This window comes from Mugil cephalus, chromosome 21 (genome assembly GCF_022458985.1).
Source record: "Mugil cephalus isolate CIBA_MC_2020 chromosome 21, CIBA_Mcephalus_1.1, whole genome shotgun sequence".
Taxonomy (NCBI): domain Eukaryota; kingdom Metazoa; phylum Chordata; class Actinopteri; order Mugiliformes; family Mugilidae; genus Mugil; species Mugil cephalus.
Window position 1 is genome coordinate 11,297,185 of NC_061790.1, and position 576,716 is coordinate 11,873,900.

General features: G+C 43.2%; 19 protein-coding genes across 42 annotated transcripts in view; 10 read left to right on the forward strand and 9 right to left on the reverse strand.

The window, feature by feature from the left end:
• Positions 1–754: 754 nt before the first annotated feature.
• ppp1r14c (protein phosphatase 1, regulatory (inhibitor) subunit 14C) lies at positions 755–23,745 on the reverse strand. Its single transcript, XM_047573962.1, has 4 exons — positions 23,398–23,745; positions 7,488–7,571; positions 5,987–6,019; positions 755–3,292 (listed from the first exon to the last, which is right to left on the reverse strand). The coding sequence occupies exons 1-4, from the start codon at positions 23,629–23,631 to the stop codon at positions 3,218–3,220; spliced, it is 426 nt and encodes a 141-aa protein (XP_047429918.1). The 5' UTR covers positions 23,632–23,745; the 3' UTR covers positions 755–3,217.
• Positions 23,746–24,742: 997 nt separating this feature from the next.
• Positions 24,743–27,167, forward strand: iyd (iodotyrosine deiodinase). Its single transcript, XM_047573910.1, has 5 exons — positions 24,743–25,168; positions 25,934–26,134; positions 26,241–26,400; positions 26,518–26,674; positions 26,837–27,167. Exons 1-5 carry the CDS (start codon positions 24,976–24,978, stop codon positions 27,017–27,019), a joined length of 894 nt encoding a protein of 297 aa, XP_047429866.1. The 5' UTR covers positions 24,743–24,975; the 3' UTR covers positions 27,020–27,167.
• Positions 27,168–28,935: 1,768 nt separating this feature from the next.
• sec63 (SEC63 homolog, protein translocation regulator) lies at positions 28,936–42,093 on the forward strand. Of its 2 annotated transcripts, XM_047574033.1 has the most exons (20): positions 28,936–29,348; positions 30,160–30,259; positions 31,567–31,681; positions 31,873–31,985; positions 32,077–32,138; positions 32,517–32,575; positions 32,712–32,762; positions 32,853–32,961; positions 33,098–33,192; positions 33,800–33,932; positions 34,467–34,562; positions 34,696–34,841; positions 34,916–35,063; positions 35,253–35,335; positions 35,490–35,558; positions 35,717–35,872; positions 35,977–36,159; positions 36,235–36,435; positions 37,391–37,495; positions 39,803–42,093. In XM_047574033.1, the coding sequence occupies exons 1-20, from the start codon at positions 29,225–29,227 to the stop codon at positions 39,938–39,940; spliced, it is 2,286 nt and encodes a 761-aa protein (XP_047429989.1). In that variant the 5' UTR covers positions 28,936–29,224; the 3' UTR covers positions 39,941–42,093. The 2 variants fall into 2 exon arrangements, with proteins under 2 accessions (XP_047429989.1, XP_047429990.1); XM_047574034.1 differs by lacking the exon at positions 31,567–31,681 and having other exon boundaries at positions 29,333–29,348.
• Positions 42,094–49,400: 7,307 nt separating this feature from the next.
• On the forward strand, positions 49,401–57,805 carry LOC124998618 (sex comb on midleg-like protein 4). Of its 3 annotated transcripts, none has more exons than XM_047573035.1 (6): positions 49,401–49,626; positions 50,455–50,654; positions 52,353–52,482; positions 54,916–55,128; positions 55,876–56,021; positions 56,108–57,805. In XM_047573035.1, the coding sequence occupies exons 2-6, from the start codon at positions 50,460–50,462 to the stop codon at positions 56,231–56,233; spliced, it is 810 nt and encodes a 269-aa protein (XP_047428991.1). In that variant the 5' UTR covers positions 49,401–49,626; positions 50,455–50,459; the 3' UTR covers positions 56,234–57,805. The 3 variants fall into 3 exon arrangements, with proteins under 3 accessions (XP_047428991.1, XP_047428990.1, XP_047428989.1); XM_047573034.1 differs by lacking the exon at positions 49,401–49,626 and adding an exon at positions 49,658–49,904 and having other exon boundaries at positions 54,919–55,128; XM_047573033.1 differs by lacking the exon at positions 49,401–49,626 and adding an exon at positions 49,660–49,904.
• Positions 57,806–150,545: 92,740 nt separating this feature from the next.
• On the forward strand, positions 150,546–152,849 carry lratd1 (LRAT domain containing 1). The gene is made up of 2 exons (XM_047573780.1): positions 150,546–150,707; positions 151,155–152,849. The coding sequence occupies exon 2, from the start codon at positions 151,192–151,194 to the stop codon at positions 151,978–151,980; it is 789 nt and encodes a 262-aa protein (XP_047429736.1). The 5' UTR covers positions 150,546–150,707; positions 151,155–151,191; the 3' UTR covers positions 151,981–152,849.
• Positions 152,850–194,208: 41,359 nt separating this feature from the next.
• Positions 194,209–363,267, reverse strand: nbas (NBAS subunit of NRZ tethering complex). The gene is made up of 53 exons (XM_047573656.1): positions 363,165–363,267; positions 362,652–362,703; positions 361,127–361,163; positions 359,585–359,662; positions 358,968–359,015; positions 358,047–358,090; positions 352,768–352,901; positions 350,625–350,758; positions 348,124–348,222; positions 346,507–346,645; positions 346,357–346,422; positions 346,140–346,268; positions 345,645–345,708; positions 344,571–344,764; positions 342,948–343,223; positions 337,177–337,302; positions 336,720–336,871; positions 336,476–336,613; positions 331,625–331,703; positions 329,588–329,692; positions 329,238–329,374; positions 324,533–324,619; positions 323,303–323,456; positions 317,471–317,656; positions 314,544–314,717; positions 314,063–314,196; positions 311,219–311,281; positions 309,609–309,731; positions 309,416–309,518; positions 309,144–309,221; positions 308,876–309,030; positions 303,366–303,478; positions 297,713–297,826; positions 294,264–294,377; positions 292,034–292,191; positions 289,958–290,041; positions 288,646–288,822; positions 287,174–287,287; positions 286,009–286,132; positions 278,738–278,814; positions 277,916–278,053; positions 263,491–263,714; positions 263,146–263,256; positions 254,879–255,129; positions 248,858–249,198; positions 246,960–247,184; positions 243,454–243,656; positions 239,218–239,307; positions 238,194–238,377; positions 215,626–215,765; positions 208,743–208,890; positions 207,544–207,678; positions 194,209–195,042 (listed from the first exon to the last, which is right to left on the reverse strand). Exons 1-53 carry the CDS (start codon positions 363,255–363,257, stop codon positions 194,767–194,769), a joined length of 7,122 nt encoding a protein of 2,373 aa, XP_047429612.1. The 5' UTR covers positions 363,258–363,267; the 3' UTR covers positions 194,209–194,766.
• A 252-nt stretch (positions 363,268–363,519) lies between these two features.
• Positions 363,520–369,330, forward strand: ddx1 (DEAD (Asp-Glu-Ala-Asp) box helicase 1). The gene is made up of 26 exons (XM_047574372.1): positions 363,520–363,621; positions 363,720–363,771; positions 363,900–363,963; positions 364,050–364,079; positions 364,199–364,295; positions 364,404–364,451; positions 364,599–364,682; positions 364,786–364,869; positions 364,965–365,041; positions 365,126–365,198; positions 365,291–365,367; positions 365,463–365,577; positions 365,677–365,815; positions 366,040–366,100; positions 366,199–366,297; positions 366,385–366,474; positions 366,904–367,092; positions 367,184–367,235; positions 367,341–367,487; positions 367,580–367,671; positions 367,755–367,827; positions 367,924–367,996; positions 368,083–368,125; positions 368,223–368,318; positions 368,630–368,750; positions 368,854–369,330. The coding sequence occupies exons 1-26, from the start codon at positions 363,606–363,608 to the stop codon at positions 368,982–368,984; spliced, it is 2,223 nt and encodes a 740-aa protein (XP_047430328.1). The 5' UTR covers positions 363,520–363,605; the 3' UTR covers positions 368,985–369,330.
• A 3,395-nt stretch (positions 369,331–372,725) lies between these two features.
• Positions 372,726–408,097, forward strand: itsn2a (intersectin 2a). 6 transcript variants are annotated; one of them, XM_047573856.1, is made up of 40 exons: positions 372,726–372,827; positions 379,443–379,515; positions 384,566–384,658; positions 384,757–384,820; positions 385,188–385,363; positions 386,796–387,017; positions 388,484–388,577; positions 390,545–390,687; positions 390,996–391,059; positions 391,858–391,995; positions 392,086–392,192; positions 392,279–392,541; positions 392,618–392,767; positions 392,854–392,994; positions 393,083–393,170; positions 393,253–393,392; positions 394,978–395,058; positions 395,617–395,756; positions 395,860–396,265; positions 397,461–397,630; positions 397,814–397,874; positions 398,793–399,025; positions 399,126–399,166; positions 399,292–399,458; positions 399,676–399,709; positions 399,832–399,953; positions 400,757–400,853; positions 401,487–401,678; positions 401,863–401,901; positions 404,038–404,159; positions 404,250–404,356; positions 404,576–404,759; positions 404,853–404,951; positions 405,032–405,199; positions 405,337–405,549; positions 405,847–405,968; positions 406,064–406,146; positions 406,660–406,743; positions 406,845–407,018; positions 407,493–408,097. In XM_047573856.1, the coding sequence occupies exons 2-40, from the start codon at positions 379,509–379,511 to the stop codon at positions 407,642–407,644; spliced, it is 5,181 nt and encodes a 1,726-aa protein (XP_047429812.1). In that variant the 5' UTR covers positions 372,726–372,827; positions 379,443–379,508; the 3' UTR covers positions 407,645–408,097. The 6 variants fall into 6 exon arrangements, with proteins under 6 accessions (XP_047429812.1, XP_047429811.1, XP_047429813.1 ...); XM_047573855.1 differs by having other exon boundaries at positions 372,754–372,948; XM_047573857.1 differs by lacking the exon at positions 401,863–401,901 and having other exon boundaries at positions 372,754–372,948.
• A 120-nt stretch (positions 408,098–408,217) lies between these two features.
• Positions 408,218–411,211, reverse strand: fam228a (family with sequence similarity 228 member A). Of its 5 annotated transcripts, none has more exons than XM_047573865.1 (8): positions 410,840–411,211; positions 409,690–409,866; positions 409,539–409,616; positions 409,259–409,429; positions 409,037–409,117; positions 408,833–408,914; positions 408,468–408,636; positions 408,218–408,368 (listed from the first exon to the last, which is right to left on the reverse strand). In XM_047573865.1, exons 2-8 carry the CDS (start codon positions 409,858–409,860, stop codon positions 408,227–408,229), a joined length of 894 nt encoding a protein of 297 aa, XP_047429821.1. In that variant the 5' UTR covers positions 409,861–409,866; positions 410,840–411,211; the 3' UTR covers positions 408,218–408,226. The 5 variants fall into 5 exon arrangements, with proteins under 5 accessions (XP_047429821.1, XP_047429820.1, XP_047429819.1 ...); XM_047573864.1 differs by having other exon boundaries at positions 409,259–409,450; XM_047573863.1 differs by having other exon boundaries at positions 409,259–409,453; positions 410,967–411,209.
• A 2,123-nt stretch (positions 411,212–413,334) lies between these two features.
• On the reverse strand, positions 413,335–421,821 carry gnpat2 (glyceronephosphate O-acyltransferase 2). Of its 3 annotated transcripts, none has more exons than XM_047574453.1 (16): positions 421,678–421,821; positions 420,812–421,012; positions 420,563–420,739; positions 419,729–419,858; positions 419,477–419,604; positions 419,290–419,365; positions 418,343–418,494; positions 418,079–418,209; positions 417,576–417,817; positions 416,394–416,651; positions 416,219–416,298; positions 415,917–416,057; positions 414,559–414,658; positions 414,355–414,448; positions 414,187–414,248; positions 413,335–414,039 (listed from the first exon to the last, which is right to left on the reverse strand). In XM_047574453.1, exons 1-16 carry the CDS (start codon positions 421,687–421,689, stop codon positions 413,987–413,989), a joined length of 2,037 nt encoding a protein of 678 aa, XP_047430409.1. In that variant the 5' UTR covers positions 421,690–421,821; the 3' UTR covers positions 413,335–413,986. The 3 variants fall into 3 exon arrangements, with proteins under 3 accessions (XP_047430409.1, XP_047430410.1, XP_047430408.1); XM_047574454.1 differs by having other exon boundaries at positions 420,812–421,065; positions 421,678–421,797; XM_047574452.1 differs by lacking the exon at positions 421,678–421,821 and adding an exon at positions 421,107–421,610.
• Positions 421,822–423,328: 1,507 nt separating this feature from the next.
• On the reverse strand, positions 423,329–439,129 carry lpin1b (lipin 1b). Of its 2 annotated transcripts, XM_047574080.1 has the most exons (21): positions 438,909–439,129; positions 433,311–433,514; positions 433,118–433,213; positions 431,523–431,809; positions 430,266–430,346; positions 430,077–430,184; positions 429,862–429,979; positions 429,381–429,711; positions 428,652–428,745; positions 428,356–428,543; positions 428,181–428,274; positions 427,947–428,016; positions 427,289–427,381; positions 427,129–427,190; positions 426,912–427,050; positions 426,362–426,510; positions 425,707–425,793; positions 425,464–425,616; positions 425,061–425,175; positions 424,796–424,899; positions 423,329–424,717 (listed from the first exon to the last, which is right to left on the reverse strand). In XM_047574080.1, exons 1-21 carry the CDS (start codon positions 438,981–438,983, stop codon positions 424,510–424,512), a joined length of 2,856 nt encoding a protein of 951 aa, XP_047430036.1. In that variant the 5' UTR covers positions 438,984–439,129; the 3' UTR covers positions 423,329–424,509. The 2 variants fall into 2 exon arrangements, with proteins under 2 accessions (XP_047430036.1, XP_047430037.1); XM_047574081.1 differs by lacking the exon at positions 430,266–430,346.
• An 839-nt stretch (positions 439,130–439,968) lies between these two features.
• On the forward strand, positions 439,969–449,057 carry gpatch2 (G patch domain containing 2). 2 transcript variants are annotated; one of them, XM_047573405.1, is made up of 10 exons: positions 439,969–440,151; positions 441,108–441,351; positions 442,244–442,791; positions 443,029–443,093; positions 443,284–443,481; positions 444,276–444,396; positions 444,878–444,917; positions 445,082–445,146; positions 445,237–445,325; positions 447,399–449,057. In XM_047573405.1, exons 1-10 carry the CDS (start codon positions 440,102–440,104, stop codon positions 447,566–447,568), a joined length of 1,590 nt encoding a protein of 529 aa, XP_047429361.1. In that variant the 5' UTR covers positions 439,969–440,101; the 3' UTR covers positions 447,569–449,057. The 2 variants fall into 2 exon arrangements, with proteins under 2 accessions (XP_047429361.1, XP_047429362.1); XM_047573406.1 differs by having other exon boundaries at positions 439,970–440,151; positions 442,244–442,788.
• A 1,610-nt stretch (positions 449,058–450,667) lies between these two features.
• On the forward strand, positions 450,668–481,545 carry LOC124998830 (estrogen-related receptor gamma-like). Of its 2 annotated transcripts, none has more exons than XM_047573408.1 (8): positions 450,668–450,811; positions 463,900–464,151; positions 464,277–464,434; positions 465,584–465,700; positions 471,514–471,624; positions 472,727–472,909; positions 479,422–479,691; positions 479,798–481,545. In XM_047573408.1, the coding sequence occupies exons 2-8, from the start codon at positions 463,913–463,915 to the stop codon at positions 480,040–480,042; spliced, it is 1,323 nt and encodes a 440-aa protein (XP_047429364.1). In that variant the 5' UTR covers positions 450,668–450,811; positions 463,900–463,912; the 3' UTR covers positions 480,043–481,545. The 2 variants fall into 2 exon arrangements, with proteins under 2 accessions (XP_047429364.1, XP_047429363.1); XM_047573407.1 differs by lacking the exon at positions 450,668–450,811 and adding an exon at positions 459,299–459,695.
• Positions 481,546–486,604: 5,059 nt separating this feature from the next.
• Positions 486,605–488,494, forward strand: si:ch211-57i17.5 (usherin). The gene is made up of 3 exons (XM_047574189.1): positions 486,605–486,766; positions 486,859–487,032; positions 487,225–488,494. The coding sequence occupies exons 1-3, from the start codon at positions 486,755–486,757 to the stop codon at positions 487,312–487,314; spliced, it is 276 nt and encodes a 91-aa protein (XP_047430145.1). The 5' UTR covers positions 486,605–486,754; the 3' UTR covers positions 487,315–488,494.
• Positions 488,495–489,108: 614 nt separating this feature from the next.
• fez2b (fasciculation and elongation protein zeta 2b) lies at positions 489,109–502,038 on the reverse strand. Of its 6 annotated transcripts, XM_047573708.1 has the most exons (11): positions 501,640–502,038; positions 498,480–498,588; positions 498,150–498,272; positions 496,818–496,959; positions 496,046–496,173; positions 495,046–495,195; positions 494,709–494,789; positions 494,158–494,233; positions 493,271–493,336; positions 492,993–493,020; positions 489,109–492,576 (listed from the first exon to the last, which is right to left on the reverse strand). In XM_047573708.1, exons 1-10 carry the CDS (start codon positions 501,942–501,944, stop codon positions 493,010–493,012), a joined length of 1,191 nt encoding a protein of 396 aa, XP_047429664.1. In that variant the 5' UTR covers positions 501,945–502,038; the 3' UTR covers positions 489,109–492,576; positions 492,993–493,009. The 6 variants fall into 6 exon arrangements, with proteins under 6 accessions (XP_047429664.1, XP_047429662.1, XP_047429667.1 ...); XM_047573706.1 differs by lacking the exon at positions 492,993–493,020 and having other exon boundaries at positions 501,640–502,037; XM_047573711.1 differs by lacking the exon at positions 494,709–494,789 and having other exon boundaries at positions 501,640–502,035.
• Positions 502,039–505,576: 3,538 nt separating this feature from the next.
• Positions 505,577–518,993, reverse strand: wdr26b (WD repeat domain 26b). The gene is made up of 14 exons (XM_047573648.1): positions 518,275–518,993; positions 516,096–516,195; positions 515,152–515,208; positions 513,526–513,662; positions 512,538–512,635; positions 512,253–512,409; positions 511,929–512,067; positions 511,341–511,481; positions 510,865–510,984; positions 510,306–510,451; positions 509,966–510,044; positions 509,731–509,860; positions 509,296–509,490; positions 505,577–509,150 (listed from the first exon to the last, which is right to left on the reverse strand). Exons 1-14 carry the CDS (start codon positions 518,571–518,573, stop codon positions 509,125–509,127), a joined length of 1,824 nt encoding a protein of 607 aa, XP_047429604.1. The 5' UTR covers positions 518,574–518,993; the 3' UTR covers positions 505,577–509,124.
• Positions 518,994–519,972: 979 nt separating this feature from the next.
• Positions 519,973–533,913, reverse strand: LOC124999397 (adenylate cyclase type 3-like). Its single transcript, XM_047574287.1, has 21 exons — positions 533,861–533,913; positions 529,772–532,812; positions 528,427–528,576; positions 527,563–527,702; positions 527,355–527,466; positions 527,080–527,207; positions 526,705–526,863; positions 526,463–526,622; positions 526,233–526,340; positions 526,024–526,097; positions 524,541–524,702; positions 524,279–524,366; positions 523,657–523,773; positions 522,754–523,025; positions 522,594–522,675; positions 522,295–522,453; positions 521,676–521,822; positions 521,429–521,545; positions 521,215–521,341; positions 521,007–521,131; positions 519,973–520,908 (listed from the first exon to the last, which is right to left on the reverse strand). The coding sequence occupies exons 2-21, from the start codon at positions 530,444–530,446 to the stop codon at positions 520,726–520,728; spliced, it is 3,285 nt and encodes a 1,094-aa protein (XP_047430243.1). The 5' UTR covers positions 530,447–532,812; positions 533,861–533,913; the 3' UTR covers positions 519,973–520,725.
• A 936-nt stretch (positions 533,914–534,849) lies between these two features.
• Positions 534,850–539,763, forward strand: naga (N-acetylgalactosaminidase, alpha). The gene is made up of 9 exons (XM_047574527.1): positions 534,850–535,028; positions 535,509–535,665; positions 535,759–535,899; positions 536,787–536,998; positions 537,099–537,193; positions 537,304–537,465; positions 537,721–537,918; positions 538,048–538,188; positions 538,964–539,763. Exons 2-9 carry the CDS (start codon positions 535,511–535,513, stop codon positions 539,165–539,167), a joined length of 1,308 nt encoding a protein of 435 aa, XP_047430483.1. The 5' UTR covers positions 534,850–535,028; positions 535,509–535,510; the 3' UTR covers positions 539,168–539,763.
• A 27,362-nt stretch (positions 539,764–567,125) lies between these two features.
• vegfab (vascular endothelial growth factor Ab) overlaps positions 567,126–576,716 on the reverse strand; it is a 15,429-nt gene continuing 5,838 nt past the window's right edge. Inside the window, exons 5-8 of one of the 2 annotated variants that reach the window (XM_047573385.1) lie at positions 575,921–575,953; positions 572,213–572,287; positions 570,420–570,563; positions 567,126–569,041 (exon numbers count right to left, since the gene is read on the reverse strand). In XM_047573385.1, coding sequence (XP_047429341.1) covers positions 569,020–569,041; positions 570,420–570,563; positions 572,213–572,287; positions 575,921–575,953 — 274 coding nt within the window. In that variant the 3' untranslated portion in view covers positions 567,126–569,019. The remainder of the gene's footprint in view (positions 569,042–570,419; positions 570,564–572,212; positions 572,288–575,920; positions 575,954–576,716) is intronic. The other variant, XM_047573386.1, reaches the window with a different exon arrangement.

Here is a 576,716-nt window from a genome sequence, read left to right on the forward strand (position 1 = left end):
AGTTTGGGAAGCTAATGAGCAGGTAATGTAATGTAAACAATGCAAATATCTAATGAACAGATGGGGATGTCAACAGTTTCCCGAGACAAATTAAGGCTTCAAGCTATCAGTTAACTATTTGCTGGTCTAGGGTCTGTCTGTGAACGTTTGGGGCCAAGGTTCCTAGCCTCCCAGCTAATACTAGCTCATCTGCTTTACCATTGCAAATAATGACTGCAGACTATTGCCACCTGCTGGTATGAAGAATTAATCCCTTTCACACTTGCGTAAATCATAGTTTTAGCTGGCTTTTGGCTTAAGCCTATGTGATGTGTTCAAGTGCAACTCTTTGGTTTTGTAGTTCCTTGATGTTGGTTTGGTGTTCATTATGCATGCATTAAGTACAGACAAAAATTATATCATTACATTACAATACATTAATTCTGTCATGCACTGAAAAATGCTCTACACCATTTCTGAAGACATCAACAAACATGTTACAATTTGTGAACGTTTAGCTTTTATGGGGTTTGAATTTGAACCCTTTTGAAGGCACCCTTAGGCAATATGGTGCCTACTTGATAAAAAGCTATTTTCCAGACAGAAGAGTTGTTTGAGCCAAAAAGCATTCTCATTTGCCAAATCCTGTATGTCTTTAAATAAAACACACTTTCACATGTTTCCCGTCTTAAGCCAAGCTATGATAATGATTTGGTCTCATCTCAAAACACAACACAATAAAGCATAAAAAAGGATAAATGATGCAAACGGCACATCTCTTTAAACAGTACAGAGTCATTCTGCATTTTTATTATCGGCAAAAACAAACCACACACCACATTACATTTTAAAAACAAGAACGCTTATTGTGGATGTACAGATAAAGAAAACTGCAGCTGAAAAAACGAATATTTTAGTCTTAATAATAATAATAATAATAATAATAAAGGTATAAAAAAGGAAAGTGTCTCATTTAGTGAAATAATAATCTTTAGGCCAAGAAAAATGTTCCCCTCAACATGCTACTTTTAAAAATACATGCAAACGTAAAGCTTTCTAGTATGGATACTTTCAAAATACTCTCCACACGGAATTCCCTAAATTATAAAATATCAGCCTCTTGCCCCTGAACTGTTTCTTAAGAGAAAATCCTATAGAGTACCTGAACGCATCCCAGTCGTCCACAATGGCTTCCTCTTCTTCAATTTCAAATTCACAGGGCCAGAAAACACGTTTCATGTTTTCTTTTTTTCTTCTTTTTTTTTTTTAAAAAAAAGGGCGGCACCATTTAGAGCGTGGTGACACCCGTCTGGCCCAGTTCAGAATTACAAAGAGGATGCCACTCTAGACTATATAGTCTCCATCAATAAAGACAAACACCTTTCCTTCAGACACATTTCTCTGGCATCGATCCACAGTGAAAACGCCTTTTGTATGACCAAATTCTGGGAAGAACATCAAAAACAGCACCATTTTTAAAATTTTCCTGGATTCTCTCCAACGTGACACCCACGTTGTCTCAAAACACAAAGTTCTACAAAGTCATAATGGTAGCTAAGTCAAAAAAGTGTTTGTTTTTTTTCGTTTTTTTGCTTGATTATAAGTTTATAATATATTCTCTATCAATGTTTCGTCTCCGTTGTTAGCATGCAAGGTGGGTGCTTCGCGAGTGTCGTGTTGAAATCAAACATCGCCCTGCTTTTTGTCTTTGGCAGCGGAGGGTTTATGTCACACTGCAGGTACGGGCCTGCGCTATTCTAGTCGGTTCACGATTGACTGCTCAGAAATGAAACTGGGCCCAACCCCAGTCGTGATTGTATCAGAGCTTACAGGTTTTGTCAGTGCACCGGTGCACAAGAACAACAATAAATAACTTAATCCAACTCTAAAACCTGGTATTATTATCTCATATGTTCTGCAACCTTTTTTAAGTTTTAACATTTAAAAAAAAATAAAAATAAATTCTGTGCCAGATCCAAGATGTTTCACGAACTTAACCAATTAATCTGCGGTAATGCTGCGTCACATTAAAGCCTCCATGACATATGACAGGATGTAATACTCCCAGTTTTGGCACACCCTCCCTTACAGGACTTGACAGGTCGAAGTGTCAAACATTTCAAGTTGTATTCAGGTTCTGATGTATTTCAGGTTGTCAGTCATCCAGTGGTTCAGTGCTGAGTAAAAAGTGAACTGATCCTGAATTTCCTTAAAGGCAACATCAACCCCTATTTAAAGAGACGAGTTTAGCAGAGTTAAGTGAACCAGGTGAGACACAACTGCAATGTTCGGGCTTTGTGCTTAAACCTAAATGACCAACTGATATGTATTCTGATGGTGGGGGGAGAGCATGAGCGACACCATGTAACATGATAAGCGAAAAGCCATCATTCAGGTTTTTGTAGTCCTGCTACAGAGGACTGCAACACCCATCATGCCTTGCTGTGGTGAAACGTTTACTGGAGCGGCAGGTAGTGAAGTCCCGCCGTTTCCAGATTTTACACATCACGAAAGGACGGAACTGATGCGTTACCCGCTCTGCACTTTTAAATGGGCTCGAAACAGAAACCGCAGAGCTTCCTCACATTCGCGAGCACTGATGGAGTAAGGATAAGAAGGTCGACCAGAACAGAAAAAACGTCGAAGACTACATTTCAACCACGTGAACAATAAATGGCGACATACATTTTTTTTTTGTTTCTTTCTTTTGTTTTTTTTTAAGACGTAACAGCAAAACACCTCAGTAAAAAAATGACAAAAAACAAATCATAAAGCACTGCATTTACATAGTGCTACAGCTATTTCCACACCTACTGCAACATTTTTACCACCTCCCCTTTATCTGTGTTTTTTAGTCTGTATGGCTGTTTGGCGTGTGTGATTGGTTTGAGGATGTAGCTATGAGACGTGGTGTTAGGTGGTGTTCATGTTAAAGCACGGGTGCAGTTCTGGCACATTCTAGGGCTTGACATTTTACTGTGGCTATTTAAACTCTGTTTTTCTCATGTACCTTTCAACAGTCTAATATTATTATTATACACCTTGTTACTCTACGTGATCGTGGGATGGATGGCTAGCGCTGGATGGACTCTATGGCGCGCGTTTTGCAGGTTGCAGAATTATTCACTGATGTTTTCGATAAATTATTCTCTGTGATGACAGTCCATGTTGAGTGGGTTAAGTAGGCGGAGCTGAGATGATGTAGTTTATGGTTGGTTAATGGCTGACGGTGGAGCCATTATAGGCCCTTCTTGGTGGGAGCACTGAGTTTTCTCATTCCCCTTATCCTGCCCAGCAACTCCCGGACAAAATCCTGCAGGGAGAAGAGAGGGAAGGAAAGAAAGAGTCACACAGACGCTCATGTACACACACACACACACACACTTGCAAGCAAATCGAGTTCAAGCTAGTCATCACACCAGACTGTTAAATGATTCATTTAAAAAGGGAAAAACTCTAAATCTCCAACCAGTTTCTGTCTCATTTGGAATATTTGTAATAGTCATTGTTTATCTGATGGTTTGATTGGTCAGAGGACAGCTGCTGAGTTACTGTGGAGAACAAACTATAAGTAACTGGTAAAACAAAATTTTGAAAAGAATGCTCTCACATATATACACGATCAGCCACAACTTTATGACCACCTTCCTAATATCGTGTCGGCCTCTCTCTAGTGCCTCCAAACCATTAATCATTGAATGGACATTGAGTGAATCTGGATGCCAGATCAACACCTTGTCATGTTTTTTTTCAAAAAAACAACAAAAAAAAAAAAAACGTTTTTTGTGTGTGTCTGTGTCAGGCTGCATCCTGCTGGGGATGGGGATGGCTGCTGTCATCAAGGAGTGTCGTTACTATGGGGTGGGGGGGGTGGCTGGTCTGGTCTAGGTGGGTGGTATAAATCAAACACACAAACACACGAATGCCAGGTTCAAAAATTTCCCAGCAGAACATTGTATTGTCACAAGATGGCCGACGGTATTCACTTCTCCTGTCAGTGGTTTTAATGTTGCCGGTGATTGGTTTATATTTATTAGCTTTCTAAATGAGGAGATCAATGCTGCTTTTCTGTCTGTGCACCAAACATGAAGCTATAATGACAGAAGAGCCATTTAACTTCGATCAGCATAATGACCGGAGAACAAGTGTGTCTCTTTCCAAGTGCAGCAGAAGCTACTCTTAAGCCATACACTTAGTTGATGAGAAGAATTTGCATACTATGCACAACATATATATTATGCGTACTACGGTTCCACGTAGTCTCCTGTAAATAAACAGTATAATCTATCTTTTTAGATGCACGCAACTTCCCCTAGAGACTCATTGCCAGTGCTAAACTTGTACCAACGGTAACCGTCTACCCTTTTCTCTGTTGTTTTGCATTGTGGGCCATTTATACCACGTGGTGTCCTCTGCTTGCATTATAAAATATCACCCTTCATATGCAGTTGCTTTCATACCGACGTCGCTGTGGGATTTTGTTACCTCCAAGCAGAGCGCCGTTTCCTCTCGCTTCCAGTTTTTATGCTATGCTAAGCTAAGCTAGGTTTACACATATTTGAATTTCGTCAGCCATTTTGTCTAATTCCCTAAACAACGAAAATGTCAAAATATTCCTTTAAAGGGAGAAACGAAAAAACAGACTCTGTTTGCACGAACTGTTTTCAGTTTTTTTTTTTATCAGTCCCACCTGATTTAATTAAAAGGTTTAAGGTTGTTCATAATTTAGTGCATGGCTGCTCAGAGTGGCACGTGGGTGTCCCCATAGATCTTTTGCCAGCTACGTTGACATTTTAGGAAAGAGGTTTATTGCTTTATACTTTACACTTAATATTCACTTCCACCTCAGTATTATGACATCTGAATACCACTGCATGCCATGGACAGCTGTATGAGCAGAGGGCAGAGATCTCTAGACTCACCCATAAAGAATGATGATGATATAGTCAGCATAAGGGATGAGAAAATGTCTAAGTCAACAAGCTCCTCTCTGTGGCTATGGCCATTTTAAAATGCAAGAAGGAAATGCTGGATCATGAGACTCAGTAAGGAAGGAAGAAAAGGAGATTTCTCCTCTTTAGTGCAAGCCAGGTGTTATATACAGTAAAGGTCCAGAGCAGTGTGACTGGGGTGGAGACTATAAACCCCCTCATTATACCAGGGGTGACACTGCTCATGACCTAATTACAGATGCCTCCCCTCCCTCTTCTCTCTCCCTTTGTTCCTCCCCGCCTCCTCTCTCTACCACACTCATATCTGTCTTCATCCCTCCAGCTGTCTTTTCGCATATCCCCCTACATCCCTCTCTTCCCATCTCCCTGTAATACCTTTCCCTTCCGTTCGTCTTTTCACTTCATCTCCTGTTATAATCCGAGGGTAACTTTGACTAACAGTGCTCTCGTTCTTTCCTCCATTCCTCCCTCATCCCTCCCTCCTTTGTCAGCTTCACCTTCTCACTTCATTCCCTCTGTCTTTCGCCGTCTCTCTCCCCGGCCGATGACGTCTTTGCGGGACTGCGCTCAAAATGGCATCCGCGCTTGTTCCATAAGGGATTGCAATCTGCCTGTGAGGTGTGACACATGCTAGGGGACGTCAACCTGGCTGGACTCTGCCTTGACTACCAGTGACCTTGTAGTTCCTGACCTAATGACTAATGACACACATCCACACACACAGAGAGAGATGGGGGAGTCCCTGCTGGGTGAGATCGCTGTATGTGGAGGTAATGCGATTGGCTGGTAACACCTTTAGTCACCAAGATAGCTTAACGCCACTCACACGCTCATGAACAACCATAACAAATCAAAGTTACATTGCTATTTCGCTGCCAGCATTGTCTGTGCGTGCATTGTGTGCAGCTTGTTGTCCTTTTAACCCTCGCGCTATTCAGGTCAGGTTGACGGAAGAATCAGAAAATGACTCCTGTGTGACTCCTGTGACACGCAGGTTGCTGGGTCATTCATGCTGAGCATTTGATTGTACTGCATGCGCAGGTGAATAAACTCACCTCTGTTGGTTTGTAGCAGTCTATTAAGGATTCCTGCGTGATGAGCACAGAGGGGAAAAGAAAGACAGAGCATTAGACAAATAAATTTTTTGGTCTATTTTGTTGGTGGCTGGTGTGAAGCTTTACTGTACGTGGACAGATACAGTAGAATTAATGTCTTTAAATACAGGCAGGTTTTTGAAATGCACATGTAAAACATTCTATCCTGATTTCAGAAACATCTACAAACCCTTATTTATCTATAGGAAACTTGATTAAACTCAGTTTCTTACTGCTACTTCCATCCAAGTGACATGACCGAGTTTTATCTCTTTGATGAAAACGTTAAATATAAGGCATCCGCGTGTAAATGCTGATCTATTCTGGTTAGATGCCAGATTCCTAACATGTGCAGGAGAGCAAGACAGGCCAGGGTGGAAAAGATGCTTGGTCACTCCAGAGGACGGTGGTGTTCTTGTGCAAAGGACGCTGAACGTCCCCGGTATCGAACATCAAATCCGGGTAAGTTGCTTTGCTAATGTTGACACATACACAGCAATATTCTCAGTATGTTTCGTTTATCCTTTGCCAGTTTGTGTTGTAAATATCTCACGCGTCTGTGGAAACAACACAGTAACTATGATTATCATGTACACAGGGAGATGACTGCATCTCCTTGTGCTCCACTTATTTCCAAAATGTGATAAAAACCAGGATAAGCCTCATAACAGGACACTGATGATGTGCATGTAAACACATCGCTGAAGGCTGAATCCACCATCCAAAAGAACAGGCAGAAAGCCCGGTGTACTTAGGAAACCACCATGCAAAGCAGTCACATGTTAAATTTGACTACGATGTGAAATTGTTGTCCCACCTAGAAAACGTGCCATCTAGCTCTTAATGAGCCTGAACAGAAAGCTAAAAGATCAATAGATCAGGCTTGAGATCAATCTGAGGTTGAGCTGTCACACAAACATGCTAACGCAACTATTCCATCTGTACACAGCTGTTTAGGGCAAGAACAGAAAGAGACATCGGGTTCGACCAAATGGAAGATATGATGGAGCACAAACTCTGGGCTGGTAGCGGAAGATTAGAACTACACCAGTCAGGCATAACATTATGACCACCTGTCTAATATTGTGTAGGCCTCCCTTGTGCCTCCTAATCAGCTGGACATGGGTCTTCTGAAGGTGTCCTGTAGTGTCTGGCAACAGAACATGGGGGAAGTGGGGGCCTATGGGTTGAGGGGAGGGGCCTCTGTGGTTCATCAAACAGATGCTTGATCAGTTTGGGATCTAGTCAACTTGGAGGCCAGGTGGTGTAACATCCAGGTCCAAAAGTTTCCCAACGGAACATTGCATTGTCACAAGATGGTCAATGTTATTCACTTCTCCAGTCAGCGGTTTTAATGTTCTGGCAGACTGTTGTGTAAGCTGCCTCACCTCACCTGCAACAATCCTCCATATGTTGAGATCACTAAAGACTTGTACGCACAAATGCCGTCACAAGGACGTACCTGCAGTTTGCTGGCTCGCTCGTCGTCGCTGGTGACCTCCAGCAGGTCATCGATGTCTATCTCTACCTCTGGCATCTCCTCCTCCTGTAACACAAAGACACTCATGGTTAGTGAGAAGCAAACAAGCACCAATAAGACAGGGAAATAACAGGGACACAGATTTCAGTTTCGGTGTTCGTTCACTGTTTGGTGCTATTATTATCGCCCTTTGGTCCACTTGCTTATTCTATTTTGTCTGTTGCCAAATCTGTATTCAAAACACGGTGTCTGTGCCCCAGCTCTCCAAGCTCCAAACAAGCTTAACATACAGTGCATTTGCCTATTAGGAGCAGGAATCATATGGAAATGTCATTGTGTCTGGGCCGGGCCGTTTAGTGGCTGCGTGGTTGGAGGCTGCATTCAGCTCGACGCCACTTCAAAGGTCCTGTGTTCCATTAGTTCATTTTATTTCACCACAGGGGTTGTGCAGATGAAACACGCAGGGGGACCGAGCTTCTCCCTCCCAGCTACCACATGATGCATCTTCCAAAATCCCCCCTCTGGGAATTAAAGACATGGTAACCGTGCAAAAGTGCAGCTGTTTTACTCAAGTGGTGGAAATTCTGCCAACAGCCAAACGAAGCCACCGCTGCCGTCCCACCCTGATACAGTATATCCGCCCTGGACTATTTACTGTAATTTAAGTCCAGTGGAAACATTCAGCTCCGATGATGAAGCTGGCATCCTGTACAGTGTTCAGCGAGGTAGAGAGGAAGGGAGTGTGCACACTAAGCATGTAGTGTAACAGGTTTTCCCTTTTATTGACTGGAACCTTTATCACCTGTCATTCACTGACATTAACACAACACTTGATACTGAATGTACTTTGCAGATTTGTAGAATCATCAAAAACAGGTGACGGGATCAAGCATCTCCATCTAATAATCCCCGGCAAAACATTGGCAAAATAACTTCTTCTGTCATCGGCCAAATGTGGAATCAAGTTTTAATAGTCACCGTTCGGTTAAGCAAACTCACTGTCATTGTTAAAGTCAGACAGAACAAACAATAGTTCAGCTCTTACAGCTTTCACTTGCTTTTTGCTAATTGTTCTGGTCACATCGACATGGGGTTTTGTCAGCCCTTCCTCAACTATTAAGCAATATATATGTATATTTTTGTATACTGGCCAAAATGGCAAAGAACCAATGCAAACAACTTGATGTTTAGTCTTGGTTATGGTCCGGTGAACTTGTGTGAGAAAGCACTGCGAGGTTTTGCAGTGTTGTGTCTGAAAGGCTAACCTTGAATTGTTAGTTTTAATTTGGCTACAGTGAGAAGAATGGAAGAAGTGATTAAAAAAAAAAGTATATTGTACATTCTTACACACAACATCCTTTGCTTCTGGCAAGGTCTTTGTTTCCTCTCACGCTGGAAGGCTGTGACGCTCAAGAGCAGCCTCCACTGTTTAGCTCAGCTCCCAGCCCCAGGCCCTGCTATCAGACCGGCGATAAGCCGTGAATGTGACTCGCGGCCATAACACCTTCTCACCTGATGCAGTCTCACTAACATTCCTCATCATTAACAACTACGTTAAATAACCATTAAACTGAAGGATGATCTCTAGCGATGCCCAAGAAGCTAATGTAACAAATTCTCGGTTGTGCGTGTGCGCGCGCGTTTTTAAGCCTCTCAGAGGACTTGTGGGGGATTTAGCTCGGAGCGTTCACTGGTATTCAGACACATGAACGGGGAGGATGGATGATTTGATTTTCACTTTCAGCATTAAAGCTCAGACGCTGCGTTTCAGCTTTTTGCGTGGGTGGGTTGATGTGCACAGAATGGAATTAGCTCCCAATTATACCTTTGAAATTACAATACCAAATGTTACACATTCCAGGAGGCAGTAGTGGTGCATTATGAGCTTTATGTTTGACAGCATGGATACAGATGGATTACCAGCACAACTGACATGTCTCATACAATGGTGAATTCAAAACTACAGGCATGTACATGTTTTAGTTAAGCAACCTAAAACAATCCAGCGACTGTCATGCAGGCTCGCGCATATCATATCCACCTTTACTCACACACTTTGCTCACACACCCCACCTTCATCTTTATTCCTGAGCCGTTAAGAGGCGTTTACACAACCTGCATTTTAAGCACCTCGCGCTTATCACAGAGGAGCGTCCCCTTCTGCCTCTTTCTCCGAAATCTCTGCGAGCCTCAGCGAGAGGGTCTCGCTCTGAAAGCTCCCCTCGTTAAGGAAGCCGAACAGAAAGGCAGCGAAAATGAGGGAACGCGGCAGAACACACGAAAGCCCGACATCTATTAGCGGGAGTGTGCGTGTTTGCGGCGGGAACCGCAGAAACCGAGGTTACATGCGAGTGCAGAAAACATCAGAGAGGAGACGGGCTGTCTCAAACTGAGGCGAGGTGAAAAGGGTAGAGTTGTGTTAAAGGGAAGGGATCGAATGATGAACATGCTGACATTGTGGTACATGGAGTCAAAGTCAAGGACAGCAAACGCTGATTGGTCAAAACTGAATCAAGATCAGAATTTGTATTGTCACGTTGGAATTATGCATCTTTTTTCGATAAATAACTTGATGTGGGAGTATCTTCGTATCTGTTTGTTATACCACAGGAATATGAAGGCAGCTAAATGTAATAATTATGGAGAAAAAAAAGGAAACTATCCTATCCTAGCATGCTAAGATGTCAACTCAAAGGCTAAAATGCATGTTGCATGTGTCATGCTTCTTTTTGTTTGCATAAATTACAGCTGAGAGTCTTTAAAACAGGTAACATCAATGTTCACTGACTCACTGTTGAAAAGCTGTTGTTAACTCTTTTTCTGATTTCTCTTTGACTCTTGTTGGTAATGGATATTATTTCAAGTTCTTCACATGTGTTTCTGATCCATACAACCTTCTGGTGTACATTTTAACCTCGTGGTACGGGGAAGCCAAACGGGCGTTGAAGAACTGCCGGCAATGAAGGCCAACTATGACTCACATATTTAAGTGCAAACAGTAGCACTTGAACTCACCGCAAAGATTGGAGCCAAAGGCCAGTTGGCACACATGTTCTTTATGAAAGGAAATAACTCCACTGGGAAAACCGAGCCTTTAGAGTTTTGCAGCTGACGCAATTGTGATATGTATTTGCTTAAGGGAAAAAAAAAAAAAACACATTGAAAGACAGAAAGAGACTGAGAATGCCTATAAATAAGACACTACCACATATACTGTTCATTATAACCATGACCAGAAAACACTCCAAATGTTCAAAAGGCTATATTCCCAATGTAGGTCACGCACGATGTTCTGCCAGTTTCATGCCCTCGTGACAGATGAAACCCGTTAGAGATCCAAACCGGAATTTCAAGTGCAATCATCGTTAGACGCGACTGCTGCTCCCTGAAAGGTCAAATTGTTTACACCTGACAGCAGCTACCTGCAACAAATTCTGAAATGTGAGCAGAGCGCGGAGATCATGGCCTTGGTCAAAAAAGCCAAAAAAGAGGATGATGTGGGGGAGTATGAGGTTTCCTCTTTGTGCACGGTTTACACTAATAATAGAAATAAATTAAAACGAGCAACGGCGTGGAAGTAGCAGCCTGTCAGGAGAGTAAAAATGAACACAATGACCTCCTTCTTAAGGGATTCTATCTATCTATCTATCTATCTATCTATCTATCTATCTATCTGTTTGTCCATCACTGACTTATCCACTTGTCAGCAGACAGTCCATCACCCTCTGTCACAGTAATTGGCGATGACTACCACCGTGACCCACGCGTGAGGCATGACTGCAGGCAATCGGCAACGACGTGCAAATCCTCACACACATGCACACACCACCTTTTTCCACCATCAATCTTCTGCAGGGTAAAAAAAAAAAAAAACGCTGGGCCTGTGTGTCTAAGAAGCTGTTAAGTAGACTGCATGCAATGACAAGCACGGAAAGCCACACACGTACGTGGTTTATCAGGCAGATAAAGCCCGAGGATGCTGCTGTCCTGCTCATGATCGGGAGCCTTAAAATAGTTGAGGTCACGCCCACTACTCCCGGGAAAATAATTTTCCATCTCAACGGCGGCGGTGGAGGGTGACACGATGACAGGCCACGGTAAAAATAAAGAGTGACAGGCAGCCACGCACCAAAAAAAAAAAAAATAAAAAAATGCATTTGTAGCAGATGAGCTCATTTCTGCGTTCGCATATGCAAAAGAGACATGGAATGATTAAGAGAGGGAAAAGGGAGCCAGTGTGCGTCTTATGTGAAGAGGATAGTGTGCGCAAAAGAGATAACAAGGAGCAAAGTGTTTGTTGCAGTGAAGGCAACTCTGTGAAAACGGAGTGCGAGAGCCAGCAGGCCAAAGACGGAAACAGAGAGCGAAACTGTGTCTGTGCAGAGATGGTGTTGTGTGCATGTTTGTCAGACTTGTATTCATCGACGGCTAAGCAGCCGGCAGCGCTTTCAGTCTGGTTCATCTGCAGCGAGGTGAATCAAGGCTAATGTTAGCGGCCCGACCCTGTGACTCAGCAAAAACACTGTTCAGGCTCTATTCAAACACTCTTCCCCAAACAAAGAGTCAAACTTCTTGTGACATGGACCTACCTCACTCGGCCAAGTGATTCATGGCTGTTCTTAGGCTATTTATATGAACTAGAACTACCAGTTGTGTTGAGCAGTGGCCAAAACTCCCAGAGAGATAGTTACAGGATGGCTTTTACCAAGCGTAAACATGATTATCTTGAAAGTATACCTCAATCACATGTTGTTTCACTTAAGAAAAAAAGTGTTTTTGAAGAAGAGACACGTGGTGGATTATTACAATGAGCATGCTACGCTCATTCGCAAACATTTTCTCTGTTACAATCCTATCATCATGGAAAGTTTCCCCATATTATTTTACCAACCGTGTTCATACTATGGAGTGGTGTCCCATAATGAGACAAGAAACAGCTCGATGCTCCTGTACTACAAATGCAGTTCAACTGTTAGACAAGTGTGAGCTGCAAGCGTTGTATTAATTAGCTCAGCTGGCAGTAAACATGCTTACGGATGAGCTTGGCAGTGGTAGGGCGAGATCAGCAGGGCCTGAACTTGTCGCTCAGTTGTATCTGACTACTTGAGCTATTTTTAAAGCGAGAACTTTGAAGACTTTTGAAACTGAATTATTTGAGCTCAGTGTCGGCACCACAACTTGGCTCACAAAAGCTGCGGAGTGAGTTTTGCCGCGTCGGCTTAGGTTAGCAATTAGTTGACGTCACTGGGTATCGGTTGTCTACGTACATTTTCAGTGTGCCTGTGTTATTTATTTTGGACATGGAGATTAGCAGCATTAGTTTGAATCGCAGACTTTAATAGTGTCCAACTGTAAAATTCATTTAAAAAATGGGGAAGAGCTGTTGTGCGATTGATTGTGCCAACAGATTTGAGGCACTTAACCTCAGGTAATATTAATTTATACTGTATTTTTTGATGAAGTCATACCTTGAATTACTTCTTAAGTTACGTCATGGAGGGCTGTCAGATAAGTTTGTGGATGTTGTTGCTTTGGCGTAGTTACGGCCGACAGTAACAATTCCAACAATAAATAACAAAACAATAAACAGAATATTAGCAATCACTCCTCACCATCTCAGCACCTTTTAACGTCCGGTACAGTATTGTATGGCTAACATTACTTCTCAATAAAGCTCTTAGCATTAGCATCTTTTATTTAGCTACAATTATCATAACTGAACTGACCTAAAACTATCTGAAACTGAGGCTAATCCACTACACACAAAATGTGTCTTAACCCCCACGTAACTTAGATCATTTTGAGCATGTACACATAGTCTGGTTTGGTTTCAAAGAGAACTTATCCGGTAAATAAGATAATAACGCCCACTCTTCCTTAATCACAGCTCGGTATGAAAATGACAGTAAGTAGGCAAGAAAGAAAAAAAGAGAAACAGGGATGGGTAATATATAGAGGGAGAATTTCAGAAGACACTCAAATGTGATGGCATTGTAAATAAGGGAATGATATTGAAGAGTAGAGCATAACGGAGAAAAATGAGGAAGGTTCAATTAATTAAAACTACCTTCAAAAAATGGAAATAAAGAGGGATGTAGCTGCAGGCTATGTCAGATTGGTATCATGGAAATTAAGAATGCAGGAGGCAAGCGAAAATAAATGAAGAGAGGTCTGGATGAGAGCAGTAATTAGAATACATAAGAGGAGAAAATAAGATTCAGGGAGACGGGGAGCGCGTAGATAAGTGGGTCACTGTGATGATGATGCAGAAGGGAAGGAAGAGGAGGATTGTGCAACACTGTAAAGCCTCACAGCTCAGCTTTCTCCCTCTCTCCACGCTGCCACGCTGTGTCACATCAAGGGCCCAAGGTGGGATGAAATCATCTTCTGAGACGAAGTGAGGCGAGGGCAGGGGAAGTGAAAAAATACAGAGGAGATGGGACAGCAAAAAGGAGCTGGGAGGATCGAGGCGAAAAGACTGAAAGAAGATGTCTTTATGGGTAAAACCAAAAAATACTTGGAACTGTGACGAGCCCATCCATCCATCCATGCCGTACTTTTTCACCCCAACCATCCTCCTCCCTGTTGCCCTCCGGCAGTGCAGTGTGCTGAAACCACGCAGCACTGAGGATGTGACTTCCCTGGGTAAAGTTAGCTGCTGCAGCAAAATCTCTTTCCCACGCTGATTCAGCTGTACTCCAGAGGACACCGTATATCAGAGAAGCAGTAGAGAAAAAGAGGCTTGGAGGCAGGAATTAATCCTCAGGGTAAATGCTCGGTTAAAAATAACAATGATTATGCAGACTGAATGTTTTACACCCATTGTGATGTAAATGTCTTGATCATTCAACCCCTCACTGTGGCGCTTGCTTGTCCACAACTGTTCTGTAGTTGTTGAGGTCTCTTCCAATATTTTATCTAATGGGACCATGGGAATTGTTGTCTTCACCAGTATTGGCAGTGGCACCTGCCACTTGCCTACAGACAAGTTGATGTATTATTGACGTTTGTTTTAGTCACGCAAGTCGGGTGATCTTATTCAAGTGAAACAGCTACAGGTAACATTAGCTTACATCATTTTAATTGCCAGCTTATCCTTAAATGAGTCACCTTAATTAGCGCTGGCTTTGAGCCTCAGATAAACAGATACATTGAAAGTGGACAGATTACATCGGAATTAAATAAATAGGGAAATAATACAAAGGTAAATAAATACTTGAGAGAAATATCAATTTATGTCATGTATCTTGCTATCCCCATGGACCCCCTAGCGGTCCAGGACCCCCTGTTGAAGACCTACGTTCCTCTAGGTATTTCCTTGTTCTCATGCTGTTCACATGCCATTGAGCAGAAAAACAACAGCTCCAGAATATTATACCCATTATATTTAAAACACAACATCATCTGCAAACAGCAGAGAAATTCCCCACTGAAAACTCCCCCAGACCTAAAATATAGTTTGACCAACACTGCAAATCTACTGGCAACATACAGACAAGGGTCTTGGGTGGTGCTACCTTGAACAATCCCTTCTTAGAGGTTACATCGGCTGCCACAACAGCAGCTGCTCACACGCTTTGTTAAACTTTTACTGTACAAAACCGAAACACTTCAAATGCTAAAATAACCTTATCCGCCCTTTCATTAAAATCCTTATTAGTGCCAATCATGAAAATGTCAGCTTTTCTTTCCTGATGTTATTCTGCAGTTTTGTGATTCGGGGGCACATGATTTATTTTACAGTATTTGCCAGGCAGACAGTTACTCCCTGAGGCTCATGTATTGACAGCAGAGGCCCATTTGGACCTTTGCCCTCTGTGCAGAGGAGCGCTTCCAGCCAAACTGGACTTAAAACATCAATAGCACGGAGCTTCAGAAGCAGTCGGCCAATCAGCAAGTATAATACCAGGAGATGTTAATGGATTTATGTAAATCAAGAGGCAACTAGAAAAGCTTTGCTCAAGGAGACAAACATTATAATCTGTGATGTAGCAGTGTGATTGCTGTGAGTGATTGCATCCATTGCTTTCAAATGTGCAGTCACACCCCTCATGTAAAGGTGGAAATGTAAGTAGACAACACACCAAACAATAGTCTTCCTTCTCTGGTGTTTCCCTCATCTCCTTCCCTCTCAGTCTTCCTCTCTGAGACGTGCGAGTGGTGGCAGCGTTTTGTGAAGCCTTCTTGCAGGCAGCTCCAACCACAGAGAGTGAGTCAGAGTTTGTCCACAGCCAGTTTATAAATTGTTTCGGCCCAGCTGACAATGAAACCAGTGATTAACTGGATCATCTTGGGATGGGAGGAGATGTCATAGGAAGACAAGAAAGTCAGTGTGTGAGTGGGAAGAGTCAACATCTCTTCCTTTCACCCCCTCAGAGGCTTCGGGGATGCCACTCGCAGCTGCTTCTCTGCTTTTTCCATCAACCTTTAATCAATTTCCAGCCGACGCTCCACATAAAACAAATTTTGTCTGGGTTAGAATAAAAAAAACTAAATTATTAAAATGGAAAGCATGTCACTACTAGACTACGAGTGCCAGTCATGCTTGTCATTTTAATTCTGTTTTTGGACCGCTATGTTTTGGGACTCAAGGTCTATATCAATAAAACCTATTATTCAGCTTTAATAACCAGCCGCATTTTGTTCTTTCTGGATCTTTTTATTTTTTACCTTCTCCATTTTTATTCCCTCTTCTAGGCAGCAGGCAAGACATGACATGATAGGTTTAGTTTTGCCATCTAAAACTATATTATAGACAATAAACACAACACGTGTCCAATAGAGAAGGACACCGCAAACGAAAGAGAGGCCAGAGAACAGAACAGTGACGTATGTGATCCTGTAAAATTACAAACACACATGTTGCGTATTAAAGCAACCCATTTTAAGCATTTGCAAGTGTTATTTTTATGGTATTAAATGGCACATGGCTAGAGATGGCTAGAGCTAAGGCTGGGGGTAGGAGATTGAGACAAGATGTATGCAGATAGTACATTATTTGCTGTGTTACAGACTGATTGATTGGCCTTGGATGCATTTTGGGGGATAATGAAACATTTCAGCTGTGCTTGGCGGGACAATGCATCATTCTTGGCGAGGTTATCACATTAACAGTGGAGTTTTTAGTTTATCTCAGTACAGTACTGACGTCAGAACCGAGATTCTCGTCATACCCGAGTTGAGCGCATTACGGTAAAAAAACAAACATAATGGCCACCACCAGGGAAGCCTTTGTTTTGTTTTCTTCTTCTTAACACACTGGGGTTTGTTCACTCATTTCCATCAACAGATGAGAACAATACATTTTGCTGTATTTTGCATATAAAAAAACACCATAGCAGCATGTCCACAGATGAAGGTTGGACAGTGGTGTGTGTTCAAACAGAAACAACCTTCACTGCCGTTGATGGAAGCTGCCATCTTGGATTTTAAGATTGGGATTGGTGAGGCACCCTACTCCACGAAGGTTTCCGACTGGGAACTAGTTCAAATGGAATCCACCACTAAAACGCCTAATCTTCAGGATAAATCCAGGAGGGACAATCACAGTGGAGAGGAGACGTGGAGGAAGATGAAAAGCAGGTGGGCAGCTGTCCCAGTGAGTCAGAAATTGACAAGAGAGAGGAGGATAAGTGTAGAGAATGACAGCAGGATGAAAAATGTTAAGAGAGAAGAAGGACAGTAAACACACACGCAACCTTTGTCCTCGCTTTTGAAATAGACATTGGACACCTTTCTGGTACCACTGCGTTTCCAACTGTTTCATCAGCTGGTGGATATCTGTTTGCTAAGAGGTCTTGTTGTCAACACCTCTCATTTGTTTAGCAGCACATGCATATGTTTACAGGCGCTACGCGAAATGTGTCAACGCGTGCTCGGACACCGGAGAGGACCTATTTTTGTCCGTGCGATTTAAACGGCAGATGAATAAATGTCTGCGCCCTCCCATGCGCTGATAACAGACACATCTATGACCTTCCCCGCCAGATCCATAAACACATCAGGGTCACTCATTAAAGCAAACATCCCAACTGACTGGCTAAATCTCCCAGTGGCTGCATCTGTCAGTCTGGCTGTAATAATTGAATTAATGGAGGCTGTCCGTGTTTGTAAAGCGATGAAAGAGCCAACCTTTTCAAAAATAATGAGGTGATCAAGCTTCCTGTCATCCGTCAGAGTGAGATGCGTTCAATTGATCCGTGAGGTGAAGCGCATCTATCAGCTGTCATGGTGCGTCCCCATTTAAGAGAGACATTAAAAGGGAAAATATAGATCCACAGATTCATTCTGACTTTAATCTCCAGTCTGCTTGGAGTTATATTTACATGCAGTGTATCCAGTTTACCTTTAATGGTAACCTAATGCTTCTGCCTTCGCGTGTCAATATTGGTGTTTACCCCTGGTGTGCTATCCCTAAACCTATTGAACGTTTACCTAATGACTTGGCTTGAATTGCATTCCTTACTCCTCCTCAGCTACCGTATGAGGCTCAAATGATATGTGGTTGTCTCTTGCTTCTGCGCAAGAAAAAATAAGAAAGGCAACCAAGGGGGAATGTTATTGACGAGGTCACATGAGAAGCAGGGGGGAGGATGGGGATGATGATACAGACAGATAGAGATAAAGATGCTGATTTCCACCTATGACACTACATTGGCTACGTCTGCACGGACCCATCTCCTACAGATTTGTACCCAAGTGTTTACACGAATGCTAGGTGAAATGATCCAGTGATGATCTGATGCATTTAGACGTCCAAAAACATCAATCAGGATATAGTGTTCTTGATCTGTGCAAAGCCTGTTGACTCCACTGGAATCAGAGTTAATTGTATTTCCCCAACTTCATTGGCAACATTGAATCTATTCAATAGAAGCAAATGATCAAGACATTTTTAAAACCATTGCCCTGTTCAATACCGACTTTGTTCACTTGATTAAACAACTTGCAACTTGCTTCCTACCGCCGTGTTTCTCTCTATCCTGGAAAATCCACAGATTCATCACATGCGGTCCAAACACGGGCAATCGGATCTAATGCTAGCATGGAGTTTTAGGTGCTAATTTTTCCCCATTTGCGCTATTATTCTGATACTAGAGTCCATTTAAACATAGACAGGGTTTTATGCTATGGGGACAGAATACCGCCTCAAGACCCTCCTACATAAAATAGCGGAAAGTGGAAACTAACCAGACTCCCACATTGCAGTGATGATGACCCGGAGAGAAAGGGAGCAGCAGACAGGAGGGATAACATTACACACAAGAAGATGCTTCATCTCCAAGCTCCCTTTGCTCCATTTGGTTCAAGCGTGCACGCTGACCTGCGAGTGCGCGCGCCGCAATTCAACGGAGACCCCCTGTCCACCAAAGAGTGGCGGGATATCATCAAACGAAAAAAAAAAAAAAAGCCTTTCAGCCTCAAATACGCTCGTGGACACAGACACACAACACAATACGCGCAAAGAGCCTGAGGGTAGAGCGCTGTACTCCACAACAGTGTCTGTGCTTGTGCACACGAATAAGCTCCACTGAGTGGGGCTCTGTTTGAGCACAACCACAAAAAATGTAGGGCGCTATGGCGTCTCTCTCCCCTTGTTCTGCAGCATGCCCACCCCCTCCACCCCCAACGACTCATGAAAGTGTGCAAGCCTACCGTACAAACAGATTTACCTCTCTATCAGTCTTATTCCCTCATCAAGTAAAGGCCTCAACAGCCTCCATTGATTTCCTTCAGGTGCTTTCAGACAGAGACTCGCCGCCACGCTTGCCACATTCTGCCTTTTAATCACCTACACTTGACCTCCGCATTAATCTGCAGTCCAATGCAGTCCACCCCAGCCTCTAACCGTGTGCTAGCGGGTTTTCATTTACAGAAGTGGTGAGAAATATGCCGCAGCAGTGCGAACCATCCTGCACGTCGGCATTCTCATTAAGACTCTGACAGGCAAAATGTTGCTCCTTATCACTTTCAACTGTCGCATCTAAAAATATCAGGTCAAGTAAGGAGCGTAAAAACCTGCAGCAGCTTCTGTGCCGGACAAAGACATGGCAAAAAAATCAGCAAGGGCAGAATAATACACTGTAGTCAAGGCCTCCACTCTATTAAGAGCCGTAGTGGGAGCACTTAGCTTTCCTCTCTCTCTCTTTCTCGCTTTAAGTCACCCCTCCCGCTGTTTTCCCTGCGTTTTCTCCTCTCTTCTCTGTCCTTTGAACAGCAAAAATGAACGGAGGCAACATCATGTCCCAGGAGAGCAGAGGGGGAATCCATCTCTGACAAAGCTCACCTTCTGTTATCCTATCGCCCAGAAGGAGAAAGAGAGATAGATGGAGACGCAGGCTGGAGTCAAGAAAAGATCAAGCAAAAGAGGGAAATAATACCCTAATAAAATGGGTGATTTGTTCAGGGCTAGTCCGTAATTTAATACATCACTGGTTTCATCCCTGTGTCAGGATCAACTGGACACCGTCCTCATACAGTATCCGTCCCATAAATACGAAGTCAAAGCCAGTCGCTGGTTTTGCATAAAGTCTGGAAACAAGAGGAAACAGCTAATTTGCCTTCTACTAACCCTTAATCCATTAAAACATTGCTAATGTATATTTCTTCTGTATCAAACCAACGCTTTACCATCATTACGGCAGGGAATTTTCCATAAGTGGTTAGAGAAGCAGGCTTTGATCCATGTGGGTCCTGGATTTGAATCCCTGAACTGCTGGACTTCTTGAGCGTGCCCACTACCCTTTTTGATTCCACATTTATGAGTGAAATCCAGAGAACAAATTTGCCTAATGTGGGATCAATAAATAATCTCAACAATCTCTAATTTTCATAGATTTGACTAATATTCATATTAGATTTAGTTACCTTTGGTCAAAGCCAGACTATCTTTTTCCATGTTATGCTAAGCTAAGCTAACCAGCTAGCCATCTCACCTGCACATTTATTTTATTTTTTTGTAAATTCTGTTTCAGTTCCGTAACGATTTTCACTCGCACGGTGCCGACTTTCACCGTGTGACTCGAGCAGTTGAGTTTGAATCACGTTGCCTCCTCTGGACTCGTTCAGATTGTTGTGTCCAATTTTCCTTCCTGGTGACAAATTGTGCACTAAAGTAAGTAACTGAGCGTTAACTCTTTGCCCTCTCCGTTGCTTCACAGCATCAGCGCACGACCGCCCCAACACAAACGCTCACTCAGACTCCCTACCCTGGTGTCAGGTTGTCTTATGAAACTGATACGGAGGCTGACCTTTAAGCTAGAACAGCAAGATGGTCGAACCGGTGGCCTGTCAGCCCGTCTATCACACGCATGCGAACAGCGCACACCTCTGTCTAAATTAGGTTGCAGCGTGGAGGCATTAATGGACACAAAGGCAACGTGTGACTTCCTGTTCGCAGCTATGTGGGCAAACAGCATCAGTAAAGCAATAAGATCCGCCTGCTCAAACACTGCCACCTCGCATCTATTCATGGATGAACGGGCAGATGCACAGTTGAAAGGCGCTTCAACAATGCACCACAGCGACCATGTGTCAAAATAATGATACAGTGGTTTCGAATCAATGACGCCGCGCTCACTCCAGCATCCAGTGTGATATCAGTCTCACCGAGGGGATTGTCATGTGATATTATCCCATTTGCTGTGCGAAAGACAGAAATATAAGGAGTTGTCATGCTGCTGGGAGCACCACACAAACGTCTCGAAGGATACCCCGTCATTAAACTGAAGTCTCCGCGCATGAATGTTTTATTCAGCAGCAAGTGCTTCAGTGTGACTGACAAATCTCGGAGTGTTTGCATCTTGTGATGCGTGGCACGTGTTCCTCCATTCATGTCAACGGCCATTTGCATTAAGCAAATCACAGGTGGATATCCAAAACCTCACGGGGCAACCTCCACTGGAAGGGAAATGTTGTACAAACTGTCAGAGACGAACTCCGGGCAGGTGCACTCCTGCCCTCCTCGGAATATCAGACATTTCTGTCTGTCTGTGTGTGTGAGGAAGGGGGGAAACCGTCATATGGCTCATAGATCAAGCACACCTGCTGATGACAGACTGACACGTAGCCAAGAGCTCAGTCGGCTTTGAAATGTAAACTAGTCCACTCTCAGATAGGCTGCAGATCTTTTCAACACGGCTATTAAAAAAAATGAGGATAGAGGTTGCAAACAGGTTGACAGCCGTGAATAACACCATTGTTTCTGTTGATTGAAGGCAGCAAGGAGATTCGCTTTTGGTGCAGTTGGAAGCAGTTTGGAGCTGCAAGACGTCATAATGGCCCTGCACACATGCAGGTAGCGTACAGTATTTGCCTTCAGCGTGGGGAAAGAAATATTTGCATTTCAGCGCTCTGTCAGCAGAAAGACAAACCACTGTGAGGGGCAGCGATGCTTTCATGTTGACATACGGCGTCCTGCAGTGATTTGTGCAGGTGTTTCCCTTCCCGCACATGCGCACACGATACGCACGCTAATAGCCAGAGATGAGTTCATAAATGAATAACCACATTGCGGAACCGCACACAAACGCGCACCCTCAGTGTTTTCTGGTTCAAGCGTGCAGGCAGGTGTGGACGCAGCACCTGCTGCAGCTCTTATTTGCTGAGTCTGAGGTGACAGAAACAGGCTCACTGCATGGCCGCGGTGCCATGCGTGCGCATGCATGTGCAGTCACTCCGCTGGAAGGAAGGGGGTCAGAGTCGGAGGAGGTGATTGGCTGATGAGGAGAGTCACAGCATCAGCACATCCTTAACCCACTGCCCTTCTTTCTTCTTCTCCAGCTCCCTCCCCCTACTTGGCTCTGCGTGACAGCATACTGTATGTGGCAGAGGGGCACACACACACGCGCGCGCACAATTCATTCCAAATTACCTAGAAAATTGCTTTCTGCACCTCTCCGTGCACACAACCCCGTGGCGCCCCCTTCCCTCCGCAAATGTTAAAGAATGCGACTTGTGGACGTGAGGGCGCAAAATAATTCGGTTGTCAATATCGTCTGGCGACTGATCCTCCCTCAAAAGGTGAAAGGGGTTTAAAAGGTCATAAATTTGACACGGAAACGCCGCTGGAATCAATTTCGGCTCATGATGTGTCCCTGCACTGAGCTACAGAGAAAAACTGGCACAAGATCTCGAGCAGGTTTTGCTCTCGAGGTCCGTGGGGGTATATACCCGATTTGGTGATGAATGTCAGTTATAACCGCATTTCAAAATGCAGCTTCAGTATATAAGAAATCAGACAACGGGCGCCCCAGTCGTCGCTGGCTCTGTGAAACGCCAAAGCGACTGGTGCGTAAAAGGCGCAACCGTGCGGTTTCTCTCGCACTCCCCCCATCTCTCTCTCGGCCTCGTGGATCCGCACAGCCAGACCTCTTCCCCTCATTTAACAGAGGTACATAAATAGGAGATAACAGATCGCGCCAAAGTCAGAGTATCCAGCAGTTCAGCAAAAAGCCCCATCATTAACCCTCACCGTTTAGTGTCCCTTCTCTCCCCGGCTATTCACGGTGTCGGCGTTGTGGAGGACAAAGAGACATCAATAAACATACAGGAGAGAAACAAGCTCCTTAGAGTGGGGTGTCAGGGTCCACTGGATGTATGGGTGCATTTTAATTTGATGCTATTTCGAAAGGCAGCGTCTGATTATGACAGAACAGCAGCTCTGCCGGGTCCAGTAAATTAAGGCGCATGCAATACAAGACAGAAGAGGAATCACACACAACATCCACAAAGTCTAAACGCGATGCGGTTGTATGTATGTATGTCAGAAAAAAAAAGCAGGCCAGGTTTTCTATGAGCGGTGTCTGCTTGTCCGTCTGTCTCCACATGGGTTCGAAGGTACCGGTGCGCACCGACTGACCGTGTGTGACTTTGGAGTTTGGCTTTGACTCACCTCGCAGTCATACAACTCGCTGAGCTGCTCAATGATCCACTCCTCCAGGACGAGTCTTTTTCGCAGCTCTTTCCTGTCGTACTTGACCGTCACTTTGCCCTGCTTCTTCTGGACCGGGTCGTCCCCGGTGATGGGGCCGGACCCCACGCAGCCCACTCCGGACGCGGCTTGGAAGAAGACGCGGCTGCCGGCGGTGGGCAGAGGGGCACTGGTCTCGGTGCTTGCGGCCGACATTGCGGGAGATGAAGGTTTATTGAAAGAGGCTTGTTAAATAAACGTGTGAATGAGGTGGGGGGGAGCTGCGTGGTGAGTGGTACTGCGCGGCGCACAGCAGACAGGCGAATGCTTGGGAGCTTTTAAACAGCTGCTATTTAAAGCGCAGCGCCGGAGACAGCTGAGTGGGTGGAGCCAACGCTGCAAGAAGAGGAGGGCATCAGAGGCGCTCGTCTTGTGTTAAAATTTAAAGGAACCCGTTTTTTTCTTTTAAAGAAAAGGAAAAATCTATGAAGTGTCAAGAAATCACTGGTTCCAGCTGTAGTGTATTCGGAAATTCTGTGAAAGGTTAAAATCAGCCACTCAAAATGGTAAAATGAAACGTGCCAGCGGCATCTAAAGCTCATGTCTGATTTTATATTTTGATGAAGTTCACTTTTTGCAGTGCGTCAACCAAATTCCCTCAATGGTGCTGATGTGTGCGCCAATAAAGGGCATCAGATACTAGTGTGATTCAGCCGAGGGACTTCCCCGATCCCTGACTCCTTGTGCTATTATTCCAAAGAAATACATCTATTGTGTTTGGGCGTTTATGTTTTTGCGTCAGGCACCTTTACACGACACCTCAAATTATGCCAGTTCAAATCTAAACCTGGCACGAGAAGAGCCTTTTGCGCCACCTGTTGGCCTTGATATAATAATATAATGCGCTCAATTAAACAGCCTAATGCATATTATAATAGGCTCCCTTGCCAGTTCATTAGGCACACTAGTCTTGCACTAAATCTTAGCTTCATGAAATTTTGTTGTTGTTTAAAGTACCTGAAGGAGCTGTTGGTTCAAGTGTGTTTTCATTTCGGAGGCTGGGATTTGGGACAAGTGTTTCTATTATTTTGGTAAATCTATACTAGACTAGATTAGGGCTGGGCTGAATAACAGAAACATTGTTTTTTCAGGTCAGACGATAAACCTTTGACTTTACTGTGTGTCTGAGACCGTGTCTGAGAGCAGAACACTGGAAGTTTAACATTAACTTGACAGAAGGACTTTGTAGCAAGACCTCTTTTACATCGGTGAACGTCCTGGTGGATTTTATTTTGACCAGGCCGGTGTTTTAAAGCATCCAGTGACGTGAGATCAGACCTGGATCTAAAATATCAAATTTTAAATGAGCCGGTCCGTTCGCAGTAGGTTGCGCCTGAACAGCGCTGAAAGCTGATGGGCTGTTTCAAAGAAAGAAGCTCTGACTCAGCACAAAGGCCCACCCCAGATAATGGTACAAGTGTTTCATAACATCAGCTCTGTACTTAGCTGAGGTTCACAGACCCACAAGTACCGTGCCCTCTTCTCTTAGCTCTTGCAGTCATGGCACTCCTCTCCGTCCTCACTCCTTTCCTGGCAGTTATTCTGTGTCTGGTGGTTGGCTTCATGCTGCTGAAGTCACGGGAGACCACCTCAACACCCCCGGACAAAAGTAAAGGGGCACCAAAAGGGGACTCCAGACCGTGGGTGGACCAGGACTTACAGGATGATACAGAGAACACAGCAAGAGAAGGCGGTGAGTGCCGAGCACAGCGTTTCAACACGACTTGTTGCTGCTGTGTTTGTTTTTCTAACAGCTTTTCCGCCAGGACTTCTACCGTATCAGTGCTTTTATTGCAGTGAAGTTCAAAGTTGTGTGTAGGCAGCGCGTTACTGTTCAAACTTCTGCTTGTGGAGCCACTTTTGAACCTCCTTAAATAGGCTACTAGCAACAGTTTTATGTATGCAGAAAAATCTGAAGGATCATAAGACGATCAGTGGGGAAAAGATGAGTAGTTTGGGGGGAAAAGTCTCCATTTCATGGAGCTGAGCGAACTTATAGACCTCTAACTCTTATGCAATGAGTGTTGAAAGACACCACAAGACAAAGCAAGGTGGTTTACAGTTGTGTAAAGTCTAGAAGTGATCAAAACTATGAGATTAATGTTGTGTAGTAGAAGTAAAAAGCAGCATGAAGAACCCACAAACTGTTCTTAGGTTCAATACTCAGATGAATGAACTTATTAGGTTTTCACCATTTACAATATATACATGTCTAAATTACATCCACATGAATGCCAGGTCCAAAAGTTTCCCAGCAAAACTTTGAATTGTTACAAGTGCCTTAATATTATTTACTTCATCTGTCAGTGGTTTTAATGATGTGGTGGATTGGTGTATATTCATGGGGGGAGTTCAGTGTCCATGTCTCCTGCCATACTCTTAAAAACTGTTTTTGAATCACTAACTCACTAACTGACAGTTTTGAATGTCAGAAACCTCTCACTGCTTTTTGTTTCAGATGATGACGAGTGGGTGGACGGCAACGATGAGGAGGAGAGCCTCGCACATGTTCCCTACTCGCCACCGCGTTACCCCGAGGACAAAATGCTGGAGAGATCCAAGGATTTTTACACTGTGATGAACCAGCGGAGGTCTGTGCGGTTCATCAGCTCGGAGCCGGTCCCACGAGAAGTCCTTGACAATGTCATCCGCACCGCAGGCATGAAACATTCTCTTAGTCGTTCTAATGCATGTACCATGCAGCCCCTGAGCAAAGGGTGTGATCTGACTTTTGTGATCCCTTTTCTCGCTCTTCTTCCGGCCAGGCACAGCGCCGAGTGGAGCACACACAGAGCCCTGGACCTTTGTCGTGGTCTCAGATCCGGAGACGAAGCACCAAATCAGACTGATAGTGGAGGAAGAAGAGGAGATGAATTACCGCCAGAGGATGGGGGATAAGTGGGTCCATGACTTGGCCAAGTTGAGGTGATTGTACACTAGACTTTGGATGTGGATGTTTCTCAACCCACTGTAGTTTTTATGTACAAAGAGAACTCATATCCAGAATTGATCCTCCATCTCACGTCTTCAATTATTTTGCAGGACAAACTGGGTTAAGGAGTACTTAGATGTTGCTCCATATCTGATACTTATCTTTAAGCAGACCTATGGGATTCTACCAAATGGCAAGAAAAGGACACACTACTACAATGAAATCAGTGTCTCCATATCCTGTGGCCTCCTGCTGGCTGCATTACAGGTAAGGAGTAACCTGACGCCTTGAAATACTGGCGACTGACCTTTCCAACCTCTTAGATGCACGAGACCAGTGATAAACTAGGTAGCATTACATTTGTCTTGTAAACTGCAGGAATGTGTTTGATAAAGCAGCCTAACTTCAGTGTTTTCATTCATTTATCAGAACGTGGGTCTTGTCACCGTCACATCGACGCCCCTCAACTGCGGCCCGCAGCTCAGGCTCCTCCTTAAGCGGCCGGCCAATGAGAAGCTGCTGATGCTGCTTCCTGTAGGTTACCCTGCCTCGGATGCCACCGTGCCGGACTTGAAGCGCAAACATCTGGATGATATTATGGTGCACATATGAGAGCCAACGAGTTTGCCAAGAACATAATAATTTCAACAGTCTTTGCCTGCGGCTGAAAACACCAGCATGCTTTTATTGTACATGCACTGTATGAAATAAAGAGGCTAAAGCTGTTGTTATCCAATAAAGCATATTTTGAAGGAAAATAGTTGAGTTTTGTTAAAGTGTGTAACTAAATAAGAAAGACAAAGGTGAGTGATCCATTCATAGCCTTCAAAATACTGACAAATACTCAAGTTTATATGCCCTCTACTTTTCTTTTGATGGTTAATAATCAATAAAAAAGTATGTGCAAGTGCACAGTTTAAAGATGGGGAAAATATGCATGCATTAAAATGTCAATTTTACATTTATTATCTTCCCTAACAAGAAGAAGGTTACATGTATTGCATGTGCCACCACACGAGCAGCATAGCATCTGCAAAAGTGATTATCCGTGGAACGTTTAATGAATTGAGTTTTTTTTTCTTTCATTAGCATCTATTCATCACACAAAAAATATAATGGATTTCTTTTTTCTTTCTTTTCTTTTTTTTCTGCTTTCTTCCTCATGCTGGTATTTTTTGTGGGGCCTCTCAGCTACAAAAGGCATCACCTTACCAGAGGTATATATTTTTTTTATCATTCCAGAAAAAAAGCCGAAATACAATATCGAGAAAAGAAATAAAAATATGATGTCGAGAAAAAGTCGAACTTTTGAGACTATAACAAGCAGCCCATGTGACAGATTCTACAAAATGCCGTGCAGGCAGTTACTGTAGATTAAGTGGTGAAACTATAAACTAAATAAATAAATAGCGGTGGCCCTAATACTCGTAAATAATATCTGTGTGAGTGTCATCCTCGCTCAGCGAGACTGTCCTGTTTCCATTTCCACCGCTGGGGGTCAGAAGCAGCCCTGAAAAAAAGGTAAAACCTAGATCCTCCCAGTGGCATTGACACCCTGTGACTCCTGGATACGACGCACACTGGCGCCCACTGACACCCTGTGACTTCCGGATGCGACGCACACTGGCGCCCACTGACACCCTGTGACTTCCGGATGTGATGCACACTGGCACCCACTGACAACCTGTGACTCCCTGTCACAAATTGTCTCAATTATAGCACATCGTTACGCGTCCGTGGTACTGGGAGCCTATCCCATTGCATAAATATGAAAAAAGGAATACATTAATAGTGGATCATAATTGTCCAGTATCCATGAGGTGTTTTTTGTTTGTTTTTTGAGCAAACAAAACAGAATGGAGGCAATGTGTGCAACCTGAGTGCCAAGGAGGCGTAACGATGCGCTATATTTGTTCGCATACAAATACATCTATATAAGAATAAATCAATATAAGCTTGAAATGCGAAGAGACTGACAGTCTGTTAACAGAGTGGCTCAGGCTCATAAGCAGTCATATTGCCACGAATATGTAAATAGGAATCTGATTATTATTTATTATTTAGGATTTTGTTAATGAAACAGGAGTTGATTGTCATTACTGCTAATCATGACTATAATAATAAAAATAATTAAATATAACTGGTGCAGAATACAGTTTGTTATGACAAAAATAATAAATAAATACAGCGTGTTCATCGTTACGCAGTATTGAATATAAACTTGCAAACAAAACGGAGCGAGGTCCTTCCCTTCCGGGTTGCTTTTTAATTTAATTAAATGTAATTTAAATCCAACACAATGAATAAAAATGCACTTGATAAATTCCGTCGAGAGCGTCGGCATCTCTCAAAAGAGTGGCAGTCATTGCCAGTAAAGCACGGGCGTCGGTGTCCGTGTCATGATTTAACCTAGTGGTCGCGAGGCAGTGACACTGGAAAGATCCTGACAGGTAGTCACAGAGTGTCAGTGGTTGCCAGTGTGCGTCAGGGAGGTCTAAGTGTGCGTCACATCCAGGAGTCCCAGGATGACAGTGGGTGCTAGTGAACGTCAGGGAGGTGTCAGTGTGCGTCCTCTCCAGGAGTCACAGGGTGTCAGTACCACTGGAAGGATCCAGGTCTCTCAACGTGAGCACAGAAGAAGAAGAAGAAGAAGCACGACTACATTGCGCACGCGTACACCACGTACACCAATGCATAGATCGTTTCTGGCTGGATGCTAGCTGGCTAGCTAACAGTCTGTCAGGTCTCACACATTGGGTTAGTAGAAGGGGCAAGCGCAGCGGTGGAGAAGAAGGGTGACCCAAGCGCCGCTACGAAATGGCCGGGCAACAGTTCCAGTACGACGACAGCGGCAATACGTTCTTCTATTTCCTAACGTCCTTCGTCGGACTCATTGTGATCCCAGCCACATATTACCTCTGGCCCCGGGATCAGAATGCTGGTAAGGCCCGATGCCTGGGCTCAGTGCTAACTTAGCGAAGTAACAGTGTTAGCTTGTGTAACACTGTTAGGGCACTGTTTTGCGTAAATGCTCTCCACTCGGCATTTCCTACTTTGCGTCTGGGCCCGGGTGCACACTCGTAAACGTGAACGTGAAACTTGGACATGTAAGCTAGCGACCGTTACAGAGGTGATGCCCACGTCTGTATCACTGTTTGTAGCTTCGCACAGGTCTGCCCGTGTTAGCTGTGTCTCTCGCTTTATTAATTGACAGCCTGTTGGTTTTCCGCCTCTCCAAACTTGACATATTTATCCCCTACCTGTCCCTTACACGTTGCCCCAAGTCTGCGGGTTAAACGTGCAGCTAAGAGCTCCAGCACCAAAAGCCATAGTCATTCTCACAAGTTCTCACGCATACCTTTGTGCCTTTATTGACCGTATCCTGATACGTCCTTATCTCCGTGCAGCTATCTGTTTGTCAACATACGGAGCAGACACTTATGTAACTTATCCTAGCAAACTTTACTTACCTGGTTTACTGGGAGTACCTGGATAACAGCTCACCATAGGCTGGTGGTCTAATTGAGCCAAGTCTACTCTTGTCAAGGCTGCATTATGAACACACAAGTTTATAAACTCACATCAGGCGCAAGATAAGAATATTTGTAATATTTCCCCTTAATCTAATTTTTTTTTAATTAGTCACCGCCAGCCCTTTGCCAGATGATGGTTGCAGCATCAGTTTTGTAATTATAAATCGTCCGGTAGTGCTGATGTGTCAGTGACCTCTCCCCTGTTCATCCTCCCACCAGAGCAACTTCGTCTCAAGAGCCTGCGGAGGGTGCACGGCAGGTGCCTCTGGTATCGGCTCCGGCTGATGAAGTCACAGCAGAGCATCGTCCCAACGCTGAAGTGAGTCTTTTACTTTTATTTATGTATTTTTTTGTTTGAGGGGGTGAAGAAGAACGGTGAATGCTTTGTGTTGACTCATGGCTGTCGGACGACTCTCCAAGAAATTACTCCAGAGCGTCTGATTACGTCTCTGAAAATTCACGCACACACACACACACACAACATAAGCTGATTAGACTGCTGCATTGTGCATTATTTTTGGTGTGCCTTCCAATCCAAGTGCAGGTTCAGATGGATTATTTCATAAACTATCCTGACCGCCGACTTTCCTCGGCATCATAATGACAAGCTTGTTTCAGTGCCGGTGTGCTTCTTTCTCCTCTTTTCACGTCAGTTTTGTGTGTGTGTGTGTGTGTGTGTGTGTGTGTGCCTTTCTTGAGCTGTGAGAAAGCTCAGTCATCCTCCCATCAGTGAAGCTGTTAAGGGTTCACTCGGTGTGTGTGTGTGTGTGTGCGTTTCCAGCTGGACAGAGATGTTGTCACTCTTGCGTGAAGATGAGGCAGTGTGTAGGCAGACTCAAGCTCGCGTGTTTTCTGACGAAGGAAGCTCTCCGGTCCGGCTCACGTTGTTTTTTATGTGTAAACCTCTCAGTGATGCTGTAAACATTTAGCTTCTCTTGACATCACCCCGTTTTCCCATCGCTGTTTATCCACCCCGTGTGGCTCATCAGCGTCTCTGCTGTTTGACTCCGTACTCCCACGTCAGCAGACGCGCATCCTGTGTTTACCCTCGGACGTTAACAACCATCATTTATAAATTCTCCACTAACATGGCTGCGTTCGTCACCGACGCTGCTGGGAGCGCACAGCGTTGCGCGCGGGGAGTGATTGAATCAAAAATGATCGCCCCGGCCGTCCTCTCGCGATCCCGGCGTCGCTTAACTCCTCGCGACTGCATCATAGCGAAGGTGTTTATTGCAGGAATCCATCATGTGTGTTCTTTTTCTGGTCGAGCTACTCGATACAACTCGGGCTAGTTAGCTGTCGTCATGGCAACAGATGCTGCGGAGCCTGCCACGGGCTTTTGCCATTGTCATGGAAACAAGTTCAGCCACCATGCAGAAAATGCCAAACAACAACAGTGTCGGAACCGGACTTGCCCCTTCTGCTCGTCTGAAGTGGATTAAGATGAGCCTCCTTTAGTCTTTTACAAATGCTTATGGCTGGTCTAAATCGCACGATTGACTTTTCTGAATGGTGTGAGAACAAGACATGCTCGACGTTGTCTTCACAACGCAGACATTTATGTGTGACGTTTGTTTATTTATTTATTTTTTTCTCCCTCTCTTTGTGCGTTAACATTTTCAGGAAGGCAGCCTTGTTGTTTGGATGGGCTGTGTTCCTGCTGCTAGCGTACAAGGTGTCCAAGCTGGACAGAGAGTACCAGGAGTATAATCCATATGAAGTCCTCGGCTTGGACCCGGTAAACGCACACAAAATAAATAGTTTGCGCCTTATACTGAGCTACTGAAGTGCTAAATATTTTTAGGTATTATTAAACATGTTTATTGTTTAACTTCTGTTACTCCATCAGTTAAGCTCAACCTGATTGTATCAGTTGCTCGACAGCTGTGATAAAGAAAGATAAGTGTGTAACTATACTTCTGTCCCCAGAGTGCGTCGGTAGCAGAAATCAAGAAGCAGTACCGCGTGCTGTCGCTCAAGTTCCACCCTGACAAAGGTGGAGACGAGACAACGTTCATGAGAATTGCCAAAGCTTACGCTGCGTGAGTTTCACTCTGGTTTTGACTTCGATGCGGCCAAATCGATTAACAGATGGATGGATTTACCTTTTTTTGTTGTTGTCTTTTCCCGCAGTCTGACCAATGAAGTGTCACGACAGAACTGGCAAACGTACGGCAACCCGGATGGACCGGTAGGTAAGTAAAGCTCCTGCAGTTTTGCATTTCTACCCCGTGACACTCCCTCTGTGGTGATGCCTGTGACTCAGCCTCTTTCAGCAGCTGATGCGTGAAACAAAACAAGATTAAATGGAAAAAAAAGTCCATCTTTGCTTTGACGCAGACTTTCGTTCTGGGTCTTCGTAGCGCGGCTTTACAAGGTGTCAAAATTACCTAGATTTTGATTGCTTTTTAAGATAATACATTTAAAACTGGGACAGTTGAAACAGTCCTGCATGAATCCGATTAGAAAGAAATTTTCCCCGTGGTGTTAAGCGGTGAGCTTCCATATGGTCCACAACTTTTGCATGAAATCTAGTCGCTCTTAACCAATGCCTCCTTTGTCTCTCTTCTTAGCAACCAGCTTTGGCATCGCGCTGCCTGCGTGGATTGTCGACCAGAAGAACTCTATGCTGGTATGTTCATCTATAAGCTTCATTTGCTTGGTGTGGTTTTTGAGTTTAAAAAAAAGCAGAAACCCAACATTATTAATATTGAACCATACTTGGTAAGTTGAATATCAATATATTGATGTATTTGTTTCTCTTCCAGGTGCTGCTGGTGTACGGTCTAGCCTTCATGGTCATCCTTCCTGTTGTGGTGGTAAGTTTTTCCTCGATTTCAAACCGGGTTCCGTAAAACCTCTGAGGCTGTCTCCTTTTAGACGACGCTCTTCTCCCATGTGTGCTTCAGGGCACGTGGTGGTACCGCTCGATCCGATACAGCGGAGACCAGATCCTCATCAACACCACGCAGCTCTTCATGCACTTCATGTACAAGACTCCCAACATGAACATGAAGCGTGAGTTTCTTCCTCCCCAGCTGCAGCAAAGTGCACATGTTTTTGCTTTAATATTGACATTCCTGTTGCATGTGTAAATGATTTGGTGGAAAGTTTTAGAAAGATTTAGCCTGACTCATTCTGATCTCCCCTGCAGGGTTAGGCATGGTGTTGACGGCAGCGTTTGAGTTCGACCCGCGCAGCAATAAAGAAGCCACCATAAGACCCACAGACAACATAGAGGTTCCACAGGTAAAAAAACGACAGCGCTGAAACATGTGTGGAGAGATTAGATTAACCTCACGTCTCTCCCTTTTCCAGCATCTGTTTCTTAGAACGACATTTCACTGTGGATTTGAAAACTTTTAACTTTGATCCTGTTTGCTGAAGAAACCATTAATCCACAGGATAGAGATAAGTTACCGATAAAGACCGCTCTTCTCCTCCTCCTTGGCTGCAGATCATATTATTATCTTATAGTTGAGGTAGTAGCCCTTTCAGGTTTACTGCAGTAGGTATAAGAATAGGATTTCATGTTTCTAGGTCAGAGAACGTGAAGCTGTAGCGCAGCAACAAGACTGACGCAAACAAAGTGAAGCGGAGAAGTTTTAGAGATGTTCTAATAAGGGCTTCTTTAGGTGAGCTCTTCAAAATGGCCGTTTTGGCACATTCGTGGACCATCTGTGTGCTCAGCTGCCCCCAGTACGGGGGCGCTGGGGTCAGCAAACATCACGGGTACAAACAACTCGTAAATCGGCCCCCGTCTGCGGAAGAATGTGTTCGACTGCTACGTCTCCACCCGGAAACTGAACCTAACGCGGTGAGCGCGCGTTAATTAACAACCGTGTCTTTCTCGCAGTTGATCCGTGAATTGGGGAATATTAATGTGAAGAAGAAGGAGCCTCCGTTCTGCTACCCCTACAGTTTGAAGGCCAGGGTCTTGGTGCTCTCTCACCTGGCCCGCATGGACGTGTCGGAGGAGCTGGAGGAAGGTAGGACACAGAAAAAGGAACAAAGTGTCAGTTGTAAAAAGATGAAAAGGGGTAAAGGTGTCGGGTATCTTATATTAAGTAGAGGATAATAAAATGATGGTTTAGTCTAGTCATTATCTGCTTCCCCCAGTTTAGTGTATTTGTTAGCATGAACTCAAAGTATCAAAAGAGTACAAGAAGTGGTTATTTAGTTCCAAATATGGGGAGAAAAGCATATGCACAAGTTGTTTGGATATGAGTTGATTATGAATACACGCAGCCTGACCCTGCTACACTCATGTGCAGGAGTGTTCTGACTCTGCTAACCCAAGCTTTTGGAAGTCGTTTCTCTGTGTAAGGGTCAAGTAAATAATGACTAAGCTCTAACTGGCATTTGAATCAGCCCCATCAGGACGTTGTGGCTCTGTATACACTCTGGAGTTCAGTAATCAAAGAGGATCTCTGTAACGGTGCTTTGAAGGGATTTAAAATGGGAATAATCCTCTTAAGACACACGATCCAGGTCATCATTGCTTTGTATTTTTTCTCTTCCAGATCAGAGGTTTGTGGTGAGGAAGTGTCCAGCTCTCCTCCAGGAGATGATCAACGTGGGCTGTCAGCTCAACATGATGGCCAACAGCAGAGGAGGAGGTGTGTGCACTCGTACATGTTGTTTCTTTCAACCGCAACGAAAAGAGTAATGCGGTAGCTGATTTGTGCAATATTAGCCACGTTCACAGTGTCATCAGCGGGATGCGTTTGTACGGTTTTATATTCTGCGCAGGTTTCCACGCTCCTCGGCTGGTAACCATAGAGAACTGCATGAAGCTGACCCAGATGATAGTGCAGGGCCTGCAGGAGTCCAAGTCGCCGCTGCTGCAGCTGCCTTACTTTGAGGAGGAGCATCTCCGCTACTGCATCTCTAAGAAGGTACCTGTGCGCACTCTCGCAGTACGCTGTTAAAGAAAGACGTGAGCTCTCACCTTCTCTTCTCTTTACTTCAGTATAAGGTCCGAAGCCTCCAGGACCTGGTGAGCCTTAAGGACTCGGACAGACGTAGCATGCTGCGTTTCCTGGGGGAGGAGAAGTATGATGAGGTCATGGGTGTGCTGGGCAGCTTCCCTCACATCACCATGGATACCAAACTGCAGGGTCAGTCCTAAAAGACACACAGTTTGCTCAACAACCAGCTCAGTATATACTTTTATATGCTTTTTTTTATGGTCAGATATACTGATCAACAAACTGAAGGTTGCTTTTACTGGATCTGGATCATCTATTTTTCTCTGTGTCCAACATTTTAGGCAGTAAAAGCTTATCTGTCCCTCTGTATCTTCACAGTCCTCGATGATGAAGACAGCAATAACATCACAGCGGGCTCCATTGTCACTGTAACTGTCACCTTAACGAGAAAACGCATGGCGGTAAGAAAGAGTTGCATTTTTGGCAGATTTTGTTTATTAGTTTTATTATAGGGGTGCTGCTTTGTACATGCACTTCTATGGATGACCACTAGAGTGCACTGTTAACTGCATGTCTGGTTGGAGATGATCAATTAGCTTCATGTTGTGTCTTTAGGATGTGTTTGAAAAGGAGCAGGAGACAACGCCATGTCTAGGAGAGGAGGCAGCTCCTACAGAGGAAGCAGTAAGGACACAGCACGCAGACAGAGCATGTCCACACACATCTGTCCAAAAACTGAACTCTCTGAGTCAGATTTTGCCAAGTTAAATGCTTTAGAGAATCTTGAGTTACCTAGTAACTAGTAACAGTTACCTAACCTCTTTTTCTTATGTGGTCTAAAGCAAGGAGACACAAGTAAAGCCAAAACCAAAGTATGGCAGAACAAGAGCAAAGGGGCGAAGAAGACAGCTAAGTCCAAGAAGAAAAAATTAACCAAGAAGAAGGCCACGCCCGCTCCTGTCAAAACCAAGCAGGCCAACGGCAACGTGGCGGGAAATGTGAGCGTCCACACCCCACTCGACTTTTTTTTCCCCTTCATATTTGGTTGCAGTAATTCTCAGATCACTTCAAAAGTCCTAAATGTTTAACGTCTGTGTGGCAGGACGTGGCGTTGGCATCAACAGCTGCCGCAGTGGCGGCGAAGGAAGAAGAGGACGAGGTCTCGGACAAAGGCAGCGAGTCGGACGAGGGCGACGCCAACAAGGACTCTCCCAGCGAGAGGGACGACGACAGCGACAAGCAGAGCGACACAGAAGTCGACGAGATGGCGGGCGACGACGAGGAGGTCGGTGAACTCACGGTGGAGTCGTCACTCACTCGTAAAAGGAAACACTGAACTGATATTGCTCTGTCCACGCAGGAGTGGGAGGTGTTGCAGCAAAGCATCCAGCGGCGGAAGCGGGCGCTGCTGGAAACCAAGTCGAAGGTGACGCACCCCGTCTTCAGCCTCTACTTCCCCGAAGAGAAGCAGGAGTGGTGGTGGCTCTACATCGCTGATCGCCGAGATCAGACCCTCGTCTCCATGCCTTACCTCGTGTGCACACTAAAGGACACAGAAGAGGTGAGCTTGTTCTTTCTGTCAACGTATCCGTTGATATAAAAGACATACATTTGACAGAAATCTCCTTTAACCCAAGTTTTTATCTTCAGACGCCTTGTTTTGTCCAACCAACAGCCCCGAATGGTGTACTTTCAGTCTTCAAAGATATGTTAATGAATATTTTTTGTCATGTACCACATAATACAGTTTGGAGGCCATATTATGGATCATACCATAACCCACAGAGGGCGTAGAAAGGTCCAAGTTGGTGTCTGCTCACGTTTCCGTAGCACCTTCCCACATCCTGTTGCTAGGCAACCCGTCGAACTCGTGTCATTATTTGTTCAGATGAGCGCGTGTATGTGTTTGTTTTGCACAATTTGCACCTCTGATCTCGGCGTTCGCCGGCGACGGCACGGACGGAGGACAGCGGAGGTAGAAGCTCATAACGAGGCCCGTGTCGGTCCGCACGAAGGAATGCGACGGCGAGAGGCGACCCCCCCCCGCTCGTGAAGGGTCGTCGACGAGCCTGTCGCTTCCTCCGCTGTTTGCGTCCGCGTCACTGCTCGCAGCTGCACGCGTGGCAGATGTGCTTTGAGCGAGGGCAGGATCCGACAACAGGCCGGGCCAGTGAATTGCAGCTACGTTCACAGCTTATTCTCCGCTCACACGCTGAATGATAATTAGTCTCATTGTGCCCGTAATTAGATGTTTGCCATATGTAATTGCACAACATAGTAATCACAGCCCGAGGTGATGTCGGCCTAATATTTACAGTCGGATCCCATCATTATGCGGTGGTTCGTTGTGTGATTATCCACCACACTGTGACAGCAGATTGTGGAAGTTTGTGCTGATCTTGATCTCGTTTCTTTATACTGCTCCAATTGATATTTCATATAAACATGCTTCTGTGATTAGAATTTAACTAAATTAACTGGCGTGTGTGTGTGTGTGTGTTTGTGGCATTTCCCAGGTGGAGCTGAAGTTCCCAGCCCCCTCCAAAACAGGAAACTACCAATATTCTGTCATCCTCCGCTCTGATTCCTACATGGGACTGGACCAGATCAAACCACTCAAGGTAACAGCAAAGCTGTGTGTGTGTGTGCGGGATTTCACAGGGAATTCTTTCCGGTAGCTGGAGTATTTTACGGAGCCGTTCCCGCAGCCAAATCGGCCTAAACTGGTTCTTGTCCTGCCAAAGTGGTGTGGAGAATAGCCCCTCCGTGCTACGGCCAGAATGCAGCAGACGCCTGCTGAACAATGCGGGTTATTGGTGCCAAGGTGTTTGGAATAATGGGATCTGTTGCAGGCCAAATAGAACATCCTTTGTGTTGTGTTTCTTTTAATCTCTAGCACCTGACACACACACTGGAGTGCACTTAAGGCCTGGTGCTGTTGTGATTAATTAAGAATTGAACTGTTCATAACTCATTAAATATTTTAATGCTAGTATTCAACTAAGGTTTGGACCAAGTCTGGAAAGTCTTAAATTATAAAGCTGGATACACTGAGATCTTCATTTAGTTTTTACATGGACACTAGATAATGGATCCGTGAATTTAATGCCACAAAACTTTAAAATAGGAAAAAAAAAATAGTTAATTCCACTCAGTCGGATCAAGCTTTTACTCACTTAGGCACAAATGTTTTCCTACTGAATGGATTATTCTAAGGTCAACTCTAACCCCGCGCTACACAGTAGCTAGTTTCACTCTGTTCCTCTGATATGAGAATAATAGCCCAGTTATGCCTCCTGTAGCAACTTCAGATCAGAAGGAATGTTCATGTGGATTGAGGAGGGTGGCGTAGGTGAGTTTCTAGGAGGGACACGGATGGGGAGGTAGCAAAATTTATGAGTTGTTCAAATGAATATTTAAAAAAAATTATGCAGTCTGAATTAATCTCGTCGATGTTGAAAATGTGGCTCGTCTTGCTCTTGTTTTTCTGTTGAATGGATTCAGTTTTGTCTATTAACCAGGGGAAAATCTTCTTATGCCTCCAGCGATATGATACATCAGCTCCACAGTGGGTAAAACCACTTAGTGCGTGTCAAGAAAAGGTCCATTATGTCATATGTTTTGGGACATGTAAACACAGACGCCTTCTCTCGTCAAGTTGGAGAAGTTGAACAAAAGTACAAATTTCAAGCTGGCTTTCATCAGGTTTAAAAATGAAGATTTCAAAATAAGGCATTGTAAGAGGTCATTTATCACTTCCTGTCCACTGTGGGTACAGAACAATTTATTCTTCTTATCATACTACACACATGGAGCGAGGCTGACATTGCTCCAATGTCAAGTTACTTCAAGGATTGTTAAGACGAGCGTCCTTGACTGTTGCCATGTCTTGATAAATCGCTTCAGTGTAACGTAGTATGTGGGTCAATGCCTCCAAAGGTAGTATTCATCAAACCTTCTTATACCCGCCTTCTACTGACTATCAAACATTTCCTTAGACATTTAATCACCTTAGACAGATTTATAAATCTCTAGTATTGACCCATTCTGATTGGCCTACGGACCAGAAACCACAGGGCTCCTAGCGTTTTTCAAATCCCATCTTCCTGTGTTACCGTTACCATTCATTAGAATAATAATCTATTCTAGTCTTGAAGGCGATGCGGATAACGTGTTGGCAGACATTAGAAAAATTTTCACCAAGGATGTAACGACTCAACACTCAACTTACGATTCGATACAATTTTCGATACTAGATTAACAATACGATACGATATTGTGCAATATGCGATATTTTTTTTAACTATTTTTTTTACAGAATGAGCTCGGCGACAGATTATGACCTAAAAGACTCCTTTAATTATTTCTTAGAAAAAAGCACATTTCTAAGCAAGGATGTAACTTCAAGACACATAGATATACAGTATAAAAACTACAATTTACATTTTCTCAAATTAAAGAGAATAATTTTTATTTCTCTCAGATAGTGTAAACTGTGTAATATAACACATATCAAAATAACTAAATGAACAATTAAATTAACAGAATCCCTTCAAATAAGGCTTGCCCGTTACTAGTTTGAAATTTACATCACCATAACTCCTCCTGTCTGAATACCAGACAGTCACGTACGACATCGATCAGTGAACTCAAAACTAGCTTACGCCCTCTGGTGTTTAAAAAGGGCATCGTGATTCATTTTTCGTCTCAGCTGATTTGCATCTTCTTACAATGCATCATTACATCCCTACTTATCACCAGTTCTCCACTACACCCGCACTTATAAACTCTATCTAACCTAACAACAGTAACCTAGGAGGTCAGAAGGCCAACTAAGGGTCAGTTATAGTTGGTTTAACGTTGTAACACTAGAGAAATTCAAAAACACGTCCCTGCACTAAAACACGCGCACCTTCGTGTTTCCCCAGCTGGAAGTCCACGAGGCCAAGGCCATGCTGGACAACCACCCGCAGTGGGACATCCCCGACACGGAGGAGGAGGACGAGGAGCAGGAGGACAGCGACGGCATCGAGGAGAGCGAAGAGGACGACGAGGACAACGACTGAAGGCGCGCGGACTGCGCGCTCAGCCACCCATCCACTCCCCCGACCCCACAACAGCACTCGAGAGCCGCCAACGAGGAGCAGCGAAGCCGCCGCCCGCCCGCCCGCCGCAAGCTACACACAGCGTCAGCGGGGACAGTTTATACACACAGAGCCCTTCTCCATTTTACCTTTACAATGTCATGGACTGTGACCCTAACCCTCCTCACCTTCCCCTCCTCCTCCTCCTCCTCCTCCTCCTCCTCCTCTTTCTCTTTTCTACAGAGACTTGCTCACTTTCCGTCGCAGGCGGAGGAGAATTCTGTGAATACTAACAGGCCCGTGTGTGTGCGCGTGCGTGCGAGCGTGTGAGTGTGTAACCTTGTATGTCTTTGTACAGGTGTGAAAGATGGACACACTGTGGACTGGAGGACCTATTATTACATGGGCTCTTTTCTTCTTTTTCTCGAGGGGGGAGAGGGGATGTGTAACAGCTGATTTCATTTGCAAAGTTAACAAAAACACACAACAATCGTTTTTCCCAAGTCACTCGGCACCGACGTTTTCCTCACCAATGATTCTTTCTATTGTACACTTAAACTACAGAAGTGTGAGCTTTAGCCTTCTCCGTGGAGGATCGCAACCATCGAGGCATTTACTTCTTTCAGCACATGGGGGCACATTTAGTCTTGTCTTTTGTTTTTGTTTTTTTGTTTTTTCCTCTTCCGTCGCTATCCCACCAGCTGTTCACTCGTACCTATGTACTTGTACTCGGTGTATGTGGAAGGAGATAGAAACCCAGTCAGTTCTGTTAGTGACGCCTGTTCTGCCCCCCGTGGTCAACATGTATTCTCCTGAAAGAGACGGCTGTTTGTTTAGAGCAGGTGGATCCGGAACGACGAAAAAAAACTTGCAGTGTTAAGATTTGTTTGATCGCAGGTATGAGTTCTGCTGCATTTTTAAGGGGCTATAAAATACTGGTATATATAGATAGACATACTTGTGGCTTTATCTTCATCCTTTTTTTTTTTTTGTTTGTGTTGTTTTACAACTGTAGCACATTCCAGTGTATACTCGATGTCCGAAAAAGGCCTTATGAATACAACTGAAGCACCGCGACATAAAACTCAATGGGTGCTATGCACCAGTGGTTCCTGGGAGAGCTGTTTCTTTTTTCTTTTCCATAAAAAAATCTACCATTTTTTTTTTTCATCTGTTTGTTTTGTTCGGTTTAGTCTCTTCACAGTAACATATATCCTGTCAGTCTCTTGGTACATATCACCGACCTTGCCATCACAAAGCCTAACTAGTTATACAGAAGTTATATGTGAGACGTACATACTTTAAACGAAACACTTTTAAGACTGCGCGTATTCTGTCCAGCACCTTTTTCTCTTTAGCCGGTTAAGAGGAGCAGGTTTACTTTTGTGATTACTGCAGTTTCAGATGGAAAGTCGTGTTAGTGTTTTTTTTCTTTTATTTTTCTCTCCTCCAAAGATTTTCCACCATAATCTCCTGGAAGATTTTACTCTGAGTAATTTAGTCCTGGCTAATCAGAAGGACCTTCATCTCATTTAAAGTTCTCTCTCTTTTTTTTTTTTGTTGCATTCTAACCACGATTTTTACACGTGTTAGATTGTGGAGAAAATAAAACGGGAGTTTCCTCGTGACGCTCTCTGCGGGCTCTCACTGTATGATGCCGGTTTCGGTTTTAAAATGAATGAATATCCATACTACAGCTATTTTCTTTGGCTTTTACAGCTTATATTAGAGTGTTGTGTTGGTATGAGAGAGAGAAAAGTTTGAAATATCCGTGGGCATCCTGACTCCGCATACACACGTGCAAACTATACACCGCTCCCTCCATTATTGTGTTCAAAGCAGGCGTATGCTAACAGGTAATATTGTATTCTGAGTATTTATCGCTCTGCAATAGAATGTAGCATCAGTGATTTAATGCAGGGTGGAAGAAAATAAAATAAATAAATAAATAAACTGCAGTGAGGTTAAATACGACACCATCTCTCCCCCGACAGACCTGAACCAGGCTCCGTTAGGACAACTGACTACCCAACGACTATCTGTCTGCCACTTTTGTTTACAAAGGAACTGTCATTGTAAATGGAAAAATATATTATTTGTATTTAAAATCATTTCAAATAAAAACTTTTAAATGAGCTGCCTCGCGGTATCTCCTTCCCGCTGTGCTGTTGAGGTGTGATTATCCCTTTAATACTGCACCAAATGTAACAACAAAAAAAAAGAATAGGGTACGCCATGTGAGACCCAGCAAAGGAGAGGTGTCATCGTGTTTTCTTGACATCGTGTTTAGACAATCGTTGATCAAACGGGCCACAGTGGAAGGAATGTAACACGGATCCAAGTATCTTCTAAGAGACTGTGGGTGTGGGTGGTGCCATACGTGAAAACTTGCATGACTGTAGCGTCCGTTGACAGCCTGATACTCACCTGCAATTGGAAGGATTTAAGAGTTAACTTGGTGGCGTCCTCTTCCATTTCACAGTTACTAGTTCTCCAAGGAATGGCTAGTAAACTTTTTGAAAGGAGGTACTAAGTGTGTTGATCTATGGTTGCAGTCCATCTAAACCTGAAGGCCAACAGACGTTCTTTGGAGGACAACGACGTCCACGTCTTAGTCAAAGAAGACAAATAGTTTGAAAGGGGATTTAAGAAGTGAAGTGGTTATATGAAACTAGAAAGCCAAGTGACCTCTTGCAAGGAGATTATTAATGCAACCCCCTTCATTGGTTTCCATTGTTGCGCCTGGTCGTTGTATATGTAGGATGGCAAACGGGGTCTCTGCATCAACGGCCGACCACTTGTTTCCTCCTCGCATGAGCAGGTGTGGGAATTCCCTGTCAGTGCGTTTTGCAAATGCGACGCCGGGTTTTCCTCCGTAATCAGCAATCCTCAGATAATGCTTTCGGGTATTATCTGAGCAAGTAATCAACACGCAGTCAAGTCTAAAGACAGTTACAATGGAAGTAAAATAGATTTAATGAGGTCCACAGCAAGATGCAGTGCACCCCTTCTTTGAGGTGAGCTCAACTTTCACACAGATCCTGATTATTAATGCATGCTTTTTGGGGGTATGAAAGGAGGACGAACCTCTTCAGTTTGAGTGCTCCTGTTTCATTTATCGTGCCATCTCTGCCTCTGCACCGGTGGAAGTACCCTGAACGAGGCGCAGCTTTAAAAGCAGATAGGGAAATTATCCACCTAAAGAGCCCCCACCCCCACCCCCCTGTTAACGGCTCGCCGTCACTCTTTTAAATTTTCTCAACTTGAGGACGATTAACTAACTTAACTGTGAAACGCTCCGGATAGTGTGTTTGTGTGTGTCTATCTTTTTTTTTTTTTTTTTTTGGGAAGACTCGTCCTGCAGACTGTGGACCAGCCCGCGGTGCTCGCTCCCCTCTCCGCCGCATATGCAGACGTGGAACCCGGACTCGTGCGGTCCGAAGGTCCCCCGGCGTTTCGGCTGGTTTTTTCCTCCTCCGTTCACCGGGCTGTCCGCGCTCAGCCAGCCCGCCGTGGAGACATGGATTCCCGCCGATGAATCATGCGCATGGAGACAGGTAAATACTCCACCTTTTTTTTTTTTTTTTTTTTTTTTGAGGCTCCACCGCAAAAAACAAGAAAGAAAAAAAAAGGAACTTACTAGATTGATCCTTCGTCCTAACATTACTGCACATGGAGCATGAAAGTAAATTAGCTAATTGTGGTGTTCTATCCCACAAGGTCAACAGATTATGTAGTTAGCATTGTGCTCCCTGTTAATGACACTTGTGTGCTTCTGTTCACCAGACTGTTAAATATAATTAAACATTAAACTATCTTTGAATTCATGAAAGTTCATATATCTACAACTTTATTTTTAATTTTTATTTACTATTAGTGAATATTACTATTAGTAAATATATATATATATTATATAGAGCCAAAAAGCTATATATACACACACACACACACACACACACACATATATATAATGTATGTAATATATGGGCTTCTATGGGCCTAGCCTCACGTGGTGGATTTGAATAAGCTATCCTGACTGTTAACTGTTGGCCCTCCAACAAACCCAGGGAAATATTTGCATGAGATGTCCACGTGTCGGTGTGTGAATGTGTAGTGCATAATATGATGTGATGGCATGCTGACTGCCAAGCTTTTACATCAGCTCAGTGTATCTGTCTTAGTCAAGTCGGCAGGTTTAAAAACTATATATACTAAGTGAAAATAAAATGCAAAACTCCCATGATCAACAATATCTTCACTTAAGAAAGAGTAAAGACTGTTACCTTTTATAAACACGTGAACCTGAACCTGAACCTGGGATAAAACAAAATAAATAAATTAAAAAAAAAATAGATAGCAGTGGAGACACCAGACCTTAAACCAAGGCCAGAGATATTTGTTAATATCAGTGAAAGCGTAATTAAAGGTATTATAGCAGCAATAATACACTGTCGGAATCAATTAAATTTAATGACTTAATTATCTGTTTTTATTGCATAATTATGCTTTTTTTTTGTTTGAGAGAGACAATACCTAAAGAAGCCACAAATTAATGGTAAGACAGTTTTTGAGAAAGTTGAGAAAGAAGGCCATCACGAGATGATTAGTGGATGGATCATTATAGATTCTTCCGTTAAATAATACTAAGACAAAGCAGTGCTCCTAAAAATCCTTTTCTTCCATTCACTGGCCATGCTCTCCAAGTTGTGTTCAAAGGCTCTGCCGCAGACAGGAAGTTCAAGTTCAAGTTGATCAGGAGCTAAAATCACTAGCTAGTTCTCATACACGTTGTACGTGGATTATTATTCTTATTCTTATTATTTTTTAGTAACAAAAATAACCCAAAACAAAAGAAGAAAAAGGGTAAGGGATGTCACAAAAGTATTTCATTAAATTAATTTAACTGTGATCAGCCGACTCCTCAGGAATCATGGAAATATCAGCGGCAGAACACATACACATGTGGAAATGATCAGAATGTGAGTGACCTAGAATACAAGGACATTAAAACCAGATTAAACTGATCAAAATCTATGTTTTTCTCTTCATGTCCCCCCTCCCCAGGGTTCCATATTTTTATTAACCAAAACTGCTGCTGACATGGTACATGACAATAAAATAATAACGGACTGCATGCATAGATCCATTTATATTGTGTTCATACCAGCAAACTCTTTGAAAGTGTGTCCATGGATACACACACACACACACACACATATATATACACTGTATTGAGGTTAATGGTTAAGGCTGTGGGTGTGATATTAACGCCTTAATACAATAACTAACCACATTTTTTTTAATGTTCCTATTTATCTAGTATATTAAGATTGGGATCGTATGTATTGCTAACTGCTTTGGGCTCTGAACTTTAACCTAAACGAACAGCGACGGTGGTGAACATGTGAAGAATGTACAAGATGTACAAAATGTGGTTTGTTTGGGTCATCTCAGCAAAGTGGGGAAAATACTGCTGCGAAGCTGCCCTGCCACAAGTGTTTTGTTCGAGCAGCGAGGTAAAGCCGTGTTCTCCTCTCATGGGACGCGGCGTCTTTCGACAGAAAGTGTTGTGTGTGAGTGTGTATCCGCTGTGTTGTATCGCCGAATCAAACTTTCGTGTGTACTTTTGTGCGTGTGTCCCGCCCGGATGACTGTTTGATGCTCCTGACGTTGAGTGCAGCGTTTTATCTGCTTTTTCCTTATTTTTTCCCACTGCGTTTTTTGCCTTTGATGTTTTATTCATTTATACTTTTTGCAAACAATGTTTTTTGTTAGTTTTTTTTGTTTGTGTCTCTCTTTAAAGCTTGCTCCTTAAATATTCACATCTATATAATTAAAGTTTTTTTTCCTCCACATAGAATGAGCTTATTTTGTAATGTTGCTCTCCTCTCCTCTCACCGTTTTCCTGCTCATTTCTTAAAACCTTAAATCTGTCTCTTCTATTTTTATTTGATCTCATTTCCACTATTTTTATATCTCAAGGACAAGCGCGGAAAGTGAAGTCTCCTTCTGCCTCCATGCGCCATCCACTCAGACGTCTGTTTTCTCATTTATTTGTGTGCCTGGTATCTTTTCTGTCATCTCTGCTGGTGGAAATCTAAAACCTTGCGTTATTAGCCTTAAGCCTGAAGGTGAGTGAATACAGCCGAGCCCTTTGTAAACTGTAAATGCTAATTAACGGCCGTCGAAGGGAAAATAAGATCTGCTCGGGGTGACGCGGTGATAGCGTGAACATTTTCATAACAAGTTTTCCCGGCTTCCCTCTTTCTCCTCTCTCAATTGTTCCGTTCGGTGCAGAGCAGCCCAAAGCCTGGTTGAGGTTAATCAGTAAATCCAGCACCCTGGAGGCCTTATTGCATTCATTTTACGGCACAAAAGACACATTGTCCCCAATACTTTTATCATTAGCAAAGCCATATTCTCCCATTAGCCTCTAGTTTATGTCTTTGACCTCTGAACACACTTTGGTATAATTGCTCCACCGCCTTCTCCAGTTTATTTTTGTCTCCTTCTTCTTCCTCTTTCCCTGACTGTTTCCCTCTGACTCCATCTGTCTTTCAGCCGGCCCGCTTTGAAATGTCTGGAAATTAATTTGTAGACTTGATTACTGCTGAGAAATGGAATAATGCGGAATTTAATCAGTGATGTCTGAGAGCATGCGACAATTCGTTTCAAGGCAAGATAAATGACTTATGTGATTGTCTCTTGAGCGTTTCTCCTTTCTGTCCCCCTCAGTGGGAAGTGTCCCGTGCCACCCTGGTGGGCTGTGAGGGAATGAGGCCGCGGGGAGGACGGGATTCCAGCCCCGATGCCAACCTGGATCTAGCGCACCCCCTCCCTCCTTCTCCGCCTCCCGTCACCTGGCTGCCCGGCGTCCTCGGCGAGGGCGTTCGGCTGCGCCTGCGCCTGCACCGGCGGGACGACGGGGGCCGCGGGTGCTGGCGGCTGGTTGACCTGGAGGCAGGGTCGGAGCCGGGGGGGCCGGGGATCGGGAGCCGGGACCCCGGAGCACAAAGTACGAGTCGGTTTCTGAGAGTAGATGATGAAGCAAAGAGTGGAGCATTTGTCATTTTTAGAGTGTGTTGGTGAACTGTGTCTGCACAATTGTTCAACTGTTCCTGGATGTGATTTGTCAAATTTTCCCAATATTTTACCTCTAACCCATAGCTGGTAGAAAAAAAAAGAAAGAAAAGAAAAAGAGAGCAACACTCCACTTTTCCCTCCTTCCTCCTGAAGTGTGTGTATTCTGGGGCTCAGTGGAGATTAGGAGTTGCGGCGTGTGTGTGTGTGTGCCTGTGTGTGTCTGTGTGTGCGCGAGACTATTTAACACACACATTGTTGTTTATGTGTTTATTTATTCGCACCTCGTCACGTGACTCTGGCGCAGGATCCAATTTCACCGTCTGTTACCATGGCGACGCCCTTCCTGTGCTGTAAATAAATTCAGGGGGGGTTGTTACATTGTTACATTGATTAGAGAGCACACACGCACACACGCACAGACACACTAATCTATTCTACAGCCAAGCCAGTGTATATCATCTCTTAGCTCAATGCATTATTACATGCATGTATTTGTGTGTGTGTCTGTGTGTGTGGGAGTGATTAGGTTGTTTGTTTTATGTATGTGTGTAGGTGTGCAGTTTGGTGGGGCATTAGCATAACTCACTTCACTGCAGTCCCCCCCCCCCCCCCCCCCTCTCTGCATAAGTGAAAACAGATACAAATCTCCATCCCCTGAAGCTGGTGATTAAGTTATGCTAATCGCTGCTGATCATTGCTGCGCTGCTCCGGCTGCAGCTCTGACAGCTTTCCCCCTAACATCCGGCTCACCGAACGCGTGGCAAACCAAACATTTAGGCGCGGGGCTTTCGCCGATCTCTTAATTGCTTAATTAGCCATAAACAAATTAGGCCGCCGTCCCAAAGGTATCGTGTCACCACGTGCAAATCCGTCCCCCTCGCCTTCGAAAACGCCGGCGTTGCCCCGTATCGTCGGTCGGTGATAATGGGCTTCCCCTCCTCCTAATATCCAATTCTTTTTTAAGTAAAAGATGATTATCTGTTCCCTCTCAGTGTGTCTCTGGCTGCGATGTGATGCGCCGTAATGGGACGGGAACTGATTGAGGAGGGACATCAGGATTAATCTTAGTGTGTAATTACTTTTATGATTTATGGGTCCCTTTCTTCGCACACACACACACACACACACACACACACAGGCCTCTTCATCCCGGTCGGAGCAGATTAAGTGTGTGAACGTGTGCCAGCGCTCTGTATTACAGCCTTATTGTCCCGACCTTGCTGTTTATTGTCACTTTTTTTTTTCCTCCTTCTTCCCCACCCTCTTCACATCTAGGCTTCTAGTAGTGAAGCGCCGCAATCCGTCTGACCTGTCACGTTCGGGCGTTAAAACAGCTTGTGAGCGACCGCTTTACAGCCGCCTCCTGACAAATCTCTTTACACGCTGGCAGGGGCTGCGGGTGTGAGCGAGGGCACGCGCCAGCGTTTGATCCTGCCTTTGAAAGGTTAACCCGGTTTTTGATTGAGCGTTGAAACCAACGAATTCAGCTCCGAACGTCGATCGTCACAGGAAACCTGAGCGTCGCTAATCAATATTTTGTGAGCTGGGGGGGGAGGAAGCTCGAGTTTTGCACTCTGCATTTGTAACCTGCGCGAGCAAATAAGCACTCCCCAGTCTGTTTTATCCCCCCCCTCTCCTTTTAATATAAAGTACCTGCACCTCTGTGTGGTGGGGATTGGGTAAACCCACACTCCATCTTGCCTTTGGCTCGTCTTTTTTTTCTTTCCATGTGTGTGTTGTTTTTTCTTTTTTTTCTTTTTTCATTATAGATAAAACAAAAGCCGCATACATTAGCTGACACATAGGCACAAGCAGTCTATAAATAAAAGGATGAGAGCGAGCCCTGACAGCAACGTGATCCTCCATCACAAACAAAAACCGGCAGATATAATCCTGAAGGGCTTCTGCTCTAACCTTTTGATGTTTACAGCAAAATTGATCCCTCACACCTGAAAGCAAGTCTGGAAAAAAAAAAGAAAAAGAGAGAGAGAAAAAAAAAAGCATTTTATTTTTTCTAAGAGTGATTGAAGGGTCTCAGATTCCTCGTGTGTGGAAATTTCTTCAAAACCCAGCACAGATTACGCTTTGCAGCCCAAACACTGCACAGCTTGAATCCCTTGTCGCCCTCTTAAAGACAGGCAAAGGAAAAAACCCTGAGCTGCACCAACTGTAATTACATTACAGCCACACACACACACACACACACTCGCGCGCAGACATCGCTTTGAGCTCAGCACGGCTGCCGGCTGCCGCGGGATGTTAGAGGCGTGTTGCTATGGCGACTGAAAGGGGACACACAGGAAGGGAGGGGGGTTAGGGTAGGAGAGAGGGGGGGGGGAGTGGGGGGGGTTGAGCCGAAGGAAGGTGGTCGTATATTGAGGAAGAGAGAGAAAGAGAAAGAGAGAGGCATGCAGAGGAGTTGCCGGTGCCTTGACAGTGTGAAGCAGCAGCGGCAGCAGCATAGAAACACCAGTGGCAGACAGACTGGTGGAGCGGGCACTGCCTATCTGGGGGGAATAACCGGAGACCTGCTGCTGGAGTGAAGCGTCACGCGAGGCGGCAATTAGCAGACAGCTGTGTGCATGGTAGGCAACGCTGGCGACGGCGCACGTTCGTTTTGATGGCTTTTTGTTGTTGTTGTTGTGGTTGTTCTGCACGCCTGGGTCTGTGTGTGGAGGGGGGAGTCAGGGGTTCATGCCTATTCGCGTGGCCTGTTTGTTCCTGTTTTTCCTCCACCTGAAGAGGCCGTGTCAGTGAGTTATTCAGCTGTGCAGAAATGAAGGGATGATATTCATATGACAGTCCGGTCACTGGTAGAGAGCGCAGTTCATGAGCAGCACTTCCTATTTAAAGGCCGTGTCAGGTAAGTGACGGCACTGGATTAAATTATTCTGATATCTATTTACATATATGTGAGAGAGGTGCGTTATGAATGTGTTGTGAAAGTCACAGACGTGCGCATGAATGGTGCAGATGCACTTGAAACTAGTGTTGTGTGCGTGTGTGTAACAGACAGACAATTCATTGATTGTTTGATTGTGTGGGTGTTGTGGGTATGTGTGCTTTGCTTTCATTTCCTCTGTTTGTGTGAATGTGAGTGTGTGTGAATTAGTGTGTGTGTGGTAGTGGGGGGAGTGTGTGTGGGGGGGGGCTTTGTCTCTTGCTCTCTCTCCGTGCAGTAATGATATTTATTGCAATCTTTGCAGCTGGAGAGGGGGGAGGGGTGTGGTGGAGTACAAAGCTTTTTGTGGCTTTGTTTTTTACTATTTCCTATTATTTCTGTGTGTGTGTGTGTGTGTGTGTGTGTCTGTGTTTCCTGTGCAATTCTGTTGCGTGCATCTTTGTTTCTTTCTTTCTTTTTTAAAGCAAGCCTCTTCCTACTTTCAGTTTAACAATCTCTCGCTGTCTCCCAGATCTGATGAGTGCACTGCCCGCCAGCTCGGAGATGCAGACTTCCACTCTCCCCCAGTTCATCGCGGGGCCCCAGGGTAAGGTGCCCGGGCGGAAGAGAGGGCGGCCTCCTATACGTAAGCTGGAGTTCCAGAGTCACTACGCCGAGCCTCTGTCACCTCTCAAGGTGCCGAAGAAGAGAGGCAGGAAACCAGGCTTTAAGGTCAGCAATTGATGTGTTTTTGTTGGAATCGTTCAAACGATGGGTTTGACATGAGACTAGACGTTGACTTCATAGCCTGCGAGGCGTAAGAATAACGGTTACTCTTGAAGTCAAAGACTTCATCTGAAATCATTGACTGACGAGCAAATTGCAAAATGTGTTTCCTTGCTGCATCAACATGTTCAAATGTGTCACATGTGTTCCTTGTGAAACCAATGCATGAATATGTTAAAACAAGGATGTGGAGAGGGGGACATCCCACCACATCGCGTGGACAACGTGGGACCACACAAAGATCAGATCTTTGTCAGTTTGTTGTGAAAGTGCAGAATTACTCAATTACTACAGCTTCACACTCAAATCGTGGAGGTTAAATCAACTTTCTGTTTCCACTGGTTGCCCAGATCAACATTCAAAGTGTCAGCGTGTTCGTTACTTCCTGTGGAAAAAACACTATAACTATAACAACTATAACTTCTTGCTGTCAATTTAAGCTATTTATTCAAATATATTTTGGAATATGGAAATTCACACGCATGGACTTTATCTGTTCAGTTAACCTTGGCCAATGTCACAGAAAGGGATGATTTTCAGTAGTTTTACACCATTATAACAGTTTCAACAAAATTAATATGACTGGTTGGCTACTGGTGTGGAGGAGTCGTGGTTTAGACTTAACTCTCCCATTGTTGGTGGACGGGTCGGTCCTCTTTGGTCACTTAGGTCCTCCAATCATTTCAGGTTATGTTAATGGCGGCCATGTTGGTGTTGGTAATTTATAATTGCGCAAGACGAGAATGTACTTCATTTATGTAGTTCTCGACGGCCAACTGTGATTTTGTTGAATGATCTTTTTGTTTGGCCACTCATTGGACCCATTCTGTCAACCATAAGAAGCGGGACTTCATATCTCTCCATTTTTTTTGCTGGTTTCTTACTAGGTGTGATTGCTCACTACCGCCATCACCTGGTTATCAGTGTCTATCTTTAACAGTTGGCATTGTTAATGGTCATATTTTTAGATCATTTGTTGGACGTTTGACTTTATAGGACAACCATAGACTGTATAAATATGGACAGCATGTCACCACTGATGCTAGTTTTTTGATGACACTTCCACCAGACTCATTCGCGTTACGTTTAATTAACACTGCTCTCTGCTCTACCTCCACCAGTCACATGGAAATGTCGGATTGTACACTTATACGTACTTATTTTTAAAATTTGTTTTTACAACTCTTACGGTCCCATGGGGCACTTTACAGAGTGGTTGGCATGGCAACTGGTAGTCACCATTATGTCACATCCTGTTTCTATAGCATCAAATATCTAACTAAAATGAAACGTATCCATAAAAAAAATTATACTTGAACATCTATCAAAATCATATTAACTACCTAAAATGACGGAAACCATCCTTGAAAAAAAATTTTTTTGATTTTAGTGTTTAATTTGGCCCAAGACCCATCCACTAACCTGGTGGGGGTGGAGCTTATGACCTATACTGCAGCCAGTCACCAGGGGGAGCTCTACCTGCTTTGGCTTCACTTTCACATTCCATCTTTTTATATATGTCTATGGGTATGACTTGGTAATTATTAAAAAAAAAAGATCAATTTAAGAATTTCCATCTATCCATTGTGTTGCTTTCCAATGTATAATACAGTATTGTGAAAATGTGTGTGTTTTCTCATGTAGTTGAAGCCTAGGATGGTGATGTCCCCACTAGCCAACTCTCCTCCTGGCAGCACACCAGAACCTGAGATGAGCTCGATCCCACAGGATGCTGCTATCGTCCCCCACTCTGCCACACCACAGGTCCTCACAGGTAACATGACACACACATCTTAACCTTTAGACTCCTTTCTACCCAATAACATGCTCATTAACGGTGACAATAGTTAGCATTTAATTCAAGGTATACTCTAAAATATATCTCATGGCCCGGTGTTTTTACTCTTATTAAACGCTTGAGGGACTGGTGAGATTTTGGGGCGTGAATTGGGCACTTCTTTCTCTCTTTTGTTTTTGTAGTTGTTATTATTGTTAGGATATTGCCTATCCTGCTCTGGCTGTCAATTCAGGACTGAAAGTCACGCTTCTTGTCTTCACGTGTCGGCGTGACATCTTTCTTCTTTGTTTTTGTAATGCACAGATGACTGGTTGTCTGCTTTTAGATGTAAAACAACAACGCGCATGTTGAATCGCGCTTGTTGGTGGTGTCAGTGGGTTTTGCCGTGCATGTTTACATGCTTTTAAGTTAAGAATACACATGTTCAAAAATAACCCAATCATATTTTCTGGTTCCTTTCCTGGTGTGTGCTCTGGAGAAAATCGGATTTTTCTTATTCTTTCACCAAAGAAAATTGATTTCACACAGCCACCGTTTCTTTCAGTCCCACCCCCACGGTTAGCTCTGCTCCGAACAAGCAAATATTTAAAGATTGCCTTCAGTGTATTTGGAGTTTGAGGGCGAATCTCGGGTGTCAAGGGCCGGGGGTTTGCTCTTTGTTCTTGCAAATCACGAAATGTGTTTGATGCCAGACTGTAGACATACAGAGGGAAAAGAGCACATGTGCAAATGCAGACGCTCAAAATCCAACGAGTTTCCCCATGGAGCTGCCACCCAGACAGATATGTAAATCATTTCCCTTTCAAAATAGTCCCCTTGATTTTGGCAATATATATTTTGGGACGCAATCAAAGCAGTGTGCATTCCCTTTCAAAAACACTGGCTTTAATCATTACTTTTTTTTATCATTTATTTTTCAAATATTGATGTAAATATGTAAGAAATATGCTGGTGACAAACAGGAATTCAGATCAGTATAGTGTTTATAACTGCAACAAAACTGTGTTTCTGTAAGACAGGACATTTAGGATATATTCTGTTTGGGGGCGACTGCGCCTCCAAATTCACACGCGCTGTTTTTATCACATAACTGATTTTTCAGAATACAATAAAATACATTTGACCTTTGTCTGAGCACGTCTCGCAGGTAATTCTGAATCATCTCAGTGGAGAATTTCCATCTTATAAATCTGTCATCAGCTAAAATCCGGAGCTGCCTAGCTCTGGCGTTACTAGCAGGCGTCTACATTATTGACAAGCTGACAAATAGTTGCCACAAAGGGAGCAGATTCGGAGGAATTACCGACTGCCTTTCATCCATTTCCCATCCACACAGTTGCAGCCTGAGGGGGCTTTAACACAGCTTACCTAAAGATTAGCTCTGCATTTATTATGCTCGCTGTTTCAAGGACCTGAAAACCTTAACTGCTGTCTAGGATAGTATATAAGCATGCAAGTGTTGTAATAATAGAAAAATATTCATATTTCAAGAGATATCTGAGCAGTTTACAATCGCCATCCATTGTATAAATGTATGTATGTAATCCCCTCCTTTAAATAAAAAAAAAAAAAAAAAAAAAAAAAAAAAAAAAAAAAGCCCTCTCTTGTGCTTGATCTCCATTGTTGAGTTTGTGGCCATTTTTGCAGCTCTACTTTGGCATAGTGGTGCATTGAGGCAAGGGCTAACATGTTCAATAGAACAATCCCAACTGTGGTTTTAGTCTTGTTTAGTGTGCCAACACCTGTCATGAGGATGGAGGTGCCTCTACATTTGGCATTTAAACCAAAGTATTAGATAAACTGAAATGTTGACATGGTGATGATGAATGAAAGAAGAGGTTATTACCATTGATGATACAGTTAATCTTCAGGGCTGAATAAGAAGAGTTGTTGACAGCATCCAGTAGTTTCTGAACACATTTCTGAGTACATTCTCGGAGGGGTACAGAATATACAGAATGTCAGTCTGTCTAATAGATGGTGAAATCTTGCTAGATAAGTAAAGGCTGAAGACATATTAATCCATATGTTATCTATAACTGCTACTCCTGTAGTGGCTTGAAGGGGGCTGGAGCATATTGAGCAACCCTAACCCTAACCCTAACCCTAGATGTGGGATACACCTCTTGCAGAATGCCAACTAAATTACTGTCACACTGACGTGCACACCTACAGCCGGTTTAGAAACACTAATTAACCCAACATGCATGTCTTTGGAATGTGGGAAGAAGAAAACCTGCAGGCACAAGGAAAACACACTCTACACAGAAAGACCCTCCGCAAATTAAAACCCTGGAAGAATCTTCCCTCCATGATGCGTGGACCACCATACCATCTTACTGTCATGCTGGAAACATTTTCCAGACAACCTCTGGTTTAATTTGCTACTTCCCGTCCTTCCACCTCCAGCAGATACTCCAATGCCTGACGATTTCTTATGTGACCCTCCGGTGGACTCCAAGCGTTACGCCGTGGATCCCAGTGACTCCGCTTTCAACGTCATGACGTCACAGTACCAAACTAAGCACTCCTACGGTTACCGTGGCAGCAGCTGCTCTACTCCAGTCGGTGTGTGCAGACAAGCATCGAGCCCAGGAAGTTTCCAGGAGGGGAATAGAAATGGTGCGGCCTTGTGTTTAACGTTTATAAACCAATTATTGTGTAAAGCAACACATACACTTGATCTATTATTTACACGTCTTACAAGGTTACATTTGTTTACACTAAAGCAGGGCTTTCGCATTCATGGCATGAAATTACTCATCCTGTTTAAATGTCCTTGGTAGACAGGCTGCAGTGTGCTTGACTGATATCTGCCTTTATCTCTTGTTGTATTAGTTCATAAAGGATTACATCCTTGTATCAGATAATGTGAGATTGGGTAATTTGGGTAATTTCCATCATGGAGCGGTCTAATTTCAGTTCCAGTGAGGTGTGCTGAGTCTTAAATCTGGGAAATCCTTAAAAATCAGCTCACTCGTTCTGATTTCCTCAGACCTTAAATATAATTTAAAGGGCCACTGTGTTGTATATTTAGTGCCATCTAATGGTGAGAACTTGAAGTACAGTACTACATCACTTCAATGTAGAAATACAGTGTGTGATTGGAGAGTAATCTAAGTTTAGCAATAAATATTCAGGAAATGACTGCACCCAGGCAAAATGTAATCCAAGACGTGTTTGAGATGCTAGTAGGTAGTACATTTTGTGACTTTCAGAGAGTCAGGTGAGCTGTTTAAGTCTGAAATGTTATGCTATTTTTTTTACTGTAGAACTAAATACTTATCTGGTGACATCATAATATTGTCATTCTGTTTATTAGCTCTTTAAGCATAAAATATTTGCTCTTCCTGTCTTTCTGCTCGCTAGGCTACAGCCCAATGCCAGACGCTGGAGAATGCAAGCGTCCTGCTGGTAAGGACCCGTCCAGCTGGGGTGTAGAGGACGTGGTTTGGTTCATCAAAGACGCCGACCCCCAAGCTCTGGGACCCCACATTGATGCATTCAGGAAGCATGTGAGCTTAAAATATTTTATGTTATGTAAGAAAACGGATTAATCTTTATTTCACGTCTATAAACTTTGTATCTCTCTATTTTTCAGGAAATAGACGGCGACGCCCTGCTGCTGCTGAAAAGCGAGATGATGATGAAGTATCTGGGACTGAAGCTGGGACCCGCGCTCAAACTCTGTTACCACATCGACAGGCTCAGACAGAATCGTTTGTAATCTGCTGCAAAGGAGCCAAAGCCTTTGGACGGAAATGAACCAGTGCTGATATTCTCGTGCTTCTGAAACCATCAGCAATACATCGTGAACATCTTTTGATCCAGAGTGCTTATGTGGTGGCTTTCACTCCATCCGCACCACGTGTTTTTTGACAAACTGGACATTTTGACCCAACATATTTCATTTTTGTCTTTGTTCACTGGACACCTGAATGGCTTTACATTGTAAATAGTTTGGCTCCACACAGATGGCAGCTACTGTATATTGACTTGTTATAACTGTGTGTGACTGTCAGCATTATTTTGTGCAAATCCTAATAATGGACTTTATCCACACCTCTGGAGCCCTACAGACAAGGATATTAACAAACTTGTATGGTGCTTTACCTCAGTCTCAAGTTTAAGTTTAAAATGTCTGCACTTTTAAGATCATAGCATTTGTTGTAAACTGCCATGTTTATCCAGGGTTTACTTGGTGACACAAGCTGTAACTAATAACCAAACTCTCAAGCTCTTGATTTTGAATTCTGTGACCAGCATTCTTGGTGTGACTTTCACAAGATTTCACTTTTTTTTTTTTTTTTTTTTTTTTTTTTTTTAAATACAAGAGCGTAAAAGAAAAGGAAAAGCACACCAACAATGTGCCATTGTTATCTGGTCCTTCTATTAAAAAAAAAAAAGAAAAAGAAAAATGCATGCATAATCTTTTTACGTAATACTGAAACTCACAGTCATTTAATTTTTTTTTTAAAACCACAACTCGATAGTGAAGCAATAAGATGTTTCACCAGTCTGAGGTGCTGCTCGTAATGACAGGAAGGAAAGGAGTCACTTTGCAAAACTGTCTGCTTCCCTTGAGGTTGCAAAATGGTGCAAGAAATAACAAAATCTGTCAAGCTCATACAACTTGGTGCTCACTGAAACAGTCTCACACCACATTACGAGCACGACAATACACAACAGTGGAATCACTGTGCTCATACACTTCATGTTTGTCTCTTCCTACAGTTTACTTACTCCACATACATTACCTCTCGTTGTTTTCATCATAAAGCAGTATTTCATCTCCAAGTTGTAAGAAGTGAAAAACTGTTTTAACTAACGCATTTCTTGAGCATTAATAATTAATTATGGCATTGCAGTGGCCTCTTTCAGAATCAGGGCAATGCAGCTGCCAAATACAGTTTTGTCACATAATGGACAAACAACTTGTGAACAGTCACATGCAGTATGTGAATATGTTGTGGTTAAATGAAATGTTTTTTTTTTCCCTCTATTGTTGTACATTACTTGCTTCTCACGTTTGTGTTCTATGATTTTTGCTTAAATTTGTGCCTAAACCAGATTTATGTGAAGTACAGCATGTATGTATCTGCATTTCATTAGTGTCCTCAGTCTGAGTGAGTTTTGCTTTTCCAGTCCAACAGCTTGATTGGAAAAATTTCCAAGACTGAGACACGACACGACACGAGCTGGTTTAACGAATTAGTACATTTCCAGGTGTTATTGCATTTTCCAATTGGTGGCATACATTAAACCCATTTTGACTAAAATAAAGTTTTTTTTAAAATTACTTTAACTATAATGTCATTTTTACAGTGTATTCATTCGTTCATTCTCATTCATACTCGTAGTTGTTATAAGAAGTCCTAATGCTGTCAGTGGTCTTTACTGGTGATGTGCGGAAACATCGATACTTCAGACAGGTCTTTATGTTCAGAATTTGATTCTCAAATCAAAATATCATACTTTTGATACTTCAGTCATTCGAAGTAATTTAGTAACAGTGGAAAGTAACAAAACCATTGAGTTGTGGCGACACAACAAACCTGGTGAAACACCTCAGGTTAATCCACTATGTGGTATTTGAGATGAAGTGGACAGAAGGGGAGAACACAGTGTCAGAATTGAGATGAAAGTTTTAATTTTATAGTAGTTCTTTATACTTAAACAATAATTTATTTCAATGGTCTTATTATTTTACTTATTTATTTTTAAGAGTTTGAAACAGCATTTTCACATATTTTGTATGATACTTTCTTCTGTTTGTTTTTTTTCTTTTGTTGTATTAGCTGGGCTAAAGTAAATGCCATATAGTAAACCTCAATATACTTATAAAAATAAATAAATGAAAGATTTTTTTTTCTTTACCAGATACATTACGGCATTTTTACCCAACGTATCGGTATCGGCCTTAAATTTACTCAGCGTCGGATCGGAAATGTGGTCGGTGGTATCGAACATCACTCGTCCTCACCTTATTTTGAAAACCGCGAGATTATGTCATAATATCGCGAGACTACGCGGTACATTCACTTCCTGTATGAGCTTACCGAAGAGCTTCGTGCTGCGTACACAAATGTGAGCATCTGTCCGACAGTCAGAGGTGAACATGGCAGACGTCTCGGAGAGGACACTGCAAGTCGCCGTCGCGGTTTCCTTCGCCTTCGGCTTCGTGGCCGGGTGGCAGGCCAACAGAATGAGGAGGAGGTTTCTGGACTGGAGGAAGAAACGGCTCCAAGATAAGCTGACAGAGACACAGAAGAAGCTGGACTTGTCTTGAATGGTAAAGTCACATGTGTCTGGGCACTTGGGGAAAATGAGTGTGGCACAGGCCTGTGTGCTGTAGCTGAATAAGTTGGTGTTATTTTCTGGAACATATCAGTTTGCGCGAGACAGATTCACTTGTATTAATAATTTATTAAATTCCTGTCTAATAACTGTGTCGTTTAGGTTTTGGGGGCTGCCTGTTTTGTAAAACTGCTGGATCCTGGATGTTGACTTTCACTTTGGGGAAAGAAAGTTGGAGCTGAAGCTATCTACCACCACACCCTGCGACCCAGTCAAGCCTGAACTACACGTTTACCGAGCCACATGTAAACACACCAAGGCCCAGCAGCTCGTTTTCTGCCCACAGACACTAACATGGAAGACTGTTTTCTGCCCTTGTCTTCGTCCTATGTGGTCAAATAAATGTTTCTTTTTCTATCTGTGAATGCCATTATTACACATGGGTGGTGTTGCCTCCCAGTGCTGAATATTTCTCTTAATTGTGCATTAAGGGAAATAGTTGTCACTTTTCAGTTTTGCACATGTCAGTATTAGGATAAAAAAAAAAAAAAAGATGCACTCATGCATCAAGATCAGAAGGACCTGATCGTGATGGCACAATGGTGGTGCTTTTTTATTTATTTTATTTTATTTCGAATTTACGGGAAATTGGTGAAACTCCCAAGGCGCAGATTTTGGAAAATTGGGTTTTTTGTTTGTGTCAAGGAGTAAAACTGATTCACAACAAACCTTATCATCTTTAAGTAGTTTTCAGTTTTTAAAATTTAAACATTAAATATCCGTAGTATCAAATATCAACAAATATCTGAGTTGTTGAGTATGTTGTTACGATTTGCACAAATGAACTCTGTCACATGCGGTGAAATAAATCGTGTTTTTGCACATTTATTTTCCCACACTTACTAGCAAAAGTTCCACGTTCAAAAAGTTCTATCGTTTGTTGCCTCTCGGCCTCATGATGTTGCACTCATGCAAGCTGCTGCAACACTATTACAAATTTAATGTGATCCAGCCAAAGGGGTTCATGAAAGCGTCAGAGGAAGTTCTGGCTCCTTGTCTTTTTGTTTACTGTAATGAAAGAGGGACCGTGAGGAGGGGATGGAGAATTGGGACAAACAGGGTTTGACATACCTTCATAGGCAGGTAGGCGAATGGCTTCATTATGAGCTTCACGGGTTTTGTTTTGAACAATTTCGCCATCTGCTGGATGAAATGGGAAATCACAAGTCATACACAAACTGACTATAGAAAAATGTCATTGAGGTATTGACCTTTCACACTCGCCAAAAGGCAAACGCTACATTTTTAAGCTGTGTTTAAAGTACATCGAAGTTCTTCTTCACACAGTGAAGAACAGCAGCAGCATACTGCCAACAACCGAGCAGAGTGAGTTCCTGAATCATCATTAATCAAAGCACTGCAATCAGACTTCAAAACTTCAGCAATCATTTGCAGTAATTATAATAAGTCCTAATCTATGGAATAATTTGCCATTTCTACAATTATGAAGGTGGCTCATTATGCACGAGTGGTTGGATTTATACCAATCCCCCGCAACGCGCAACCTGGAGCGTCTGAGTGTAAACCAGCAAAGTAACCCAGGTGAACACAGTGCATCACAACCTGAAAAACTAAACGTTACATATTTTTATGTGTGTTTTACGTAGTGTACTGTACGTCTGCAGTTTCACATTAACTTAACTGACCTGAAGTTGTACACATCCACAGCTTGTCCGTAGGTGGTGCTGGCGCTCTTTAATTTTTTTATTTATTTTTTTTCTTTGCCCACAGTGTTCTTGTCACTGGCTTTGAAATGAGATGTTGTAAGCAGATCTCTGTCTGCCATCATCGTCACTCCAGCTGCCTATTACTATGTCTCAACAAGCTTTTTACAAGACCTATTGCGCTCCATTCCGTGGCCTTGATGAGGAAGAAGATGGAGTGGGCCCTGAAGAGATTAAAAGAGGTTTTATATATATACATATATATATATATATATATATATATATATATATATACATATATCTAATAAACATTTAAGCCGTATTGAACAAATAGTGTTTTTAACCCCACCTTAAAAGAGGTCTATAATCTATAATCTATAATATATATATATATCGTGGATTATTCAGAGAGTTTCTGTTGTCCTATATCTACACCCAGAGCTGACTGGAGACGTGTCAAACATGTGGGTTACCTTTTCAGAAAACATTCAGGCCTTTCAGGCTTCCTTTAACTGTACTTGGATTGCACAGCCTAGTTTTTTTAGGGGAGCAAAGACTTATAACGGCTTAGCAGGAATTAAAAAGTGTGGAAGGCGGGGGGGGTGTGGAAGAGAAAATGAGTGTCACGCGGCAGAAGCGTGTAGCGTGTTTGCGCCCCGGCTGGCATTGTGGAGACGGTGATGTTTTTCCTCAGAGTCTAATGCTGTGGCTAAATTGTGATGAATAGCTCCAAGTGCGTGCGTGCAGACCGCGATTGTCCTTGTTCCTTGTTTATTTTGGAGTGAGCCGTGTGGGATTGTGTTCAGCAGCAGCAGCAGCAGCACAAATGTGTGTAGCCAAGAAGCATTTTCAAAGGGGACAAAAGCATCTAGTGCCTGAAGGAGATGATGTGCAAGAGGGCCAAAAAGCCAGAGGAAGGAAAGAGTTCACATTGACTGCTTTGATTGATCTGATTTCTCTAAGTGGCACGTAGACCTCAGAGCCTATGTCCTTTGTCGATATTGAGTGTGCTCAGTGAGTGTCATGTTTAATAAGCTACCTGATTGGCTTTCTGCTTGTGTGATTGTGCCCTCTGGCTACTGGGTGACTGCAAAATGGAGAGAGGAGAGGAGAGGACTAGATTTATGGAGTCAAGGGGAAGCAAAGAAATAAAAGACCTCTAGCCATCCTTGTGACTTTGCACAGCTGTACTTAGTATAGGTCACCTTTGTGTCACAAGGGAAGAAAGATTATAGACCTCTTTTAAGGTGGGGTTAAAAACACTATTTGTTCAATACAGCTTAAATGTTTATTAGGTGTTGGCATTTAAGTAAATTCAACAGCAGATGTTGACTAATCTTTTCTTCTGATGTGTTAATACTTGTGCTAATGCTAATGTCATCATACCACAATTTTCAAAGTGCTTATACACCGATCAGGCATAACATTATGGACTTATGAAGCCTCCGTGGATTATCTCACAGATATTTGTTGATCAGTTTGGGATCTAGTGAATTTGGAGGCCAGGTCAACACCTTGTGCTGTTTTTTCATGTATTTAGGGGCTGCTGCCATCCAGGAGTGTCGTTGCTGTGGGGTGGGGCTCTCTGGTCGGGTACAGGTGGGCGGTACATGTCTATGTAACATCCACACAAATATCCAAAAGTTTCCCAGCACAGAACACTGAACTGTCACAAGATGATCAACTCTGTTTACTTAACCTGTCAGTGGTTGTAATGTTATCCCCGTCAGCGTACTTTGGCATTTGTAACCAGAGGTGCTGTTTCTCAACGGGCAATGGCCCCTGAGCCACTAGGGGGCCCCCAAAGGTTGACAAACTTTAAACTCCAGCGTTGGCAATGTTTCTAATGATGGTGGGAGACCTCCCTGAGGGAACTCATCTGTGCACACTCAGTCCTGTTACATGTCACCTGCATGACTCTTTAAAATTGACAACAGCATAATGGTATTTATTATTATTATTATTATTAATAATAATAATAATGATAATAATAAAACTGAATGCTGCAAGCCTAGCTCTAACTATGAGGGAGAAACATCTGAATGAAATAACCTCCACTAGCATCCTATTATCTAGGTTGATGGTGGGTATTAGTTCAGCTAGCAGGGCAGTGATTCCAGCTCTGTTGTCCGTGACCAAGCCCAGTATGGAAATGTTTGCCTAAGGCCCCAGCGACTCCAGTGTTGCCTCCGCTTGTGACATAGTCATTGCCTAAAGCATGCTTTATACTAACATTTGCTAATTAGCACTAGACACAAACTCCATCTAAGGCTTAATTTAATAAAAGTAATTGCAAGCAATACATTTTTTTTGTTTGTTGTTTTTTTTTGTTTTGTTTTGTTTTTTACCCCTTAAAACAATCTGCCTATAAATACTGACACGGCTCAGGAATTATGAAAGTGGTTACAATTTGGGGATGAAACTTGTTGCGGTTCAGCTTGTTGGGGTCTAAAATACAAATAAATACATGAATAAAAATCAGTATAATCCAAGTGGGATACTTAATTTCAATCTGGACCGAGGACTGACACACCTGTATTGTCATCCCTCCACTAGCGCGAGCGTGACTTTTGTGAACACGAACACAGTGTGTGTCGCAAATGAGACCACGCAGTTTACAAAAGTTATATGCTGTTGGGAAAAAAAAGAAAAAAAAAGCATTTCTGACGTGTCACATGTCAGAAATGATACGTTTTCCACATAATAAAACATTCAGCTGAGGATCGGATCGTTGTCCTGGACAAACACCTTTCGATACCTGCACAAGAAAGAGCTGTGTGTGCATGTATGTGTAATGGCCAGAAAAACTTACGTCTGTGTAATCCATTTGAGATACGCATATCCATTTATCCAGTTACACACACATAAATGTTGCATGAGGACACGAGGACAAACACCACTCCCAGGCTTTACCATAGCTCAGTCCAATACACCCCACATACCAGTCAGCGTTTGCATGTTTATGGATGACTACGGCCGCGTGTCAGATAAACACCCCGCGCCGGGGATTGCTGTAATGCTGCTGCAAAGATTTCCATTTAAATTGTGACGTGATTATGTCTCACTTTATTCAATCAAGGCTTATTTTGTAACAGGCTTTCATGTAAAAAGAGGGGGAGAGAGAGAGAGCAGCAACGCCTCCATCCTGTTTGACACAAGAGAAATGGCTGTTTTTCTGACCGGGGGATTTCATTAACAACACATCTCACACATAACCTACAGTACAGAGAAGGACTTTAGCCACAAAAGTGAATCACAGGAGTTTTTTGTCTCTTGTTTACGAATTTGCTTACAAGTTTTTCAGCGCCGCTTTCAAATGATCCATTATTTATGGAAGCTTTGTAACTAATGTCTGAGAAAGGCTCCATTTATAAATAATTTAGAGGAATTAGCTGTCTCTACGCTTTATAGATTAGTGATACAGTGCTGTACAATTCAGTAATTATTAAAGAAGTTCATTAATTAAGTCATTCAAAAATGTTTTGGTTGCAATAAAAGCATTAGTTACACAACCTCCTGCTTCAGGTTCTGATTTTAAGGTGCATTTCGAGAGTAAAGGAATCAAATATTTGCAGGCCGCATTCACATTTCACTTATTTGACTATGAACTGCACCAACTGCATACACCAATCAGGCATAACAATATGACCACCTTCCTAATATTGTGTAGGTCTCCCTTGTGTCTCTGAAACAGTTGGGACTCATCAGAGAATGGACATGGGTCTTCTGAGGGTGTCCTGTGGTGTCTGTTAACAGGATGGTTAGTACTTTGGGTCCTGTGGGTTGAGGGGAGGGGCCTCTGTGGATTATTCCACAGATCTAAACCATTTTTGTGTGTGTGTCAGACTGCGTCCTGCTGGGGATGGCTAGTACATATCTAAATAACATCCGCACAAATGCCAGGTCCAGTTTCCCAGCAGAAAACTGAATTCTCACAAGATGGTCAATGCTACTTACTTCTGCTTTACTTCTACTGACAGTGGTTTTAATATTGTGGCTGATCAGTGTGGACATCAACTGTAAACCTAGCTGTGTGTCTTAAGTAGCTTAAGCAGCGTGTCTATAGTGACACAAGGAAAGACAGAAGTAATGCAGAGTCACAATTCTGGACACTTTCTTTGAAGCTCTGTTTTGGTTTCTACCAGCCTGTGTAGCTAACAAGTAGCTAACAAATAGATAAACACGCAATCAGGTTAATCAGAGCTTTTAATCTGAAAACATATTTCCCTCCAATTGCTGGAAATAAACCTGGTAAGAGCCAGGCGCATGAAAGAAAGAAACAAGTGAAGCTGTGAAACGTAAACCCAAAACAATGAGCTGAGAGACGCTAAAAAGCAAGGGGGTGAGGCGCTGAACGTTGCGTAAAAGTTTTAGCGCTGCGATCGACGAATGACTGAGTCCAGCTGGTTTCCCGCTCACAGCACGATCCCCGCCACCTTTCGCTTCCCTGCCCACGTGCCAATTTTAGAGCACGTTCAAGGGTGTGATGGAAAGAGCCCGGTGGTTAGACCGGCCTTTCCCACTAGGCGAACCCAAATGGGTGCACTCAAGATGTTCCGGATAAAAGCCTCAAATGAATGGCAGATGTGCCATAAAGCTATATACAATATTGGCACAGGCTGTCCGCCGCTCTCACGATCCTCTCATCCCTCTGTTTTTAGTTCTGAGTACACTTGAACAATCTGGACGCTCTCAGGGGACTGTTTGTTGTTTATGCTCTCTGGTTATAAGGTAGAAACACTTTGAGAGCCGCATGCTTTTAGTGTTCTTTGAAGACTTTCAAGCACGGACCACCTGAAAACTACTGTATTCTACACAGTGTTCATTAAAGGCAGGGTATCTATTTATTTAGTTTTTTGATTTAACTTGGTCCAAATTCAATAAAGCCTGTCAGCGTATTGTAATTGAAGTGTTATGAGAGAGCATTTGACTGCTGTGCCTCCTCTTGGCTGTGTTTAAAGGTTTTATAAAAATCATTCTGTGGTGGAAGTTTTCTACCAATCGAAAGCCATTTTACAGAGTGTCCCTATTAGTTACTCTACATAAGTTGTGCACGTTCACGTCCCATCGCTAGCCAGTAACTACGCTGAAGTAACGTGTGTTCGTTCATAAATTCAATCTAGTGCTTTACCTGTGACGCGGCCGTAGCGTTTAACTGAAAAGTTGCTCCACCGACGTGTGCGTTCACGGGGAGGAGGAGGGAGTGAAACTGCGGCGCATAAACAAGAATTTTGCATTTGCACCCTGCCTTTAAGGTACAAACCACAGATAATTTCATATGTTGCGACTTTGATGAAAAAGCTCTAAACGACGCATACATTTTGCCGTCTCATCAATGAACTGAAGTCACCAAGTGATGGAAAAGAGTTCCATCCTCAGGCCAGTTTGTTGAATTTCAATATGAACTCGATGTGTTTTTCCTGCCTAATTGCGGCGGACCTGGGCCACCTTTCCCCCTGAGCGCCGAGCATGTTCGTCTAAAGCCATTAAGCGCTCTTAAAACGCAGACCTGAGAAAGCCGACTTGCAAGTCAACATCAATCATTTCACTAAATACAAGAGAAAATCAAGGACACAACATTTTGTGGCTCACTTCAGAAACACGACGCGGAAAGTCTACGAGCTGACAACCAGATTCTTTTTTTTTTCTTTTCTTTTGCAGACTACAAAAGAAAACAAAAAATCAGGACACATTAAGTGAGGTGCTCGTGTATTGGTCATATTTAAGGTTAAACAAAACTTAAAGGATAATGGTTCAATGTGTAAACAGTTTTTTTAGGACGATGAAGCACATTTTTGTAGATGGGGTGACTGGTGATTCTTTCAAATAACCTTGAGACAGTCATTCCGCAATCATCGCGATGTGTTGTGCTATGATGTGCACATACACCGATCACCCTCATCCCATAGCAATGACAATCCTTGATGACAGAAGACATCCCCAGCAGGATGCAGCCTGACACAGGGAGACCTACGCAATATTAAACAGGTGGTCATAATGTTATGCCTGATTAGTGTATTTCTGCACATATTCAAATGGTGCAGAAGCACAGAAAGGAAGTTTATTTATAAAACTGGTAACTAATAACTGATGTCAGTGTATGACTGTAAAACTGGTCCCGTATTGACGCTCTGGGACCCAAACTGTGCTGTTGTTTCTTAAACTGACACAGCACAGAAATCATCCAACATCAAACCTGCATCATGATCTGCAGGATAAGCTACAAACCCTATTCTATGCACGCTGCTCCACAAACGTTGCTTGCCAGAAGCTTCAGATATTGTTGCATTTGCTGTTTCATTCATTATTACCTGGCATTCAGCTCCGTTGACAGTATGTTAGAAATGCAGACTGCACAAAAGCAAACCCTCCGGGGAGAACTCCTTCTTCTTCCTCTCCTGCCGGCCTGAGTACAGGCTCAGTGTGCTCCACTGACCCATTGTCACATCCTGCTGTGGTACAAAGTGGCGTTACCACTGAAACGGCACTGTGCTCGCTGGTTAGCATGCTAACTTCAGTGGATCTTGGGCACAGTATTGCAGCAATTCATTTTTTGGCATTCTGTTTCATTTTTGTATCTTTAAACGATTTCAAACTAAAGTCAAATTGAGTTTGGGAAATCTGACCTTTTTAGAATTAGACGGGCAATTTAAAATCTGTTCTTTCATCCCAAAGCTAATAATGTCGCACTAAGCTAGTTAGCTTAGTTTTACATGCAGACTGCAAATAGGGCAACAGCTAACTTGGATCTGTCAAAAGGTTTTAGAATATCTGAGCCTAAACCTCTGTGTTTGCAAGACCATGAACTAAATGAACTAAATAATCCGCCTAATCATGGTTGTGATAATGTGACAAGTACCTGAATCATCACTTATGTTCTAGTGCTCGAAATACATGTTTACATTTGTTTACTGCTTAAGCGCACAGAACCATATATGGTAAATTCATTCATCTTCATTGTCTTCATAATTTTTTATTTTTTTTTAATTTCACAAAAGTAACAAAGTCATCTCTCATTTACAATAACACCCTCGGGTTGAACATTTAGAATTTCCAAGTATTTCAGTGAGTGCCCTACAAAAGGTTCAAGTACCTGTGTTGAGTTCAGGGTCTCGGTTTGGGCGCCGACACTGACCCGATATTAGGTTGACATCAACAGGTAGCCTCATTATGTACAGTAAATACAGCGTAGTGTGTCCATCTATAGTTTCATACAAATGATGACTTAAACTCACAATCACTCCCAGAGGAGAATACATCGTGTTACTTTTTTCTTTTTTTTTTTGCACATTCGGCAATTAGTCCTTGCTGAGAGACATGCATGTTGACAGAGGCTGCAACCTTGGCATAATTACTGCAGGCCTGAAAAATTAACCTTTTAATGTGAGAAAGTGAACAGCCAAGTGTGAAAGCTTAGTGTGTTGCCACAAATGCAAGTTTTCACAAAACACGCGCGCACACACGCTTTCAACAAGGGTAATATAGTCAGCTCATCGGTGGAAACTGCTTATTCCACATGATGGAGTGTATAATTCCAACACTGGAATAATAATGATGGCATTGTAATTCAGATGGATGGAAGAGAAATTAGATTCCGGGGGCTTTTTGCATATTGTCATTATTGAGTTCTGCATCATTCTCTTCGTGGAAGTGAAATGAATTGAGAGATGAGATGGGTTCACATGTCTAACCTGCTGAAGCGACCCGCAAGTCTCACCTAGCAGCAATTTATGTGCCTAAAATGAATCTAAGTGCATCTTAATTGTGCTCTAAAATGAAACAGCAATGCTTTATACAATTTATGTACACCCGCGCACGCACGCACACACACAAACATATATATAGTTACACACACACACAGTCACACTGTTGGTATGCATCCTGAAAGTAAATGGCTGCAATCATATTAAACAACCCAGCAATTATACTGAAACAAACAGCATTTCTATGCAGCATTGCTCATATTGCCACTTCACAGTGTTCCTTAATTGCGCTCCGTTTTCACCAGAAAATAGTCTATATCACATTCACAAACAGCTAATTAAAAACACACATTTTCCTGTTCCTCAAGCACTCAGAAGTGTCAAGCCTCTCGGAAGGAGGACTTAGAGGTAAAATGAATTATTCTCCTTTACTCTTTTGCTTTCTTTCCCTCAAGGCTGTGGCTTCGCCTGGGGCGAGGGGTTAGCTAAAGGAAAACATCCTAAGTATGGATCAATCGAGTGTTTTGTCATGACAATGTTACTCAAGGACATTAACCTTTTTTTTGTTTTCTTTCAAATATGTTTATATTATGGAAGAGGGAAAGGGACCTAAATGAAAATGTTCCTGTCAGTATGTGATCTCAGCCTGTGTGGAGTTTTTACCCAGACTCCTCGTAACCTGTGCACATACCTGACACCGGTTGCGCCATTTGCACTCATCAGTCTGGCACCCATGCACTACTTGGCGTGGTGTCTTTTTTGACATTTAATTTTCTTCTCTTTCCACTTCCTGCTTCACGTTCAACAAGGGCGACTGAAACTTCTACCGAAAACGAGTCATGCAAATGTTTGTATGTCCGAACCTCCGAGGTTAAGCCTTCCTCAATGTGTTCCATCTTTATTGACCCAAAACATGCGATTTCAAAACTGTGGAGATAGCGAAGCAGACGAAAAACAAAACTGTTGTGGTCGTCGTTGACACAAGGTGTAGTTACATTTCTGGGAAGGTGCATGGCAGGCTCTGTAGGATCTGTGTACGGTCTGAGCTGTCACTGTAGCTGATGCCAGAGCCTTAACCAAAGATAATTTGTGTGATTTAAGTATTTATAAACCACAACATCAATGGGATACAAAGCTAATTTGGGTGTCTTTGGGGTGACGCTCCCAAATTTGGGTAGACTGGTTGTCCACGAACCAGATGGTTAGTGGTTCAATCCCTGTGTATGGCACCAGTGCTTTGAGTACCAGTAGGTAGAAAGGTGCTATATAAAAATAAGACCATTTACTATTTACTCAAAAGTAACCATTTCTTTACGTGTGTCACAATTTTCACTATTTGCTTGATAAGACATATTAGTGTATAGTACTACTACAGTCCTAAATGAATACACTTTGGTTTCATGGTCTTCTTTTTTGTGACCATCCTACCGTCGTAATGTCAAAAAGTGTATGTACTCTTTCTCATTGGATCCATTATTATAAGCCTTCTGTTTTCTCGAGATCACTTAAAAATTAACCCAGGAGAAAACAAGATAATGATTCTTGTTACGTGCCTCGTGAAAACAAAATCATGTTTGTTTTCTCTATACGCAGGGATAATAATGGGAAACTCGAAGATGAGTGCCTCGTTCATTTGATTACGCCTCATTTCAGCCCTCCAGATTGCTGTCATGACTTTTGGGGAGGATGCAAAAGTGAACGGTTGAAATCTTGAGGTGCAAAATAATGAGCGCCGGTCTTGTTGCCTTCCAGGCTTTCTGGCAGAATGACTTACCGGCTTTGTAACACATGGTTAACTTTGTGAATGGCTTTATTCTAACGAAGAAAAAAAAAACATATTTTCTTGAACTTAACCAAGAAACCAAACCAAACTGCAACTGAAAAATACAAACTAAATCATCTGTGGTTTCATGGAGGACACAGTGCTCAGTCTCCAGGCTAACCCATTCAACCACTATGACAACCATCCGTTCTGCACTCTTTATACTGCCTCTTTCATACTGACTCAGGAAACAACCTTTTGTTTTCATGAGATAGCAAAATCATTAACTTAACATCATGAATGGTTGTTTTCTTGAGATACAGAAATAATTAACTCATTATCTTGAGATAATGGTATCAAATTTGCAAGTCTGGCTTTCATACTGTCTTATATCACTATTACGAGATCACTCCTTTGTGATAAAAAAATAAATGAAAGCATTAAAACAGAAATTACAAGACAGGCCTTTTTGGTTCCTGAGAAAACACATTGTTTTAATATGTATGAAGGCATCATTAAACAGTAACAAATATTTTGGACCAGTAGGCTGTCTCCTTGCTAACCTCGCTAACGCCTCATTATTCAAGCTCACATGTTCAGTTAAGCTCCTCCCACATATAAAGCAATTTGCTTCATAGCTGACGTTGCACTCACTGTTGCTGTTACTTTACAGGTGACAGTTTGTCCTAGTGGACGTGCCAGGCTGTTGTTGCCTAGGTAGCCCTCTTGTGTATTTCCCACTGCAATTATTTCAGAGTGAAAGAAGCAGAGCTTATATATATATTTGTAGTGGATGCACAGAGCTAGCTCTTCTTGTCGTCCACGATTTCTATTTGAAAAGGAAGAAGAAAAGACAAGAAAATGTATTGAAACAACCAATTCAACTGCTGTAATGCATCACTTTCTGCTTTAACGTGGTAATGTAAGGCATTACAAAAAAATTTTAAAAATTATATATTTTACTTGGTAGTGCTAGAGAACAGCTGAGATGATGGGGAGATGATGACTGTAGCAGCAGAGTGGACATATGCTCATTATTTTCAGTTCGTCAGAGCAAAGGATACAAACATCATTATAGTTAAGTGCACTATGTGCGCGAAACCAAAAGATCTATCTCGTGAAATAGTAGCTAGTAACCAAAAGAAAGCAAACCAAGGGTGAGAGCGGAGAATAAAAAAAGCAACAAAAACTGCAAAATCTCATCATGTCTTTCAGTGTTAGGTCACAATATACAGTAGTAGCCTCTAGCAATACTGATTTCAATATGAATACACCTAAAGTTACAGTATCTCTATCACAACAGCGCCATGAGCTAACAGCGGCCATTATATTTTACTGTTGTTAGCCTTAAGCCTAGTTCAGTCATTCCACGTCACCTTGTACTGGATGTGGAAATGAGCTACACTGAATGCAATAAAATCTATTGAGAATGCAAAATCCACATTTTTAGTTATTTTGGTGAAAGTAATTTAAATCTAATGCCTTACAACTGAAAGACAGTATTATGTTTTTGAAATAGCTTGCCCAACAGGTTAATCGAAATTCAACTTCCTCACTACAGTCCTTGTCCCAGTTTACATGCAGCGGAGAGAATCGAATAAGTGACGGGACCATGTCCTCCTTCACACTAGGTGGCGATATGTGTCTTTTCAGTTGGTTAATACCATGTTAATAAGGCCCCCTTTCCAGTTGACCTGTAACCTCATATAATGTATATATGTATATATATATGTATATATGTACTATATATATTACATATATATATATATATTATATATATATATAATATACATAAATGTATATATATGAATTATATTTTATATATATATATTATATATATATACATTATAATATATAGTATATATATATATATCACAAAAAAAATAATATATAAATAATAATAATAACAAGAGTCATTCATGCTGCAGACCAGCATTTCAAACAACCAGATGGATAATAGTACGGCTTTTTTTTATCTTGTATGTAATGTGTGCACTACTTCTGGTGCAGATAAGATGCACGCTATCCCTCAGATGGTTCTTCTACTGGCTGTGTTTACCTTCTTCTTCTTCTACGACCGGCTTTCTTGGACATTTTTGTTCCGGGGTCACATGCCAGCACGGCAGTTGCGGAGCATGTGCAGACGCGTTAACCTGTTGTAGTCTGATTAAGCGTATACATGCCAGTGAAAACCAAATTCCAATAGCATTATCTGAGTGCCTTAACCAGATAAGGAGAAGTCAGATTTTACACGTCCCATTAAGGCAATAATTAGTTTTTTTCATGTGCATGTTAACGCACCGACTGTTGTGTAGAGTCAAAAAGGTGAGAAGGAGGAGGGGTTGTGCAATAGATGGCCAGCGGACAAAGTGACAGTGAATGTAGAACTAGGGGTTGATTGACTAGAAAATAGCAGTAAACAGTTACAGAAAATGGAAGAGATAAGGAAATAGAGCAACAGCCCACGTTTACCAGAGTGGAACAGATAAAATTTTTTGACTGAACCTTTGCCCTAGCTTCATTTAAATTCCATGTTCTCTTGTTGCCACATCGCTGCTGGTCTCTTCCTGTGTGGATGCCCCTAAACTAACCTTTTGGAGTTTTTAAATGGCGCTTCACTCTCTGAAGAAAAAAACCCTGAAAGCTTGGATTACCGAGCTGCACATGTTATATGTTACTTGCAGCACAGCTAAAGTCCACTATTGTGACGGTCCTTCTGGAAATGAGATCCATCAGATTATACATCAGCCTTTGTCAGACCGGGGCAGATTTTTGTGAACACTGATGTCTTCCTCACTGTTATAGTGCAGGCCAGAGATTGAAGCCCATACAAACAGAAGCCTCCAGTGTTTAGATAAGTTGTTTTTTAGCCACAGACAGGACAATGCTCAAAGCAAGCTCCATCACGGCTGTTAGAAGGTGCTATTCTCTGTGATCCTCGCACAGAAAAGGCTGGTCCCACTTTTTCTGCGGTTTATTTTTCCAGTCTATTTGCGATGTAGCCGAAGAATTCCCACAAGAACATTAGCTGCTGCACTTCCGAAACGTTGTAGCGAATAAATCTCTCAAGTGTTAATTTAACTTTGTTCAGCTCACAGTGAATGCATTCGTGAAACTTGGAAACGGCTGTAAAGCGCTCTAATTAACGTGCGCCGCGTCTGCTCGATCACTCGGTGATCGCGTGATGATCGCGGGATGCACGACGTTACCTCAAGCTGTCTGCTCTTTAAATTCAGAACCCGCCGCCCTGTTTTGTCTTGCCACTTGTTTTAGTCACTGTTTAGCTGGATCAGTGGCGCATATAGAAGGAGAAAATAGAATTAATGAGCCTCTGGGTAAATAAATGGATTCTGGAATTCACCTCGCTCTATTTCTTGCTCTCTGTTTCTCCGCAGTCCCGACAGTTTAATCAGTTCTTCGTTTAATGATTTAATCAGCCTTTAAGAAGTTTTTTTTTTCTTCTTCTTCTCTTCTCAAACCACTTCACCCGGTGAGCTTGCTGATGGTCCTGATTGTAATAAAATGAAGGACTTTGGGCTTAAAATGACTTTGAGCAAGGATACGTTTGAGAGAGTGACGAAGAACGCCCATCTAATGGAATTCTTACAAAAAAAGAAAACATTTTGCATCCCCACTGTGTTGTTGTCTGGCCCAGCATTCAGACATTCGCAGAGGGAACACCTCTGGAGCGCTCCTTCCGCAGTCACGCAATTTCTAAAGCTACGACTTGGACCTCGAGGGTAAAGCATTTTAAAGAGGTACGAGGTTGATCAGAATCAGCCCCACGCATTTATCCTCAAATTTGACAGCGCTCCTGTCTAATCGGATGAGTAATCACGCTCAGACATTATCGTGTTTGCCAGGGGTATGAACACACTTTGCACCCACTCCGGCTTTTCAAACTGACGCGCAACCGTTAATGGTGTTTTCAGAATGATAGCTGCCTTCACACCCTCGCAGCCTGATGAGGGACACTGAAGCAGAAAGTTGATAATGCTTCCTCGCGAATCAATGCCGAAGCCCACTCATTTCGACTGCAGCCAGCCCTGTCGGCCTCTTTCATCTCCCGTCCCTCTTTGCTTTACCTTTGATCTCGCATTTCTGACTTCTCGATCTTGTTCCGCCGCGGCACTTACACCTGTAGACAAAGAAAGTGGACGGAAAGTGTCGGGCTTTTAGTAAAAAAAAAATATCATGGACGCACGCGCGAAGATGAGTGCTGCACACGCACATGCACATGCACACGCACACGCACACGCACACACACACACACACACACACAGAGCGGAGCCCTATCATCTGCGGAACATCTGCTCGCCATCAAATGTGCCATCAAAGGCTGCTTGTTACTTAGATTGCATTAGCCGCCCGATGTTTCAGCTTTGATACGGCGCGGTATTATTTCGGCAAACAACGCGTCCCCCCTGCCCGAAAGTCCGCCTTCGTGTCCCAACAATGCGAGACTCTTTCTGGCTGTCTGGATAATCAAATGAAGACGGATGACGTGCCACGACGCCCGCGAACGCCGCCTCTGACACAACTCCCTGCAGTTAATGCCGTCTCACCGTGCCTTAATATCGCCGGCTATTAGAGTAAGTCCTGATTTTGGTGAGCAAGTAGGTGGGCTCAGGCGTGTTTGTCAATACAGTCACTTAAGCAACAGACCCCACGTTTAAGAGGCTTAAAGGTGCTAGCGTGAGATAAGCGGAGCGTGACTTTTTGTTTTTCCTCAGGGGAACGTAGTATCTTTATTTCTTCAGCACATCTGTTACTCCTAGAGTCATTTGTTGATTCTATAGTTTATGTGAAATTAGCAACTTCTGGCACTTTCCGTATTTTAAATGGCAGCTTTTCACAATTTATGTACGCGTGTACGGTGTGCTCTGGCAATTCATAGAAAGTGTACTGTAAGTCTGCAAATATGAGCATAATCAGCTGGGCTGAATCAGTTTAAATGCATGCTTAAGTTGACTATTTTATATTTCATATTTTCACCATTCAGATCTGTTTTAATGCCCTTTACTTAATTTTGCTAATTGTGCATTAACTTTAATGGGGCAAACTTGAGAGGCTTTAATTCACACTCAAGCACTTTAATTTATGCGACGCAATCAATATAAAAGCCAGCTGACTGACTCTTGAGTTTTAAGGGCTTCCATAAATGTATTTATTTTTTATTGAAAATGCAAGATAGTGCGTCAAAGCTACGAACGCCTTAGCCGCGACGTTGAGCTTTTATAGCTTGGGCGCTTGCGGAGAGATATCAGGCGACATCAGGTTTTAGAGCAACTATCCAATTAAGGTAAAAGTTCATCATCATGCTCGTTATCTGCCATGCCGACAGCTCGATGGGGAAAATCGATACCGTTCTCAAATCTGTTCAGAAAATAAATGGATAGCTTAGCTTAGCATCAAAGCCTGAAACGGGGAGAATCGGCACGTCTGGCTGTGTTCAGGGGAAGCGCAGGCCTCCTTTTGAAGGTGTTCGTGTGCCATTATTATTTGCTGAGAGTCAACTTCTCCAGCTATGTTCTCAATCGCTCTCCTGTTTTTGTCTTCTTTTTCTGGAAGAGCAGAGACACGACACGCTGACGTTTCCCAGCAGAACGTCGAATGGTTACAAGATGGTTAATGTTATTCACTTTTCCTGTCAGTGGTTTTAATGTTATGGCTGATCGGTGCATAAAAATAAAAATAATAATAATGACAACACAAAGTCATTTTTATGTTCAGATTTGGGATCAGATGGGAGGAACGGTTAAATTTGTTTCCAAAGACAGTGTGTTCCTCATTTCATTAACCTCACTTTTTCTCAGCCGTCTGTGATTTATCACTTGTGTTGTTTGTGTGTTTTTTCATTTTTTTTTTTTTTTTTTTTCCCAGTTTAATCCATTTAATTCACGACAGATTAATTTTTCGTCTTTTCTCTCTGGGCTTGTTTTTAGTAATTTGTGCTCTGAGGTGGTGGGTGACTCACGGAGAAAGGCTAATCACAAATAGCGCAATTCACTGAGCAGGTATGAAGAGGAGGTGTCATATTATTCATATCAGACACACACACACACACGCAGAGCTGATATGTGAGCACATCAAATACCGGTGCCCGCCGGGATTTCATGTGGAGTTCTGCATGGTAATTACACGGCTCAGTATGTCTTCTATCATATGCTCATTTTTACATTTCTATTTCAATATTGACATGAGTGTATAGGCTGCCCCTGCTGGAGCCAGATTGGTTTGCTTTGAAGCTGCCAAACCTGGATTACCAGCATGTCTTCACTCTAATGTGAACCTTCTATTAGCTGTCACATTCGGGCTGTTTGCTCTGTCACGCCACTGGCATCTGCGCGCGACCTTTGTGTGCGCGTGCGTTTGGAGGGAAAAGCGCGCGCGGTGATGATGTGTGATACGGACAAATGAGTTTTTCCTGCAGATTGCTTCGTACCTGCGAGATTGAAAAGTTTATTGCGAGGTTATGCGAGTCTAATAAACTTTACCTCAAGTTTCAAATATGTATGTACTGGACGAGAGTACCCAGTAGTGTATGACGCAATTTAGAAGACAATGCGTAAGCATCCATCTGTGGTGCTGAAGTGGTAACAACAACTTGAATGCGCTTTCACACGTACCACACACAGTCATATATGAGACCTCCTGTGCACCGAGGTAATGCTTTGTTGTTTGTATATACATTGCTTGTTCTGTATGTTTTGTAGACTTACAGATTGCTCCCCATCCTGTGTTGCATGTATCATCACGCAGCCGAGAAATTTGTTTTTCAGCCTCATGCACTCGGGGTAAGGTGTCTTGCTTAATGGCATTTCGGTCATGGTTGCAGGAGGATTTCAAACAAAGGCCCTGTGGTCAGACGTCCACTTCTCTAATAACGACCTCCTCCATATCTATGTGCATGTTCTGAAAAAAAAGAAAAAAAAACATGAAATATATGCAAAAGTGATATTCATTTATCATTCATTCATTTTCTGCGATCGCTCGTCCTCTGGAGGGTCTGGAGCTGGAGCCTGTTCCAGGTCTCCAGTCTACCGTGCACGCTCACACCTACGGCCAATTTAGAATCACCAGTGAACCTAACGAGCATGTCTTTAGACGGAGGAAGCCGGAGTACCCGGAGAGAACACCACGCAGACGCAGGGAGAACATGCAAACTCCACACGGAGAGGCCAAGCAACCTCGTTCATTAATTTTCTGTTACTGGAGCCTGTTCCAGCTGTCACTGGGCGAGAGGTGGGGTACGCCCTGGACAGGTCGCCTGTCCATTGGAGGGCTAATGATCTTCATGTGAATGGAAAAATAAAGACTTTGCCTGTTGAAGAGGTGGTGGACAAGAAGAGAGCTTTTTTGCAAAGATGGTTGAAGGTATTTTTTTTCTCAGCATATATAAATGTATGTTCATGCTTTGTCTGACCACTGTCAATGTCTCTTTCAAGCACATGTACAAATGACAGTGATTGGTTTAGATTTTGCATTAATCCATAGGTCTTCAACACGGGGGTCCGCGACCTCTAGGGGGTCTGTGGAGGTACTGCAGGGGGAGTCGCAAAATCTTTAGTTGATTAGACATTTTTTTTATACATTTTTAAAATTTTCCCCCACAATGTCGCACATGTTTAAAATAAAAACATGAATATTTGGACTTGTCTATTATTTGAATATCTTAACATTGAATGCAAAATGATAATATTAATGTATATTTATGAATGGCACTAGGCAGAGTTTAATATAGTAAACTCATATAGTCGGTGGAGGTGGGGTCCCTATTTAATCTCATCACTTTGCAGGTCCTTGGCCTGAAGAACGTTGAAGACCCCTGCACTAATCTACGCATTAAGTCATGCTGCACTGATTGTTAAGCAGGCATTTGCCCAGCAGCTAGAAATTCACACACACATAAAAAAAATAAAAAAATAGCAGCTTCCTTTATTGTTAAGACAGAGGATTAAACGTTTGTTCCGACGGTTAATTTTCAAAGCTGGATAATCCAGTCTTGCTGTATTTTAAAACTGCGGTGTCATGTTTTGAAATCAGATAAACTCAAAAGCTTAGTCAATACTTTTCTGTCCGATCAGCTGTAGTCATACAACAGCGTGACGTGCCAGTGGCAGCGGGATACATACGTAGGTAACGAGAATGGCAGAAGGAAGGAAAGTGCAGCAAAGTCTGACAAAGCGACCCTGAACATTTATTTAGCTAAACCAATGACAGCATGAAGCACCACTCAATAATTGAGGAGAGTGGAAACAGATGGAGGTTAACACTCAATCAACAAAGAGAGGCAAAACACTGATAATATAAACCACCCAACCTCTACAATTTGTTTCTTCACAGTTTCAAGCGAGTTTCAGACGTCACTGCAAACAAAAGTTGTTTTAAGTGATGAAAACTTAAAGCTTCCCCAGCTCCAATCAACAGCTGGTTATTTGTGAGTATTTTAATCAAATATTTTAAACAAATATCTAATATTTCAACTGGCACTTTTTCAGCTTTCCGCAAACAAATTACACTGATGAGGCAGAACAAAATATTCGCCGTCACACAGCAGACTATTCTTCTCCCTGGAGGCGGAGGTGACTGCTGCAACATCAAGCACCGGAGCAGCACCCACTCCCCCACCCCACCACCCCCCCACCCCTCACCCCAAAAAAAAAAAGAGAGAACGAGACACACAGACAAAAGCAAAAATGATGAATGCACCACAGAAATCGAGGTCTAATTTTCTCCCAGCATGCACTTTGTTTGCCTAATTAATTTGCCATGGTTCAGGCACTTTGCCCGAATGCAGTTAGATAGACAGTAAACAGAGAGAGACAGCGACAGGGGAGGCAGGTTACTGCACTGGCTTACTGTGTTTGAGCATGTCTGAGCATGTGTGTCTCTGTGTGAGTGTATTTGTACTCCGGCCACCTCACAGGGTTTTTCTTTCCGATCCAGTAAGTACACGGATTCGTCGATGACACGTTTGCTTTAATTGGGTCTGCCCCAGTAGATGAATGTACGCTGCTAGATTCATGGACCTTATGACTGTCTCGGTTTGATTGAAATTGATTCGCATCCAGTGTCTTTTAATCTTCTAAGTCAAAATGAAGAAGGAAGGCCAAATATATGCGGTTATGCATATACACGGCTATACGTGCATAGCTGTCTTCCCCTGATGAAGATTGTTTCGTTTTTTTTTTCATTGTAATTGTTTGGCAGTCGTTCAAACATTTTGGCCCATTTGGACAAAAACGTGTGTTGAATGTTATACAAAACCAAAGTTAATGTTGTCATGGAGGAGCCAAGAAGACTTACAAATTTGGGATTATTTTGTACACAAAGAATCATTTTTAAATTCATAACTGCATTTCCACTCCGCATTTTATTCTAAATCCACCAGGCATAACATTATGACCACCTTCCTAATATAGTGACTCACCAAAGAATGGACGTGGGTCTTCTGAGGGTGTCCTGTGGGGTCTGGTAACAGGATGTTAGTGAGGGTCTTTGGGTCCTATGAGTTGAGGGGAGGGGCCTCTGTGGATCATCCCACAGACACTTGATCAGTTTCAGGATGTAGTGAATTTGGAGGCCAGGTCAACACCTTGCGCTGTTTTTCATGTTTTTTGAGTTGTTCCTAAATCGTTTTTATTTGTGTTCCTGTGTCAGGCTGCGCAGGGAAGCTGGGGATGGCTGCTGCCATCAAGGAGTGTCATTGCTATGGGGTGGAGGTGCCTGGTGTGGTCTAGGTGGGTGGTACATGTAAAGGTGACATCCACACAAATCCCAGGTCCAAAAATTCCCCAGAAGAACATTGCATTGTCACCACCTGGTCAATGTTATTTACGTCTCCTGTCAGTGGTTATAATGTTGTGGCTGACTGGTGTATATGCTACAGTTCACATCAGAAATGATCAGGAACGTATTAAAACTGTGCAAGAACATTTCACTTTTATGAAATGCTCTTGCCAGCCAGTCATGGCAGGCTGATTACCTCCACGCTTTCATTACAGGAAGTGAATGTACCAGTTTACAGCAGCCATATAAATCATTTAACAGCATCACTAACGCCAAATTGGCAGACTTTAAATCCACGCAGAGCGTTATCGCTACAATACACCTGAGCGGATGAATCCTGTTTTTAATGGAAGTGAAATTCCTCTCAATTAACATTCTTACAAGCAGAATTGCCATCATCCATATTCTGTAATGGATGATTCTGTAATGGACGGTCTATTAGGCAGTAACGCAGTGAAGCCGTCTGACAGATCGGGGTGTGTGTGGTTAGGGGGTGCGGTGTCACATATCTGATTGTTAATTAGCCGCTGATACAACACACCTGTGCAGGAGACAGCGGCCTCCTCCTGTTACATCTTCGCTTAAACAAACCCTGTCAAATAGCGGGGAAGACGTCTGAGTCAAGCCAGCATCGGTTATCAAAACACTACGATTTATTCATTCATTAAACCATGGTGATAACATCCCATGATGCTCTTAAGTGGCTATGATCAGTATTTATTCTAAGCAAAATAGCATGACATGTTTAAATGTGTTCCTTTTATTTGGAAGCGGTTTAATTCACCATGTTCATACATTCGCTGCAAAAACAGTGAAACAAATGGAAAGGAATTCTCTCATCAGCCTTAAAGCAGACTTTACAAAAAACACAGGTGCTGGCTTTAAAAGTGGTCCTGTTCAACTTTGGTCATGAGAACGATCCATGTGAACGGCCTGTGGTATTCACAACTTTAAAGGGGACATTTCTTTGAGTGGTCCAAGGTCGTGACCATAGATTATATGGATTATATCTCGGCACTTCCTTGCATTGGCCAAACTGACCCTATTTTCCCGGGGAGATGGGCAGCGCCATCTTGTGAGCCAGAGTCTGATCAGTATGGTCTGAGGGTGGAGCCACGTTATCAGTGACTCGACCACACTTCCACCAGACTCACTCATGTTTTCATACTACACTCTGCTCTACCTCCACCAGTTACAAGAAAATGTTGGATAATACACTGTGCTCATGGCCAAAAATAACATACAGTAGCATTTTTAGCTACTTTTAGCTAGGCTTTTCGGCCTTCTTATTTTTGCAGGCACTGATCGATTATAAGTATAATTCAAAGTCTGTGTAAATCACTAATAAAAAAAAAAATTAAAAAAAAAATGCAGTCAAATAAACTGCTACCGGAAAAGAAACACAGTAGCAACAATGGTTATTTCCGGTGTCTCACGGGAAGTTGCATCCATAATAAAAGGAATAAAAGAGTAACAACTAAATAACTGAGTAAAATGAAAATTATCCCAAAAAAAAATTGACACTTCCCATCTACTAGCATGGATGAGGTGCAGCTTATGACCTATACTGCAGCCAGTCACCAGGGGGAGCTCTACTTGCTTTGGCTTCACTTTTGAGGAGCATTTATACCGTCCAGCTTCATATACAGTCTATGGTTGTGACGTTTCCAGAGGTGGTTGTTAAGTTAATATATTGTATACTGTAATTCAAACATATAGAGTTTCCTTCTTACTTGTTTACAGCCCCTTTTCATTATGCCTTGCCACATTCACATTAGCAGCAAGAGAGCAACAAGCTACACTTGCAGAAGTAGCCAGTGTCATGTAGCAACAAGTTGATGTCCACATAACATTTCTTCAACTTTAATTGTTTTGCTGCACCAATGTAGTGACAGACCCACCAATCATATGTTCTTGACTTAAATACAGTCAGTCCTGCCAATGATGTCACCAAGAGCTTGAGTGGCACACTAATGGCAAATACAATCATTTCACTGGCAGCTCTGACGGAGTTGTAGTTTTTGTCACTTGTAGAATAGTGAACGCACCATTAGCGTAAATTGAAACTTTCATCGAGGTTCACAAGTTGTGACATGTTTGCAGATATTTCCAGAAGTGGTGGAGGTGGATGTTAATATATTGTAATCAGTCATATAGAGTTTTCATTGTAATTGTATTTTATAGTTTAGGGAAATGTAGATATTCCACACATCATCTTCGTCTTGTCATTATTCTATTGCATTTTCCAGACTGTCACCTATGGGGCTTCCAGACACTGCCTTCAAACGTGTTCATGAGAGGTGTCCACAAGCTCATATTACACCCTTCAAACACATTTATTACCCAGCTATTTGTAGCAGTTTCATTTAAATTTGTTGTGTAATTAACCATGGCTTCTTTCCATTCCAGTATCCCAGAACACCATGATTATGAAACAATGAGCCAGCATCAGAAACAATGAGACAGGAGCAGCTGAATAATCAATAATTTGATCGTTTTACACGTGTTTTTCCAACTCTCAAAACGTCTTTTGTCCATCTTAATGTACTATGTGCATACATCACTGCAGACCCAGTATCAAGAGCACAAAAAAGCAACTCTAAATGTGTGAGGTTTTAACACAGCTTTTTACTCACTGACAAGGAACAGTTTTTGGAACAGTTTCTGTTTGCATCTGCATTAGTCAATAATAATGATAAATCTGAACAGCTTTCCCCGCGAAGCGATGTTTGTACTGTATTAACAAGAAGATGCAAACAAACAGCTGCCTGGAATTGCACAAGTCAAAGTAACGTTTTTGGAAAAAATGTCTGGAGTAATAAACTGAATTTCTAACAGCCAGCGTGCTTTAACAACACCTTGTGATAAATCCTTTTTATCCACCTCTCCTCTCTTTGCCTTCTTCTCTCCCACCTGCCCCTTCTCAGTGAATTGCGCCGGCTATTGATTCTCCCGCAGGGGATGATTAGCCCTAACCTGTGTCAGAGCGCCAAGTCAGGGCAGTGATAATGCCTTCACTCAATGCACAATAACAACTCAGGTGCCCCAGGAGCAAGTGCTAGCTGCTCGGCACACGCTAGCATGCTAATTTGCGCGGGCTTGTGATAAATGCGTCCTGTCATTCCCCCTGAACGAAGTCGGCCTCTCAGCACCGCTGCAGTAACTGCGATACGATAGGCTACATCAAACAAATAGGAGGGAATGGGCTTGTTTACGCAGCGCTTATGTGTACACACTCATATCTATCCCCCAGCTGCAAACACAACACGAACATTACATCCCTGTATAAGCAATCCAAAACAGGTCGGGTCGCTGCCATCATACATCTTCGAATTTCTAAACACATGAGAGTCTCACTCGGGTCCGGAGTTTCCCCTCGCGACCAACCTTCCCCAATTTGAGTGTGTCTGAACTCAAGCGAGGCTAAATCTGAACCAGAAATCAATGATTTTAGTGGCAACCCCGTCTATATTTCCATTTTTCCTCTTCTTTCCCTCCCTCTTTCCTAACCTTATTATCTTATCATGTTTGGGGTCAGCATATCTTTATTTAGTGACTTTTCCTAATTTGATAGGGACACTGTCATGGACACTGGTCCCAAAGTAATATATTATCATTCTTGATAATAGTGATAATAGTTTTTCAAACCAAATGTTAAAGATAACAAGAATATGTACTTAGAAATTATGAAAAGCTACTTAAACATATCTCTTTCTAGTTCAATCAGTGACATTTTATGGTGACCTCCATATGATCACCATAAACCATACATTTTTTTTTTTAACTGTGATCATTTTTTGGAGCATGTCTCTGAAGGTCCTCTAAACGCCTTTTGGACATTTTTTGGAGCCTTACCCAGTTGTTAGAAAAATTGAAGGTAATAGGAGCGTTAACCTTGCAGTGCAGAGAGTCACAGTGAAGAAATGCATTCTTAGTAAGAGTGCAATAAAGGCTATCAGCTTCTCCATCATAATGGCGGCTCTAAGTGAAACTAGTAAATACAGACACAGTGGATGACGTAGCTCCCACAAGGTATTAGCCGGACATCATTTATACAGGCAAACGCTGAACAAGTGACATGTATTTTGTGCACGTCAAGTCAACACTAAACATTTCCCGTAGAGCTTGACGACCAAATACCCGTTGCAACTACAGCTAATTTCATCAGTTTTCGTAATGAAAAGGATACAGGACTGTGCAAAGGAGACGTTCAGGCATTCATGTTTGGTCAGAAAAAGATATGCCACCGTCCTTGATCTCTGTCGGTTGCTTTGGTCAAGACTTTTTTCAAGGCAGTTCGTCATCATCTGTTTTTTTTTTTTCTTCATGTGCCTATAGATGTCTCTAAATATACTGCTGCCTCACTGCCACGGAACATGTTCTTTCCACTGCAGGAACTTCCCTTGGGACCAGGAACCTTTGGAGGTACGCCAAGACCTGGGTCTAATTTGAGTTCTGCTGACATTATTTTAAACCACCACGTACTACACCAAGGCTCTGCTTTGGGTAGTGATTTGCAAAAGTTTTTGTGTTGAGGCATCGCATGCTCAACATTTCTGAATGCTCAAGAACTTGTGGTATTAAATCTCATGGCTAAACTTATAAACGCTTATGTTACTTCTATCCTTTCTGCTTCACTTCGACTACTTTTTCTCTCCCAGTGTTGTATGACTCCCTTCATCAAAGCAGTAAATCAAGATCTACATCGGCATGGCTTTAATCTCCTCTGTGATTTCTGTTTTTGCAGCGCCTGTCCATTGCTTTACATGCCGCTGTTAGCATTGTACGGTTTTGTGCATCTCCAGAATCTGAAGAGGAGCACTTTGTTTCACAGTCATGCACAATGACATTTAAAAACATCTGTCGCTGCGTAACTTACCAAGCCCAGGCTAATTTCTCTTTAGACTGTGCTGGAAACACAATGAACCCAAGCAATAGAACCCAAAATACCTGTGACTCAAGGTTCCTGCTACTTTTGGCGGAAATGCAGCTATAAACTCCTTGTGAAACAACCTGCCCACAGGCTGACAAAGTAAAAGAATAAATGCATACAGATGCTTCTCGACCTGCCACAAGGGGTCACTGAGTGGTTAGATAAGCATGAAAATGATTTAAATAACAGGTTCTGGCCTTTGCAGAAGCAAGATCAACCGACCAGAACTATAAGCGATTCGAAACCAATTTGATTTCAGAAGAGAGCTGCTGATCTAGCGCAAAGCTGTTCTTCCTGCGTGTGGTGACCTTATGTAGACTAAGCTGTCGAAATGACTCTCGGCCTCTCCTGTAATCACAAGGTGAAAGCCGCAAGCAGCGGCAACACGCAGGGTTGCCTTGTTTACAGAATTTGGACAAAAGTGTTACATCTTGTGCACTGAAGTTGCATTGTAATGGGCTAACGCGAGGTGTGGGTTTCTCCACAAAGACGTACAGTACAAAGAGGATCCGTTGGCAGCGTTGGCACTCGCCGTCAAAATGAGACCGCAAGAGGGGAGAGGGAGGCAGGCTTTTGAGGGGAATTTGTGATCCGCTGGCGCTCACAAAAACACCACAAATACCCACGCGAGCTCGGGTTTATTTGCTCGCGGCGAACGCCACACACACGCTCCCGAAGACGTTGACGCGCAGGTTTAAACGCACATTTCCTCAACCCTTTCCCGCTGTTTCCGTCTCCGCAGACACATGTACACAAAGTGACGACACGCACAGCCCTAATCAGCGATCCTCTCTTGGAACGGGCTCTCGCGTCTAAACTGAGACAAAGGGGGAAAAGAGCTGGAGGAGGGAAATAAAGGCAGATTTACAAGGCATGTTCCAGCACCAGTCAGCAACTTCTTTTTCTCCAGCCGCTTCAGAAGTGACACATGCGTGCACACGCACGCACGCTCTTTCTGTCTCTCTTTCTCTCTCACACACGCACACACTTTGATGTATTTTTCTCAGATGGAAAGAAAGAATCTATGAGTCTTGGCTCCACAGTTGCGTTGCACACAACTTTTCTCGGCCTCTGCGTGACACCGCAAGGACACGGGCGTGCGTTCAGAGGAGCGTCTGCGGGAGAACGCTGATGTACGCCGATGCTCGGTGATTATTCAAATGAGGGCGAACGCGCAACTTGGGGCGCAGCTCGGCTGAAACATCCGCCGAAACAATTACGGAGCGTGATCCGTGACGTCTGTCGATTTTATCTGCATGCCGACCTTTACCGCTTCTTCCCGCTGTGCGAAACAACAGAAATGCCTTTTTTTCAATTCACTGCGCCGCAGCTGCAGAAACAAACAGAAAACAGATTTAATAAACAACTTCCGCAACGTGTTTCATTAATTCAGAAAGGCGTCTGTACGACAAGAGGAGCTGCGTGCTGTTCTCCACAGAAAAGTCAAACGGTGCTCATTTATCATACAGATGCATAGATTACTAAATAAATAAACAAATATATACAATGCCCAGCATTTTCATCTCTGAGGCCGAGAGCTTTTGTCTGATCTCGGCAGTTCACAGCGATACAGGGATCAGATGGTTTGAGTATTTTTTTTTTTCCTGGTGTTCGAGCTTCACTTTAGTTTCTAGTGCTGGGATTTCCAGTCCCTTTTGAAATGAAAGATTGAATGAATCACTTTCTTTGAAATGACTTTGCATCGCACTTTCGTAAAAGGTTTGAGACATGTTTCAGGAGACTCTCATTAATAAATAATGAGTGTTTATAGTAGCACCGTTGTTGTGCAATATTCATGCAGCATGCTCCTGGCGTCAAAATAAGAGCCTTCTGGACAAATGTAATTTGTGCTTCAAGCTGCGACATTCAGCAGGGGGGGAGTTATGTACTTTTGTTAAGGGAGGGGTCACAAAAACACCAGTCAAACACACAGCTATCTGAGGATCGGGCAGGTTAAAACCGAGCTAGATAACAAAGTTATTCCAGAGCTGGATGACAAAGTTATCATGACTGTCATGTTGCATCTGCAGTGCATTTGCCTGAAGAGAAAACACTCTAATGCACAGGTCTTCAACAGGGGGTCCGCAACCCCTAGAGGGTCTGCAGAGGTACTGCAGGGGGGTCACAAAAATCTTTGGTTGACTAGACATTTTATCTGTTTTTTTTTTAAAAATTTCCCCCACAAATTTAAATTTCTTTAAATACACATTAACAAGAATCACCATATTTTAGTATATTAGTATTTAGCTATGTTTAAGTTACAACTGTCAATACAATAATTATCTATATATATATGTAATCGACAGATAAAGACAGTATTTGACAGATTGACGGTTTTAAATTTAAGCATAGCTAGATGTTTTGTCATTAGACGAACCTGCCTGTATGAAGTGTCGTGATTAGCATTGTGGTGATAGGGGCGGGGCCTACTGTGTACTGGAGGCTTAGAAATGCATCAGAAATGCTGTGTAACCCAAGCTGGTGGACACCAATGGCTCATTTTAACCAGCATCTCATGGAGATTCCATCTTGTTACGGTCGGCGAGGTTGGCTGCGGAGAATTATTCCTGGATATGATAATCACGACGGGCTGACACTGAAAGTTTAAAAATCTTCATGAGAAATGGTCCAAGCTCAGGAATTATCTCATGGGATTCCATCAAGAAAATAAGGATGTCGTAAACAAATACAAAAACAGTTTGCTGTTTGAATAGAAACATAGCTGAGTAGCTGAGCATGGACTAAAAAGGCATCTTGAAATCACAGACACAGACCGGCATCAGGCTATTGACAGGTACATCTGAGCTAACCCCCAGCATGCTACAGCGGGAGTAGTTCTGACTCTATGAGCAATAACAAACAAAAAAAAAAAGAGCATCTTTCACGAGAATTAAGTTGATCCAGCATCTCTTCGCTTTCACCATTCGTCAGTTAGCGCCAGCCACTGAGTGTAGATCAGATCTGCTCGCTATGCGCCATCCAAACCGTAGCCCTTCTCTGTGTGTTGGCTGGGAAATGCTTTGGATTGAAACTCTGCCAAGTTCACCATTATTTAGTCGGGAGTATTATTTAGTTGAGAGTAAATATAGCTCAGATGCTTTCCCAGTGGCCCTCCATCTCTGGCTCATTCAGTGTCTTTGTGCCCTTCTTTCCAACTGAATTGGCCTGTAGTTGTTGGAGGCCGGCGTGAGTGAATGGAGCCTCGTCTCGTCAATAAAGCAATCATTAGAAGCAGATTGAGTTTGTGCTTGTGTACCGACAGCACGCGGGAAGAGTGAATGGAGGAGAGGAGCGAGGGAGAGGAGGAGGCCGATGGTGAGATTTGATATTTTGATGCATGCTGGCGGAATCTGTCTCAGCCAATTTAAGTGATGGAAACACTCTTCGATGTCAATTGTTGTTTTTTTACACACACAGAATGTGATGCAGCTTATTTTAAAATAACACATGGCCGTATATATATTCCTATATTGGAGCACACGTTTCCGAAGCCTGACCTCTCCTCTTTTCCGCACATAACAAAACGGAGTCAAGGAATGATCAGGCCGACGTATTTTCCCTCCATCAGTGGCCTCATCAACAATCCCATTCCTCTCCGTTTCTTCATGAGCTGCCATCCCCGGGGCGAGACTTGGTCAGTGCTCGACTGTGACTTTGCAGTGTTTGAAATGCAATCAGTCCCGCTTCTCTGCGCTCAAACAGGGAGCCAGCGTCACCTCATCCACTGGAGCCCACGGGTAAAGGACAGCAGAGCAGGCAGGAGGAAGAGTAAGACAGGGGAGTTTGGGTAGAGGTTAGATAACAAGCGTGTTTGGGTGGATGCTCCTGTCCGCGGTGCCATCGTGCTTGTAACAAACGTGTAATAAGACACCACATTGCCTCGGTGATTGATTCTTCGCTTCCTAATTGGTGGTGTAGAGCTAATACTGCTCAAAATGGTCCGTAGTTGTGAATATATATATATATAGTAAGTAATAGGTATAACACTATGACCACTGACAGGAGAAGTGAATAACATGGACCATCTTGTAACATTTCAATGTTCTGCAGAGAAAAGTTTGGACCTGGCATTTGTGTGGATGTTACTTAAAGATGTACCACCCACCTAGACCAGACCAGGCACCCCAGTCCCCATAGCAAGCAGCCATAGCAGCCTGACCCATGCACAATACACAAAAATTGTTTAGGAACAACTCAGAAAACACGAGGAATAACACAAGGTGTTGACCTGGCCTCCAAATTCACTAGATCCCAAACTGATCAAGTATCCATGGAGTGATCCACAGAGGCCCCTCCCCTCAACACATAGGACCCAAAGACCCCCACTAACAACATTCTGATGCAAGACACCACAGGACACCCTAGAAGGCCCACGTACATTCTCTGATGAGTCACAACTGTTTTGGAGGCACAATGGAGACCTACACAATGTTAGGAAGGTGGTCATAATGTTATGCCTGATCCGAGTTGACGTCAGTAATATCTACTCGCAGGAGCACTGCGTTTGAGCTGAGGAAAAAATACAGACCTTTAATTCTAAAGTTTCCTATTAAGCGTGTAACTTGAGTTTCCTATTCACTCATCCATCAGACTTTGAGCCATTAGCATTCTTTTGGAGTTCACTTTCTGGCCATTTAAATGATATAAAATCAATATGCAGTTTCATTTTAGCGCTGTTTCCGTTTCAACCACGTCCTCGTTTGGCTTTTATGCAGCTAATTTCTTTATTATGCATTTGTCTGTTTTGCCATTTGGTGCCGCGCTGATAGCGTAACTTCACATTGCCTTGCTGCCGGAACAGCGTTAATGAGTGCGGTGAACCCTGACCGAAAGTTTACAGGCTCCAGAGCCAGACGGATGAGCTGAAGGGCGCGACAGAGCTCCAGAGCCTCAGACGCCGCTGAGCTGAAGGGAACTGCTGAGCTGGGTCATTTCTGCGGGTTTATCGCGATACGTGTTCGCATTATTTGATCTGCTTGTTAATCTAAAAATATCGATTATAGAAGATTGAAAGCTCCTCTGAGGCTTTGGGGGCAAAGACGCGTAATCATGCAGGGTAATGAAATGTATGTAACAAATCCAATCCACCTGCGCCGATGCTCACTGTGGCCGAGCGTCTGAAGTAATAGACACTGTTAAAATGCTTCACCGGTAAAGCAGCTTTCATTCTTTTGGCTTTCTAAACGAGGATCCGGGGATATTTAACCTTGTTCAGGCCACATAACAAATCGGACTTATTCATCCGAGCAGGTGAACCGGGCTTAAGAGCAAAGTTGTGATGTATTATTCATGGGCATACATCATAAAAAAAAATAAAAGGTTGTTCTGGAAAATGTTTCATGCAGAGGATACCTGTATTTCTTACAAATGATCTCCCTTCTTTTTAGTGCGTCTGCCATGTTAAATCATAGGAAATGAATGTTGTAACTGCGGCCGGTAAATTCTGCCCGACTTTTATTGTGTCCCTTAGGTGGCTCTCGTTTCCGCACAGGAGAAGGCAAAGAGGCGCGTCTGCTGGAAGTCCGCGGTTTGCATCTCCCCCCTTTCACGCAACATAACTCACCCCAGTCAATGACATGTGTCCAATATCAGCGTTTCGACGGGTGCCATTCCTCCCCATAGTCCCTCTTTCATGTTCCATTTAACGTGAATCCAATTTTCACACTTGTGTACAACAACTATCTCGTCCACGTGAATAATGTGTCGCCTCGAACAGCGTAACGCGCGTCTCGGTGGATGCGACGGGCTTCGGGGGAGGACGTGTCCGGCGCACAACGGTGATCAGGAGTGAACACATACGTTTGACGTGCTCATCCGTCACCTTTACGATTCGTGCTATCTGCTCTGCAGCGTGAGCAGGAGAGCCGTGCGCGTCTGTGCGCGTTGGAATCTGCGTCTCACGGTCGTGACTGCGAGACAACTGGGAGACAACGTTTATTGTCATGGAGACCTTGCATGATGTATGCGCTTTGGAGTGGAAAGACGCAACGGGGGAGAAGGTGAAAACAAAGAAGGCAGAAATTATGAATAATTTACCACGTTATTCACATTTATCGCGCAATACTGCACATTAATCCTCCATGTAAACCTACTCAGAATGATGTACTATTCCACGTAATGTGGTTATGGTGGAGGACATCAAGCTATGTTGATAGAGATCTACAAGACCATGTGTGTTTCAAGCAGCGCCGTTCCCGTCCCACCTAATCTAAAAACGCTGGCTGGAAGTGTGCATTTGTCGGTGGTTTTATCAAGTAAGCACATTCCTTCCGCCAGTATTTCATTGAGATATGCCCACGACGCCAGCGGCAGGCGCGGTTAATGCGCTGTGGTGTCCCAGGAACAGCCCCCGTCTCCGGTAATCACACGCGCCGCCCTGCACTTTGACTTACAGCCTGTTCGCACAAAACTCAATAATTTCTAAAGTCACTATTGGTCTCGACGTCGGGCTAATTGGATGGCTGACCCCGCTGATTGAAAGCGCACACTCAGCGCTTTGAAAACTAAATTCTATCACGAAATACAAAGCTTAACTAAGAGCTGTCAGTAATTTGCAGACAGGTGACGAAATATAATTTGGGACTGTGTTGTTCTACCGCTCGGAACTGACCCAGTGGTCGTCGACACAGACTAACAAATAATCTGGAACTCCGCTGGTAGAATAAACAGCTATCGGTTTGCTGGAGGCGTGGAACTCGTATTGTAAGACTGCAGAACGTTGCACAGTGAACGGGAATCAGGGTGGAGGATGTGACTGGAACGTAGGTATTTTATCACTGGGTACTTCTTTTTGTCAAAGACTCGTGTTAGTCACAGACAAAAATGGTTGTTGGTGATTATTTTCCATCGTCGTCTTTGCTAACATAGGTATTAGCTCAAAGCGACCACACCTTTACTTACCCTCAAAGAGCTGTAGAGCTTTAAATATAAAAATTGACAAAAATGAGGTAATGAACTATAAAGAAAAAAAAAAGGTTCTTACCAGGCTGTAAATTAAAGGACTGACTTGCTCGAGCCAGGCTAAAGTGGCACTTTAAAGAACTGCAGTTCTTGGCATGTCTGCGTTGGCTTCCGTTTTCCAGCCAGAGGTTGCCACAACCTCCACTATATCAGACAGTCCCTTCCTCATCCATGTAGATAAGTTACCTGCACACAAAGATGCAGAGCCTTTGTGTCCACATCAATTGTGCTCCTGCATCCCGTGACTTCTTTATCTGCTGTTATGGACGACTTCTACAACAATCCAATCCCAACACAAAACAGCGCAGCTCCGAGACGCTGCTGCTACAGCGTAATCGGCATTGCTACGGATCTTCTTTTATATGCCCCTTATATATCCTTACATGGTACTCTTTGACCACAACAACACGTTCAGCAGGTACTCCCTATTTCTATTTTCTGTGTAAATTTTCTCCAACAAATTTTTCTGACCGCTCCTATAGCTGAATTTGACTTAGCCTCTCGTTTTGAACAGTTAAGACCATTACAAATCATTACACGGTGCTTTTGAGCTTCCTAAACTGCCGAACACATGGCAAACTTTCCATAAATTTTGACTGAGTGAAGTGAACTACAGGGGAAAAGGTGTTTGCGCACTGGTCAGCTCTCTGACATCCGTTCTCTCCGAGCACATTGGCAGGTGAATGGTGCTGCTGCCGGGCATTATGTCGGCTCCTCCATGTGGAAAAATATTAGACTCTGACACATCTCAGCTGATGGCACCATTGCACTCAGCGGCTTTTATAACAAGGCATCAGGGCTTGTTCTCCGGCCCTTTTCCCTGCTCTTAATGTTTGTTTAGTTGGCATAGAAGCCTCTGGCAATTTCCTCTAAACTGAAAGACTTGTGAATTTTAGCCATGTCACTGCTCCAGCCGTACACGCGCATTCACTAAAAATACCTCCCGGACGTCACGGATCCCACTTTAACACACTGTCAAGTTACAGGGGAGATGATAGCACATCACAGACTGCAGATACAATTAATGTGACGCGGTGTCACTACATACCACAACTTTTTTTTTCCCCAATCGTGCGTCTTCATTTCCAGACCTGGGTCACATGATGACAAGCTTGGCACATCCTGCAGTTGATGCCTGATGATATCGTCCACAGGTTATTCAGACACAGTTGTTCAGCGTGCCTAGCCTTGAGCACTACTCTTCTCTCATACCATGTCAATAAGTTTTCCCTCTACGCTTTGATGAGTCGTGTTTCCTTGACATCTTACATTTCCACACACTTTTCCGTCATCTTTGGTTGATTTCGCTACCGCCAAATCCGTTTCCCCCCTCAAGCTCCCAGCGGCGTGGCAGCTCGTACCAGTCCTCATTTTGCCTTTTTCACACTGCGAAGCGTTGATGGAGAACCGCCCACCCTTGGCCATACACGCCAGCCATTATCACGCGTCATTCTAGCATGGCACGGCATGACACGACAGCCGTGCAAATGAGACAGCCACACTGAGTGTGTTCACATGCATATTCAGAACACGGTAAACATTAAAACAGGGGTATTGTCTTGTATTCCGGAATAATGATGGAATATTAGTGTGCGTGTTCCAGATTGGAGATGCGATGAGAGGTTGTTCTCCATCCACATGACCATCGGATCAGTTGGACGGCCAATAATTACTTCTAGGATCATTTATATCTATAGTCTGTTGTTATGAAGCATGTCTAATCATGTTTAATACTTAAAAAGACTCTGGAATCACATTGGATGCATTAGCAGGGACCAAATGTAAGTTGATGCAAAATTATACCGATGTACTAAAGGCAACAAGAAAACCCCCGATATCAGGGCTTTTTGTGACCTTTTGGTCTCTGCAGAATACCTAACGCACCTAATGAATATTCTCATTTTTATTCAGTTATAAGCCAGAGCTTTCAGATGACGCGCGGGAAAAAAAATCAACACCCACTGAAGAAAGTGCTGAGTAGATAATTGAGGATAACTGAAAAGTGCATCTTTGGTTTTTGCATTGTCTGGACACTGTAGGAACGTGTGAAACTGCAAATCAGTTCAGCCGTTCGGTTTTTAAACACCCTCTCCATCTCTGACTAAAGGCTTTGACTACATTACGCTTTCTTCCGACGACGACAGACACACAAACACGTATCTCGGATGCACAATGCTGAGGAAATATTTCTGTTGCTGTAAGTATTGTGTACATGTTGCCTTCTCCTCTGTGGTTAGTCTCCAGGTATCGCCCTCCCCCCGTTATGCAGCAGGTGATCTGGCGCACCTGTTTCCTCTTGGCCACCAGAAGAAGACAGAGAAGGCACACCTGCTGCCAAGGGACCTTTTTGGTCTGTGCTGCCTGTGCTTTTGTACTGAGTTCAGTCGTTTACCACTTCTCTGTAGAGGCACACTGTCGTTTTGTGTGTGTGTTTTGTTGTGCTTTACATTTTAGTTCTGGGTTTGAGATGGCCTTTAAGTAAACAGCATTACTGCTACGCTTTCCCAGAAAAAAAACCATAGGCACAAGCAAGACCTCCCTAATGTTTTATACAAATACTCTTTGAAAAAAACTTCTTTTTTTTGCAGACATCTGTTGGCATTTGAACCTCGTGTGAGCCTGTGACTCTGTGTTTGTGTGCCAGAACCTTTTGCAGCCTATGCACGACGCAGCAGGTGACTTCCAACACCTGGCGCCGGTTGGAGCCGGAGAGCAGCCACCCCGCTGGTCATCCATGTGCTCCGAACAATCACCTAAAAGCCCCGACCACTACCGGCGCGCACCCATAAACGCATACATACATACACCGTGCTCTAGCTGGGAAGTACCGGAGGTATATGAACAATTACTAAAGCTGCCAGACAGAGTGGGGTTAGACTGGATCCATAGCAGCTGTCAGGTTGACAGGTATACCCAACAGAGAGCTCACCGACGCTCTGGACTGCCGCACAAGGGAGTGCTGCTGCCCTCTCTAGCCTTTCCTCAGTCATGTGCTGCTCTTCAGCACACTTATGAAGAATGAGGGCAAAGAAATGCACAACCAACCGCCCTGCATTGCCATATATAACTTGTTAAAAGCTGCTGTCAAACAGGAAGAAAAGCTCATATGAATGGCGTCCTCTTGCACCTTTGCTAAACTCTGAGCTATGAGCTAATGAGTTTTCTTTGTCACCAACACTGAGAACATAGATGTTTTGCTCCTAGAATGTCTGTTCAGACTACCTGGCTTCATAGTTCTCAGTGACAAAAGCGCCGATCATCTCATTGTAATATGGTGGCATCACGGTTTGAGCTGTGTACTAAATTCTCATCCCGTCTCATTGGTTGGATGGTAATTCTGGCTTCTGAGCATGTTTACTTAGTGTTGCGTGACATGCCCTTAACCTCGTTTCAGTTTAATCCTCGCGCCCTCCGCATGCCTCTCCCGCATCACACCCGTGTCTTTGTTCTTATCCCTCAGTTCCTGGGGTCGATAGGCCAGGCCTTCCCTCGGGGCACCTACACACTCACATCAATCCAGTTATTAATAACACAACTGATGGAGATGTGCTTGCTGGAGAAATTGATTATTATTCCCCCATCACCCCTCTCTTTCTCTCTCTCTCTGATGAACCAAGAGCAGTGTAACAGGAGCCAAATAGTCAAGGGGAGCTGGGTTTTGAAGAGACATTTATTTTGAGCGAATGAATTTTGGGAGGTGAAATTGCTCGATACATTATGTATTCGCTATAAGACACGTTATATATAATATATTGTAAGTCATGTTTAGAAAGTGTACACCACACCTGTTGTATAGTGAACATACTCATGCAGTATATGCAGTATGCATAATAAGAGCTGGAGTGGTACTCACACACATGACAGAGAGCGTTGGATTCACCATTAAAGTAAAACTTGGAGGAGCATGAAAGTTGTTTGAAAGAAAATCAGGACCGTTGTAGAGCAGCTTGTTTGTTTCTGCCGGGTTGCTGGTGTCTGCAAATCGATGCACGGCGGTCAAGACTTTCCAAATCTATTTGTACACTCAGCTCCATTTCTCATCAATGGAGAATGTAACTGAAACACTGAAAAGTACATACAATATGATATCACTGTATGATGTATGACGCCGCACTGATCGTACATGTTTTAAAAGTTTCTTAAAAGACAATTATTTATCTACAGATATTTGGGGCATTTCTTTTGGCAACTTTTGACAAACATATAGTAGCCAGGCTTGCTGATGTTTTTTAAGCCCTTCCAGTTAATCTTTTGTAATATGAAATTTAAGTTGTGAATGTGTCTGTTTACCACATTTGGGGAGAGATTATTAAACTTGTCCTAGTGGAATTTATAAATTTACACTATTATTATCATCATTTTGCATGCAATATTAAGCTATCTCTTATCCCTTTACTAAAATATGTTGCATTCGTGTCAGTGTGTATTGAAAGAAATTTAAATTTGTGGTGGGAAATTTAAAAGATATATCCACAATATGGTCAATGTTAATCAATTCTCCTGTCAGTGGTTTTAATGTTATGGCTGATCGGTGTAGTTGGTAACTGCAAAGCAATAAGATGCAAAACCCACTAAAGCAGATGTTTCACAACAAAGTTGGCTCCAGAGTAGCAAAGGCTGCGGGAACAACTGTGATGTCATCCGTATTTGACACGGGGGAGTTTTTCGGGTTGACTATGTGGGCCGTTCAAATTGGAAAAGAGGAGCAGGGAGGAAGGTGAATTCACAGGAAGTTGTGTGCGAGTGTGTTTTAGTGCCTTAAGCCCCATGGCTAGCGCGCTAATCCTACCAGTGCTTCCCTCAGCCTTTCTCATGGTCTGCAAACAGACCAGGAATGGGTGATGAGCTTACAGTGCGGCAGCCACAGGAAACGTTCGCTCATAATCTACCAGAGGTATTGGCGTGGAACCGCTCCCAGCTGAAAATATTGCAGCGAAAAGTGATTTTGTCCCGGAAGTTGGAAGATTAGACCGGTTTGTGTGCATGGATAGCGGAGGAGTACAAAACTTAAATTCAGGATTCCTGTGCACTGATACATCTATTTGAAATGTATTGCCCTGCAGAAACGTGTGTGTGTGTGTGTGTGTGTGTGTGTGTGAGGGAGACAAACAAGAAGGGACCGATGGTGAGAGACAGAGATAGGGGAGGAGAGAGGCTGCAGTGGTGCGTGGCAGACGGGTTATTACAATAATGAGGATGGATGTGTTTATCATGAGTTGCGCATCCCATTCCAATCCTTCCCTCCCTCCCTCCCGTCCTCCCTCCATCCTTCTTTCCTTCTCCGGCTCAGTCGAGTAGCTCCGTCTGCGTCCCACATCCGGCGCGCCGGTTCCTCGCCGCGAAGCCTCGGCTTCCCTTTCACAACTTGTGCGCGCGCACGCGTCGCCTTATTCCGCCTCCACCACCCAGAGCCACCCCTCCACCTCTGCGTCCAAGGCCAGATGTAGCTTAGGGGTGCGCGGGTTAATAGGGTGTGGAATTTGGGTGGAAGAAAAAGAGGCACGCCACGATTCAGCGGGTTCTCTGACAGGGCTCTAGACGATAACCTCCCCCCCTCCCTCCATCTCTCCTTTTGCTCTGTGTTCTCAGACCTCCCTCTATTTTCCTGTTGTTTTTACCCTCCCGTGTCTGAGAGGCAGAGGCGAGAGAAATCCAATTTTCAGGGCACCTTCTTTCACGCATCCTTGTGCACATCCATCCATCTATCCATCCACTTCTGAGTCCCAGACCACGAGATATCCTCCACAGGTCACTGCATCTGTAGAGGATTAGGACATTTGAGTGACAATAACAGCCCCCAAAAATAGCCCCGGAAGTTGTTAAAGGACGGCGATTTTTCATTCCGAGCACGGTGAAACTTTCTCCCGCGGCGAACGGCGAAAAAGGACGAAATCTGAGTAAAGTATCGCGCTCCCAGATTCACCTTCATTTCGCGAGATCAAAAGAGCCAATCCACCAAGACGCAGAAAACGCTCCAACCTCGGCCCCGGCCGCGCCTCGCAGATTTAACGGCTGCTTGGTTGTTTTAAAAAGGGTTGTTGAACTAAATTAAACGAAGCGCGGCAGGGCCGGCTGGCTGCGAGAAGGAGAAATCCAAAAAAAGAAAAAAAAAAGAAATAGAAAGAGAGGCGCGCTCTGATCCGCAACGTCACTTCCCATCACTTCAGCGCTCCTAATTAAATCACGGAATCTGGCTCAATAGAGTGACTTTAAATCAAAGCGGTCATACGGTCAACAGATCAATACTGTGCAAATCCTCCTCGTCAGCCTCACTTTCCCCCGTCTCTCATGCACTTCGGCTTTTGCCTTCACCGTTTCTCCTTTCCACAAACTTTTTCTCCGGTCACCCTCATCTAAACATTTGTTTAGTGGCACTCAAATAGCAGAAAGAATGGTTTCTAATGAGTCGCTGGTTGCAAATGTTATCCCTTTTCTTTGGTTATTTTTGTCTTCCTAACGTACACACGCTGCATTGTTGCTGTCACTAAAATCCCTCTCAATCACTTCGGCTGATGCCATTAAATTTCGCAGAGAGCTCACACGTGAAATCGTCCTCTCAACTCGCTCTGGCTTATTTTGTTTTATTACTCGGCACCATCATTATCAGCGATGTGTTGGCGTTTCTGAAGTGAGCGTGCACGTATGTGTTTTCTGCGTTATTTTCCTCCTCATCTCTGGAAATGAGCGCGGCCAACCAAAGCAGGAAGTGAAGTACTAATCAGCGCCTGTGTGATTGGCTTTGGGTAATCGTTACTGAAAATTGCTGCGCCTTTTAGACGTGTCAAGAACCGAAATGCACTCGAACGAGTTTGCTGAGACGTTAGCGGCGAACGGTTCAAAAATATCCGCGGTAACGCAGCTTTTTAACGTCTCCGCGGTCCTTAAATTATCCTCCCGAAACAAGTGGATAATATGCCAATGAGGGGAGATGGCAGAATTGTTTTGCTTTTTTAGTTTAAGTTTTCCTACGACTGATTTTAAAGTGGAGAAATATCACATTCAAGATGATCCATACATGTTTGAAGATCACTTGAGAATATCTTGCATCTCACAACATATTTTTTTCTGCTGTTTTAATGTTGGAGTCTATAATTTAGCTTAGAGTGGTAATCTTGATTTTCATTTAATTAATAAATGCCTGTATATCAGTAAAAGTGTTAATGGTGATTAAGACTATGGTACTTTCTGGCTATGGTCCTTTCTTTCAGAGTATTTAGAACTAGGAGTCTGTGGAGATATTCCCATGGAAAATCACAAGGCATGCAGAGTTAGTGATGTGTGATCCATCACCCAGCAGTTGTGTGCCAGGGATTGTAGGCACAGAGCTTAAGGTATGTTACACTGTCAGATGACATCACTCCCAACACTCACTTTAAAGTGAGGTTTAAAAGTACCCCTGCAATTAATCAGCACAATCACAATCGCCAGCACAACAATTGCAAATATAAATGTGAACGAAAGTATTTAAAACGTTGTCCCCTTAAACTGGATTTTAAATATTAAAAAAATAAATAAATAAACATTGTAACGTACCAAGTCGCACTGACAATATTAACATAATGATGCATCAATTGGCTCATATTTGCTAATTGGACACAACGTACAGCTGAGGAGGTTGGGAGCGCCATCTGTGAGGCATTCAATCCCAAAGTCAAATATTGGACAAAAGGATTTCGACTAGATGAACACTTATCCTTGTATCAGGGGATCACTGAAGTCATTAGCATGGATACACTTGCAACCATGAATGTCTGTCACAAATCTGTTCGTGATCCTAAGAATATTTCTAGTTTGGCTTGAGAGCTCATGCCCCTCCGCTTCTAGAGACATACTAACATATTAACTAGTAACATTTACTAAATTAAAGAGAAAAAGATATACACTCACCAGCCACTTTGTTAGGTACATCTTCCTAGTAAAAGGTTGGACCCAGTGTTGCCTTCAGAACTGCCTTAATTCTTCATGTCATACTTTCAAATAAGGTGTTGGAAACATTCCTCAGAGATTTTGGTCCATATTGACACGATAGGATCACACAGTTGCTGCAGGTTGTCGGCTCCATATCCATGATGTGAATCTCTTGTTCCACCACATCCAAAAGGTGCTCTATTGAATTGAGATCTGGCGACTGTAGAGGCCACTGAAGTACAGTGAACTCATGTTCCAGAAACCAGTTTGAGATGATATGAGCTTTGTGACATGGTGCATTATTCTGCTGGAAGTAGCTGTCAAAAGATGGTACCCTGTGGTCATAAAGGGATGGACATGGTCAGCAACAATACTCAGGTAGGCTGTGGCATTTAAACCACACTCAATTTGTAAGTGTGCCAAGAAGATATCCCCCACACGATTACACCAAACCAAAATCCCAGTGGACCAAACCAAAATCCCAGTGGATCAGCTCAGTTTCTGAAATACTCAGACCACCAACAGCCATAACACGTTCAAAGCCACTTAAATCCCCATTCTTCCCCATTCTGATGCCTGGTTTGAACTTCAGCAAGTTGTCCTGATTACCTCTACATGCCTGAATGCACTGATTTGCAGCCATGTGATAGGGCTGAACAATTATGGAAAAAATAATACCGATTATTTTGATTGACATTGAAATTACGATTAATAAACACGATTATTCATTGATTTAAAAAAAAAAGTATTCAATGAACCACCAAAACTCAACTTAAAATATAACTTTTTATAGCATGTCACAGCCTCCGTTATCTCTCGCTGTTGCCGGGAGCCGGTGGGATATGTAGTGGCATTGTAAAGACTGTCCTCAATGGAGGCCTGTGTTGAGGTGGCTGAAGTTGACGCGCTTTTTTTTGGGTCTTTTGCTCCTTCGATACTTTGTCATAGCCCACTTTATGGCAGAACTTTAAATGGTTAAATAAATTTGTCGCGTTGCTTTGGGGTGCAGACACGACAGCGCGACAAACTTTGCAAACAATCTCCTTCTGCTCCGACAATTTATATCCAAAATGTCTCCAAATGACTGAAGTTGTCCTACCTTTCTTTTCAACTGAAGGCTCAAGCCGGCTTCCTGCCATGTTGCCAATCGCTCGTTCCACCATTGATCCACACACGTCACACGCTTGCTGCACCTACACGTGACAGAGGTGCGTTCATGGTGCCTTTGCAGCGCAGGAACTCACATTAATCGTTTTTCTTGGATTACAGTGGTTTAATGATCGTGAGAAGCCAAAATCGAAATCGCGATCAAAATTCGATTAATTGACCAGCCCTACCAAGTGATTGTCTGATTAGCTATTTGTGTTACCAAGCAATTGAACAGGTGTACCCAATAAAGTGGCAAGTGAGTGCGTATTTCAACCATACTTTATTTTTTCTTTGTTTAAATATCTGGTGAAATGTTTTGATCTAACTTTGTTCATCAATTGCGCACACGCACAAATAATGAAATCGAATGAACTCGTCACAGTAAAAACAAGTATATAATAACATGGAAGTTTAAAAAAAGGTAGATTTTTGATACAGTTCGGTGAGAAAGATGAGGAAGCAGCTCCTGCGTCTGCTCATGAAGGTATTCATTGAGCTCAGTCTGATGGGAGAAGTTCAAATAAAGGGTGGGATGAGTGGGAGAGGATCTTTCCTGAACACTGCTTGGCCTTGGTGGATTGCAGCTGATCACTGTGGGGCTTCGTTTGTTTGTTCTTTTCAGTTGAGCAACTGAAGCAGTGCAGCAAACTTTGAAAACATCATAGTAAAATAAGCAGGTAAAACATGACACAATTAGCTACTCCGTGTCAAAATAAGACAGACTTTAGAATATTTGTCCTTTAATTCAGCTTCGAGGAGGAGTTACTGTATCTGTCTTTTTGAGATGCTTTCAGAATCCGTATTGTCAGGCTTGGTTATTAAATTGGTCTCATTCTTGAAATAAGCAAAGCAATTTTGTTTTCTCATAACCGAGTTATGGCATCTCGTGTGAACAGTGTAATCTACTAGTCAGATTTATTTTTGTCAGCTGGAGCCGCAAAAAAAAAAAATAGACTGAACTCACCGCCGCGCCACTCACTCAAGACCAGTTATGTTCAAACATGCCTAATAATCAAGTGCATGCGGCGCTTGACAAGATTATTTATCTTTGCTGAGAAAAATTGTATCATACTAGGTTCAAATATTATGGCTTTCTTGATTTTGCTTTTATTTGTAGTGTCAGCTGAAGATCCCCCTGCGTTCCCTTCGGTGGGCTAACGTGTCAAATTAAATGGAAAATCTGAAACTATATTGTTTATGGGTATGTAAGCCCGCTGAGCCTGCAGCTAACAAGTGCTACCTTCTGGGGTCTCATGCTGTTATGACACGATGCACCATGTAATCTTCCCTTCGGACTCTTTAAATCATCGTGATGTCTGAGTGTCGTGGCTGACAGAAAAGGTTGCCCCCCCCTCCCTCCCTCCCTCCCTCTGAGCTGTGACAACTGGTATAAGATAAATCGTCTGCAAGTCAGCCGTACTTGTGGGACAGTGGGTACATGCCGAGAGCTTGTCAAGCACCATGATGGTTTGGTTAAGGATTTTTATTTTCTACTCCCGCAGATTCATGACAGCGCAGATGAACAAAAAAGCTCAACGACAGCCTGACAGAGGTTCAAGATCGATTTTGTTTAAGGAGATCTTAAATGTTTGTGTGACTCTGGGTATCTGGATGTCAGCGCATTATTGGACCTTCCAGTTGCGCGACACCTGTGAGCCAATGTAATCCGCCTCTGATGTTAGACCTTGTAAACAAATGAGAATAAAAAAAATAGAAGAAGGCTTTGTACAGCTGCACACTTTTACCTTCAATACTAACACAGAAAAGGTGCTTTTTGATGATATTAATTCAAGGACTTTATCTTTACTTATGCAGATTTAACTTGGTCTTTGTAAAGGGGCTGGGTTGCTGGGACCCAAGTGCAAACACAAGAAACCAGGCAAATAAACAGCCCACAACCCCAGCTCTTTAATCCAAAGGTAGCAGAAGGTTGAAATCCAAAAAAGCAGAATCAGACAAACGCAGCAGACAGGGAATGAGCAAAATCCAAACATCAAAAAATAGCAGAACAGATCAAACACAGGATTCAAGTAGGGGAAAAAAAAAAACATGAGAGAGCTGGAAAACTAGGTAACAAAGACAATCTGGCAAAAACAAGGGGAATGAGACAGGGTTCAAAGACACAGGTGAAACACATTAGGACGGAGACAGAAATCACAGAAGAGGGAAAAAACAAACAGGACGCAAAACTAACAGTAACACAATAGAACACAGTACAAAGTAAAACAGGAAATGGATAAAAATGAAAACAGATGCTGACAGTCTAGGCTTGAAGAACCTGAACTTGGCATTAACACGAGAACGTAACTAAAGTTGGAGCTCTCCTGAAGGGCTTCATACTAAACCTGAAAAAGACAGTTTGGACTAGATGGACTCTACTCGTACTTGATGTTAAAAATTAAAAATATTTGACGATATCTGGGACATCTTTCATTCAAATGGAATTTATTAGCAGATGATCATAACATGGGAACTCTTGTACACTACATGCATGGTGTTAGGGGCATATACACAAGAATAGACCAGCAGTGATGTGGTGAGAAGGGATAATTTTAATAAAATCATGATGCCGAAATACCAACCAAGTGATGCAAATACAGCAGGTATTAAGTTGGATTAATCTCAACTTTAAAGCAACCACCAATGTAATTGACTGATACAGTTGATGACACAAACTGAGAGTTTCCAAAAACACAGTTTAACGCAACATAATGCCGCCCTAAGACCAAACTGGGACATTTACAAGAGCCTGAAGTGTCCACTGGTGCAGCTACACACCAACAGGTGACAAAAAAATTGCTGGTGGTTTTTGGAGCCTGAGCTTTTATAATTTTGCACTGCGTTTTCCACAACTTCCTCCAAACTCCACGTGCACGACGACCCCACACGCCCGCCACACACACACACACACACACGCGCTTTCCTCTGAGTGCTCTCAGCAGGCATGCTGACCCTCTCCTCAGCAGTCAGCCAATCAGCCGCTGCTCTGTAGTTCAGATCAGACATTGGCCGGCTCAGAAGCAGACAGCTAGGCTGGCAGTGGCACTTTTTTAGAGAGCAGCTCTCAATTGTTTTGTCGCAGAATCAGACATGCCGTATTCAGGCCAGGGTTTAATGCTTCACTAGGTTAGCGGCTTCATTAGCTAAATGCTTGTGGGTCATATGGGGTGAGGGGAGGAGCCTCTGTGGATCAGATTTGTTCCAGTGCATCACAGATACTTAATCAGTTTGGGATCTGGGGGATTTGGAGGTCAGGTCAACACCTTTTTCTGTTCTTCATGTCGTTCCTAAAGCTGTTAATGTTATTTACTTCTCCTGGCAGTGGTTTTAATGTTATGGCTGGGACTACTATCCACCTTTCTCTGAGATAGACACAAAAAAAGAGGATAAGAAGTACAATCATAAGGGTTGTTCACAAACAGCTGCAAGAGCATTTTCATGTTCATACTCCAAATCCCTTTTCCTCCTGTATGGCTGCTCATTGTAGTTTACCACCAATGTGTGAGCATTAGTATAATCAGCACTCAAATTGCTTATAACACCAACATTTTTTATTATTATTATTTTCTATTCAGAAAAAATGTTTCACACCAAGGAGAGAATCAGGTGCTAGAAACAAATTTAGTTTCATTTGGAATTGGAAATCTAAAAATATAGATTGAACTGCTAACCATGTGTCATCAGAGCAGTGATGTGCTGCAACTGAAAAGTGATGAGAAGGTGGAATTGTTTGACACCGAGTTAGACGCAAACAGATGTTACACTGTTTGGAACAAAAAAGGATGATTACCTGCAGCGACTTGAAGGCAGCAGTTTGAATGAGGACATTGTCCTAACACAACTGGACTGTAGTTAGTGTAGAAATAAAGTAGTTCCTGTAACCTATGGTAATACTGAGGTGGTGAGTTTATTTTACATACTCAACAGCTAATGTTTGTTTGTGTCTAAGTATTAGAAGTGAATAAAGTATTCACCAAAAGTCATTGTCGTTCATTCCCAATTATGTTGTCTCCCACTGTGAGGCACGGTGAAAATGAGGAAACTCTTTAAACAGAGACCCGACAAAATCTTGTTAAACCTTGTTAAAATTAAATTGTTATATGAACATCTCGCACAACATCTCATCAGAGAATGTCAGTCGGCTTTCCAGCTTCAAAATGACCAGACAGCATCAACATTATTTCAAACTGTGGGTCTCTGCATCCTTATCTGTTGTGTTTCAATGATCGACGGCGGCTCGGCTGAGACAGTGCTAATGGGTGTTGCGGTGACGCTGCCTCCCAGTGCGTTTGCAAGTTGCAAGCAGTTTGTTTTTGTGCACACAGACTGATGAAACTAAACAACACAGATTGCCATTAAGTGAGATGAGCATTTTCTTGTAAATACTACAGCTGTGTTTCCAGTACGAGCCAGTACGAGCCAGTGAAGTAAGACCTTGTTCAACCACCACCAATTACAACAATTCTGTAAAGATGAGTGGACCAAAATTCCTCCACAGCGCTGTCAAAAACTCACTGCAAGTTAGGTATGGCAACAAAGACATCCACCGCCATGGACCAAACAAGCAGTCCACAGGAAGAGGAGACTCCTCAGACTACAGTGGACATGATTCGCCTCGTTGTGTAAGTTTTTCTTCAGATGGATTGAACCCAAGCAGTGGGCATTTCTGCTCTCAGGAAACCCTGACGACGAAACCAGGTACATGCTGGTGGAGCTGCTAACGGACATGACGGCTGTCATTACACAATCAACGCTGGCAGAAGTCATGAGGAGAGGAGTTAAGCCTTGGGATGTCCTGTCATCCAGTTTGGGGTAAACACTACCTCGAGAAGTTCTGGATGTTCCAGGTGAGGTGAGAACTTGGAGTCTCTGAGGAGCATAATGGCTTAAGAAAGTAGCAGTGTGTGTCAACTCCATGCTCTGCCATATGGACAGTATGTCACTGGTCTCCTAACACTCGATGAAATGGTTGATCGCATCATTAAAATGCTGCAAGAGTGCACCGAGAAGAATAGACTGATTGTATTTTGCACTGTTGATCCCTGCCACTGTAACACTTGAATTTCTCCACGGGGATAATTAAAGTCTTATCTTCCTAGATGAATCCAACACAGAGCTGAAGCGAGTTGTGAGGACACTTTCCCCTTCACTGATTGCTGCAAATCAGAGGGCAGCGGAGGAGGAGGTTACCTAAATGTGGGGACACTTTGAGCACATATCGTCATCTGGATGGACACCAGTAGCACCTGATAGCTAGAGGGCGAGCGATTGATTCCCTGTCTTAGGCATCTGTACTGCTACTGCTGTTGCTTACTTCTCTTCACCTGCTACCTGTTATTGAAATAATGTTTAGATTTCTCTTTAATTAAAAAAAATTCCATATGTTGGATTCAATTAAATAAAAGATAACAATTACTTGTAAAATTTAAAAAATGCTGTCCCACACAATAACAAAAAGCTCAAAAATACATATACATTTAATATTTTATAGATATATTATTAAAAATAAGCACAATGACAACAATTTAGCTTGTAATATCCCGTGAACTTACAGTATGTAGCTCCATGCTGTCAGCTGCTTATGCACTGATGCAGTATTTGCAATCTAATAATGCCGCTTATAATAACATTTCGGTCTCAGCGCGGTCTACACAACAAGTACTTTTCAATTTAATGCAATTGAATTTATCTAGTAAAATCAGCGGAGTGCTACTTTCAGACATTATTTCCTAATTTTGTAACTTGGAGAAAATTGCAGTGCTCAAGGAGAAATTCAGTTCTAAAAGTGACTCAGAGTGTGTGTGCTTCTGCCATAAGTGTATCTTCTACAGTTAAATGCTTGTCTGCCCGCCACGCAACCAGATGTGCATGTTTCTCTGGGTACTCCGGCTTCCTCCCACCTCCAAAGACATGCTCGTTTGGCTAATTGGTGACCCTAAATTTACCCTAGGTGTGAATGTGAATGTGACTGGTTGTTTGTGTCAGTGTTAGCCCTGTGATAGACAGGCGAGCTGTCCAGGGTGTACCCTGCCTCTTGCCAGTTGCCAGCTGGGATGGGCTCCAGCAACCCCCTGCGACCCTAGTGAGGATTAAGCGGTATGGAAGATGAGATGAGACTCTGAGACTATAAGACCGAATTATCAGTCCACCAAATACCGACACTCGTGACCTCCAGGGTTTATGAAAACAATGCTTGTTCTTAACGATTTGCATCCTGATGTAGGCTCTAAAGGACTGCAGAGTTATCCTAAATCTCATGACTTGATGTGATGTGAGCTTTTGTTGACCTGGCCTCCAAATTCACTAGATCCCAAACTGTATAATATTTGTGGAGAAATCTTTTTTGTTTCAAACGGTGAGGCTGCATTACACAGACACAAATAAACACAAATTATATTTCTTTTGTTGTTTAGAAAAATAACTAACTAAACTAAATTCTTGGCAGTTTCAATATGTCAGTTGTCAACATTGTTGGTATCAAAGTCAACAAATAACAGAGAATGTGTTCAAAACTGAACAAAAAATAAATAAACCATCACATCATCAAATTAATATTTAGTACTCCTGCCATTAGCACGCAGTAGAGCTCTAATCCTGGCTGGCATGTTCCACACAAGCCTTTCAGACTATTAAAGGGGTAATCTTGCCCCGTTCTTCTTGAATTACTACTTTTAATTCTTCTAAATTCTTTGGTTTGTGCTTTAAAACTGACTTTTTGTTAATCCACCATGGATTTTCAATGGGGCTCCTGTCTGGGGACTGAGCTGGACACTCTAAGACCTGGATACTGAGTTCCTGCAGCCAAGTTTGGAGAATGGCACAGTATTTGAGTTCAATGTGCCATCACAGACAGTGAGATGACCAACACCAGCAGCACCCCCCAAACCACGATACTGCCTCCACCATTTTATACAGTAGGTACTGTACATGCTGGAGATAAAGATTCACCTGACCTTCTGTGTACCCTCACATTAGCAGGAGGAAGATAAAGCTGGAAACTGGACTCATCTCACCAGACTGTCCAGTTCTTGTGTGCTTGGGCCCAATGACACCAGGCTAACCTCTGCCTCTCATTGATCAGGAGCTTCTTGACAACCTTGTAGGACCTTAGGCCATGATCTAAAAGTCGACCACGTACAGTGCAGGTGGAACACTGGACACCAGTTTGGTTTGACCACTGCTGTTGGAGCTCCTGTGATGTCATTCAGCAGTTTTCCTTGCACATGCTGATCAGGATGCAGTCATTTCTTGCTGAAGAAACACTTGGACGCCCAGATCTGGGTTTGTTTTCCCACATGTTTGTTCGTCCGTATTTCTGCAGAGTGGATCCAACTGCTGAAGGTCTGCAGCTGCACTTCCTGGCTGACAGTCTGTATCTTCAGGCGTGTTTCCTGCGTTGGGTTGCTTGCTTTAGTCATTTTTGTCTCTGAAGAACTTTCAAATGTACTGGCTTTATATAGACACAAAGCACCACAACAGGAAAAATGTGTCTTTTAATAAAAAGCATGGCCTTCATTAGTGGACCCAATACTCAAAATTCTTTTAATTGAACCAATCAATTTTGAGTTTTTACTGGCTGTTTTAGGAATGGTTTAGTATTTTGTCTGTGTCTGTACTAAATGACGTTGCACTTGAAGACCTACGGGCGATTTTCAATGCAATATTTCGCAAATGCATGGGGTGTCCGAAAACTTTTTTCCACCACTGTATATAAATTGTACACACAGCAATTTCAATTGTTGAGTCCTCTTCACAGAGACATATAGGACAATCATTTTAACTTAATGGTAACTGTTTTGTTACTGTGGCCACTGTGGAAGAATGAAAATAAAGCCTGTGAGTAAGAGTAAGAAAGAAAGAAATGAAAAAGAGGAGAAAGGGGATTTTATTCCAGCCTGAGCGAAGGCTAACAGAAAATAGTTTCTGAGCCACTCTAATAGAATGAAGAATAGAGAAATATTGATCATGCCGGTTGCTGAAAAATCTTGTATTACTTTTCCATCCTCACGCCCTCATCTTCTCTGCCCTGCCTGTCTCTCCCATTTTATCCTCATCTTCATCCGTGTGTGCGTGTGTGTGTGTGCGTGGAGACTTTTCTACCTCTAACAGATAACGTGTAGGCTGGTTATTGCAGGAAGAAGACGATTTCATTTCAATCTGGATCAGCTGGGGCAGGAGTCCGGTTTAAAAAAAAAATCTTCTGGTCGATGGGGTAGTATTTTGAGAGGGAAATTGATTTATACATTTTTAACCTGACAGTGATGAAAAAACATTATGTATCAGATTTTGGAGGGCGAACACTGATGCACCCAGTCATTACCCGCCCTAGTGTGCGTGTGCGTGCACATGCGTGTGTGTGTTTTGGGTAATGGAGAGTAATAGCACGGCCTGTGGAGAAGTGCCCTAGCTGTCGCAGGATGATGACAGATGAGGCCTCGTGTCCCCTGATGATGATGATGACACTAATGCATTCACAGTCCGTTTCCCTCGCGCTGATCTCTGCATGAATGGAATAAAGGAGCGATGAGGCGAGGGGGAGCGCGTGCGAGGCTGCAGTTGAAAGCAGAGAGGGGAAGGGGTGCAAGCGGAGCGGGAGAGGTCAATAACAGTCAAACATTAGAATATTAATGGCTGCCTCTAGTCACACTCTTCCCTTCCCTCCCTCCTTCTCCATCTTCTCATCCATCTCTCTTTACATTTCAGAGATTTGCTTTCTCAACCCAACTTCCTCTCTCTCGTTCGCTTTTTTTTTCTTCCTCAGTAGGAAGGGATTAGTGTTCATTAGCTGGGGACTCAGATATAATGAGGCTCATCTACTCCCACATGAAGGACAGTTTAATAGAGAGTGAGAGCCTCTCCGTCCGCCCAGGGGTGAGCACATTAACCCCGACCGTCATTCAGCCTTATGGACACCCCAGAGCTACACAGAGGCTGACACATAAACACAAACACTTGCTCGTATGTTGCAGGGTGAACACGCAAGCATCGCCTCCGGTGGGCGTGCCGACAGGAAAGCACGCACAAATGAATTCCATATATGTCTGACGACGTGCATCCAAGCGAGCCCCGTCGTGTGTAACCAGAAATTAACGCAAACATGCGCCTGCAAGGCTTTGTTTAAAAGCGATTTACAGTAGATTCTGGTAGTACGGGGCTCGAGCACAAGCATGCAAATGATCATGAGGCCGCTCTCCTCTCACGTCGAAATTGGTTTTCTCGGCATTTCCACCGCGTCTTCCTTCGGTTCATTCTCCCGCAGCCCGAGCCAGAGCTGTAGGTGTGTGTCAGAAGTCTTTTCAGTGGCACCCATGCTTCCGGCTGAGAGCTCTATCTCCTGTGAGAGCTACCTCTCTGAACACGACAGATAAGGCCTCCTCAATGCCACAGCCTCAGCCATAAGCCAGCAAACACACACACACACACACGCATGTTCAACACCCACGTGGATATTCAAGAAAACATGAGCGAGCTGGTGACACTCACAGCACGATGCACAGAAGCGCCACACTGTATAACCAGATGCTCACACTTACATATAGCGACGGGTTGCAACGAACACACATGAGCAACCTTAATTTAAAGGAACACATGCAGAAACATTCACTCCTGCTGTGTTCCAGCATGTGTCGACGCCAGCACTTAGCGCTTCATCCCAGCGCAAACGCCATCCATGCTTCGCTCGTACTGTTTGGAAACCAATAGGTGGGTGTGAGAGGAACCAGAATCACCAGATGGCAACTATGTGTGTTTGTGCAAATGTTGGGACTTTGAAATGTAAATTCCTTGAGTGGATGCACTGCCAGGTACACCGACAGAGTGCACTGCGGGGGAAGTGTGTCCAATGCTACTGTGTGCGATGAGCCACTTAAGCGAGTCTCTGTACATGCACAGAAACGTTTGCAGCTGGTAGAGACATCGGCAGGCTTCACAAAGAATCAGCCAAAGGCAAAGCCACATTTTTTTTTTTTTTTCTCCCCAAAGTTCTGAGTGATGTATGCCTTCTAGGGTCAATGCTCGCCTGCAGATTGCAGTCAGATTCGCTGTCAGGCTTTCTGCTGGATGTTTTTTTTTTTTTTTTTGTATGTGTCGCAGTTCCATATGAGCCGGGAGGATTGAATCATCCAACAAATATCAGCGCAAGGGCGATCTAATCTCAGCTCTGTTGGAGCGGTGGCAAGGAGCTCAGTCTACTACCATAAAATAGGTATAGTGGGAGCCATAGGAAGATCAGTCAAAATGCGTATACGACTGACACCAATACCTGGATTGCAGTCACTGACGATATTTTTCGACTGCATATCAATCTGTGTTGTTTGTAGTACTGTAAGCAGTACTGTAGTGCTTTGAACTGCTTTGAAATGTCTCAATGTGTAAATGAGACATCATCTAAAATTGGCTATAAAATCAGAGCTTTGGGAAGTCATGTTCTTTCTCAATTAAATTCCCCCCAAACCTTTAAGAAAATGATTTAATTACTAAACTTGTGGACAGAAAGATAGGTTCATGCGAATCATTTTTTATAATCAGTTAATTATTGAACAAACCTGCTTCTGAAACGCTTCTCTTTCCTTCTTTGTGGCGATTCGACTTTAAGACATGAACTCTGGATAAAATAAATAATTAAAATCGACTTACTACAAAAAGACTCATTAGTTATAGATAAAAAAAAAAAAAATATGGGGTAGCTGTAAAATAGTGCTCGCTAATGCAAATTAATTAATTAAATTAATTAAATAACATAAATATTAATCTTAGAAAATAGACTGCCTCACAGGACAAAATGTTTTGGTCAAAATAAAGTATATGGTTTGTGCTAACATAGTAATAATCTAATAATAATAATAATAATAATAATGAACATATAACCTCTATATAACTCATTAACTTAGTCATAGGTTAGAATGGACAGCTAATGGACATCTAATTATGTGATTTCAGAAGATTAGCTTTAAATTATATACACATAATATGTAGTCAAATGTTTGTTTAAAAAAAAGAAGAGCTTGAAATTATGAATATGCACAAAGTCTAGTTTCATATTCTTCATTAATGCGCTACACAAGGCAGAGAGGGATACAAGTGTTCATGTTTCATGTCACAGTCAGCCGGAATTTGTTCATTTACATACAGCGCGCGCTCAGATGAAAAATGCAATGTAGCCGATGCCCCAAAGGAAATAAATGTTTAATATTTACTGTATCTTATTAATTTTCCTTTTCGCTGAACACACTTCATTGCCTGGGCTCTGCTGACTGAACAAAGTGTAAAAACAAAAGAATAAGACACAGAAAAAAAAAAAGACAAAGGCTATTTGTCTTTAACTCATACTTCATCTCTGATGTTACATAAACCTGATGTCTTGGCAAAGTTGGATGTCGGATGAAAAAGAAATTTCATATTTCAATCTCCAAGCTTTGATTGGTGACATTTTAATGTTGTCATCTTTATTGTCTGTCCTTCTTTGTTTATAGTTTAATAGCACCTAAGGGGAGACTCAGCGCCATTAGTTGTCGGTCTCAAGGGGTTTCACTTTTTCAACTGCGCATTTCAATGAGCATCAACTATCGTGGAATTAATGTCACTGATTTAGTTGAATATTTATGCCATGTTTTGGTTTGTAAGCAAAATGAATGGCCCAACAACATGGAGAAAGCGGATTGTCTAATTTGCAGCTAAAAGTAGGCAGCAAAAGGGGCTATGCTAAAGCTAATTTAAAACAGAAACGTACGCCAGTTTGGCGAAGACACTGATACCCGGTGAAGCTTTCGGATGAAGATATTGGACTCGTGTCTAAATATAAATGACTGAACCAGATGGCCCAAGAAGCAGCCTTTACTCGTATGATGATCAATCATCAGCTAAATTTTCATGATCCCTGATCATGATCCCCTGATCGTGTAACCCCTGAGGCTGTGACACACCAATCCGCCGGTCGTCAGTTTGCTGGTGTGTTTGTTTTTTGCGTGTGTCAGCACAGCAGGGGCGCTGAACAAAAGAAAATTAACCTGCCGCGAGTTACTCTTTAAAGCAGTGCAACATCCTCCAGCAACAAAGTGTTGTTCAGTCATTCGCTGCACTGGGTAATTCTTCGGTTCACCGCGATGTAGTGATGCTTTGCCATCTGGTAAGACTTGAAAGGCATTGATGTCCTACTCAGGCCTTCAGAGAGTAGAAGCCTGTTATTTTTTAAACAGCGCTCTGAATGCCTTGGTCTAAATGACACGTTTTAATGGATGAATAATTACACTAACCACAAGGTTTCCAATGACCATGACGTTGTGAAGCTCCGGCCACCTCCATTCAGTCCCATGTGGTCTTGGATGCTGAAAACAATGAGGAACAAGTGGATGACGACGTCCAACAATGTGGAGATGTGTTTTTTTTTCTTTTTCTTAGAGCTGACCTTGTTTACCATTGTATTGTTTGTTAACTTGCTGTTTGGATAGCGCTCTTAGACTGGCTTAGATCAATACTGCCGGACAGGGTGGTGGATCCTATTCCCAGGGACCCATCAGTAAAAACAAGCAAGCATAGAAACAAACACATTATGTCCACTACAAATTATTTATTTATTTGCTGGCTGACCTTAACTAAGGTTCAGATAGCGACAAAGGTAGCTTTTTCAGTGTCCTGTGTACTCAAAGCCTGCTTGTGTATGTGACGAACATTTGCATTTTCATAGTTTCTGAGAATATCCCTCTGCTGTCAAATGCATTTTATGCCAGCTGTGCCATCTGAAAGCCCAAGCAAAAGCCTGTCACTGGCTAGCCTGGGAGATAAAAAAAAAAGAAACATTGTTGCAGTAACAAGATATGCAGACCTATAGTCCACAGATGATACAAGGAATAAAATTCTTTTGAAGGGACTCTCCCTGGCCTGAGATACACTCTGTCATGTTATCTCTTGCAGTTTGAGTTTGGAAATAGTTTCACAGCGCAATAAACCCCAATTTTACTGCAATAGCTACAGAGCTATAAAACTCATTAATTCATATATTTGACCCTAAATGCGCCGCCGCCCGAATGAGATGCGTTTCGACTGTGACTGCTGAACTTGTTTAAACAAGTATCGTGATGAAAAATTACAGTGGAAGAAACAACTCTGAAGGGAGCTGATTTGCACTGGGCTCATCTGAAACTTACTCATTTACTCTGGCATATGTTTTTATTATCATTATCATTATTCCTTCAGAAAAATATACATTTGTATGAGTAATTTCTACACTTGATTACCTGCTGAAAGATATTTTATAGCATATGTTTTACTGATTGGACCCAGTACTAATAAGAAAATAATCTTTATCAAAGTATGCCGATATGAAATTAATGATAAGGGTGGGAGTCTGTGAAAAACTTACCCTCCTGTCTTCTGCTATGAAGAAAAATGCTTATGCACGGTTTTGAGGCTGCTGGGTAGAGGTCCCTTTCACTGCGCTCCCGTCTTTCTTTTTGGGGTCACTGAATATGATCCATGCCCTGGTATTGATTTTGCTATAAATCTGAAAAACATCCGTATAACCTACTCCCTGTAACCAAAGAGAAAGAAGGAAATAGAAGGGATGGTATTCTGCCCTTACCTTTTTCTCTCATATGCAGAAAATTACATTGACCCAAGAGTAGTAGTACTAGTAGTAATAACAACAGTTGAAACTGAATTGATATTCACTCCGCCGTCTCTCCTGTTTCTCTCTTCTCCCTAAATAGGTTACCTCTCAGGCATTCGTTCACAAGGGAGCACCGACTTCCCCATGAGTGTTTCCTCTTCACAAGTTAACTGCCGAGAAAAAAATAAAAAATAAAAAATTCTGACTCTGTGGGAGAGAGAAAGTATAGGAATGGGTGGAGGGAGAGGAGGGAGGGCTGGGACGGGTATTGTCTAGAAGTAGGTCAAAATGGCCGTAGCTGCAACTCTTTTGGTCGGAGACGAGGACTGGGGGAGGGGGGGACTGAACTCTGGGGTTCGGACTAGATAGGGAAAGGCGATTAATTAATGAGAGTGATGGGACTCCGGGAGAGAGATTAAAAATATGTTAACTTTAAAAGGCACACCTGTGGCCACGGATAAGAGGGCAAGATAAACGAGATACAGGGAAGACGCAAGTGAGCCAGTTATCTCATTAGAGGGAGATGACCACTCAAAGGATTAGATTTTAATAAAGTTAAACTTTCTGCAGATATAAGCCGTTTTCCTCTGTTTTTTTGCGCGTCACTGTCACTTTGGAGAAACTGTCGACGCAGACAGAGGCCCTTTCAAACTAAGTCCGCACTTTTTTTCTTTTTCACACAAAAGTAAAACCATCCCGCTGCTGTGGCTGGAGATAAGAGCCAAGACAGATCCCTTTGAATAACAATACTGCTGGACTCACTGTCTTTGTGTGCCTCTGCGTTGCACCGAAGCGGAAACAGTATTCACGGAGCTCCGAGTGCAGTATTGAAAAGTGGGGAAATTATTCAAATGCTGCACTCCAGTAAAAAAAAAATTGGGGTTGTTTTCAGATCCAATTGAGTGAAATCTTCAGCTGATACGACCTTATTAGTTTGTCTTGATGCAAATATTTTACTGCGCTGCTGAACCGAGGCACCAAATATAATTTCGTGGCGCATCTACAGTGAGAATAAATATGTCTTAGAGCAGGGGTCTTCAATGTTTTTCAGACCAACAACCCCCAAACTGATGTAGAGATTAAGTAGGGACCCCCTACCTAAAAAGAAAAAGAAGAAAATATATAAAAATGTCTAATCAACCAAAGATTTTGCGACCCTCCGCTGCAGTACCTCTGTGGACTCCCTAGGGGTCGCAGACCCCCGTTAAAGACCCGTGTCTTAGTCTCCTTGTATAGTTCACGTTTCCCATTTAATGTATTTAATCCTACTACAGTGTCATACGTTTTCCTCCACTTCATCTACTTTGCGGCTAAGTAATGAGTTATTCTTGGCTCCATACGATCTTTTTGTAACTTTTTGCATCATGTTCCAAGTATCAAAAGAGAATATTCCCCTTTAAGCTCCTCACACCGTTTCATTTATTTAACAGGACGAGGACCAAATTATATAAAATGAGCTAATACATCACAAAAAAAATGGGGAACGCGAATTTCTTACAAGCCCATTTTTTATCCCGTGACCCTTAGAAGAGTGTCTGACCTCTAGTTAAGAAACTGCTGAACTAAAAATCCTATTCAGTGAAACTGGCCAATTTTCCGCGGATAGAGTGTTTTTACTCTGACACTGTAAGTACATTTAGGCGATGATGAGCCCGTAATTTCGAACTATGATTTTCATTGCATATTTTACTTGTCAAATGGCGCCGTTGCACTGACGTGTCTCTGCTTTTACTTAAACCTGCAATAAGCGATACTTCTTGGGCACAGAGGGGCGGCGGATGCGTCATCACCTTTTGAGGTGAAATGGCTGAAGCTTTACACATTCATCATTCAACAATACAGAAGAGAAAAACTGTCTTTCAAGCTGAGATCAAGCGGCACCACTGCAAGATATCAAATCCAAAGAAATTTGTCTTTGATGCGGTAATCTGTCTTTCCTCCGAGAAAGTCCGGCATACGACCTGCGTCGCGGATACTTTTGGCCGAGTTCGCACAGTCAAACTTTAAGCTGACGCAGGCCTCGACGCCTGGCGAACACCCTCCTCAGCTGTGATTCAGATCACCTCAAGGAGCCGCCATTATATCAGGGCTGAGGGGCCATTTGTGTGGGCTGCAGTTGCTCCTTTAGTCCCTCGGTTCCGCGCGGGCAGAAACGCACTTTTCTCAAATCCTGATTAGTGGAGTGTTCTCCAGACACAATGGCATGGTGGGATAATACACACTGTCCACAAGACTCATTCTAAATTAGAATTATTTCAAATTAGACGGATTGAGATTGGAGGCTGCCCTCTTTGACTGGTAATTTTCTCCTATTCTTCCACTGGCACGAAGTGGCTCGGCTATAGGGGGTGATTGTTTTTCAGCAGATGCAATCAGTTTGTGCGCATGTGAGGGCCTGCATGAGTGTGTGTGTGTGTGTGTGTGTGTGTGTGTGTGTGTGTGTGTGTGTGTGTGTGTGTGTGTGTTCATTTGTCATCTGAGATGATCCTAATCAAGTCATAGCAAAGTGGCCCGGGAACTTGGTCGCGCCGTGCAGTCACCCTGATTACTGAGTGCGTTTCAGTGGGACACAAAGGGTTATTTAACAGGTGACACGTATGGCGCCGTTACCGACATCTGCAGCTGCTTAATCAAACACAAGCACGTATCCCACGTATAGTCTTGTTTGCATTGGAGGTGTGCAGAAAGGTGCAATCTCAGCAAATCCTGCCATAAGAACAAGACCTTGAGGGAAATATATCTGTCAGTCTATCACCTGTTTATCTCACTGCTTCTCTCGTCTCGTCTAACCCTTACCTTTTTTTATATTTTTAATTTTTTATATTTTATTCTTTGGTCCACCCATATACTGTCTGTGAATTTCCACACTGTGTGGGATGAATAAAGGCTTATCTTATCTTATCTTATGTTATCTTATCTCATCTTAACTATTGTTCACTGAATTGAGGATGAATTAGGTGTTTTGTGCGTGCAGGAAAACGGGAAGCTGTGCGTCTTTATTTTGCCGCTGTTTTTAGCTGTCCCCCGAGGTCTGTTACAGGTTAAAGAAAGGACACGTGGAATTCAGATTAGTCGCACATATACGGTGTCACTTATAGCCGCGCACAAACACCTCAGACTTCAGCCCAAGGCGGCGAGGTGTCATTTCTGATACGTGTGAGTGACTTGAGGAGGGAGCCAGGAGGACAAAAAAAAATAAGAAAAAAGAAACGAAAAAGAAAAGAAGAGAAGAAGAGTGGCAGGCGGTGTCTGCCGGCTGTAGGGGGGGAGGGAGGTGTGGGGGGGGGGGACTGGAGACGCAGACTTGTAGCTAATTAAGGCTCTCTAATAAAAAAAAGAAAGGAAAGCTCTGGACATAGTGCGGAGGAAGATGTTATTAAATCATAGCCAGCGGTGGGGGAGAGCATAAAAACATTAGTGCGCACATTCAAAGCAGCGCCCAGGGCCTATTGGCTAGAGTTAAATTTAAAAAGTAACTAATATGAAAAATTAATTAAGGCTCTTGCAACGTCGGTGGGTGGGTGGGGTGGTGTGGGGGGGATCTTTCTTTGTCTGCTTGAAAAAAAGGAACCAGAAGCAAACCTCCAGCTGACCCAGCTGACGAGCACGGAGCAGTCACATATTAATAATGGGATGGCATTATTGCTCGGTTTAATACATGCGACCTGCCAAAATAAATAAATAAACACATGAATAAATAAGCCGTATCCTATACTAATAATCCCTTTAAAAGGCGCTGCTGAAGATGCGCGTCTACAGGTTGTGGCTGTTGAGGCGCTTTAGGTCAAAGTCAAATCGGACAGTGTCTTCAATTATTTAATCCGTGATGAGCCGTTCATAATTTATTGACTGTTTCACGAAGAAGGGCCAGAAATGAAAGGCACATCGCAGCTTTGAAATATCACTTGACCTGCATTTGTATTTACCGCAACTTCCCTTTTTACGCATTCGTTTTTTAAACGATACACGGATGTAAAATTTAAATTTAAATGCAAATCAGCTTTATTCAGAGGGTATATGTATGGGTTTTACCGGTCGCACAACACAAAACACTTATGTAGAAGTCTTAATGCTGGCAAGGAGAATATTTTGAGGACATAAATAAACACAGAGACTTGTGAGTCAATGGGAGGCAAAGTCGTCTCTCAGAGTCAAAGGAGCTCACTATTAGAGGGAACAAAAGAACAAAGCGCAGGATGGAATATTAGCTTTCTATTGTGCTGGAAAGAAGGGGACATAGAAAAGGGAAATCTTTCCACTCCCTCTCTCATCTCTGGGTCTTAGCGCCACAGAGGCTGATGATCCAAAAAGCTGCTCCAGTGTGCCGGGATAAGCCGTGCCACTCGGATCCGTCGCCATAACATGGAGGAGGGACGGAGGGCAGAGGAGAGGGAGAGAGACACGGAGCTGCAGCAAAAGGCTAAAGGGGAGCAGGAGCAATAAAGGCAGGCCTAACACTCATCAAAAACCACACCGCTCCTGACCAGGAAGCCTGCACACCCCATCATCCACACTGATTACTTGTTGATGATTTACTCCCAGTAGTGCTCAGGGTGTTATTCATGACGGTATGAAAATGGAAAACCTCTGGCATCTGCATTAGAGTTTCCCATTTTCTTTCTTTTGAAAAATACATTCAAAGGAAGTTCTTTTTATACCTTGTGAATACCTTGCCACTGGCATACTAACTGAATTATCCAAGCATACCTGCAAGGCATACTTCTCTGTTTTAAAATCTGGTATGAAACGAGCACTGCTAGCTGAAATGTAATATTAAACTGTTTGGATATCCAGTCGCAATGATGGTATCTTTTAAATCCTGCAGCCAGGTTGGATTGTGATTCGTCTCTTTGTCTCTTTATCGACACTCTTGTAGTCACACATATATTATATATATATATACGATGGTCTTTCCGTGATATGTGTGGGTAAACTTCTGATTAGTTTTTTTGCGAGGACAGAGTTGGTGCACTCCCATGGCTCCGAAACTCTTGTGGTTGGATCGATATTTCTAAAGTTGACCCCAAAGAAAAAAAATATCTGGTTCTTTCGGTTGGGAAAAAAAAAGTTCAAAGATTCAAGCAGGAAGAGCAGGATTAAAAAAAAAAAAAAATACTGAGGTTTTGAGTTCAAGGTTCCCCCAATACACCACCTTCTCGCTTCAAACCATTCTGACAAGACACCAAAAAGTCTCTATTCCTCCGCTTTCGCCGCAGTTATATTTCTGCTACAAAAATGTACCATTACACAGACCTTGGATTGTGTCTTAAACCACCTTCTTCTCTTCTCACACTTGCTATTTTGAGTGCATAGGGGGCAAGTACGGCAAGCGCTGCACTTCGCGATCAACACGCGGTGTTGATTGGTGTAGGCTAAACGCCTGCGCTGTGAAATAATACTTCTCACCCTCAATGGTTACCATCTGGGCTACGTAGCAGAAAGGGGAGGAACCACTACAGTTTTCGCGTGTGAAGGCGATAGCTATGGGTTTATTTTTTCCTCCCGCAGCCACTTTTAATGTGAAACCATCTGTATGTTTACTGGGTTATTTTAGCAGCCAGCAGACGTTACCCCGTATGAACGCCAGGTCCAAAAGTTTCCCAGCAGAACGTTTTATTGTCACGAGGCGGTCAATGTTATTTACTTCTCCTGCGGCTGATCAGCATCAGTTTCCGTTCGGCTCTAAATAAAGAATCCAGCCAGCGAGGCTTGTGCCATCCATTCTACTCAGAGGAGACAGGTCGGGCTAAAACACCGATAATCCTCAGAAAACTTTGGGAAACTCTCCTCAAAAGCGTCTGATACAGTGAATCTATCTTTCACTTATCCTCTCATCTCCCCCGTGACACTTCTCATTAAGCACTCGCGCCACGTTGGAGTATCACAACACTAATAGGAGCTGATCATCAATCCTAATTGGTCTCTTCAGAGCAGCGCCTGTCTGCTGTTTGAGAATGTGACCGCTAGCCGGTGCCTCGGCACTCTAATGAACTATTCATCTAGTGCCGGCGCACCCAAAGGTCAGCCTCCTTGTATATATCACAAACAGCCGGCCACAAACACACGCAGCCTCACCGAAAACAGGGACCCGCTCACGCACATTAAGACATTAGCGCGAGCCTATATGAGGGCACTGACATCTGTATGGAGCCCACATTTCCTCCAGGAAATTGGCGCGTTTTCATGTAAATGAAAGCTCACATGTTCATGCAAATCGGACGGCTTCACATCCCTCCATGCTCGCAGATGAGCCCTCTTAATGGCGCCGATGTCAAATATTATATGGAGGGGTGACTTATCTGCGTCAACGACAACAAGGGATGTGTTCTGAGCACGCCGTGCGCTGATAAAAGAGGCGAGAGGGCGCAGGAGGTGGGCAGCATCCGCACCGCACCGGCCGACTGGCTGACTGGTGGACTGACCGGGCCGCGCAAACAAACACAAATCTTCATACGCGCGGGGCTGAAATCTGTTCGGTGTTCGCGCCAGCCAAGTGTGCGCTGAATGAGAACATTAAGTGGTTAACGTGGGAGGGAAATGCTAATCGCTGTGACAAAATGCTAATCGTGCCTTCCCCAAGTTGGTCTGCCATATGCAGAGGGAGCGCGCCGATGGTGGTGGCACATCATGTACGCACTGTACAGTCACCCACATTCACACACACGCACGCAAAACGACATAAAAGGAAAAACTCGCAGGGCACGGTGAGCAGCCAGTGCGGCCAACCATGAGAAAATAACATCAAAGATGGAACCTGCTGATTTTGAAAAGAGAACAAAGTCATGTGCGCGTGTCTAGACTGTGTGTGTGTGTGTGCGTGTGTGTGTGTGCGTGTGTGTCAGCTGCTTGCCACAGGGTGACGGTGAAGCTGCTTGTACAGGCCGACCGTAAGGCAGTAGTTGAGTTTCTGCATGAATAGTTAAACTAAGGCATTGGTTTAAGGGAAAGCTGTTCCCAGATCTGTGTCCATGAAGGAAGAAATCCTCAGTCTGACTTAAACCCCCCCCCCCCCCCCCCAACCCCCTGACGCACACAAACACACACAGCAAGCCCTCACTTAATGTAATGCTTCAGCAGGATGAGCATCAGGCGTTCAGGGCAGGGCTGCAGGTTTTTCTTTTGCTGCAGAGGAAAGGGAGTGAGAGCGAGAGCGAGAAATCTTCCTTGACACGGACAGAGGGAAGGTGAGGGGCATTCTCGTGACACCGTCCCTCCACTCGGCCCCTCCCTGTCCGTGTAATCCTCATTTTAATTTTCATCGCAGTGGATGTTGCGGCCACCCCTGCAACCCCGTCGTCGCTCGTCCTCCTTCTGTCATCCTGCTCCCCTTTGCCCTCATCCTCTTCCAATCTCTCCACACATCTCCGCATTATCTTCATCACTCGGGCCGTCTTCCATACCGCCCGCTAGCCGCCCCATCGACAGCCCCCACCCCCACTCCAGCTCTCATCACAGTTCTCTTCTGTGTTCCCCTGTGTGTGTGTGTGTGTGTGTGTCTGTGAGGTTGGGAACACAGCAGCAAGAGGAACTTTCAACAGAGCGCAGGTTCATAGAGGAGAATGTACCATCATCTCCGCCTCCCTACTTCTACGTTGTAAATAGCGCAGCCTCGAGTTTGCACAAAATGGACAACGAGAGGTGGGGGGGAGCGGATGAGCACCTGTACGCATCCTTGTGCAAGCACTTCACTATCTGCCTCTGGAATCAATAGCAACAAAGAGCCTTGGATCTGACGTCTGGTGTAAGCACACTCACAGTCATGCATGGGTAAGCTATAGCAGAGTGGGCTTCACAGAAATGATATGTGATGTTTTGTATGTGTGCGAGGATGTGGAGGATCACACGCGTATGCAGTATACGTGCACACACGCACGAGCACCATATCCTCGAGCAAGATTTTTTTTTTCACTATTTTTCCTCTCTTGTGTTTATCGATACCTTCTTTGCGCACATCATCCAGCTAGCATTGTTGTACCACTGCCTCACCGTTTATTAATAATATACACGACGCACAGCTTTGTTCTCCATGATGAGTCTCTCAGGAGAGTGTAAATCAAACACAAAGAAGGCAGATTCATATGAAAGCGACGCTTTTCCCTTCACATGCAAGGATACGTGCGTTAGTGTTTGAATGTATGTGCTTAGAATAAAATAAAATTAATAAAAAAAAAAACTTTTGGGGTCTTTAAGCTGATAATTACTGATTTATAGCACTAGTCCTCATCTACTGGCCCACAGAGCCCAGCACTGGCAAGCACAGTATGCAGGGAGACACCTTCACATTTTATTATTTTCTACGTCGTATAGTTATACCGAACATTAAGGAAAACACCGATCACAACATTAAAACCACCGACAGGTGAGGTAAATAACATTGACCATCTTGTGACAGTACTCAGACATGTTACACCCACCTAGACCAGACCAGGCATCCCCACCCCATTGCAATGACACTCCCCAACACACAAAAACGGTTTAACACCTAGGACTCAAAGACGCTGTTTTGGAGGCATAAAGGTATCACGCTTAGTGTCTACTGTACAAGTCTGTGGGTCAGTGTAAGATCTGGAGTTGCTCAGATCTAGATTCACCAACATCATGCCCAAAGAATGAGGTCAGCTGACCACCTGAATATACTGAATGACCAAGTTATTACATCAACGGAGTTTTTCCTCCCTGATGGCACGGGCATTTTCCAAGATGACAATGCCAGGATTAATCAGGCTCAAACTGTGAGAGAATGGTTCAGGGAGCATGAGACATCATTTTCGCGTGGATTGGCCACCACAGAGTCCAGACATAGAGATCTTTATGAAAAATGAATTCAATACTGAATGGAAATAAATCCTTTGACATTTCAGAAGCTTATCGAAACAATGCCACAGAGAACGCTGCTGTAATCAAAGCTGTGAATTACATTATGTATAACTGTGCAAGTGACAAATAAAACTCATTTTATCTTATCTTAAAGGCGGTCCAATAAAATATTCAAGTGTCTGCCCCCCTTTTTTTTGCCAGGCAGTGTAGAATAATGTAGTAAACAAAAAGATGTTAAACAAATATGGTTTATAATTAGGAGTTCAAAGTAGCCACCTTTTGCTTTGATGACAGTTGCACACTCTTGGGATTCTCTCAATCCTTAATAAATAAATACATATGTCAGCAAACTGTACCTGCTTAGAAATTTAAGAAATTATTTTGACATTGTTAAGTGTTGGTTAACCTCCTGGGTTGGGGCGATTACTACATTAATGTGAGTGAAAAGCATGCTAATACTCACTAAAGGTAAACTGGACTCGATACACAATTATTTGAACAAAACTCTACCACTCAAACTGTTTAATACAACAAAGCCAGCGTGCTGCATACCTACGCAACCATTTGAACTGACTCGGTGTTTGTGAATTTGAAGGAGCAGCAGGTTTTTACCGCTCACAGTGACATTGTAGATGTAGCGAATGGAAATTACAAAAAGACGGGGAAGGGGTGTAGGCTTACCTGCAGCTCAGGCACTTGAGCGTGGATTATTGTATGGAGGAAATGGAGTGTGGAGGGATCTGTTCATGCATGCAAATGGTACAAAATTATTTGTGCTCTTGCAACATTATTCAGATTTCAGAATTTGCATGAAATGAATTAGCTTGGGGATACGCCTATAGCGTTTAGTGGTCTGCATGCGCATTTCCACCAGCCGCGCGAAAACTCTTATACACAGATGAAAAAAAAAAAAAAGACTATAAAGTCACTGGCGTTAAGATTCTCGTGGAATCAAACCCTACTTCGTTACAATTTATTATCTGTATTTTTCTAGCAGGAGCCATTCAGTGTGTTTACATCCCCTCTCTACATTAAGTATTAGGTTTTATTGTTGGTTGGGGGGTGGGGGACAAATTGTCTTCACGCACTTAAGGGATCCATGGGAAAAACGATTCACAGATGTAATCCGGCGTGAATTTATCTAATTTCAACCAGCCTCACTATTCAATCTATTACAGCAGTATCGTAGATGTATTAAGGGACCAGCTCAACCACATAGGTGTTTTTAATCATTCGGCCTGATTAAACTTCTGCTCAGGTCAAAGTTGTCCAGGGCTACGGTGGGAATTAGCCATACTCCATGTACCCACAAAAACGATAAAGATGTAATTTATTCCACTTCAACACATACGAGTGACATCTAAAAGAGAGCGAGGGAGCTGTCAGTCAAACAGCACATGCAGAGAAGAGGTCTAATGAGACCAAATAAGAGATTTGGGTTGACCAAGAATGCAGAGAGGCAACTACGGAAGAAAATCTAAATATTTACAGCTGCTGCATGTTCACTTCATCTTAAATATGTCTGGTAACGTAAGTGTAGAATAATGGAACAAGAACCCAGAATGAAATGTCACATCAAAAGCTGAAAGAGACACAATACCTATCCTATCATAGCAGTCAATCACAATATACATGTATCTTTTAATTTTTTACCTCTTAGGAACCTGTGTCCTCATATGGGGACATAATGCTTTAGGTCAGGGGTCTCCAATGTTTTTCAAGCTAAGGACCCCCAAACTGAGAGATTAAGTAAAGTTACCCATTTACTACTGTATGTGTATATTAAACCGTGAATGATAACTATGAATGAACCGTGAATGATTAGCTATTTCGCTAATTAGCATGTACTCGTTAAAAAAAAAAAAAGTTGTATATTTTGGTACATATTGGGTGACTTTATTGTAATATACAGTGAAATAATCCCTGTGTCCACATATGAGGACATTTTTCTTTCTTTTCAAAAACTACTTCCAGATATGCAAGCAAAGATGATGCTTATTTTTTATACTTCTTAGGTCCTACTAACCACAAATACCCAAAGATCTTAATCAAATTGAATTTTGTTTGAAAATTGTTTGCACTGACTCTTAATAAGATTTCCTGACAAAATTCTGTATATGCATTTAAAATTACATCATCAATCAGAATATTTCTCTTTTGGCATTTGCAAAGTGGTTCTGTTAGCTGTGGAAAGACGAATCTGCCACAAAAACCTTTATTATTATTATTATTATTATTATTATTATTATTATTATGAATAACACAACAATAGAAGGAGATGGACCCGCCACCCACATCATCCTCATCAAACCTCGAACATGGTCATCTTTTCAAACTGTTGTTTGGACATCCACATGGAGAGCAAGAGGAGGTCAAAGGTGGACAGGATTATTAGGTGCTAATATTTTGCGTTTACACCACCAGCTCTGATCCAATTGAAAATCCCTCCCCAGGCTCTCTTAGGAAACTGATCCAACGGAGGCTGGCAGGGTTCAGGATCAACACTGTCTCGACAGTAATTTCAAGGTGATAGCTCGGAGGACTGTCGTTGAAAATGAATCTACCTCTTGTCAAACCAGCGGGTTAACAACTTCAGACAAACAAATTAAAAAAAAAAAATAAAATAAAAAATCCACTGTGCTCCAGGTTCTTTTGTGGTTTGTTCTAAAAATGTTCACTTAAGGTTTTTAAATCTTGAGATTCTTTTTTCAATCTCAGCCATTTGTAGTTTGCAGTGACCTGGTCAACTTCAAAATAAAATTTATTTGCATTGATTTACACATACTGTATGATCAGATAATTTAGACACATTTCTTAGACAATTTTATAGACTTAATTAAGATTGAGATCTATAATAGCAAAATGTGGCAAAGATAACTTTTTTCATATTTATAAGTTATTGCAAATAGTAGATAATGAAGCAATCAAAGAGCATTTAAAATAAGTTGTTTTTATTTGTTAAATACATATGGCGTATAAGCACTGCCTCACAGCAAGGGCTGGGGCTTTCTGTGCAGTTTCTCAGGTTCTCTGGTTTCCTCCCACCGTGCAAAGACATGCTCGTTAGGTTAATTGGTGACTCTAAATTAACCGAAGGTGTGAGTGTGAGTGTGAATGGTTGTCTGTCTCTCTGTGTTAGCCCTGTGATAGACTGGAGACCTGTCCATGGTGTGTCCCGCCTCTCGTCCAATGACAGCGGGGATAAGCTCCAGCCCCCTGCGACCCTCTAGAGGACAAGTTACAGAAAAGGAACGATCTGTGCACAAACCCCGTCCTCACAACATACTCTCCTTAGGATTCAGTGCTGCTCCGCTTTGCAGCCATTTTAATTATTGTCTCTTTCCTCGTTCATTTCACAGGTCTTGCTGTTTTCCACCACATTGCTCTGTGCTGTCAATTACATTGTGTTATTCCGTGCAGCTTTATCTTCACTTCTCATCTTGAACCTTCCTCCTGTTTGTTTAAGAGGAGGCCTCCTAGTGTTGTCCAGCCACTATTTACTTATTATTTTCTTTGTATTACACGTGCGGATTATTGATCTGCTGCTGCTGTTCGAATCTCATTTCATGACAGGGGTTCGTCACACCATGTAAACAAATTGTTGTTGTTGTGTTGACACTATATTAATGTTTACAGATATGTTAGAGCACATTTCTAACCTCTTGCTCTTTCACACACCTTTTTTTTTTGTTTTGGCTCCTGCTATGCTCAGCTGTGGAAGGACATATGAAGGTGCCCTCCAGCAGTTACATGATGAATTGTCGATCGATGAAGCTTGTGTGAGTTCTGCTCAAACAGAGAATCCTCTTTTTTTTCCCAATCTCATTCTTCCCCCCTCTGTGCTTTGCTGTTTGTGCTCGTTCATGTGCAAGTAACAAGTGCCCACTCACTCATAATTACTGCTAATAGCTGCAGGATCTACTGCCCTTTGCAAATTCTTGCATAACAACCAGAGGTCCCGCCTCGGACTACCGGTCAGACACAAGTAAAAACGAAACGAAACTTTCCTCACGGGTGTATGTGTGTCAGCCACAGAGCGTGTGTTGATGTGCCAGTTCCCAGCTCTCGATGCCTGAGCTTTCAGAAAGCCTTCATAAATGACACCAAGATTCTATTTACATGAGGAAATGGGAAGATCAGCTATCTCCGCTGCGTTGCTGCTCGCGTATGCACAAACACACCCATAAATGAGAAAAAGCCGCCACATGAAGTGACAGTCTGCAGGTGAGGGGGGGATGTACCGACAGCTCAACAGATTCTAGTCAATTATTTGATATAATGAAAAATATTTGTACAACTGACGATATTCTGTAGAGTTGAGGGCAAAGAATCCAATAACTATGGGCCAGAGGATTTTCAATCATGTGTGTGTGTGTGTGTGCATCAGAATGTAACTATAATTGAGTTTTGATTGAAGCCCCTCTAACCCAAACAAAATGGGACAGAGTATTAAAAAAAGATCAAGAGTTTAGTTTGGGGAGCACAGAGAGCTAAGTGTTATAAACCAACAGAACGTACGATGTAAAAACTATTACTTGGAAAGTTAAAGGCGAGGCTGCGTGCGGGTTTTATTCTGAACGAATCTGATTCTGGGATTTAAGAAGATGTTTAGAAGGATAAATTGGAGCAGATGTAAATGACATTCACACACATTCACACACACACTAGTGTCACGAACTGGGAGCGATTGGGGGTCCAGCGTCTTACTCAAGGACACTTTGGCGTGTGGCACATTCTGCCGATGGAGCTGCTAACCCTCCTGGGTGGACGCTCTACCCACTGAGCCACAGCAGCCACAATATGTTACGCACTTGCCACTTTATTAGGTACACCTGTTCAATCGCTTGTTAATGCAAATAGCTAATCAGCCAATCACATGACTGCAATTGAATGCATTTATTTTCTTGGCAAACGTTGGACCCCTTAGTACAAACTGAGCATGGTTTAAATGCCACAGCCTACAGGTTAATTCCAGCAGGATAATGCACCATGTCACAAAGCTCACATCATCTCAAACTGGTTTCTGGAACATGACAATGAGTTCACTGTACTCCAATGGCCTCCACAGTCACCAGATCTCAATCCAACAGAGCACCTTTGGGATGTGGTGGAATGGGAAGATTGGCACCAAAGATGTGGAGCCGACAAATCTGTAGCAACTGTGCAATTCTGTCATGTCAATATGGAGGAAAAATCTCTGAGGAATGTTTCCAACACCTTGGATGCCAGTTCTGAAGGCAAAAGTGGGTCCAACCTTTTACTAGCAAGGTGTACCTAATAAATTGGCCAGTGAGGGTATTTGTTAGGCTACATTTGTCTTACTCGCCTGCACTCTATATATCTACGCCACACGTTTACTTCTTGTTTTGCTACTCTGTCCGTAGTGAAAAGAAAAACTCTCTAAAGACCTCTGGTTCAGTTTGGAGAAATGTACATCGCGACACAGTCAGAGGGCATTTGCAGAAAGAACGTAGCCTGAAAGCACTGAGGTTAAATGGTTTTCAAGCTACAGCCATCAGTAACTGAAAGGTATAGAGCTGGATCTAATGTCAATGAAATAACTGAAATGTTGTAAAAGTTTCAATAGTAGAGACGGGAAAAACTGACAGAAAATAAATAAATCTCTTCAGAGGGCTGAAGGGCCCTCACGAGTGTTATTAAGTTTCCATCCACTTCCAAAAATTAGTTTTGGTCCTTCTTCCTCTCCTTGTATGTTTGAGCTTCACATAACTGATTAGTTTGTATCTACAGTTTGGCACTTCAAGGATGTTTTCTAAATGATCTGCTGAATGTCAAGTCAAGCTTCACCTAACGTCTTGAGTCGAGAATTTGTCACATCAAAATTAGTCTGTGAGGCTTGACTGATACAGGAGGCATAATTTTCTAAATTGTGTCTGAAATGAAATGCCTCTACACTGGATGGGTTCAAAGAAATAAAAAATCATACAGCAATGCTAAAAAACAACGCAACTACTATTACCCGTATTGATAATACTATACTATAATATTGACAAGCGCCAAGTCATGTTGCACGCAAACAGCACACATTCTGTGGGATTCAGGTTAATCTCAATTAAGTACGGCTTTACTCTTTTATGAGCAGTAACCCTAATCATCTTTCTTGTCATGTAATGCAGTAAAATGATACACATTAAGCCCATAATATGCTTCAGTGACAAGTAAAATGTAACAGAAGTAGCATGCTATTTATACCAAGCAGCAACGAGCTGAAAACTGAAGACAGCACAGAAACACTAAACCCTTCAGTTTCTCGACTGGTCAACACAGAGTCAGTCCCTACAGACGTCTGTGTTAAAATCCCCAAATTTACAGCAGAAATAAACATGTTTACAATCCGGGCCAAAAAACAGTTTTGGTCTCTACAGCTAGTTTCCCACTTCATGAGAACTGTACAGTGGTAATTCCATCAGGGCTTGAAGATAACCTTAAATAATACATATATATATTTTTCCCCATTTTTTCCATTAGCCAGTGGCACCCACATGGAGCTTCAAAACAACACAGTATGGGTTGAAAAGGGCACCATCCGTAGTAGTGGACATCTCAGTTGCAATATGGATTGGATGGAATATAACACTTAAACCTCTGACAGAAGAAATGAATAACATTGAACATGTGACAATTCACTGTTCTGCTTTCATGTGGGTGTTACTTAGGCATCTACCACCCACCTAGACCAGACCAAGCCCCCCCTCCTCATAGCAATGACACTCCTGACACACACACAAAAACACTTTAGGACAACTAAAAAAAACATGGAAAGCAGCACAAGGTGTTGACCTGGCCTCCAAATCCACTAGATCCCAAACTGATCAAGTATATGTGGGACAATCCACAGAGGCCCCTCCCCTCAACCCACAGGACCCAAAGACCCCCACTAACAACATCCTGTTACCAGACACCACAGGACACCCTCAGAAGAACCGTGTCCATTCTTTGATGAGTCACAACTGTTTCGGAGGCACAAGGGAGACCTACACTATATTAGGAAGGTGGTCATAATGTTATGCCTGATTGGTGTAAGTGAAATGATACTTGGTATAATTTTGGCCTTGTGCACTTGTAATGTCTGCATCAATGTAGAGAAAAAAAAAACTTGTCTGAAAAACTTGACTCAACTTGGTTCAAATGCTGAAAGACACGGATTCACTAAATTAAAAAAATAAATAAATAAAACTGTCGAGTTTGTGTGTTTACCTCTGTCTTCTTTTGATCCCACAGCATCAGCGCTCGTCAGACACTTATTTGTTGACTCCCACAAAGAAAGGTTTCATTTGTTTTCATCACCAACTAACACAAGTGAGCAGTGTTAACGCTCGCTGTTTGTGTCGAGGCGGCGTGATGCGGCGGAGGAAAACAACAAGGGATCCCGAAAAGACCAAAGAGAGAAGACCGTTCTCATTTAAATCATGCATAAAGCACAACCTCAAACCCGGGGCGCGTGTTTTTGGAGAAACTGAATCTCCTCTGTCGTCGCTTGCTCAACTAAATTAGCAGCTTGAGTAATTTGGACGGAACGAGTGCACCTTCAGCAGAAAGGTGAGACGGAGTTCAGGTTTTTAGATTTATAAGAAGGCAGGGGCAAGACAGGAGAATATATCTGAGAAAGGTCTGAATTTAATTATTCCTTTGTAGACACATAACCACAGTCTGTGGAGAAATAGCCAGGAAACCCACTAATCCAGACCTTCTTTAGACAAGAACTGGTGATGGAGCAGCCGATTTGGTCACATAACCCAACATGGCAGACTTTGCCATATTGTGGCCATAATATGGAACATTGAGGGAAGATGCTCTGTCACCAGGGTGGTCTACAATTTACCTGCTTCAAATGATGAGTCCTCCTCATCACGCTTGGGCAACCTGGGAATTAAAATAAAAGGCGAAACAGATACTTGTAATTGGGCGTAATTACTGCCAACCCGTTTGACGAAGCAGAGCCTCGCTGCCGGGGAGGTCAAACACATTTAAATGCAAATGGACGCCGCTGCCAACAAGTATAACTTTCAAGTTTAATTTCGCCTTTTGCCTTGGCTGTCTGACAAGTGATGACCTGTCTGCGAGCACAGAGAGATTAGGACGTCCCTCAGTGACTGCCCTTTCCTTCACGCGCCCGGTCTCCCCCGCCGCCTCTCTGTCACACTCAAATGGACGCGCAAAATTCATTGGCTGCACTTCCCCGAGACCATATGATCAAAAAGGCGAAAATGTACTCCTTCATTTTATGCGATCAGCCACCACCGACCAGAAGTATTTCAATATAATGAGGAGTTAAAGCCAATAAATCAGTCATCAAATTTATGCAAAAAATTAAAAAATTGTTGCTAGACCACACTGCAGAACAATGTATGCGCCTCATTGAACGGCAGCAGTTTTGAAGACGAATCATCGAAGAAAGCTCAGTCACACATGTGCAGATTAACTACGTTTTACGGTATTACCACCAGATGATGGATGACACCCCAACTGTTTAGGGAAGGAAGGCAATGAACTGGTGTGGATGGGTTCTGCAGCAGAAATGATTAGTTTAACGCCATATGTAGAATATTTTCTCACAGCCTTTCCATGCTTTAGGAACTGAAAACACTAAAAATAGTAATTTTACTTGCACAACACAGACATTGTTCATCTACTGTTGGGTGACTTTAGTGTACCGCCAGGTTGCTAAAATAAATTTCGTGGCCGATTCCTCTAGTGGAGTTCATTGCTCGGCTTCCATGCCGGTGCTGTCCCTACTGACTACAGATCCCTTATTAATGGAAAGAAATACAACTGTCCCTTTATCAAGTTAATTTATAGTTGGCCTTCCTGTTAAAATAGACTTTTGATCCATGCTTGATAAAATTTTCTTTCACACCTTAGTTTACAGGAGCTGCGGACATAGTGTTGAGTTGAGTGCAAGACTGTATGTTACGGTATTCTCATTCCACTTTTTATAGTGAGGAGAACTAGAGTTGCTCTCACACTAAGAGGAACCTAAATGCATGCTCCACATTTGATGGCAAGCCAAGCAATCAATTTAAGTTGGGAACACAGTAGTGGGACAGATTGAAGGGCACAAATTATATCTAGTACAGGGGTCTTCAACATTTTTCAGACCAAGGGAACCCAAACTGATGGAGAGATTACATGTGTTCTATATTAAAACCCGGCCTAGTGGTATTTATAAATATACATAATTATTATTATTTTGCATGCAATATTAAACTACCCCTTTACTAAAATATGTTGTATTCATGTTAATGTGTATTTAAAGAAATTAGTAGGCTTAAATAAAATTAAAAAAAAAAATATATAGAAAAATGTCTAATCAACCAAAGATTTTTGCGACCCCCTTGCAGTAGCTGCATGGACCCCTAGGAGTCACATGTTGAAGACCTATGATCTAGTGCACATAACTAATCCATCCATATACAGTGTTACAACATTTTTGTAAAACTTCTCATGATCTGTTTTTGTTAGCAACTGGATATAAAGTTTTTTTTTATCAGTATATCATATATTCACAACAATCCATGAATACAACAATGACAACAAACTGCACACCTGAAAATAGAAATATGCACAGAAACATTCACTCATAGCCTACACTACACTACACACACACACACACACACACACACATCCTGCACCACAACATTCACGCAAAACAATATCTCCTGGGATATTAGAAAGAAGCAGACGGCCGTACGGGGCTGAACTTGCTGTCAGCGGGGAGCATCAGTAATGAAATTGCATATGCATACAGTAGCAGAGGCCACAGAGTGGCTGAACGAACAGCAAAACAGCACAAGGCGCGACAGGCACCATACGGCAAGGAAATATCACAGAGGGATGAAAAGGAACCGCTGAAAGAGAAGGAGGGACGGAGGACAATAAAAAAAAAGACATGGGATGTGGGTGAAGAGGTGACAAAGACACCGAAGACTAACGTGTCCCCGCAGAGAGTTTCAAAGAGACACATTTTCACGAAGGTGCAGCAAAAACTCAACAAGCAGCGAAGCCAGGTATTAAACATAACAGACGCAGCAAGGATTATTCAGTCCCTTGTATGCGCTCAAAGGCAAACACAGTCGTGTGGTATGTGTTAAAAAACATTGTCAAGGATCTATCTTGGACATGGAATAATTTCTACAAGCAAGCAACATTGAAAGTGGAGTAGAAACAGTGCCACGGCATTCATCTTCTAGCTTTCACTGCAGAGGAGCTTGTGTGCTGAGTGGAGCCTACTGGCAAAGACTGCAGTATGACTGAATGTTATTGGGGACCTACAACAAAAAGCGTGTGAATGTGAATTCAGTAAAGGCCTTTGCTCATCCGCTGGGTTTTAACATTTAGAGAAAAAAAGAAATGGTGGAAAAGAAATCGTAATCGCAGTAAAAAAAGAAATTTCTCCATTTTCTTCTGTCAAAGATGAACGAAGGTATTGAGGTGTGAGAAACAACCAGGGGTCTTCAATGTTTTTCAGGCCAAGGACACTGAAACTGATGAAGAGATTATGAAGGGACCTCCACCTACTACATGTGTTCCATATTAAACTCGACCTAGTGCTATTCATCAATATACATCATTATTATCATTTGCATTCAATATAATATGCGGCCTTGTGATTGGCTTAGCAGCGATTGGGGCCTACAGGAAGCTTAGATTGACAGGTCTCGCCTAGTGTGGTGCTCCGTGTGAAACAATGCGCTGCTGAGACGGCTCCTGTATCGGTGAATGAGTGAAGTGACTGAGTGACTGAAAGATAACATCTCCTGCCTCTATTTATCCCTTTACTAAAATATGTTGGATTTTGGAAAAATTAAAAAAAAAAAATAAATAAATATATATATATGTATGAAAAATGCCTAATCAACCAAAGATTTTGCGAACCCCCTACAGTACCTCTGCGGACCCCCTAGGAGTCGCGAACTGAGCGAAACTGAGAAGTGAAAACAACTCGATACACAGGGTTACATCCAAAAAGACACAGTCAAAGAAGCAAGAGTGAGCAACAGGAGAATGCTGGAAATCAATGAATAGATGAGGCAGAACAGAGGGAAACAGAGGAGTACACAGCACTGACAGTTCACAGGGTTGACTGCAGGAAAAACCAGGGGTAAGTGAGTACACAGGGTTGACAGGAGGAGGGACCAGGAGCAGGGAAGTAGGTGACACACAAGGGCAAGAAATGAAATGACGTGACAGATGTCAAATAAAACAGGGAACAAACAACGAGACATCACAAGAACCTGACAGCAGTTGACGGTTGATGCCAATGAATTCTGAAGACTGGTCTTCAAGCTCAGTTTTTCTGTATTACGTTGTACATGTTTATTTCTACTCTTAAGCCACATGTCAGATCCAGGGGAAGTATCAATGTTTACATAAAATATTGGAAATATAATTCATTTTATTCACCAGAACTTAAGAAACAATTTAGAGTCGTGCTCGGAGACTGTCAGTTACGGGTGGTGCTCATACTCGCTGACCTGAAAGTTGAGGGTGGACTTTCCTGCTTTTCCTGGAAAGTCCACCGTGAAAATGACTTTCCAAGAAGATCTCCAACCAAACCGATAGCCTCTCATCTTTCTGCCATTGTGGGTTCAAAAAATAGCAAATCAAAACCTTAACAGGGAGTGGACGTGGAAACGCTGACCCTACCGTAGGCCACAGAGAAGGCCTACGAATAAGAACCTGAATCCCCATAGACCTCCGTGTAACAGCCTCAGGTGGTCATTGGAGGAACTGCAGTTCTTGGCACTTACTTGTTGACTTCAGTCACAACATTATCCACTGACTGGAGAAATAAACAACTTTGACCATCTTGCAACAATACACTGTTCTGCAGGGAAACTTTTGGACCTGGCATATGTGTGGATGTTACTTATACATATACCACCTACCTAGACCAAACACTGCCACCCCATAATGACACTATTTATGACACTATATGTATCCTGTAGATTACTGTGTGTAGATATATTCAAAAACAGGGATTATATTCAGCTGGAATGTAAGGACAACTACAAAAGCAATTCAAAGCTATCTTTTTTCCCTCTATACCCAAGAGGATATTTATGTCCCCATCCAAGAAGCTCTGTTGCATTCCTCACCCTTTCTTTCCTGTTGTTCCATCTTTATCACTCTTGTAAATGATTTTCAACCAAACATCCCACTTTGCGACAATAAGCTGTTGTTATCGGAGTGAATACGCAATGACAACAATAACTTGCATGTTATTATTTTGTCTATTCGTCCTTTGCCTGAGCAGATAATGCCAGATAATTCAGAACTCACATGAAAAATGTAATTGCACACGCCTGTTGTTTGTGTACCAGGACGGCCAATGTTTTCACAGCAAACGTCTATGGCACCAACCACTGAAGCATTCTGAAAAAAGACGCTGCGTCTCTCAGAACGCACATGGCTTTATTGTCTGGGTAAGCCGGCATTCACCTTATTTTTTATTTATTTATTTTTTTGGGTGGCTTTCACTGATTGAATTCTCATTTTGCCAAGTTCTCCCTCTTTCACACATTTTAACAAGAGCTCCGTGGGAGGAGGAGACCGGAGGAAGGATTGGGGGAAGGAAGAAAGAATGAGGGCGAAATAAAAGTGTAGAGAAATTGAAGGATATTGTGTGCCGACGCCAACACTAAAAAAAAAAAAAACAAAAAAAAAAAAAAACATATTCAGAGAAAAACAGAAATGCAATGGGCTAGGAAATGAATACATGAAGCAGGTGGAGATGCAAAGAGGAGGAGCCAGACTAAAGCTCTACAAGCCGGAGAAAATAGACAGCCTTTTTTAGATTCAGGGCACATGGTATATCCCAAGATTATTGACTAGAAATGTCAGCAAGAGTAGAAAAGGCATTCACATGAAAGCTGCAGGCTGAAATGGAGAGAGAAAAGACAGAGGGAAGGGGAGGCGTGAAGAAGTGAGCGTAAAATGTGGAGACGGATGGATGTAAAGAGAGAAACAGAGGTGGGGATGTTGAAGGGAGGTCAAGGTGGAGTGGGCAGTACTCAGAGATGGGATGAGGGGAGCAACGGTGAAACATTTGTTTTGCAAGACCGGAGGTAGAGAGTGGCCAGGGGCCAGAGGTGGAAGAGATGAAATCACTCAAGACTTGACTTTAGGAAAATATAAGGGTTACACAGTCCCGCATGCAGAGATGCCTGTTAAGCCAGGGGACGAGTTGGGGAAACCAGGGGAGCTTCGAAAGGAACGCGTGCAGGCCGTGCACGCGTCCATGGAGCGCGCGCACGTGTCCACGAGTGTCTGTATTTAGCCTCGAGCATTTTAACAGGCTGTCTGAAGCTCAGGGGAGAGCAGGAAGCAGGTCTCTCCCGCACTACCTGTGTCTAGAATAAAAATCCATTCAGGCAGTCCATGTCTGACCTCTAAATGACTGAGCAGCAATTTTTCTCTCCCGGAGAGGTTTGGTCCTGCGCCCTATATTTCATAACCTTCTCCACTTGTGGTGAGGTGCAGCGCGGGCCACGGCCCTTTTGAATCATCGCTGGTGTGCTGTAAATCAGAAGTTATACGGGAGAACAGCAGGAAGAGCTCTGCTCTGATCATTGTTAACACAAAAAGTCTTGAGCTACTGCCTGGGCTTTTAGGAATAATGGCTCAAGGCATCAGTGTCAGTACAAACATTGCATCCAACCACATCCTTGACAACGTTCAGAGATTTCTACTTGGGGTCTTTGCTGGGTCTAATTATACGTTGCAACCGAGTTGGTATTTTTAGATACACATAATACGCAGCATACACACAGTATATATTACTCTTATTGTGTTGGATCAGACTGGATCCGAGACAGAGGGAAAATCAGATGCTACAATCAACAATAGTTAATTCAAAAGAACTTGATTCAGAATCTATGCAAACAAACAAAGCCCGGAGAACTGCACAACTCAGAACTGTTCCAAGCTTTTACTTTAGTGCCCGTGTCCTTTCCACAAGGTTGTTTTGTGATGAAACGACGCAATTTCATATTTTCTTTATCTTGCATTATGTGACCAATGTCATGTTATGCTCCTGGAACTGGAGGACGGAAGGGAAAGTAGTAGCTGAATAAAGGAGCCTTTATGATTAGATAACCAACAAACCCTTGCATTTGAAATAACTGATTGTTTAAAGGCATATTTAGCATTTAGCATTTTTTTTGTTTAGTTTTTTTCCGTTTGTCAACACAACTAAAAAGACGGCCACCGCCTCTTGGAAAGCTCTTGACAATGACTGAAAATGGTAAATCTACTCTCGTCCAGTCTTTTGAATTGCTTCAGGAAAAACATTAAAAGCAGAACAAACAGACTTATGAAGAGTTCGGGTTAAGGCTGGGGTTAGGTGCTCTGTCGTGGATCGTGGGCAAGGTAGGTAAATGTGCAAATCTCCGTTGCAATACAGAGAACACGCTATACAACACTAAAACTACCACAGTTCAGTTCATTTCCCGAGGGTTTAAACATGTTATTAAAAGAAACATCCTGTCCCTGTCTGTGGATGTTCTTTTAGCAGATTCTCTGTCCAGTCCTTTCTTTGACTTTCTAATTAGCGAAAAACACAGCGAGGTACAGAAGCTGCAATTATGCCCATTATGCAACGGAACATTTACAGACCCGTGAAGTTTTCATTTTTGTTTTTGAATTATTTTTTATTTTGCCCTCCATCAACTTTGTCAATGTTGTCTCAAATGTCTAAAGGAAGAAACCTGTTTAAGCGATCTCTGCTATGTTGAAGGCCGGGTCATTTCTTAGAAGGGTCACAAAGCCTCCTGGAGGTTGACCGAACTATCTGAAGCTTTCCTCGGCCGTAGATTTGGCTTGTACTGTTGTTTTGTTTGCTCTTTAATTCCGTAAAGAGGGAACAGACAGCGCCAACAGGGCGTGAACGCAGCCATGATCCGGGGACGAGCTGAAAGAAGCCTTGAGATAGCCGCTGTGACCGCCGCCGCCCGGCAACATCAGTTGTTCACTTGAATCTGCAGCAGCCGTTCACAACACTGGCGCAGCTCCTCTTGGCTGCCTCCTAGAATCAGCTCCCTCATTTCCCTCATTATAGTTTCTGTGGAGGTCGTGGTTGGCATGGGCTAAAAGTTTAACCATCCTGAACAACACTGCAGAACAACTGCTGCTGCCCCCTCTTTTACTCTGTGGGAACACATTCTGTGTTGGATGGAGTTTGGCATAGTAACTGAGAACTGTGGCTACAGTGCTAATGTTGTTGTTGGCAGATCACTACATTTCAGAGACTGACACTGCTTTTACAACCAGTGGCTGCATCCACTTGCAGGTCTTTCTCTAGCTAAACTCAGAAAGCTAATTCACTTTTCACTGATTACACAAATCAGAGGTGATTGGACCCTCAGAGCTGGCCTGGTCAAATTTCTTTCTAATTTTGGCACACCCCTGCCCTCCTCTTGATCACTTGTGCACCTCGGGGGTTTGTAAAATAGTCACAAAATACAATAAAAGGGATTTATGTCCTTGGACTGAAAGTTGTTTTTAAAATGAAACAGCTTTGCAACTTTGAACGTACTGCATATAAATAGATATTTACCTCCATGTCTGCATCTCCTATTTGAATGGGTATGTGTTAACCTAAACTGTGATCTTTTCCTGAAGCCAATCAAGCGCTTTTGTTGACTAAACCTAATAAAGCGCGTTTAACTGATTACATTTTATGACTATTTCAATAACTGCCATGAAACTGGGCTGCCTTACAAATCACTACATTTGATATACAGTGTTTTCACAGCCTGCGTCATGAAAGAAAATGAGAATTTTTGTCCATGGACACGAATCAATAGTTTTAAAGTTTTGTTTATTTCACTAACCCTCCGACAGAGCTGTCATATAACATAGCCCTACACCGTTAGTGTACTGAGTCTGTGCATTAGAAATACCACAACCAGCGCCGGCCGGCCCTGAGACATCAGGCGAGTAGTGCACCTATCTCAGAAAAGTAACCTCTACTGTGTATATCCTCAAGGTGTCTACTTTAAGCACATGTTGGAGTTTGCAATGCGAAGATACTGAAAGATTGACATATTTTAAGGCACACGTGGTTCATGAAATGTTTCACAAATGGGTTGGCTACCAATAAATCAACATATTTTTTTATATTTAAACGTAGACAAAACTCAGCTACTGTAAACCATAATTAAATCTGTATAAATATTAGCAAAGATTTCACACGCTTATCACATGAGAATGTGGGGCCACATCAGCAGCGTACAGGCTCAGTCACACCAGCACCGAAATCACCTTAATTTATTGGAACGAGTTCATTCTCTGGCTGGGAAAGTAAAATATGTGGGAATTATTTAACATCAAGCTTAACTTTGGTGAACTCTGATATTTGAATTTACGTCATTGACCAGCAGCAAACTCTTCTGACAGCGCTGACCTTTGAGGAAACATTAATATCAAACTAGAGGAATCGGAGCTCATTAGCGGCGCTGTGCCACTCTCTTATCATTTAACCCTCTTCTGTCGGCGGAGTAACTGGACTACAACTCCCCCACAAAGGAGACACAGTCTGCAGTTGATAGTGCAAATATGCATTTAAAATAATTGGATTTGTGTTGTTGAGTTGTACGAAAGCCTGCGTTCTGATACAGTTGGTCCCGGAAGGAGCAGATGGTTGAGGCTGATTGTGCTCAGGTTTTTAAGGACGGCGTATCGAGCACTGAGGATGTAAATCCAAAATAAAACAATGCTAGAACAACCTGTGCACACCGAATGAAACTTAAGCCAACACACAACATTTGGCTCTGATTTTTACTTCCCCTGAAAGAGAGCTTTTATTAGTGTGCGCCATGTGACCGTGATGCCTAAGCCACTAGGGGGCTCTATAGGTGAAACTACATCACAATTCCGCCACTTTACCAAGGTGAAATACAGGCAATCCCTCCACCTTTCATTTATCTTTGTGTGATTGCAGGGAAAGAACAAGAAAGTGGGTGTGAACAAGTATATGTGTATGTGTGTATATAGTCTCAGGGCTGACCCTACAATCCATAACAGGAATGTTCTACTTTGCCCCTGATTTGAACCCCCTACATCATGTCTTATTGTCTTCCACTTCTCTTTTCGCACACATTCTACACACACTAATCAGGGCCAAGCAGCCACTGTAAGAGGCAAAAGGTCTGCTGGGCCGTTTGATAGCAGATTAAGCTGCCCTGTCAGACAAGGGACCGGGCCACACACAAGGTAGTCACATGCTGGATCTATCCGCACACAGGAGAACACACACCCATGCAGACACAGCGAGAGGCGGGAAAACATATGAAAGTGGATGGTTGACTAAAGTAGTAGAGCTTTAAACAAAAATGCCTGTTTTTGCCGGTTGAGTCAAGCTGTAGCTGTAGTAGCTTGGGCTCAGAAGCACCGCGGTGCAGCTTGTGAGCGGCTGGAATTCGGGGAAACGCAGCATGTTATCAGTGAGCTAGGTAGCGGCTGGCATCAGTCATGGCCGATCTTATCGCCTGTGCCTTTGCTCCTCTGCAAAAGCCGTGCATTCTGCGTTTCCTGATGAGGACAGTCCGCCGCGTAAACTTCTCCTAAGGGGGAAGCCTGCGTCCTTGTGCAGGAGGTGCAGAGTCGGCACAAGTAAACACAGAGCACCTCAGAGTAAATTAACTCGGGAGGAGATAACATGTTTCCTTACCTAGGTGCCGTTGTCCATCTAGAACTGTGGCAGCGCAGGAAATACTTAAGTGAGAAGCAAACTATTTCAAATAAATCTCACGTACATACCATGAATATGCTCAGTATATTGTATATGGAAAACATTTTGTATGCTTTTTAATAAAGACTGGTTTGATTCCTTGATGAATGCATGCTAACAGAATAAACACTAGGCCTGTTCTATGGAGCTATGGGTGGAAGTGCAAAGTAGAATGGGAATATTAGCGGCCGTGTAAATGCTTTATCGTTTCTCTCTTTGATGATTAAATACATTCATTCTGCACGTGCTCACTCCACAAAATGTCAAGTGACGTGACACGTTTCTTAACAGATAGAAAGATACCTTTGAAGTGTTTGAACAAAGCTGGACTCATCGTGGGCGGCGCTGCTGAAAATGTAGGTCGATCTTGGCCGCTCTGTTAAAAAAGTTGGAGCGAAACCTCTTTCTAGTATATATACAGTATATATTTCCAGCCGAACGCACACAACTTATCGTTTCAGTTAATTTTGTGACAGTGACGTGAAAGTTGGTCGCGCAAACTAAAAATACCACTTTCCAAAATGTGCTATCACAAAATGAGAGCAACCAGCATCATCCATCTTTAGCAATAAAAGCTCAGTTTTTATTTTAAATTCGTGAATGCTAATTCCTCTCTTACTCTCAGAAAGCTGCTGAATTTAGTCATTTAAAACTCACCTTAATCCATGTTTGGAAGTTTCTGTGGAGTTTAGTTGATCATAATTATCCTTCAGAACCTTTTCACATGAGACGTGATGACCTGTGTGGCTCATTGCACATTTCCAGTAGCAGTAGATGTTTGTTTTTCTTGTTTTTTTTAAATAAATGAAACACTGAGTGGGGACACGGAGCTGTTCAAGATGAATATCAAACAAATGCACAGTGAATGTCAGCGTAAAACACACAAGCGGTTAAAAATAAACCGGGACATGTCAAGATGTAACTATGAGTCTAAACAAAGAACAATATCAGTAGCTGACTGGAGGGGGCTTCACATACACACATCTTTCACTCGTGTGGCTTCACATGGCTTCTTAGATATAATTAACAAGGAAGAAGCAGTGAGGACAGACGTAAACTGAGAAACCAAGCAACAGCGTTCAACATCTCCACCCCTCAGTCAGCACTTTTCACGCAGCCAGACATTCGGTCAACACTTTAAATCAGAAAACTTCCGTGACAGAGATAAAGTAAATAAATAAATGCTTAATGTGTGCTAATGTGCTGAGAAAACAGGATGATGAATGGACTTTGGTTAAAACAGCGGAGGAGGATAATCACAGTTAAGGCCAGCGTTAATTAATTTAACCTTTATTTATCCGGGTGAGGTTTGCTTACACGCACCGGCACACAGGAGCAGCTAGATGGAAACTTCAGTCTCGGTCTTCATCTATGCCGTTCGCCGGTCTGCTGTGGCATCTGACGGTGGAGCGCCGCTGTGCTCACTGACTCTTTGGAACTAAACGCTCCTGTGCAGATTTCTGTCGCTGAAAACCAGAATCAGAAGAATTTTATTGATCCCAGGGGGAAATTACTCTTCATTACAGCAGCTCCTGCTCAAAGTGCAGCAGTGTTCAGAAGAAAGAGCAATGGAGGCAATAAGAATATGTAGAATAAGTAGGCAATTAGGATAAGAATACACGTATCAATGTCAAAAATATAAAATTATTGCACATGGTGAGTCCGGTGTCCAATAAATACATAAAGAAATGTGTTAAAGTACATGACAAGAAAAACATGAGTTATTGTAAATGTGACATAGGATAGAGGCTTTAGTGGGAATGAACAGCCTGGTGTAAACATTCTTACCCGAATTTGAGTCTAATAAAAATGTTGTTTCAGCTGTTAGCCATGCATTCAATTGGACAGTCCACAACCAATGGGAGGCTAATTGAACTCCACGATGCTCAGATGACAGACGACTATGTCTGGTAGATCTTTGCCAGAGCATAGTCTGTTCCCAACGGAGCCACTCCAGACCAACCTTCTCCTGTAGAAGTTTGTTGGGTGGGGGGAGTTTGGGCTAGTTTCCAAGCTGGGGAACGATATATGATACTATCAGATATTTAACATGGCTGCTCACCTATTTACATAGTTTTGTAATATACTGCTTTATAATATTTTCATGGCTTTGTCTGTCTAGTGTTAAGTAAACGAAAATAATTTTATAGTTTTATCCTATAATACACTTTACAACAGTAGCATTGGAACCATGCAAACTAGGCCACGATGTCAGTCTAAACAAAATGTGTTTGGTTAGTACAACATGTCCCAGAAAAAGAAATAGTGTTGACAAGACTGAACACGGACTCTAGACCTTCCCTTTCCTTTCGGACAACGGAGGCAACACACTGAAGTTCCTTGAATGGGCACTGGCTCCAAACACTAGATACTGCCCCTATAAATTAGGTCTAAATTAAATTAAAGCTTTAAATTGTGCATAATTAAGGGCATGGCCACTGCTTAGATGTCACCTGTCCACTTCAGCTCCGCACACATTCCGCACCTTTGTCCAATTCTTGGATTAGCCTGGAGTGGGACAGGTCAGGCTGTGAGTCAGGCTGTGCCAAGAGGGCAATGGCCAGAGACGCCACACTGAGCTTGGAAACCTCTCTCCAGAAACCTAGTTTACATCGCGGCAGGTTCCGTCCACGGTTACACGCAGCCCTCGCTGTGATCATGTTGCACAGATGGTGTTTTGCACAAGGGAAAAAGAAGACACATGAAATTTCTGTCCCCGAAAGCAACCTCTGCTTGACCTCTTTTATACAGCTCCCGCTTTCACACAATGAAACACACACACTCATTCAAATACACACATACGGACACACGTGGTCCGGTGGCGTTGCTGATGCTGGCACATTTGTGCTCTGGGACAAGAGCTGCTTCATTGGCACTGATTACTGTTTTATCCTTCCCCCTGCAAACACCAGCCAACATCACCCTGCATACCAATGCACTACATCAACCAGAGGGGGATAGAGGTGAAGAGGAGAAGGAGTGGGAGGTGAGGTTATGCACTGGCCTGATTACTTCTGTATACAGCCAGCAGGCAAGAGCACTAACGTATCAACAGCAATACCGTTTGGCTATAGTCGTGAATTAGAAACATTACCGTGCAAATGGAGTTCACCATTCTATTGAAGATTACTTAGTTTCTCGCAATGGATTCAGAGTTTGGAAAATGACTATGTCGTTTATGGGTGGCACAACATTATTTTAACAAAAAAATGCACGAAATAATTGGTAAATCTTGGGAAGTGTGAGAGAACCATTCGCAGAAAAGTGAGTTTATGCATTGGATCGACACACACACACACACACACACACACACACACACACACACACACACACACACAAAGCAAATAATATGTGCCAAACAAACGATGCACATTTCAAAGAATGCAGACGGAATTACCTTTTGAATCACCTTGAATTCAACAGCAACAAAAAGCAACTTTTTGCAGATGTACCTGTGGCTCGAACGTTTTAGTCATTTTCCATTAAAATACCATATTAATACACTTTTACGCACTTTAGTTGGAAATTAATGTAAAACAAAAAAAAAAATCAGAGTTTGGTCATTTGTGCATTACTAGGAAAAGTTTACAATCAGCTGTTTATCAAATTTCCTTTTTTTTTTTGCATTATGAAATTCATTTGATAATACAAAGAATTTTTATATTACTCAGCCCAAAACTATTTAACTATTTGTTTCATTAAATGAAAAGTTAAACTTTCTGCAGGTATTAAACAATTTTTGGTGAGCAGAATCTCACCTCGTTCTCTTGCCTCCACATCGTTCACTGAGCTACAAACATCTGTAAACTCAGCATTCTGGACCTTTAAGCTATGGTTTTGTTACCGACTGTACACGGGATGAGACTGAATTATAATTCCTCTCTGTATGTTCAATCCAGAGAGACAGAATTCAGCCTTTACTGGTGTGCACATAAGTTCGTGAAAAGTCTTTTCAGAGCAGAATGCCTGTACCGGAATTAAGGTGGAGACTGAATGGGGTCGGCTCTGCGGGAGTTAAAATTCACGGCCACGTCGATGGGCTTCAGATGTGTCGGACCGGGGCCTCCTGAATGAGTCACACGGCGCAGTCTGAGGAGAGCTGATAAGACCTGATGGAAGACCTGCTTTTCAATAGGAGACAGATAGAAGCTGGAACGAAACGCACACACAAAACCTGCCAGTTCTCAAAGACACACGTGACGGAGGTCGACAAATCGAGATGGTTCGGGGGAAGAGGCGTTTGTCACATGTGGCAGAAAGATTTGAAATACTACAAAGAATTAATTCCTTTGAGTTGTCAAGGTTTCCGATGGAAGCAGAGACTTAGAAAATGTTCTCGGTTAAAAAAAGAAATACTTTAGAAACATATATAATCTGAGGCAATAACTAAACTGTCAATTTAAATCTAAAATAACATAAAAATATCTTTCTGACAATTCAATCCAATTTTCTTCATATAGCATCATTAACAATACAACATATCTGAAGATACTTCACTAAATCTACCCTGAAACCTCCAGAGTAAGCCTGAATGACAATGAAATTAAAAAAAAAGCAAACATATTGCTCCTTTCTTTGATGGACATTGTCGCGCAAAGACAAGCACAGTACGACAAATGAAGTCGTTATGTATCACAATAGGAGCACTGGCTGTATTTGGATGAGCATGGCAGGAGATTCTTGGAACTGTTGTTAGACAGAATCATTTTTGCCAACTCAATCCGTCGCATTGGCAGAAGAAAAGTTTTCGTGACCAAACTATTCCAATTTCTTCCCCCTGTTGAATTGCAAGATGTCTTGGGACAGCTTGATGCCATATGTGACTGTCTGGAAGCGAACCAGCGGAAGGCTCCACCATGGAGACATTACTGAGCATCTCCATTAAAGCCATAATGTTCCAAGTGTCTTTGGCCTGTTTATGCACTTTCCAGATCGAGGAGCGAACCTTTGGCTTTGCCTTTTGCGGCGACATCCGCGCTCTTTAAACGTCTCACTCGCCTCGTGCTCGGGAGAACAGATGCTGGGACATGATGGCAAACATCTTCTATTTATGGCACTGTTAATATGTTGGCACGGGCTAAGTGATTCCCAGCAGGGTCTTCATTTATCTGGTTATTTATGCTGCCGTTTGGGCCCGTGTTCAGTATCTTACGAAAATCTAAATGGGGGTAGCTGACGGAAACGGGACTTTAACATATTGCTGTAACAGCAAGAGAGCAGTTAAAAACACAACAAGTCTCCGTGAAGGATGCTGTGGCATCTCACATCATTCCGCAACACACAGGGTGATGAAGGGAGAAGACAAATTGACCTTTTGCAAATCCAAGTAGGGGCACATACTTGGGACGACTTAATGGACCAAGTTATGTCAGGCCTCTTCCAGTCTGATCAGCTGGTGTTGACATTAGGCATGCTGTGTTAAAATTTCCAATATCCCGTTCTCTGGTTTTATTGCTGCCAGTAGCATGTTTGATATTTGCAACTGACACCCGTGACTAATGACTTCGCTTACGTCTCACCTCCCTCACTCCCTCCTCCCCCCTCCACCCTGTACAGTCCATGATCTGAGCCAAACTCTCAGCTGCCTGTTGTCTTCTTGTTTTTTTTTTTCTTTTTAGGAAAAATGTCACCGCAAATAAATAAGTGCAAGCTTTGTGGTTGGTGTGTTGGCGTGTTGTGTGTTTGTTTTGGTACGCGAACAAGCAAAAGGTGGCATTCTCGCAGGATTCGCAGGGCTTCCTGTCTGGATTCTACCTTAATGGTTCCTGATTTGCCATTTAACATTTAGAACATTTTTTTCTGAACAGTCAGTTTCACACAGAAATAAACAAAGGCAGCAGTTGATGTGGATTTATTTTCAACTTAAACAACCCTTACTAGTATGTATATTTCAGCTTTCGGTATAGCTATAATATGACTAATGACATATACAATTATAAGGCATAACATTATGACCACCTCATTAATATTGTGTGGGTCTCCCTTGTGCCTCCAAAACAGTTGTGACTCATTAGCAAGCAACATCCTTCCTGTACCGTAGGACAAAGATGGTTATCCTGAGAGTAAATCTAAATTAACATGTGACTGTCTGATTCTCAAAAAAACCTACTTCAATAATTAACACAGTTGTTAGATGCTTTGTGTCATGTTCACATTTTCAAACAGCGCGACTCCTTCAAAAGAAAAGGATGAGTAATAACAAATGAGACTAGCAATGAAGCCACTTAATGCAGATTTGTCTGAAGTGTAAACTCTCCCTGAGCAAATAGAGAACAGCACAGAGCTGCTGCTAGTACTCTACGCGCTGGTATAGAAGTCGCTTGGCTACAAAGAGTATGCTGCAGTCATAAAACTTTATTCATCTAACATAAACTGGAACATTCTTAAATAATGTTCTCTAATGACTTCCCCCGCTGGAGATAAATTTTGTTTTTGGGTTTTTGAAAAGAGTAAAAAAAAGGGAGAGAGAGAGAGACTGAACTAGAGAAGCAGAGAGTACAGTTCATAACAGAACTCCATTGGCAAAAAAACATTTAAAAGTAAAGCATTCATTCTACTACGGAGGCATGTAGCAACGCAGCGTAACATTACTTTGAGAAAAAGCGCTTAAGCTGGAACTGTATCAGTAAAAACTGTGCTTTGGTGAATATTTAAAAAACATTTTCATTCATCAGCGCTGCTAAAAAAAAAAAAAAAAAGATTTGTCCTATGGTCGTCTGTTACACAGTTTAACCAAGCAAAGACTCCAAGCTTCACTGAGGCCCCTTCCCACTAAGATTAAGACTGGTGACGTTGGTGGCGACTCTCTGCAGCACCTTAGTGCTTGTAAAAGCAAAACAACGACAAATATATTATATTTTGAATCTGTAGCACCATTATTAACCTTTCTTTAGTCTTTTTAATTCAGAGCTGAAGCCAAAATGTGCTTCCCCTGTTATAAATAGGCATGCTTAATTCTGACATATGGACTATGGGGAAATAAATTACACCCCCACCCAAAAAAACTGCAGTGAATAACTGTCATCCAGCCTTTTCAGAAGTGTCATTATACACAGTGTCGCAAACATGGAACGTAATTGTGGCAATTTCTGATGCAGCTGCAACCTTTCCAAGTGCACCGCCCGGCTCCCGCCTGCAGACTGTTATGTTTGGTCCTCCACCCAATAGATCACAAAACTTGTTTCTCACAAGGGGCAATCTGTCTCCAATAACTATGAAAACGTGGCAGCGGAGTGCACCAATATTTTTACCTGACACTGCTCCGCGGCTGACCCTGGTCTTTGACCTCCCCGGAAAAAAAAAAAAAGGCACAAGCAAAAAGATTATTTTTCCCGCAGGGATCAATAACGTATCACAAAAAAGCTTACATTGTATTTTCTGCCGCCGCTGTGTTTTTATAGGAGCAAGAAAGGAAGGGAAAAAATGAGTTTTTAATGAGTTGGTGATTTAGGGGGTAATGTTAAAATGCCACCAACATACCAAGTGATCTACAGCGCGCGGCCGATGCAGGACATGTTACACAAAATATGTGCTGAGAGCAGGAAAACCTCTCCTCGCGCGTTCTTTTCTGTGCCTGCGCTCAAGCACCTCCACATGTGCACAAACACATCCTGCGCCCCGAGCGTTTATGACTTGATGTAGCGCCCTCTCGTCTCAAAAGACAAGCCATTTATATTCCGTGTATATACCCGAGTGTTTCTCAGTCTCATTGTCCATAAAACAAGTTTTGGCATGTGTCAGCGCGAAGATAGGACGCTGCGCGCGCCGGCGCGCTCGCGTGTGTGTTTGCACGTCAGTTTGAGAGTCAGTTTTTGTGCGTGTCACTCCGTTTTATCTGCGTGGTGTGGCACTGCAGCGTGTATGATTTAGTTAGTAATTAGGGAATAGAGACGTATCCAATTATTGGGGTGGTGAAATATAACCCTGTCTCAGTATTTATTCCAGTACTGTCTGCACCCTGCCTTATTATTACACCAGCTGCATATATGATTAGGGTGTGTAAAAAAGAGAGAGAGAGGGAGGGAAGGAGAGAGAGAAGGGGGAAATAGGCAGGGAAAGAGGGAGAGAGTACTGTACGTCTGTGTCCAGGAAAGGCAGCGTCTACAAAGGAAAGTCATTTCTGCTCATTGTGGATTATAGGTGGCAGGGCCACATGCCCGTAGGAGGCACAGCCAAAGCCACTGCTGACAGTCCCATGACACTGAATGTGTGTGTTCGAGCCAATATATAGGAGAAAAGAGCATATATTACCTACTGCGTTTCTCTCATTCTCAATCTAAGCGAAGGGATACACTCAAAGGGAAATATACATCATAAATGAATTATACCGCTCTGCTTTTGCAGCTTCGCTCAATCAATCAGACGCATGTGCTCCGGCTCGCACGTGGAAGATCAAATGGATGGGAGGACACGCGCTGTGTGCGTTTGCTTTTTTGTGTACGCTGTATAAATATGTACAATTACATCTCAATTACTTAAAAAGCCGACGCTCTCTCTTCCTGTCAGCAGTGGGGGTAGGGAGGAAAAAAAAAACAAGGCCAGGGACTGCTCCGTGTCAGCAACAGGAGGTCTGCTATCTCCAGCCATCTGGGAGAGGAGACAGAGAGCTAGTCTCTGGAGGTCTCAAGATGCTGCCAAAAAAAAGGAAGAAAGAAAGAAAAAAAGAAAAGATTTTCAATGCAGAGGTAGACAGCGAGAGAGGTGTCTGATGTAAACAGCAAGATGGCTATCTGCTCTGGGCAGTGGCGATGAAAATGGAGACATCACCGTGGAGTGGAGATGGCAGAGGTGTACTCACATCTATCTTGCATGTGCAGTATCCAAGCATACAATATATCATTATGTATGCAAACGTGTTCGATATGTATTTCACATTTTATGTTCCAATAGACAAAACATCCCAGAAAAGTAAAACACTGTAGACTTTGTTTGGATCTCCCTGTGTACTTCTTTTGTTCCTGCCTCAGCACACACCTGCCCCAGCCCCTCCCCAGCCTCCACACACACACACACACACACACACACACACACACACACACACACACACACACACACACACACACACACACACACACACACAGTGACAGACAGAGAGTACAAGCCATCGCGAGGCTGTGGAAGCAGGCGGAAATAATTTACAAGTTCCACGTGGGAACCTGAAGATGGAACCTGCTCGCGCACTCAGGAGACTGGAAACACATTTGTCATGTCCTGCAGCAACTGTGCGCATGTGATAAGGGCGCAGTTTTTGAGCACTTTCGAGATAGTAGACGTGGTTGTGGCGCATACGAGTTGGGGCTTCTTTCATACGCTCGTCGTGAGATATGCAAGTTCTTATCGCTGGTTACTATTGCCCTGAACTTATATGCGGACTGATCATGTGGAGAAATCCACGGCTCTCTGACAACAAAAACCATGCCACGGTAACAGCCGCCTATCGCCGCCAGCCGCCCTGCGCGCACACCATTGGCTCATCTGATTGACTGGCACATTGCTCAGGAGGCCCCATTGGCTCGACGGTAATGGACCCCGTGACTGTGCTCCAGTAAAACACATCGAAGGCGGCGCCCTTCGGCTGAGGCGGAGCTCTCCTTGGTACTTAAATCGAGCTGGTGCTGAAAGAAGTGAAGTACTAGCTCGCACGACAGCCGGAGCGCCCGGTGCGTGGTGCGAACAGTGAGGGACAAGTGTGAGAAGAAAGAAAACAAAAAAAGAAAGAAAGAGAGGAGAGCAGGGGACCGTGCAGCCCTCTGTACTGATGGACAATAAGGATATTTAACCATTTGCCCTGGGAACGCACAGGTATCCTCTATCCCCCATACTTTCTTTTAAGCTTGCGCTGTGCGTAAAGACACCAAGCTAGCCTTTATTCAAAGGTTTCTCTTCTCCAATTCTTTTTACGTAGCGGTTTGTTGCCTTTTCCCTTTCCCCCTCCTTCCTTTGCATGAGAACCGCAGCTCTTTTACATTCCAGTGGAATTAATCATTGACTGTGGTGAGAGAATGGCACAAGGGGCAGTAGAGCAGTGATTGTGTTAGTGTACTCTTTCGGCTCAGTGATATGAGGAAGCTCTTGTGTAGCTGGCTGCTGACAAGTGTTGAGTGCTTTCTTCAAATGCTCTCCCACCTATCGAGCAACGGCATGTAGCGGGTCGTGCTCTGTGAAAAGGGGGAACATGTTTGCGTAATGCTGTATTTTACAGCTAATGACAAACTCACTCTATCTCATATTTATCCCCGTCCCTCCCAGACACCGCAGTCCATGCCTCTGCCTTGCCGGGTCATTGATGGGAAATCAACTGGATCGGATCACCCACCTCAACTACAGCGAACTGCCCACGGGGGATCCGTCCGGGCTGGAGAAGGACGAGCTTCGGGTCGGCGTCGCGTACTTCTTCTCTGACGAAGAGGAGGAGGTGGACGACCGCACTCCGTCCGACTGCGGCTTCACCAAGGACCACAGCCCGGCTGAGGAGGGACCCTTCTCGGTCAGCGAAGTGGAGTACTCCGCCTTCTGCTCCCAGGAATGCATCTTCTCCAAGCTGCGGGAGAACGAGGACTTAAATGTGTACTCGGCCAAAACTTTGCTGACTATGTGCAAACCGGGGGACCTGCTGGAGCTGGTGGCCACGGCGCAAGCCCCCCACTGGGTCATCTACGAGCAGGACGACCAGGTCATTCATCTGCACAAGGGCGAAATCCGCAAGGACAGCCTGCTTGAGATCAGCAACGGGCGCCACGGGAGAATAGTCAACAACCGGTACCGTTATCGACCGCTTCCCCCTGACCTGGTGATGCAGAACGCAGTGGGACACCTGGGCCTGAGAAGCGAGGAGATATGCTGGACCAACTCGGAAAGTTTCGCAGCCTGGTGTCGCTTTGGGAAACGGGAGTTCAAAGCCGGGGGAGAAGTGCACTCAGCGGAGCAGCAGTACTTCCTCAAAGTGCATCTGTCCGGCAGCGGGGTGCACACTCTGGTCTTTCGCAGCCTGGAGGACATGATCCGGGAGAGGAGGCGAGTTGACGCCAGTGGAATTCTCAAAGAGCTGTCTTTGGTTAACGGGGGCAAGGAATGATCAGGGATTCCGTTTGATATCGTCTCCTCCACCCCCTCCCTGCCTCCTCTCGCCAAGGCGCACGGACGCACACTTTTGCGCACACACAAACGTACTCGCACACAAGCACACAGACGCACATACATGCAGGACCTGTTGGTTTTGGGACTGTCTGGGTGTCGCGGTTGGACCAGGAGTGTTTGGACTATGCGCACTGTGGAGTTCCCATCATATTGCAGAGTGCTCAGAAACGAGAGAGCGCGGCCATATAAACAGACAACGCCCCTTCAGATTAGAATTCGTGCTGAGTGGGACACACGATTTCTATCAAATCCATTGCCCCGAAAAGCGAAATCACTTTTCCAACCCCCATATAGCGCACATGGCTCGGTTTGGTTTCAGTTTAATTTCTCGGGATAATGGAATTGGCCCCTTCTCTGCATAGGGTGCCTGCTGCAGCAGACCAGACGGTGAGACCGGGAGAGGGAGAGATGGGGATGGGGACGGGGGGGCTGAAAGATAGGATTTGGGATGGCTCTCGAAAAGTCTCCCTTCTATTTTTTTACTGTTAGCTTTAAACCCGGGACAGACCACGACACAGATCCAGTGATTCATAGACCTCTAGCAGTCCCAGCTGGCTACGCAGATGCCTAAACAAAGCATTATGGCTTGACCAAGCGCCCCTTTTGCCATATCTGAAGTATTGTCATTTTCACAATGCTCTCATCCTGCTCCACAGCACTGGATGTATGTGTAAATTGTGTTCATATATTGATTTCAATTTGAGTCCCTTATTTTTGTATTTAAGTTTAGTGGATTTGAACCTGATCTTCTTCTCTCTCTCTTTTTTTTGATTCAAATAAATGGAGGTTGAAATATGAAAACATGAACTTGGTTTATCAGATGTTGTTTGATCACACACACACACACACACACTTACACACATGCATAGATGTATGAATTATTGATGCTCTAGTGCCTGCTGACCCGCCTCAAGCCAAATAAGCTTCATATATCTCCACATTATTTGGAGGCTGTAAAATGGTCATCTGCATCAAACCCATAAAGGCTTTATGAAAAATCCATGTGGGTTCTGGGAACTGCAGTATATGGGCAGCTGTACTGAATCAATGGAGAAAATACAGTATTTGGCTACAGGCTACATTTGCTTCTTTCGGTTTTATCTTGCTGGTATTCAGACATTCGTGAGCATGCTGAGCTCTCCAGCCGTGCAGTAGTGTTACTGAAAGCATGCTGGAACCTGAACATCTAGACAGTATTTTGTAAACAAGATGTCTTCCATGCTTATCGTGAAGAAACACACTGTGTTATTATTGCACCCGTGTTGTAACAGTCTGCAGTGGCTTTATCTCGGGACTGATGTTATTGCTCCTGGGGGTCAGATCAGGCCTTTGTTTCGTTAGGACTGTCATCTGCTTATCAGCGAAGGTGGGATAAATCACCTCACCTCGGTCTGCACGCCTTCCTTGCTTTTGCCGAATTGACTTTGAAAGGACCGCGGCGTAGATTTATGGCGTGTCCGTTGTCAGACTGAGTCGATTGGATTGAATCCTCACCATCAGGTATTCATGCATTTAGCCTCAATGCGGTCACGAATAAGAGAGCTGCAGTTAAAGCTAAGTGAGGGGAATGGCACACAATGCGAGTGTGTGTGTGTGCGAGAGCATCAGGCATGCATGACTAATGGCGTGTGTCTCTAGTGGCTGATATCCTCCCCTGTTTTGTTTGATATTTGTTACGCCGACATGCCCGAATCTAATGTCAGTTCTCTGCCCGCGTTTGTATGCAGATGTTGCAGCCTCGGCCTTCAGATTGAGTTTCCTGTCCAAACACAAACTAATAAGCTTGTAAATCTTGTACATGTGCCTTGAGGAGATTTTCTCCAGCTATTGACCCAAATACTATATAGTATTGGCTTTGCTGAGACTATATTGACACGTTTCTCTTATGTTTTCTCTCTCTTAATTCCCCTTAGCTTGTATCTCTCCTTTATTGGATTTGCGTTCCCTCGCAAAGCCATATTATCATAAAAATCAGGCCTCAAAAATATGCAAATGTTTGCAAGGGCATTCAAACCGAAACAAGCATTTGTGTCTGAATTTTACTTGCTAAACAACATGTTAACAGACACGGAATCCAGGTGGATTAAGATAAACTATCTTTTTTTATTTATTTCCTGCGGTTTAATTTGTTTGGTGTCTTCTGTTTTGCCCACTGACGACTGTTGAGGCTGCTCAGATCATTTTGCACAGGCTCTGTGTTTAGCTGGGGTTGCCTCAGGTGGGTGATTAGACGTGTGCGTGTGTCTGACATCCCATGTGAGTTTGAAAAATCAGGGTACTGGGGCAGCCAGTGTTGGTTTGTATGTGTGTTTGTGGTCTGTGACTAATAGACCTCAGAGAAAGAAGTCTGAGGTCTGTGTGCGGCTGTGTGCGTGAGCTCCAGACAGACGGGCTTTTGTAGGTGTGTACGCATCTGTGTGTGTGTTGTATCCACGAAGATCCCGTCTTCACCAGCAACAGCGTGAAAGTAAATGCTGTTACTAGGGAAACTCCAGCCGCTGCCGTACTGTATGGGCTTGTGTCTGCATACATCTGTGTGTGACTGCACAACCCCCCCCCCCCCCCCCCCCCCCCCGCAGCTCAAAGCTAGCTGTTAGCCGCAATAGTTAGCCATGTAGGACAAACGCATGACAACCAAATCTCCCGCTCTCCGTCTCACGCACACGTACACTGGATCATGGGGGAAAAGCTATTGTTCCTTTGGCATGGGTGTATCCAATTCACACGGGGCTTCAATGTGTGTGTGCATCCGGACAAAGCAGATCCCAGCTAGCCTGCTGCCAGCTAAATCAGTGGTCTCAGAGGAGATGTACCGAGGAGGCGAGAACAAGGCGGAATATCCTGTCTGTACGATGCCTTTAAGAGGATCTCCCTCTAATCTAGATACGGGCCTGGACTCCCGGCGGACTTGAATATCCTTCCCTCTCTGTCGCCTTTCTTTAGGATGGGCACTTTACTGAACAACAACACAGCTGGCGATGTAAATGAGGCAGTGGCAAATGGGTTACATGCTGTTAAAGCATTCGCAACAGTGGTTTCCTCCGAACATCTGTCGTAAAACTCAGAAGCATTATTGCTGCATTTGAATCCGCACCTACACGCTGACATTTATAATGATTACACACCGCAACACATTTGTGATTTGAATTACGTGGGCAACTAGACTCGCTCATCTGTGGGTTCAAAGCATTGTCTTTACGGGAGATTGATTAAACTTGCAGTTGGTTCGGACACTTTATACACTCGGTGGCTGATTTACAACAGCATGGCGTGACACTTTAAAGGAGCGGTGTGGGGGATTTAGTGGCAGAAAGGCGAGGGTTTGGTTTGTCCACTGTGGGCTACAGTTGAAACATGGCAGGTGAACACAGAGCGCTCCATGGGAGAAGTTTGTTTTCAAATTTTATTCCGTTTCTTGTGGCAGATCCCCCGCAAGTCCTACACACTGGCCCTTTAAACCTGCAGCAACCTGTCTCTCAAATTCTTACACCCATAAAATCTTAATGACATCACGGAATCTGCCGATGTTCTATTCACACTCTCACAGTCAACAAATCCCACCACGAGACCAAATTCAACAATGGCTTCATCCAACCAACACATGCTGCCAAAGTTTGATACAGCTTAGTCTGCGCCTTAGACTTGAATTGTTGCTTTCTGGCTCACAACTATGGGTTTAACTTTAGTTAATGACAGGGATACATTTTAGTCGTTGGTCTGCTCGAGTTTGTTTGTGTTGCCCAATGTGATTTGAAGCGTCACGCAGTTTTCTTACACTTACAACCAGGGGAGAAGCATTGTTCTGCTGGTGCGTGTTGGCACATGCACTGTTGTTTTGGAGTGGAACGCACAAACATCCTGACGCTAAGCTACTCGACACATTACCACTCAGTCCTTCAACTGGAAACGGCAAACCGTGCCTCGCCCAGTTTTTTTGGGTACAGCAGGTGGGCCAACTGACATGCAAATAGAGACCTCTGTTCAAACAAGATCGTTTGTCTGCACCTTGACACCGGTGAATACGGGCTGTATGCTGTCAAGAGTCCCTTTGTTCTATTCAAATTTAGAGCTGCAGCTTGAAGAAAAGGACGGTTTAATGTGGAAAAGAGGACAAAGTCATTTTGGTGTGGTGGTAGTTTGGAGGGTTTCCTCATGTGTTACAAAATACAACAGTGGTGTTGTGTACCTTTAACAAAGTGGGACTTTACTTGATATGTTTCTTATGTATTCATGGCCAATTGTGGAAAAGGTATTTAGATCCTCTTTTAAAATAGAATTTTAAAAGTAATCTGATTACAATTAAAGCTGCTCAGGCACCTGAATTTTCTGTTTGCACTTTGAATAATACCTCAACTAGAATCACATCAGGCTTTGCTTACATGCTGGTAAGCCGGCTGATGTGCTTTTATGTCATATACATACCTTGAACAGAGCAGTACAAGGTCACAGGAATATTTTCCCAGCTCTATTCTTGCACTGGATGTTGCTGTCTGTTACCCAGATATCTGCTGGATGCATGTAAATGTACTTGGGTTGTTCAAATGTATACTTGCAGGCAGAAACATGTAAGGTGAAATGTGTTTTAAAACACAAAACTATAAAGTGCTCATTGTGCTAAACGTCTCCTGTCAGCCTTACGGGATTATTACAGTTATTATTAATGATATACATAGTTAGCAGTTAATATTGATGCTGGTCGCATTGGTGCTAATTACAATTGCTTATTTAATTTTAATTGGTGGCATTGCCTCAGATTTAATAAGATGATTATGTGTTAGGTAAGACATCAGTCTAAAGATAAATTATATACACCGATCAGCCACAACATTAAAACCACCGACAGGAGAAGTAAATACTATTGACCATCTTGTGACAATACAATGTTCTGCTTTTGGATCTGGCACTCGTGTGAATGTTATTTAGACATGTACCACCCACGTAGACCAGACCAGGGACCCCCACCCCATTGAAATGACACTCTTTGATGCTAGCAGCCATCCCCAGCAGGATGCAGTCTGACTCACACACAAAACATATTAGGAAAAACTCAAAATACATGAAGAACAACACAAGGCGCCAACCCGGCCTCCAAATTCGCTAGATCCCAAACTGACCAGGTATCTGTGGGATGATCCACAGAGGCCCCTCCCCTCAACTCATAGGACCAAAAGACCCCCACTAACAACATCCTGTAAGCGGACACCAGAGGACACCCTCAGAAGGTCCATGTCCATTCTCTGATGAGTCACAACTGTTTCGGAGGCACAAGGGAGACCTACACAACATTAAGAAGGTGGTCATAATGTTATGCCTGATCAGGGTAGTGGGATACAGGAGCAGAAGTATAAAGTAGCACAAAACATAAGTAATCAGTTAAAGTAGATCTTTCTGTGAATCATCCACCGAATCATCTTTAGGGGATTTGTTTTCGTTCAAAGCATCGTGGTCTTTAAACAGATTCACTAAGTGTTAAGTGCTTTGTGTAGCAAAGTGTTTTGGTAACTGCTAAAAGATGTGTGTCAGGAAAACACTTTAAGGTGAAAACACCCCAACAGTACCGCTTCCTGGAGCCCATAAATATTTTATTGTAAAGCCAGGTGTTCCAACATTCAGCCGTGCTCCGCTGAGTTTAGGGACTGAATGGCCTCAGGATATGTGCTCCGCAGCTGCATCGCTCTGCCTCTCCACCTCCGTCAGGAGGAACTGACTGCTAAATGTCAGCGCTATATTGTCAGCTGCCCCGCCTCACACGCTGTAAAGTGGGACCTTTCAGTCATCCAGGCGCACAGCTTCACAAATATTCCATTTATGTTTACTCTCAACACTAAATTGGAGGATATTTGATTACCTTAGTTGGGAAACAAAGAGTCAGCCGTAGCGGGATTCTGATATTTTGGGGATGACATTTGTGAGGTGAAATTGGAAGGGAATGAAATAATGAAAGATTTTGACTCCAGGAGACATTTTCCTTTCCTCCGACGGCACTCATTCGCTAACATTTTGTAAATGTCTCGCCACGTTCGTACTTTCATTATCGGTGTTTTACAAGGCAGCCCATTCAAACGCCTTTTTCTATAATTACTGTGTGTTTCCATAGTTTCCCAAACACATTTGTACATAATAATGAGCAATCTGGCCATGATAAAACATGCAGTCTGAGTTTTGATGAAAACGTTCTTATCAAGAGAGTGCAGTTGGAATTGGTGTTACTGATGAAAATGAGTTGCTCTGGATCCCCTGTAGAGGTCAGAAGCTACTAGTTGTGTGTCTGCAGCTCAACACGCAGCAGGACTTGACCCTGGCTCAACTGGTGAAAGGACAAATGCTGCACCCATCAGTCCAGCCTGCAGCCCGGACTGTTTTTATTTTTTTTTTTTGTATGGTGAGTTGTCCTGCCCCTCACTTCTTAACAAGTGGGAAGAGAAACTGCCCAAGGGCTGTGGCCCGGCCCAGTCCCAGTTTGATTAATGAAAGGCCTAACGTCGCTCCCTCTTTCCGTCTCTGTGGTTTTAACCCTTCTTGAAAAGTCACAGCGAAAGGTTACTGTAAATGTCATTATGAGCAATTCACAACTTTCCAGCCGCTAAATGTCATTCTCTTAACATTTTTGTCGCGTCACACTCTCGAACGTTTCCTCGCTAACGGTTTATATTTTACCATTTCGTGACTCTTTACGCTCGGCAAACATCGTTTGCATCTTTAAGAATTGCACAGTGTTGAATAATCCGAGAATTTCGTCCTCATGCAGACGCTTGACTGCTTTGTTTCATGCAGCAGAAGTTTATGTGAGGACGGTATTCTCTGTCTCTCACTTGCTAAGAACTTAAGATTGAAGCTAAAAAAAGAAAAAGAAAAACAAAATGTGGTCATTTGACAGTCAGTGTGTGACCTACAGAGATCCAAACACTGTGTGTTTCCATGTTTTTAACCTGTATTCCTAGTGTATCTGGTTTGGGTAACTCAGTATTTTAAGTCTTTTGATAATATATAGTATAGTTCAGTATTTATTGACTTTCTGTGCAATTATTTTATCTTTAGGACCTTTAGCATTAGATCAGACTGTTTACACTAACCAGACATTTGGTACTGTAAACACCAGGAAATAAGGACAGTGCAGGTTTTTCATAGAACTGAAAGAGAATGTAATTTTTCATCCACTGTACATGATTGAAATATATAAAATCAACACTCTAAATAGCTGTATGGTGGTTCTGCAGCACTAATGGAATAAAATAATTCGCTTCTGAAATAATAAAAACAAGTTGTCTAGAAACATCTAGAAAACACTGCACCTCAGTGCCTGGTAATGAAAAGGTATCTGTGAAGTGGGTGATAAAGCTGATAAACTGTAAGTTGTTACCAACCAAGCTGTGCTGGGACCCCATTTCCAGCCTTGAAAACTGTACACACTGGATTTAACATATGTCTGAGTATATCCAGTATCCACTCACTTACTAACATAGAGGCTGTTTTCATTCCTTGATCTTTAAGGAAAGGCAAAGCACCTTTCAACAACCAGCATTTCAGAGTACTCTACAAAAACACACACAAAAAAGCATGAAAAATCACAGGCAAAAGACTATGTTTTTGGGAATCTGACTTGTCAAGGTAGGAAGACTTTTCACAGCAGGGAAAGCAAAGGTGTTTCTAATAACATTAAGGATCATTGTGTGCAGTTCAAGCGTCCCACTAAGTCATGATGTCTGGCTGCGGCGCATGCTGTGATCGCTAATTTTGTGCATGTGTCCTTTTGTACCTTTCCTGCAGTGACAAGTCAATTCTATGAAAAAGGTCAAAAAAGACATTAACATTACCATGAAAGGGTTGGAAACACCTCACCGAATGGTTATTATTTATCCAAACTGTTATTTAGACGGAGATTATAGACGCCTGAGAGCAGACACTATCTTAATATAGACAGCTTGTTTTTTCTAACCCAGCTTCATGAGGTTGTCACTCAGATCGGTTTTCAGTTAACAGGTTTGCTTTATCTACAGTTAATAGATGGAGTTTCTTTAATTTGTGAAGCAGCTTGATTCCCATGGGACCATGAGATCCATCATACCAGGCCTCAATCTATGTTCTTGTTAGTGGTCCGCAGAGGTGCCGATCACTCAAGAGTCCACAAAGACTTTACCGGCAGCTACTTTAAGTGCAACTCTGAGGAGTTGCCTTCTATGTGCAGGCCTTCCGAGCCCTGAATGATCGACTAACACGCTAGCTAAATAGCTTGCTACACTGACCGCTTGCTAGCTATCAAGGCGCCTGAGACTCCAGGTTGCAGAGTTTAGCCAAAGTTATATGGAGATAATAGGTTCAGTCAATCACCTGTCAGGTTGTTTGTTTTGTGGCTGTTCCTTCCAAACAGTTTGGAAGAGAGTTGTAAGAAGAGAAACAACGGAAATAATGGGGCAACAGAGAGGTAAAACCTTGCAGCACTGACTCGATTCCAGCCTGCTGAGCGTTTTGTTGCTGTGCGGTTTTGTACAGCGAGAGCCCATAGCCTCAGTTTATTCAGGTGAGCTATAGGGATGCCCCAATTTCTTACCTTCTTATAGCAGCAGTCGTGTGGAATCGGAAGTTTAAAATTAGGTCACTGTCAACGCGGCGGTGGTCATCACTGCAGTCTCAAGTGGAATATCTTCACCTATACATATAAGAAGGAGCATTAAAGTGACAAGATGCACATGGATAAACACAGTTATACCAACATCATAAGTTATACATTCATTTGTATTTGGCATTTCATTCATTTTCTGTAACCACTTGTCCTCTGGAGGGTCGATGTCTTTCAATTGTAACCGATTGTAACTCACACCTACAGTCAATTTAGAACCACCAGTGAGCCTAATAAGCATGTCTTTGGATGGGGCGTATGGACACAGTAGTGATGTTGTGGAAGGACGCAGGAATAATGAGGCAGCGTGTCATCCAACGTCAAACGAAAATAAATATCTGTTTACAGAGGAAACACTTCTCTATGCACGACTATAGAAATAATAGCATCAATGCAGAATGCGTGATCTAAATCTGATCCCTCACAAAAACACTATGTTCAGCGTCCAAAGCATTCAATGTGACGACATTTCTTCTGCTGTCGATGAAAAGAGCAAAACGAGGATGAACAGCTCTGATAAACACAGTCAGAGGCAGTCAAGCTCATCACTAACAAGGGTTACAGATGAAGGGGTTGAGGATGAATCCTAGCTCACTCGTCAATAACTCCAGTGACACTCAACTTTTAGTGTTGATGTTGTTTGAGCTTGATGAAAAACTGTCAGTGCAGAGTTTGCAGCGTGGAGCACTTTCCTCTGTTGAAGAGCTGATGAGTGCTGCTGCTTTAACGGAAGATTAACGATGACACGTGCACACCTTCCTGTGCGCGGATGGCAAGCCCAGCCCTAATGCGGTCGCCGTGCATTGTCAACAACCGTCTTCCCCCTTATTCCCACCCACGCGTGCCAGCTCCATCACTTGTCGTCTCCTCCTGTGGGCCCTCGCGCTCGGCCTCCCGGTGACCCTCAAGGGTCTCTGCTCTCACCAGCCACATCACACCGTAGACTAAAAGGTGAGGCTCCGGTCTGCGGCTCATTCTGCTCCTCCGCCTGCAAACCTCCAAGTAACATCCACAGGTTTACATGTGAAAAAAATGGAGGGAAAAAAAAACTGTTTTTGGCAGGATATGTGAGAAAAGATATAAATATGTTTCTATATTATAAAGCACAGCGGGAGAAATTGATTTAGTGGGAGATTCCACCCTTTTATCTGTCGTTTTTTCAGATAGTCAGATGTTTTTAAACTGGCATCTTGGAAAATGAAATGAAATGAAACGCAGCTGTTTATGAGCAGGCAGGAAAAAAGGTGAGCAACACGGAGGGTGATTAAACACGAGCCACTTATAAGCATCACTTGTCCAGGTTTAATCAGGCTACTGTGACACGCTATAAATATGAAGCTCGATAATTAAACCAGTTTAGAGACACATAATCAACTGTGCCCAGCAGCAGGGGGAGGAAGACGGGACCCAGCATCATACATCATACATACATCATGAGGCTTTACTCCGGGTCGGTCTGAGGCGAATGCTAACATTAGCATGCAAACAGTGACAATTTGAATGTGACACGAAGAATCATTTTTACTACGTTTGCCCTCGTGCATGAACCTAATCCACTCTAAAGTGATGGAGAGGTGTGTAGTTTTATAAGTGTTTAATCATGGATCAAAGAACTGACCACATGACATTAAAAAGGAAAGAAGATGCATGAGCAGATTAAGACATTTCACTCACTAATACTGCAAACCTCACGGTGGTGCGAGACGAAACGCCTGCAGAGTCAGTGGATTCGTCCTCTGTGGAACAGGAACGCGTCTAAACATTCACGCAACGACACAAGCTCACACTGTTGATGGTTTTTGACATTTTTTTCAACACGCTGTGTTCTATGGATGACGATTTTCAAGGGTAACAACGGCGATTCCCAGAAAGAGATACTGCTGCTGGAAGTGGGCGTATGAATGCATTTAAATGGGAAACGTTCATCTCCACGAAGCCTTGTTCAATTGTACAACATCCCAAATATACGGCATAAGCTAAACTGGCAAAGGTGTGTGTTGAATTTATGCTCACAAAGCACTTTCTGTCCGTGCATAAAACTGAAACGTCTTTACTCCAAGGACGAGCTACAGTACGTACAGTAAAATATATAATATTCATTTCAGTCTGCTGTTGCCTTATTTTCTATTTACCCGTCAGACGAGTTCAACTCTTGACACTAATGAGAATATGATTCCATTTATGCAGAAAGAGAATAAAAATAGCTATTTTCTCCATTGACTTCCATTGATATAAACTATAAATTCATCTATTTGCGGTGCAGAAAGGCATCTGACCAGTTAAAGCTTTCCAACGATGACAATGCCACGCCAGAAGATTTAACTTATTAATGAAGTTACCGCTGCACTCGTGTAAATTATGCACAACCCCTACCTCAGTTTGGAGACCCATATTGATCCAGATTCCATGTGCTAGCCACAGATATTTGATGAAGTCGAGGGGAAAGGAACCTACATTCCTGGAAAGGAAGGTGATCCACTCGGCCAAGAGAGGATGCCGGAGGAGACGCAGCTGATCTCTGCTGGGCCTCCATCCCTGCGGGTACCTGTGTGTAGAGTGGCAATCAAAATTGATGCAACACGAAGAAACATCAGAGTCCGCTCAGTGTTGTCTTTTGTTAGAATCTTCCTCGCTAAACTTTCATATCCTCCACGGTCCACGCACTCAGCTTGTAATGTTGGTTTTCTGTCAGAAATCAAAAGAATACATAAAGAGAAAGGGAAATAGGGAATAAAAACACTCACATTTGCTTTCACAGTGTGCCTTTAAATCATCCATACGGGTAATGGCTTTTGAAATTGATTTCACTTTCTTAGTAAAGAAAGCAATTCAGCGCTGGTTTAACTACTGTCCTTTCCTCTGGGCAAGCGCTCGCGTTCACCATTCAGCAACCAGTGGTCCAATATCAATGGCGCGCGGGATCATGAGCATTCACAATATGCAGCTTGCAGCAGCGTATGTGCGTAGGTGCTGCAAATGTGTTTGTGCACGAGCTCATCCATAAATGAGTGTATGTGCAAGACAGAGAAAAAGCATAATCTGCCAGTAATGGAACATGAAACCGAGCAGAAAATTGCAAAAAGAAATGACTCCTAGGGAGGGTGTCAGCTCTGATGAAATAAAGCCCCTCATGTGTGGCGTAATAAAGGCAGGCACAGGGGCTAATGCCCTCTATAATCACACCTTTATTCTGATACACAAAAAGGGAAACACACACAGGCGCGTAGCTTGATCGCAGCTAAATATGCTAAAGTGACCTGGTGAGTGAAGTCCTAAAGAAAGTGTGATTTTTCTCTCCTGATTGTCAGCCTACTACCGATGGTAAGAGCTCTAGAAAACTAAAAATACTGGAAACTGTCAGTTACAAAAAATGGAAACAAAACCAACAGGTGCTCACGCTTCACCTGCGCATCATCAGGTTATTATGTTTATTACAACAACCATACACATAATTATGATACAGTCAGTCTAGTTAATGTCTCACTTGTCACCTCATGATTTAAGGGTATAATTTAATTTTCAGTTTCAGTGAAGATGTTATTACATTCAGACTTTGCCAACCCTTCACATTTATTGAGTTGATTAATTGGATTAAAATCAGTTCAATAAAGCAAACGCATGGATTTATGATTTATGAATATGGGAACGAATGAATATTTCAACATATATTTTTGGGGATGTGATTCAAGGCAAGTCTGTAGCAGAAATGATGAACTGAGTGGACTTTGACCCTGAGGCCAGTGAGGGTCACTAACAAATGTCTCTGGGTGACGGTTTTTAAAATGAGGTTTATGTACAGTCTCCTATTCTTCAAATTAACCTTAATGTTTAGGGCACAGACATCTGTTGACGTATGTCAGGCACAAGTCATTTTACTCTGGAGGTCAGACTCTCGTTGGCAAAACTAGCTGGAAGAAAGCGTTCCACCTTAAAGCTCACAGACTGTTACCTGCACAAATATACTATATCTATATAATATAATATAATTTATAAAATATACAAAGAAATCATAGTAAAACTACTATACTTGCTGTTACTACTAAGGTGTTTTACTAATAATTTTTAATTTTCCACAAAACACAAAAAATACGATGACATTGTTCATAAAAAATAATAATGTCAAAATAATTCAAGTTCAGTCCATTTATTTGTATAGTAGACGCAAAAAGATTGAATTAGTTTTATCCTGAAAACGATTAAATAAAAAGCTTTTATCAATTTATCCAAAGGTTAAAAAGGACAAAACAAAACCGGTAAGCTGCTCTGCTTCGATAACAACCGCTAACTGCTAACCTCTCTTCCGCTTCTTCCTGTTGTCCAACCAATTAAAAGACGCGACGTCAACCTCCCCCACGTCGTGACGTCATCTGGACTCAGCTGAGCAGATCTGTATACCTAAACAGATAGTTCTTGCTCTATAAGGCTAGACATGCCTTTAGTTACCTGGCATCTGCAGGTAAATGGTTTCTTCCACTTCTCTGTTCTTAAAAAGGATAATTTGCCATTTTATGTACTTCTGATCTACTCCAATCTAATCAGCGTGTGTGGTCAGTTATATCTGAGTAATATGCAAAAAAAACAAGCCACTGCATTCCTGTACATAAAGAAATAAAAACAAATGACTTGTCGTCTGTGCTGACTGGCTGTGAGCAGCAGTTAACTGAAATGAATTAACTTGTAGGATAGGCATGTCTATAATTGCTATAATTGCGTAAAAGAAGGGTAAATTACAGTAACCTTCCTTGGGAATTATTGGAATCTGCTCGCCAGGAAAATGAAAACATTACAAACGTTTTTTGTGATGCTTTGACCCACAGCTCAGCCTCGCTGTTGGAGGCGCTGAGATGAAAACAGACAGAAATACAAACTGAAAGAGTTCCACCTACAGATATGACGGTTAAAAGGTTAAATATCTGCCCTCGTTCATCCGTATGGGGGTACTGAGCGATTATGTTACATGGAGTGTCCTTGCTCCTTTAACCCTCCCAGTCTCCCTTTTTTGTCTGTGTGGTGCCATTAGGGTTGATGGGACAGCTGGAATTGACCCAGCGGGGGAGATATGATTTGATGTTCCTCGCGGGGGGAACTGGACAAAAAGTATATACAACTGCTATCACCGCCTGACCTGCCCTTGACTGCCGCTGCTGCAGCAGCGCATTCACCAAATGACACCGTGTCAAAGAGATTGGTTATGCTGGACAACTCCTCTGTGAATAGCTGAAAGGAGCGCGAGCATGTGTCCCGGTCTGTTAGCCTACTGTGGGTAAATAAAGGTTAAAAAAAAATAGCAAAAAAGATTGTTTGCAACCATCTGGCGGTGGCAGTTTCTTTATAGCGCCAGACGCAACTCATACGGTCCCAACAGGATTCCAGCCAGCCAGCCAGCCCGTCCTTCAGTAGTGTGTGGCGGAGCATAGATAAAACCTTATTCTGATGCCCAGGAATGAGAGAAAGGGATAGAAGGGGAGGAGAGAGAGAGTAAAATATTGATGAGGAACGCGAGGCACAAAAATAGAGCGGCTCTGCGTTCCCAGAGAAGGGGAAGTGACACGCGCACTTAAAGCGGGGCTTAACAGTAAAGCAGACGAGCAAATCACACACGCACACACACACATGCGAATAATGGTGTTTTTGTGCAAAAATCCTGATTCAGCAAAAAGATGAAAAATCCCATCCCCCTTCCCAGAAGTGCTCTACAACAGTCTAAAATAGTCACTGGCTATCTTCCAAATCTCTTTTGTGTTGTACTCTGTAAAAAAATACACCTTCTTCTATCATCTGCAACCTAAGGTCGACTTCCCACACAGCTAATACGGCATTACACAAAACCAGGCTACTGAAAGAAATTAGGACATGCTTTCACCGTCCTTGGAGACCCCGGGAGTTTTTGGCGCTTTACAGTATTTTTAAGCAGCAAACTAACATTTGAATGAAAGAAGAAAAAAAAAATATCCGATAATAGAGAAACATTTTGAATAGGCTATTTAAGTTGCGCAAAATACTAATCCACGCACACTGGCCTCAGTGCTCGCGGCTTACGACCCGAGAGTCAACCAGTCTCTTCAGCGACAAAACTGGAGCCCACGCGGAGCTTTTTCCTGAACGAATGCCGCCACAAAGCAGTAAGTCACAGAAAGTCACTAGAGCTCGCGCACTTTCACGCGGGCAAACGCACGCACGGTGATGGAGCACAGTTCACTTCCAGCCCTGGCCAATTGCAGTTAATTGCTTCTGTGAATTCGGTGAATGACTTATAGGTTTAGATTTTGTTGATTTTTTTTTTTTTTTTTACCGCAGCAGGTTCTTAGAGGAAGAGAGGATGAAGGAGGGAGGGAAAGAGAGATGAAAACAAAAACATCAACCTGCCACGAAGGAGCAATTAACAGGTTGATTAACTTCTAACCATTGCCAGAGTGTGCCTCTGCGCATTAGTGTTTTGCCCGTGTGCGTCTGCCTGCTGTTTCTGTGAATGGTATGGACTCTGGGAATCCTCGGAGGAAATCTAAGGAAACGTAGAAACGCTGATATAACATATAATACCCCTAATTTGCCTGTACGGTTTAATTTGCTCTACGCTGACTGACTTTCTCAAGTCACAGTAAATGGTTTCTTTTCTCCTTCCACCTCTCTTTCACCCCTGGGCGACTCTGCTGAGGTAAAAGCTGGTTAAGTCAAAATGTAAAAAATGGTTGAATTTGAAGAACGGCTATGTGAACACGCACAAGGCCATCTACTGTGGGTACTATGGGAGTAGAAAGCTGTATGGCAAGAAGATCCACGGACATGCCCATGGTGTCACCATCAGGTCAACTGAAGCGGTGTAACTTTGTCATTTGTCGTGTAACAGTTCTTTCACGCCTTGTTTGTTACTCTGAAACTGAAAATACTTCACCACCCGGAGCTGTTGGTCTGGGCTGATATGACACCGCAATTACATCATTCTAGGACAAATCAAGTGCGGTGAGACCAGAAGAGAGGGTGCTTAAAGTCATACACCAGTCAGCCACAACATTAAAACCACTGACAGTTAAAGTGGATAATATTGACCATCTTGTGACAATTCAATGTTCTACTGGGAAACATTTATACCTGGCATTAGTGTAGACCGGACCAGACCATAGAAATGACACCCCTTGATGGAAGCAGCCGCCCCCAGCAGCTAAGATGTTCTCAGGCACAGCAATTATCCGAACTGAATATTAACATCAGCATGCTCACATGAATGTAGTGACAGTGTAGTGTTGTACAGATGTTGGCAGGTATAATACTTGCAGATTAGCATTCTGGGAGGTAAAATAGCTGTTTGTGACAATGGAGTCTGGTGTGGATCTCTTTGATGAGAGATCGATATAAATGGATTCAGTTTGTGAGAAAATATTTTCTGTTCATCTTCCCAAGAGTTAGAAATCACTTCATTATAATGCACAATATACTTCTGTTTGGTTTATTATGTGTTGTTTAAAAGAGATTTTTATAGTTATGGTCAGGTTTAGACTGGAAACACACAAAAATGGTTTAGGAACAACCAAAAAAACATGAAGAACAACACAAGGTGTTGACTTGGCCTCCAAATTCACTAGATCCCAAACTGATCAAGCATCAGTTCTGAAGGCACAACGGAGACTTACACAATATTAGGAAGATTCAGAATGGTCATAATGTTATGCTTGATCGGTGTATTGTATCATATTACCCCCTGAAAATAAAATATAGATTTGAAAGCACCAGCAAATACCAGACCAACCTAAGAGAATCTGATGTTGTGTTTGTGAAGCCTCATCTCAGTTTTATATAAACCCATGTAACATATCTATCAGATTCAATATTAATGACTAAACTAAATAATAAAACCAGGACACTCAGGCGCAATTTGATCAGATTCGCTTCTTGGAATAATCAACTCTCATCATATTATGATTCAATATGATTCAAATATTCAGTATTAAATTCTGATTGGTTCTCTATTGGTTTCCATCTGGACCACAGAAATAAATAAATTATAAAATAAAATCAGTAACTCATAGTGAAAAGCTGCTTGATTCCTGCAGAGACAAAAATTCCCCAAACTTCAAAAAAAAAAAAAAAAGCAGCATAAAATGAAATCCCGCTACACCTCACAGCTGCAAAAGATGTTTTTAATGTTATTTTTTTCTTTGCTAAACTGACCTTTAGCTGACATCCAGGCGTCAAAAACAACTTTGACGTTTTCTTTTTAATTTAAGAACTTCATCACTTGCCGCATTTCAAAATTCTTGCAGGATCATTGACTGCGAGCGTGACTCATTTCCCACCCCCCCTCAATATAAAAGCTTTCAAGCACAAACTGGCTTGTTGAACACTCCAGTGATAGATCCCGGAATGATAGGTAGGCCGGTTACCGTAGCAACCTCACACCTTTTTGGTTCCTTCATATCACTACAAGAAAATGTTGGAAAACAGAGAGAAAACGAGAGGCAGATCGGCTGACAGGCGGCCAGACAGACAAGCGAGACATGTATCCCAATTAGTGCACAAACCCGGTGTCTGAAAACCTAGAAAGTGATGCAATCTGCAGGATTTCCGGGAAAACGTGAGGAAAGACAAAGAGTATTGACAAATATTTGGACTGGAAAGGAGGATTGAGGAGCTGTGGAGCTCCTTGGAGAGCTGCAAACTTACTTGTGAAAACCTGCAGAATGTTAATCTAGACAAATAAGGAAAACCCTCAACAATAACATATATATATATTAGGAAATACAGGGTGCACATACACACATGGAACATGTAACCTTGCACACGCATGCAAGTAGATGATTAAGGCTGAGCTCTAGCGAGGACTGCAGACACCAGGAAAGAATATCAGCGTTACCGACTGAGACACATATCAAAATCCATCCCTCTTCCCTCTCAGTGCTCCCCTCTCCGTCATTCTTCGTACTAACTTTCCAAGTTTACAGTGAAAGTGTGTTTGGGAGGAAGGAAATTTAAGTTGTGGGGAGTTAAACATCACGACCATCCCCTGGCTTCGAGTATTGGAGCTGAAACTGTGAATTCAACTCAAGTCAGTAAGACTGCGAGACTTGGTCCTCCAGTGGAAACAGTCTGATTCGTGGTACGCTGCGTTGTTCAGCTATGGAATTTCTTCTTCTAATATTAAATGGACAAAACCAGCTGAACAAATACCTGCAGGTCTTCTGAGGCAGTTTCTTTGTCCAGCAAGGTTTTTGTGTGCCTTTCAGAGCTGACATATTCCATTCAAATCAATAGCTGCCTGCATCGACCACGTTACAACTTCATTTTCATTCACTCTGGGCGCATGTAATCTTCTGTTTAACGCACATAGCTACAGTGATTGAATATTGGACTCCAAGCGCTGCCAAAACGCAGGTGGCACACTCCGCCGCGCCGGAATCATCCCGTGGTGAAAGATTTAAAGCCGCTGCTTTAAATACACAGTCTGTGAAGACATTGTGTGAGAATTTACAGCCGCATTAGCGGCTCTGGCAAGATGTTTTTCAGGCGCAGCAATTCTCCGAACCGAATCTTAACACCAGCACGCTCGCATGAGCGTAATGACAGCGCTGTTGTGCAGATGTTAGCAGGTATAATACTTTTGTTTTGGTGTTTGTGACGGAGGAGTCTCTCTGATGAGGCATCAATATAAATAGATTAGGTTGTGAGAAACTGTTTTCTGTTCACGTTCCCAAGAGTTTGATGTAAAGACCACTTCATCATAATGCACAATATACTTCTATTTTATGGTCAGTTTAGCCCCAAGTGGCTCAATTTATCCACTACATCGGATCAATTTACCCCTATGCTGGGGCAAATTGAGCCGTTACATCATTTTTCCAGAAGTCATATTTTTATTGCCCTTTGTTATATATGCATCCTTACATACTCTGTTCTTACCTACCTCATGCAACCCCAGAGAAACCAAACTGTCCCTGTGGGTTTGACACAGTGCGGGTGTTGCAAGCAGTTCTGATTATGCTGCAATGAAAGATAACACCGGGTTATCCACCTGGATGCACCTGTCCATGGGCTATTATGTTCTCATACCACCCTGCTTCAACTTCAACTGAACTATGCCTCTAAAGTTACGCAACTCTCTACAACACATGAGGCCGTGCAGCCCTTTTCCACTGAATACTAGCGAAGCTCAGCATAAGGCGTCTGCGGACAGAACACAGAGATGAGTTACAGCCACCGTGGAAGCATCCGCTGAAGCGAGCATTCACACACGCGCACCATGTCGACGTGAGGACGGTTTAACAGTAACGAACAGGAGCTAAGCTGCTTTGTGTGACGAATTTGGCTGTAACTAAAATGTATTTACAGCTTTTTGAGTTCACCTTCCGTTTGCAGCTATTTTAACGTTTTTGATTGTATTAATCGCACCTTCGGAAATACCTCATACAACCGGACTTCAAAGAAACCCAACAGGTCCTTTAAGCACGAAGCGCAGCTCAATGGAAATGTCCATTTGTGGGTCTAATTAAAATTCTGACCCGATGACTCCACCATGAAAAGACTCGAAAACCGCAAATGTGAAACCTCACGATGGCACGAAAGGGTTTCCTCGCGGAATAATGAGAACAACTGTTCAGCGAGTCGGCAGAGGCATCGCAAACAAATGCCAGAAGTAGATCAAACTTGTTTTTTTTTTTTTTTTTTGTGAAACAGACAACAGAATGTCTGCTTTAAAAGGACAAAAAGATGTGAATAATTGATAGAGACGGTAACGCAAAACATCAGAAAAATTGTGTTTCTGTTCGTGAATAATAGCTGGAACTTATTTTTTTTACTTGAAAACACAAGACTGTTGTCTCCCTGACACAGCTACACACACACACACGCGCACACACACACACAGCGTTTACTGAATACCCAGCGGAAGGCTCCTGTCCAGCATGGCTCTATAAATCAGACAGCTTCCACAGACTCACCACCTGGCAAACAACTGATAGGCAAAGAAAAAAGGAGCGAGGCCCGAAAGAGCAAACGCAACAATGGATCGGCTCTAATGAAACAACAGATACAAGGAAAGAGGAGGGAGGAGGGAAAGGGCAACAACGGGAACTCGATAAAAAGCCAAATACACAAAGTACGTCTCTGTTTTCGAAAGGGGGAGGATAGCTCAATTTCAAAATTTCCACCTATTTCCATAACAGCCCTCTCAGCTGAGGTCGCCGTGCGGCCTGTGCGCGGTGGTCCCACGGTATATCACGCCACAGATACGTGAAATCTCACTTTTCACTCGCCTGAAGAGGATGCTCCAGCTATAGTAATGAATATTGATCCCTTGCTGAATTCTTTTTCTAGTTGAGATTCAGTGATTTGCTCAAGGACTCTTTAGCAGAGCTGGATGTCTACCAGATCATTATTACTCCCCCATCCGGCTGCCCACATTGTATCGTCACATTTTACAAGGGTCCATCTTTTTTTTTTTCTTTTTTTTTTTGCCGCCGGCTATGACTGCAGTGCATGTTTTACAGACTGTACTGTCCTGATGGGAGTGCTGCACTCAGGCTCTGCGGCGGAGCTCCACTTCAGCTGGTGCAGACGGGGGCTCTTGTTATGCAGCGGATTCATATTAAATCAAAGTCTTCTAATGAGGCATTTTTAATTTTGGGCAATAGTGAAATAATTACACGGACCTATTGATTTCAAATTCCAAACTGCAGGGCCGCGCTGAATGGAAATTCCTCCTAAACCTCCTTAAGGCTCCAACGGTGTACACTTGCTGCTACCACAGATCACATTTAGTCTGCTCTCCTGACACAGTGACTTCAAAGGCTTTACTTGGAGGAGAGCTAACAGTATAATTAAATCTAGACGGATGATAGCAGAGCAAACGCCTGCTAAATGGCCATCTTATCTTCTCTGGTCTGACAAACTGTCAAATCCTCTCCCCCATTTGTACATAATAGGTCGGTGGAGGCAATGACAACACAATGATAGGTAATTGTGAGGAGGTCGGTGCTCAATTGTGGAAAATGTCACGAGTGACAGTGAGGTGAGAGAGATGGATGAAGTCCTGGTTTGTTTAGAGCACAGTATCAACCTCCCACCACGTCAACCCAAATCTTTACAAATAAACACATATCAGGTTGATTTTTTTTCTTCTTTATCCTACAAAGGCAAGACAATATTAAAGACGCTGACTTCAACAGAAGAAAAAATCGAATAATTTGCTTTAAAAATCATCTTTTATCTAAGAAACGGCCTCAGCCGTCAAGGAAGAAGTAATTACTGCAGTACTGCTGTCAGTTTGCGCCACGGAAATGACAGCGTTGGTCTTTCACTGGGCATGATGTGATTGCGGGCCATGGTTCATGTTGTGCCTGCCGCCATCAATCAGAGTTGGCTTTACTTATCCATGAAGTCAAATCTTTGCCGATCTTTAAGCGAGCATGTAACTTTTGTCTAAAAGTGTCTCTGGCCTCAAGCGGAAATCACAAGATACCAGCGCTGATGACTGAGAGTTCGTCTGTGGCTGACAGACAGAGACAGACGTCTAATGTAGCTCATTTACACTGGCGAGTTCATTTAACCTGGAGCCTATTGACTTTATAGACTGTGCAATGGAAATCTTTCAGTGACAATAACAAACATCAAAACAGGAAACAGTGAAAACAGATTTAAAAATATGAACACGCGACTTTAAAAAAGAAAAAGCAGCAGCAGGTTATCAGATAAATAAAAACTCAGCTGGAGAGTGAGTTTGCAATAGGTGTGAAGGAGGAGACAGCTCTGGGGAACAAGCTGTTCCTCAGTCTGTTTGTGTGTGTTTGTGTGTGTGTGTGTGTGTGTGTGTGTGTGTGTGTGTGTGTGTGTGTGTGTGTGTGTGTGTGTTTTATAGTCTTGTATCTCCATCCTGAGGGCAGGGACAGTGTCTGACCCAGGTGGGTAGGATCTGTGGCTATGCTGCTGGCCTTCTTCTGGAGGCGGCCAGCATATGATACAACCAATGAAGATCTGGGAGCGCTGAGGGCAGAGCCCGGCCTGTTCCAGCTTCACGAGGAAGAAAAGCCTTTGTCGAGCTTCCTTCACCAGGTGAGAGGTGTTGAGAGCAAAATGAGGTCTGCAGTGACGTGTATGCACACGAACTTGATGCTGGACCTCCTGAACTTTTAGTGGTATTCAGAACCCGACTGCTGTCTGAACACCAATGGGTAAGGTGGTCAATCTCAGTGGAGGGTCTCATCAGTTTTCGATATGAAACCCACCACCGTGGTATCGTCGGTGTTGGTGATTATTGCTTCCTATAAATCCCCGTGGGCAACTGTGTTCTGTGCTCGTGTCTTACTGCTCTCAGCCTGTTACCAAGAATTCTATATGCGCACGGTGCGGTGGACAGATCCAAGTTATGCAATACGTGTGCCAATCAATCCTGTAATTGACCAACTTATTTTTGGATCCAGCCTCAAATGGTCAAGGCAGGAACAGCAGTGTTTGACACTTCATTTTTCTGCCCCTTAGGCTGATGGTGGCTTGAGAAAGACTAAAGCCAGCACACAGGCTGTGAGGCCTTAACCACTGTACAATCCTACCATGTTTTTAAATGACAGAACCCTGTTTATTAGATCTGCTGGTGGTTAAGGTGGTGAGGGTTATTATAGTTTCACGTCGTCTCAAAATGAAATCTACTTTGAGATCTGAGCGATACAACATCACAGATGGAGAAATAGTGTCTGGAATCACAACCAAAATCCAAATGAGTAAAACCACAGCTTGCGTAAGTGTTAACGAGTACAGTGTGAAACTAGTCATTAACCTTGTGCACTGTTAAAAAAAAAAAAAAAAAAACTTCCTTTGTTTGCCGCTGAAAACAGTCACTAACTTTGGCTGCTGTGATACGTTTCCGATTTTTTATGTTGACAATAGGTGGTTTATGTTGACAATAATTGTATTTTTATAAATCTGTGACTTTTTAAAAACGGCATTTAAAGGCTTAAAATTTGGAATATTAATATTCAATAGTTTTGATCAGCACTGAGGTTGATTCACAGCAAATAAAGAAAGAAAGAAACTGAACAAATATTTACCAATGGGCGGTATGAAAGGAAATTTGAAAGACACAGTGGTATCACTGACCTACTGAGAATGTTGAAATCCTATTTTCAAAATATATGTAAAATTCAGGCACCTCACCAAAAATCATTCCATTTGCTGCTATGCAGTAGAAGTTATAAGGAAATAGAAACCCCTGGTGGCTGTTTTTGCCAACAACATAAGGGTTAAGATCAAGGGTCTTCAATGTTTTTCAGGCCAAGGGACCCCCTACCCCCCTACCCCCCTACCTATGTGTTCTTTATTAAACTCAGCCAAGTGCTATTTAAATATCAACATTATTATAAACATTTTGCATTAAATATTAAGCTGTAAAAATAATACACGGGTTCAAATATTCATTTATATATTTATATAGCTGCACCGTTAGCTTCTCTTCTGCTAATAATGCAGCGTGCGACTGGGATTTCACCTGGAGACTGAATAGGCTCTCAGACAATAACAGGGAACCTGACTGAGTCAGAGTGTAAAATGCGGTATTGTGATTGGCTCAGCAGCGATAGGGGCGGGGCCTACTGTGTACAGGAGGCTTAGATTGACAGGTCTAGTGTGGCGCTCTGTGTGAAACCAGGCGCCGTTTAGACAGCTCCTGTATCACTGAATGAGTGCTGACTGCCTCCATTTATCCCTTTGCTAATATTATATTCATGTGTCAATGTGTATTCAAAGAATTTTTAATTTGTGGGGGAAAATTTTAAAAAATAAAATATAAAAAAAACATCTAATCAACCAAAGATTTTGCGACACACCCTGCAGTACCTCAGTGGATCCCCTAGGGGTCGCGGACCCCCTGTTGAAGACCTATGACACAGATTACACTGCCCCAGATGCACAAAAGCTGTAAGACAGAACAAACCAACGCTTTGACGCCCCAACAGAACGTCACTGAAAAATCAAGACTCATTACCTGAGAAAAAACGTAGACGGTGACAGAGTTCATGATGCAGGGCCAACACCAGCAGAGTTAATTGAACACTCAAGATTTACAGCAGCCTGGTTGTGCACTGCTGTACAGCAAGTGGTTATAGCACTTGTTATAGAGCAGCATATGGTGCACATGCTGCAGTAAAGTCACAGGCGCACGCACGCACGCACACACAGAGACGCGAAACACACTATCACATACATGGCCGTTAGACCTTGGTTAATTATTCAGATCAGTCAATAATGATCCACAAATCAATTTTTAATTGTGTGTGTCTCCAGTATTAATCAGACAATCGATTCCTAGCACGTCTGCCGGTGCCTGGTTGAACCTCAGCAGGAAAAACAGAGCTTCAGGACGAGAGGAGATGTGGGGGGGTGAGTATGGAGGACAAGAGCTGCTGCAGAGAGAAAACAAAAGTGAGAAATGTGACAAGACATGATTGCTATCCGCTATCCAAAACACCCAAGGGGTTTTCTTTTTTCTTTTTGGCAGGCATGTGTACCCTGATCTTATCAGGTCAGTGTGTGTCTGTGTGTGTGTGTGTGCGCTCACAGTATTTTGAGGGTCTGTCCTGCTCCATTTCAGTCAACAAGCTGATAGAGTAATAGAGAGATGCTGACCTACCTACTATACACCAGCACTTCTTTCTCTCCGGTGTCCCATCCCTTTCTCCTCCTCGCATTTTCTAATTTTATCCACATTCTCACTGTTTTCTTGTCATCCCATAAGCCTATTAAAGAATCTTTTATTCTTCCGAACTCATTATAAAATCCCTCTCACCTTCGGAGCAAAAACTAATGTGCACCTGTCTCGCTCAGTTAGAGTCGTTTCACCACGGAGCCGCTTGACAAAATAGAGAATCGAAAGAAACAAATACTCACAAAGCATGTTAAAATCCAAAGCAATGGATTAAACTTTAGCAAAACTTCAAAAAGCCAAGCCAAACCTCCGGGGACCCCGATAGGAAATGTCAAGCGGCTTTTAAGGCACAAAGACAAGCCATTAAGAGAGTCGGCGTGACACGGCGTTTTAATATTCCATCTAGCGCGCACCTTTGGAAATGTCATCGCTGCTTTTGAGCTCGGCGTGATGGAAAGCCACCACCCCCCTCCACCCCACCCCACCCCACCTCTTGATTACAGTCATCATCCTTTCAGCCAGCCAAGACTTGGGAATACATTTACTAAAAACCTCTTAGAAATGTACACACAAACACACACGCACACACACACTTTCAGATGCGTGCCTGCTCACTTATTCACATGTATCAGTGCATTACTAGAAATATTCCACACACTGACAATATCACGGGCGTGCTGTTCCTGCTTTGATACCTCTGATTTTCTAACATTAGACCGACTCACACACTCACACACACAGTCACACACACACGCTGCTTTCAACCCTTGGTCAGAACTTCTAGCTGATATTTGGTTAAGGGCCAAGGCTAAAGCACACTGCGCCTTATTTAATGGACGACCCAAACACCATCTATTGGTTTCAAAGATTAAAGCGACTACCTCTGGCTTTCAAACACTGGGAAGGATTCAAGTTGTGTAAGGAGTTTCTTATTACAGTACTTGCATTTCACACTCCCACAAACATCTCCGGTACATAAATTGACACAAACCGCTGTTTGTTCTCGTCTTTTTACTTCTTGTTTTCCCCGGTCGCTGGAATTAGTGCACAAAAAAAAAAACGCAAGACACTACGGGTTGTTTTTATGTTTAGTTACTATGGCAATGAAACGGGACGAGTAAATTGATAGAAAGCTTTTACATTATTGAGTCCATTGCCGCGCTGATTGTGTATGAAAAGCCAGGCATAGGCTCAATCAGGTTGTAATCAGAGCAATAATCTTCATGCGGCGCTTCTCGGTTCTTACTGCAGAGACAGAGGAAGAAAGGGAGACAGTCAGTCTGAGTTTCCACACTGCAGGTACATGCGGCTTCCATTAGCCAGCTATTGGAAAGGGCTTCAGGAAAAAAATAAAAAATAAAGTCTGTTTTGTTTGGGGATGAATTAACAAGCTCACAAACTGCCACAGATGTCAGCTTAATTAGCTGAAATAGAGAGCTGCATTAATCTGGCTTAACTCAATTAGAGTTTTCAAACTTAATCAACACCTTATTTTTTATTTTGATCAACACCGTCTTTGCCCAAGAAACCAAAAATGAGGTCCCAGTCAATCTTTCTTTGTTAATAAGATTGCTCCGTTCGCACCACAGCGCAGTTTTCAGCGGTTTTAAGTTTAAGGAACACTGGTGGGAAAAATTTGGTTTTGATCCCCTCGAAGTTCAGATCATTCAAGGCCAACGCCCTTTGCTTCACCCGCTGCTCTCTGTGGAAGCAAGGCCGCGGCCCCCCGGCCAATCAGGAGGGCCGCTTCTGTTTGAGCGCATTGATTGGCCGCTGGCGAAGATTAAGTCTGAAATGTGAACATGCATTGATTTATTGAGGGATGCGTTAAAATTCAATCTGCAAACAAGAACGTGAGCCTTGAGACGGACGGGCACTCCCACAACACACAATGCTCTTTACTAACAACGCAGGACTTTTTACAGTTTGGGCAACAGTTCTTGAGAGAAAGATGCAAATTTATGGATTCAAAGATTATCATCATCATCATCATCATCATCATCTTATTTTATGTATTCATGGGCTTGGAGAACCAGCCCTGTACTGAGTAGAGGTCAGTTGTAGCCTTGTCTTTTCTAGATGGAGACTAAAAGAGCTGCTATCACTGTATTTTACCATTTCATCCAAATTAAAGGGTTAAATACACTGTTAGATCTTCCTTGAGTTAACAATGGCTGTATGGACTTTACTGGGCATTTCAGGCTGAAACAAAAGCAAATATATCTTTATCTCATCACGAATTTCAAGCAATTAATCAGAATTTATTTTAACATTAAAAACTGGTGGTCGTCTGCGAACACTGGCATTTTTCCATAGACTTGATTTGAAGCTTATTTTGAAGTATTGTAGAAAGTAAAGATTGCATCAGAAAAAAAGGCAACGGTAGAATTCGATGAAAGAAAAAATAAATATATATATATATCTCCGTCAAGGACAAGAATGTTTGGCACAAAAAAGGAAAAAGGAGTACACTCGAGGTAATATTTGTAGAATAAGCTCAGACTCAGGGAATGGTTAACAATCAGCAGTTTCAGCTTCTAAAGAAGAAGAAGAAGAATACATTGTCTCTCCTGAGCTGAAATGAAAGAAATATTAGAACTTCTCTCATAGATGTCCACGGTTGCTGCTTCTTTTTTACTTTTTTCTTTTTCTGTGGTTGGTTATTTCCTGACCTCTGTGTCTTCTACTTAGTTTATTAAAGCATCGCGTAATTCAGCCTTAGCATTTCAGACTGGTGGCTAATGTTGAAGTTTATTAACGTTGATCAGTAGTTACTTTAACTGAAATTTGGTTTGCTCCCAATCATTTAAAATGTTTGCGTGGTATCACACTTATATTGAAAAATGTCTTTTGTAACCTGCTTTCATTGTCACATGCCTGTACGTACATCGGAAGATTAACTCGTCGCTCTAATCATTTCTGTTGCCCTTGAAACTAAATCTAATTATAAAGATAGTCATCATCATTATAGCTTGAAATTCCCTGTTCATGTTTCACTTGCTGCGTTTCCATTACCCGTAGAAATGTGCAAACCCTAAATATCACAATAAAAAGCTGGTAATGGAAACGCCTACATTTAGAAAAAAAAAACTCTCAAATAAAAAACATTATTACGCTCTCATGAGGTGGTTCTTCAGACACATCGATAAAAATGTGTAATCCAACAGTGCAATGGAAACACTTATTTTTTTTTTGCATTTTCCCATTACTTGAAGTTCATCTTCCTCAAAGTGAAGTCTCTTAATTGAAGAGAATAACGGGAAAGCATGAAAGGAGACTTCACGAGAGTTACAGCTCATTCGCAAAAAACCCCTTTCAAGGGCAGCTCGTTCAAAGTGTACTTTATCGAAATTTTTGAAATAGATGAGAACATGAGATGAGATGCGATGAGATGGAAATGCAGCTACTGGACATTACTCCTTCATTGAGCAGCAGCACTATAAAAAAACTTTTGAATGTTCTGTTAAAAACAACCACTACAGTAGCTTTGTGCATTGGAATCCAATAAGACTCCATTTGATTGACTTTTCACACACTATTTGGCTTTGTTACACTTCATCAGACATATAAATACAGCACATGGACCTCAGTGATGTATTCAGAAACACACATCAACCTGAGCAGGACTAATCAGCCAGAATAACAGTTACAAGTGTGTCAAGGCCTTAGAAAAGTGTTAAAATTGTCCATCATGAGTTTTATCTCCTCACGGTCTTATTTGCTAAAAGCCTTAATAAACCTTCCTTCTTCCCATAAAATTACACTAAATACAATTTTTACGTCGAGATGACCCGAGAGCGGAAGCAGAAGCTTCTGTGAGACACGGACGGTGGAAGGAGATTAGAGTCGCCGTAAATGTCAACGAAAATGACACCTGTGACAACTAAACCGCCTCTCGAGTCACGCTCACATCTCTGGATGCAACGAGACACGGACAGACGTGCTTAGTCAGCCGGGGAGGACAGACGGACTGTGTGCACTGACATCGGTGACAAGAGAACCAAGCGGTCACAGTGACCCAGACACAGAAATGCTGACAGAATGAGTGCAGGTGTTCAGGAGGAGATGTAAGACCGGTGAGAGGACACGGGCAAAACTGAATCAACAGCAACTCTCCAGAGGGCGCGGAGACAACAAGCAACAAGCTGTGAGAGGTTAAAAACGAGGTGGCTACAGATATAGTATGGCAGCCAGACATGCAGCGATCACTGATTGAAGCTGGACTCGGGAAGAAGAATTCCACTTGTTTCACCAAAGTTAACCCATCATAAGTGGTGCTAGTTGTATGAAAGGATATGTACTTCCTGCCCCCTACGTGGGACCTTACGGCTCATTTGAGGTACTGCGGGACATAGATACCGTAACCTACGCATGTAGCCAACACTGGTGCAAGACATTTATACTTGTGCATTTTTGTATTTTCGCACCTCCTTAGTTAACCTTTCCTCCGTGTGTTTCATCTTCATTGATCCAAAATCAATTTGAAAAATTGTGGAGATGGAGAAGCAGCCAGAAAAGAGGAAACACGCTACTACCAAGTGGACCAGCTGTTGGGGTCTACGTCACTGCGACACGTAGTTACATGTCTGGGCGGGGACACGTCAGGCTGTGGTGTTAGAGTCTGCATAGGGTCTAAGCTGTAGCCCCAGCGTTAGATATTTAAACAACTGACAACTCATCCAAGTTCTAAGCTACTGGTGTTAAGTTGAGGTCCCCCTTCAACGACCAGTCAGTATCCAGCCATTAATGGAAATTAGTTTCTGTTTCTGTCAAACAAGTTTCTGATGTTGTATTTGAACCTCTACTTGGTCCACCTGTGCAGGAGCAGAGCGGCCCGCATCGTGGGGTGACTCCACCCACCCAGGAAACAGACTATTCAGCCTCCTCCCCTCAGGCAAAAGACTCCGCAGCATCTACCATCTACTGCTCTGTTGTCAGTTGTCATTTGTTTTTGTACGCACTGCATTTGCCGCATTTTTATTGCACATTTTAGCCTTTTTATCTCTGCACTATTTGTATATTCTTATGTATGTACGCTCCTGGCCCTGAGAAACAAATTTAGTTTGTACGTGCGAACATATAAATGTCATTATGGACATCTGACCTGATCAGCAGGTTGGTCGAAGCCAGAAGAAGGAAGATGTTCCTGTGCCTGTCTCCTAAGGGGCATGGACGAGGTAATGCATTTGGACCAATCACAATGGTCGCCCTTTGTAAAGTGCAGTCACATTCCTGGCGAGGTGCACATCGGGGACCAGACCGAAGCCGTACCCTCTGCTGGTCTCCTAAAGGGATGTGAAAACCTCTCGACAGAGATAAGGGGAATGACTCTCAGGTGCACCATCTCGTTTCTAAGCTTTCCCTGGTTCATCATCAAAATCACTCGACTACTTATGTAAAGTACAGCTCAGTCCATGGAAAAGCTCTGCGGTGTCTCCTGACGCTCCTGGAAAGTGGAAATATGGCCCCGGTGAAGTCATCAGGGTTATTTTCTGGCCCAGACAGAATGCAGGCTGCATTAGTCTGAAAGATAGTGGAGGTCTGAAACTGTGGTCAGACTAAATTTCCTGAACAATAAGTGTAGAACGTCAACATAATCTGGACCCTGGTGCGATCACACCACCAATATTGTTTTGGTGAACTCTACGGAAGAAAACTAAAATTTAGTTTCCACATCACAGGCATAAAGTTAGTACATAAAACTTTATCAAAGTCGACACGAATGTTGATTTAAAACGACTTAAAACGGGTGGCAGATCACGGCTTCCGTGGTGGCAAAAATAATATGGCAGCCTAAATGCAGTCACAAAGGCAGGCTGAGTAGTAATCAGCGCTATGACCCAGCTTAGGAGGAGACAGCATCGTGTCGCCGCCAGATCTCTAAAGCTCATTCCACTGCCAGATGGATATCTATTGGTAATTAAGCTGATAAAAACACCGACTGACGGGAAAACAAGCGCACAAAGAGTTTGCCGTGTGACAAAGACGAGAGTGAGATACAGAAGGTAGTAATTACAGAACAGAGGAGGAAAGTTTTCTTCGGGTGCGCGAAGTAACCAACAAAGTGAGCGGACACACGCAAGTACCAAAAAAAATTTAAAATTTCTCATACTTGCGCCATATACACACACTGGCATCCACACGGGGACGCACACCCAGCCACAAACACACACACACCAAGTCACGCCCGTGCGCGCACACACTGATAGCTTCCTTCTTTTCTTAATTAGCCTAAAGCCCTGATGTCTGGTTTCGGCTCTTCTTCTCAGTGTGGTGCCAGCGCTTCTGTTAGTTAAGATTTCAGCTCAACATCCTTCCACGGCTCTCATTTCCCCCTCATGCTCATTCTGTCTCATCTCTCTTTCTCTTCCGCTTGCAGAAACACATTCCTGCTCTTTCAGCTGTCATTTTCAGTCTCTCTCTCTCTCTCTCTCACGCAGACACACAAACATCCCCTCTCACTTTGCCCCGCATCTGCATCTCTTTTCGTATTCCCCTCTTAATTTATCACTTCTCCTCGTCTTGCTCCGGATCATCCTCCCACTCTGCTATTTTTTTTTTTTAACACCGAGTCTTATCTCATTGTGTCTCTTCCCCTCTTCCTCCATTGCTTTCCCACACTCCCCTCTTTCTCTCTTTATCTGCCGCTTTCAATGGGCTTCAAAGGCATCGCTGCCTGCCATTGTGGCTGCCGCCTCACTGGTTTCCAGTCCATCACCCTCTCCTTCCGTCTGCCTCCCTCTGGTTTCTCTCGGATCTCGGCGCCTCACCCTGTGAAAGTGAGCGAGTCATCCACTGGAGCGTTCCTGATGACATCTATCCAGCGGCAGCGTGACACCCGTTCACCACGTGGCGCATTAATGAACTGTGGGGAACGTCGCACCCTCCCCCAAAACAGCATCTGATGAACGCGTCACCCCGGCCGTTATCCCTCTGCAGACACACACACACTCACAGACAATACAAACCTCCATAATATCGTGTCTGTGAGTGTACCTACACACACACATATCAATATATATATACACATATATTATTTTTTCGACCAAATGTCCACCCTTCATACAGATGGAAGTCTGTGTTCGAGTGTTGCCATAGTTACAGCAGTCTGCGCTGTTCATCATAAGGCCGGTCAGGCACCTGCAGGGACACGGGAGGAGGTAGCCCAGGCTCTGATGGGTGAGTGAGTGCCGGTGTGGGTGACGGCGGGATGAGGAGACGGCGACAGACGGGCAGATGTTGTTGGGGGTAAGTGAGAAGGAGGAGGAGGAGATTAGTCTCAGAAGACGGAACACGTTAGCACGCGCAACCAGGTCCTCTGGAGTGCCCAATTCTCTCAGTATTTTAACGCCGTGATGTTGTTTACCCCAGCAGCAGCCCTTATTATCAAAGCCTGTAAGTGACACTCTCCAAACGAAACTGTTCGGCGTCCCTGCACACCTCCTCCTCCTCCTCCTCCTTTACCATCGCCATAGTAACTGATTGCCTCATTCTCCTCCTGCTCGGATCGCTCAGAAACCCAAACACCTGTTGTTCCTCTAGTTGCCGATTTGTCCGTCATTACGCTGGTTTGTTTGGAAGAGTTTCTCTCCTTCCGAATAAGTGTACAGGAGCCCGGGGAGCAGACACAGACACACTTTCTTTATGGCCTCCGCTGAAGGAGAGGATGTTACTTGTTTATTTTGAACATATAATGAATGCCAATTACAAATGATTTGGGTTTCTGACAAGAGATATTTCTATTTGGATCCAATTGTGATGACAGTTGTTGGGTCAAATGTGACGTAGCAGCATGTACACATTAGGTCTACTATGTTTTTGTTTGGTAAAATAAATATACCTGAGGAGGATTATTTTTTTCTGCATTTAACTTTTGCTCATATGTCATTAATATTTAATGTTTTTTTTTGTTTGTTTTTAACAAGGTCTCACCGAGTTTAACCTATTGAAATCCACTTTTCCTCTTTTATTTCCTCCAATGAGCAGCTTTAAGGGTGAGAAAAAAAAAATCTTTTCCACTTAACATCGGCTCAGCCAAGTCTCCACGTCAGGGAGATCAAGCTTTTCTGACTGGAAAATATTCTCGGTGCACTGTATAGTGTTGCGTTCCCCAAAATTGAGCTTTTAATATTTGGCGTGGAAACAAACGCCGGGATCCAAACTAGAAGAATTGCGCCCGAGCTCGAAATGAAAAATGGTTGATCTGTAGGAAGGTTATTTTGATCTCGGAAACGGCAGTTCTTAACCAAACACCTTCTCAGCTATCATGTGGGAGATCCTCTTTAAAATGTACTTTTAAGAGGAGATCTAGGCGCCAAAGAAAAAAAAAAAAGGCTTCGCATCACAAAAAAACTAATATTTCCCACAGTCCATGACACACGCAGCTCTTAGTTTTAAGAATTCGAAAACAGCAGCTCTAGTAATCCGAGCTAGCAACTTTCTCCTAGACGCCCCCTTTCGCTGTGTGTCAGGTTGTTTGCTCAGGGGCTGAGCGCGGAGGTTGCTGGCAAAGCAGGTAATTTGCTTCATTCAGCTGAGGGGGTCGACGTCAATGAATCTCTGATTGCAGGAGAAGAGACGCTAAGTGCGACACGCGTACACGTGGGTGCGGGCGTACACACGGGAGCAAGCGCACGCCTGCACACACACACACACACACACTGCTGATGAAACTTTTAACTCCACTCAGACTGAAGTATTACCCAGACATTCTGCTCCACTCCCACCTCTCTATCCATCCACTCCTCCCGTCCTCGGCGCGGTGAGAGACAGGCACACTGCGTTTTACAGCAGGGCTGAGAAGATGAATAAATAAAAACATCTCCCCTGCTGCTCGTATTGATTTGGCAGATCAGCTCAGTTCACACCCCCTCCTCTCCCCCCCCCCCCACCCCTCCTTCCATCTCCTCTTCAGCTGTGTCCTTAGACGTGCACACAACAACCTTCCAGTCATTCTGGATCCCCCGTTTTGCACTTCCACCCACACTCCCCTCTCCCAGGTCTCAAACCCCCCCTTTTTTTTCAGCGCTCTCTCTCCCTCTTTCTCTCCGCCAAGCAGCTGAGCAGCCTGCCAGTTTCGAAGGGGGAAACATACGGCAGTCGATAACAGCTTGGAGGATGCGGAGACGTGTTTGCCTGTAAAAGAGGATGGGGTGTTGACGCCGATGTGTGGAATGCAACCCATTACCGACGCCGCTCCCCCACTCTCACCGCAATAAAACAGCTGTTAAGGAAACGTTTGACGCTCACGCTTAAGCTTCTCTCATGCATGTCATGAGGCATTTCCACAACCTCATGGTGCTCCGGTGTTATTACGACGAGCAGTTTTTGTTATGCGGAGTGAGGCGTCTTTTTATTTGTTCCATTATTCTCACATTAGCACCAGAGCAGAACTGCTTCCACGGAATCACTGAGACCACACTGATCTATTATTAAAAGTTACCCTTTTTTGACAGCTGTGTGATTTCATTCATAGGCCTCCAGTGGAAATAGACTCATCAGATGAGTTTGGTTGAATCAAACGCCATTTTCCTCCTTGGCTGCACAGTGGCTGGCCTCATTCTGCCACGCTTTTACGTTTTAGGAATAAAAATGTTTCACACGAGTCTTTTTTAAAGCTGGCTATGCTACAGATGTAATGATCTTCGTTTGTGGACGAAGGTCTTTGAATTACTGTACTTGGTGCTATTTCAATGAAGGGCAAAGTCAGAAAGCATCACTAAGGATAGCAACAACCTCAGCTGTGGGTCAACCTCTACCTCAGAGTACACGCCACTGGCAACACTGTAGCTTGCCGTGCAAACAAATACCCACAAATCACAGGTAACACCGCCCAACTAAACAACAGCTACTCCGCAAACAACAACAATTACCAGCAATCACCGCTCCACTGCAACTTTTATAATACACTACAAGCACCGAGACAAGCTCCAACATGGCGGCGTCGGTTAATACAGCATGGCAACGGCGCGCTTTGAATATAAAACAACCTCTAAGCTATAAGCCTCGCAATGCGTGACAAAGAATGTCTGGAGTCAGTGCAGAGCCCACGCAAGCACCCCAGTACTATTAGGTGAGATACAACAACAGTTGCCTCAGGACTGCGCTCGCTCTCCAACATAAAGCTCGCTCCGTGTGAGAAAACAGAACGGAGATGGGAGCCGTTTGTGGAAGATTCCACCGCGCGTGGAGGTCAGCGGCTAGTTCCGCATAAGCAGCCACTCCAAATAGCCTCCTTCTGAGATGATGCTTTCTCGTCAAGCAGTGGCTGGTCGAAACAGTATTTTGTATCTGTATCCTTACTAGGGATGCACCGATACCTTAATACCTTAACAATGACTGTCAAAACATTTTCAGATCGGATAGTGTTGAATTGACGCCACCAATGTAGATGTTTAACCAGAACATCATCAACGGCATGGATTATTATTTAATGTGTGCTGTGAATATGTTTTACAAAAAAAAAGAGACTGAACATAACACTGAGCCTTATTTAATTTTAATTTATTCCTCATTCATTGATGTATATTAACCTTTTTTTTTTTTACTGCAGCACTAATAGCGTTTTGAAGCCTGCGCTCTCGTCCTTGTTCTTGCCTGTTTTATTTATTGTGGATTCTGCAGCTCGATCTTCCACCGAGACCTTCTGTTACTCACTCGTCTTTCTCTCCTTAAGACTCATCGTTTTTGAGCTTCAGTAATTTTCCATCTCTGCTACTTATTTGACCTCCCCTCTTTATTCTTTGTATTCCGTATACAGCACTTACTCTCTTTTCAGGGCTGCTGTGCCCCTTCAGTGTCTGCGAGGAGTGCGCGCACGTATATCTCAGTGTACTACGAGCACAGAGAGACAGACACGCGGTGCAGGGGAAGGTTGCGGGTCAAAAGCAGGCAAGACAGGATGGATGAAAAACAGAGGAGTGAAGGAAACAAACATGGCCTTGGAGAATGAATGATTTCCCAGAATTCAGCGCGATGACAAGCCAGAAAGCTTGTGAGGGATTTCCTGGAATGCAAACAGTATTTCTTTTTTTTTTCTTCTCTCCTCTCTCTGCTTTTATGTTTCCTCCTCTCTTGTCTCACACAGCAGACGGCGCAGAGGCCTTGTAGTTGAAGTTAAATGCTTTGTTTCAAAGAGATAACCTCTATTCAGCAGAGACGAGCGCTTCTAAGATCGCATCTCGTTCGGCTTCCCACTGGGGCGGCGGCGCACAAATTCCTTTTCTGCTCTCCCCTCGCGCTCACCTACTGGATGGATTGCAGTGACGGCTTACGGGCCACCTGCACCCAGAGCTTTGTCTGATGCATTAAAACAAAAAAAAAAAAAAAAGGATGCAGGCACTTGACGGGTTGCGACACCGTGTTTACCCAGCCTGGGCACCAGGGGAGGTACTCTCAATGTAAGCACACACTCATAAGGAGCCCGGCTTCTTGAGGACAAAAAGAAACATGAGAGAGGAGTTCATAAGAGTTATTTTTCCTCCATGCGGCAGTCAGTGGGTGTTACTGAAACCCTGTAATTTTCATCATTAATCTTAATGGACCCTTTCAGTGTGTATGTTAGCAGCGGTGACACAAAATGTCACGAGCAAAGCAACACTTCACGTACATATGTGCCCATTCCTGTGGCACGTTTGTGTGTGTTTGTACAGTGCGTGTTAATCTACGAGCGTGAGAAATGTGTTAGCAAAGAGGTCTGATTTACATGCTAAATCAAGGTAAAAGTCAATAAAGCAAAATTACAGATGAGGTAATTATGAGAGATGGCGCTAAGAGAGAATTTAACACTGAGATGTATACACAGAGGAGCCCTTCAACCCCCACTGTGGCTGTGTCAGGATCAGCTTTTCAGGAGAACAACTGTGAATGAGGCGGTTTTCACTTTCAAGTAGAAACGGACGAATGAGGAGAGAATGAAAGATGGTCGTTTTGGTGGCTTTGGTTTTTAGCAAAAACACACACAAACATATATGTTACACTCTTGTAAGAACTTAAAAATGCACTGTGAAGTGCAAACGTTTAATCAGGTGATATTAAGTGAAAGGAATCTTTTAAATGTCATAAAGTAAACGTCTTAATTGACGTGGTGTCACAATAAAGGAGAAGCTTAGATATAAGAGGCATCTTGTCGATTGGTACCCGCTGGGAAATCATCTGTGTGATCGTTGGCCTTAGGGGCATACCAAGATGAAATCTGCTTGATTAAACCTACAATGACCAGGTCACTTGAGGGCAGCCTACTCATGCTGTGAATATAGAGTTGGTGTCTAGATTATTGACTTTTAAGATCATAAGGCAAACTCCGTCTGTGAACAGTGTTTTCTTCTTAGCTTTGCTAGAGCCTCCAGGCGAAATATCTTCTGCAGCTGAACACTTCACTTTCTGGACGAGTCAGTCAACTTGGACATCCATTTGAGGCTGAGAAAGTGAACCTAAATATCAAAGCTGTGAGCCATAAAAGCAGGAAAGATACCAAATAAGGATCTCTATATCTGAGAGTAATGCATACATCTTCATAAAAGATTCCCTTCATATGAATATGTCACTCAGCTGGTTGAGCTGGGAGTGGAAAAAGACATACATTTATTTATTCATGCCTATATTTCTGCTATGAGAATGTAGACAAAATCACATTATGTATCAAGCTGATCAGCAGTGTGGTCAAAGCATGTGCCAAAGAAAGACAGCAGACCTAATCCTATGAGCCCATGGTGGTCATTCCCTCAGGGTTCCCTATATGTTTTCATTCCTTCAAGCTACGTACCTGAACGACGGTTCTCAGTGCAGCTGTTTTACCAGATACATTTTTAATTACTTGACAGTGGAGTGGTTTTGGCTCAGTATGAGCTACGGCTCTTATGCAAATCTTACCTGAGTCACATCTCGTTGTTCCCGTGTTAAAAGCCAACGGTCTGGTCCTGCTGGCGTTGATTCGATCAACCCGATGACCCGAGGATTTAACAGTTCACACTGATTAAAACGAGGCTTCATGTAATCTTGTTAGTTTAGCACAAAGAGTTGATTTCACGCCGGCCAGGACCAGAAGCAGACTCCTGTTTTGGCTCTGGGGTATGAACAAGCGCAGGTCAATTATGAACTGAGACCAATTGAATGTGCAGGGCTGAGGTGGGGTAAAAGGGAAAAAAGCATTTTTGTATTTTCTTCAGACTAAAGTACCAATTATACAATGACGGACAAAGATAAGGAGGACAAAAAAGGGAAACCCGTACACCAAAAGTGTGCTTCAACGAACTCAAGTTTTACAATACTTACCGTGTCTAGCTTGTTTAAAATAATGTCTTTGCCCTGTAGTTGATGATGAATAAAACACATTACAGCTCATAGCATGTACAGTACCACAATACAATTTTTGTAGTAAAAGGTAACTAGGACTCAAGTATCCTAGTTAGACTCACATTATGCTCTCGCCTGCCTAAATTCTCCTCTTTAACTGTGGAAAAATTGCTGCCGTTATTTTCATGGGAAAAACAAAACAAAACAAAACAAAACAAAACATTAACACGTTAATCCATTATTTTCAGCATTGGCACAGACACTAACCTATGTTTATTTAATTGTTTATTCTAAGCTGACTCCAAATAATTTGATTTAATTAAGACAGCTGACCAAAAAGTTAAGTGTAATCTTTCAACAATTTGACAACCAAAACATCCCCTAAAAAGGGTAAGCTAAATTGTTGGTATAAGGAGATCAGGAAGAACATTTTTTTAAATTACTATATTGTCTACCCAGGTCAAGCCAATCAAAGAAAAATCTTCTCTGTAGTGATGTCAAAATGTATCTCTATAAAAAGTTGCTTAGGACAGAGCGCCAACGTAAGCTAATATTATATAATGACATTCCAAGCTAAAGATAGCAATTAAGCTAAAGTTGTAAACGTAAGAGTGTGCTAATGTCTAACAAACCAGACATTAGCTACCAAAAGTTGTTAACTGTAAAGGCAAAAGTTAGAAACTAGCCAGAAAATGGAACCAAGCTAGTTAGCCAAACTATGCTAGTTAGCTTAGCTACTTACATTGGCATCCAGCGTGAGTATAATCTTGAATTCGGATAGAAGCAATGAATGGAGGGGGCATGCAGGTGGATGAGACATCAGGGTTAAAAGAAAAATAATATGGTGCAGCAATGGTTCGTGTCTGAATTGGCTTCCACACATGGATATGGTAAAAATTAAAGCATTGCAGGTAAGGCACGTTATATAAATGCTTCAGCACCCAACCTGTTGTTCTTACCTCATCCAAGTGTTAATGCTGGTCCAAGTCTTAATTTCAGTCATGTTCAGGGATCATGATAAATGACATTGAATATCTGTAATTTCACATAGCTAAAGATTAACAACGTTTCATTCATGTTGACATTGCCATGCTCCCATTAAAGTAAAGCACCACCACAATATATGATATTTGCAGATATATCAAAACACATCTTATCCAGACCCTTATATTAACAAGATGTTATTCTTCCAAACGTACAAGAAATGTTAGGTGCCCTTTCAGGCATTCACCGGTACACCAGTCTTAGAAACCCTTTGCAAGTTGATTCATGCGTAGACAGTGGCCGGAAAAGGGCCTTAACTGAGATGCATAATCCGAATGTGCTGTCTACATGCCCAAAGGATGCTCCCTTCTAACGCTGACAGATTTGGCTCTGAAGGATTTGGATCTTGACATGAAGCACTCAAGAAGTTTGAATTTTGGAAGATCAAACAGAATACGCTGTTTGCGTGACTTGTATCCAACCTACCGACCTACTGAGTGCCTGACACAGGGCTGGAAAAGCACTAAAAAGGCTGAACCATGAATGCAGGATTGGAACACTGAGGCCATTAATGGAAAACCGAACCATTAATCAAACAGTATCATTTCCTCCTATGGTATAATGTTGACATTTCCCTAGCAGAATGGAGAAAAAACCCATCCAATAGCTTTGTCTCTGGCTGTATTTTCACACGACCCACAAATGACACAAGGACAGTCTCATTTTCCTCTATGCCCTCCACAGGTGGGGGATTCATTACGCTCTAGTTTGATATATAGACCACCCGCCAACCTGTGCCCCATCTCTTATGAATGGGCTTGAAATATAGCAGTATTTCTGTCAGGGTAAATACCTCCAAGCCATGGCCCTTTATTCAATTTCTGGCCTGTCAGGGATACAAGCTGCTCTACTCCAGCAGCTGTTTTAAATGTTGCCTGCCAAAGTGAATCACAGTTGAATATCTCACAACATGAAATAATATATATATTCTTAGTATTTTGCATATGGCAGAGGGGTTAGGCAGGCAAATACCACCGCGTACTCATGGAGGGAAAAGATAAGGGGATCTCAAACAAAACATATTAAGCCCAAACTCGACCATAAGGGAATGTGAGGAAATTAAGTTTTATTTGGTCTTTGGAGGCAGGAGAAAAGGCAAAGTCTGAACAGAAAAGCCATGCAGAAATCATTGTGGAGTTTACTCATTAAATTAAGGGATTAACTATAGCGGGAGGAAGTTAACAAACAAATATGGAATCATGATCTGCTCATTACTGCCTGAACAGATTTAAATGTGCCTTGAAGGCACGCTGCCGCTGCACGGTAGCCACTGAGACCAGTCACAGCTAGTTTTCCGCATCCCCAAAGCACGACGCAGACACGGGCACAGTCTTTTAAAAGCCCCTGACAATTCGATTTTTAAATCTTACAGTCCCTGAAAACATTTTCATCTCGCTCAGCTTCTCAGTCTGCGGGATGTAGCGAAACGCGGACAATTATTGGAGAGATTTTCTGCTTTTCTTTTTGTGCCATTGTGTCTTGGAGTGTGCAGCGCTCGGTGGGGAAAAAAACATAATGTCACGCAGTTTTGTGACTTCATCACTATTTAGCAACTCCGTCCTCTGACATTTCCGGTTCACTTGCCTAACTGATCAAACCACACCCACCACGATGAAGCAGATTGGTTGCGTTTTAAAATGATAATTCCTTTTTAAGTGATAACTACGGATGATTTCCCCCCCATACTTTACATCTGATTGTTGAATTTTCAGTCACGGCTATAGAATATAATGATAGCGCAATAAAAATGAAACATTCATATTTATAATTTATATAGGGGCGTCACAGTGACATGGAAATTGGTTTATGATTGGCCTCACCCAATACAAACCATGTAAGGAGCTCACACGAGATCTTAAAGTAAACATTTAAAGTTTCACTATGAGCTTTATGGCCTACAGTAGTGTCAGTGAGCAGGTTTCCGGATCTTGGATGTCTTTATGGATAGAAAGACCTATCAGGCATAACATTATAACAATTCTAATATTGTGTTGGTCTCCCTTGTGCCTCCTAAAGAGTTGTGACTCATCAGATAATGGACCTTCTGAGGGTGTCCTGTGGTGTCTGGAAACAGGGTGTTGTTAGTGGCGCCCTTAAGGTCATGTGAGTTGAGGGGAGGGGCCTCTGTGGATCAGGCTTGTTCCAGTGCATCCTGCAGATACCTGATCATCTAGCGAATTTGTTTTTTGAGATGTTCCTAAACCTTTTTTTGTGTCTGCTCGGGATGGTTGCTGCCATCAAGGAGTGTCATTGTTACGTGGTGGTGGTGCCTGGTCTGGTCTAAGTGGTTTTAATGTTGTGGCTGATTGGTGTATGAGTACCGTTCAGGTACCCAGGACAGACTTGGAGGTAAATAAGGAAACAATTAAGGCTTTTTTTTTTTTTTTTTTAAGTGGGAACTATTTTACAAAGAAGAAAAGTGTTTGTTCGACCTCAAGGTTAAAATATTATAAAGTGGAAAATATTAAAGCTGTTCTTAATTTGGCAGGAAAGAGTGTGCTCTTAGAGGACCCCATCACTCAGAGTAAGACTTGAATGACAAGAAGGAAATTGCTGTCTCCTTAGTAACTCACTGTAGAGTATTTTTTTATTTTCTTAGCTCTTTCTTCATACCTAATGGCCATCCACACTCTGCATTTCCCCCAACTGTTCATTATATTGATGCTTTACTTTGATAGGGTGGTTTGATTTTTTTTTTTTGTGCATATACTGAATAAAAGCAGCTACTCTGGGGAAATGCGGTGGTATTCATTTTGTACAAAGAAAATATCACACTTCCAATCTTTTGACAGACGATATAAATCCAACACTGCCATTTCATTTTCATTTGCACTGCAATAACCTCCAGAAGATAAATAAATAAATAAATAAATAAAAATAAATAAAGCATTTTGCCCATTACCAAATAAGAGTAGGAACGAACACTTTTGGATTTGTGGACAGCAGATCCAGATCTCTGTGGAGTTTACCAGTAAAACAAAAAAAAACAAAACAAAACAAAAACATTTTATAAACTGCTTTAAAATGAGAAGTGCATTTAAATGCCTGCACCAACGCGCACTTGTTGTCTGGATCATAGGTCTGTAATTATCTTGGAACAATGTGAAAACGCTGTAATTACGGTGCAGATGTTTTGCGTGCATTTATTATAAGACGGAGCACATCTTTATAAAAACCCCTTCATTAAAACGAAAAGTAAAACTCTTTGAAAAAGTTAACAGGGTCAGGTATGATAAAATCTTTTCTTTAACAAACAATAAATAAAAAAAAAAGACATTCCAAAGATTGACAGGCATAAAAGTAAAATGCCACCCCTGTAATTTTGATGAAGAAATGACGAAAGAACTGAAATACGATAAAAATACAATGCCTCAATCTCATTAGTTTAGTTTTCTTTATTTAGGATGTAAAAGACGGGACAAAATAAAAGGAAAACGTCTCATATTTAATTAATTGAATCAAACCATACGTTGACACACACACACACATTTATTCTTCATCATTATTAGTTCTTCTCTCTCTTCCATTGCGGGGTTGTCGGAGCTCCCGTGCAGTATTTGTGCATCCATACAAGCAGCACGGGGCAGCTGTGGGGCTAATTTGTTTAGATGGAATTAATTAGACATTATTAGGGGGAAAACAAAGGAGCAGAGGCAGGGTGTTTAACGATGGGACGTTAAAGAGGCAAACCTGTCACGGAACAATAGGCTAATATCCACCCACCGCTTCCCGGCTACTGCTCAATTACTTTATCACACAATAGGACACGGCACACACACAAATAAATGCAAGCAGCCAGTGCGTTTTCTGATTAGCCCCTCAGTCTGAACATTCATTCATGACTGAGTGATGGCGGAGGCTGTGTTTGTGTATTAATGCGTGCGCGTTTCTAATTGAGCAGATTTTACACCTTGGAGGCAGACACTGCTTGTTGACGCGCCTTCCGTTGATGAACCTCAAACTCAATTACAGAACTAAGTGCGGAGGCATCGCCTGCTATTCTATTCTTACCTCACGCCAGCTCCCTCTGATCTCAATCCAATCTAACTCCAGTCCTTTCTCAACACCTTTGCCACTCTCCTTCCCTAAGGCCGCCTCCCCGCCGCGCTCTTTTTTTCCCTCACATCACGTTCCTCCTCCCGCTCGCCTCACAGCCATTTCCTGAGAACGGCCATGGCGGAGTTGAAGGTGAACTGGGCCTGGTGAGTTCCGCGATGAGCCATCAGCAGGGAGCCCGCCTCGGCCCCGTGGCCCGCCGCCATCAGCTCAGCGGCGGCTTTCTCCACATCCCAGCCCCGCTCCTGCTGGTGGGACAGCATGTGGGAGCTGAGCAGGGGGTACAGGGCTGAGGAGACGCAGCCCACCAGGAGCCCGGCGTCTAGGAGCAACGAGAGAAGCTCGGCGTCGCAGGAGGAAGCTGTCTCCTGGAGGAAAAAAAAAAGGAGGGGGGGGGAGAGTAAACACATGTGGCTACGGAGTCAGGAAAAAGCTTAGTTTCCTTTTCAAGTGCGATCACAATTTCTCATGTCTGAGGGAAAGGGAAATCAGAAATAAGGCATTCATGCAACCAGTCTTACAACTCTGACAAGAGGAGAAGAGGCTGATTATTATTCGGGAACCCTGTGGGAAGTGGGATCCAGGCAGAAGTCTGTTTCACAATTTATCAGAGGAAAGGAGGAAACAGTCAATATAAGTATATATATATAATAAGTCAAACTGTTATTTTCTTTACTATTTTATACAGGATGCTAGTCGGGATCTGGACAGGAGTCGTTTTTTGGGGGGATTGGGAACATACAGGCAGATATTCGTAGGACGGGACAGGAATAACAATCCACTGCTGTGTAATCCTGTACTAATAAGCTATCATTCAGGAGACCTATGCTACTCTAAACACCTACTGGCTGATTAAACACTGAAAGGCGCTGATGAATGTGGAGTTTAAGCCAACCACAGTGGACTGTAGAAACAAGAGGCAGCGGAGCTTCCTGCAGCAGCGGCAGGGTTTCAAAGCTGCGTGTGATTACGGAGTTACACGCGAGAAGAAACCTGATGAGGTCAGAGCGTCAGGTCGCGTCCTGCGTTGGCAACCATTCCCCTGATGTGAGCATTCACAGACACACAAACCCTGCGACTCTTTTTTTTTTTTTTTTTTTGCACTTTTTTAAAACTTTGAGTTGAAAATTGAATAAACAGACTTTTACAGAATAGTTTATTCCCAGCATTCACATCTTTACATGATGTGCAAATTCCAACAGCTGAACGCGGCTGTTGCGAATGTTTTGCAGGAGGAGGGAAGCCGCACTGCTGCACCATCTGCACCTGTTTGCTATCTCCATTATTAAGGTTGCGCTCAACTGTACGCGCTCATGCGCACGCACGTATACAGGCAGGTAGGCAGACAGTGGATTAATTATAAGTGTGGAGCCCGTGTCTTCCCTCCTGTAGTAGAGAAGGTGAGCAGAGCTGTATGATCCCCCCGCCCACACCCACACCCCGCCCCCACACCCCCTCAACTCTCTCATCTTTGTGCCGGCCTCGCTCTGTTTACCACCCTTGAAGGACAATTCATCCTTAAAAGAACACACAAAGCCTTTACAAATAAATAAATAAATGAACAAAGCATCATTTTGCTCATGTGAAGATGGGTGTAAGTGTAGCTGAACGCCTCACATGAGAGTTCAGTGGCCCCCAAATGGAATGACGGATACTATTTTACCCGCAAAATAAGTTTTGCCTTGTAGAAAAGAGAAAAAGTCCAGCAGCAGCAGTAGTCCTAGTGTTTTGAATCTGAACACATTTGGTGGTTTATGGTTAATTTAACACCACAAGAATAAATAAAAAGGGCTGGACATGTGACAGTTATAGAGATATAGTATGTCATGCATGACTAATAATTTAATTTCAAGAGCTTCCAGTGAGAGGCAGAAGCAGATGAGTCATGACAAGCCTGGCGGGTGAGAGACGACAGAGACATTTTTGAATCTCAAGACAGCGGTGGATGAGGAGGTCAGCCGGGTATAATGAGAATAAAGGCAAACAGAAAGAGAGGAGAGGAGACCGTGTACAATGTATGATGGAGAAAGATGGAGGGAGCGAGCCAGGGAGGAGAAAGTCAGACCTGCACTGAAAGCATCAGATGCATACATTTTTAAGTGCACCGACTGTTTCCAAGGGCTGAAAGAACCAAGGAGGAGCTCTTGAAAACGCGTTCACGCTCCAGCTTCGAACTTTTCAGTGTGCAGGACCAACAGAGACCCAGAACAAATGTTGTGCATGGGATTCCTGGAGCGGCCCTGCACGCTGACCTATTTTGAGGCTCAGTGTCTTTCGAGATGATTTTAAAAAATGTATGGGCGAGGTGGAACTAATGCACATTCTCCAGACGGATGGGTGAAGATGATCGAATGTTTTTATCTCTGCAGTATTTAACCATTCCACCGAAAAGAGCAATCAGTCTATTTAGGCTGGCCATAATAAATGACGGCTTAGCGGTTATTGCGACACTGTACTGAATTAAGAATTTTCTCAGATCTGGGAACAAACCCTGACAACACATCGATAAAGTCAAAGAGAGAAACACGAATCTAGATGATGAAATGGGCTGCAAACAAGCCAAATGTTTAGTCAGATTATGCAAACCTCTTAATTTGGAGGTAAAACCAGTAATGTTGATAAAAATTAATCACTGCACCACAATGGAGCATCATTTTTTTATCTCTTTGTCAGACACACACATCTTTCCTGTCCTTCTGAACTTTTTTCTTTCATCTCATCATATGAGCTATTAACTCTGCTTGTCCAACTTCTAAAGAGTAGAGAAGCTCCATAGGCCTATCAACCTAATCCCTATCAATGACATCAAATGGCTTCACTCCATAGTAGCTAGATGAAAGTAGTAGTGGTGGTTGGCTGCTGCAGCTGGTTGCTGGAAGATTTCAACGCTTTGACTGTTTTGTTTTTTAATGACAGACTACAGTAGTGTAGGCAGTCTGGGATGTAATCATTTGGGCACTTTTGGGGGTGGATAAACAGCTTTTCCGGTACCTGGCAAAAAATCAAAAAGAAGTAGCTACTTCAGCTCTGAGACACTGGTGGGAAGTTGACTTTTAAATAGGAAAGTCTGTGGGTAAAACTCATCAGAAACTTGCTTGACTTGTTTCTGTAAGAACCAGAAATCGGAGCCACTAATAGCCATTAGCGGCTGGATACTTACCTGTCGTTAGGCGGGGAACTGTTGTGCCTAAACCACTTTCCCTGTGAATGGTGCTCTAATGAAGCCATTGTCAGTCAGACTCTCTGGACTTAAGGTCTGAATGGTGTTTAAACTTCTTGGTGACAGAAGTTAAAACTGTATTGTAAATTGATGGCAGATTATATCTCAGTCCACCTCCTCTGTTAAGATAAGATTTCTCCAATTTCACATACCCCTTTCAAAATATCAGGTCGACGCAGGATTTTCATACCTGACTCGACCCGCCTTTGGTGTGCGTTCACATTGCCAGCTGTGTGCTTGTTTTTTCCTCCCTCTCATATGTCATCGCGTCAACAATGACATAATTACGCATTTGAGTACACTACACAGCGAGGTAAACAATGGACAGCATGGTGTGTTTTTTTTAATGGTTTCAGTTTGTTGATGACCTGCCGAATGGACTGGTCAAACCTCCGCTCTTTCAAAAAGCTGCTGATATTTGAATAAATCACTGTGGACATTGTGTAAATCCTGCGTCCGATATCTGCCGCTGAATCTCCTCTTCTACATGGATGCAGAGAAGCTCGTGGATCTCACGGTCTTGCCAGTGTGCTGCCATGATCGATAAAAAGTGTGCCATTTTGCTATACAAGCTGTATATAAACATGGTCGCACATGCATTGCCCAATAGGTGCAATTTCCTAAACATGATGTAAGGCTAATTCACCTATGCACTTCCATTAATGATTGTGTGAAAAAAAAAAAAGACAAAAATCTCTGCCCTTCAGAGATCGGCCTCTTATGAGAGTAGACCAAAAGTCTGCTTGCAGCAGCTCGCAGCCCTGGAGTTTCTACAATGACAGAGTCTGACAGGCCGTCCAGTGACAAAATCAGAATGCGACAGGCAGGTACATCAACGTCATTGTGTAAATTAGAGGGGCGATGCGACATTCCTGTTCACATTGAACGTGAGCTGAGCCAATTAAATCCTGGGTCAGTTGCCGGGTCATTCGTCCCGGGTTGAAAACCCTTTCACATCGCACGAAAAACCCGGGTCAACGCTTTTTTTGCCGAGATATAGATGGCTTCCTTTACTTCTCTCTCAAGCCATCTGTCTTCTCTGGCTAAGAATTTGCCATCCTCAAAGGAGTGTCCTCTCCTTTGAAGATACAACGAAGATACATCCAGCCGCTAATGGCACCAATTTCTGGTTCTTACAGAAACAAGTCAAGCATGTTTCTGATGGCTTTTACCCACAGAGTTTCCTTTTTAAACTTCAACTTCCCACAGTCTCTCAGAACTGAAGAAGCGGTGAAACTCTTCAAGTTCAGTTGCCTTTTGGATTACCTGGACCTGGAACCTTCACATACAAGTGTTAAAGTTGTTTCAGCAGCTCTCTGGCACAACAAATGTGCTAACAATACAATAATAATTTACCACGTTCACCAGCACTAAAATATGTGTTAGTGCTGGTTAACTAACTAGCACTAACACATATTTTGGTGGGACTCATGGCAATGACATAAGTTGTAGGTATTTGGTCATAAGCCAGCCAGCTACTGCCTGAAACAGTGTTCAGCTGTAATGTGGGCTCATATGGACCTACAAGAAGACCAGCAACCTAAACCCTCTACCAGGTGGCGTCCAAAAATAACACACAGGCCATCTTTATATCATCTGAGTGAAGTGTGACATGATATCAACCACCAGGGAGGGGAAGTGCAGGTGCCAGAGCTGTGGATGCTTCAGATGTCACACCTGCGGGGCTGCAGAGGTTTAGAGCTACGACACACATACAAACACACATGCGGTGTTTGAGTACAGATTCAGATACAGTGTACTGTGACCCATGTAGGAACATAAATATCAAAAGACTTCAAATAAATGCATGCAAATCCTGTCTTCCCTGTGCCACTAAAGTAAATTAATAAATAAAAAACATAGTACATCACTCAAATACAGGCCTGGTCCACCATGCACACACAGACACACATCTCCCAGGCTATTACTGTTTGACGATGTCAAGAAAGACAGCACATTTGAGTCTTGGAGTCAGACAGATTGACAGCGGAGCTGAAAATAGATGTGAAGACACGGCTGAGATGGAGGGATGGAGGAGAATCTTGATATCAGAGCGAAGCAGATAACTTTATGTCCTGTTCACGGCATGATCAGTTCTGTCACATTTCAGGCACTGCAGTCAGTCCAGTGTTCACACACACTGTAGGGAGACGGTCGAGAGTAATGACAAAGTTTAGATGATCCCAACCAATGCTGTGCATTTAAATTCTATCTTCATCCAAAATCTTCTTATCATTCTATTTGTGATTCAAGCCATTCCTGCATAATTTACCTCTCACTTGGTTAAAATTCTGTTATAATCCTTTGTAATTAAATAACTAACTTATACTTCCAAGAGACAACTCAACACTTTAGTTCATCAACCTTCACACGATATGATCATGTCACATTTTAATTTCTACGCTCTAATTTGGTCTTATCAGTCCATTAAATACGCAGGAAGGAGACGGTTAGCTTATTGTGGGATACAGATAGGGAGTAAAGGGATACAGTTAGCCTGTCTCATAATGGAAATTGTCTACCCTCACATATAAACTCAATGATTAACATATATTTTGTTTGTTGCAGTAACCCAAAAACCTGAGTCTCATGAGTCACCGTTGCCATTTTCCTCAGGCTCCAGCTAAAGTAACTGCTCACTCCAGTTTTAGTTTGCTGCCCTATTGCATATAATTGTAGCTGTGTTAACAAACAGTACATAAATGCGTCTTGTTCTTGTGTTATTCACGACCTTGTAAGTGGAAATTCATGAATTTCTTTTAAAAGCAGAATTGGAGAGACTGGCCCTGATCTTCTAATCCAGGAGGCGAAGAAGCATTTTCCAAATCTATAAATAATTCCTTTAAATTGCAGTAAATTGACTTCAATTTAAAATGAAAGCTTTTGCTTTACCTCTGAGTTTGTGTCGCTCTTTATTAGCGTAACAGCACAATACGACCAATTTAATTAATAGCAATATATATGACCATGTGTCATTTATGTCGAGTCACCACATTTAATTTACATTTTCGTGTCTTCAGTGTGGGCAATGTGGCTCTGATTTCCAAAGCACGTCAAAAACAGCTGCACGTTACAAGGCAAACTTACAGACGAAGCATGTTTTCTCATCCCATATGGGAGTCGGTGATGACTTCAACTTGCGGCCTGCAAATGTCTGCATGAGGAGTCGCACTGAGCTGCGGACCAGAAGTCGTGTCTTATTCTGCATCTGTTTTAACTTGGATCCTTCATGTGAAAGGCATTTACTACATCCTCCAACATGACTCTACATCTACCCATCTGCTGCAACTCTGACAAACCAAACACACTGCCTTTTTCTCGCAGAGGTTTTGAATTTCCCCAACAGTCTGTTCCGGCCTCACCTTTACAAACCGATAAGCACAAACGCAAACTGATTGCTGAGGGAATGCATTCGTCATGCCACCCGTTCTTTATCAAAGGTCAACAGATTTGAGAACATGAAAACTCGCCCTGGGGTGCAAGTATTTTTGTGCACAGGTGTGTTTGTGTGTGTGTCAGGGTAAATGCCCCTTCAAATCTGCTCCAAAGGATCAAAGCACGCCCCGTCTGTCTCTTCAGACAAGTGAAAACAGGAGGCATCCTCCGTCTCACGTGAGCGCGCTCAAGCTCGCAGCTGGTGTGCGCTGTGAGTGACTGAACAAACACTCAGTGTGACAAGACAACTGACACATCAAATCGCCGCCATAACATGCCCAACCTCCCCCCTCCTCCCGCTCTCGTTATTACCTTCTCATTTCTCGCCCGCCTCGTCACGTCAAAGACAGACAAGGTTGTCGTTCCTGCTCGTCCTAAATGCTGCCTGATTGGTCCGGTCAATTTTTCACACCCTCGTTTTCTTTTCTTGCTCTGCACATCCCTCATTTCCTGTATACATCCTCCTTCTCCCTCCCTCCCTCCCTGAGCCAAACCCAGCTGAGAGCTTAATTGGAATTACCGTACACGTACAATGCCTAATACATAATGCATGGCCAAGACTTCTTTTATCATTTAAATCATAAAGCTTCTTTGGAATGCCAGACAACACACACTCACACACACACACTATCTCCTCTCCACCTCCTCCTCCTCTCATCCTTTCCTCTTTTCTGTCAGGCTCTGCTTCCCATCTCTCCATCCTGGCCGTCCCAAGGCTTAAGAGATGCGCCAAAATCGGCACACACACACATCAGACGGTCTTTGCTTACAGGCCCCCTTGATTGAAAGTGACAGGAGAAGAGGCTATAAAGCCAAATAAATAAATAAATAAATAAACAAATAAAAATAAAAGTGGGCTGTGACGCACATGAGCAAACAAACACGCGCATGCGGTGAGCGAGTCAGGGATCAATGCACTGCGTTGCAAGCAAACAGAGCTAGATTAATAGGTTCAATATGGCACAAAGCCTGTAAACAAGCTCACTTAAACAAGCAATTAGATACATAATCACTCAATCAAACACACACACACAGCTTGTGCCTTCTCTCGCCGGGACCGACGGACAGGGTCCGTCTGATTCGCCGGAGGGTTGTTTTTAACCTGATTATGCAAACACACAGAGGCACACACACACAAATTAAATCAATGAAGAAGATGGAAAAGGTGGATCAGTTGAATCAGCTGGCCAATCACAGCCATGAGTGGGCCCAGCAGGTACCACTGCGTCAAAGTTCAGCTTGATGTTAGCAGTTGTCAGTCTCTTTTGGATTTGGGCAAAGTTTATACTCTAGTAACACCAACCCATGTGGTTGTGTTTTAGTTCCCCCAAACACGTTGCTTAGCCCTCATACAAAAAATGCGTTAGCAATTTATTTTCACTTTGTTCCAGGTTGCCTAGGTAACGTGACGTCACAGCCAGCGAAGTCTCCGTGGTTACAGCCACTGGGTGGCAAAAAGTGACAGTTGAACATGGAGATTAGCAGCATTAGCTTGAATCATGGGCTTTAATACGGTCTAAATTGTAAAAATATATTTTTTTAAAAAAGCCGTTGTGCGATTGACTGAACCAACAGATTTGAAAAGCAGTCCAAGATACTTTTTTTTACAGATTTCTCCGACTGCCAAAGAAAAGAGAAGTAAATGGATCACTGACATCCAAACACAGAAACCTGGTGTTGTGGGTCACATTAAGTGTCGGGTAATGTTAATTTATGCTGTATTATTTTTAGTGAAGTCATACCTTAAGTTGCTACTTAAGTTACGTACTGGATGGCTGTCAGATAAGGTTGTGCTAAAGTTACTTCTCACTAAAGTGTTAGCATCTTTGATTTAGCTACATTCATCATATCCGAAATTAACTAATGAACTTAAACTAACTGAAACTGAAGCTTATCCACTTTTCCAAATCCATACTTCGTGTGGATCATTGTCGAGTTCAGTTGCCCGTAATTTGATCCAATAATCCAGCATTTACTGATACATTTCACCATGTTTTTGCCCCTCAGGGGGGTGTGACCCCAGGGGGCTGTGACATCAATGCTCTATACCCCCTATGTTTACAAGTGAAACACATAAAACACACAAGTGTCTAGTTTAAGCCTGACACGAGCATGATGAATTTGGTGGCATGAACCAAAGTTGTGGACCACATTTCATTTCCTGCAGCCTCAGAGTTCATCATCGCTACAAGAGGGTTTTCTCTCGCCACATCAATACTAGTCTCTTCTTTTTTCTTGGACTGTTCATAGTGAAAATACACAGCTTGAAAAATATCCTCAAATCTCTATAAAAAAAAATCCATTTACAAGTCAATTTAAGCTCAACATCGCAGCCTTCAAGCGTACGTTTGAGACAGGTTTACAGGCGTCTCGCTTTTAAAGATAAAAATAAATGTCAACGCGGAGAAAGCAGTTTAACCAATGTATAGAGTTAATATAAGCTGAAAAGCGCACCTGTGCCGTGTGAGAGACGGAAACTTGAGTGGAAAAGCAAAAGACAAAACGAAGCCGGGGCCACCTTCTTTTTTTTTTTTTTGCCAGCAAATCTCGACTGCATTTGTGTTTGTGTGCGAGCAGAGCTGTGTCTGTGTGTGGACCGAAAGCTCATTCACACCGACAGATCTTATCAGCCTCTTATCTTATCTTTGTGTTAACTCCTGGCACCCTCCCCCTTCCCCTCCCCCTCCTCCTCCTCCACGGTTCATGCATCTTCACCACGAGTGGCAGAGTGGGAAATGAAGGAAACGCAAGGGAGGAACAGACACGAGACGCAATAAGTGCCAATACCCTGAATGCTGTGCTCCCAAAGCGGAGAAATAAAAGCTCTCGCTGTATTTCCCTGCATTTAGAGTACATCCCTTTCTTCATTACCTACCCTCCACTCCGTCTTTGTCTCCCTTTCAAATCATCTGCACTACTCCCACTCCTTTCCTCCCCTCCTTTAGTTCTCCAACGCCCACTGTGGTGCGCGGCACTTAGCATCCCCACCGCATCGCCGCCAAGCAAGACGCGCTAAGAAGCGAAAGCAAGATGAGCACATATTTCACTACAGCTAAATAAATTACTTTTTCTCATTTGCTTCTCGTGTCAAGTGGTTTCCTATAGCGCCGTTTTAATTAAAAACTAATCTCGGGTATTAATCTTTTTTTAATCAGAATCTCGGGGGCATCTCCTCTATGTTTAAAAAAACATGTTGATGGAGAGGAAAACAATGTGAACAGCGATCGGCGACATCAGATACAGAGCGGAGAGCCAGGGAACGCGCGCGGGCAGGGCAGCGCTTGAAGATAGCGCCTGCCGATCACTCAGAGTGGCATGTGATGATCACGTGCTTAACCGGCGGCGGCGGCCGCACTGTGGCCGAACGAATCCCAGGCTGGTTAATGTTGGAACTAATTAGGCGCGACACTTGGGAAACCTTTGGCGCTGCAATTTTGGAACCCGGTGCGAAGAAAGAGCAAACCAGAGAGGAGTCAATTAACTGTAGTTAAAGCAGAGACGTCACAAGATGGAGACAACTTAACGAATCCTGAAGAGAAATCTACAGGAAATTCCGTAACACCAGAGACGACCCCGTAAGGCTAACTATCTGAGAAACGTCAGGACAACGTCTTATTGTCGTGCACCGCTGAGGTTCGTGACACTTTCAGATGCACGTCAGACAGAACAGTTATGCTTCTTATCCAGCTTCTGATTGTGCCATGAATGAAGCTGGCGGTTGCTGTGAAAACGTGTGCGTGCACAGTGGAGCGAATTCACCAGGTGTTATTTTGTTTCCGTCAGATTTCACCGGTTTATTTCTATCCAGTCAGGTCGCGCGCCCCGGTGACCGCTGAGATTGCCGTTATCGCTCCCTCTCCATTCATTCGGGTCTTGTTAAACCGAGATAACCGCCTGAGGCTGTTACTAAAATGCTGCTGGATGTCTACTGTACAGTAGATGTTGTCAACTCCAGTCTGTTAGCAGCTCTGATGACATGCCTCCGAGTGCTGTCCTCTTCTATAAACTCAACACTGGCCAAGTTGCACAAGTCAGAATGCCCTATACGATAATTAAAACTTTAATTTATATTGAAAATATGAGTGAACGTCGCTATTTTCCAGTTCCAGTAGGTGTTTATGTTATTTGTGGATGATCCGCAAATCTCACAAAATTCTAGAGGAAACTACACGTTATTAAAGAAACTGACCTGGAGAAAGCTGGTGACAGACTGGCATGCGGACTTTCCACAGCGCCAGTGAGCAAGCGGCGTTTGTCATTTCTCGACGCCGTGGAGACGACAAAAACTAAATTCAATACACCTTTATCGCGCCGGCGTGGAGGCAGAACTCTCAGAGATGGAGATATCAAAGCCCTGACAGATAAAACTCTGCGAATAGACACCCCCACATGAATAAAGGAAAACCTTTTATTCATTCAAAATACAGAAACACCGAAGATCTGTTTCCTTTCCTAAAGTTTTTAGCTCCCAGTGCGTGGAAGCTCTGAGAGAAACTGACTCACTACATCAAGTGAGCACCACCACCGAAGCGGCAGTTTCTTTGTCAGTGTCATTATAAAATAGAGTACAGGCCGATTCGTTCAATTACTGCAGGCTGCGGGAACGTACTCGCATAAAAACGATTATGATGAGAAAATAGGGTATTTGAGCGGCCCTGACTCGGGGTATCACCGAATCCTCCGTTCTTCGCTAATGTGCGCACAACAGCAAAACAAGAACCAGGGTAAAAGCACACATAGTCATGCGATGAATGAAATAAATAAAGTCTTAAGGAGAAGCACAACAGGCACCGGGCACACATGGAAAAGCAAGCGCTCGCATGCAAACAGTTCCGCAGCGAGCAGCAAACCGGCACATTATCAGATGTGAAACATGTAAGATAATTTCTCTGTGTCTCTCTTGATGTTATCCTGGGGTGAACACTGCTCTGTGCTGCTCTGAACATGCCCCTGTTCATTCAGCTCTTAGGTGGCAAGATTATGCCTCAAAGCAGTGCGACACACCACCTGTCTCAGCTCATTCGCACACGCCGTCTTTTCGCTTCTATGCCATCACCTCCTCGGTGAGATTACAAACTCTGACCCGCGCTCTGTACTTCACCCTTCATGCGCCCAACTTTACATTTTTACACGCCGCCTTTGTAATCTCCCTCCTCGTCCAATTTCCCCTTCAACACCAATCCCTCCTCCTCTTTGATTTCCTGTTCCCACCTTGAAATCACATATCACTTCTCTTACCACCTTCAACACCCTTCTTCCCCTCGGTTCCGGTGTCTTTTCACTGACGTAGAAGAGGAGCTGTACCAATATATGACCTTGATGGTTTCATTTAATAGAGGCTCTGTCATTTAATAGTGGAGCTTTCTCTTATCTGATCCAGTAACAAAGAGAAGGGTCTGCCGGGTCTGAGAGGCCTACTTTGTGACAACTGCTTATCAGATTGGAGAAACGTTGGAGAGCGGCCCACAGAGTCTGCAACGATTACTCCTCTTATCTGATTGCGCCTTCCCAAATATAGAGGACAGTTAGCAAGCAGATGAATGTCAGCTTATGTGAAATTATTTTGTACAATTTAATTTAAACTTATCTTACAAAAAAAGGGAAAAGGGCTTATGAGGGAAAAGAACAGACGTGACTTTTTTTCTATTATTCAACCTTCCTCACAGTCTTTATACAGTAAAGTCTGTATAGTCTTGGTAAAATAGAAGTTCGACCTACTGATTTAATTCCTTCCTCAACCACACAGTTCAACTGCGACTATTCAGACTCATATAATTTGTTGTACGTCATGTAAATATTCATTGATGAGCCCGAGCTAACGCTGAAGGAATTCGTGTTCATGAGTTCAGGGCTTTGACGTGTTTTGTGAGGTCACAGGGACGTTAGAATTCGACTACCGACTTATGATCAGTTGATCCATGAGCTCAGGACAAAGAAATATCCTCGAGGCATCTCATTTTAGGTCCAAATCTAAAAATGTTGCAAACCAGTGGATTCATTAATTAGTAAATGGATGGAACATGTGAATCTATCTGAAGCCATCGACCGATTCGAGGTTTGCTGCTTTTCACTGCTGTCAACTGCAAACGGCTGAGTTAGGACACCTGGCTAAATGAGAACAGGAACCGCAGCTCTGGGAGGTCGTGAACTACATTTTTTACCCCTTTTTTTTTTTTTTTGTTCGATCATGGATAACTGAGGCCGCGTCACTTACCGCACTCATGCTGTTGATTTGCTCCAGAGTCAGCTGCAGCAGTTGCTCATCACCGCTTTCAGACATCAACTTGAGCGCGGGCTGCTGGAGGCTCGGCCGGCTTTGGAGCAGCAGGGTGGCGATTTGTCTGACGCACTGGAGGGGAAGAGGGTGGGGAGGAGGATAGACGAGGGGATAAATGTATGAGTGAATGGATGAAAGGAGGAGCGACGAAATCAAAGGAAAACAGGGACAGAAGAGGAAGGGTGAAGGGAAGAAAGGCAAAGGCATTGAACGGGGAAGGTTAATTGATGTGCGTATAGTGCACAGATGCTCATAATACTTTTAAACAGGCTCGCGCACAAACACGTGCACACACAATCGTGTTGCAGCCCCATCCGGTAATGTATGGATATCACAATGCAATCTGACTCCCCCATGCTCTGGCGGTTTCATTCCAGCAGATTCAAATTAAAGCTGTTCGGAACAGAGTAAAAGGCCCCCTTCTGCGCTTCCCACCCCCTTCCCACACTAATATTAGACAGGCTGGCGGACACTAGCCTATTCACACTGAATAGCATTAGCGCTAAACTAATATCACAGTCAACTGGCCCTGGACATACAGAATGGCATTTGGCTTACCACTTGCACGGTGCTCAGTGGTGCACGAACAGCATTAGGGGACGTCAGATATCAAAGTATGCCTTGTGCATATAGTACATTGCAAAAAAGCACTGAGCTGATGCTAACATGTTGCTGTGGGGTACGTGCTTAATGGCTTTTGGCTTCCTATATGAAGACACGCGCTAAAATGCTAGCGCTGCAGCGTGGTTCCACTGAATGCAAACTAGCTAAATCCAGCCGTGTGACAGACGTGATAAAAGATGAAGTCAAAATGCGTGCGAGCCAGATTAACCTTGGCTTAAAATTAATTATCACTTTCCGAGTGGTGTTCGTTCATTTGCATATATTACAAGAAGAACAGAGCAGATATGAAATATAAACTGTAGTATAAATATGGGTATAATCTGTCATGGAAGAATAGAAGAATCTGTCGCATAATCTGTGGAAGAAACGTGAGTATAATCTGTTTTAGAAGTAGGTGTTGGACGTAGGAGGGGAATTGTCTTCAATTCATAACATCATAATGAATAATACATGGTTAAGCCCATACACAAGGAGATCACGTTAAAAAGATAGAAGAGAAATTTGCTCATTACCTGGACTGGGAGCTTGTGTTTCGTGTTATAGAGAGACCTCACCATGGTGACAACCTGCTGACCCAGGTCTAATTTGACCTCCGACCCCTGGCAGCAGGTCAGCAGGGCCGAGGTTAGCACCACCCAGGGGTTACGCTCTGACTCTGCCCTGGAGACAAAGAGCAAGACGGGACTTTTAAATATGAGCGAGCATGTTGGTGTACGTCCTCTGCTGAGCTTTGTGCCTGACGAACATGAAGAGAACGTACAGTGGTAAATGCCAAAGTGGAGCATGCAGCAAACATCTGCCTTTGCTAGTGTCTTTTTGACACAGCAGAAGTGTAACACACAGTATGCTCACCTGGATGGGTTATATGCAGAGAACAAATTCTATGTACATGTTGACAGTACATGGCAAATAAATTGATGTGATTTTATTTAGATTTTTGAATAGTATTCTAGCACATGAATTATGACACAGACACTATTCCATATCTTGTACCATCCTCTAAATTACAAGATATTATTATATAACTGATGGTGTTCACATCAAAATGGGAGACGGTTTAGGAATTACAAGTCTGTAATTGCTAGTCCCGTCCTCGTCAAAGGACAACTGAGTCAAAAAGCTCTTTTGTGAACAGGTCCAGAATATTTCTTTATCAGTTAAAGAGTTTGAAGGTCTGGAGTTTATTTTAAGAGTGGTATTTGCATTTGAAAGGATGGATTTGAACATTTCAAAGGAACTCTCAGAGAGATAACAGTAACATTTGGATTGGCCAAAAAAAAACAGAAAGCAAAGAAAAAGGAAAACATACAATCAAGGAAACAACACTCTCCACAACATAAGCTTATTGTTACCATCCATATCGTCAATACTTCATGAGAACAAGTACATAGGGTTCACCACAAGGTGAGAAATAAACAACTACAGAAATATCACACTAGATATTGCCTTAAAAGAAGCCTTGAACAAAATTCTTCATAAAAATGAATCTAATGTTTGAAAAGGCTCATGATCCAGTTTCATCTGTAAAACACAGTGGAGGCAGAATGATGGTGGTGGGCATTCATGGCATCCTATGGCACTGGGTCACTAGAGTTTATTCATGCTGTGACAAAAGAAGAAAGCCGGAAGGGTTTTGGGGATTGGGGATGTTGGAAAATGTGGAAAGTGCTTTGTAGTACAGATGGACCATGAGCCAAAACACAGTGTGAAAGTGGAATATTCTGAATTGCAGCATTGGTCAACTGATCGCAACGAGGGGTTGAGCGACTTCCGGTTTTTTAAAGTATGTGTCTAATGTTACAACTTATATGTGGTGAAAGTCTGAGTCACACATAAAAACACAGTAGAAAGCAATGGTTTGCAACAGTACAATCTATATTCTTGACTTGAACACATATTGTAGAGTCTAACACAAAAGAAGCTACGGGGGCTTTTCTGCAAGGTAATTGAAGCTTGAACACAGGCTGCTGTTGGACTTAGCCCACGCCAACGCCATAAACATGTCAGTCTGACACTTTATGCAGCTCTCACTCGACAAACTCTCAGCTCTACCATAATTTCCGTTTCTTGAATGGGGCATTCACTGACATCAAGGACGAAAAAACCACGCTACAACACAGCAACAGAGTCAACTAATAGAGCAGAAAACAACTGAACATAAACACATGATTATCAGTACTGATATGTTTAACCTATAAATTGTGACAGTCAATAGTGGTTAGTAGTACCTCACAGCATGTAGTACGATAATGAACTAGCTGGAATAAAAAAAGAAAATCCGGTATATCTCCACAAAGGTCTAATAACTTTAGACAATGAAATTCACCTACAACAAACAAATTGTTGTTTTGCAGCCTCCTTCTCTCTGTTACTGCAGGGTGATTGGTGGAGTTGTGAATTGAGAGCTGTAGGAGGAGGATTTGGACTGTTCCTCTGCTAGCTTTAGCCTTTTCAGATGGGTGTGCATTGCTGTAGTATATTTGTTGTATTTCATATATATTCTGCATGTCACAGCAGACTGGGCTTTATATTCATTTCCACAAACTTGATGGACCGCTGCTAGTGTGACTGGGCTCCTCGTATGTCTTCTCAGAGGTGTCCTATGTTGTTATCATGAAAGAGTCATGGCACAGCAGTAACGTCAACTAGTTGGTACCACCCCTTACCTCAACTCAATCGAGCATGCATTTCTTTTGCTGAAGACAAAACTACAGGCAGAAACCACAAATAAATAAGTGGGGTGAAGAACTGTTATATTTTTGTTCAGTTCTTTACACGTCAATTGCACCTCAATTGTTTCATTTCAGATCTATTGTCAAAACCTAAATTGTTCGAATTGTTTCACTGTCCAAATAATTTCTGGACATAAGGAGCCAAATAACAATAGCGACACCCACTTCCAAACGAGTCACAGGCTGACATGAAAGCAGTCTGACTGACGAAAAGGTCTGCATATAAACTAATGAAATCTGACACTGACACGTAACCAAGGAGGAAATGTTTGACCACAGTATTGCTGGAGCTAATATTAAACACCTCCATGCTGCAGTTTCCCTCTGTGTGAACACCGGGGGACATCTGCCAGCAGTGACAGGCGTCACTCTGTTTACATGCTTTTTTATGAGCTCTTCTGGACCTTTGCTAATGTCTCCAGAGTAACTGATTATCTCCCTCCAAGGCCCTGAAATGACAATGACACCCAGGCAATACGACCTTCATGGGTCTTAATTAATACATATCAGTCACAGGAAAAAAGAGGAAAACCACAGAACAACTCATTATCCGTTAATAAGGTATCAGGTGATGATTGACCCTGTTGAAACTATTACTTTTTATTAGTATTATCATTAGCATATCAAGACTTCAGATTTAAGTCTCTATACCTGATGAATAATTTTAGTGGGTGTAGAGGTTGTAGTCATTTATGCTAAACTAGGGTCTCATTTTATCTGCATCAAGCTACTGGACCAGAATCATGCTACATTTCTGAGGCCTGTGAGACTTTTACTATTTAGAACAGTGAGGACACTCGTCTAGCAGAAAGAAGCAGCGATGCACCACTGCGATGCGGGGAATGCGCATCCAGTGGTCAGGAAAGTCAATGTCGACACGGTAGCACTGCTGGAAGTTGTGTATGTGATTAACATGACAAGCAGCGCATTAAATATTGAATGGAGAGCAGATGAAAAGGAGGAGATCCGAGATGAGAGGAGGATTCCGATGCGAGCACGTGCTCTGCGTCGCTCTCCGCCTTCGAATGATAATCAGCAGATGGCAACATGCTGATAAAACTTTGGGCCCACGATGAGAAAGAGAAATTTAAAAGCAGCTGAAGTCTGATGTTAGATCAGGGTGATGAAGTGCGTCTCAAGAAATGAGAGGCAAGCTGCGTGGTGGGCTCTGATGTGCGAATGCATCTCTGGAAGAGAAGCGAGTTTGTGAGAAAGAGAAACAGAAAGAGACTTCAAAACAGAGGGAAAGCGCAATAAAGAGGCAGCAGGGAGAACAGCAGGACTCCTGTTTGTGTCTGTCGGTAGAAAACGCAGCTCTACCATCCAGCTACCTGGGTGTCTTGTCCTGACAACCCGCCTCACCTTTGGATGGCGCGGCCATGGGAACAGAGTCCACTTGTGCTGCTGGCAATGCTGCAGCTTCCAGGGGACGGGGACGCACTGCTGCATGCTACCGAGAGCGTCTGTGCGCTCGCCAAATCTGTCACAGGGTGCAGTGTGAGTCACAGCCAGCCTCCATTCGTGCTTTGAATCATGACTCAGTTTATGCAGACAGACTAAAGGATAAGCGTTTTTAGAGGCATCACTGAATATAGCTTCCAAAACAGCCTCCCTATGGTCTTATGGGAACAAATTCCCACCCTACACACACACACATACACACTCCCATCCCAACCAGGATTAAGTGCTGAGTGAGAGGAGGGGTTAAGGTTAACCATGAGATAACGCCCTCAAGTTTTCAAGCATCTTAAACGAGGCATTTGAAGGTTAAGTTACTCTGAGTTTCTCGTCCCAGATTATGAGTGTCATTGCTACTAAAATACACAGTGAGCACAGATCAGGCTTGAATTTCAGGCTTGTAGACTTCAAGCAAGCATACTGCAGTGTAGTCATTGTATATCTGCTCGATGCAGCAAATTACCCAGAACAATTGAAATAGGAATGACTCAAGAGAAAAGAAAAAAACAAAACAGTAATCACATGCTGAGTTTGTACTCAGCGTTATGTTTGCATTTAAATCACAAATGCAATACAACAGCAGCTACAGCAGGCTGCAATTTAAAGAAACAGCGGCCTGTCCCAGCAGACTGTTTACAGCTGTCACCTTCACAAAGTCAGTGGACTTTTATTTGAAATGTGGGAGGGAGGGTGGGGACGATGTCTTATCCAAAGCTAATCTCAAAGGCAACTATGTTGTCCGTTACAAATGGACTCATGAATGATAACTTCTTTCACACGTTTGACAACTGCATTTGTCTCCCTCTGAGTAAATCTGTTTGCGCATCTACCTTTCGCTTAGACAACGATCAGACAAAACAACGTTGGTGTTGTGAATATTTCTCTTTTATCACGGGTAGTGGGGTAAATAATTCTGTGTCTAATGTCCTTTGTCCACATTGAGAGCTCCTCTAGGCCTCAGAAACCATTTCAGAAAGGTTGAAACTTTAACTGCATTTCAGTCAGTATAAGCTAACTTCCACAGTCACACTCTTAAAAACACACTCTGCATGCTGGCCTTTGTTCGATACAGTGTATTATATTCTTGGCCAACTTTGGTCATACAACTCAGCCCTCCAATATCAACAGAATCATCCAGGGATATTTCTCACTTCTTGTCTCTAAAAAAGACTCGAAGACAGTGTGTACATGCTGAGAACATTTGCTAATTGTGTCAGTGCAGATGAACACAAGCGGATAATCCTGAATGATTTCATTAAACCCACTCAAGCATCCGCAGCGTTGGCCTTGGATCTCTGATTTACACGGTTCAAAAGGTGTGGTGGAAATACAAATAGATTCTGGTCCTGGTTTAAATCCCTGAGATTAGCTTTTCTGCCTTTTGTCTTTAATTTAGTCAAATGGGAGACACTTTGCAGTATTATGACTAGAGATCGACCGATATATCGGCTGGCCCATATTTGCATCCACACGCACCCCTGTGCTGCTGGAGGCGCTGCCGACCCGTGCAGCCCATATATTGCCCCTCCCACACTAGCAGAGTGTGTGAAGTGGGAAGCTGGAAAATACTTGTACTGGTTACCGAACAGAGATCTATTTATTTGATCAGACAAACACATTAGAGTTATTAGCAACAGCCCTAACTTTTGCTGTTGTTGTTGTTCAATAGAAGTTCATAACTGACGTTTTTTTCTCTCTCTCTGGCAAACTAATAGTGCAGGTTGTCAATCAACCACTGTCCACAGTTTAGATTGGAGCTGTTGTGCTGTTGTTAAGCTTTTGGTAGGAATATGTGTTGATGTTAAAGCCAAGGTGTAAGACTAATACCTCCCTGGGAAAAGGGAGGTAGAGGGAGAAATATCAGCTGCACCTATTGGCCATTGGCCAAAGCTGAAAAAAAAAAAAAAAAAAAAACGCCCCCAAAAAACGCAATTGCCACTAAAAGATCCATATCGGTCGATCTCTAATTAGGACTAAGCAGAACATTGAGTGGCATAGCTTAAGACAAACCAACAACACTGTCATAGCCATACGTTTGCAGCTGCATGCAAGTCCCCGTGAGTTTCTAACAACTACTGGAGAACAGCTCTGCTTTAAACTGCCGATCGAACCTGTCTGAAACACAGTCCGCTTTGACTGAGCGGGAAGGATAAACTCCAGACAGCAATACCCTGCATTGTCTCTGCAGTCCTTAGAGTATGGCTCACATTTAATCAAGAACAATGGAGCAAGAGAAGAGCAATCACATCATTAGGCGCTTATCGATAATACAGCCAACTCTTGCTGAGAGTCTTAAGACACCGGCTGCTGCAAGAAGCCCAGCGCCTGAAGCTCTGTGATTTCCATACGCAACCCTAAGTTAATAACGACACAAATTTCACTTCCTGCTCGTAGAGGAACTGTTAACACACTGCATGAAAGTTGCACATTAAGATGTCAGTGTCTTTGTGCGTTGCTGATATCCGAAACAAAGAATCTAACGGAAGTGTCTTACTTCGAATGAAACCAGTGAAACAGAACTTCTTTTTTCAACTTAACAAACACATATACTGAAGATGTGGAGGAGACACCACTGCATTAAGAGGCTATATAAGAGAGAAAATTAATTGAAGTGAGAATAGAAGACAGTGCATCAGCTGCTACACTAACAGTCTTCTGCAGAGAATATCTAACAACAAGCGATTTGCATTTCTTCTACTAAATGCATCGTGAGTTTTTTTTGTTTTTTTTTGAAACCTAAACATATAAATGGGAAAATAAAAAGGTGGGTAATGAGCTGGAAACATTAGGTTGTTAGAAAATGAAGAACGTACAAGTGATTATTGTAGAAGAGGTCCCTAAATGAATAGTTTGACATTTTGGGGAAAGTAACTTCTTTGTTTTCTTTGTTACCAAGAGTTAAATTGATGGTGCTCTCATATAGTCCCACTGGAAATGAGGAATCCTCACCTTAGCAGTCTCAGGGACTAAAACAGAAGGATATCAATAACCTTACTCTGTCCAAAGGCAAGGAGAAAGTTTGGCACACATAAAGTGTCAACTTGAACTGCTTAATCGATTTATCGACTTTTGCAGAAGCCTAGCGAGCAGTTTTCCCAGAAGGAGTGGACAGGCATATTCCCTAGAAGTCATTTTTTTCCTTTATCTTTTAAGAAACAATGGAGGAAAAAAACACTAATAAAAAAAATAAAGGCATTTGTCTCACACTTCGTCCTTCATCATGGGCGGCCATGCCTGCAGGAGAAGCATGAGCATCTGAAAGTCCTCCCACTTCTGAGCCGCTTCCAGCAGCTCCTGGAAAAGGGCGTAGCGCTTGTCCTCATTCTCCACATCCTCTATCTGGACCTGAGAAAAAAGGGGGCGGAGAGGAAGCAGAGAGTGAGCAAAGCAAATCAATTTCAGACTAAAAAGCAAACCGAAGATCTTGATTGGAAGCTTTACACAGGTCATTGCTTTACATGAAGCACACATTAGGTGAACGAGGAGCGTTCAGAGGAGCCATCTGTTACCCTCAAATACCGCTACATGTGTAATGTTGTGGATAAATGTAATGATGAATGCCTGCGCGTCCTCCTCTGAGAAGTTCATCTCGGTGATCGATTACGGCGGCCACTTGCAGCGCACGCCGTCGAATACAAACAACCAAAACAGGAGGAGCTTCCGCTGCTTTCAAATGAAGTGTCCTCTGAACCAACTTGACAACCTAATGACTGCGCTAGAGTTTGCGGGAAGTCATTCCTGCCAAAGCAAGACAGGATTCTAGGCTACGACCCAACCCTTAAAGCTTCAAATAAGGCCTTGAACGGAAGGAATGAGGCTTTGCATACAGTGCAAAGCATTTCTTTGTTGTTCTAAAAGAAAAGTCACCTGTGGCCAAACTTATTTTACACGTTCTGAGAAAGAGCGAGATCGACGGAGAGAGCGTGAGAAAAGAGAAAGAAAAGGAACGGGGGAGGGTTAATGTGGAAAAAAAAAAGGGAGAAAAAGGTGGCGGGGGAAAGTAATTAATTTTCTTCTCAAAGGTTGGCTTCTAGTGTGATTTAACAGTTCAGAGAGCGGCTGATTTCTGAGGGGAAAACTACAACCTGCCAAAGCATAGCTGCTGCAAAGACAGACTGACTCTCTCACACACACATATAGTGTAAGACTATCTTTGTGAGGACATTCCTTGACATAATGAATTCCCTAGCCTCTTACCCTACCCCTAATCATCTGATCCATGTGCCTAACCCTAACTCTTTGACCCTAATCCTAACCATAACCCAATTAAACCCTTTACCCTCAAACCAAATCTTTCCCCTTATAAAGAAGGGTGGATCAGCCATAATGTCCTCATCATGCACTCACTGCCAGGATGTAGGACTAAGTTTGGTCTCACACACACACACACACACACACACACACACACACACTCCATGATATGCATGTAAAGCCTGGCTTTACAGTTGTGACAGCAACACTTTTTTTCTCATTCCTATTGAAGGTTTCAGGTCAGCTGTTTACATGTGAGGTGATCTATTCCGATCTGATGTTTACATGCAATCCTATGAAATATTCCTGACTGATCTCTCGTCTAATCAGCACAGTAGTTGCTATTGTTCTTACACTTTCATTCTTGAAGATTGATTCGGAAAGTTTGTGGGGTCATATCCTCTTTTGTGTTAGCCTTATAGTAGCCAGTCTTCAAGGTTTTCCAGCGGTTCCGAAATTGTTCCACACTTCAGTCCTTCGGTCTAAGCATATGAAAATGTCTATGTTTTTCAGGTATTAAAAACAAGCTCTGTCACCGGAGCGTCACTGCGCATTTACGTCAAGACAGACAGAACGAAACCCAACTTCATTCCGATTCACTGTTTACATGACTTTCAAATGGTTTTGGGAAAGGGAATATTCTTCCCCTGTGAAACCGAATGAAATTCCTTTTCGGTTTTGGCCTGTTTATCCCGACTGAGGTGTTTATATGGAGCATTTTCATTCGGTTTGAGCTTCTAAACCGACTGTAATCAGAATATATGTCATGTAAACCCAGCTACTGTCTCTACTGAACTACTGTTTCTGCACCTGTCACTTATGAATAATGAAATAAAAAAAAGACATTAGTAGACTAGTATAAATAACTTTAAAAATTGGTTAAAAATGGTCCATCACACAGTAAAATAAAAATAAATGTGTATCTTTGAGCCTGTTGTATAAACCCCACCATGTTAGGCCTGATAACCACATAAATATTAACTACTGAACAAACTGGTATTACTGTTCCACAGAGGTTGAATCCTACCGACTTGTTAGAGCTGATAACTCTTTGCAACATGAGGTTTACATTGGGTGTTGTCATGGCAACAGTTTCATCACGGTGACTTCAGCTGTCTATTATATAGCTTTTATCTCAAAGAGCTGGTTTACCTAAAATAGCAGCACTTATGCAGACTCTAGTCTTGTTGGATTTGTTTCATGTTTGATGGCCAGTGCATGATTTAATTTGAGATGATGACCACTAATGATCATCTACCTGCTCCTGTATTTCTGATACTTACAAGCAGCTGTGGATCTGAGGCAAATCAGCTGACGTCTTCCTCCGCTACGGCGGCTGTGTCTGACAGATTATTTGTGATGGATCTCTAATTTATGCACAAAACCACATGCTTAATAACTGGCAGCACAGCGGATCCATGCCCGGTGCCTCAGTCAAGTTGCCTTGTGATGGGAGATGGAGCAATAAATGAGGAAAGCTCGAGCTCAGGACCCTCTGGAAATGGAGGTCATTTGGGAAACAGAAATGGAATCTTAACTACCTGTAAAAAAGCCCTCACTGCAATCTAAAGCTCTCAAATCCATCACTGAATGTAAACTGCAACTCAGAGCCTGTTCATCATTGTTATTGCCTCGCTGCATTATGAATACTAAACACATCCTAACTAGTGGAGCGTTTTATAAGTTTTATGGCGGCGTTTATTCATTATCTTTGAATATGGAAGGATACACAAGACCTTAGTGTTCCCCGACAATTTTCTGATTGCATGTTTTCCCTATAACTGAAAAATGTGTCCTTTCAAATACTGTACATTCATACCTACACAGGCCAACCTCTCTATAGCGCACACTCGCATGCGCACAGACACACACATCAAAACTCCACAACCACAAATTAAATCACTGCCAATTACTATGTGGCTGTAAGGGTTTTATTTTCTTAACAAGGCAGGATGGCAATTAATTCTGCCTAGTGATAAAAATCAACAATTCCTCTGCGGTGTTGTACACAGACCAAGAGGGCACAACGGAGACTGTCAGCCAATACTATAACATTTAACAGCGCTGGGAGATTAGCTCACACCCAAGGTCTCGTATTCAGACAAACAAAGAAAAAACAACTGAAACCAACTCAATTTTTATATATTTAATATGTTTAATTAAAGTTTCCATTTATTAGTTATTCCACTGTCTGAAACTTCCTCTCTTCCCTCCTAATATTTCCATCCTAAGCTAAATGTCGCTACAGCAAGCTAAATGCTAATGGAAAAACATATCTGCACACTAAGAATTGATATTTTTTATTTGTGTTTTTTTTTTTTACGATTGAAACTTTTGTGATCATTCGCTATGCACTTCACGAAAGAAAAAAACAACCAATCACAGCTTAGAATCAGCAGACGTGTTCATTGACTGCATGGATTTCTCCACACGCCTAAGTGGTGTGTATGCGGCTTTGGTGAGAGTGATAAAGCAAAAGCATGAGGTTTAACATTTTGTTTATCTGCTGCAACATAAGTGGAAATCATTACTAAGTTGCAGGTAACTACTTGAGAGCTGGAGAAACCATGGATTACTTTAAAGGCACAGGAAGGCGTTATTAAGCAACTACTTTAGCTTGGGGGGTTATTGAACAAAAAAAACCCATCTCATTCATCACATCACATCCACTGTGTAGTATTTACCCACTGTGTGATGCAGGGCTGAAAGTAAAAAAAAAAAAAAAAAAAAAAACCTGACCATGATTTTTCAAGCTAATTAATTAATTAATTTGTGGAATTATTCGATCAGCAATTTAACCATTTAATTCGGTTTCAATTTATTTTGTAGATCATATTCTAACTCTAAATTGCAAAATTTACATCTTAATATTTAATGTTATTATTTTTATTATTATTTTGTTAGGCCACATTCTCCTAGCTTCATAAATTAAGTCTCCATCTTTCCGACAACAGTGACTTTGATGAAAAAATGTCGGTTTAAGTGATGCCGGAAATTCTATATTCCAACTCAGAAATGTCAAAGTTCCGATCTCATAGCGTTCACCTTACAGGTTAACTCTCAAGGAGAAAAAATAAGTTTGGTATGTTGTCGCCGTTTGCTGAAAATTAAAATATGTGCAGTAGCTATTTTTTTATTTTTTATTTTGGAAGGAGTCATTTCTGAGTTTGACAACTCGATTGACTGAACCTGAACTTGACGATGTCCCGCATTAACGACTTATTTTTTTCTAAATGTTAATCCTTTAGGGTTAGGGTTAAACCTAAGATCTTGCACAGCCCTGGAATACTTTAAGACCTGGTAATGTGCGCAGATGACAAACTTATGTATACATAGCCAGCCAGAGCTGAGTAGAAATGGCAGACAACATCTTAACAATTTAAGCTGTGTGTGAAACCTGCTGTTGTGTGATGTACAAAATCCACCCTTTTGTGCCACAGATTGAGGTTCAGTGAACTGTTCAACCGTTTACATTTTTGAACCATTTGATTGATCGATTACGACCTCACGGTTGTAGTTTCCCAAACTCTGGAACAAGCTGCCTCTGCACCTTAGGCTGCCCTCAGAGATTACCTGCTTTTAAATCCCATCCTCTTAAAACGTGTTTTTATTCTCTAACTCGGTCTGAGAGCTGGTTCCTCTCTTCTACTTGACTGTTCCTTTCACTAATGTCCAAATCAAATAGCGGAGAACGAAGAGAACAATAAAACAAAGCATGGAAGGCTGAACAAAAGAAATGAAATAGCGGGGTGACAGGTTATTAAAACATCACTAGCACATCCACTGTGTGGTATTTACGCACTGTGTGCAGATGACAAGCCACAGCTGATTAGGAACGGCAGACAACTTGACAATTTTAAGGGGGTTCTTTGCCTCTGCACCTTAGGCTGTTCTAGACTTCTTAAATCCTCACCGCAAAACTTGTTTTTATTCTTTAGTTTTTAACACACTCTGACAGCTGGCTCTTCTTGTGTATTTAAGTAATTGCTTAATTAATTGGTATTCTTTACTTTTTTCCTCAGCTTTTGACTGTTGTGCTCAATGATTTCACGACTCTGATTGCCCAATCCTCTTTTGTTGTTTCTCAGTGTGTTTTACAAATAAAACTGACTTGCCTTGGTTGTTAATTTCACTAATGTCCAAATCAAACAGTGGAGGTAAAAAAAGAAAAAAGAAAACAAAGCATGGAAGACTGAATAAAAGAAATAAAACGGGACGCATGTCGATTCGCAGAAATGCTTTCAATTACGGACGAGGCGTGAACACATGAGCGCATAGGCATGAAAGAGAAATGTCCAAGGATAACAGCGAACGGACACACACGGGCACGCGGGCATGTTTTCTGTCAACAGGGCGACTCGTGTAAGCCAGTTACAGACGCCGACACCGAGAGGTCAGCAAACACCACGAAGCACTAGGAAAACAATGCTGTGCCACAGGGGGAGCAGCATGCGCGCCGGCATGGAAGCAAACACACAAACAAAAAGCTGCTACTTGTCACCAGCTGTAATTTCAGCATCGCAAACTGGCACAGGAAGCAGTGCCGTGAGATTGTGGCAACCGCGAGCTCGCCCGCTGTTACTGGACGTAGCCATGCTTTTAGCAACATGATACACATGGACGCGGAAAGCGAGAAGGAGGCATGGAAATGAACTAAGTAGTCGGGGAGGCTGAGGGAAATGAAACATGACAACTAGTAGTTACCAGCAGCCGCTTTATTGCTCTCTGACAACCTTTTACTGTTCTGCACACGACAGGGGTGGAAAACACGATGCAGTGACTGGTGTGCATCTGAGTGCATGCGTCCAAACAGATGCTGTATGAGCTGATATGTTTATGGATTTTTTTTTACACTTAGCACAAATAAGTCTGAAAAAAAACAGCACATAATAAATAAAGGCTCAAATATGCACTTCTATTTTCTTTTCACGTCCAAGATATAAAACGGCTAGAGTACGGGTCTTCAACGTTTTTTCAGGCCAAGGACCCCAAACTGATAGAGAGACTAGGTAGGTAGGGACCACCTCCCTACTATATGTGTTCTATATTAAACTCGGCCTAGTGTTATTTATAAAAATACATTATTATTATCATTTTGCATTCAATATTCATCTATTCGGATAATACACAGGTTCAAATAGTCTTTTTTCTAATTTCATACATGTAACAGTAGGGTGGCCATGCAACTGCTGTAAACATAAACATACCTATATATCCATACATATATATAATATTGCAGCGCACGTCTGGATTTCGCCTGTGTGGGCTGAATAGGCTCTGGCCAATTGCGGGGTAAGTCAGCGTGTAATATGCGGCTTCGTGATTGGCTCAATAGCAATAGGGGCGGGGCCTACTGTGTACAGGTCTAGTGTGGTTGCACTGAAAGAGTGAAGGGCTAAACTAAAATATGTTGGATTCATGTTAATGTGTATTAAAAAAGAAATAATTCATGGAAGAAAAAAAATAAATAATAATAATAATATATATAATATATATAAATGTCTAATCAACCAAAGATTTTGCGAGCCACCTGCACTACCTCTGCAGACCCCCTAGGGGAAACGTAACCCCTGTTGAAGACCTATGTGCTAGAGAACAAGGTTAAGAACAACAGAAGACGGCAACATCGAGGTCACTGACTGTAATGGGCTTTTTTTTTATACCTTGTACAACAAACAGACAAAGGCAACAAGGTTTAGGAGGAGGAGTGTAAATTAGCACATACACCTCAGACTGTATAAAAAGGGCAAATCGGCCATGATGTCACCCACAGGGTTTCTGGACCTCATATTTCCATAGTCTGACTTAGCTTGAGTCCTGGCAAATTCGTAAATGGGCCAAGAGGTGGAGGTTGAGTGGGTGTGTGATGCTGGAGCAGATAGCGAGCAACCTGCCACTCTAGTAATTATGGATATCATTAAACCTGAATATCATTTAAATGGCTTAATTATACAAAGAACAGTTGTCATGAATTAGCTACAAAACCATAACAGTTTACTTTTTTGCACTACGATGGTACTAGGATGGTTTTGGCAACACAACGCAATCATTTGGTAATATTTTCACCCTTTCCCACTCATACACAGTTTCCATTACAATACCACAGTGAAAGATTGACGAAAATGTCATCATTTCTGAAGTTTTTTTTAATCTGTACAAGATTATTTGTACTTCTCATACAACCAACAACAATTACAGACCGTGTTATAGCTTGCCCACAACAGCCCGAGCAGCCAGACAGGGTCCCTCGCCACTGATTAAAAACTGCAATGCGGCCTAACCTTGCTATCAGCATATGATAATAAAACAGTGAGTGGGGGGATGGGGGGAGTGTGTGGGGAGCATGTTTGAGAGAGATGGGAAGAAATCAATAGACGGAGCAGAGAACCGTCAGAAGACACATGGGTGAAAACATACACACTTCGCCAAAGGATACAAATGGGAAAGTATAAAGAGACCGCAGCAGACGAGTCCAGGAGAAGTTTTTTTTCCTTTCAAGGAGCCAAACTGTGTGTGTGTGTGTGTGTGTGTGTGTGTGTTTGTTGTGTGTGCGTGTGTGTCAGAGAGGCGCAGACATATGAAAGTGGAGTCATCTATTACTTCTGAGGATTGGTAGCATGAGACCACGTTCACTCCATTTAGAAAGGAAGACACACACACACACACACACACACACACACACACACACACACACACACAGACCGAAACACAATAAGGACCACGCAGACAGACACACAAGTGTAGGCACCCCTGGCGCACACACACCATCAAAAACACCAATGAAACGGAGCTTCAATAAACTCCTGGGAAATAATTTCTTCCATATGTCACAGTCTTTCTTCAAGAATAAACACACACTAAGTAAACACTCACAACTGTCTTTTTTTTTTTTTTTTAAACCGGAGCTGCTTTCAACACACATGTGACACTTGAAGGTATGACTGTAGATAAATTTAGACGCGCGCAGGTTGAATGAACAATGCCCTACGACACAATGAAGCGTCATGTGTAAACCTCACGTGTGTGCATCCACTGATTTGAGCCCCTAACTAGGCTTTGAGCTATTTTTATTTCTACACAACTACCTTGTTTGCCTACAACAACTAAGAGCTATAACAGCCCATGGGGAGTCCTTGCTAACACGTTGAGTTACACTGCAACTGCTGGTTTGCTATTAAATTCAGAATCTAAAATAGCTTGAAGTTGGCTCACAGACAAAAACTATATATTGCATTAACTCAGTGGCACTTAATTGGGTGGACATAAAAGCTAATGGAATTAAGTACAATAGCTGAGTCATAAATTCTGTTTTTACGAAGCTTATAAAATGTCATATGATTAACGCTGTGTTAATAACCTAACTAAAGTCATAATCGGTGAATGCGTCTTTGAATATGTTTCTGCTCAGCAAGAAACAAGTCTTCTATTTTCAGTCCCGCACCCCGAGACAAAAACAGAAATAAACACGCCGCCACCGTCGTTATTGCAGAACACATGGGGCCAGCGAGCACAGAACTGCAGGGATCCGAGCTGATGTTCATGTTCATGCCTTTTCGCTTAATTTGTCATTGTGCCAGTGTCCCATAAGACTAATTTGTAAGTCAACATAATCTTTTGAAACAGCATCTCAAAAACCACTACAAAGGTCCCTAAAAGTTGAAGATTTCAAAAAATTCATAGCGACATGGTGCCTTTTGTCAAAACCTTCCTTAAGACCAATACTTTAAGTGTAAAATAAGAGTTTTAAGGACAAGATCAATGGAAATGTACTGTTAGAACCATCGTAGTGACTGATATTTGTTCACTGTTGGTTAAACGTCTCCTAAAATACACAAATCATTCTTTAAATAAGCACCATTCACTTCGACGAAGCCTGACAGATATATGCTGCTATTTAGAGGATTCAAGGGATTGCTGCTAATATAGATAATTTCATGTTTAGATTTCTACAAATTAAACGTACACATTTTTGGACATTTAAAACCCCTGCTAAATGTTTACAGTAGTTTCTCACCAGTCTTTCTTGGTTTCCAAGCTGTTTTCAGTTTCTACAAAATACAAATCCAGGGATTGTCATGGTTATCAATGTAGACTCAATTATGTTGCTGCTACAGAGTACCAATTCAAGTTTAATCAATCAGTGAAAAATTTCACTCTCTTTTTTTCCCCACTGACTTGGCTTTCTAAAACTTCTGCCTCTAAAATTCCTAACATGCCATTTAGTACAACAAAACTATGTGCGAGGCCTTTTTAGCATGTCCAAAATCTTGTGAAAAAAATAATACATGAATAGATAACTGTATGAAATTACAGGGGACAAACATTATGGTACTAATGACAACAGAATAAGAGACATGGCAGATTTGCTCAATAGTACTTCAATAATAATACTTTTGCAAGGCAAAGTTTGGACATTTTCTTTTCAACAAGTGAAATTTTGTATTTTTTTTTAAATTACAGATGGAGTAAAGTATGTAAAAAATGGGTAACAGTACCAAATTCCAGGTAACATATGAGCCCATCCTAGCTGTCATTGGGCGACAGGCAGGGTACATCTATAACAGGGCTAACACAGAGAGACAGACAGCCATTGTTGCTTCAAAATATTAAATGAGAAAACTGGGGACCCTGCTTCACTTATAATAGGAATCCTCCGTCAAGACCGGTTAGATAGACATGCTATAAATGTAAGAGACTGAGGATACTTCAGGAAAAAATCGTTAGAGGCACTGGAGAAAATTGAAATATCGTTTCTTTATCGAGTTCTTACTTAATGTCACTTTCTATTCATCTAAACTAAATCAGCGTTTACGAACTGAATATTAGACACGAAACAATCATCTGCCTTTGAAGACTCATCAGTGATTGATATCTAAAATTACTGAAGTCATTATTGTTCATCGGTTCATCAAAGTGCCTGAAAGGTGTCTCGGGTAGTAAATGGAAATATTTTGATTACATGGATAGAAAAAGCACATGTTAAGAAAAAAAGATAAAATTATCTTGTCAATCCACAACAACACAACAATCGGCTATTTAATAGAGCAACAATGGAATGCTTGATGATTGGTTTTTGAAGGGCAGTGGGCTTCTTAATTAGGATTTGTTTTGGACTGATATTTGAATATACGAGTCCAAGGTGTCCATGGTTTTCCACAGTTGGTTATAGTGGATGCAAACCACCTCACTAGAACTACTCTGCTGAAAAGGAATCCAAACAGTGACAAAGGAAAAGGTATTGTATTCAAGGCGTGGGATAAATGCTTATGTAGATGTAGATGCTTATCCTCCAGCGACCAAATGGATCGCAGTCCAGATTGTAACTTAAAAGGTTTATCAGATGCCACTCGGAATATTACAGAGATTGATCAGTCGGTATGCTTCGTGGTAATAAATCACAACATGGTTTAAAACCTGACTTATTTGTAGTCTGCAAATGCTGAGGATAAACCGCTCAATCGCTCAGAAATCAGCAGGGGATGTCTGAGGAATAGCTCACAGCACTTGAGAGACATAACAATCAGCGCTGGCGGTCAAGCGTCTAAGTCGAAGTCGCTCTAAAGTTTAATAATAACCATCTCAACTTTTAACATCAATAACGTTCAACGGAGAGTGTACAGTCACAGTTCAGAACGTGATGCACAATTCGGACGGCTATAGGACGCAGGTGGACAACTTAGCATTAGCCAATTGCTAATTCACAAAATCATGAACAATGTCTTATATGATGTTATTGACATCATGTAGGTATGTGAGGCTCCACAGCTAAATGTTAGAGACAAGGCTAACTTTCTGGTGAGGAATAATCCTTTTATATCTGCAACAAATGTCATGTCAATCAACCTATTAGCTGACGATACAGTTGAGTTAAAAGAGTTCAGAAATATGTCCAATCTGTCCTTTAGTTGTCATCGCATTTCAGTTAAACACAAATATTTGAACTGTCACGTGATGATAGAGAAAAATCACAGGCTTACGAGAGTAAGTAGAATACGATGAAGCCCTCTGCAACCTTTCATATACGGAGTGTATGAAAGTGAATGGTAATGCACCCAATGGTGCAATGGCACTACCAAGGTTAAAACTCAGACCTTTGGCCTCAATGTTTGCCTTCGATAAAAGCCTCTTTCTGCCAAGCTATATAACCTTTCAACCACACAATTTTAATGCTATGAATGTAATTTGAAAGTGCATTTAAAGGAAACCTGGAAGCCAATGAGAAAGTTCAATCCGGCTTCCCCTATTGATTCCTAGAAAACAACCCAGTAATGGAACGGAATTGATATGAAACATCCAAGTAATGGAAAAGGACACTCATATTACCACTTTTCAAGGAAGAAATAAACTCCCTCACACACACACACACACACACACACACACACACACACACACACACACACACACACACACACACACACACACACACACACACACGCACACTTATATGGATAGTACAACTTCAAGTAAATCCGTCAGAAGCCACACCAGGTATTATGTCACACCAAACACATCATCTTCACATCATGTCTTCACATCTGACAAGACTGGTTCCAGTGACTGACTTGCATAGTATGTGGTGAACAAACGGTCACCCTCTGTGTGCTACGCTGTGGCCGACAGGTTAATAACCAGTGATGCTGTCCCAGTGTATTTTGGCAGCTCTCCCTCCCACTAACTCATCACATCCTATTACCACGGCCCATCATGATGGTGAGCACTTTCAATTTCACCTTTCTGTCAAATGAGCAACATAACATAGCATTTTTTATGACATTACTTGGCTTAGAAACTACTCCAGCATAAACGCTCCCGTTTAATAGTCTCAGTTTGCTAAATTAAAATGGCCTGGAAGATCCACTTTATGATGACAAGATTGAGGCGGACGGAGCGAAGGATACAGCTGATCATCATGGTTGCTACCACCAAATTCACTGTAACTATAGTGAGCTTGGAGCACTGGCTGAACCCTCATAGAGCAGCGTCGTCAATGTATTTACTTTTCAAACATAGAGCAGTGGCGACAAGTAAAGCTAGGCCCGTTAATACACTGACAATAGTTTTTTTGCTTGTCTTACGGGAACATTTGGGAAAGCAAATATACAAGGGTTGAGATTGATTGATGTATAGGGCCGACATTTGCATCGTCTGATACACGAGTGAGTTTGCTGATACACGTATATCAGCAATACACTTCAGACCCATGCAGCCCATACATTTCCCCTCCCCCACTAACAGAGTGCATGCAGCTGGAAACAGAAAAAAAGCTTGTGCTCTACCTCTCTTCACTGATTATATTGTGAACATATGAGCGTTAAATATTTTTTAAGTTCAATAAATGTCAATGTGTTTGGTTAAAATGAGAGTTGTAACATTTGTTACCACTGTGTCATTTTTATCATGTAAATGTAGGGAGAGAAATAGCAGTGTCGGCTCAGATATCGTCCCTTATAAATCCATCTCGGTCGACCTCTACAAGAGAGTCACCTTAGCAACTAGAGTTAAAACTAGAATGTCCACTAGTAGCAAACCGTCAGCTACAAAGCAATGGCCGGCGATTCAATTGTTTTATATGTGGACAGAATTTTATTCACAACAACAGCTTTTGATCTAAACATCTATGATAGTGTCACGAATGCAAACCAATAAATATGCATAGGTATAGTTTTTCATCGATTTAAAAATATCTGCATGGCAGGTACTGCAGTCAAGGTTGAAACTGCTGGCTTTCAGCATCAAATTTACATCAAAGATGGAGGGTTTCTTCCTCAATTTACATGAGCTGTTAGTAAATCACAAACAAACTTTTGACCTCATCAGCAAAACTGCCTGATAATCTTCTCAGTGACTTGGCAATTATCTCAGTCCTTGACCTGAGAAAGAGAGAGAGAGGAAGAGGGAGAGGGAGAGGGGGAAGGAAGAGGGAGGGCAGAACACGGGATGCCGGGATGTCAGTGTATCGGACTGGGAGTGCCAGTGGTGCCGTGGGATGCAGAGATCTCGGTGTCTGGCCTTTACTGAGTGCGCTCTGAGTGAGCTCATCAATATTCATTGACCTGCTCCGGCTAATGTCCCCAGCGACGGGGAGAATAAAGTTGCAGAGGTCGCACACTTCACAAGGGGAGAGAGAGGCAGGGAGAGCGAGGGAGAAAATGAGCGATGGCGAGGAAGTGAGCGGGGATGATAAGAGAGAGTGCAGGTTTCAGACAAAATGAGAGCAAAGAGAAGCAAACACCAAAAGGGCAAAGCCTCGGGGCCTGTTGGGGGTTAGGGAGTTTATTAAGACTTGAAAGTGAAACACATAAAACATGCAGAGGATACATAAGTACAAAGATAAAGACACACGGGCCTGTGGAGAACAAACACATACTTCTGTATGCAAAGAGTGACATGACGAGATGAGTGCAATGACAAATAAATACAGATTTTCAAACCTCTCCTTTTATTCCCTTTGCTTTCCCTGTAGTCTGGGGTAAACCCACAATGTATAACATGACACCTGAGAAAACACAAAGACACGTGCCTCAAGAGAGGAAGAAGAGTAAGATAAGAGAGATGCAGAAGACAAAGCTCAGAAGGGGAGTGGTTAGAAAGCAAGAGCAGATCAGTGTCGGGAGGGAAAAAACAAGCTTGTGGCTTAAACCCATCTTGACACACACCCGCTTGACAAGGCGCACACATTAATATGAAGCGCATATCAACTGTCTTTACAGTATATTTTAATATTAAACCCATCATCTCCTTAATCATGCATGCACATATTGGGGTGATGAATACTCAAGGTGAGAGGAAGGCCAAGGAGAAGGGATGATACCGGATGACGGGAGTGTGTAGTGCACACACTAACCCCCGGATCTGCATACAGTCACACGTACAATTACTTAAGATAACAATTGTTTAAAACGTACAGTTTAAATTAGCACAATCGTTCGAAAATCTCCGTTCAACAAGTGCAGCTAACGCTAACTCTAAGCAGAGAAGTGCTAGATCCATTGGCCAATTCCCTATTTGTTTACTTACCCAAGCTCTTATCTCTTGTTTAGAAACGCCTACGTTTACCAGACCAAAAATTCACAGGAGGAATTGATAAGACCATTGATAAAGAATCAAATCGATAGCAGAATTGATAATGGCATCGGTATCAATAAAATTTTATCAGTGCCCATTCCTAGTTGCACCGTAATTGAACTTCAGTTAAGCTTGTTACTTACTTCATGTGAAACAAGAAATCTGATCTTGTTCTTGAGGTGAGCAAGAATACTAACTAATCTTGTTTTAGCCAGGTCATTTATACTAAAGAAACTAAAAGAGACTAAAACTAAAGAGCTAAACTCAGGGGAAATTCTCACAGGCTCCTCCCTCTGCACGATATATCACACATGCTGAGCATTGTGGGATATGTAGGAGATGGATGATGGATGGTAGAGATGCCAGTCTCTATCTAGGAGAAATGAGCAGTCACATCTTCCACACACATCTTCCAATTTCTGACCAATCACAAAATAGTTGCTGGACACCACAGGAGAAAACGTGTTGATGTGTTGAAAACAAGCTGTGAGAACTCCCAAACGTGGGATGCAAGAACAATATAATGTCAGGAATAAAAAGAACGTACCAGCCCCTAGGAGGATTCAGGCAATGCTAGAGACGGCCACAACGTTGAATTTCAGAGCCTCTCTTCAGAAAAACTATAGGCTGCATCACAGAAGGTTCATCCATTTTTACACACAGTCAACACAAAGAATTTGCAAAAAAAAAAAAGGATGAGCCAGCCCCCAACCTCATGTTTTTTTTCTCTCCCTCCTTCTCATCTAGCATTATGCTGCCCACTGCTATTGCAGCAAATTTCCTGAGGCTATTTTTCCCTTTTTCTCCTCATGTCTCTTTCCCGCTTCACATCTTGTCTTTCTTTGTTTATTTTTTATTGCGCTGCCTCCTCTCTGGTGCTTTTTTGACTGAATCATCAGCGATCCCACCGAGATGACAAAGTATTCTGCTCTCCTCTCCTGGCTCAGAGTTAAAAGCATATAAATAAAGTTTTTGCAAGGAGCCGAGGGGGATAGATAAAAGCTGCCAAAACAAGTGGAATTATAGCTGGGGCCTGGCTATCACGACAATGACCCGTGATCTGTAGCATTAGACTGTAGCCATAAGATAGCTTTCTCAACCCCATCACATTTATTATTTATCTACTTGGAGCTGTGCTCTCTCTCTCCCTCTGGTCTTGTATAACCCTCCCCCTGCAGTCCAGGCTCATTCGCTTTCATCAGACAAAATCCTTCTCGGCTTCTCTGTCCAGCTTCTCCTCTCCACCTGGCCTTCACCTCAGCAGAGCACCGCCATTTTTTTTTCTCCCCCCCCCTTCACAAAATCCCTATTCCAGAAGTTCCCCCAGAAGCTGTCTTCTAGTTTTCAACTTTTCAAACACGCACGAGAGCTGATTCCTACCATCTGACAAAAAAATGACGCGTGTGTGTCTGCGCACAACGCAGTGGCCTAATACCAATGATCAGCAGCGGCAGCAGACAAATGCATTGCTCTGTCAACCAGCAACAGTCCCACTCCTGTTTCCGTTTGTATTCCTGCCGTGTCCTAAAAATACCGCTGTTACAACAAAATGGCATGCTGTCCATCTGTGCAGTTTAATTCTTTTTTAATTCATCTCACTTTCTTTAATGTCAAACAGAAAAAAAAAACACACAAAAGGGTTGCATACTTCAAACAGTAGCCTTAGTATTTAATTACTAACGTGGGGTGTGTGTTGCATATGTCTCTATGCTCACATTGACATGTACACGAACTTCAAATATTCTCAGTTTAATGGTCCATACAGAAAATACACATGACTGCATGCTAATGCAATGCATTGCTGTCTGAGTACCTTTTAACAACATGTTCAGAAACGGTGGAATTCCTTAACTGTGTGCATAAGAAAAGCTAGAATTACCAGTTCGAGTTCGTAAGCCTTGGCAGTGACACAACACGTAGAAACGGGCAACGCGTCAGCTGAGCGAAGCGCAAAGAAGCAGAAATGAGTGTGTTCAGATTCGACTGGATGGAAATAAATGCAAGAAAATGGAGCAAAGTGGAGAGTGGCTGATATGGAGTGAAGGTTAAACGGTATGTAAAAAAAAGTCCTGTACCTCCCTTTTTGTAGAGAAAAGAGACAAGCTCAAATTTTAAACCATCACCTAATCTGGATTTTTTTTTTTCACAGTTGCCTGCATTTTTTTGTCAGAGAAAACAAAGGACATGACATTTTGAAAGGTGAAACAAAAAAAGGAAGAAGAAAAGGAAAACGTGACTCGGGAAAAGTCAAACCGGGGCCAGGTTGGGTTTAAAGTGTGGAGGGGTGAGGGTGGGGGTGGGGTTTCTGGAGGCTGTCTAGCTGCAGACTAGGAGCTGTCAGAGCGCAACCAGGGGAGAAAGAGGCTTGTTCTGCTCAGCTCGGTTCATCCATATTAGATAGACGACACGCTGCAAGGCCAAACAGCACAGCGCCAACACAGTGTGTCACAACAAATGATCCATGGTATTGATGGGGGGGGGGGAGCTTGTAGCGTGAATCAGGGATCACTGGTCTGATGACGACTTCTCATGTGCACGCACACACACATGTTGACGTTTGCATCATCGCCCTGCGCCGTGAAACATTTAGAGTGAACACATGTGTGAAGGTGATTCACTGACCCGGCTCGCCGTCCTTCGCCACAAACCCGACGTCAGCACCGTCATGGGATTCACCGCAGCATTTAGTAGCTTCACACAACAAAACCCAAGGCTACGCATGCATGCTAATTAGCGTGTGCAGTTTGCAGAGCGGGCCCGCGTGCACTTAACTCACATATCTGCTTTCTGATGTGACGTTGTTGTGTTTGATACGCCACAAAAGACATACAAGCGCAAGGGGCCGGCACACCCACGCCACAGGCTAAACAGAGCCTCCCGATCTGGACAGTGGTGACATTTGGATGCCCTGCTGTTATGACTAATCATTCAAAATGAAGTCACAAAAATCTATTCCCGGCTTCACCTCTCACACCTCTCTGTGCCCCCCCTCCGCCCGTATTATCTCCCCCCCCTCCTCCAGACTACCTAAATGTCAGCATTTCAATTGGGCTCATTAATACCTCCCTTTTCAGGCGTCTCTGCGGCTAAGTAGTATGTTTGGGTGCTAAGGGACGCGAGATGATGATGCATCGGGACGGTAAGTGGAATGTTTTCTATCTCATTTCCTGCTTTAATATCAGCCCGGTATCCCTTTTTCCCACCGATATATCTCTTATCCATCATTATCCCTCTCCCCCCGCTCTCAGTTTCCCTCTGATATATCATCTCTGGTCGGGCGCGAGGCAGCGGCCGTGAATCATGCGGTGGCCTTTCCACTGACACGGCCCAGCTTGACCCGGCCTGGACACTGCGGCGCTAAGCAGCATCCATCACGGCCGGCGTCGCTCCCATCACGAGTCGGCGGGCCGGAATTCACACGTGTCTGTATAACACAAAAATCGCCAGCGCATGAGGACGCATACACAACGCAGGCCGCAGACAAAGGGAAGCAGGACGCCGGAGGAAGAGGAGGGAGGCTCGGACGGCCGATGAGAAGAGAGCACGAGACTTTTTTAAATCGTGACGGGCCGCGGGGATCTGAAGGTTTCTTTATGTGGCGTCAAAGAGGTGCGCACGCGAAGCGACGAGGGAGGGATGGAGGATTACACAGCAAGCGGATCAGATTTGCAGGAATACACAACGCAGCCTTGAAAGACAAACAGCCTGGCTATCAGGAGGCGGGAAAACAAAAGGAAGCAGCAGCTATAACCTTCGAGCTAAATCAGGTGTGATCACAGACGCTGTACTCTCAACTCACTGGTAATTCATTTAGTAAAACGAGTACGTCCACAGCTAAAACGGCTAAAATATACAAACGGCAATAAAAAATGATAGTCCTAACGATTGATTTAATTTCAGTGATCCCAAGGTGTTGTTTTCAGTCAAAGCCGGTGGCTTCCTCTACACTCGTTACCTGCCCTGCATCACACATCACTCAGAACAGGTAGTCGGTAGCTGGCTGGCGATCAGAAGGACGTTTAGCAGCTAAAAATAAACTCAGATGTTGGACCAAAACACAGCTAAAAGGATTAGCTAGATAAGGGTGCCAATATTGAACTTACATTTGCCTTGTTGCCAGAAACACAACTCCACGGGACTGCTTCTGCAGCTCTATATCTGACGATGTGAAAATATATGCTAAGTAGTTGACGATATGAACCAGAAAGGTGATAATAAGGTAAAATGCCTGTGTTGGCTCCGCGGCAGCCAGCGATTCTATTATGGCAGGTGTTAAGAGATGTTTTCTTTTTTTTCTCCTTTATTTTACATAACCTGGTTTACTATAGTCCCTGGGGATGCTGAAGCACAGATGAATTATTTAAAGCAATGATTGTGAGTGCTCGCTAATAGTGTGTTGCTCAAGCTGTGGCAAATTAGACAAAGTTATAATAGTTTAGCCTTCTGTAAATATGTTAATTGGATTTCTTGTCGAGAACGAGAATTTACTCTCGTATCTGTGTAGTAAATTCAGAGCCATTTAGATTAACTAGAAAGACAGTGTAAACTAATCGCCTGCACCTTGTGACTGATTACATGCAATATCCAACCAGCAACTTCTGGGGCTAAGAGAAGACAACGAGGAGAGTGCAATTCCTCAAATGACCACTTGAGGCTGTTTAGAGGAACAAAACCTGTTCTGTGTCTGTAGCTAATCTCTGTTGATGACAATTTACTTACAGTAAGTAATCTTAAAGCTTAAACTTAAGTAGTCTTAAAGTTATGCATGTATTCTGATCAGCCACAACATTATAACCACTGACAGGAGAGGTAAATAACATTGACCATCTTCTGGTCCATGTGGATGTTACTTAGACATGTATCACCCTCCTCCACCCCATAGCAACAACACTGCATCTACCCTCCAAATCCCCTAGATCCCAAACTGATCAAGTATCTGTGTAGTACTGGAACAAGCCTGAACCCCCCTCCCCTCGACCCATACCACCCAAAGGCCCCCACTAACAACATTATGCTTCCAGACGCCACAGGACACCCTCCGAAGCTCCGTGTCCATCCTCTGATGAGTCACGACTGTTCTGGAGCCACAAGAGAGACCTACACAATATTAGGAGGGTGGTCATAACGTCCCGTGGCCTCTCTGAGTGACAAGTGGGTGGTCTCACGCCGCCAGCTGTCTGCCTCAGCGCCTCTCACATCCTCCAGCGCTTCACTCGCGTTCCACATCATCGCCCATTTACGAATTAGCCGGGAGTTATGCGCAGTCAGGCAACGAGCCACCACACTGAGCTCTGAAAGCACACTTCAGGAATCCTATCGGTGATACACAGTTAATGGATATCCCTCATCTGTTTAATCTGAAGCCTTCTGGCAAAGCCAGGCGATGTGTTTCCTCTGGTTTAAAGCGATGCCGCCCGGGCTCCTTTTTTAATATTTGCCAACTGCCTAGAAGGTCTTAAATCAGCGGAGCGGCAGCGAACGGATGCGTGTCGGCATTCAAAACCATCACACTACTAAAAAATTCTTTCAGTATCGCCACTATTTTTTATATCCAAACTGGATATTCTTTACTTTGTAGCACTTTTGTTATATTTGAAAGTAGCATCCATATTTATACTCTGACCTTTTTCCTGGATCCAAGAAGTAATAAAGAAACAAAAAAAAAAAAACCAACAACTGAAAAAGCCTAACCTAATGTATGTAATTTATCAGTGTCAATAAACCAAACCAATTTTTACTGTGAATAATTACACGATCAACCAAAAACCAGTAGTTTCATTTCCTCTGCCCCCCCCCCCCCCCCCTCGATCAATATGCCACGTATTAACTATAAGTTTTATTTCATGCTCATTCAAGGAAAAAATTGCGCTAAATATATAAATAAACATAAAAAGAAGGAATAAATTGTGCTTTCCTCTTTTGATCCATGAATGGTTTTTCAGTCTAGTTGATTCTGGGTAAACAAAGAGAGAGCAATGCAAAGAGAGAGATGCACAGGGAATGAAAGAATAGGAAGAGGAAAAAAAAGTTCTGAATGAAGATGTCCAGTCATGTACATTATCTGTGTGTGTGTGTGTGTGTGTTACATGTGGCGTGCGTGCACCCCTAAGTGTATGTCAGTTGTTTCGCGACCCCCTTTGATCACAGACGACAGCGTTAATCAGCCGTCTCTGTCAGAGGAGCAAAGAGACGACGGCGTGGAAGCGAAAATGAATCTCAAACGTGAACGTGCTGCCGGTATCAGTTTCACTCACAAAGTGTAACCTGACAGAACGGTTGTCATGGAAATCTCAGCAGGCAGCCGGACGCGTACGCGCGTGCGGTATGGAGTTCGCAAGAGCACGCAAAACGGATGCGGAGGTTTTGCGCAGATGTGTGGGGAGACAGTTAGGTTGTGTTGATTAGTTAAGGGACCGCGGGGACAGAAAGGGGACAATGACGACTTCTTCCCTCCCTTCTCCGTGTTGTGGTTTCCGTCGGCATCGCTTCTCTCTCCGCCCGCCTCCTCCTCTTGTCTTGTTCCTGTCCGTGCACTGGTCTGACGAGGTCAGACAGGAGCACCACCAAGTCTCTGGTGTGGCCTCGGGGGCGACTCACCCTCTCACGCGACCAACCGCTCAGCCGAGCCACTGCCACAGTGAAAATCTGCTCCAATTACAATTCAAAACGCGATGAATTAAAGAGCGCGCGCATGTGGTTTGGAGTCGTGTCGGTACAGACGAGCACATAGAAAATATTTAGACTAATCAAAGTTAAATGAGACATTCGGGTACAAGAACCTCGCTCGCATTTAAAGGCCTCTCGGTCGCCTTGGGGGAGAAGAGAAGAGAAAGCGGCACTTCATCTGAAACGAGCCCCGCTCTTACGGCGAGCCTTCTTTTACAAGATTAATTAACAGATCCCTCGGATGTACACACCTAAGAGTGCACACGTGTGTGTGTGTGTGTGTGTGTGTCTCTGCCTTTGTGGGTGTGTGTGCGTTCTCTTCATCAGAGCCTGCCAAATGTCGGGAGTGCACCCAATTAGTTAAAGAGTCCGGGCCCCCACACCTGTCTACCTGCACTGACAATGCCCCGCGGCTGCGCGCATACATTTACACATTAATTAACGAGCGCGGGCCATTAATTAGTCATTCAGATAACTTAATGACCAGCCACTCAACCGCTGCTCACACTGAGGGACGGAGGCAGAGCCACGCGGGTAAATATACACAAACTAGGGTTGAGGGACGAGGCCAGAAATGATGACGCCGATACTCGGCTTTAATCGACTACAAGAACGTGATTCATAAATATATAAAATAAATGCGGCGCACCACTGAACAGTCTTCTTCTATAATAAATGGACGCTGAGGAGCAGAAGAATAACAACATATGGCTGCGCGGTTCTGCTGGTCCAGAATTCTGTAGCTGCATCCCGATCCCCTCCCGTGTTTTCTCGTACCGACACGGTAACGCCATCCCTGCTAAATGTTGGGGTTAATAGACTGTTCTGAACATTTGCATAAGACCATTTTTTTTTCGAGCAGAGTAAATGAGCACCGTGTAATCTTTGATATGAAAGGCCAGTGCTTCTGTTACGTCCTACCACTGATGATGTCTCGCAATACTACACAGCTACAGGCAGCTCCTTTATAGCTGGTGTTGTGGAGGTGGGTTAGGAGCAAGCGGCAGAATCACAAAGAGATGCATGCTTTTGTTTCGGTTATTTAGTCCTGAACCCTCATAAGAGGCCTGTTCCACGTTGGACACCGAAAGACAAACCACTCCCATCACGGAGGTAACCGTGACTACTTTTGATTGCTGTTTTTTTTATTTTTTTTTGTTTTACGTCGTCTTTCACCGACCGTCTTTGGCAGACCGGCAAAACTCAGACAAGCCAGTGACTCACAGGAATCTGTAACAGTCTACGTCACTGCGGAGGACTGGACGACATTTGGGTGATAGAGGAGTGAGTAATAATCTGAATTTTTGCGACTGGGGACTTTTTATTTTCATTTTGTTTCATTATCTTTTTAAAAACACCCGGGCCTAGTGCCAACGCATAGAGCCTGCTCCAACCATGAGATGTTACGCACTAGTTCAAATAAAGAGGATTTAGGAATGCTGAAGAATGAAGTGTTGAACTATGAACTAGTATAGAAATGCCATCTGCACTTTCACATGGGAAACTTTATGAAGTTTACCAGAGAAAACTCTAAACTGTTGATAATTATAAATCTGTTAGAAAGGTTTATATATGTATGTATGTATGTATGTGTGTATATATATATGTATGCATGTGTGTGTGTATATATATATATATATAGAAGCCTCTCTTGTCTCTTTCAGACCAATTACTAGTGCTCTTGCAAGTGTTTTTGAGTGCTGGGGTTGGGTCTGAAGTGATGTATAATTTGCACTTTGTTAGCGCGGACTTGATGAATCCCTGTGCCAGCCAGAGCATCTGTGCAGTTACCTCTCGGCCTTTGAGAACAGCCTTGGTCCTGTAGAGCAGCAGCAGACGGACGTCACTGTCCCCGAGGCTGAAGTTGCTCTCCAGGATCCGCAGCACGTCGATGCGAGGTGGCACGGGCAGGGACGCGTCGCTGCAGAATGGACGCAGCCAGGCCAGGAGGTCGTCTGAAGTGACCGCGCTGTCGCTGGGGGAGGAGGGGGGGGCGGAAGAAAGGGCAGCCGTCAGGCATTCAAAGGGAGCGGAAAATAGAGACAGAGAGGTACAGCATAACAACAGGAAAAGTCATTAAATAACCTTCAACTTATCTTTTCTAAATTATTTTTTTGCTTGCACTATTATTGTTCAAATAATCAGTTAAACATATTTTTCTTTCTGACCAAATAATCATTTAGGTCAATTTTCAAACTTTTTGGCTCCAGTTTTGGTTTGGTTTGGTTTTCTGCTAATCTTCTTTGCCTTTTGTACGATCAAATTGAGTGTTTTCATTATTTGGGTTGTTTGCTGGACTAAAGAAGAATTACAAAGACACGTGCTTAAAAAAAATACGCATTCTTAACCTCTTTGTTAGCATTTCATGGCCTAGATAACGAATTCCCTCTTTGGTGGCTTTGCTTCCGATGACCAACCAGACGTCTCCTATTCTGTGTCGAGTAACTACTTCCTTCATTACTGTTGCTGGGTTATTACTTGTTATAACAGATTTTGGATGGGATGTGGAGGCAAGATCCAAGTTAGCGTTAGCAGACAGTTGGGAACAATACATCGCATTGCTTTTGTCTGTCTATCTATGACAAAGGGTAGAAACCTTAAGATAATATAAGCCTAACATAAAATAAAACGTTACACAGAATCTACAGTAACAGCCATTAGTTCAAAGCCACTGAATCAAACCCCTTTGGGTGATGAACATACTGGAGTTTGTTCAACATGAACAATTCAGTTTTGAGAAAGTTAAATGCCGTAAAAAAAAAAAAACGTGTGCATGTGGTCTAAAAGGCAGCGTGAGCGCACAGATGTGACATACCCACTCTGCACATTGTTGTGCACAGCGGTCACCATGGCCTCCAGGACCCTGAGGGGTTGTGGGTAATTTGTCAGGCCGACCGGGTCCCCACTGAAAAACAAAGCACATCACCAACAATCACCTTACAAAACGCAAATTAAAATAAGATTTTCAAATTAGCATAAAGTCAAGGGACAGCAGCTGAAAAGGGAAAAGAAAAAAAAATAAATCAAAGCCTCTTTTCTCATAGACAGCGTTAGTTAAAAATGCGTCTGGTGACGGTGAAATGCTTCGAGCAGATGCAGCTGTGTAAAAATGAACCATCATCATGAAATTATTTTAAGTCCCGGAGATGAGACACGTCAGAAAAAAAAAAAACAGCAACAATTATATCCATCTTCAAACTCACAGGGTTTGATGGAAATTTTACAAGAATGTGTAATAACTGAATCGTTTAATGCAGATGAAAAGGATTCTTTAAACTTCAAATGAGGTGTAAATTAGATAAATGAGAGGCTTTTCACTGTGGGTGAGCTTTAAGAGGTACAAGGAAAGTCATTTTAAGTATGTTTCAGAGAGGTTCTGATGCTGTGTGTGTGTACCATGTGTTGGAGGGCCATTTTTCACAAAGGAAAAAAAAAAGTGATTTCCCTCAAATTCATACGTAGAGCAACATAAACAACTTCCCTGGCCGCGCACATGTGCGCACACACGGCCGCCGGACGAATGGCGACGCGGCGTATTCCTTATCACATTTCACCACTCTTCACATTTTCTCTTCAAACACACAGAACAGTTATGACAGTTACAAAAGACGGTCATTAGTGTGAGGCTCAGGTATGCCTGCCGCACCAGGTTGAAGGCTCGGAGAGAGCCAAAAACCAGACTGGCTCATTCATACCTGCCAAACACAATGCTTCGAGAAACAACAGACACACGCAAGCGCGGGCACGCACACACGCACACACAAACACACTGTCACTGCATAAAGGGATATTCATATGCAAGAACACCGAGTGACATGTTCAAGGGAAAGTAAAACCTCCAGTGAATACATAAGGCTCCAGCGTGTGCACTCTTGCACCTAACACACACGTATGCGTACATGGACACAGGCTGAGTGTGTGTCTGTGTGTGTGTGTGTGTGTGTTGGGAGCAGAGTGAGATCCGGAGGGGAACAGCTGTATCAGGCGGCATTAATTATAAAAAGATAATGAATCAAAGAAAGGGGAAGAACGTGTGCGTGCAAGAAAGAGAGGCTGTGTGTGTGTGTGTGTGTGTTCATTAGGGATAGTGCCTACAAAAACACAAATGTGTGAGTGGCCGCGCACGTGCATTTTCTGGTGCACTAATGCAGGTGGCATCTATCTGCACTATGCACCATTGAGCAGCTGTAAAAAAAAAAAAAAAAAAAAAAAGAAGAAGCAGGAAATGAGTCAGGAATATAATCTAGGTGATTGGTTCTCATTTATCAAGCCGATCAGACGGATGCTTGATATCTGCTTCCTTGTTCTTGGGGCGTAAAAGACAAAAAAAGAAAAGAAAAAAAAATTAGCTTCAATTCAAGCCTATGGATACGAGTATTCTGCTAATTACCCGACATAAATGAATCTTGTAACCACCTCAGTTGGAGCTGAGGAGGATGGTGTAAACCTGTCGTTAATTTGTTCAATAGGAAAATACTAACATTTAATAAGTAAATGACTGATCTGACTGTTTCTCTTTTAAGGCTTAAACAAATACAGATTGATTAACACTGTCTGTAAAGAGTTAATTTGTAATATCTAAACAGGATTATTTCAGTTGGGTTGAGTAAATACTGTCCATGCGAACGTAGCCTTCAGTTTCTCTATAACATCAGTAACCAACATACTGTATATAGTTTCCGTTTTTTAAGTCACAGAGTGTCACTGGCCCTTATATCTAGGAGCTGTAGACATGTCGAGGTGAATTATCTCCCTCTTCCCTTTGAATGCAGGGAGCAGGAAAACACAAATAAAATGCTGTGAGCCCAACTCCCCCAGGCAGCTACTGTAGATTCATTTCAACACTTCAGGCATTTGTTTTGACAGCGTTCTTCACCACCAACATGCTGAGCCCAAAGTGGACCGATATATATATATGGTATATTCCCAGATAAGACCCAACAAAGAGCAGGCCGTAGGTGGTGTGTTCAGGTGGCTTCCAGTGTGTTTGAATTGTACATCACGAAGCCTCCTAATCTGGAACAGTTGCAAAAATGCATATTTTTGTTTTGCACACGTGAATATGTAATCTGATCAGACAGGTGTAAAAGGGTTACGTGTAGATGATAATGTGGTGTGGCAAGCTGTGACAGTGAATGGAGAAAATAAAAAAATGAAATTATGACAAAATGGAGCCACATACGCTAACCAGACATCTTGCCAGGCAGTAGCACACAGGTGTACAGTGCAATTATTTTTCTTTGTAAACACTAACCTGTTATAAAGCATATTCCAAACAACTCAGGGCTTTTGGGGGCAAACAATGTATGATTTATGACCCGGTGAAAACAAAACAGCGAGACAAAAATAATGATAACAATAAAGTAAATCAGTAGCTGCACTCAGATGTAGAATATTAAGTTTTAAGAAATTATTTCTGCTAGATCATGTTTAAAAGTTTGCTAGCTATTAGATAACTATAACTACAGCAATATAATACACTCACCAGCCACTTTATTAGGTACAGCTTGCTAGTAAAAGGTTGGACCCCCCTTCCTCAGAGATTTTTTGACATGATTGTGTCACACAGTTGCTGCGGATTTGTCCGCTGCACATCTATGATGTAAATCTCCCCGTTCCACCACATCCCAAAGGTGCTCTATCTAATGGCTTGAGATCTGGTGACTGTGGAGGCCATTGGAGTACAGTGAACTCATTGTCATGTTCCAGAAACCAGTTTGAGATGATGTGAGCTTTGTGACATGGTGCATTATCCTGCTGGAAGTAGCCGTGAGTAGATGGGCACACTGTGGTCATAAAGGGATGGACATGGTCAGCAACAATACTCAGGTAGGCTGTGGAATTTAAACCATGCTCAGTTTGTACTAAGGGGTCCAAAGTGTGCCAAGAAGTATCCCCCACACCATTACACCACCACCAGCCTGAACCATTGACACAAGGCAGGATGGATCCATGCTTTCATGGTGTTTACACCAAATTCTGACCCTGCCATCTGAATGTCGCAACTGAAATAGAGACTCGTCAGACCAGACAACGTCTTTCCAATCTTCTATTGCCCAATTTTGGTGAGTTTGTGTAAACTGTAGTCTCAGTTTCCTGTTCTTAGCTGACAGGAGTGGCACCCGGTGTGGTCTTCTGCTGCTGTAGCCCATCTTCTTCAAGGTTGGACGTGTTCTGCGTTCAGAGATTGTATTCTGCATTCCTTACTGTTGCCTTTCTATCATCTGCAACCAGTCTACTCATTCTCCTCTGACCTCTCACATCAACAAGGCATTTTCGTCCACACAACTGCTGCTCACTGGATATTTTCTCTTTTTGGACCATTCTCTGTAAACCCTGGAGATTGTTGTGTGTGAAAATCCCAGTAAATCAGCAGTTTCTGAAATAATCAGACCAGCCCGTCTGGCACCAACAACCATACCACGTTCAAAGTCACTTAAATCCCCTTTCTTCTCCATTCTGATGCTTGTTTTGAACTTCAGCAAGTTGTCTTGATCACCTCTACATGACTAAATGCATTGAATTGCAGCCATGTGATTGGCTGATTAGCTATATGTGGTAACGAGCAATTGAACAGGTGTACCTAATAAAGTGGCAAGTGAGTGCATATTATAATATAATACAGCCTATCTGTGCAGTCAAATTAGTTTCTGTTTACGAAACTTATGACATCTCTACTCTAAGGCCATTACAATTTTCCTTTTCTGTTTAAAATGACAAAATATGAAATGTGCTTTGAATACAAGTTTCTTCCCAGGAAACCAGAGGAATTTAAACAATGTGTGAATTACTGAGCATGAGAAACCCTGGTTACTTTTAAATAAAAATCAAGCAAGAATTTTCCCCTGCTTCCCATCTTTAAGCTAAGCTAAGCTAAGCTAAGCTAAGCTACAGGGCAGCTCGTCAGTGCTGACGCACAAACTGCATCAGTGTGACAAATCTAAATGGGAAAGTATTGTATGCACGTGTGTTGACAATTTTGTTTAGTTTGTTTTTTCTATTGATTTCTTGGTTAGGTGGAGAAACAGAAAAAGAGGGAAGGAGATCGTACCTGAGCGCGGCCACTACTCTCCCCACCGCATCGTGAAGCACAGTTTTGACAGACAGGTCTAGAGGTCCGACTGCGACGCGCAGCAGCTCTCCGATTAGCTCCAGTGGCTGTCCGTCGGTTGCCATGGTGATCGCCAACTCGCAAATTTTCGACCTCTCGGACCGGGACAAGTCGTAAAGTTGACTGTAGCCCTGCAGCTGCTCCTGGAAGAGAAACAGCACATACAAAAGAATGACTAATGTGTGAAAACTCTGTGTGGATATTTTGGAAAAGAAGCTCGTTAGAAAAGAAACATCTGTAACGTCGTACAGAACTGGAAATTACAGATGTTACCAAGCTTATTTTTGCCTACATGACTTTCACTGGTTCCCAGGACACTTGGAGCGTGATATATTATTCCTTATAATAATATTATATTGAATATATATATAGATATAGTGTATATATGATGTTTGATATCCATACTGTAATTGGGGGCTGAAGGCTGAGGAGTGTCTGATTGATAAACCTTTTAGTGGATATATAGTACGTCTAGCTTCACTTAGACCACAAATGTCTTTCAGAAATATGTAGCCCTTTCAGTAAAGCTCCAGTTAAGTGCAATGGACACTATGACAACAGTGTGCGCTATGAAACTAAGCCTCTCAATTTATCCTTCTCCTTTCCAATCCTTAGCTATGATCACAGGGGAGATTAAGTATCAAGGAAGTGGAAGGCTACCAAGAGTAGCTGGTTTTACTGTGAGAAGCTGCAAAAGTGGTTTGGGCACAGAGTATGGGTTCCTATTCACAGTACAGCTCATGTTTTATGTTACTGTTGTGGGAATGTATTGTTCAGTTGGGAAAATGAAATCTGTGTTTCTGTGTAGAATAGAATAGAGCGATGAATGCACCACAGAAGGGATTCACTCTCCTACTATAGACTGATCTATTCATTTACAACAAAACCAGCTGATATGTCATTACGTTTACTAGTACTGGACACAAACCGAAAAAATACACTGTACCATTGTACCATATAAAGTGTCTACAGTAATTTAGTTTTCTGTCCTCATCGCAGGTCAAGCCACCTGCGGTACATTTTTCTACAAACCACCATTATCCCCAGCAGCTGGTCACGTACACATGATGAATGACTACAGTATAACCAAACAGAGCCTACGGAGCTCCTTCTGTCTATCTTCCTATACCTATCTGCCCTCTCTTGCTTCTTATATCCTTTTTATCTATCTCCAAGGATACAATCACTTCCTCCACCATAAGAAGGGAAGCTACATTGTGGAGGATGTGCAGTGTATGTGTGCGTCTGTGCGTGCACCTCTGACTCTGCGCCTTGAAGCCGTGCCTTGTAATGCCTCTATCTTCCTCTCTATTATGGAGGATATGTGCTATTAAACACAGATAAATCTGGGGCTAAATATTATTAACTTGCACAGCGGAGGGGTCAGAAATGACCAGTTTTCGTGCCTTTTTCACGGTCGCATAGCAACACTCAGCTCACCAAATCATAATGTCCCCTCTCTCCAGACCCGCTTTCATTTTGCGAATGCACATACACACACAGCGACAAACAATGTGGTAAGTCAGTGTGACTTTGGCTAATGAGATGCGTGTACTGTATATACGACCGTATGGCGGGGCTGATTTGAAACAGCAGACCATAGATTTACATTAATATACCCTTGACTGGCCCCAGTGAGCCTGAGGAAGGCTCAATCGAGCAGAAACACCACCCAAAAATACAAAATGCACCCACACATACACGCAAACAGAAAAAAAGTGTATGCAGACACCATCTGTACGTCTAACTAAAGGTGACCTCGTGAACCAGCAAGGGAATAAAAAATGAGCGTGATCAAGTGCGTGCGTATGCGCCGCAAAGGCCTGTGTACGAGTCAGTAAATCAGAGGGGTTTCAGACATTGTCATTTGGCCAACTTGGCTATGAACCAACAGAAGAATAAATGAACAATGTGTCCCTTGTAGATGCCTGGTGCTCACATCAGTGCAGTAGTAGGTGATTAGTTTCAACTAAAGGGGGAAAAAAAAGGGCTGTCTAAGCAAAAAAAAAAAGTATTACTTTAATTATAATTATTTTTTTAAGTGGTCCCTTTATTTATATATTGCAACAATTAAGTCGTGTGTATATCAGCCAATGAAGCTAGGTTTATTTTTCAATACATTTCAAGCTGAGTAACCACTATTTTTTTTTCCAATCACATAGTAGTTCTATACTTATACGTAATTACTTTCTATTACTTAAAGCTACAGTGCGCAACATTTGTCTCCCCCTTTTGGCGATATAAGAAATGGCACACTTTCCACTTTACTTAGCAAAGATGTGTGTACGATGTAGTATACAGGCCAAACGAGTTCTTAGCACTCACTATCAACTGCTTTCTTTCTGAGACTGTATCTATTTACCATAAGCATCACCATTGGTGATATTTATATTTTTATTAGGGCTTTCAAAATGAACATATTAATGCGGATTAATGAATCATAATTATTAATTTGATTAAAAATTTTAACACAAGCGTAGAATGTACACTCTGCAGGTTGGAGTTTTCTTTTCACCAAAGCACTTCCAGCTTTAAAAATTGCATAAACGCAAAGCATACGCTAGTCAGAGTTTCTGCTAGCTCTTTAGTTAACGTGCTGCCCAGATTGTGACAAACCAAGACAAAGACATCACAAAAAAAGACAAAGACAAGCTAGCAATGCTGGCTTGAAAATATCTGGCCATTCCTGAAACAACTGTTCCATGTTAGAGACAGATCTTAGTTGTACATTGTACATTAGAAGTGGTCAGCTCTCTTCTTGGACAGTGTCAACAAGTTAATTTGTCTTAGTAGCTTCTGAAAAAGGAGAAACAGCGTCACATTAATGTGGATAAATGCTTAAAAAAAGAGACTAAAAGTTGTTAAGTTGTGTTGTTGAAACAGTTTAAGGTGTTTAATAAAGACACGTGTGTATATATTCTCTTCTTTCTTGAGTCTGTTTGCTCATGCACAATGAAATGCGAGTAACATAGATTAAAAATGAATGATATTTAATCGTGATTAATTGAAATTAATCCAAAGCAACCCTGTGATTAATCTGGCTGATATTTTTAATTGTTTGACAGCACTACTTTTCACATTAAGTCTTACACTAAAGCTTCTAATAGTTAACTCTCTATTTCTGCATCACTTTTTAAGCAAATTCTTTGCTAAATTTTTTTGCTAAAAAGACAAGCCCAATTTAATTTGATGTCAATTGCAATTACTTACCATTTACGTTTAAGAGAACTTTAACAATCACTCGGACCACTGCATGCTAAATTACATCTTTGAATCATTGCTGCAAATTTCCAGGTTGTCCAAATTTACATTAAGGGGCAGTTCAATCTTCATTGAACCTTTACGTGTTCGTTCTTTTAATGGACCATTTACCACGCATTTAGACAAAGAAAAATCCCCCCTTTCAAAATATATAATGGCTTAAGTGTCTGGCATATGGGGTCTACCTGCTGGCTGTCTCTGAGAGACAGAACGAACGCATGACTCAGAGTGTCCAGGTGCGCTTGCGACTGCTGCAGGTGTGCTAGAGCCTCATCAGAAGTCATCCCTGCTGGGTCCGTCCCTTCCTGCTCGGCAGCAGCATCGCCTCCTCTCTTCCTGCTCTTCTCACCCAGCTGGCGCAGGGCTTTGGTGGCTCGCTTTATCACCTCCAGCCTCGCCTGGATGCTCAGCTAGACACGGAGTAGGATGGACAGAAGTAATAGAATGAGGAGGAGTAAGAGGATAAGGAAAGGGAATCAGGGAGAGGGATGGGGTCAAAGTGAGCAAAAAGAGAGACAGGTGGACAGGTTATTTACATTCATTTCGAACTTATCACGTTGAAGAAAGACGGACATAACTCAATCTATCTGCACCAAAATATGGCATTTATTCCAATATATGGAATTAGAGGAGCACATACGTACATGTTTGAGGGAGATGGATCATAGCTGCCAGTCTGGTGTAATTGATTTTATTCAGTGAGCGTTCAATTCGGTGAGAGAACCTGAGCCTTTGCCTGCAGGAGGTTTTACTCTCTAACATGGAAGAACACAGGTGCTGACAAGGCCCCACACACACATTCACACCCCGAAGACAGTTCTTCAAAAATTTATTCATGGGGCATTTGCTAGATATCTTCACTCAGACTGTCAAAACTTTTCCCTGCCACCACAGGATGATCACTCAAGCTGAGTTTCCTATGAAACATGTAGAATTTTTGAAGTTTAGCTATTTTATGTCAGTATGTATCCTGTTATACCAGACCCAGGTACGTCCAGCCCCCATCATTAAATCCTTGGACAATGTTTGAAAATAGGCTGCCTTCCAGTGTAGAGGCTATTTTAGATCAATACATCATGGGGAGCCAAGGCTCTCTGTAACCCTTCAAAAAAATCTGTCCAGTAGAAGGTATGATAAGCCCTAGTCCTCTATCTTACCCCCATGGCCTTGTAGGAAATGGATCAATCCATTGTGGGGGGCAATTTGAAACTGAAAGGTCAGATGGATTCTTAACAGTGGGATAGGGATAGGAGTTTCCCTTTGAGGATTCAAAAAGATAAAAAAAAAAAAAAAAATGGAAGAGAAGGATGATGAGGGGAGTGGGAGTACAGTGTGTCTCTGAGAGGTAATCTGCATGTTAAAGGCCACAGAGGGGAAAATAGTGCCTGCTGGGAATTGGAGTTTAATTGGCTCTGAAGTAGAGAGGGATCAATTAGCTCTCTTGGAGTTGCAGTGAAAGAGAAGGGGCATAAGACAAAAATGAGGGAAAAAAAGTGAAGGTCTGGAGAGGGATGTTGGCAGGGTGCCGGAATGAAAGAAAGAACAGTGGGCTACTATTGATAAGGTGCACTGAGGCACTTTAAGTCGACTGCAGGACGATTTTTCACAGTGCTGTAATTATGTGTCTGACATTTCTTATGAAATTTCATAATTTCTTTTATAAATCATGACTGGTGTGTGCTTTGAGCCAACAGAGTGTGGACGTGAACAGAATAGCACTTTTTAAAATTAGGAGAAGGCTTTTGACGTTTCAGAAATTGTGCCAGAGGCGTTAGAGAAGACCAGCTAGACGATGAAGAGCGTGGAGTGAGGAACGCGAGTGTTTTCGATTGAAAATCTCCACAATCCTTCCTTTGAGACTATATGAATCTGTCTGGGTGGCTTCCTGGAACCAGCTACCTTCTGTGCAGCAATTACAAATTGTCTGTCTGACCAACTCCCACCAGTTCCCGTCTGAGACAGAAAAAAAAAAATAGAGCCGCTTTCACACTGTACCGTGTCGCCCAACTTTTTCCTCTTTTCTGTCTGTTGTACAGTAACTCACATGAAACAGATGGTGTGTTGTTTTTTCGTTTAGGCTTACATTTTTGGCTGCATCGGGGGAGAAGGTGATACTATCCAGGAAGTGGACGGCGTCGGCAGGGACCAGCCTGTCCAGGTATTTAGCGCAGGTGTCGTAGGCGTGCAGGTAGTCCTGGTCGCCCTGTGGGGGTCTCTTCAGCAGCTGCGGGTCTCCTTTCCAGAACAGCTTCTGCAGCCAGACTGCGTGGACCGCACTGGGGGAGACGGTTGCCCCTCCGCCACCAGGCAAAGGCAGCCGGTTGGCAAGTTTGGAGATGGACAGCACGTTCTGGCTGGTCAGGACTGGCTGCAGGGCGGCCAGCGGATCCAAGGACTCGTCAGTCAGCTTTCGGTAGTTCAGACCTGTAAGCGTTGAAGACACATTGACATGTATACCACACTTTTGAGCTATAGCACATCTGAAAGAGGTGTTTCCCTCTTCACTAAACCCTCGAGACAAGTACACTTTGAGCTTTCCCCATGATTGTCGTGCGCTTCCCCTGAATGTTGTGATTGCCCGGATAAATCTGTTATACTGTGCAGTCTGCCTCACGCGTTGCCAGGCTATACACAGGAAGTTCATTTTAAAAGACTTTTTCCAAGACCTTCTCAATATTTTTTAATACCTCACCGCCACTTGAATGTTTACTGAATTGTAAGCATTTACATCAGTGACTTAAGTTTCAGTTTATGATCAAGACTAAAGGCCACTATCATACAACTAGGGATTACCGGTTTCATGACAATTCACGGTAAAATTCCCAGCGCTTTGTAATACCAATTCAAATTTTTATTATCATTAAAACCATGTCTGATTATTACTTGTTTTTTCAAAATAAAATTCTGATAAATGATTTCAGTGTGAGTGTGTAAGTACTTTTTGAACCTTTTGAGCACATTTCAACAATTAAATTTGGTCTCAATAACCATGAAATGAAATCATATCACATTAGAAATGATATCATATCGCTACATCTCTACATACAACAGAATTCAAACAGGCTGGGAGAATCAATCGAAGGAAAAGTCTCAACACGTGTTTAGTGTAAACACTTGCAGAAACGCATAGCTAGTTTACACGCAACGTTGCTGTGCCACCCAGTGCCGCCCTGATGTCGTTAGAGATGAGGGGACCGTCCTACTAGCCAAGGTCTGAGCTGTCACTTCAGGTGTGGCTACCTAGGTTGTGGTAGTGCAACGCTACTGGCAGAGAAGCTAGCAACGGATAGCTGCCGCTCGCTACGGGAACGCACCCATAGCAGTCAACGTTTTGGGATTCAAACGCAAATTTTGCTTCAAAAACACCTTAAAAATGTAAGACCTCATAAAGTCATGATAATACTTTTTAAGGGTCTCGATTCCCCCACAATTGAATTATGAACTTTTAATACTTTTCAAGACCCTGCGAATACCCTGATTGCTGTGCTTTCTGAGGGAAATATTCAAAAATTCAGGCCAGTTTTTATGCACACTTTATTGGGCGAATGAAATGCCTCGGTAAAGTAAAAGGAATGCCACTGAAGACATGCAGAATCTAACAGAAGTAATTTTCAGGCATTGTGAAAGAATGCAGCAGATAAATGTTTACTTGCCCAGGCAAACTATAATAGCCGTATTGTGTGGGAAGCACAGGATTCAAAGGACTACAGTCCAACAAACACCTCAACGCTGGAGTTTTATTTAATGGCATTTCATACCAAGCATGCCACTCTCCTGCATTTGCATATGGAAAGTATGCGACGCGGTGATTTGATATGCAGAGGATGTTCACAATTCCATTTCATGAAAGCAACGCACAGAGAAATGCTCGGGAGTGATTAAAAGGCTGATGTGAACAACAAAGATTGCATGTGACATGTGCGCATAAGTGGTGCTGTTTGTCTGAAGTCTGCATGCAAACATGTAGACTTTGAGTGTGGATCTGTCTGTGTGCATCATATCAACCACTGCAGCTCTTTGAGTATGTGTTTGTGTGTGTGTGTGTGCGTGTGTGTGTCTGGCAGAAAGAGGGAGGGCCGCTGGTGTGCTCTTGGTCTCCAGCGCTATCAGACAGACGCATTACTGTGGCAACACCACGGCCTGTCTGGGCTTTAAATATTTAACATTGGTGTGCCTGTGGGGAGGGCTCTGTCAACGCTGCTCGGAATCCCTCACACAATCACACACACACACGAGAAAATTCTGCAGGATCCAGCACACACACGCGCACACACACACGCTCCCAGACGAGGCCCAGGCGGACACTTAAAACCGCAGATAAGAGTTACACGCACTTACACATGTCCTCTCTTTCCATCCTTCCCCCACCCAGCATCTCGGCATCTCATCGCCTTCCTCAGGAGAGCCCCTCTCAGACGGTCACCTGGCGCCGTGTCTGAAGCTGAGACGAATACTGGACGCACACCACCTGTCCCCGAACCGCCTTAACGCCGCGTTCGTTTGCACGTGTCTGCTTCGGGACTGCAAACTAGTCAAATGAGTGTGTGTAAGAGATGGGCTGTGTTTGAAGAAAGTTAGAGGCCTCTGGGGACAGCGAAACGGTCTGTGCGACGGTTTTGCCGCAAAGAGTGTGAACGAGTGGGTTACGTTTCAACAGCGCGCATGTATTTGTTTGTGTTTGTCTGAGAGAGACAGATAAATACGGTGAAGAAAGTGTAAGCTTGTAAACGCTTGTAAACATTTACATCAGTATTAATTCATTTTATTTAGTGGGTACATATGCAGTATACACTCACCGGCCACTTTATTAGGTACACCATGCTAGTAAAAGGTTGGAGCCCCTTTTGCCTTCAGAACTGCCTTAATTCTTCATGAGATACTTTCTACAAAGTGGCATTTTTTCATCCACGCAATTGCGCTCACTGGATATTTTCTCTTTTTTGGACGCTTCTCTGTAAACCCTGGAGATGATTGTGCGTGAAAATCCCAGTATATCAGCAGTTTCTCAAATACTCAGACCACCAACAGCCATACCACATTCAAAGCCACTTAAATCCCCTTTCTTCCCCATTCACATGCTCGGTTTGAACTTCAGCAAGTTGTCTTGATCACCCCTACATGCCTAAATGCATTGAATTGCAGCCATGTGATTGGTTGATTAGCTATATGTGGTAACGAGCAATTGAACAGGTGTACCTAATAAAGTGGCAAGTGAGTATATGTGTGTTTTAACATGCAATCTGTAGTGCTCATGCTGCTGCAGCTCCCTACCCAGAACAGAGAACATGTAATTGCAGAGTACCTACCACAACAAGGCCTTGGCTTTGGATTGCTCCACATGACTAATGACCATGCGTGGGGCTGCAGTAGGAGAGATACCGAGCTTTTAAACAGTTAGCAGGGCGGTGGGTTGGTCGAGTCTTTTCAAATCCTCTTTCATGGATTATGTTGCAATTGTTATTTCTTCAACGTGAAGGGCATTATCACGCCCATGGCATGTTCATTACCGCTTATTCTGCAGCGTTATATTATATTCTCACTATGTGGCAGCTAGTTTAGGTCTACGTGAGCCGTCGTTACCTGATACAGCGTTATATTTGCCAAAAGCATTAATTAGTCTTTCACAAAAAAAAAAGAAGCTTTTTCTCTTGTGCGTTAGAAATGAAGATATATGGCTTGAAAAGACAAATAAGCTAAGCAGTCAACCAGGGTTATGTTAAAATAATAGTGATAATTAGCTCTACTGTGCAATACAAGAACAATGCCTCTCTATAGGTTCCTGTACTGTATGTATCATCCACTGCTGAGGAGGCAGCTTTTGCCTGGGACATCCAGCTCTCTCTGCGTGGGGGTGTGTGTACATACAGTATATCTGCAACTACAGACGGTCAGACAGAGAGAAAGACGGCTAGGCGGGCCGATAGGTACAATCTGCCAACAATACATGGATTTATAAGAAGAAAAATATATAATAATATCATTCTTATAAGCTGCGTATGACTCAGGGGAGAGGGCGTAGACTCATTTAGACTTGCTAATGTTAGGGATGCCTCAATACAGAAACTGCGCTAATGTACTCCTACTCGTAATCGCTCCAATATAACAGCACGTATAGTACTTTCTGACGACACTGTACCAAGCCTGTACTCGCATTATCCGTGCAGATAGGCAGCGGCAGCAGGACGTAGTAATGAATCTCCTGGCAGTTGGACATAAAGTACTTGGACATTTTATACATCGCGCCTGGAAGGCATTCGGGTGCAACTAACCAGCCTGTAAAAAGACTCCCGCATGACGTGCCGACCTGTCGGCGGTTCCACATACACCAATCAGCCACCACATTATGACCACTGACAGCTAACAGGTAAATAATATTGACTAACTTTTGACAATTCAATGTTCTGTTGGGAAACTTTTGGACCTGGCCTTTGTGTAGATGTTACTTAGACATGTACCACCTACCTAGACCAGACCAGGGACCCCCACCCCATATCAATGGCACTCCTTGATGGCAGCAGCCATCCCCAGCAGGATGCAACAGACGCACACACAAAAAGGGTTTAGGAACAACTAGAAAAACATCAAGAACAGCACAAGGTGTTGACTTGGTGTCCAAATTCTCTAGATCCCAAACTGATCAAGTATGTGTTGGATGATCCACAGAGGCTCCTTCCCTCAACCCATAGGAACCAAAGACCCCCATTAAAAGCATCCTGTCTCCAGACACCACAGGACCCCCTCAGAAGGCCAAGCCCATTCTCTGGGGAGTCACAACTATGTTGGAGGCACAAAGGAGACCTAGAAACTGTTAAGAAGGTGGTCATAATGTTATGCCTGATTGGTGTACATGATAGGTATAACCTTGCCATTTCAGGAAAACACTCTGTCTGGCCTAGCTCCATTTGAGGAGTTGATGAGTGAGTTCTTGTGATCCAGACACACAGATGAGGACCTTGGCCACTGTATTTGGTGAGATCTCCGTTGTAAGCACTTGCATTTGTTCTGACAAAAAGTGACAAGAGGAGATTCCTGGCTAATACAGCGCTGTGATTCAGTGTGTGAGTGAAACCAAAATCTTTCAGCGGCAGCACAAGTTAAATGAACTGCATTCTTTTGTAATTTCACATTCGTGATGCAGATGTCTCCGAGGTGTGTGTACGTGGTCCGTGCATGTGTGTTAAACAGAGACATGTGTCACCGCTAAAAGCTGAGGCGCCATCAGGAGCAGAAGGAGGAAGTGAGGCGTGAAAACACAGCTGACACCCGGCCGACCTTTACTGAACTTCGCCAAGAAGTGACACCGCGCTCACTCGTACAAAACAAAGTTTGAGAACTCTAGCCCCGAGTGGTGAACCGGTGACACGCCGCAACCCGGTCGCGACGTCCTCGGAGGACTCAGGAGCTCCATGCGAGAGGTAAACCGACTACTAATTCAAACTACTTTGGTTTCCTTTTCCTTCATGGCCAAATAGGTTCTGTCTGTTACAACTTGATGCTTTTCAATTATGGAAAGCGTAACGTGAGCTAAAGCAAAAAAAAAAAAAAAAAAAAGGAAGAGGAGATAGATCAAAGGACAAGAGGAGATAAAGATAAAATGTGTGTAACTGTAGAAGTGTAAGGATGTCACCAGGCGTGTTTCATCTTTCCTTCGCGGGGAAATATTAGCGACTTCTCCGGTTCTACTCAGACACTGAGCTATCTTTACAGATTCTACATGACAGCCACTGACTCAAAGGTCATCTGCTGGCCAGGAGGAATGTCAGCATTTGTATGTGAGTCATCAGTCATGTCAAGACGGATTATGTTCAGCTCTTCAACAAAGGATCTGACTTTCTGTCCCGAAACGCTTGGGGAGGATTTTGTAGCAATAACTGAAGTGCATTAACCCTTTTATGCTTGCGCTGCCTTCAGAGAATCAGGTTATTAAATGATGATATTTCCACCATTAGGCATTAACTTACTCATAAGCCCATGAGCAAATCCTTTCCTTCCTTTGGAGAACATCAAATCTATGCCGATGATATGGCTGAAGGGGTTAGGAACCCTAGGAAACCTCCTGTTACATCAACAGGTGGAAATAAAAATCAAACGGCGTTCAGCTCACCGTTGGCAACGGCTCGAAGCTTCTTGAGCAGTTTGACGTGGGAGCCCGGCTTGATGGCGGCGGCGACGTAAGGCTCGCAGCCCGCCGCGTCCAGCAAGGTGTAATAGTAGAGCAGGCGGCCCAGGTCGGTTCCTTCCACGGTGGGGAGAACGTACTTGGTCATGTGGTTGTAAAAGTTCTGAGGGTCACTCTTCAAAGTCTCAAACAGGCCGAGGGACTCGCTCCGGGATTCAATGTCCTTGGTGGAAAGGCTGGAAAATCGGAGGAGAAAGGAGAGAGAGAGAGACGGACAGGCTGGTAAGTTTAGAGCTTTTACATGAATGGCTGTGAACACTTGTTCTGCAAGTTGCCTACAAAACAACATCCATCTGTAAGTTTGATGTGAACCCTTCAAGCGTAAGTAACGGCGTAAAAAAAACAAAAAAAAAACAGCAACCACCCAAAAACAAAAGACGATCTGAGTTGTCCGCGCAGGCAGCAACGGCAATCATGCAAAAAAAAGATAAGAACAAAGAGCTGCGCTGACGAAAACCCGCATTTCATCAAGAGAAAATCAAATGAGGAAGGAGGCCGGAGCTGGGGACCGTTCTGCTGCAAAGTAATTTCTGAAAACAGCAGTGCAAAAAAAACAAAAACAACAAAAACACAGCATAGGCTTATCACCAAAGATGCAGTCCCTCTAAAATGATGAGGAACTTGATCAGTTCTGACGCAGGAGAAAAGAAAAGGCAAAAAAAAAAAAGAACGAGAGAGAGAGAGACTGTGAAAGAGAGGAACAGGAGATAGTGAGGAAGTAAAGTAGTGGATGTTTGGAGGAAAATGCTGGGAAAAAAAAAACATCTGTGCAGAAACCTATTTAGTTAATTGCTCACAAAAAGTGAAAAGAATGCAACACCAGATAGAAGATTTAACAGAAAAAAAAAACTATTTGGGAACAACAAACTAAAGTTATTTAGTTAGCTGCTACAGTACGGCGTGGAGTAAAACTCGATGGTGATCTCCCCGGGAGTGCGTTCGCGTGAGTGGAAGTGTGTCTATCTGCCGGAGAGGGACATCATCATCATCTGGTGTCTCCGTCGGGGAGAGAGCTGGGAGGCTTCCGCTAATGAAACAAGTACAGGGAGCGGCGGCAGCGGGCCGGCTGACGACAGGCTCGATAATGTAAATAACACTAATCATCCTCGCAGCGGGGGCTCTAATCAGGCTGGAGCCAACACAGGAACTAACCCAAAGTGAAGACTCCCTCCTTGTCCTCATCCTCTCCACACACACACACACATAGAGGAGGCCTGCCACCCCAGTCAAAGGCTGGTGCTTCTCTAGTTAATCGCATTACTTCCAAAGGACAAAGGCAAGAGAATCACCAACAGCTCGTCCAGGTAGGACTGTTTGAGGAGCTTCCTCTGGCAGGTACACACAGTTTGGAGTCCAGATTTCACGCCAGCCTCCGCTTTGTCACCTCCCTTCCCCGACAAAAGGTGCTTAGTTCCCCCCCTCTTTCCTCATGTCGGATGCACACCCTCACATCCTCCTCCACGGCTTTCAAAATCTCTTTGGTTAGCATATCTGTCCCTGATAGCTTTATTACTACTACTCCACGCTGGCTCCGATACTGTTGCTCGCTTGGTGGCATTTCTCAGCGAACACACCACGCAGCGGCCCGCTATCTCCGCGGCGCACACGCGGCAGTAATATCAGAAGCATGTCATTACAGTCCTCTCTTGTTTGTTTCAAAAGGCAGCCGGAGCGAGGAAACAATTTAATCCAGCCGAGTGTGCCTCAGCCTCTCCGCCGCTCCTCTCCCCTCTCATCCCGGCATTACCATATTCCGTTTGTTGTCTCATCCATCAACGGCTAAACTAAAATAGCCCGCTAATATTCTTAAATTCTGAGGCATGTTTAATTGGAGCGGAAATCAGACAGGCAGGATTAAACCGCGGGGTGGTGGTGGTGGTGGTGGTGGTGGTGGGCGGGGGCACTGGTGATTATTCAGCGCAGCCATTGTTGTTGTTTTTTTGCAATCTGTGCCGCTAATTTGTTTACAAATGACTGTCCAGCAGGGGGTTGTTAGCATCCTTTTTGTGCTGCGGCGCTGAGTACGGGACGCGGGCACATGAAAATTGCATTTCCAAGGAGACGCGCAGCTGAGTCATGTTTTCTTTATGCAAGGAGCGGGCTATTTGTTTCCGCCTGTCACACGTTCTGCACACACGCGTCAACGCACGAGATCTGCGGACGCAGGCACGCGCTCAGAAGGTCAGAAAGCTCACGTAGCTCGAGCCCAGATCAGTCAACTGACGGTTTACATCTCAGGAACGCACGGAGCGCACTTTATCGTGTGTCAATATTGAAAAAAAAAAAACGTTAAAACAAAATTATTCACGTCAGTATTGGAAGACTGAACTGAGGCTACGCCAGCGGCTCTGTTTGGCTGCACTTGCGTTGAGCCAATATCGTCTGGCTTGCTGTTGACATTCGCTAATTAACGTTAAATAATAAAAAAAAATAATAATGAAAAAAATAAATCCGGGGCTGATGGGAATTTCATTAGTTTTGCATGTCTTTGGTCATAAACTAAATTACTGAGCAAATTAAAAATTTCACATTACCTACCCCGGAGTGCTGCTGCTGGCGTGGCTCAAATTAGGATTTACATGTTTTTGGTTTCAGGGGAGAAATTGATTTTTTTATTCGGAACATGAATAATTTCCATTAACAAGCTCGTATCAAATGAAGCCGAGGGAGGGAAAAAAAAAGAAAAAAAAGAGCAATGTCAGTACAGAATGGTATGTGAGAGATGGTTCTACACGTGTGGCATTTCCTTTTTTTTTTTTTTTTTTAAAATAGCAACTGATTCAGTTGAGTCAGGTGTGCTGTACTGCTGAAACCAGAACTGACACAAAAGGTTATGCAGCTGCGCTTTCCTGGTCAGGTCCCGCGCCCCCCCCCACTCCTCCCACGCCTCTCCCCCGTGACTGCGCGCGGCATGCCTACAGTCATGCTCCAGGCTCCCAAACTTGCAGAGTTTCTGCGGAAAGCGCATCAGCAGTCTCTCAACAGCACAATCGATAGCCAACAACTGGGGCTGCATGGGTTTGCCACCCTGAAGCGTGGCAACGACACATTATGTGCATTTTAATCTAGCAATGATCACGCTGGGCGCGCTAAATAAACACGCGGCAGGGCGTGTGCGCGCAGTAGCTTGATCGGAGAGACCTAATTAAATGTTGCAGCGATGCAACAGCACAACAGAATATGTTTGTGCTAAAGTGACAGCTAGTAGCAGCGGCGTCAGCATCTATCTCACAGAGTCGTTTTTTTTTTATTAGACACAGAGAAACGGCACTAAAAGAAACGCATCAACTGACAGCCACTTTCTAATAATTAATATTTTTCCTAAATACACACGCCAGAGGAAACCGATTGGTAATTGGGGTGAAGCCGCGGTGAAAGAGTGAAGTTAAATAACGTAATGTGGCAGGGGTGGGCGCAGTTCAGAATATTGATGTAATTTGCATGCCACAAGGTTCCTGGAAGGTTGAAGTGCCAGACAAGAGCAGAGACAGTGAGGGGAGAGAAAAAGAAAGAAAGGCCAAATGAGGTAGATTTTTATAAAAGGAAGTGTCTTGTTTGAGAGTCTTCACAGTCAGTCTTTAGATTGTGGCATAGCGGGAAACAAAGAGAGAAAAACCTTATTAAGGTTCCTTCTATTGATCCAGAACCACGTCGGACTGGAGCTGAAAAGTTCTAATCAACTGGCAGTGTTAAAGATTTTACTGTCGGGTCTGTACAGTATCAGATTCTGATATTATTTGAAGTTTGAGTGCAAATGAAAAGAGATGGTACAGAATTGAAAGGGATCCTCTGTCTCTGAGGAATCCTCATTAGGCTCAAAACAAACCACACCTTGGCGTGGGATTAGTAAGAAAGGAAGCCGCCACAAAAGGATGTTTTTTTTTTTTTTTGCTTCTCATCGTGGGCAAATAGCGACCTGCAGTGAGCGGTCAACAGCAGCTGGAGGCAGGTAGGACCTGATGTGAGGAGCTCTGGGGTGTTTGTTTGGATTGGTTTCATTTATTTAGACTAAATACATCAAAGTAACTCTAGGTGGTCCCCGGAGGTACTGCAGGGGGGGTCGCAAAATCTTTGGTTGATTAGACATTTTTTATGTTTTTTTTTTTTTTTTTTTTAAATTTTCCTGCACAAATTTAAATGTATTTAAATACACATAACTGTGAATCCAACATATCTCAGTGAAGGAATAAACGTAGGCCGACAACATTATCTCTCAGTTAGCACTCATTCAGCGATAGAGGAGCTCGCTCAACAGCGCACCGTTTCAAACAGAGCGCCACACTAGACCTGTCAATCTAAGCCTCCTGTACACAGTAGGCCCCGCCCCTATCGCTGCTGAGCCAATCACAAGGCCGCACATTACATGCCGACTCTGTCAGGTTCCCCACAATTGGCCAATTCAGTCCCCAGGTAAACACTCTGCTATATTAGCAGAAAAGAAGCTAACAGTGCAGCTCGCTCCCGTCAGTCAACTACTGAACTATTATACACTGACATACAGTTATAAGTATGTTTATGTCAGGTATGTTTAAGTTTGAGATAAAAATATTCATATTTGAACCTGGGTATTATTTGAATAGCTTAATATTGAATGCAAAATTATGATATTGTATATTTATAAAAAGCACTAGGATTTTTATAAATACACACACTACAAATTTAATATAGAACACATATAGTAGGTAAGGGGTCCCTACTTAATCTCTCCCTCAGTTTGGGGGTCCTTGGCCTGAAAAACGTTGACGACCTCTGTTGCTTAATTTTTTTCATGCATTCAGTACAAAAAAGGCAACACCACTGAAGTCCAGTTTGAACAGTGTTGCATCAGGCAAAACAAAACAAAGCTCAAAAAAGTAAAGCACAAAGTTGAGTGCAACTACATAAGTGAGTAATTTCAAAGCATCTTTCTGTTTTTGGACAAGTCCTTTATGTGGTTTAAAAGCTGTCATTAAAACGTCAATAAAAGTGTCTAAAATTTATGTCCCCTAAAGGGCCCTGACGCACTTTCACAAAGCTCTACAAGCAGAGGGAGAACAGCTGACGCTGGCGGTGTTTAGCAGGGCATTGATCCCTCTAAAGCGTTTATTCTGTGTTAATAGGACTGTCTCAGGGACACACTGGCTCTATCATCTATCTCTTCTCCCTCCATCCATCTCCTCCCCTCTTCTAACCTCCCCCCCTGCACTTACTGATCTGTAGCTATTTCTAGAACTAACAACCTTTCTCTTCATACGGTGTTTCTTGGAACATTTACCTTTGTAACATTGAATGCATTCATTTGACCGGGAAATAATATATATATATATTTTTAATCTTTGTTACCCTTTCACCATATAACTACAATACGAGCTATTTTTCAGAGGCTAGGTATATATCCACAGTTTGATATATAGAAATACAACCCTGTGTGTTAACAGTCCACTCTGCTGTTGCATAACAATAACACCACTATTTGAAACGCCATAAATAAAGATGACTTCTGCTCTTCAGAGACAAAGTAATAATACCTCTAACAGAAAGAAACTGATTCTGTATTCATTTTTGTTTAGTATTTAGTCGTGTTATTATTTCGCGATATTACAGTGACTTTTCTTGTTATCCTGAACCCATCCACTCTTAGGCCCGAAACACAAGTGTTTCTCTATTACTTCCATTTGTCAGCCTCTCAAAGTCGTTTTTGTTCTGAATAACCGGCTCTGTTTCGCTATGAATATTTACAAATTATATCAATTTGCATATTAAAAGCTTAATGCATTTAATCAGAATTCTGAAGGTGTCAAATATGATAGCTCATTACAGAACAGTAATCCATCTAATCAGCAACATCTGTGAGGTTTGGGGTGAAAATGAGGGAGCTGCAACTCTCTCAACTCATAAATAAAACAAGTGAGCTGCCACAGTGTTTTGGAGTTCACTTTCAACTAAAGGAGTACATTTTTGCAAAAAAACAAAAAACAACGACATTATAGCCAGTAAATATTGTAACAGAATACTGTAATAGAAAAATGTGAATCTGCCACCATATAGTCTCGCCACGTTATGTTGAACGGAACTCAACCAGACTATGATGAAGGCGAGGCTGGGTGACAAGTAAGCATGTTCATTAAATATATGCTTGTATCTAGGGATGTCCTGGTACAATTTTGGTTGTGTTGCAACCTTGCACATACCACTTTACAGCAATGTACTATACTCACAGAACCTAGGGTAACAGTAGGTAACCACTGTTAACTGCGCAGGTAAGCAACGGCAATAACGCGGCACTGCACTTTCAAGAAGAATATAGGCATCAGTAGGTATGTGAGCAGGCTGTTAACAAAGGTCTATCGGCTCGGAGGAGTTTTGCAGAGGTGAAGATGTCAAGACGAGACACTCCAGGTGAATATGGTGAAATTTTTAACTAATAGATATCGCCATGAGGCTTCTCCGGTTGATTTAAATGAAGAGTTATCTACTTAAATATGCACTAATTTGCATACATTTCCAGAACAGAAACCTGAATAATGGCTAAAGTGAGGTTCTAAATTCTTATTTCATTTTGTTAACATATTAGATTTCCAGGTATTTACAGGGGGAATATCTCTTTTTATCACTCCATAAATCACAAAATACTGTCAAGACAACTCATGGCCGGAGTTCACGGCATTTTTAAATGTCCCTCGCAGATAAACACAGACTGGCAGAATATCCGGTCAAGTGACACTTTTGAAGGAATCACGTCGTCAGAAATCGACACCTTACCCATGAGAGTTCGAGTTTAGCTTCACATCGGCTTTTCTGTTTTCACGACTGGTTGCTAATACAAAGGATATGACCACATCTGGACCCGACAGACTTCTGCCGGAGAAGAAGAGCTTCACAACAGTACCTCATATGCCTGGGTAGAGACGAGGCTGGCAGTGCTACGAGCCGGTTTAGAAAGCTGCATTAGAAAGTGCATTTAGGAGTAAATCAGAGAAGCAAATTAGTTTGATAGAAGACATGTTAATGAGGCAGCAAAAACTCTCGAAATGGGTGAAAAAGCAAAAGTGTGTTGCCTTAAATAGCATTTTAAATCCTTCTCCTCAGCCTACTCTCACCTGGAAGCTAAGAGGTAGCTAAACCAGACGAAATGCAGACTCCAGAAAGACGTGCTGACATGCTGGACACTACTAATAATGACATTACTTATACACACACACACGCAATGTACGCGTAATGGGATCCTTAAGCACTCATACTGACAAGTGGCATCAGAACTTCTGCTCCTACTCGCGTCCAGCTAGTTCGCCTAAATGGACTTGATCCCAGGCCACTTCTCTGTAGCTGCCTCCCGCCACAAAACAAATAAAACGCGAAGAATTTATTTCCCTACAGGGATCAATAAAAGTCTAAATTTCATTCCACACCCATACTTCCAAGTGTATACGTCTTTCCCTTTAAATTCCCCCCCCCGTATGCTCTATTTATATCGCTCCCTGTGTCCATCCATCCGTTAAATCAATACGCATATTGCAGATGCTTCCAGTCAAGACTATAGTATGAATATTCTTCACACATTTGTCATGATCTCGAGAGTTTGTTGGGAAGAAACACACACACACACACAGAGTAGCCGTGGCAGCGTTTGAGGAACGTATAGGTTGTAATTTATCGTTAAGTGGGGTCCATAAACCATTTCCTTATATCAGAATGCGACAGGGGGTTATTTATCACAGATGCGCACACACATGCGAGCGGAAACACGCATACATTTGTCAACTCTGCTGAAAAGGCATTCTATTCTATTAAAAAGAGGGAAAGGTGCCGAGTTAGTCAGATATCCAGCTATGAAGTCAGAGAGCAAATAAATTATGGAAATAGTCTCTGACACGCTCACGTCCTCTTGCACATTCACAACATGTCTGATTTACCCTGGAGTGTTTTAAGTATGCTTTTTTTATGCAGCCCAGTTTCATCATAACTCAGAGGTGGAGGTGCTACTCGCATTCATTTATTTCAGAATTAAAAACAGAAAAGGTATCTACGTACGCACAAATACAATTTAACAAGAAAGAAAGAGAAGAAAAGCCATAAATGCTTCTTCGTTAAAACATAAGTTGAGTTGTTGAGACGACCAACGTGACGTAAAGTCAGAAATACAGAGTAAAGCGAGATGGAAAATGCACCGGGAGACCTTATGTGATGGTGTTTGTACTCGTGTGTGCATGTACCCGCTATCCGTAAAGAGGAACTCGAGGTGAGTCATGTAGACCTCCCACAGAGGAACACTGTAGCGCTTAGCCAGAGACAGAGCAATTCTGTACACGCCAACCTCCAGAGTCCTGGATGCACACAAACACAAAGGAAGAAAATCATCAGATTCCATCTCATCAAAGCAGAAAGGACACTTCCACTCAGATGCATATCTGGCACACAAATATTTCCAACCAAATAAAGCACACCTTTTTGATTACAGGACGTCTTTTTCTAACCGCAATTATTTCCGGCAGAAGGCAACTAGGTCGACTATGCAGCGGTGATACAAACGGTACAGCTTCCCACACACGCGCACTTACTCAGTGAGGCCAAGGATGGTCTCCTTCTTGTACTCAGAGTCTGAGCTGAAGCGTTGGACGTCCACGCCGCGGCCCAGCCCTTGCAACACCTGGGCCTGGGTGAAGTCTGTCAGGCGCTCGTTGTACATCTGCAGCTGGTGGATCAGTTTCTGCACCTCCTCCGGCCAATCAGAGTATGAGGACACGTGCTGCGTGACCATGCGGATCAGCTCCTTTGGGTCAGCCTAAGGAAAGGGGAGAGAAATCTCAAGTTTACAGACAAAAAGTGAGGTAAACATGATATATACATATGTAACTGGTGTGTGTGTGTAATATGACACATCTGGAATTCTTATCTGAGTGTTTTCGGGTTCTAGTGACAAAGCGATCCATTTTGGCCTCAGTAGTTGGCTGATGGGAGCGAGAACAGGCTCTAGGCACAGTTGGGGGGAACCTGACAGAGTCAGTGTGTAATATGCGGCCTTGTGATTGGCTCAGCAGTGATAGGGGCGGGGTCTTCTGTGTACAGGAGGCTTTGATTGACATTTCTCGGGTTAATTTATGTCACTATTAGAATCAACTGGCTTTTCCCAGAATGTAAATGGATCAACTCACTGTTTTAATCACACCTGTAGATTTTGTCCCAACATATGACCCAGAAACTGAATTAACGACGGTATTTACTCATAACCCTCTTTCGTTCGATCATTTTCTCATAACATTTGAATTTAAAATAACAGATTACACTGAAATTGTTGTTATTCGTTATGACAGACACTTATCCGATGATGCCGTAACTAGATATAATGAGCTAATTTCTTCACTGTTCACCTCAGTGTCTTATGTCAGTGATGTGGATGACTGGCTACTTGCTTCCACTGCCAAGCATAGGTTGCGCTTAAAATGAAAACTCAATAACAACAACAATAACAGATGCTAATGGCCTGAACAGCAACACTGCTTTCCAGTAGACCGTTAGGGTTAGGGTGCGTGTATGACCTATACCTAAAAGAGGTAGATTTCCATTAATGTGTAACAATGCTCAACCTTTATCAGAAAAAGAATACAGGTAGGCATTTTTAAAAAATAATCAGCATCATTAAGGCAAGTCGTACTCAATGCTATCAGCGCTAATTAACGGCAGGTCTTTCCTAATTTGGTCTTCACTGCATAACTCTCAACTTCTGAGTGAACGAATACCATCATTAGCTAAAGGTTAATGCTAGGTCATTTGTAGATTTCTCGTTAAAATGTGTTATTATGGGAGAATCTTTGAATAAAAAGCTGAAAGATCAGTGGTAAAAGTCTCAGTTATTATACGATTCCAAACCATTGGATTAATTAACTACTCTGAAAATAATTGAAAGTCCGGTCAAAAATATTTTGAAGAAAATCAATAGATTAATCAGTTAATTGGAAAAACTGACGGAGTAAGTACTTGCAAACATAATAGTTTTATATAACACAAGGATTTATGGTATCTCTCCTATATGACAGTGGTACCCTGCAGATTCTATTGTTGCAGATATCTTTATGCACTCTTTCCCAGAATGTATATATACATATTTTACGCTCAAAATAAAAAAATATTCACTGTGAATTAACCCAATATTCACAATAAAGAAATATCAGGGTCTAACTAAACAGGCTCCTACTTCTTTCTGTTTTACTGATCATACATCAATCAGGCATAACATTATGACCACTGACAGGTGAAGTAAATAACACTGATTATGTCTTCATCAACAGGCAGTAAGTCAACATTTTGTCCTCAGAGTTGATGTGTTTACAGAAGGAAAAATGGGCATGTGGGCGGATTTGAGCGAGTGTGACAAGGGCCAAACTGTGATGACTGGATGACTGGGTCAGAGCATCTCCAAAACAACAGCTCTCCCGAGTCTGTACTGGTCAGTATTTATCAAAAGTGGCTCCAGAAAGGAACAGCGGTGAACCGGGCGACAGGATCATGGGCGGTCAAAGCTCAGTGACGGTCGCGTGGAACGAAGGCTGGCCCGTGTGATCCGATCCCACTGACGAGCTACTGTACTGTCACCGCTGGTTTCTGATAGAAAGGTGTCAGAGTACATAGTGCATCGCAGTTTGTTGCATATGGGGCTACATAGCCACAGACCATTTAGGGCGCCCATGTAGACCCCAGTAAAATGACAAAAGCGCCAACAATGGGCATGTGAGCATCAGAACTGGACCAATGGAAGAAGGTGGGTGGTTGGATGTCCAGGTTACCAGAGGAACACATGGCACCAGGATGTAGTATGGGAAGAAGGCAAACCAGGAGAGGCAATGTTCTGCTCGAAAATGTCGGTTCCTGTCGTCCACTTTGACAAGTGCCACCTACCTAAGCATTGTTGCAGACCATGAACACAGTTTAATGGAAACCATATTCCCTGGTGGCTCTGGCCTCTTTCATGACAACAAATTTGAGGTGTTGCCTCCAAACTCCCTAGATCTCAATCCCACCAAGCAGCTGTGGGATGTTCTGGACAAAACAAGTCTGATATGTGGAGGACCCACCTCCCAGCTAACAGGAGTTAGTCTGATGCTAACACCTTGGTGCCAGATACCACAGGACACCTTCAGGAATCTGGTGCAGCACGCGCCTCGACAGGTCAGGACTGTTTCATGCAGCAAAACGGGGACTTTTTAAACATAATTCTCACGGACGGAGGTAAGGAAATCACTGTTTTAGCCACGTTTGGCCGAATGCAAACTGCCCTCAAGGCTTATCATTAAACGATGTGACACACTGAGCTTCAAACGCCCCGCGCCGCACGGCTTCTAAAGCTTCACAGGTCTAACACTGCTTTGCCGTGACAAACTAATGAGGCTATTTTCAAAAATGGAAGTAATTTTCAAAAATCGGCAGGAAAAGATACCGGGCAGAGCAACTTCCGCGTCCTCGCTCCCGTGATTCTGCCTCCGGAAAGACACTGACTGCTGCACCTGCGTTAAAACAGGCAATTTACTGTAAAGCTTTTTTCCCTACATGTCAAGAAATTATGGGTAAAAGGAACCATAGCTGCCGCCGCGATTGAGGCCCATGGGGAATAAGCTCGTGGACACACATTCATGATTTAGAGCGTCGTGCAGAGGGAGAGCTTGGTGAACGTTGTATCTCTCTCATCAACTCTGTTCTAATTAAATGAGCTCCTGAATTTGGTTTTTGGCATCTTATATACTGTCGCCCAGCAGGCTGAGATGGTTTATTTGTTGATCTTATTTGCATAAGGTAATTATGGCTGCTGGAAATATGTGAGCTTAAAAACAGAGGTGTGTGTCTGTCTTGGGTGCGTGTCTCTGTTTAGATGTGGCCTCGGCGGTGGTTAGTGTGGCAGATTCGCGGTTCAAAAGCAGGACAGGAAGGAAAGTGAAGAGCAGCGGCAGAGAGGGGAGAATATTAAAAGTACAGCGAGTCAAGATATGAAGTCAGAGGGGTGAACCGAGACATGAAAGAAGGAAAGTAATGGAGGGGAGGAGAGGAGACGAGGTAAAAGTTGAGGTGTTTGTTAATGCTGCCACCATCTTGGACACTTTTTTTTTTTTCATAAAAGGCAGAATGACATGTAGGGGAGGACCACGGCGAGCGAGAAGAAAGTCTGCAGAAGCTGTGACGGACAGGCCGATGTTTGAAGAACATTACTGAAGTAAGGCTTTCATGATGAAATACTGCTTTATGCATTATGTCCCTCACTCCGTCTGCCATTCATCTGTGGCACTGGATTATAGTCCCTACCTTGGCCGACACCACTTTTTCCACGCTTTTCTCAACATTCTTCATCCCTCATTACTAAACAATCTCTGAAATGCTTCTTCTTTCTGATTAATATACTTTACAATCACGGCTGTACCCTATTTTTCTTTCCCGCTCCTTGCTTATTTATTACAAATTATCTTAAAAAGCCACGAGTGGTGACGTCAGCAGCTGCCGCTGGCTCTTTTTCTCGGCTGCTTCTTAAGAGGGAACGGTGTAAAAATAAAAAGTCTATGTCACAGTCTGGAAATCTTTTCAACCACGCCTGCGCTCTCATTTACGGCCTTAATTTCCCATGTTATTACGTCTCGGTCGCAACTCTGCGCCCGTGCAAAATCCCTTTGCCTGTTTCCCGGGCTGCCTGGGTAAATAAAATAAACGAAATATGTTTGTAGCGACTCCTTTAATTGAGTTTGTCACTTGTGTTGTGATTAAATATTAATATTACGCCTTTACCAGTTTTGCCTGCGGATGCTGCGTCTGTATAACTCGCACAGACAACTTGTTCTATGGAAAGATATGCAAACATGTTAAATCCGCATCAACAAATCTCAGTTGGGGTTGAAAAGCCTGCCTGACTCCACCTAAAGCTGGGTTTATGCTCCGCCGTCAAATGTACAACTCCCCCAGAAGTGTGAGTACAAGTCGAAGCAAAATGTAACAACTCTGATTTATGTCCACGTATCTCAGTAGATGGAAAAGCACAGAAGATTCTAACTCCTTCATCTCGTACCCAGGTGTCTCTTTACTGTTTCAGTAATTTCAGTGGAAATAACTTTTTTTTTTCAACGTTTATCAATCATGAGCTCTTGGTCCCAATTGTCCTTTGTCTGACGAAACACAGAACGTCATGTAGGCTACAGGCTCTTTGTAACTCTGTTTGTAACTTTGTAAGGTTGATTGAAACAACGGTAAAAAGAAGAGCCGGTCCGCCCGTTTCTCAAAGCAGCCCTGATCCTTATTATGCCAGACACGGCCCCTCGCATCAAATCCAGCCCCCTGTAAAGTTGTCATGAGTGGGGATATTAGCTACAGAGATCAAGAAGGTTTACTAGGTTGTAAACATCTTCTGGGCATTTCAGCATGGAGGTCTATGGGGATTAACTCACTATCGGATACAGCTTCAGGCAGTCATTTGTGAAACTGCGATTTTTTGGCATTTCCATGTTGGCTTCATTCAGCCCGGGAGGAAGCCGGTACAGCTGTGGCTGACCGGAGTACGACGTAGGAAAAAGTCACACATATCAACACACAGGTGCTGGGAGATTTCAGTTTTGGCTGAAAATGCGGTCTGAACATCAAAATCAGTATTGCTACTAATCATTGACATGTCCAAGGGTCTAATAATCTCCCCAAGAAAAATCCATGGTGCATGTTGAATATATTTCATTTTTTTTTTAAATATATTTGTAATGCCATCACAAACACTGATATATAAAGGGTTAAAAGTCAGAAATGAATCAAACCTTTGGCATCTATGATTAGGACTGAAGTCGAATAAAAAATGTATTAAAAAAAAGTAGAAAAAAATAGTAACATATGCTGTTTTTGGGGCTTTTCTGAAGAGTACGCTTTTATCCCTTATTTGTATCAACACTTGAAAATTGAGTATTATGGAATTTTAGTTTTTTTAGTTTAATTTTAGTATAATTTTAATCAATGGATCAATAGAAATATCAACATTTGCTAAAATAATTATATATATACACATATTTACCAAATATGACAGCAAAAAGTTATAAAAAAATAATAATATCAAAATAAAATGGAAAAGGACAATTTTGCCCTAATCTGGTCATGAGGGTTTAAGCACTAGTTTATACATTCAGTACATTTTCTAAAGGAGTTTGGGATTTTGTGACAACACAATGTTGTGCTGGGAAAGTTTTAGGCCAGGCGTTCATTCACGTACCACCCACCTGGACGGGCCCAGACACCCCCATAGCAATGACACTCCCCAAGCATCCTCATTCTCACTACACGATATTAGGTCATAATGTTATGCTTGATTAGTGTGTGTTATCCATGAATTAATTATAATTGGTGCCAAAAAAAAAAAAAAAAAAAAAAACTGGCCCTACGCAAATATAATGTTTTCCAGATTCGACACATTCTTTCTCCTTTAGTGTGATAATAATCACATAAAGGTTACAGGGAGGTTACCGTCATGGCGTGCCTCTCCAGAGAGTAACCTAGTAATGATCTTAATGAGTCGTATTTATGTCATGCCTAACACTTAGCAATACAGTCAGTGGCCTCATTAGCACCAATTCTGTAAATGGTGTATACAGCATGTGCGCATAATTATTTAGAAGGCGAGGGGGTAAAGAAAGCAGGCATCCGTTTTAAAAGAAATAATCACTTCATAAACAGGCTCGGCAGCGCCGTGGGTCATATTCCACCGTGGGGGACTGATCACAACAAAGACACAAAGCTGCCAAGAAGACCGCAAAGACACAGGCAAGGTGGGCAGGAGTAGTTTAACACAGACAAACCTGAACATCTAATCAAAGAGCCTCAAACATCTCCAGTCGGCTACAACAGTGCATTTATTAGAGTTCATATTCCTCTAATAGGTTGTTTTCTGCAGTGACTCTGTTGATGGGGCTCCCATGGGGCAAAAAGCAAAAAAAAAAAAAAAGACAAGGTTTTGACTGTGGTACAAGTGCACAATTTGTACCAAAATACGAGAGGCAAAGTCGCTGGATTTGTGGTCGTTTTGTGCGTTGGGGGGAATTCACTCGATCTCAACTCATCATTTCGCTCAATTCAGCAACAGGGAGCTTGCTCGATTGTCCAGCGCTTCCAAGGTCAGCTCCCGCAACTCACAGTTTGAAATCCCGCCGCCGCCATGAATCGAAAAGCATCTGCAATCACCGCAGGCAACGGGCAATGTCCCGAGATGTGGCCGAAGTGCTGTTTTATCACGGTTTCTCTCTCTTTTTTTCTTTTTTTTTTTATAATCCTTGCCACCGACAGTCTCTATCAAGTGATTTTTTTGATAAACTTTTTCCTCAAATTCTTTGCCCTCGGCTTGAATCAGAAAACAAATTTATTAAACTTAATACGTGCGGAGATATTCTCTCCACTCCACTGACCCCATCCGAGGGTATGAACTGAAAAATAAAGCACCTAACAATGATTTGTGGGCTTTTATTCTAAAGCTAACGGTCGTAATGAGATGTGCAAGCGGTTTTTCTGGATGATATACCCCAAGTGGGCTCGATTGTGCATGTTTTAAATGTTGTGCCTGTGTGTGTGTGTGTGTGTAGCATGAGTGATCAATACTAAATAAGTGAGAGAATAGTGACTGCAGGCAAAGACAAATGGTTGAGTGAAAAGCCTGAATGTCTTTAGTCAGCACATCGCTACAGCTGCCGCACGTTAACAGCTACAATTACCATAAGCTAAGTGTTATCGCACACACACACAATTAAGGAAAAACTCACACATTAAAAAAATGAATTAAAAAAATGACAAGCACAGGTAAACAGACCTCAACACTTACTGGCTATTTTTTAATATCGTGTAAACACCACAAACAGAACAATTACGGTAAAGAGCACCTCTGTTTCGCAAATGAGCACTTTAGCCAGCATAATGAAAATTTCCAGTGCGAGCAAGTGGCAATCGGCTCATTATGCCTCTGGGAATAATGGAAACCCAGCCTCCGTAACGCGGAGAAATGCGTCGCTCCCGTCATGCCCGGGAGCCATAATCAGATGGGAAAGTAACGGTTACAGACCTTGAATGTCAACAGTGGGCTTCAAGGAACTGGGGGAGGAAAGACGTTAAAGACTTCTTCACCCCGTAATAAAAGACAACCGAACGAGGCCGGCACGGGAATAGAAATATAAAATGAAACAAAACTCTTGATTAAATAAACCTGAACATAGGTGTTAAATGTTAAACGGTGGCAAGCAAACAGTGCATCAATACCTTTCAGAGTGATGTGTCAGTGTAATATTGAGAGAAGTGAGGAAGTGTATTTTCCCATGGCTGGACTAAACATATTAAATGTGAGAGGATTGCTCTCAAATGAACCTTAGACTAAATGAAGTTTGTAAAGTGAGTAAATGTTTCATTTCAAACTTTACCAAGAGGTTAAATAGGCATCATCAGCGTACTGCCTGTGTTTCTCGCCCTGTCTGCATTCTTCAACAATTAACGTGGCAAGTAGTTGTAAGGATTATATTATTGCTGAGTTCCATTCACCTGTCTGAAAGTCTGAAGTTTGAAAACTAGAAGGCCGTGTCCATGAAAGCTCTTGCCTTGTCTGAATATGACTTGGTATCTTGATATTGAGTGCAGAATGAAATTAAAGTTTTATTTATTTATTTTTTTTTTTAATCTTGATATTAGTGCTATAATATAAAACTAAATTTAGGCTATTTGGGATAAAAACTGTAAATCAAACAAATGACTTGAACCGACTCATGAGTTTTTTGCTGGAATTATTTACAGTGATGAAATTTACAAGGCCACACGAGGCAGAAAATTATAAAAATTGTTTTGTGTAAATACAGAAAAAAACTACACTAAGCACCACATCCCGTTTTGGTCTTTGCTATTGTTTTTAGCCGCTGTTAGCACGACATGGACTTGTAGTTTCCATGTAACACATGAAAAACTTAAATAACACTGTAACAGTGTTTCAACATATGTATGTGTAAAAATACTGTCTGTACGACCAATTTAATACAACAAAAGATAATCAGAACTGCTAATAAATGGAATATTACAGGAGCTTTTAGCTACTGTTTACACATGGGGCGGCCATCTTGGAAAATCAAAACGGGGGCAGTGAGGTATTCTGGCTTAAGAAATACATAAAGGTGGATCAGACCCCATGCAATTTCTTTGTAATAGAACAATAATGGTTTTAAAGACCAAAGTGGGTGTCTGTAGGGGTAACCACTTTGGGGTAACCACTCAGTATTTTTTCTCAGTATTTTTTCTCCAAACTAATTTTACAAAGTGGGTAAAGAGGTGGAGTTTGAGTGGAGCTGTAGGGTAGTTAGCAGCCCACCAGGGCACTTTTATAATGTGAAATTCTGGATAAAATACAGGTGAGTTATTTAAACATTCAACCTACATACGGGTGTCACAAATAGGAAATATAACTACAAGAAAGTTTTTCATTGGAGGAAGTGCACCCTTTAGCGTTTCTGTGTCGACTTTATTTTTCAGCCCTGGAAGTTGCTGATTGTTTTTTGCACGTTAAATATGTTGATGTGTTTTACGTCACAGTCTAAATACATGTATGTTCTGTCATTTATGTTGCCACTGAATTGGCTATTGACCAAAACCTCGGTGTCAGGAATCGTGTCAGATGATTCAAGGGCTACGTTCTGTTGTGAAAGAGCTAAAACACAGTCACACAGTAAAAGGGTCACACACAGGAGGCCAGTTTTGCCACAGGGATCAATGAAGTGAACTGAAGCTCTACGTGGTGCCTTTTATAATTCACCGTATTGTTGTTTGTTTAACTGAAACCTATTGCTGTAACTGTAGCAAACAAATGAGACCAGGACAAAGCTTCTGACAAAGAACTCTAAGCAGCAAAGACTTCAAAATGAAATCTCCGCATGTCGGCCCACTGTCCTACTTAAAACCACAAGGACAGCACACTCCCAGTTATACAATTTCTGCACAATCTGATCCGATGACAGACAAGGTTAAATCCAGCTGCACTGTAGGCTGTGAATCTTATAATATATCTAGTTATTGAACAAATGTACGATGTGAATGCTAACTTGACAGTATTCAGATCATAGTTATGCTTTTAAAAGCATAAATGTGAAGAAGTGATTTTAAATATGGCACTGTACGAGCTGATTGGATAAGGTACCAACATAACTGATTTTGCATTGGAGCTTCCTTCCAAACTATACAACTGTTATTGTAAAAACACTGATCAGCCACAACAACCCCACTGAGGGGAAAGAAATACCACTGAACATCTGGTAAGGAAGGAGGAAGGAGGTCATAATGTTATGCCTGATCGGTGTATCTGAGATATGGGGAGAGTGCTGGAGTTGGAGTAGTGTACTGTACATATAATATTTGTGAATGTACGTGTGTGTGTGTGTGTGTGAGGCGGTTATTGTCGAATATAAAGAAGCATTTATCGTGACGGGTGTTCTTACATTTTGTCACCGTGCATTTGAAAACGGAGTTAACTGATACGAATGTTTCCCTCACATCAACTTTTAACGTCGTCTCCGCACGCAGCCTCATTTCCTCCGTACCCGCGCAGCAGAAAGAAAACAGGCTGCTCGTCGAAAGGCTTTAAAGACACATCAAACACCTTTCCTAAACCCTCGGAGAGTTCTGTTCCCATTTGCAACTGAATGACTTTCGGTGGCTTGAGTGTCTGGTGTCTTATTGCTTGGCTATGAAATTATGTGATAGTGACAAGAGAATTGAAAGAGCGTGAGAGTTATTGAGACAGTGTTACCGCTCTTCAAGCAGAGTGGGAAACACTTGGAGACAGCTTGACACGCCACAACACACAAATACACCATCCGCTGTCACAGGGAAACAGATCTAACGCGCATGTTAGCCTGCAGTTATACATAAGCACCACACACAAAAAAAAAAACCAAAAACAAAAGCATGCTTCCACACATAATTGTATAAAAATCCATGCTCGGGTAATGTAACATGTTTTGTGTGTTTTTTGTTTTTTTTTTGTTTCAAACCTAATTTGCAATGCAAAGCGTGCGCATGAAATAGAGATACGAGCAACCCTGTCATACATATCTGAAATTACATATCACACTATGTACAATGTGTGCCCTTAAAAGATAAGAGAAAGCGAGAGAGCTGAAGAAAGCACAAGAGAAATCCAGAAAGCATGCACAGTCAAGATAGTATTGTGAACGGAGGAGCCAGAGATTTTGAAGAGCGAGACGGGCTACGGGGGAAGAACAGGAGGAGCGGAGGAGCTACATAATCTGGACAGAAAGAAGCGTCACGGATACACACAAGCCAGAACTGTCCTTCCAACAAAGCAATTCATTTAACTCAATAAGAGAAACAAGGAAGGATGAGAAACACGTAGAGGAGAAAAAAATCGAGGGGGGAAAAAACATCTTGTGAATGAGGCGAAGGACGAGAGAATTCAAAAGGGTTTCTTCCCCCCTTGCGTCTATCAGAGTTAAAGTCGCCATCAGCAAGAGCCGAGCGAAGGCAAGACCTGGAATGCAATGATAAGAGGCACTCAGTCTTTAAGTAGGAAAAAATAAAATCAAGGAAATGACAACGAAGAAACGAGCTAAAAGTGAAAGAACAACTGCCGACGTGTTGAGTGGAGGAGGAGAAGCTGGATATATTTTAAGTTAATGGACTTGAACTTCACTTGAGGCAGGAGGTTGGGGAGTGATTACCACCATTAGGATGCAGCCAGGATGTGTGTGTGTGTGTGTGTGTGTGTGTGTCAGTGCGTGGGGATGAGCGTGTGTGTGTGTTTCCGTTGAGTGTGTTTGGTTGGTCGGCGTGAGTGGGGATGTGCGCGTTCCTGTGTGCAGTCCTGACCTTGAATGTCAACTGGGACACACTTATCCACTCCTTCCGCTGGCCTCTTTCCCTCTGCCGTTCTTTTATTTCAACATTTTACCTCCCTTCTTCTACCTGGACTAAAACCCATGAGAGACAGCGGTCCACTCAAGGAAAAGGTCAGAGCCATTTCTTCTCTTATTCTCTGCCAATCAGCGCCCCCCCACACCCCCACCCCTCCCACCAACACCCCTGCCACCCCTCCTCTGCAGCCTCCTCTTCCTCTTTTCACTCATATTTTTATGATCTCTTGTCCTTGATTATTTTCTTAGTTTTCACTGCAAAGGAAAAGGGATCATGATGCGACTTCAACAAGCATTAAAATTATATGTATGACATTTCTGTGTTATTATTTTGAACAAATTCAGTAAATTTGCACCTTTTCTTCGGCAAAGAAATTATGTTAACACTGCGAATAAAACCGATACTGATACGTGTGCAAATGCATCCACACCTTCCAGGGCTGGTTTTAGATTAAAGCACAAGCTCAATGGAAAAACTATACTGATGTGTAAAATGGTAATCATAGTTATTTCCCCAGTTTCCCAGATGGCTGATTATGTTGATTCTTTTTTTTTTTTTGCATCCTACATCACTGTAAGAGCCTTTTGTCATGTCGGTTTGCCTGGAACAATGCTCTCCGCTCATCTAAGAAGCCAAAGAGTGTTGCACATTTCAGCCTCGTCAACAGCAGCTGTAACGTTCGCAATCCCGCAATCCTGCTGTGACAACAAAATCATGCTGGGCAGCGAAACATCTGCAACAAAACTAAAACTACAACTAAAACTGTTATGTCATGTTAAATATAAATAGAACTAGAGAGGCTGCTGATTACAGCTAGCCTGGCGTAGCTATCCTTTCAGAATACGTGTCTGGTAACATTCCACTGGGACATCATTATGGGGCGTGTTTCGACCAATATGGAGAAAAAACAAATCCTCTGCATGTAAGTGGATACTCCTATAACCAATCAGAGCCATTTTGTTGTTAACTAAAGCCCGCTTCACGTCGACCCGCATCGAATGACCCAGCAATCCACCCGGGACTTTTATCGGCTCGGCCCGGCTTCGCTGTGAACAGGAATGCTGCGTCGGTCCTCAAACCCTAACACTAACCCTATGAGGTTGATGTACCTGCCTGTCACATTTTGATTTTGTCACTGTACGGCCTGTCAGATTGTGTCATTGTAGAAGCTCCAGGGCTGCAAGCAGCTCAAAAACAAAGCAAAATTTAGGTCAATGCCCATAAAAGCCCGATCTCTGAAGGGCAGAGATTTTTGTCCATTTTTTTTTTTTCAATCACAGAAATCAAATGTGTTGTTACACGATCGATCACGATCGATCAGCCCTATGTCATGTTAGGGAAAACGCACCGACTCGGAAATGCATGTGCTTATATACAGCTTGTATAGCTATACAACATGCTTTTTTTAATGATCATGGCAGCGCACTGGGAAGACCGTGAGATCAGCGAGCTGCTCTGCACTCGAGGAGAGGAGGAGATCGGGCACCACAGGCCAGAGTGATTTATTTGACTCCAGGACTTCTGGCGATGTGAAAGCGCACCAAAGGCAGGTTGACCCGGGCCGGAAAATCCCGTGTCAACCCGCTATTTTCGATGCAAAAGGGGTATCAATAAACTCAACGGTGCTCAGATGACGTGTATGAGTACACCATTCGTACTTTTCTGTGCATTAAAGCAGAAAGATCTCCCAAACACTCTTGTTTATACTTCTTTAAACCAATCCCAATCATAGCATTCGTAGCATTCAACTGAAGGGTAGGGGAAATGCCCTTCCAATGGGTTCTTCTCCACACAAGAAATAACACTGATGAAGAGCTCACTGGACTCATTAAAATCTCAGACAACTTGAGAGCTGCATAAGCCTTTCATTAAACCAACACCACGCACGGCTGCATTGGTCAAATCAATGTCACTGATGAGTTGGGAGTAGCGAGATGTTGAGAATGTAATCTTTGCAGAGCTTTACAAGCATTCACTGAAAGAACCAAGCAGGTGCACCTTATAGAACATGTCCAACATGTAGTCAGATACCTTCTCCTAAAGGCGACTAAACAAATTGGAAGACTCAGAAAGCAGGAGGAGGATGAGAATACCAAAATGGTAGGCTGCACATACACAAGCATGGATCCATCCTGCCTTGTATCAACAGTTCAGGCTGGTGGTGGTGTAAGGAGTGGGGTATATTCTTTTGGCACACTTTGGACCCCTTAGTACAAACATGGTTTAAATGCCACAGCCTGCCTGAGTATTGTTGCTGACCATGTCCATCCCTTTATGACCACAGTGTACCCATCTTCTGATGGCTACTTCCAGCAGGATAATGCAACATGTCACAAAGCTCATATCATCTCAAACTGGTTTCTGGAACATGACAATGAGTTCACTGTATTCCAATGGCCTCCACAGCCACCAGATCTCAATCCAATAGACCATCACCTTTGGGATGTGGTGGAATGGGGAGATTGGTACAACCAATCAGAGAAACAGATTATTTAACATATGCTTCTTGATAAATCCCTAGTCCTTTTTTTCCCCACTGTTTGTATATTTCCAACACATTCCTGATTACACTGGACTAACTTTTACACTTTAACCATAAAAGCATGTGTGGATCAACCTCAGGTATCTTTGTCATGTTGTCAAAAGTCTGCATTCGCTATTCTAGTTTTAGCATCGGCAGAAGAGCACGGGTGACACAGTGTTAGCTCAGCACATTTAAAATGCCTAAAATGTTTCCCCAAGTCACTAAGGCTTCAGGATTTTTTTTTTCAAAGCCCAATCATCTCAAAATATATCAATATTTCATGCACTCACACGTATATACTTTGGATTGATATGTGCCTCTACCTTGTGTGCCTGACCATCTTTAATTCATACATTTTTTTTTTATTGTGCAGGGAATTTGTTGCTTCTGCAGTTCAGAAAGGCGACTTTATAATAAAGAGAGAATGTAACATTATTTTTATCAGCACATGTCATGTCAACTACAAGAAGAACGGAACTTCCGACAGCTTCCACCTCAGCACGACACCTCAATTCACTCAAACGCCCACGCACTGTCCCTCATACACAACACTGGTATTCCATGCTGACCTGGTAGAGAGTGTGGTTCTTGTCCTTGAAGCACGGCAAGAGGCGAGAGTATATCTGCAGGGAGTAGTAATAGGCAGCAAGCTGGAGTGACAAGGCAGAGTGACACTGCTTCTCAAAGCACTTGTTGGCATCCAAGACCTGCATGTATGGATAGAAGAAGAGCGTTTGAGACATGTAGTCACTGTGGCATTTTAAATATTCACTCAATATGTTAGATGAAGGAAAGAAAGAAAAATGTTCACAATCTGCTCAGTTTGTAGCCCACTAGTAAACCAATAGATCAGTGTTATGAGCTCACAGCGTATTAAAACATTGACTTAACTGGAATAAATCTGGACTCGTGGTGTCATGTCAACCCGTGCAAACCCACGCACTCAGTTTGTCAGTGATGTCAGTCTGATCCCAATGGACTTAGCAAGCTTCCCAGGAAATATTTATGTAATATTCAGTACAGCAGTTCAGTATTTCACTGTTGACGCATGAGAGATTTCCCTAGTTCCTCTTGAACTCGGCCTAGTGCCGTATGCAGTGGGCGTTTTTCTGTTTTGCACTTTCATTGACAGCTGACAATGGATTGGCAGAGGAGTTACACAACGTGTGAGGTATGTAATGTTGAGTGAACTGAAGGAAACATACAGTATACTGTTGTGAGAGATCACAATGTGATGCTTTCCAAAAACCAATGGTGCAAACTCTTTACAGAAGAATAAAAACTCAGCAAAGCATATGGATTTACTCAGTTTTGCCAGTCTAACTAAATTCCAATCAGACTTCATTCTAACTAGGACCAGTGTGTGTGTGTGTGTGCGTGTGTCCACCTACCTGGGGCAGGGCCAGTAAGTAGGACAGAGCCAGCATCATGTCCCGGGGAAATGCATCATTGGCCAGCTGCAGCAAAACTAGAAGGGATAAAGGGAGGAGGGGGAGGAGGAGAGAGGTGGGAAAGAAAAGATTTTAACTAAGGCGCTGAGGATTAGCAACCAACCCTCCCCTCTTGGACAAGTCTCATCTTATGCTGAATAGAGGAGACAGAGCCTGTCAGGATACACCTCTCCGTGGGCCAGACAAAACACTGGGACGGGTAAAAATAGAGGCAGACGAGAAGAAAGGGGGGTTGGGGGACAGGCAAATCAAGAGGCATCGTTAAAAATCTCTATACTGAGGGATTTGTTTGTCCTTGCCATGACCACTGTGTGCATGTCCGGATGCGTGTGTTTGCGTATGTCGAGTACAAATGTGAGCTGGTTGTGTCCATGCATAGTTTCCTCCGCAGAGTAATCACTTGAGCATTTTAAAGTTCAATCCCCTGAATTCCAACTCAGTCCACGCGTAGCTGTCAACCGCCAAGACAGGAAGACGAGTTTGATCTTCTGAATCCTAAACTTATCTGTTCTAAGTCATCAATTTAAACCAGTGATCAGACCATTCCAGGCCACGGCTGTGTAGCGATTCCAAAATTCAAATGAACTTAAAATGTGTGTATGTTCATAGATAATATAAGGCAGATAAGATAAGGTAGAGTTTATTATTATTGTAAAGTCATGAAACTGTGACACCTACCACCCAAGGTGCTAAGAAACAAATTGAAAAACACGTAAGCACTCAAATAACTAAGTAGGTAATACAGATAAATCTATACAGACCCCTTAACTGTTTGTAAACTATTACTGTTTTTTTTAGGGGCGGGGCTTAGCTGGAGGCAAAATATCTCAAACACTAGCTTGTAAACAATGATTAGTATGTTTCAACAGGCTGTTTTGACAAGAATGGACAAGGAAAATGCACATTTAAGAGAATATACTAATACATTCACTCTCCAAGACCGAGAGTGTTATTTTGAAAAGTTGACTCTGACTGATTGGAGTACATTCACCTAACCCTACACTCTCACTCACTGGATGGATGATTTCACCATAGGAGAACACAGACGTGTCTGTCTTTATCAAGTGAAGCCTCTCCAACAAAGCTATTAAAAGAAGTAAGTGGAACCACTGCAGAGGGTAAAGTAGTAAATGCAACTTCTGCTTGGACACCCCTGAAGCACAACTAATGTTGCATTAGTCCTTAGTTAGCATTAGCATTAACAAGTAACAGTAATCCCCCAAATAATGATTAACTTAATGTAATTTCACTCACAATTTAGTCCGACACATAATGGCATCCAGGCTGAAAATGATGATGCATTACATATTAATCTGACCTGATATGAAGGGTGCACATTTTTTTGCCTTTTTGCCTTCAGCTAACGCCCTGACGTCACAGTGATGTAGGCAATGAAGGGGTCTATACAGTGGGGGAAATAAGTATTTGATCCCCTGCAGAATTTGTAAGTTTGCCCACTTCCATAGAAATTATCAGACTCTGGTTTTTATGGTTGTTTACTGGTTATGGGTATAGACAGAATATCAGTCGAAAATGCATAAAAAACACACAATCTAAAAGTTATAAATTGTTATGTATTTTATTAAGGGAAATAAGTATTTGATCCCCAAGCACAACACAAGTCAGTACTTTGTAGAGAAACCTTTGTTGGCAAGCACAGCGATGAGACGTTTCTTGTAGTTGGTCACCAGGTTTGCACACAGCGCAGGAGGGATTTTGGCCCATTCATCTTTACAGACAGTCTCTAAATCCTTCAAGTTTCTTGGCTGCCTCTTGGAAACTCGGAGCTTCAGCTCCCTCCACAGGTTTTCGATCGGGTTAAGGTCTGGAGACTGACTAGGCCACTCCATGACCTTAATATGCTTCTTCTTGAGCCACTCCTTTGTTGTCCTGGCAGTATGTTTTGGGTCATTGTCATGTTGGAAAACCCACCCACGAGGCATCTTCAGTGTTCTTGCTGAGGAAAGAAGGTTTTTGTCCAAGATGTTACAGTACATGGCTGCATTCATTGGCCCCATAATGCGGTGAAGTTGCCCTGTACCCTTTGCTGAAAAACAGCCCCAAAACATGATGTTTCCACCTCCATGCTTAACCGTGGGTATGGTGTTCTTTGGGTCATACTCACGTTTTTTCATCCTCCAAACACGGCGGGTCGAGTTAATGCCAAATAGCTCAACTTTGGTTTCGTCAGACCACAGCACTTTCTCCCAAGCCTTCTCTGAGTCATTTAGATGTTCACTGGCAAACTTAAGGCGGGCCTGTACATGTGCCTTCTTGAGCAGGGGGACCTTGCGGGCACTGCAAGAGTTCAATCCATAACGGCGCAGTGTGTTGCCAACTGTTTTCTTGGTGACGGAGGTCCCAACTGCTTCCAGATCATTAACAAGCTCCTGCCGTGTTGTTTTAGGCTGCTCCCTCACCTTTCTCATCATCATCCTCACTCCATGAGGCGAGATTTTGCGGGGAGCTCCAGACCGAGGACAGTTGATGGTCCTTTTATGGGTCTTCCACTTGCGAATAATGGCACCAATAGTTGTCACCTTCTCACCAAGCCTTTTGCTGATGGTTTTGTAACCTATACCAGCCTTGTGCAGGTCTACAATCTTGTCCCTGACATCTTTTGACAGCTCTTTGGTCTTGCCCATGGTGCTGTAGAAGTTGGAATGTAAGAAACTGATTCTTAGAGCAGGTGTGCTTTATATACATGACGAGTTAAGATCAGGAGTATTGGTAATTAGTTGACTGAGCACAGCTGTGTGCCACATGCGCACCAGCCAATCTGTAGGAGCCTGAATTCTAAGTGAATTGTTGAGGATCAAATACTTATTTCCCTTAATAAAATACATAACAATTTATAACTTTTAGATTGTGTGTTTTTTATGCATTTTCGACTGATATTCTGTCTATACCCATAACCAGTAAACAACCATAAAAACCAGAGTCTGATCATTTCTATGGAAGTGGGCAAACTTACAAATTCAGCAGGGGATCAAATACTTATTTCCCCCACTGTATATCAGCACAGATTCACTACTTCAGCCTGGTAGTTCTTTCTCTTTATATAACAACTAAACAAACTCCACATTCTCTCACTACAGTGAATATCAATAGCAGAGCTGGAACAGTTCAATTAATCAATTACGCATCTAATGAATATTAATTAAAAAAAGCATATTTTGAGAAGCAATCATTTGAATCCTGTTTTTCGTCGCTTTCTATTCTAGCATATTCCATCTGTTTTGGTTTAGAGTTAATGGATTTAAATGCTGAACAGAAACAACACAGAGTGTGCTCCCCAAACCAACAAATATCTAATGTAGGCTATTTAAACTTTATTGTTATACAGTTGTATGCATGTATTATATACATACAACTGTAATGTAGAAAGACTAAATTGTGTGTAGACTTAGTTATGTAAGCTAAATGGGTAAAAGTAATTTGCTTGTCGCCTCATGCCTGGTAGCTAACAGTTGCTCGCTAGTGGACGTTCGAGGCTATGATTGCCCAAGTTACCTTCTTGTGCATTTCCCCATGCCAAATATGGGATAAATATATTTCTAGTGTATAAACAATGCTAGCTCTTCATGTCTTTACCACTTCTATGTGAAAAGGAAATAGAGACGCTGGTGATCCATCTGTGATTAGTAGGATGTTTAAGCACGCTGGCTCACTGGTAGGAACCAGAGAGGTGGAAGATGTTTTCTAATGGCAAATGTTCGGGGTCACATGTCAATCAGCCGTATCCCATTGGTCGCCGCCTCTATCGCGCCTCCTCAAAGTTGAAATTACTTCAATATGAAACTCATCCACTTTGCATCAGCAAACGTTTCTCTTCTCTATCGACGCTGCAACTGACTGCATTTCATTAAAATTCCATGGTCTCTTGTCGCCACATCACTGCCAGTCTCTTCCTGCATGTATGGCCCTCATCGCTCAGGGTAGGAATCCAGACTAAAGCTCAAGCCCTTCTCCTCAATCTGCCAAGATTGCATGAATGAAGCATTAAACCTGCTGCGTCATCACCGTCTGCAGTCACTTTTAATGTTCTGCAGCAGTGAGCGGATCCTCGGCTTACCCTCCGTATTTCATCGAGGGAAGAGAACTTGTGTCAAAATCACACATTTTAAAATGAAGCATTATTTAATATTCATACCGACAGTTCTTTTTCTTTTTTATCATTTCAAGGTGAGCTAAGTATTCAAATCCAGTTAGAGTGTGGAAATGGGACAGAGATCTGTTTTATTTATTTATTTATTTTATTTTAATTATTTTTTTGCCCTACCTCTAAGGCTGATGGGATTTGCAGTCTACCTTTGGATTCAAACAGCTCGCAACAATCACACCCACCCACAACTGCACTCGTACCGTTACAGCTGAAAATTTGTAGGTTTATTAGATGAACACCAAACACTGCAAGCACACACACGCCCTCAGTTAATCACTCACTGACTCACTCCGAGGAAACAACGGGAGAGAGCGGAGAGAAGCAGACAGAATCGCTTTGTAGTCCCGGGCCCAAGGAGAACAGAAGCCGGAGCCGCTGATAAGAGCCCGAGACAAAACGGAACAGACAGAGAAAAGTAGAGCATGGACAACGGGAGAAAGACAGAGGAGGGGATAGAAGAGACGTTCGCCGTAGAGCAGAGCGCGCGCTGATGTGCGTATGCGCACACGAGGGGCGCCTCACACCTGACGGGCACACTTGGAGGCTCGCCTGGCGCTCGTGCGAAGCAGGGGAGGAGAGATGCACCACTTTAAAGAGCCGTAACAGCTCTCTTAAGCACTGTGCCCACCCTCCTCCTTCACTCGTTTTTCCTCTCCCCCTCCTCTCCTACCCCCCGGGTTTCAATGAGCTACACCTCAGAAGTAGCTGATTACACGCCTCTCTAAAGCTACTGATACCATCGGGACAGGAATTACCAGAGGGGTAAATACATACATACACACACACACACACACACACACACACACACACAGAGTAGATAACCCTGACTTTAAAGCATAAAGATGAGGGGGGGTTTGCAGAGAAAGTGATAAAGAGACACCACACTGAGGAAAGGCTGGGTGTGTTTGTGTGTGCACGTGAGCACACACACACTTGCTCCTGTGTCAGCTAAAACAAGCACATTGTTAGCAAGACAGTGACTTATTACTATTTCACCTGAGCAGGGAGCGCGTTACAGTCCGGGTCAAAATGCAGCCAGTAACAGCACTCCATCCGTGCAGGTAGTTTAGAGACAAGTGTGCAAATGTGTGTCTTTCCATCAAGCCTGCGTCTCACTCAGTTCAATCCCATTGAGTCACTTTCCACTCGTGTCCTCATTAATTACCTCCGTCTTATCCGGGGCCAGCTAAAAGAAATCAATATATTTATTTTCTTAAAGGCCATCTCCCAGTTTGTTTGTCTTTTTTCCTTTTTTTTTTTTTCCAGCGCGGCGCCCCGACACGCCAGTCATTAATCGAAGGTTGTTATCGGGCGCGACGCCGTCCGGGCCGAGCTTTTCTCTTTCTCGACACGTCGCCGTTTGCGGCGGCTCCGAAGGGAAGGTGACTTTTAAGGAGAGAGATATTCACCCGAATGACAGCGGCGCAGACGCAGACAGAGACATCGGTCTTGCCGCGAGCGCGTGAATGCGTTTATGCGTGCGCGGAAGCTGATATGCATATGGAGGCATGGGCCGAGGCGCGTGCCGTTTGCTCAGAGTCCACGCGTTAGTATTCACGGACACGCGGGCGCACAAGTTTGCTCTTTATTTTTGTAGTGGCATTGATTCTGGCGAGCAGCTGCGATCCATCACGCGGCGTGGCCTTGATGTTTTGACTTGATGCTATCTCGCCGCAGTGATGCGCCATTATTTACTGTTGCCGCGGGATGCGTGAGGCTACATTAATTAATCAGTATGAGGCTTTTCTTCCCATGTTGTCTCCTCGTCCACCACCACGTGTTGGGCTCCCTGGCCAAGACGGATGAGGGGAGGAGAGGGCAGGGCGCGGGGAGGGAGGTTAACCCCACAGCTGAAAATACCACAGCTTCACTAAGACGGAGCACTGAGGTAAAAAGTCAAGTTTAATACTCACTTTTCTCACTGACAAAACATTTAGTTTTTTTTTTTTAATTCAGGAAGGTCTCCCAGGTAAGATGATGTTTGCTTTATAACTATGATGTGAAGTTGATATTCGGGACATGATTTCTCCAAATGATCCAAAGAGAACCTACGGGCAGTTCTGAATAAGTCTAAACTACAGAAGAGGAGACGATTCAAGAGTCTCATCAAAACCTGATTACTGACATTAAGACAATAGTTTTTTGTGTTATAGGCTTAAGAAAATGTTTAAAGATGGAAATGATGTACTTAAAGATGTGCTCCTTTGCATTCATTTCTCTTTTTAACACTAAATAAATTTTAAAAGCATTTTAAATAAGCACAACAAATGTATACATTTTCACATTTTACTTACAAAGTGTTACTTAAATGAGGCTGTGGATGACATATGAGGTTTCTGACTCTTGAAAATTGTGTAGCAATTAAAATCACTATTGATGCTAAAAAAACTATTACACTTTAAATATTCTCTATTAGTTACTGACTTAATGTAATCAACATTTTATTTTTTGTTCTAAATGAGAACTTTGAATGTTTAAATACGACAAAATTGACAAATGTTGCAAATTTTAACCCTGTACTATTTGTTTCAGGGCTGTCAAACACAAACTCGTGATCACAAACACACCTTCTGTGTGAGTATTTGTTATTGTGTTGGATTGTCGCAATAGTAACAACACACAAAATTTCCCTTTAAGGTGTGTTTTTTAAAAAAGCGTGATTAACTGAATATGTTTCACTTTGCGATTTAAAATCTAAATCTATTGACAGCCCTGATTTATTAATCTTGTTGGTTGTCTTTACTAACACCACACAATGAACAGTTGGTAATGAAATCCAAACACAACCATCTGGCAGAAATTAAATCTGATCAAGAAATTAGTTCTGGGTCAAATCGGGGGTCAGTCCCATGAGAATGTTCAATCAATGACACTCAACTTGGTGTGTGCCTTAAGGCTGTTACATACACACATCTAGCTCCTCGGACTGCGACAACGAAATTACCATTTTGTCAGTTTTGTTCTCGTGTGTTGTCTGGCAACTATTCTGTGATTGGTCAGAAATTGGAAGTGGACGCGGTTAATGCAGGATAAGGCAGAAACGCACCTTCTGTGGCAGGAAACAAGGTCTTTCCTTCAGTCTTGGCCTCGGCCAGTTTCCCAGTCTTCAGCAAAACCTCGGCGAAGTTTTCCTGAGGCACTTCTTTGTAGAACGAATACACATCCTGGCTCTAAAACGCAGAAGGGAGAAGAGAGAGTGATAAAGCATTTATCTTTAGAGTGAGGAAATCCCCACAGAAGGGAGAGCAGATCAGAAAAAGAAAAAACATGGAGGGATGTGATTAAGATGACTGAGCATGTTCATTCCCGAGGAGTCAGACACATGAGAGAAGTTCTAAACAAATGAACTTCACAGCTAAATAAAGCTTTTTCGACAGCGCTTCCTTTTGATAAGTCATTTATAGGGTCCTTGTACTCCAAGTTATTTCTCAAGCTCCTGAGAGGTGAAACAGGGAAGTTTTCCAGCCAGCGCTTCAACACTCAGCATTTCCTGTCCATCTTTACCACTCACTCACTCTCTATCCATCTTCCTGCCTTGTTGCATTTGTCTCTCTTTCTCTCTCAATCAGCCCCCCCCCCTCCACTTCCTTCCGTCCTCCGTTGCAACTGCCGGGGCAAAAACGAATGGCATTGATCAGCCGGCCCATTGACAGACGGACGCGGGGAGCAATTATTGGTAGATGGATGATGGAAGATGGATGAATGCTGGAGATGAAGTGGAGGGAGGGATTTGGAGGGGCCCATTAAAATGTCATGAGAGGAGATGTATCGGCCTACTCTGTTTCCCCTCGCGTCCACTCTTTTTGCTATCCATATGATTTGTGTCTCCGAGTAAAAAGCCCAGTCATAGCCCAGGGCCACCATTCTCTAGGCGTAAAGGTCAATTCACTCCCTTTCTTACTTCTGCTCTTTTCTACTCGCATAACTCCCTCTGTTGAGGTTCTTTCCTTTTAGATTTTTCTGATATGCACAGGTAGTATATTGTATGTTTTCTTAAGTTTATCCTTCTTTTCCTGCACCGCCAGTATTTTCAAAAATGCTTAATCCGAAATCAACAGTCATTTGTAAGTAACAACAGAGAAAAGCCTTGAGTCATAAGCCTGTTGAGGCACTTTTTCATTAAATAAAGATGAGGTTTATAAAAAGGAGAGATAATGAACAAGAGGAACGTACAAAATAATGAGCATTGAGGCACGCTTTAAGCCACTCACCGCGTCCACGTAGGGATCCTCGATGAGCTCCTGATAAAAAGGGCCACAGCCTTGACGCTCCAGGTTGGAGTTCTCACATGCCCCTTCCTGGCCGGCGGCTCCTGCGCCGTGACCCTGAGGTGCCATAAAAACATCATTAAACTTTCACAACGTGCCCCACAGCACTGTCATCTCGCTCTGCCCCACAGCTCGCGTCCCCTCCATTTTTCTCTTTCTTTAGAGACTTGTCACCGCAACCCCTCCCCAGCTTCTCCTTCCAAGCGCTGCCGAGACCTCAGACGCCATCAATCCACATGCCGGCGACCGTCGAGGCGGCCGGGCCGCCGGCAAACACCAGATATTGAAAAATTCAACAGGGGGGCAGATTAATTATGCAAGAGATGAACCCTTGATTGGCTGTAGTTGGATGAAGACGGTGAAGGAAAGAGTGTGTGACATGTGGGAGGGGAGACAGACGCGCTATGAAGCCCAGGAGTCAGTGGAGACAAAGTAACTAATAGTAAAATACAGAAGTGTACACATATGTATTCACGACTTTGTTGTAGCAGGTTGCACAATCACATCAATACAACACCTATAAACTTGAGATCGACGGATATATCGGAAAGCTGATGTGCAGCCCATACATTGCCCCTCCCCCACTAGCAGCGTTCATGTCGAGCAACCCTAAAAATAAGAGTGGTGTTTGTTTTTTTTTAGCAACTTTTACTGTTGTGTTAAGTAGGGGTTTGCTAGTTTGCTTGTTTTTTCCTCTCTCTGGAAAGTTAATAGTGCGGGTTGTCAATCAACCACCGTCCACAGTTTAGATTAGAGCTGTTGTGCCGTTGTTAAGCTTTTGGTAGCAATGTGTGTCGATTAAAGCCGAGGTGTAAGACTAATTCTGCCTGTAAGCTAAACACACTTGGACGAAAAGGACCACAGGCTAAACTCCAGACTCCAACACCTAGCTGTGATGCAGGTGATTGAGAGTCAAGCACAAAAAAAGTAACTGGTGCTTTGCCTCTCTCAAGGTGAGGACAGAATGATGTCTCTCGGGCAGGGCTGCCCATCTTTATTGGCCTTTATATTTTAATGGGGGTGGCAGGAGGGTTTTGCAGCAGTACAAAATAAAATGCTTAATTTCTCATGTGTGAACACATTATATATCTAAGCTGTGACTTTTATACTTTGTGAACTATAGCGCTTTAGAAAAGATGAGCTCGGAAACATACATCATACAGCTTCAGTATTTATATTGCATTAATCTGTACAATCGTGGGAAGATTTTAATAATGATATGTCAAAATACTCAGTTTGCAGTGCACACTATTGATGTAGATTAAAAAAGAATGATATTTAATCGCGATTAATCGTATTTATATACCACTACAGTGTGGAAGTCAAAGGGTTGAAGCCACAAGCTCATTAGGAACTGTCTTCATCTTTAACAAGGAGTGCTTAAATCAAAAACAAGGCAGTCGGCGTGTGGTTACCTGCAGCGGTCGGAGGTAATTGAGCGATTCCTTCCACCAGCGGTGGTCGCTGACTGCCGTCAGCACAGCCTTGGTGGTCAGCCCCGTGGTGGTCAGCACTTTCATGGTCTTGGCTGTGGTCCTGTGCAACAGGTCCCCCGCTGTTCCTACAGGGGAGCCCACAGTGGACGTGGAGGCCTGGGGCCAAGCCGCGACAAAATAGGAAAGACACAGTTATTCCAGCGGGTCACTCTGGTGTCTCTGTTAAAGAGACAACTTGGAATCACTCTGCATCACACTACAAGACTCACTTGAAACTTTTTTTATTTTGCAAGACTCAGAAGGTCGCTCCATCTGTATTTGCACATTGAGCAAAGGACAGATTTTGAGTGGAGGACTCTTGAGTATCAGTGGGGTATTGGACTTTTTTTTTTTTTTGTTTTTTTTTGGAAGACACTTGAGAGCAGCACTTTCATAACTGCTCTGTGGGCTCCGGGGAATTACAATATGCGATGGATTGGCTGCACAGAGCCCTCCTGTTTCACACTTAAGAACCATTCGAACATATTTAAGAAATATGATATAATGTATAATCTGGTAAGGGCATCTTTTGCCTAGAGCGAGGTTTCAGTTTGTCCCAACAAAGGATGCTTTAAAGTCAACATCAGTAATTGCCTGTATTGTTCAGGTATACTGAGAATAATGCTAAAAGACCAAAGAGGTTACTTCCTTTAAAAAAAGGCTTTTTTGCTTGCTGCACTATTGAAGGGATTTTAAAACCACATTTGGAGGGCCAGCGGGCCAGGGCCAAATCGTTTAGTGCCTTTCATCAATATTTTATCTGGCGGGGGACTGAGGGTCAGAGAATGAAAGCACACATAAGATGTTGGTGGAAAACACACACAGGTACATGAATGCTTCTCCTTAGCGCGCACGCACATCCAGAGGGTTTAAATATACACGAGCGAGAAGTGGGGACATCAATACAACGATAAAATAACAACAGACAGCTCCAAATGAGCGCCCATCCACACACAAAAGGGGGATGCGATGGAAGTCATGAAACATTAACACCCACTCAAGGCATCATAAAGCTGGCAGTGCTGAAGGGGAGGAGAAGGGGAGGCATAAATAAACCAAGGGAGCTGAGCAACCTTAACACTAGATTTACACCTCATCAAATATGGAGCAGCAGGAAAACACACAAACTGAAACCAGACGGAAACGCATTGACAAGAGAGGGAGACGGCCGAGACAGGGAACACGTGTGGAAAACATGTTAATGTACAGAGGAAATGTACAAGTTTACAAATGGAGGCTGAGGGACACGAACCTTTGGAGAGTCCGTCTCGTCGATGTCCTGTCCGGTCTCTGGGACAACAGGTTCCATTTGATAGTTAACAGCCTGGTACAACACCTGCAGGACAGAACAACAAAGGAGGATTGTTACTGTATTGTAAAACTTTTAATCTGGTTGGATACAAGGCCACATTTATTTGTGGTCACCTTTGAGTTTTTATCAGTAAGGAACTAGTAAGAAACTTCAACCTTAAAATGTCTCCATCTTCTTTGGCTTAAAAAAGCAGACATGTGATTATTTGCCACATGTAACTGAGATGTGACTGGAGAAGTTCAGTCAAAGACATTTTCACAGATTGTTTCATCTGAAAACTTTTCCAGATCTGAAAAGGCAAAGCTTTCAAGACAAGAAAGAGAAATAGATTTTTTTTTTTTCGTCTCAAATCCTGGACGAGCATCCATTTATGTTACGATCAGGTCTGATCATCAAGTGGAGACCGGACATCAGAGTTAAGTAAGAATCAAGATGTATTTGAAGACCTAGAGGTAACTTCGCTGCCCCTTTCCCTTCTTGTTTATCAGCACGGGCTCTCAAGGTTGGGAACACATTTCTGACAGTATCTGAAAGTGTAGTCACTCCTGTTCACTCCCTCACAAAAAGAAATTACTCTGAACTCGTACTTTTCTTGCCTAATCCAAACACCTGCTAACTGCTTCTCTCAATTACATCCTCTTGGTTCCAAGATTCTTTGTCAAACAATTTTACTGTTTGGCTAATTCGTGTTTTCCTGTGGCCACGTGCAATAAACGCGCTCTCGTACATAAAGTACAAGGACACACAGATGGCTTTAAACTCGTAAAATGAGAAATCATTCCAGAATCTCCAGAAATCCTGAGCTATGTCTGCACTCTGCGTGTGAGACAGCAAGGCAACACGGTACTACAGCCCAGTGTGTCACACTGTGCTCTCAGGATCATGCAGATAAGAAGCATAAAGTCACAGTCAGACACTCAAACATATATTGATAGGTTTGTTTGTTTTCCTGTGTTCAACGCCGCTCCTCTAAGTTCAAATTGTGAAGGAGCCCCATCTATGTTTGGGTCCACTTGGGAGCCACAACATAGAGAAGACTGGAGACCAGATAAAGTAAAGTAAAAATGAAGAGTTTATTGCCACAAATTAAATCAGGTGCAAAAAAAAAATAGAACCAGGCCAGTGGGGTGTGACAATAAAACCCTAAAACAGTGTTTTTTCAGACCAAAGACCCAAACTGATGGAGAGATTAAGGGACCCCCAACCTGCTATATGTGTTCTATATAAACTCGGCCTGGTTACATTGTTATTATCATTCTGCCTTCAATATTAAGCTATTCAAATAACACACAGGTTCACAAAATCATTTTTATTTCTATTTTTGGTTCTGGTGACAAAGCGATCCATTTTGGCCTCAGTAGTTGGCTGATGGGAGCGAGATGCACTGTTAGCTTCTCTTCTGCTAATATAATATCGCTGTGTGTGACACAGTGCACTGTTGAGACACCTGATGAGTGAAGTGTTGACTGAAAGATAATGTTTTCTGCCTCTATTTATCCCTTGTTGGAGTCATGTTAATGTGTTTTTAAAGAAATTTTAATTTGTGGGGGAAAATAAAAAAACTATAAAAAAAACATCTAATCAACCATTTTGCGACTCCCCTGCAGTACCTCCACAGACCCCCTAGGGGGCACGGACCCCCTGTTGAAGACCTGTGCCCTAAAATAACACAACATGTCTACACAGCACACAGATTTGCGCCCTAAATTGTAGAATGAACTGATCTCCATGCATATTCACAGTCCGCAATGGTCCATGCAACTACGAAATGACCTTTAGCCAAAGACTGAAAAGAATCTGTAATCAAAAGCAAATTGTAACTCACAGGTCTTAATCCTAAATCTCATGATTATGGATTGTTTGTGTTTATTCCTCCAGGTCAAGAGCTCGGTATCCAAACATATTCACAATACTGGCACATTGGAGCAAAACGCTAGCAAAGCTAGCGAAACAAATACATATGTACAGTATATATAGCACTCAAAAGCGGTTTATAAAAAGCACTGTTCCCCCAACCTGAGTTTGCAGGTCGCTGGAGGCAGCCAGGAGGCCGTGGATGTTGTCAGGGGGACAGTGCGTGAGGGAAAAGGCTAACAGCTCCTGCCGGGCCTCAAGATCTCCGTAACCCTCGCACTGACCGAGCAGACTGCACACGTCCCACGCTGGACTGTAACCTGGCCAAAGAAGGGAAAAGGAGAAGAGGAAGTTCAGTGAAGTGAAGGCAGGCGAGACAAGGAAGGATAAAACGGTTTTAAATTAAAGTGTCCATCCGTCACTAACCTACCCTGAATTCTTTCACATTGAGAATAAAAGCCTATCAAGCCGCGATGAAGCAGAACACACACACAGACTGTGTGAAATCTATGAATATAAATAACAGAAAAACTGGGGATATACTGCTGAGACATGACAATACAATAAAGTGTAACCTTCCAAGCCCTCTGGATATTAATATAGATTTAAGTTTAAAACACTTTTCCCCTTGAAGAAAATATCAGTCTGATGCATTGTAATAAGTGCGCTACATTTGTTCCAGCTTCATCACAGTCAGGAAGCAACACACAGCCCCGACTCCATTCTTACAAACAGATTCAATTATTCCCACGGCGTTCACAGACAGGGAACACTGTTGCTTATCTGATTACACCTCCTCTCTCTCTCTCTCTCTACCAGACACTTTTTTTTCCCCCCCTCACCAACGCTGCTCCAGTTGCTCAGTAAAATTCTATTCATTTTCATTTCCCTGTGGCGCAACATGAAACGAGGTCGCACAAAATACCATTATCCCAGTGACCACTCTAAATCAATTGGGTCGAGATTGGGCAATAATTTCTGACAATGTTGTCTTCATTGTTGTTTTCGTGCGTGGGCTGACAGAGAACCACCTCAGTTTTGGATGTTTTGAGAAAAGAAGCAAGAAGCCGAGTAATTCTTATTTGTTTGGTACCGTGAAAGAGACCGTTAGGGCGCATGAACGCATAAAAAACAGTCGATAGTAAGTGATTTATTTACAGAACATTTTAAGATGCAGCACTCTGGAGGCCACAAGCTCCAATAATCTTTGGTAAAGGCGAGATTGTTCCCTTAATAACGGTGTTATGTACTCTAGTGTCTTGTAGTGGATCAGTTTAGTTCTGCCTTTGCATGTTGCGCTGGTTGCACCTAAGTCATTTTCATGCTTTATCCTAAAGAACCTTCCAATGTTGAACAGTGACTATTTTAACCACATATCAATAACAGTTTATTTAAAGAAGAGTTTATGTATCTAACAATACGGTTGCAGACTCCCTTTCTAATCGTGAACCTACAGCAGCAGCCACGTCAGTATAACATGAAAAGCCCTTTCTAGATTCAGCGTTTGGTTTGTCCGTTCTACGGTCTAGTGCAGAAACATGGCGGCACAACATGATGAGATCTGGGAAAGACTGCTTCTGTAGATCCCTCCGTATATATGAAGGTGTCATTATAAGCCCACTAAGTACAAACAGTCCAGTCTAACAGTGATGGATGGCAGCTAAACATTACAGAGCGACTGATATGGATTTTTAAGGCCGATATACATATAGATACCGATACCGTTTTTTTTTTTTTTTTTAGCCTTGGCCGATGGCTGATATGTGCTGGCAATTTTTCTGAGCTGATATTTGAAGTCGATACTGCTTTTGCACCAACTGCACGCACCCGGTTAGTAGGAAACGCACACACATACAAGTAAAAAGCACAAATATATCGATCAATCTCTATAAAACTACTTATTTTTATTATTATTTTTATTTTATTGCACTCCAATAAATAGGTCTCTTGAATAATATTTCAGGACCCACTGTGGCTTCTCTACAGAGTTGGGTACATGTATTCATACCATTCACGTTGCATATAAATATGTTGTCACCCACAGGTTTCCTGAAATGAGTTTTGAAGCTCAGTGCGGTGGTTCCAGCAGCCGCCATCTTGCCACAGCTCGACTCAGCCTAAGTCTCAGCTAATGCAAAAATGGGCAAAAATTTGAGAAGAACGAGGACTGGTGGGTGATGATTCGTTACCTAGAGTGACCAGGCGTACATTTAACTTTAAATTTACCACAATAAACAGATAAACAGGCTACAAAGCTGTACCAGGCTCATTTCCTCTTGTACATTCAAGCAACTGCAACTGGCTTTTTCAGCCCTGACAGAGGTGCTTTTTTTAAACCCAACACCACTTCTGCAAACTACCTGGCTGCATCAGTTCTCGGTTGAGTACTTACCTGCAGCCATGAGGTCCTGACAGTGGATGTAAGAGGCCTTGAAGTCCAAACACTGCAGAGCCTGCTCCGCCAGCAGGGCCAGCACTTGGCCTTTCCGCGTAGCCTCATCATCTCCTAGACAGACACACACACACACACACAATCCAATCAAATCAGCGCTGAAAGATGCATCATGTTGCCGTAATCTTGAGAAATGTCGACATGTCAAAGCAAATCTCATAATCCTGCATATCACCTACAACATCTGGCTCAATCAATCTCTTATTAAATCTCGCTCAGACGACACCGGCGCAGGTTGAAACGTAAGAATGTTCACGTACATTTGCCGCGCCGCAGTCAGAGAGCAAATATTGGCGTCTGCCATGAAGGAGGTTATTGCCGTGTTTGTTCATCCTGAAGAGCGAGTATGAAATATTAAAAAATACCAGACCGCTGTCTCACTAAATTGGAATGATAAAAAAATTTAAAAAAAGTTTGGTATCTTAGTGTTGGGGGGTGGGTTAGGATGGGGTGTGGTGTTGAGATGCACGTGGCGGCTCAAGACCACACTTGATTTCAGCTCAATAAACAAAAAGGGAGAGGGCAGGGGGTGATCAAAAGAGGCACGCGCAGAAACACAACTCCTGCGCACTGAAGATCAGAGAGTTGAGATGAAGAAATGCGATGGACTGGCCTGTTGTTGTGTAGTTGTGTGTGTGGAGTGAGTGAAGCAGAAATGTGGTGTTTACTGGGGGGGTGGCAGGGGGGTGTTTGTCAAATATTTTCAGGGTGACTGGTGAAACGGTGTCTTCAAAAGCTGTCAGGACCTCAATATAGAGGAGGTTTGTGTGTGTGTCAGCGCACCTTCACTCACCCTGTGATCTTTTACACCAGACGTTTTTATCGAAGCATTCCCTCGCATTTATTTCGAGGCGTTCTAAAAATCAGACATCTAGGAAATCCAATTGAAACCTTTACCTGTCCTTGATAGGCCAATATAAGGCTGCGATAAACAAACAGAAAACCCCCGACAGACAATAAGCACACACTAAAACGCAATAACCCGAGGCTCTTCACGGGATTATCACACGGCTCTCTTCCAAGTCAGCGAAATTTGGACCATTTGGTAATTATTGGTTCATTCAGGCCCAAACTATTTTCTCTTACCCCTACCCCCATAAAACTAAATGATTTACACAGCATGTCTGCAGAGGCAGGAACCAACCCCTAAGGGTTTTAACTGGTGTGTTGGTGATACCTGCATTAAATATTCACCACTGAGCCCCGGAGGTATGCACCCTTCAAAAGCCTCCCTTCTGCATTTATTTATTTAAAAATGTGTTTATTCCTCTTCTCATCTCCCTTTGCCACCTCCTTTTTATTTTTTTTTATTTTTCCCTGAAACCACACAGTGAGAGCGTCCTGCTGGCAGAACGCATGCAGCTCAGGCGCAGAAATGCCACGAGGCCGGTTAGCGGGGTTCGTTTAGCCGGCGACAGACCTCAGAGACAGGAGACGGAGGCTGGAGGACAAAAGGGAGAGGAGGCAGACGCGGGAGAGTCGAGCTCGTCTTCTCGAAGAGACGAGCGATAAACACGGAGGCAGGCGGCGAAGCAAGCAGACAGCGATGATCGTGCAATTCTGGAGAAGCGGGAGGGTGACTCCTTGGTGTTTCCCCTCAAACGTGCAGCTCACTCTTTCCAATACAGGGAGGCGCAATGAATGTATACGTATGCGATACATTTCATCGAGGAATTTGAAATTAACTTGCAAGAACTGCAGCCAGCATGTGTCCCATCTCGTGCTATCGAACTGACTGCATTAGCGGTCAGCACGTAGTTATGCTTGCTGTGAGTAGGGCTGGACGGTATGACCAAAAATGTATACTATAAATAGGGACAATTACGATTTAATTTATTTTGGGGCAATAGCAGCACAACCGGCTACCGTAATAATTGTAGTCTGGGCGCAACATTTTTTTTTTTTTCTCTCATTCATAAAAAGCTAAAACTGGGGATATTTTCGGGTACAGCTTTAGCTGTGGAACGGGTCATCTGAAATGGGGACAGAAATCGGAGACATCTGGTCACCCTAAAAAAACAACCCAACAATCAACACGACACCTTTTTTTGGCACTTCTCGCGTTCTGCTGCTTCATTTTTCGGACCTTTCCATCTTCACCACGTCATCGCATTGTAAATGGTCCCGCCATGCAGCGTTTCGAACGCTACGTAATCAAATATACTGGTATATTAAAAATTCATATCATAACGAGAAAAAAAAAATTACCAGTATTCGTTATGAAACAGCATACCACCCAGCCCTAGCCACGAGTTCTGCAGCTTGTGATGATGTGAAAGATTACATTTAGAAAAAAAAACACCAGGGACATTCCTTTTGGAATTAGCACTGAAGTAAACATTATTCCTGTCAAGAGCCTGTAAATATAGTAAATATAGTAGCTGGATGGAAATAGAGAGTGAAGTAGACAGTGAGCAAAAGGCAGAATCTAGCGGTAATTAAATCTGTTTACTTGATTAGGCTTGTCGGTTTTCCCGGATAAGGCTTGGGAGTGTGCTGTAACCCATTTTATTTCACTTTTCCCTCTGCATGCCACACACAGTCAAATACTTGCCCGGTTCTGCAGAGTAATTCCATTAAATGCCCTTTTGCTGCAATCTTAGTATCCCGTTCATGCGTTTCTCCTAGATGACTACAAATCGGATGGTGGTATTTAGTGACTATTAGTGAAAAGCCCTTTCAAACATTGTAAATTACAATACGGAGGTTAACAAGTTTAAAAATAACTAAGATCCTCATTACACATCTGTCATACAAAGATTAATGCCCCCCCTGCCAGCGTATGTCAGCTTTGAAACCTGGATCGATACTTAATCTTTGAGATTTTTTCAAGCAACATGAGGCAATAAACAGAGCTTCAAAGGGGCCGACGAGAGGGTTCCTCGACGTTGGCACAACAGCTGAACTTTTTTTTTTTTTTTTTTAACGCAGGAAAGGGCACCTGCCCCTACAGCAACTTATCTCACATTTCATTAACTAACAGAGGACTCACGCTGGGATTAAAATTGGGCAGAAATGACAAAATGATAATCAGTTCCTCTCCGACACAGTCCCCAGTCTGTCGCCTGGCTCCCACTGTCAAAACACCACGATACTTATAGTGCAGGGGAAAAAAAAAAAAAAAAAGAAGAAGTTTGAGAGCATGTGAAGTAATGTGTCTGGGGAATTCGCCTGCCCCTTCAGGGTTTGTGAATGTGTGTGCAAACCTCTCGTGAAGATGGATATCCCTCTTGTGTGAGAACTGTCAGAAAAGCCACCAGGAGTCTACGTCTACGTGGGCGGTGGTTCCTCGCTTTATGAGCCATGAGCCGTGTCATGGAACTGGTCTGGTTTACTGAACATTACCCCGAAATGCATCTGAGGGTGCGTCCAGTCGTGTGCGACCTTACCCGACACTCGGAGCAGCGAGGCAAGGTTGAGGAGAGTGGTGGACTGCTTGTAGGCCGTGGAGCAGTGGGCGATGCACTCCTCTACGAGGGACAGGCGGTTCGACCGCAGTCGCACTGGAGGGAAGACAAGGAAGGAAGAGGAGAGGAGGGGGGTCAGGATCGTTTTCGCTAATGACTGTATTCAGTGCGGAACAAGTTAGAGCTGATGATCGAGCAACGGCAAATTATGTGCAGTGAATGGAGCGGCTGCTGGTTCGGGTATGATTCACACAACCTCAACCCACAGATATACAGCAGTGACTGATGTTGATGATGATGCTGCATGTGCTAATATAAAAAGCTACTTCTGAATGCAAGACGTTAGTATTTTAAAGATGGATTTTGATACATTAATTGTGTCAAAAGTTTGGACACACCTTCTCATTCAATGTTCTGTCTGTTTTTTTACTACTTGCTACGTTGTAGATACATACTGAAGACCTCAAATATGTGAAGCAAGAAATATTGAGTTATGTGTCCCCAAGTGCAGTCGCAAAAACCATCACGAACCAACCATGAAACCAACCATGACACTGGCTCACATGAGGACCGCCTCAGGAAAGGAAAAACAGGAGGACCACCTGACCTATTCGTAGGCGTCCCCCTGCTCCACTGGTCTCCGTCTAGCGGATTCCAGCAGAGGAAAAGGTAATCCCACAAACAGGCAGGAACAGGAAGTGTCCCCACATTTAGGTAAACCCCCTCCTCCACCGATCTGACTCGCAGAAACTAGTAGAGGAAAAGGTGTCCCCAGATGTAAGTAACCAACCCCTCCACTGCTCTCTGACTCGCAGCAATCAGCGGAGGGGAAGGTATCCTCACTAGTAAGTAACTTCCTGCTTGAGCTCTCTGGTGGAATCGTCTAGGAAGATAATTTAAGAAAAGACTTTAGTTATCCCTCTGTGGAAATTAGGGTGTTGCAGTGACAGGGAACAAGAGAGCAAAGACATACATATATACATATATATATATATATATATACATATATATATATATACACACATATATACACATATATATATACACATATATACACATATATATATATACATATATACACATATATATATATATACATATACACATATATATATATATACATATACACATATATATATATACATAATTATAATGTATATACACATATATATATACATATATATATGTATATACACATATATATATACATATATATATGTATATACATATATATATGTATATACATATATATATACATATATATATATACATATATATATATACATTTACCACTGATGCTGATGTTCAGCTTTAAAAAACCGGGGCTGTGGGGCCGACTGTAGGGTTGTTGAAAGTTCTCCATATTGCTGCGAACAACCCTGCAATTGTGCCATGTTCCTCCAATTGTTTCTTCAACTGCTTTTTAAAAGATGTCACGATAATGTCTTCCATTTGTGGACCTCGATAGATCATAGGAGTCCTCAAAAGCTGATTTGGGGCAGTGCAGCCTTTTGCAGATGTCTTTCAAAATGGCCTTGTCCACGTCCTTCAGCTTGTCCAGGTTCACCCCAGAGTTTGCTGAACAGCCTCTGGTGCATGGATTCTAGGGTTTCTGCAGTGCAGGTCCTCTTGGACTTTTTAAGGGCCCAGGAAATCAGGTTTTCTGCAACGCTGCTCACAAATATTTCTTCCAATGTCGTGTCTAGAGGCACAAAGACGTCCACAGGGGTGACCCCTGTAACGTCGGGCGTCTGTTCTGGTGCAGGAGATGACGCTTTGCGAAGTGGCTTTTTGAAGAAGCTCTTAACCCGCTTGTCAGAGATACTGGAGCAGGTTTCTCTTCCAAAGAGTCTGACACATCATTTTTGGTAGACTCTTCTTGGTCTTCTTCAGTGGGTCTTGTGTCTTGGTCCAGGCTGAGTTCCAGCTGGAGTGGTTGATGTTTGCACATCAGTTTCTTATTGTCGGTGCACTCTTGTAGCATGTTAATGGTGCAAGCAACCATTTCATCCAGTGTTAGGATACCAGTGGTGTACAGTCTATCTGGAGTCTCAGTGTAAATGCTTAGGTACATGGAGTTGACACACATTGCTCCTATTTCTCTGAACATGATGCTCCTTAAAGAGTTTGAGGTCTCCCGGCAAACCTCGTGTGGAACATCCAGAGCTTGAGACAAAGCTCGAGGTAGTGCGTCCTCCAAACTGAACAACAGGTCATCCCAAGGCCTGACTCCTCTCTTTGAGACTTCTGCCAGCGTTGATTTTGTAATGAGCGCCATAATGTCTATTAGCAGCTCCGCCAGCATGTACCTGGTTTCGTCGTCAGGGTTTCCTGAGAGCAAACGTGCCCACTGCCTGGGTTCAATCCATCTGAAGAAAGAATCCATGACGGGGATAATTGTGTCCACTGTAGTCGGAGGTGTGTACTCTTCCCGTGGACTGCTTGTTTGGTCCATGGTGGTGGTTGTCTTCGTTGCCATTTCACTCAAACTAGGATTGCGTCTTGAAAATCTTTTCAAGCTTTAGTAATCACAAACTGTCTTCTCATTGTAATGAATACGAACTGAATGTAATGAATCTGTAGGCTTCTCCAAAATGCTGAGGTACTATAGGACTGTGACATCATCAGTGAGGGCTGGAAGAAATTTACTCCATTCTACTCTTATAAAATATGAAACATGTTTTGAGTCATTTCACTTTTTTTTGTTTACTACATATATGTGTTCATTCATAGCTTTGACACTTCAGTAAGAATCTACAATGTAAATATGGATGAAGATAAGGAAAAACCATTAAATTAGAAGATCTGTTCAAACTTTTGACTGCTTTTTTATATATCAAAAAAAGCATAGTGTAATTTAAATGAAATCAATAAAACATAAATTTATCGCAGCTGCTCTTAAATTTGCCATCACATAGTAAAAAAAAAGAAATAAGCCAGTCCTACTTGAATTTATACAGGTGTACTTTGAAGAATCTATCAGAGGCCCAACAGGTTCAATCAATACTTCATCATTTTGCCAACCAAAGTCTCAGCTTCTTTTTCTTTTTTACTTCACTTGACCTTTATTTTAAAATCTTGATACATACAAAAATAATTCAACAACAGCAGAACGCAGCAGAGAACTGAAACGAGACTGGAGCAGTAGCTCGCGTTTTTTTAAACGAGTAGAACTGTGTTTAGCTTTAATGTGTGTGGGAGGGGGAAAAAAATGCAGAAAGTTTAAACCCTGTTCACCCAAAATAAGGGTTTGCACACAGACATACGGCAACCGACTGAAAGGGTCTAATAATTATAATTAAGGGAGCAGTTTCTCCAGGAAGTGGTGGCATATTGCCATTTAGAGCTCGATAAATAAACAGAAACGAACGCCCGTCACATCTTACTGTTACACATGTCCACCCAACCCTTTCATACATGATGCAGTGGGCGGAGTGATAAACTGAATGGAGGGGGTTTAAGAGCGGAGGCAGAGGCAGGTCTATGGATCACAGTGTTGCCAGATATATGATAATTATTGTATTCATACGACGGTTCAGGCCTTTCATGGGATATGAAAGGGCGAATACATTTCGGAATTTGACTGACAACACCTAGCCTCCATGTTTATTCCTTAGGTTATTGTAGTTTCACGCACACAGAGTAGCTCTGGTTTTAAATGCGCTGCCCTAGTGTGTGATTATTTTCATGTTGTTTCGGTAGTTTGGGTCAGAATACGATAATTTTAAAGTGGCAGTGCGATATTTCTATATTTCCCATCTGGCATCACTGTAGATTATTGGTCTTCAACAGGGGGTCCGTGACCCCAAGGGGGTCCGCAAAGGTACTGCAGGGGGGTCACAAAATCTTTGGTTGGTTATACACTTTTTAAATATATTTTTTTTAATTTCCCCCCATAAATTCCCCCATCAGTCTGGGGGTGCTTGGCCTGAAAAAGACCCCTGCTGTAGATAATGTCAACACAATTCACACGAGATGAGAAGCTAGTTATGTGTCTCTGCAAATACACACTTTTTTTGGTCGTACTGTAGCTTTTCACAGGGAATGCTTTAAAAACTTTATGAGAGTGCTGTTAATTCCTTGAATCAAAGTGTGCATTTAGCCTCCCACCACTAACTTATAGATTTGTGAACTACAAATCTTAGTTCTTAGATTTAACTGCTCATTGTTAAAGATGAACCAATTAATCTTCACCTTGCAGCTTCACTGATTCACAGGATGCCACTGATTTCTTTCTTCTTCTTTTTTTTTTTTTTTAGACAGGATTCAAACTTTTTTTTTTTTTTTTTAATAGCCTGAGCAGGAAACTCCCCCAAAATCCATCTCTATATTTCTCCCAACTCTTTGAAAGAGCAGCATGTTTGGAGCCACTGCAAGGCTCCGTGCGCTCTCCGCACCCCGCTGAGGATCTTTATGGCTTGGCATCACTTTAGGCGACGCCAAGAGGGAATTCTGGGGAGGGCGGTGTGTCTGAAGCGTCGCCTTAGGCTCTGTGAGAGGGGCTGAGGGGAAGATGAAGCGTGAGATGGATTACCTCTGCTCGAATCCTTCGACTTCATGGATGCATATGTGTGAGAGCGCCCGCTTACAGGGAGGATGGTGCTTTTGCTTTGCAAAAAGGAAAAATAATGCCCCTTTCTTTTCTTTTTTCCACATGTGTACGGCATGTCCTTGAGTCAGTGCACCGCAGGCTATACAGATCTATGGAGATAGTAAGGCCCCGAGCAGTAATTATAGGCATCACATAGTAATGACTGACACAAAATCCATATGTCACAAAAGGCCGATTATTGTTTTTGCCGTGCTTTCTTACAGTCTCTTTTCCCTTCATTCTTTTACTTTCTTCCTCCTGTTTACACTTCATAAACGTTCAGTGGAAAAAAAAATGACGACAAGGACATGAGGAGAAAGACGAACGGTTGAGGGAACAAAAAAAGAGCGAAAAAATAAAAAGACGTTTGTGACGTAAGGAGAGAAACGGAGAGAGAAAGGAGGGGAGGGAGAAGGAGTTTATGTCTCTCTCTCTCTCTGTGTCACAGCGGTTTTCTGCTGGCAGCTCGGTTTGATGGGGGCAAAGGGTGGGGAGGGAGCAGAGGCCTTGGGGTGGTGGGGGGGGGGGGGGGGGGGGGGGCAAACAACACCTCGGTGCAGAGGTGAGGCGATGAGGGGCCGAGCTGGTTCATTCTGGCTCCGCGTCTTTCCTTAACGGAGAGGGAAGCCTGGAAAGTGCTGCGGTAGGGAACTGGAGAGGAGCCAGGAAGGTACGGACGGGGGAGCGTGGAGGTGAATACAGATTTGTCAGGTCTACAGCTGGACCAGAAATATAAAATAGGATGAGAGCGCGCGTGCAGGGGAGAGAGACGGCAACACACGTACAGAGTAAACACTTCAATCCTAATTAGGCCATCAGGCAGATGTTGTTTGCTCAACAGTTGATCCATAAATAACCATATATTTAGATATAGTGGCAAACGGAAGTGACATATGGAGGGATGGAGCGACTGACAGCGGGCAGGGAGACGGGCTGGATGGCGTGAGTCGGGGGAGGTGGGCGGGTGAGGGGGGGGCAGCGGCGCTGCATCCTTTACACGTCCGCCTTTCCACACCACCGAATTCAGTCCTAAACGTTTCGTACCTTGCAGAGGCAGGATGTTGACGCTGAAGTCTTCCAGCTGGCTGAGGGCGCTGATGAGGTCCAGCTCCTCCTGGACGGCCGGAGGACAGTCCGTGATGAGCTGGAGGCACGTCCTGACGGGGGAGAAAACGACCAATTAAAACAGAAATGCTAACAGTTAGCTAAATGAATCCGCACCGGCGGCGACCAATCGGACGGCCTAGATGGAAGAGGAAATCCGAAACTAATGTGAGCAAGAAGCTGACTTCCAGCCGTTTGTCAAAACGTAGCTGAAGTGCAGTTACATAACAGACGTGGGCTTAAAGCGCAGACTTCCAGCTCAGAAAAGGTGTAGGACTGGGTTGTACTGTAGCTTGTTTTTACGGAATGATTTAAAACCTTTATGAAAGCGCTGTTAATTCCTACCTCCACTAATTTATAGATTCATTTTTGTAGAATTAACTACAATTATTTCACTGCTTATTGTTAAAGATCAACCTATTAATCTTCAACTCACAGCAGGATGCCAGTGATTTCTTTGTGGATTCAAACTTTTTTCACAGTTCAAGATGCAGGAACTCCCCGAAACCTTTTGGAGCCACTGCAAGGCTCCGTGCTCTGTCCACACCCCACTGAGGATCGGAGGAGTAACGCGTTATTCTAATCTGTAACACCACGCAGTGGTGCAAACGTAAACAACAACGGAGGGAGGAGAGAGGTGAGCGTCTCGCAGCTGGAAATGCCGCCGATGTTTTGAGTTTGCGTCAGCTAAAGACGACAATATTAAGGTTCGCTGTGCACTCTGTACTGGCGACAAAGTCCTGTCCTGTCCTCCAGGAGGAGGTCCCCCACCAACCCAAACAACAGAAGCTGGACTTTGGTGCAAAACCAGTAAGTGGGGGTGAGTTGAAGGAATTGGTCGGGAAGGCCCATGTTGTCGAGGAAATGCTGTGTCTTTAATAAAAACTTAAGTTAAAACTGGTAAAAATGCACTTCCAATGAAGCGAGTATTGGCAAAAGCGGTTGTTATTTTTATGTTGACACTAATAAAGTAACTTGTAATCTTACTTTTAAAACCAAGTAATCAGTAATCCGTAATCAGATTACTGTGAGGTTACTGTGGCAACACTGATTTTGACAGGCTCAATTGTAAGTGGACTCTTAATCCAAAACATTTTCTTTTCTTTTTATCATTTCTTCTTTAATTAAGAAGGTAACAAGTGTGGTTTCGCTTCAAAGTGTGCAACATGCGTTAAACAGACCTCTCAATGCCAGGGATACAGGCCATCCCTACGCAGCAGAAACAAAACAAATCCATCAGAGAGAGACTGAGGTAAGAGTGGCCACATCAACTGTTCTGGACATTCAGAGACTGAAAAAAATAGAAATCAGTGGATAAAAAAAAACTCATCATCCGGCCAAGTGAAGTACACTCTCCAGGAGGTAGGCACATCATTATCCAACTCTGTTATAAAGAGGAGAACAAGTTCTGGTGCAATCCATTCATAAAACTACAGAATATAAAGCTGAGATTTGTCTGAACATCTCAAAATGCCAAAGCTGAGCTGGGACTGCATTGTCTGGACAGATGAGGCTGATGAGGCTGCAGGTCAAACCGAGACAGGAGGTAAAAAGTGTGGCGCTTGGAACGTCTCATGAGCCAAAGCATTGAACCTCGTCGGTAAAACGAGGTGGACGGCAGTACAATGGCCCAAAACACACTGTGGAAGCAACCCATGAAAATGTAAACTGAACTTAACATCAGATAAACTGAGCAAGAAGGACAAAGTGGTTTTCACTTATTTCGGTATTATTTTTAAGTTCAAAGCAAAGCAGAAAGCGCTCGTTAAGTCTGAAGTCGAGCCGAGTTTGAACGTCGTGATCAGACTCCTTAAACGGGTTTATTTACAAAGTCTAGACTCATTTGACGGATCTACAACAGCGTTCTCTTTTGCGGCACGATCCACGCTCATTACCCTTAATAGGATTATGCAGCACGTCGTATGTAACAGAACAGCGGGCGAGTGAGCGCGCGTGCCTGTTTAAGACGCTTGTACATATGCAAAACGCAGCAGAGAGGAAGAAGAAGAGAAAAAAAACAAACAATTAATTTACAAAGAACTCAAATTCCAGATAAAACGGCGGCTTGGAGAGGAGTTCTGAGGTCAGCGGCGGCTGAGTGGGGAGGAGGGAACCTGTCCTTGAGATACGAGCCCAATGAAAAAACAGATCCACATTTTCTTTAACCCACGCAGGGAGTAAACAAAGACGAACGGCAAACGGGGGAGAAGCGCCTCACAACCAATGCGCGCGTAACGAGGAGAAATCCAAGCCGTCCATCTTCAAAACACGCGTGAGTCAATACTGCTCAGTGGGCGGCACGCACTCTGAGAAACACTCCACGCAGCCTCTCGCTCTCTGAGCACGGCTGGTGTCCCTGCCAGGAACAAGAGGTTTGTCCTGGCAGGGCTGAGAGCAGAGGAAGGGGCTGTGGATGGGGCGAATGAGAGACAGAAAGAGGGCACGCTGATTATGTGCTCACGCTGGCGAAGTGTCTGCAGGAGTGTGTGTTTGCGTTCGCCTGTGGAGACGGCCTCAGAAAAAAACCTTCAGTTCCATTTCAGGAGTAACGACGCGCCTTGCAGCACGTGATTTACAGATTAACTACTTTGCCAACACAAGATCTCAAGTCAACATACGTGCGGGAGCTCAGCGGAATACAGAAGCACGGGCCTCGCCTTTCGCTTTTTTACTGAAGCAAGCTGTGCACCAGCAGAACCCACCGCAGCGCACTGATGCAATCACCCTCTGTTTTCTTTCTTTTTCTTTTTCTTCACTCCTATGTCATTTCCGCACAAACCCCACCGCACCCCGCCCCTTACTCATATCAAATCTTGTGAGATGAGCTGTTCTCAAATATGAGGGAGACAACTAGCAAGAAAATGATTCATCCCTGCCGGGCTCATTTCTGACTGCTTTCCCCTGTTTTTCTTACATAATTGATGTTGAAATGCGCGTCCTTTTCACCAAGAGATATTTTGGCAACTCACATCCATCCATCCAATACAAGTAGTTAAAAGAAATGCCCTGAAGTTTCAGAAGCAGCGCAGAACACAAAGGCAATAACACAATTTTTTCTTTTTAAAGTTTTGCTTTAGTTTTAGTGCATCGACTACAATAGAAATGAATGATGATGAGAATTAAACATGGCGGGCATGTTTCCAAAACATATTAATAATGACATGCACGTAGAGCAACCACCTTGGAGCCAACTGGAAGTCAAAGTAGTGTAATATCTGTTTGTATGTGATGCAGCTAGTGGAAAGAGTAGATTATAATATCGGGTCTTTGAAAATAGGCAAGTAATGGCCCCAATATCCCATAGAACTTCTGTTCTGACCTACGAACAGAGTAACATATTTTCTCCAGCCTTACACTGGTATTTGTAGTCAAATGGAACGGACGCTTTACGATTCTGAGTCAATTTGAAGACGCAGATATGGCAACAAACATTTGTCGTCTTCAGCGAAGAGGTTTCAGTCGCCATTGCTGAATCTGGAGCAGGAAGCGGAAAGAATAATTAACCCGACAAGTGTTTTGACAGAGCGCACAAGTATAAATGTCTGGCGCCGTCGCCAGCTACAGGTTACAGCGTCTAGTCCTGCAGTAACTCAAATGAGCCTTAAGTATTTACACACCTCGAGGCTCTGTTTTAGTCTTCACCACCTCCTCAACGAGATTTTAGACTGTTTCACCACCAAACGTTCCGCCGCATTAATCAGCTATTTGATAATGTTGTACGCCGTGCTACACAGGTGGTGTAAATATGCAAAAAAAAAACGACTAAAGTCGTCTCTAAAGCCAAAAGAATGCGCTGAAAGCCAAATTGCTCGAGGATAGATGTGAAGTTGGCTGATAATTCTCTGTAGATTAGTCACCGTGTTGGAGACCTTTCTAATTGCACATAATCATCTGACCTGCAGTGAATATAAATATATGAATTGATAAATATTGTGTTTGCAGACCTGTCGCTAGAGACCAGGTTTTTTTTAAGTTTCTCTTTGTGTGTATCAGCATGATAAACTGAGGCTGAAGATCATTTTAACAGTGGGGGATCCCTGTGTTATTTTAGAAGAAATCTTGTTTTGTTTTTTTTTTTCGTCTCCTCCCTCGTGCTACTGACCACATGCAGGTGCAGTTAGTGCGTCTTTCCCAGTATGTGTGTGCCTTCGCCTTGTAACACACAGTCTGAAATGTATGTCTGTGGAGCAGTTATTTTGATCTAAAGGACACAAGGCAGCAAGCCTGTGGATTATTAATTTCACTGCAACAGGCATATGTTCAGTCACTATTTTCTGCCTCAGATTCTCACACGCACGCAGTGGGAGTGTCACAATGGATGATGTTGTCCAAGTGTGTGGAGGGGGGCCTCGGTATTAGTTACTATAAATGAATGACGACCCAATTACTGTCCCACTTCCCCACTAGGAACAGACGGCAGGGTTAGAAACCCACCAGCCTCCCCTCTGAGTTCTGAAAGCAGCAACACACACACACACACATACTTTCAGGCAAATACTTGGTAAAACTTTACGTAAAGAGATTAAATAAAGGCAGATACCATTGTTGTAATTTTTTGCCCTGGTCAGCCACACATGCATCCACCCACACACAAATAAATAACGCTTCTTACTTCTCCTACAACAAGGCCGAGCTTTTAAACAGCACATAAACACCTCTACAAGTGGCATTTGTATAGACTTGGTTCTGAAAATATATCCAAGCTTTAAAATCTCTCTAAGCCGTAGGTGTTCAACAGGGGGTCTGGGACCCCTAGGGGGTACACGGAGGTACTGCAGGAGAGGTCACAAAATCTTTGGTTGATTAGACATTTATATATATATACACATTTTTTTTAATTTTCAACCACAAATTTAAAATTATTTAAATACAAATTAACATGAATTCAACATATTTCAGTAAAGGGATGAATGGAGGTAGAAGACGTTATCTGTCAGTCAGCACTTTACTCATTCACCGTGTCACACAGGGCACCGCACTAGACCTGTTGATCCAAGCCTCCTGTACACAGTAGGCCCCGCCCCTATGGTAGCTGAGCCAATCACGAGGCCGCATATTACAGTCTATTCAGTCCCCAGGTGAAATCCACTCTGCAATATTAGCTTAAGAGAAGCTAACAGTGCAGCTCGCCAAAATGGATCACTTTGTTTTACTTTCTTAATTTTTTAATTTCATATATATGTGTGTATGTATGTGTATATATAATAATGTATAAATAGCAGTAGACTGAGTTTAACTCAACATCTATAGTAGGTAGGGGTTCTTACTTAATCTCTCATCAGTTTGGGGGTCCTTGGCCTGAAAAATGTTGAGGACCCCTGTTCTAAGCTACAGTAAATGAAGCCTAAAGTCTCATTAAAGATGTGGAAACTGCTAATAACAGCCAAAGAAAAAAACACAGTGGTTCACTTAAGTATGTAAATAGTTTTTTTGTGTGTGTGTGTCCTCACCTGGCCAGGCCCATGCAGGGGTCAGTTAGCGCCGCGGAGGAGTTGAAGTACTCTCTGGCAGCGGCCAACACTAATTCCACGCTGCTCTCGTAGGCCACCTTAACAGCATAACCTTTACCCCGGAAAGAGAGGCTGACAGGCACGTCCTGACTGACCTGGACACAGGTAGCAATACGGATTAGCGAAACTGCGAAATTAATTATGAGAGGTCTGGTGTTTTGAGGACCCGGTGGGCAGAGAGTGTGAAGCAGGGTCTTATCTAATATACCTTGGAGCAATGCATGAGCTGCCCTGCCAGGCGTACGTTCTCCACACGGCTGGAGCACAGCAGGGACTCGACAAAGACCTGCAGCGGTCGGGGAGGAGGGAACACGTTATCATATAGGGAAGAGTTTAACTAAGGTTTCAAAGGCATTGTTGGATTTTCGCATTGAAGAATTGAACTGCAGTTTGAATCACTTAGTCACTTAATTCAACTACTGTGCAAGTGGTGCCGTTAAGTGCACTTGTTGTTTTAAAAGTTGTGTTTCGGTGCGATACCTGATGACACGTCTCCGGTTTCAGACAAGTGTAAACGTTCTGCTGCATGTCCAGCAGGTCCTGCAGCAGACCTCTCCACACCGTCTCACTCACTGGGGGGTTTCTGGAAACACACCGGCCACACCACACGTTAACGTGGTCACAGCGTTTCTTCGGTAAGTGTCCGCTTTCACGTGCGAGCATGCGTACGTACTTGCGGCCGGTGTAGCGGCACAGTTTGACCATCAGCTGGTGGGCCTCCTCCTCGCTGTTCTGGCTGCTCCTCACATATGAGATGGGTTTCTGCAGGCTGTGTTTCTCCAGGACCTCCACCACGCTGAGGGAAGTGCAAGCACACGCACAAATAATCGCGCGAGGAAACCCAAGGCAATAAAAACCCTCCATATGTTGTTCAAGCGACGCTACTCAGTGTGCTAATTCGGTAACAAAAACAGTAGACGGGGTGACTGGCAGCTTGAGGTATCGCGGTTGGAAACGCCAAAAACGGAATGGCAACATAAAACCTGAGAACAATCCAGCGGAGAAAGACAAGACGTCTAAAGCTCTTAGCTGTTCATTATTTTGGCAGCGCAAAGTCATTTGCAAGCCACCGCGCAGATGGAGGAGAGCGCGTAGCTAGACTGAGGAGCAACTTGATGAACTGCACGTCAAAGAGGCAGCACCTCTTTGCAAATGTGTGTGTGTGTGTGTGTGTGTGTGTGTGTGCGGGCTGTGAGTCTAGGAGCACCATGAACGCATGCAGGCTCGTATGGCCAAGGGAGGCAGAGTGTGCGTTTGTGTGTGCTGGTGAGGGATTAGCATGGCACCCTGAGTCTCAACAGGGTCGTGCTGCTACAGATGTTCACTCTCTCCTGCAAACTCATTACCATAGTAAACAGGTGCCTGTGTGTGTGAGTGCAAGAAAGAGGCCCTGATATTTACAACTGTGTGCGTGTTTGCTCAAGTGTGAATGTGTGTTTGTGTCTGTGTGTGTGTGTGTGTGGGAGTGGCTGCATGTTCCCCGTGCACATATTAATGCGGCAGCGGAAAACCGCTCGGAGAGCAGACACTTTGCATTTACTGCTTGATTCATCTGGGCACGAGTGTGTGTGTGTGTGGGGGGGGGGTCACAGCGCTTCAGCATAGAATATACACGAACACACTTCCCCCGGTTTCCCTGAGGTGTGTTTGTGTGTCCAAATATATGTCTGTAAAGGACAGACAAAGCCCGGGCTCTCGCTTCTCTGCTGCTTCTGCTTCTGCTGCTGCTGCCTCCGCCGCTTCCTCCTCCTCATCCACATCCCCATTCCCTTTGGGCTGCCACCCTCTCCGTGCCTTCATCTTTCTCCTTCTTCCTTCCTCCTCGTCGCTACTCTATGTTTGGAAGTCCCCCCCCCTCGAGGAGAGGGATGGAGGTGAGAGACAGAAGGAGACAGGCACGTGTGTGATCCTAACCTGTGACAGAGCAAATGCCCGGGGCTGTTTAAATACCACGGGATCGACAATGATCCTTTAATATTGAGCGCGCGAGTTCATCGAGGATACATGTCTCTTCCATCAGGCACATACCAGGGGAAGGGGGGTAACGGGCATTGCAACACAGCGAACTATTCCCAACGAACAAGCCACTGATCACAAAACGGTATGGATGAAAAGACAGATCCTTGTTTTGCTCAGACAGTAGTCCAAAAACCATTCAATTCAAGCTGCCAGGGAAAAGGGGAAACAAACTAATGTTTAGCTCTAATCTGAACGCTAAGCAAAACAGAGAGGGCGTTCAGAGCGGAGACAGCTGGCGGACTGCGTGACTGTGCGTGACGGTACCTGAGGTGCTTCTCAAGTTTGTCCACCTGATCATGGAGAGACGCAGTTACATCCGTCTCTGGTCTGTAGAAAGACAAAACAAACACAGAAAGATCTGTCACAGTGCTGCACGTTCACACCATTAAACCAGGAGTAAATAAAGTAGAACGCAAAGTAGAAAACAGTTTGCATAATAAAGTGTATCCACCGTCTCCGAGTGTGTGTATTCTAGTAAAGTGTGTGCAGTGAACTCTGTGCCTTACCGCTGCGAGGTTGTACCGATTCCCCACTAAAAATAAAAACCCCATGATGCTTTGCCTTGAGGCGAAGCATTCTGGGTCAGGCTGGCTTGTCCCCCACTAGAGCACTGACCCCGATGAAACAACTTCCCGTTGGTGTGTCAGCGAGCGAGCGCCCATTTTTGTCTCTGTCCTTTTTTAAAATTTTTTATTTTTATTTAATTTATTTATTTATTTTATTACACACAAAAAGAATCTTGACCTTTCAATCCATTTCTCCGCATCCCTCTCTTCCGCTCCGACTGTCAGAGCTGTCTCTTCCTCTTTTTAATACCCTTTCCCTCTCTTTTTCTATTTCGCTCACCGTCTAATCCCCTGTCCGTTTGTGCATTCCCCACATTCTATGGGTGAACGCGCGTTACATTCTTCAGAGCAGATTTAGACCTAATTAGGCTGTCTTGCGAAAAAATATCAGAAAATTGGGTTGAAACTACTAAGTCATGGTTTCTCTCCTGGCTTGCAAATCTGCAATATTCTAGGCTGGGACCACACAGTTTTGGAGCTTAGCAAGCCAGAGAAATCACTACAGGGAAAAATGGTAAGTTGAAGGTATTGCACATACAGTATAGCCTCGCAGTGCTGCTAATCCAAACTATGCAGAAAATAAGCCTGTCTGGCAAAGTGAAATGTTTAGTCCGTTCAGAACTGCAGTACTGTACTGATTTAGGAAGGAACTTGTATTGAGTGTTAGATGTAGTGATATTTTGAAAAAGTCCATTATGATGAGGCTATTAATAAGGTCAACATCTGCATTTAATGGAATATAAGAGAATACATTTTGCTGTTTTTGGGAACAAGGAACCAGTGGTTCTGTGAGCCCTCTCTCCCGAACCTAGTGCCTACGGTTGTCATTTTCACTGTCACAGCCACCTGGGGCCCCAACCAACTGCAATAAGTCCACAAATGTGTGCAGCAAGATAAATTATACCTCTCCCTTGAACTGAATCAGGTCCCTGAAAACATTTTTGCAGCATGTCCACCTCTGCTCTTGTGTCTACTCTGGCTTCCACCTTGAAGCTCTTTATCTTTGTGAGCGTTTAAAAAAAAAAAACTGAGCAAACAAGATCAGTGTTTCACAGTAAGCAGGACATTGTTTTAGGGGACACATAATGCTGCAGAGTTTATCAAAAGCCATTTTTCAGTGCCTTCCGTTCACCTACATTGTGTCGGTGTGGTCGCAAAAATATGTTTGAAACTCTCTACAAGTGAGCGAATGAAACCAAAATTATGTAGGTGATGATACATAATTGATTTCAGAGTTTGGACCACTGAAATCATTATTAAAAGTAAATCGCTGGAGCACAGTGTACATTATACCGATATTTGCGTTTTTTTTTACTAGTATCAGCATCGGCTGAGACGTGGGTGCTCACTCACATATATATATACACATTTATATATATAAATACACACATTTTTTTAGTTTTTTCTGTCAAGACTTACAGATTGACGCATCCACAGGCAGCCTTGTGCTACTGGAGATGCCGTGCAGCTCATACATTGCCTCCCCCTCCCATTTATATTGTATGCATAAGAGCATTAAACATTTGCTATCATTGTGTAATTTTTATCACGGAGGGAGAAAGGGCAGTATCGGCTCGGTTTCAGTACAGGCCCCCAAAAAAATCTATATCGGTGGATCTCTAGTTATACCAACATACACCAGGTGTGTTATAGCAGATTAGCTCTGAGCTATATTTCAAAACCTAAAGATGACACCTCTAGCTGGCTGCATCGGGCTTGTTCAGATTATCACAACAATATATCATGGCTGACGAAGGGTCTGTTCCCAATCACCACCACAGTATCCTGTGTCAAAGCGGTTATCCCCTGCTGTGAGCCTGTTGGTGGAAAAGTACAGCTTCAAAACACAGTGCAACTGAAGTGAGCTTGTGTGAGCCAGATGAGAAGGGCAACCGATGCTGTTGCTGAAAAGTCTCCTGGCTTAACTGCAGCAAAGCTTATCATTTCATACAGTAGTAACTCAGTTCTTCCATTTAAGTGCACACAGGTAGAGTAATCCGTCTAAAGATGAGTCATCTTCATTCATTTAGGCATTTTTCGACACTCCACAGGTCCAACTTATCCGCCACATTCTCTTTTGTACTCGAGCTTTTGTTTCCTCACAGTCTTTTATTATCACTCAGTCTCCTTCAAACGGACCTCATTTCCACACGGCCTCATAGGGAACTTAAAGGACAGTCCCTCTCGTCGTATGAAATAAAAATGTGCTACAGTAGGGGAGGTGGCTGTATAGACTGTAACTGGGCCAACTGATGGCTCCTTGGAGTCAGAGTTAGGAATGAAAGAGAGAGTAGTAGGGGGGAAAAAAAGGTGGAAAGGGAGGGAGACAGAAACATAGTGAGGCCCAAAGAGAGTTTTGAAAAGGTGAAGGGAAAGAAGTGGACGATTTGGGACCAATGTATTCCTGAGATGAGGTAGCGCTTCATCATCCTTTCGTCGCTGTCTGCATAATCTAAATAAAGATCAGTGATCAACGGAAGACGCGCAGTGTTTGACTTTGTGTGTGATCGTGCGTGGCTTTGTGTGCGTTTGTGTTTCTGACCCGTAGCCCCTCTGCGGCAAACACTCCAGGATGTCATAGCAGAGGCTGAGCTGGTCGTCTCTCTCACAGCCGTAGATGCACTCCAGAGCGACCGCCATCAGCTGGTCTGGGTCCCCGATGATCTTCTGCTGGCACTAGAGGAGAGGAGAGGACAGGACAGGAGGGTGAGTGCATGCGGTGTCCGTGTGCAAATGTAGTATACTTGAACAAACGCACTGAAATACTGCGGCAATTTGAGCGTTTTCTTCCTTTATAGTGTTTGTGTGTGCCGTTTCTCTTTTCTGATGACCAAGAGACCCGTCCTTGGCTCTGCCATTATGGGTTCATAAATATCACATTTACTGCACAGGGCTACGACACCGGCCCTGACACCACACCGACAGTCTCCCCGATGAGTGTGTGCGCGCTTTCATTTCGCCCTCGGCACATTTATGGTCACCCAAGTGTGACAATGTGTGTTTCCCTGTGTTGGGATACTTGCGTCAGGCTTGGAGTGCTGGAAAATGATGAGCGGCAGGCTGAGGTCCTGCTTGGCCACGGTGACCAGGTAATCTCTGAGGAGAGATTTGGCGGCACCCACTTCCTGGCCCTCGCAGCGGTGCAGGAACGGCACCATCCACTGGAAGGCGTCTTTCACGTAGCGTTCAGAGCTGGACTGGAAAGGGAAAGACATTTACTCATTAAAAATTATCTAAACAGGTGCCTTCCACGCCCTTTAGTCCTCTTTAAGTTGAGGGTTTAACACATAGGTCTTCAACAGGGGGTCCGCACTGCAGGGGGAGTTGCAAAATCTTTGGTTGATTAGACATTTTTTATATATTTTTTAAATTTTACCCCATAAATTAACTACACATTAACATCAATCCAACATATCTTAGTAAAGGGATAAGGCTTAAATGATCATTCTAATATACAGTAGTATGGGCCGAGTTTAATACAGAACACATGTAGTAGGTTTTTTACAATTACAATTTTTACTGTTTAAATTAAATTACTGTTTTTATCTTTTCCATTTTTTGTTCCGGATTGCAACGTGTTAAATAAATGCTCTAAGTTCAGGGTGAACTTGGCTAATACGTCTCCAAAAACCAATTGTCAGGTGATACAGGAACTGAATATTAAACACGTATTTTGTGTATCTTGCATATAAAGCACCGCGTTGGCCCAAAAACAAGCCAAACATCTTTTGTCAATTACTTTTGAGAAACTGGTGTAAACAACAGCAGCTGTTCACTTTGAACAAAACAAGCGCCTGATCTCGGGTGTTGCGGAGACTGGTGTTTTCACATTCAATGAGTGACTGATTGATTTGCATTTCCCCCTCAAGACTGTTATTTCTGAAAGACATCGCAACCAGTCCTCGCTTAACCCCGACTCAAGCGAGACATCACACCGGGGGGACACACACCCATGTGTATTTATAACCAGCGTTATGAAAGATGTCGTACATTATTTATGTCTATGGGTTGAACTTAGCCGGTCTGGCCCAGAAGATACGGGATGTTGCTCATGTTGCTCGCATCTCTACAGCAGGAAAGAACTGGACTTCTGTCAGATGGCAGAAGAACTGCGATGCTATAGGCTGCCAATGTGCCCGTGTTTGAGTTGAGTTAAGGGAAAGGAAATCCAAATCAGGACGACACCCTGCGGAAACATTTTCCCGCTCATTCATATTCATGGGTTTGCATATAACTGCACAAGTTTTAAACCCTTTAATAAGATGCTTTACAATAAACCTATTGACGGTTGCATCTCAACGCAGGCACCATCGGCCCAGTCTTGCTTCGATATCTTGGTCTGGCACCACCACGTCTAAGCCCCTGCAGAAAACTCAACATCAACCAGTTCAACCCTTCGCCAACAGGTGGCACCACTCGTCACAACGCAGTTGAAATTTCCTTCGGTAACAGTGATTACATGAGGTGTTTATATTCAGATTGGGCTATTTTTTTTTGAGCATTAGTGGAATTCTAGTAGCCCACGCACCCGCTGAGACAGAAGTTGGGATTACTGACTCCATGGAGGCAGCAAGCCCAAACAGACAGCATGATGTTTAGATCAAGGCTCTGCGGGGGTCATACCATCTGCTGCAGGACTCCCCGTCAATCTCGTCACCAAAGATAGTCCTTTTGAATCTGTCTATGCATTTGGGTGGTTATCATTCCGTGGAATAAATCTGGGACTGATGAAACGCCTCCTGATGTTGCGGTCCTATCTGCGAGCCGCAAGCATCTAAAGTCCGTCAAACTACTATTTAACACGAATCGGCGCCATTCAATTAAACCTGAGCTTGAACTGTAAAAGCTACAGTACGTGGGCTGTGCTGTGATTCGCACAAGACGCGTGTCAATTTCGTGCAGGGCCTTGCATCCACCTCGCGACAGCCCCGACTCCGGGATCCGCAGATAAGAGAGCATCCGCGGGAAAAATGAGATTCAAAAAATAAATAAAAAATAATACTCTGATGCTAAATGCAAACCCGCACACCCACACACCAACATTTCTGCTGTGCTGTACTGCGCCTCCGATAAAGAAAGACATCAGACACAGGCAAAGAGGGAAATTTAATCTAGGCAAGTTCGGTAAACATTCGCAGACACACACTCGCACACAGCGCCCAAAGGGAGTACCAGTCAAACAGCATGTGTTAGTGCAGTCAACAACATTTGCTGGCTGCCTGCCTGTATGGCAGTTCCTACTGGCAGTGGTCCTCGTAGGGTAAAGCTGGCAGTTATTAGCTACAATTTAGAGGACGGCTCGTATTATGTACTCCAAGGGGACTTGTAACTGCGATACCTGGTATAGAATAGCTTTCCTAGCACTCTTGCTGCTGTTGGAAGGAAAGTCTGTATCATCAAATGTCAGTGATTTCGTGAAATAAAAGAAACTGATTTACTTTGAGGCTGCCGCTCAATAGGTTTTCGAGCCGTGAAACTTTTCTGTTTGTGTTGTCGCCCATTCAGGCTGCAATTAGCATACATTATGTTCTCTTAAGCAACAATCAAGACAATAAAGTAACTATCCTTTGGAACGGTAAAATGAAACGGGAGGCAAGCTTCCTCATTTGTTCTGACATTGAACTCTCCGCACGCTGAACGAGACGGAGCGGCGCACTGGGAGCTGCAATTTAGCAGAGATGTATGAGAGGGAAAGCAGCCTACATTTAACTGTTGGTTAGAAACAATGGAGAAAAAAAATCAATTAATTTAAAGATGCAAAACAATTATAATATAATACTGATAAGGACGTGCCTCCTGGAACCTTTTCTGCAGTAGACAGATGCGTCAAACGTTTCTTTTCAGCAAATTTTGTCAAAAACACCATATTTCAAACTATTTAATCGGAGCTCCTATATTACGTCACTTCCATAGAAGCCTTCCAGTTTAAAAAAAAAATTATGGGACTTACGTTTTTCATCAGCAGGCGGAGTTTGTCAATGTTGCGGAGCTGCTGCAAATCCTTAAGCGTCAGACTCAGTTCGCACGTGGACTCGTAGACCAGCGTTTCCATGGTGACCAAGTCATCGCACAGGTGCCCCAGTCCGGGGATCTCGCGCTCCTTGCCCAGACGCACCAGCGACAGGGCGCAGTCCACCTGACGGCCGGAGACAAATGCAAATGAGAGGCGAAACGACCAAAGCAATAAGGAAAGTACATCTGCACATTAGGCCAAATTCTTTTCTTAAAACCCTATAAGGAGACTGGAACATTGGGTCAACGTACAGTATTTCTTGGGTGATAGGGTCAAATATCATTGACCTACTTACATTAAGCTTTAGTGAGTATCACTAGACAGTAGGTTGTAAAATAAACACACCATCTACCGGTATCAGCTTGTGTCCTTCAGATGGGACAGCAGGTCATGGAGTCAACTGGGATTACCTTTTCAACATGTCGAGGACTGTGGGAATTAACGAGGAACTGTAGTTTTTGCTTCGAGTTCTTGGTTATTCATTTTTTATTTTGCAGCAGATACTGCTGCTTGGGCACATCAGGTTACAGGGGTTTGAGTCTTTTTCAAATATATCCTCAGATAGCATTCGTCTGTTCTGAGGAAAGTGTTTATGGTTTGGCTACAAGATAGATGAGAAGAACGATGCCACTGACATGAGACTGTTAGCTTGATTTAAATGCTAATAGGTATATGCAAGTTATACTACATGCACCGAACAATCAGCCAAGGATTCACCATAATAGAGAAATCTCACTCCAAGCTTATTTTTTATCATTAGAAAGGGACAAACAAGCCAATTTTCAAAGTGAAAGTTAGGGTTATAAGAGTAAAAAATAATAATAACTGTACCCCAATCTACCACAACATTGAAACCACTGACAGGAGTAAATAACATTGACCATCTGAAGAAATTACAATGTTTTGCAGGGAACCTTTTGGACCTGGCATTCGTGTGGATATTAATTATCATTCATTATTACACAGGATAAGATGTTACAATCCCTTGTGCCAAGATCCGAGACAAAACACATTCAGAAGCCCAGTCCAACTGAAGCCGACCAACAAGCTAGCAGCTAGCAACCAACCAGAAGACATCAGCTAACTAGTCTAGCCAACAGCAGTAGGCAGTATGCAGCACATCGTTGGGGTTTTCAAGTGGGCACCTCCCTCCACCAATGTTTTGTAAAGTTAAGCCCACAACAACTCAAGACAGCTCAACAGTGAGTTCCAGCGTCCTGCAGTCACCCCCCTCCACGCTGCCACCACACAAACGCATGACTCTCAACCACCGAGAGATTAGCTTAGGAGAGGGCGGGGGAATAAGGATACAAACCCAGGTTCGGGTAGGTGATGGAGATTGAGGATACCAGACTGAACTGCAACCCGGACACCCAAACACAAAGTCAAGCTACTATTAGATTTGTATCACCCACCTAGACCAGAACAGACCAGACCACCCACCCCATAGCAATGGCCACACACAAAAAAAGTGGTGTAGGAACAATTCAAAAAGCATGAGAACAGCACTAGGTGTTGACCTGGCCCCCAAATTCACTAGATCCCAAACTGATCAAGAATCTGTGAGATGATCCACAAACCCCACAAACCCATAGGACCCAAAGACCCCCACTAAAAACATTCTGTTACCAGGCACCACAGGACACAAGGCCCCATGTTCAATCTCTGATGAGTCACAACTGTTTTGGAGGCACAGGGGAGACCTACAACATTGGAAAGGTGGTCATAATGTTATGCCTGATCGGTGTATTATTTAGGCAACGCTAACTGCTGAATTCAAATTCACATTTACTGTGTATATTTCAGAGTGACATAGGAATCGTACTTTCAGACTGAGAGGAAAAGATAAAACACGGCGCACAAAGCACAGAAGCCCCGGAAGCTTCAATTTGCGTCAAGCGAGAGTTGTTGATTTCATTCTGCAGCCGCAGCTATCCAGGCTGTAGTTCGTGGGTATGTGCTGCACCGCGTGTTTATATATCACCTGGTATCTCCCCACCTTGTTACAAACCAGTTAACCAAGTCAAAGACACTCGGGCAGCAGGCGAATAAAGAAACAGTTTGGTGCAACGTGTCACATCAATAAAAATCTGTTGCTGAGGTTACTGGAGTGGGACGCGGACAAAACAACAATGTCCCGACCAATCCTCGACCTAATAAGACCTGTCAGTCATTATTAATATCCAATCATTAGTCTTTCTGCAATAAAACGGGGAAGATTCGGGCGTCCTGCTACTCTGATCGATACGATTCCATCCAGAAGAGCAACCAATCAATACGAGACCACCTATACGCTGGCAGCACGCCTGGCCAATCGATGCTCAGCCACCTGTGGATGTTAGGCAGTCGATGGCAGATGCCGCTGGGCCCTGTGGTGATGATTGCTTTCTCTCCACCTTTCAGAGAAGGACTGCTATTTGGCACTGCGCTCGTAGAGGAGCTCACGCCGCCTCTGCCTCCTTGTCATCCTCGGCTTATCTCAACACATTTCTCGCCGAATAAATAATTGCGAGCATTTATTTGCTGAATGTACACACACACGCGCACACACACAAACATACAACCAGGAAACCCAAATCACCTTGACTCAGAGCCCAAGTAATTAGATACAACAAGAGGGAGAAGTCTATTGATCTAACGGTGAGTAAAGACCCCTCCCCGTCCCCTCCGGGCTACATCTTCCCTGCTCCCCGGAGAAACATCCTCCTGCTAACAGGAGACAATTCAGATGTTGAAATCTCACACTTTTTAATTACGACCTCATCTCCATCCACCCCCCGCCCACCCCCTCCTCCCCTCGTCACTCTGTGGGCTATAACAAGACGCGTGTCCCCCTCTCGCCGGCCCCGGCAGATTTCACAGTCTTTGTCTCGCCGTCCTTTGCTTCAAATATCATCTTCACATTCTCTGCTTAATTTTTTATCCTCTTCCCTTGCCTCCCCACCTCCGATAAGAACTCTGGAGACGTCACCATAGCTGGCCTCCATCTGAACTCCCGGCTTGGCCCCCCCGCCTCCTTTTGCACGGCGGTCTCCCGGCTCTGTCTGCTTCTTCAAAGGCACCCTCTCATTTCGTGCCATTTTGTTGCCAGCACAACAACCACTTGTTTTTAATATCCTTTATTTCCACCCTTTCGCCACCTTATAACCAGTGATTTTCTCTCCCCATCGCGGGCCATTTCCATGAGATTGCTTTCCCTTTTTACCTCAACATCTGCCTCGACATCTAATGCACCATCCTAACAAGGGACGCCGCATCAGCCCCGCATTTAGGGCCTTTCATTTTTCTTTCTTTCCTCCGACTCTGCTTCCATTCTGGGCTTTTTTTTTTCGAGCCTGCGCGCGTCTCTCTTGTCAATCTGCCCATTCACTGTCTCTCCTCCTGCCACTCCGCGTCTGGTTTAAAGCACTCCGGCTCCCTCTGATGTGGCTCCTTTTAATCAAGCCCCATTTTCCTCCATTAAAACGCTCTCCCAAGCATAAACAGGGCCACATAAGGGACGGAAGGAGGGTGCAAATGAGAGAGAACAAATGAGATGAAAAAGCGAAGGGGGCAGGAAGGAGCTCCTCCGACGCGTCTCCCTCTGTCACTTCTCTCCGTGCGCGAGAGGAAGTGTGTGAAAAGGCAAGAGACATGTGAGTTAGGAACAGTCCCGAGAGGCTCCTGGAGTAACGTGCGAGAGAGCAAAAGGAGATGAGGTCTAATTAAAAAGGAGCAAGGGAGGGAATAAAAGAGGGAGCTGGTGTGATTCCTTGAGATTACCAGAGACTTCCTTTTTTCTCACAGCCTCCGAGTCCTCCTCCCCTTCTCTCCTGAGTGGGTGATGAAAGGCACGATTCCCCCAGTTGTCTTACGAAATGAGAAATGGACCCCAAAATCGCTTTCCCTCTATCCTCCTTCACACCGGGCGAAAAGGGATTGGATGGAGAAATGAAGGGGAAAGATATGGCTGAACCCTGCTTAGTCCCTTCACAAAGACAAAGAGAGCGCCGTGACAACCTTTGATCCATCACGGTGAAGGAGGTAAAGAAGTGACAGCGCGGCGCGGCGCGGATGGCGTGGGTGGAGGGAGTGGGCAGCGCCGCCGTTAACATCCCATTACTCCACTAAACAAGTCCCATCAAGTCCTATTTCTCAGTCACAGCGTCAGAACGTCGGATGACAGAAGCTTGGTTTCTCTTCATTACAAGTCCATATGGCAAATATGATAATAACTGACACAGATAGTGACCTTGACTGATGGAGGTTGGCAGCGCCTCCTCTGGAGCCTGGAGCCAAGCTTGTCATATTTTTCTGCCCCAATCATCGAAAAGAAGCGCACAACGGCAATTATCTTTCCAGTAGCCAGATGTCTATTAATTCCTTTCCAGTCCAGTCGAGCAAAAGGAACCTTGACAGTGTTTTGTGTGTGTTCACCGTAATAGAGAATTCTCACTCCAAGATAAATTTTTCGTCATTACAAGGGGTCAAACAAACCAATTTTAAAAGTGGAAAATAATTCTATCCCAATCAGCCACAACATTATGACCGGGGAGAAGTAAATAACATTAACCATCTTGTGATGATACAATGTTCTGATGGGAACTTTTGGACCTGGCATTAGTGCGGATGTTCCTAAGACACATACCTAGACGAGACCATCCCATAGCAATGACACGTCAGGATCCAGCCTAACACAAGCGTGCACACACAGACACTGGTTAGTAACAACTTAAAAAAAACAAAAAACATGAAAACCAGCGCACGTTGTTGACCTGGCCTCCAACCAGTAGGACCCAAAGGCCCCCACTAACAACACCCTGCTTCTAGACACCACAGGACACCCTCAGGAGTCCCATGTCCATTCTCTGATGAGTCATAAATGGTTTGGAAGCATAAGCGAGACGTTCACAATAATACGAAGCCGGTTTCTTTTTCATCATGGTTAACAGTGATTGGAGTTCTTCTCAGTTTCCAGGGTCTATAAGTGTTTATAGCTTTTCCAATCAGGGAGACTAAGAGGTGTCGTTAAAAGTCAAGATGGCTCAATACCACTTCATTATGTCCATTACCAATATAAATACTTCAGCCGATACCAACCCACTGGTCTTCTTCTCTCTCTCAAGTTGATCATACCCTTATCTAGATGCACTCTTCCATATGATGTTTCTGTCAGTGTTTCTTTAAGTTGATGGGAGTTTCCAACATACAGCTGACAGGTATTGCATACTGGTCATGTGACAGCCGTTGCTCACCTGAGTTACTGTTGGCACATCTCTCTTCAGTTCAGCTTAAGATAATGACCTGTATCGGTTTATCGTATTACAATATCCAATGCCAGTATCAGACTGGCGCATCCCTAGCAAAAAAACGAGGGGGGGGGGTTCCCCCAGGCTCTGGTTGCCTAGGTAACCGTTTGATATGTTACCCCCAAGTGTTGTCAAGTCCAGTGTATAAACAGAAGTGGTTCTTCTTTGTCGCCACTGCTTTATATTTGAAAAGAAAACACCGTCAGATGTCGCTGCAACTCCACCTGCCTTCACCTGCTGCTTCCAGACAGGAGTCAGAATTTAGTAGCAGCAACAAGAGTCACGGATGGTGTCTTTATTTCTTTCTTTATTTCTTTCTTGCATCATATGCCAATCAACGGCGTCAGTCACGTCCATCGTCAAAGCCGAGATTGGTTCACGTAGCCTTCGGGTACCCACCCGAAGGCTACCTTTTAAAGCCTACCCTCTACCACAACTCGCTGACGTCTCTGCATGTACAACCCCTCCGGATCATTCCTACCTGTCTGGAGCAGGAGTCGATGTCTTGAGCTCTGCTCTGGTACCAGTCCGTGAGGAGCTCAATGGACGGCGTGTCCGTCCGGAACCTCAGCAGCTCCGGATCCTCCTCGTACAGGAAACTGTCGTCGTCATAAAAGATCTGGTCCAGCACCGCTCTGCGACAAATATGGAGGAATTGAGTGTTCTGCTTACATGCGCAATTTTATTTATTCATTTTTACAGCAAGAATCAACAGGAAGTCAAAGGAAGCCTCGTCTCTGTCCTATAACCTTACATTTTTTACACATAATTGAGGAACGTGGTTGTTCTGGGTAACACATTAGAGTGAAAACTGGTGTTTAATTCTGAGGTGATCGCACATACACCATGCTGCTAGTCACAAAAGCACATTAAACATAGCAGAAAACGGTCACCGAGAAAAACACTTTTTATTACACCCACAGCGCTGTGCCGCGTTCTTAACGAGAGTAACACATTAGTAGACAATTTTTAACATCGAGGAGGAAGAGACATTTTAATACTGATGCTTAAACGCAGTTAAACACACTGCTGGCTTCATTCTTTTCATGGGGTTTGATAAGAAGAAGAAAAATGCGGAATAAATTGTAATATAGATGTAGAACGAGAAGCGGAAAGAGAGACAAGCAGATGAATACAAACACGAGAATATGTGAAGAGTGAGCAAATAGCACGGCAACGGAGACGCATTAAAAAAAGAAAAGAAAAAATCAAAACTTGCTGGAATCACTGCAACTCCGATCTTATTATCACAATTTCACCCTGTAATTCCTGGCCAAGTACAGCACACCAAACATCCAACTAATATTATGACTCGACAACAAAGAGCAATAAAAAAAATAATATTTTTTAAAAAAATAAAAGAAAACAAAGCTTGCTCAATAAAATTGCAAATGAAGCCGGCCTCCGAACAGGAGCAGGCAAATGGCACAAATTGGCAGAGCAGCAAGATGCGGTATTAGTTTGTTACGGCCCTGTTTAACATTTGGGTAATAGGATGTCATGTTTTGTTTCACGTAATGATGCCAGCTAAAGCATCTGGCCTGCACCGAGCATGAATGTTAACAATTCCACAAACTGAGAGGCTTTGTTACGGGCCGACTTTATTGGGACATATTAAGCCAATACTGCCGAACCGCTGGGCGTAATAATGCTTTATGTACAGTGCTGTAATGCAGTGTGGTTATGCTAAACGGGGACGTCAGCGGTTTACCTGCACTCGTCTGCCTCGCACCAGTCCATCTCTCGGTGTCTCTGCTCGTCCCACGGAATCAACACCAGTTCGCCTCCGTCGTCGAGGCTGTGGAGGGAAGGGAAATAAAAGGGAGAAAGATGAAGAAGACAGAAGGAAAGAGGAAGATACGCCCACCCACCTACAACTGTACTTCATAAACAGGCATTTACAGTCACAAACTAAACGCGGCTATGAGCTAAATGGAAGCGATGTGGCAAAACAGGGAGAGCGTAATAAGGAAAGACGGGGAAGGAGGCAAACGAAACAACAAAATCAAGACGATAAACAAGCCGAAGGAACTTCTGAAGGGTGCCTGAGCCGAGCCGCGGCTGTAAATAGCGAGGATTTTTTATTTTCCAGAAACGGCACGCCTGGTGCTAAGCTTTACTTCTTCCTGGTCTCCTTGAGTGTGACAGGTCTGAGGAAGATGAATAGGGAACACACAAGAAAAGAAAGCTGAGTGAAGAATGACTCTGTAACCTCGTGTGTCAGCGCTGACAAGACTCAGACACACACACACGCCCGAAAGCGGCGCGAAACACACTGAGACGCGGCGGTGAGCAGACGCTGTTTTATCTCGGATTAATGCAGTTTTTTTTTCTTTTTATTCTTTCCGTTATCTATTTGTCTGCGGACACAGAAATGTGTACTGCGGCTGTAAAACTCAAGGAGATAGCGCGGGCAACGAATCGTCCACGGCTTTGGTTGCAGTTAAAGGCCGAGGGCACGTTATTTTCCTTATCAACACCCCCAGCGCAGGTTCATCCATTAAGATTGGAATTTTAAAACTCCGATCAAAGAGATCGAGGAGTCTGAGGTAAAGAGGTTTTTACCATCGCCCCCCAACTCCCCGGCCCTCTTTCCTCATTAAAGGCAGCCGAGTTAGAGAGCGGGGAGTAAATATTGGTGCGAGCGCTCACATATCGACAGGAGGAATGACTAATTCTAGGCCCGTACCCCCGGTCTGCTTCGCATCGGAGCGGCAGGAGGGAGGCGAGAGGGAGGAGATCCACGCTGAACCTGAAGCTGTCGCTTTAACTTCATTTTTGGTTTCCACTGGGCCGGCCCCTTCGAGCTGCGGGGCAAAGTTTTCAACAAAATACGACTATTTTTCTGCACGCTTTTACGAGTCTTGAGGTCCCCTCACGGCCCTGATCAATATTACAGGAGAATACCACCCCCCACACACCCTTTCCGATAAAGCAAGACTCGGGTATATATTGTGAGGGAGCGCCAAACAGATGGCTTGAGCTGGCTCCGTCTGCTGCAGTGTGGGAGAGGGCGCTGGTGGAGCAGCAGTTGGGGCTCGCAAGCTGGGGGAAAATAGGAAACTGCCCCACAGCAGCAGAGCCATGATGGATGCTCACTGCAGAGCCACAGCCGCCTGACCTCCATACAAACTCACATGGCTAATAAAAGGGAGCAGGGCTGGAGTGTGTGTGCGTGTGTGTGTGTATAGGTGGAAACTATAAGAACAGTTATTTCTATACGGTCCGATGTTCAGTTCACTTTCAGACGACTTTACCCTCATATACATGGGGTTCCCTTTCCCTAATAGGAGCAGAGAGAGCAGGTGAATGGTGGAGAAGGGAGGACGCAGCTAGAATTAGAACTGCATCAAAGGAAACGACAATTCATCAAGTCAAGTTGCCGGCTTCTATTTTTTTTCCAAACTGATCGGATCGGATTGAGGAGTTGCATTTTGTGTTTGTTTTCCGTGAACCAAAACCAAATATGGCAGAAACGAGCTGATAACTGCAGTGACAATGTGTTCAAGTTAAGCTATACGTCACAGAGCTATTTATAAAGATTAAATTAAAAGAGACAACAATTTTAATTTGTTATTTGAATGAAGTTGTGTATCGCGCAAAAAAAAAAAAAAGGATGGACTTAATTGTTTGTTTTCATTATTCTGAATAGATATGATTCATAATTTTATGTTTTAGAAAATTAAACAATGGTAACAGTCTCGGAAACATGAACATTCTTCCTAGTTTTCATTTTACATACTTTTCCGAACCTGGAAATTTAGAAAATCTAATTCCATGCTTTTCCATACTTGCGTAAAAACCCTGCAACATACATTTAGTTTCTTCGTCGTTATTTATCTTCAACACATACTGTCATGTATAAAAATCTATAAAGAAAGGCTTTAAAGTGGACTATTTCTTTACTTAATACATTACAGAGCTGGTCGAGCATATAGGTCTACTTTAGATTAAAGAAAGGTCCAGACTCCAGCTGTACTGGGAGTAACTCTTTTTCTACATGAGATTAAAGCTTCAATGAGCCATCAGGGGAGGAATATTTGTCTATGAACATGAACGATCCGGACTCCGATCGGTCCACGCTCAATTATTATTATCACGTCTTAGACATGCTGAATACGTGTCATGTTGGTTTATCCCCGAGTCAAAGTTTGTGCCAGTGTTCCAGAGACATCTGGACGTGACGCCACAGTCCCGCTCGGTGTCCATTTATCCCCGTCCAAACGACCTTTGAACAAATTCAATCAAGTCGTGCCAGAGATATCCATTTCACAAGAATGGGACGGACGTACGACCTGAAAACCGGACGCCTCGGGCCACCGCCGTTACCGGCACAGAGGCATAAGAGAGGAACATTGGTTGACTGGCTGTAATCATCAGTAAATCCAGTCTGTCATCTCTATTAGGGAACCGTAAAGGGGCGGGAAATGATTTCTTTCTCTCCAGAACACCCCTCCATCATCTCCTTCTCACGCACACTATATTGTAACACTACATAAGTATTCGCTCACCTGCCTTTACACGTATATGAACTTAAGTGACTTCCCATTCTTAATCCAGTTTAATATGACGCTGATCCACCCTTTGCAGCTGTAATAGCTTCAACTCTTCCGGGAAGGTTTAGGATAGAGTATAAAGGCACAGTATGTAGGTATATGTTTAGACTTAACAAATGAGCCTGTCTTGTTTGATTATCATTACACTGATGTGTACTTATACATGTCTGTAATATCAGATTTAGTTTAATCTGCAGCAAAGTCATTCCAGCTGTGTGAAGGTGAGAAGAAGAAGATGTGACAGAAGACCTTCGAGTGCAAGCTCCAACAAAGGTGTGACTCCACTTTTAGGTGATTTTAATTTGAAACGTACAGGGACGTGTGACTTTTGCATTACATGAAGGTGTCCCTGTGGTAACGCAGGCATTTTTTTTTTTTTTTTACAACACCGTTCGCTGGGGCGATTCCTGGAAAGAAGCGCTCACCTACACCGGCCGAGGCACATCTCTTGCAGCTATTTGAGTTTTATTGTTATTAAAACCTTCATTTCTAAAGCTTGGCTCATACTCCCGGGATGGATTCGCGCCCACTCTACAGCCCGAGCACGTGGCCTAAGTGTTTAAGCTCATGTGCTGGTGAGCCGGCGTCGCTCTGTAATTGGAATTCGGAGAAAAGGCGTCTGAGTAGATGGTGTATGGGCAGAAGGAGCATATAAATTCCGTGTTAGTCTGAGTGTGAAAGAGGAAATGCATTTCGGAGCCACCGCCGCAGCCGTGGTCGCCTGCGTCCCCGCGGTCGTGGCGGTGCAGCTTCCAGGGAGGTGCAAATGAGGCAGAAGTGTGTGTCAGGAGGTGCCGCGCGGTATATGGAAGTGCAAGTAAGGCTACGGCCATGAACATAAATAGAGTGTAATGTCGGAGCAAAGGCAATAATTTCTCCTTTTGTGCAGGATGTAAATTAGAAAATAAAATACAAGCAGATTGAGAATAACATCATAAATAAGACTATGGCAAAAGTTGAGCGTAATAGGCTTCACTTAGGCGTCAATTTGGAGCCGTAGCCACGGCAACCGTGCAGAGCATACGCAGACGCATATACACCTCCCCAGAAATGTAACTATGCATCACGGCGGTGCCGACCACTGGTCCACTCGGTAGTAGCGTGTTTCTGCTTTAGTTTTTCTGTCTGCTTCTTCATCTCTGCAAAATTGTTTTGGAACACACGGAGGAAAGGTTAACTGAGCGGGTTCGGCAACACAATACGCTCGTATGACTCGTCGTCTGCGAAATTTTGATGAAAGTTTCCGTCACCATTGTTGAAATACAAATTAATCCGACTTGCCTCAGACCTACGACGCGTTGGCTACGTGCGTAGGTTACAGCTTTTCTATTCCTGCAGTGTTCTAAATGAGCTTTATCTCTGAGTCTCATCACAACTCATTTTTTGTGTGCGGTTTGTGTGGGTGTTCGGTTACACTCTCCTACCTGGAGTTCTCCAACCTGTCTACCTTTCATATCCTCAAACTCTCATGCAACATCATCGGCTGTATCTTGTATCTGTATCATCATCTGATTCTACATGTTTGCTTTAGTCATGTGTACGTATCTATGACAGATGTATATTTATCTCATTCCTCCTGCTGGTCTCTGTTTCTACCTGGCCAGCTTTAGGCAGATAGGTCCATCCATATGAGCTGGGCTCTGCTCAAGGTTTCTTCCTGCTAAAGGGAACGGCCATCATGCTGACTGCATTAGAAATCTACGTTCAGCTCAACGTCTACTCCAAACATTTTCCTACCCGAGTCAATTTTAAGCGCTGTTCGCTTTTCTTAACAGGACATCGTAAAATGACACAACACGTCTTTTTTGCGTCTTGTCACGTTCTTATTTTCACCCTTTAGTGTGTCGGTGTGTCTCTTACCAGGCCTCTGGCAGCAATATGGTGTACTCATGTGGAGAGGTGGTTTCAGGGAAGTTGTAAAGGATCGCGAGCCGGTGCTGGAGGAGTTCTGCCCCGTGGTACGTGAACAGGATGTCAAGAGCTTGCACGTTGCTCTCCTGCAGGCCAACAGACACCTTAGCAACTGTTGTTCAACTGATTTTAAATTGAAAGGCAAACGAGAATTTGAAATCTAAAAAACTTTTTTTAGTTATACCATGACCTGGATATTGAAACTAAAATATATAATTGTATGTATATTACAAGGAAAAGGGAAAAGGAAATGCGTGCAGTGAACATGTATTTTGCAGGAAGTGAGAAGCTGATGTTACCCTGGCGTAGTTTCTCGCTGACAAAACAATATTTTGACTTCGGAACTTCTTGAAGAACTCCGCATCGTATTTATGCTCGGCCGCGTGGGGGCCGCCGAGGATCTCCTGGAAAACATATCGAGCAGGAGAGCGAGGGAAGTGAGAAAGACAGAACAGGACCGCGGCTCAAGAAGAGAAGATTGCGAAGCAGATGGTTAACTTTGCAGAATAAATGTTGTGAGAAGGTAGAAATACAAACTAAAAGAAGAGAGAGGGAGGACGTGACTGCAAATTAATGGCCTGGAGCAAAGTCAGCCCAGATGCTATTTAACTTTCTAGCTGCCGCGTCCCTTTAGTCAGAACCATCTGAGGAGGCTACGAGTGTGTGCGAGCATATGTCGGAAAAGGAGCATTTGTTGTCCTGGTCTTTGGCTGGAGGGATTTGTGTGTATATGCGGCTATGAAATCACTGTAGCATCTTCTATGCCGGGCTGTGTATGCGTGCGTCTTTGAGCCAGGGAGTGTGTGAGGCTGTGTGTGTGTGTGTGTGTGTGTGTGTCTGATGGATGGCCTTTGAATGGGCCGTATGCAGACAGAGCCAGCCCAAGTCGGGATGATAAAAACCCTAATATCATATTCATAGACAGCCAGAGAAAATGGATCGGGGCAAAAGGAACCTGACGAGTGCTGCAGTTACCATGACAATGTCCGAAAAGAAAGAGAGACGTCATTCCCTCCGAGTTGAATATCTAGCAGGGCAAAATCTCATCTCTCCTCTCCGGCGCGGGGAGAAAGCGAGGCCCTTTTCATCAGTGATTTATCGCCGATGAAAAGGGGCGCGCATGTTAACATTACTCACCGTAAATCGGAAAACCAGAGTTTTAAGTAGTTGCAAATGTCAAAGTTCCACTTTAAGCACGTATCTATCTATGCTGCACTGAAGTGCATATATTAGCGGTATAGTGCAACAGTATTTCAGGGTAGATTTACCTCTCAACTAGGTAGAACATTCATATCTCTAACGACTTTTCAATATTTGTGAAGAGATTAGTGGGGTTAAGAGAGAGCATCATTAGATGGCAGATGGGTATATGAATATTGGATATGAAAGGAGAATACATTAGTTTGCCAATGGGAAAAAGACTATAATAAACTGTCTCAATGTAAACAATTACATGCGAATGTGAGATGCATTAACATCACTCTTAATAGTAACTAATAGTGCTTTGAACGCGTCTTCTTTTCCTCTGAAGTTTCTCAGAAGCAGGCCCAAATCTCAAGAGTTCAATTTTCAAAATGAGACGTGACTGGAAAACATCCATTCAGACTCCACTGAGCCTGCTGCCTCCGAGTGGGAACAACACAGTATTAGCTGCAGTTTCAGTAACGAAGACAAAGAGCCGCTGTCTCTTTTTGTTTTCTTAGACTCTGTTTTTTTTTTTTCCATTCTGTTCCTGCTGTATATGCATTATTTTCTCCGTTTGATCTTTATTGCATGTGATTAAAGTGCAGTCGCGGCCAGACACTTCGAATTCAATCAATCACTCTGTTTTGGGCAAAACTGAATAATTTACAATGTTCTTATTGGTTTATAGCTGGTGAGCCATTTGAAAATTAAAGCAATGAAAACGTTTAACTATATGCTAGGGATTTATCAATAGCTATAATGTGATACGATCATCATGTTATATTGTGATCAGTGTTAAAGTTGGCAGCCCATGCTCCCGTTCCCTCCTAGTTTCCTTGTCTATATATTGAATGCCTTCTCTGCTGCTTTTGGTGGACACCTGGAATAATAATGCCTCAATTTAGTCTTTCTAAACAGTAAATCTGGCTACAAAAGTGCTCACAATACTGATTTTAATTCATTTGTCCAAGGACACAAACCAAACCTGGCGCATTCAGCTAAAGTATGGATTCTTCAACCAGCAGCCAGCCTTTAGTCAAACACTTAAAATGCTGCCTTGGGCTTGAAGAGGCATATTCTGTACCAATATGTAAATATGTCTCAGTGTGTGTTGTGGTTCGCATTTGGACGGACTCGGCGTGCGTCCTCACCTCATACGTCGCCAGCCGGTCCAGGTAGGAGAGCAGCTTCAGTCGGCTTCGGCACAGTTCCTTCTGCTCCAGCGTCAGCCTAAATAAGAGCAAACACACATCAGAGGCACGCCAGCACACATCAACACAATTAACACGAGGCCTTCAATCAAAAGCCGGACCTTGACCACTGAAATGAACCGCGGACGAATCGAATGACAGGCTCGGTCTGTACACTCCGCTAACACACACACTCCAGCTTTAAATTAACTGTAAATTGACCCTACACAGCAAACCCACGGGGACCTATATATTAATGCCTGGGACTGGAGACTACAATACCGCACAGTGCCCTCTAAACCTAATCATTTTCTAAGGGCAACAAATCAACGCCTTATGACCACAAGAACCATTCAGGGGTTATGTATAGGATGCTAGCTGTCAATGAGGTGAGTGATCGTCCTGTGGGAATCAAACCCATTTTCAATGTCATTTAATCACGACCATAAATACACCGGATGACCAGAAACACCAAGGCACCGGGCTATATAGCATCTACCTACAATTCAACTGCTCAAGGTACGCCCCAAGAGAAAGAAACCACGCGGCCGAGAACTGCTGCGAGTGGTAGGGCAGGTACGCCCTCTCGGTTCAACCCAGTGTCGAGTATGATGTTTTTCACCCTCCGAGCTCCACTCCACGAGGAAGCAGCCTGACCAGGCGAAGCGGTGTCTGGACCCCCTTTAAAATGTGTCCCGGATCAACCGCGGTGTGACCACAAGGGAGCTGACCTCTCCGCCGCCGTCTTAATCCCTAATCCCTCATTACAGAGCGTGCTATCAGGCATTATCGGGGCTCCTCTACACAGACTGGCAGAGATTAACACTGGCTCAACACACACTCCCTGGTACATCAAAGAGCGCCGGCTTAGTGCTCATACTGGTGGTAATTATTGCCCTGCTCCGCTCCTTCAGGAAGGAGGCGAGTGGCAGGGCAGGGCAGGAGAGGAAACATTAGAAAGCTAGTTTACTGTATATTTACTGCAATGGTGCGTTTAGTTACGCTAGCCAGAATCTAATATATTCCCCATAAGATCCTGAGGATCCTCTTCTTGTTTTTTGTTGACGTAAAGTGGAGGACAAGTGGTTACGGAAAACGAATGCTGCTGTCCTGATGTTCACAAAGCCTAGGTACATGCTAGTTCCACTCTTATCGTCAATATATAACATCACTGACAAATATTAGCATGAAAGGAGAAAATATGGCGGCCATCTTGCCGAACCGTGGCCTCGTGATGTCATGGGGTTGGTGATTCCCATGGTGGTAGACAGTGAAAGTAAGAGCTCGAGAAAGATGGACAATAAAAGATAGATTTTAATCAGATACACCTACCGTGTACTTGGTTTATATCACATTTTAACGTGCGGTTACAGCTAGCTTAGCTTACCTGCTACAAACAGGACGTTCAGAAGGCTCCCAGTGAAAGCGTCGACACTTCCAACACGTCCACCTCCCGGCATATAACGTGGAAAGTGTGCACCCTTCTCCCCAAAACACCGGTTTCACCTCTTCTTCCACTCTTTGTGGTACCACTGCTTGGTTTCCACAAAAGCATAACCAATAGGATTTATACCGGGCTGAATATCTCTTTCCATTTCCAACAGCGTTCACAGGAATCCAACCAACCCCGTGACGTATTCGATTACGAAACGGCAACTCCCCAGCAGACGAGCCAGGTGGAAGTGGTGAAAAATTCTTAAACCTTTGAATTAAGCAACTTTTTAATATTCGACTTTGGCAAAGGTGTCATTTCGGATGTAGCTCGCAGTGCAAGGACCAATACGCGTATGTTTCATTTCCCCTTTAATGCCGAATTCCACTGAGGTATACTGCATAAACACGGCTCTGTAGTACACTGGCTGGGCACCGAAAAGGGCAGCAGAGTGCGGGTGCCTTTGAAAGGGGTCGTATTTACTTCCTGAATTACGCTTGCAAGAAACAAAATGCAACACATAAAACTGCAGATTGAGCGATTATGCTGTAATGTGCTACAACTGCAGCTGTGCTTCCTACTTTTAGAAATGGTCAAAGGTGTTAATGTACAGAGACTGGACCCTGATGGCTTTAAGATGAGCGTGCACACCTGCTAACACTCCAGCCGAAGGTCTAGGGTCTGGTATGCACCGTGAGGCAACAGCAAAAGCATAAAGAAAAGCATCTCACACACAAACACACACACACACAGCTTGAACAAATGAGGAAAATTGGACTTCTGACTGACGTCGGAATCCGATCAGATAAGGGCATAAACACCTTGCAGCAGTCGACTTCCCACTCCTCCCGTCCTATCTCTGTCTCTCCCGCGCACACACAAACAAACAAAAACGCACTACAACTGCGGCGTTGTCCACTTTGTTGTCGAATGAGTCAGCGCAGTTGTTATAACAGCCCGCAGCAGTGTCTGAATTATACTTATTATCATACAAAAAGACTGATGAGAAAGAGGCTAAATAATTAAACCGACTACGGGAAGGGGGGAAAAGAGCCGAGTTAAAACAACAACGAGCAGGTGCGTGACAGGGAAGAAACAAGAAAGCAATAATCAAGGTCTGTGCAAAGTTGTATTTTGCGTTTCAGGATAGCTGAACGCTCGACAGCCAGTAAAAAATATTTAATCATTTTAGTTGGGCTTTAAACACAACCTGAGAACGCCGAGAGGGAAATAAACAAGTATTAATATCTTATAAAAGACAGCAAAAAGACACTGAGGAAGTTTGACTCTGGTTATTGAAAGTGTGATTAATTCCCAGACAGAGCTGCCAATCACTGGCTTTAAAGAATCACTTGTAAAGTCACTTTGTGTATTTATTTCTTTATTTATTTTAACCCTGAAGTTGAGAATAATCACATTTTACTTTGTTTTTCAAACTTGCGATTGCGGAAAAAAGGCTCAGTTGATCCGGTCTGTGAAGCGCGCGCACACACGCGCCCAACCACAAAACATGCGGCGGGATGAAAGATGCACTCTGCGTGACAGCCGGCAGTTGAAGGCGGTCCTTATCAACACGCGAGAAGAGAGGCTCGCGCGCACAAAGAGAGAGCGCGCGCACGCTCTCAGAGCAGCTGTGATCGATACTGAGCCATTCCTGTAATGGTGGTGTAGTTAAAAAGAAATTAAGAGAATTATTATCTGTCTCAGGCCTCTGCCGCAGGCCTCAAGGCAACATGGCGCCATCCATTAGCGAGGGCACCCGAACGAGCGGGCGCGCGCGCACACACACAAAGGGAGACACTTTTTAGGGACACGTGCGCGCGCCGCCCGACTCGAACGCAGATAAAGGAGAAAAATAGACATGTTTAAAGAAGTTAATTCAGCGAGGATTTAATGCTAATGGTTTCTTTTTTAATGTCTGTAAATTATCGATTTTTCACCCCTTCTCATATCCTTTGCTCATCCTCCATCTTCTCTTTATCTACAAAGGACTACCGGTCCGCAATAAAGATCAGCAGCTTTATTACGCAATGAGCGGCGCAGAAGGAAAATCAAAGGGGCAGGGGGACAAACAACTAAACGGCAAACTCAAGGGCAACTATTACAGAGCGGAGGCTCGTTAGAAGAACAAAAGACGCGGCGAAACACAGCTGCTAAAGAAAAAAAAACTAAAATGCCTGTGCTTTACCATCACTTTCAAACACGCAGTTTGAACGCACATTAGAAATATGCATCGCTCAACACTGTACGCACTGTGTTTACATTTAGTCTTTTTAACAGATGTGTGCAACGTGCGTGGACTCAGTCGGCTCGCGGCTGTGTCGTGATGCATGGGCATGTGAATTCGTATGCATGCGAGTATGAGAGGTGATTAGTGATCACTAAAGGGTTTTTCATTAGTCTTTCCCCTGGCACTTGACAACAAAGGCATAAATTACCTCCAGCAGATTACCCACTAATCTCCACCAGTGCTTTTTCCTCCGTCTCCCTCTCTCCCTCATCCTCATTAACGTCCCTGCCTTTATGATGTTCTCCGCGGCGCGCGACCTAATCAAACAATCAGTGTTAAAGTTGGCAGCCCTTTCTCTCATTCCCTCCTGGTTTCCTTAAACACCTTCCGCCACAACAACAGGGCAGCCGCCATGCGGGTGGATGCGGGAACAATAATGGCTTCATTTAATCTTTGCTGAACTGAAGGGGGCGACCTGACGAAAGGACCTTCTTAACGCCACGAATCAAATTCAGGTTCGGTAGGATTTTCCACCAAACCAAAAGAAGCTGAATTCAGCCCCTTGTCTTCTAGGTTTAATAATAATACGAGTAACAACTTACAAAGACACTAAAAGAGAAAATATACTTGCCAACAGGTCCTTCAGCTTAAGTGTGGGATCTCTAACCATTGCCCTTAATCCCCATCCACATACAATACAATTCACTCATCGCTTTGTAGTTGACAGAGGGTTGCTAATTTACCTTAGGTGCTCTGGTCGCCTAGGGAACACTCTTACATATTTACCACTCGAAAGGTTTCCGAGTGTTACCACTCCACATGTTTGCCACCGCATGAAGGAGCTAGCTCTTCTTGTGGTCCCTGCTCTTAATTTGAAAAGAAAATGGCATCAGCAACACGGCCACACCACACGGTTTCATTCAGTGCCCCGAGCATCAGCATCAGCATCAGTATCAGCATCAGCATCAGCATCTGTGGTTGTGGTGAATGTTTGTGGAGCTCCACCATCATTCCCAGTGGCCACGACCAATGGGAGATTACTCAGCTTTGTACAAGGCCGTCGCTTCTGTTTCTCCCCTTTAGGATTTTAGTTCAAATGAATCCACTTTCACCTTCATCGACTGTGCCAGCAGTGCGGCCGGCTGCGTACCTGCCGAAGTCGATCTTGGCGAGCAGCTCCCGCCTCTTCCTGCTCTCCCTCTCCTTCTTCATCTCCAGCTCCTCGTCGTGTGACAGGATGTCCTCATAAGGAAGGTCGTCGAGGTCGACATCGCCGGGCATGATGAACCTGAGACACGCCAATCAAAGGGCGGGAGGGTGTTTTAGGTCCCCGGCTAACAGAGAGAAGGAGGTGACAGGTGGCTGTGTGGATGCGCGCTCGTAGGTGTCCCTACCTGCCCTCGTCCTCCCCGTTCCCTATGGCGATCAGGGCCTCCAGGTCGGTTCCCTTCAGGCCGTACATCAGCAGCTCTTTGGCCGCGTCCACGTTCTCGGGCACGCGCTCCACGCACTCGTGCAGCACCCATAAGCGCTTGCGGATCTTGCTCTGTGTGGGATGGAGGCAGCGGAAGGGGGTGAGTTCGGGAAGAAATGAACACAGAATTAGGACGGGGAGGGTGTGAAAATTTGCAACAAATTGGTAAAAATGATGCGTGAAATGGAGTAAAGGGTTTGCGCTACACTCGAGCGTGCGCCTCTCCCACTCACCCTCACATCATTATACTGTACATTCCTCACCAGACGTCTAATATAATGTGATAAACACGAAAAAACACAGATACAATTCGCTGTCCTGCTCCGTCCCACGATCTCTCCTCCTCGTCCGTCTCTCTTATTTCCCTCTTCTCTTACCAGGTAATCTTGGATCGAGGCGATGCTGACGGTGCTCTTCCTCCACTGTCTCTGGTAGACCAGGTCGGAGTCCAGATTGTACGCTTGGGCGAGAGACAAGGCTTCGCCGTATTCCTCGTTGTCAATCTACGAGACGAGCAAAAAACGGCACAGTGAGCGGTGAACCCATTTCATTTGAATTGGATACAGACAAATGTTCCACGAGAAATTAAAGAAACCTTCATCAGTTAATCACTAATGGATAATGAAAGAGGAATTCTAGGTAAGGGTCAGACAATTCAATACAAATGGTCTCTTTCATATTCAGTGACATGCTTTATTACATTCTTATCCAATCATCCATCACTAGAGCGTATTACTGATTTAAACGTCGCACCTAAACGGATCAAACACAAAGCGGTGGTATTTAAATAAAATATGCAAAAACAATGACAGGAGAATAGTCACTCCGAAGGACAATGAAGGTTTTGAATAAACCTATGCACAAGCTATGGCACTCGGGAAACCCTGAGTGCACACACAGGGAATACTCAGAGACTGAATAGGAACAGCTCGATTATGCAGATTTCAATCTGCGTAGCAATGTGCGATGTGACACAGCCTGAATTGGGTCTGCTACAGAGGGATAAGGAGAACGGCTGAGGGGGGGGCGACACATTTGGGGATAATTGAAGAATGAATATCACATGGGCAGGAGGAGAAAATCCCCAAAGGCGGGATCAGGGGACAGTTATCAGCGCGCACTCAATTAAATCGCAAGGAGCCGGCACGTCCGCGGCGCGCTAGCAGGTGTCCGACGACGAACGCAGGTGTTTTAAATCCCTTTTACGATCGGGGTATTATACTTTGAGGGAGCTGAACATCAGACTTGCGAGCTCCATGGGGAAACGCGTGCTTAGGATGGTGTCAGTTGCGAATAAACTACTAGAAAGTAGCCGAAGACAGATGCACCCGAGGTGGAGGACCGGGTTGAACTAATGAAAGATACACCATGTATACGGTGGGGAAGTTTCTCTATCTCGCTCACACTGGCAATAGAAGGAAAACTTGGATTTAATATATGCAACACAAATCAGTTTGAATTGGTTGTGATTCGGGGTGCAGCTTGTGGAATACCCAAGGAGTTGGACGTGCCTGGGTTGAATTTTACTTATTAGGAATATTCGTGTGTCAGTTGCTGTGTTTTAGATATATTACGACCCGGAGGATCTTCACAAAACGTAACGCATGCACAACCTCAGTATGTTAGCATGTCGATATCACCATTTACCGTGCACCGTCTTGACTCCACGCATCGTTTTGTGGTACGCTAATAGCTGCAGCTACTTCTCTTGTCACTGTTACAACACCGAATTAAATTAGGAAGTCAAAACGTGAAGAGATTTCTCTCATATCAGGGTCTCAACAAATTATTCAATCCAACAACAAAATGAGACGTCAGCTTATGCAGGCCCACTCAGTGTGTGTGCGTGTGTGTGTGTGTGTGCGCGTGTTTGCAAGCGGCTGACAGACACACCGAGTATCCATCTCTTTCGCTGTGTAGGAGTACAAAGCAACACATTAGCCAGACTGCGGTTCCTGGAGGGCAATGAGAACCCCACACAGTTAAACCTCACGTAGGAGGACATCAAAAAATGCTTCCTTCTCTCTCCGGATTCAGCTAATAAAACTGTTAGCAGCCCTGCCAGCGCGCTACTCATACGGGGAGGGTTACGCCACCGAATGCATCACCGAGCTCTTGAATGCGTGAAGAGGCCGGCTTGAGGAAATCACATGTTCTGCTCCATTCACAGTCAATCGGACTACAAACCCTCGCCGAGGGTAATCTCCGCCGCGGAGATGTCAAACTACACAAATACAACATGAGATGGAAGTGACGCACAAAAACGAGACGCGCACGCCCTCGCGCACACACACAGACACACGCAGACAATGGACGCGCTGCTCCTCAACAACACGCCTACATGTGGTACACAAAGAAAGAAAAGAATTCCAACAGGAGCGACGGCGGCAGCAGCTGTGAAACTGCCGCTTGCACCGAGTGTTACAAAGAGATAATAATGATATATTACTTTGTAACTCTCCACTGTTAGGATGGATGGTGATGATTAATGGCGTCTAATGATGATGACAATGATGAAGAAGGCTGCAGATGATGGGTCATAAAAATGACTGATGCATCACGCTCAAACTTGGGGGCCGTCGAGAGCCGACGCCGCTCTCACTGCGCTCAGTGACAGAGCGCGTCGTTGTCTTTGCTGCAATTTGTAGCCAGTAGCACCAACAGCCATGTTTCTAATGCGGCAATTAGCATCTCAGAGAACCCCCCCCCCCGGGACTGAAAAATAGCCTTAAAGCAGACTAAACATCTTGCTGGGTTTTCATTCCTCCTCAACGGCACTCTGGAGCCGATCCAACAGAACAATCGCACTCCGCCGCCGAGCTGGCAAAGGATTTATTTAGTCAGAAAGCAATTTTGCAGATCGGCCTGTTACAACCGAACGAACGATCAAACAGATTCGTGCGGCGTCCTTCAGTCGCTGCTAAATTAAATGGCAAGAATTTCATGGTAAATGTGATACCCGCTACAGAGGACAACTGACAGCTGCTCTTAAAAAATGATTACTGGCATTACACTGAGGCACATGTGACTCAAGGATCGGTTTTAATACGATAAAGGCTTTGCATAAGGGGCTGTATAATTAGAAACTGAGCATCTTTGAAATATTAAATAGGCAATATCAGTATCTTTGCCAAAATGAATTTACAGCTCTGTGTGAGGCAGAGAAACGCGCATCAGCACGGGAATTGTTGTTTAGAGTGCTGAGCATTCAAATCCGAACATGGAGGCATTCCAGCATGAACACTGACGACGGCTTTGCACAAACCTAAACACATAAGCACTTTGTGATGTGTGGCACAATGAATAAGTAAACAGGAGCAGAAATGTGACTCTTTCACTTTCACCCAAGTTGTGCCATCTCATCCCCGAAAACCGCTGAGTTCAGCTCGACTGCAACCTGAACCTTCAAACCGGGCCAGTGCCCGTCTGTCCACGCGCGTCAAATATGTGAACGCTATGAGACACAAATTTAAAGATATTGACTTGTCTGTGAGCGGAGGCTTCGAGCCTCCGCAGTAAGGGACCAAACAGCTGGCTTATTGGTGCAGTCAAATACTAATGAGGGGCGGTGTTGCTCAGCAGCTCTAGTGTTTGCGTTGGCCCCGCACGGCGGTGCAGTGGTTAGAACAAACCTGCTGACCGGCTGGGGCCTTTCAAGCATGAGCATGATGTGTCTACGTGGATGTTCTCCTGGTTTTGTAGATTTGTAGAAGGCTAAAAATAAAAAAAAGGCCAATTCATTTTCTGTCCGTACACTTGTCCTCCGGAGGGTCACGATTTTGGTCTCAGTAGTTCATTTCACTGTTCATGACAACTGTACCGTGGCGAATTTTCTTCCAAGTCATTAGTTTATTTTATTTTTTTATCAAGGCTTAAAATTCCGCATAATAATCCTCCTGAGACCCAAGCCTTTGGTTGGAATGCATCTTAATTTCTTTAAGATAAGATTAAGATCTTAGGTATTTGGGATTAGTAGGACCTAAGAAGTATAAAAAAAATAAGCATCATCTTTGAACTGGAAGTAGTTTTTGAAATAAATTATGTGGACACAGGGATTATTTCACTGTCAGAATTGCCTGAATTGGAAACGATGAAATCCCAATGTCCTCAAACGACGTCTTGTGAATTTGTTCAATGTGCATGTTATATCAGACTAGAAAAGTTAATAAGCGAATAAATAAATGACTGTATTGACGCTTCGCTACCAGTGCATGGCAGACAAAAGTGTCTCCTTATGAGGACAACAGGTCCAAATGAAGCAGAATAAGAAGCTGCCACAAACCTAAAATATAATGTCCCCATATGAGGACGCTGGGTCTCAGGAGGTTAAGGGCGTTCCCGCTTTCAGTGACAGACGGTAGCCTGAGCTAACAACGCCCAGGCTGCTTCAGCTCCACCCCAACATGACCCCCTTGTCCACATTTGGAGCATCCGGGTGTGGGCGGAGTAAAGCTCATCCAACATGGCGACCGCAGCCACTTCGGGCTTCAGTTCTGAGGTTCAGAATCCAGTGGTTGATGCCACGATGGATTGGTCCATAGTATATAAAGTCAGTGGGTACAAGGTGGGCAGGTTGCCAGTCTATCACAGGGCAAACACAGAGAGACATTCACAGCCACTGCCAATTTAGAATCAGTGTTTCACCTAATGAGCATGTCTTTAGATGGTGAGATTTAACCCAGAACATTCGTGCTGTGACTCATCAGTGCTAACCACCATGCCACTGTGCCACCCAGGCTAAGTTGATGATTCTAAAAGTGGCCATAAGTACCATCAGGTGTGGATGTGAGAGGTTATTTGTCTTTGTACATTAGTGCTGTGATAAACCATGCTTCTAGCTCAGTGACAGCTGGGATAAGCTCCAGCACCCTGTGACACTTAACAGGACAAGCAGTAAGAGACAATGGATGGATGCTCACCATGATAACTGTACCAGTTAGCATGTGAGTGTCACTAACTGAGTAATTAGTCGTTCACCAGAGTACTGGACAAAGTGACATTTTGTCCAAATGCTGGTGCTAGACGAAAAGTTGTGTGGTCACCAACACGATTCCAGTTCATCTTTAAACATTTGCACCAAATGTCAGGACAATATATCCAAGACATATTGAGGCACTTCCCAAATGTCAACCTTGTCATAACACTAGAGAAAGCCAGGGGTCCACCACAGCCTGGACTCAGTGACTACGTTTAAATGGATAATATTTCTTCATCATGATTTAAATCATTATGGTTAAAGATTCAAGCGTAACCACTTACATGTGCGGTAAAAAAACAAAGCGATATACTTGTTTACATGCCCCAAAACATCAATCAGAACTTCTTTGACGTCCAGGATCTTTGGGATCCCGGAAACATAGCAGAAGAATTTCCAACCTTTAGTGGCAACAGAATCAATTGCATAGAGGAAGACAGACAAGTGAAACACGTAATTTCAAGTTTGTAGTCCACACTGATTCCAGCTTTGTTTTTTCAAACGCTTGTTTGTCCAACTCCTTATTTTTCCACCATCTCTGTCCCTCCTTCACAATCAGATCAAGCATTCATACTAAGCACTATTTGAATCCAAAAGAAAATTACAAAAACATAACAATTGTCTATGGGTCATGAACATCTACAAAATGTCGAGGCAATTAATTTTATTGTTAGACATTTCAATCTGGACCAAAGAGTTGGATCAAGCTGTGACAGTCAAGCAATGAAAAACAACTTGAGCCAAAAACCTGAAGACTTTTTCCAAAATTATTATTTACTATGGCACTAATGGTTAAAACTAGCTGTCATCAGAATGGTGATAGTAACGTTGCAGACAGTTGAGTAGCAAAGCAGCCAAACTGGAACCAAAGCAATAAAAAGAGCTCATTATATGGTCTTTATCAGATCCAACAAGCATAACATGCGTCCTTAGAGATATAGATTTGAGAGAATGTCTAACACAATTCAAAAGGCAAACACCAAAGAAGTTAAACTTAGTTCCCACTGTGTCAGCTACAAAGCATTGTGCCCTCACTGCGGGCAACTATGGGAGCTTTTACAGTACCTACCCAACGCAGCTATCGCCTTAAGCAACATGCATAAGTTAGTTGCAGATGAAGATGAACACGAACAGTAAAACGGCAGTGATTTACTTGATTTGGTAGCCTCCTACCTTCCTCTGGTAGAGTTCTTCTGGTGTGGTTGACCTCAAGCTGACCAGGCGGTAGTTCTTGATGACGGTGCGAGGGCGCTTGCGCGGCGGGGCGAACCGCTCCATCTCCGTCACGTAATACAGGCCCTGCTTGATGTAGCCAAAGTAGCGGGCTTTGGCGGAGGACTCGTCGTCCGAGTCCGAGTCGCCGCCGTCATCTCCGTCCTCGTCGTCGCCGGAAGCGCCACTGAGGTTGCTCTCGAGGCGCCCTCGCTTCTGGGCCTGCTTGACCTCGCACTGGGGGAAAGGGAAGTTAAGACGAAGGTGCGCCGATGAACAAACGTGAATAACGCCGCAAACATATGTTGATCGTAAAGCCACAGTTGTCTTTCTGCATTAAACAGCATCTGTCTTGCTGGCCTACATCGTGAGATGAGACTCAGACTGACTGCCTCTCCGCTGCATGTGGACGCTTCTTTCCCAGCATTCAATGAAGGATGAAAAATGAAGCACATAATGTAGTGCGGCACAGTTTGCATTTAGCCGCGCTCAAGTCGGTAAATGCACTTAATTTAACGCCATCACGCCAGCTCAGCAGGCTGAGTGAACACAAAACAACAGCAAGGTCAAGCTGTTCAATGGAAAATCTAAATTCAAGCTGTCCAAAGCACTTTCTTTCACTTGTCTTGACCTGATTTCTAGTTTCGTGATTGGCTCGGTTGGAGGAAAATTATTTTGCCCATTTTTAATGCGCCCCACTGCAGCGAGTCTACTCATCTTCTGTGGCGATGCCAGGAACGCCCCTCCGAGTTTTAACCCAAAAAAATAAAAAGCTGGCCGCTGAAGCATTTAGCACCTGTAAAAATACTTATAAGATACAAGGTCACGACGTTCCACAAAGGCGCTATCAATACATACACACGGTGATACAACTACAGGCACCCATCCCCCACTCCACGCTGAGGCGGGCTGACGAAACCTTTCCCAAGAGTTGGCAGCCAAAGAAATCTCTGTCTTTCTTGCTCTCTATGCAATCAGATAAAAATAAAAGAAAATAGAAGCACGCCATTTAAATAAAAGAGTAGCGTGATGTGAAATCGGGGCCTTTGTGATGGGAAGACACTGGGAAACATATTTCATCATCACACGCTTTTACCATAACACAGGCTTCCACACAAATGAGACTAATAAACTCAAAAATAAACTCTATTTTTTTTTTTTTTTATGTTGGAAAGAAAGCACTTTGGGAGCTGGCAGGACTAAACCATGATAGATTTTACTTTACAACTGTCCCTTCACAGCAGGAACCATCCACTCCAGTGCCCCTTTCATTTAACTCCTTAATAATTAAACGAAACGGCTGACATCTCCATAATAGACTCAGGATCCGTCCAGTTTTTCTTGCCCAGACACTTGACGTCGGGATACGCCTGTGACACCATGAGCTGAATAGGCAGTTTAGAAAACGAATAAAAGAGATGAAAAAAAGAGCCCTCTGTAATGCCCCTTTTAAAGCCCTGAAGGCCAAAATCCATCTAAGACTAGCGCTAAAGGATGCGTTCATGAACCATTACGCACCATTTTGCAATCTCCTTCTGTTTGTTTACCCCAACAACACATGTGTACCATTATCCTGACATTTACCTCCAGGCTGAGGAAGCCCCCGTCATGCGCGGCCGTGAGTCGGGGGGAGGGCTCGAACCACTCGCAGGATTTCCCCAGAAGGTTGCGCAACGTCCTGACGGATGAAACGGTGACGGAGCCGGAGCAGCGGGCCAGAATCAGGACCAAGTCGCTCCACCAGCTCACATCCACCAGCGGGTAGTACTGCTCCTTGTCTGGGACGGGCAGGGCGAGACACAAACGCCAGTTTGGATTAACATGAAAAGACAGTTATCTAAATCTTCCTTGAAGATAGAGCTGGGAGGTATGACCAAAAATGTATATTTTTCAAGATTATGAAGGTATCGCCGTATTTTTGTTCATGCATAATCGCGTGTTCACAACATTTTCTACTGGTAGAGAGGAATTAACACAGTTGTAGTGGTAGTAGTCTGGTCACCCTTAGACTTCCCGTTCTGTCGCTTCATTTTTTGGACATTTCCATCTTCACCACGCCTCACAGAGACGCAGTCGCACCATGCATGTTCAGAATCGCTACATTGAAAACGGTTCGGTCTGAAACAGTGTCTCACGGCGCAGCGTTCTGAACGCTGTCTAAAAAAATGCACGGTATATTAAAAATTCATATCATAACGAAAAAAAAACCACAGATTTTCGGTATGAACCGGCTCTAATTGAAGACGTTTTATACATATCGCGATCACAAACTCTTGTCTCAATTAAAGTTTACGAATCGGTTTCCTCTTCTAAAACAGGGACGTCTCTTGTCACAGCTGATACGAAGACACGTATACGGATTATTGCTTACACAAGCTGTCATAGCCGTCATCAGCACTGGCCCAAAACTGTCAAACAAAAAAGATTTTACAGCTGCACAAAAAGGAATACACACGGAAATACACACATCTACGGGCGTGGACACACAATACGGTGGGAAAAAAAACACCAACCACGGCGTACACTACAAGGCTGTATGCCTAAATAACTGTATAATTCACTGAATGAGACGTGTCAAAGATCATTAAATTGTACTCAGTGTGAACCGCTGTGTCAGCAACGAAACGGGCTCGTTTCAAGCCCTTCGGGCCAAACTACCTTTTATTTTCTTCCTTCTCTCCAGCGACGTCTTCCACTCTGGGTTGATCTCCTCAAATCCTGGCTGCAGGGAGGACCGAGGGATGCGAGCGGGGAAGAGGAAGGGAAGGGAGGGGGGGGAGGATGAGAAGGGAGCAAGAGGAGGGAGGAAATTAATCTGCTAACCCTGTTTACACTTTACAGCGCGCACACACACACACACAAGCTCTGCCAGCGGTGAAGCAGAACGTACACACACGCCGCATAAATCGGCAAAACATCCTGCAAATATAAGTTCTGGATAAGCCACCTCGCACACACACACACCCACACAATCCCTTCTCATGACACACACACACACACACACAGCTTGGCCAGAAAGAGATTACACTAATACTGTCAGTCAAGCATCTAAATGCACAAAATATTACACACGTTCGGAGCGTACACATGTTTACTGTCCGCTTAAGCAAAAGCGCATTCGCAAATGCAAATGCTAGACGCTGAGGGGAGCACCTGTTGGTCCTGGCTCCACGCGGCCCTCTGCTTGAGAGAGGGGACGTCCCAGAGAGAGAGACGGCCGGAGAAGTGGATGACAGCCAGGAGGGTGCCATCGGGGCTCAGGCTCATGCGGAACACGCCGTCCTGGACAACACGAACGCACACATCGGTTTTATACAGAGATCATTGATTGAATTTGTGATTTGCAACCAGACAGAAAGAGCTGCATTACCGTTTCATCCCCTTGTCTGGAAAAGAGTCTAAAGCTGGGGATCCTGAAGAAACCCCTCTTCTGATTCTAACACAAACAGAGGACACGTGCGTTACATATGGCGACATTCAGTCGTTGCAGCGTTAGTGCGTTCACATGCAGTGTCCCCACCGTGCGGACGTCGTCCTCGTAGCTGGTGACCTGCTTGTAGTGCGGCGAGCCAGAGAGAGCCCTCCAGGCTGTGATGCCGCAGCAGGAGGCCTTGGATGTGGTGTCGTCCCCCGACTCGCAGCCCCCCACCAGCAGCAACCTAAAAACAGACACACAGTCACACTCGTGCGGTTCGTGATTTGCCCCTAACGCGAGGGCGGCAGTGAGGGGTTTACGGTGAGGGTTTACACTGCTGATGTGCCATGAAGCAAAGCGGAGGGCCATTCATCAGACGTGCGATTGGACTCACACCACAGCAATCAGTGTCTCTCTGTCTCTCTTTGCAGATGCAACAATGAGAGCTGCAAATGGAGCACTTCAATTCAGCTCAACACTGCCCCCTGGTGCTGAGAAATGGAACACCCAACAACAGCTAAGGTCTGAGGGTTTGTTTGTAAACTGATGAGGAGTTATTACGCGTCATAACACAGTGGCATATGCAGTCACGTTATGTACCAAGTCATGTTCTGGTTTCATGGGAACAGATTCAGACTGTTCCAGAATCCATGAAAAATATCTGCATATTCTGCACATGAGTCTGTACATGTATTCACAACAATGATGGATTATTATGATAATTATGCCCAGCTTTAGGTTTCCCTTACATCCCGCTCATCACCCATCATCCCTTTGTCTTACATCTACTCTTTTCTCTCCGTCGCTGACCCAGTTTGCACACAGGCATCATTAAAGTTTTACCTCGTCTATCAGCTGGCAAACGCCTCGACGGAGGCTGCCAAAATCCATTAAGCTGCCAAAACCAAGCATCGCCGGCCAAACGAAATCTGGCCTGGGCGGACCGGGGAGAGCAGTGAAAACGGTAAGGTCACGGGTATGAGCCAGACGTAATTAACCGAAACCTTTGAATGATATGCGGTGGAGAAGGCCAAGGACATTCTGGACTGCCGTAGTGGATCCCTGCAGGTTTTACATTAAAGTGATTGGTCCATTTATTCCTGAGTAAGCCCCTTGGCGCCGGTCCACACACACACACACACACACACACATCTTAGGCCTCCGCAGGAATGTCTATATACTTGTGCGCTACTTCTTATGACGTACATATATTATGACACTTTTTTTTGTAAAAGTATAATACAATAAAGCTTCAGTTAAAGTGAACTGCGGGGCAGTGAAATCGTATTCGGTCCTGGCGCGGTAATCAATAAATATTTAGGAGCATATTGAAGACGCCCCTAGATCTGAAATGATGAAAGCATTTGAAACCACACCACGGGTTTTTACATTTATATATTCAAGCCGTATACAGCGTGGCGTCGTTTCATCGGGGAACGGGGTGAAAACTGATTGAAATGATGCATAAAGATGTCTGAGTTTAAATGCATGAAAAACACTCCTGATGAAACGGCGCTCTAATAGAAGCAGGCTGGACCGCGGAGGCCACTGGAGAAAATAAAACACTTGTCAAGCGAAGGCTACGGGGCGGTAATTAGGGCGCCGCTGATAGATTAAAAGCTCAATGATGGCATTTTTGAAAACACTCATTATTTTAACCGCACTGAAACGGGCGCTGAAGGCTGACGGAGCGCTGGGAGTCGCCGGTGACATTCAACGTACCTGTGTCCGGGGTGGTAAATCGCCGAGGTGACGCCGTGGGAGTAGTGGGAAGAGAAGCTGAAGGAGTGGTTCTCCTGGAAGTTCTGATTGGTCCCGACGCTGAAAGAGAGCAGAGAGAGAGAGACGTGGAGAGGACAGTCAAATGACAAGTGGCCCGTAATTGAACAAATAAACAATCCCAACACGGACGCTCATGCGGAAAGTGTTAATGGCGCGACAAAGCTGTTTTGTGGAAGATGACAAGGCAATCTCTCTCCCAGCTGCAATTAAAATGAGACGAGGTAAAATATATAATGTAATTTAGGTGGGCAGTCGGAATTAGATTGCTACCAGAGGGGATGACGTGTAATTTGTGTTGGGATATCTCACTGGGGAAATGTTTCCTTGCAGTGTGTATAGAGAAGGGATGGGGAGGGGAGGGGGGGGGGAGAAAGAGTTGATGGCTGTGAAAGATTTTGGGAGTTCGGTTTTCCTCCATAGAATTCACCGTTTACGCCGCGGTAAATTGTCAGCCTGTATATAAACACACGCGCGGAACATGACAGCGAGCGAGGGTGACTTGCTGCCGAGGCTCAGGTATAATTCTGAAATTCTCACTTAAAGCAATTGAGCGACAGCATTAGTGAGCGTAAGCTCCACACTTAAAGTGAACCTTTAAGCCACGTTCAGAGGGAAATCTAGTGTACATGTCCCCCTCATCTTAATTACCTCCTCACACACACACACACACACACACACACACTCGCGCCTTGATGGCTTCAAAGGCAGCCAGCACCGTTTAACTGCCTGCGGACCGAAAAAATAAATCTCCTCCTTTACGGCAAAACATCGATGTGCGCGCGGAAACGAAGAAGGGGACGATACAACGCACCTGCACAATTCCACCTTGTGTCTCGGAGCTTCACAGAGAAATCTCTGAAATCACGACATAGCGCTAACGCTAAAATAATAAGTGATAGGATGTCCCGCAAAATCCGATGCCATTTATCACGCATTCAAAATGTGACCATGGAGCGGCAAGAGAGCGAATTGGTATTCAAAGAGTGATGTCACTCGACGTCTAAGTACAGACAAGCATGCAGCATCAAATCATCACCACAAATAGGGTGCACTGGCCTATGAAGGTTACAATATACAGTGTGTGCATTTAAATCAGAAGATAATAAAGCAGCGTCTGGGTGCCCCACATGAGGCGACCACCTGAGAAATCTCATAAAACGGGAAACGACAAGCAAAATATTAACATATACAAGGACAAATACAAGGAATTTCTTCTCTGCATTCAGCCTATCCAAGCGAGCGCACTCGGAGCAGTGGGCCGCCATCCGACACATCTCTGGAGCACTTTGGGGTGCTAGCTCAAGGCACTTGAGTTATGGATATAGAGGGGATCATGGTCCCAAAGCTGCTTATCTAACCAAATGTTACCACTCGCTGAAATGTTGCTGCCGAAATAAGCTGAAGAATCAGGTGTTTAGTGTTCAGCTTAAGTGTACGCACTGAGCGAGGTTGTGCTGCCAAGTCAAGCTGAAGTGGAATATCTGACGGAAATTTGTGCCTGGGGTATAAGGGTACACTAACACCAAAAGGAGTTGAAATGTGGCCGAAATACGAAAAAGTTGCTGAAGTGAAAGGGAGATAAAAATCGGTTGAAGTTTCCATGTGCGGGGCAGATGAAAGTAAGAAGAGACTCCCATCAAAATGTCAGCTGAGAAGCAAACCACGAAGAGAGTGGAGGTATGTAACTAGTGAAAGCAGAGGAAGTGTGAGCCCTGGAATGAGTTAAACTGTCAGAGAAAGATAAAGAAATGAGCACAACTGGATCATCAGTTGTAAGTTGTGAAAGCAGCTGAAGTGCAACTTTATGTGAAAACTAGTTGAGCAGTAGCTTGATTAGCAAAACTGACTTTAACAGTAGACCTGTTAAAGTAGTTTACAGCTGAAGCGGAATTTTAGTTTAAGAGCAATAATCAAATTTCTGTTTAAGTGTACGATCTGAAAAGGGACATCTGAATTTGCAATACATGCATCTAATTCAGACTTAATGCATGTTATTTTTCTGCTTAATATATGTGTCACAAATATGATATGGAAAGTAGAGATAGACCGATATTTGCGGCATCGGCAGGCAGCCGTGTGCTGCTGGAGACGCTGCAGACCCGTGCAGCCCATACATCGCCCTTCACCGACTAACAGAGCATGTGTAGCTGGAAGGTGGAAAATGCTTGTGCATTACCTCTTTTTACCCATTTATTTTGTAGGCATAAGAGCGTTACATGTCTATGTTTTTGGTTAAACTGAGATTCGTAACATTTGTTATCATTGTCGCATTTTTATCATGTAAATGGAGGGAGAAAACGCAGTATCGGCTCAGAAAAATCGGCCATCGGTGAAGGCTGATGCAAAAAAACTCGGTATTGGCCCTAAAAAGTCCACATTGGTCGATCTCTAGTAGAAACCCTGTTATTCCTGAGTTGTGGCAGAGTGGTTTCATCTCTCACCTGACCAGATAGCTCTTGAGCCCGCCACCATATGTGATAACGAGGAGCTCGGCTGACCACTGAGCACTGGCCGTGTACTCCAGGAAGATGAGGCCTGCCACCGCACAGCTGAAATCCCCTGGAAAACTCACCGCCTGGGTAAAGAGAGAGAGAGACAACGAAAAGAAAATACATATAATTATTGGTTTGCACCCCCCACTGAGTCTTTACAAGGGCAAACAACAAAGACTCGTCACAGCGGCGGTGTTTGTTGGAAATGCAGAAAAACAACAATGAGTCGGGGAAGGCGGGAAACAAAAAGGGTAAAACAGAAAGGAAGTGAAAGAGACAGCAAGAGACATGGGGGGATTTTTTTTTTTTTCATCCGCATGTACACTTTCTGTCAAATTGGCTTTTTTTCATAATCTCCCACCAAAATAGCAGCAAGTCACCGTTGTGTGCACTTAGCGGTGACAAACAAGAGGAACAGTACAGCTGGGTGGGGGTGTTGATGTAAGTGTGCAGGAACACTCGGCGCAGATGCATAACAAAGCAGAGTCGCACTAAAGGAACGAGGATCACAGACTTTGAAAGATGAGTGTGGCTGGGGAGAAGGACGAGTGTCTGCGCTCACCCTCTCTGACAGGGCACACACAGGGATCCGAGGAATGACGGATAGAAATGGAAGAATTATAATATGTAGCGCACAGAGGGCATTAAAGTGGGAGAGGAATGGCAGATGGACTTGAAATGGCAAACGTACTAGGAGACAGGCATGCGAGGATGAGAGAAAAGCGAGAGAGCCGAGAAGTGAAGGAGGATCCTGGGATGACTGGGGAGCAGCAGGCGCGTGAAAAATTAAAGAGGGGCGGTGGCAAAGACGGGGGGAAAGACGAATGGGACACCGTGAGCGAAGAACGGAGGAGAAGGAGCATCAGACAATGAATCAGAAAGCAGGCCTGACAGAAAGAGAGAGCACAGAGCGCGGGTGACAAGGAGACAGTCTCTTCAGAGGTGACGGGCTCAAAGTGCCCAGCAAATATGGGCTGCGCTGAAACAGCAGAGTATGGCCCAACTTATCTCTGGAGGGAACATTATGGATGCCTGAATTAGAGCTCGACACATGTATCAGCCTTGTATCGCAATATGTAGGTGCGTATAATACATATGCACAAAAAGATGCCTGGGCTTATTTGGAAACGGCGACATCACATAGTTTCTCCAGACTCTTGTTTAGTGGAGTAATGCTGCCTTCAAATTGGGTCGTATTAACCATGTTTACGGCTTCTTGTTGTGGTATTCACGACTTCTCAAATGGAAATTTTCAAAAAGGTCTGAGGTTTTTAAGTTGTGGCATGTTTGCTGACAGTTTCAGAAATGGTAAGTTAAGATTTTTTACTACTTTAGACATCTAGAGGTTTCTTTGTAACTTTATAATATATCTGAGATAAATGCTGATATACCCTACTGCATAGGTCGAGTACTGCAGGAGGGGGTCGCAAAATCTTTGGTTGATCAGACATTTTTTATACATTCGCAATATTAGCAGAAGAGAAGCAAACAGTGCAGCTCGCCCATTTATCCAGGGTTAGAGAAGTTGTGTGCTATGTTTAAGTCAGGTATGTTTATGGTGGTTGCACAACAGCTAAGCATACAATGGTATGGGAACTATTGTTTCAACTATTTTGTGAAAAACATAAATTTTCCTTTAATTAACATCGTGTCACTTGTGTTTATTGCATACTGTATATACTGTATGTATTGTATACTGCATGTACAGTAGATATTTCATCCAGTATACTGTTATCAACCTTATAAAACAGTTTTTTCATCCCTAGAATTGACATTGGCTATTGGCTGTGAAAATTCTGCCTCAGTGAACAGTTACAAAGCTGCAACACACTATCTACTCACGTCAATTGCATTTTAAAAACTGACTGATGCTTTTGCTCACAAACAAAGCTATTAAGGATTCACTGATAATGGAAGCGAGATACTGTATCCGACTTGGTCGTCCGTGCTAATGCAGGAAACTATGGAGATAATGGTGCTTAATGAAGGTGGGTTCCAATGCGCTGTGTCTAATCTGCGTTTTCGATTGCTAGGAAGAGGAAAAAGAGTGCTCGATGAAGTCAAAAGGCAGCGTAGGGGCTGATCTGGTTACCGGCGGGATGACAAACAGTTCACTGCCCACGAGGTCGAAGAGGCGCACGGTGCCGGTGCTGTCTGCGTAGGCCAGCAGGGTGCAGTCGTAGCTCCACGCCACCCTTCGCCACTGCGGGTTGGGGTCCTTTGGCACTGAGGCAGATAGGGAAGAAAAAGGGGGAAACTTTAAAGTCTCTCGCAGAACAGAACACGAAGCAGAAAATAAAGAATGACAAAAGATTCAAGAGTTACAAATTAAGTCAGATGAGAAAGCGCTCTACAAATAATCCTCGGTGCTGCGTGGCGCGCCGGTGATGAATACAAATGGGAGGAGGAGGATAAAGGCGACGCCATACATCAACAGAAAGTGTCTATCCAAATCATCTAAGAGGGATGGCTCGAGTAATATCTCAGCGACTGTCTCCGAAAGACGTGAGCTCTTTCACACACTTTCCGGAGTGAGTAAAAGAGAGCCGGGCGAGGAAGGGGGGGGAGAAGAGCGGACCATAAATCGAGCTTTTATTGAAGTATAGGCTACAGTTTTAGCAATCTGCTGGCTCAGCAGCGCTGTGAGTGTAACCATATCGCTGTGATAAAGCACATCCGCTGCCTGCTGGCATTTTCTCAAGGCTTCGCTGTCATACTTCTCCCTGATAGAAGAGCCGGGGCAGCCTGGCAGCGTTCCTGATCCCGTTTTGAATACCTGATTATCTCACCGCACATTACACAATGTGGGGGGGGAAATGGGGTGAGACTTACGCAAACATGTGAGCGAGCGGAATGGAAAATTTAATTATAGCGGGGTTTTTTTGTTAGTTTATTTTTTTTTTAAAACCTGGATGCGACACACAACGGGCCAAGATTCCCGCATTTGGAAAACAGTGTGAAGCGTTATATGACAGCGCGGGCGCTGTGTCTCAGCAATAAAGTTATGAAAAGGAAGTTATGTTTTTGTTGATATCACATAACAGCGCTGTTGGCGTTTATTGTACTGAATTTCTTGGCTGAGGAACGCTGCTGCAACCCCTGGTGGGCAATACTGCAAACGAATGGAGGCGTTGGATATTGTATGACTAGAATTTTAAATGAAGAACAAAGGGGAGAAGTGGGAGGCGAGACAGACAAAGAGGTAGAAGGAGAGAGAGGTGGTGGTGGTGGTGGTGTGGTTTTGGGGAGGGGGGGGTTAGGAAAGGATATGCCGAGAGACACGGAGTGTGGAAACAATGAATCCGGCACCCACTGAGAGAAATAATAGCTCTCTAAATTTTAAGGCCTAAGTATCAGAAAGCACCTCAGGAAGCCGGCGGTTTAACACACCTTCGAGACTCTCGGCTTAGGAGGCGAGAACACGGGGCTGTTATGAAGCCATAGGCATCAAGTGTCTCCTCTTCTTCTTGCTCTTTTGGCTTTTTTTTTTATTTTTTTTTATTTCACTCTGACACCACCTAGCCCTTTTCATCCCGGCCCCCATTATGAATTGTATGTTGTTCTGCAGCAGAGAGAGCTCTATTTCCACATAGATAGCTTTTTTGAGCAGCTGGAAAATTGGATGCTAGTGTCTTTTTTGTGTGTGTGTGGGGGGGGAAGAGAGAATCACACCAAATGACCCAACAGAAGCTTTCTATCTAAAGCCTTGCGAGATGCATTTATCAGAGCCCAACACTTATGAATTATGTACGGAGGCGCGAGACAACTCCGCTGTAACAGAAGCAGACAGGGGAGGAGGAGGAGGGGGGGTGGGGGGGCCGGGAGTGGACAGGCAGAGAGAGCGATGCACAGGTGTGGATGCACCGAGCACTGACGCGCACATGCACGAGCACGAGCACGGGGGGGGGGAGCGCGTCTCCCCCGCACGCGCTCCTCCATTAAAAGCAAATGCCATTACAGGCAGGATCACAGCGAAATCCATTAGGACAAATCTCCGTGAAATGAAATGAAGTAAAAGAAAAATGAAAAAGAGATGAAATGGAATGAAAAGGGGGTTGGGGGGGTGAGGGGGTGGTGGGGGGGGGGGGGGGGGGGGGGGGGGGGGAGCTGGGGTTTACACAGGCCCAGGGGCTACCGTTATCCACGCTATGGGCCATTAGAACAATGGGCCACAATGACGGCTAGCCGGAGCAGAACAGATACAGAGAGAGAGAGACTGAGGAGGAGTGACAAAGATGAGAAAAAGAAAAAAAGAAATCAAGACAGGAGAAAATGAGAAGGAAGAAAATGAAAGAAAACATTAACAGAAGCCACACAAGACTCGTTGAAAACAATGACAGAATTGCCCGGGACAAATCTATTAAGTTATGGGCTTTAAGAGGATGATCAGTAAAATAGATAATTAAAACGTTAAAAAATTTAATATATAATTGAAGATGAAGAATTGAAGAAATAACTGCTGACCTCATGCCTAGAACATCTATGTCTTATTGTGCTGCAGAGATGTTAGCATGCTATCCAGCTAACGCCAACAACCTTCCTAATATTGTGTAGGTCTCCCTTGTGCCTCCAAAACAGTTATGACTCATCATTAGAATAGACCTAGGCCTTCTGAGGGAGTCCGTTGTTAGTGGGGGGCTTTGTTGGTTGTGAGGGGAGGGGCCTCTGTGGATCATCCCACAGACACTTGATCAGTTTGGGATCTAGTAAATCAGTTTTTTTTTTTAGTTTTTCCTAAACCGTTTATGTGTGTGTGTGTGTGTGTCTGCATCAGGCTTCATCCTGCTGGGAATGGCTGCTTCCATTGCTATGAGGTGGGGGTGTCAGGTCTGGTCTGGGTGGGTGACACACGTCTAAGTAGAACACTGAATTGTCACAAGACGGTCGATGTTGTTAACTTCTCCCGTCAGTGGTTTCAATGTTGTGGCTGATCGGTGTATGAGTTTCATGTTAAAGGACGGTGAACACCTGTTCCTCCGATGCCTGCGCATTGTAAACGTGAGAGCTGAGCTAATAAAGAAAAACAGCCCTTCTTATGCTTATTCCCACATAGCAACCACCGTTTCACGTTGTTGTTGTTGTTAGTCAGTTGTTGCTAATTTTACACATACCGGGTCTTAGTCTGCATGTCAGGGGCAGGAACAGCGACCCCTGCTGCAGTCCACTCAGAAGGGAGCTTCAATCAACGCTTTAAATCAACAGCAGTGAGCGAGAAGCTGCTGGAATGCTCCACAGAGCCGAGAGGAACGGGAAAGGCAGGAGATAATTACGCCACCGACACCTTTTGCAGCACACACAGCGATCTGATCTATTGTCAGTGAAAACACAAACAGATACGCGAATCCATTCACTTGTCTTTAAGTCAGATCTATATCACAAAAAAAAAAAAAAAAGTTCGGGCCTCGGCCTGTTTAAGTGGAGTAATTAAAACGGAAGCAGCAGGTCATTTTAAAAGCTAATCAAGACGATTTATTTTTATCAGTCAGTGTGAGGCTGTGTTTAATGAGTGGTAGGGGATGAAGGTGATTATCGGCGTTGCCGCTCACAGCGGCCCCCTCTCACACACATTCCAATTAGTCACCGTGGTCGATTTTTCACTCTGAAACAAACTCAAATTAGATTTATAGAAACACGGGCTCGCAGACACTCTGTCTTTCACACACGTACAACGTATGCAGACTGTACTGATTCACATGGTGTGAAACTACACTTACTGCAGCTACTGAGATGAGACGATAAGATGAGGGACACGGCACCGGTCCTCCTGGCTCAAACTGACGTGATGTGTTCACTCGATCACTAGTCAGTTCATAGTCACATGCTAAAGTATGAAAGACTTTTTCAGTTGTATGTAGATGATATTTTTTTTTACTTCTATTCATGCAGAGCAGCAATGAAATGACAGTTAAGCACAGTCATTGCTCCGAACATCAGTCTGATTGGTTTTACTCCATCGTACATCCTGATCAGTTAATACTGAGTATCAAAGTAAATCTGACGTGTCTAAAATAGTGCTGCTTCTCAAAGAACTGCTGTTAAACAATCAGAAAATAAAACTTATTTACCTTCACTCTGCAAATAAACTCTTACTCTAACTCCAGTCACTCTTTCAGCCACTCTGTGACCTCTCTACTCTATTTTTTTTTTGTCTAAACAATAAGCCAGGAATTAAATGCAACAGGCACTTTTTTTTTTTTTTTACACATGATGTGGGAGTGTCTCAAAGTTAACTATTTTTATGAGCAGGTTGATTGAATGTTTATCCGGAGCATTACAGACAAATATTCCTTTTTGTACTGAAATGATGCTCCTTAATGATGACGATATGTTAAATCTAAACACAAGCACAAAAAAAAAAAAATGGTGGCAGTCACCACACTCTCTATCAATGAATGTGTGGAAACAACTTGTTGCAGATATCCTATTACTGGCGCATTCCACTGTGAAAACTAAGTGGGGCTAAATGTCAGACAGTAGCCTGTTGGAATGATCTTAGAATATGTTGAGACCTTTTAAACTTCCAATTTGTACACGTCATTGTTTAGATTGTAGATTATATAGAAGAGGCCCATATATATATATATTTAGAATTACTTATGTGCATGAGTGTGTGTGTTGCACGTGCTTGTGAGCAAACAAGTGTTTGTAATTTTATTTCGTTTTTTACCTTGTTTTCTCTTCATTTATTTATTTTTCATTTATTGTTCATTCCAGAGGTGGTTATTGGGATTGGACGGAGGCAACAGGTGAGTTTGGTGCTCATGAATGGGGGGGAATATAATGGGACATGCATATGTACAATTGTTAATTCAAAACCAAATATAATGCATATGCCTGTAATAAAGAAAACTAAAATAAAAACTTATCATAAATAAAAATGAGCCAGGACGCCAGTACGTTGCAGCACGCTGGTTAGCGTCAAAGCTACCAAAAATTTAAGTAGTAGAAGAAGAAGGAACCAAAATGACGTGATTAAATCTTTTCTTTTATATACAGTCTGCTAGGTGATAATTGTTTGCTGGACTGAATCCATTTGCACGGTGCGTACGTTGTCTACGAGGATGCGAGGAGGAGAAGAAAAGCCTTGAGTGACTCTCCAGGGGGAGGGAAACCTGTTTATTTAAGATCGGCCGACGTAAATATTAAAAAGATTGATACACGCGCTGAAATTCCCCTAAATCAACTCGAAAGACAAACACAACATCCTCTATGGGCACATTCACACTGCACTGACTGCACTATAAAACAGCAACCACCACATTTACAAAGCAAATGGGGTGTTAAGTGAAGTGAGCTGCGGTGATTTAGTTGTCGTCCGCCGCCGCGTGTGATTGATAAAACCAGCAGACAGGAAGAAGGAGAAGGTCTTACCTTGGCACTTGCCAATGACTGAGCCAAAGTCATCTCTCACGGACCTGGAGGGGAAACACACCCACAGTGGCGTTAGGCTGCAAAGCGACGATACATCAAGAACAAAGGCCGCATTTACGCATACGCTTAGCCTCATGTGACCGGGTGTAAGGTTAGAACAGCGGCTGATGGGATGTCGGATGAAGCGGCTCCATGGATCAAGCTTCAGCCTTGAGGTGACTTAACGCCCACTCGCACAACTTACGCCACAGAACAGAGCCGTAAAACACCGACATTAAATAAGAGGAGTGTGGATTAAGGACACGAGAGTCACCCCGAGTCAGGACGACCTGATCACAAATTCCGAGAGCAGCGAGCAACAGAAACAACTTTTACTGTACCTATTGATCGATGTTTGAATATGAATTCCAATTACCCGAAGGGTCAAGTGGAGCAGAAGCTTAAAGTGCTGCTCGCGCCTCTTGTTAGCCTCAGTGGAGTGAAACAGATTTGTAAACCCGGCTATTAATTTTCCATTTGAGTTTTGTTCAATTTACAGCATTATATTATGTCGATAGTGCGCAGTTATGATTGAGTGTGTTTTCTCTGTGCAGGGAGGGAATTCGATTTGTGTCTGGATATAATTATAACTGAACAAAATGAGCGCGCGCATCTATGCTCAGGCTGCTTTCTCCCCAACGCAAACATGTCAGCGGCGGTTTGGTTTCGCCTTAAGTGCCACACAGGTGCCACAAATGGTAAACGATTCAAACGCGTTCCTGCGGACACTTTAATTCTCTGTATCAATGCTCAAAAAAAATGTTTTCATTTTTGTTTTTTTTTTAAAGGGAGACATGATAAATCACCCCATTAATTAAAAGGCTCTCTATCACTCACACACAGCAGCAGCGCCACAACAGCACGACGGAGTTCAGTAATTACCTAATTTCCACGCACTGGTCCTGAACCACTGCCAACAGTTTGCCGTTACTGCGGAGAAAAAAAGAAGAGAACAGTCAGGAAAGACAGAGACAAAGAAATTAAAAAAAAAGAACATAACAAACACATGCCATTATTAATGATAATGAAAAAAAGAAAGAATATATGACAGGAAATGAACAACAACAGGGGACGAGTATGATAATAAGAATGTTGGTGTGTGCGTGGAGCAGCCAGGATGGAAATGATAAAGAATAAAAGTCCAGGTTACTATTAAAAAGAAGGAGCGATAATAATTGGGAGGTAGCGACGGGAGGAAATGAAATGAGAGAGAAAGATGTAAAAGGCAGGCGGGAGCCGAGCACATCAAACTAATGGACATCTGCGGCGTCGTTTGACCACGCTTAACACCGTCTTACACGGCCGGATCGATAGTCAATTAAAAAGTGCCTTTCTGCTCGGTTCATCTGAAGCAACGGCTACAATCAAATGAGCGGCCGAGGGAATATTGGAGGGCGCAGAGGGAAAGGAGCGCTGCGCGTCAGCAACAAAGCAACGCACAGGTATTGAATGCACAGAGTGTGTGCGTGAGGAGTGTGTGTGTGTGTTTTTGTTGCAACCTGGCGAGCACCAGCTGCCAGTTGATCTGTTTGTTGGCCAGGCGGACGAGGCCGAGAGGCAGGGACGAGCTGGAGGGGCTGACATTCAAAAAGGAAACAAAAAGGAAACAATTAGAAGTTGATAAATGTACTTACAAAAAAAAGAATAAATAAATAAAAAAAACTGCTAATCAATTTACAAAGTATTTTTTTAATTAAAATATTTATGTAAATCTGAAGTGAATAATATCAAATATTAAATTAAGTAAATTAAAATTTTATTAAATTTTTAAAAATAAAAAATTAAGTTGTCAGAACTTATACTTCATTTATTTGAACATAATTTCATTTTGAGTAACATGTTAATTATTCATATAAACTTCTTTAATTTTTCAGTGACATATTAATTATTCCAAAAAAGATATTATTTTTGTCATTTTTAGTGCTTTCGCTTTTTTCCCCAGCTTTCCAGTTTCAGAATTATTTTCGGAGAGTACAAACACAACGGCCGCCCGCAGCGCACTGTGTACAATTTTTCTTTTTCTTTTCAACAAATGAAAGTCTCACAGAAAACACACCGGCTGGATCAAGAAGAAATCCAGATCCGCTCTCATCCCACAAATTCAGAAAGAGAGCCGGGAGACACACATGGCTGAGGAGTTCTTAAATATTTAACAAGGTTATTGATGATTCTGGCTGAACCTCCCGCTGAGATGATAAGTAGGCCTCGGTGCTGGAGTGTTACAGAACCCACTGCAGGAGCCGTGTCTCAGTATGTTCCATCAGAATGCAAGTAAAAAGAAGGTCTGTATTTTCATGTTTACACTGTAAACATATTTTTTATGTCTTTTTTTATATATATATGTTTTTATGTCTTAAGCAGAACTTTGATTCAGTTTGGAGAAGAAGATTTTATAGGGTGCAGAGGTATCGACCAAATGAGCCGGGGAGGGAGTCACATCTGTTGCAAATCGTAAACTTTAAGATTAAAGTTCAAGTTCAAGACAGAAATCAAAGCAGACACTGAATATTAGTGCGGTCAAATGTTTTATATAACATGAGTAGGAAGAGCAGTCGTTTAAGATTAAGATTTTATAAAAAATAATAATAATAATTCAAGCCTTTTTAAAATTCTCAACCCGTCTGCAGGATTTATGTTACATGAGCTATAAATAACATGCTAACATGCTGATGGCTCATGCTTAGTACTAAGTATTTATTATCTAATGATCAAACTAAATGGTGCTCTAACTGAACAGAACAAAGTTACATCAGTGCATCCCGTGATGTTATCACTGGACGTTTAAATGTGACTCGACACTACTATGTAAAATTATCATTAAAATATTTTAAACACGGAAAAAAATAAAGAATTTCATCATGACAAAAAAAGATTTCAGAGAACTGAGTTCAAATTTCTTCATTCGTCAGACAGGAAATGTAAATATACAATTATAGAAAATCATAACTGTGATATAATATAACATATATATATTTGACAAGTAGTATAAATCACACAAGGGCAGTTAAACATCCCTGTTAGAATTAAGACCACAAACTTACCTGTACCACAAATAGTGAAGGATTAAGCGGAACGGCCCTGTAGGAAATTCATCACAGTTAGTAAAGTCACTGAATTGTCATATTAAAGCAACTAAAACCAACCAAACTGCCCCCTAGACGCCGCACACATGGATGTCCACTGTATCAAGTATCCTCACTACTGTGTGAACAGATGGTTGAGTTAAGTGCAGGAAGCAGATTTCCCTGAGAGATATTAATAAAGGATAACACATCTGACTAAGTAAAGAAATACCTCACGGTTCATGTAGACTTCTTTCATTCACTGGTCGGTAAGTCACTTACATTTATGTGTTCTCTTACTCCCTAGCATAATGACTACAGCTGATAGGGACTCTGTGTCTTTCTAAACAACATGTTGGACCTGAATATCAGTCTCTTTACCCTATCCAGATGAATACAGTGCAACTACACAAATCTAATAGAAAACGTACAAATTCCGTTTGACATAATCCGGATTAAAAAAAAAAAAAGAAAAAAATAGTGTATAATAATGTATCATGCTCTTTAATTCCAATGCGTAAATGTAAGAGGATGCCTTCAAATATATGTTTTTTCTTCATTTTCAAATGGGATAATAGAATAAACTCCAGTAACTCCCCAGTAATTCTTGCACAAAGACACCTTTGTCTTCAAGTAATCTTCCTAATAGTCTCTTTTGCCTCTGCTATAATAAATGTTATGCAGCTTTATAGACCTGATGACGCTGCCTGCTACTTGTCCCACAATGTATTCTGTTGGAATAACACTGAAAACATATACATTCACCAACCAAAACATTAGGTACACTAAGAAAGCTAATGCAATCTAATACAACAGTCCTGTATTGAATCTCTCCTTTATGACTGTTCTCGTGTTCAGTTTAAGTTAAAACAGCATGAGAAAGGTTCAGCTGTCAGTCGTTTTAGAGGAAGTAGTTTGCGGTGCTGTTGCAGTGGATTATTATTAATCAGGCTAGACCACTGACTGAAACAGGGTTGTCAAAATAACACATGTCGATTTAACGCAGCTGTTTTCACTAGTGTACCTAATGAACCGACTAGTGGATGTATAAACAGGGTTTCTGCAGGTGTGAACAAGTCAAATTTAAGGAATTTTAAGACCTACGCAAAATCTGAAAAATGCGGTACATGGATTTAAGACATCATATCCAGAACCTCCACCACCAGTCACCGCCCCCACCACCCTTGTTGTATTTGGTATTTCATCTTCATTTTAATTCAGTGTAAAGTGACCTTGAGGTTCCGAAAGGCACTTATAGATAAAATGGATTATCATTATTAAATGAAAGCTAAGACCTACGATGTAAAATAAATTAAATAAATTGGGATTATGAAATTTTAGTCTTGTTAAGACTCCGCAGAAACCCTGAAAAAGGATCAAGTGGAGTAAGCAGGTGAGCTGATGGCTGATACTGCTAAGGAAAATGTTTAGGCGCCGAATAGGAACTGTACTCCGTGACATAGTGTCCCCTAAAACATGGATGGCAACAAGACAAAGAACTTACCTGTCACAGCTTTTGCAATCACAGACGTGCTGTGCTCCTTGTTGCCTCGCAGCTGTAATTGTTAAGAGTGACAGATAACAGGTGAGTTTATTATGCATCTGTTTAACTCATGCGATCAAAATGTCGTGCATATGGTCATTTTACTACAGCTTACTGATTTACTGACGGTGGATTTCGTCAAAATATGATGTATTATGTTCCTTTAATGCAACGTTATGGTAATGCAAGTAAGGGCAAGCCAGCTAATCAAGGCTACGTGTGCTCTCTGCCACAAAAATAAGTGTATGACTACGGATACTGAGGCAAAATGAACACACCACACTGCAGTGTGTTCAGTTTGGTTACCGACAGGTACAGGTGTAACTTATCCCATGTTTGTCTGTGCTACGTGGCTCTGCGCGCCTGACCCCGTCAAACCGAACTAGTTAACTTTCGGTGGCCGGTTTAACACACACAAGACCGACACAAAGTACAATTTGCGGATGCATGGGGGAGAGTGAAAGCTTAACTCACCTGGGTGTCCGTCTCTGGCGGCCATTCAGTAATAACGAGTAAATCATATAAAATGTTTTCATCTTCGCCTTCAATTAAGCTTTCATCAGCCATGTTTACTTGAGTCTGCTGTCAGAAGCCTACGGCAACCAGCACCGGACAAAATAAGTCGGGGACTCGCGTTGGAAATCGTAAATAAATACTAGTTGAAAACGTGTTTGTAGTTTGAATCTTTATAATAGAACACTTCCACACAAATGCGTGCTTCTGTAGCTAAGCACATATGCGACGTATTTCATAAACTTGTTACACTTTTAGCGGACTAGTTTCTCATCCGGAACTAATGTTATGTGGCCATTGTGACAGTCCGTTTAGCGAGTTGCACCGAATCGAGCCGCAACTTGGCCGCAGCTTGTGTACACGTTACATCCGGTTTGGAGAGCACTCGTAGCAGCGGCAGCAATGGCAGCGTTTTCTGGTACGTGTTTTCCATTTACTTCATTATTCTTTCAACCTGCGAGTTTTCAAATACTACGGCAGCCCATTCAATCTTGAAATATGACTTTAAATCCTCAGAAATGGGCGTCATGCCTGAAATCGCGCAGGCTGTGGAAGAGATGGACTGGTTGTAAGTTAACGTTACTCTGCAAATCTGCTAAATCATGCGTTTGGCTTAACTTTTATAAATCGTTTTGATGTAAAAACATTTAACTGATTTTTTTTTTTAATATATATTTATATATCATTGGATTTCAGGCTACCTACTGACATCCAAGCAGAGTCTATCCCCCTTATTCTTGGTGGAGGAGATGTACTTATGGTAGGCTTTACATACATCTGCATACATCTGTCTCGCACTAATTGCCACACTACTGCTAGTCTGACATATTACTTTCTTTATTTTAGGCAGCAGAGACCGGTAGTGGCAAAACAGGAGTAAGTACATAGCACGTGTACATGCCATAATTGAAATATAATTTGGCAATTTCAACGGCATGAATTGCCAGCCGACTCATGTCAAGTTGTGTAATTAAAGTTCCCCATGTCACCCTCAGGCCTTCAGCATCCCTGTGATCCAGATCGTGTACGAGACCCTGAAGGATCAGCAGGAGGGCAAGAAGGGCAGAGCCTCTGTCAAAACTGGAGGAGCAAGTGAGATGAATGAATGAACAAGTTATTTGGTCGATGTCTTTAAAATGTGCGCAGAATCCTGCGCAGTTGGTCCGCAAGTTTTTGACCAGCTCTTTTTCTTTATTTTAGTCTTCAACAACTGGCAGATGAATCCTTATGACCGCAGCTCGGCCTTCGGTGAGATGAGAAACTTTAACGCGTACTGCTGTAACTGTAGTGCTGGAGGGCAGGCCGGCCTTGTGAAGCTGTCAAACGTCGTCATATTTCAGCTTTCAGCCGTTTCTAGCCTTTGCTCATTTGCTCTTTTTGCTTATGTTTCCATAGCAATCAGTGGCGATGGACTGTGCTGCCAGAGCAGGGAGTTCAAAGAGTGGCATGGCTGCCGCTCCACTAAAGGTGTCACCAAAGGTTTGTATGCAAGCATTTTCAAAGTGATTAAGATTTAGATGAGCATTGATTGTACTTCGTACCCTTTACTGTTACATCCTCTTTGTCCGTATCTTTTTTTTAGGGAAGTACTATTATGAGGTGGCCTGCCATGATCAGGGTCTGTGCCGGGTGGGCTGGTCTACCAGTCAGGCAGCTCTGGACTTAGGTATACTCTTCTCCATGCAAGAGTTAACGTAAATGGTCTCACTTCAACATTAATTCAATCTCAAACTCTTTTATATTCTTCTTGCTTCTTTCCAGGAACTGATAAGTACGGTTTTGGTTTTGGTGGCACTGGAAAGAAATCCAACAACAAGCAGTTTGACAGCTACGGAGAGGTCAGTGAATTAGCTTTTACTTTTTTTTTAAAGATACATCAACAATTGCTGGGTTCGTTTTCAATTCGTCTTTCTTCTTTGCAGGAGTTTACCATGCATGACACCATCGGGTGCTACCTGGATCTGGAGAAGAAACAAATTTCCTTCTCTAAAAATGGTGCGGTCTAATTATATGAAAAGATTGTCCTAAATGTGGAGTGGGTGGAAGTTTATATTTTCACACTTCCTGTTCATCCTTTCTTTCTCTAGGTAATGAACTCGGTGTGGCTTTTGACATCCCTCAAAATCTTCAGAATCAGCCTTTCTTTGCCTCCTGTGTGCTCAAGGTATCTCCAGAAAACTCCTCAGATTGGTGGTTGAACAAACAAACAGGTGTCACATTGACTCCATTCAAACTGCATTGCTCCTTTTTGTCTGTCAGAACGCAGAGCTGAAGTTCAACTTCGGCGGAGAAGACTTTAAATTCCCCCCTAAGGGTGGGTTTGTTGCCCTGAACCAGGCACCGGAGGGTCACGTAGTCAAATCTTCTCAGACAGGTGTGTGGATGCAGCCTCGTGTCATTGACAGAACCACAGATCGTTTGATTTTCAGCCTTGTCGATATGTTTTTTAAATGACTGCTCTGTGATTGTGCAGGGAACGCCAAAGTCAGTCAGGCGAAAGCGTCACCCAACGCACCTAAGGCCCTGATCATTGAGCCATCCAAAGAGCTGGCTGAACAGACACTCAACAACATCACGCAATTTAAGAAATATGTGGATAACCCCAAACTAAGGTATGACTCTTCCTGGATGATGTTTGTACAGAAAATGTATGTGTATTTACTCCCGTGTCATTGTGTAAATAAAGTAATGCTTTTTTTAAGTCTTTTTTTAAGTGCTGAATTTGCCTTGATTTTGCAGGCTTGTAATTCCTGCTTTGTACCAGCAGGTGGAGCCAATGTTCTAATAAAAACATTACCATCAGTTTTCACAGTAACTTGTCAATTTGTCACAACAGGGAACTGCTGGTAATGGGTGGCGTGGCAGCCAAAGACCAGCTGGCAGCTTTGGAACAGGGGGTATGTGGCATATACTTATCAGTTTACTTGTAATCACTGTGACAAACTGATGCATAATTCTTGCCTCCTTCCTCCCTGTCTTGCTTTCTGTGCATCAGGTTGACATTGTCGTGGGAACGCCAGGCAGACTGGACGATCTCATATCCACCGGGAAGCTCAGTCTGTCCCAAGTCCGCTTCCTGGTGATGGATGAGTGTGTAAGTGCCAGGCAGCTATGATATTTTAGAAAACTTTACCAATCCCCGTAGCCACTTTGTCAATGATTTGGCTCCCTTTGTTTTCAGGATGGCCTCCTGTCAGCAGGCTATACAGACTTTATCAACAGGATCCACAACCAAATCCCTCAAGTCACCTCTGATGGCAAAAGACTCCAGGTAACACTTTGGGACATTTGGTCAAGTCATAGGTCTTCAACAGGGGGTAAATGACCCCTAGGGGTTCCACAGAGGTACTGCAGGAGGGGGTCACAAAATCTTTGGTTGATTAGACATTTTTTATATATATTTTTTAATTTCCCCCACAAATTTAAATGTCTCAAAATACACATTTACATGAATCCAAAGTATTTTTAAAAAAAGTGATATTGAATGCAACATGATAATAATCATGTATATTTATAAATAGCAATAGGCAGAGTTTAATATAGAACACATAGTAGGTAGGGGGTCCCTACTTAATCTCTCCATCAGTTTTGGGGTCCTTGGCCTGAAAAAAAGACTTACAGTGATAACAAGTGTTGAGTGTGCTCACCCATTTGAGGATATCATTGGTGTTTAGTACATCACCTTATCTCCCTTCTCCAGGTGATCGTGTGCTCTGCCACGCTGCATTCATTTGACGTGAAGAAGTTATCCGAACGCATCATGCACTTCCCCACCTGGGTGGACCTGAAGGGAGAGGACTCCGTTCCAGAGACAGTCCATCACGTGGTGGTGCCCGTCAATCCCAAAAGCGACCGTCAATGGGAGCGCATGGGCAAGAACCACATCCGGGTGAGTCCACCACGCCGGGCCAAGGAGACTGAGACAGAGGAAAGCTGTATTTTTATTTGTTATTTCTTTCTTTATCTCTTTCTCTGGATAGACTGATGAAGTTCATGCCAAAGACAACACCAGACCAGGAGCTAATTCCCCAGGTACGAGCAGATGCGCAGCACGATCTACACTGCAGTTTTCGACAACACAGCCATTACGTTGGCGTTTTCTTTACACAAACATCTATATATATGTGTGTGTTTTAGAAATGTGGTCCGAAGCCATCAAGGTGCTGAAGGGCGAGTACACACTCAGAGCCATTAAAGAGCATAAAATGGACCAGGCTATAATCTTCTGTCGCACCAAGATCGACTGCGACAACATGGAGCAGTATTTCATACAGCAAGGAGGGGGTGAGTTGCATTAGTTTTCAGACAGAATTGTTTTTGTTTTGTTTTTCAATGATGAATTCGGAATCATCCCTCGGTATTCATATTCTCTTCAGGTCCAGACAGTAAAGGTCACCAGTTTTCCTGTGTCTGTCTCCACGGTGATCGTAAGCCCAACGAGCGGAAAAATAATTTGGATCGCTTCAAGGTAAAAAAAACGCTGTTGACGCTGTTTGACGGATGCAGACTGTAAGCAGCTAATCCAGGTTTCGATCGCCTTGTGTTCGTTAGAGAAAAGAAGTGAGGCTCTTGATCTGCACCGATGTAGCGGCCCGAGGAATAGACATCCACGGAGTTCCTTACGGTGGGGAGAGTAACGTTACACTGGTCGTTACAGACAAATACAACATGTACACTTTCTGACTGATTGGTTCTCAAAATGCTTGTGTTTTGCCCCCAGTGATTAACGTCACGCTGCCAGATGAGAAGCAAAACTACGTGCATCGTATCGGCAGAGTTGGAAGAGCCGAAAGGTTGGCGCTTATTATTAAATTGTGTAACTTCCACGTAACATTCCTGGTAATAGTAAAGGATTGATGGTCGTGTCATTACTTTGCAGAATGGGATTGGCCATCTCCTTGGTTGCTATGGAAAAAGAGAAGGTACGGTGGCTGTGAGGAACTTATTTTATATATTTATTTTTATTTTTGTTTTCTAGTTTCTGAATATGGATGTAAACGCATCTTTCCACATGCGCAGGTGTGGTATCACGTTTGCCCAAACCGAGGCAGGGGCTGCTACAACACCCGGCTGAAGGAGGACGGAGGTTGCACCATCTGGTACAACGAGAAAGAGGCGAGCAAAGGACACGCGCACTTAATCAAGTTGGGGCAGTGATTTAAATTTGGTCGAAATGCAATGTCATCTCTGATTCAGCCGAGGGCTTTTTCCTGTGATTTGATAAGCGGCCGATGCATTCGTCTTCCTGCCAGAAATGGTACCCTTGGATTTAGAGGGGAGTGTGTCGGCTCCGTAATCGAATACACTCGAGTTTTGTTACATTTTTGTGGCAACGTTCATTTGAGCTCGTCATGACGTCACATCGGCCTAAGCCGCTTATTTTGCGCTCTCAATTCTGCTTGTGTCTTTTTGTCCTCTGATCACAGCTCCTGTCAGAGGTTGAGGAGCATCTAAAGTGCACCATTACCCAGTGTGAACCAGACATCAAAGTACCCGTAGATGATTTTGATGGAAAGGTGACGTACGGACAGCGCAGAGCACTGGGAGGTGTGTGTGACAGAATTACAAGATCTCCAGATGTTTCTAGGAAAATCTGTTGTCCTTTATTGGAATACTCTTGAGCTTGACCAGAAAAACTGTCCCCTTCTAGGTGGCAACTACAAGGGCCACGTGGATGTTCTGGCCCCAACAGTCCAGGAGCTGGCTAACCTCGAGAGAGAAGCCCAAACATCCTTTCTCCACCTGGGATACCTGCCAAACCAGCTCTTCAAAGCCTTCTGAACATCTTCCAACTAGCATTAGCACTACATTAGCACCACAGGCTACTGACATGAGATGTTTTTATTTAACGCACAAGTCGTGTTATTTATGTTATTGTTTCACCACTCAGACAGAAATACACAAACAACAATTAATTTACATGAATTATTAACAAAAATGTGTCAAATGGTTCAGATGTGCTGATGCTGCATTAACAAAAGTGAACTGAACAAAATAGGAGTTCTCTAATCCTAGTTTGAGTTTTGATTTTCATTCCCAGATCAATATGACTGATTTGAGTTAATGTGTAAAAAAAAGAAAAGAAAAGTGGCTTGGTGTTTTCTGAAATAAACGGTAGTAGTCTGCACAGATTGGAGTGTTTCTTTCTTATATTTAATAATCAGGAAGTTTATCACTTGTTTTAAGATGTTACAAAAATGCCTATAAGGTCAAATGAGATATGAAATCAAAAGTGGAAAATACTATATACTGTAAGTTGGTACGTTGGTAAATTAATTATTATTTAAAAATTATTAATTAAATTACTGGAACTAAATAACTGATAATTCTTAGACTTTTATTTCGACGGTCCTTCCTGTCAGGTTTGTTCATCTGAAGAAAACAAAGTCTTGATCCAGGTTTACTGTCCAAAGGTGTGATGTTGGAACTTGTAGACTTTACAAGACTTCTGACTGAGTCCTACAGCTCTATTGTTCTTGATGTTTTGGGGCATAATCTTGAACTTGATCTAACAACTCGGCAGAAAAAGAATCGAGTTTGGCTGATAACATCACAACTGCTGTAAAAGAGTAGAGCACTGGTGTCGGCGGTGTAAGTACAGAATTTAAAAATGAGCTTTTCCTTTAGGAAAACCCGATTTAAAAGAACCAGAGGACCAACAGTGGCCCTTATTGAAGCCCCATCACATATTGAGGAAGAACTTCCTTGCCTATCATCATCAACTTATACTGAATATCAGAAGAAGGACGACATCACTTCTGAAAACAACACCATTCCAAGGTGAGAGGGAGTGTTTTGTTGCACTTACACACATTTCTGATTCATGTGCTGAAATCTAATCTGGTTCACAGGCCGAAACTGAACCGGATCCACACGTTGAAACCATTTCACGGGAAAGGGTGGACTGTTATTCTGCAAAGAGACTGGTCTAAAGTTACACGTAAACTGCAGACAGCCAAATGAAAATCTTGATGTCAACAAACTGACCAATGGAATGACCAACGGAGCAATGGCTGAAGTGACAGCTTTACAGAAAAAAATCCTGGAGTATAATTTTGACCTATATCTGAACACTGACCTCTACCACAGAGCCTTTGCACAAGAACTCAGAAGAGAACTTGTACGTTTTAAGTTCAAAAACCTTTCAACTCCTTAAAAGAGAAGCGTTTTTGAACTCCTTGACTCCAGATGTATAATAGAATGTTTTGTAGATTGACCCAATTGTCTTCAGGATAGAAATAAACACCATCAGGATGAATCTGAACCTGCCCCCGTTCTTCATCATCATCCCCACGCCATGACCGACATGGTCACTGGAGCACAGAATCCTGTAAAGGATCCAACATCTTCTGTCCATCACCAGAGGAGTCACTGGTGAGTCGTTACCATCAGTACAAGAAAATAGGTTTAAACCTTTGTGTGAACGACGACCTCTCAAAGGATCAACTTGACACCAGTGTACTGACATATGCAGTCATTTCTGAGGTGTATTCTTTTGTCATAGTGCTGTGTGGGTCAAAATATAAGATCGATAAACATATCATTGCACACAACATCAGCTTGGAAACCACAAAGCTAAAACCTTACCAAATTACCAGTTCTTTTACATGTGGTTCAATCTAGTTTTTGTCCTTGAAGAGCAACACAGAGTTCCTTTCAGTTGGACTAATACTAACGGGCTAAGTGACAAGAAGGAAATATTCAGGAAAAAAAAGCAACTGGAAATGCAAGCAAAGAAAGAAAAGGCCGTGCTCAGTGAGGATACCAGTGCCCAGTTAAAAAATCCAAAGAAATATGAGGATAGGTACTCATATCCCTTTTGCAGTGAGATAAGTCTGGACTTAGATGTGACATCAAAATCAACAAAAAATCTGCAAAAAAAGAGAGTTCTAGGTCTTACTTGGAAGAAACACACACAAAAGCCAATGAAGAATGGGTGCCAAACAGATGTCAGTAGGGTCTTTTTCCCCAATGAAGTCAAAACTGAAAATAAAAACTTGGTTCAATGATGAGGACACAAAGTCCCAAACAAACTGTGCAACAATAACACAAATGAACGATGCTGCAGCAAATGCAGGTTGTGATCGTCTTCTCCAGAAAAAAACTGATTAAAGAGGAGAAATTTCATCCACATTTTGCCAATGTGAAGCTAGAACCAGACAGTGAGGAAAAATGTCCACATGTCAAAACAGAGTCAAGCCCTGAGGACCCCAAATGTGTCCCAGACAAACCCACGGGAGCCCACACAAGTACTTCGATCAGCAGTTGCTTGATCCCTCTTAGTGGCATAACAAGTCAATCAGAAATTGAGAATGTCCAGTATTACATCCTGGTTGCTCCTCAAGTGTTTGAAGGACATGCTATGCTACCTCTATGTCCAAACACTGGGAGGATTGTCTAAGCAAAATTGGACACTGAACATATTCAGTCTGTGCTCCCACTTGAAAAGTCTGTGGAATACTCTATGTTAGCCGTAAGTCAGGACACTAATAGTACACTGATCAAGAAGGGACAGGAAACTGGACCAAAAGAGTCCTAGCTAACCGAAGTGGACGTCAAACAGGAATGAACACATCAGCAGAGGGTCAAAATAAAAACACTGGATTTTTGTTTAGGTTAACAACAAATGGAAAAAGTCTGGAGTTTTAAATGAAATTTAAATTTTAAATGAAAATTATAGCCAATATCAACAACAATAAGGATGCACATTGTTAACTTAGTGGTGTAATACTGAAATTGAGCTGTTGGTGGAGCTCCAGACCAGCAGCCTCTTGTTTCCTTTGGGGACATTCCAGACTACAGATCTTATAGATGCAATTAATTTCAGATAGAGGCATTTCAGAAAGGGGGAAAAAAATGCCCAGTTCCTTGAGTGTAAATAAAGCTGTTTCACATTCTGAAGCTGGCTCGACAGATGTTAAGAGTTTAGTCCATTTTGGGTGCATGGCCTACGCGGAAAAGGAGTTATCTAAGAATAATATGTTAGGAATGTGACTTGTTTCAATAAACATGACCAAAAGGAAAGAAAAAACAAACATCTAGGAATAGAGTGCCTTCAGAATTCAAGTCCTGCTGTCACTGGCTGTGGGTAACATCCAATGTCCGATTTTGGCACATGCCAGCGTTTATTGTGCGTCACTTTGATGGGAGCACTTTAAGAAAAATACATTTCTAATAAGGTTTAGGAACACACACATAAAAAAGGAAAAAAATAAGAAGAGGTGGGAAGCTCACTGAAATGCATTTCCTCAAAGAAAAATAAGACGCAAAAAATCAGGGAATAAGTCATCATCGTTATTATTATAATGATTAATATTTGGGGGGAGGGCGTGTTTAAGACATAAACAGGTGGCACTAAATGTGTGGCTTTCAGACACGTTTATAAACAGAAATAAGAAATAGAACGTAATCAGTTTTCACGTCGTCAAAGGTTTCTCTCTTTTTTTTGCGTGGAGAAGTTTTATTTTTGAAATACACCAACAGGAAGTGTCGTGCGGCGGCTCTCCGCCGTGGAGCTGAGCCGGAGACGCCCATTTCCAGTCCGCACCCGCCCCGGCCGCCGGCTCGGTTCGTCCCTCTCCAGCAGACTGGATGACGACCAGCGCCGCTATTCTACCGCAACAGGTAACTGAGGAGAAAACGTCATAACGCCTCAACAGAAAATAAGAGAAAACACGCCGGGCAGTTGTCGCCGTGGATGCTTTTTGCTTTATCGCCGCAAATTTAAATTTTTTATTTTTCCAAGGTAAGTGGGATGTCCCGCTTCATTAAATCCAGCATTTAAAAGGCGAGGCGCTGTCTCGTATGGACGCAGTAGTTCCAGATCCTGTAGATAGTAAATGCAGTTTCATATATTTCATCTAATACTACCTGAATTTCTGTCTCTAAAATCTATGTTGTCCGCAGATGTAGACCCCCGCATATGGCCGAACCTGTCTGAAAATATTTAAATCCGTCCACAACAGTGACCCCTGACATTTAAAACGAGCTTTATTTAACCCAGAATGAGAGCTGTCGCTTTTAAACTGCTGCGTGTGTTGTCACGATACAACCCTTTCACAAGCCTCTTAAATGCACAGTGGGAGTGGAAGCCGCAGCTGGTGTGGACTACCTGAGCAATTTCTTTCTTCCATTTTCGAAAAAAAAAGCCTAACTTTCTCAAATAAACATCAGGCGTAAATATTGCATGTGAAGAGCTGCACCTCCACTGTGCCCTCACACTGAGGCAGATGCTCGCAGATAATGTGTGTTTTCACGGGGAAATGACAGGCTGCCACTTCCAACATTCAGCCTAATTCAGTCCTAATGACACTTTTGCGTCCAGTGTCATGTGTCTGAAACTCAGTCACGCGTATCTATAAAAGCCTGGAAAGCACTGTGAGGAGAGGCCTGTCAGGTGTGTTGGTTGTCCCGGCTTGGACGCGCAAAGGTGTTCGGACAGTTTGACAGTGGTGGTGGAGATTTCCACCCTTGTACGAGGCGATTGGAAGGTAGCTGTTTGCTTGTGTTCCTCCACCGCAGTGTAGACTAATTATAGAGATTGCTTAGTGTTTGTCTTTGTGTATGTGTGTGTGAGCGTGTCCTGGTGCTCTCAGTGAAAAAAAAGAAAAAGAAGAAAAAAAACTGCGAGAGGAGCCTCTCTTTGCTGAAGTGGCAAAGTCCATTTAAACTGCACCTTCTATGACATCTGGCACCAACCCAGCAGCTGTTGCATATTCACCTGCCAAGATAGAAGGCGTTACGTAACACACGCACACTCAACTAAGCATATACATGTATTCATTGTTGTGATCAAAGTGGAAAGACCTTTAATACCTGTTGTCATGTGGCAGCTGCAGTAGCATGGATGTAAATATTGTATGTTATTCTTGAAGTGTAAATATGTCAAGCAGAGAAGCTGAAGCAAGATCTGCCACCGAGTGCGTGTTTTAAGTGTAGGGTGTGAGTCTACAGGAAGTAATAGAGGCTTCTGTGATTCATCGCTGACCCACAAATGCACAGAGAGGATGAGAATGATTGTTCTGGCGGAAGCGTCCCCGATTTTCACCTGCAGCACACAGTGAGACAGAGGAAGGTGTGTGTGTCTTTGTATCTTTGCCTCCTCTGAATAGGCAGAAAAAGGCAGCGCGCACACACACACACACACAGGACACACACATACACACTGGCTTCTTTCTTCCGTGGGCTCTGCAAAGCTTCCTGGGCTGTGTCCGCCAGAACAGGGTCCCCCTCTGTGCGAGGAGCGCGTGTTAGACACACTCGCGCACACAGGCCGGCGCATTGATATGCACATCCAAGTGGTCCAGTGTAGCGCACACAGGTGTCAATCAGCATGCTGGGCAGAGTCAAAGGTCCTTTGATTCATTTTCTCCCTCGGTGCAGAGGGTTCAGCAAAGCAATGCGCCTTATAGTGACTTTCCCAAATCGCCAACTTTGAAAATGCTACATGCATTTTTATACCATCAAGAAAGTCTGGGATACACTTTCAGTTTCCACTGCACAACAGTGCCAAATAAACAGTGGACCGATGCAACGCCCTTTTCGTATGAACTTTAAAGCTGTGGGCTGTAGTGCTTTTAGACTCAATAGAAAATTTTGTTTATTTTTCTCCATATTATTCGTGTCTTGGCTCATAATGTTTCATTTCAATGCGTGTGCATGCGTGTGCATGCGTGTATCATTCTGGGATGACTTGTTACCAGTGTGTCTCTGCAACACATCTGGCATATCAAGGATTAAGAGATGAGTTAGATAGAATTTAAAAAAAAATAAAACAGTAATGGAAAATGAAATGTAGTTCAAGGCACTCAAAGCGTATTCAGGGATAATGAGCAAATAGAGTGAAACTTCTAGTCGGGAGCTTCAGTGTTGAAGTAGAGGGTGTCCTCAGTGTTGATTCAGTGTTGTTTTCATCCAGGATATGTCCTGTTTGAACTGTCAAGGCTCTCCAACGTAACCAATAGTAGATGCTATCGTTTATTTGAAAGCACACACACCTCGGGGTATAGAAGTGTTTTTGTATGAGGGTGGATGAGAGTCTGCTAAATACCCTTATACAAAGTGTTTGCATAAGCACAGGGTGCTCAGACAGCTTTGTTTGAGCACCTTGTATAAACAGAAAAGATCCCCAAAAAAATCTTTATTTACGTGGTCTCATGTCAGTGGAAACGTAGGTAAGACTATATTACATAACATTTAATTTAATTAACATTTTAATTGTCAGGGTGATGACTTTATGGTTCACCTAGGCTTTACAAAGGGAAAATGTTCACCTAACTAAATTAAAATGGGTTACGCCATACAATTTAATTTAGTTTATTTATTTTAGTATATTTAATTAGTAGATTGGGTTGTAGCTAAATATTTACAGCACTGCCGGGTATCGGGTGTTACATGTTGCTATGACTGAACACGCTTCTTTAGGTTGTAGAGTAAAAGAAATAATACCTGTGACTTGATAAAATGTTCCTTACTAATGGAATTTAACAAAATCATATCTTAAGATATGTGACATAAGTTACTAGCTATTTTACTATAGCTAGTACTAGATACTTTAAACCTAGCTAGTTTAAAACTGTCTTGAAGCTAAGAACTTCATTCAGGACGCAGCAACAAAACATTTAAAAGCGAAAATCTGCCCTTAGCTAAAACAAGTTAGCCACAACTGACAAGCGTTTACAAAGTGAAAATGTACACACACTAATGTAAAATGGCACGCACCACACAAATTAATTAGAACATAGATTAAAACATATTTAAAGCATTTACAGCTATCACTGTCTTGTTGCTACCTGAAAAGAACTATCAGTAACTCAACACTTGATGAAAATGACCTTCAATAAACTTCATTTAGCATTAGCATAACGCACAGACAAACGGACTTGCGGGCGCCCTTAAGTGTATACTAAAAATACACGGACATTCGTTGACTTAGTGTCCATCAGTGTGTAACATTTCAGTATGGGTCTCACAATAATCGTTTACTAGCTTGTTTAAGCTTGTCTAGTTTAAAATACATTTAGAACTTACTCATTTTGGCTGGGTTAGCATAGCTGTATTAGCAGCCTGAAACTAGCCAGTCGTTCCAAATCATTTATAGTGAACATTGTGTCTGTGTGAAAGTTGCTTATGGTTACAACAGGGGAAGTTAAGTACACTAAATGTACGATGCAGCCACAGGCTAACAGTTTAGCAAGCTAACAACGCAGTAACTTTGTGTAGGAGAGACAGTAGGTATAATGAAAGCAAGAGGTAGTTGGGAATATCACCATTTTCCTTTCATAAAATATTATTATATTTTAAAATTATTGACAAAAATGCAGTGTATTAACACTTTATGAAACACCATTAATGAAATTTTGGCAATAACACAACAGCTCAGGTTGTGCTACCATAAGGGAGCATATGATCTTTTTTTTGTGTAGACGACTCTATTTGAAGGCACCATAAGGACACACTCACCAGTGGATTCAGAAAGTCTTCCAAGGCTTTTCTCAGAAGATTGTGCGTCACATTTAATTCTAAAATTGAGTCACTGGCTCTCAGATGTGAAAAGCTTGTACACAGAAGCTGTAGACTTGGCTGCAATGTGGTATTTGTTTTTGATTTTCTAATACAAATTAAACTTTCTGAAGCCACTGTAGATGTGATTGATAAGGCTGTCTTTGTGTAAACGTTTCATTTGCGGCACTGCTTTGTGTGATTTATTCAATGAATTTGTGATCGTGAGCCTGGAAGGTCATTCCATGTTTGCTTACCTGCGAGTCGTTTATCGCAATAGGACTTCAAGAGCGTACAGAGGCATGCACCACAGTGTGCGGTTCATTGCTCTTAGGTAATTGGCAGCGACAGCATGCGTGGAGAATGATTTATTCCACAACACAGCCACAGCCCAGTGTCCAGGAATTCACACAATAACAGGGAAGCCAGTGATGGAGCAATAGTGTAATGGGAGCAGAAGGATAGGAAGGGATGGAATAAATAGTGTGGATGAGGAATGGAAGAAGGAATGCATGTTTGAATCAAGGAGGAGTAGGAATAGAGGAGCTTTAGTGGAAAAGATGAGGCGGAGAGTGAAGTGAGGGGAAAAGGTGTGAAGAAATGATTTGGTGAAAGCAGAGGAAAGATTGAAAAGAAGCACAGATGATGAGAAGAAGCATTGCTTGTAAGCTATAGGATTGAAGAGAGGGTGATAGAAATATGAAACAAGAAGAAATACAGAGTGTGTCTGGACTAATGAAATCTGAAAAACAGGACTTTCTATTATAATAGTGTGAGAAACTGCACAGTTGGGAAATTGAGCTCAGAGTGAAAAGGAAGGAAAACTCCATCCACGCCAAATTGTACGTTTTCAATTTAAAATATAGCAACCATGAATGATTGACTACACGCGGAGTATATTGGCAAAGCAGTTGGAGTGAAAAATGAGTCAGAAACAACAACCAAAGCAAACCAACAGCAAAAATCAAGTTAGGAGAGAGTAGACTTGTAACCCCGAGTCTTCGTGCAGATGATTTTTTTATGTAGCGTGGTGATGGAAAAAATGACGCCCCCATACACCTTGGATTTTTCCATATTCAGAGTTTTTGCTGCATGGGCTCATCTGTCCTCTGTGTCTCTTGGGATTCTTCCAAAGGTGCCACTGAGGAGTGGGTTTAGGCTTCCTGTGGACACAGACTGCATTCAATACAATATGTGGGGTTGTTTGCAATTTTGAACATTTCAGCTCTAATTACAGGTGGTAGCAGCAAATGTGGTTTAATGCTGCAGATCACAGAATTCTGAGGGGAGCAGAACAGACTCTTATCACTTTCATGAAGAAGTAATTGTTCTGTTCCCGTCATTCCGCGAGAAGCCGTGATGTGATTTCATGCCGCATGAATCTGTGAGCACGGTGAAATGATTTGGGTTAACGGTAACTTAACGTGGGATTTTCCTGGGAGCGTCAACACGGACGCCCAGTAATACAAACACACACTGATCAGCCGTAACATTAAAACCACCAGTGGTTGAAGTGAATAACGTTCGTGATCTCGTTATGACGTAATGTCCTGTTGGGAAACCTTGGCCCTGACATTCATCAGGATGTTATTTAGATATGTAGCACCGCCTAAACGTTGTTACAGACCAAGCGCAAGCCCCTGGCTACGGCAACCTGTCTATGAGAAGCGCTGTTGTAGAGATGCTTTCTCCCTGTCCTCTAGCTATTACATTTTGGCCCTCGTCGAAGTCGCTCATATCCTTCCACTTGGCCGTTTATCCTGCTTCGACAAAGTGTTCATTTACCCATCCGCTGACAGGTGACATAATGATGTGATAATAAGTGGTATTTAATAAACCAGTGATTATAGTGGTCTGATCGGTGCATAAATATTGCAGTAGTTTTATCAGTGGGCCTCTGTAGCCTCAATTACCATCACATCAACCTATCAGACATTAATTCAAATGGAAAGTTTATAAAGACATATTGGTATTTCTAATTTTAGGAATATTTATATAACTAAAGCAAAAATGTGTAGTAGATAATATAATGAGACTCTAATAAGGCAATTGATTATTCTTCTTACATTCCTAATTGGACTAATATTGGTAATAAAACAATAAATAAGATTACTGATAAGACAGAAATCTATAGTCATAAATTAAACAGCTGTATGTTTTTGATATTTGTATTGACATGAGAACAGCTCGATATAATATAAAACCATGGACGGATGGACGGATGGTGTTTGCATAGAAAACTAAATGTCTCCGATTAAAACATCCTTGGAGAAATACGGACACGCTAAGATTTGCGAAGGACTGCCGCCTTGAGCCATCATCTGTGAACTGAGAGCAGGACATGATAAATGCTGCCTCTCTCACAGACCACCATCATTTCTCCCTGCTCCGTATCCCTCTGCTGTCTGTCCTCCCCTTGCCTACTGCTCCGCACGAGCATTGTCTTGCCTCTGCCTCCTGCCCCCCCCCCCTGTATTTTTGTCCCCCTTCTCTCTCTTTATTTCCCCTCCTCTGTCCTCCCCTCGTTCTGCCGTCCCTTACCGCGTTAGCTGTTCACCGTGCCCTCCTCTCGTCGTTAACAAAGAGATGAGATTTCTTCTTTTTTTTTTTTTTGCTCTTGCACACATTCATCTTTCCCCACTCGCACACACACATGCCTGCGTTCTCCACTTATACCCACTGCTTCAGGAGACACAATCACACTCACGTCTTTCTCTCACTCTCTCTCTTTCTCTGCAGATGTCTGAGAGCTAGCCAGCTGAGTAAGAGGACTTCCCTCTCTGCCCGTGCTGTCCACCTGCAGCCATGAACGGTAAGAGCACGTTTCTGTCTTCGGTGTGTGAATTGGTGACGTTACACATCCGTGCACTTTGTTTGCGACAGAGATCGGGGCTGAACGTAAACTTGGAAGACGAAGAAACCAGACAAAGGATAAGCAGGATTTTGTGCCTTTTTGTTAAATTCCTTTTTTTTCCCGTAAAGACCGAACGTTTGAGTCGTTTCAGTCAGCTCGAGCTCCCTTTCTGTAGGTCGTCCCAAACGTGAAGTGCGAGATCGTGTTAATGGGAAAATTGATCTGCCTTCAGAGTGAAGGATCAGGCTTTAACTAAATCCATCACTGATCCCACACCAGAAATTGAGACTCCACAGTCTTTAGTACAGGCGGCATAAAAGAGTATGAAAAAATTACCTTTTAATTAAGTTTAAGTAAATCATGGCCTATTTCGGTGAGTGCCTATGTGTGGGGGACTGTCTCGAGCTTATGCTGTGCTCACACTTGAAGGTCCTTGCAGTGAAACGATTTGCTTAATAGTGAGTATTAATCCTCTTGTTTCCACCCTTTGATGGTAGAACGCTGTTAGCGTTCCTCAAGGCCGTCTACGGGAAGTACTTCAGCGTGAGAGTGTTCGTTGGAAGCGTCTTGCGACCAATTCGTCAGTTTAACCAAATTGCCAAACCACACAAGCACACTCTCTGCTGTAATTCAGTAGATAGTGACAAAAACGAGACACATGAAACATCAGCATGTGACGAGCTTCTCCTCATATGGGAGGCAGAGCTCTTATGGATAGTACGCAACAGCCCTCAATAAGACGAGGTGTGTGTGTGTGCTAAGATTTAACCGCTGCAGTGTGCAGTCACTGTTGGAGCAATCTGAGTCACCAACTCGTCCTCCCCAGGTGAAGTGTTTGATGTGTAAATAGTAATGAAGGCGGTGATGCGGGCTCCCCCAGAAGACCGGAACTTGGGGAATTGACTCGAGCGTCTCCCGAGGCCTGCGCAGCGCCTAGACAACAGCACACAAGTGAAAGCACACAGGCTTTTGTGGCACAGAGCCGTGGTACAGTTGGTTCAAAGTCTGCACAGGTGACGTTGCCGTGGAAGCCATTGGACTCCGTGCTGTAATGTATCAATATTGGCAGTAGGGCTCGTGTGTACTCTCTGAGGGTTTCTGCGAAGGCGGTTGTTTTGGTATGATCCTGTATTGCGGGTTCATGCGATAGCGTGGAAAAGTTTAACGGTTTTGAGACAACAAGAAATACAACCAGCAACACTAACTATAGCATATGCCCCTATGCAGTCTGAATTGCTAAGTTCTTGTGCTCATTTGCAAAACTTGTCAGAAGAATTCACTAATCAAATTCTGCCTTTGTTCCCGGTAGTTCTTTGAAGTCAATACGGTGTGTCTCTACCTTTAATAGCTATACCATACTAAATGAGTGCTGAGAAATGTGTTCATTTCAATTAGGAGAGAGCAACTAGGGGTGGAGAATGAATTCATTGAGTCTTGCTCAGTAGTGTGTGTGTATCATGGAGCTAACTCCCAGGCAATGAAAGAAAACATGAAAGAAAACAGACCGCCTGGAGTCTAGATATTGGTGGAGCCGGAGCAGCATTAGGGAGTGGCTGAAAGAAACCTCAGATGAAGACTCCTAGTACGACCAGGAAGAAGAGGAGTTGGGGAGGAGGCGAGTTGCCTAATATGAGAGTGAAATCAGAGTGACAGTGAATCTAAAGCACATGGATTCTCAGAGAGGACAGGGGGACCAGAGGGGACCAGAGCGGTTACGTACATGATGAGAATTAAGATATTTTGTAACTGACTTCCCTATTCAACTTTCACCTAATCTTCATTTGGGAGACTTTGGGAGGAGTGTTTGAAATTTTGTGAATTAACTATATGAGTTGAGATATCGGAATGAGAAATCAGGAAAGACAAATTTGTATAAGTAAACCTTTAAGACTAAGAAACACAGAGAAAGGAGATGTTGGGATGTCCTTTGGGGATCATCCTTAATTGGCTGGTGATAAAGAAATGCATGGAGGTTTTTCAGATGCTGTTACCAGTAAAATAGCTAAAGACAACGGCGCCCAATGTCGAAGACTAAGCTGAAGTAATGAAAATAGAGAAGTTGACTTTCTCCTTCAGAACTGGAAACAGACAAATTCAAGAGATGTATAACACAATTTGGATGGGATTGACTATGTGGAGAAGCCTAGTTCGAGTCTGTGTACTTTGTGTTATTTTACATGTTACATGTGTGCTTTAACAAAGAAAAAAGACTGAGTGTCAAGCCAGAAGTCTAACAGTGCCCCACTTCTTCGCACGGCATTCAGCCAGTACTCATCCACACTCCGAGAGACTGACAGGCCTGTGAATGCGGCCATGCTAGCTACATTTCCCAGTGGTGCTGTGCTAAATATCGCCTCCTTTTCTCACTCACAATAGCTTCTAAACGAGGGCCGTCAAAGCCAATGAGACGATGTGAAGAATACTTACATCTCGGTGTGAGATTAATTACTTTCTCCTTCTTTTTTTTTTTTCGCTGACGGTGCCAAAAGTAGGTCGGCCACCGTGAGCCGCTCACATCGGCTTTGTCAGGGAAAAAGTGTAAACCTGAACAGGTGTTGCTTCCGTGGTTTGTTTAGACACTGAAAGCAGCTCGAGGCAGTGGAAGGGACAGAGTGTTTGCTAGCAAACATTTCTCAGCGAAGCGAACAGCTGGCAGGATCCGCTCGGCCATATTTGTAAAATGTAATTCTTCCTCCCTTTCACCCTGTAGTTGCTCCACTTTTTATTTTTCCGGCTACACTCTGTGCTGCGTGTAAAGCTCAGCTCTCCGTCGTGTCATTCCTCAGAGGTATATGTGAATTATGTCTGTGCGCGGTCAACAAGAGTCGGGGGATTGTTTGGGTTAGCACTGGGGTGGAAGTTCCATCAAGGGCAGGGTGGTATTTCCTGAAGCTGGGGAGTAAATTACAGTCCAGATATGGTGCCTGTGAAGATACAGACTCGCAAGAATCTTATTTTTATATCCAGCAGAGATAAGAAGGAAGAGCCAGCTGTCCTGCTTATCTTATTGTGATAGGAATTTCATAAATTGAGAGATTACTTCCTGTTAGAAATCAAGTGCTGCTAGCAATTAACGATAAGAAATCATTTGTGTTAAATGTTAACACAGATTATATAATAATGTAATACCCCAAGTTACATCTACAAAGCCATTTAAACAACTGTAGAGTTGACTTTTTTTTTTACACATAAGTAGAAATAGATTGTGTTGTTTTTGTCCAAGAAAAATATTTCCCCTTCATATCTTTGACAGAAAGACACTTGTGGTGTTGTTGTAAAAACTCATCAAGGTCATTTCAGCATCTCGTGATCTGAGGTATGCTTAATATAAACAGTTCTTTCCAGAAACTGATGTTCATAAAGGAAAGACGACTGCAGTTTAACACATTAAGGAAATGAATGGTGAAGCAGATGGTGCAGTGTGTACAGAGATTTTCTGTGGCCAGAATAAATACATATGAGACATTTAAGATGTATTCAGTGCAAGCTAGTGTAACTTATTTTTGATTTTATGGCACACAGATGTGTTAATTTTCCTGCCGGTCCTGTTAAAAGACTCATTTTCCTGCATTAGTAATTGCTTACTAGAATGGGAGTAGTAATTTAGAGGGCAATTAATTCAACATGTTGTTCAATCTAAACTACGCTCGCTCTGCGAGCACGCTTAGTTTGAGCCCACTGCGGTCGCTATGGTGACACTCGTTAGCATCAGGGGAGCCGGCCTGTCTGAGTTGGTCTGGAAGCGAGCTACAGAAGAACATGAGAAAGTTTGTCGTGTGCATCCAAGCTGAGTCAAGTCCGTGACTGTGCCTTACGCCTACATACTGTATGAGCTGTTAAACACGTTTCATCCCTCAGCTGCTGTCATTTCAAATCGTCTGAAGTGCATCACTCTCTTGGCGTGGTGTCACCCAGCTGGTAAATGGTCTTGTATTTATGCAGCGCTCTTCTACCTATTGGTGCTCAAAGTGGTTTACAGTCAGAATGATGCATCTGCCCTTTCACTACCCACACACTGACACACCAGTGCCAGGAACAGACAGCAACTCAGTGTTCAATGTCTTACTCAAGGACACCAGGGTGGTCCATGTCCTGGGGTTCGAATCAGTCCCCAACAGAGCGACTCTATACCCAACGGTCCCCCTTAAAAAGGTTATCCAGGCTATCACTCTCCTTCTCTTCCTGTGCAGTAAAGCTCATCACTGTCTCCTTCCTGTCATTTATCTCCATAAGTGCAGATGCATCTGTCAGTTCTTAATTCTTCAGGAAACACCGCTAAGGAAGAATCTCCTCCGGACGGCTTTATGACTTGACTAACTCATGGATAATCAGCCCGGGTTTTAATCTTCACACTCTGCTGAAGCCGTCGTAAGGGGTCTAGTCAGAACTGAGTTTCGTACCTCTCACACAGCGACTTCTTCATATTTAATTCATGGCCCAACCCTGAACTCAACTTCAGATATGCAAGAGTGGAGCAGCGTGAAAAAAAGCTGACCAGACAGTTTTATACATTAATCATTGTCAGTAGTCGGTTAAAAGAGCTTTCAACTGAGGGGAAGATCATTTGGAGTGGAAATTATGCACACCTTTTAGATAGCAGGGTAAAAAAATAAAAAATAAATAAATACATTTTTAAAGTCTTGAGATTTCTGCTTTGAGGATCTGTTGCTGACTTTTTTTTTTTTTTTTTTGCTGACTGGTCGCTCAGTGTGAATTTGTTGGGTTGAGTACCTCCCACTGGTTTGTAAAGCTTTGTTCTTTTATTTAAAACCAAAAAGCTAAGATTAAAGGAAGCCATCGACTTAAACGTGGAAATTCCTCTTTAAGTAGGGGATGTGGACTGAAACATCCCTTCCTTAGCTACTTACAACACCAGTCTTAACCCCTGTATACAAGTTTTATTCCCATTCAGAGCTTGAGTATAAGCATGCTATAAGTTTTTTTTTTAGTTTTTTTAGATGTGCCATATGATTTACACCAACTCCTATTGTCTCTTGGTTTTGTTCAGGTGGAGCCAGTTTGTGGGCCATTACTCCAGAGGAGAGGGGGAAACATGACAAACAGTTTGACTCCCTTGCCCCCGTCCTCGGCTACGTCTCAGGTATCCTTTAGTCACTTTTAACATTTTAGTCTGTTATAACTGACTGAGCTGGACCAAATTACTGACCTCACCGTATTTCTTTTTTGTTGTTTCTGCAGGAGAACAAGCAAGGAAGTTCTTCCTGCAGTCCGGCCTTCCTGCTTCTGTCCTGGCTGAGATTTGGTAAGCACCAAAAATCATATATAAGATGGAGCAAGTGGGTCAGTGGGTCCAAGCTTTGTTTTTTGGAGCTAGTTTAGTGCGCGGCCTGCTTTCAACTTCCTGTTGAGCGCTCATTTCCTTCACAGCCTGCCACGCCTAGTAAACTGTGTGTGTGTGTGCGTGTCAGAGAACGGGGAGAAACGTGTGTGTTTGTGTGTCAAAAGTGCGTGCTACTGGTGGAATTCAATCCCACCAGAGCCCTGTCCCCTGAGTGAATGGCCTTTTCTATTGTCTCTGAAGAAAAAATAGAAAATAAAACAAAACAGCGACACATACTTTGCTATAAATATATCACGATCCACCCCACGTGCTCTTTCCTTCCGTGTAGGAACCTGGCTGACATGGACAGTGATGGGAAGATGGACAGGCTGGAGTTTTCTATCGCGATGAAGCTCATTAAACTGAAGCTTCAGGGGCGTAACTTACCCTCTGTCTTGCCTGTCGTCATGAAGCAGCCTCCTATGTCCAACTGTGGTTCAGCCATCCCGACATCAGCACGTTTTGGTAAGATAAACCTCCCGAGAGCTCTCTAAAGTCCATAACATGTTCATTGTTTCCCTTAAAATGGTAGCACTGGCAGCTCAGTAATAACACTGTACTCGTATACAGCTCTGGAAAAAATGAGAGACCGCTCTACTTTTATTTTTTCTAGGTACGTGTTAAAGTTAAATTAGCATTTTAGTTAGTTTAGTTTAATTCTATAAACTATTGACAACATTTTTCCCAAAATTCTAAATAAAACTATTGTAATTTAGAGAATTTATTCACAGAAAAATGAGAAATGGTCAAAATAACAAAAAGAAGCAGTGTTTCAGACCTCAAATGATGCAATAAAAACATTGATTTTTAGACATTTCTTGGCCTGCTCCCCATCAGTCTTTAGCCTTGCTGTTGGGTGACCTTATGTCACTCCAGGCTCATTATATTCAAGCAGTATAGCTTTGTTTGATGACTTCAGACCATCCGTCTTCCTCTTGATCACATCAGGTCTGGAGATTGGGCTGGCCATGACAGGGTCCTTCATCTACTTCTTGATTGACCTAGCTGCGTGGCATGCAGGATTGTCCTGCTCGACAAACTGAGCCTCAAAGTTGGGGAACAGTGTCAGATCAGAGGGAGGCGAGTTTTCTCCCAGGATAACCTTGTACTTGGCTCGATTCATGCGTCCTTCGCAAAGACAAATGTGCCCAATCCCAGCCTTACAAAAGGACCCTCGGATCATCACCAATCCTCCACCAGATTTTACATGTGCGGGATGGAAGACACTGTGGCTTGTAGCCTTGTCTCCAGGTCTCCGTCTAACCATTAGAAGACCAGGTGTGGGGCTGAAAATTTGACTCATCTGAGAAGATGACCTTACTTCAATCCTCTATGGTCCAATCCTTATGGTCTTTTGCAAACCTCAGCCTGGCTCTTCTCTGCTTGTCATTGATGAAGGGCTTTTCTCTAGCTTTACACAACTTTAGCCCTGAGCTAGGGGCCTATTTCGAACCATTCTCACCACAGCTTCTGTTTGCCGTTCTTTTTGTAGGCCACTTATTCTCATCCTGCAGTTACTGAATGACATTCGAAAGAGTTGACGGCCATCCTGGTCAATGGAGTCATTTTTGCCAACTGCCGGTCTGTAGCTTTGTTGTCCCCAGTTTGTGCTTCTTGTCCTTCTTCTTATGAACTGCGGCCTTAATAATATTCATTATTGCATGAGCTTATTGAAGGTTCAAACTTGTGCGACAGACACTCTGGCAGTACTGCCTGAATTTAAACCTTTTCCCCACTCAAACTGGATTGAAATGGCGGTCATACAATTAGACATGCTTCAGAATACTTTGCAATGGTCTCTTAATTCTTTCCAAAGCTGTATTTGCTTGTCTCAAAGCATGTTTTTTTTTTTTTTTTTTAATCTCTTCATGTTTACATGTGTGTTTCCTCCTTATAGGAATGGGTTCAATGCCAAACCTGTCAATTGGTTTTTCATCTATGTCTGCTGTGTCAGTCGTGCCCATCCTAACACCCATCCCAGTTAACCCCACCATGTCGTCTGTGCAACCCCTGATGTCAGCGCCAATGACTCTGCCCCTCATCACCTCGCTCGGGAACTCTGGGCTCCCCAACGGCAACATCAACCTCCTCACCCCGCCGCTAGTTCCCAACAATGCAGGTTGGTTCTGCAGTGGAACCATTCGGATTTTCTTGTTGGATAAATCAGGACAGATACTGATCAGTGTGCTTGCACTAGTTAATTGTAATGCACACTGAAGATGTTTGATTATTTTTTGTAGCTTTCAAATGAATTTAAATTTCGCTAAGTAGGATTTAGGTAAATGGTAAGGTTATGTAAGGTTGCATGCAAAAAAATATTCATTATTGCATGAGCTTATTGAAGGTTCAAACTTGTGCGATACTTTAAACTTTAAAAATTACCAATTTGTTAGCACCCATCTAAATGACCAGTGTCAGTTACATTAGCATAACATGATATTTCTAACACTGAAATACATATTCTTCATCTATGCATAAGCAGTATAAATAAAAGTAAGTCATGTCTACATTTGAAAAGGAATGTCAGTCTAAGTTAGTACATTTCTCGATCACTTAAAGCTGTTACATTTGGTAGCTTGTTTTGGACCCAGTTTGCACACCAAGCTGTTTTTAATGGCGCAACCCCATTTTGTAAATCACTCATCTGAAACTACCCGCCGCTAAGAGCTTAAAAAGAACTCTATGTACAAACTGAGCAATGAATTTAGTGCAGAAATAATCCTGGTATAATATTTGGCGCATCGGGGTCAGTTATTCATATCCTGAACTTCAGTGCGGCGCAGTAGCGTAGCCAGGATTACACTCTGAAACATGAAAGCTCTGCTGCACCTCATCCATCTACTCCCCAAGGTCTTGTAACGGTCTTCTGGTGCGTGCACATGCCTCGCATTGCATATGGGACTGTATGCATTGGATGCGGCACAACAGCTTTTCATCATCAAGGTGAAAAGCCTTCACGGCCTTTGCTAAAGTTGCCGTTTCTTAATAGATAGACATTGACGTAAAGTGTGGGCACGCATACAGTGTAATATATATGTATATGTAATGAAATATACGTAATATAAACATTCTCATTTTGGCAGATTCTTCTATTTGGATTTCTCTTTTATCTCTTCATTTCTCACCTCCTCCATCTGTCCCTTGGCTGCGGCCTTTAATCCCACTCTGTCTGTTCAAGTATAATCTTTAGCTGTGAAATGAACTATCTAATGAGAGCGAATGCAAAATTACCGTGTTATTTGGTGTTCCCTGTGTCTTTATCCCCCTCTCTGTGTGCTGATGGGAATACATCACTGCCACATCTGTTGAGACGATCCCTCTTTAGCGCCGGGTTGCAGGCAACCACCATCTCTTTAGTTTTCACCAGATGTCAATAACCTCGCTGCTCGAGCGCCGTGTGCCGCGACTGTAAAGTATGAGGGAGATAAGATTAGATGTACACGCGTTCAAGGGCAAGTTCACTCCGCACGCCCGCAGTCGGAGACTCGCTCGAAGCGCATGCACGCTCTGTATGTACACACTGAAACTGCAGCCTTTGTCACAATGATGTTTAACTGTTAACGAGCTGCCTCTCGCTCTTCACAGCGCTCCCTCTCTCCGGCTTCTCCTCTCCCATGACGTTCTCCCCATCCACCGGCATGTCGAAAGCCAACTCTTTACTGGACCTGGGATCGAGCAGGTGATAAGACGAGAGCAAATAAATACCGGGCCATTAGCATTCCATGAAAGTTATCTTTGATCTATTTTTAGACTTGGTTCTTCATTGGAGGATTATTCAGGAACAAATTGCAACAAGCACGTGGCACATACACAATCTGGTTATAAACACAAGAATGCTGCGTGTGGCAAGTCAACCAGAAACATTCCTTTATAACCATGTATGTCAATTCCATATAAGTCTTTTTTTTTTTTTTTCATATGCAGAGGTGCAGATATAAACACTGGTCTAAGCCAAAAACAGCCAATCCATTATTTTAGCGCCTACCAACAAGAAGGTTTTTTTGTTTTTTTTCCACAAGGGAAGGGTTGAGAGTCAGAACTCAGGCGGAGATGAAACACTTAGATAACAGAGGGAGCAGGAAGGACATTTTGAAATCAGATGTTCTTTTTTGGAAACAGTAGGAAGGAGGCTTGTTTACAGCCACAAACATAGGAGAACATTCTTACAGAGTGAGATCATTAGAACGGTTTTACTTCCACTTCTAGTGGATGCACCACTTTGATTCAAACCCATTCCTTTTCAGCATTCGTGTTCCCCAGAGGATAAATTACACTTTTTTGATTCCCCGACTTTTCCTCGATGGCCATTGTGAAGTTGATTTTTTTTCTATTACTGAAATATTGTTGAAATTATAGCCCCCAGAGGATGAATCAGTTCGGTTCTTTGGGTGAAACAAGGTAACATGGTGTTTTCTGATGATGAACAACCATCTAAACACCACGTGCAGGTAGCATGTGTAGCAGTGTCATTGTGTGATATATAGCACGCTAAACTTAGCATTTACCTCAAAGTAACTCTGTACCTACAATATGTTGCTACAGCAAGTAGTTTGCATTTTAGATAAGCAAATAACCAACAGCCTAAAGATAATGGAGTAAATGTGAAGTATGCACTGTTCTATTATGTCTGATTTTATCACATTAAATGCTAATGAAGTCACATATGTTATTAGACACTTAATGTTAGCTTGTACCTTCAAGCCAAGTGGAAATAATGAGATAGCGGCCCAGGGATCTGTGGTTTTACTTCTTCTCTTTTCATCTCTGTTTTTGCGTGATGCACATCGCCTGTGCCTGGGGTACTGACAAAAATGGGACGTAATGAGGAGTAAAGAAAGAAGAAACCGGGGTCTGGGAGGTTTTGTGCAGTTTCAATAACAACCAGATTCCCTTGAGTATCTAATGTCCTTCCTCCTCCTCCTCGCGTTCGGTGTGGTTTCAGAAAAGGATAGGAGCAGTGTCGGATTTCATTGTTTTTGAATAGACACAAAAAGTCCTGGCCTGAGGTGTAGGTGGAAATCCAGGCATCAATAAGGGCACCAGGGCGGCAGGGAGGTACACAGCAAACACCCAGATCACATTCACTCTCCAGTACAGACGACCATACTTTCTAATGTCATGACAGATTGCGTGATATTTTTGGTGGTCTGTTGTTATTTAGTTTTCAAAGTTACAGCAAGTTACAGAACAAATTAACACGCACGCAAAAAGGCCCTGAGGCAGTGGGACTACCCCGCGCTCCCTGTCCTATTGTCTCCCTCTGTTGGAAGTTTCCACCCAGCTATAATGATGAAGAAACACATTCCTCTCAAATGAGCATCGTCGATCCAGCCCATCCTTTTTGCTATTCTTGCAGAGGCATTGTTTTTAATAAAAACAGAACGGCTGATTAGCTTAGCCCGAGAGCGCATTTCTGTGTTCTTTCAGAGAGTCATTGTCTGTGTTTGCACCGGCTTCCTCCACACCTAATTAAGAGCCGAGAAATAACACCGGGGAGTCTCGGAGCAATTAGTGGTTTGAAGTCGGGTCTCGAATCCCTAGAAAAAGAAAATGCTGACCGCACGGTATTACTGTGTCATTTCCGTTTTGGTGATGATGGCGCATCAACTTGCTTTTTTTTCTTCTTCTTCTTCTTTTTTTTCGCAGTTCAAATTCCTCCTCCACCACGTCGCTGGCCAGCAACTCCCCGAAGATGGGTGCGAGCGACTGGGCCGTACCACAGGCCGCAAGACTCAAGTACCGTCAGCAATTCAACACGCTAGACAAGCTCATGAGTGGCTACTTGTCCGGTAGGGTCCCCTCACCCCCCCACCTCCTCCCCCCCCACAACCACCCCCACACACACACACATTCACACACTAGACCTAAACAAACACAAAGTTCTCTGGACCACTTGGCCGCTTTCGAGTGGTCTTGCCAGAGTTTGACTGAGCACACTCCGGGTCGCTCTCTCTCAGGACACATGCTCTCACGTACTCTCGTGTGTTTGCTCTTGACCCCACTTGACAGGACTTGGCAGAACACGCGCGCAAACACGACGGTATCAGATGCCGTGAGAATTCACTCTGCTGCTTCGTTTCTGATCATTACTTTGCAGGACCTCAAGTCAGGAATGCACTGATGGCATCGAATCTGACTCAGACTCAGCTAGCTACCATCTGGTGAGTGCGAGGCGCAACGCTGTGTGCGTTTGTGTTTAACCACGTGTATTTAGCGTCTGAGGGCTAATCCCTCCTCAGTCTGTGTTTGCCCCTTTGCAGCTGATATATATTTATAACAGCACATAATGTACGTGAAACAAAACTAAAGGAGTAGTTCCAAAGTTTAGAAAATACAATATGATAGTGTTGATGCAAAGCTGAGCCCCTGAATGGATGTTGATGGATTTCGTCGTAGGCAGATAATGTGGTAAAACATCCTCTGGTGTATTTATAGTCTGAACAGGCTTTACTGGAATCAGTAAATCACAAACTCGGTGCAATAATACACAGCGCACAGACAGTAGTATCTCACCATTATAAATGCCTCGAACAGAAATGCTCGACAACACCCACCCAGTAAACTTGGTTACTGTGTAAAAATAATTGCTTGCAGACATTAACCCGCAGAGAATAACTCTGCAATTCTCCTCAGAACTGATCGAAGTGCTTTCGGTTTATGAGCAGTTTACTCTCGCCACTGTCATGTAACCCACTGCAGGAACAGCTGTTTACAGGAGAATAGCTCAGATGAACCCACGCTACGCTGCACGTACAGCACCAAATGTCCAACACAGCGATGCACTTAAAATACTGTATATTTCCAGATATTTTCCTGATCCAAAGCAGAGCTAAGGATTTATTTATTTATTTATTTTTACTAGCTGGCCAGAAAGACCAAATGTATGATAATGATAAGGAAATAGTCGCACAACGCCTCTTGCGCTCGCTGACGCACAGCACTGTGATGTTTGCATGCAGGACTCTGGCAGATGTGGATAAGGACGGTCAGCTGCGAGCCGAGGAGTTCATTCTGGCCATGCACCTGGTGGACATGGCTAAAACCGGTCGCCCTCTACCTCTATCACTGCCTCAAGACCTGGTACCTCCGTCTCTCAGGTAACACGCGCAATCACATGTAAGATTATATAAAAAAAATAATAATAATGAAACAAAATCACCAACATTTCTTCATCGTTCTTGTTTCAGAGGAGGGATTAAGCCCAGTGAGCTCGTTAATGGGACGGGGCCCTACATAACTCCCTGTTTAATAGATACGACGGAGACAGAACCCGCACAGAAGAACAAGAGCGGCGGTAAGGCGTTCTGCACGTCGCCTGTTTTGTTGTGTTGTAAAGTCTTCCCCTGCATCACCGTGCCGCTGCCTCCCTCCACCCGTCAGTGTCCTTTGAGGACAAGCTGAAGGAGAACTTCGTACGAGGCAGCGCTGAGCTGGAGAAGCGACGGCTGGCCCTGGAGGAAGAACAGAGGAAAGAAAGGGAGAGGAGAGAGAAGGAGGAGAGGGACGCTCAGGAACGGAGGGAGAGGGAAGCCCGGGAGCTGGAGAACCGGAGGAGGCTCGAGGAGGAGAGGCGGCTGGAGAGGCAGAGGGAGATGGAGAGACAAAGGGAGGAGGAGAGACTGAGAGAGTTGGAGAGGAAAGAGGTGAGCTGGGGGCGGCTGGGATACACCAAGCATCCGAGCGGATCGCCACGTCTGCTGACTGACTTTTCACTTTCAGGCTGCAAAGCAGGAGATGGAGCGCCAGCGGAGGGAGGAGTGGGAGCGCGGGAAGAAAGAGGAGCTGGGCAAGAAGAAAGAGGGGGAGCAAGAAGAGATCTCTCGACTGAGAGCAAAAAAGAAGAGCCTGGAGCTGGAGCTACAGGCCGTGGTGAGGCTTTGCCGGCCATGATGAATACGCATACTTAATTTTACTCTTTTAATCAATATCATGACATCAGTTGCTTGGTCTCGCAGGGCAACAAGCACAAGCAGATCTCAGACCGACTCCGTGACGCTCAGAGCAAGAGGCGGATTCAGAAGGCAGAGGTGGACCTCATCAATCAGAAGAGAGACACACGCATTGCTGAGATTAACACACTGCAGCTTGAGTTTGAGGTTAAAAGACGAGTTTTCTCTGGGCTTCTGCCCCCTCTCTTTGCATAGGGACTATTAACTTGACCGTGTGTCTTCTTGTTTGCGTTAGGACTGGCAGAGGAAGCTCTCACAGCTTGTTCCAGAACAACAGAGGCTGAGTGAGAAGCTCCGCAGCATGAGCCTCAACAAATTCTCCTGTGGGTGGCAAACGTCTGCTTTCACAACGCGCAGATTCCATATTGTGTCATGAATCTCTGACCTTTGATCTCTGCTTCGTAGCGGTGACTTTGAGCTCCATGACCGGGAGCGTGGCAGAGAAGGGCGTGACCTGCCGGAGGCTGAAGGACCAGCTGGATATTCTGGAAAAAGAGACAACAGACAAACTTTCTCAGATGGAGCAGTACAACAAGGAGCTCACGGTCAGTAGTCAGCGTAGTCCAGGAAACAGAGCATGATTAACCCTCAGGCATCTGTTTAATTACCACCCTCTTGTAACCTTAGCGGACAAAAACGTCCATGTCCAAAAACTGCTACAAAAACTTAACTGATTCATATTTTTTTCAGATTTTTTCTGCATAAATCTCTTAGACCACGTATATATGGCTTTGAATACAGACACACAGACACACCTTAAAATAGCCTGCAAAGCGCAATAACACAAGCATAAAAATGAATGAAATAAACATTTTATGCACAGGCCCTATAACGAGGAAACTGATTTTAGTGTTGAACAATAAAAATGACACATTTTGGGGCAGTGTTTAGTTCGGTGTGTAGAGCGCTCGCCCCGGGTGTTGAGGCTGCAGTCCTCCCTGCAGGCGCCGCCGGCTCAGGTCCCGCACACGGCAGCCTTTCCTGCATGTCATTCAACGCCTCTCTGCCTCCCCGCTTCCTGTCATTATACACTGTGCTGTAAATTAAAGGCTGAAAAGCCCAAAAATATATTACAAAAAAAAAGAGAAATTTGACTGATTTGAAAAAAGTGCTCCAGCCCCCCAACACCAGCTTTATGGAAAATAGCTAATTTTTTTCTGTGACTTCAAGTGATCAAACTGGCATTTAAAGGCTTAAAATCTATTTTCACATGGGTTAAAATCTATAATGTTTTTATTATTTCAGAATTGTGTAGTGATAGACTTACAAAATGCCACATGCATTAACACATCTAAAATGACAGCCAAATGAAGAGGAATTGTTTTGCCTAAATGGACAAAAATGTCCCTAAGGTTGCCTGAGGGCTCATACATGTCTCAGAGGACAGTCAAAGTTGGTCCAGGACCAGCAGGTCACTACTAAGCAGAAAGACGTGCATGTAGATTTATAACTGGTAGGTTACAGATAATATATAGATAAAGGGCTTGTAGATTCTTTTCTCACGTTGGCTGTTGTGAAACCTCTGAACATAAACTTCTAGTCAGAAGTTTGGACACACCTCATTCAGTACAGTGAGCAGACTTGTGACATTTTCACAGTACATACATCAGTGTAGCAAAATACAGCATTTCTTAAAGAATGATTCCAGCCAGACATTTAGTCTGGTAGTTTTTCTTGTCCTTCACTGCTGGCTTTTTTCTAACAAAGGAGTTTGACACTTAAAGCGCTGCTATTAAATCTTGTTCAACTGGTTACAGTGACTCTAAAGTTTCATCCTTCAGGCAAATACAGACTCGACTGTACACCAGCCTGATCATTTAATACCTGTAAAGGATGATGTCAAGGCCTCTCTCAGTCAATCATCAGTGTGGTTCTAGTGGTTTCAGCATGAAAAAGCTTTTCTCCTTCTCTCTGTTCTTATTTGCTAACTGCTTTTAAAGCTTTTAACCTCTGTCTTTCTCCTTTCTTCCTTCTCTTCTTGCCACTACCTGGATGTCTCCCTTACTCGTGCTTCTCTTTCCTTCATGTCCTATTTCTTTTGTTATCTTCTGGTCCCCTTTCTCTTTTCGCACATATTTCATTTTTTATTTTCACCCTCTGTCTGTCCCATCCTCATGCTGTGTTTCATAGCTTGGGGACATGGACGACTGTGTCCTGCGAGGCCTTCTGTCTCTGCTGGCCTGCCTCAGCCAGCTCTTCCTCCTCATCAAGGTTGTCCCTCTTCCTCTCATCGCCTCCTCTCCGTAATCTTTTCCTTCACCCCCTCCTTATTAATATGTTATTTTTTTCATCTCACCTCTTGTCTTCCCTGAGGGCCCGACCTTCCATCTTTTTTCCTCTTCACCCCGTGCGTCGTTTCAGTCGGTTGCTTCATCCTCACTTTTGACTCGTTTTTAAATGCCGCCCCGTGTTTGCACCATGTCTTCCTTTGTTTTTGTTGTCTCTCTCTGTGAGATTTGTTCTAGACTGTGTTTTCTGTATAAACAGGATGCGCCCTGAGGGTAAAACACACACACACACACACACACACAAACACAGAAAAGACCTAACCTGCACAGTTTCGTTGTTAGAAAGCGTAAAATGAAAATACAAATGTCTGCATGTTTCTGTGAATGGCTGACAGTTTGCCAGTGAACGCACACACAGTCCTGCATGTAGAGGCTTTTTAAAGATGTGGGAATCAAATCCAATATTTCACCTTGGTTGCTCCAGAATGTGGAGTCGGACAATGGCAGTTATTTTAGAGAGATCTTTGCATGTGTCCTTTAGGAGCTGAGGGAGAAGCAGGTGAGGCAGCAGGCTGTCCTGGACGACCTGCACAGAGTCAAAGAGGAGAAACTGAGGGAGCTGCAGAGACGACAAGATGAGGAGAGAGAACGGAGGAAGAGGGAGGAAGAGGAGGCGGCCAGGTGAATAAGCATGTGACTTATATTTGTGTTGGTGTCATGCAGCAGAATATTTCCGATCATCCGTCACATGACTTTAATTTAGACTTTAATTCGTTGCCCACAGACGAGCAAAGCTGGAGCAGGAGAGGAGAGAGCAGGAGCGGCGGGAGCAGGAGAAGAGGGAGAGGGAGGAAGAGGAGGCGCGGCAAAGGAGGCTCCTGGAGGAGCAGAGGGCCAGACTGAGGGAGGAGGAGGAAAAGGAGGCACAGGCTCGCCTCCGAGCGGCCCAGGAGAAGGCTCAGGAAGAGGAGAGGAGGAGGAGGGAGGAAGAGGAGGAGAAGGAGAAGAAGAAGAGGGAGGCAGAAGAGGAGAGGAAACGGAAAATAGTGGAGGAGGAGAAGAGAAGGAAAGAAGAGCAGGAAAGAGGAGGACAGCAGCCGGTACCCAAGCTAACTCCTTACAGAGCCCTGTACTCCTTCACTGCCCGCAATGCTGATGAGCTGAGTATAGACGCAGACTGTCTTATAGAGGTACAAGGCACACACTCACTGTCAATACATTGTTTTTTCAGTAATGGTATTCATTGTATTATCACTTAAAAATGTGTTGTTGATAATAATAATTAGAAGAAGAACAATGTATTTGTATCTTACTTAACAATAAAATAGAGTTTTTACATCCATGTCTTATCTACTGGTAGATATAATAACATACTGTCATTGCTAACGGTGATTAGCATCACTACTCAGCTATATTATTTTATTTTAGACAGAAAAGTTACTTAGATAGTTATATGTTACCCTTATTTCTGCCATGTAAAATAAAATAACTAAACATATTTTAGTTTAAATAATATTTATACATACATGAAGTCTGTGCTTTTTATATCTACTTTATGGTTAGCCAGCATTAACTAGTTGCATTGTAGGTTCAGCTACATAGCTTATTATGTTAGCATTAGCAAATAATTTGCATAGCTTACAGAAATAGGTTAATAGATAAATGATAAATGAATTATTATTTGATAGATATACTTCAAATTTAATACATTGTGATTGCTTAATTTATTTTTGTTGTTTAGCTGCTAACCAAAACATAGTGAGGTTACAGTTCTATACTTAATGTGGGCCTAAAGTGCAGGCTTTCAGCTTCAATTTAAGGGTAGTCACATCCACATTGGTGGCAGAGTGGAGGAATTACATCCATTTAGATGTGTCACTAAAAGTATTCTTCTCATCTTTATTTCTTAATCTTTAATGCAAATTATACATAATCTGAAATTGACTGATGGAGTTCGATTTATATTGCACGCTAAGGTGGACAGTGGAGTGTGTTAAGTAATCAATAAAAGCTCACTGGAGAAGAAGAAACGTGTGGCATAAACAGGCTGTTACAGAACTGAATGAACTAAATAATGAAACAGAGACAGTCACATTAAAATAAGAAGATGTCAAAAACAAAATGAGCAAGCAGCTGATGGCGACGATGGCAATCGTTAAAGTGACTGAAACACAGACATTTATGATTATTCACACATCACTGAACCACCGTGACGTGTTTGTGTGATGGGTGTCTAAACACAATAATTGTGTGTTGGTACTTTGCAGCAGTGTAATTGCCCCCGATTGGTCCAAAAGACCAATGCAGGAAGTGAACAACATGTTTACGTTTATCACCTTGTTGTGTAAGATTGAGTGCGATTAAAGTGTGCTTTCCATGATGCAGGTGGATGAGCACACCGTCGGCGAGCCTGGCTGGTTGTGCGGGAGTTACCGCGGAAACAGGGGCTGGTTCCCCCAGAGTTACGCAGAGAAATGTCCTACCCCCTTCACCGGTGAGACGGCCCCTTCTTCACCTGGGAAAATGTCCTGTGTGCCACCACCTCTAAACGCAAGGTAACACGAAGCACAATGAGACATTTTCTGGGGCGTTTGTTCCTCTGAACTGAAGATAGAACAGTTTGGAGCTCTTTTTGCTTACTCCTAGTTCGTAACAGTTGTGATTTATATCGCAACACTGGTGCTTTAAGTCTTTTGCCAGGTCCCACCCTAATATTTTGTCCCTCCTATTTTATCCAGAGTCCCTGTGGTAGAAGAAACAGATGATAACGCTGTTCCTGCCCAATCAGAGGCTCCACAGGTAAGGAGAGCTTGACTGATGCTGTTAACGCTCCTAAAGGACACATACACCTTTCACTGACCTACTTCTGCAGCGAAATCCTGCAGTTTTGTTGCTGTGTCGGTTTCAATATAATATTTAACACTCTGGAGGAAGAAATGTTCTCTCCGGGAAAAATATGAGACTTATATGCTTTATGCTAACTCTATTCTTCTTACTATGTTTATAGTCTTGGTGTATTGTGATAGCAAACTCTGACAGGGTAATGAGCAGTAAACATTAAATACAGTTTAGACTGATGGGAAAGTCGTTGGTATCAGGATAGTGGATGGTGGCATTAGATAAAATCTTATTAAAAATGATAAATGATCCTTCTTGTTAACTCTAATTATTTAAGACTGATCAAAGGGACGCAGCGACTGCATGACTACATACTATCAATATGCCATTTAGAAGAGAGCATTTCATTTACATACTTCTTCTGTCGTCTGACTCTGAAACTGGAGATTGATTCTTGACATTTACTTGGTTTGCTGTGGGCGCAATGATGTGTGGTGTCGTATATCTTGGCCACAAACTTGCTTTGGCAGGAGCAGAAGTAGGTCTAGATGTGGTACAGTGACTGCTGCTGACACACACACACACAAACACACACACAGACTGCATATTTATAACTTGGCTCTGTTGGGAATTCTTCTCTCTGCCTCTCTGTGGGTCACACAGACGTTTACAGATGTCCATCTTCTATTAGATAACATTAGTGTTAGTAGGGCTTCCATTTGTAGGTTATGTCTCATGGCCTTAAAGTCAAATGCAGTTAGCCACGGTTGCAATTGTGACATCTCAAGTGGCTCTATAGAAAATAAAATAAATAAAAGAGCATGGCGGCTGATGTTTTGGTTACTGATCGGCGGCACCTTTCTCCTCCTCTAACGTCAGTCTTCGGCTGCTCTGCTGGCTCGAGCCGTGTCTTCGTGGTCAGCCACGTCCGACGCTCACCTCAGCCTTTCCTCCGGAGCGGGTGACGCCATCACGTCGCTGCTGAGCTTCTCGCAGGGCGACGTCATCAGTGTGCTGCAGCAGAGGGACGACTGGTGGCTGGGACAGCTCAACGGGACGCAGGGGTGGTTCCCCAAAAGTTATGTCGCTTTGGAGACGGGAGGCAGTACAGAGTAGGAACACACACGTTAAAGCGCAGACATATACAGCTCCGTGCTGCCAAATATTTGTTGACATTAAGACTCAATTCCTCATGTGTTGCTCCCATTGCAGTGTGGATGCATTTGACACATCAGACTCTGTTCAGCTAGAGGGTAAGCACAGTAAAGTAAACTTTATGAATGAAGCCACCTCTTTTAACTGAATGAAGTTGTCATATTAAACGTGACGTTACGGCTGATTAATATGAGTGTGTGCTTTTTCTTTTCTATCCTAACAGAGTATGTGGCCTTGTACACATATGAGAGCCCAGAGGCTGGCGACCTGACGTTTGTTGAGGGCGATGTTGTCATTTTAACGGAGAGAGAGGGGGAGTGGTGGCGAGGATGCATCGGGGACAAGACAGGAGTGTTCCCCTCCAACTATGTCCGGCCTGTTGAGCCAGAGGTCAGTCTGGCTCTGATGATCATTGAGATATTGTTATCACAGGATCAGGATCCTTTTGTTGTAATGGACGGCTTAATTATTTTTCTAGCAAAGATTTGTCAGCTCATTGTAAACCTGTTTTTACTTTAAATTTTATTATTAATTAAATGTGTAATTTATTTACGCTTTTTTAATGTGCTGCTTTACTAATTACTTCTCCACCACTCCGCAAATTTAGGTGTCAAGACCTGGAGTTTCAAACAAGAAACCTGGTGAGAAATAAACACAGAATATCACTTACACAATAACCAATACTCCCAGAACCTGTTCTGTTATTCTCTTGATGACTTACATGATGTAAATATGTCCTCGTCTCTTTCTGTTGGGTCAACAGAGATTGCCCAAGTTGTCACCACCACTGTGGCACCCACGATATATCAGCTGCATCTGTCTCCAGGCCAGCTGATCGTGATCCTGGCCAAGAACTCCACCGGCTGGTGGCTCGGTGAACTGCAGGTAAGAGCCTCAGGGGCTTTTTTTTTCTTAAGAGCCAAGGATAAAAATAATGTTAGCTCCTAAAAGAACACATTTTTTGGCTCCAAGCGCTGGGGTCACATCCAAGGCCAATTACATCTTAGAGCGCTGTGGAAGCATAATTAATTCATTGTTCTCTTAATTCCAGGTCCCGTTTACAGAGAGGAATATTTAAACAGCCACATTCCAGTCACATTTCCTCCTCCTTATTAATTTCTCATATCTACAATCACGGATAACAAAAGGCTGTATGATAATCATTTAACCATTGAAACGCAGCTCATTCTGTAGATGTGTTTGTCTCTGCTGACTTATTAGATCAGTGCAGAGCTGGTGAGATGTAGACAGGAGTGTGCTGTAAGGTCATTCATCTGCAGTCAGTCCCGTCTTTCTGTTTTGTGCTGAGGCTGCACCTACAGCTCTGGTTACAGCTCGTTTTAGGCTCGGTAATAGGACAGCTGAGTCAAGTTAGTGGGTAAAATTTAAATGAAGTTAAAGCATTCTTTGAGCATGTAGCATTTGTCAGACTGTGCAACGTCCTCGGTAGTTAAGTCAAGCAGAATGACACATTAAGTAGCAATATTTATAGCTACAACTGAGCATTAGTTTGATTTATGGAAACAGTGGATATAAAGAGCCATCACTGTGAATTGCTGTTTGCGCTGCTGGAATCCTGGAGATCTGAAAATCTGACCGACGAAATCGATACGCCGATGAATCTCTGGGTTTTGAATTCAGTACCAGCAGGAGATTGATTGACTCTCAGCGGCTCGTTTTCTCTCCAGGCGCGGGGCAAGAAGCGGCAGAGAGGCTGGTTTCATTCCTCTCACGTCAAGCTCCTGGGTCCCTCCAGCACCAAGTCCTCTCCCTCCCCTCTGCCAGGTGAAGGCTGACGCACTCTGAACGCAACATCCTATTAATGATCAGTTCTCTGTTCGTACTTTTAGTTTAGCTTGTGGATGTGCTGCTGGGGTGAACTGACAAGCAAAATCCAGAATTATGTTAGGGCTACGTTAATCCGAGCTTTTGTTTTTGAAACTGTAAAGAAAATACACTCAGCAGCCATTTAATTAGGTACAGTACTGAAAGCTAATGCATGTTTCATTTATTTAGCTTAGCCCCCTGGTTTTAATGAGTTTGTCAGAATAATAGAAACATGCTTTTGTCATTTAATTTATACAAATATTAAATACCATAACTTTCGTGAAGCTAACATTTTGCATACTTACTGATCTGGAGTAATTATTAATGCATATAACGTAACTTAAATATGAGAAAAAGGCAGAGGTGCTCTTAAACTTCCAGTATCTGTGTGTCTCTAACCTGGAATAAGTGAACTCCTATCAGGAGGTATATAATAGTTTAACATGTTCTCCATCTTAGTTTAGCATGTTAGCAAAGTACGGCTGAATGTTAAGAGCCAGGCGTCTCAAACATTACTGGGAACCAACAAATCTATAAGGTCATACCTGGAATCAGCACGTTAATCCCCGTATGTCTCCCCTGATGTCTCAGTGTGCCAAGTTATCGCGATGTACAACTACACCGCTGCCAATCAGGACGAGCTGAGCTTCTCCAAGGGTCAGCTGATCAGCATCTTAGACAAGACCAACCCTGACTGGTGGAAAGGAGAAGCCAACGGGGTCACGGGCCTGCTGCCCACCAATTACGTCAAGATGACAACAGAGTCAGACCCCAGCCAGCAATGTGAGTAAACCTCATGCCTCATTCTCCTGGAGGCAGCAGTGAAAGAAAATCAATAATGCACTTATTGTGAAAATGCTTCTGGTTAGAGAAAATAGAAGAAAAGTCTGTGGGAACACACGGAAACAGGTGAAATGTGTTAACCAGCTACACAAAGAAGCTTCTCTCTTGACTTGACTCACTCCAGGTACGGTAGATTCCATGTCAGAGCATGGAGGCGCTGACGGTAAGATCCTAACAGCTGGTTCTGAAAATCATTGAGGGAACTGGTCATTGGTGGACGTTGCACTTAAAAGGCCTGATTCTACACATACAATGGGACATTTCCTCTAATCCAAACATCAGCTAAACGTATCAGGCCTTTTAAATATCTCTGTAAGGATTGCACAAGAGTTTCAAAAATCATTTAAACGAACAGTTTGACATTTCAACTTTGTTTCTTTAGAGTTAGAGTAGAAGTTCCACATTTCGCATTAAAAGCATTAAATCATTATCATAATAAAGTAGAAGTTTCTGCACAAAAAACTGCATTAACATATTCCCAGAAATGTCAAACTATTCTTTTAACACATATTGCTGACGAATCAATGGGTCAACAAAACTGAACAATCAATGATGAGTGTCAAATTAAACGCGCACTTTTGTGATAATAATTTCAATCAGATTTCTGGAAACAGAAGCTTCATTTTCTCTGACATGTCCAATGCAGTCGTAAACACTGTGAAGGCGGCGATTCCACTCGCGCATATATTCACTGCTCATTCGCAGGAAGCTGGTCTGCAATTTTAAAAAGGTTTGAATTAGTATTCATACCTCCCAGCAGCAGATGCCTGTTAACACGAGTGAACACGCCGGGATGTTTAATGAGGTTGTTAAAACCAAAGACACAGCGAAGCTTTAATTCCGATCAACATTCTCCCCCAACTACACACGAGCTCTGTGCTTCATAACAGGGATAAAGTGTAAGAACTTACCCTCATGCTCCGGCTGATGTGATTAGTAATAACATTTACATTTCCAGAAATGCATTATTAATGCACCTGCATGTAAGAGTCCGGCATTAATATTCAAACTATATTAACGTCTGCTGTCTCCGTCTCTCCTTCATCTCACTCGCCCCCCCCACCCATTCCCCCTCCCCTCCCGCTCCCCCACGTCATCTGTTTTTTTTCCTTCTTCTGTAGGACAGTAATGCTGGCTTTCCTCTCTCCTCCTCCACCTCTTCCTCCTCCTCTTCTCTCTCCCCTCCTCTGCGAATCCGAATTGCCCTGTCGCGACAGGAAGCCCAGCTGCCAGCGAGAACAACCCACCTCTGCACTTTCCACTTCACTCGTTTAGGACTTCTGTTCTCCTCTGTTACAGTCCCCGTTTGCCTCTCACCTGCTCCCCTTTAAATTTATTCCCCCGTCTTTCCCTAATAGGCATTAATTCCTCACCCCTCGCTCTCTCCTTTCCCCCCCCCCTAACTAATTGAGGGAGCAAGGCAGAGGCAGCGTGACATGAGAAGCTTTTGTCCCTCTGAAGCATGGAAAGTGTAGTTTTTGCTGAAGATAAAGGGAAATACATAGAACAATAAGTATTTGGTTAAACGGTGTGGAAAATAATATGTAAGTGGCATCAGACTGAAGTTTAGTTTTTCTAAATTAAAGCTATGAGTTAGTACTATAATGTTTTTTAACAGGGTCACTCATTCTTGCACTAACAACATTAAACCTTGCTAACAATGGACCAATGAGAAGACTCACTGTTGCTTAAATCACCAGATTGCTGCTTGCTTGCTAATGCGTTGCTTGAATTCTACTTAATTGTGATCTTATTATTGAATTCTTATGCACCATTTACTAATACTTCCAAGTGTTTAAACTCATCCTGTACCAAACTGTGACATCACCAGCAAAGAAACAATTAGCGGCCGACAAGAGTAGATGCAGAGACACCACTCCGCCGACATTTACATTCGACTTTTGCCAAGTTTGAACCTCAGAGACTTGAACTACCAGCCGAGTCTTCCACTGCTCTCTCGCTCTTTCAACATTCGCTATTCATTCACACCTATGCAACCATTCTGGAGCGGGCGCTCCACCATGAAAAGGTGCTTTATTTTATCTTTCGAATGAGTGGTAGCGGTGTCATCGGCGTCACTTGTTACGTTCATGTACTACGACGTGCCTCACTCTGTGCATTGAATGTAAATAGAAACATCATAGGACTGATAATAAAGGGAGATTTTAACATGTCGCCGTGCGTTTTTTGACCCCAGTGCCCCCTTAAATGACGGGAGAGTGTTTGTGTTTGCCGTTCACATGCTCGTGCGCGCGTGCCCGCGTGTTTGTTTGCATGCGCGTGGGTGTGTGCGGTGCAGGGTGCGCCGACCTGATGACGCTGGACACGATGACCCCCCAGGAGAGGAAGAGACAGGGTTACATTCATGAGCTCATCCAGACCGAGGAGACGTACCTGGAGGATCTGGAGCTGGTGCTGGATGTAAGGAAGCAGATGCAGCAGAAGCTTTTTTTTTTTTCTGCAATTTGAAAAGCGCGGTTTACTAATTACTTACCTTTCTGTCTCTTTCAGGTCTTCCACAAGCCCATGTCTGAGTCGGGCCGTTTGACAGAAGCAGAGATGGCGGTCATCTTTGTCAACTGGAGAGAGCTGATTATGTGCAACACCAAACTCCTCAAGTACGTCCCACATACAATATCTTTATTCCTCTTCTTTACCAATATCTGTTCTATTTTCTCTCAATGTCTCAGCACCATATTAGCTAAGTATTGTACAGCAAACTAAGAAAATTGTTAAGATTTTGCACTTTAAAACAATCAAAACCTACTTGTCATGACTTTTTCTCTTTGGTTGTGTTTTATACTTGATGATTTACGTCTTCACCATCTGTGTGCCAGGGCGCTGCGTGTCCGTAAAAAGATGGGAGGAGAGAACATGCCCGTTCAGCTCATAGGTGACCTGTTGGCTTCGGAGCTGGCGCACATGCAGCCCTACATCCGCTTCTGCTCCTGCCAGCTCAACGCTGCCGCGCTGCTGCAGAGCAAAACCCACAACCAGCCCGACTTTAAAGACTTCCTCAAGGTACGAGACGACGGATGGCGTAGAATCACGTCACGGACGGAAGGCGGATGGTTCCAGTTACAGCTCTTTTTCTATTTGTCTCCTCTTGAGCAGAAGATAGCCACCAACTACCGCTGTAAAGGAATGCCGCTGTCCAGCTTCCTGCTGAAGCCCATGCAGAGGATCACACGCTACCCTCTCCTCATTAAGAACGTATGTGGAAAATGTCTCGTTTTTTTGATGAAATATCATTCCCAAACCACCCGTTCACTTTTCATCGATCTCTCGTTCAGATCTTGGAGCACACCCCGGATGAGCACGCAGACCGCGGCCCTCTGAGAGAAGCTTTGGAGCGAGCCGAGGAGCTGTGTTCTCAGGTCAACGAGGGGGTCAGGGAGAAGGAGAACTCAGACCGGCTCGAGTGGATACAGAGCCACGTCCAGTGCGAGGGGCCTATAGAGGTAAACGAGCTCAGACACGTCACGTCTTTACACTCACCGGTGCGTTTTCAGTCAGGACATGTGAAGGTTAATCTCCTCAAAAACGCTGCTTACGTTCGCTCTCAGCCAAGTCTTCCGTTCTCCCGTCTTTCTTCCAGCACTTGGTCTTCAACTCGCTGACTAATTGCCTCGGGCCTCGCAAGCTGCTCCACAGCGGCCGACTGTACAAAACCAAAAGCAGCAGAGAGCTGTGGGCTTTCCTCTTCAGCGACTTCCTCCTCCTCACACACAGTGCCAAACCCTTCTCCTCCTCAGGAGTCGACAAGCTATTCAGCCCCAAGACCAGCATACAGCTCAAGATGTACAAAACGGTAAGCTGGAGGCTTTTCTCCAGGCCAGGAATATGAATTCCTTCACAGATTTAAAATATTAATTGCTTTGCTAAGAAATAATGCACACATGAGCCCTGAGGTGCTTCACACCTGTTAAAAGTCAGAACTTTCTGATTAATGATTTAGAGCATGAAAGCATACATACATTTAACAACTGAGTTGGAATATCTTACCAGAATGATTTTAATTAAGCTGAAGAAATATAGTTCTTGTACACGTAGCCACTGTTTCCCTCCTCTTGGCATTAATCTGCATGACGTTCTTTTTCCGCTCCAGCCGCTGTTTCTGAATGAGGTTCTGGTGAAAATGCCGCCCGACCCATCCAGCGATGAGCCGCTCTTCCACGTCTCGCACATCGATCGAGTCTACACGCTCAGAACAGAAACTCTGAATGAGAGGTATGCATGTATACACAGATACTGTGCTGCATGCATACTGTGTGCAAAAACGGCCTCATCACATTGTGTAAAACGTGTTTTCGCTGCCTTGCCAGGACAGCGTGGGTCCAAAAAATCAAAGCGGCATCTGAACATTTCATAGAGACAGAGAAGAAAAAGAGAGAGAAGGCTTACCAAGGTAAACGCAACCACACATACAGTACAGTACATATACTACGTGTGTGTAAACTACGGTATGTGTGACATCATAATAAATAAGCATCATCTATACTCTCAGAATAATACAATTTCTTGATTGGAGCCATTATTGTAACATATTCTTAAAAGCAAATAAAGCAAGGTAAAGCATATAAAGCAAACCAATTCATGTTATTTGCAAGATTATTGTTTTTTTATCTGTATGTGGCCGAGCACAACTTTATGATACACTGCACACAATGACACCATCATTTGTGAGATGCTTTGCAGCCAGTAAAAAAATAAATAATAAATCAATTATCTCTAGTAATTGTCACACCATGCAATTTATAGATAAATGTATCCTTTCTCTATACACATTAAAAGTGCATTGACAATTATCTGAATTAATATTAGGTGTATTTTGTCCACGCGTTGTTATCGGCTGTAACAAACAGCAAAACGTGGGCTGTGTTTTCCAGCATCATGTTACAGCTTTGTGTTTCCTTTTTAGCTCGTTCTTTAAAGACCAGTGGAATTGGCCGACTGCTGGTAACTGTCATTGAAGCCCAGGAGCTCAAGGCCTGCAAGCCCAATGGTGAAGCCCTATGATGAGATGAACCTCTGCTTTAGTAGAATCCTCATTGTGTAATAAAAAAAAAATCTTAGTTTAAATAAAACCTTACAATTTCTCCTCAGGCAAGAGTAATCCATACTGTGAGCTAACAATGGGAGCTCAGTGCTACACTTCCCGGCCGATCAGCGACACCCTCAGCCCCAAGTGGAACTTCAACTGCCAGTTTTTTATCAAAGACCTCTACCAGGACGTCCTGTGCATCACTGTGTTTGAGAAAGACCAGTTTTCACCAGATGGTCAGTAGACGAGACACACACTTCGTGCACACAAATATGAATTATTGTTTTGTGTCCAATTTGTTCAGAATAAAGAGAGCACACCAGGTTCTTTTTAAAGTGATTCATTCTCCTTCCCATGAAAGACAAAGATGTAGTTGTAATACCCACTAGTAGATCATCGTATAGGATGAATACGGTAGTTTCTATATTGGCATACATGTTGTTCAGCGTGTCACAAAGACATACCAGTACGGAAATGTCAAACACTCCTTAGACAGAGACCTATAGACCTACAGCTGGGTCTATAGGTCTAGAAACAACAGCATTAATGTATCTCCTTTTAAGTCAGGCATCTATTTTATGTCAGAAAAACACATTTATACACTGTAATATATATGTGGTATCATTATCCTCTTCAAAAATCCAATTAGCCAGGCTGTATTATAATCTGAAAACTATTACTACTGAATAACGGGTTTTCTTTCTCTTTAGATTTTCTGGGTCGCACTGAGGTTCCCGTGGCAACCATAAAGAAAGAGATGGAGAGCAAAGGAGCAGCAAATCGTCGGCTGCTATTACATGAAGTCCCTACTGGAGAAGTTTGGGTCAAACTCGACCTACAGCTTTATGAGCCGACCAAATGAAGGAAACACACACACACACACACACACACACACACACACACCACTTCATTTTATATTAAAGGAGAACATTAACACACCTTAAGTGCCCATTAATACCATTGCACATTATGCCACAAATAGTCTGGATTTTACACTCACTGCCCTCAGTCTGCCATGAATCATCCAGACACTTCTGTAGTGACCTCAAACCAAATGAATGTGAACATAACTGACTATATTTTCTTATTATCCACATGTAAACACTATCTGACAAACTAATAATGGAGTATGCAGACGCACATCACACGCCCAGGAAATCCTACAGCTAAACAGTCACACACTGCCTCACAGAGCTATTGCACACTGTATAATGTAATTAAAGTGCAACCCTATGTTGTAATCATGGGGGTTCATGTTCAACATGCTATGAAATCCTGAAAATAGCACCAATAAAATGTATAGACGGTCATTACATTTCTGTGTTGTGGTCTTATGTCACACCATCATATTCCTGGTTTTCAGTCATCGTGCAAAACCAAACTTTTAACAAACATTGTGAGGTAGTTAGAGTAAAGGTAAAGACACATACAGTACATGTGGATTTTATTTGGATGTGGGCAATGAAAGTTGCTGTAAACTTGCTGCTTGTTGGCGACATCCACATCTGGAGAACCAGCAGCTGGACTGATGGCACCTTCCATCTGTTGTGGCAGATACACTGATGTGGTGTTTTACAGTGTTTAGCCTGAATGAGATGCATTTAAAAGAAAAAAAAAAAAAAGAATGAGTTAGATCACACTGTTACTATGAATAGTGCAGTGTCATTCAAAAATAAAACTCATACCTGCTAGACATCGTAAGCTCACTCTCATCCTTCAGTGGAATTTTTATGGATGCTGAGACCGGGCGATTAGATGAGGCCTGTAGGAGTTTGATGACCTGAGACGTCACAGACTCACTTAGAGGACGGCTGCTCCGAGGTACTTTCTCTACTTTTCTCTGCGAACATTTACCTACAATACAAGAGAAATTGGTTATTATTTAAAGAGAGAGTCAAAACCATGATATGTAATTAGAGTTTGCAATGATTTTGAGTGTATTAAGTTTAATGTGAGCAAGCAGGAAAGACTACGTAACAGAAATCGACTTTTTATAGATTGACCAGTTCAATAGTCAGTGATTGGAAAACAAAAAAAAAAGAAAACATACCTGCTTCAGTGGACCAAGGTGTTTTCTTTTCCTTTAGTGTTTCCTCTAAATGAAACTGGTCCTTAGAGTCAGGTGTTTTGTGCTGTGAACAGAGCAGTGGGTGTATAAGAGTAACATTTGGGATTTCTATATCTATATTCTTTAGATCTATATATTGTATATCTGTCTTCTATTGGGGAAATAGTTAGTCAACAAAAAAATCACCTTGGAGTTGTGTGTCTTTTTGATGTTCAGAAGAAAAGGATTGTACTCCCTTAAATCATAGGTGTCCAGAAACACACAACCCTGAGAATAAGAGATGATTAACAGTAAGTACAGTAAATAATCATGCCTTGTGTGAGTTTTGTCTGATATTATATCATTAAGCTGTCATGTGATTAATTTAAAGCATTCAATTGAAGCCTGAAACATGAGCTGCAGCATCACCTTGGTGTTGCAGTGCTGTAGGTAGTGGCTGTATAAGCTCTGGCGCCTCTTGGCCTCCGATGGGCTACATCTGGAGACACGTTCCTCCACTCTGTACTGGAGGGGAAACCACACATGCTCGGTCCAGCGCTTGTGGAGCAGCTCCTTCCTCCTCAGCTCTGTTACCTCTCGCTGGTTAAAGAAACACTCCAACTCCTCAATGAAGACACATTTCAAAGTTTTTATTTTCACTTTTCATGATAACATAAATGGCAAAATATAGAAAAGTGTCACATCTTACCTTCATAAAACCATTTTCTGTGTTCAGAAAAGGCTGGATTATTTCTTTTACTTGCTGTTTTTCAGCCTCCATTTCGGCCTGAATGGTAATACATGAGGTAAGAGGACTCATCGTGGGTTTGGGCAGGTTTGAGATTGATTGAGTGCAGTACCTGCAGTTGTCTCAGGGAGGTGTGAGGGAGGCAGTTTTCTTTTGGGGCCTGTTCAGCTGCAGAGGATGAGGCCTCCTTCCTTTTCCATGGTCTTACACATCCACTCCTTGTCCTCGCACTTGGCTGAGATAGTCCCTCTCTGCTCCCTGTAGAGTCTTTCATATCGGCCATGCACTCCTGAAAAACAGTAGTTGTCATTCATTCTAAGTACTTTTGCCCTTGGAATTAATGTTGTATTGGCTGCTTACTGTTTGCTTGCATGAAATATACCATAAATAAAAAATATATATTCTGCCTGCATCTCTTCTTTTGGTACGAATATTTAAACTGTAGATGCCAGAGAGGACTGTGAGCTCTTGGATATCCCAGCCAGAGTTCACAGATGGACCAGACATAATCATGTAGGTGTACAGAAGACTATAGAGGCCAGCACAACGGGCAGTGACGGATCCTGTCACTGCCCGGAAACATGAGCTGCTTCTCGTTGTTACCTAAATACATGTGGTACAAAGGTGGCAATAAACTCTGGCAATTTTTTTCACACGGCTTGGCTGCTTAGGGAAAATATGGCCGACTTATTCCTTGCTGTTCGGAGTCATTTAACCTTAGTTCTAACACCGTGCATTTGTGGATAAGGGTGGCTGCAATATCTTCTGTCACTGACCTCTATACTTATCTTTTCTTAGACTTTGAGATTGCACATATGGTCTAGCTATAACTATATCTGGGCAAGGTGAATAAGGTATTCTCTCTCCGACATATAGCTCCCATTAGAAAACAGACAGAAAACACAAGCTATTTAACACAGTTTAATCTTTTTGAGACGCAGGATAATCCCACAGTAGCACTTTTCTGAACATAACACACAGCCTATCTTCTATTTTGCTCATTTCATTCAGGCTTTATTATTTTCCATGCTAATTAATTCATTAGCAGGTGTGTGAACGGTGAACACACCTGCTGGGACTGTTTTTCTTTATTTAGCTCATTACTCTAGGATACACCATGTGTAAAGGAAATAGGTGATTACTGTAGTAGCTACAATTTGCTGTCTAGGTTTACTGCTATTTAGGCCAAAACATTTTAACACTAAATACAGTATTGTATTAGGTTTTAAAGTCCTTGTCACCATAACAGTATTGTTTCTTACCTGTTTTGTTTTGAGGAATTCGGTGGAAACGGTAGGAAAAAAAAAAAGAAAAACGCCGCAATTAACCAGAGCTTAGGGTGAAATACGACAGACCCTGTGAGCTGTTTAAAGTATGGTGGCTGCTAACTCAGACTGGCTTCAGTTTTCAGGAGCGGCTGTGGCTGACGTGGAGACAGAGGCGAAGACCGAGGAGGAGACGGGAGGACACGGCGGACTTCTCCAGGTGTCCTGCCGTGTGGAGGTTTCTCCGTTGCCATGACGCCGGCACGAGCCAAAACGAGAACGCGCTATGCAAAGATTGTCGGGGCGCACGCGATGCTCACCGCGATGCAAATAAAGTTTCCGCATCGTTTAAAATACGAGAGAAAAGTATGAGTGGCCAATTATTATTATTGTTATTATTATTATTATTATTATGTCTGTTTCCATTTGCTTTGTATCGGTTTCAAATTGTTTCCACGTTGTCTGGCATTTATTTGTGTCTGGACACACTTGGCCACGGCGTTTATCCACTCTAGTAGACGATAAACCAACGATAATCTATTTGTACCCACTGGAAACTAAGATAGCCCCCATGGACACTGAGATTATAAATTCCCAAGAATTCCCTTTAATTAGCATGTGTTATTAGAAAGTGTAATGGGAGCAAATTATACTACTACCACTACAATAATAAAGCAGGAAGAAAACATTTTGAACATTCATTATATTTTTCTTTTACTGCCCTAAAGGGGTTGAGGAAGGTCACCAAGGGGCAAAGGGTTCATGTGCGCGGAGCTCCATCCGGCCTGGAAAGCCTATACTAGAGGTGCAGTGGCCTGCAGGTTAATGCGCCTGTTGACACCTCGGATGCACTCAAGGTGCTTCGCAGAGACTGTAGCTCTACGACACCTGCGGAGAATGAGACTACTTATGTTTGGGAATTAGCTGCGTAGAGACAGGGCAGGGCTTGGCCAGCTCATAACTTGCCTTTTCACAGCTTCCTTTCTTTTCGTCGCCGGGTCCGGGACAGGGGGGATACTTCATGGATTGGTGGACTTCGTTGGCACTGAGTATTGCCCTGCTCTGGATATTCTGCTTCATAGACGGTAGGAGAAGCCTGTCAGCTGAGATTTAGAAGCTTTTAAAGGAACGTAGTAGCGCTGTGTACATCATTATAAACCCATAGACTAGGGAATGTTACAAGTTACTTCATATGTTAGGTTGACCATGCAGAGTAATTTTTTACTTTTTTTTGTTTGTTTTGGTGTTGTTGTTTTTTTGTTTGTTTTGTTTGTTTTTTGTGGGCTGGGGTCCTGGGGTCTTAGCGTGGTTTCTTAGACCACAGTCTTTGTTTAAGTATCGGTTTTGATTATGTATAAATTAGGTTTCGTTTTACGCACGTGTCCCAAATTGGGATTGAATAGAATACAAATGTGCAGTAGATCCCACTTAAACTTTTGGGGTATTAAATATATTTAAATAAATAAAAATAAAACTCAATAATTATTACCCCAATATCCCAATTAATATCCATTTTCCGTCGGGATTAATTAATGTACTCCATCAGTCTTTTTTGAAATTATCCGGACAAACTGCAACACAATTATTTTCATCCGTCCTTTTAAAATGAATGATTTGTGGTGTTGGTCACCGGGTGCGCGTAATGACGCGCCGAAGCCCACTTTGCGTGCACAACTGATACCCGTCACCCACAAGGGTGGCGAGCAGACTTTAATCCAGTGGCAGGCGCTGTTTGTAATGGTTGCTGACATTAGCCACAGTGTTAAATTAGACACCATCTGACCCCGTCACCCTCTTATCTCCAGGCAACGCCGTGCTTGAGCTGCGGCTGCTCTTCCATGCCCTGACCAAAGCTGCTTGTCACCTGTACCTGGCCTTGCTCCCGCTACGCAGAGCCCTCACTCATTTCGCCGACTGCGCCCGACACCTGGTCAGCCATGCCCAGCAGAGCCCCCCTCCCCACGGCTACCTCCACCAGGGCCAGCCCCTGGCCAAGAAAGGCACGCTGCACCTCCTGGAGGGGATGTGCGTGGTGTGCGAGACGGTGCCCAACCTGATGGGCGCGGCGCTCAGCGTGGGCGCCGCCTTCTGCCACATGCTGCAGGGAGGCTTCTACGTCCTGGCGGCCACGCTGCGCACCATCCAGGTCAACCTGTTCTCGCAAATGAACGGCGAGAAGGAGAGGTGGGACAAGGAGCGACTCCGAGCCAAAGAGAGCGAGAAAAAGCTAAATTCTAAAGTACTGGAATACATCTCGGTGTTCTGTCAAGACCCTGTCAGCGCTTTACGCATCAAGGTCGACGTGCCACCTGTGTACAGATAATCTTAAAGCGATACACATGGCACATAAGAGGCCTTCTTCTAACTGCTGAGGGGTTACGGGTTCAGCGGAGAGTTGATTGGTTTGCAGAGGAGTCAGGAGGTTGAACTTTGACCTGTGGTGTTCACTCACTGTTGAGGGGAATGGTACCAGCAGAATCAAAGAATTGATATTTAAGGGTAAACAATGGTGCATTTTGTTACATTTTACATTTGTCCAGATGTAAAGAAGTTCAAATAAAAGTCTTAAACAACTGAGATTTTTTTATGGTTTTTGGTATTTGATATTGTCATGGCATTAATACATCATGTGTCATTAATCAGTGTTTACTATGTCATTTAAGCAATCAAGATCAACCAGCAATCAAGTAGTATATTTAAAGTGCATTAAGTCATTATCTACTTTAACCAAAAATTGTTATTTAAATTATTTACGCATTTAAACATCAGCAATGCTTCCATCATATTTAGGAGGCCAGAAATATTGAAATTTCTCATCGTTCATCTACTAATTGTGATCAAAACCATCAAACACAACCAGACATACTTCAGCCTTTGGGTCACCGTGTCAAAGCGTTTTAGCTTCATCTCAGCCCTCTCGCGTCTGCGAGGAATGAGCACAAGGGCACAGAGGTAGCCAACACTCAAGAGTGGAATGCAGCCAAGATTAAGTCTAACCACTGACATCGAGGATAAGGCGTTTTGTGCGCAGGCTCAGAGTGCAGGTAGCAGTAGTACCGATGGGTAGGAAGGAAATATATAAGGAAGACTGGTTAAAAACAGGTATGTCAGCTGATACTGAAAACGGGTCCGCTCCAACTGAAACTAAAGCCTTGCGTCAGGTGTAGCGCGGAGCATCTGGGGAGGGATTTTCCCAGCTACAGGGAGAAAAGAAAAGATTAAGAAGTCACTCAGGTTGCTGTTCCTGTTTGTGTTTGACAAACACAAACAAGGGTAAAAATGAAACCTTGAGCACAATGAAACATTTAAACACATCAAACAACTTCCTTTATACCGCAACTTACAGAGTATATCCCAGGTTCTTTTCACAACCGCTTTGTTCACTTTGTATTCGTTCTCCTCGGACCTGCGAGGAGACGAGAAGATTCTTAACATGTGTAACGCTGGCACCGACACCAAAGAAAATGAGCTTAAAACCAAACAGATTTGCAGGGGCTAATCTCATCACTCACGCCCTCAGCTTTGTCACGGCCTCCAGCCTGCGCAGCGCCGACAAAACGTTCTTCTGTGTGTCCGAAGAGAGCGCCTCGTAGGTGTGGAGCTCACCTGCAAAACGCGCAAATGAACACACGGGCGTTGTTGTTTGCAGACTTCGACAGCTGAAGATGATTGCAGAGGTCAGAGGTCATTTTCTAGCGCTTTCTGTTTAATAGTACCAGTGAGGATGAGCCTTGTTGCCAGGTTCCTCACGGCAGGTAGGAACTGTTTCTCTGAGAACACATGGACTCCGTCTTCACAGAGGTACCTGAACATCAGCTGGACATAAGAGACAAACAGGTTAAGCCTAATGACATAAGCTTGTAGTTGGAGATGAAAATGGAAATTTAATTTCCTCTTAATTTAAACTCAGCCTTTGGACAAAGTGCGATGTCTGAGGCCTTAAGTGATGTGACATAATGACCTAAACTGAATTTTTAGAATTATTAGAAATGCACTCTTTACATGAAATTTTTCTTTACAGATCATTTAATCTATTACAGGTTTAATATTTCACATTAACTATTATTATTAAACCATTGTTTTTGACTCGTTTTGACTACTTTTGAATTTATATTTATTTTTTATCTTAAAAATGGATTACATTGCCTTGTTTGGTTTCATTCTTTTCAGCACAACCTCACGTGTGTCATTTTACAGTTACTTTTTCATTGTGATAAACTGTATTAACACATTGGACCTAAAACCACACTAAAACCATAAAATCCGAGTAGGAAAAAGTTACATTTTTTCACTGTGAAAACCAACCATTTTTAGAGCTCAGAATGCAAATCTGAAGTGTAAATTTCAAAAGTACAAATGTACAAATTTAGCAAACAACAAAGCTCTTAATAACTATTTACATTAACATTTTGCGTAACTACTTACGACCATTTACAAAACTATCAAGTTTAACAATAAGTAATAATATCTAAAAGTCACTTCTTTCTCTTTGGCTGCAGTCCCACAACTTTTCCGCCTTCCTTAGCAACCACTGACACATCATTTCCTGATTGGTTGCGTCCCTGATCCCTCTATTCAACCTGGATGTGTGTCCTGGTCGTGTTCACGTCAGTTCTTTAACATGGCCACTTGCGATCGGATTGCCCAGGATGGATTTGTCAATGGAAGGTCTGAACAGGGCCTTTATTCGTGTTCTTTTTGGCTAGGACCAGTGACTCTTTTAGTCTCCTAAATGACTCTTAAAAGAGTAGTGGAAGGGGAAAATGGAAAATGAAATTCATTAAATATCGTTGTAACCAAGGCCTTAACCATTTTCAGTCTTCGATTAATGACAGAGAAGTGTCATTAATCACTTGTGGTTGCTCAGGAAGTCATGTGCCAGTCACCAAGAGTATTTTATTCCAATTTCAAAGCCTTCTCCACATCACTACATCTAATCAAAATGTGAGAAGGAGAGATGTCGACTAAACCTGCTAAGCTAACTCCTCCTGACAGCTCCTCCCAAACAAATAGCAGTGGTTTAAAATCCGAATATGATGTGTAATAGCAATGAAAGAAACAGACATGAAATGACCTGATAGGAGTCCACGAAGGGTTGGAGCAGCTCTTGTAGAAATGTCAGCACCTCCACGCCAGCGTCTGAAACAGACACTTCCTGTGGACTCATGTGAATGGCTCCACATTTCTTCAGGAGGAAGCATGCCTCCTCAAAGTCCTAATCAAGGGAAGCAAGGACAATATCAGTAAAAAGGTGCCTGTGGCTGGTGATAAAGACAAAGTACAGACAAGAACTAAGGTAGAGCTGAAGACTAAGATGTCATCCCCTGGATAACTAAACATCTACGTCCTGAGATGTTTGACGGACGAGCCTATCACCTGAGATGACCCGTCTGGGATGAAGACGAATTCACTGGAGAAGACATCCTGCAGGAAGCAGAAGAAGCTGAAGAGCTCGTCTGTGAACGGGAACAGACAATCGCAATGAACGTGAAGATCAGACAAACATCATTTCTGATAATTTAAAGGATCTCTTATCGCGTCTCGCCATCACCTCTCTGCGTGCTTTTCGTGATGTGCATGGCCGTTGCGATCATGGCAGGACGAACAAACACGTGCAGCGACTGATTCCTATAGGAAGCCAGCATCAGCATCGCCGCCGCCGTCCCGAGCACGCCCTCCTCCGTGCCGGCCGGCCGCCTCTCCGCAGGCTCTTCCTCCCGGACCAGGAAGACGCGGTCGGCTTTGCGGAGAACGCTGGATCGGTGGAGAGCCACGGTGGACGACAACACATCCGAGTCCGAGACTTGAGCTGCGAAATGACACCTAATTATCACGTTTGTTCCGGGGGTGATTTGTGAGCTTCACAATGTTTATGTGTGTTTGCGCGCCCACATGTGCCTGCAAGTGAGTGTGTGCACGCAGGAGGCCTGTAAAGTGAGACAGTTTAGTGGGGTCTGCTTAGGATAAGTTCCTTAAAGTGCATTAATCCACTGAACATCTCCTAAGTGAATCTGAACACGGGTGCCAACTCACATTCATCTAATCTGTCTGATCTACCGCAGACCAGGTCAAAGGAGCCTTTAGTCTCATTTGAGGTGAGATGCTGTCAGATTCCGCAGGAGGGAAAACACTTTCCTGCTTTAACTTTGTCTGGTTGCCTTGTGCAGGCAATATGCAAACGCCACCTGCTGGTTATTCAGGGGATGTGAAACTAATCAAGGGCCCACTACAGGTACAGTTTAAAATGTCTTCATAGCGCAAATATTGATGAACAACTTCATTAAAAAAAAAAAAAAAAAAGTGTGATATTTGTTGTATATGCACTGATCAGGCCTACCATTATGACCAACTTCCTCCAAAACAGTTGTGACTCTTTTGGTCCTGGTGGGTTGAGGGGATGGGCCTCATTCCACAGATACTTGATCAGTTTGGGATCTGGTAAATTCGGAGGTCACGTCCACAACTTGTGCTATTTTTTTGACTTATTCCTAAAGTGTTTTTGTGTCTGCCATCAATCATTACTGTCATTGCTATGGGGTGTGGGTGTCTGCTCTGGTCTAGGTGGGTGCTACATGTCTAAGTAACATCCACATGAATGAATGTCAGGTCCAAAAGTTCCCCAGCAGAACACTGACACTGACTGTCGCAAGATGGACAGTGTTATTCACTTCTCCTGTCAGTGGTCATAATGTTAACCCTGATTAGTGCATGAAACGCATCCACATTCACCCACCGGGCCAGTTCAGATGAGCCCCAAAGCTCAGCGCCAGCTCCCTGAGCCAGAGGGTTTTCTCTGTGAGCTGGTGCCACAGCACGCCCTCTTCTGTCAAATCTCTGGTCGGAGCCTGGAGCAACAGGCAGGCCATCAAAGACCAGGGGCTGAGCACAGAGCCCTCCTCTTGGATTCGCACCATCAGATGAGCCAGCCAACTCACGCAGGCCTGGGCCTCTGTAGTGGGCTTCTGAGGAAGATCTCTGTGAACAGATATGAAAAGGAAAGAAGAAGAGGGTTGGGTAGGGGAACAGTTCCAAACAGATGACTGCAGCCCTCCATACGGCTTGTTTAAGGCGGGACAGCGGCCTTTTAATGTCCTTTAAGAAGGACATTGTGAGACAAGTGAGATTATCAGACCCGGTTTGGTTTTTGCAGGTGATTTGCAGTTTAGTTAGTGGATACCCAAAACTCTATGATCCTAACATCATGCTACATGTGCAAAAAATTATTTTCCTCGCTACCTGGGTATGAGGTTGTACTGGCAGCGATTTATCTTGCCCTCACACAGCTGTCGAACAGAAAGGGGCCGGCCAAAGTTCAAGTGCATGCTGCCGTAATCTTCCTGCAGAACTTTGCTCGCCTTCAGCAGACCCTGCGATAGAAGGATTAGAAGAAGACGTTTAGTTCATGCATGGCTGCTCAGTAACGAGGTCAAAATCGCAAACTCAACAAGTTTAGATGCATTTTACACATGACCACTAGAGACCGATGTGACCAGAGCATACCGCCGTGCTTTCTCTGGGCTTTGGGACACCCAGCAACTCGTGTGCGAGCAGCGACTCCTCCAGCACCCGGTCATAGCTGATGCTGATGGGCACCAATGCAATGTCATACACCTCGCCTTTAAAGTAGGGCTCCAGCACCATGTGCATCATACCTGCAGACACAGAGGCATGTGTGCATTTAATTTAAAGGAATTATTAGTTAATTATTAGTTATTAATTATTCCGTCTTTCAACGGTAACGGTTGAAAAAAAAAAAATTATTCACACATCTGCATGCAAACACACAACACACACACTCAAGCAGACACACAAGTCAATGCAGCGATCACTATGAACCCACTTGTCCCCGGGACCTAACAACGTCATCTCCATGTCATAACAAACTTGGGAGCTGCAAATCATAGTAGGGCAACAGTGATATTTTATTTTTAGTGAACAACATTATGATCCCCCCAAATAAATTCCACTTTCAATTTAGATTATTGAAAATATTTAAGTTTTTGTGTGTGTGTTTTTTTTCGAAAAATTTGTAATGCCATCACATACAGTAACCAGGCAAAATTTTGATATTTATGATTAGTACTTAAATGGATTAAAGACTTATGTAAAAAAAAAGAAGAAAAAGAAAAAAGTAGGAAAAAAATTAACTATTATTATATTATTTATTATGTTATTTGTGCTAGTTTTTGAAGAGGACACTTTTGTCCCTTAATGGCAACAATGTAACGATTTTAAAATCAGGTGTGAGAGTCAAACAGGTCTGAATTACTGAATAAACTGATAAAAGTTATGAAATCCTTGGAGAAGACGCCGTAGGCTTGAACGCCTTGCACAACTGTACAGGTCACCATGGCCTAAAATAATAAAGCAATCATTAACCAGCTTAACATCACTGCAACTGAAGGAAAATGACTCCATATGACATGACATGACATGTGGACACTCACCCAGCTTGGGCGTCAGAGACTTTAGTGTGCGACTCCTCAGACCTTCCACGTAAAACTCCATAGGAGCAAATCCTCTCTGCGGAAAACACATTCACTTTTCACGGTTCAATGACAGCAGCTGATAGCTGAAGACGGACTCAGGAATACTCGGAGAAACCATTTAATAAAATTTTTTAGGTTCTCTCACCCTGACAATGGTCCGGACGTATTCTGACAGCACCGCCCAGTAGAGCTTGTCGGAGCCGATGGCACGTCGGATGAAGAACGCTCCGGAGCGACGCAGCAGCTCCCCTACGATCTTCATCCCTGCCAGAGCTTTAGAGTGATGGGGGAGAGGAAAAAAAAAAAAACATAAGCAAGAGTCTGCTCTGATGCAATCGACTGGAGACAGAAAGCGTTGGTGTGACATTTATTCGTCGTTATTTAAATAGATACTTGCGAATTCCTGCAGCTATAACCGGTAGAGGTATGTCGTGATTGAACAGGACGTAGGAGATAGCCAGGAAGTCCATGTAGCTCCTGTGATTAGGCATCAGGATCACAGGCCTCTCCTGACTGACTTGTTGGAGCTGCACAGAAAACATAATCATCACAATACTGTATATATGCGGTGTATTTTAGCGGCCGTACTCATCGAAAGATCAATCGAATGATTCTCGATTGTATATATGCAAGTTTTAATGGTTATTTTTGGCAATATATTTCTCCCATCCACCTCCAGCACGCCTGAAAACCTCAGGAAGCGCGCTGCAACTTGTGCAACCGCCTTGCATGTCTGTGCCTTTGCCTGTGAACACTGTAAACACAACACCATTTCAAGCCACAGTGTTGTTCTTGCCAAGAAGAGTTAGGCAGCTAGCAGTTAGCTAGCAGTTAGCTTGGCAGTTAGCTTGGCAGTTAGCTTGGCAGTGTTCACAGACCAACAATATAAAATTGTGACCTCAAACACGAGTATAAATTCAAAAATTCCTTGACTAAACATTTTTTTCTATCTGGAAATGCTAATAACAGAAATGAAACTAGACTTTTGTGCAAAAAAAAAAAGAGCGGTGAGGGGAGGGGGGGTAGTTCTTGAACGCGGTCGTTGTTTTGAAGGACTTCTTGAGAAAGGTAAGATTACAGCGTCTTATTGCTGTATTGCGTCTAGGTTTTCGTGCGAGGACACGTCACAGCAATATTAGAAAACCGAATTTGAGCATCACTGGGACACGTGTCTAAATGTCTAACAATGTAGTCACGTGGCAAAATGCATTGATTTCTGAATGGTCCTGACCGCGTTGAGTCCGTCCACGTTGACCAAGATGCTCCTGAACAGCCTCTTGAACACCTTGCTCAGAACGTAGCCCATCAGCCTGATACACCCCAGCTGCAGGTTCTGAGACATTTCCTCCAGAATCTCGCCAGCCTCCCGTCTCACGTCCTCCACCGACGACCCCGTCTCCGTGGCGATCTGTAGAGAGATGCGGTTAGGAGCCTGGTACCACGTTCACGGAAAGAAAAGTGAAGCATCACTTAATCCCACCTCTTTGGCGACGTAACGCAGATGCTGGGACTCCAGCACGGCTTTGTTGAGCTCGGCGGGGGAGCATGGCGTGGCATCTCGGAGCGGCTGGGGGTTGAAAGTCTTGAGGACGAAGCCGAGGTCACTGCTGGTCCTCCTCTCCTTTAATACGTCCACAAAGTCCTCCTCATCTTGCAGCCCCGCTCTCCCTGGATCCCTGAACTGGAGGAAGAGTCATGTTTACGCCAGTAAAGGTCACGCTTGTTATTTGACACCTTGACAGGAACAAAACAGAAAAGGACAGAATGGAATAGACCTTCGTGAAGATAAATGCAGGATTGCTGGATGAGAGTGCATTCATTTTCACTAGTGTGCAAGGTACTGCATGTGCAGGCATGATTATATGGCAGGAGTTTGGAAACAAGCTGTGGTCCAATGTGCAGCTCCTAGGTGTGATGTGGCAGCAGTGTAGCAGCAACAGCAGCACATTCTCTTCCCTGCACTTATTTTGAAAGGCACATCCAATGTCCAAAACATGCAACAAGTCGGGGGAATTTTATCTGTGTCAGTTTTCTACCGTGACCAGCTGATATTGTTCGTACCGTGGCAGCCTGCAAAGCAACAACTGCGTTGAATGTGTGAATAAGTAGGCCAAAGTTTGAGCAGCTTAACGCGCCTCGGCTCCAATGCGTGCAGCTCTGCGCGAACTTTAGAGAAATAAAGCACCCGCTGCTTAAAAACAGAAAACAAACATCACTTTCATTTTGGTGATCCTGTAGCTGAAATGTAGTCACAGTCACTGTTAAGCAGTAAAGTTTAGATCGCGGCGGAAGCGCGCTCGGGACACAACAAGTGTCACAGAGGAAGGCGCTCCGAAGGCGTCTTACCGTGCTGGTCATTCTTTAACAAACACACAACCCCCGCAGGTGAATGTCACCGGCGACTCTTCCGTCCTCAGAAGCTTCCTTCGCCGCACGCTGCGTAACTGTGCGGCACCCGAAGACCTGGGGGCCAATGGTGGCGCCGGGTTTTGGAAACTCCTCCCGCACTTGATCATGTGCAGCCTCGTTTGGCCTCTAGTAACCCCGACGCTGCGGTGCGCGACATTAACGCGACAAAGTGAGTTTTTCTGAACGAACATTAACTAGGTCATAGTAGACTACGTCTTAAAAAAGAATTTAAATTCTTTTTCTAAATATGATTTTCACTTTTTTTTTTTTACATATTCAATCCTGAAAAATGACACTTGTTGCAATGAAAAAAAAAACACCAATCCTTTATTTATTTAATTTGTTAAATCTATTAAATTAACTGCGAATGTTTTAATGAATAGGTCATGAACTGAGAAAAAATTCATGAGGACAGCGGTTGGATAGTTGAGGCCTTCTCAGGTGAACCTGCTCCCGCTCAGCTTCCCTCCAACCGGTCCAGAGTCTCTGACTCAAACGCACCAGTCAGCCAAGAAAATGGGATTTCAGTCTCTCAGACCGGTGCATCACAGACTGACTGATATATTGTGTCTTTCAGCAGCGTGTTTCTGGATGGTGCACGGCCTTGTTTCACTTATCTAGCTACATCTGAGAAGGTGCACATAAAAGGTATGACTGGAATCTGCTCTGCAGCCGGAGAGGTTCACCACGCCTCACCGTTGTGATATCATTTATTGACATAAACAGTTTATTTTTGTCACTATGTCACCTGATTCGATTTTGTGCTGTGTCCCCTCGAGCTGGGTCGTTTTACTGGTGCTCAGCACTTCTCCAAATGTGTTATTCTGGACAAAAAGACAACTCACCTGAAAGTCCCTGTAAGGCAGCCTTTTTAACACAAAGGGCCAAAATGAATTCATGCAACATACATGCAAGGTAAGGAAGACGCACGTCACATTAATGAATAAACTGATGCTATGTCGCAATGTGTAGAAAGAAGGGAACGAAGTCCGGATTAATGGAGATTTACTATGAAAGCACTACAGAGAGAGGACGGATTATCCAAGCACCAAACACAAGTGAAAAGTCTGAAAACAAGGAACACAAGCAAGGAACAATGCAGGTAAATGAACAGACAAACTGAGGAAGGACTGGGACTAAGACAAGGTAAATACATCAAATGTGTCTGGTAAACCTTAAAAAAAAATCTAAAATCATGGCTTCATAAGACAACTTATTTACTTAATTTAAACTCGGAAGTATATTGATTTAACTTAATATATAGCTGAGTTAATATAACAATAGAAAAGCCTAAGAGAGGATACAATCATACAAAATATGGGATAATGGTGCTTGGTGACACTGTGTTCTCCTCTTTTGTCCTTATCATAAAGGCCTCGTACTCTGTGGTTGTGGTTTAAACTGAGGTGTTTCACAAGGTTTGTCGTGTTGCCACATCTCAAGAGTTACTTTCCACCGTCTTACTACATTACTTCAAATGAGGAACATATCAAAAGTATCGACAACAAGGAAAGACAAACAGGTTGCAAAGAAAAATCCAAACTGTGGAGGTGTTAAACAGACAGTAGACACAAACACACACTTTCACTGATGTACCAACGTATTTTTAATGATTCGATTTACACCAATTTCACAATGAACTGGTCAAATAAAACTACTGATCACAAGTAAGGCAAAAATAAAACTATTTCAGCTCTTTCATAGAAAGAATAACAGCACTGTCACAGCATCATATATATATATACATCCTCTTTCATAAGCTAAACTGAAGGCTTACTTTCATGATACTTTTGATAACAAACTGTAACTTAAGGCGGGCTGCCATGGTGGCAGTCCCTGCTCATATACCGTGTATGACCTCATGTTGTCTGTATAAGAAGAAATCAAGATGAGTCGCCAGATGTTTGCTACTTCAAAAAGGCCAAACATTCTTTCAAGCCGTGGATAGTCTGACAAGTGACACGGTGAGTGTCACATGTCAACGGGACAGTCAACGTGCGTTTATGTGCGCTGCAACTGAATGGATAAATTAAAGGACGCTTCACGAAGCCCACCACCTCTCGCACACTGCTGAGGCTCGGATAGAAAAATAAATCAATATTTCATATCACACATAACAGTCTTCAGAGGAATTAGAAAGGTTGTGCTTTTCTGTTCTCTGTATTGCTCTGAATATTCATTTCAAATGGAAGTCATAGTGTACCTTGGTTGGTTGATGACGCTACACAGCTGCTAACTCATTCATTCATTCACTCCCTCACTGTGCTCTGTAATACATTTTGATAATTAATACTGACTTCTTTCAAACAGAATCATCATAAACGCACACATATACTGCTATATAAGGACACCGTCTGCATATGTAGTGCTACGTTTCCATGCTGATTGATTGCAAACTGACTATTTGGCACCTCGTTTTTTTTTTTTTTTGTTTTTGAGCACTGTTGAACAGAGGTTTTTTGTTTTAAATACACACCACACTTGTCTTCTTACTGAGATAATGTCAACATTCCATCCAAAATGACGTCTGTGCTAAGCTGCCGGAATAAATTACTCATATACATACATATAATCAGACAACCGCGGAGATAGTCTCTTGATAAAAGTGCACTTACATCCCTATTTTGCATTAAGACTATAATCACAGCAGGTTTTGCTGTGCACTAAATAAACAAACAAACAAACAAAAAGAAAACAGTGCTTCGTCTTCTACGTTAATATATCACGCGCATGTAACCACCACTCTCTGAATCTCCGCTACCCTCTCATTCAGTCAGTGCTCTGGAGCTCAGCGGGCAGCGTATCACTGCTGGAGCTGGGAGTCTGCGGGGGCGTAGTTCCCTGGTGGTCCACCAGGGGGAGCTGCTCCCTCCAGTAGGTGAAGTGGCTGTACGTGTCCGAGCAGGGGAAGTCGGAGGAGGAGGCCCTCATCTTCGGAGGAAACACGTGGTCCACCACCTCGCCAAGACGCACGTAGCTGAGGAGAAGATGAGGAGGTCATTCTAGTGCTTCACCTGAACTCAGACCATAAAACTGTATTAATCTGGATGCTTACGATGAGATGTTGGTCTTGGCGTGTTCTTGCACCAGCTCGCCTTTAGGGTTTACTGTAAAGATCCTGTTTAGAGGCACGCCCACTTCTTTATAAGAAAATACATCCTACAAAAAAAAAAGAAAGAAAGTTAGTTTAATGTTAGAGCCACATCTAAATTAAATGTACCTGCAACAATTTGCTGCATAATCAGAAAAACTAAAAACAAAAAAAACAAAGACGGGCAAACATTTATTCTTTACAAAACATAGCGCATTTGCGCAGGTACCGTTGGTCTGTTGCCAAAGGCTGCGTAGAAAGGCTGTGGGTTGGGGTAGAAGAGGTTCTTGATGTCATTAAGGCACTCCACCTTGAACTTCTCTGGCTTCTTTTCGATCACCTCCCTGTAAAACACACACACGAAAAAAGTTTCACCTGCACCTTTATTCTTTCATAACAAAGCATCCACAACTTTTAGCGCCAAGGGAACTTGGGTTAGTGCAACTGGGGGGTCTAAAAGTCCACTGGCATATCAAACACAGACAGCTGAACCCTCCAAAATTCCTGTACTTTAGACAAGTACTGCCACTGAGCAAGGATAGTAGAACGTAATTCAGACCATAGACGCTGAACTAAGTTCTTCCGAAGGTGTTTTTGTCTCTGGGTAAAGTGTTTTTGTGAGTAATAAATACCTGTGCAGAGCTGAAAAGAGGCTGCTGGGGCTCAGGAGGACGGGGCCCATAGGAAGCATGGTGCCTCTCTCATTGACCCAGTGGAGGTAGCCTCTCGTCATGTCAGCCATGCCGATGGCTCGAGCTGAACAGTACAGGAACTTGTAGCCGTTTCTGTTTCGGTGACAACAACTACTCATTAGCACTTTCTTAAATGCAGTTTTCACTTCCATAAAAACAAGCGGTCGATGAAGCGGTGCTTACTGGCTGACTTTGTGGTAGAGGTGTGCAATTCCCTGGTGCGTCCAGTCTTTCCCAAGCGTGGGCAAGATGTGACCCAACGTGTCTGACCTGAAGACAATGAGTGAACTTTTTTTTTTATCACCAGAAACACAATCAAAACAGATGTGTTGGGCAAAACCTGAGGCATACAGCATATAAATTAAGTTGAGAGAAGTTAAGATTAATGGGAACCGGCTGACCACCTGCTTAATCTATCATTAAATGATAGCACGCATGAAGCTACTAAATCTCCGGGGCGAAAAATGAAAAATTGCCTGCTAATCGACAGTGAATAAATGTGACAATAAAACTGCCGCGAGGAAATTACTTCATCCTACTGAACACTCATTAAAGAGCCATTTAGGCCACAGAGGTGAGCAGCATACAGATGACCCTGCCTCTGGATTACTTGCCAGTTCGTTAGGTACACTAGTGAATACAAATGCGCTCCGATGCATTCTGCTTTAAGGCTATTAGAATGTTCAGTTCACGCTGACACGGTGCAAGAAAGGTGGTGCTTTAACCGCATGATCATTTTTGGGGGACGTAGTTTGTGTTGCCGGGTTTTCAGTTCTCAAACTCAAGGTGTGCAGACAGGGTAAACACACGCAACGTGCGCACTCACGCACTCACGCACCTGGTAATGGTTCCGTCTATGTCGGAGATAATTATGTTGTCGTCCCAGTTCCAGAGGTAGATGGTGCCCTGGCAGCGGCAGGTTCCCTGGTACTGAGTGGTCACGCTGAACACGACATCGTTAGGACCTTCCTGCAGCTGTAGAGACAGCTGGGTGTGTGAGAGGGAGACAGAGAGAGAGAGAGGGGGGAGAAAATGCATTAATATTAAAATAATAGTCAGAATGAAAGGACTGATTAAAAATGTTTAACCCTTTAAGACCTAAATATTTGCCTGCAAGCTTGCGGTATTTGAATTACCGTAACTCACCGAAAATAAAATTCAAAAAGTGGCTGAACACTTTTTTGGAAAAAAAGCTGCCATTGTGGTAATGGTTGGAGGGGTTACACAAGACTGAGGAGACCCAAGAAGAAAGAGTTGTTTGGAGGAATGTGTTGGTAAAGTGAACACTTTGAGTTATGTCAATAGCGCAAACTACCATGAATTACGGTAATTCAAATACACTGTTCTCTAACGGATCATTTAAGGTGCACTCAAGCTCGTGTCCTCACCAGCTGCTCCGATGTGAGTCGCAGCGTTTTCTTATAAGACACGCCCCCTGATGGGACCCCGGGCTCTGGTTGGTTGGCCTGAGAGCTCTGCTTGGCTGCTCGGTGGTCCTCGTCGCTGGAGGATGACTCTTCTTTATGCCTGCCATCGGACAGACGACCAGATGTTGAAACACTGTACGCTGCATCCAACCTAGCGGTCCGGACGCGTCTCTCTTACCTGTCCGACATGTTCCCAAGCTCCTCAGGAGAACCACAAGCCCCGCGCTCGGAGACCGAATCCTACAGGAAGAGTTTGACACGAGTTACAACAAAACAGCCGGTGGAGCTCCTCGTCGAGCGCGGACAACGAAAGGAACGGAAGGAGGAGAAGGAATTACCGATTTGATGCTGTTACTTCTGCCTCTCCAGGAGAACCACCACCTCCCTCCTTTTTTGGGCATCTTCTCCTTCATGATGCTCTCCACTGCAGCCTGGAGGGAGGCACGCAAAGGCCAAACAACCACGACACAAAAAGCACACGCTTGAAAAACCAAAGCCAAACCAGACCATAACTCAACAAACTAACACACAACCAAGAATGTGCCTGCGGTCGGGATGAGGAAAATAAGGGGCGACGGATGAGGGAGGCAGTGAAGGTAGAGGACATGGGATGAAAGAAGGAGATAGGTCGGAATAAGTGTTGTCTCTGACGTACGGAGCCGTAGCCCAGGACTCCGGTCAGACAACAGAGAAGGAACTCTAAGGCCGAGTGAATGTAGCTGAAGCAAGGAAACTATAAATGAATGTACGGATGGATAAATGGAGTAGAGGAGGAGGGAGAGAAGACAGGGAAAGACAGCGTTTAGCTTGACAGCTGAAGGCGGTTCTCGCTGTATATTTATAGATGGTGTATCAGATAATGTAATGACAGAGTCTGCACGGAGACACAGACACACAGGGTGCAGTACCGGTGTCAGTCAGAAGGGGGAGTGCTTTTCATGTGACACAAACCGCAGAGACATTATTATCTATTCAGTGTGTGCCGTCAGCTTTTACCTTTGGCAGAGGTTTCTGGAAGGCCTGCATAGCCAGCACAAGTGGGGCGGCAGTGCTCCAATTATAGTACCTGAGGGGAATAAAAAAAATATATATATATTTGAGTCAGTTTCATAAAAGCAGCCAGATTATTTTTTTTTCTAAAACCTCAAAGAGTTTTGCAGATGCTGCTATTTTTGCTGCGGTCTGTGACAGGGAAGTTTGTGCGGAGAGACGCCAGCAAGTCGGTCTTACTTTGAGCCAATTTTCACAACTAAGTTGGGGTCATCGATGATGGACGGGTTCTCTGTGAACTGCTGATAGGAGATGATCTTCTCCTGAAACTGCTCTGTGAACGCAAAAACACACATCACGTGATTGCCCTGCTTACAGCGCGGAGCATGAAGTGTGTCTCGGAGCTGCCTTGTACCTTTAGTGATCTCCCTGTTGTCGGTGAGTCCTCCACACAGAGAGATGGCGATATTGGGCAGGTCGGACATGTGGTCGCAGTAGTAGCTGTCCACTCCGCTGTCTCCACCGGAGCCCACCGACTGCGGGGACAGGCTGGCGCTGTGGAGGCCCGGGTCAGAGATGCTCCTCACCGTTGCGCTGCTCTCGCTGCAGAGGGAGAATCGGATGAGTTTGCGAAGGAGTTGAAATTGCGATAAAACTTTCTTCACACTGAAGTGAGGATTACTGTATGTGTGCGAGCGTCCTGTCGCGTACCTCTTAGGGAAATAAAGGGCTGCCACTTCAGGTTCCAGCTCCGTGATGTCGTCCAGGTAAATTCCATCAGAGCCAAGATGGCGGCTTCTTTTGTCTGCAACAGGGGAAAGTGTCAAAGGTTATGTAGGCTGGTTGAGAGGTCCAAGTTGAAGAAGACCAGTTGCGCAGCTCTAGTAGCTCTAGTTGACGTGTGTGCAGTTCACCTCTATATGTTTATGCACAAAGTTTTAAGTTCATAACTTTTACGGTATTTCCATTTTGTAACTGAACACTGCAAGTTAACCAAGAACATGGTGTCAACATTAGAACCGTTAGACCTTTTGAGAAGGAACACGGTGGTCGCCGTTTTGATGGAGAAGATGACCTCACTTCTATTTTCTAATAAGGAGGGTCCAAAGGTGTTGCTCCACAACTGCTGGACTGCTAAGTTTGTGAATGTAGCTGGGAACTGTGTCGAAAATAAATGTGTTCACATTCACTTCACTAGACAGAGATCTTTTTAATGCTTCTGTTTGGAAATGCAGCCGCTCATTCGAATAAAATGCATGGAATGATGTTTGGTTTGTGGTGCAGCAAAATAAAAATCTTAAAACCTCAGCTTTCATGATTAACTGTCATAATGTCCAGAACGACCATCCAAAAGCTAATTTTGGCGTCTTTGGCTCCACGAATCAAATGCCATCGAGCTCTGAAAGTAACGCTGTATGATAATACATGTTAGTACTTCACCTTTTTTCTTAGATGGAGAGTCTGTCTTTCCCGGCGGTCGAGGCATCGCCTCCTCCATGTCGGTCACCATGCGAGCCGCCGCTCCTTCGGTTGAGTTCGCCGCGGCCTGCGACTCCATCCCCGCGGACCCCATCCCGACGCTGACGACAGCTCTCTGCCCGTCGGCCGCCTCCTCCGGCATCAGCAGCCGGAGAGCGGCCACTTCCGGGCAGGGTCCGCGCTGCTCCGAAGACGCCTCGTGAGAGATCACGCGGAAGTGCGTGCTCTCAGACACGGGGATGGACACGGGGTGGACGGGCGGAGGGTCGGGCTTCAGCTGGAGGAAGGATGGCTGGGGGAGCGGAGAGGAGGAAGATGATGTGAGCTCTGAGCCCCCCCATTTAGGACTGAAGAAGCTACTTGGATAAGTGTTTTCTAACTTAGTGCCATACTAGAACTACAACGCCAATTTAAATGTGTGTGTCGGGAAGATTTTGGTTACCGTGGCAGCTTGTGGCAGCTCCCCCCACGCCCAGAGCATGGCTGGATTCTGATTGTCTGACGACTTGGTGATTATCTCAGAGTCACTCTTGGGAGAGGTAGGCCGAGAGTTCCCAGGGCTGAGGCAGGAAGAGACGACAAAGACAAGTTACACATCTGCTGATGTTATTCCTATGCTATATAAACAGCTTTCAGGTTCTTGCGCGAGTTGAGCACCTTTGGATGGGGCTCCACTCTCCGTCGGAAAGCGTGTAGATGCCGGTCTGCTTGAAGGAACCGCCGGCTGGCCCGACCGCGGCCTCGTCTCTCAGGACGTCTCGAGACCTGCACACAGACACGCGCCATCCTGTAAATGTATACCACCAGTCCCGTGCGTCGTTTATTTTGGGAGTGTCTGTAATTTACCTTTGACTCTCCACCCATTTTCTGTAACGACTTTCACGACCGACAGAACCACAGATCGTGCCTGAACCTGTTGCGTTCGGCCTGCACTCAAAAAGATAACATGTCTTGTAGCTACAGTTTAGGTCCGCATGTTGAGACTAATGTCGGTGGAAAAACTGAAGTATGCACATTTTCTTTCCACCTGTGATACGGCTATTTGTGTAGTATGTGAAATTTTAGACAGTTGGAAAAAAAAAAAGTTTTGGGTCAGTTTATCGTTGCAATTCCACGAAAGCCTCATTGTAAAATCATTACAATGAGGCTAAAACAAGTGCAACTGGACTTGTCGGTTTTCCTGGAAGGCATCACGCCACCCGTCTGAATAGCTTCTGCACTTCAAAAGGACTGGTGAAGAGTCGGGGTTTTAACGGTAGGACCTCTGCAGGTGTCGCTCACCTGAAACTCGCATGACTAAGGTCTGTTAACGACCACCTACTGACCTGTATTTGGAGGAATATGTTTTTGATCCTGTTTTTCCTCCCCAATGAATAGCGCTCCACCAGTTCATTATTTGCCGGAGACTACAGTCCCCAACACTCTTCAAGTCCAGTTGACCTTGTTTCAGCTCGTTTTTTTTTGGAAGACTTAAAGGCCAATCCCTGCACGCACCCATCATCGTTGGTTTAAAAGACTGTGAAACCCTTTCCAGAAGAGTCAGAATGTACCTGCACGAATAAATCAGCTTTTTTTTTTTTACCTTGCACAAACTACTACCTCACTGTCTACATTTTATAAACTTAATATAATTACATTATGTTCAGCAATTTTAACCACCGTTCCACACCGTGTACACAGAATGTCTTATGTCTTGAATGTTTTGTTCTTGTCGAGCTTCTGTGCACTGAACACAGGCCATGCGGCACCATGGAAAGCTCATTTAAACAGAAGTGAACACGATGAGGACATTTCCTGTGAAATCTCCGCGCAGACATAACGCTTTCCATATGTTTTTTTTTTTTTTTTCATCTTCTGAGTATGCGCTCGTCAGCCCTACATCTGCGGACGCCCGTCTGTTTATCCTTGCCTGTCAGACTCCTGCTCCACTGCAGCTGCTCTCAAAGCTTGTTCCAGTGATGCACAGCACTGTTTATCTCACGACCTCCCCCCTTTTCATCGTCACGTGTACCCCTATCCGCTGTGCTCGCCCCTCACGTGCACTTCATTCTTTTCCTTTTTCTTTTCCTCATTCCCCCGCTTCTGCCGCCCCTTTCTTCTTACCTACTGCTCTCCATCTCCCCCCCGTCGTCCGAGCTGATGTCTATGGTGAACATGTCCTCGTCCGCCGAGTAGTCTCCGCTCTCCTCCCGCCTCACGCTGTCCGTCCGGGCCTTCCTCCTCCTCTTCCTCCTCTTCTTCATCAGCCCTCCGCCGTTGTCTCCGCTGCTCCCCATGGAGCCCAGGGTCTGTACGTTGGACCCGGAGCTCTTCCCCATCACGGACGAGCTCATCAGAGCGCCTCCGTCTGACAAGATGGGAGAGGTGGCCAGGTAGGACGGGACCACTTCCTGTTTGTGGCAAAACCAGAATTGGAACAGTGAAGGCTTTCTTCGAGAAATCTTAAATGTTGCAAAAATCATTTCGGACTGCAACACTGTCAGTGTTTGCAATCCTATTGTCTGCACACTGAATATTACATCAAGAATTCAACCGGCAGGCCGTGCAATTTTATGTGTTGTGAGTGTGTAGTCACTGTTTGCAAAAGCCTCTTGAGAGGAGACGGTCTGCCAACGGACGAAAGAGCCGATCCAAAACACAATCTGTTCCTCAGTTCTGTGAAACAACTTTAATGCTCCCTTTTGTCATTCCTCCTTCTAGGAAAAGAAAATGCTTTCTAGCAGGAAGGTCTCCCGCCGTCGGTGTGGGGGAGTTTAAATGTATATGCGACTGCAGACATGTGGAACGAGGGAAAGGGGGGGAAAAACGCACAGCCATATGATTTGTGGTCCGATAATACGGCCTCACGTTTTGCTGCTCTGTGCCAAGGAAGTGGGTTCTGAGCCACTGCACTCCTCCCTCCCTCCATCCCTCCTTCCCTCCTTGCTCTTCCAGGCCTGGGAATCTGACACCACTCTAGGGGAAAGTAAATCACCCGTTTCCCTTGTCTGAGGTGGCCCCCAGCCTCAGTGCTTTGCCGCTTGTTTACGCCGTTCTGCTGCACACGTCTTCTTGTGCACACAATGGCGCAAATAAAGGCTTCATTACGACAGAGCTCGTGATTTGGCAACTTGTAAGCCAAAAACCAAATGAAAACACAGAGAGAGCTGCCAGACTTCCAAAAACTGAGGGGAAAAAAATGCTTTCCATGAAACTTTTCAAGCTTCATAAACACAAAGATGGGAGGTGAAATTAGAGCGGAAGGCTTCAGAGTTCTTTAGCCGCTTGTCTAAGAATCCAAATTCACACAGATATCTAAAGATCTAGAGTCACGGTGACACAAAACTGCAGTTTCCACAGGCGCATTTCTCTTTCAGGAACACCAGCCTCTATATAGGTTTAGTAAACACGGCCTTCAGGGCTCTCACTTGCTGATGAACAGAGGGAGGCTGTCCAAAGAGGAAAGGAAGAAATTCCTGGGTGCCATGCCAACTCTGCACACAGCGTGACCCTGTTCAAACTACTATGACGGCGCGTAAGGAGGAAGATAGTTTGGATAATGGTGCACATGGGTGTGACTGGATTTCAAAGGGGAGGAGAACGGTGTGTTTTCATTTGAATCTTTGTTTTCATTTGAAGCAACGTGGCCATTTAAAGGAAGTACTACTGCTGCCGCTCGAGGCAGCCTTTCAACAGGAAGATAATTACGTTCACGCTACCTGATCATTTTCAGTTTCTTGCACAAAGAACGCCTCTCCCTTGTCTCCGAGCTTCATGTGCAGATCCACGGGTTCCCCGTTGATTTCCATGTCCACCTGGAGGAGAGGGAAGAAAAAAGGAAGAGAGAGCTTAACAAACAAGAACATTAACCGTTTCCCTTTACTTTAAAAAAAAAATAAAAAATCTCCTTACCACTTTCTCCCGGGACCGGAGGACGCCCATCTTGCCGAAGCGAACGTGGAAAGGCGAGCACTGCAGGGTGCCATCGGGCTGACGCACCACGATGACGTCGATGCATCCGGACAGGGTGGCGGGATTGAGGCCTCGGTACAGCTCTTTGACCTGGACGAACACCTGGCCCGCCAACTGGCCCACGTAGTTCATGGTCTGGCGGGTCTGCGAACCGAGACAAGAGGGAAGGGCAAACGGAGGGTTAGCATCTGAGGTCGTGCTTGCGAAGCTGCATGAATCGAAAACGATTGGGCTGAGAGCTCAACCGTCAAAAGCGGAGGTGTTTATGAACTGACATTCACCGTGCCGTTCTTCGGCCTGTCAGTCAAACGCAGGTTCAGTGGTCTGGTAAACAGTCCGTGGCCTAGATATGGTGGAAACACCCTGTTCCCGCGCTGACCTTCCCACCCTCTCCTCTTCCTCAAAAGTCTGGAAATCTTATCCAACAGTTTTCCGTCCACTAACCCCAGACACCAGAGGTCAAAGGACGCGAACCAGTCTGTGCTTCTCTGGCAAAGATAACGTCTGGACCTTCTGAAGCGCTTACGCCCTGAGCTGAACCGCAGCGTCATGAGTGTTTCCGACAAATGCAAATTGAGGTTAAAAGATACCGTTACACAAGAAGGACACCCAGCCAGTTTGTTTTATTCTTATTTGTTCCAAATCAGTTCAGTCCATAAACCCCTGAGTGAGTCAGCTCATTATGGCTCTCTATATCATCTTAATAAAACAGCTTTCCGAGAGTAGTGGAGTTTAGAGCTCCCCTGTAAAACAAATGCAAATATATGTATATATCAAAACAGTTGAGCCTCTTTTTGTTCCGAGAGTTACACATTAAAGAGGATTTGAATACATTTTGCATATTATATTTGGTTCTAACATACTGATGACAGCATATGAGCTTCTGCGACACAGTCACCAAAGAAGGAGGGATCTCAGAGTTTCAAAAGCTGACTATTAACAGAGAAGAGTGGGCTCTGACCTTGCCTGAGTTGGCAGCAGGCCCCTAAATGTTTGCAACACCATGGAAGATAGGGGGTTGGGACGACGCCAACGTACCCCCCCTCCTCTTTGTTTTTGAGCGCATGTGATCAGGAGAAGAGGCCCTTACTGGAGAACAGGGCCCCTAATTTTAGAGCAGCAGATGAATCCGAGGAGCCGCGACGTATCTTAAAATATCTCCCAGAAACGACCTTCTACATATTAAATTAAATAAGGAGAAATTTTCCACAGAGGGATCAAGTTGCAACGCTGCTGCCCCGCACACCAGGCTGCTGCTTCTCAGACAGTGAAGCGCTCTGAAGCAGCCTCGTCCAAAAATAGACCGACTTGTGTCAGAGATGAAACAAAACGAGGAACAATGTTGCAGAAACACTGGCAGCAGTGTTTGGCTTCAGAGACGAGTCGTAGTTGGATAAGACAACGGGCCTCATTGACAGTCAAGCATAACCACTTGTGTTCAAATGTGGTATGCTCATTAGTTTAATGGATACACAAGCTGCTGCTTCGATCATTTCCTCACAGACAGGAGTCTGGCTTTGCCACTCAGCAGATAATGAACAGAAAGTCTTTCGGTTCCACATTATGACACAAACAAAAAAACCACAAGCTCCTCTGCCTGATCATATAAGAACATTTAAAAAAAATGGAAAAAAGAGGAACACAGATTTTTCTTTGTGTGATCAAAAACACTCGTGGAAAGTACACGTGAGAGCCCATAGGCCCTCCAATAGGAGAAGACATTAAAAAGCATTTAGATGTATTTGCAAACAACTGACTCATACATTATGCCACTGCAAATGGAAAACGTCAGCAGTGGATGATAAGCCGCGATCAGACTGTAACAGAGCTGTAAAGAGCATCTTCTCTGTCATCAATCAGGCAGGTGCAGTCAAGTCCATATAAAAAAAACATCATAAAAAACATCATACCTTTCCAAGCTGAATACGCTGGCAGCCTTTACCAACACACGGAGACAAGGGGTTTCCTCAGCGGTGACTGACAGCGCAGCGACACATTATTAAAGAGGTCCTGCTTCCTTCAGCCTGAGCCAGTGACAGAGACCTGACTGGCTGTCATGGACCTGCAGTAGCGACAAATGAACCGTTTAAGCTGCAGCGGTACTCGGGTCTCCCTCGCTCTCGGTCTTTCACTCTCCCCGTCTCACCGGGGCATTGTCACTGGATGACGTCACATGAAGCGAAAGCTCTTGGCCAATCGGCGTCGAGCTGGTGAGTTGCTAAAGGCATCGATGCGGCTGCTGCCACAGTGGCAACACAATTACAGCAACTCGCTCCAACCCCTCTCCCTCTTTTATTGGTGCTATTTTTAAAACAGCAAAAATAAAAAAATAAAATAAAAATAATGAATGAATAATGAACTAAAACCATAATGCGTGGGCGTGTTTTCTCGTTCTGTTTCAAATTGTACTCGACATTATAACGCCGGTGTTATTTTTAATGCTTTATTGAACAGTACAAACATTATTCAACATTCCGTCATAAACAAAATATTATAAATATGAAATACTAAAACAATATAGTACAGGGAATAGATAAAGGTATCAGACTTCTTGAGTAGTGAAGATCACTAAATTTACTTAGGTAATTATACCTAGTAGTAAGTAAGAGTATATATTGATTGTTTTTATTGATTTATTTTCTGATTATGACAAGGCTAAGATGATTGATATGCTATATAAACAAAAAATCAATGAGGAACGATACGGGCAAAGGTGCTGGCTTCATATATATGATAATGATTTTTTTTTTCATATATATGATAATTTTCCAAATAAAATAAAAAGATTGATGTCACTACGCTTAAAGCAGGTGGCGACAGTTCACTTTTCTGTAACCAATACGTGTGGAGTTTTACCAACTGTAAAGTGTTCGAGAATGTCACGCTTAATGAGCATTCATTAAACAAACGAATTAAGCTTCCTTGCACTCTTTCGCAAAAAGTACATTTCCCCTCAACAAGCGTTCATGCTATATAACGTCAGCAGCGACCAGCAGCTGTTGTGACGCCGGGACGCAGCGGGGCTACGTCAGCGTCTCAAGTGTGAGGCGGTGAGCTGATCTTTCTGACCAATCACAGCGCAGCCTCGCGGCACATGCGATATTAGCTGTTCCAGTAGGCCAGGAGACCCACATTAGTCAGGATGTGTGAAAGGAGAATATGCTTGACTGGTGTTGTATTGCATTAAGCTACTAAGCTAAGCTAAATACATCACTTATGTCTGTGTAGCAGCTGTCTGTTACAACTACTAACACTCAGTTTAGATAAACTTGAAGAAAACAACTAATATAGATGACGGTAAATATCAGATAAGATTCAAATAAGCTTTATTGACATGAATCGTAAGTTACATTATTGCCAAAGCTAGCGTGTGTGCCCACATTTGACACTGAATGAAACAAAATGAACACATATTATACAATCCGTATTGACTCCTGTTGGGTAGATACCACTGTGGGTCACGACCTCGTGGCTACGTGCTTTGTGTTTGTCACTACCCTGCAGGTTCAGTGTGAGGTTAGTTTCAGTACCAGGTCTGAATCCTGTGACTAAAGGCCTACATGTCCTCTAGTAATGTGGAATAGAGCTACGTTCAATAGTAGGTCATGTCCGATCTGGGTCTTGGGTAGTTCTCCTTTCCTGTCATGGTGACTAATGAATTGATACACTGGAGTTTCTTTTTGTTAGCCCCTAATAAATTTGTTTGTGTACGTGTAATTATTGCTAAGTGCATATTTAGTTCCTTCCATTATATTTTCTACATTTTCTTCTATGTATCTTTTTTTTTCTTTTCTCGTGTGTGTGTGTTTTTTATGAAGGACAACCTGCCTTGGGGACAACAGATGGAAATTAGCCTCGGCCACAATCTGGCATATTTACGTTATTTATAATGTTTGTTAATATGCTCTGTCCCCAAATTAAATAAATAAATGAAACAGCTGATGCAGCTCATCTGACATTAGGCGGCTCTATGAATGGCCATATCTGTGGGAGTGTTGATCCTCATTCCTTCGTAACTAGTTAATGCCCCTTGGCTAAACTGAGACTTTTGATGTGAGAAAATAAATGCTCTGCTTTAGACACAATACTGATCATTTCCTCTTGTCGCCAGTTTAGAACAAATACAAGTCATAAAAAATACATATATTTAAATCTTTATGTATCACACCGAAAGCAGATGCTGGTGTTATTCAGAAAATAGGTGACCTTAAAGCATCACATTTTTGACTGCATTGTGCAAAACAAACGATTAATGCGAAATGCGTTGAACCTGCAAGTTCAGCCGACACAAAAACACAAACAGAAGTTCGTCGAACGCTGCTTTCACAGAAGCAGCGATCAGACCAATCTGGAACGTCTATACGCTGACCCTGAAGGAGCGTCAGTGGGTCCTCCAAAGATATATGAGCCACACAGCTGCCCTTACTGACACATTTCTTAGAACATGCTGCTTTGCCAGGAAGAACTACCAGTGCACTCTGGACGCAAAAAACAAAACAGCACATGATAGCAATTTCACTTATTTATTCAGTTAACACGTACGGTTGGTGGTGTAAGTGTCAGGCCACGAGAAACAAGCCGACCTAAAACAAACAGCACATATGAAGTCGTATGAATGCTATCGAATGTCCATTCACATATGAACTTGGTAAATGTTGGTTGAGTCCACGAAGCATTGCATCAAAAAGTTTGTCATGGCTTGGGGGAGTGTCTTTTGTGGCCTCACGCTGTGTGCAGCCAATCATAACTCTGAATATATGAATTTACATCAATCAGCTGACTGCTTCATACTGTATGTAGCAGCAACACTGTAGAAGAACACGTTTACTGTAGCTCCCAAGAGAGTCACGTTTGAGCCTTTTAAAGACAAAGCAAATACGCTATAATCATAGAATAATTATACAAATAAGCAGAGGCTGACTGTCATTTTATATGATTCCACCATAACCGTGACTAACTCGGGAAAATTTGCCAGCACTGGGCGTTGTGTTTTGATGTGGTTTCAGTTGACTCAGCAGGGGAACATTGTTTTAACTAATCCGTCGCATATTACATAATGTTCTGACACACTCGGTTGATATCAAGGCCCCTGATTGGCTCAGGCTAGTCTGGCCTGAGAGTCATGAGATCTGACAGAAACACAGTCTGAAACTGCAAAGCCAAATATGAGCGAGATTATGAGGGTAAGACAAAGGTTTAACACTCGGCGCAAAACGTCGCTGAACAATGGCTGTGGACAGTGGAAAAAGAGGATGAACTGTTTTATTAGTTTAAATAAATGAACTTTATATTGAATTTGCTTGTCACCTCAGGTTCCCTCTCTCTTCTCCTGTTTCCAGCAGATGGTCTTACTTGGGGTCATCTAAACCACACACTCTGTTCTGAGGACCACTTACGTAAAAATTATGTTTTGAATATTTTGCTCATCATTCATTTTGGATCCAGACACAATATAAATACTGAAAGGCACTAACCTATCTTGTACTTATAATTCATGCGTGTCTTTCACACGTGCACATGATTCACAAATGACTTTACCCAGCTCCAGGTGGTGTCAGTGGCATCATGCTGCTCAGCCTCATCTAACTCTTCTTCGTCCACTGTCGATATCATGATTCCATAATGTTATCAATCTCAGCAGGAGGTGTCTTGTCTTTGCTGCCTCTCAGCGGGTGCGTTTTGCGTGGGAAATCCACGAGTCTTGTCCGCTCTTGAACATGTGCCCTCACTCACTGAGCTCGTCAAGTGTCTGACCGACGAATGCCGGTGGACAGCATCTTACTAAATTTACCTGGGGTCCCCGGCTGGAAACCTGAGACGGACCCTGGAGTGGTCAGCAGCCACCAGAGCCTCTGACTTCTTAGGTATGTGAGGAGGGGACACCGGCAGGGATATTTTGACAGGATTTTGTCTGAGACATGAGCCGGCGTCCTCAGTCACACAGGGTCAGAGAACAGTCAACGAAAGGCACTGGCACCGATATCTCCACTGCAAATGCGTGCCTGCCTGTTTATTAAATCTGTGAAATTCTCATTAGGTAACACAGAGATAGTGACACTTGCTGTTATTGTTAGCTGGTGACCCTGATGTGGCCCTCACTGACACTGAGACAAGACCACCTGTCACATGGGGTGAAGTCCAAGTGTCACTGGTTCCAAGCGACTCTTCCCATGAGCACTGTAATTAATATGACACTGTTGTCACTGATGTGTTTGAACTGGTGACCTTTGGTATAAATTTGATGAACCAACTGTTTGTAAACATATGGTGTTAAGTTTAATACGTTTTGTACTGCACCGCCCTCTAGTGTTCAATACAAGGAAATACATGCGGATTGAAACTAGTTTTAAGAGTCGCCTTCACTTGCTGCTTTTAAAACACTGAATTGTGTGGATTTGGTACCTTTCAAATGAAAGTGAAATAAGCACGAATATAATATGTTTTCATCAACTATATATACACTTTGACTTGTTTTTATATAATAATAATTTTAATAACAATAACTTGTCATAATGTTTACTGGTTATAATTAATTATTTGTTTTCCTGCAGCGCCTGAAAGCAGCATAGTACCTCTTGCTGCTTTCACAGCGTCCTCCTCCTCCTATCCTCTTGTCGCATATTGATCCAGCCGCTAGCAGATCGTTAGCTTTTGTGTCAGTATGGTGTCTGCGGTGTGTCAGTGTTTGTCCGTTGTTTCTGGCTAAAGGTATCCGGCACTTGGTGGCTTTAATGTTCCGTGCAGCTAATCTAAAAACCATCGGCAAAGCGGGAACTGGCTGGTAGGTGGTCTTTGAAGCCAGTGAGACGTAACATATTGTTCACGTCCACTCCACTCTCTTCGGGAGTCAGTCAGCTATAAAGAGCAAAAGCTAGCGGTGCTAGCAGGCTAGCAGCTAAGCTACCCTGAACATCGGAGGGTTTGTTTGTTGTTTACTTTTCGGCGACAGTCGTAAACATCAACCACGCGCTAGAGAAGCGAATGCTGTTACTTAGCAACAGTTAGCTTTCTTTTAAAATGCTCTGCGTGCACTTACTGAGCTAACTGGGAAGAAAACGTTAGCTCTTAGCTCACGTCTGCAATTGCTAACTAAAACACAGAAGCCTTATTGTCAAACGAGTTGCTGACGACGTTACAGGCTCTAGATATGTTTTAGGTAGTCTAAAGACTCATTAACGTTAGTGTTAGGCGTTGATCTCGCCCGTGTGCTGAATGTATTTTTCCCTCGAGGTATGTTATGCAATATGTGAATAATCATCTGGCTGTAATGTGACAGATTACAAGAGCCAGCTCCTATCTAACGTCAGGTCGCCATCTCAAAGCTCGACAGCGTTTAAGTGTTTGGTCGGTGGTGATTTCTTGGCTGCCTGTTGGGTTTTCCACCAATAAAACTCTACAAAATAATTCATACATATATGGGTCTTCGCTATGAGTATCCCAATACCTTATAGCTCCTAATAAAGCAGGATGCGTTATTTGGTTATTCGTCTCTCAAAATTAATTTGTAGAACAGTTTGAACATTTTGGTCAGACAGTGTGATATACAACATAAGGTGCAAAAATATACAGTTGACTGTCACATCTGAATGTCAGCTTCCTCATCACCCACCTACTGCAAGACCAATCACTCAAAACACAGAGAGAATTAAATAAATAAAAAGAACAATTCAACTAAAAAAAAAAAACTAAATAGCAAAGAAAAATAAAAGTTTGTTATTTTTTCCCCCTTCACTTCAGGCACTTTCGCCGGACGATGGACGAGCTGGTCCATGACCTGGTGTCAGCATTAGAGGAGAGCTCCGAGCAAGCTGCCCGTGGTGGTTTCGGCGATGGGGGGGACCACGCGCTGGCCGTGGGCTGCCTGCTGAAGAGACAGGCCCGCAAACGGAGGGGTAGGAAGAGGCGCTCGGACAACCCGCACCCGCCCTGGGAGACGGGCCACCTGAGCGAGGGATCGGAGTCCAGTGTGGAGGAACATAAGGTGAGCTGGGATGTAGGGATAGAGGGGACATGAATCAAGATGGTGAGCTACAAAAAGTACACAACAAGTACATCAGTTCAAAGCCAATGTCGACAAGCTTCCTAAACTGAGAAAAACTACTTGAAACAACCTGAAGACGCCCAAAAATTTAATTAACTGCAAGTGCATAGTGATATCATTATTTAGTATCTCTCCAGAGCTCGTAAACAGTATGGTCCCCAGTTATCTTTTTTCGGTAGCTATGAAAGATTTCAAATTCCCCAGCACAAATCAAACAAACCAATAAAGTGGAATAGAATACGCACATATACGCTCACTTGCCGGTTCGTTAGGTACATTAGGTCCTGCGTTAATTCTTATCTTCAAGAAGGTTATGGTATTCAGCGTTTGTGTAAAATAACTGAGAGTTGTCAATGGTTGAAAACTGTTTTTGTTTTGGAGGCTGTGGTGTGTGCTACTTTTGAATTGTGTTGCGTTTTACTCGCACATGTTCCTATTATTTTGACAACCCCGTTTTAGTCAGTGGGCTACACTTAATTACGGAACCACTTTTGTTTTTAATTCAGTCCAGTTTAACAGCACCACAGACTACGTCTTTGAAAAATGATCAGTTGAATGAGCACCTTTGTTGAATTATCTCAGTTTATAATCTGAAAATGATACCATTCCTAAAGGAGGATTTAGTGCAGGACTGTTAACTCTGTGTGTATGACGTATTTTTATTCAGGCGCGAGTTTTCTCAATAGCATCCTGTTTAAATTTGTCGCAGTTGTAACTGCAGCCTCCGTGCGCCGTCGATTCTATTCTGACTGGCGTAGCTGGGTATTTTCACATGTCTTAATTTAGCATGGGCCTCCACCTCTGGTATTCAGCACCGTGACATTTGTTGCAGGACTACCGTGCCAGTACGGGAGGCGTCTCTGCAGCTAACAGCCATGCCCGTGACAACAGCGACTCGGATGAGCAGCTTGGCCCCAAACGGCGAACCCCGCACACAGACATGGGACGGAGCAAGAGGCCCCTTTGGCCGGACGACCTGGGCGTCCTGGGGTGCGTGGAGGGAACTCGAAGCCTCAGGCGGCGACGTAAGGTGAAACGAATGGCTGTCGACCCCCCCGCAGAACCGGAACCCCCCTCCTGCACGATGCTCGGGCCGCCGCCCGTGCCCAAAGCCAGAGCTGGTGGCAGGCCGCACAGACTGGGGGCGAGCGAGGGCAGGGTCGCCATGGAGCTCTGTGTGGGTGGCCTGGTAGGGTCAGGGGGAGGGAAGAACAGGGTGAAAAAGAGGAAACTGGCGCCCCACAGGCTGGGACTGGAAGCTGCGGATGAGGGAGTGGTGGTCGAAAGTGAAGACCCCATCTCTTCTCCGATGGAAGGGTCCAAGGACAAGATGGAGCTGGAGGAGCAGAAGGGCTCGGACGAAGACATGAGTGACAGGTGGTTAGTGTTTTGACTTTCCTATTACGCAGCTCTTCCGTCTGTGCTTCTGTGTTGTTTCTATGAGTGTGCATGGGAGGCATGGTAGGTACTTTTGTGTCAGTGTGTTATCAAAAACAGTCAAACAGCAAAACCTTACAGAGAAATTTGATCAATCTTTTATGACTATTCTATCATAATAAACTTTTGAGATGAATTTAAGTAAGAACTTTACTATTCCATACCCTTTTCCTCCTACAGTGAGACCAGCAGTGTCAGTAACAGCAGTGACGGAGGCCTCTATACTAACGACGAGGGAAGGCAAGGTATGTACCCTGACATGTCTAAAACTATTTCATGTATGCAACAGAAGAATAACGACTTTAAAATGTTTTGCATGCCGCTTCTGTTTTTGAGATCTAGTTCTCAAAGAGCCAATTGCAGAATGTGGCTCTCTTTGTGTCACAGCAATAGTTGTTAAGCCTCAAGGTGACATTTCCCGTGTCCTGGTTTCAGGGGACGACGAACAGAGCGACTGGTTCTACGAGGGTGAGCCGGGGTCCGGATCGGGACCCGGCGGTGCCTGCGGGATAGCAGGAGTGGTCCCCTGGTGGGAGAGGGACACCGGGTCCGAGGAGCTGGACCTGGCTGACCCCGTCTTCAACAGCATTCTCACTGGATCCTTTCCGCTCATGAGCCCCGGAGCACAAAGAGGTAGATGGGCTGCCAACACACGCGGGGGAATGTTTGCCTCTAAAGCTGTGCTGCGTAATAAGTATTAGAAACTGTGACTCTTTGGCAGTGGAACGTGTTTGAATATAGCTTGTGAAAATGTTGACATGAAATTTATTGGGTGGTATAATGGGAGTATGTATTATTTTACAGGATTAGAGGGCCTTATGAAAATGTACACATATAAATCTTACAGTGTTGTTGCAGTCTCACTTTTGGCCACTAGGTGGCAAGCACAAGTCAGCATTAGTTGTATATGAGATAATACAGTAAAGAATCTGGTTGTAGCATCCAGCACTGAATGGAAAAGTGATCTGTCTTGTCGCTCACATTTTGTAAATCTTTTTCTTTCCTGTACTCACAGTCGTGTCCAGATATTATAGTTCTATAATCAGTATGAGCTAAGCTGTACAGGTAACGGGCGGGTGCGAGATTTTCTTTCATTATTTCTTCATCAGTCAAGCAGGTACAAGGTCTTGTGTCGTTTCCAGGTGTGGCAGTTCCATTTTGAGACTCTTGCTGTGAAACGAGCCATGATTAAGTTGCGAAGCCAAAACATATCCTTCAGGGAGATAATGGGGACATTAGGAGGCACCTGGGTTTAGCGCTAAAATACCAAAAAAATGACTGCGTGCTGTTTACGCCTCATGGTTTTGTTTTGATTGCAATTATTTTTCAGGATTGAACGTTTGGCTCGCAAAGAAATGTTACACGCCAAACCCATGTAGTCAGGTCAGTAGTCACACCCCAGGTTTAACCTCCCGTTTATTCATCAGGCTTTCAGGCCAGGTTGAGTCGTCTCCATGGAAACCAGCAGGCGTCAGATGCAGGGCTGCAGGGAAGCTCCAGCCAGGGTTTCAATGAGAGGCTGGCCAGGCAAACCCAGGACTCCCACGAGTGAGTCCCACTCTTCAGCTCTTTCTTTCTTTTTATTTTTCATTCTCTTAATTCTACTGTTCATGTATTTTATTTTCAAACTGCTCATTGAAATCAAAATCACTTTAAACTGCAGTTTATGCAACACTGTTAGATGTGACTGAGAAGTTATTATTGATATAGTAGACAAGCAAAGGTAACTGGAACATAGTTCAGAGCTTACATTATACAGTATAGACGCATTATTTGACAGTAATGGGATCAAACAGAAATTCAGTTGATTTGACAGCAATATTAATCCATCAGTTCCTCTTTTGTCCTAGTTTTTCCTTGAGTGACTGTGTTCCCGCAGTCCGAGTCTAAAGAGGTTTTTGGGTTTCTGCAGAACAAAATGTTCACTTACAGTCAGAATCGATGATGAATAGTGGTTTGGTTTCTGTCTCTGGACCGCTGCCACGATTCTGAATGTGGGGCTTTGATTACGCTGTTCTATCTCCAACAGGCCTTGGTTTAGCTCGGGCTCGAGGAGGGAGCACGGACAGGTGAGCCAGCCCTCCTCCCTTTTGTTCCCTTTCACACAGCGCGTAACACCTAACAGCTGTAGCGTTCATATCGCGGCCTGTTCACTGCGCAGTTTCACCTTATTCCAAAAAATGACTCGCAAAGTGCTTTAAAGGGTTAATCTTTGTCTTTTGTGACATTTCAGCTGCACTGGGACCCGCGGACGGACAGAGGACATCGGAGGAGCTGTTCGGTGAAAACAGCCAGCAGGTGAGAGCACGAGAAGACTCTCTGTGTCTCAGCTCATAAAATCTGATGCTATCAGCCTAACATTTTTGTGTCACCTGTCCCGTTTTCCAGACAGACCAGCGGGCACCTCGGCTCTCTATGTACGGGGGATGTCAAGCGGAGGCGAAAAGCAGCCCCCCTCGGTTCCACGGCGCCCCCAGGTATTTGACGAACACCTACCTACACACCTAATACACCATCTGGCACTTTTTTTTCCTTTTTTTTTCTTTTTTTTCTTTTTTACCAGCTGCCCCTTTTATTGTATTTTTGGCTCTCGCTCGCTCCCCCTCTTAGTTGAGCTCTAGTTGCTTCCCTCCTCGCCTTCTGTTTCTCACTCGCCCCAGGACTGGTGTGATTTAAAAGGGTTAATTTAGCCGAGTTCCTCTCATCCTTCATATTGCTCTCTGTCCCCCATCGCACCCATCCTTATTTAACCCTGCTTTAGCTGTAAACCCCTTTTCCTCCTAAGCTTCGTCGAACAAAGTCATGCTGTCACAGCAGAGACACTGGATTAGCTCTTAGCCTGTTACACTTGTGTATCACAAAGCCTCCCCTCAAACAACTGCTTACCTCCGGGCTGGTTGATACTTTACGAGGAGGAAGGTTGACGTGGCAAAAGTCTGATACTGTTAGGCCTGTAAGTCCTGTTATAGTATATTTAGTCTGGAGCCATGTCCACTTTTGATCCTAATTGTCTGTCCATGCCTAACATAAATGAAAATATAAGAACTACAACTATCTGTACTATACTCAGACTGCTGACATGGCATTATACAAATCGACCCCATCTAGTGAGCAACCAGACGGGGTCAAGGCCAAATCCTGACGCTGTTGCGTTAGCCCATCGACAGTCATGTGTGCAAACGAGCACGCAGCCTCGCTCTGACCTGCACACGAACCCAGGGCGGATTAAAAAGACGGAGTAGATGGGTAGATAGGTTGCCCTCTGAGACCGGACTGTGATTTCAAAGAAGGAGGATGAAATGACCGCAGACTGTGACGTCCGCTCGCTGGACGCATTTGTTACGCAACTTTGAATTGTGGCCCGGTCAGTCGTGTGGTTTATAAGTAGTCTGCACCAGTCGGTTGACAGAATGACAGATCTGTGAACGAACGAACGTTACAACAGCGAACTCTATTTGAAAAATTTAGACGAGCGCGACAGGCGTTGCTTAATATTGATTAGACTCAGACGGACTTGAATGATCCACGAGGGAAATGACTTGGTCACAGTAGCTTAGTTGCACATAAAAGAAACAGTCTTAAAAACCACGAGAAAAAAGAAGAATAAAATAAGGTTAGATTAAAATAAAATTAAAAAAAAAAAAGTATTATCAAGTAGAATAACATAGAAATCTGATTTATTGATACTATTATATTGATATTATTGTATCAGTTAACCAAAAAAGAAGCTAGCTTGAATCTAATTTACAAAAATATAAAATCAGCAGCTGAAACCAAGAAAATAAACTTTTTAAAATTGTCGACTGTTTTTTGTCGAACAGATCAAAAGGCTGTGATGCTGTGATTCTGTCCTTGTGTAGAGGTCAGGGGGTGATTTCTGACACAGCCCATGTTTCTGCCCTTCCTGGAGCACGGATCACGCTGCACAATGTTTACCCCACGTGGGGCCAATACGCACAGTCCAGAGAGACCTTCCCCATCTGCTTGGAAATTCAATTCAATTTTATTTATATAGCGTCAATAGCAATACAAACTTTCTCAAGACGCTTTAGAAATCCCGGCCTGAAACTCCCAGAGACAGAATGGATGAGTCATTTTTGTTCTGCGGAACAAGATTGTTGTGTCCATATTAATGTAGCCACTGTTTGACAACCAACTGCCCGACGTTGCTATATTTGGTTGCATCATTTATTCTCTAAACATCGTCCCCCATGCTGTTGCTTTTAGCTTCAAATAAAGTTTGTGTGTGATTGAGAAATGCTTTTTATTTCTCATGTTTGAGCTCCTTTTCTGAGCTCTGTTAATTGTCTCGTAGCTTTCAACACGCTCATATCAAGCAGCAGCTTTCCAGACCTCGCGTGTGGTTGATAGTTGCTGCTAATTAGTGTTTTAAGTAGTGCTTGTAAATGTGATTAGCTTCATGGTGGCTATTTTCCATCTTTGCCTGCTTTTTTTTAGCAGAATGACATTAATTTTACCCAGTTTTCCTTTGTCATGCGCCGCCGTTTCTTGTCGATGCAACTAACGCAAGCTGCCGACCCTCTTTTCAGGAGTGGTCGGGGAGAACGCGCCTCCCATCCCTGACAACAACATGGGGAGCCGCATGCTGCAGAGCATGGGCTGGAGCCCGGGTATGGGCCTGGGTCCGGAGGGTAGAGGCATCACCGAGCCCATCCGGGCCACCCAGAGACCCAAAGGCACCGGTCTGGGCTTCAACTAAAAACTCCCAGGGTCTGGATCCCGAACCTGACGCAGTCCAGGACGAGATGCCCCATCAAAGAGGGGACGTATGAGACTCTCCTCAGGGTGATGGGGGGTTGAAAAAAAAAAAAAAAAAAAAAGTTCCAGAGTAATTTAAGCATGTGAGAGTGCAAGAACATAGACTCGTCATAGCAGCAGAGTCTGTGATGAAAGGAGAACTTCCCCATATTGGGGAAGCCGCAAGAAGCCCGACACATCAACACGGACTCCCTGACACGTGAGAGCGGAGAGTGTTGGAACTGAGCCGGGTAAAAGACGTCTTGCGAACACGTCCTCTCAAGAAACTCCACGTTGTAGACAATGACGCCTCGTCTCATCTGTTACCTCAGACGCCATCGTTACAGGCCAGACATCTGAGGTATTGTTGACTATAAAGTGAGCGCGGTGCTTCAGGGTGCGCCAACAGTGGCGGCGCGGTTTGTTTCCAGTCAGCGGCGTCGCGTTGGGAACGAATGATGAATGGTTTTGTCCCATATTGCACAAGAATGTTTAAATCAGAGCTTTGAGTCGGCCATACCTCAAGATTTATTTTTAGGTTCCTTTTATTGTAATGAAGTTAGGGCACGCTGTATTGATGCTCTTGGGGATGTGAATGTTGTTCCCTGTCCATTTTTTATTTTTCGTTTAGCGGAAGGAGTCATGAAGAATGTTTTTATCTCCGTAAAGCCGCAGCGCTCCCCTTCGTCCAGCACCACTACGCACGTTCTGCCGATTTTTACTAAGAAAACACACATTTGTGCACGCGAGGAGAAGTCTTGCTTTTCTGTCCCGTTTTACCAGGTATTATTTGAGGGTTTGTAAAACTCATCGCAAACGGACTGCAGCGTTTAACCACGCTCAGTGACAAAGTGACAGGTTACAAGAGTTTCGGTGTTCCCAAGCAGGTTTAGTAAGAAAAGGGGATATTGCTGTCGTACACATTTAAAGGCCCCACATACGGGTGTTTTCACTTCCCTTCCTTGATTAGACTTTTTCTCAGGACTGTGGGGAAGTACAGACCGTGGCCGACATCTAATCTCAGAAGTGAAAACACCTGACACCAGACGGGACGCGATATGTCAAATATGTTCTTTTTGTTATTTTTTAAATTAGTAGTAAACCCATCTCTGTTCGCCTGATTGGGACGTTGGGACTCTTCATTTCAACTGTCGGACCATTTAGCTCGTTAGCGTATTTTCCATTCGTAGATTGCTGTGAATATAGATTTAATATACGTTTTCATACACCTGGGAGGGGAAAAATGTGAAAACGAGACTTAGAAATTGTGCAGAAAGACGTACTGTAGCAATACTGTTTTCCTCTAAACATCTTGGCTTTTAACCACGATGGAATTCATGGCAATGTTTTTGTTTCCACACCCCGTCTGGGCCAAGACCGGTTAAGAGAAACGTGAGCTGAGAGTTGAGTGACAGAAAAACGTGTAATAAACATGAAGACTGTCAAAACTACTTGGTGTCGTTGTTCTGTCTTGTACCAGCACCACTGCTGTTCATGTTCATCAGGTGGTTGCAGATGACATTGTTTTCACCTAAAAAAATGAAAAACAAAAAAAAAACTCTAGAGTGAAACATTTGAAGATAAATTTACAAGGTTACATACTCTGAAAATGGCTGGTGTAAATAAAGCTGCATATACTGTACATAAGGTAAATGCATGTTAATTTACACCAATCAGCCGTGACATTAAAACCCTCAACCTGTGAAGGAACAACATGGATGATCTCATTGCAGTTTCATGTTCTCCCTGAGAAGCGTTGGATTGGACCACTCCGTTGAGCCGTTGCTCTCCATGTGCATCAATAAGTCTTGGGCACCCATGACTCTTGTCGCAGGTTCAACACTTTCCTGTCCTTGGACCACGATTGATACGAGTGCTGACCACTTAGAGATGTAGCTTTAGAGATGATCTGACCCTAGTCGAAGTTGCTCGTAACCGTCCGTTCGTCCTCGCTTCTTGCGTTAACTTTGGGGGCAAAATGTTCACCCCCTCACACGGTTGCCATGATAATGTGATGAGTGTTGACGAGTGATTATGACCAGTCGGTCTCTATCTATCGATCTATCAAGCTATCTGTCTATGTTAATAACACCAGTTAGACAACGGGTACAAAATGAGAAATTACGCATTTTATTATCTACTACTACTGCGGTTACAATGCCAGTTTAAGGCCTAAAACCATAATTGTTACATTAAGTATAAAAATCAACTTCAGCGCCCTTTGACCTGCAGCAGCCACTATTCACTAATGCTAAGACCCCTGCAATAAACCAGCTGTGGAGATGTCTTGTTCAGGCTCTGATTTGAAACCGTGCCTGTTATTCTTTGAGAGACGTGGCCTAGTGGTTACAGAAACATCTCTGGGATCACTGACGAAATTCTTGTGTTTGTGTGTGTGCGTGCGTGCGTGCGTGCACTTAAAGCTGATGATTTAATAACAATAATTTTATTTTCCAGGAACTCATTTGCTGCTAGCAGAAGCATTTGTCAGTCGGAGAATGCATTTTCTGTCTACTTTCAGTTTCCCACTCTGATCAGCTGAAAGCACGCCAGCAGAACTTTCTAGTCCAGTTGTTCCCGGGACGCTCACTTTGAAGAGCTTTTTAAAAGAGAAAAGAAAAGAAAAAAAAAAGCGGTGTCCGCTCATGAAAAAACACCCTCGAAATATCCCCAACTCCGCCGCCACCACATGCATCACATTCACATGCTGAGTCAACATCGCTGAAATACGATGCTCGCTCCCTCCGTCTCCCTCCCATCTTTTTGCGAGGCTGCAACAGAAATCCCTCCTCGGGAGCGCTGTGTGTCCTCCACCCTCCCTCTGCATAGAAGGCAACGCGAGCTGTGCCCTCCACACCCCAACAGTCTGCACCCCACCAACCCCCCTCCACCCCTCCACAAACACCCACCCTTTCTCTTAGGTGCACTTTCTGTCTGACACACTCTCTCAGGACTCCCCTGTGAGCAAGCTAGGCAGATAAACTCAGCACTGGATCAGAGTGAGGCACTGAGAAAGAGGGAGAGGGGAGTGTGTGTTTATAAATGAGTGTGTGTGTGTGTGTGTGTGTGTGTGCGCACGCTGCTGCATCGCTGAGCTACAGAGACCGGAGGCGAGGAGAGCTGGAGCGTTTGTCCTTGAGACTGACTGACTGACTGCAGCTGTAGAGCGGAGGACCAGGCAGCCGGGCAGTGGATGAAACTGACTGTGAGTACTGAGCAAATAAGGCAAGCAAGCATGAAGGAGAAGCACATGCAGGCTTCTTTTAATTGCAGCAAACGGGAGCGTGGTGTGTTTTTGTTTGCGGTCTGCTTAGAAACGGTCCGGCGTATTGTTTGTGGTGTTTGCGTGCATGTGTGTGTTTGCGTCCACGGCCAGGTGAAGGTCTACTCTGATCCCAGGTGAACTCATCTAGCGGGCTTTTCATTGGCTGCTCGCTTTTAACCCTTCCTGCAGGACTTTGCGGGGCAGTTCAGCAAATTGTGCGTCTGCATCAAGAGGGATGTCAGTAAACACAACATTACTGTACACCGCTCCGGCTCCGTCCCCCTCTCTCCTCTCTTCTTTGCCCCCCTGCCCTCCCTGCTTCTGTTGACAGATCGATAGTTATGCATCTATAATTGGAAGTCATCATTTATGGCACTCCTCCAAAAGCGACTCATTATCATGTGTAATCTTGCAGAAAATTACATTTTGACTGGTGTACCTTGGCGTGGCCAGGAACTAGCGGACTGTGCTGAGCGGGCTGGCTGGCTGGCTGAGGCGATGACCGGAAGGTGGGGTCACTGCAAGAACACCTCAAAAGCCCAGGGAGAACGGTGACTGGAGGTGTGGGGGAGGGAGGGAGGGGATGGTGTCAAAGCTCTCCTAAAGACAGAAGCACACCTGGGTGCATCGGTATGATCAGATGATGAAGGCAGAGAGGCAGACAGAAGGAAAGGATAGCAGCTCAGTGTGAAGGATCTGAGAGAATGAAGGGAGGGAGATGGAGGAGTCAGAGGAAGGGAGGCGGGTACCGGTGGTAGGTCTCCGTGGTGCGAGACGGTGTCGCGAGATGAGACTGGCCCACCTGTGGAGCTGCTGACAGAACGTGTTAGGCCGGCTTCCAGGGGGAGGCTAGATGGATCGGCAGATACGGAGGAAGCCAGAAGGCAAACACGTGAAGCTGTGGTCAACTGGAACATGACAGGACAGCTCTTTTTGTCTCAGTGTGCTGATTTGTTTATTGTACACACGCTGACATTGAGCCAGAAGGCTAAATTTACCACCTGTGGAGATAGAAGTGATATGATGAGATAGACTGCATGCTGTTTCTGTGGGGGTATGTGAAAGTGTTTGTAATAGTTCCTGACATCAGCATTGGGTGTGTATGTGTGTGCTGCTGACTCTCAGGATTCAGAGTGAGTCGGACCTGCATCTGTGGCTCCTCACCTGTGACAAGTCTGGGAAAATGTGAGTGTGCGTTGGCTTGTTTCCATTAAGTTGTGGGGGACAATGTATCATCAAATACTTTTCTTTTACAACAAAAGTACTTAGGTTTTACCTGTCAACCATTTTGTCATTGTGGGAACCTTTTGGTTGAAACCCACAACTTTATTTAAGGGTGGAGGTTGTATTTTCGTTAGGGTCAAGGTTGGTTGAGAAGAGCTGGGGGTCAGACTAAAGCAGGGGTCTTCAATGTTTTTCAGGCCAAGGACCCCAAACTGATGGAGAGATTCGGTAGGGACCCTCTACTTATTGTATGTATTTTATATTAAACTCAGCCTAGTGCTGTTTATAAATATACATAATTATTATCATTTTGCATTCAATATTAAGCTATCCCTTATCCCTTTACTAAAATGTGTTACATTCATGTTAATGTGTATTTAAAGACATTTAAATTTGTAAGGTGAAAATATATAAAAAATGTCCAATCAACCAAAGATTTTGCGCCCCTTCCTGCAGTACCTCTGCGGCCCCCCTAGGGGTCTCCTGTTAAAGACCTATGGACTAAAGGACTTGGGAAAGTATTACGTCAACGTGCAGTCCTCACAAAGATAGAAACATGAGATTGTGTGTGTGTATAAAAAGTGTATAAAAACAAGGTTAATATCCTTATGTAAAACTAAATTCAAATACCACATGGTTAAAAATACTTACCATAATAAACACAGAAATAACTGAATCTGTTTGTGACTGACGCATGAGGCCGGGTTTCAGACCAGATTTTATAAAGCGCCTTGAAACTATTTGTACTGACACTATATGAATAAAATTGAATTGAGTTGAAGTGATTGCACAATTAAACTGTAAATACTGCAATAGCATTTGATTGTTTTCAACTTGGAGTGTCCTCTAAAGAAATAAATATGCGTTGTCGGGGCGTGTTTCACTGCAGGAACTATCGTAGTTCTCAGAACTTCCAGAGGTTGCTTCTGAGTAGCCGCTTTCCTATAAGCACCGGAGGAGTCTTTAGTGACATAAGTGTAAGTTAGTTATGCAGAACCTGGAACTACAGTTTAAAAAAAGACACGTGAACATTGTCAAAACCATGTAAATAAAAACCCTTAAAAATGGAACAAAATACAGACAAGGGTGTGAAAACGCTGTTTGGTTAGTAGGTAGGTACCTTCCGTGTTCCTATTATTACTATCTAGGTGCGAATGAACACAGAAAAAAAAGGTCTTGAAGTGTTTCAGTTCCCCAACAACTCTCAGCTGCCTAGTTTGGCGTGATTAATGGTATCAGAAAGTTGTTTTGTTGTTGTTGTTGTTGTTGTTATAAATTGGATAATGATGTGCCTTAGACAGTTCTTTTGCAGAGCTCCCGACTCTCAGATGTCTATGAATCTTTGTCAACTATCTAGTAGCGGCTGTAAAATGTGAAGTAAAAGTGACAGTGTTTGAGAAAGAAAAAATGAGCAGGAAATTAAACACAAGTACCTTTAAAATTTGTACTCAAGTCCAACCCCAGAGTAAATATACTTACATTTGCCTCTGGGAGCTTTAAAATATGCACAATGTACAGCGCTCTCTCTCCTTAGAGCCTTGTGTCAGATGAGGAAAACTAGGCACCCCAAAAAAAAAAAAAAAAAAATGGAGAAAGCTCAGGGACAACAGCAGAGTGAGGATCAGTCTTCCAGGACATACAAACAGCTGCAAACAGAGAATGATCCTATTAGGTAAATTAAATCCAACCATAGTGTGTAATATTGAGAGGTGATAGCGCTGGAGCTGCTCTACGCCGCGGAGGCGCTCTGAAAGGGGATTCAAGGACACCGTTCGCACCGAGGGAGAAGAGGCAAAAGATGTTCCCGTTTTTCGCTCTTTGGTGCAAAGCGCACGGAATCAGAGGAGGAGAAGCTGACCGTTTAATCCAACCCTGCTGTTGAGACTATGAGGGCTGCTTGCCGTGATAAACCGAGTCTTTAGGAGAGACTTGGTTGCGTAATCACCTTAAGAACCACCAGATGGGCATTTGCCAGGCCACAACATGGCTGATGGCCGGACAGGGAGACAATGACATGCAGTCGACTCTGAGCGATCACCGTAATCGGCATGGACGTCACTCGCATCATATTCCTATTAGAGTCCTTGACAGCGCCTTTAAATAATGGCCCCCGCTATCAAGGTTTTGCTCGGTCCGAGGAAATGTTCTTTAAAGTCAAAGGACTTTCTCCACTAGAGGGCAACCCAGTCAAGTTATTAAGCCACGCAAATGAGCCTGCAGTTGGAGGAGTTTTTTCTCCAGTCTCAAATATTCATAAAACGACCTTAAATTAGTCCTAATGAAATCCTGCCTGCCTGAAAGCCTTCCTGTGCATGTATACGTTTCCCAGCACTGACTCACTTCCTCCCCAGTGGGACTGTAGGATCTCCAGATAAGTGAAAACCATTTGAAGACCACTGAGGATAGCGGCAGCAGGTCCTGGTAGCTCTAAGTGACATTTCTATGGTTACGCTGCTTTAAGCCGCTCCCAGAGGCTTTCTAGGGTTTCTGGCATTGATGTGTACGCGCGTGACCTCTGATCCCTGTACAGTGCGCCACAGATCAATACAACGAAACCGATCCTATTCCACAGGCTCATTTGTCAGTCAGTCTGTCATTTTACGTATCATTTCCCCTACCATCCATCTATTTAAAGACTGTAAATCACACACATATATATATAGAGGGAGAGAAGTAAGATGCTTTCTATTTTCATGCGACAGGATATCTTGTTTCTTTTTTTCATATATTCCTTCTCTTTCCTTCAACTTCCCTCCTTTTGTGTCGGAGAGGTACTGTTGTCTGTGCAGCGGGACAATGGTGTTTGCACACAGTGTCAATAGTGTTTCCCACTGTCTGAGTAATTGATGGATGACTGTGAGTCAGATATAAACTAAGCAGATTACACTCACTAGATCAGAGGGCTGATGCTAATGTGTTTGATGGGGGTTGGAGTTGCACAGTGACTGTCCAGTTTTGGAAGTCAGTCCGACAGTTGTCCCCGGAGGCCGAGATCTGGTGGCTGTGAGTTTAGGGATGGAGAGAAAAGGGGTGAAACACACACAAACACACACACACACACACGCACAGAATTGTTTCACTCCTACTTTTCCCTCTCTTCAGAAAAAGAACTGGATGCATCTGGCATGCGGGGTCAATAGCTGGCAGCTGGGTGCCGTGTTACAGGCAGCATCCCTCCGGAGCGGCTATTGAACTTCTGTCTTCGGCTCGGGCTCGGCAGTGTAAAAATATTTTTGATGTTTAACTGCAGCCCCGCGTGCTTGGTTTCATTTGCTGCATCCAGCTTGCTTCCATCAACCATCATTTCTGGACTTTCCTTCCGTTCCTATCAGTGTCCCGTTGGCTGAGTTTAATTCATCTTGTTTGGTCTTGTCATTTTTTGTTTGGTTGGATGTGGTTTTATGAAAAGCCTTAGACTTTTATATTATCTGAACTGTAAAGGGTGCATGCAAAACAATGTACGAGACAAATAGTTAGAGCCAGTTCCTTTATTTATTTTTTCATTAATTTCCTACAGCTCCTTGTAGTATATTGATTATCCTGCATTATCCTCTGTGTCATTATAGATGATATATTGGCTAAATGCCATCATTTCAGATACCTCAAAATGTGTTGTGTTGGATTTTATTCGTGTATGAATCCACCAACTTTAATTATAAGGAATAAAAGAGTAAGACTTAAGGCTCCGTAGACACCGTAACCTACACATGTAGCCTCCGCCGGTACAAGACAATTATACAATTATACTTGTCTGCCAACTGTCAACACCACCCGGATGCTAGCTGGTGCTGTGTCTTTTTTGCCAGTTGGGTTCACTTTTGTTTCTACCTCCTGCTTGACTTTCTACAATGGCCACCAAAACTTTTGCCGAAATTTTGCAAAAGACGAGACTCAAAAATTGCGGCGATGCAGATGCACCAGGAAATGCTAAAGCAGAAACATCTAACTAGCAAGTGGACCAATCATAGCTCTTGTGGTTTGTGTCACCTATGGGGATGTGTTGGGAACCAGTTCACAAATATCAAGACTTAACAGCATAGGCCACCTAAATAGGTCTAACACAGAAGTATAAACCAGTCTCAATTAAGGCTCTTATTACGATGCTAACATGAGCTCTAAACACAAAGTACAGCTGAAGCTCATGTATGTTTGAAGATATTTCGAACAAAATATTTTTTTTTCTTGCATTTCTTGTGCATAAAACGCCTGCTATTTACTGTAAGTGTTAACATGAACGCTAATGCTACCGAGGCTAATGGTTGTGTTAGCATAGGAAATTCAAAGGCAAAAGATGAGACCATTGTATCAATGTTTAACATTACGAAACCTCTATACCACTAAATTACCCTGTATAAGCTAACACTAAATTAGCATCCACAAAGGCATCACCACTCCTGCTCTCTGAGCTTTCAGAACATTATGAAGTTTTACATACGTTTTTACATACGCTTACCCATGAAAATGGTAAGCACGGTCTTTTTGAAGGCAATCTTTGACTGAAAATCCAATGACGAAACAAAAACAATCTGCTGGGTTCAGCCCATAATGCTTGAGACATTTGATTCAAAACCACAAACGTGACCCTCTCAACGGTGCCGGAAGCATCTGAGTGAATCAGCTGTTACAAATTGCGTTCCACACCATCATGCAGCTGTTGGGATTTTTTTCAGTGTGGGCAAAAGTGTGAGTCAAAATTTGATATTTTACTTCAACCATAATGTTGAATTTATTCTGAACCCGTTAACCTTTAAAACTTAATCCGCACAGTGAAACAAGAATTCTTTGGCTCCACAGTGTTCTTTCTTTCAAGTGGTTCATTTGACGCCACTCCGGCTCGACTCAAGTGTGCCCTGTTGCTGTTGTGGTACGTCTCACCACCACAGAGCCGGTGCCAAGGAAAATATCAGCCGCTGATAAAGAGATTAACTTTTGTTTTACTTTCAACCGGTACTTTTCTTTCTTTTACACGACTGTTCAGGAAAACTCAACTCGCTTGAACAAATAAAGAATCCCCTGATGCCAGCAATGAAACGCTACCGAATAGATAAGAGCCACTTTGGTTGGTTGAGTTTCCTCAATGGTTTATAGAAGATAATTTCTCAGTGTAGATAATTTTTTTTTAACTTTCAGAGATTTGATACAATAGTACAATGTCTGGCTTTTTCCTTTTTTGTTTATCTCGCACTACAAATCGCACTCTCTTTATCTTTTATTAGTTTTTCGTATGTACTTTCCTCCTTTGTGTTTGCTTGCGCCCATATGTTTGTTTACACATGTTGTATGTGGCTGGTTTCATGCGTCGTGCGTTTCTGCTGGCTGCGTGTTTCATGTGGCGCATAATGAGATAAAGCCCACTCCACGCAGTCTGCTGTCTGGCCTTTATCTGAGCCACAGATTAGCGCAGGTGATTTCATTCCTGTGGAGGCTGGTTCGGCGGGGGTTAGCTCAGAGCACGACATTGCGCCGGCGAGAGAGGAAGACGCAGGCCGGCGAGGAAAGAGCAGAGGTTTCGACTCCTTTTGACACTTTACAGGCTGTAAAGCATCAAAAGGAGTTATTTGAGTGTTTATTTTCCTTTTAGAGGATAAGATCATCTGCTCTGGAATAGAGAAATGCATATTGCACACCTGTGCTGTGCATTAATGGAAAACACTCTCCAGCTGCACCCATTCAGATCCCAGAGGAAACTTGCTGTGTCATATATTAATTCAGATAGAACTGGAACAACGTGGTCACACTCCCAACAAAATGCCGCAATATTAAATTAGCATTTACTCGATGGCTTTCACGCCGAGATGTTCTGTTCAGGTTGTAACGCCGATTGATTTCAATTTCACCCACTCTGATTGTTCAGCTAGGCCCCGAGATGTGAACCTGCGTGCAGCCAAATTCACCGCGAGGCCGTGTGCAAATGTGTGTTTGTGTGTCTGTATTTTCGTTGACCCGACCACTGCGAGGCCACGTGTGTTTTTGTCTCTTGAGTGGATTAGGATGTGGTTACCACAGGTTGAATAAGATTCACCTTACCCTGAGCAGCTTACTGTAACTTCACTCTCTCGGGAGAAACGACAGAATTCATTAGCGGATTTAAAAGCTCAATCATCGTTTTATCGTCATTAGCAGTTAGTGGTATTATTTCATACGTGATTTAAGGAATGTTATTTATTGCTGATTTTTTTTTCTTCTTTTTTTTAGAATTGCAGACACACACAAAAACCCCTTGCTACATGACGCTAGTATAGGCTACACAGATTTGCAACATTTCTAAATGTTTCCCAGATTTCTCACTCAGTCGTAGCTGGCTGTTCCCGTTAAACCTTTTATTGCGTGTCAAACTCTACTTTTGCGTGCACGTGCGCTTTGATGGTGAAAGACGAAAAGCATCACATTAGGCACGCAGCCATAGCTGATTAGCTCAGATAACATTACTGCACTAGCAGTAAGACAGCTAAGGCTTAGGTAGAAATTCAACATATGCGTTTCTGTGAGTGGCCGTCCATATGTTGGTTCCTAAAGCATCTGCAGCTTTAGTTTGAGACACTGACCAAAAGACATCAGAGGGCATCCTTTGGCACGCCATTCGCCGTGTTACTTTGCACGTCCGACGCCGTGTAATGTTGCATTTAGTTATCTTTAATATATTTTTTTTTTTCTTAGTGGTTGGTTAGATTTTGCACCTATCAGTGAAAGAGATGCATTTTTAGATTGCTCATTTTGTCCAGTCTGAAGGACGTTCTATTTAGATTTTTTTTTAAGTAATCGTCTCTTCTCTTAAGCTGAAACCAATGAATATTTGTAGGTTTTACTTAATCAGTGCTTTCAATTATTTCTAAATGTATCATGAGTATTTAGTACAAGGAAACAACCGATGTGACCTTCAAAACGAATAAGACATTTATTAACCTTTCATCTGATAAGATGACCGGGTTTGTTAAATGTAAACCTTTAGGCGCGTACTTCACATATTCTCGCGCCTTTTATGTCAAATATTACACCAACAACTAATTATGCTCCTATTAAGTGAGAGTAAAGCTTTTCTTCCAACAGCTTAAACCTGCTAAACGCTCCACACCCTCTCTTGTTATATCCACCTGCTGTAGTGGCTCCGGCTCTGATTGGCTCAGAGGACGGCCAATCAGCCGCCAGCTCAACCTTTTAGGGGAAGGCTCATTCAAATTGCGCGTCTGGGGGTGTTGAGGGCCAGCTTCGCCTGCAGACCCTTGACACACACAGCTAGTAGTCACAACAGTCGGGACTTCAAAGGCGGCCGGGGGCAGTGGGTGAGAAGTGTGAGTGACGGGAAGACAGACGCAGAGACAATATGAGCGGAGCTGAGAGTGTGAGACGGCAGAGGACAGGGCAGTAGATGGAGACATACGTTTAGAGGCATAATAGATAGAGAGTGACAAATAGCACAGTGAGATATATGGTTTATTAAAGCTGCTGAGGAGGAGAGAAGGATAGAAGAAACCAAGAGAAGGAGGAGGGGAGGCGTCCCTGCACTGAATATTTTCTCCTGATCGGAGCATGGTGGCAGAGCGCACATGGATTTAGTCGACCTCTACCTCCCAGAGTGCTTCACCTACCACTCTGACACAGAGTAAGTACCTCCTCACACCACACAGACTTCACACAACTCGTAGTATGGAAATGGAGAAGTGAAAGATGTTGTTGCATGTCTCAGATGCATTCTCGCTGTGCCTCTTATTAATGGGTTGCGCGGCTGCAAGTCGAACCGGTTACTGCACGTGAGAGTTTTGAGGGAGAGACGTGGGATGGCAGAAAATAATTCCTTCGCCGGAGAACCGTCATTACTCATGTTACCGTGAAGGAAAGGGAAGTGGCTCGTGTTTCTCCAGTGTTTGTTTGCTCATCTGGTTTAAAGGCTCATTGTTCCTTTCTGTGGAATGCACACCTCACGGCAACATGCAGATCCATCCTTATCATTCACCTTCGTTTGTTTGAAGTTGGTGTAACTGTTGGGCACCATAGTTCTTGAAGGGCTTTTCTAGTTCTTTCCGATTAATTAATTAATGGCACCAACAAATTAAACAAAATCTCAGACTAATAGTCCAAAACCACAACAAAATCTGTAAAATTGGAGATTATTTGAACTGTTTGAAGGATGCACAAACTACATCACTGGTGGAATGTCAGATGAAATTTTCCCACTGGTTTGTTTGCATTGCTCACAGCTGCCATTGTTCACCTTTAATGGTTGTTGATAAGGGTGGTAAGACCAGTTTGGAGGTGACTTGCCCTGGTGTCGGGGAGCAGCCTGTGTCACCCAGGAACACTTCACCTAGGCTAACACAAACAAGCCTGCCAATAGATGTCCGGGGCAGCTGTTTTGATTGCATAAGAGATTGCCTATCGTTGCTGTAATCACAAAGAATCACGCTCATTATCACCCGCCGCTGCGCCTCTTATCAGCCGCGGGGTAATCGTTCCGCGGCGAGGACATGCATAGAAAAACGCCGAGCGTTTCGGGATTGAAATGAACTTTCCCTGCCAGAGACGGGCAGACGGGCCGGCGCGCGTGGCCACGCTGGTCGGGCTGATTGTTTGTGACACAAGCAACCAGATAAAGGACAGGAGGAGAGACGGTGACCGCCGCAGATGATCCCCGTGTGTGGCACGCGATCCCATGTTTCCAGAGCCTGCGGGTCTGAACTCCAGCTGCAGGCACCTCATCTCCCAGCTTCATCCAAAGCCTCAGACTTAAGGCTCTTACGGCTCTTGCTGGGGGTGCCACTGATCCCTGCTCATCTCTGGCTCATTAGTTAAAAAAACACTGAGACCCCACTGACCTAAATCACTAGCTGGGTTTTGTGCTGGAAGGTTAGTCAGCAGATCCTACCAAGAAAGCATTCCGTTTTTTGTTTTTTTTTGTTTTTTCCTTTTTTTTTTCGTGATATTATGTTTTAATGTCACTTCCCCCGAGGCTTGTAGCTTCAGTTGGTTTTCCTCCACTCTCTTTATCTGCCTTGGTCAGTAACCTCTTATTTTCCGCCTTTCTTTCCCTCCCTCTTTTCCTCTCTCCTGCTTCATCCGGCAGGTCATTGTCTGTATTGTGACTCTACCCATTTGAAAGTAAGTGTTGCCCTCTCCCTTTTCTTTCAGATCCCCCTCCCAGGTTAATGAGCCACAGGACTGCCCCTTTCTTTCTTTCTTTCTTTCTTTCTTTCTTTCTTTTTTCACACTCCCTCTCTCCGTCTGCCTCGCTTGTAATTTCCTCCCGCCTCCTCTCTTCTTCCTCTTCTTCTTGTCCTCCCTCACCCTTTTTTTGTCTTCTCGTCGTTTCACGCTGCATTTTATCTTTTGTTGCCACGGTGCAATTAGAGTTGTTGTGGATACCAGGACACAAAAGGAGTCAGGTGCGATAGCGCTGAATACCTCCGCACGCATGCTCTGATTTATCCCCACTGCACCGGCCGCATTCTGATGGGCTTTTATGGGGAGTTGTTGATTAGTAATCTGTCAGAGTGAATATCACTTCACATCTGATCACACCACTCTAATGCCATTTCATTATGAAACCCACCCACCTTGTACACCCCCCACCCCCTCTTGATGCATTGTAATGGGAGAGTGCAAAGTATATCTCACTCCATACCTGTCAGAGACTTGACGTGGCGTTATGGACACCTGTGATGGATAGCCAGTGAGGCTAATAGTGACTCATTTTAAAAGGAAACTGGAGTCTATTCACTGGGCTGTTTTTATGGTCTTCAGAGTGGATTGGAGAGGTTGGAGATGGGTGTGCATCAGAGCCATCAGCGTCTTGTTCACTGGACATCAAGAGTCCTTCTGCCTAACTTTGTTTTTTTTTTTTCCCCTCCACGTGACAAACACATTTCAGGAGTTTATCCCTTTTGACTGGCATTGTAACCGCACGGTTGATCTTTTTTGTAGTACTAGTAGCAGACAATAAAAAGTTGAATTTCTTATTTTGTACCCATTTTCTAACCCATTCAGTTTGTAAGATACACAGATTTGCCCATATGTGAACACATTATATATACAAATGTCTAAGCTGTGGCTTTTATACTTTTTGAGATACAGCGCTTTTGGACAGATGACACAGCTTGAAAATATACATCATACAACTTCAGTATTTATATTGTATGAATCAGTAATGTCGTGTGAACATTTCAATAATGGCGTCAAAATACTCAGATTTTCATTTAAAAATTAATGATGTTTAATCCTATTTCCTACTGCGAAAGTCAAAGTGTTAGAGAAGCTGTAACCACATCTTCATTACTAAAAACAGATTTAATATCTGTAATGAATTCAGTGCTGTAGAGAACTTTAGCGCCTTTAAGCGAGTTGTTTTGGTGTTAAGACATGCAGTTGCACCATTTTCGTTGATGTCATCATTACGAAAGCGCAGAGAAAGCACCCGCCACGTTCTACCGATCAGCGTTTAGCGACCGAAAGGAGTGGAGACCAAAGCTGAGCTAAAAATGTGCACAGGTCTTCCTGTAGAGCTGTTGGTTCTCTTGGTTGGGGTTATTGGTTGTGGTCACTGTGTGTCTCTTTGTCTGTTTTTGTGGCTTTGTAGAGGGGTCAGTAGCGCGTGGCCATGGTTTACTCAATGGGTGGTTAAACGCAGCCAGTCTTTTTGCCTACCAAATGACTCGTGATCAGGAGACTACTGATTTACATGTCAGGAAACAGAACGACTTAACGAGCATCCAACTCGCCAAGGAAGAAGCAGACTGTGTGGCGATACCTCTGTTCCTTATGTTTTTTGTTTTTTTTTTGGCATGCGCAGGGGCGCAACAGAAAGCGAGACACAGAAGTTGGCTTGGCGACGAACAGTTGCACGCATAGATGTGTCAGGATGTTTATGGAGACACATGCTTTAAAATGTGTCTAAGTGTGTGTGTGAACAGGGAGCTTTAGCATGTTCCTGATCATGGGAAGCTGTAGTGCATGTAGACAAGGGGGTGACCGTCTAAGCATTTTATTTTTACATCCGTGCATGAATGTCTGACGCCACACCGCGGGTCCGTGTGTGTGTGTGTGTGTGTGTGTGTGTGTGTGTGTGTGTGTGTGTGTGTGTGTGTGTGTGAGCGCATATCACATGCCTGCGAGCTCTCTGTACACTTCAGCTGGTTTCAAATGCTTTTTCTCCTCTGCATGGTGACACAGAGTCTGTTGTGGTCACATCTTAATCCAATAATAGAGCCATGATACACACTTTAATATGCGGGTCTAGAAGAGAAGATTTATTTTAGGCTTTTAACATTATTGTAGAAGTATTAATGGAAAGTCTTTTAAAAAGTATTAGCCTTTTTCTTTCTTTCTTTTTTTGTTTCGAATGGCCCCGCATTCAAAACATTCTTGAAATTTGAATGTAGTCCTAAAACTACTACCTAAAACTGTTAGCTTCAGAGAATTTGACATATCATGTGTGGTGAGTGGCCGAGAGACACAAACAGACGGTGGAGAGTGAAAGGTGAGCGTTTTTTTAAGGGAACATAGTGGTGGTGATGATGCCGACGATTCCTGGTTTGGCTATTTCCCTAGGTTTGCTTAAGCAATGTCTCTCTTTGAAAACAAAGCAGTGTAATCAACAGCAGCTTTGCATATGTGGGAAATCACAAACGGCTGGTTTAGATAACAATGGCATGGATGGACGGATGGATAGATGGTTGTAGAAAATGGGAGCTGGAGGTTGTGTGTGTTGTGTTTAAAAGTATAAAACTCAGTATTTCTAGCTGAGTTTGGTTAGAAAATAAAACACATCTATTTAATTTTTCTCCCATTCTCCCTCTCCCCTGTCTTGTCTCCAGGCATCTGGCCAGGATGTCAGTGAGGGGCTTGGACCCCACCTGTCCCACTTCCATAAAGCGTGAGCCTTCCAGCCCCAGCCCTAGCTCTCAGGGCGACATCAGCCCGGCTCAACCCAGCCCCGGGAGCTCTTCCTCGGACACCAATTCCAGCTACGGCCCCCTCATTAAGGGCCACAATCATACGAATGGGCTGGACTCGCCAAGCCTCTACGGTCACGCAGCGGCGTTGGCTAATAATGGGGGAACAAACAGGTCGGTATACACATCACACTGGCCCTTATTTTGCATGTTTCACTCTATTTCATTTATTGAATTTTATTATTAGTATTTCACCCTTCGCTCACTCCCTTCCTGTGTTTCTCTCCACCCCTTTCCAGGAGGTTTGGGGAGGAAGAAGGCCAAGTGAAGTGTGAATTCATGCTGGGCTCGGTGGCCAAGCGGGTGTGTCTGGTGTGCGGTGACGTGGCCTCCGGCTACCACTACGGTGTGGCCTCTTGCGAAGCCTGCAAGGCCTTCTTCAAGAGAACCATCCAGGGTAAAAGAGAAACGAACACGCACGTGCCCAATGCGCAGGAACATTCTCGGTTTTACACTGAGCAGTGGAGTTTATTGTACATGTCCGATAATGTCTTCCTGCATCATATAAACCTGTTTTACGAGCAACACGGTGCAGATGCAGCCAAAGCTTAAACGTCTGTTTTTGGTATAAACAAGTCTTCATCAGTTAGCTCATAGCTTCCACCTCCTGCATCCCTGCAGAAGGGCTTTAAATAAAGATCTGTTGGCAAACAGCTGATTTGCGGTTAAACTTACAGCGCATCGTGTATATAGTCAACATGTTTAGGCTTTAGGACTTCAAGGTAGCGTATGGAGCTGAACGTGTGGGCATTTGCCCCAGCCCTCAAAGCCGTTAGCAACCAGAGCCAGTGGCATGCAGCGTGGGCATTTTACAGGGATTGTCCCGCAATGTGTCAGGTTTTGACCCAGGTCGAGGACCTGGCACGCTGCCTTTTGTTTAGGCCTCTAGAAGTTGGCTGCTGCCAACGGGTTCAAAGGGCAAACCTGAGCGGCTGTCACATCAAACGGGGAGATCTGATGTCAGGCTCATCAGATGCTTCCTGTTTCTGATCGAGGGTGGCAGCTGAGAGCGCACGCAACTGGCTGAACGCCACCGGACTCAACTGGCGGCTCTGGCTGCCGGTTGAGGTGTTTTGTATCTAATTGCAGATTGGGAGCAAAATGAAACGCTCAAGAACGACACAGCACTGTCTTGAATTTAATATGAATTTGTCAAAATGTGTGTTGAAATGAAGGTCATCAGGGTCACCCGAGTTTTAAGGCGTCTTACAAGTCAGGGACGGATGAATGAAACGTAAGATTAAGTTTATTGTAAATGCGTTTTCAAAAGCACTCGGTCAAACGAGAAAAGGGTGGAGGAATCAGCTGATAATGCTCTGAAAAAAAAAAAAAAGATACCAACCATGGGTATGTTAAAGAATTTTCTACATGTTAACTAAAGGCAAAATCAAACCTATTCAAAAACAGACACAAGACCTTTAAGGGTTAAGATTTAAAACGTTTGTCATGAAAACTGTGAAAAACATCTGAGTATGATAATATTGCCACAAAATGATTAAGTGGTGAAGATATCGTTTTCAGTGTTTTCCCTCCTGTCTCCCTCCAGGTAACATTGAGTACAGCTGCCCAGCGTCCAACGAATGTGAAATCACCAAGAGAAGACGGAAATCTTGCCAGGCCTGTCGATTCGTGAAATGTCTGGCCGTGGGCATGCTGAGAGAAGGTCAGCTATACACCGAAAATCACTTTCAGACCTTTGTCAAAACCTCGTCTGAGCGACTTTTCCTTGAATCGATCAGCCGGTAGACTTGGCAGGAGATCAGATCTAATCCTTCAGACAGTTGAGGAGGCTGATACAGGCCTGACTGTAATTCCTTTGTTCTGCATTCCCGGAAACAATTATCTGAGATTCTCTTAATGTCCCACCTGATAAACCTGTGACAGCATGTTCTGTCGTTGTGTAAACTTCGGTGAAACTCAAAACTGCAGACAGTTAAACTTAAAACCCTGCGTGCCGGTTGTGATGCGTGTGTAGGTCTGTGTATGTGTAGTAAACACAGGGCAGAACAATGCGTGGCAGTGTCTTTGAGAGGGAGGAGAAGGCAGCAGGCTATTCAGCTGTGTCAGTCTTCAGCAGTGCTTCTGGACATTTGCCAGTTTGTTAAGGTGTGTAAGCAATACCGTTGCACCTAGTGAGATAATAAATGGAGCTTTATGAAAGTGAAAACTGACTTTTGTCCAAGCTTTAGAGGTTATTCTGTTAGGGTTTTTTAATTTTAAATGGACAAATTACTAAACAGGCTATGGCCACTGCTTTGTGAGAAGGTTTTGCCCATTTCTTTATCTAAATTAAACACCCCTTATAGTGTATTTAGTCTCATTCACAGAATAAGTTGATCTGAACTTTCACGCACAAGATTGCGTCATGTACGCACCAAAACCTGGTATGGGTGATGGTAATATTCCACAGATAGTCTGTGACAGCGGTCAGGTGCTCCTTTCATCTGACTCTGTGCCTGTCTGGTGACATATTGTTGTCCAGATTTAGAAGTGACTCAAAAAGGAAAACATTAGCGAGCCTCCTACTGTACCGGCCACTTGTTGCCTGGTGTGTACGGCCAAGAGAAGATAGTAAAGAAGGGAGAGCAGATAAAACATTGTGTGAGTGCGTGGACAGATGGGAAACGTTTGACTCACGGGGGGGAAATAAATGTAAGGATTAAGCACTTAATTAGTATTTGTTTGTGTCAGGATTATACACCATTTCAGAAAAAGTCAGTTATTCAGAAAACTTCAGTAAATTCTCCAAAGTGCTAGACTATTAATGAAGCTGCACTTCTCTTTAAAAACTAAAGAGAAGTGCATTCCTATAACCTGGATGACTGAGAACCTACACAAACTGAATTCAGCTCATGTCACTGGGCTGGTTCCAGTGGAGTGGAACCTATAAATGTGGGTCCTGACAACTTTACATTCTGTGAAATGTTGTGTTGTCAATGTAGCTCATGAATTTGTGGGTGAAAGTTCAAATTATCCAGTCAGCATTGATGGTAACTGTAGTCAGTTGAAGCAGTTAGTTCTTCCGTCTATGTTACACTGACACAGCTATTACTGCCCTGCCTACATGTACCAGCATGCATTGCATGAAAGCAACCTTCTTCGTGTCATGGCTGTGTCCCAAAAGTAAATGCATCTTAAATGATGTTTCCTAAAACACGAAAGAAATCCCCACATCAATTCAGTAACACCACACCAGCCTAACCTCAATCTCTCTGCCTTATCTTCTTGATGAAGAGTAAAACCTTTGAGCACTGTGATGCCCTCCGGACTGGTGACAGCACACAGCAAAAACTGATTCATTTCAGTTCCTGAACGGTTCCCCACTAGCGGTTTTGCATGGCTAATGCCGCTGCAACCTCCGTTTGCCACCGCAGAGTTTCTTCCCAGTTTTTCCACTGCACAGAACAAAAACAAAGTCCCACCAAATCAAACAAAATCCTGACTGACTAGTGAGGTTAAAGTGTACACTCCTCTGTAACATTGCGTGCATGCGGCGCTCTGGATTGCCATAGGTGGAGACAGGATATTAAAACTGTGGCTATTGACATTCTTGTCTTTTGTATTTTAAATGCTGATGACACTAGGTTTTAACAAAAGTTTGAGAAAACTTTCACCTATTTGTCCCAAAATATGATACAAACAGCTGGACTGACATACATATTCTCATTACCCCTCAACTGTGTGCGACTTTTATTTTTGTACGTATAATTTTACTAACCTGGAAGCCAACCCAAATTTTCGTTGCCCTGAAAGCGCTTTGTTGGGACCTGGATGGAAAGAAGAGTAACAGCAAAATAGTCATACGCATCATCTGCACGGTGGAGTTGAATTTTTTTATAACAAGGGCAATCAAATTGTTTGCAGAGGTTTTTTTTTGTTTTTTTGTTTTTTGTTTTTTTTTATCTGCATCGGCCGAAACACACTCTGTAATGAAATTCAAATGGCGCGTTACCAGACTCATATTCTGATGAGAACGTTTGGCTACACCAGGCTATAATGTTATCAGAACCAACAGGAACAGTGGCCACAACTGTAAAAATATGATCCCAATTGTAATAAACTTTAATGCCACCTACTCCTCTCTAAACACAGCAGCATCTGCTTATTGCAGCTGTGCATGTAGGTTATGGACACGCAAAATTACAGCATCTTTACACGTGTTCGTGTATATGAGTGTGTTTGAACATGTCAGTCAGCAGTCACGTTCATGCTCACACCTCAGTGTGTTTCGGTGCGTGTTGTGCTCTGTTTTGTAAATTAGCTGCTTTTTAAAGGCTTGGAGCATCAACAGCATCCCAGCCCGCCTCTCTGCCCCCCTCCTCCTGCCATCCCCTTTGCTTTCCCTCCTTCCTCGTAAATTCCTCCAGATGCCTTGTGGGATTCCTGGACCTCCGTGAAATGCGAACTGCCCCTCGTAACTCCTGTCGTAAGCGCCCTCGTAACGCGCTTCACCGTGTCTCGTAATGCCCCTCTTCCCCGGAGAGGCCGCAGTAAAGCAAGGGAGCTGTGAGGTTTAATGGGGGAGAGTCAGAGCCATATTAAACACACAGCTAAAAGACATATAGACACCCTGGCAGGATTTGATTAAGACCTGTTTAGTGCCCATTTCCACAGTTGCTGTCGCTTCCTAGGGCAGTAAAAGCATGTATGCTGGCAAAACGTGAACAATATTTTAAAGATACACTTTATGAAACAGATGGAATTATGCGATTCTGTTTATGGTTTAACAGTTTATGTTAAATAATGGGAGGTTGTGCAGCAACACCCTTATCAAGCACGCCCTCTTTCTTCATCCCCACTTCTGGCTGGTTGCTGGTTACGTGCTCTCAGGTGTGTTCGTGCTGTCCTAATCTGCCTTGGAATGGGGCAGAGGGTCTGTGTGCCAGCTTTCTAAATCCCTTTCACCTGTTAACAAGAAGCAGCGTGTGTGTGGGGGGGTGTAATGCACGGAGGCGTCGGTGGCAGCAGCCACGTGTGCTTTTGTCACAATATCTGAGAAGCGTGGGATTGTTTCTAGTGAGCACGCGGAGGCAGCGGCGGCGGAGGTGGGGAAGGAACGGATCAGCTCGGACGTCCGGGCTCATCACTCGAGCATTTTAAGAACTTGCAAAGCCTCCCGCATGAAAATCCAGATACCCTCAAATGGAGGAAGGCCGAGGGATGAGAGAGGCGGAAAATAAATCAGAGTGAGACCTCCTTGTTTTTTTGTTTTTTTTTAACTATGATGGGCTGTTCAGAAGAACAGGGAGGAGGTGTGTGTGCGTCTGCTTTGTTATCCGCCACCGAAGCTATTCTTGGCCTTTTGGTTGTCAGCACATTCCGCCCTGAAAAGTTACACTTGGCCGCGATGTGTGTGTGGTTTAAATGTCACATTTCAGCACAAACAAATACACATAATATGAAAATCACGTTTCCTGAAAATCAGGCAGCTGAACTTAATCCAGTGTTTGCAAACAGCTTGTGTTAAATCTAATGGCAGCACACAGTGGAGGACCCACATCCTCTCCAGGCTAATCCACGCTTACTACCACCACTACTACTACCACCACCACTACTACTACGACCCCCTACCAGAGAATCAGGGGGCTCTGAGTTTACGTGAACAAACTCTCCTTTGATACCTCTGCAGCTCCAGCTCCTCACTCTGTCCATCTTACCCATGATCATTATGTGTCGCCATGGAAATATAAAATGCAAACTGTCGTCGGACTTATTGTGTGTATGTGTATATATAGTTGAAAGTGATGATGGACAAAACAATACGGCAACCCAAAGCCTCCCTGTTAAGATTTTTCAGAGCTTACTCATGAAAACTTTAAAAAAAAATGTAATATGTTTACAGACGCACCAGAATCCTGGTTGTGAAACTTATCCGGCTTTTGATCATTCGTCTTCTGTAGTGGTCAAAACCTAATGTAATTAGGGTAACTGGACATATTTGGCTCACTTGTCCGCCCTACATCAAACTTTAGACGTAAAGACCCTGAACACATCTCACGTATTTCACTTTTTTTACTAAACAACCCATTCACACTCGGACGCACACTAGCGGTCCACTTAGATATGCAGGAAGCCATCACTCAGAGGAAGCTGAATGAAAAAATAGGCTCACATACAGTACGGTAACAGGATCTTTAAGGAGATGAGCATTGATTTGCCTAGCTGTCAAAATGATCCACTTTTAAATGTGAACGCACACACGCATGGTATACAATGATAGTTTTTTTTTTTTTCTTTTTTCGCTGAAGGTCACGGGGCCATGGTTTACTTATGCACGATCCTCTCTTCCACCTTCACCCCTGTTCACGGGACATTAACGAATAAAGCAGTATTTCTATAAAATTATAGTAATAGCCAACGCACCTATAAAACATAGTGTTACAAACCAGTGGTGCACAAAGGTAAGAGCCTGCCTTTATACCAGTAAAATCCCGGCAAACATTTTCCATGCCTGGTTAAGAGGACATTATGTTATTTAATGCTCTTAATGTTGATCCATGTAAATATCCGTGTCGGCAAGAATAGGCGCAGCCCCATAGGGATGGAGTATCACTCTGAGGTGTCAAGCGCGCAAATAATACCCTCAACGTGTTTCTTAGAGATGTGAGTGCTGTTATGGATCTATTCAGGGCCACTATGGCTATTTACACCGTAGATCGGGTAACCCAACACCACTACTAAAGGCTTCCTGAGTCACGTTTGCACACATTTTCACATTTGCAAATGCCCACACTGACCGTTCTCCTCTTCCAACAAAAAGCCAGTCCGCTTCCCCTCATTTAACTGCCCCCGTTGTTCTCTCCCCCTCTTTCTCTCTCTCTCTCTCTCACTCACGCACACACACACACACACACACACGCACACACACACACACACACACACACACACACACACACACACACACTCTTAAAATCGCCATCGCCATGGTGACGAGGTTGCCACAGCGCTTGTTAAGATGAGCAGTTGTCACCGGCTGCTCTGAAGTTGGTGGGTGTCACGTTACAGGATGCACGCCGCTGCGCCCGCATTAGATTCTACTGGTCCAGTGGCCTTGACTTCGTCGCCGCATGGGGGCTCATAATTGGTCAATGCTGTGAAACTTTACATGCAATCTTGAATGAAAAAAATAAAAATAATACATGATCTGATGGTAAAATCCATGCAGGATTAATCACATTATAAACATCTCCTCAGGTAATCTGATAACTTCTGGTTGGAAACTTGGTCACTTCTTATTTGATCTTTCATTACAACAAAGTTGCTACGATTTTACACTGTAATCTAACAATCTAGATACCCTGGATTGAATTTTTCTTTTAGTATATGAACATTATTACTGAATCAAAATGAAATCGACAAAAACTTTTTTGTAGTGCCAGTGAATGCGTGTCCTCGCTCTGTCATATAGGAATGTGTATATTTACAGTATGACTATGCCCCAAGCATCATTAACGTCCTGCGATTCTGTTTATGAAGGTGTGCGTCTGGACCGGGTTCGTGGCGGAAGGCAAAAGTACAAGAGGAGGATAGACGCTGAGAACAGCCCATACCTGCACCCTCAGAGTGCCCTGCCACAGAAAAAAATATGTGAGTGTGCGAGCAAAGGCTCATAATAACTGTTAAATAGTGATTCTCTGTTAATTAATCTGTTTTTGTAGATACAGTTCATACTGTGTTGTTTGAGACCTTGATAACCAGTATTTGCTAATGAGATGGCATCAGCAGGGTCATTTTCAGGTTTTCATATTGGGTTGTAAAGATTTTATTTATGTTTGGAACGTTTTTTGAACCTAAAAGAACAAACAATCTCAAAAAAACTGAACTAAACTAAAAATAAGTTTTAATACTAGATAAGAAATACTGACCATTGACCACCATTGACAAGTTTTAGGTTTTATTGCAGCCTAGTCTGCTTCATTTAAAACCATTGTCCTCGTTAGTGGACGTTTTAGTCTGCCATCTGATGGTAGCAGAGGGTCAATATGCTAGTCGGTAAAAACATGATAGCGGGCGTTTCATCTGATTCATGAAACTCAGGAAAAAAGGGAATGAGGAACAAAACCCTGTCAAATTCCATGGTTAAAACGTATTTATTTATGCTTATTAATGTTCCTAGTTTGATGTGACCCCTAAATTTAACAAATTTTATCAATAGCAATGAGCTACAACCTTGCTAATTATCAAGTACTCGTTTGAGGACACCGGAACTTCATTGTTCGCAATTCAGATTTTGCTCAGTCATGTTGAGGTATTAAAATAAATATATTTTATATTTAGTCATACACTGGTGACTCTATTAGAATATAAATAATGAAATAATCCCAGTGTCCACATATGAGGACATTGTTTGTTTTTTTCCAAAATTACTACGTCCTTTTGAAAGATTTTTATTGTTAGGTTCTACTGATTCCAAATAACTTGGAGAAATTAAAAATGCATAGCAAACAAAATTTCAGGTCTCAGGAGGTTAAGGTATTTTAAAACTTGAACACATCCTTGGTTTTAGTCTTTAATCTTGGGACTCCTTTTTTAGAGTGCAAAAGTATATTTTAGGGTACAGTATTTGATCATTTCTGTAGCTGCTGGTGTATATTTTTGTATGTTTATTGCTCTGGTGTCTCTTACAAAGGAGCTCTGATTGAATTAAAGTTTTCATATCAATAAGAAGCCCTCTCTCTGTCTCTCTAAGTCTCTGCTGGAGGTGTGGTGGAGAACAAGGTGGTATCTCTGCTGCTGGTGGCCGAGCCAGAGGGCATCTTCGCCATGCCGGACCCCACCGTACCCGAGAGCGACATCAAGGCTCTGACCACGCTGTGCGACCTGGCTGACAGAGAGCTGGTGGTCAACATCGGCTGGGCCAAACACATCCCAGGTAGGCCCCCCCCCCCCCTCGGTCGGATGTTGGCTCGCGCAAACCACCACGCACATTAGCTACATTAAGTCTCTAATCAGATCAGAGGAGGGATTTTTCTTGACTTGCGGTTGCATAAACGCTCCCTGGAATCCCAGAGGAGGAAGGCTTGGCTGTGCGCTATCTCAGTCGTCCTCTTTGTGTGTGCGCGCGTGCTCGCTTAACTGCGCGGCATGCCCTTGCCGACCAAAGTGTGAGACCAGATGACCGGTGGCCACCTGGATGTTTTAACTCATTTCCTGAGCCGCAGCCGTCTCCCTTTGCAGTCTGAATTACGGAAATCCTCCTGGCCCTTGGAACACACTTAGCTTCTCCTCTGACACAGGAACAGCAGGAGGGACGTCCAGAGTTTTTTTTTTCTGCAGATGACAGAGTGGAAAGCAGAGAGGAAGTGCATTTTGACAGCTTAGTGGGATTAAAATGCTGCTATACAGCTATGTTGACAGCTGTAATCACATGCGGCAGAGGCTGGCAGCGTGGATCTGCACTTAGCTTTTAAAGGTTTTCAGAAAAATGGCTTTTACACACTTTACACCCTTATGTCTTAGGCCACCGTTAGGTGTAAGGTGCTCCAAATGTTCACACTAAATTTTCCAAATGACACAGTTTGCTTGAAAACTTAATGATTAATACCAACACTTTCCCTATCAGAATGGACGTCGGTGTAGATCAGCGCTGAAATGTTGTGAGCGCCAGAAAATTCAATAACTCAGCAAAAGGAAGGGACAACAGTTTTGGGCTTTAGTTTCACCATTGATTAATCTGCCACTTATTTTCTGTGCTCAGTCATTTGGTCATTCAATTTATAAATATCAGACAATAGTGAAGAATGCCCATTAATCTTCTATTGTCCGAGCTGACGCGTTTAAATTGCTTGTTTCTTTCAAACGTCAGTCCATAGGCATTGCATTTGTAATCACATAAATTAGAATTTTAAGAGCACTTTTCCTTGAATATTTATGTAAAAATAGCTGCTGGTTAAGTTTCTGCTCTTGGTCAACAGTCTCTAAAAAGTCGACTTGGCTTATGAGTAAAAAAATAGCAAGTTGACAAATTAGCTAACAAAACATCACAAGACATAACACAAGGCAGCGAATATGACTATTACTATTCCAAGTATTCCACCATCTCTGGAATCTGTTCTGTAGCCTTTTCGATAAGCTCTCACTAGGGACTAAAAGCCAGATCGACACAGCCTCTTGCTTTGTGTTTTTCTTTCCTTATGCTACGTTCACACTATGAGCGACCGAAAGCTGCAACACAGTCGAGCATGAGCAAGTCGTCGCACTTGAAATCTTGCTCAAGATCTTGTCGGTGTTGACGTCATACGTTTAACAGTTATCTGTTACGTTCAACTGACCGTGGACATTTTAGATAAGTATTTAACGCCTTCATTTAAAGACTTGTTAATTAACAAGTCTGGAGCACAATCACTCATTTATTTTTTCACTTATTTATTTTTTCAGTCCTGTTTATTAATTACATACCACTAGACGAAGGGATTGTCCATGAACACAATATTAGTTTATATTGACATCTACTGATACAGGTTCTTCCAGCTAGATAGCTAAAACCTAGCTAAACTTACCTAATACCTAGCTTTAGCTAGCTATCTTCAGCTAGCTAGTTGCTCACAAAGGTGATGAACCTCAGTTCAAAAAAAAAATTAGAGGAGGTAGAAATTTCAAATTTTTTCTTAAAGTGCACACTGGGAAAACAAAATCTACCTCCTCTAATTTATTTTCTCATGGGTGGCCATAATATTCTTCCTTATATGTCAGAGTTGAGCTGACTTTAACGTTTTGGACACTCCAACGCAGACTGGAAACCTGTGTGGTTTCAGGTCGGACAGTCCTGTTCTCACACATGATGTCCATCCACCAGTGAGTCTTTGATCGCTCATGTGTCCACCTTTCCAGACCAGGTCTAAACTTATTCTAATAGTGTGTGATAAATAAATAAATAAATAAATAGGCATCTATAAACAGGTTTTGTTTTGCACTATGGACCTTTATTTAAGCCAATCTTTAAATATTCTGTAGTGCCAGACCAAGAGCTCGAGTCACCGGGCAGGAAAGAAAGAGGCACCATTATAGTGGTCATCCTTACAATTTTTACAAATCAATTTGACATTTTAATTGTGTTTAAATGGTTACAATATTTCTATCCAATTAAAAGGGAAAATACTTTTTTTTTTTTTAAATATTTAAATTTAAATGATTACATAATGTGTGGACATAATGTGATACAATCAGACAATATAGACTGCAAGTTTTTTTCCAACATTAACCAAAAACCTTAAGTTAAGATGTAAGGACACATGATAGATGAATAGGTAGTGACATTATTATCTGTCTTGGTTCCTCCTCTGTCTGGTCTTCTTCTTATCACATTCTTATCACTGTGTTATCAGCCATGTCCTCCACACCCAAAACATCACCAGGGAAACACCTGCCCTTTTTTTGTTGATGTCTTGTCTCTGAAATGCTTACAATACAAACAAAGCAGGTGTGTGCGTGTGCTTGTATACCTCTGCTATATTTGTCGCTGCATTTCTACAAAGTGGAGCAACCATTTAAGTGTGTGTTGGTGTCTGTCATCAGCATTTCCATTGTTCTGTTAGCGAGCTCCCTCGTCCCCTCCGATCCTCCCCCCCTATTTTTTTCACCCCCCCTGGGCTGCTACTGTCCGCCTCTTTTCTCCCATTGTTGGCTCTTTACTGTCAGCGCATGAGACAGATGGAGTCCGACTGATGGGTGTATTTGTAGCCCTTTGCCAGTGGAGGGTTTTGCTGGGAGAGCGGAGCAGCGGTGAGAGGCGGCTGTACACACAGCAGATACCCACCTGAGGGGAGAGAGGGACGGGGAGCCATGTTTATACCCAAAAGTCAAACGGATTTTTACTCAAACGTCGGAAGTGTTGCCCAAATTTCAATAGAAAAATCACATAACTAGTTGGAAACAAATTCTCTTTGTAAATGGAAGGATTTGTGCCATGACAAAAAAATGTAGAAGCAGGCTTATTGTTCTTATTTATTATCTTCAAAAAAATAAATAAATAAAACTAAATCATTCTGTTACACAGCAGCCGACATCAGGGCTGTGTTACAGGTTGTTGACGGCATTTAAACTTCAGTTTGATGAATTCGAATCACTCGAGTCCGAACCTGTCGCTATCCCTATTCAATAAATGTTGCCAGTTGACACATTTAGGGAAATCACAATCCAACCGTTTGCTGTTGCAATTATCACTCATTAAGTTTTTAATGCAAACGTTTTGGGGGCAACGAGCGTAATCACTTTCCGTTGGCACAACACGCTGCCACACCCTGAATGATGTTGCTGTTTATTTGCATACAGAATGTGAAACTGAGATCGGATCTCATGTGGATCGCTGGAGTGACAAACTGCCATTTTACAGAAAGTTTTTTTTTATTTATTTCTTCCTATATTTCTTAACTGGGATCCGTCTCCAGTCACCAACTCAAGTCTAAAAGATGTTTTAGATGTGCCGGTTGGCAGATTTTGTTATCTTTGGACAGAGTAAAGCTAAATTCATGCATCAGCGTCACATTGACATCGTCCCTATTGACTGTGAATCTGTCACAGAAGTAAAGCAGCCTTAAGGCCAGCTGTTACCTGCTGTTTCCTGTCTTCTTCCAGTCAATTATGGTAATTATATCCGTTATCAGTAATAAATCAATCAAACTTTTACGGGTTCACTCTTCCATTGGGACTATCTATTGGGGTATTTTTGTTAATTAGACTCATTTTAAAGCATCACCTTCTAACAACAAAGCACAGTAAAGTGCAGAAATGAAAAACACCAACCAGTGAATCCTGTATGCTACCTGCGGGAACACCTTCCTACCAGGACACTGTTGTTACCCGAAAACATTGTCCTTACTGTAACTGGGGAATTTCGGTCGACATCACTGATCGACCTTTTCAATTTAATGGAAAAAGACAGAGACAAAAACAGAGAGACGGAGGCAGACAGACGGAGAAGGAGGGGCGGGGGTGATAAGGGAGAAATAAAGGAATGAATGAAAAGACAGAAAGGGAAAAATTGAGAGTGGCCTGTGCGGGGACATCACAATAGGCAGAGAAAAAGAAGAGAGAAGAGCAGGCTGAACAATAGCGTCATTGACGAAACAAGTCGAGGAGGTAGAGGAGAATAAGAAAGCCGAACTGACGGGAAACAAGAGGAGAGTAGATAGAAGAGAGACAAACAGAGAAAATGGGTATTTAAAAAATAAAAGAAAAAAAAAAAAGACTGGCCCTTCCTGGCAGCCTAATGGCCATGTCACATCAGCTCTGGTTGAGTGGCAGATCACACAGCCCCCATTGCTGGGAGAACCAGGGTCCTGGGCAAAGAGGCCCGGGCCATCTGAGTTCTTTGCCCAAGGGGAGGTGAGTGTGATGGGGCTACTGTCCTGGCTGCTCCCCCGCCTCTGTGTCTGCTCCTATCAGGCAGATTGACAGTGATGTGGTCTGAAGTCTGAGGGCCAGACTGGCAGATGAGCTGGCTAAAGACCAACTGCCCTCTTTGGTTTTGGCCTTTTGGAGTCCTTGATGTGAGCTGGCTGTCGAATGTTAGTTCGTTACAGGCGACCGTGATTTGACTATTTTTGATATATAACGCGAAACCCTTGCGCCAGAATTCTCGTCCTTGTCGCCCTCCGTTAGCATTCCTCTAACACCCCTTCGAAACATGGCCTTTTCTCTTTATTGAAGGCTCATATTTGTCCTTAAAAAAAAAAAATTAAAAAATGTTTTCCTTGAGATTTCATCGCAAAGGCTCAGACCCACGCTCGCACAGGTCCCTGATCGATGGTCCTGTGCCAGAATACTGATCCCTATCGACCAATGAAATTGTGCACAGGCAGCGTTTCCAATCAATCAGGGGGGCGATAGTGGGGAAACGGGTGCCACTGATGTCCCCGCGGTGATTGTAAAGAGCGGTGGATCCTGATAACAATCACCGATGGTGTCAAAAATACAAACGCCTCCCCCTCCTGCCCTCGCTGTGTAAAAATCATCCGTTTAATTACAGAAAACGTGAGCGTGGGAGTGTGTGTGTGCAGGTTTATGCGGGGGCAGTGAGTGGGTTTAATCATACTCCTGTGGGGTGTAATTGTCAATCAAAGTAGGTGTGTCCTACAGAGAGTAATTAAATTTACCACCTATTCACTCGGTCTGTCCTTTGTCATGTCCTTTGCTGTGTCTTTTCTGCTATGGAAAAACTCTCCGTTTTCAGTCATTCCAATCACAATGAATAGATCCAAACCAAAACCTTAAACTTAGGACATGATGGCGATGGGCTTCATTAGAGGAGAAGATTGACACCTTTCTTACATGTCTGCAAAATATGCAGGCTGTTATATTAGCTTAGCATAAAGCTAAAGCTAACCAGCTACTGGACGTAGCTTCATATTTAGTTCACAAATATGAGAGCAGTGTAGAAATCCAAAAGAGTATTTTTTCCAGTCAAGCCAGAAGGTAAAGCAGCTACAGAGGCTTAATCGTATCCGAGACATCTGAAGGATGCGGATAGGGGGACACCCCAAGGTGACGGCTGGCCGTTTGACGGCTAGTTTTGCAGGTGTATCCTACACCTTTGTCACTAGTCGGACCTCTGGGGACGGCTTTTCAACACATTCAGCATATTGAATCAGCGGTGGAAGGTGTCGATAAGAGAGATCGCTCTGATTGGCCGTCCAGCCAACCAAAATGCGGACAGAAAAAGTAACAAACAAGACGGTGACTTTCAAAAGGGCACATATCTCGTTTTTCATCTCATCTGAATGCTCAAATACACAAATGTTTTCACAATGTCATGATAACATGGAATGAATAAACTACAGACCGACTGATTGGTGTGATTCTGGAGAGGCTAATCCTAACTTATAGAGACTACTGCCCCCTGTTGGTATGGAGAGTTTTTGTTAAGATTCTGTAACCTTAGACTCGTTTTTATTGTCATTCAACAGACACAGCGTCAGTGCATATTTTAAACTAGATTTCATTACCTTGGCTCACAGCCACATAATTTGTCTCTAATACACATATTCACAGAATACAAAATATAAAATATAAATGCTGGAATGACAAAGGTTGAGGGAGCATGGGCAATAAAACCAACCCACAACTGTCCTTCAATAAAAATGGAGGACGTATGAAAGGCTGATTAAAAAGTATGCTCACAATCAGGTCTTTTTGAATAATTTAATTCTACTTTCCAGACTTTATAATTCTTGTTTATGTAATTCCTGAAAATGCTACATAACGGCCTCTCTCATTAGACCTTCTTCCACCTTCATACTCAGTTTATAGACCACATTTATTTTATTTTTGAGTACTTCAAGCATCGCCCTAAGTTAGCTCAGACCCTAACCCTTTGTTTTTCCTTGTCAAATGAAAAGTGGGAATGTTTTGTTGAATATATATTTTTTTGTCCTCTCGTCTTTCCAGGCTTCCCCTCACTCTCTCTGGCGGACCAGATGAGTCTGCTGCAGAGCGGCTGGATGGAGATTTTGATCCTTCGGGTGGTGTTCCGCTCGCTGGCCTTGGAGGACAAGTTGGTGTACGCCGAGGACTACGTCATGGACGAGGAGCAGTCGAAGCTGGCCGGGCTGCTCGACCTCAACAACGCCATCCTGCAGCTGGTCAAGAAATACAAAACTATGGGGCTGGAGAAGGAGGAGTTTGTGGTCCTGAAAGCCATCGCATTAGCTAACTCAGGTATTGTCATTAGTGAGATCCGGTCTTGCGTTTGCCGTTTCTGTGCATTTCTGTCTCACATGCCCTTCAAGAATTTCTTATATCTCAACCCCATCTCTTCTTCCAGACTCCATGCAAATTGAAGACTCAGAGGCAGTTCAGAGACTCCAGGACGTCCTCCACGGGGCCCTACAGGACTACGAGGCCACCCACCACCCGGAGGACCCACGGCGCGCGGGAAAGATGATCATGACCCTCCCTCTCCTCCGCCAGACGGCCGCTCGCGCCGTCCAGCACTTCTGCAGCATCAAACAGGATGGTCGGGTGCCTATGCACAAACTGTTCCTCGAACTGCTCGAGGCCAAGGCCTGACCCAAGGCAGAGCCAGCCACCAGGCTTCGTCCCGACCCACCACGCAGAGGTTAGGATGAGAAGAAACGAAGGATAACGGGTAACGGTGGGGGGTGGCACCATGTATTTGTCCATTTCAGCTTGCTTTTGACAGTAAACTCTTGAATTCGCGGGAACACAGCAGCTGGAACACTTTTAGATCCCTCCTCCTCCTCCTCCTTCCGACGAAAGATCGAATGGAAGCAAAAACAGTTTTGGCATTTTAGAGTCTTGACGGCGACGCCGCATCAGGCGCGCTGAACTGCTTCGAGGCGGCCGGAGACGAACGGACGGACGGCGCGAAAGCAGAGGAAACGCCTTCTAGAGATTTGAACATGCCAAAACGTAGAGCTGATACTTGAAGATCCTCGTGGATTATTTTCTTCATCTCGAAAGCCTGTAAAATCTGCATTGTAGAGCGTTTAGTGATGATTTGGTTTCACTTGTGTAGAAAAGGCAAATGTGTCCTGAGAGGTACAGTTAGTCTTGCCAAAGAGTAAAGACTCATATTATCGAATAAAACCAGCAAACGTCCACTGTAACATAACGTGGCCAATAAGACACTCACGTAAACCTGCATCCCTCTTCTGTTGCATATCGCAAAAAAATATCTATTCTTCACATCCGATTCATAGATGAGGGAAAGGAAGCAATGAAGTGGCCGGCCATAATAAAACAATAACCGGCCTCCTTATTTTATCAGGCAAGTTCAGGGAAAGAGTACTTAATGTCATGATAAGCAAAGTGATATTTATTTAATAGCGCCTCTGTTCTTTTTTTTGTTGTTTTCTTTTACTAACACAGCGTTAATGAGCGGCGGATGATAATTTTTTAAAAGATTTTTAAATGACATCATTGTAAGATAATTTTTTTACTAGCTTCTCTGCTACAGCGCTGACACCCATACCATATCACGACAGAATTAAAGACGACGCGATTAGAGCCTGTACTTGAAGATCATAAAGTCGTAGAGTTGTTGTAGACCCATAGATATAAACTATGTAAAGTGGCTGCCACGCTGTATAACCTGGAGTGGGAAGAGTCGCTCGATGTCTTTTCTATGGTAGACGTCTGTGTGTAGGATGAGAATTTGTGCACTAATTTTCCTTTTTAGCCATGAAGTTTTGGGGGGGAAACCGGTGATGGCGCTCTGTTGATCTGTTAGTGTGTTCTGTGTGAAGAGTAGTTTTCTCTGAAATTTGTCTTCTTCTTTCTGCACATTTCAAATGAAGGGATTGAACTCGGAAGGGCACCAAAATGGGCCCTTGTTTAACTCGAAGGTACTGTGACACTGTAACATTTGTGGCGAGATGTAGCGGCGGGATGGCGGCTTAGATGTTTTTTTGTCGTGTACGATTTGCCGTGTGTGCGTCGGAGATGTCTGGAGATGCAAATGAGCTTTGTTTTCGGATGAGCTGTGCCGTGCTATTTCATTCTCAGGTGGATTTTTGGGCAATAAAGATGATCCCCTTAATGCAAAGCTCATATTACCCGAGTGTTGTCTTCCTCAATAAAGCGGAGAGGGGTGGGGGGTGGGGGAGGTTTGGAACAAATTCATTAAGAGCCGGGTGCAGTCAGTTCAGCGCAGTCCGACGGTGGGCTGTCATTCTCCAAGTAAGGACCATTATGGCACATTTAGGCCATCTGAGCCCAGTTGGATGGAGATTTATAATTAACAGGCGTAATGTAATGAAGTCTAACAGTGGCCCCAGAGAGTGCTGGTCATCAGCTGCCTGTGGAGGCTGAGAGAAGCAGGGGACTCATCGCTCCATCATTCACTGACTCCCTCTTAATATATATTTATAGTAATTATATTTCAGCCCTCTATCTGCCCTCTATGTAGCATTTATAAGCAATAGATAAACACATGGGAAACAGTGCACTGTTGTATGCAGGTTTATCAGGAGTTATGTGCACAGCAGTGACGTATTATGTATTAATTCATTTTAATAGTATTTTACATGCTTAACTGAGCTATAATATTGATAGAAAATGTGAGTTAAATCCAAAGAATGAAGACGGCTGAACAGATAGAGAGACAAATCAAAAATCCCAGTGACCTAGTCCTTTATCCCTCCTCATCTGTCAGCAGAAGCCAAATAATCTCCTTATTTACCTGTGGTTAAAAGTCTCTGAGCCGCCCAGCGGACCTGAAAGACGCTGGAGGTCCTTCACCACATCAGCCCCTCGGTAAGTGAGTTAGTGATCTTGAGCGATATACGCCCGCGTGTCCCTCTCCTTAAATGAGTTAGTATGTGTCTAGCGGCCGTGTCGCCCAGACACCCCAGTGATGGATGAGGCCCCGAGGAGATGGGCTGTAAAAAGGGCTGATTCTGGCACTCAGGGGTGAGATCACTTCCTCAATAAAAAAGCATTGTCCCGAATCATCACAGCAAGGTATGAATGCTGATTAGGGTATTAGGCGGAGGAGAGCTCCCCTGTAAAAATAAATCAAATGAGCTGTGAGTTAATGCGGGGCGGCCGCTGATACAGAGCCGCGCAGTCTGGAACTGCAACACGTTCAATGACGGTGTTAAATAATCGCTTAATGTTTTAATTTCGTCCTTGTTGTCCTTGTTGGGGGGCGGCACGGTTTGCGTGTTGGCATGGACGCACAGCAAGAAGGGCCCGGTGGTCGAAGGCCTCCATGAGGAGTTTGCACAGACACCCGATGCCTCAGTTCTCTCAATTAATCAGACTTCCCCCTATAAAAGGTCCAGAAATTTCCTAAATTTTTTATTTAAAAAGAAAAATATTCATTTAAAACAAGTGATAATTCTGTGTATGTAGGAATAAATAATAGACCATGCTAAAGAAGTTATATATTATGGACTTGGATTTTTCCTCTTAAAGAGACAGGAGCTAAAACAAAGTGTTTCAGACAAATATTAGACAAAATAATAATTTTTTTGAACTTTAGAGAATGTAAACCTATTTGAACAGACACCTGCAATAACATTTTGAACCTCTAGATGAGCATAATATACCTCCTTTAATTATAACACAGTTAAACACAAGTGTTTAATAATTATCAGTAATTACATAAATCATTGACACATCCAAGACTGTAATAAACTCCCCAAATAAGTCAGATTAATACATTTAGATTACTGAAAATATTTCACGCCATCACAAACAGTGGCATATAATGAGTTCTGTAATTAATCTAACATTTGGTATTTATGAAGCTGAATAAAATATTTATGTAAATAATAAAGATAATAAAACAGGACATGAGGGTTAAGCTTGTCCGGGGGCCATCATTAACCAGGACAGAGTGGAGCAATGTGTTTTATTTAAATAATTTGAGACCGCACAGAGAAGTAAAATATTTGAACCGGTCATGATCCTTCTGACAAAAATTACCCAGGATCCCACCTTAGATGCTCACCATCAGGTTTTATGTATTCCTCTGACACTACACCTGCTTCCTGTTACTCACAATTCCAACAGTACATGTACAGTTAGAGGTCACAAGAGGGCATAAGTGAGAATCAACTTTTCGCACATTTCGCGGCCCTCAAGTGTTTAAGAAAACATGTGGAGATAACGCCATCGCTTTCGACCTCAGCGCGGCTGCAGTGTAATAATAGCCTGGGCTGGGGATAAGGGCCGCTGCAGCTGTACTCGCATAATGACTTCCCGCTCTGCTGCGATGGACTCATTAACCGGACACCGCCTCGCTACGAGGGAACCCAGCAGCTGCTGCCCAGCGCCATCGTGTGGTTGTGAGGAGCAGGCGCAGGACGCTGCAGGGAAGGAGCGACGGTACAAGCCACTCTAGTTTAAAGAGTTTAGATTTGTTCTCAGGGGTGTTAGGAGATCAAATTAGATACACATCTTTTTAAGGCTGGAGAATGCTACCTAGAAGTCTCATCTGCCTCTTTCCTTTGTCTTCAGAAAAAAGAATTGAGTAAACATGATTTTATAAATATATATGATAAACACACATTATATGGATATTTATAGTTCTGATCTGTTTCTATTTATAAATCATCATGAGTCATTTCAGTAGGATTACATGAGGAAAATGTGTATACTTTATAGGTGTACACCGATCAGGCATAACATTATGACCTAATACTTGGCCTAATATTGTGTAGGTCTCTCTTGTGGCTCCAAAACAGTTGCGACTCATCAGAGAACCCCACAGATACTTGATCAGTTTGAGAGGACTGTTTTTTTTTTAGTTGTTTATAAACCGTTTTTGTGCGTGTGCGGCTGCTGGGGATGCTTTCTGCCATCAAGGAGTGTCATTGATATGGGGTGGGGATGTCCGTTCTGGTCTAGCTGGGTGGTGCATGTCTCAGTAACAGCCACGTGAATACCAGGTCCAAAAGTTTCCCAGCAGAACATCGACTTGCCACAATAAGGTCAATGGTGTTTACTTCTCCTGTCGGTGGTCAAGTCGTGGCTGATCGGTGTGTACATGAGGAACATGTTCCTACAAGGAAGGACTCACACCCAGTGCACCGGAGGATCAGAAGGATGATATGCCACCACCATGCTCCTCCAGGTAAACCGAAACCTGACACGCGACCGTTACCATGGCACTGCTGAAGAAAAGCAAAGGTTGATGGGAGTTTTAGAGGTGCAGAGGAACACGCATGCAGTTTGCTCAGACCTGATCCTAGAGGCTTTGTCTCTTCCTCTTGCTCTCTAGGAAACATTAGCCTCAGACAGGCTGAACAGGACGAGGGAATCTAACACTTTTTTTTTTTTTAATCAAGTCTGCAGTCCTCTGTGTAATGTCGCAGGGAGCTAGTCTGCAAGTAAAAGTATCAGGTGTAAAATATTGATGGGGCGACAGGTGTGATCCTAAACTCCCGGCAGGTATTTGCTGATCGATGCATCACACAGCGAGGGGCTGTCAGGACCCCCGCCACAGGCCCAACCACGGACCTCAGCACTGGTGAGTGGGTGCACTTTTCTCTCCTTGCACGCTGTCCCATCAGCCCCTTCCTTAATACTGTCAGTCTGCAACAATTCCAGCAACATTCTGGCAAGGAGCATGAAATATAAGAGTTTTATATTCATTAAACAGCACCTCATTAAACTAAGAGGCTATGAATTTACTCTGTGATCCTCCAGTATCACCCTGGCGTGGAAATGTAAATGGATAAAAGTGAGTGTGGAGAGTGGCGCTATGTGAAGGCCAGCAACTAGGCCGCGCTAGCGAGTCTGTCTCCAGTTACATTGTTATCTCCACAACAAGAACTCGTGTGTGATCATCTTTCTTTCTCCCGGTGTTGATTTGTGACGTGCGTCCATTGAATATGGGCAGATGTAGTTTGAGTACAGGCAACTCAAATGACATGAATTGCAAATGTTTATGATGTTCATGATGCTCTGTTTCAGATTCACCGAACCCCACTCCTCCTGCAGCAGGAGGTGGAGGAGGTGGGGGCGGTGAGCGGGCAGAGGGAGGCCAGGGAGACCAGCCGGTCGTCCGGGAGCTGTGGTTCATCGTGGTGATGACGGCCATCGCTCTTCTGCTGCTGGCCGTCGTCTTAGGTGTCATGCTTCATAAGGTGAGGGACGGCGTGACCTTTGGGGATGTCGCAGCAGTGTGTGTGTGTGTGACATTTGGCTAAAACTGCTTACACTGCACTATAAAATGTGTGTGGTGTCCCCTTTTTGGGGGAACCTACGCCGAGATGAGCCACCAGATAGCAGCAAAAGCAAAGACTTCGAACGTCTGCTCGGCAACCTTCAGCTCTTTCCTCCCGTCATTCCACACCAGGCCCTGAATAAGCCCCCTTTCACCAGAGAGAGACCTCCGCTGGTGGCCCTGCCCATGCAGAAGAGGAGCCCGATGGCCGTGTACCCGGCCAGCAACTCTGTTCTGGTGAGGGGAGATCCACCCTGATTACTTGGTTAATAATCGCTGTGTGATAACTTGTCATAGCTAATAACGTGTTTGGGAAGCATCCAGGTTATGACTTATTGCAGGGGTCTTCAATGTTTTAGGCCAAGGAACCCCAAACTGATGGAAAGATTAAATAGGGACCCCCTACCTACTATATGTGTTCTATAGTAAACTTGGCCTAGTGCTATTTATACATTAGCATTTTGCAGTCAATACTAAGTTATCCCTTATCCCATAACAAAAATATATAAAAAAATGTCTAATCAACCAAAGATTTTGTGACCCCCCCTGGAGTACCTCCGTGGACCCCTTAGGTGTCGTGGACCCCCTGTTGAAGACCTACAACTTGTTGCGTTTCTTGACGGCATTTCTCTACTCATTAAGTACCTTCTTTAGTAATAGCGCGGCAAGGAATTACATTAATGTTATAAAAATATACTCATACTTCCCCTGAGGAATTCCAGCTCTATTATACATGCCAAATGGAAAGTACTATTTTCAATTTCAATGCATAATAATGCACTCAAAATCTCCTGTGGATGCATTTTTATCTTTTTGAAATTCATGTTTAAATAAAAGTAGCTCTTGTAATGCATACTACTGAATTAGGGACCAGGTCGTCTTTTGTACTATAGATCGGGATGATCCCCTAATGTTAAGCTGCACGTTAATGGTTTATGGAATGGTTACCACTCAGGTCATCTGTTTAAGTTGCAGAAATGAGATTACCACCTCTTGTAAAAGTCTCACCCACTTTCCTTTTAGTTTGACACCGTGCCTGACACCACAGGCTTCTCCAACAGCGTAACACTCAAAGGCTTCAGCATGAAGGTGGAGGTAAAGACCAAAGTGTCGTCAGCGTATGTGCGCGCACGTGAACGCAACTTACATGACGACAGCGCTTTCGCTTGTTCTAAAAATCTTTCCAGGAAGTGCTGGAAGCTAAATGCGAGCCTGACGACGAGGTGCCTGGACAGGGCGACGTGAGCATGCTCAGCGTGAACTCCCTGAGACGCAGCATCAGCCAGGTGATGGACGGGAAGTCGCTCGCGGGGGACGACGAAGTGTGGGACCCGAACATTTCAGGCCATGACAGTGGGATGGTGAGAGACCCCAAAAACGTATGCTGAAACTGTTCATGCCACAACAAACGTCACATTACACAGACGTCCTGCCACATCATTGTTCATTTCTGAGAATGAACAATGGTGAAGTTTTAAACAGGGGCAGAGGGGAGAAATAAATACAGATTGTGGGCGCTGGTTCCTCCATTTAACGGTTCTTCTCCTTTATAGTTCATGGACGACGAGGAGTTCGTCGACACCGTCAAAGGCTTCAGCACCGTGAGGAAGGAACACACCATGTTCACCGACACCAACTTGTGACCCCGGCCCTGGGTGTTTAACGATTACACAACGAGGCCCCATGCTCATGTGAAGTCCACTTTGTCTTTTGTGCAGTTCCGAAGAACTGAAGCGTCACTGTGGCTCGTTAAGAGGTGTCAAGAGGTCACAGCTGAGGGAAAAGAGAGAAAATAAAGGAGACCAACGTGACTGAAGACAAGATCAGCAGGATACGTGATGTGCAAAGAGAATGAAAACGTTTTCTGACATCTGGAGGAGGAGGATCCCTCTGATGGAAGCACGTGTTTTTGTGGAGGTGCTTGACATTAAAATGAAGAGGAAACTAGAAAGCAAACAAAAGATGCAAACACACTGTATTTAATCTTTTTTTTTTCTTTATTTGCCTTCCAGAGAATTCTTTTATTTGATTTTATCATTACCATGATTTTTTGTAAGAGGTAGCTTTATGTGTGTTTGGATGCTATTTGGAATAGAGACACAAAATCTACAGCGAGCTCGCAAGAATATAAGGTGCCATTAAGTTGTCAGTTGGTAGGTGAGAGGACCGTGCAAAGAACGCTCTCCTCTCTTCTTCTTTTTCTCCTGAATGTCATCATGTGGTCAGATTGTCCAACAGGGTAAGATTGACGAAATATGGAAGTGTCTGATTTAAACTGATACTAAAATTGTTCAGCAAGATCAAAAATGAAGTGCAAGATTCTACTATACAGTTAAATTACAAGAGCTTGTGAGATCCAAAGGGAAGTGATATCATAGAGTTCCAGATGAAGGTGGCCCCCGACGTCTAGATACTGGTGGTGGTGGAGCAGATTAGCTGATGGGAGACTTCAGTTCAGACCATGCATGTGTGCTGAGGCCTACGTGGTCTGAAAGGCAGATTTCCATTAGACAGAAACTCAGTTTAAATGAGGGCCACTTTGGACTAATTGGCTCAGACAACGTGGGCAAACAGATCCTCACACACATAGTGACGCCGAAATTGAGAAGTTCAGGAGAGCGGAACAATGGAACGACAAAATAGTTTAAATTAACCAGAGAAGACTGAACACAAAACGTTTTATTGAACCTTCATCTAAACCAGGGTTTTTTAAGGACCCCAAATGATAGATAGAGATAGACACCCCACCTATTATATGACTTCTATATTAAACTCAGCCTAGCGCTATTTATAAATATACATTATTATTATTATTAAGCTATCCATTATCCCTTTACTAAAATATGTTAGAATCATGTCAATGTACAATGGGACCCTCTGGTGGTCCGCCTCTGGCCCGCGGGCCATACGTTTGACACCTGTGCAGTAAGCGATTCACACTTCAAACTGATTAAGTTCAAGCATTCAAGCTTGAATTAATTGAATATTTTAATGAATTTATTAGGACACACGTTCATTTTGATGTATTCCTGAAAGAACAACTTCATCTGAGCAGTTAACAGAGATGACCTTATTGGAGGAGACTATAAAATGCGTTGACTACTAGTCTTATTTTGTAAGTTTGAAGTCAAGTTTTTTTTTATTTTAAAATATTTTAAAAATACATCCAAGATAATGATTTGCAAAAAGCTAAATGTAGGCCAACTGAGAGATGAGAAATGTATTCATCGATCATCGTTTTTAAAGATATAACAAAGACCTTTCTAGTTCGTGAAAGTAGATGTTTTGGAGATGAAAGTGTTTTTTTCACAGTGTCTTTTTCTTTTTCATATGCATTAAGTTTATAATAGATCTAATAAAGCAGTGACAAAAAAAATGTGTCTCACAATTAATGGCATACACTCTCACATACACACAGCTTAGAATGAGCCAAAAACTTACACATATTTTCCTTTTATTTGAAATGAGTTGCAATGCAATGAGGGCACAAAACACTTGTACCATCACAGTCAACAATATGGTTACAAAACAAACATTTACATAATAAATTAATGTACTGCAGTACCGTGTGAGACAGTAAACACAAAACCCCCAAACTGGGGAGTTATACTGCATTAAAAAAAGAAGTTTGTTAAATGTACAAAGATTTTCTGGCATTTACAAAGGCAGCCTCTTTTTTATTATTATTATTATTATTATTGTTAATTTCCGTACCTGTATAAATATAAATCTCTAAACTGTAGTTTACTGATATGTCTGCTGAGAAGACGCGATCCTTCAGTCCTGATTTCATTAAAATCTATTAACAACGGATAGACGTACACAGTTTGAGTTGCAAATCGTTTTCCTTTAAGATTTACCAGATTATGATGAACACAGGGAACAACGTGTGTGTAACCGCCCAGAGCCTCCTGATATCGTTTTGTCAGTACGAATATTTTCTGCCTCGTGCGCTCCTCCCTTTAGTGTGATAACCTCAACCCGCCCGTAAACAGATAAACAATCCAGAGAAATGTGTTTGCAGCAGTAAAGTGCATGCAGCACATGCTAGCTTGTGAATGTTTTCATAGCCGGCGACAGTACAAACAAGTAATAGTATAAATAGTTAAATATAGCACTACGAGCTTTTGCCTTGCGTTACAAAATAATAAATGGACCCCTTACGTTTTAGCAACCCTTTGTGCAATCTTCCCCAACGTGCGTTATCTTTATCTCGACCCCTTTCCTCCTCTTTCCTCCCGGCCATAAGTCACGCTTTACTCGTCTCTGACACATTTCACCACTGCTTTGCTCATCCAGTGCTACGGCAACCCCCACTGATATCTTTGCTACACCTGCTACTACAAAGCACAACCTACAGTTGGGAGCATTATATGACGTCTCCTGAAATCCTGATTCAGTCAATATGTATTTATAATGCTACCTGGATTTAGTGGCTTCCGCGCTGGAGAAAAGGTTGGAAAAGATTAAAGTGCAGCAAGTTGAAGTGTCGCCGCTAAAAATGTTTTCAGAAACAAACTCAGGAATGTCAGTAACTTTCACAAGCTTCTTTTTTTTTTTTTTAAACTACTAACACTGATGATCGTACCTGAGAGCTTGACTAGACCTGATGGGACCTGTAGCAGCTGGTGATCTGAACCTTAGTGCAGCGACTTGCGGGCGACACGACGGACTTGTGGACTTGTGGAGGGGCGCTCCAGTGATCTGTACCTCCATACACAGTCATCCTGAGATATCCTATAATCACCATGATGCAGTGCAGGTGTCGTGTTTTGAATTTCTAACCTCACTGTGCGTTCGTGTCATCGCGGCATAATTGGAAAAATCACTTCCCAATTGTGAAAATTTAATTTTGTTTTTATTCCTCCTTAAACTGAAACAACTATTTAGTGGAAACCTTTGCCAAGTTGTTGACGTCACTTACACAGCAGCACAGCAGATGAGAGTTAGCCTCAATTAATCCTACATGTTAGCATTTAACAACACAACTTAGAGCAAATACAGACACATGTATCACCATTAACGTTGTTTGAAACTATTAAGAACCCCTCATCGACAGTTTCCTTTGGTCTTTGTTGTCACATAGATACTATTTATATGCACGTGGCCTCCTCGCTAGGCAAAGCCGTAGTCTTTTCTTATCAGAATGCGAGTAACGCCTTCCCTTTAGATTTCTTAATGGGGTATATATCACTCAATACAGAGAAAATACAGAAAAAATCCTCTGCTTGCAACTAGACACAAAGCCACAGTCACAAATGTACGTGACAAAAAGTCTTTCTCAATACGCAAGTTTTTCTACATCCCTCTCTTTTGTCATTCTGCTGTCAACGAATTTAACCCAGTGATAACCAGATAATCGCTACATTGCTAGAGAGTAATCAGTGGAGTTGATACGGCTTCCGACTTAAAAGCACAAACACGCCAAAATCTGGAAGAACATCTGAGGAGCACGTGAACATACAGCCACATCTTATGTTCTTGGCTTTGATAAAGATCCTCCTACGCTACTGAACGTGATGTTCACACCGATGGGGTAAATCAGCGGAGCGCCCCCCTACTGCTGTTTCAGTACTAACCTTCACAGTGACTGATGTGTTTAAATAGATGACGCTGATTCTTCACGTCGACGTGGGGGAAGCTTTGTTCAGCCATGGCTAAAGTTTCTAAGCTTCATCTAAGCTAACGAGACGCACTCTGTGGCGAGTTCACAAACGCCACTACTACACGACTAAATCACTGACAGAGTGCTACCACAAGAAGACTCGACAGTTTAACAGGGAGAGAGAACTCACAACTATAAAAAGCTGGCATGATTTTGACTAAACTATCTAGCTAACGACACGACCAGGTTATTTTCTACAGACGGAAAAAACGTCACATGAGGTACCTGCAGACTCATAAAATGGCGACTCGCGGGGAAGCGATAACGTTTTGGGGGGGCGGGGTCACTACTTGCGTGCTAAGAGGTCAATAGGCAGCATTTACAAAATCCTTGAAGAGTCCCTTATCTCACTAAAAACAACGCCTTATCCAAAAATATGCTTTACATGTTTGTTCATCCAGCGATTACTTTCTTAAGTCATTTCACGTTTTTTGTTTTTTTTTCCCTTTTTCAAAAAGTAAAAAGTTCTCGAAACTGTGCAATTCTCTCTCGATCATATACAAAATATTTCATTTTAAACATTCGGCTAACGGCTAATATTGAGCGAAAAAACCAAAACATGCGACGAGGGAAGAACCTACAGTTAAATTAAAGGGGTTTTGCTCTTTGATCATCAGCAAGCAGAGTTTACAACCTTAAGACTTAATGTGCAATCAATCAACTAATGCCGTTAACACAGTCTAGTTGTTTTTTTTATGCTCGATACTGCGTCCTCCTGGCACTTTGAGATTCACAGGCCGTGCCAGGATTGGTTTTCCATGGAAAATGCAAATAAAATGAATTTAAAAAAAAAAAATAGACAGCGTCATTTCCCTCACATTGGGCCTGCTGATAAAACCCTGGAAAATTAAAAAAAAAAACCACCTTGACCCCAAATCCAGAGGTGAGGTGTTAATACTGGCTACTGGCATCCATAGATATGTCGTCATGCAGTCAGGCTATTCAAGGATGTACCACTCTGGTATTTTAAAAAATAATAATAAAAATGAACTATACAGAACAGGGAGTTATATCTAGAGTTAAAATCTTATGAACAACAACAATGGTAGAGTAAAAAAAATAATAAAACAAAATGTTTTAAAAACTAGGGAAGGAGGAAGGTTTGGATTTCAATCTCTTCTCTGTGTTATTTGCTGCTGTCGTCGTTGTTGTTTTAAATTACCAGAACCCTCTTCAGACGGTCCAGCGGACGGTTCTGGAAACACAGGTCTCGCCTTTTGACCTTACGTGGGGCAAAGAACTGTGGAGACAAGAGCAGACAGGGCTCAGTCCGGACGCTGGTCAGCGATTCACAGCGGCACGTGAGGGAGCGCCGCGAGTTACCGAAGAGCTACTACAGCGGGGATAGGTGTGCGGTGAGAGAGGAGGAAACGGTTAGTAACAGGTGAGAAGCAAACACGTGAACAGCTGCTACTACAAGCTCGCGGTAAAGGCCGGTTATGTGCACGGGTGTGTTTTCGGGGGGAAGGGTGGGAGGTCTAGTGCAGCCACAAGCGCTACACGGCACGATATGTATGCGCACTACAGCGGAGAGTGAGTGGGGGGGAGGCGGCTGCTTCTGCGCAGAGGTGACGTTACTATGCAGACAGAGAGAAAGAAAGAAAGAAAGAAAGAAGGGAAGGCTGAAGGTGAATAATCTGTGTTAGCCTCACAAACCTCGGTCTCCACTGCTCTCATACCAGAGCTACCGAAAAGGACAGCGCAGCACAGGTGAGAGACAAGGAAGGAACACGTCAACGGTGAAAGGATGCAAGAGAAGCATTGTTGCCTGTGCTACTCTCTCCTCTACTGTCGCTGAACACATAAAACTTTGCGCTTCCTCTTTCAGGCGACAGGAAAAGGAGGACGTCTGGATCTGACATCATGAAATGTGTTCACTCTGCAACAAATCACCTGAAGCTGCTCGGTGTTTCACTGGCTGAGCGTGTGCTTACCTTTGAGGATGTAGTCTGTTAGGAGGGCGGGCACCTTCTCGCTGTCGTCCCTCATGGCGTGGAGGACTGGCACGGAGAGATCAGATTATTACATTTCAAAAATACCACGTCACGAACGCTGTCTCATCTTGTCTCGTCTTCTACTACTGCTTATCTTTAGAGGTGGGAGGACACAAACGCTGTGTAAATTGTGATTAAAAAAAAAGATTTAAAGAAGCAATCTGGATCAACTGGTTGGCTTTGGTGAACCGGTTGACTACTGCTGGTAAATGTAAGTATGTTTTGAATTTCCCCTCCCTCCCAGGGATCCAAACAGAGTCGCCTGTGTGACGTTGTTAGTCAGTTGAACATCAGCTCTGCCTGCCTTTTGCAGAAGTATACCTGCTGGGTGATGAACTACTTGTGACCAACTGCGTGCTGTTTACTTCCACATAATTTTACAGTGACATACCCGTACATTTATTTAAATAAAAACATCAGAGACAAATGCATAGCACACAAACCCTTGTGGTTATTTGGTGCAGTGCGTGGGCTCAGGACCACTCTGACAGCCACTGTATCTGAATCTGTATCTCAGTCTAAACTCAGAACTGTTACTGTCGAATGTGGAGCTCAGTTCATTTAATATGGATTGAGGCCAAGTAGAAAACTGTCCAGTGATTGAAATATCCTAATTTGAAATTCTTTTTGCAAATAAAAGGGCTCTGCAAGACCATCCGGACTTGAAAACTGGTTGCTGAGTGGGTCAAATCCTAAACCCAGACTACAGCAGCTTGTGTCACTAGTTCTCAGGAGAAGAGGCACGGCGGTAAATAATAATCTCTCCCAATTTTTCTGTCAGTGTGATGTGTGTGTGTGCGAGTGTGTGTTCAGGTGGTAACACTCACTCTTGGTGAGGATCTGGAGGTCCTCTACAGACGGGGACCCTGCTTTCTTCTCATAAGGGATTACTGTGGTCAGGTACTGAGGGGGGGAAATAATCATGTTAGATAAGAACAATGACACAGTTGGAAAAAGATTAACCACCACACCGAACGAAAGCAAAACGGCTCCTTGTTGTGACAGGCTAATGAAGCGTGATGAAGGATGCTCGTGTGCAACCGCTGACTGGTTTCAGAGGCCTGTCAGAGTTTTACTGATGTGGAGCAGAAACAAAACTAGCAACAGTGTAATATTGGCTTACAACAATGGAACAACAAGAACGTGCAACACAAAAAGCTGCAAAACAAAAATGACGAGCGAGTTTGTTTCAATGAAATTATTACAAAAAGAAAAGAAAGCAGATAATGACTGAATTAAGGAGAACAGAAATCAAAGATGAAGAATTGACGCCAGCGGTGGGAGCTGTAGAAAAGAAAAACATGCCAACGGAGAGAAGGAAAAAACAAAAAAACAAAACATATTTTATCTGCAGTGTGGAAAGAAAGAGCAGGGGCACCTGTTTGTCCCCTCCTGTGTTGCCAAAAGTTTGGCGGAGGCCATTTTGAATGACATTGGAGAGTCCCTCCAGAGTGAGGAGCTAGAAGGAGCGAGAGGAAGGAGGAGAAAAGAGATTGACGACAGATGAGGAAGATTCTACATCGAGGGAAAGAGGGAAAAAAGAAAGGCTGGCGCCGGTTCACCCATGCCGACTGTCAGGTCGGGGATCTATTCTTATCATGTGTGAAGCTTGTGCGTCTGTTTCACTGATCATCATCATCATAATGGTGCATTCAGGGCGTACGTGTTTATTTTCGCTGACGCCTCCTCCCACGCCCCGTCGCCACGTGACTCACCGTGCCCGGTACGTGCGTGCTGGTCGTCCTCTGCCCGTTAGGCCCCGTCGTGGTCGTGCTCCTGATCTTCTTCTTCTTGCGCAGCAGCTCGCGGTGCTCCTTCTGCCGGTTCTGCACGTCGATCAGCAGCGAGATGAAGCTGTTCTTCACCTGTTTGCGCAAAAACACTGCATTTAATTCTCCTGTTTTTTTGGGAACACGCTGTAGTTTTGACGCGCGGCGCTCTCGGCAAAGTCTATTTAAAGACGCCGTCACAACACACTGACAGCATTATGACATTGAAGCTAACAACGCTGTGAAAATAAAGCTGCTAGCAGTTCGCTGAGCTCTCTCTCCGAACGTTCTCTTCTCACCAAGCTGATGTGCAAAGAACTGTGCTTGAAACTTTTTGATTCGATTGATTAAAACGTTTTTCCCAGCCGACATACTGATGTGACCAGTGGTTCCTAATAATTGCCTGGACTCTGTTGATCCGTCGTAGTTTCATGTGTCACACCATGACCACATGACGAATCCGAAACCTTTCTTAAATAACACAAACAACATTGTGTTGGTATTTTATTTTACCCCGTTGCTCCCGCAGAGCATCTCTCTGCACTGGTTAGGACCCCTCTCCCTCCCTGTCCCCTCGTTCACTCAACACCAACAGAATTAAACCTTAAACTCACACAGACACGGTACAAATATGCGAGTAACGCACAGTATCCACTAGTCCAAACACAGCCTTCTCCCTATTAATAGAGCTAGTAAACAGAAAGGCACAGGGGTATTAATTAAGTGTGCAACTAAGACGTGACAGCGAGGCGGCATCTGCAATAACAGCCCTCCCTTCCCCAAGAGGATGGGGCTATAATTAATAAACCTCTATTGTCCCACTGTGACATGTTAAAATGTCTGCGTAGAAAAGGGCGCATCGGGTCACTTTAAGCTGGAGTTAGGAACTCGCTGTCGACCGAAGCGCGTAACGGCAGCACTGAAGCGGTAAAATCAAAGTAAGTACCTCCTTCTCGTAGTCCAGTTCGTCTCGCAGCGCCAGGGCCTGGATGAGCTCCTCGCTGTAGCGGCGGATGGCCGTCTCCACTTCCTCCAGGGTCTCTGTCAGCTCCGACACCGACAGCTGACGCAGCCCTGAGGGTGATTTGGAGCCGTTTGCGGCGTGTACGGGTTTGCGAGGAAACTTGGCAGAGCCGAGTTTACGACTGATACGTTCATTACATTTGTAACGTCGAATTCATGTACCGGCTTCAGAAAATATCATCGCCAACGAACAACCTTGTGATAACAGAGAACATCTCATTTTAAAGAAACCGAAGTACACTGTGAGTTTGATGCTCATTAAAAGAGAAGACAAATATCTCTTAATGCGACGCCGTCTCTCTGAGTGAGAGTAAACACTGCGCATATAATTTGTGGCACCCATTATTGTGGTGTAGTTAATACGAACAGATAGATAAAAACAAAATGTTTAGCTTTAAGGCGTTTGTTAGGAACAAACAAACCAGTGTGAGATGTACACTACGCCGTTATATTATATAACATTTTGAGGCAACACACTTGCGGTCTCTTTGCATTTGTTACACATTACGTAAGGATGTTATCACGTTTGTGCATGTGCCTGGCTTCATGCACGAGACGACAGTGCGACCCATCGCGCTTCATACTGGGATTGATAACCGTCAAGCGGCAGCAGAGTGTGAAAGGGCGCATCAACGTTACATAATTGTGTAGTGAAAGGTCTCTGTGTGTCTTTCTTGTAAGACAGTGTTACTCACGGTCCTCGTAGCTGGTGTTGGAGCCGGAGCGTTTCAGAGTGTGGAGGTCCTGAGAGAGCATGGACAAGTCGGACTGGGACGGACTCTCGTCGTCCTCTGGGTCTGGAGACTCCTGCATCATCTCCTCTATCTCCTCTATCACCTAAACACAGACAGAGGTTCACAGTTTGTTCATTTTCAGCCAGTGCTGATGTTTATACGCAAACAGTTACTTCCAGCAACTGTGTTTCCTTCTATACGATTATTCTGCTACACCCAGTGGGAGCACAGCTGAGTGATTTAAGTTGTGCTTTGTCATTCTGTAATAACAAACAAAAGGCTGGCACAACACGGCAACTCGCCCTTAGTTTATCTCAGAGTGTTAGACACACATGACTAAGTCTGTCTCAGTCTGACCTTCATGTCTCATCACGGACGATGTTTGTGTAAATCTCATAAAGAATCTGAGGGACAGACCCAATAAAGTCAGATGGATGAGTAGAAAATCAGCTCAAGTGTCGGCTGACATTTATGGAGACACAGACTCAAACACAATAAATTTTTATTAAGGTTCCACTCAGAACCCGTTCAGCCCTTACACTGACGTCTTTCCTGGGCCTCAGAACACAAGTGGCCAGTTGTGGAGACACATTTGACTAATCTGATCTGGGTTGCTGGCATCATTCCTTTTATAGTGTGAACATACAACGCGTCCTGGGTTATATTAAGGGCCACCTACTCAGCAGGGGTGTTGTCATCCGACCGCTGTTATAAATGATTTCCTTTTATTGAAATATTCTGCCCTTGTAGCTGTTAACTAACTAAATTATAAACACATCTAAAAAACAGTGCAAATGATCACTGATGTGATTGTGGAGGTGTATGAGGAGCCGCATGGAGTTCCAATAAATATTTTGTGTTTTTGCTACTATGTCACTTTACACTTTTTCTTTTTAAAAGTTGGATGTCATTGTTGTGTCATTCGTGTATTCCACTAATCACAATATACATCTGCCACCTCATGTGTTGCTACTTTGACCAACACTAAGTTCTAAGTTGTGAACAGATGTTTAGTGTCTTGGACATGCGTTGCCTATGTAAAAATCTTATCCTGGTTTCTAGAGGCTGAAATGGTGATAACTTCAAAACAAATATGACGTATGATAGAAAACCAGGATAAGCCTCTGAACTGAGACTGATATTCATGTAAACAGAGTCCCTGCTTTGTTAATACATGTGCCTGTATGTGGAGGAGGATGTAGTTTCCATATTTAAATGAAAGCGAGAGCAGACTTCCAGTTACAGTTGCCAAAACACGCTGCTGTGGAACTGGAGTGTGTGTAAATAGGTGACCTGCTCAGCTGTGAAGAGCGGCTCATCGTTGATGGAGGACACGATGATCGAGTGCATATCCATCTGCTCCCTCAGCTCCTCGTCGTCCGACAGGTCCAAAGACTGGTTGTCCAACTTCTGTTCCTCGGGGAAGGAGGCGAGAGCAGAGATTGAGAGACAACTTGGACGAGACGACAAACAGGTGGTTAAGCAGATTGAAGGCAGAGATTCAAACGGCTTCAATTTGTGGATCTGCTCTTTGTCTGTCTGGCCTGTGTGCTTGGAAACATGATCACTGTGATACATCACAGAGTGTGTGTGTGTGTGTGTGTGTGTGTGTGACTATGGTACCTCCTGGCTGGTGAGGTTGAGGGTGGGCAGGTGTAGGGAGCGAGTGTGCGACGTCTTCCAGTCCACGGGCATCACGTTGCCGTAGTTATCAGTCAGAGCGTTCCACACCCTGAAAGACAGAAAGAAGGATCCGGGACTTAAACGGGACTGAAGACGAATATGAGACAGAGCAAAAGAGACAACAGGTTTCAACTGTAGATAAGACAACTCCTGTTTCCTTCTCGTTTTGCCTGTGACACAGCATGACACGGCTGAATGACGTCCTGTTCTCTGACCGCTCCCTCACCACTTCACTACGCTCCTGCTGCTTCAACAAAAACACTGAAACCTCTAACCAAACATCGACTTGGTTGATAATGCACATGGTTGAAAACTTTCCAAAGAGCATCTGTTATTATTACTTTCTCTAAACTGTGTTGTTATCTCATCAGAGCCACGTCGGCTGGTTTAGCGTCAGCGTCGTCCCACCTCCGACAGACTGCTGAATGTTTACAATACTCTGTGGCGGGCGCGCTGGCAGAGAACATATCGGAGCTGAACAGATGGCAGCGCGAAGTCTGTTAAACATGATGAGTTGACTGTGAATTCCACCATCATCTTTAAAAAACATATTTGTTAACAGATTTGAAGAATCTTGTACAATATGTGCAAATATATACACGGGATAAACGAATCAGTCGCACCGTGTGTTATCTGTTTTTGGCTTCATCTCTAAAAACCTGAATCATTTTATTCAAGCATTAGGCTGACTCTTTTAAAGGTTAAATTCAGTTTTATTGGAAACTGTGCAGTCCCTCTAATCTATGACAGAATATCACATTTGCTCAAGATATAAAACTCAAGCGGTTGTTTCTCTGGTTCTGACTGTGCAATCGGAGAAAGGATGGATGCTGTGAACCCATGTGTCAGAGTGGCTCTGCGTTGTCATGCCCTCCATCACACGCACACACACAAATGTTTATGTAACACGTGTGTTTCTCCCTGAAGTGCTCATGCACAGCTTGGGGAGCAGGGGGATGTTGGGTCGTTCTAAATAGGGCAAAGGCTGGCAGGAAATATTTTTTCTGCCCCGAGCACCGACACTGTCTTCGGCACGTGAGCGCAAGCCAGAATACACCATTAGCTTCGGTTTCGTTGGGTGCATTTGAACCGAAAAACGAGGCTGGTTTTGAATTTCAAGGAACCATATTTATGAGTTCACACCTCAGCACCGTGCTAATCTTGTTCACTTGCTTGAACATATTTATGCAGCACATATTAGTTTGTCTCTGGATAATTGGCACACGCAAATAATGCACACGTAAACAATTTGCTTTTTCTGTACCGTCTCTCACTCAAACCCACACGCATTTCCTCCTTGTCATCCTTTAGTGCGTCTCTGACACGGTGGAGCTAGAGTCTTGTTAAGGGTCTAGGCACGTCCTGCAAAAATGCAGTCATCCAGAAAAGACTCTCACAGAGCCTGGCACTGCTCTTTGGGCTTCTGCAGGCTGCTGTCCAATTACTCCACTCCCTACTTCCTCCGTTGCTTCAACTAGGACAGTCATAAATGTTTATTTCCTCCTGTCTGATCGACCTACCTTTAACTGAGAGAGACTTTTTGTTGTGACCAGCTCACGGATATGTAGGACCATCTGTATGTGTATGTGTGGCAATCAACCTGCCCACGTAAAGACTGTCTAAGCCAGCGGGGTCTTATCTAAATCCACTCTCAAGTCCAGTTCATGTCATCCGTCAACATCTGTGACATAACATACTGGATATTTATCTAATGTTAACTGACGTGATATTAATACAGAAGTTCATTTAAACCGTTCTGGTTAATAAAAACAAAAACATTTAACGAAAATGCCCAGCATGCACCTGTTCAAAACTCTCAAGCATGACAAGTTATAATCACAGGCTTATAGAAAAATATGATGGGTATTCTATACTATACAAAAAAATCTATAAAAAAAATTTTTTAGAGGACAAACAAGCAAAAACAGGTCCATTCAGCATTAGAAAAAAAAGTCAGAAACCTCTGTTTTAAAAGTCTGCCTTAAACAGATGATGGGTAACATTTTCTATTCACCTCTCGTAAATGTTAAGTATGCAAAGTGGTCAATAAAGGATTTTAACAACAGCTGAATGTCCACCTATCTTACTCAGATTCAGTACAATCTGCACACTGTAAGATACACAGAGGTGGGCTTAGTGCAGGACTGTTATTATAGTTATGTTACAATGCATTCAGTTTCAATAATGTACATGATGATTTGTAAAGTGAGTGTACGTATGAAAGAGCCCCGGTCCGGAGCATTGATGTAGGCATGTCTAGCTTCTTTGCAGATCTGAAGCTTGCACAAATTGTGCTTTAATTCTTTAATAACAGCGGCATAGTGTTGCAATATGTGAGGCAAGAGGAAAGAGGAAGGTGATTCATCGAGCCAACTCAGCTCAGTTAGTTACAGCAACATCTTGATGTGACTATCTGCTCTGGGTGGCTTGTAAATGTGTTCATTTGGACGTCCGGCCAATAACAGAGGCTGTTTATTGTGGCAATAACCTATGCCGACAGTGTCACCTGTGCGTAATGATTGCACGTATGCAACATAACATACTGGGTCTGTTAAAGCATAAAGGGAACAACAACAACAAGGAACAAGGCTCCTAAAAGTTGGGTCAGAGTTGTAGTGTTTCATGTGATCAACCTAATAAACTATATACACACACACACGGGACAAAGAGCATCTGTAAAGCAGCCAGCAGCAATTCAATCACTCCAAAATATAAAAAGCTGAAAACCTAAATAACAATAAATAATAATAATCAGTGCTTTGATAGCTCATCATTTAAATCAAGTACTGGGAACGTGGCATCACCCCTCCCCTGTCCTTTAAACTCACACAGAACCAAACGCTTTCAAGGGACACAGCCAAAATAATAAACTGTATTTGTCATTGAAAACACAGCAGTTGGATGCTAGCTAAGTCTATCTTCACTACATAACGAAATTATGTATTTAGTTTAGTCTAAACTTTGCAGTGATTGAAGTTAAGCTCGGCGTCCCCACCGGGAAACATCAGAGGCAGGTTAGCTTCCTGAGGCTAAAGCGGCTAGCTAGCCGAGAGATTAAAAGTTGCCGTTTAAAAATATCCGCATAAAAATTCACACTCACTCGTCGTCTTTCAGGTAGTTGTCCTCCGAGATAGGTTTAATGGGGGCGATGTTTTCCGTCGTAGTGTTGTAGTTTCGGAAACACACAGTCAGCTTCTCGTCGAAGTCGTGGACGAGGTCCTCCATCGACTTGAAGCTGCAGATCTCCCCGGAGAAACTGTTGTCCAGGTCGGAGAAATCGTCTAGGCCCGACGGGTCGCCCACATTTGAGTTCAGCTGGTCCAGCTGGTCGGCCGACTCCGAGGACGGCTTGAATTCATTAAAGTCCTGCCAGTCCTCGTCGAAGTGGGCTAACGGCGCCGCCATGACTGCCGCGGGAGCTCGGTTGACAGTCGGTGAAAAGCCCCTCGATAGGTGCTCTGTTTTCGGATTTGAGACACGACTGAACCACGGGACGGTGGGAGAGAGAGAGGTGGAGGGGAGTGAGTGGGCGGAGTGGAGTGACGTCAATTTTAAGCGCCTCCCCCTTCCAGATGGAGCAAAACAAACCCACACAACACAGCACACTCCTGTCAGCCATGATATATAATATATACATATATTTTCACGTTATAATGTCAAACGTATCACGTTATAACGCGGTATGAGTAAAGTATTAGTATTAGTTGGTAGTTTTTTCTATACAATAGTCACATCTAATCTAGTTAACTGCTGGCTCTTGAGTTTTATATGGTATATTGTAGCCTGAATGGCCTTTCCAAAGAAATAGATCCTTTGTTTTATCTGAAAACACCACTAGATGGCCCTTTCCCCTTTTTCTGAGATCCTAATTTGAAATAAAGAATAAATAAAACTCAGTGACAGCTGGTAGAAGTGGGCTAACAGGTCTGGGCCCTCCTAAGCTAACGGGCTGCATTTTTACAACCCCAGCACCCCCTGCTTTCATTCATTTAATTCTTGTAAATGACTGACAGGTGTCATATCATGCCCAAGAATTACAAAGGGATAGGATTTCACTTCTGACCGTTGGAGATTGTGATGCCAGGTAACTACAGCAACAATGATGCTCTACTGATGTCTACATTTCAACCATCCCAAAACATCCCTAAATGTTCTGAGATTCAGTTAAATTACCTGAATGCCCATCACTCTAATTTGAAAGGCAAAATTGGTAACCACATTAGACCTAATGAACACAAACAGTAAATAACTTGTCAACTTGTCATCATGGATCCTCATGTTATTATTATTCTCTGACCTCTGACCCTGATTGAGATGTTCCTCGGTAGAACTCTGAGCTCAGAGGTTCCACCATTGCTACAGCAAATTCACAACAAATTCATAAATACACAACCTCTACAACAGACAAACAAGAACAAGCAGCTTTCAGCATTTAGCCTAGTCCACAATTGGTGAAAAGCAAAGATTTCCAGTGACAACTTTTTCAGCGACGGAACAACAGAAACTGACAAAACCCATCTCATCATGAATGTGAGACTTTTTTTTTTATTATTATTATTTTTAAACAACACTCATTTTTGAAGGATGATTTGTGATGGAGTGAATCTGATGTGACTCTGAGCATATTGGCAGGTTTGAGATTACAAATTACAACTGGATTTTAAAGCATAGTGGAGAGACTGCAAGCACACGTATAGACACTGATAATTAGGTCAATTATAATTTACTTCGGAATCACATTTAACTTGAAAATTTCATTTTTGTGTCCTCACAGATGTAAAACTGGCAGACCTCGCCCCTACACCCTGCATCACGGCTGACTGATTAAGCAGTGCCTGTGGGAAAAACTGAGTCGTCCAAAGATAACCACAATGAAAAATCCTGATGGCAGAGTCTCTGAGTACCACCACTTATAGATGTGAATATTTTTGAATAACGAAAAAAACCTCGGCTACCCATCAGGAAGAGATATAAATGAAGAAGAAAACGGAATATACTAGTACAAGGACATCGTTGTAAATATACGATATCGTACTAGTAAAGACTCCAGTCACTGTAAATACAGACCACAGCTTGTGCTGACTTTTAATTTACGTCACTTCAACTTCAAGTTGTCATAAAAACTGCAAAGTCAACAACATAAATCAACAGTTACTACAGTCTATGTAATACAGCCTCTGACAGCCAGCCGTATCCACCTTCACCCTTCACAAATCGTCTCCAGCACCGCTTCATAAAACCACTCACAAAGTCATTGTCGACCTGCAGCTTTGTTCAGACGGCTGCAGACTGAGCCGTTTCATGAATGAAACCAGCCTAAGCCTTAAATTCCACCTGCAGCTGTGAGATTTAAAAAGAAAAGAACACGTCAGCTTGAATCTTTAAACAAACAAGTCTGATGTCTCCACCTACCTCCGACCAGCAGCAGTCTCGTCCGCCTTCAGTGCCCACCAGTGCCCTCCAGTGCCCACCTGCTCCTTCCAGCCTCTGCCATGGTCCACAGCCTCCTCCGCCTGAAGCCACAGTCTCCACCTCAGCCTCTGTCAGGCTGCAACGTCTCTAAGCTTTAATAACCCACAGCAGCCATCTAAACAACTGCTTCTGACTTTACGCGACATTTGTCCTCTTCCTCTGATCTATAAGTCAGAGACAGAAGACACTTGACCTCTCGCATTTAACTACTGTATGCATATGTACTGTGCATGTGATTTGATTTATCTGAGTTGTTACCATTAAGGAGCAAAAGTGTCCTTTTTGAAAACGCCCTAAGAATTGCATATTTTAGTATTTTTTTCTACTTTTTTTCTACAAAGATAATGCAAATAAACACCACATGCAGTTTTTAAATGAATGATTTCACTACTATATAAATACAATCCAAACCTACATGGACCTGTGTGAACAAGTGATTGTTGTTCCAATCTTAGAGTCTTTACAGACCCAGAGTTTATTTAGCTAAAATCTAATTGCAACATAGCCTACTGTACTGAATGTAACCCTGAAGTACTACTGAAGTACTGAAGGCATCTGCTACAGACACTTTGACCTACTACTGCTCCACTCCACTACACACTGAAGCACTACATCTCAAAGCCTCTCTTGGGAAACCCAAAAGACAGTTAATGTAATAAGTGACCTTTAATTTGTATATTATATTTTCTGAATTAGAAATATCATTGTTAACTAACAGCTTTTTGATTTTAACCGAACAGTAAAAAATATTAACCTATGTATACCTAATTACTGTGCAAAGACTTGATTAGATCTTTTCTCTGTGGCAGATGCCACAACTGGCCTAGGAGGGGAACCAGTACACAACAGAAACCTTTTCCGTCCACCCATAAAAACCAGTGCTCAACAAACAGTTTGTGAAACCTCTTTATTTGCCAATATAAAATATGTCCAGGGTGAGCATAGCCAACACATCTAGTCTAGTCAACATAATTTCTACCTGCCCTTTCAAACAAATCCAAAATAAATCACTTAGCTGTGGCTAAGGAGGAAACACGCTAGTTGGGGAGCATGCTAAAGGCTAGCTGAGTAGTTTCAGTAGTTGCTATGTGGTTCAGTGCAAGCTACTTGTTCGAGGTTGTGTTTTTTATTTTGGTTTTGGTTTGATCTACATGTGCGGGGTGAACCGCACGACCGTTAGATAGATTTTGAGTTTGGGTGAGCGGGTCGTGGTTCAGTCATGTATCATCATCCCCTACCTGAACCGGGGTCTGTGTTGTTACGAAATGTTATGTCATCCTGGATTTTTTTTTCTTTCTTTTTTTTCCCACAATGAAAGTTTATTCAAGTAATTTCTATTCATTCTATTTCCGTTTCCCCTGTTGGTCCTTTTATTTCATAACACCAAATTTCACCACAAAGCTTTCATCTGTCAATCAAGACACACAGTAAAGAGTCAATTACACCGTCTGGAAAGCAACAACCACGTAAATATATATATATGTTTTTTGGGTATCATTGTTTTTTTTTTTTCTCTGTGGATGACATATAAGGCTAATATCAAAATGTATGGCCAACAACAAGGCTTACTTAAAATAATTTTTTATTGGCAATTGTTCTTATTATTATTACTGTTGGCATCAAAGACAGCCTCTTCCCAGATGGTCTATCTCTAGACATTGCTTTCAAGACATTTAGAAATAAACGACTCAATACAAAAAAAAAAAAAGAATGAAAGAATTTGACAAAAATTCTAACCAACTTTTTGACCTTGACACATGCTTTGCCAGGTCAGTGATTCAGGGTCAGCCTGGATATGCACACTGGTATAAGGGCAGGGAGAGACGGGTTTTCTAAGTATCCATGACTTTGGCCTGCACGGCCTCCTGTCCCATCAAACTTCCATGGGCCATTTTAATTTTTTTTCAAAACCCTGAATGCTTTATTGAAAATATGCATACATAACACTTTTCCTACACAACAATACAAAACAGTACAATCACTTTTGTAAATAACACATTGAACGCAAACCCACACATCTTCCCTTCCCTTCCCGCCCAAGGAACTTAGAGATGCTACAGTAAGCCCTTAGTAAACCCCCACCCAGTCCCTACCCACCACCACCACCAACACCACCTCTGAGAAGTAAGACGTAGTTAAATCAGAAACAACTCCCCTGGTAAACTCAGACAAAAGAACAGAGTAGACACTGGGTTGCATACAGACATAGCATTTGTCACCAGCAGGTGAATGATGGGTTTTTTTTAACCTAAACTCTTATTTGTGTTCATAGTGTCAACGATTTCGCCTCAAGTCTTCTGAAATGATGCGGGTGCGGGAGAGGGGATCCATTCTGTGGTCCAAGAGGTTTCCATAGTGTGAACATCAGAACCACAACAAACACAACCTACAGAGAACACCATGTGCCTCAAATGATTTGGCTTTGACGCGAGTTGGGAGAAATCCACGATGGCACACCGAGAGAGAGAGGGAGATATCGGTCAATTACACAGACATGCGATAAAGTGGATTTTTCACATGACGGAAACTCTTTAAAGGCGAGGGGTGGATATAGTTCGAACCTGATTTTGATTGTAGGTAACACACTTCCTAAAACCTTTCCCACTCCGATTGGCATGGGTGTTACTGTGCATATTCATTTGTGATATTAGTGGTGGACGAGACGCAACAGAATACAAACAAACTAAAAGATATATACGTAAAAGAAAGATAAGAGGGGTAATAGAGATTATAAAAAATAAAGAGGACTCCAAAAGTCTGGTTATATTTTAATATGATCATACAGGGACAGAGATCAACCAAAAAAAAAAAAAAAAAAAATGATATAATGCGAACAAAAAATTTAAGTAACAAAAAAGTTCAATAAAAACAGACAGAAAAGCACTGTTTTTAAACATTTACTGTATATCAGTCTGTAGCAAATAGTCATTACATACCCTGAAAAAGGGAGGAAGAAAGCTTTGAATGGTGCACTGACCACTGAATAACTTGGCTAGAGAGCAAGGGGGGGGTGTTAATGCTGAATTCTCTCTAAGCTTCAAGAGTGGTACCCTCGAGATGTGGCTGCCGTGCCTTTTAAATGTGAGTTTTGTAAAGTCTACGAGATCAGTCACTGGTTTGGATGCATAGAGGCATAGTAAGGGTTTCCTTTAGCAATCTCCTGCTGGGTTTACGTCTTTGCCCAATGCGGCAAGATCCATAAGGTTATGAACATCATGGATTTATGCCATTGCTGTATGTGCAAGAGAGCATAAAAGACCACTCAAAGTGCAGTGGGGGGGTGTCATACATACTGAAGGTTTGTGTGCAATTGTATGAACAGGAAGGCAGTTTGTGTGTGTACTTTAGGATTGCAACAACACTCCCTTAACTGTGCGCTCAGAGCGTGCTTCTGGTTATCGGTGCCTCTTCTCTCTCTACGGCCGCGCTAACTACTCGTCCAGTAATTACAATCATTAACTTCTCATATGAAATGACCCTTTGCTAATAACACAACACGAAATAGCTTCTTCTTAAACATGCCTCACTCAAATTGCTCTGTTTCCAATGTCTTTTTCCCACAAGTCCGATGCCAATAACTCAGTGCCATTTGAATGCCACGCGGTAAGGAGAAAAGAACTCAAATGTAAAAATGAAAGCCCCAGATTAAAAAAAACATCTTCTTTTACAAAATGGCTCTCAAGTATTATTTGTTCCACAGATAGAGGTCCCTATGGGGCTTTGGATAACTCAGAATTGGTTTAAAATCCTCTTTATAATTTTTTCTACGGGAGTAGGAGTGTAGGGGAAGCGGGGTGGGGTGAGAACTGTCTGCTGGTGCGAATTGAACACATACAAAAAAAAAAAAAAAAAAAAAAAAAAAAAAAAAAAAACACGCGCCAATTAAATCTGCACCCAATAATGTCAACTCTCACACTAATGTGTGCATGCATAAACGCTCTCACTCACTCATACACACACACACACACACACACACACACACGTACACACACACAGAGGAGAGACAGCAGTCACCGGCGTGCAATTCAAATTGCACTTTCACATCTGAAAGTTTGAGAAAGGTCGGAGTACACGTCTCGACACTGGAAACAAGTGACCCCCTCACAGTTGATATGTGACCTGTGTCTGTCCTCCTCTTAGGCAGATGAAACGGAGTTGTGCGATAGCTAGCTTGACAGAGGACATTGAGGGGGGGCCTGTCAGTTGGAAACAGTACAGCGACTGTCCTTGTTAGAAGTTAAATTAAGGAATAAAAAGTTTTTTTTTCTTCCTAATGTTGAGAAACAGAAAGTGGAATCTTGACGCTAAAGCTTTCCACGGGCACTACTCGAGCTAAGATTCACCTCTTTAATGAAACGCTATGACTATCATAAAAAAGTTCCAACATTTAGCATAGCCTCTTTTTTTTTTTTATGTGTTCTTTGTCAGCTGGTCGCTCACTGTTACGGTGGATGTTCAGCCTTTGTCCGAAAGATCAAATGCGGAAAAAAGCCAGAAAGAGGGGGAGAGGAGAACATACATACAGAAGAGTTGCTATATCCCCCTATGCGCCGCCTTCCCCCGACAACACCCCACCCACGTCCATGGAGACATTACACCGGTAACGGGAGAGACAAACAGGCAGACAGATGTAGTCCAATGAGTAGACGGCTGGTCTGCAGTGTCTCTCTGGAGGAATCACCAGGACTTGATGTGCTCTAGGCTCAAGGTGGAGGTGGGTTTCCTGGGAAACTTGCAAGGACCTGGCATGGCTGGTGACCATGCAGCAAAATGGAGGAAGAAGGGTCAATAGGAAGAGGAGAGGAGCCATTGCAGCAGCTCACCGGAGGAGTATCCCGCTGGGCACCGACAAGTTTTCCAGGCCTCTGGGTCAGGATCAGATTTGGGATGAGGACTTGAATTTTCAGAGCGTCCGTCATCGCCTCCATCGTTTCGTCTAGGCCAGTCAGGAGACTAATTTTCCTCGCTTTTGTTTCTTCTTTTGGTGGCTTTTGTTGGTAATTCTTCACTTGCTTTACGTTGGCGTTAGGTCTCATCTGCCTGTTTCAATTTAGTTTTATTGTGGGATTCTTGGATTGTTGTTAAGAGATGTCATCTGCTCCATAAGTCACCATCAACTGTCCATGTTACTGCAGTTTTCTGAGGATGATAAAAAAACAAACACAATTTTTTTTTTTTAGAACAGATTAACTACAATTCAAGTGTTTCTGATCCAACAAACATCAACTGCACTGTTTAAAAAGACATCTAAGTCAATAAATGGAAAAAAAAAAAGGATAATTACCGTTGAGTCCATCCGTCTCTTGAGAGTCGAGGAAGGGTGCAGGACCCCAGACACGCACTGTGCCGTCGTCTGAGGCGGAAGCCATGAGGCCTGGGATGGCCGGGTTCCAGCTCACACAGTTAACGGTGCGCGTGTGGCCTGTGAGCTCAGCGATGGGAAGTTCACCACGCCGATGCCAGATGTACACTTTGTGGTCTGTGGAGACGGATGGAGTAAGCAGCAAAACAAGTGGAAGAAAGTATATTTAGAATGTGGGAGGAAATACTGCATTAGGCTGCAGGGACAGACGATTAGAGAGATAAGAGCAACAGTGTGTGAGGGAGACCAGCAGGAAATGTGAGAGAAGAAAGCACAGAATAACATGAAGAAAAGGTTCGAATGGCTATAAACTGTGCAGGGATGTGGGTTCGCATCCCCGCACCAATCTGACTGTACCTTCGCTGCCACTGGCAATGAAGTCTTCATTGTGTCCTCCGAAGCAGGAGTGGATGGTGTAGAAGCCCTGGGTTACACCTTGGTACTTCCTTACCAGCACCCGGTCCTGAAGGTCCCACAGGTGTACTCCCTGGAATAGATTGTATAAATAGCCTTTAACTACTAAAACATGATGAATCCTCAGAAATCTTCAAATAAATTGATGCTGCTAAAAGTGTAATTCTTATAGTCTTACCTGAGTTGCTACATTTAACAAAGCTAATCTTCCATTCTTTGAAACTGTAAAAGACATGATAGGGTGGTCCTCTTGAACTCTGTAGAAGTGATGTAAACACAACAGTCCGTCAGGGTAAACAACACAACAACAAATACAACAATATCCTGTAGTCGATTTGGAGACTGATAATCATTTGTTGTCATACAAATACATTTTAAAAACCTGTAGCAATTGTGGAAATATCTGGCTAAATATCAGATGATCCAAGCTCATACTGCTCACACAAATAAGAAAATGGAGAAAGTCTCCAATCATGTGTGTAAGCTTAACGAAACAGACGCCCAGCGGGCTGACATACATGTTTCTGTCCGTAAGGTCTTCGAAGTTGTACCCTCGGATACGCTGGTGTGTGTCTGAGGCCAGCACTGTCCTGCCATCACCCAGGCACCACAGGCACTGCACTCTCACCCCCTCCCAGGAGTCTAACAAGTTACCGTCCAGGTCCTGACAACACAGACAGCAGACTGCTCATCTCTGATTTTTGACAGAGAAATGAAAACGTGGACAAAGCAGAATGTGGCAAAGAGAACCTGTTAGATCGTCATTCCAAGTGCACTACCACTGACACCGGCTCATTCATTGAGAACACAAACACATAAATCAACCTCCCACAATGGGATCACAAAAACAAACAAAAAAAGCACAACTCTATGGGGTCATCTGGTTACGGCTGAAGGAACCTGCTTGTTCAGATCAACACAAAACCTGAGCAGATGTTTAACAGCTGCTTATATATCAACAGAAGCTCACAGTGTGATTTCCTTTTTAGCGCTTCCTGTGTAAATCACCAGGTTCTTACTGACTGAAAAGAGAAGCAATACTTTATTCTTCTGATGCAAAATCTTTAATCCACTTACACATTGATAAAATTGTCCCCTTTGTCCTCCAGTAACAAAGCGTTTGCCATCAGGGTTCCAAGCCACACTTGTCAGACTGTCTTCGTGAGACTGGGACATTTTGGTCCGCAGCTCCCCCGTCTGGACAACAAAGGAATTGATGTAGACGGTGGAAAAACAGAGGAGGAGAGAAAAATGGGGGAAGGGAGACAGCAAGTAGAAACATTAAGTTAGAGTGGGGGAGGGAGGAGTGAAAGGAAGGGGAGGGAGATGAGTGAAGAAGAGAGGTCACTGAGTACACGCCGCACACTTGACTATCTATGGAGGATATATGGGAGGCATGTTTGTTTTTCTGCTTGTTTACTGAATTTGAACTAGAAATGTGATGACTTCGACATCTCCAATCTACATCTGTCAAGTTCACAATAAGAACTAGGTTGACATTGTTCAGAGTTAACATCAGAGGAATGATAAGACACTAAAAAAAAAAATGTTACCTGAACATTCCAGAGCCAGAGCTCAGAGCAGTCGTCAGGTCCACAGGCGATCAGGTAGGTGTCATCAGGACTCCATGCTAAGTAGGAGACTCCGTACGCATGACCCTCCAGGGTTCGCAGCAGCTTCAGCTGGTGGCTCTCCTACACAAAGACAGCGTAAGCATCATGCTGCATAAACACAGAGGATGGGGCCTCCTTCAGCAGTGCAAACAGTCAAACATGAGCAAACTGGTTGCCACAGAGCTGCATAACTTTAAGTGAAACATTTACATTTACATCTCATGCAAGTCCAGTCTGTCTAGTAAATGCATTATACTTAATCCATGTCTGAGGGGTAACTCAAAAACCATCTTTAAAAGTTGTTAAATCTGAGCCTGGGTTAAACGGGAACTACTGCCATTTGTATCAGAGCCATTTTCTTCTAAGCCAACACCTCAGCATCTTTTCCCTTCATATAAAAACAGACACCACTGCCAGTTCCCACTCAGAGAAATGTATTTTGGTACATATGTCTCATGTTCTAAGACAATAACTAAGATCGAGGTGTTGAAAATATAGGAAATTTTGTCATCTTCCTTCCATACTCACCGGGTCCACTTGCCAAATTATGACAGTAGTGTCTTTGGAACCAGTCGCTAGTTTGGTGCCATCGTTTGAGAATTTGCAGAACCACACCTCATTACAATGCTCCGTCAGAATCTGCTGCGTGTAACAGGGGAACTGTTTCCTGTGACACAGAAACAGACTCAATGTTAAAATATTCATTCTGCGAGTCCTTGATGGTGAATCTATTTACAGTATATTACAGCCTAGGTCTCAAACCGCTTCAGTAACACTCGGGTCAATCATACAATTCCAGGGAAAGAGTCAAGTCTCGCCTGGACCGAGCGGCACTATCTGTGCGGTACCAACCTGCTGCAGACATGATCGAGGAGGAGAGAGACCGAGTCCAGGTTACTGTCCAGCTTGGTGTTATGATAAAGGCAGCGGTCCCTCTGCAGCTCCACCGCTTGCCGCAGCAGGGTGTGCAGTCGTCGAGGGGGCAGCATGACGGAGGGTGGCAGGTATGCTGCAAGGGGGGGGGGGGAAGAAAGCAGTACACAAGTTCACCCCCGTGTGTGGAGCACAGGAAGAGAAACGTAGAAACCACAATATGTGCTAGCTCTACAGCATCAATACATAGAAACGTCTCCTCACTCTGTAATTTATCCAGCAGCCGGCAGCGTGAGGCTGTACCCTTGCCCTCCCACTCTGCCTTGGCCCTCAGATCCTCAGCATGGCTACACATTAAGTACCTGCAAGAAGACAAAAGCACGCAGTTTAAGTACAACAACTGCAGAGAAGAAAACACAGTTTACCTAATAAGGTTATCAAAATAAAACCAACTGAAAACTAGACAAGAGGGAAGCACGAGTGCTACACACTTCAATACAATTTTGTGCCTGAAAAAAATAAATACTGACTGAAGCTCTTAGTAAGTACAATATCCTGTCGAGCATCAAATGAGTGAACAGAATGAAGGTATTTTTTGAGAAATGAGTTGACAGGAATGCAGTGACAGAGTCAAGGAGGCACTGGGTCACAGCTGACTGATTGACCTGAGACGAGCGACCGATCGATGAACTATTCTGTAGAGCAAGTGACAGTTAAGGCAGTAGTGTGAAGTGCTCGATTGATTAGGCTCTGCATGGGAAGCAACAGTATTTGTGACACCCTTATATGGTATGTCAAAAGAACCGACTGACAGTAGGTTAGCATCATAAGGACAAACCACCTGGTAACACACTAGAACAATGATCTGTGTCATGCACTGTCCAAACAGGAGTCGAGATAAGATACTAAAACTTGTTTTTAAAGGCCTTGCTGCCAAATAAATCTGTGAAGCACTGATAACGCATTCTACTTAAGATAAAGGCACATTGATACCGAGCAACTTGATAAACAGCAAAGGTGTGACAAACATTAAAACGCCAAAGTAAAAGTGAAATTATTTGCCATTTCATTTTCACAGTGAATCTGAATGGTTCAAGTCTTGTAACGTCTTATTATAACTTTGAGAAGTTTAATATTCCATTTATTCAAAAGGACTGGTGGACCTACATGTGCTGTTTGTAGGTGTGTGTTAATGTAGGCAGGATGAACGGTCTGATGAGTGCTATGAACCAGATGCAATATCAAACAGTACCCGCTGAGTACGTGGATGCGATCTGTGTTGTACTTGAGTGGTGTCAGCTCTCCCCGGAGAACTTGCAAAGCCTCCAAGACTTTGCCGTCCTCCAGATACTCGAGGTACTTCTGCTGCAGCAGCAGGAACTTCATACGCTGAGCAGAAGAAGAGAGACATAGGTACTAGGAAGACATTCTTTCAAAAAACGGAAAAGGGTAGGGAGGAGGGGGAGGGGGTAGAAAGAAAATGATGCAGAATAAGCTTAAACTACTGCGTCAGGTTTCTCTGACATTGATAAGAAATTATTCCAGCCGCAGACCAACAACAACTGGTCTGCATAGACACAAAAAATATCACATTTTTAAGGATACAGCTGTTATTGCAACAAACACAAACAACCAAACAAATTCTAAACTGAAACAGGTGGAGGCACATTAAGAAAAGCTGCTTGTTCTCAGAACATGTTTACAGATGTGAACAAGACATAAGGTGTTGTCAGCATCACCTGACTTATTATACGGCTACTGACAAACATTTAAAAGCAGGCGACAAGGGCCTGTTTTATCTCAGGTATGTTGTGCATCCCTGACAAGTGGTGCAAGCACAGTTATATCTACTACCAATAAATTCAAAACAACATCCACCCACACAAGTGTACAAATGAAGAATACAGAATCACAGACATCTTCATGTTTGATGACTAGACTTGTAATATAAGTAAATTACCTACTAGAACTTATGTTGACCATGACAACCTCAATTCAAAACCTAAAATGGCTACCCTGTGTACAACTTCATTCATCTTGCCAATAATCCAACTTGTGATGACAGACGGGCCAGTCACACTTGACACAGCGGGGAACTTTTTGGAGCTCGTTTTTTCAGCTAATTAGCATGCTAGCCAGGGCTAATTAGCCTGAGTTGAGTCCCAGTTCCAAACGGTGAATAATCTTGTCTCACAACAGTCTTCACATTACAACAATTTAGAGTTTATATAAACAAGAAATAATATAAGATACCAATCAGGCTGTCAAATTTGAATATGCAAACTTACTTACTTTTCTCAGAAAGGAGCAATCTTTTCATAGTTTTATAAACCTTATCCAGTTTTGAGTAACTCCAGTAATACCAGTTTGCAATGTATGGAACAATCATGTTCATGCAAACTAAAATCTTTGCACCTCTACATGTCAGCCAGAATGCAGTGCACACTCATCCTGAAGGAGGACGGCTTCTGCTAATTCTAATCCCTGTTAGCTTTGTCCCATATCTGAACACCCTAGTAATTCTAGGATTTATTTGATGTAATAAACTGTGACTAAATCTGTTATTTTGAACACATCTTGGCCAAATCAGCAGAGATGTAGTTCCTTGAAATACACAAAACAATTACATAGATCAAAAACTGGTACTTTGTATTATTTTTTTTTGGTTTATCCAGTGTGAGAACAGAATGAGGCATACCATATTAAACTGAATACCCTACATCTATTGTCCGTTTCTGCCACTGCCCTTTCCGGGGGGTTATCCAGAACAATTGACCCTTTAACATTTCACAACCTGCATTATCACGGCAGATATTGTGGAACCTCCAGAAAGTGCCTGACATTCAACCCAGCACAGGTTTGGGCAAAGGGAGCTTACCACAATAGCATTGGGAGAATGCATCAGTGCTCTGAGCTCATTGAGATCATTCTCAGCCTGGACCAAAACAAAGGGGAGGGTGATGGAGGGGAGAGACAGAGAGAAAAAGGGTTAGCTCAGCAGTTTCTGTGCACACACAGGAGAAAATAAAATCACATGAACAGTAATATAGATCTTATTTTTACTTAATGCATAATTCTTTTGCAAAGGAGCTGGTCATCATGTGCTTTGATTTTAAGTAAAATTCACACCTCTTTGTTTAAATAATGCTGGCTACTTTGTTTTTACTTTGTAGGTAAACGACATAAAAATTGAAACAAATGTCGAACAAGTGGCTAGTTTACAACTGGTTTGTAGAGAGCAGAAACTTCCTGCAACATCCAAAACGTTGCCCACTATTTGGCTCAAGGGAGCAGTTAATTTCCCAGCCCTCAGTTCTGACGCAGGCTCACTATTCTAGAAGTTTAATTTTAATAAGATGTGCAATTTTATGAGCAGCTGCTCTAAAATGTTGCAATGAGAGTCATGCAGTTAGAGCGGCGTAATACAACGAATTCGAAAGCCAGTTAAATTAAAATGCCATGAAATGTGCCAATATAAACCTCGTGCTTGACAATTCCACATTAGTGATCCAACTGTGTCCCTCCCAACATCCTACACAATATAATGATCTGATGTACTTTGTGTGTCCTGAAAACCCCGAACAATCACAGGATCAGATGTACAACTTGATATTCCATATTAAAAGTATGTAAAAATAGTTTGCTAGACTTTTGTTGTTTTATTTTAAACCTTCTAAAAAAATGGTTGAAAAAATCCTTTTGTATTCATTCAAGATTTTCTGTAAAGCTCTGTGCACTATAACCGCAAACTCAAAGTCATTCACAATTTCCCTGTTCATCAAAATGCATTCCGTTATGTAACCACGGTAAACCCAGACCAACCTTGTCCCACTCCCCCTCCATGACATGGTTGCGGAACTTGGTAGCTGAGGGGTGTTCCAGTCTGCAGCCTGATTCCTGCATCAGCAGGTCCACTGTCTGACTGCAGAGACACAAAGAGAGAGAGGGGATGAGAGGCAGACAAAGTTATGCTGACAGACAGACTCAAGACAGATGAAAAGGAAGGAAGGATGACATTAAAAATCCAATACAAATGTGTCACTTGAGCTATCTGGGCTTAGTCTGTACTCAAAAATGTCAGTTCAGTCAGCATTACATAGAAAACCACACGGTTATAAAAAGCATTTCGTTCAGTTCTTCTTAACTGGTCATTTATGGCATTTCACTGAGTAAGATAAGACATTTTAATCTAATAGGTGACTGGTTGATCTGTGAAATGAATTTCACACAGGCCCAAAACTAACGTTATTTCCTTATAATGGGGAGAAAAGAATTTCATGGCCAACAACATATGGAGGTAGCCAGTAGTGGTGTCATCGCCAGAGCCTTAATTGCAGACAAGTAGGAGGTTCTCTAGAAAGGATCGAGCTTCACTTGCAGTTGACATCACCCTCTCAGCCTGTCAACCATGACCCCATAACCATCTGTTCAAACACCATTGCCCTGATAAAATCACTCCACCGCCATCTACGCGCCTGCTGAGATGCATCTGTGTGCGAGATAATGAAAGTGAGGTGGGGGTGGCAGACACCTTCAGCATGATGACATCATTTCTCAGGTATCAATAGAGTGGCGCAGCAGCTCGGTGTTGAGGCTCTCATCCGAGCAGGCTGCACCGCCGATTTCTCTTGCATTCCCCCGGCTGAAATGTGGGGGCTCTGTTTCATACCAGGCCAATGTCATGTACACCACCCCCCCCCCCCCCCCCCCCCCAAACCCACCGCCGTAGTAAACACAGCTATGTGAAGACTTTCTTTTACAGCCTTTCACTATGCCGTCTCAGCTGGACACCAGACACACGCATGGGGTCTCTAGTCACCCAACTGAAGATGATTATTACATATTAATTTCATGAAAACCCCACCGTGCTATAATTAGATTCAAACGCAGCGTTTCCGTCTAAAACAGCTGGCAAGGGGCGCATTCCTCAGCCGCCATGATTCTGCTCAATTCAGGAACAAATGTCGCCCACGGTACTGACTACCATCTTTAAATAAATGCATGCACGTCACTGTTTGGCTGTTGACACGTTGGTCTGACACAGTGACAATGGCGGAGAAATAAGATAATTGGCACAGGAGATAAGTTATGTTGCGAATCGGGGAGCTGCATAAGTTGATGATTTAAACAGATGCTCGGAACGACGGATCGAGAAGTGCAAAGGGTGCACCCGCAATACTAAAATAACCGGGGCAGTTATTTTTATAGCCACGCTCGTTATTACAGTGATTACCAGTGTTACAGACTTTTATTAATGCCCCTGCTCATTGTGCAGCCAAGCTGGAAGATGAACAAAACCACAAACCACCCAGTCGAAAACCCGTCGTTGACAATCCCCGCATTACCAAATAATTTCTCCGCATTTTTTTTTTTTTTTTTTGCGCAATAGCCCTCAAAACGCAAAAAAAACACATTGTAAACAGTAAACACGATAATACCGCTTGTGTGTTTGATTAAGCAGACAAATTTAGTTTCTCAAAAGCCATGACATTGATTTGATGTCACTTCAAACCATAACAAGTGAACGGATCTTGTTTTCTGTGGATAAACGTTACTAACGTTAGATGATGTAATGCCCTTTTATTCAGTACGAAACCTATAGCGTCAATTAACACATCGTGTCGTTACTGGCATATTAAACCTACTCCATTTTGCGGCTGGCCTGTTAAGCAAGCATGTGTTAGTCAGTGTTTTGTGTTGGTGAGAAGAATTTATGTCAGGACACAACACCTCAGCGCAGGCTAGTGCTGCTAGCCATCAAGCTAACTGTTATTGTGCAAGATGGACCCCTTCTTTCTACCAACTGCCGAGCTCACAGGCTAACTAACTGCCCCATCCCCCCATGTTTGTGTCTGTCAACCGCTCTAATAGGGGTTTTACCAGCTGCTAGTTCGCACTTTCTAACGAAACACCGGCGATATTGATTCCAATTCGCACGTTCAGCCCAAACGTTAAATGCCTTTGTAGGTTTTTCATCGACTGACACATTGAATAAACTTACTTCAGCCCTAGTCCGTGGAGATGTTGCCCTATTAATCGTATGACATCTTCCTCCGCCTGCGATAGTCGTTTCTTCTTTTTCAACGAGCCAGCCTCCGAGGCCGTAGAGGCAGACGAAGTCCCCGAACAGGGCCCGACTGAAGCCCCGTTACTGGTACCGACACTGTTACCGTTGTCTGTGCTGGAGAGAAGCCCGTTGGAATGGGCTCCAGCGGCCGAGGATGACTCCCCATTTTGTGCGCTGTTTAGGCAGGAGAGATCTGAGGATTCTTGTCCCTGTCCTGCCCCGTTTGACTGCATGTTGCTGCTGAGGTTGTTGACAAGATTGCGGTTAAAAAGGATGGCAGAGGTGGCTTGAGAGTGTGAAGCAAGTCCTAGGACAACTCCGGATAGGCCTGTTACAACTGCTGAAGCCCCGGGCTCTCCTGCTCCCTCCGCCGCCGAGGCTCGGTGCTTCTTCCGCGGGGGCGGCGACGCTCCGCCGGTGTCCGAGTCGGAGGAGGAGGAAGCGGAGGCCAGAGTTTCCTCACCGAGAGCGGCCGTGGTTAGAAGCCGGCGGAGCTCCGGGTGGGAAATGAAGGTTAAGCTTCCAGATTTGAGGCCTCGTTGTCGGGCTCAGAGCGTACTGTCACTATGGAAGCTCTGTCAGTTAGCCCGTTTTGTTGTTGTTTCTCTCAAAACAGCTGCAGCTCTAATGGAGTCCTGACGCCCTGACGTAACCGGAAATTCCTACACTACCAGGCTTCCGGGTAGAATTATAATCCATGGGTGGTGCATGACAGCCTAGTTAGCATAATAATTAAACGGCAACATATTAAAATTCATTTGAGTGCCCCCCAGGGACTTGACTTTTAATATATCCGGAATTTTAAATTACCATAATATGTAAAATTCATGAAGACGTTCCATAAATGTCTACCTTTTAGACAGAAAACTGCAAAAGTCTCAACAAATACATTTTCTGCAAGGATAAGCACATCGTACTGCAAAGTTTTTGAATTTGCGAAAGAGAATCCAATCTGGCATAAAATAATAATAAAATAGTGAAATAAAATTACGTATTTTATTTAAAAAAAACTGTATGTTATTTAAAATGTGTTTCAAACTCCATTAAGTTGTCAGAAACTGTTATGTAGAATTTGTTGGTTTATATGAGCATTTAAAAAAACATCAGTCTATTATCACTAAGAAATTTCAATAAGAAAGTTATTCAATCAATAAATATCCTTCTTTTCATTTGGCTTGTTATCTAAAAGTGTGAACACTGATAACACACCAGAAAACAACAGGTGTATCTACGAGCAGTGGTCCAGTTATATATTTTATTTTCTGTGGGCCCATACTGTTTTTGAATTATAACAACAACTGATCAGTTTAAGCTTTTTTTCACAATAATAGTAGATTTTTACAACTAAATCATAGAGAGAAGTAACTGACTAAGCCTGATCAAGGCCTTTTCACGACCATATATACAGATGGCTGAATTAATCAGTCAATAAATACATCTAAATAGGGAAACTTCAGTTGCATCCATAATTAGATCACTAATCAGTGCAAATTACCAGTTTCATCAAATAAAAGAATGAAACTGAATGACCTTTATCACAGCAACAATAAGCACTTGGTGTGGTGGACAGATCAAATGGCACTGCATCTCAAAAATCAATAATGCAAATAAAACAAAACATGCTCGATATCGTAGTGCAAACATGTTTTATTAACACAGTGTAAATACAATATGATTGACTTACATTATTTTACAGCTCAGGAAAGACAACAAAGTAATTAATGCATTTCTGTTTCAAGCTTGTTATTCGCATAAACAGTCAAGTGGAAAAAAATAAGAACTTGGAAATTATTGTCTTTTCTGACATATTTGGAGAAGCAAACATTTGATTTTCATTTATATTAACATATTATCTTAGTTTTCTGTGGAAGTACATCCATTTAGTAGAAATAAAACGCTGTCAAAAGACCTGGTCTTTCCCTATGTGTTGACTGTAGCTTTGCTCCATTGTTCTTTTTGACAGAAAAGCATTTTCCCTGGCACACACTACAAAATGTCTATTTTATGGGTCATTTGTGAAGCATTTCACCTTTATTAATAGGATGTGCTTAAAACAGAGCTCAAATATGTCGAATAGGTGAACAATTTCCATTGGATGTACTTATTTTTTTACATGACTGCCTATGTATCAAGTGCAACACAATGAAAACTTTATTTCAGGATCTCTGAGATATTCCTGAATGATATATAAAACTTTACAAAATAGGTTTCTGTTCTTAAGTGTTACTTCACAGCAGCGATAGTCACGATAGTTGCAAAATAGTATTGTCTTGTGTCGTTCTACTTCCACATGCTGTATGTAAGCTACAGAATTTTTTAAAAATGAGACTGGTAAACAAACTGTATATGAGAGGAAATGGATATAATTGACATTCTGTTTGAAAATCAGGAAAGGTCCCCAACCTGGTGTGGAAGGGTGGTAGTCTCTAGGGCACGATTGTTACTTGGTTTGTCTTTGCCTTTCATGAAAAAGGTTAGCAGCTCCCCTTTCCCTTTGACAAATATGGGTCCTCTTCGGACAAAGCGAAAGCCATACTCCTTCAGGATGACATAGCAGTCCTCCACCACCTGGTGGACAAGATGAGAATTTGGAAGTTTGAAACAAAAAACATACAAGATGTTCAAATACAGTATGTTGTTTTAGTGGTTTTATGTGTGCGTGCTACCTGGATATTTCCCATTACTCCGGTGGACTCCATTCGGCTGGCCACATTGACTGTGTTGCCCCAGATGTCGTAATGAGGTTTACGGGCTCCTATCACTCCAGCCAGAACTCCTCCTTTATTCAGACCTGAAGGGATCAACAAGGACAGATCAGCATGCATGCAAATATGCAGGCAGACAGAAACAAGCCTCGCAGACAGACACACTGACCGATACGTAGCATAAAGTTGTTGAAGGACTGTTTGTTGAGGTTGTTGAGAATGACTTTCATAGCCAAGGCAAAGTCTGCCAAATCAGAGAGGTGCTGCCAGCGCTCAATCAGTGACTGGTCCTCTGGCTGTTTAAAAACAGAACACAACGTGTTTTTATCGTCACATTTTACAGCATTAGCTTGGATAAAATAGTACAACAGATGTTGTTAAACCTTGCGATTGCTGTATCCATTAGTGTTGCTTTCCGGTGTCACCCCTGAGGCAGCCATGTACGTGCTTCCTATCGTCTTGATCTTAGTAATGAACCGGAACTCCTCCCTGTCCAACAACTGGAGGAGAAAGTGAAGACGTATTAGTTTTAAATCTAGCTGTGGGTCATTTATACTATGATATTACACCAGAGCTCCACTATTAGTTGTCAATACATGCAACCAGTTGCTCCAGCAACTATAAACTCACACTGTCAAAGTCAGAGATGATCTCATTAAGGATCCTGAGACACTCAATGCCACCATTGTTGATGCTCTCTTCAGTGTAGAAATCAGAAAAGTTGGGGATGGACGCAAACATCACACCTATTTCATCGTAAGACTGGCTGTACAGCTCCTACAAATGACAAATGACATGAGGATAATTTGTTCTGATGTTTATATTGCAGGTAAAGCACATTACAAATGACTAATATGCAATTATGAAGTTGACCACAAGGTGGCATGATATGCAACAGACCACATTGTGTCTTTAAAGTTTTCAGTAATCCAGATCATTGCATATCCCAAAATGAAGCTAAAACACAGGCAACTGGATTTGTTCATTTTTTTGTGAATCACACTGTGCCACTTAGGGAAGCTCCAATACATCACTGCAATTAAATGCATTTAAATAGCTTCAAACTATCTATTCCTGTTGCCTATAATGAAAGTGAATAATGAATGGCTCTTAAATAGCACACTGCTATTTATGTCCCTTCCTAATATTCCCCAGTCACTTCGTTTTCTAGTGTTGTCTTTAACAATACTCAGTGACTTTCAAACCCTACATATTTGTAAGGCACTTGTTGGCACAAACTTGTACGTACCTCGTCTCTCTTCTTAGAGCCCAAGAAGTGTTTGGCCACATGTTCTGGCAGCATGTTGGTGACCAGTGCTTCATTCCAGCGTCTCATCTCAAACACCTTCTCTTTCTGGTCATGCACGCCAATCTTCCACAAAAACAGCTTTCTGGATTGACGTTCCAGCTACATACACAGAAAGAGAATGAAAGTAATATAATGGTAAAAAAAGTTGAGTAGTTGTTTCTTGTGTATGTGGCTATAAGGATTCAGCTGAACCTGTGGATCAGATTAGTGTGACATGGAGTGATTGGACAGTGACTCACGTGGCGAGCAAATAAGTAAAAGCCAATCAGCATGACAATTATCATCATGGTCATGAGGTACTTGGATGGCACTATGGATGTTCTGGAGACACAAAGAGAGAAACACCATTAGACACACCACCAAGACTGCCCTATAATAATCCATAAACCTATTTCTCACCTGTAGGAGGCAAACTGTATATAGTCATAAAGATCATAAATATCCCGCCAGCTGTAGATGTTAACAGCTCCAGTTGCTGTGACGACTAGCACCATAAGGCCTAGTTTAATCAGGTGGCTGACCTGCACCAACATGGCGGCCGCGATGAGCGACATCACGGCCATGTAGCTGTAGTGCTTCGGATGCTCCGCACAGCCTCGGTCGCCAAGTGACTCCAACATGGGACCAGTGGTGCTGTTGAAGACCCGAAGGGACGGCGGCACACAACTCAACTGCAACATCGAAAGTAGGGTGTGCTTAGTAAAAAAGTGAAGAACGCATGATAAAAACAGAACTCGGTATCAATATCAAGAAGGTTCAGTCATTTCATTTAGCTGATAAATTCATGGAACAAATAACTTTAGATTTTGTGTTAGAAGTTGATAACAAAGCTCCTACGAATATGTAAACAACACGTGTACAGCAGAATAACGCCGTTGCCAGAGCAACAACAGGACCGGTAAAGCTCCATCACCTCTATATGACAGCTAAGGCGGTGAAATGAACGTTCACTTTAGCATCCTCTGTTCCTATCAGGCCTCAAAGGCAGCAGTGTGTGTAGCAGGCTGCTCCTGCGGGGCCCTGACAAATGAGCCAGCAGGCAGCGAGACAGACAACTAATGGACCCCAGTGGGAGCATACAGTCAGACACATAAAAGGCAGTGATAGTTTGATGAGGACAAAGTGGAAACACACTAAAGGAAAGACGAACACACACACACACATATTGGTATGTGTGATATGAGATTATATTCCAATTATAATAAAATATAAATAATTATATGGTAATCGTCCATTGCTAGTGTGCACACACACAGACACACACCCCTAGGCTACACGTATATAGGTTTTTTGCAGTCGTACCATGTCAGCAATCACAGCCATGGTTAGAACAAATATGGCTGCCATGGCCCATGTGTTTCTTGCCCACCGGGTTCGATCAATCCACACTGAGAAAGACACCAACCTCTTGGAGAACATCTGTGGAAAGCATTAATTAAGCATTGATATTAAACACTCAGCAATTAACAATTCACTTACATGTTTTCGATCAAATGACAAATACAAGCAGACATTGAATAGAATTTAATTTGTAGTTGGGTATAAAACCTATACAGAATGGGATATAAGATTTATTAATTACTGGAGGCCAGCCCGAAGTTGCCCTACACACATAACTTAAGTGGTCCATTTTTTGGTCTGGAGTCACTCCATTAAGAATTCATTATGCCTACGTTGGGCCAACTGAATTGTTTGGATAGGATGTATGTTGCGATGATTTGTTGTAGAACTATCCAATAAGGTGCAGAGGAAGTTGAAACACAGCCCTATATTATGCTTTACTTCAGACAGAAATTAAGTCTTGCTACACCAGGCGAACCTTGTACCACATTATTGGTAAATATTTTTAGTTTGACCTAAGATAACACACAAAAAAAATGAATTCCCACTCATCATTACCATGACAAATATTTTGCCTTCTTACCCTGGGGAAGACAGCAGCCAGGGAGCAAACTGTGAGGATTAGCAACAATACTTGTCCTACTCCGAGAGTCACATAGTTCACAACCAACCTAGAACAAGAACACAGTTCTTCAGTTAATTTGAAATCGTCCTGTAACAAGTAATCTTGCCTGAGCAGCAAGAATGGGAACATAAATGTAATCATAGAAAGACAACGAGCCGTGTGAATGTGATTAATCTTCACATCCGCTGAGTATTATAATCATATTAAAGGGTAAACTCACAATGGGTCTATGAACACCTCCATTGCTGTGATGAAAAAGAGCACTATCATGCAGCAGCAGAAGGCAGCTCCACTTCGCTTCTCCTTCTCTGAGGAGTAGTGCTCCTCCAAATTTTCATCCACGAAACGTAATGATATGGCGTTGATCTGATTATCTTTCATTCTGATAAAAACATAGTGAGACTTGGAAGTTATTAAAGAATATTAATTAGGACAAATGGGACAAACGCGACACTGGCATAACACACTTGTCGGCACATTTATTTGTAATACATTCTATATGGGGGTGGCACGGTGAGTGGTGGTTTGCACTGATGCCTCACACCACAAGAAGGTTCTGGGTTTAAATCCAGGCCGGCTGGAGCCTTTCTGTGTGGCATTTGCATGTTCTCCCTGTGTCTGTGTGGGTTCTCTCCGGCTATTCCGGCTTCCTCCCACTGTCCAAAGATAGCTGGGATAGACTCCAGCCTCCCTGCGGCCCTCTAGAGGACAAGCGGTTGCAGATAACGAACAAACAAAAATTCTACATGTCTTATTTTACTATTTTACTAAGTTAAAGGACCAATGTGCAGTATTGACTGGCATCTAGTAGCTAGATTGGAGATTGCAACCAACTGATTACCCCTTCTTCCCAAATGTGTAGAACTTATGGTGGCTGTCACTTCATTTTAAAAACATAAAAGATCCTCTGTTGAGTTTGTTTTGTCCATTCTAGGCTACTGCGGCTACTGTGGCAGAAGCCCTATATATAGATATAGATATAGATAGATATGACAGGCTCATTCCAGACTAATGGAAACATAATTAATAATTGTCAATAGATGTCAAGTCCTTATGAAAACATAATCATGAATACTATATTCCACATCTGCTAACTGATCCCCTGAAATCCTAAATATTGGACCATTCACGTCTTTAGATTCAGCTAATTTTAATAATCTAATTTCATTGCACATTAAGCCTTTAACCCTTTATAGGGCCCTCGCTGAAATACTTGGAAATTCTAAATTTCTTCCCTAGAGTGTTATCGTAGGACATCACAAGACTGTTTTACTTTGTGAAATTTTTCAGTTGTTTTAATTTTCATGGAGAAAATCAAGATTAATTAATTTACCATATATGTTTCCTTGCCCATAAGAGGTAAACAAATGTAAACATGTATTTAGACAACTAAAGCATTAGTGCTGATTCAAACATTTGTTAACATACATATTATCACATTAGACAACATTAGGATACTTCTTCATGATAACTAATAAACTACTTATGCTCAGTGTTCATGCACAGGTGGATCTTTGAGACGACATTTGACCTTGATTAGACCTGAGAATGTTTCCTTGATCTTCTCTGATTGACTGATTGATAGGGACACAAGTCAAAATGTGTGTCGCAGTTACCATATATGGTTCCTTGCCTCACTAAGGGTTAAATACAACCTTTTTAAGTAGCGCTGCACTCTTACGCTATTAATGATCGTTTCTTACATTTGCTGAGTCTCCCTGTCCAGCAGCTCCTGTTGCAGTCGTCTGTTGATCACTTGCTCCTCAACAATCTTAGTCTTTTGAGGGCGTCCACAAAAAAAACAGAGATCAGTTAAGATTACAAACTGCGCTTATGTGATTTTTATTTACACAAGAAACTTGTTCATCTCTGTGTCTTTTCCTGTGCCATGAATATATTTAACATGATTCACCTCCTCTTTAGACTCGGTGGGTGTAGATCGGTGTGAGGCTGTGTTCCCATTGGTTGCTGTCGTGTTGATCAACTGGTTTGATTTCCTACTGGTCAATGCTGCAGGTGTCTGAGGGAGTAAAGGCAGTAAAACAAAAAACACCTGTTTAGGTTTCTTAAATCAAAACAAGAAAGACTTTTCTCATATGCGACTCAGATTTAGTGAAGTTTAAAATTACCCTGATTACTCACATTGCCATTGAGCCCTTTCGGCGTTGTTTTAGGCACGAGAACCAAGTATGTATCAATGCCCTTCTCCAGCAGGTACTCACACCTCTCTCCTCCATTCCCCTCCTCCAGTTCAAACTCCCCGTGCAGACTGTCCTTGGTGGTCTGTGAAATATGCACCCTCCTGTGATGCACACAAAACTCTTGAACTAAACTGATGAAAGCATCAGTCTCTGCCACACAAAGTACCTGTATTGTTTTCCTACCCAGGGATCCCTCCAGATTCCATCTTGTTGGCCACAGTGACATCTGTGGACCAAACGTCAAACTGCCAGCGCTTCTGCCCGAGCACACCCCCCAGCACGGTGCCGGTGTGGACGCCCACTCGCATGTCCACCTCAGTTTTTGTCTTTTCCCGCACATACCTGGACGAAGAGGGGAAGCAGGAGATTAATTCTGAGAAATATCTCTTCATATGAATGTCACCCTTACAGTCATACATCCAACTTTCTTCTTTTATGTTTTTAGAATGGTTTGGAATTTCAACTTTCCTGCTTACACTTTTCATACGTTTTCATACGTTTCCTGTACAAGCTTCATCTAAGGGATTTCTTTGTGCATTTATCCAAGTCACTACTCACGAGATGGCTTCTACCATCGCTAGACCCATCAGTATGGAACAGGCCGCATGGTCCTCTCTGAAGTCAGGAAGACCACAGATGCAATAGTAACAGTCCCCGAGAATCTTGATCCTCAGCTGGTGATGTTGCTGGAAAATGAGTCCGGATGCACAGACATGACTAGTTTATCAAATGCAATGCTCTGGTATTGATTAAACTACGGAAGGAATTATTGGCACGCTTTTATGAAAAAAAAAGCAAAATGTGTGATATGTACACTCACACCTGATACTCACTGCTGCCAGTTTATCGAAGCGGGCAAACAGTTCATTGAGCAGCTTCACGAGCTCCTGGGCGCTACACGCTGAGGACAACTGAGTGAAGCCCACAATGTCAGCAAAGAGGATACTGCAACAAAAGCGCAGATGTGACAATCTAACAATGTTTAAAGCCTTCCAGCAGGGACAATGACAACTCCCCCAATTATTTTTTTTTTATCCTGACCTGACGTTTTCGTGGCGGTACATGTACATGGTGTTGAACTGCTGCTGCTGCTGGACGTCTGTCTGATTGGCCTGGTTCTTCATGCCCTGCAGCATCTCGTCAGCGATGTGCTTGGGCAGGATGGACAATAATAATTCCTCCTACGTGGCGAGAAACACAGAGGAACTTCAATGACAGACGAAAGGAATTATACACACTTGTAATTGGATATGCGCGTGGAAGCGTGCTTGGCATGTCACACTGCATCCCATTAGGTCTCGAGAGATCCTGTCAACTGGTGCGTTCAAGTTGGCTGGTGCTGTCTTACTGTTTTTTATCACCCGTTGAAGCGACATTTTAGGAATCCTTACTTAGTCTTTCCCTTTTTGTCTTTCTATCCATTTCCACACCCTTTTCATTTCTATTTCTACATTTCTTTCATTTCTATTCAGAAGGTAAATAGAGTTAAATGGATCAAATCAAACTTGAAGACAGTAACCTATAGGCATGGACTGCATGAGGACAAATGAAAGTGGCAGTAAAATACAATCAAATACAATAACATTTAAAACTGTTTAAAAAAAACAAAAAACAACCACCCCATGTCATTTAGCAAATTTATTGCTGTATCTGTTTGTTGTCAAAGTGCTAAGGTAATAGAAGATTATTGTGTCAGGTCCCTGACGGAGGCTCCGCTGGTGAAAACAACCGCTTCTCTAATCAACCTATTAGCCCTAAGCTGAGCAAAACACACTGTAATTAGGCAGCACAGGGTGTTCTACCTGGCATACCTGTGTGTGTGTTTGTGCACGGGTATGTGTCCAAAATAGAATTTAAAAAAAGTCTAATATATAAAACAATATGCGCATGCGTGCCCCCGCTTACCTGCTGCGCACTCTGCTCCTCCAGTGTCACTTTGACCTCTAGTGACTGACGAGCTTCCAAGAATGCTGTCCTGTACTTCCTGTCCGCCATGTAGTACGACATGACACCTACAGCGGTCGCACACAGGTACAGCATCACGTTGGCTAGAAGCTGAAGGGAGGAAGAAGAAGACTGTGTTTTTTGTAACCTTTAAAATATTGTGTTCAGGCAATGGAGTGGTCGCTGCTGTCTACTGCGTGGACTTGTAACTTTGTAAAACTGGGGTCTTTCTGTGTTTGTATAGTTTTGTTTTTTTTTTCTTTGTGCTCTGATATCCTTCCGTAACCCAAACAGATGCATGTTAGATTAACTACTAATTCTAAATTAATAGGTTTGCATATGAGTGCGAATAGTTGTTTGTCTCTCTGTGTTAATATAGACTGATGACCTGTTCTAGCCTCTCACTCTGACAGCTGTGTTAGGCTCAAGCCACCCTGTGACTGTCTACATGGCAGGTGGAAACACACACCGATGAGACATAACATGATGGGAACCTTCCTAATTTTGTGTAGGTCTCCCTTGTAATTCCAAAACTGTTGTGACTCAGAGAATGGACATGGTGTCTTTCAACAGAATGTTATTAGCAGCTATTGGGGGCACTGTGGCCAGGGGAGGGGCCTCTGAGGATCATCCCACAGATACTTACTCAGTATGGGATCTAGTGAATTTTGAGGCCTGTTTTTCAAGTTTTTTTGAGTTGTTCCTAAACCATTTTTGTGTGTGCGTCTGTGTCAGGCTGCATCCTGCTGGGACTGGCATGCGACCATCAAGCAGTGTCATTTCTATGGGGTGGGGGTCCCTGATCTGGTCCAGTTGGGTGGTACACGTCTAGGTAACCTCCACAAGAAAAAAGTTTCCCAGCAGAACACTGAATTGTCACAAGACGGTCAATGTCATTAACGTCTCCTGTCAGTGGTCATAATGTTGTGGCTGATCGGTGCACATTGAATTGATGGGTTCAAAATACATTACATACAGTTACAGTTATGCCATGTAATGTATTTACAAGCAAAACATAAATAATAATTGTGGTATATTATATATGTACCTTCAGGTCATGGCTTTAAGGTCACTTAAGACCAAGCACCATCTGTCTTGCACTATTTCAAAGAAGTGAACATGCATCCAGCAAAAAGAAAGTTACATATCTATTTGAGTAACACATCTCCATTTAGATCTCTCTGGATACAAGCTTTGGAGTTGCTAAATCTAAGGGATCCCCAATTCCTCCTTCGTTGGGGCCATCAGGACATCTTAGATTAACAATCCTCTTCACAGATATAGGTGTTTTATGGTTTGTGATTACCTGTCTCACCAGCATTGGCCCCTGCAGGCTGTCTTCAAACCTTTGAGCCACAGTCACCCCCAGCACCAGGGTGTGTATGCCACAGGAGAGGGCCGTGAGCAGTATGAGTGGCACCAGGTTAAGTGGCAGGGTCAGAAAGTTGCAGAAACAGAAGAAAACCTGCCAGCCCACGGAGTCGCTGGCCTGTGGGAACCGCTGGTAGTTCAGTCCCATGTAACACAAGACGTGGACGGTGACCATCAGCCACAGTATGTACGGCACCGCTCCTCGGGAGACGGGCGACGCCGGGAGCTTCTGCAGCCAGCACAATAAGTACAGCACGACGTCGGCGGCCAGCCCCACAGCTGCGACCACCACCATGGACAGCTTGTCCTCGGTGTACACCACGGCGCACATGATGATGATGAAGCTGTTGAACAGGGCAGCGCATATCGCCAGCACAAGCAGGTTCTCCTGCCTCTGCCGGCGGAAGTAGCTCTGGTAAAGCCTCTCCAGTGACTCCGGCGTGAAGGTGAGGCGCACGGAGCGCGGCAGGCAGCTGCAGCAGCTGGACTGGACCACGGTCACTTCACCCCTCCGAGCCGCGCCGTGATGAGCGGGAACCTGCACCGTGTACTCCACAGAGTACTCCGCAGACTGCTCCGTGTCTGTCGCGTGGATCCGGTTCAGGGACATGCTGGTTTTAGCGAAGGTAATACTGCGAGAGAACACTATTCCTGAAGTGCACCGAGATCCAAAATCCGCGGGAAAGTGGCAACGTGTTCCATCTTTGCTACTTTTGAAGATAATCACATTTTCGAAAGTAAAACGGTGCAAAAGCCTCTTCAAAGCGTGAAGCGGAAACTTAAATGACTTACTTTACCATGCATCCACCAGGAAAACGTTATTGAGCTACTAAGAACATAGAAAAGAGAAGATACTCAAAGCCTCCTGTCTCCAGGCAGTTTCAATGAAAAAAACTCCTCTTCCAGATGAAGTCCTGACTGCTGCCATGGTCCACAGGAGCCACACGTGGATATCCATTTTAGTGCAACATATGATCTCTTCAGAGAGGATGCTGTAAACCCACGCAGACAGAGGGACACCATATTTTGATGTATGTAATCATGGTGATGTCCTCAAAACAGAATCATTTATAAGATGCTCTTCTGATGTTATTGTCTGCATCTTTCTCCTCCCCCTCCGCCCTCCCCTTTCTAGTCAGCTAAGCCTCTGTTACTGTTGCTAAGCTGAAACCAAAGTAACTGCCAGCTTGCGACCATGCCTTGGGAAATGAGGCAATGACGGCGCGAGGAGCTGATGAAGAGGGAAAACGGAAGGTCATCAGAGGTACTCAAAGAAATCTCAAACAGTTGACCAATTTAAGTAAGCCATCCTATGTTATACTATAACTATTAATATTTCAGTCAACAAACAAAGATTTCTCATTTCTTTTAATCATCATTGGTAAACACAAAAATACATGACATGGTATGACACAGTTAACAGATTTTAACAACGAACAAATGTGTTTCCTCTTTTGGCAAAATATGATCCTGCTTCAACTTTTAATATCAGCGCAGACGCGCATCAAAAGCATTTACACTGACACAGTGACACTTTTTGACCATTCGGCCTCCAGCATAGACATAACGAAAACTCAGGGGTCAATCAGTCTCTGTGTGAATTTGTTGTTGGTGGTGATTTTCCTATCATGCCACTCAGAGCACTTCCCAAGGCCAGCAATATAGCCACCACAACCCCCACAGTCCCCAGTCTCCCCAGAGCCGCGGTGCCTAACGCTGCGGCCCCAAGTGCCCCGGCTCCGATAGGCGCTGCTGCTGCGGTGACTGTCTCCATGCCGATTCCTTTAATTAGCTCTGTCCCTGTGAGGAGGCCACTTTGCAGATTCACCTGAGTGTGGAATGGGCTCTTTGGTGCACCCAGAACAAATGCCCCTGCTGCAACAAGGGCCACTGTTATAAGCTCTGACGTCGACAGAAGAGTTGCTTTGAGGGCTACGCCTTTCATGGCCACAACCACACCGACAACGACTGAACCTAAAGCTGCTAAAGTCAAATTTCTAGACCCAAATGCCTGCTTTGCTGCAACGCTTGCAGCTCCAAGTGACATCCCCGCGGCTGTGGCTGCCCCTAGTGCTCCTCCTGTGCTGCTTTGGGCCCCTAAAGAAGAGCTCCATTGCAGAATGAATCTCAAGGCCACTGATGTTAATATAGTGGCCCCAACAGCTACCTTTAAAGCTAACTCTGGGCCCAGGCCTACCATGGCCACCGTTCCCAGGCCAGCTGCTAGCAACCCCGCAGACAGAAACGCCACCCAGAGGACAGACTGCAGCATTAAAACTACCTCTTCTTCATACCCTTCTCCTGCCTCCCCTGCCCCTAAACCTACAAAAAATCCCAGAATCCCTACAAACACTGAGTAGAAGAATATCCTCTCCAACAGTTTGCACCCAGTTTTTGATTTAGGTCTTCTTGTCAGCCTCTCTGACAGAGCTCTGCGTAGGACACAGAGGACAGTGATGGTCAGTGCCATGACGAGGAACCCAACTATGGCACCCATCCGTCCATAAACAACGCTGAGGTATAGAGTGGTGAAGATGATCAGCAGAGCCGTGGTCATGTCATTAATGTTGGAGTAGGAGTAGACAATAAGGACTAGAACACCTTGAGCTGCGATGTAGATCCACGGTGGCAGGATGCCCGCTAAAGCTCCAGTAGCGATAGCGCCCACCACGACGCAGGCTCCGGTTGTGACCTCCACGAACCAAGGCAGCCCCACTCCAACCTTGGTCAGCAGCTTCATCGCCATGGCTGCGAGGAGGAAACCAAACCCGAGAGACAGGAGTGCCGAGGTGAACACGAGGCATGCTGTTACTACCGCCACACCAGTGGAACCAGCCCGTCCAGCAGCCAGCGTGGCCACGCCGAGCAGGGTGCCATCTTCAGTCAGAGAGGGCTTGACGGCAAATAGAGCAGCCTCTCCAAAGACGAATCCGGTCGCTGCACTTACAAGGATCGTCTTCACGACACCGCAAGTACCTGAAGGCAAAAGCAGTGAAGTCAGGCATTTTCTACCAGTAGAAACAACACACAAATGGGCACCAAATATGCTCACTTCACTCCTCAAGATAGAACTATGTCACCTCTGTAAACAAGTTTTTTCGGAGATTTATTTGCCTTTAATAGCAAGTTTGATTTAATTTTACTTAATTAAAAATCTAGTGCTTTGTGCAATTTTCTTTTATTTTATATACTTGAATTATGTTTTGACTTACGCGCACTGTAAATCCTTGTAATCGCTGTTTGTTGTAACTGCTATACATTTTTTACTGTATAAGAAACCTTGTGAAGTTATTACACTAGCAGTTAATAGTGGACTTCCATGTTGTGCTTATATTTATATTTAGCAAGCCTATCTGACAGCTATAGTTTCTTTTTACTTTTTTTACAACTTTTAAACCAAACAGGTGTTATGATATTAAAATCCCCAAATGAAATGATACTGGAGCAATACAGTATCAAACTGTGAATGTGCCATTCTGCAGTAGGGATTAATATGAAGTTAGTTATATATATTTTAATTAAAGGCTGAATGTAGGTTTTTCCTTGAAAATTAATGCCTTTTTTGCTTAACACAACTTATATATGAATAAATCATGTAAATGCTACTTCCACTGCATGTAATCACAGGCTGACTTGCACATGCCATAAACTACTACTGTCTCTTTAAGAACACAAGTGAAACTGAATGGAATGGCTCCACGCTGAAACTTAAAACCAGGAAGTCTGTCTAAATTATCAAAGAACAACAAGCATTTCAGCAGACCATCATACTAGCACAAACCCTTTGCCACCGCAGCTCTGCAGAAAATACATTTGAATTCTCTGTCCGTCTGTTATCTGGTTATTTTTAGTGATCACACACAGCAGCACTGTGACATGACTGCAGTTTTCAGGTCCTCTTTAAATAACAGATTGGGTCCACCACATGAAAGCAGGTGTATGTACATGTGATAAACTGTTTAAAAAGGACTAATATTTAGCTTTTCGTGCAGTAAAGTATCAGCAGTTTATCTCTGCACCTTACCCAGGTTCGTCTCTGCCATGGTTCCCTGTGTGAACCAGCTCAGAAGCTCCACCTTTTCCTGTTTGATGTCACTTTAACTCACAGTGAGCAGAACCAATCAGAAAGCCGAAAGCGTTGAAAGTGTCTTTCAAAGTGGCAGCAAACTATTGACCCATTTGTAATAACATTTATATTAATTCTTGACTGATTCCACAATTTGTAAAACCTATAAAAAGTGTTTTAAAATAAAGGAAGCGATAGAGAGAACTATTGTTTGACACACGGTTCACCTCCCACAAATGTAAGAGTGAGAGGACAAAATATTTTAATGTATTAACCTCAGATTTTATTTAATCAGTTGACAGTTCTGGACTACGCCGGCATTGTTTTTACTTTGTGTAGTCTGTGGGCGCCTCCTGCTGGATGTGAATATTTTGTTTTTTTTGTGTCCATATTGGACACCTGATGTGGAAGAAAATACAAACTTATGTGAACTTGTGCTTATATTCATGCATTATGGCAACCAACTCATCTACTATGTAATTACATGATACGTTTTCTGCCTCAGTCCTCATAATAGTTGTTTCTAATTATGAAACACTTGGATTGCGGTCTCCATCCACCTGTTTGATCAATTTTCAGTGTATGTGTCATGCACCACATACAAGTGTCATGTACCACATACAAGTGTCTTGTATGTAACCTTGTTTGTACCATTTATGTGTCCTTTCCTTCCCTCTCCTCCTTTCTCATTTAATAGAGTTCAAACAATTAGTTACAGGCGATAACTGTAGCCTTGAAACAACCTTTTATGATTTGCTAACAGACTAATCTTAATTACAGATGATAAACGCTAGGAAACGCGTTTGCTTGTTGTGACAACTTGTGTCGGAGTGAGAAAAAAATAAATATAAATATAAAAAGTCACGCGGTTAAATTTTCCCTTCCAACTTCCTGCTATGGGATCACCTGACCGGTGCCACGTGACTTTCACTCACTTCCTGTATCACTGGATCTGTTCAGTTCATTTATTTGCGGTGGGCTACGAAGAAGTCTGCCTTGGCATTTGTTTAAAGCAGGAAGCGGACTGGAAGATATAGAGCAGACAGTCGAGTTTGTGGAGTCTGCTACGCATCCTTCGTCTCTTTTTTTTTTTTTTGCTATTACTGAGAGCAGTCGCTAGAGTTCAGTAAGTTCATTTTTCACCTTGTTCGCTTTGTAAATGCAAGACAGCAAACAGTGGTTGACAATTTGGTGTCAAGTATAAAAGCACAGACGTCCACCATTTAAAACAGGCTAATAAGTAATGTGTATCTACTGTTATTATATGTAAAGTGCTGCAAGAACGATATGTTCTCTATAGGATGCACTGGGATTAAATGTAGTCTACATTTTAAGTACAGAAGTCACCTGGCAGGTTGTTGCCGCTTTCAGCGCAGTCACACCCACCTAGTCAGGTGATACTCAGCTGATGAAGATGTTTGTCATGTTTATTTCAGAATATATTTATTCAGAGGGTGGATCTAATGAAAAATGTTAAATGTTCTGCAGGTCGTGTCGGGCATCAATATAGTAATTCTTTGTGTTTATGCTTCAGTCTAGTGCAAATATTTGACGTCACTCAGCACACAGGATGGACATTTAATCATCTTAATGTTTTGCTCCACAGTAATGCATTTGCCGGTGCTCGTCATTGCCTCCATGCTCGCTGCGACTACGATCGCCCTCGACAATGGACTGATGAAGACGCCTCCCATGGGCTGGTTGGCATGGGAGAGATTCCGCTGTGACATTGACTGTGACAACGATCCCAAGAACTGCATCAGGTATTATGTGAACATTAAACTTGATGATCTCTCTCTTCAAATGAAAACTTTTTTCAATATTCACCTGCACCCATGAAAATGCCTTTCTCCCAGCGAGAAGCTGTTCATGGACATGGCAGACAGACTGTCAGAGGACGGCTGGAGGGAACTCGGCTACGTCTACGTGAACATTGACGACTGCTGGGCCTCCAAGACGAGAGACGAAAAGGGGCGGCTGCAGGCCGACCCTAAGAGGTACTGTCTATACTGTATGCTCGCTAGGACCAACACACACAGAAGGTGTTGTTTCTCAATGCAAACAACAGTCTATAGATTCTAGTCCATTGGTCAATAAAACCGATATAAAGATTGGGCCAATGTAACAGTCATATAGTCATGACCCAGAAAAAAACACTACTCAGTATCTTTGCTATAGATGTGTTATCTGTAGTAGCAAGTAAGTATGGTGGTGGCCTTTGAACGTCTCAACAACAGAAAGTGAATAGAACATATATTGTCTTTGCAGAACACAGGTTGTGCAGTGCAATGAGGTTTTGTTTTCAGCTCTGCAAGATGCTCGATATATATACAAAGCAAAGTGAACCTTCAAAATTACTAAGGCCAAACTATGCAGACTTGGCAACATGCAACAGGTGCTTCAAGGCGATATTGTGCAGTGGAGGTAACACCTGGAATTTGACGAATCTGATTTTGAAACATCTGACGACGCATAGAATTTTTTAAAAGCCGAGGAATGCGTCGTCTTTGATAGCCTGCAAGGCCGCACGCCACCGCCTTTTATATCATTTAAATTAACATTCTGTTCGACTTGCACGTCACAGAATGCCTTCAAAATAAAAAGGCACCACATTTGGACAAAGTTTGTATATTCTCCATTCTTCAAACACTGGTTTGGGCACCTTTTAAGCAGCGGCACCATTTCAGAAGTACCGGTTTGGCACCGGTATCAGATAAAACCTTCACAATACCCATCCTTAGACTGGACCTGAAAGTATAGTTGTGGAATATACAGTTATATGTACAGTGTGAAAGCAGAACAGTCCAAGTGAACAAAACTCATCTTGTACAAATAGAAAATGCAAACTTTTCTTTTTTAATGTGCATGCGTTTGACCCTTTCAGGTTTCCAGGAGGAATCAAAAAGCTTGCCCGCTACGTGCACGACAGAGGACTCAAGCTGGGCATCTACGGGGACATGGGCACATACACCTGCATGGGATACCCTGGGACACCTTTGGACAAGATCAAAATAGACGCTCAGACATTCGCTGACTGGGATGTGGATATGTTAAAATACGATGGCTGTTACTCTAATGAGACAGAACAGGAGAAGGGTGAGACTAACATGTTGTAGTTCTATCCTCATTACCTACCCACTGTTATTGGGGTGCTTCTCATTTGGTGTTTTTTAACTCTTCTTCTTATCTTGGACAGGTTACCCTCTCATGTCAAAAGCTTTAAATGCTACCGGCCGTCCAATCGCATACTCATGCAGCTGGCCTGCCTACCAGGGTGGCCTGCCACCAAAGGTACAACCAGCCTCTGTAAAATTTGCATCTTTCAGCTGAAGATTAAGGCCAGCCAACATGGTTTATATCACTGACATATTTCCAAGTCAAACTGATGTGTATGTTTTCAGGTAAATTACACCGAGCTGGGCATGATCTGTAACCTGTGGCGAAACTACGGCGACATCCAGGACTCTTGGGATAGTGTGCAGAGCATCATTGACTGGGTCTTTAACAACCAGGATGTCTTGGTACCTGCAGCGGCACCTGGAATGTGGAACGACCCCGATATGGTTAGTTTTCCTTGTGTAGTATCTGCCCCACAACACTGCACTTAAACTGTTATGGTAGAAAGATTAGGGAGCGTCAAAGTTGAGTCATTTACTGGAGGCTTAATTAAGTAGTGCAGTGCCCTGCGATGATGCAGAAACATTTCACCTTAAATACATTTTAATTGTTTATTTTTTGTTTTCTAGTAAATGAAGAATAAAGGTATAACATTCAACAATTTTTTTCTCTACAAATCTTCTCTACCTTGACCGCTGCAGCTGATTGTTGGCGACTTTGGCCTCAGCATGGACCAGTCTCGTGCTCAGATGGCCCTTTGGGCAATCATGGCCGCTCCTCTGTTCGTGTCCAATGACCTGCGCACCATCAGCAGCGGCGCCCAGAACATCCTCCAGAACAAACTGGCCATCAGCATCAACCAAGACCCCCTGGGCATCCAGGGAAGACGTATTGTTAAGGTGAAACTTTTTTCTTTTGCACGGATTTTGCTGCGTCTGCCACGCTGTCAGGTTAAAAATTACACAACTGGTAATGTGTCTACTCAGCTTTTGTTTCATCATTCCTCTCATCACATTTCTTCCTGCCAGGAGAAGTCCAGGATTGAGGTGTACTTGCGGCCGCTGTCAAACAACGCCAGTGCTTTGGTATTCTTTAGTCGTCGTACTGACATGCCCTACCGCTACAAGACTTCCCTCGGCAAACTCAACTTCACCACAGGAATCTACAAGGTATGCCTACAGTAGCCTTGGCAACATAATATCCTGCGTCCACACTATGAACGACAAATCAGCATGGCCACCTACATAAGTTGAAGCCGCCAAAAGCACTGAAAATAAAGATCAACTTACCCCACACAGCTACTTTGCAAGTCAGCACATTTTTTGATCATTTGATGTAATACCAACATTTTAAAACACAAAGTTAAACTGTTACGCAACAGGAGTGAGGCAAAACTCATGCACACTTACACGGAGGATGCCAGTTGCCACATTTCACATTTTTTTTTCAAAAGACTGCAGTCAAATTTCATCCAGACCACCTCCAAATATGGAGATCTCAGTGTTGCTGGAGCGGCCCACCTGTAACCCAGTCATTCCTGACACAAATTAATACCAGATTTGAACAGATCCTTGAATTAAGCTGTGTACACGAGTTGCACATCCGGATAAAAAGAATACTGAATGTGCTGTGCGTTTGGTTTTAGGTTGGCACTTCTCTTTTATTGTCACAGTGGGAAGCTTACCCAAAATGCACTTTCGGAGCTTGATTACACCAAGCTTTGACAACCTCAGTGGGTCAAATCCATTCCGTCATTCTCAGGTCTCGCTTGAAAACAGACCCCAATCCATAAGCTTAAGTTTAATTCAGTTAATTAGGAATTAGTGAGCCAAACAATGGTGCTTCTCTTTCACCGTTAATCACCGGGCTCAGGTGGTTACTAATATCACTGTTAATGCTGGAGCTTTGCTGAGGAGAATCTGTTTTCTGTCTACTCTTCATCAGATCACCGACGTCTTCACTTACAAGACGGAAGTGCTGAAAGACTCCACTGACTTCGTGGTGTCGATCAACCCTACGGGTGTGGTCATGTGGTATCTCTCTGCGCCTGCCAAACTGAACCCACGGCTGTTGTTTAACCACGACAAACATCAGAGACCCGTGCATCGCGATGATGAGAAAAATGCCATTCCACTCGTCTTCCTCTGACCACTCACTGATTGAACTTCTTATAATCAGTTTTCTCGACAATTCGGCAGGGTCTTCTATAGAGGGGTTTGATTTGATTGAAGTGTGATTGAAGTGTGAGTGTCAGATGCTGAAAGGACTTGATGTGCCTTATCGAGGTAATTAAAAGACTGTAAGCTCAGGGGCGGTCTTTTTGCATTTTAATTATCCTTGTGGTTCTTTGTCAAAATTTATGTCTAACTGAATCTGATCGAGGCACAAGAGTTTCTGTTCTGCACAGGTCATGGGAGATGACGACTCCAGCTGAGAAACTGATCTCAGATCAGCTCCATGACCCAGAAGTCTCCAATGCTCTTGTTCCAAAATGTCTTTTAAGGAGAAGGGATAATTTTAAATTGGTCCAAAGCACAGTGAGGGTGATAAATGGCACTGCTGTAGTTACTATGAAGTATGTTGTATGTTTTAAACTGGGCTTTAGTAACGGGTTGATGTCTGGGTCTGTCAAAAACTGACAGCACTGCTTAGGAATGCCATTTTTATACAAGAAATCTATGTATATATATAATGTTGATTATGTGTTTTTCTACACTCAAATAAATAATCATATTTGCTTTTCAGTGAGGCAAACCTTTAATTATGGCATCATTTATATGCAGCAGCTCTCATGCTTTGCACCACTTTGATCTAGATGATAATGAAAATGGATTTTTGTTGTTGGGCCTTTTTTAAAATAAACCTATAAATGGAGCGACTGTGCATCTGTAGGTGTAGTGATTATATGTTGTCACGCACACTAACACTTGAGACATGCTTTAGTAGAGTGGCCTTAACCCAAAAACCTGGCTGCAAAGGCTCCTGAGAAGAATCCTGTTGAGTCTACTGCAGAGACAGTTGAGGTCGTACAGACACATGAACCTTACGCTCTTTCATAAGCTGTCATTTGTGAGTCAGTTTATTAGCATGTAACTCACCCACGGTTTAAATTCAGCTTCTAAGAACTCGTAAGAACTCGTACGTGCCCGTATGTGATTTTCTTTGGAAGTACAATCCACTGCTTTTCGCTTTCACTTCTCTTGAAGTTTTCCCAAAGTGACCTCTATCAGGACTACTTCAGCTACTGGAGTTACAGTTCTGTTTTTTCATGACTCTGGCAAGCCTTGCCAGTCATAACACTTCTATATTCTCACTATATCCGATTTCATCTAGATTTTTATAGCAAATCCGTAAAAGTGCAACAGCTTCCATCTGCCTTCATACGACAGTTTAGCAGCATGAGGTCTCTTGAGCCGTGTGATAACTTATAAACACCCAGAATAATTTTGTTCAGAGATGTAACAGACAGATTTGTTTGCAGAAGCACCGAAAGCGGAACAAAAATCTACCAGTCTACAGTATTATTTGGCCAACACAAACGGCGCGTCACATCTACACTGTGCCAGTAGAGGTCAGCACTGCTTTGCAGTCTGTATGGACTGTATGGCGACATGGACTGTCTGTCCCATCCACTGCCAAAAAATGCACCTGCTGAAAAGCACAAGGACAACCAGCCCATTCGGTTCGGTTGTTTATCTCTCTATTATGCTTTACTCTCCTCTGATATCACCTACCACTGTTGCCATTTGTATTACAATGTACAATTTCCTTTTAACAGCAGCGCGTCCTTGATTCCTGCCCTGTACGTCTTTTAATCCTCCATTGTGTTAATTGTGTCTCCTCATCTTTGTTTCTCCCTCCCTCTCCTCCCACTTGTCTTGGGCGTATCACCTCTGACCTTGGCCTTAAAGCCCGCTGTTTGCCCACACTCTCAAGATACTGGAGTAGTCACATGAGTGTATGCATTGGCATGCGTGGTGCCGCATGTGCGTCAAAAAATAAGGTTGCTCTGAGTGACATGCACACGCACACATGTTCCCTCCGGGTCGTTTCAGGCCAGGGCGGCTGTGTGTACGTCTGGGTTTGGTGTGCGACCGCAGGAAAGAGGATCTTTGCCTTCTTTTCTCCCCCATTCACTCTTCTCAAATATCCGTTGGCCGAACTCGACACATCTCTCACCGTCCTGGTCCCTGCCCTTTGAGCACATGACGTGGGAAAGAATTGAGTTATGATAAAGAGAGCGAGAGAAGAGTGCAAGGAGGATTTGGAGGAAAAGGAGGGGGCCCCTCAGAAGTCTATTTGAAGGTGCAAATGAGCGAAGGACGGGGGGAATGTGAGAGATGAGAGGGAGAGACAGAGAGCCGGCGAGTGAGGAAGGGAGGGGCGGTGAGGAGAGGAGCGAGAGAGTTCCTGCCGATGCTCACGTAGGCCCACAGCTGCAGAGAGGCGCAGTTGCCACTCTCGTCTTTGTGCCGTCGCAACACAAACACCCACGATTCAATTCTGTTCCCCCTCCTCTCCCTCCTTCAGCCATCACACTACACGACTTTTGTCACGCTGCTAGTCACACTCTCAGCCTCGCGCCTCCAAAATCCTACCCAGATGAAGGGGTGGTTGGCGAGTCATGAATGCGCTCGGCTGAATGGGATGCAGACGGGACTTTGCATATAGGTCAGAGCATGGTTTCAAAGACGGCTGCACTCCAAACCCCGTAAGACGGGGAAAAGAGACTGAGTTGCGGCCCTTTTGTGTCTGCTCTGGTGTCTTAATATTTACATCTGCGCAGCGTTTCAAAAACTGTGGATTTCTAAAAAAAACAACAAAGAAAATTAAATAAAATAAATACGGTTTCAGCAGTTTCCTGCATGCAGAGAGATGTTCACAAACCATGCACCTTGGCTCATCCTGTCGACTCCAGGACCACCTCTGATGCCGCCAGCCTGCTTGGCTGGTTGCCGGCTCATGACATCACTATACCACAGACTGAACCAATGGAAGAAATGTGGTCCAAATGGTTATCCCATCCCCCTGTGTCCTGTTTTACCCCAACAGCTGTTCATGAAAAATTAGGTTCTTCACAAATTTATGATCTGCAAGCTATTGTTCTTGTCTCATCTTCTCAGTCAATAGAGAACTATGCTTTTAAAAGATTTACACTATGCTGCATAACTGACTTAAAGGCGGGGTATGTCATTTTAATCATTTTTGGGGCGCATGATTTTGTCCAAATTCGATAATGATCCTTGTGGATCATTAAAGTCTGTCTAAGTCTAAGTCTCCTGGTTGTGTTTAAAAGCTTCATAAAAATCATCCCGTGATGAGGTTTCCACCAATCGCAGGCCATTTTACAGAGTGCCGCTGTCTTGGGTGTTCCTATTGGTTGCTCTACATAAGTTGTGCGCGTTCACGTCCCATTGCTTGCCAATAACTCCTGCAGTATGTTTGTTCGTAAATTTAATTTGTTACCAGTAGATAAAGTAAAGTACCTGTTACTCGGCCATGGTGATTAACTGGATAGTTGCTTCAACAACGTGCATGTTCACAGGGAGGAGGAGCGAGTGGAGCTGCGCTGTATAAACAAGAAGGAGGAGGAAGGGGAGATTTTATATACCCTGCCTTTGATTTGAATGTGTGATAAATTCATCTGATGAAGGTATGTGAAAAAAGCCGTTTTACCACAGAGTTACAATCTGCTAAGCGATGCTAGTCACATTTAGCACAACTAGCTCGTCAAGGTTTGCTCTATTAGATGTCATGTTTGTATTACGAACATGTCAAAAGTCTGCACATCAGAAGCAGTCATGATCAATAATTGGCCAAAAATATCCAAAAGGCATCTCACTAAGTAGCCTTTAAAGGACCTGTGTGCCGGAGTTTGAGGCATCTAGTGGCGGGGAGTCAGATTGTACCCAACTGTGCACCTCTCCCTCCCCGTGCATACAGGAGAAGGTATGTGGCCACCACTTCAGAATAAACATGGAAATGGGCTTAATTCAGTTGGTTCATACGCACTGTAAAATCATAAACTCATTATATAAGGAACACCTTGTGGGAATGTCTTAATAATTAGCATATATGTCCACCTAAACTCAAAGTTGAAGTTGTAAGAATTTGGTGGCCAACATCACTTATGCATGATCATGTGATTTTATATCCAAAAGGTGAAAATTACATAGTTCTTCCCTACATGCAGATGTGTTAAGTGCCAGAGCTTTAACTCAGCACTCTTTGTTTCATGTTGATCCCCTCCCCCTCCCATAAACACTCTGGTTTTAACTCAGTTTTGACCAAATATGTAGTTGTCATTCTTATTATTTTGACTTTCTAGGATTTTGCTGACAACTGCACCATGTGAATGGCATGTTCCTTTATTGCTTCATCCAGTTGTTCCATTAGTTCAGGTGACCGTGAAAACACTGTCCGTCGTGCTTTCTTGACTTGCACATTACCGTCAGTTTACACAAACATTAAGCGTTGATTCATCGTTTCCTGTCAGTGGAGATTTCCTCGTGTCCAGTCTGTGCACCTAGGCTTTAGTTTAAGCAAACATGGAAAGTCTGTAAGGTATTACTTAACAGGGACTTTTCTGTTGCAGTCCCACTCACGCATCTCCTAGTGAAGCCTTGACGTCTTTTCCCTCCTACTTTTACTTGCTCATGTATTAGGCAAAGACCAGACACCTCCTACTCTGGCTACACTGGCTTACGTTACATTCTCTTCTGCTGCACTCTGTGACCCATAAAGCACAGTGTGCTTGCTGCATACTCACTGTTTGATCTGTCTCCTCCTTTCAACCAAATGTACTGAGGCATTAAATTGATCTGCGGTTAGACTCTCAATGTTCAGTGGAGTTTGTTCTGTCCTGTCCTGTTTTATAGGCTGTTACTGCACAATATATTCTGCTGGTTGTATGGACACAGTGTTGTTTCAGCTGCAGTGACAATGTGAACATGTGCACTGATCAGCCACAACATTAAAACCACTGACGAGAGGAAGTAAATTGACCATCTTGTAACAATACAATGTCCACAAAAAACGGTTTAGGATCAACTCAAAAAAACGTGTAAAACAGCACACCTGGCCTCCAAATTCACTAGATCCCAACATGATCAAGTATCTGCAGGATGCACTGGAACAAGCCAGATCCACAGAGGCCCCTCCCCTCAAATCATGGGACCCAAAGGAACCATTAGGAGCATTGTGTTGCCAAACAACAGACGACCCATGTCCATTCTCTGATGAGGCGCAACATTTTGTTTTTTTTTTGTGTGTGTGTGTGTGTGTGTGTGGGGGGGGGGGGGGGGGGGGGGGGACACATTATTTTATGTTACATTATGTTATTGTAAAGTGATGCAGTTAGTGAATCATCTAGTTCCATTAACAATCAAAAGTGCGGATCACGCCACGCTTCTGGTTACTCATTTAACCACCATTTCATGTGAAATCTGTGGCCATTATTTTTATGAATGAATGTCTGGATTTGTCCACCAGTGGCTGCTGTTGACTCAGAAAAACAGACGCGCCTGGTAACTGTTTCCACGACGCTGCTGTGTACGAGACAGGCTGCACGTTGTCGAGGCGTTGGGTTCGCATGGCAACTGGCCAGACGTCAGCTGCCTTCTCACTGGCAGCCTGTGTGGGTCAGAGACTGCAGTAACTGCTTCTCTCTCTCTCTCTCGCTCACTCTCTCTCTCGCTCACTCTCTGTTTCTCTCTTCTCCCTCTCTCGCTCACACAGACACACACTGTCATGATCTCATTCTTTCCTTTAACTCTGTATCTCCCCTTCGTCCCTTTCTTCGCTCACACATTCACGCCGTGAAGCTCTCGTTTGCTCCCTCTTTTGTGCATTTCATTCCCTCGTTCGCTGCAGAGGAATCGACTGTGTCCTGACTCACATGAGGAACTGTGGCCACATTAACTTTCAAGCACAAATACTGTACGTCCGTGAGACATCGTGTTGTTATTCCACTTCCCCTCAGTATTCCCTGTCTGAGGTTTCCTCACCAGACCCTGATGTCTTTCTGGGCAGCCGCACAAAACTCCATCTTTTACTTTGTCTGGCCGGTGCAGAACACACACAAAATAGCAGCAGGATTCAGCCCAGATTGGCTACAAGAAGAATGGTTGGAAACGACTGGAGAGAGCAGGTGGAGTATTTGCCCAACGTGTTGCAGGGATATGCATGAGAGTATTTTGCAGGGGTCACATTATAAGCTTGTCAGATTTCCAGCAGATATTTTATAAGCATCGCCACAGCTGTGATTTGTTAGGTAACGTGATGCCGTGACTCCTGATAATGGGTCTATTTTTGGGTACATCCCTACAATAAAGCACAGCATGATGCTGTGTAAACTTTTGATGAGATTAGTTTGCAAAAAAAGGGGAGTCACGCACAGAGGGGGACAATCAAAAATAGAGATGTGATCGGTCAACAATGCTTCTTGTAACCTTTAGTGTGGTGTGTGAATATCCGCGTGTGTGATTTTCAGGGCTATTTTTATCTGTGTCTGTCAGCGTTTGGACTTTCTCTTTTTTACGGCCTGGTACTTCTTCTGCTCTCTGTAACCAAGACCACTTGCCTGCAAGTCTGTCAATGTGTCACTTATACAGTAGCGCAGTGATTAACCTAGCCGGTCACAGAAGAGGTGTCCTTAAGATTCACATGAAGGTCATAGCTTGACCTCGACAATTCAGTGTACACCAATAGAAATCCTTCGACTCCGCACATCCACAGTACAGCAGGCCGTTGAGTTGGTCACGCTAACATGCTAAAGCCTCGTGTAAAACAATTCTCTTGACTGTCACAAACGTTATCACGCAGTTCTTTAAAAAAGATTTATTGAAAGGATTAGTTCAAGTCGTCCAGAGCTCTGACGTTTTAGTCCCAGCCTCTGAACTGAACCATGGCAGAACGGTGCATATTCCTCTTGGGTTTCCAAATTCAGCTTACAACCCTTGATACTTTAAAACTCACATCACCCTGGAACTGGCTGGGTTCTATTGTGGAAGTCTGAGCTGCCAACGATCGCTCAAAGCTCACATTCATCCTGCAGTACGTTCAGCGAAGGAAGGATTTGCTAACTCCTGACTATATTAGCCGTTAGCTCGGGGAAAAGAACGGCCTGAGTGTATCCCTGCGAACAATGACTCGAATGATTCAATCAGTGACTGAGTGTAACCCTGCACGTCCGCTTGCGAGTCACTGAAAGCTCGACTGAACTGTGACTTAAAAGGATCATTTCAGGAAGTCTCAGCCGGGTTCATCCAAAAGTTTTGTTCCTTTGGACGCTAACTCTTAATAATTTTGCTGATCCCTTGACTTTTTGTGTAGCAGAGCTAATACTGGTGGATTTAAAAACTCACACATTTTTATATGATACGTCCTGCACTGTGTCACACGGCATAGTGCAGCAAGAAGGGTTTGAATCTACTGCACAGATTTCTGTGTGGATTATGTATGTCCTGCATCTGCCTTTGTGGGGTTTCATCTGCTTGGGATTCCTTGACTGGTTGACTGGTGGTAGCCCTATGATGGACAGGTGACTTGTCCAGGTTGTACCCTGCCACTTGGCCACTGGGAAATGTTCCAGCAGCCTACGGCCACCTACAGAATAAGTAGTTATCGATAACGGATGCATGTACAATCAGTGCGTTTACATGCACGTGAAAAAAACAAAGTATTGTCTTAATCGGACAATAACAGGAGAACTTTAGTGCTTGTAAACATGTTATTCCTATTTAAATCGGAGTTCTCATTATCCGATTAAGACACCCAGATAATGCAATTGAATCGGACTTTTCAATCGGATAATGCGTGTGCGCATGCTCCACGAATGCTGCTCTGGGGTGTGACCCTGGATCAAAAATGTCCAAGAAAGCCAGTCGCAGAAGAAGAAGAGAAACGGAGCCGTACCTGCACCAGAAGTAGTGCGAACATTACGTACAAGATTAAAAAATGTACTATTATCCGTCTGGTTGTCGTTTGAAATGCCGGTCTGCCGCATGAACGACTGTAGTTTATTATATCACGTAATAGGTCAGCCTGGAAATCGGGCCATATTAACGTGGTATTAACCCACTGAAAAGATACATATCGCCACCTATTGTGGAAGAGGAGAACAGTTATTCGAGTTTCTTGCGCTGCATGTAAACTGGGACAAGGACTGTAGTCAGAAAGTCGAATTTTGAGCATAGCTCGATTAAGCTCTGCATGTAAACGCACTGAGTGTGTACTATATGTGACCTATCTGTCAATATTTGGCCCAGCATTGACACGATTCAAATAATTCTATGAGTTTTTATGTCCCGTAAAACATGTTTAAAATGTTGATGACTCATCCTGCACTCTGGGGCGTATACTAATATTGCATCCAATAAAGTGCTTCCCCCAATCCTCTTTTCCCATCCTCCCCCAGTGTCTGTCATTCACTAGCAGAACTGTTTCTCCACTCAAACATGCATGCAGCGGTGTCTGCTCAGGCCACTGGAGCTGACCAATCAGAGTAGACCGACCGGGCTTCCCGGGCAGGAGCTTTTTCAATGAGAGAAGACAAAATGTCTTGTTAACTATGGGACCGGTTGCCATGGTATTAGGTACAGATGCAGTTCCAGGCTTTTCATCTTCCTTTGAAGCGTTTTCTCACTAAACGGATGACAGTCACACTCGCCTCTGTTCTGCTTTGTGTTTAGTGCTGCCTTACAAATGTTAGCAGGTCAACTTTCCACACTGAGACGAGAAAACGTCCTATACCTGCGTCGGCATGACATCTACCACGCAGCTATCTCCTCACAAAGCTGCTTTCATGGCTTTTGGCCCTGCTCACATCTGGCTCTAATATGTGTCTTGGGTTAGCTCTTCCATCCATCAGTCAAGAAAATCTCTACCCCTTCTGTAACCACTTTCATAAATATGGATGGGACAGCGGATTCCTTTCTATAAACCAATAATGACAACTTACTGGGCTTCATCCCAACCTACTGGTGTACCGCCTGTCTACTGGTCAGCCTCTTTCTGTCATTGACTCAGCCAGCTGGGAAGACTTTAATTCCATGTCATTTGGCCGACTGTTGACTTGAAAAGATCACACAGCACATGTGACGCTGACCTTCAGCCCAGCTTCCCCGCCGCCTGCTGCGTATATCTCAGCAGTCATGGTGCGTCTAAACATTAACCCTGGGGACAGGGCACAGTTTAGTCTAATGGAGCAGACATGAACGTGTGTACCGTGTGTGCTTACACATCTATATGCGTATGTGGTCTTACTCAGCTGTTGTGTAAGACTTCATGAGGAAAAGCGACATGGTGAAATAGTCATATTTTTCAGGCTAGCAGTAGGAGGGTGATCTATCATCTTCACGTGTTATTAATTAACATCCCGAACGGCAGAAAGAAGAAGAAGCTGCTGCTTGAAATTCATAATCTCTCCCTTAATCACTTACTTGCAGTTCAGGGTGCAGGAAGCATACGCTCTACTGGCACAGGCTGGCCAGAGTCCTTCTGGCACAACAGCAGCTGATGTGCACCTGCACTGCACCGTGGAGCCCACCTGTGCTGTGGATTCCACATCAACAGTGGGGCCTCACTACCACCTGCTGCACAGGGCCTGCACCAGTGAGCCCAAGTTCGCAGTCTTGGAGCTGACATGTGAGCAGCTGGACTTTCAGCCTTTCAGTCCATTATGAGCACAGTTGAGGCTTTGTGCGCAGTGAAGAAAAGACCTACTTGTCAAAACTATGACGTAGAAGTCCCCTGCTCCGTGTCAGAGTGTCAGGGGAGGTTTTGGGTCAAGTCATAGGATGTGTGAACGTTGTCACGTACAGCACTATAAATGACTCATGGCAGCAGGTACGCAATCAAATTAGCTTTATCTCCACTGTCTAATTGTTCCTCATTGACTGCTACCTTCCTGAAAAGGTGGAAGCACGCTGATGAATAATTTGCAAGATCATAACATGTTATCAACTCTGTTGCACTCTGGTACATTGTTCAATTATTTCCTCACCTTGCTTGCGACCTCATTTGAGAGCGGCTATGCGAGGACTTTCAATGTGAGGAACAGAAAGTACCTTGGGGTTTCAGTTCAGGAATGTATGTTACTCATTTACTCTAAACACGTTTAAGATATGGCATGTTTTTATCTGGCTATATCATGCCCACTCAACTGGGCCAATCCATTCAAATGATCTCCAAGGTCATTTGTATTTGACCACTGGGGGGCGGTAGGGTACTGACGGACCGGTGATAGGGATCTAATCTCAAGTACCTCAGGTGGTTTTCCCCAAGAGCCACATGTCCTCTGACTGAATGACACAAACCTCCATGAATGACTGGCATTTGGACTCATGTCAGTTTTAGCTGTGACCTTGTATCCAATGCACTGGCTGCACTTATGAATCACACCGCAAACGCAATCCTCTCCGCTAGAGATTTACAACTTGGGTAGCGCTGTTTTGGTACTTTTGTCCTCCTTTCTTCCTTTGCCAAATACACGGGTGATAAAAAATCTGTAGCAGCATGGCGAATTGCTTTTTTTTTCTTTCTTTTTTTCCTGGAAAGTTAGCACTCTCCTGTAATTTGGCTTTTCTGGTCAGGGGTTACATTAGGTCGAGCACACAGACACAAAAAGGAAGACTCACGTTTGACAGAAGTGAAAGGAAAAAAGAAGCAAAAGGGTAACATGAACATATCGTGGTCTTCAATCTCAGAGTCCATAAATCATCTGTGGTTGACCCCGTGACCGTGTCGCAACACATGGACACCTTCCAGTTACACTGGTTTCAGCAGCAGCAGCAGGAGCAGGGAGAAACTGTTGCTTTTTTTTTTTCTAAAAGGAAATCTCTGATAAGCCCTAATCTCTCACCTTGATATTTTATCCCACCCAACAACCCATTCACACCGCCCCAACCACTCTGAAGTACTGAAAAGCAACCATTGTTAATTTCAGGAATGGAAAAAAAAAAAAAAATCTACTGATGTGCCACTCATGCGAATGATATAGAATTTTGGGACATGGGAATTTGAGTTTGGGAATGCCATAAAAGGAGTAATAGCTCTGGAATTGTGCCACTTTGGTGAATGTGATTTGTGGGGGCATGAATAGAAATATTGTTGTGGGAGGATTTATTGTGGTTGTGTGTGGGAATTTAAAAACCAGTGGCTAAGACAGAGAGAGAGAGAGAGAGAGAGAGAGAGAGAGAGAAATTATGATGGATTTATTTTTTTGTTTTTTTTATCTGATGCTGTAGATCCTGCTGTTAAAGTGGGCTTGCTGTTTATGCGCACGTACACTTACAGCATGTATACATTCATGTGGTCCTAGTTAAAGACCACGTAAAAGCCGTGTTTTCAACACCTATGGAAAATATGACTGCACTAAGTCACAAGACTACCTTTGTAATTAGCCAGTGTCAAATATTTGACTTTGTCATTACAACCACCTGTCTTTCACAACCTCTCTCTCTCTCTCTCTCTCTGTCTGTCATACACACACACACACTAGTTTTTATCACACAGAAGGACTGTGACAAAAACTAGGACTGAGTTTTATTAATCCCCCTGAGACTTTTTTTTTTTTTTTTTTTGTGGTTTTGGTTTATTTTCCCACATTATAGTTGTATATATACAACATACCAGACATTGGCAATGAGAGAGGAATGATATCCTGGGCCTGTGTCCAAAAAGATTTCTGTTTTTTAAGTTCTCCTGCTTTTGTCTGGGTCACACGAAAGCAGACATATTAGCTGTGGTTTCAATAAGTTTCTGCTGTGTCACCAGATTTATTTCCATCCAGGGTTGAATTTCTTTTTTCGCCAAGCTCTGGTATAGATAATGGGAGAGTCTGACCACTGTGTAAAGCCTCCAACACATCCCAGATTCTCAATAGGGTTCAAGTCTGGACTCTGTGGTGGCCAATCCATGTGTGAAAATGATGCCTCATGCTCCCTGAACCACTCTTTCCGTACCATCAGGGAAGAAAAACTCCACTGATGGAAGAACCTGGTCATTCAATATATTCAGGTGGTCAGCTGACATCATTCTTTGGCCATAACGTTGCTGAAGCTAGATCTGAGCAACTACAGCAACCCCGCATCATAGCACTGCCCCCACAGGCTTGTACAGTAGTTGTACAGTAGGCACGATGGCTGCAACACTTCATCTGCCTCTCTTCTTACCCTGATGCCTCATCACTGTGGAACAGGGTAAATCTGGACTCATCAGACCACATGGCCTTCTTCCATTGCTCCAGACGTCCAATTTTAATGCTCCCTAGCAAACTGAAGCCTTTTTTCCCAGCTAGCCTCACTAATAAGTGGTTTTCTTAAGGCCACACAGCTGTTCACCATGTACATGTGGAAATGCTCTTACTTTCACTATTAAACATAGCCCGACATACATAGAGTTCTACTTTTGTTTTACCAACGTTTAAATGATAACCGATTTATTATTTCTGACCACATTTCTGCTTCAAAGACGATGGTTCCTCACTATTCTTCCAGTTTTTAATAATGCAGTGTTGGACAGTTCTTAACGCAATTTCAGTAGTGTCTGCTTCAATCTCCTTAGATGTTTTCTCTGCTCTGCCAGTGATCTGACACTTCTCAAACAGACTAATATCTTTTCAACAGCCACAGGATGTGTCTTTCCACATGGCTGTTTAAGAAATGAGAAGCTACTCATTGCATCAGTTGGGGTTAAACAACTTGTTGCCAGCTGAAAGATAATCACCCACGCAGTAATTATCTAACAGTAGGCTCGAACCTATTTGCTCAGTTAAATCCTTCTTTATCTTACTTAAATCTAGATTTAAATCTAAGACGAGAAAGGATTTAAGTTTGCTGAACAGCCTCGGAAAAAATCTATAGGAAAATGTATTAAGTCCTGAAAACTATGTTCATTTGGAATATGGCACAATGAACTGAATGACTAGTACAATGGTCAGTAGAATGAACTAACCATATCCTCAAAATACTGTAGTATTTATTATGGTACTGCAGTTATAGATATCTAGAAATTGTTTTACTTATCTTCTGCATAATTACTACATGCCAACCTTAAACTGTTTTTCCTTCTATACATCAGCCAAAGTTGATTTTTCCAAATTGAATAGTTTCCCCTGCGGGGACCAGCTTTTTGTTTGAGAGAGGGTGGTGAGACCACATAATGTGGATCGGTCTTTATTGGGGTTTTCACTTTCCACACACAGCCTGCCATTACTGTGGACCAAGGCTGAAGGGTCCAAAAGACAAACAAACATTACACAATCTAGAGTAACTCACGGGCATGATATAATTTAAAATTTATGACTGAGTTTCTTCTACTCACGCAGCAGTGCATCAGAGAAGATGCCAGTAACAGTGATGAGGGTGACCGCTGAGACTTTACAGCCTGAGCCAACTCCATTACCGAGAACCTGGTGGATATTTTAGACAGCCACTCTCACCACTGCAGAATGTAGATAAACACATACCATTTAAGTTCCCTGTCATAATCCTACAGTCAACAAACCTTCCCTGGCAACACTGCCCTGCCAGTTTACAATGCTAAGTCACAATTACAGTACCCCTAATTACTGGGTTACCTCTGTGTATGTATGTGCGTCAGTGAATGTCTGTGTGAGTTCGCATATCCGTCTGCAGAGGTTTAGAGATGTGGTTGGAGGGTAAATGGAATCCCTCAAATGCATTACTGCATGGTTCTCCTCAAGCTACAAAAAGCATTTTAACCTGTTGTCCCCAAAATATCAGTATATGCTGTATACACGAAAAAAAAAAGTGGAGGCACTTTTAGAGACTGACAAAAAAAAATCAATGACAGGTAAGGTCAGGACCCAAGAGAAATATGGAAGATTTAAAAATGTAGTAGTCACCGTAGTTGTCTTTCTAAGAAATAGCTTCCTTCTCACTCCATTTTCACTGCCACAACTCAGGAGTTATATTTAGCCTGTGCTGTGCAGCGCTGTCTTTATTTGTAACTGGCCTTTTCCTCCTGCCTCACCAAGGAATGGCGAGAGAAAGTCTTACAGCATTGCTAGCATTGCTGTGAGGTTGCCCTATTACGCAATACAAATACAATGAAAAAGAAAAATAATTATGATAAAATGATGAGGCTGAAACTTTGCAAACACATACGAACGCCAAGAGCAACAACACAAGGCATAGCAGGCTAGCTAACATTATTTTTAGTCCAACAAAAAGAAACTCTCACCATGGACTAGAAGCCTTTTGTCTGCTCCTCTTAGCTTCCTCCATCAACTTGGGTGTCCTAGCCTCTGCTATTATGTCAGTATTGAGAAAACAGACTTAGCTTCTTCTTATAAACTAGCTAGCTGAAAACCCATAGAAGGTGGCAAGTGTTGTGCTGCAGTGAAGTGTTGTCCGCACCTTGCGTGAGAACATAAATTAACAAACATAACAGTGCTGCAACAAGTCAGTGCATTAGTAAAATGTTAGTTGCATAGTGTTTATTTAAGCAAAACCTTTTTTTTATATAGATATCTTGGAATTAATTAATCAGTCAGTTTTAAGGATGGCAAGCTACGTTTTGCAGTTTCATCTCTTGCAGATTATGAATGTGTGAACCAAAACCAAGGCATGCATTCACTGCTAATCCATCAAGTCAATTATTTATTACTTGATATGTGAAAACTTCGGTGGCGCTAGATGAAGGTGTTGGATCACAAGACTCGTTACGTTTCCGTGACCTTGAGTGAGCGATCATACCTTGGAATCCATTTACCAACTGTTTAAATGTTTCAAACTGTTGGGCAGACAGACTGATCTCACCTTCTGTATCATGTGGCCAAAAAGTGGACAACCTTGTGACTCGAATGAGGCAAAGGCAAAATCCAAGGCGGTAGGTAGAGCAGCAATGGGGAGAGGAGTGAACACAGGAGGGCATAGGAAGGATGAAGGATAATGAATTACTGTCACTGTGCTTGTCAGTGGAAAATCCCAAGACAAAAGAGCAATCAAGGAAACACCAGAAGAAGAAATTCCAGGCAGGAAGTGCTGCTAAACGATGACTCAGATTACAGTTGTTTGCGTATTTATTTGTGTATTACAGAAAGGAAAAGGGAAGATGAATTAAAATGAGAGAACCACAGTAACGGTGACAAATGATATTTAAAGTTCATCCTCCTGCCTCAGCGTTCACCTTGACCTTTTTAATGTATATTCTTACTGTCGCCACCCCCACTGACATTCTCTGGGTGACGCTCATGGAGCTGACAGCTACAAATGTGTTTTTTTTTAAATGCAAGGGATGTTCCTTTACACACCTCTACAAGAGTACATCTCGCCTTCAGTTAGTCATACATATGGTAAATGTGCAGCGCTGGCGCCATAAAGCACTTGCGCTGCAGACGTGCACACAGTGACACCCATGTATAGAGCACACACACAGAGGCTGCTGATGTCTGGCGTGTTCAGGAGAGTTGAGATTATCATCACTGCCAGGAAACTTCTGGCTCTCCCAGTGCCATTTTGATCTGAAACCAGAGAAGTAACATTGACATTACCTCTGTGCAGAAGCACTGGGAAAATAGTCAGAGGGGGGTGCCTGAAAAACCAGAGCAATTTTCCAACACAAGCCTGCAGATGAACCAGTGTTCACCAGTTTGATGCTGTACAGTAGATCTGCTTATCGTAGATCCTTATCGCGTTATCAGAAACCATAATAAATGACCTCTTGTAGCCATAAGCGTTTCTGTGTGATGTTGCTGATAACCTGAAAGCCCCGACCTACAGCTCAGCCCACCTGCAGCCCATGTTGTAGCTGTGTGGTCGATGTGCGTTGAACTGCCAATTGGGAACACATGCCGATCTTAAGAACGCTGTGGGGCTAGAGGATCTGATGACAGTGGCTCTTGGCTTACAGATAGCCAATGCTAAAATGAGATACACTTAGTGGGGGTGTGTGAGAGGAACGGGAGGCATGAGAGGCAGAGGGGAAAGGAGAGGTAGCGGGCAGAGGAAAGAGAGAGTGTAATGTGGAGTTGCGCTGATCACGTGTCAATAAGTTCAAGTTTACCTCTCATTACTTCACTCCACCTCCTTGTTTTCCTTCCTCAGCTTTCTCCTTCGCGGAGTTAAAATTAGCCTACTAGGTTCTGTACTCACTTGATTTCACGTTATTTATACAGTCTGTGCGCACACTGAACAAAGTGATTCCCCATTAGGGAGGTCTCCTCGCGGTACAAGTGCAAATGTATGTCCTGTATACACTATCCTTAGGTTAAAATGAACAGCACCTGACATGTTTGCCAGGGAACATTCACTTTAATGAATTCACCACGGACCTAAGTTTTCACTGCCGTTGAGCTGGATATTTCAGACAGTGTTTCATTCTTTTCCAACTTTTCCCTGAATTCGATAAATATTTGATTTAGTCTCGGAAACGTGTGAGTGTATGTATGCTGTGTGTGTTTGCGTATGCGTGCGTGCGTGTGTGTCCTCTTATCTGTCTGTCCTTGAGCTTGAGCCTGCCAGACAAACCTGGGTGAGACTGCAAACAGACAACCTAGACACAGTGGTTGTCCTTAAGTCCTTCTTGGGTGTTACTCTCACTTTTTGAATTTTGAGTTTCACTGAAAATAAAAGACATCCGCTTGCAGGGTCTATCATGAGTGCCTGACAAGCGTTTCATGAGTGACTGAGAAAGCCAAGCTTCTCCTAGTGTTTCCCTAAATTATAGTAACACCATCAGGTCTTCCAAAGTAAATGGCAAATATGATATTTGTCAATGCCATCTGCTTTGCTTCTGGATCCCATTTACTGAATCATGCTTTCCAAAGCTGTTTCCAATCACAATATCAAAGCATAAAATCTTTTTTTCTTATGCTGCAACCCAATGGTTTTGGTTAGTCACAAACTTATTGTTTAGGTTATAACTTGTTGGGTTAAGGGACCTTTTTTTGTCAGGGTTACAATAATAACAACTTTGCTAAAGTTAGAAAATGCCTGCTCATGATTAAAAGAAACCACCGTCAGTAGGAAATGAGAAACAAACAGTTGTCTCCTGTGGAAACAAACCTTGCCTCCCAACATGGACTTTGTGCCTGCAGTTCAATGCCACGCTATTTTCACCATTGTTCCAGACGAATAAAAGCCATAATTATTATGGCTGCTTCACTAAAAGGCTTTTCTTGAGCCTCAGCAATAGTTTATAGGTTATTTGCGTCACACATATTAAGTGGCCAGACACAAACTCTCCGCAAAATAGATGCAACAGAACATATGGTCAAAACATGATACATTACAACATTTAAAATGAGGTAGTGGTAGTGGTGTCAACAGAGCAAAATTGCAATATTAAATGTCGCACTGTGGATTGCCATATAGAATATGGTGCAACAGTTTTACAAAATCGGCAACTTTAAAGAGGAAGTGTACATTTTTGTCATATAGTTTCACATGAGCGGAAGCCAAACAGTCTCATAACATTGGGGGAGAAGCTGACTCTGAATATTCTTCCCAGAGTGCAGAGAATAGTCCCAGCTTAAGTTGAGTCTTTCACGATGCGGTTTGTCCGTGATTGCTTGGAGAGGTGTACTACTGGTCTTATGAGCTATGTGAACCCTTTGCAACGTCATCCATAATTCTCCTTAAGTGTTTCCTCTGCTCGGTGTTGTTCCTCCGGCTGCTGCCATCTTGGTGGTGACAGCCTAATTCCTGGTTAATCCAAAAATAAGCAAAGAGGTGGAGCACGAGTCGATCTGAGGCATCGGGTGACGCTGGGGCAGATATCTAACAACCTGTTAAGGAACCCACCTGTCATCCAAAGCAGCCTTGCCCGCATTTATGCACGGCAACAAGCCTCAGCACAATGTGTATGAAAATCACCCTTCTGTACATTTATTATGAAGAAGCCTACAACCTTGTACCAGGCTATTTGTTTCTGCTATGAAGTTGGACACTTGGTTGAATATAAAGGGTGAGAGACAGCTTCATGTCCTTCAATGACCATATAAGGAACTGCAGAATAAAGCATGGAGCCCAAAACACTGCCCTGTGGGATGCCATTGTTGAGTATTAGTGTGTTTTTTCTGCATGTTGATTTCTAACAGTGAGGAAAGCTAGGACCCAAACCTAGCAGTCAACTTGATAGAGATGACAGAGCTAAACGCTGAACTATGATCCACAGGAAGAACACTATGTCTAATATGCAGTGTTAACTCATGAACAAAGAACTTTGTACAAAAAAATCATTCATTTGCTTTCTGTAACTGCAGAGTGCCATTGGGCACGAGGCGAGGCGAGGTACACCCTGGACAGGTCACCAGTCTATCTCAGAGTTAACACAGAGACAAACAACTACACTGTCCTTTAATCATGTGACACACTATTTGTCTTAAATTTCACCGATCACAGTTGATGAAGTCTGCAAGGTATAAAACACATCAGTATAATAAAGAATTGCTGATGTCTTGAGTTTGTTTTCCCATCTTGGTAGCAAGAAATACAGTTTCACCTAATTCATAAAGTAAATGAAATTTGACCTGCCTGTTTACATAGCTAATAGCAATGCTACTAAAGCTAATTATGCACATAGAAATGTGATTTTTCCATAGCCACATAGCGCTTGTTTGCCTTTTGCTGGCAGATATCAAACATAGTACCTCCAGTTTACAGTTAACATCATGTGGATTATATGGGAATTTTGCTGTTTGCTACATCCAAAGCAATTCCCTATTTAAATAGCACACTATATGCACTGTTCAGTGGAAAAAGTGTATCCACTTACGTCATCTTAAAAAAAATAATCAACAATGGAATGAAAAAAGTAGTTTCCATTCCACCGCTCTCTGGTGTATGGGATTTACAAGAACATAATTACCGGACAACTCAACACCCAAGCTGTTATGACGCAAAATATTTTTGATTAGCTCTGCAATTTCACTTCACCGGAAAAACATTTAGCATCTATAATAGATGGAGTCGTGAATGAGTGGCATAGGGAAGTGGCCTATCTTCCAGTCAACCAGTGAAATGCACGGACGTAATCATGGGTTAACCTGAGGCCATTGTTGTGATGCAACAGTTTACTTTTGCCTGCGCAAATTCCCCTTCCAGTCATGAGGTAGTTGTTCCTGTGGAGTAGGTGCAGGGTTAACTGTGAAGTGGCAGTGGACACTGGTGCAGCCGCGGGCCTTCTGACGCAGCAGTGTGCTTTACTAGCTAGCACAACTTTGAATGATAGGCGCTAGATTTCCTAAATGGATTTGGCAGTAGGTAACAATCCATGTACGTGAAAATCCTTAAGTATGGCACAGTAAGAAGATTACAACTAATCCTCTTAGGGTTTTAGATTATTACCCTAATGTATAGGCAATATAATGTATGATCACAACATGGGACAAAAAGCGACGTGGTCATACGTTATTTGAGTTCAATAAAAAGAAACATGAATGAACAACCAATTTTTTGTTTTTCACCTACTGTTTAGTGCATTTAAATGCATGACGTGGGCAAAAAAAAGTGTTTTTTATTACTCAAAGGAAATGAGTAATAAAGCTGAGGCAGAGGTGAACAAGGACACCTGCACACATATATATATAAACCAGTCTTTATAGCCCAGCATATCCATTTCAACACAGAGGTGCATGTCCAACAAGCTGACTGCGAACGGCCACCAACAAAGTTCCGTATACACTCACACAGGCTTCAGATTACTGACTATTGGGGTCACACTAAAAATAGAGACCTGGACCAGATCTTATCTTTGAACATTAAGGAGACTACTATATTCCTATTTAGACAATGTAATTGCTTCTAGGCATCTCTTCGCCGTTTCCCTTTCCCCTCAAATGCCACTTGATAGACCAGTGAGCCTCAGCGAAGCGAAAGTAATCACATGTAAATGATTTAAGTGGTCAGAAATAGGCCGATTTCAATGGGAACATGCTGGGAATGTCTTAATCTCACCTTTCGCTGGCCCCTCAAACTGCTAATCTCTCTGAAATATCTACTGCTCCAAGGACGCCGTGTTTCTGTGCTACGTGTTACCAACAATTAGCCACGGTTAATTAACAGCACCACCAGCCAGCGTGTACAATAAAGCAATGAGGCATGGCTCACTGGAATGGCTTCTAGCTGTTAAACGCAGTATGCCGTCTCACATTTTTAAAAGCAGCCATTTATCATGGATAATTAGTGTACCGGAAGATCACTTCTTTGAAGCCAGAAAGTGACTTTATTGCCCGTATCAAGTAGCAGCTTTGTGTGTGTAGGAATAACACCCTGTAGGACACAATGTAACTGTTCAACTCCTTTTTCTGGTTATTGTACTAATTATATAACTTTATAAATCCTCTTCTATCCACTGTTTCCTGTTGAATGTTCAAAATGCATGTTATTTAGAATATCTAACAAATTTTTGATTAATTACCATTACAATGGCCAAAAAAAAAAGACTGCTGTACCACTTGAGTTTAAAATCACTGTGTTTATTATTGTGAACTATTTGACAGCACAGTGTGTGACTAATGAAATGTTATCCACGCGCAGTCCGAGTTTGGTTCACTATGGGAAAAGTCAAGGAGACACTGCATGTTTTTTTCCATTTTCTTTACTTTCCTTTTTTGTCTTGGGCAGCTGATGCCAGCGTAATGTTCTGGTCAAAGTTTGTTGTGGTCATACAGAGGAGGCCAATGTCAGCCCTAAGGGAATGAGATGAGAAGCGAGTCACAGAGGAGAAAGAATAAGATGGCTGAAAAAAAAACTATAAAAGGAGGGTAAGGTTGACGAAGATGAGGCATCAACTTTGACGTGACTGCTGCGGAAACCGGGACGTGGCAGTGCCACAACACTGTAACAACTGAGAACAGTAAAATGTAAGATCTTAAAAGAAAACCTGGTGGATAAATGAAAACATAAAGTAAGTTTATATGTTTACAAAGCACCTTACGAAAGAGTTGACATAAAGGACAGTTGTAATAGGGTGTAATAGGTAAGATGTAGGTTCACTGTATGTGAAAGAAAGGTCAAAATGGTCATTGCATAAGATAGATAAAATAAGATAAGATAAGATGAAATCTTCCATATATTTATCCCGTTTTATCCGTTTTATAGGGCTGTCAAATGCATATAATTGCTATAATTAAAATCACGACAGAGAAATTTGCATTAAAACTAAAACGTACATTCTTCTTAGTATCAGTTGATCCAAATTCATGATTGCATACTATATATAAACACACAGTCGTAGTTGGAATTCACTTACGACGGTTGTAAAGAAATAAAATTTCTCTTTTCTTTTTTCAGCCGGAGCAAAACCACGTCGTTATGTTGTAGGTTTATTGCCAAAGAAGGTCAGTGACACTTGTATTTTGATTGACTACAGACATGTGATGTGACTCTTTCATATTATTGGATTCTGATAAATGCTCTTTAACAGCATTTTACAGTACAATAAGTAAACATGGACTAAGACAGATAAGAAGTAAAACAATAACTTGTAGGCACACACATGCACGGAGATGCTGCCAGAAATTTCCTTTTGGACTTTGGGATTATACGAGTCAAGTTTCACTCTGAGAGCATTCTTTCATCCACCTTCAACAATAACTCCTCACTGCCAGCATCAGTGACCCTTTAATCACTGATTTGCTCCTGAGTGAATGAAAGAGTAAACTAGTGTTGTTCTCTTTATCTTAATCCTAAAATTTCATGCTTCTCCAAGTCAGCTTCCTCGCTTGTTTTCTGAGTGATTTGCGGCTGATCAGGAGTTGGATAGTTCTGCCAAATTTTAACACTGAGCCCTTGTGGATTCTTTAACAAGGCCGGGCCTGTCTAATACAAGAGCGCAACACAAATCCAGCTCCTTTCTGCCTGATCTGCAGTAATTCCCCCTGCTCACATCACTTCCTCGTTTGCAGATATCCCCAGATACGCAGCAGAAGTGCTAAACTACAATGCTGTCAAATTGTTGTATGGAGTCTGCTGAAACTCTCATGGCAGAAGAAGAAAAAAAAAATCAGTTGGATAGTTTGGATTGAGTGAAGTGAACTGGGTTGGCGACCTTTTGCCCTCTTGAGCAAGACACTGAATCCCTCATTATTGTTTCTAATCCTGAACTCGATCCTCTCGGAGCAGGGACAAAGTGAAAGCAGTTCTTTAAGGAGATTGGTAAAATAGTTTACTCATTTAAAAAAGGTTATTGTTTTGGCAGCGTGCGTCAGATTTGTTGGAAAGCGTTGGATGTGAAGATTGGCCGTTCGATAACTGGCAACCTTGACAAGCTTTCAGGAAGTCATGATGACCAGTCAGAAAAGATAACCTGGCACGCAACCATTAATGATGGTGTACAGATAAGATATAAGGTGTTAATTAGTGTTCAGCGCCGGAAAGTGGATATTTGTGTCTTGGAAAATAAGTGTCTCTCCCAAATTCAAGTCTTTATGCTAAGCTATGCTAACTTCCCTAGCCTCACTGATAGTATTGATTGACTTATTTAATTCCTAATTCTTTTTTAAAAGGACCCTATGCACACCTTAAAATTGCTGTCTCAAAAACAACATTTATAATAAATAAATAAAGGAATGCTGATGTAAAAAACACAAGATGCAAATGGTGTGTGATTTGCAAGAGTAAAAGCTTGACGTTAAAAGAAAGTGAGACAAACAACCAGAGAGAGTGAGAGTAGGGGAGAAAAGACAGTTGTTGTCTAACTAATCAATAAAACATTTAGCATTTATATGCATCTAAATAAATGCAAGCTCACACACATGCGCGCACACGCACCCTCTCTCGGATATGGCTGGCGAATGGTAATGCTGTGGTAATGAGGGTAAGCTGGACTACACCCATGTGAAGGTTGAATGGGTGCAGTGCAGCCAGACTGGCAAAACCACATCTGACCAGTCACCAGTGTTTGCTACACAAATATGATACGATGATGCAGAATATCAGAGGCTTGAAACTGTAACCTTTTTATGAGCTGGGAGATACTTTATTTCTGTAGGAGGAGGTTTGAATGGGAAGGAAGAATTCTCACAGCAGCCTCTGCACCTCATTACCTTCCTTAACTCTATTCCTTCTCAATCGTGCTTTCCTCCATCCCACTTTTATCCTCTTTTCTTCTCCCCCTCCAGCTCAATTAGTCTCTTTTCCACCCTGCTCCGGTGATCCCTATTTAAACTGATTTCAGTCTTATTCCCACTCCCTCCCTCTCCGGTTCCCTGCCTCATGACTCAAGGAGGATATTTTTCAGTGTCACAATCAGTAACGTGGGTAAATATAGATCAGAAGCCTTAAAGACGTAGTACGTGTGAGCGAGCACATATCACGCCTTCGCAGCGGCCACGCCTCAGGGAGGGGTTTTTTGCCGAGTCGTTATTTCTCTCGGTTTACATCTGCAGCGTTGGCTGACTTACCTGCCGGGGAGCACGTCGCCTCCTCAGGTCTTGCTGGCAGGACTTTAATCCCACCTGCTTTCCGTTGTTCTACATTTTCACTTCGTCGTTTCTCACCGTTATATCTGATCCCATTCCGTTTCAGTTTCAGCTTCTGATTTTTATTACACCTCTCAGTTAGTGAGAAGGTTCATTTGTGTGTTGGGGAGATGATGGCAAAGGTGCGATGTGGCATGGAAAGCAACGCATTAACTGGAAACAGGCAAATCAGAAGTTCTAATATTAAAGCTGCTTCAGTAAATACTTGTAACTAGCAAATTAATGACTGTGTGAATAGAAAGAAACAGCTGTTAACGTCAAAACAACAGAGACTTATCTCCCGAGGGATTCCCTCTTTATGGTGCTTATTGTTTTGGTTTTATGACCCCACAAATTGTCTAACCAAGCAGCGATCTCTTGCTGAGAAAAACAAAACAAACTTGAGAAGTGCTTGAAGCCGACTCAGAAAGCGAGCCAATCCCCACAGGTCCCCCGTGTGAAAAATACCAACTTTACAACAGTAATAAACATGCTAACATCCTGGCATGAACAGGGTTTTGGTTTAGCTAATTTCGCTATTGCTAGCACAGCCAAGATGGTGGCTGCTAGAGCCACCTCACTGGGCTTCAAAACCTCTCTCGAAGAACACATGGGTGTAGTGACGAAACATTACTCCATCTTTACGTACACTTAAGGTTCTAACCACTATTGTTTTAAGTCACAACATAAAGTTACTCAGCACTCATTTACTAGTTTACGTTTACTGTGCTTTTCCTGTTTTATTTTGATTATCTCATGTGCTGCGCTCCCTTCCAGTCTGTAGTTGTCTTCTCTCTGTTGTGATTACTTGATTTGCCCAGACTGTTCTCATCTGTTCCCAATCGGCCATGTTTTATGCATTTCTTCTGTGTTTTCCTCCCTCGCTTGCATCCTTGCATCTTCCATTGTCCTTTGCATTTACTTTATTCGTCTCTGGCAGTTTTCTTTGACGTTCATTGTGTGGTGGTTTTCTTTCCAGCTCAAATACTTTCGATGTTACTTTTGTTAATGCATCTCCACTCAGTGTCTCATGTCCTGCGTTGGGGTGCTGAATCAATCATAACTGGCTCTGGTGTCCTCTTTGATCTACAAGTTTGTGGCATCGCCATGCAAAGATCTAAAGAGCTCCAGAAAAAGGCCTTCAGAAGCAAAACAATTGTGAATGTGACAAGGGATTTAAATGCCTATTGAAGTTATTTGAACAACTGGCTATTTGTCCAGGACTGTCTGGCCCAGCAAATTTAGCCGAGGAGCAGACTATGTGATGCAAGTTTCGAAATCATCATCTATTATTCATCACAGGATCTGCAGGTGACTCTTTCAGGCGTCTGTGTCACCCTGCACGTGTCTACAGTCACAAAGAGATTACAGAAACTTAGCATGAATGGGAGGTGTGGTGGGAAAATGTCATGGTATTTACTTTTAGACATTTTCTGTAATCCTGATTGTTTTTCGTCGCTTTTCCAGTTTCTTTTTTGAAAGTTTCTTCCTTGATGTTTTGTTTCTTGCTTTACTTCCTGTGCTTCCCTCCATTGATTGTTTGATTGGTTTCTCTGTGTGTGCTCAGCCCTCAGTCTCACCTGTGCCTCATTAGTCTCAATGTGTGTGTGTGTGTATATAGCCCTGGCTATCCCTTAGCTGTCCAAAAAAAAGAACCTTGTACTAAAACTTTGTTTGGGCAAATAACATCTCAACAAAGCCAGGCCTTCTGAACAATGAGCTGTGAACAGATGAATCGAAACTTTAGCCGCTTGGCCACAATATCTATTGACAGATCATTTCTATTGTGAAGCATGGTGCTGCAAATGTTATGGTTTGGGGTTCATTCCCTGCCTCAGGGACTGGGCAGCGTGCAGTCACTGATTAAACTTTGAATTCTGCATCATATCTATGCATGACTGAGGATAAAGTGAAGCCATCTGTGTGAAAGTTGAAATTGAACCAGAAGTGGGGCTGTGCAATAGCAACAAGACATTTCTTGACAATTAAAAAGGCTGGATTTGTATCTAATTGAAATGCTGTAGGGGAGTTTGTAAGAGAACATGCTAGAAAAAATCTTCAAAAGACTTGAAAGAACTTTGCATGCTAGGGTGCACAATTAAGTAAGCTGAAGTCAGAAACTAATGAAACTAATGAAAATGCCAATATCTGCCAAAGGAGGCAACAATAGATGCCAAGGGTGTATAACGTGTATTGTTTTGCATTTTATCACTTTTTCATATTGCAACCTGGCTCGTATCAGAGAGGATTGGATATTTGCTTCTTGTTTATCTGATAACCTGTTGCCCATATCCAAGTTTGTGACTAGGATATTAGTCACAATGGTCAAATAATACACTAAAAATATTCCTATCGCGTGATTCGTATCTGTTGATATTTTATTCATCCCGATGCTCATAAAGTAAATAATTTGAGTGTGCACGCCCTCTCTGAGCTACGAAGCAGCAACATGCTGACGAGCAGACGCCCCATCTTGTGGTTTTGGAGTCGTGTTGTGTTACTAACATTCTGCAGTGACTAGATAATTTTTAAAAAAAAGAAATGTTATGCGTCAACAGTTGACACAGTTAACTGTAAATTGCTTCAACTCTTTTCGGTTGAATCTTTTCCAGATAACAACACGTGCGCTGATAACTTCTCTATCACAGTTTCACACCCATATCCTCTTTGTGGACGACCACAAGTGACAAGACCGTCCAAGAGCTACGACAAAATGAGTCACGTCTCTCTTTGTGAGGAAATGACACGATGAGCACGTTCTTGAGGCCAACATTAACCGTGACCACTAAATAACTAAGAAGTTATTCTGACCCTGACCCTAAAACCAAAATTTGAGTACTAAATTTTTAAGTAAAGTTCTTAATTCTAAATATATTCATGCAAAAGACAATTGCACAGCCACCAGTTAATGATAATTTAGGTATGAGCAATTTTTTGTTGGTGCAATCACACTAACAACCCAGAAGTTTCCCCCTTTTTTTTTTTTTTTTTTACTTTTCAGGCAGCTAGCTTGCTCGCTACGTTCCTGGTAGGTTTTAGATTAAATGGTTTATGACATTCTTCGGGGTGTTTTACCTAGGGGAGGGGGCCCCACAATTTGCAGGGATTATATGGTGTGCTTTATATTTAGGTATGCACATAAAGAGCATGAGTCAGGGAGAGCAGAGCTTTTGCACGGCCGTATTAGCGCCGTGCAGGCGCTAATCCAGTAGGAAGCAGCAAGCAATGAGGCTAAGAGGAAGCAAGTTTCAAAACAAACATGGCCAAAGATCCAAAAACCTCCACTTAATCTACATTCATAGGGGTTAGATTTGGTCCAGGGGCCCTAGAGGTCAGCTACAGCTCAAGTGTCACTGAACAAGTCACTAATACCATGCTGCGGTCATTTAAACTGATCTTTGTCCTCTCGGTTGGATTAAAAGGAGCCAGGTGACATGATAATCTGGTAATGCAGAGGAGAAACATAGCCTGTTTTTATTAGGGGGCTACAGGTGTTTGTAGAGAAATACTGCAAGCATGCCCGAAAAGCCTAGGACTGTGGGAAAACAAAGGTCGAGTTAGGTGGCAGGAAGTACAGCTCACGAGCCAAAACTGGAAACCTGTTCCTGGTACCTTAGTTCCTGGTACTGTAGTTCCTGTTACCTTAGTTCCAGGTAATGATGGTGATTTCCTAAAGGCGTAGTTGTTTTCTCAGAACTTCTCATGGTTGAAAGATCCATTGGAGTGATGGCCTAATACTGCAGTTAAACCAGAATTTTCAATCCATTCATTTCAATAAGAAACTAATTTTAAGATATCCATAAAAAAGACCTAATTAACAGACAGTAAAACCTTAATTATTTATTGCTGTTATTCAGGTTTTGGGTTGTTTCTAGTGAGTCAGGTAGGCGGGTTTAGCATAGACGGATGAGTTTTATCAAATGTCAAAGAAAGGTAACTATTATAAAATTTAAATTGTTTCCATATAATGTTTTCCAACAGCGTGATTGTTTATCCAGTGCTTATGAGGATTAGATATGGATAGAATTCTGTGTTCTTATGCAGTTAGGAAAAATGGTCCGACTAACCATCACCTCAACAACCCCAAGTCATCTCTTCAGTGCAGCTATCTTCTCCCAGTAATCAGACGGATTTTCAGCTTATAACCTGCACCCACCTTGTTAAAGGACCAGCGTTCCAATCGATTTTTCTTTAGCAGAAACTGAATATAGTATGGTTAAGACCAATAAATACTAATCATTGTTTTTTCGTTAACTTAGAATGAGCCTTTCATAGCTAGGAGCAAGTCTTTTTCCAGGTCCTTGTATTCCAGCTACGGATCAGTTCGGACGGAACAAACACTAGACTCTAGAGAGAGACCTTCACATTTTTACATAGAAGTGGCAGCCACCGTAGGTTCTCCTACACGCATTCTGCAACCTCACTGCTAGATGCCACTAAATCCTACACACTGGATATTTTACAATTACCAAAACCTTCAGACAAAGGCCTCCCCAAATAAACTGCTTCAGTTGTGTAACTAGCTCGATCCCATTTCCCCTCTTCCAGTTATTTTCCCATTGAAACATAAACCTTTGGCTGAGAAACGGTAAGCAGAACGTTCCTCTGTTTTCTCCTGCGCTCCTAAATGATTGCCTGCTACGGTCGGTTTAAACAGATGAAATTATTGCACACTGCTTCAAAGTGCCATTTTATTCATTAGGCTTAGTATCTGTCTGTCTGTCATGAAAAGCGTGCAGGAATTTCTTATTTCTCTGTTCTGTTTTCTTTCAGATTACATTCTGCAGAGGTTCTTATTAGAGGTGTGAGTATCAGCTCGCTGCACAAAAAAATAAAATCACGGAAAACTGTTGCCTAATTAAATCTCTTGGAAACACAGCATTCACAACACAGCAACCTTTTCCTTATTTTATATAAAAACAATATGATTTGAAAATAAATATGCTTTACTGTTTTACATAGACACAGAAAACATGTTAATAGTGAAGAAGAGACAAAGAGATCTAAAAATAAGGGCTCTAAGACTGATGGGAGAAAGGATGCAGATCGTTATCCAAATTTAAAACAGTGGTGGTGTCGTGGTAGTGTATGCTGAGCTGCTAGCAGTAGTTTATTCGTATTTGCATTTTGCACGACGGACAAAACACAGGTCCGCTACTTACTTAAATACTTAAATACAACTTACTAATACCTACACACAGATGTGCACATCAAAATGCAGCAGAGGCAGGTGAACACACATTCATACTCACACATGGACACAAACACGCAGACGCGACACAAGTTAAAATTCTACACAACAACAACACCCACACCCTTAGATGAGAGGGGTTGAAAAGGAGGAGATGTCATCCGCACGTCAGTACAGATGATCCACGTAGGGAATGTTAACAAATCATTTTTTGTTTGTTTTTTTTTTTGTAGTTTTTTTTCCTTTTTTGTTTCATAGAAAAGCACGGACAGTCTCCGTGCTGATAGAAGCCATCAGTGACCTTACACATGGGGGAGATAGGACAGCCACAGGTAAATAACACTGCATACATAAATAGACCAAATTAAATATGGATAGAAGAAGAATACTGAAAATACTCTATAACATTATAAATTATCTAGAATGGACTATTGCATAAAGGGATATTAAGTATGTACAAGTTCAGAGAAGATGATGTATTATCAATTCTCTGTTGAGTTCAACAGCTAGCAAAACTACTTTGACAACCCCCTCTCCTGAAAAAGAAAACAAAAATAATTTAAAAAGCACTCGAAAGATTTCTCAGTACATTTTGTGAGGCACAGTTTTCAAATGGAATCAAGCTACAGTATAGGATATTTTCAGTGGTTTTCTTGAAGGACATAGCAAAACAATAAATGCTATATTGATGACCAGTATCCCTTTAAAAGTATATGGCACTCTGGAGTCCCCTCTGATCCCAACAGCGGCACTGTTTTAAGTCCACGTCAGTCCCGCCTCACTGTCCTCAGAGGCAAAGGAAGCGATATCTTGAAGAGACCGATTCAAGCTTTTGCGTCAGCTGTCCCCGTCGTTCAGCTTTTTTAGTCCAAAAGCAAAAAGCAGGCATCGGCCGACAAAAGTCCATCCATCATTTTTGAGAGGAGAGCACGCCCATGTCCTCTTCAGTCTCACCCACTGTTTTAGCAGTTAAATATATCTAGAGGTTTTGCAAAGTTATGATTGACACACAACCACAGTAGACTCATATCCAGTGAAGTAATTGCATACAATGAATTGACAATAAGACTACACCTGCACTGCAAGCCTGTTAGAAATGCAAAACCACATGGCAGCTATTTTGCTTTTAGTCGTATGATGTTTAGTTATGTTCTGTAGCAGCATAACAACTCTGTACTCTTTTTTTTCTTTTATCATGGTCTATATACACACAGATATACAGTGGGAGGAAACTTCAGTCTTTCTTTTTGTTCTCTCTCAGTCAGTCCAAGGGGAATGCTTTCCACAGAGAAGAAGAGCTTACGGTTCAAAGGTCAAAGTGCTGTGCTGTGAAATATCTCTATATTCCTTCATCTTGTACATCTGGTGCGCCCACTTCTCTCATCTTCTTGGCTTGTCACATCTAAACAAAAACAAAAGAAAAAAGAATCATGAGGACAAAAAGTATCTGGCGACAATATGACACACAAACACACAGAGCTGGAATAATCCTGGTGACATTCACGCTAGTTAGCATTAGCCCTCTTTTAGCGTCTGCAACTCTGGTTCGAGCTCCAACGTTCACCTCCTTTTAGCTCTGGTTTTGTCTCTGCCCTTTTCCAATGCTTTGTTCACATCACCAACCAGGCACGGGCTACAACTCGTGTTCAATGGAAGCGGGTAAGACGAATCAACAAACCGACGCCCCTCACTTGTGGCTGAACCGTGACCGCACTCCAGTGACGCAGAGCTCAATCGACCAATCGCTTGTGTTTGTTACGGCAGTTCGTTTTTTAAGCTGGAGACGGCGTAACAATGTCAGCGAGAACACTCCAGCGGTGACTCATGGACATCGTGACTGGTCACGCTTGGTCATTGTGTGCTCAGCATAGGGGAAATATCAGTGGCCTTCACTGCTAAACACTCCAGGGTTCCCCAGACAGTAACGTACGCTGCTTACTGGCGTACGGTAGATTTTTTAATTTTTTATTTTTTCAACTGAGCAAGCTGGAACTACTACTTCACTTCAGCTAGTGGTCTTCAACTTCAACCATGTAACCAGATGAAGACAAAGAAATCCACTAATGCTAATACGACAACAATGGGTGCCATGCACTTCTTCTTCTATTCTCCAGAGACAGTCCTTTGCTCAGTCACGCGAGTTAAAGTAGTTTGCTGCAGTTGCTAATGGCTGCAGAAACCAACAAGCGTCGCGGACGAAAAGCTGCACAACTGCTAACGTTTTGGTTTAAAAAGCCCAACAAAATGCACTTGTGGAGACGCTAAAACATTCCTCACAGCTGAGAGGAACTGCGTTGTCACATCATAACTCTTAAGTGTCACGTCACTACGAGATTACACATTCTTTGTCAGCATTTAAAGGACTACAGGAAACTGCACACATTCTTCCAACATGACAGTCTGCTTATTTTACATCACCGTAATTGTTGCTCCCATGACACCCGCCAGCCGTTTAGTCTGATGTCACTTTCCAGCTTTTTTTTTTCTATCTGTCTGTTGGCTAAAAATGTAATCCCTTTTCCATTTTCATGGCTCGTCTCTAGACAGGAATCAGTCTGTGAAGCTGGTGTTATTCAACTCGCTGCAGTGTTGCGTTTGTACACATGGTATGTCTTTGACTGAGTTGGATATGATATTATAGTAGTTTGTAGTAGTGACTATAAAATGCAAGAAAAATTGTGTAAACAGCTAAGGATCCACTATGGCAAGTCATTGTTATAACTGGCCAACAACACCTGAAAGCTCCAATTTGAGTTTTGCTCTGTACCAATTACACTTACTTGCAGGTCCTCTCATTGAGCTCTAGCTGGCGCTCTTTACAGTATTCATCTGTGTGTTTGCAGGAGCACCGGCAGGTGGCAGGATCCTGTACAAACAAACGCTTTCTCCTCTCTGAGCAGTGATCACAACATGGCTCACAAACACTGGACAGACAGAGAGACAGACAGAGATGGGGAGGAAGAGGGAGAGGCAGATTATCACAGTGTACTGTTACCACCCGTAAGAAAGGTCGCCCTTAGGTCAACTCTTTCATATTCTCCTCCAGGCCACTGCCAAGCTGGTTTGCATGTGACTGTTGGGTAGTATTGCACACAGGTTCCACAAAGCAAGCAAAAAAAAAACCCCCAAGCAGTAAAGTTTTCCTCCCCACACCGGCTATCCCTTCCTCACTGATTGGACCACTCGTAAACGACTGGTGTGTGTTAGGCATGCAGTGAGCAAAGCTCATGGGCAGGTCATGCAACACAAAAAGACATATGCCGTAGTGGGCTTTAACCGCACACTTGTCGCTCTCACTCTTACAAACAGTCAGCTCTTGATAAAGAACACTCAAGGGTCTGTTTGGTGCACCTTTAAGAAAGATTTCATTTTATTGAGTGAAAACTGAAGGCTACGTTTCCCACAGAGAGACATAAGATTCAAAACAGAGGCGGAAAATGGTCTAAATTACATTTCTTAGCAGGAAGGAAGGCTCAGATACTCTGACACTGACATCTCCATGTACAAATTACACATGAACATACAAACAGGAATCCATTCACAGTATGAGCACTGAAGAGACATGAGATCATCTTCATATTAGTTTTAAATAAAATACGAGTTATTCTGTATGCTTTCAGAGACAAAAATAAGGTAAACAAAGAAACAAAAACAGTACTTGCTAAACAATAGGCTGGTTTACAAATCCCCCACAGCCTCCCTCATCCCTCGAAAAAAGGCCAATAGATAGCCAACACTCATATCTTCACATTACATAAAAAGTACCAGCATTAGGCACAGGACAGCAAAACCAGTTTGTAAAGATGAAAAGAACAAAGAGGTAAAAGGAGACGGGTACGAGACACAGCAAAGCAGCACAGACTCAACACAGGTGAACACAGGTCCATGATTCCCATCATGGTGATCCCAACGCAGATACCACAACAGTATGAGCCAGTCTGCAAAGCCATGCTGGTGGATCTGTGATCTGTTTCAGTAGAAGGTTCAGGTTACAGATAACAGCTGATCTAAGATCTGTTTATGCCAGCTTCTTTAAACGTGTCCATCATCAATCAGACAGCTAGCTATCTGACAGGACGTTTGAATCAATGTGAGCCTCGGGTTTTGGCAGTTTTTTATGATACATTGCTGCATCTCATCCCAAACATTGCTCAAGTCTCATCCACAAGGAGTGACATTGTTGCAAACGTGGTGCTGCTAAGGTTAGGAGGAGATAAGTTGGAGATTTTGAGGGTTTGTGATGGGTTATGGTTCAGGTTTTGCAAGATGGGATGTGGCCAAATGTGTTGCAAAATCCCCGATTACTGCTGTTACATAAAGTTTCGCTAAAGCTACGTTAGCAAAACACGGTGTCTAACAGGGCTGCCGAGACACTGATATTCTGAATGTGTAGAACATGGCTGACGAGACAGAGTTAGGACAATACACGGAAGCAACATGCTAATTGGTGTGGCTAACGGGCAAATTAAGTGGCACATATTAAAAGGGGCAAAAGAGCTCCTCCCAAATTAGCTTAATTATGAGAAGCGCAACACTCAAGTGCAGGTAGGTGGAGAAGGCAGAGCTGACATACGCATCGTGAATAGTTTTGTCGCGGTTTTTCTTTCGTTTTCTCTTTAGGCCTTTACCCTTGCCTGTCCGGGATTTTCTGCAAGAGAAAAAGGACAACAACGCAGAGAGATGCCTGAGAGACTGGCGAGAGAGATCTTAAACTAAAAACTGCTAAAATCAACCCCAATTAACACCAATCTTAAATTAAATGTATAGAAATCAAAAAGCCATTTGTTGTTTGATTACTTTTACTGATTGATTTGTGGTTACACAAGTGTTCGTGGACCACATCGCGAGCCCTTCACTGAGGGACGATGTGAATTCGAAGACTGCAGGGAAACAACTCAACCAAAAGTTGAATTTAAATTACCTTTTTAAAAGGTAGAGGCAGCCATTGAAATGTGTGTCTTAATATCTCAAGACACACCCAGAATAATCTACCCACTGTGCGCGGTTTCAACACATCTTGGAGCTTGTGAATGGTTCGTGAGAAAATCTCTTTATTGTCCAACTTGGGTTCAAAAGATATTGATTTTTTCTTTAAAAAAACAAAAAAAAACAGCACAGTGTGTCTACAGAGAGTGACAGCAATTATTAGTCTGAAGCTTGCCCCAGGCAGAAGCTTCCCACGAGAATTGAGGACAAAGTCCTTGGATATACTAAAATGGTATCTTTCAACCTATCTGGGTCGTCTCTTTATAGCTGACTCAACTTGTTTTTTTAAGCCACAGAACAATGAGAACACACTTTTGTGTGCTTATGAAGCATACACCCAGAGTTTCACAGGTGCAGGATGGATTTCATAAGCATCATCAAATGCAAGTCAAGTAAGGGAAAAAGCTCTCTACCTACAGTAAGAAAAGCAGTATACAACTCTACTAAAAACCTTCGTTATAAATAAACACAACAATAAAATAAAAATAATGATTACAAGTCTCTGTATCTGCTAATGACAGCTAGTTTATGTACAATACATTATTCTGAGTTTAAAAGGCAGAAAAAAATATACAATAGTAGAAAAATAAATAAATAAAAATGTAAATAAAAATAATAATAAAACAGTTTATCGCCCCAGCTGGAAAGCATCAATAATAGTATTGTAAATACTATACGTCCACAACATATAATAAGGTCAGGCACAGTCCCATGACCTCTGAATCGTACACACATCCCAGCACATGTGACCTTACGTGATTGTCATTTAGTCACATCGTCTTTTTCTTTTTTTTTTCATTTTACTCATAACGCAGCAGCAGGTCAGCGCTTCATAATCAAGTTATGTCCTTGATCTCATAAACATCTGCTTTCTGTCTGGAGTGACAAATGTTTTCCCCGAAAAATAAGCATCAAAATCCAATTCTGCCACAGGTATATTAGGTTTGCCACACAGGTCACAAAAGGTGACGGCACAGTCTCTGGAAATATGGGATTCAGGGTTTGGTTCCTCGATCGAATTGATTCCATCGGAGGGAACCTGGTGGTGCCTCTCCTCACACCAGTGCGACGGACACCAAAAATGGCAGTCAATTTAATCAACCCATTACAGGCATGAATTTTTCCTTTTTTTCATGGAAAATAATGTATTTTACTCGACAGTGCCTTCTGGGCCTGCACTATATGTATTTAAAGGCCCAGACTCTTGGGAGTTTGTGAAATAGTTACTTAAATTGCGGCAGTCAAAAAAGCCGACAAGGCTTGAGCGGTGGTGGTCCCAATCAAGTACAGAACTGCCATCCAGAAGGTCAGGTTTGAAGTCCTGATGTGTTTCTACGCTTGATCGATGTTTTTTTTTTTTTTCATTTTGTGTCTTTTCTTTCTCTTGTTTTCATTTGCTTTGGTTGAGTCTGAGCAAGTTTAGGAAAAATCAGGATTTGGGATAAAAATACACCGTTTAAAATGGGCACAAATCAGTTTGATATATTATCTTGTGACTATTTCACAAACTCTCCTCGGACTGGGCTGAAATACCACAAGATTTGGCAACGAGTGAATTTCAGTGTCGGAACATTATGCATATGACACCATGAAAGTAGGGCCTTAGCAGCCTACAGCCATGCTAGCAGCTCTGGGAGGTTTGGTTTAAGCACAGTAGTGCTTTGAGCTAATTTCTAACATCAGCATGCTAACTTGCTCACAGTTACAATGCTAGCATGTTGATGTTTAGCAGTTTTGCCATGTCCACGGTAGCTGTTTAGCGTGTTAGCATGATGACATTTGCTAATTTTCTGCAGCTGGTGAGAATGTAGTTAGTTTTACAAATACTCAGTCCAAGCAATTTAAGTGCTATGTGAAAAATCAGGGGCTAAAGTTACTAAGATTTATCCTCTGGAGACCATGAACGTGCGTCCCAAATTTCATGACGCCCCGTCCAGTAATTGTTGAAATATTTCACATGAGCCAAATATGAATGTCATTGTTGCACTAGAAGAAAAGTCAGGAGATTGGCCACAGTTGAGATTAATACTCAGAGGATCACGAGTGCGCGGAATCCAATTACAGTCCAATAATTGTAGTGATTTTCAGTCTGGAAAAAGTGGACTGTATGGCAAAACAGACTGGCATTGCTGTCCTTAGAGCCAAGCTGCTGGCATGGCTAAAAATAACGTTTTGACATTTCAAGGAAACGCTGTGTATCCAAATCACTCAGTAACATACGGAGTGTGAAATTCATAAATGGGTCAAAGTGACACCCCGTTGGCCACTGGATGACAAATGTGACAACATCTAATCCGTCGACAGGACGAGGCTGATGTGTTGCAAACCCAAAATTCCCACTTTTAACTGTGCAGAAGTCCAGTTTGACTGTGGACCTCCAGAAACTTGTTCCACAACCTCAGCAACTCACGACTCACTCTGACAAACTTGGAGACCTTCCGCTACTGAGAGGAGAGGTTAGAACCCCACGTTAAAACTAGAACGAATGCATAACAGCATCAGAAACAGAAGTTGAACGACCCAAAGACCAATACTTTGCAGAAGCACGTCCCCAAAGCCGGCCTCGTAAACAGTTAAAGCAAGGTTAAAGAGAAGGTCTCAAAGCTAAGACTTATCTATAACAAATGACCCGACATAAAACCAAAATACCAACCAACAACAACCCCACAATGGAAAAATATTAACAACAACTCGGGGAAGCAGGATTAAAGAGTTTTAATGACCCTTAAGCACACTGATTTCTGTAGCATGGGCAGGGAGGATCACTCAAGCAAGGACTATAAACACAAACTTTTAACGGGTCTTCAAAAACACTGTTATCTAAGTCACAGCAGTTAGGAATAGAAGTAACAAAAGTTAAGTAGGATGTAAACAGTAAAGAAGAGATGAGAGGAAGGAGATAGAGGAGGGTAGAAAGGTGTAAAGGGCAGGTAGAGAGGGCAATGACCTCATCAAGCGTCACTCATTCACCTGAGTGGATTTAGTCGGTATTCCCCGTGTTATTCACCTGAGAGCAGCATGCTAACCTGTGCTCACTATAAGATGATCTCATGTAGCTCGTCCACTTCATGAAATACTGTTGTACTTGATGGGCTTTCTTTTTGTTTTTGCAAGTATGTGAGAGAAATGCGGTGCACAATAGAGCCTATAATATGATGTCAGAAAGGCTGAGAGTCGCAGACGACTGAGAGTGAGAGTTTGTTTGCAAATCACAACGGGAAAAAGATCAAATCTCAAGTCCCCTTTGTTTCCCTCCAAAATCCCAATCTCCATGCAGAAAGAGCGCTGTACTCACTTTTCTTTCTGTACTTTCGCTTCTTTCTTTAACCTGAAAGGCAGGAACAAAACAACATGGCATTAGATCACGGCGTGCAATTGTTTCCTGGTAAACAGATACATATCCAGATCATCAGAGGCCAGAGGCTGATTATCTGATATTATCATGGGTGAGCACTCATCAGCCCTTTTCAAATCGAGTTACATCTCTGACCTTTACCAGAAACTTTGATAAAACTGGCTTTCACTTTCAAAATACTTGGCTTGGTAAATGAAGCGGAGTTGTTGGGAAATAACACAATATACACCCAGGGAGAGACACAAAGGGGTGTGCTCATTGATTAATAGATGGACGATGGAATACAATAGCAAGAAGCCATGTTTGTTTCACTTCTCGCCCATGTGACAACTCTTGCTGTTGCCGTAACAGTGTGGAGCAATAAATCTTTTGGCACACTCTAGAGGTAACAGTTGGCCAAAAGTGTTAGGAAACAGTATTTCCTTCACTAAGGCCATGGGCTCATGGTGCAACAGCTCTACGTAAGTGTGCTGAATGCAGCGTGAAATGTGCGCATTTGGTGTATCTGTATGTTATCTGATGGTGACCGAACTCTCAGCGCCCGCGCGTGCTTTACGCACTGCCATTCGCGGGGCACCTGGATCCAAGCGAGATTCGTGAGATCTCACAACAATCCAGCAGTTATGTGTTTGAAGTGTGGACAGATGGCAAGATTGGTCCACACATTGGTCTTATGAGGAACTGCTGGCAACATGCACACGTGTGTTTTCCTTGGAAAGAAACATCAAGATTTAAT

What these genes read in the sequence shown, in the direction of transcription:
- ppp1r14c (XM_047573962.1), bottom strand. Translation starts at nt 23,631, where the DNA reads ATGTCGGCCGCAAGCACCGAGACCAGTGCCCCTCTGCCCACCGCCGGC. An exon ending in GCGAGTTGTATGACTGCGAG is followed by an intron (nt 7,572 to 23,397) that starts GTGAGTCAAAGC and finishes TTTGTGTTACAG; the next exon opens with GAGGAGGAGATGCCAGAGGT. An exon ending in ACTGCTACAAACCAACAGAG is followed by an intron (nt 3,293 to 5,986) that starts GTGAGTTTATTC and finishes TTCTCCCTGCAG; the next exon opens with GATTTTGTCCGGGAGTTGCT.
- iyd (XM_047573910.1), top strand. Translation starts at nt 24,976, where the DNA reads ATGGCACTCCTCTCCGTCCTCACTCCTTTCCTGGCAGTTATTCTGTGT. An exon ending in GAACACAGCAAGAGAAGGCG is followed by an intron (nt 25,169 to 25,933) that starts GTGAGTGCCGAG and finishes TTTTTGTTTCAG; the next exon opens with ATGATGACGAGTGGGTGGAC. An exon ending in CAATGTCATCCGCACCGCAG is followed by an intron (nt 26,135 to 26,240) that starts GCATGAAACATT and finishes TCTTCCGGCCAG; the next exon opens with GCACAGCGCCGAGTGGAGCA.
- sec63 (XM_047574033.1), top strand. Translation starts at nt 29,225, where the DNA reads ATGGCCGGGCAACAGTTCCAGTACGACGACAGCGGCAATACGTTCTTC. An exon ending in GCCCCGGGATCAGAATGCTG is followed by an intron (nt 29,349 to 30,159) that starts GTAAGGCCCGAT and finishes TCCTCCCACCAG; the next exon opens with AGCAACTTCGTCTCAAGAGC. An exon ending in CATGGATACCAAACTGCAGG is followed by an intron (nt 35,064 to 35,252) that starts GTCAGTCCTAAA and finishes GTATCTTCACAG; the next exon opens with TCCTCGATGATGAAGACAGC.
- LOC124998618 (XM_047573033.1), top strand. Translation starts at nt 49,871, where the DNA reads ATGAGCAGCACTTCCTATTTAAAGGCCGTGTCAG. An exon ending in GCAGGAAACCAGGCTTTAAG is followed by an intron (nt 50,655 to 52,352) that starts GTCAGCAATTGA and finishes TTTCTCATGTAG; the next exon opens with TTGAAGCCTAGGATGGTGAT. An exon ending in CCAGGAGGGGAATAGAAATG is followed by an intron (nt 55,129 to 55,875) that starts GTGCGGCCTTGT and finishes TCTGCTCGCTAG; the next exon opens with GCTACAGCCCAATGCCAGAC.
- lratd1 (XM_047573780.1), top strand. Translation starts at nt 151,192, where the DNA reads ATGGGAAATCAACTGGATCGGATCACCCACCTCAACTACAGCGAACTG.
- nbas (XM_047573656.1), bottom strand. Translation starts at nt 363,257, where the DNA reads ATGGCTGATGAAAGCTTAATTGAAGGCGAAGATGAAAACATTTTATAT. An exon ending in TCCAGCACTCCAAGCCTGAC is followed by an intron (nt 314,197 to 314,543) that starts GCAAGTATCCCA and finishes CCTCTCCTCTAG; the next exon opens with TGCCAGCAGAAGATCATCGG. An exon ending in CCCTGCATGGGCCTGGCCAG is followed by an intron (nt 303,479 to 308,875) that starts GTGAGGACACAC and finishes CTCCCCCGTCAG; the next exon opens with GACGTGCCTCCAGCTCATCA.
- ddx1 (XM_047574372.1), top strand. An exon ending in GTGGAAGAGATGGACTGGTT is followed by an intron (nt 363,772 to 363,899) that starts GTAAGTTAACGT and finishes ATTGGATTTCAG; the next exon opens with GCTACCTACTGACATCCAAG. An exon ending in CTGATGGCAAAAGACTCCAG is followed by an intron (nt 366,475 to 366,903) that starts GTAACACTTTGG and finishes TCCCTTCTCCAG; the next exon opens with GTGATCGTGTGCTCTGCCAC.
- itsn2a (XM_047573856.1), top strand. An exon ending in GAGCCTCAACAAATTCTCCT is followed by an intron (nt 393,171 to 393,252) that starts GTGGGTGGCAAA and finishes TCTGCTTCGTAG; the next exon opens with CGGTGACTTTGAGCTCCATG. An exon ending in AGCTCTTCCTCCTCATCAAG is followed by an intron (nt 395,059 to 395,616) that starts GTTGTCCCTCTT and finishes TGTGTCCTTTAG; the next exon opens with GAGCTGAGGGAGAAGCAGGT.
- fam228a (XM_047573863.1), bottom strand. Translation starts at nt 409,860, where the DNA reads ATGGCCGATATGAAAGACTCTACAGGGAGCAGAGAGGGACTATCTCAG. An exon ending in TACAGCACTGCAACACCAAG is followed by an intron (nt 409,118 to 409,258) that starts GTGATGCTGCAG and finishes TCTTATTCTCAG; the next exon opens with GGTTGTGTGTTTCTGGACAC. An exon ending in AAAAGACACACAACTCCAAG is followed by an intron (nt 408,915 to 409,036) that starts GTGATTTTTTTG and finishes CTCTGTTCACAG; the next exon opens with CACAAAACACCTGACTCTAA.
- gnpat2 (XM_047574452.1), bottom strand. Translation starts at nt 421,187, where the DNA reads ATGCCTGCACATGCAGTACCTTGCACACTAGTGAAAATGAATGCACTC. An exon ending in TCCCAGACGGGTCATCTCAG is followed by an intron (nt 416,058 to 416,218) that starts GTGATAGGCTCG and finishes TCCCTTGATTAG; the next exon opens with GACTTTGAGGAGGCATGCTT. An exon ending in AAGAACCTGGGATATACTCT is followed by an intron (nt 414,040 to 414,186) that starts GTAAGTTGCGGT and finishes TTCTCCCTGTAG; the next exon opens with CTGGGAAAATCCCTCCCCAG.
- lpin1b (XM_047574080.1), bottom strand. Translation starts at nt 438,983, where the DNA reads ATGATATCGACAGTGGACGAAGAAGAGTTAGATGAGGCTGAGCAGCAT. An exon ending in AAGAAACTGAAAATGATCAG is followed by an intron (nt 431,810 to 433,117) that starts GTAGCGTGAACG and finishes TGCCACAAACAG; the next exon opens with GAAGTGGTCCCGTCCTACCT. An exon ending in CTTGGGAACATGTCGGACAG is followed by an intron (nt 427,051 to 427,128) that starts GTAAGAGAGACG and finishes GTCCGATGGCAG; the next exon opens with GCATAAAGAAGAGTCATCCT.
- gpatch2 (XM_047573405.1), top strand. Translation starts at nt 440,102, where the DNA reads ATGTTCCGTGCAGCTAATCTAAAAACCATCGGCAAAGCGGGAACTGGC. An exon ending in CCAGTGTGGAGGAACATAAG is followed by an intron (nt 441,352 to 442,243) that starts GTGAGCTGGGAT and finishes CATTTGTTGCAG; the next exon opens with GACTACCGTGCCAGTACGGG. An exon ending in CGGTTCCACGGCGCCCCCAG is followed by an intron (nt 445,326 to 447,398) that starts GTATTTGACGAA and finishes CCCTCTTTTCAG; the next exon opens with GAGTGGTCGGGGAGAACGCG.
- LOC124998830 (XM_047573407.1), top strand. Translation starts at nt 459,640, where the DNA reads ATGGATTTAGTCGACCTCTACCTCCCAGAGTGCTTCACCTACCACTCT. An exon ending in CTTCAAGAGAACCATCCAGG is followed by an intron (nt 464,435 to 465,583) that starts GTAAAAGAGAAA and finishes GTCTCCCTCCAG; the next exon opens with GTAACATTGAGTACAGCTGC. An exon ending in CTGGGCCAAACACATCCCAG is followed by an intron (nt 472,910 to 479,421) that starts GTAGGCCCCCCC and finishes TCGTCTTTCCAG; the next exon opens with GCTTCCCCTCACTCTCTCTG.
- si:ch211-57i17.5 (XM_047574189.1), top strand. An exon ending in CAGGCCATGACAGTGGGATG is followed by an intron (nt 487,033 to 487,224) that starts GTGAGAGACCCC and finishes TCTCCTTTATAG; the next exon opens with TTCATGGACGACGAGGAGTT.
- fez2b (XM_047573706.1), bottom strand. Translation starts at nt 501,944, where the DNA reads ATGGCGGCGCCGTTAGCCCACTTCGACGAGGACTGGCAGGACTTTAAT. An exon ending in AACTACCTGAAAGACGACGA is followed by an intron (nt 498,589 to 501,639) that starts GTGAGTGTGAAT and finishes TCTGTCTTTCAG; the next exon opens with GGTGTGGAACGCTCTGACTG. An exon ending in CAACACCAGCTACGAGGACC is followed by an intron (nt 496,174 to 496,817) that starts GTGAGTAACACT and finishes AATCACCCTCAG; the next exon opens with GGCTGCGTCAGCTGTCGGTG.
- wdr26b (XM_047573648.1), bottom strand. Translation starts at nt 518,573, where the DNA reads ATGCAGTCAAACGGGGCAGGACAGGGACAAGAATCCTCAGATCTCTCC. An exon ending in GGGGACAATTTTATCAATGT is followed by an intron (nt 510,452 to 510,864) that starts GTAAGTGGATTA and finishes CTGTGTTGTCAG; the next exon opens with GACCTGGACGGTAACTTGTT. An exon ending in TGTTAAATGTAGCAACTCAG is followed by an intron (nt 509,861 to 509,965) that starts GTAAGACTATAA and finishes AATCTATTCCAG; the next exon opens with GGAGTACACCTGTGGGACCT.
- LOC124999397 (XM_047574287.1), bottom strand. Translation starts at nt 530,446, where the DNA reads ATGTCCCTGAACCGGATCCACGCGACAGACACGGAGCAGTCTGCGGAG. An exon ending in AGGAGCAGAGTGCGCAGCAG is followed by an intron (nt 527,703 to 528,426) that starts GTAAGCGGGGGC and finishes CTCGCCACGTAG; the next exon opens with GAGGAATTATTATTGTCCAT. An exon ending in GAGTAATGGGAAATATCCAG is followed by an intron (nt 520,909 to 521,006) that starts GTAGCACGCACA and finishes CTTGTCCACCAG; the next exon opens with GTGGTGGAGGACTGCTATGT.
- naga (XM_047574527.1), top strand. Translation starts at nt 535,511, where the DNA reads ATGCATTTGCCGGTGCTCGTCATTGCCTCCATGCTCGCTGCGACTACG. An exon ending in TGAGACAGAACAGGAGAAGG is followed by an intron (nt 536,999 to 537,098) that starts GTGAGACTAACA and finishes TATCTTGGACAG; the next exon opens with GTTACCCTCTCATGTCAAAA. An exon ending in TGTGGAACGACCCCGATATG is followed by an intron (nt 537,466 to 537,720) that starts GTTAGTTTTCCT and finishes TGACCGCTGCAG; the next exon opens with CTGATTGTTGGCGACTTTGG.